Source organism: Daphnia magna, linkage group LG9 (genome assembly GCF_020631705.1).
Source record: "Daphnia magna isolate NIES linkage group LG9, ASM2063170v1.1, whole genome shotgun sequence".
Lineage (NCBI taxonomy): Eukaryota > Metazoa > Arthropoda > Branchiopoda > Diplostraca > Daphniidae > Daphnia > Daphnia magna.
In genome coordinates, this window is record NC_059190.1 from 465,831 (window position 1) to 1,004,505 (window position 538,675).

General features: G+C 40.7%; 55 protein-coding genes, 19 long non-coding RNA genes, 1 other non-coding gene and 1 pseudogene across 154 annotated transcripts; 42 read left to right on the plus strand and 34 right to left on the minus strand.

Moving 5' to 3' along the window:
• The first annotated feature begins 12,324 nt into the window (after positions 1-12,324).
• LOC116931261 lies at positions 12,325-23,525 on the plus strand. The gene is made up of 5 exons (XR_006651413.1): positions 12,325-12,853; positions 19,065-19,155; positions 20,520-20,565; positions 23,097-23,211; positions 23,283-23,525. It is a non-coding gene; the product is annotated as an uncharacterized LOC116931261 (long non-coding RNA).
• Positions 23,526-24,623: 1,098 nt separating this feature from the next.
• On the plus strand, positions 24,624-29,709 carry LOC116931253 (probable chitinase 10). Its single transcript, XM_032938833.2, has 10 exons — positions 24,624-24,780; positions 25,514-25,904; positions 25,974-26,303; positions 26,371-26,771; positions 26,847-27,311; positions 27,385-27,673; positions 27,733-27,887; positions 27,968-28,570; positions 28,628-29,092; positions 29,153-29,709. The coding sequence occupies exons 2-10, from the start codon at positions 25,520-25,522 to the stop codon at positions 29,441-29,443; spliced, it is 3,384 nt and encodes a 1,127-aa protein (XP_032794724.1). The 5' UTR covers positions 24,624-24,780; positions 25,514-25,519; the 3' UTR covers positions 29,444-29,709.
• A 434-nt stretch (positions 29,710-30,143) lies between these two features.
• LOC116931262 lies at positions 30,144-31,619 on the minus strand. 5 transcript variants are annotated; one of them, XR_004398847.2, is made up of 3 exons: positions 31,049-31,533; positions 30,735-30,892; positions 30,144-30,598 (listed from the first exon to the last, which is right to left on the minus strand). It is a non-coding gene; the product is annotated as an uncharacterized LOC116931262 (long non-coding RNA). The 5 variants fall into 5 exon arrangements; XR_006651412.1 differs by having other exon boundaries at positions 30,954-31,533; XR_004398848.2 differs by having other exon boundaries at positions 30,735-30,849; positions 30,923-31,533.
• A 70-nt stretch (positions 31,620-31,689) lies between these two features.
• Positions 31,690-35,003, plus strand: LOC116931267 (nucleoporin 88). Its single transcript, XM_032938843.2, has 14 exons — positions 31,690-31,964; positions 32,031-32,091; positions 32,154-32,262; positions 32,327-32,452; positions 32,599-32,788; positions 32,940-33,028; positions 33,098-33,326; positions 33,392-33,662; positions 33,734-33,966; positions 34,023-34,136; positions 34,202-34,428; positions 34,490-34,649; positions 34,716-34,801; positions 34,876-35,003. The coding sequence occupies exons 1-14, from the start codon at positions 31,716-31,718 to the stop codon at positions 34,937-34,939; spliced, it is 2,208 nt and encodes a 735-aa protein (XP_032794734.2). The 5' UTR covers positions 31,690-31,715; the 3' UTR covers positions 34,940-35,003.
• An 80-nt stretch (positions 35,004-35,083) lies between these two features.
• LOC116931270 lies at positions 35,084-36,867 on the minus strand. The gene is made up of 5 exons (XM_032938848.2): positions 36,740-36,867; positions 36,386-36,490; positions 36,173-36,314; positions 36,005-36,094; positions 35,084-35,933 (listed from the first exon to the last, which is right to left on the minus strand). The coding sequence occupies exons 2-5, from the start codon at positions 36,473-36,475 to the stop codon at positions 35,140-35,142; spliced, it is 1,116 nt and encodes a 371-aa protein (XP_032794739.2). The 5' UTR covers positions 36,476-36,490; positions 36,740-36,867; the 3' UTR covers positions 35,084-35,139.
• Positions 36,868-37,376: 509 nt separating this feature from the next.
• On the minus strand, positions 37,377-40,585 carry LOC116931269 (calcium release-activated calcium channel protein 1). The gene is made up of 5 exons (XM_032938846.2): positions 40,401-40,585; positions 39,501-39,656; positions 38,239-38,370; positions 37,967-38,148; positions 37,377-37,895 (listed from the first exon to the last, which is right to left on the minus strand). Exons 1-5 carry the CDS (start codon positions 40,557-40,559, stop codon positions 37,541-37,543), a joined length of 984 nt encoding a protein of 327 aa, XP_032794737.1. The 5' UTR covers positions 40,560-40,585; the 3' UTR covers positions 37,377-37,540.
• A 2,678-nt stretch (positions 40,586-43,263) lies between these two features.
• Positions 43,264-45,778, plus strand: LOC116931268 (T-complex protein 1 subunit zeta). Its single transcript, XM_032938845.2, is given in 12 exon segments — positions 43,264-43,376; positions 43,378-43,433; positions 43,597-43,660; positions 43,720-43,854; positions 43,918-43,932; positions 43,934-44,129; positions 44,189-44,366; positions 44,504-44,663; positions 44,725-44,904; positions 44,979-45,126; positions 45,193-45,502; positions 45,563-45,778. Coding segments are annotated over 12 exon segments (1,593 nt in total). The 5' UTR covers positions 43,264-43,295; the 3' UTR covers positions 45,633-45,778.
• A 104-nt stretch (positions 45,779-45,882) lies between these two features.
• Positions 45,883-47,140, minus strand: LOC116931274 (protein lin-7 homolog C). Its single transcript, XM_045179082.1, has 5 exons — positions 46,968-47,140; positions 46,852-46,893; positions 46,543-46,789; positions 46,370-46,481; positions 45,883-46,312 (listed from the first exon to the last, which is right to left on the minus strand). Exons 1-5 carry the CDS (start codon positions 47,011-47,013, stop codon positions 46,157-46,159), a joined length of 603 nt encoding a protein of 200 aa, XP_045035017.1. The 5' UTR covers positions 47,014-47,140; the 3' UTR covers positions 45,883-46,156.
• Positions 47,141-48,359: 1,219 nt separating this feature from the next.
• Positions 48,360-49,478, plus strand: LOC116931276. The gene is made up of 4 exons (XM_032938856.2): positions 48,360-48,531; positions 48,761-48,906; positions 48,984-49,121; positions 49,188-49,478. The coding sequence occupies exons 1-4, from the start codon at positions 48,481-48,483 to the stop codon at positions 49,258-49,260; spliced, it is 408 nt and encodes a 135-aa protein (XP_032794747.1). The 5' UTR covers positions 48,360-48,480; the 3' UTR covers positions 49,261-49,478.
• A 507-nt stretch (positions 49,479-49,985) lies between these two features.
• LOC116931275 (high mobility group protein DSP1) lies at positions 49,986-51,918 on the plus strand. Its single transcript, XM_032938855.2, has 5 exons — positions 49,986-50,147; positions 50,369-50,542; positions 50,605-50,780; positions 50,860-51,019; positions 51,090-51,918. The coding sequence occupies exons 2-5, from the start codon at positions 50,387-50,389 to the stop codon at positions 51,171-51,173; spliced, it is 576 nt and encodes a 191-aa protein (XP_032794746.1). The 5' UTR covers positions 49,986-50,147; positions 50,369-50,386; the 3' UTR covers positions 51,174-51,918.
• Positions 51,919-52,041: 123 nt separating this feature from the next.
• On the plus strand, positions 52,042-52,947 carry LOC116931277 (selenoprotein M-like). The gene is made up of 3 exons (XM_032938858.2): positions 52,042-52,297; positions 52,370-52,440; positions 52,528-52,947. Exons 1-3 carry the CDS (start codon positions 52,193-52,195, stop codon positions 52,745-52,747), a joined length of 396 nt encoding a protein of 131 aa, XP_032794749.1. The 5' UTR covers positions 52,042-52,192; the 3' UTR covers positions 52,748-52,947.
• Positions 52,948-55,829: 2,882 nt separating this feature from the next.
• LOC116931271 (vacuolar protein sorting-associated protein 37B) lies at positions 55,830-57,121 on the plus strand. 2 transcript variants are annotated; one of them, XM_032938850.2, is made up of 3 exons: positions 55,830-55,963; positions 56,024-56,167; positions 56,275-57,121. In XM_032938850.2, exons 1-3 carry the CDS (start codon positions 55,922-55,924, stop codon positions 56,872-56,874), a joined length of 786 nt encoding a protein of 261 aa, XP_032794741.1. In that variant the 5' UTR covers positions 55,830-55,921; the 3' UTR covers positions 56,875-57,121. The 2 variants fall into 2 exon arrangements, with proteins under 2 accessions (XP_032794741.1, XP_032794742.1); XM_032938851.2 differs by having other exon boundaries at positions 55,858-55,963; positions 56,049-56,167.
• Positions 56,925-57,890, minus strand: LOC116931272 (dnaJ homolog subfamily C member 30, mitochondrial). 2 transcript variants are annotated; one of them, XM_032938852.2, is made up of 2 exons: positions 57,730-57,890; positions 56,925-57,670 (listed from the first exon to the last, which is right to left on the minus strand). In XM_032938852.2, exon 2 carries the CDS (start codon positions 57,659-57,661, stop codon positions 57,002-57,004), a length of 660 nt encoding a protein of 219 aa, XP_032794743.2. In that variant the 5' UTR covers positions 57,662-57,670; positions 57,730-57,890; the 3' UTR covers positions 56,925-57,001. The 2 variants fall into 2 exon arrangements, with proteins under 2 accessions (XP_032794743.2, XP_032794744.2); XM_032938853.2 differs by having other exon boundaries at positions 56,925-57,667; positions 57,730-57,870.
• Positions 57,891-71,456: 13,566 nt separating this feature from the next.
• On the plus strand, positions 71,457-73,516 carry LOC116931279. 9 transcript variants are annotated; one of them, XR_006651415.1, is made up of 9 exons: positions 71,457-71,553; positions 71,809-71,898; positions 71,952-72,116; positions 72,179-72,253; positions 72,334-72,413; positions 72,482-72,634; positions 72,711-72,789; positions 72,854-73,008; positions 73,077-73,516. It is a non-coding gene; the product is annotated as an uncharacterized LOC116931279 (long non-coding RNA). The 9 variants fall into 9 exon arrangements; XR_004398856.2 differs by having other exon boundaries at positions 71,458-71,553; positions 72,721-72,789; XR_006651416.1 differs by having other exon boundaries at positions 71,458-71,553; positions 72,188-72,253; positions 72,721-72,789.
• Positions 73,517-74,551: 1,035 nt separating this feature from the next.
• LOC116931280 lies at positions 74,552-76,488 on the minus strand. Of its 12 annotated transcripts, none has more exons than XR_006651422.1 (7): positions 76,329-76,488; positions 76,134-76,222; positions 75,813-76,030; positions 75,455-75,626; positions 75,234-75,295; positions 74,983-75,039; positions 74,552-74,912 (listed from the first exon to the last, which is right to left on the minus strand). XR_006651422.1 is itself a non-coding variant. In XM_045179083.1 (5 exons), exons 1-5 carry the CDS (start codon positions 75,547-75,549, stop codon positions 74,851-74,853), a joined length of 306 nt encoding a protein of 101 aa, XP_045035018.1. In that variant the 5' UTR covers positions 75,550-75,589; the 3' UTR covers positions 74,552-74,850. The 12 variants fall into 12 exon arrangements, 1 of the variants encoding a protein (XP_045035018.1); XR_006651423.1 differs by adding an exon at positions 75,139-75,168 and having other exon boundaries at positions 75,370-75,626; positions 76,134-76,488; XR_006651418.1 differs by having other exon boundaries at positions 76,134-76,488.
• Positions 74,848-75,539, plus strand: LOC116931282. The gene is made up of 3 exons (XR_004398871.2): positions 74,848-74,987; positions 75,124-75,330; positions 75,398-75,539. It is a non-coding gene; the product is annotated as an uncharacterized LOC116931282 (long non-coding RNA).
• Positions 76,489-77,500: 1,012 nt separating the features above from the next.
• Positions 77,501-80,476, plus strand: LOC116931283. The gene has a single exon (XM_032938863.2). It carries the CDS (start codon positions 77,501-77,503, stop codon positions 80,363-80,365), a length of 2,865 nt encoding a protein of 954 aa, XP_032794754.2. The 3' UTR covers positions 80,366-80,476.
• LOC116931284 (protein scabrous) lies at positions 80,477-93,000 on the minus strand. The gene is made up of 7 exons (XM_032938864.2): positions 92,468-93,000; positions 91,987-92,368; positions 85,814-86,750; positions 85,087-85,735; positions 81,384-81,415; positions 80,958-81,311; positions 80,477-80,858 (listed from the first exon to the last, which is right to left on the minus strand). The coding sequence occupies exons 1-6, from the start codon at positions 92,743-92,745 to the stop codon at positions 81,001-81,003; spliced, it is 2,589 nt and encodes an 862-aa protein (XP_032794755.2). The 5' UTR covers positions 92,746-93,000; the 3' UTR covers positions 80,477-80,858; positions 80,958-81,000.
• Positions 87,257-91,976, minus strand: LOC116931285. The gene is made up of 3 exons (XR_004398872.2): positions 90,307-91,976; positions 90,121-90,191; positions 87,257-90,040 (listed from the first exon to the last, which is right to left on the minus strand). It is a non-coding gene; the product is annotated as an uncharacterized LOC116931285 (long non-coding RNA).
• Positions 93,001-106,032: 13,032 nt separating the features above from the next.
• On the plus strand, positions 106,033-107,143 carry LOC123475878. Its single transcript, XR_006651424.1, has 2 exons — positions 106,033-106,889; positions 106,962-107,143. It is a non-coding gene; the product is annotated as an uncharacterized LOC123475878 (long non-coding RNA).
• Positions 107,144-115,731: 8,588 nt separating this feature from the next.
• Positions 115,732-119,781, plus strand: LOC116933267. 3 transcript variants are annotated; one of them, XM_045178915.1, is made up of 11 exons: positions 115,732-115,880; positions 116,589-116,690; positions 117,483-117,584; positions 117,701-117,874; positions 117,945-118,103; positions 118,171-118,383; positions 118,461-118,522; positions 118,608-118,774; positions 118,868-119,015; positions 119,099-119,462; positions 119,546-119,781. In XM_045178915.1, exons 2-11 carry the CDS (start codon positions 116,606-116,608, stop codon positions 119,644-119,646), a joined length of 1,575 nt encoding a protein of 524 aa, XP_045034850.1. In that variant the 5' UTR covers positions 115,732-115,880; positions 116,589-116,605; the 3' UTR covers positions 119,647-119,781. The 3 variants fall into 3 exon arrangements, with proteins under 3 accessions (XP_045034850.1, XP_045034848.1, XP_045034849.1); XM_045178913.1 differs by lacking the exon at positions 115,732-115,880 and adding an exon at positions 116,043-116,424; XM_045178914.1 differs by lacking the exon at positions 115,732-115,880 and adding an exon at positions 116,070-116,424 and having other exon boundaries at positions 117,701-117,856.
• A 2,098-nt stretch (positions 119,782-121,879) lies between these two features.
• On the minus strand, positions 121,880-127,840 carry LOC116930185 (apoptosis-stimulating of p53 protein 2). The gene is given in 11 exon segments (XM_032937571.2): positions 121,880-122,778; positions 122,913-123,112; positions 123,188-123,194; positions 123,196-123,355; positions 123,450-123,583; positions 123,665-124,198; positions 124,277-124,879; positions 125,012-125,205; positions 125,339-125,501; positions 125,930-126,148; positions 127,661-127,840. Coding segments are annotated over 10 exon segments (2,145 nt in total). The 5' UTR covers positions 126,041-126,148; positions 127,661-127,840; the 3' UTR covers positions 121,880-122,739.
• A 199-nt stretch (positions 127,841-128,039) lies between these two features.
• On the minus strand, positions 128,040-130,431 carry LOC116930195 (inositol-tetrakisphosphate 1-kinase-like). The gene is made up of 8 exons (XM_032937594.2): positions 130,302-130,431; positions 130,133-130,231; positions 129,921-130,065; positions 129,762-129,857; positions 129,652-129,695; positions 129,428-129,587; positions 129,117-129,353; positions 128,040-128,942 (listed from the first exon to the last, which is right to left on the minus strand). Exons 1-8 carry the CDS (start codon positions 130,425-130,427, stop codon positions 128,695-128,697), a joined length of 1,155 nt encoding a protein of 384 aa, XP_032793485.2. The 5' UTR covers positions 130,428-130,431; the 3' UTR covers positions 128,040-128,694.
• Positions 130,304-139,022, minus strand: LOC116930188 (citron rho-interacting kinase-like). 4 transcript variants are annotated; one of them, XM_045178911.1, is made up of 15 exons: positions 138,882-139,022; positions 138,433-138,661; positions 138,196-138,371; positions 138,026-138,127; positions 137,682-137,958; positions 136,747-137,618; positions 136,233-136,682; positions 135,521-136,162; positions 135,265-135,450; positions 134,991-135,191; positions 133,987-134,922; positions 133,543-133,914; positions 132,426-133,456; positions 131,804-132,362; positions 130,304-130,437 (listed from the first exon to the last, which is right to left on the minus strand). In XM_045178911.1, exons 2-14 carry the CDS (start codon positions 138,638-138,640, stop codon positions 131,804-131,806), a joined length of 6,012 nt encoding a protein of 2,003 aa, XP_045034846.1. In that variant the 5' UTR covers positions 138,641-138,661; positions 138,882-139,022; the 3' UTR covers positions 130,304-130,437. The 4 variants fall into 4 exon arrangements, with proteins under 4 accessions (XP_045034846.1, XP_045034845.1, XP_045034844.1 ...); XM_045178910.1 differs by lacking the exon at positions 130,304-130,437 and adding an exon at positions 130,857-130,991; XM_045178909.1 differs by lacking the exon at positions 130,304-130,437 and adding an exon at positions 131,642-131,716.
• On the plus strand, positions 137,952-138,404 carry LOC123475830. The gene is made up of 2 exons (XR_006651296.1): positions 137,952-138,160; positions 138,245-138,404. It is a non-coding gene; the product is annotated as an uncharacterized LOC123475830 (long non-coding RNA).
• A 242-nt stretch (positions 139,023-139,264) lies between the features above and the next one.
• Positions 139,265-142,412, plus strand: LOC116930200 (proteasome subunit alpha type-4). The gene is made up of 6 exons (XM_032937601.2): positions 139,265-139,422; positions 139,484-139,526; positions 139,604-139,663; positions 139,743-140,167; positions 140,224-140,450; positions 141,888-142,412. Exons 1-6 carry the CDS (start codon positions 139,420-139,422, stop codon positions 142,180-142,182), a joined length of 1,053 nt encoding a protein of 350 aa, XP_032793492.2. The 5' UTR covers positions 139,265-139,419; the 3' UTR covers positions 142,183-142,412.
• On the minus strand, positions 140,542-143,542 carry LOC116930201. Of its 2 annotated transcripts, none has more exons than XR_006651292.1 (5): positions 142,554-143,542; positions 141,908-142,054; positions 141,137-141,209; positions 140,803-141,048; positions 140,542-140,741 (listed from the first exon to the last, which is right to left on the minus strand). It is a non-coding gene; the product is annotated as an uncharacterized LOC116930201 (long non-coding RNA). The 2 variants fall into 2 exon arrangements; XR_006651293.1 differs by having other exon boundaries at positions 141,908-142,482.
• Positions 143,543-143,714: 172 nt separating this feature from the next.
• On the plus strand, positions 143,715-148,237 carry LOC116930189 (vacuolar protein sorting-associated protein 16 homolog). 3 transcript variants are annotated; one of them, XM_032937578.2, is made up of 13 exons: positions 143,720-144,019; positions 144,089-144,261; positions 144,407-144,500; positions 145,064-145,253; positions 145,310-145,372; positions 145,434-145,644; positions 145,712-145,924; positions 146,020-146,336; positions 146,399-146,958; positions 147,018-147,330; positions 147,387-147,634; positions 147,695-147,791; positions 147,861-148,237. In XM_032937578.2, exons 1-13 carry the CDS (start codon positions 143,868-143,870, stop codon positions 148,122-148,124), a joined length of 2,895 nt encoding a protein of 964 aa, XP_032793469.2. In that variant the 5' UTR covers positions 143,720-143,867; the 3' UTR covers positions 148,125-148,237. The 3 variants fall into 3 exon arrangements, with proteins under 3 accessions (XP_032793467.2, XP_032793469.2, XP_045034847.1); XM_032937576.2 differs by lacking the exons at positions 144,089-144,261; positions 144,407-144,500 and having other exon boundaries at positions 143,715-144,019; XM_045178912.1 differs by lacking the exons at positions 143,720-144,019; positions 144,089-144,261; positions 144,407-144,500 and adding an exon at positions 144,838-144,998.
• A 139-nt stretch (positions 148,238-148,376) lies between these two features.
• Positions 148,377-149,685, plus strand: LOC116930196. The gene has a single exon (XM_032937596.2). It carries the CDS (start codon positions 148,757-148,759, stop codon positions 149,585-149,587), a length of 831 nt encoding a protein of 276 aa, XP_032793487.2. The 5' UTR covers positions 148,377-148,756; the 3' UTR covers positions 149,588-149,685.
• Positions 149,686-151,312: 1,627 nt separating this feature from the next.
• On the plus strand, positions 151,313-155,970 carry LOC116930190 (myogenesis-regulating glycosidase). Of its 4 annotated transcripts, none has more exons than XM_032937579.2 (8): positions 151,313-151,565; positions 152,731-152,792; positions 152,868-153,051; positions 153,146-153,277; positions 153,342-153,702; positions 153,761-154,158; positions 154,406-154,600; positions 154,665-155,970. In XM_032937579.2, exons 1-8 carry the CDS (start codon positions 151,434-151,436, stop codon positions 155,718-155,720), a joined length of 2,520 nt encoding a protein of 839 aa, XP_032793470.1. In that variant the 5' UTR covers positions 151,313-151,433; the 3' UTR covers positions 155,721-155,970. The 4 variants fall into 4 exon arrangements, with proteins under 4 accessions (XP_032793470.1, XP_032793471.1, XP_032793472.1 ...); XM_032937580.2 differs by having other exon boundaries at positions 152,734-152,792; XM_032937581.2 differs by lacking the exon at positions 151,313-151,565 and adding an exon at positions 151,790-152,057.
• A 26-nt stretch (positions 155,971-155,996) lies between these two features.
• LOC116930192 lies at positions 155,997-159,449 on the minus strand. 2 transcript variants are annotated; one of them, XM_032937585.2, is made up of 9 exons: positions 159,385-159,449; positions 158,891-159,071; positions 158,358-158,836; positions 157,868-158,221; positions 157,584-157,772; positions 157,155-157,505; positions 156,898-157,092; positions 156,596-156,838; positions 155,997-156,529 (listed from the first exon to the last, which is right to left on the minus strand). In XM_032937585.2, the coding sequence occupies exons 2-9, from the start codon at positions 159,069-159,071 to the stop codon at positions 156,365-156,367; spliced, it is 2,157 nt and encodes a 718-aa protein (XP_032793476.2). In that variant the 5' UTR covers positions 159,385-159,449; the 3' UTR covers positions 155,997-156,364. The 2 variants fall into 2 exon arrangements, with proteins under 2 accessions (XP_032793476.2, XP_032793480.2); XM_032937589.2 differs by lacking the exon at positions 159,385-159,449 and having other exon boundaries at positions 158,358-158,842; positions 158,891-159,378.
• Positions 159,450-159,929: 480 nt separating this feature from the next.
• LOC116930198 (40S ribosomal protein S17) lies at positions 159,930-160,911 on the plus strand. Its single transcript, XM_032937597.2, has 4 exons — positions 159,930-160,088; positions 160,301-160,452; positions 160,523-160,694; positions 160,756-160,911. Exons 1-4 carry the CDS (start codon positions 160,086-160,088, stop codon positions 160,852-160,854), a joined length of 426 nt encoding a protein of 141 aa, XP_032793488.1. The 5' UTR covers positions 159,930-160,085; the 3' UTR covers positions 160,855-160,911.
• Positions 160,912-161,097: 186 nt separating this feature from the next.
• LOC116930199 (elongin-C) lies at positions 161,098-162,013 on the minus strand. 2 transcript variants are annotated; one of them, XM_032937599.2, is made up of 3 exons: positions 161,857-162,013; positions 161,421-161,608; positions 161,098-161,338 (listed from the first exon to the last, which is right to left on the minus strand). In XM_032937599.2, the coding sequence occupies exons 1-3, from the start codon at positions 161,869-161,871 to the stop codon at positions 161,197-161,199; spliced, it is 345 nt and encodes a 114-aa protein (XP_032793490.1). In that variant the 5' UTR covers positions 161,872-162,013; the 3' UTR covers positions 161,098-161,196. The 2 variants fall into 2 exon arrangements, with proteins under 2 accessions (XP_032793490.1, XP_032793489.1); XM_032937598.2 differs by lacking the exon at positions 161,857-162,013 and having other exon boundaries at positions 161,421-161,638.
• A 163-nt stretch (positions 162,014-162,176) lies between these two features.
• LOC116930193 (tRNA (guanine(37)-N1)-methyltransferase) lies at positions 162,177-163,997 on the plus strand. Of its 2 annotated transcripts, none has more exons than XM_032937590.2 (3): positions 162,177-162,336; positions 162,403-163,813; positions 163,899-163,997. In XM_032937590.2, the coding sequence occupies exon 2, from the start codon at positions 162,443-162,445 to the stop codon at positions 163,799-163,801; it is 1,359 nt and encodes a 452-aa protein (XP_032793481.2). In that variant the 5' UTR covers positions 162,177-162,336; positions 162,403-162,442; the 3' UTR covers positions 163,802-163,813; positions 163,899-163,997. The 2 variants fall into 2 exon arrangements, with proteins under 2 accessions (XP_032793481.2, XP_045034851.1); XM_045178916.1 differs by having other exon boundaries at positions 162,193-162,336; positions 162,472-163,813.
• An 8,067-nt stretch (positions 163,998-172,064) lies between these two features.
• LOC116930194 lies at positions 172,065-193,067 on the plus strand. The gene is made up of 7 exons (XR_006651277.1): positions 172,065-172,482; positions 183,167-183,438; positions 186,624-186,991; positions 188,680-188,891; positions 190,608-190,735; positions 191,192-191,363; positions 191,503-193,067. It is a non-coding gene; the product is annotated as a hemicentin-2 (transcript).
• A 9,799-nt stretch (positions 193,068-202,866) lies between these two features.
• On the plus strand, positions 202,867-203,357 carry LOC123475829. Its single transcript, XR_006651295.1, has 2 exons — positions 202,867-202,924; positions 203,024-203,357. It is a non-coding gene; the product is annotated as an uncharacterized LOC123475829 (long non-coding RNA).
• A 1,009-nt stretch (positions 203,358-204,366) lies between these two features.
• Positions 204,367-206,554, minus strand: LOC123475826. Of its 5 annotated transcripts, XR_006651283.1 has the most exons (9): positions 206,396-206,554; positions 206,076-206,322; positions 205,921-206,018; positions 205,742-205,841; positions 205,561-205,688; positions 205,198-205,241; positions 205,041-205,117; positions 204,884-204,981; positions 204,367-204,809 (listed from the first exon to the last, which is right to left on the minus strand). It is a non-coding gene; the product is annotated as an uncharacterized LOC123475826 (long non-coding RNA). The 5 variants fall into 5 exon arrangements; XR_006651282.1 differs by having other exon boundaries at positions 205,742-206,018; XR_006651281.1 differs by having other exon boundaries at positions 205,921-206,322.
• Positions 206,555-207,219: 665 nt separating this feature from the next.
• LOC123475827 lies at positions 207,220-208,769 on the plus strand. Of its 3 annotated transcripts, XR_006651286.1 has the most exons (4): positions 207,220-207,235; positions 207,357-207,555; positions 207,701-208,336; positions 208,436-208,769. It is a non-coding gene; the product is annotated as an uncharacterized LOC123475827 (long non-coding RNA). The 3 variants fall into 3 exon arrangements; XR_006651285.1 differs by lacking the exon at positions 207,220-207,235 and having other exon boundaries at positions 207,386-207,633; XR_006651284.1 differs by lacking the exons at positions 207,220-207,235; positions 207,357-207,555 and having other exon boundaries at positions 207,562-208,336.
• A 975-nt stretch (positions 208,770-209,744) lies between these two features.
• Positions 209,745-211,770, minus strand: LOC123475828. Of its 5 annotated transcripts, XR_006651288.1 has the most exons (7): positions 211,756-211,770; positions 211,104-211,682; positions 210,923-211,050; positions 210,564-210,607; positions 210,429-210,484; positions 210,243-210,369; positions 209,745-210,182 (listed from the first exon to the last, which is right to left on the minus strand). It is a non-coding gene; the product is annotated as an uncharacterized LOC123475828 (long non-coding RNA). The 5 variants fall into 5 exon arrangements; XR_006651287.1 differs by having other exon boundaries at positions 210,923-211,682; XR_006651290.1 differs by having other exon boundaries at positions 210,561-210,607; positions 210,923-211,682.
• Positions 211,771-211,867: 97 nt separating this feature from the next.
• LOC116935388 lies at positions 211,868-213,142 on the plus strand. The gene is made up of 6 exons (XR_006651294.1): positions 211,868-211,982; positions 212,120-212,241; positions 212,353-212,554; positions 212,618-212,689; positions 212,759-212,812; positions 212,872-213,142. It is a non-coding gene; the product is annotated as an uncharacterized LOC116935388 (long non-coding RNA).
• A 1,538-nt stretch (positions 213,143-214,680) lies between these two features.
• LOC116931241 (probable RNA-binding protein 19) lies at positions 214,681-218,334 on the minus strand. 2 transcript variants are annotated; one of them, XM_032938807.2, is made up of 14 exons: positions 218,127-218,333; positions 217,847-218,029; positions 217,450-217,767; positions 217,122-217,392; positions 216,799-217,058; positions 216,611-216,746; positions 216,399-216,544; positions 216,203-216,340; positions 215,840-216,140; positions 215,449-215,771; positions 215,242-215,387; positions 215,071-215,176; positions 214,882-215,005; positions 214,681-214,823 (listed from the first exon to the last, which is right to left on the minus strand). In XM_032938807.2, exons 1-14 carry the CDS (start codon positions 218,160-218,162, stop codon positions 214,762-214,764), a joined length of 2,550 nt encoding a protein of 849 aa, XP_032794698.2. In that variant the 5' UTR covers positions 218,163-218,333; the 3' UTR covers positions 214,681-214,761. The 2 variants fall into 2 exon arrangements, with proteins under 2 accessions (XP_032794698.2, XP_032794697.2); XM_032938806.2 differs by having other exon boundaries at positions 216,799-217,392; positions 218,127-218,334.
• A 1,218-nt stretch (positions 218,335-219,552) lies between these two features.
• On the minus strand, positions 219,553-354,094 carry LOC116930567 (teneurin-a). 3 transcript variants are annotated; one of them, XM_045179101.1, is made up of 20 exons: positions 353,694-354,094; positions 329,872-330,074; positions 319,088-319,226; positions 295,330-295,474; positions 281,885-282,264; positions 276,262-276,470; positions 274,478-274,769; positions 257,508-257,723; positions 236,307-236,400; positions 230,734-230,981; positions 229,453-229,725; positions 229,241-229,354; positions 228,473-229,159; positions 228,153-228,395; positions 226,766-226,963; positions 226,265-226,685; positions 226,062-226,181; positions 223,168-225,960; positions 222,957-223,101; positions 219,553-222,890 (listed from the first exon to the last, which is right to left on the minus strand). In XM_045179101.1, the coding sequence occupies exons 5-20, from the start codon at positions 282,138-282,140 to the stop codon at positions 220,362-220,364; spliced, it is 8,838 nt and encodes a 2,945-aa protein (XP_045035036.1). In that variant the 5' UTR covers positions 282,141-282,264; positions 295,330-295,474; positions 319,088-319,226; positions 329,872-330,074; positions 353,694-354,094; the 3' UTR covers positions 219,553-220,361. The 3 variants fall into 3 exon arrangements, with proteins under 3 accessions (XP_045035036.1, XP_045035035.1, XP_045035037.1); XM_045179100.1 differs by lacking the exon at positions 353,694-354,094 and adding an exon at positions 330,166-330,271; XM_045179102.1 differs by lacking the exons at positions 257,508-257,723; positions 274,478-274,769; positions 276,262-276,470; ... (3 more) ...; positions 329,872-330,074; positions 353,694-354,094 and adding an exon at positions 245,616-246,792.
• Positions 330,408-332,600, plus strand: LOC116930466. The gene has a single exon (XM_032937874.2). The coding sequence runs from the start codon at positions 331,375-331,377 to the stop codon at positions 332,434-332,436; it is 1,062 nt and encodes a 353-aa protein (XP_032793765.2). The 5' UTR covers positions 330,408-331,374; the 3' UTR covers positions 332,437-332,600.
• On the plus strand, positions 341,476-352,635 carry LOC116930568. Of its 2 annotated transcripts, none has more exons than XM_045179103.1 (8): positions 341,476-341,765; positions 345,660-345,921; positions 346,325-346,382; positions 348,494-348,628; positions 348,724-348,940; positions 350,419-350,630; positions 350,711-351,692; positions 351,767-352,635. In XM_045179103.1, exons 2-8 carry the CDS (start codon positions 345,757-345,759, stop codon positions 351,807-351,809), a joined length of 1,812 nt encoding a protein of 603 aa, XP_045035038.1. In that variant the 5' UTR covers positions 341,476-341,765; positions 345,660-345,756; the 3' UTR covers positions 351,810-352,635. The 2 variants fall into 2 exon arrangements, with proteins under 2 accessions (XP_045035038.1, XP_045035039.1); XM_045179104.1 differs by lacking the exon at positions 341,476-341,765 and adding an exon at positions 343,161-343,569.
• Positions 354,095-355,578: 1,484 nt separating the features above from the next.
• On the plus strand, positions 355,579-356,202 carry LOC116930570 (biogenesis of lysosome-related organelles complex 1 subunit 1). The gene is made up of 3 exons (XM_032937942.2): positions 355,579-355,729; positions 355,790-355,862; positions 355,922-356,202. Exons 1-3 carry the CDS (start codon positions 355,669-355,671, stop codon positions 356,157-356,159), a joined length of 372 nt encoding a protein of 123 aa, XP_032793833.1. The 5' UTR covers positions 355,579-355,668; the 3' UTR covers positions 356,160-356,202.
• On the minus strand, positions 356,153-357,199 carry LOC116930569 (partner of Y14 and mago). Its single transcript, XM_032937941.2, has 3 exons — positions 356,981-357,199; positions 356,810-356,906; positions 356,153-356,745 (listed from the first exon to the last, which is right to left on the minus strand). Exons 1-3 carry the CDS (start codon positions 357,099-357,101, stop codon positions 356,244-356,246), a joined length of 720 nt encoding a protein of 239 aa, XP_032793832.2. The 5' UTR covers positions 357,102-357,199; the 3' UTR covers positions 356,153-356,243.
• A 5,650-nt stretch (positions 357,200-362,849) lies between these two features.
• On the plus strand, positions 362,850-365,314 carry LOC116930346 (actin, clone 403). Its single transcript, XM_045179112.1, has 4 exons — positions 362,850-363,009; positions 363,357-363,553; positions 363,616-363,855; positions 363,945-365,314. Exons 2-4 carry the CDS (start codon positions 363,428-363,430, stop codon positions 364,707-364,709), a joined length of 1,131 nt encoding a protein of 376 aa, XP_045035047.1. The 5' UTR covers positions 362,850-363,009; positions 363,357-363,427; the 3' UTR covers positions 364,710-365,314.
• Positions 365,315-365,778: 464 nt separating this feature from the next.
• On the minus strand, positions 365,779-368,446 carry LOC116930345 (male-specific lethal 1 homolog). 2 transcript variants are annotated; one of them, XM_045179111.1, is made up of 6 exons: positions 367,873-368,446; positions 367,602-367,739; positions 366,990-367,529; positions 366,798-366,922; positions 366,321-366,563; positions 365,779-365,980 (listed from the first exon to the last, which is right to left on the minus strand). In XM_045179111.1, exons 1-6 carry the CDS (start codon positions 368,272-368,274, stop codon positions 365,887-365,889), a joined length of 1,542 nt encoding a protein of 513 aa, XP_045035046.1. In that variant the 5' UTR covers positions 368,275-368,446; the 3' UTR covers positions 365,779-365,886. The 2 variants fall into 2 exon arrangements, with proteins under 2 accessions (XP_045035046.1, XP_032793644.2); XM_032937753.2 differs by having other exon boundaries at positions 366,990-367,739; positions 367,873-368,445.
• Positions 368,447-369,836: 1,390 nt separating this feature from the next.
• LOC116930343 (neprilysin-1) lies at positions 369,837-377,676 on the plus strand. Its single transcript, XM_032937748.2, has 13 exons — positions 369,837-370,040; positions 370,109-370,190; positions 370,444-370,506; positions 370,611-370,647; positions 371,243-371,410; positions 371,466-372,135; positions 373,237-373,290; positions 373,950-374,111; positions 374,271-374,354; positions 374,786-375,003; positions 375,310-376,326; positions 376,404-376,707; positions 376,810-377,676. The coding sequence occupies exons 6-13, from the start codon at positions 371,562-371,564 to the stop codon at positions 377,031-377,033; spliced, it is 2,637 nt and encodes an 878-aa protein (XP_032793639.2). The 5' UTR covers positions 369,837-370,040; positions 370,109-370,190; positions 370,444-370,506; positions 370,611-370,647; positions 371,243-371,410; positions 371,466-371,561; the 3' UTR covers positions 377,034-377,676.
• LOC116930349 lies at positions 372,613-373,956 on the minus strand. 2 transcript variants are annotated; one of them, XR_004398380.2, is made up of 3 exons: positions 373,165-373,956; positions 372,981-373,084; positions 372,613-372,894 (listed from the first exon to the last, which is right to left on the minus strand). It is a non-coding gene; the product is annotated as an uncharacterized LOC116930349 (long non-coding RNA). The 2 variants fall into 2 exon arrangements; XR_006651438.1 differs by having other exon boundaries at positions 373,314-373,952.
• A 185-nt stretch (positions 377,677-377,861) lies between the features above and the next one.
• Positions 377,862-397,162, minus strand: LOC116930342. Of its 5 annotated transcripts, none has more exons than XM_045179106.1 (16): positions 396,863-397,160; positions 395,846-396,775; positions 388,139-390,884; positions 387,831-388,065; positions 387,385-387,734; positions 382,993-383,177; positions 382,393-382,916; positions 381,494-382,172; positions 381,227-381,428; positions 380,792-381,158; positions 380,524-380,728; positions 380,186-380,445; positions 379,951-380,113; positions 379,771-379,887; positions 379,604-379,691; positions 377,862-378,641 (listed from the first exon to the last, which is right to left on the minus strand). In XM_045179106.1, exons 3-16 carry the CDS (start codon positions 390,774-390,776, stop codon positions 378,424-378,426), a joined length of 6,231 nt encoding a protein of 2,076 aa, XP_045035041.1. In that variant the 5' UTR covers positions 390,777-390,884; positions 395,846-396,775; positions 396,863-397,160; the 3' UTR covers positions 377,862-378,423. The 5 variants fall into 5 exon arrangements, 4 of the variants coding, with proteins under 4 accessions (XP_045035041.1, XP_045035042.1, XP_032793637.2 ...); XM_045179107.1 differs by adding an exon at positions 391,049-391,337 and having other exon boundaries at positions 395,846-397,160; XR_004398378.2 differs by adding an exon at positions 379,246-379,343 and having other exon boundaries at positions 378,506-378,641; positions 395,846-397,162.
• LOC123475895 lies at positions 379,382-379,741 on the plus strand. The gene is made up of 2 exons (XR_006651440.1): positions 379,382-379,562; positions 379,623-379,741. It is a non-coding gene; the product is annotated as an uncharacterized LOC123475895 (long non-coding RNA).
• On the plus strand, positions 382,134-382,957 carry LOC116930348. Its single transcript, XR_006651439.1, has 2 exons — positions 382,134-382,265; positions 382,331-382,957. It is a non-coding gene; the product is annotated as an uncharacterized LOC116930348 (long non-coding RNA).
• Positions 397,163-398,855: 1,693 nt separating the features above from the next.
• On the plus strand, positions 398,856-402,425 carry LOC116930344 (thioredoxin reductase 1, cytoplasmic). Of its 3 annotated transcripts, none has more exons than XM_032937751.2 (13): positions 398,856-399,017; positions 399,325-399,541; positions 399,603-399,663; positions 399,901-400,148; positions 400,205-400,397; positions 400,463-400,605; positions 400,666-400,899; positions 400,978-401,124; positions 401,186-401,313; positions 401,375-401,504; positions 401,573-401,803; positions 401,866-402,000; positions 402,067-402,425. In XM_032937751.2, the coding sequence occupies exons 2-13, from the start codon at positions 399,434-399,436 to the stop codon at positions 402,127-402,129; spliced, it is 1,821 nt and encodes a 606-aa protein (XP_032793642.2). In that variant the 5' UTR covers positions 398,856-399,017; positions 399,325-399,433; the 3' UTR covers positions 402,130-402,425. The 3 variants fall into 3 exon arrangements, with proteins under 3 accessions (XP_032793642.2, XP_032793641.2, XP_032793643.2); XM_032937750.2 differs by having other exon boundaries at positions 398,962-399,123; XM_032937752.2 differs by lacking the exon at positions 398,856-399,017 and adding an exon at positions 399,189-399,212.
• Positions 402,416-403,758, minus strand: LOC116930347 (polyglutamine-binding protein 1). Its single transcript, XM_032937755.2, has 7 exons — positions 403,526-403,758; positions 403,385-403,467; positions 403,150-403,325; positions 403,036-403,091; positions 402,869-402,966; positions 402,644-402,813; positions 402,416-402,582 (listed from the first exon to the last, which is right to left on the minus strand). Exons 1-7 carry the CDS (start codon positions 403,632-403,634, stop codon positions 402,441-402,443), a joined length of 834 nt encoding a protein of 277 aa, XP_032793646.1. The 5' UTR covers positions 403,635-403,758; the 3' UTR covers positions 402,416-402,440.
• A 1,624-nt stretch (positions 403,759-405,382) lies between these two features.
• On the plus strand, positions 405,383-407,658 carry LOC116929975 (BCL2/adenovirus E1B 19 kDa protein-interacting protein 3). Of its 2 annotated transcripts, none has more exons than XM_032937309.2 (6): positions 405,383-405,697; positions 406,352-406,526; positions 406,642-406,729; positions 406,805-406,878; positions 406,941-407,105; positions 407,176-407,658. In XM_032937309.2, exons 1-6 carry the CDS (start codon positions 405,652-405,654, stop codon positions 407,225-407,227), a joined length of 600 nt encoding a protein of 199 aa, XP_032793200.1. In that variant the 5' UTR covers positions 405,383-405,651; the 3' UTR covers positions 407,228-407,658. The 2 variants fall into 2 exon arrangements, with proteins under 2 accessions (XP_032793200.1, XP_032793199.1); XM_032937308.2 differs by having other exon boundaries at positions 405,385-405,697; positions 406,340-406,526.
• On the minus strand, positions 407,607-408,809 carry LOC116929974. Its single transcript, XM_032937307.2, has 4 exons — positions 408,669-408,809; positions 408,485-408,581; positions 408,103-408,425; positions 407,607-408,042 (listed from the first exon to the last, which is right to left on the minus strand). Exons 2-4 carry the CDS (start codon positions 408,506-408,508, stop codon positions 407,727-407,729), a joined length of 663 nt encoding a protein of 220 aa, XP_032793198.2. The 5' UTR covers positions 408,509-408,581; positions 408,669-408,809; the 3' UTR covers positions 407,607-407,726.
• Positions 408,810-409,319: 510 nt separating this feature from the next.
• On the minus strand, positions 409,320-410,571 carry LOC116929976. 2 transcript variants are annotated; one of them, XM_032937311.2, is made up of 6 exons: positions 410,502-410,571; positions 410,024-410,336; positions 409,892-409,954; positions 409,732-409,821; positions 409,611-409,676; positions 409,320-409,541 (listed from the first exon to the last, which is right to left on the minus strand). In XM_032937311.2, exons 2-6 carry the CDS (start codon positions 410,330-410,332, stop codon positions 409,512-409,514), a joined length of 558 nt encoding a protein of 185 aa, XP_032793202.2. In that variant the 5' UTR covers positions 410,333-410,336; positions 410,502-410,571; the 3' UTR covers positions 409,320-409,511. The 2 variants fall into 2 exon arrangements, with proteins under 2 accessions (XP_032793202.2, XP_045035048.1); XM_045179113.1 differs by lacking the exon at positions 410,502-410,571 and having other exon boundaries at positions 410,024-410,499.
• Positions 410,572-411,086: 515 nt separating this feature from the next.
• On the minus strand, positions 411,087-412,669 carry LOC116929972 (A-kinase anchor protein 14). The gene is made up of 5 exons (XM_032937306.2): positions 412,456-412,669; positions 411,627-412,378; positions 411,505-411,567; positions 411,365-411,433; positions 411,087-411,294 (listed from the first exon to the last, which is right to left on the minus strand). Exons 1-5 carry the CDS (start codon positions 412,667-412,669, stop codon positions 411,220-411,222), a joined length of 1,173 nt encoding a protein of 390 aa, XP_032793197.2. The 3' UTR covers positions 411,087-411,219.
• Positions 412,670-413,243: 574 nt separating this feature from the next.
• On the plus strand, positions 413,244-417,245 carry LOC116929970 (TBC1 domain family member 12). 3 transcript variants are annotated; one of them, XM_045179110.1, is made up of 7 exons: positions 413,244-413,383; positions 414,250-414,383; positions 414,450-414,573; positions 414,645-415,743; positions 415,804-416,223; positions 416,293-416,629; positions 416,699-417,245. In XM_045179110.1, the coding sequence occupies exons 4-7, from the start codon at positions 414,655-414,657 to the stop codon at positions 416,890-416,892; spliced, it is 2,040 nt and encodes a 679-aa protein (XP_045035045.1). In that variant the 5' UTR covers positions 413,244-413,383; positions 414,250-414,383; positions 414,450-414,573; positions 414,645-414,654; the 3' UTR covers positions 416,893-417,245. The 3 variants fall into 3 exon arrangements, with proteins under 3 accessions (XP_045035045.1, XP_032793194.1, XP_045035044.1); XM_032937303.2 differs by having other exon boundaries at positions 414,450-414,569; XM_045179109.1 differs by having other exon boundaries at positions 414,250-414,573.
• A 370-nt stretch (positions 417,246-417,615) lies between these two features.
• Positions 417,616-419,907, plus strand: LOC116929971 (V-type proton ATPase subunit B). Its single transcript, XM_032937304.2, has 7 exons — positions 417,616-417,850; positions 417,940-418,094; positions 418,152-418,323; positions 418,382-418,521; positions 418,579-419,056; positions 419,116-419,303; positions 419,370-419,907. The coding sequence occupies exons 1-7, from the start codon at positions 417,757-417,759 to the stop codon at positions 419,640-419,642; spliced, it is 1,500 nt and encodes a 499-aa protein (XP_032793195.1). The 5' UTR covers positions 417,616-417,756; the 3' UTR covers positions 419,643-419,907.
• A 1,211-nt stretch (positions 419,908-421,118) lies between these two features.
• LOC116929977 lies at positions 421,119-423,208 on the minus strand. 3 transcript variants are annotated; one of them, XR_006651442.1, is made up of 6 exons: positions 423,049-423,208; positions 422,642-422,761; positions 422,412-422,488; positions 421,893-421,970; positions 421,650-421,800; positions 421,119-421,523 (listed from the first exon to the last, which is right to left on the minus strand). It is a non-coding gene; the product is annotated as an uncharacterized LOC116929977 (long non-coding RNA). The 3 variants fall into 3 exon arrangements; XR_004398175.2 differs by having other exon boundaries at positions 421,650-421,820; XR_004398174.2 differs by lacking the exon at positions 423,049-423,208 and adding an exon at positions 422,830-423,037 and having other exon boundaries at positions 421,650-421,820.
• Positions 423,209-423,394: 186 nt separating this feature from the next.
• Positions 423,395-424,879, plus strand: LOC116929978. 10 transcript variants are annotated; one of them, XR_004398182.2, is made up of 5 exons: positions 423,395-423,424; positions 423,777-423,852; positions 424,076-424,178; positions 424,261-424,458; positions 424,552-424,879. It is a non-coding gene; the product is annotated as an uncharacterized LOC116929978 (long non-coding RNA). The 10 variants fall into 10 exon arrangements; XR_004398187.2 differs by having other exon boundaries at positions 423,400-423,424; positions 424,142-424,178; XR_004398181.2 differs by having other exon boundaries at positions 423,403-423,420; positions 423,734-423,852.
• A 3,674-nt stretch (positions 424,880-428,553) lies between these two features.
• On the minus strand, positions 428,554-436,046 carry LOC116929982 (zinc finger protein ZIC 3). The gene is made up of 2 exons (XM_045179115.1): positions 434,056-436,046; positions 428,554-432,101 (listed from the first exon to the last, which is right to left on the minus strand). The coding sequence occupies exons 1-2, from the start codon at positions 434,306-434,308 to the stop codon at positions 430,324-430,326; spliced, it is 2,031 nt and encodes a 676-aa protein (XP_045035050.1). The 5' UTR covers positions 434,309-436,046; the 3' UTR covers positions 428,554-430,323.
• A 6,708-nt stretch (positions 436,047-442,754) lies between these two features.
• On the minus strand, positions 442,755-448,827 carry LOC116929981 (KAT8 regulatory NSL complex subunit 3). 4 transcript variants are annotated; one of them, XR_004398188.2, is made up of 15 exons: positions 448,667-448,827; positions 448,472-448,593; positions 448,212-448,410; positions 447,706-448,151; positions 447,405-447,636; positions 447,095-447,336; positions 446,789-447,034; positions 446,641-446,724; positions 446,518-446,570; positions 446,326-446,453; positions 446,169-446,234; positions 445,907-446,090; positions 445,643-445,830; positions 444,442-445,237; positions 442,755-442,928 (listed from the first exon to the last, which is right to left on the minus strand). XR_004398188.2 is itself a non-coding variant. In XM_032937313.2 (13 exons), the coding sequence occupies exons 1-13, from the start codon at positions 448,733-448,735 to the stop codon at positions 445,730-445,732; spliced, it is 2,172 nt and encodes a 723-aa protein (XP_032793204.1). In that variant the 5' UTR covers positions 448,736-448,827; the 3' UTR covers positions 445,263-445,729. The 4 variants fall into 4 exon arrangements, 1 of the variants encoding a protein (XP_032793204.1); XR_006651444.1 differs by lacking the exon at positions 442,755-442,928 and adding an exon at positions 443,053-444,365; XR_006651443.1 differs by lacking the exon at positions 442,755-442,928 and having other exon boundaries at positions 443,053-445,237.
• Positions 448,828-449,019: 192 nt separating this feature from the next.
• On the plus strand, positions 449,020-453,194 carry LOC116929986 (protein obstructor-E). The gene is made up of 6 exons (XM_032937320.2): positions 449,020-451,888; positions 451,962-452,177; positions 452,249-452,368; positions 452,434-452,502; positions 452,561-452,655; positions 452,714-453,194. Exons 1-6 carry the CDS (start codon positions 451,846-451,848, stop codon positions 452,843-452,845), a joined length of 675 nt encoding a protein of 224 aa, XP_032793211.2. The 5' UTR covers positions 449,020-451,845; the 3' UTR covers positions 452,846-453,194.
• LOC116929983 (interferon-inducible double-stranded RNA-dependent protein kinase activator A homolog) lies at positions 452,899-454,104 on the minus strand. Its single transcript, XM_032937316.2, has 4 exons — positions 453,684-454,104; positions 453,450-453,588; positions 453,186-453,385; positions 452,899-453,127 (listed from the first exon to the last, which is right to left on the minus strand). Exons 1-4 carry the CDS (start codon positions 453,928-453,930, stop codon positions 453,045-453,047), a joined length of 669 nt encoding a protein of 222 aa, XP_032793207.2. The 5' UTR covers positions 453,931-454,104; the 3' UTR covers positions 452,899-453,044.
• Positions 454,105-454,486: 382 nt separating this feature from the next.
• Positions 454,487-455,404, minus strand: LOC116929984 (bolA-like protein DDB_G0274169). The gene is made up of 4 exons (XM_032937317.2): positions 455,211-455,404; positions 454,846-455,121; positions 454,712-454,780; positions 454,487-454,645 (listed from the first exon to the last, which is right to left on the minus strand). The coding sequence occupies exons 2-4, from the start codon at positions 455,104-455,106 to the stop codon at positions 454,565-454,567; spliced, it is 411 nt and encodes a 136-aa protein (XP_032793208.2). The 5' UTR covers positions 455,107-455,121; positions 455,211-455,404; the 3' UTR covers positions 454,487-454,564.
• Positions 455,405-455,668: 264 nt separating this feature from the next.
• LOC116929985 (lysosomal alpha-mannosidase) lies at positions 455,669-461,045 on the plus strand. The gene is made up of 24 exons (XM_032937319.2): positions 455,669-456,065; positions 456,163-456,211; positions 456,284-456,337; positions 456,413-456,494; positions 456,575-456,610; positions 456,683-456,832; positions 456,900-457,002; positions 457,085-457,187; positions 457,262-457,398; positions 457,455-457,551; positions 457,650-457,903; positions 457,969-458,071; positions 458,139-458,177; positions 458,241-458,304; positions 458,375-458,568; positions 458,656-458,903; positions 459,003-459,222; positions 459,392-459,509; positions 459,578-459,860; positions 459,928-459,952; positions 460,048-460,110; positions 460,194-460,348; positions 460,453-460,602; positions 460,701-461,045. The coding sequence occupies exons 1-24, from the start codon at positions 455,955-455,957 to the stop codon at positions 460,917-460,919; spliced, it is 3,057 nt and encodes a 1,018-aa protein (XP_032793210.2). The 5' UTR covers positions 455,669-455,954; the 3' UTR covers positions 460,920-461,045.
• A 9,744-nt stretch (positions 461,046-470,789) lies between these two features.
• Positions 470,790-486,966, minus strand: LOC123475899 (filaggrin-like). The gene is given in 6 exon segments (XM_045179118.1): positions 470,790-472,726; positions 472,765-473,333; positions 473,336-473,440; positions 480,300-480,464; positions 480,549-482,740; positions 485,912-486,966. Coding segments are annotated over 5 exon segments (4,821 nt in total). The 5' UTR covers positions 482,718-482,740; positions 485,912-486,966; the 3' UTR covers positions 470,790-470,913.
• A 15,788-nt stretch (positions 486,967-502,754) lies between these two features.
• Positions 502,755-503,820, minus strand: LOC123475898 (annotated as a pseudogene).
• A 304-nt stretch (positions 503,821-504,124) lies between these two features.
• On the minus strand, positions 504,125-505,218 carry LOC116929991. Its single transcript, XM_032937323.2, has 2 exons — positions 504,907-505,218; positions 504,125-504,693 (listed from the first exon to the last, which is right to left on the minus strand). The coding sequence occupies exons 1-2, from the start codon at positions 504,974-504,976 to the stop codon at positions 504,290-504,292; spliced, it is 474 nt and encodes a 157-aa protein (XP_032793214.2). The 5' UTR covers positions 504,977-505,218; the 3' UTR covers positions 504,125-504,289.
• An 81-nt stretch (positions 505,219-505,299) lies between these two features.
• On the plus strand, positions 505,300-508,607 carry LOC123475896 (ring canal kelch homolog). Its single transcript, XM_045179116.1, is given in 14 exon segments — positions 505,300-505,595; positions 505,663-505,806; positions 505,869-506,097; positions 506,176-506,351; positions 506,420-506,516; positions 506,576-506,732; positions 506,795-506,904; positions 506,990-507,102; positions 507,179-507,356; positions 507,425-507,565; positions 507,625-507,717; positions 507,776-507,796; positions 507,798-507,939; positions 508,090-508,607. Coding segments are annotated over 14 exon segments (1,833 nt in total). The 5' UTR covers positions 505,300-505,536; the 3' UTR covers positions 508,263-508,607.
• Positions 508,608-508,943: 336 nt separating this feature from the next.
• LOC116929994 (ankyrin repeat domain-containing protein 17) lies at positions 508,944-524,256 on the plus strand. Its single transcript, XM_045179161.1, is given in 19 exon segments — positions 508,944-509,457; positions 510,705-510,912; positions 510,989-511,145; positions 511,465-512,242; positions 512,308-512,559; positions 512,629-512,671; positions 512,674-512,863; positions 512,938-514,964; positions 515,038-515,329; positions 515,394-515,560; positions 515,642-515,941; positions 516,010-517,292; positions 517,357-517,501; positions 517,504-517,676; positions 517,679-517,732; positions 517,888-518,728; positions 518,731-520,800; positions 520,893-521,695; positions 521,787-524,256. Coding segments are annotated over 19 exon segments (10,194 nt in total). The 5' UTR covers positions 508,944-509,073; the 3' UTR covers positions 521,814-524,256.
• A 1,445-nt stretch (positions 524,257-525,701) lies between these two features.
• LOC123475901 lies at positions 525,702-526,031 on the plus strand. The gene is made up of 2 exons (XR_006651445.1): positions 525,702-525,896; positions 525,983-526,031. It is a non-coding gene; the product is annotated as an uncharacterized LOC123475901 (long non-coding RNA).
• Positions 526,032-526,299: 268 nt separating this feature from the next.
• Positions 526,300-529,530, plus strand: LOC123475923 (progestin and adipoQ receptor family member 3-like; the record flags this gene model as incomplete). The annotated part of the gene is made up of 7 exons (XM_045179162.1): positions 526,300-526,781; positions 527,553-527,715; positions 527,790-527,942; positions 528,555-528,752; positions 528,820-528,910; positions 528,981-529,012; positions 529,116-529,530. Coding segments are annotated over 7 exons (1,290 nt in total), but the record flags the coding sequence as incomplete, so codon positions are not given.
• Between the last annotated feature and the right edge of the window lie 9,145 nt (positions 529,531-538,675).

A 538,675-nucleotide genomic window follows, 5' to 3' on the forward strand; every position in this document is an offset into this window, starting at 1 on the left:
AGAAAAAAAAAATATTTTGAATAATCGGAAATGTGTGTGTGTGGCCTTTATTTAACCTGCGGCAAGTCTCTTAATATAAGGCAGAGATGCAGTAGCGTAAAAGGTCGAATACTTTTGTGTTTGGTTTCGCTCATTTCCCATAGAGATAAGCATCGGAGAAGATGCTTTTCAGCGTTGCTCGGCCAACATGTCGTCCTCTACAGAGTGGAAACATGAAACGGAATCAAATTCTTTCTTGGCTCTTGTATATTTCTCGAAGAAGAAGAAGAAAAAACTATATCTACCTGGCCAAAACTCTATGGTACTGATTTCCTTTAGCTGCTGCTGATGCGTATGGACCCCGTGTGTGTGTCGATTGGGCCTCGACGAAAGGTGAACCCGAGCGGCCAAGGATTTACGACCTGCTGGCAGACGAGCAAGAGTCATGAATTCTTTTTAATGAGACACTCGTCTCGCACGTCTTTTCTTCCCTTTTGTTTTGTTTTTATGTGCATGGTCGCATCCATGTATAGGGGACCTCGCTATATATTTTACATGGGCTCATCACTTTTGCCTCAACACAAAATTCAGCCCCCCTCAACTATAGTGGAGGAAGGGGGGAAACAAAAAAAGAAAAAGTCCAGACACCCAGTTTTTTTGGGCACACGGAGAATCGAGTTGTGATGCAACAGCTATCCACCAGGTGAGCAATCGATTGAACGTGCCAATCGTTGACCTTCTTCTACATAGAAAAAGGAACCAAAAAAATTCACAATTCGATGCATAAATGGCCTTTTAATGTGTCTGTGTATGTGGATTATTTATTGATATGTAGACCTTTCCGGCCTAGATAGAGTGTCTTGGACTGTGGGGGGAAAAAGGAAAGGCCCAGCACAACGAATTTCCTAGACTGCCCCTCCTTCTCGAAGAAGAAGAAAAGAGACAGTCTTATCACATCTCGGCATCGCTCTCTTCTTTCATTCCCTTCTTCTACACTTTTAGCCTCTTTCTGTTTTCGCGAAAAGAAAAGAAAAATAAACATACAGTAGATAAAATACTTGTATAAATGCTCTTATGTAAATGTCTATGAGGGTTTCTGTATAGTGCGGCAAAATGAAGCTGCTCTTTAAAAGAAATAAAGTGTATCAGCCAAAAAGTGGGAGGGATCATTGGTGAAATGAAAGAGGAAAAGGAGGAGATTTTCTTGAGAGTGTGTCCGGCCACTTCAACAAATCTATGCACGGCAGTATAATATAAGTAAAAGTTCTATATAAGCGCAAACACAAGAGAGCGTATATACTATACAACACACACACGCAAAAAGCAGGCCTCTATTATATAACCATTCAAGTTTTTTAGTTGGATATCTACAACAATACATCGTTTCGATGAAAATAATGCGATTGTCTGTGAATTGCATTTCTTTTTTCGAAATGTATACATGCAGACAGCATTGAAAAAGAAGAAAAAAAAAAGGGACATGTTCAATGGCATCCTGTGTGCATCACCAAAGAACCGCGTCCGTCTATTTATATACAACATGGTTGATAATGGTCGAGTTTTTGAGGCCTTGCTCCTATAGAAAATGATGGGGATATGCTCGTCTCTCTCTGACTGGCATGTCCTACTGATTTATTCACATCAAAGAAGACGGCGACGAGAGTTTATAGCCGCCGTCCAGCACATCGCATGTGTATATCTATCAACTTTGTAGACACACACCGCAGCAGCCATCAGAATAGGATATACACACACAGAAGAGCGAATGTATAATTTGCTAATCGGATTATCCGGCGATTTTCATCCCCGTTCCCGCGGTCTCCGCCGCTCTCCGCTTTTACTTCCCCTTTTTGGGTGTGTGTGTTCCGTTCTCCTCCGTTCTCCACTTCTTTCGACTCGTGTTCGACATGACGGACCTTTCTCACCATTTCCTTTAAAAATAATAAAAAAATAAAACATATAAATAAATCTAACAAACCAAACAATCAGCTGACGGTGTCTTAATAATTAAAAGATACCAGTTTATGGGGGGTTATATGTGTACATTTTGGAGATGATTGTTTTCATTTGATGCAACTGCCCTTGTGATTTTTTTCTCAGCAATCCCTTTTCTTTTTATTTCACTTGAAATGGTGGAGTGGCAGGGCCGGTCTTGTCCGCTTCTCTTTTTAACTCGTGCGCTAATTGAGGTGCTCGTTAGCAGGAGGAATCATGTGTGTGAACTGCTCTGGCCATCGTTTCCCCCTTTTTTTATTTATTTATTTTTTGTTTTGTTTGGCGTTTGTGCAGCAAATGGTTGAAAACACAACACAATCATCTGTTTGTGAACGAGACGCCGCCATCGTCGCCGTTACACAACAGAAACGGAAAAGAAAAATGCTCCCTGCGGCCGAATAAGGCCTGAGGATCTCACGTCGGAACAGCATTTTCGACTGCGTCTCTCAATTCATTATTACAGGCTCCCTTTTCAATAGTCCATACCGATGCACCGTGTCGTTTTCATTTTTTAATATTTCCATTATCTACGCGGAGAAACGCAAACGGACGACGAAAAAGATGAACTTTGAATCATCAACCACCTTATTATTATTTCTATATCTCTTCGTTATTTTTGTGCGTGTGTTCCGAATTCGGGAAAAGAAATGCTGGGCGTGCCTGTTTTATCTCAAATGATTCGGTCACTTTTCATTTTTTTTTTTTCCAGATGACGTCATCTTGTCGAAAGTAGAAAGAAGAAAGGGACCCTTATATTGCGCGTCTCATCGTTTTCGGTTTCTTTCCAGCGAGAAACGAGAGGCCTTGTTATAGACGCCAAACAGATAATAACGACGTCCAATCACGCGCGTTCAAAGCTGCTGCTCTTTCTGACGCGATATTTTTACATATACGCAACGCACGGAGTTTGACGACTGCCATGTCCAAAAACAACATTTTTAAATGACGTTTTATTATTTTTATTTTTATTTCCCCACTCGTTTTGATTGCCGGAGCGAAACAACCAAATGATTCAAGTCTGGTGTTTAAAAAAGACGTGCGCATCAACAGAAAATGAAGGAGGAAAAAAACGTGAATCTGACGACGGAATTCACGGATTCAATGCGTCCGCACCGAAAGAAAAACGGATGAAAGCTGGAAGATGGAAGCGGCAAATGGAACCGAGCAGCAGCAAATGGAAAGGGCGTTACCCATGGCAGCCAGCATCACCAGATGGATGAGATGCCTTTCATCGCGTTTTGCCCTTCAAGGAGATTCTTCTTCTCCACGTCATGCCACTCGATTTACAAACGAAATTAAGTATCGTGTTGGACAACATTTGCCTCTATAATACTCGTGTGCATCACCTTGCTGGTCAATCGTTTTAATCTAGCGCTGCATCAGTGATGCGCAATGAACACGTACACACAATGTGTGTATACGTGTATATATAGACTATAGACATCCGTTGGAAGTTGACAAGTTATTCCAGAAAAAGAGTTGCGAGGCACAAACATGATCGCCTCGTGACACGCAATTCCCCTTTACAAGATTGGAAAGAAGGGAAGAACCGTTGATGGCCGAGGCAGATCAAAGTATTGATCGGGTGGCAAGAGAGAGGGCCGTGCGGCCAACTTGATGCCCACACACACACACGCACGTATAAAAACGGAACGAAAGAGGCGGCGTCACTTGCGTTCAATGTCTTCTATCTCTATATACTATAGGAGCACTTGAAAATGGAGACGGCCATGTTTGTTTCTTTCTATCGCTCTATAGTTGTATTTTCTCTCTCTTCATTTCGAAAGGGGGGAGCTTATTACTTTTTGTGTGTGTCCCGTCGTGCGGTGCTGGAATGTCGTGAATGCCATGACCCGTCAACACAGCACACTCCGATACGGCCGCGTGATAAACCCCTTCGTTTTCTTTTCTCGCCCGAACGCAAAACAAACAACAACCACATGAAACAAACACAGAAAATACAAAAAAAAAAACAAAAAGTTGTTGGGTTTCCTTCTTGGCCGTGGTATATACGCGCACGAAGGGGGGTTGCGCCCGCCCGGCTGGCGGCTTCAGCCCAGCATGCAGTCCATTTGGCCGTCAGCAAGGCAAAAGAAACGGTGCGGACATTATCGGATAGTTTTTTTTGTTTTATTATTTATTTCAACGTTGGCCCGCGACTTACTCCGTCACACACACTGAACGACGAGTGTGGGAGGTCATTGAATGTAAGAAAATAGCAGAAGATCGAGGTGGTCTGCGACAGCTTCACGATGCAAACTGAATGGGCAATGCCGGTTGGTGAACGAGGCTCGTCGTCATAAACGATTTTCAATTTCGATCGAAATCGAGAGAAATTGGCCAATTTGAAAAGCCCTGCCTCTATCGATAATGATTTTCGTCTTGCCCGCAACAGCCTGGCCCAGCACGAACAGAAAAATGGTGGGTGGTCGCCGCCTCTCTCACATTTTCATAAACAAAAAGACCAAGTTATAACTGGCCTCGTCTTTTCGTTCCTCAATGGCAGCCAAAGTCTCTACGACCGCGCCTCAGGTATAATCCATTCTCTTGCGGACAAGAAAAATGCACAACAACTTATTCTTTTCCTGATGCAGAATGTTCGTTTTTTTTTTTATTTTTCTTTAGCGTTATTCCAAGCGTGTCTGTGTAACGTGCAAACATTGATATTATTATGAATGAGCCGTCTCCGTGGCTCCTCCTACTCATCGCATCACTTGTATATCGGAGGGGATTTGCATCGGCCTGCCCCTTCTGTTTGTGTGTGTGTATCTCTATATGTGCAGTATATGCGAGGTGAAAGCTGCAGTTGCTGCGTGTGCAATAGACAAAGGCATCAAAGATACAAGTAGTTTGTGAGCGTATATAACAGAGACGTGTGTGTGCTGTAGAGGCGAGTAAAGTGAGAGCAGCTTTATGAATAGATAACAAGTCGTCGAGAGTGTAGGGAGGGGGGTAGGAGTTTTTCTCTGTTGTTTGAAGGATTCTTTCTCAAACTTGTAATGTCTAGTCTGACATTCCTTGATGTCTTCATGATGATGGACGAATGGAACCATACTACCCCGCTGTATATGGTAGCCTAGTCAGAAATAGGGAGAACAGCAACACACAAAGTTTTCCTTTTCCATAAAGAGGAGGTGGGGTTGTGTGCCTCCTAACCTAAAAGATGTTCCAAACACGCCCTTTCGCCCCAGAAGTACATTTTTTTCTTGCTCCCCCCCCTTGGAAAAAAAAAGAGAAACACATATATCATCGTATATGCATATAGATTTCGGATGTAGGGGCTATATGGGGATAACCCCGACCTCTGTATATGCCTCCTCTCCCTTCTCCTATCCCATACATCCAGAAATTGTTGCTGCTTTAAGATATAACTGACCACCAATGATGAAAGTCCCCCCCATCTATTACACACACGGGTCAATCATCTTTACAAATGAATATTCAGACAGTTTTTTTTTTTTTTGCTCTATTAACAGTCTCATTGCTGGCCTTGCTGGCCAAACTGCGTATACATGAAACGGAACTATTTAGTTTTTTTTTTTTGAAGCCCCCCCTCTGCGTTCCTACAAACCACACACAAGTAAATCTACTGAAAATGAAGGGCTATATACTCCCTCCCCCAAGAAAAAACTGTTACAGAATAGAGTTACTAACGAACGTTGTATAATGCCGGGAGAGGGAGGGAGGGGAGAAGAGCTTCAATGTCAACAGACCGGGTGAAAACGGTTTGGTTGAGCATGTCGTCGTGAATTCTCAATGAAAATAACGAGACCTTCGTTCCCTCCTCCCGCTCTATTCGCCCCTTGTTCTTCTTCTGCATCAATCACCAAAAGTTTTCACTTGGTATTATATCAATCGCTAACCCCCGTCTATTTTAATTCCATTTGCTTTTTTAGCTTCTTTCTTTTGTCTGATGTCTTATCTTGTCACCATATAAACGCATTTAAGTATATAGATCCTACCACACAGATCCAGTTAAAAAAAAAGGCCCCCCCTTTCCTTTCCTTTCCTGGAAACACGGATGACGTGCCACCGATTCGATTTGGGAAAAGAATTTTTCTTTAAAGTTCTGCTAAATTTCGTTCTTTTCTTGTTATAAAAGTTTGGCGTTTGTAGACCTCCCTGAAAAAAAAAAGTGGGGGGGAGGTAAACAACCCGCTAACAAGGCAAAAGATAAATCTGTGTGTCACGTTTCTTTTTCTTCCAAGCATGGAGCTGGGGGGGGGGGAGCTTTTTGCTATATCCAGAAAAGAAAGAAGAAAACAAGCAAGAGAACAAGCAGCAAACAATCGGGATCGGACATCTGAGGTCCTTTTTGTGTTAAAGCAGGGCTTCTACTTTTCTTATCTTTTCCTTTTTCCTTCTCGCAGTGTGACACACGCAACAACACACCGAAAACTTTGTGTTTTTTTTGTTCTTCTTTCCCCTTTCGTGTGTGTCTCTTCTGTGTATAGGAAGAAAGAGAAAAGAGTTTACACAACACACACACACACACAGAGGAAATATATATCTCTGCTATATAATGAACGCGAGGAAGATATGCACCGCAAAGTTGTGTGGTCTCCCCACCGGTAATAGACCACACACACAAACAAAAAGGGAAATATAAAAGAAAAAAAAAAAAAAAGGGAGAAGAATAGTCCAGGTATAGATTGTGGGGGCAAAGAGATCGATAGATTCTGATTAGTACGTCACCACGCACGTTAACACCCGCTAAACTCGACTACATATAGTCTATTATATTATATGAACAAACGAACTGTTTATTCCAAATGACGTTGGCCATTTCAAGTTTGATTCGAAACTAAATGAAATGAATTTTTTTTGATAGAGGTTTGATATCAATACATCTGATGATGTACGTATAGAGGAATGTTTATATTCGTTTCAATGAAAATACCTCCGCCTGCTCCAAGGAGAAGATGGGGGGCATAAATGAAGAGGGAACGAGTGATGAAATTGATGATGATAGAAAGAACGTTGGCAGTGGAAAATCACGTCTTCTATACTATACACACATACCTTTACTATTTTCATTTTCATTTTTTATTTTTTTTGCCGTGTCTCATCGCCTCCGCCCACCTTCCGGGGTTCCTTCCATTTACTCCTCCTCTCCGTGTCTGCCTCCCTTTTTTCTTTTCCCTGTGTCTGTGTGTTTGCAGTGTTTACCACTGGATTAACAGAAACAACCCGCTTCTACCCCACCCACCCCCCCCACAAAAAAACAAACAAAACATGGATGATAATGGATGAGCCTCCGTCTTGCATTGATACCCTCCTCCAAGTTATTCCGTCCAAAAAAAAGTCTTGTTTTTCTTTAGTTTCTTTTTCTCTCCGTCAGCTATACACAGCAAATTGTCCAGGCTTTTATTTATTGAATTTTTTTTTTCAGTTTCTTACCACTTATCCGACTATATAAGTTGAACAAGAAAAAGATTAAATAAGATTTTCGTCTTGTTATATATACCCTATACGTTTTTCTTTTTTCTTTTTTTCTATGATGTCCGAGACGCGTCTCCGGAACAACCGCGCCGCCGGCCAGTTGATTTTTTTTTTATTTCTACTTAAAAAAAAAAAAAAAAAAACTTTTTTTTTATACATCCCTATCACGTTATCGATCAGGAGTTCTATCATCCTATGCCACCCCCTTAGATTCTCCCTCCCCCCCGCCAAACAGGAGGAACCACATTCATCCCCTCTTTTTTGTTGATTGTCTGGTGAACTGCTGCCCTGAATTTTTATAATAGACGAGAACACGGGACCCGATCCCCTTCCTCCGACAGTCTTCCTTTGCGCCCGTTGTATGTAACACTCACCGCTAGGAGGAAGAATCATCAAGACACATTATTCTTCTTCTTCTTTTTTTTTTTTTCTTTTTTCCAAACGAATCCGGTTTGCCTGATCATCAGATGGCGCCGCTGCCGCCGCCGCCGAAAAGGGGATGATTTTTTTTTTTTTTTTTCTTCTTCTTCTTTTCTTCTCGTATATATCAATCGATTAGTCGACCGAGATAAAGAAACTTGAGGAAAACAAAATTTCTTTTTTTTTTATATCAATCGTAAGGGGGGTGGGCTAGAATTGCGGCGGCGGCGGCGCTTCTTTTTCTTTATATATATCATTTGGTACGCGATAAAAAAGAAAATGACGCTCAGCGGCGGATGATGACGATCATTCCGCCTCCCTCCGCATCGTGATTCCCTTCGTCTCTCTTCATATATTTCTTTCCTTTTTTTTTTTTGGCCCCTTTGAATTCTCATTGGTTCCGTCCGCAGCGCGCACACACACACGAAATATGAAAATGTATTCTCTCCATCGAAACAGTGCGGAGAAGGGCAAGAAAGAAATCTGAGCAGAGAGAGAGAGAGAAAGAAAAAAAATTATGTATCTTCTAAACACACACACACACGCACATACGGCGGAGTGGTGAGGTTCTCTATCAGCAGGTTGTCCAGGCAACCGGCGGGCGGTCCACTCGTTGATGACGGCGGCGGCGACCAAGGCCAAGGCAAACTATTTTCTTCTTCTTCCTCTTCTTGTATATACAATTTTTTTTTATAGTGTGTGTGTGTGTGTGTGTAACCCCCCTGCTTATAAGAAGAACGGATCGTAGTGTGTGTCTACTACGTTTTTCTCTTTTTTTTTTAATATAAAAGGGGGATGGCAGAGATATTATACACAGCGGAGAATATTTCAGAGAAGGAAAAAGATTTGAATAGATGTGGATGAAAAGGAGGAGGCATCAAAGAGGGGGGGGGGGATTTCATCTAGAAAAGAGGAGCGAATGGATGGATTTTTTTTTTTTTCCATCCGCAGAGACGTGAGGCGGCAGGTCGGCGGCCGTGCTGGTGGGCGCCCACCCTCCAATTTTTGTGATGTTGTTGGCTTTTTCCCCGTCTACAGAATATGAAAGAAGAAGAGAGGACTATGTAGACAGCCGCCGACCAATCTGATGGCAGCAAAGGCCTGGATGGTGTCAATGAGACCATCGTCGCCTATTGGTCGGATTCCCCTCTTATCCGAAAGTCCTCGTGTTGTTGGCTATGGGCGTTGGACCATTCCAAATTGTCTCCTCGTCCTCCCCCCCACTACACAGCAGCACAATTGGCGTTGCAAGCCGAACGTTCTCTTTTTCGATGGCAATGTTCGGCCATCCGGAGCGGTCCATTTTCAATCGATAAGTTGAAATATGTTTCTAGAAAATCAAGAAATGATATTGAATAGAGTTTATTTATTTAAGAAGAAAAAAAAGGGGGGGGAAACGGGCAGCAATGGGGGCACGATCTGGCGTGACTGTTGGGGTTTTTTCCTGACGAAAGAAAAGCCGCAAAGGGACTGCCGGCACGCCACAATAGAATAAATTTATATGAAAAAAAAAACAAAAACATAATCAACAATAACACAAACTGGCTTTTCTTTTTGCCGTTAATCATCATTAAGTAAGAAAAACATTCAACAATTCGAGAAAGAGACATTAGGAAATGATGAGAAATGGAAACCGGCTGTCTGGAGGCGACGTGATTATACACACACAGCGGCACTTGAACTAGAATAATAAAAAACAAAAAACAAAAAACTGATTGAGTGAAACAAAAAGAAATGTTATATATACTGACATCTATTTGAAATGCCGACACGAACACTGACCGCATTGATTATACTTGTCGCAATTATTTGCATTTTCTTGATGTGTGTCTCTCTCCACTTTCGGGACCCTTGAAACCTTTTTCCCAGCACAAAAATATTTGAAAGGGCTTCGAATTATGAGGTGGATCCGATTTTGATGATTTTTTATCACATTTCTCAACCTTTCATCGGAAACTTGGACAACGTCCACGACCTAAACTGTACAAAGGAAAAAAAAAAATCGATCCAGTGGATGTATAAGACCAGCAAAGAGCAGCCACTACCGCCATCTTTTGCATTTAATCGTCGGAGGGGGGGGGGGGATCAACAATTTGCCGGGACGAGAAAATCACGTTGAACGATGGCGCTCATCGCGTGTATGTAATTCTGATCGCATCAGCAACGGTCGATTTCCCAACGACACTCTCCAACAACGTCGACGAGGCTTCGCATCAATTTTTGTTTGTCTTTTGCTGGACTTATTGCGTGATGACACTCTCCAGTTTTCCTGGGCCGCTCATTTCACAGCAAGTGCCCATAGTTCTTCGATTGGCACACGGCTATACACATACGCGTGTCGTATAGCCTATACGTAATAAGGCTTTGCTTTTTTTCACCCTTTTCTTTTTTATTTTCGTTGTTTCGTTCTCCTTTCTCTTTCATAGATATATAAGAGCTAATTATAAGGAAATTCTATCCAATCCTGTTTGGGGAATCCCTACACTTGCACGTCAGCAGCGAACAAGACAAAAACAAGGTTGGATTTTTTATTTTTCAAAGACATTTTCTTTCACGCTGATAGTGTCGTGTATAATGTAACGTATGTACATTCTAATATTGATATATTCACGACTTTGCATTGCCCGTCTTTTTATTTCAAGGGGCCGATGTACTGAACTGTTCATGTCTCATTATCACCAAGCCTTCGAACCCCTTTCTCCCCCCCAAAAAAAACAAAAAACAAAAGACAAAACGAGTGAAAAAGAAACAAAAGAAGGTGTGCGTGTAGGTAAACTCACACCCCCAGAGGCCGCCTTCATTGCGCTGTGTGGTGGTGGTTGATAGTTGGACGACGTGTCCATAAACAAACGTCAGCGCGGACGGTCCCTGCCAGACGACAGAAGAGGAAAAATAAAGGCGAGCCGCAACAGACGTAATTCACGTCTTTCTGTACGTTCACGAAAGAAAAGGAAAATACGACAGAGCGCAACAACACGGATGATGGGAGCGTGATTAGAAGCGCGGTCGAGTGTGTGGCACAGCGGCGGCTTGCTCTCTCTCTCTCTATGTCTAATATAATGTTGCATAATAGGCGGTGGAAATGAGAGGCGCTGCCTTTGCCGGCCGCCGTTGCACAAAAGAAAAACGACTCGACGAGCGAAAAAAAAAAATTTAAAAAAAACCACACACCAATTTTCCGTGGCATCGCGCCGCCACCAAAAAACCCCCCCACCCCCCAAACCGTGAACTCAAAGTGTTTCTCTGCTTTTATAGCTCCGTAGTTTTTTTAGTTTCTTATTCGAGTCAAAAATAGGTGGGTAATGTGTAAAACAAAACAATAGAAAGAAATACCCCCCCCCTGTTCATCATTCTGTCGGTCGTGTGATGTTTGTTTTCTTTTTTTTTAGCCGACCCCTTCTTCTTTTTTCTCATCGTTTGAAAAATAATATGAGGTGGGCCTCTTGGCTACTACCGACGATGTGTGTACAGAACGTAACAAGCATCGCCAGACACTTTGAAAAGGCGTCATTTCGGCTGCGGTTGGTGTCGTTTGCAATGGTTGATGTGGGCGTGGCTGTCTTCGTCCGGGGGCTTTAATTTGCATGACAAACGAAAAGTTACGTAGCTGTTGGTGGTTGGAAGAAACGTTTTCTTTAGTGAAAATGGAAGTTTTGGGATTTCAAAAAAAAAAAATTTAAAAAATGATTTGAATTCGTGCTTTTTTCGCATGGACTTTTTGTGTATTTTCTTAAAGCCGTTAATCGGATAGCGGACAAATTTCTAACGAAAAAAGAAAAAAGCCGAAACGGGAAATGAGCCGCTTTTGGGGGGGGAAAGAGCGTCCATCATCGAGAGGCACTGTTAGGGCCAACATCACGCAACGAGAAAGAATGAAAAAAAGAGTCGGCCTTTTCACTCTGAATTGTCGGTTCCTTTTGATATACCTATGCTAATGAGACTCTGTCTGATTTCTTGTCTATTTATTCTCATTCTTGTCTATTTTTCCCCCTCATTTATTTGTTGCTTCAAACTCTCTCGCCAGTGTGTGTGTGTGTGTGTGGAGAGACGGCCGAGAAAGAGTCGACCTCCTGTGAAAATGTGGGCGCGTTAAAAAGGCGGCGGTTGTTGAGGGCCGGGACTCGCGCGCGCGCGCGTGATTTAATATGGGCGCGCATCGGGCCCGCCGTGACGCGTGCAAACAATCGGGCACGCAAAAGGGCCAACCATTCCGAAAATAAGGATTTTTATGAGTCAGATAGACGTAGAGGAGAGAGAAAGACGCTTTCAACATCTTATACAAACACTGTAAATAACCGGCCAGCCGGGCAGAGAGAGAGAGAGAATCTATCCCCGCCTCCTTATGCTATCATCATCATCATCATCGAGAAAGAGACAAAAGAGAGAAGCGCAGTGTGGAATGTTGTCGGATATATGAAATAAATAGCACCACACTTTTCTTTATTTCTTTTTTGGCGGTTGCATCTAATAGAAAAACAGGCAACATTGGGATTTAGGAATCAAGCCCAGCCTCTCTTTTGCCGACCCAAAGGCCCTGAGAAATGATGGCTCAGCCAAAGTGACATTTATCGACCTTTTAAAAAGAAACAAAACAAAATGGGGAATGTTTTAGAGATGCACGCAGTTTCGACGGCAGAGAATGTGAGCCTCTGTGTCGGCGTGTTGAAATGATTGTAACATTCGTTTGCACTTGTGTGGCCATTTTCTTCGATGGGCGGATTTGGACCTGTCCGCCATTTTTCTCTGCCCTCTTCCAACTGTGTCTAATAGAGTGTGTACGAATGCCTCGGACTCGCCATTAATGCCAACCGATTGAATTTTTCCCCCACATTTTCGTGCGTTTGTGCTCGGACAGCTCAAAGCGAGTGCTAGTTTGCCACCCAAAACTATCATCACACACTCATCATCTTGTTGGGGCAAAACAAATTCTAAAGTCATCCGTCTCTTTCAATCTTTTCCAGCCAAATACACCCATCAACCGTCGCCCACTCTCCACTCACACACACAACTATACAAGGTAAGCCACCATTTTCCCACTTTTTATTTCATTTTGCCGAGGAAATTCAATTTCGATTGACCAACGGTCATCCGCCCCCCACTCCCCGATCTTTTTCGATTTTCAGTTTTTAACAATCTCTCCCATTTCTATTTCAATTGTATACCAAAACAGCAGACAAAATGTATTTTTCGACTATTGTGTATTGGTTATATCTCCCCCCAACCCCCCCATGTTTATACGCATTTAGACGGTCGTAGAAGACCTTAGACATATCGGACAATAACTGGACAGTAGAGAGAGAGAGGCCCATTACCGACGCCCATCCGTCTCTCCCCCCCCTCCGGCTGGCACGACGGAGATGTCGATTGTCCAGCCAAGCGTCTCAAAGGGCCCATTACTTCCAGTACGCAAGCCAACATTTTCCTGAAACGTATCGTTAGAATTGAGGGGGGTTTTCATTGTACACGAACAGATAAGAGGGAAATGTTTTAAAGATCAGCTCGTCCTCTGAATTTTTATTTCGTTTATTTTCATGTCAAACCTATAGTTTAACCTTTAGGGGGTAAAGCTGCGCACCTTGTTTTATAATGGATGTGAAATCAGGGCTTTTTCATTTTCTGATTCGTTCAAATGTCGACACAGAATCTTGTTTTTCATTTTTCTTGTTAAGTTGACGCTGTGCGATTTGCATCTTTGAGATGCGACTGCGATTCCAACTTTAGTTTTGATTCTTTAATGAGGATTTTCTCAACGATGATGTTTATTCATACGCCTCTTGAAGTTCTCTTGTTTATCCACCTGTTGTCTTGTCGACCAACTGCCTATTGAGTTGATCTAGAGCATTTAAAAGTCGAGTTTGGTCTTCTCTTTTTCATGCGTTGCTGCATAATCTCCTGTGCGATTGAAAAACTTGTGCGGAACAGCGTTCGCATTAATTGTGGCAAGCCTTTTCCACAACTCTGTTTTCACCTATTGAATTGCGCGTCATTTATACGCAAGTTAAAAAGACCGCAAATGTAAAAGGAAGTGATTTTCTTACAAGACGGCCTTGCAATCCATTCGTTTAACGCACGTTGCTGCAATGATGGGCAGTTTCACCGTTAAAAGCTAAAAAAATATAAACACACAAAGGTTTTCCTTTTTTTTTTCTTGATAGATTTTTTGAAGGAAGAAAAAAATTCAATAAAACAAACATGAAAGAGATCATTAACGAGGCCACCGGGGGGTGGGCCCCATTTTTTTCCCCCTTTCGTCTGTGTGTTTTTCTCATCTCTCCGCTTTGCACTGGCCGTGAGGCCATCACCACCTTTTTAAGTATGTTAGCCCCCCCCTTTTCTTCAAAGTGTCTGTGTGTTTAGGTACACGGGTGTACCTTTTTTTTCTTTCTCCTGTCTTATTTTAGGAGGGGTCAAGTAGGGCTGGAATTCCGGCTGAGAGGACCCGGCCGAGTCCGTAAATAATCGAGTCAAAAGAGAGCCACTAAAGTCGAATATATATATACTGTATATAGATCCCCAAAGTTTGAGCAGTAAGTCAGAAGAGAAAGGACGGGGGTCGCGCGTCGATTCTATTAGACATGGAAATCTTCCAAGTAACTTATTCGGAAAAAGAAGGGGGGAGGGCCAGGAGTCGACCCCCTGCTGGAGTTGCTGAAGAGGACAGGCGCCGGCCAAATAGTTCCGTCTCTTCTTTTTCTTTTCTATTTCTTATAGGCGCATTCTAAATGATTCAAAGAAGAAGGAAGCGCAGAGATTAAACATCCGCAGATCCTAATCGATGCAGTTCACATAATAGCTCAACCCATTGGCATGGCCCTAATCCGCAGATCCACATTACGAATGTCATTTAATTGTTATTCGATTTGTGAGCTTTACCAACGTAGAGGGGGGTTCCTCTTTTCAATACATCGACTATACATGTAGGGCAAAAAGAACAAAAAGGTAAATAAAGAAACATGCATAATTCATAACGAACATGAGCTGACGTGCAAGTGGTAGCTTATAGAAACTGAGAGACAAGAGAGTTGCAATCGGAAACAAAAAAACAAACAACCCAAACAGCAACACGGCGGGGGAATGTAACACAGGCCTCTCAAAATTCACCGCAGCAGCCCCCCCTCCTTTCGTATTTTTGTTTGTTTTCCTATTTATTTATGCAATTCGGAGAGATGAGGAACCCGAATACGATTTTCTTAGGCCGTTCTACTGTTCGGTTATCCAGTGTATGCTGTTCATGTATGTTAAGGAGGCAGGAGGAGGTCAGGATGCGTGGCTCTCTCGCACCTTGAAGGCGTGAAGACGAAGCTCACGTGGCATTTTCAATCAACGTACCAACACAAAAATTTCTTCTTCTTCTTCCATTTCAGATTTTTTTTTTTTTCCAACCACGTAGAGAGAGAGAGGAAAATGAATCAACCATTTCTGACGTGGCGTTTCTATTTGTTTTTTTTTTCCACCCATCGTATGTAATAAGCTCTTTCCCCTCCATCGCCACCAAAATAACTAAACTTTGTTGTTGCCCTATATCATTTTTTTTTTCTGCCGCCTCTCGTCGCGTCTTATTGCAGGGGGTCGACTCGTATTCTATCATGTGTTGGCTGAAAATAAAAAATAAAAATAAGAACAGGTGAGTGGACCTCGATGAATTTTCATTTCGCTTCTTTCATGCCCCTAAGCCGGGGAATGTGTTGATGCTTGTGCTGCTCGCACACAAACCACATCAAACGACAGGCTGTACAGGCAAATGGCGTCTCTCTCTGTGGAACGTTTTTGAATTATTCAAGACGAAGAGGTAGTACGAGAGGGGGGAGCAGTGAAGAAGCGCACTGGGACGTTTGCATTGCGGCTGCTTTTTCCAAAGGTTTCAATTTTCATCGACGAATCAGAGATGACACGCATTCTCTTCCGCCGCTCTCCGTCAATTTCATTTCCCCCCTTTTTTTTTCCCTTTTATTTATGTGATGGACATACACACAAAAAGGTAAACTTGTTGAACCTTTTTCTTCTTGTTGTGAATATGTGATTATATCGAACGCTAGAAGATTAGACGCTGCAGAAAGAGAGGCAATATTTGTAAGAAGAAGAAGCTCGTCAATCTGAAATCCCCCTTCTAAAAAGAAAGAGAGAGAGAGACTCGCAGCACACGCCCGAAAATAAAAGCCGAGCAACGGCAGCTACGGATTCTTTCGTCTCCTTATTATTTCTAATTCTCCCCATTTCTATTTTCTTTTCGTATTTCTTCTTTTACAACTTTATATAGTACCTAATCATATAAATTTTCTATTTACAACCCTCCCGTTCTTGAATATATATATATCCCTATGGTATTTCGTCTCCCACTTGTTCGTCTCTATAAATAAAAAAAAAAAAAAATGGAATAATGAAAAGCAGACAGAGGAAAGTATTGATGTCTATGACGAAGACGACACACTGTAATCATAAAAACACCTGAGCAATTAACATAGAACCGCGCCGTTGGAGCAGAGAGCAATCAAGCGCCAGAGAGAAGCTGATTGCATTTATACATATGTATGTGTATATACACGAGGAAACGGACTGGCAGAACAAGCTTTATCCATTTGCAAGCTGCTCCGAACGAAACGTCTTTCTTTTTTTTTTCTTCTTCTCTGCAACACGATAGAGAGAAGTCGGATGGATAATAACGTCCGCCTTTTTGTGGGGATGGATCAATTCATATTTATCCCTTTTTTTTTGGGGGTTTTTGTTCAGAAAAGAAAAAAAAAGGAAATAATAATTAAGCAGATTGGATTTTGTGATGAAGCGATAGACGCACAACACGGCGACTGACTTCTCGTCTAGCGCTGTCAACAACAGACACACCAAAGACCGAAAGAACAAGCCGATGGCATTTGGTTGCTGAGCTGTTTGGGCAGAGGACAACCTAAAGAGAGAAAAAAAAAGCCAAAAGGAATTGGCTTCATTTTTGGCCACTCATTGGTGACAATCTGACGACTTGTGAATCAAGATAAAAAGAGAGATCTTTTTAAAGAAAAGAGCGGCAGCTAAAGATGAAGCGGGGGGTATATATCGCCTGCTAGTAGCAACTGAATGGCATGTGTGTAAAAAAACAGAAATGCAGTTTAAAAAGGGAAAAAACAATAGCATCAAAGTTGTGTGTTCTACCTGAGATTGGCGCCAGACAGAGACCTTGCGAGGCGCAAAAACACAACGTCTCTGTATGTACTGTGTGTGTGTGCTACCTACACAGATGACACGGTGTGTGTTGCCTATCTCTATCTTGACTCTATATCTGCACGTAGCTCTATTTAGATATATACATGCACTCATTTTCACCCTGCGCCTATCCTCTTTCTTGTATTGGCTCCACGTCGGATTTGGCTGGCCGACTCTTGTGGCCCGTCAAAAATGCCATGTACGGATGCTGCTGCTGTTTGAGCTCGCATAGCAAAAGAAGGGGAGGATGCCTAACTATTTTGTTTTTTTAATTTTAGAGGGGCAACAGTTTTTGTTTCTACCGGGGGTTTAAGACCCACCGCAGTGGCGAGACGATAACGAGGGCGCACCGCACCTCGCGAATCCACCCCGAAATAGTCTCTTCTCTGTTGTACTCTTTTTAGTTTTTTTTAAAAACAAAAACAAACAAATGCGCCCACTTTAAAAAAGGAGAACAGGACGCGCTACAGCGAAAATGGCAAAACCCTTGATTACCACATGCCTCCTAGCAGCAGCAGCAAACGCACACCTTTGATCATCATTTTGTTTCGTCCATTATTAAGCAATTTTCCAAACAAAAAAATACAAAAATTTTTAAAGAAAAGGTGAAATCACCACCAGCCAAAAGGAGGCGAGTGGAGCACGCACACACACACACACACAGTCCTTTTCTACTAAATATGTACAGCGATTAAAAATCGATTACGCGCTCATCTGACTTTTTGAGGTTCGGAGCTGTCAGCTGTTGAACGTTGTACTTTGATTATTACTTCTTCTTGTTTGTTTGTTTGTTTTTATTTTCATTTTTTTTTTTTTGCTTTGCTCCAATCATCAAACGGGCCATAAGGAGTCGTCTTCAAAAGAGCAGGAATTCGAGCGTGTTACATAGATGTAGGGGGGAGGGGAACAAATGCAGCGTCGCCGTGGTAAATGCGAGCGATTTCTAATTGAATCTTCTCACCGATATTTATGCGTGTGTCTCTCTATATGACGAGCGCAGCATGAAAAACGGAAGAAAAAAAAAGTCATCGACGACGTGGTTAAACGTAGAAAGAGACTCACGGCGGCCACCCACGACGGACCTCCAAAAACGCTAAAGCGAAAAATAATAAAAAAAGGGAAAGACAGAAAAAAAAAAACACACCAACGAAGAAGAAAATGTTCTCCTCGTGAGCAATGGCGTCTATAAGAGACGCGGGGCTGCACAAACTGATTGCAGCCCGAGCAAACAAAACAAAAAAAAACATGTACAATTCTCTTGCATGCTTTACCTTCCTCCTCCTTGGTTCAAATTGTTGTCGAGGACGACGAACTCTCGTCAGCTCATTTTTTTTTTGAAATAGAAAGAAGAAGAAGAAAAAACGTACCTTGGCGGCTGCTGTTATTATTATTTTTTTGTTTTCTTTTGTTCATTTTCCTATACTCGGTTCTTATCCCAGCTGCGTTTGTGGATGCTCCCGTGATTACCGGCTTTCGCCACCCACCATCATTTCACCACCTGATTATAAATGATGGATATATGCGCAACCACCACCAACGAGCAACCCGTGCGCCATCTCTATAATCATCTTTTTTCTTCGCCCCGCTTTTCTTTTTTTCTTTCTCCTTCTCCCGACGTGTTTTTTATTCTTGTTGGTTTCTTGGTGGCTCTTCCGAGAAAGCAAAGACCTCCATCCTATTGCAATGGTTTGCCGCACATGATTTGAAATGACGTTGTTTGACGTGTGGCGGTGCAACTGATCGACAGTTTTCCGCCATTTTTTGTGTGTGTTTTTTTTTTCTTTGTTGTTGTTGTTGTTTTCTTGATTGTCAGCATCTTTTATTTTTCTCGCACGACCCGATGCCGTTGTGTAGACGACATTGCCCTTGTCGCCGCAAGTGGGAAATAACGACAGCACAAAGTCTTGACATTTTGACAGTCAATCAACGGCGATTTTTTTTTTCTTTTCCCTATCCAGAATAAAACGAATTCAATACCAATGCGCAGATACTAACAAGTTTTCTTTTATTATTCTTTTTTTTCTTCTTTTTTTTAGAAGCGCTGCTGCGAGAAACGTATCCGACCACCGGGAATCCACGACAACTTCACGCAAATGGAGGAAACGTTCGTCACCAACAGAGCGACAGGTAACGCCAAACTCTCTTTCAATTTCTCTTTTTTTTTTTTTTTTTTTTTGTTGCTCTTTTCAATTATGCATCCAAGGAAAAAAAAAAACGATATCTGCTCGGCGATGAAAATTGTTCAGGGCATCCATTCGTCGTCCGAATGAAAATTGAAAAAGAATTTGGACGAAAAACGTTATGATGATGTGAGGGGGGAGGAGGACGACGATAGGCAAATGACAATGAAAGCCCCGACAACTTTTGATATATAGGAACCGAAAACATTTCAGAGTGAAGTCGACGGAGTTGAGAGCGTACGGCCGTGTCTGTGTGATCTACATAAACGCTGGAGTTTTGGCCTTGTTCGTCGGTCGTTGATAGAGGTGGCGTTGGTTGATGTTCGGCCAACCGGAAAAATGAAAAAAAAAAAGAAGAAAAATCTTGTGTGTGTATATTCCCGGTCAAGAGACTGAGGCAATACATCTAGTCTGCTTATAAAATGATGGCTAAAGTGGAGGGGGGGATAGAAGGAAGAGCGAAAGGCAGCTGCAGAAAAGGGTGGGGTCGCAGAGAAGGAAAATTGTACGCACGCATTCACCATGGCAACGATGATGACACGCGCGCGTCCCTGTTTAGGATGTGGAACCGATCGATTCAATCCCGAGCGGCTTTTAATCGCATTGGCTGGAGATGCGACCCACCATAGCGTACGTACAGCAGCTATCTATATGCGTTCATGGTAATAATACCCACCCCAGATGTCACCTCAAATCTCTTTTTCTTTCTTCTTCTTCTTCTTTTTTAGAAAAGGATTAAATCCCTCAAATCTCTTGCAACCCTTATACACAACATCACCACCGTTATGTATCTCGTCTATAACATTAGTACACCACCTAAAGTGTTCCAGCTATATATATATATACAGCCGAGTAACTCAAATTTGAAAGAACGGCCATGTGTTACGATGACTGGAGTGCCTCAGTCCGTTTCTTTGGCACAGGATCGCGTACTGCAAGAGGCGTGTGTGTAAGTTAACTATATGGCGTGTCTATATGTACATAGGGGCAGAAGAGCGTATAAAGATATGATGTAATCGCCGCCCCCAACACACACACACACAAGATGCCTGTGCATAAGGTCTGCTGATGGATGAGATGCCTATAAACAACAAGAAAAAACGGTTGTTTCTTTTGGCTTTTGTTTGCTCCACGTTTTTTGTTTTTCCCCCAGCGGACAACTTAATAGCGGGTAATCACCAGCACATATCTAAAACGAACGTGGATGTGTGTGTGTGTGTGTGATAGCTGTGAGCGGTTTGTGCGCTCGCTTCGCCAATAAAAAGAACAGCTCGACAATTCATCTTTTATTTATTTGTTTTCTCTCTTTAGACCTCCCTCGAAGCCTGCAGGAATAGACGATGGAACAGCCAGTTGGGTAAGAAATTTCAAAATTTTTTTTTTTCGTTTCTGTGTGTGTTGGGGGGAGGATTTTTCTTGAAAAGGGGAAACAAAACAAAAAAAGAAAGTTTTGTTCCAAAAACGAGGTATGTCGACCTGGCTGGCCACATGTGTGTAGCTGTTTGAATGTTTTGCTACGGGAAATAATGTAGATAAAAGAGATGTGTGTGTGTAGACTACCCCCGACGACGTGGCAAATCATAGAGTGTGTAGCCTACGTGTGTTGAAGAGCCGAGGGATTGAGGCAGCGAGGTGTTGACCGCACCGTTTTAAGTCGAAGAGCGATCTGAAGATCGCGTGAGCTCCTTTTCTTTCCCTGTGTGCCCTTCGAGTCAACTCGAAAACATCTTCCAACACCAAACGAGAAAAAGATATGCAGATGAGAAAAAAGTTTCTCGCCGTGTTGTTTTGTTTTTGTTTTTTTTTCTATATCTGGATTGCATCTGACCGAGTCGACCAGAAAACGTTAAATATGTCGCTCGCTAAACACGGAAAGCGCAGGGGGAAAATGTTCCAGCACACGAAATAACTGACGTTCTTTTGTATCGACAAATCTTTTCCATCCCATTATTCATTTATTTTCTGTTTTTTTTTTTTTATGTCCTTAAAACAAAACAAAAAACGAAGAGCTGTTTTTTGTACTGCTGCTGGCCGTGTCACCCGAACCGAGCTTTTTGCGTGACTGGCGCTCAACGACACAACACGATAAAAAAAAAAAAATAGAATAGGAGAACGAGTGAAATGAAATAAAAAGAGAGAAAAAAAAAGAAAAAAAGATAAAAGAAGACGACGAGGGAGGGATGATTGCGGATGTGCGGAGAGTTTGCTGCTGCTGGCACGCTGCCCGCATTTGTGGATGGTTCAAAAATAAATACTAGGCTCTACACACTTACAAGGCGGACGCAATATATGCCAACAACATGAGCAACAACAAGAAACGAAACGACTCGAGCGCAGACACGTAATACAAACAAAACAAAAGTGAAACTTTTTTCCTTTTTGATCCCGGACGAATCCTCTTTCTATTTTCTATTCTTTTTTTTGATTTTTTTTTTTTTGGTCGGTTGAAGATGTTTTGTTCAACAACAACAAAAAAATAGACAAACAGGAAGCGGACAATGATGGGGTTAGACTATCCAGTACCGGATTTTATTGCTTTCATACGTGCCACGGTACATAGAACCGAAAAAGGAAACCGTGACATTTGTTCTTCGTTTTTTTTCTTTCTCCTTCAGCGCTGATTGTGTCACATAACTTGTTTTCTTTTTTCCACAATCAAAGAGTAGGCAAATCTCGTTCAAAACTTGTTCTTTTTTTTTTTATTTTGTGTCTTGTCCCTGCGTATAGTGTAATGTGTAACAAACAAAAAGAACGTTCGGCTAAACAATAGAAGAAAACTATAGGATTCAATCAGCTTTGTTTTTTGTTTTTAATTGAATTTCAAAAGCATTCTATTATTCCACTGTAAAGCCCTACGTCATGTTTAACGTATGGCGCCCAGGTATATAGACTTGTGCGGATGTAATTCCTTCAAAAATCGTCTTGAAAGATGCAACCGTTTCAAATGAGGAACGGAAACCCATCGAATGGGCTTTTTATTTTTCATTCTGATTGTTTTGAAAGGGATCATCATTAGACCGCCCCCTGCACTCTACACTCATCGGTTACGGTGACGTACGGAAACACAACGTCTATAGCCCACACACACAATGTGTAACAGAAGAGCAATTCGAGGGTCAGTGCTCATTTTCCCCACTCGTCCTAATGAAGTCGTAAATTTTAACTAAAAGGAAAATACCCCCAACCCGCCCTAAAAAAACAAAACAAAAAGAAATATAAGAAACAGAAAAGAAGTGGATGAAACCATAAGAAGAGGGGCAAGTTCAAGACTCTATGACCGAAACTCATTACCTATTCTAGCGGGGCATTTGCTGTGTGGCGTTTATATAGGCGGCCTATATATGGGTCCGTTATTATCAAGTTAAAGCACATGGTGCGCTTGACGATTGCCTACTTGCCCTTGCAGTCAATCGTGGACGTTTCGTGATTGCTGCAATAGTCCAAGTCGATCTCATTTCATTTGCGACTCTCTCTCTCCAAACGTATAGAACTTGTGCAACATTAGTTTCCAAAGTAATTTTTTTTTCCCGCTTCTTCTCGTTCAAATCATTCACAGATCGAGAGATCCTATTCTAGAACGATGAGAACTTGATGTTTTATCGGCTGTAATGCATTGGATGCCTCTTGTTTTTTGTGTGTGTTTTGTTTGCTGTGATTCTTAGGCATCTAAATGTCAGTGGAACGTCAACGATCAAACACGGATGTTAAACACGCCGGGTTGTTTAAACCGTTTATTATTATAAGCAAAAGAAACGAGTTTTATCTTTTGAGATGGGATCTTCAGTTTAAATAGAGCTAAGCCAATAACATGCGAGAATTGAGCATCGATTTACTCGCAATTCAGATCATTGTGTAACGCATTTTCTTTTTTTTTTCTCGTTGGAACAGACTCGACGTCATCTAGAGGTCGTTGTCGAAACCACTGCACGGAAACCAGAACCCCCCGCTGAAATTCGAATCGTGTCTGAACGACACACGTACCCGGAAGCTCCCGGAAGAATTGGTAAGTTTCATTTAGCAATCCTGTTTGAGAGAGTTTGAGAGATGCTGAATCAGAGTTTGTTTGGATATTAGACTCTCTCCGTTATGGAAATGAAATTGAAGGTTGTGTGCCTTTGTCAGCATTAATTATATTGCAAATTTTTGGCTTTTGTGCTACTATTTTTAGACAACGATTGAGAGTAAATTTTGGTTTCTTTACAAGTAAATTCATCCCAATAGTGTTTCAGTGCATGCCATAACGGCTGGCTGTGGTCAATCCTTTTAAAACCACTTGAAAAACGAACATTTCAATTCAATAAATGATCGTGTAATTTCTTTGTCTAGATGGCGTAAACGTAACCTACTAGGTACAAATTCAAAATTCAAAAAGAAAAAAAAAGCGTTCACCGGTTATGCAAATTCGATAATAGATATGCGATAGAAGGTTGAAATCCATCATTCTAAAAAGGGATTGCATCGTGACCTAGGAAACTCTGACTTAACATTACGAAATCTATAAATCACCAACTATACTGTATCATTCACAGTTTCATTTCGTGTATGCAAAATCATATTCGATAACGTATTTGTTTTTTGTTTTGATAGTATACCATTTTGGATTTAGATAGTCCTTAATAAAGGGGAAGCTGTTAAGTTATGACAATAAGACAATCAGAGCCATCATGGCACTGTGTAAAATTTCACGGTCATAAAGCCATGTATCGTAGAGTCGTCGCATCCAAGGCCAACCGATAAACTTTCACGTGTTCAGGGTGTGTCCAGTCCCGAAAAAAAAAAAAAAGATTGCGGCCGCAAAGTGGTTGTTGTCGCATCGTTTATGGTCAATTGAAAAACAAACAAAACGCGTCAAAAACAAAATTTCTTGAAAAAAAAAAAACGAAAAAAAGAACATTGCACAAGGCCTTCTAGAAATGTCATCCTTTATTCTGCTTGATGATGAATTACGATACCTTTACGATGCTTTGATGAATGTCATCAAGTGACAGCCGGGGTCGCCTAACGGTCTTTCATCAACCCAAATTAAAAATATACGTGGCAACAACAAGTCGAGCTTGGTTTCTAACCCGAAGCCGAACAAATTATTTTTTTGTTCGTTGAATCAAACGTGGAAATTCTGCAATCAATATTCAGGATGGTGGTGCAATCTATTTGATATCCAAAAATTTATCAGGACATTGAGAGCGATGACACTTTAACGAATGCTAACCGTGTACCTTTATTTTATTTTTTTTCCCTTTCTTTTGTTGAGATGATTATTCTAGTAAGGAGACAAAGAAGAAGAAGAAAAAAAAAAGAGCAAGTTTTGTTGGTTGCAAATACCTGGATGGTTGTTGGCTGTTTTTTGCTGTTAGCGACAAGAGGCCAAATGCTGGTATCAAGGAGACAACCCGTCTGGTGCTATGAGCTGTTTTTCGTTTGTGTGAGTGAAAAAAAGAAAAAGAAAAGAAAGGAAAGATTGGCGCTTTGCTATAAAGCCTCCTGCTAAACCAGTTCATCCCTCACACTTTGAGAAGTTTCGCCGTCCTGCAAGGTTGGCATCTTCTTCACTTCAACATCCGCTTCAATCACCGTAAGTTGCAAATCGAATGTATTTTGTTTTGTTTTTTTTCTTTCCTACGTTTCAATTGTTTCAAATGCTTATTGATGTCAATCGTAAATGCTTTTGAAATACGATGTTTTATTGGTCCTGTCGACTGCGTGGCTTGTTAACGAATGGCTCGTCGATATTGCCTATCTAACTGGATTTCTAATGCATTGCAGACGTTATATCTATGCGCTGTATCAATTTCTGTCAAATCTAGCTCGCTGATTTTGTTATAATGTCGGTTGAACAACAGTAAAACGTTGGGGGAAGCGTGAACTTTGAAAAGTAAGATCAGATAATCCGATAAATCGCCAACGGTCCCGTCTTGCCAGAATAGTGAGCGATTTGCTTTTTCAATGATTCTGTCGTCATTTGGCCGTATATTGCCATTCAACCGAGTCATATATGGCAAAAGACGGAACCGAAACAACGGGTAAATAATTGCACGCACCCAAAAAAAAAGAATAAAATGAAAAAAATAAAATAAAATATTTGTGCGACGAGCAAAAGCGACCTTGAGTAGATAGCATCTAGGTGTGGTCGTCCAAACTAGTCCTGGAGCTACGCGTTACTCGTTATAGTCGTGCCATCCTGCACATTTGACGATCTAAGATGGAAAACGATTCAAAAATAAAACTTGAAAACAAAAAGTAAAAGTGGCAAGGTCACAAACTGTTTTTGGGAGGAAGGAAACAAAACTTGTTTTTGTTGTTTGCAGGTGGCAATGACCGCAACATCATTGCGTCTTTTGGCGCTATTCGCCACACTTCTTGTTGGATTTCCGGGCGTAGAGAACTTGGCTGTCAAACGACAGGCTGTTCAACCTGAAGCTCCAAAATCGGGATCGTTTTACCGCGGAGCAGTTGAATCTCCTCCACCGGCCGTCCAGACCGGACGAGGGTTCCAACGAGGTGCTGTTGAATATCGCCCGAATCCCGATTTTCGCCCTATCAACCCATTCGCCCTCCGAAACTTGAACAGCGCCGTTTTCCTGTCGCAATTTTACTATCCATCGCTGTACGCCGATCATTTCCGCAAGCTTTATCCCGATTATTATACTCCCTTTGCTGTGCTTCCGGTGCCAATCAGCAATTCGATTATCCAAAAGGGTAACTGACAATTTTTAGCATTTTTTTTTGTATTTAAACATTGACTTGATGCGTATTGTTGAATGTCAGATGGTTCAGAGTGCCTGAACGGCCAAGCTTTGCGACCGAATCCTGATGATTGCGCCGGCTATCAGAGCTGCGTCCACGGCTTGTGGGAAAATCAAAAGTGCCCTGATGGATTGCACTGGAATGCCGAGTACAGCATTTGCGATTGGCCGTCGAATGTCCGATGCGCCATTGAAGACACCTCTTCAGCTACTCAAGCTCCAGCTACTCAAGCTCCCCAACTTTCTACCACGACACCTCGGCCTCCAGCTTCTTCTACCACGCCAGTTGCCCCATCAACAACATCGCCCAGTCCAACTGCCTCACCTTCCGCACCGCCATCTTCGACGTCCAGTAATCATCATCCTCAATCCTTACGTTCCATAGTTTCTTCATTAAACTGTTTGATTTTAACGCGCAGGTGAGGCTAAAGTGATCTGCTACTACACCAATTGGTCGTGGTATCGCCAAGGAGAAGCCAAATATTCTCCTGACAACATCGACCTGAAGCTCTGCACTCACATTCTCTACGGATTCGCCACGCTGGACCCAAACAAGTCTATCATGCAGGTCTTTGATTCGTGGTCAGACACGGACGAGTATGGCCCCAGTCTTTATGCCAAGGTGACGGCCCTCAAGAAACATGGCATCAAAGTCTTGATTGCTTTGGGTGGCTGGAACGACTCAGCCGGTGGCAAGTACAGTGTTATGGTCAACAATCCGGCGGCCAGACGCCGTTTCATCGAGAACGCCGTGATTTTCATCGAGAATTACGGATTTGACGGACTCGATCTCGACTGGGAATACCCTAAATGTTGGCAGGTACGTTTCTCAAATTAGATCATTTCATCGCCAAAGCTAATCGTTTTCATCACGCGACATTTGGGTTCACGTCAGGTCGATTGTAACGCTGGCCCGGCTTCCGACAAACCAGCGTTTGCAGCCTTCGTTAAAGAATTGAGAGAAGCCTTTAATCCTAAAGGTTGGCTTTTGACAGCAGCCGTTTCACCATCCAAAGCCGTTATCGATGCTGGTTATGACATCCCGTCTCTGTCGCGTGACTTGGATTGGATCGGTGTCATGACTTACGATTATCACGGCCATTGGGACAAGAGAACAGGCCATGTGGCTCCACTTGGCTTCCATTCGGAGGCAGATGTGGCTTATTTCAACACAGAGTACACACTCAATTACTGGATCCGTGGTGGAGCTGATGCTGCCAAAATCATTATGGGTATCCCACTGTACGGCCAGTCTTTCACACTGGAAAACCCCAGTAATAACGGCCTCAACGCTCCGGCTAAAGGAACTGGACAAGCTGGAGAATTCACTCGCCAAGCTGGATTCCTCGCTTATTACGAAGTATTTTCAAAAGAAAAAGGCAATGAGAATAATTATACTGTAATGAAAATGGACTGGTTTTTTGTTTGTTTAGATTTGTAAGATGATCGGCAATGGAGGATGGAATGTCGTCCAGGATGAAGAAGGAGCTCTCGGTCCCTATGCTTATCGTGGCGATCAATGGGTATCGTTCGACGATGTAAACATGGTTCGGAAAAAATCGGAAATCGCTAAAGCAATGAAAATCGGTGGTGCCATGATCTGGGCCCTCGATCTCGACGATTTCCGCAATAAATGTGGATGCGAGACGTACCCTTTGCTGAAAACAATCAACAGAGTCTTGAGAAACTACCCGGCATCGAGCGCCAAGTGTGACGTTAAAAGTAATCGTCAAAGTCTTCACCGAAAAAAAGGTCAAGATAATAGCTCTTTATTGACGCAGGTGTTCCAGAAGTGACCAGACCAACTGCATTGTCCAAGAGTACCTGTCAAGAGAATTCTTACAAATCACACGAGTCTGATTGTGCTAGTTACTATCATTGCGTTTTCGGACAATGGAGTGGATATACTTGCCCCAACGGTTTGTTCTGGAACAAGGTACTGTGTCGGTGTGAATTGTGAAAAGAAATTGGGTCTTCCTGTAACGCAGGCTTTTATTGAAAAATGTTTTGTCTTAGGAATACTGCGATTGGCCATACAACACCGAGTGCAAAGGTAGCAGTGAAACTTACCTGCCTGCAGTTGCAGCCCCAACAGCTGCTCCTGCTAAACCTGATTCCACTGGAACGACAGAGAGTGGCGCGTACGTCGAATGGAAACCAACGACGACAACGGCTAAACCCACGCCTAGTCCGTTTCCCGAAGTAGCCCTGCCCGATACAGGTTTTAAAGTCATCTGTTATTTCACGAATTGGGCGGGATATCGAACGGGCGAAGGCAAATACAAGCCGGAGGACATTGACCCGGCAATGTGCACGCACATCATTTACGGATTTGCCACACTCAGTCCGAGTGAGTTGACTATGCGCGTCTTTGACTCTTGGGCCGATACGGACGAATACGGTCCAAATCTTTACGCCAAAGTCACCGCATTGAAGAAAAAGGGCATCAAGGTGTTGATTGCTTTGGGTGGCTGGAACGATTCGCTGGGCAGCAAGTACAGCCAGCTGGTAAATAATCCATCAGCCAGGAAACGATTCGTGGATAACGCAGTCGCCTTTGTTGAGAAATACGGTTTCGATGGACTGGATCTTGATTGGGAATACCCAAAATGTTGGCAGGTTAGCCTTGCCTTAAAAGAGATGTAGATGTCTATCTAACAACCGGTGTACTACTAGGTGGATTGCAAAGCTGGACCCGATTCAGACAAACCGGCGTTCACCGCTTGGGTCAGGGAACTGAGTGAAGCGTTCAAGCCTCGCGGCTGGCTGCTATCGTCAGCTGTTTCACCGTCAAAGACTGTCATCGATCTTGGCTATGAAGTTGCTGAACTGTCCCCCTACTTTGACTGGATCGGTGTCATGACTTACGACTATTTTGGCAACTGGGACAAGAACACGGGTCACGTTGCTCCCCTATATGCCCACTCGCAAGTTGAAAACAAATTCTTTAACACGAATTTCACGCTCAACTACTGGATAGAACTTGGCGCTGATCCGTCCAAAATCATCATGGGAATGCCCATGTACGGCCAGTCCTTCACTCTTGAAGACCCCGCCAGCAATGGCTTGAACGCCAAGGCTAAAGGACCAGGTGAAGCAGGAGAATTCACGCGACAAGGAGGTTTCCTCGCGTTTTACGAGGTTTGATTTGGTCGTTTTTGTATATGTGGCGTTTTCTTAATTGCTTCTCCGCTTTTTTAGATTTGCCACCGTATGAAGCAAGGTGGCTGGACAGTGGTTCAAGACTCTGAAGAAGCCATGGGTCCTTACGCTTACAAAGGAAATCAGTGGACTTCGTTTGACGATGTCGCTATTATTCGGCGCAAATCTGAATTGGTGAAATCAATGAAAATCGGTGGTGCTATGATTTGGGCGTTGGATCTTGATGATTTCAGAAACCGATGCGGATGCGAACGCTATCCATTGCTAAGGACCATTAACCGCGTCTTGCGTAATTATCCCGAAGCCGACCCGGATTGCAATTACGCTTAAAAATGAAACAGGGATCTTCAAAAGAGATTGAATGCTGAGCATTAGAAAGACATGGTTTTCGATGTCTTTAAAGGCACACAACAAAGATGTGCTAAAGGTGTTTGTTCTTTTTTTTTACAACGTTTTTCTCTGTTATGCGCTTAAATCCGTATTTGGGTATCTGGGTACAGAATTGTTTCACTGACTTGTGGAATCACTCACTGGCTTGATTTGTGTCTAAGTTCATTTTGTAGTGCACCATTATTACACTTTCCAATAAGTGGTCAGTAGGCTATCTATTTTTTAACTGCCATCCTCTTCTAATCGCACATTAAATTATATTGCACAGCACATCAACGCATATCGATTAGATAGATTGAATTCGGAGCGGTTTAGCATGAACGCCTTTCATCCTTAATCGGATGCCGAACAAATTAGGCTCAAGGCTTCACGCCCAAGCTGACATATTCATCTAAAATATTTATTGTTCTGTGGATTTCCTTAAAGTAGCGGGTTTTTCTAGGTTTTCCGGCGATTTCCATCCTAAAATTCTGGGTGCCTCTTACAGATTTTCTAGGTCTGTTCTAGCTCTTGTTATTTCGTAGTAAGTAGACTTTCTATTATAAAGTTGGCTAATGTTGGACGATATAAAACGGTAATCGATAATTCAACCGTTCGCTTGTTTGTCGTTTCCCCAGCAAAGACATCATCAAACATGAAATTTTTGGTATAACGCACTTCCTTTACTCAAGTCTTTCCACATTTCCATTTTGAGATCATTTTAAAGTACAAAGTTTGTCAACAGATATTTAGCTGCCTTTTAGCTTGTGCCTGTGCTCAATTCGCTCCTCAATCGTCTCCACACAATTCGCCATTTTGTCAGTAACCTGAACTTCAAGGGTGTCGATACGAATAACGACGGTCAGCCTGATGTCCCCGTCGATACCGCAGCATCCGCAACCGCTGAGGTCCCTTCCGATGTCACATCCATCCGTACTAAACGCCTATTTTTCGGCCTGGCCCGTAAATCATCCGCACTCCATTGAGTTTAGTGCCATTGCCCTGCTGTGAATGGTCCGTTTGGTGCTGCTTGCAATTGCCCGTGAATCCACTTGAACCATCCCATACGTAGCTATAGCTGTTTTTGCTGCATCAGTTACCTTATTTGTTCTAATTCTGCTTGTGTAATAAAAAAAAACAAAAAAGTGAATTTCATTAAAAAGCTTTTTTTGTGTTAAAAAAAAAAAAAAAAGGAAACAAAATGAGACCAAAATAATTAATTGTCAAGCGGAAAGTAAAACTCTACACTCACATTATGTACAGATTTGCCTCCTTTTATCCAAACAAGCCAGTCGTGCAGTTCTTTCAGGAAAGAGATAGGACGAAATCTCTATGCTAAGGCAACGGATATCTCAAGAAACATTGCCCTAAAATCGTGATTGCGTTAAGAGGCTGTTACGTCCAGAAAACCTATTATTTCAAAGATGTAAGAAAACTAACCTAAAAAGGGTGGATGATTTACGATTTTAACTATTTTAATAGGCGCAAATGCAGTATCACGTTCAGAATTCCGCCAGAATACACTTCCTACTGAAAACCCAAACGAGAACAATGAACTTGACTCACCTGACTTTAGCAGGGAATACGCAAAATGGAAACAGGCCAACTATTATTCACGCTAGTATGGCGGTATGGCTTCAAAACGAAGGTTATCTAACAGAATTTGTCAGCACAATTTTTAATGGCTTCAATGTCTTACCAGATTCACCTATATATACGGGCATGATTAAATATTATCATAATGGGTTTCAGCCTTATCAACCATTATAAGTTCCAATTATTTTGTTCAATGTTGACTATGTTTTTTTTTGTTGGGTTTTGGCACTGCTGACGTTTTCCTTCCAAACCACTCTTTCTTTTATTGGTAATTTGGTATGCCTTCTTGTTGTGTCACCTTTATAAAAAAATTATCAGAACTTTAGCTTTCTCGTACTCGGAAAATAAGAAAGCCACTTTATTTTTATTTTATTATTTTTATTCTATTTTATTTTATTGCTGGTGAACTGGTAGTTTTCTCTGGCTAAGACTGAAGGCTTTAAAACTACAGATTAGTGTATCAGATCACTGATAGATGGCGTGCAGTGTAGCAGTAATTCTATTATTTCTATTCATGAACTGATCGCCGATAGATGGCTACAAAGTGGCAGTATTTTTTTATTAACGATTGCATCGCAGATAGATGGCATGCAATGTGGTAATATTTTTTTTTTTTATTAATAAACTATTTTGAAAGATGGCCACGCTTAGGTCGCTTGCTGGCTTAAATAACTCTCAATTTTCAAAGATTATTAAAGATCAAAGAAGTAGACAGTCTAAGGGACAGGTGAAAAAAGTTCGTAGCACGCTAACAACCATCGAGCATTATTTATTCGCGTGGGATAAAGTAGATTGTTGCCTGCTCGTAAAAAATTTGTTAGACGTTGATAAATGGGCCGAAGGCAAGAAAAACACAGACCAAAAACCGTCAGCAGATCGATTTCTGGTTAGTGAGTGTTACATTCAATATTGTTTGTACATGAGTTTAATTTCTATGCTTGCTACAACTTAGAAAATCACCCTGACAGATGCACCTGTCTTCGAAGTTGAAAATGTTCAAACTAATTTGGATGGTAATGTATTATAAACTGGTGTTGCTTTAAGAATGCTGACAGTCTTTCTCTGAACATTACAGGTAGTTTAATAGTCTTGAATGGTCCTCAAGGTGTGGCATGTGTTGAACTACCAAGTAATTGGCCAAGTCTTGAGGCCAAACAACAAGGACTTTCTGTTAAAAGTGCTAGGTGTGCAACACACTAAAAAGCTGATAGTCAAGTTTATGAATATTAATTTTCTTGCAATTCTTAGATCTGTTTACATCGATCAGAAGCTCTTATTATGCAACTCACGGGTGAGAATCCAGGAAGTCAAGTTTCATCCAGGATCTCCAACAAATAGCCATTTGGTTGTGTTGACATCAGATAATTGCATTAGGTATGTGAGACAAAGTGATAGACATTTTTAGAAACTTACAAATATTTTTAGTAAATTTCATCTTTTAACTTTTAATGAAATAGAAAAAATTATTCAAAGTTTATCTTCTACTTATGAAATTTAATTTAATTCATCTGTTTCTTTAGAATCTATGATGTGTTCAACCCTAGCCGCCCAGAAAAAACAATTCCGGTTGGTCCCAAAGTGGGAAACCATTCACTGCATTCTTCAATGACATCAGGCACAACGTTTTCCTCGTGTTTGGATGAAGCCGTATCTTTCGATTTTGGCACGCCCTTTGAAGATACTCGAAGCAGCGGAGATCAACAAAAAAGAGTAAAGCGTTCACCTCTTTATTTTGAATTATATCCGTATAATCGCCACATTATTAACGTTTCTGTTAATGACATTCTGACAATTACTGTGTTACTTATATTCATTTTATGTCTCATTGTGTCTATTCCTTTCATTTGTTCTGGTATTCTAGGATGGGGTTCCAATCTTCCTTTTTCCAGTATACGTCCTACTTACCAACGGAGATGTTTATACGTTCTCTTGTTCAGTGCAGTCGAATAGGTAAAACTATAAATATTTTCAGTTGAAAGAGCAAAACTAATACCAATTGTTTTATCTTGCATGATGTAGTTCTAGAGCTCCTAAAATATCGGTAATTGGCCCATTATTAATGCAGCCAGCTGCCCTGGACAATTATGGAGACGATGCTTGTTCTCTTCTCTGCTTACCGGTGTTGCCACCAGTTTTAGTGATCGCCAACCGCACAGGAAACATACATCATGCCATTTTACTTCCACGCGCAGCGACAGATGACGATGACGATTCCGACCAAAATGCTAATATTGCCGACGATCTCGAGGTACGATTTGAATTAAGAAGATATGGATCGTATTGACTAATATCCTGATCGTGTTTCGTATCAAGTCGTTGTTATCGAAAGCAAGTTTGACGGTTACGGACGTGAAACCTGATTCAGTGTTACATGTTACCGAGACGCTTGAATTGGATGGTGACATTCTGGACGGAAGTGAAAGTTTCAGCAGTGATGAAAATGTTGCTGACAATGAAGGTGCGATTCAGCTCCGTAGGGATCCTGCGTGTTCCAGTCGTTACTTTGTTGTACACGACTATGGAGTCCATGGCGTGGTCGTTCCACTAGTTGATACTCTCAGTGAATTGGCCTCGAAACCTGATTGTAAGCAGTTCATATTTTTTTTTTTGTATATCCAGACTAGACTAGACTAACACTTCTCTTTACGTTCGTAGCGGATGTCGATCAGGATGAGACTAAACGGGTAATGCTGGCTGAAACGGTTGTTGAATTCATTTTGTGTTCACGAACGAAATCGTCTGCCGCTGCACCTCCTCAAGGAATAGTCGTATACCCACTTCCACCAACTCTGTTGGTGTTATTGGATTCGGCTGATATTCAAGTTATTTCTCTCTCCCGCCTACTGAAACCAGCAGTCAAGACCGTACAGACCACTAACACGACGAAGGTGGACACGTTATTTTTGCCAAAGTATTACACGCATTTATTAAAATTTTCTGTCAGGTGGAAAAAGAATCTTTTGACACCATTATTCGACGTCAGCTGCAGCGCACACATTCCCAACCAAAATTAAGTTTTCCTCCTGGCACCGAACTCAAAGTGGCCGAAGTGGTCAAAGTACGAATCTTCATAAAGCTTCTTTTTCCTGTTTGTTTTCTAGCATATGTCATTTTATTGGATAGTTATTTAGTCGCAGCGTTCAAACTCTTCGCGAAGAATATATCATGAAGCAGGACGCGGTGCGTGAAGCATTGGAGAAGAAAAGTCGGTTACTGGAATTACATCTACTCCAGCAGTTTGATGAACTGAGTTTGATACAACAGTCTAAGGAAGAATTGACGGGAGTCGCCCACCAGTTGGCGGAAAAATATGAAGATTCAATGGAAAAGCAAAGATCTTTGACTGAAAGGTGGTCTATCTTTTTATAACTTTTGATTTGAACGAATGAAAATGAATGAGACTAATTATAGGGTGGAGAGAGTGCTTTATGAAATTCAACGACGTTCGCCATTCATGACGGATGCCGAAAAACAGATGGGACAACAACTCCGTTTGCTGGAAACCAAATTACATTCATTAACACAGTCCTTAGAATCTTTAAAACGTCGAGAACAACTCTACGGTGCCAACGTAAAAAGACAGTTCCAATTTTTTAGGCTTTGGCGCACAAATAACAATCGTTTTCTTCACGTCTAGGCTATCCAGCAGCAAGACCGTAGTACAACGATAGGCCATCTGAGTGAAGAACAAAAAACAAGCGTGAACGAAGCCTTAGTTCTTCAGTAAATTCCATTTCTTTTAAATTTTCCATCATGTTGATGCATCCAGAGCAACTAACGATTTTCTTCCTATTCAGGAGCGCAGATATTGCTGGCTTACTTAGGAGTTTGCAGCAAGTCAAGAAAAAGCTTGCCGCTTAGGGTAAGCGAATGTTTGAAATCTTTCACATCAGTTTGGATATACACTTGTTTCATTTTTCTCACATTCGATGAAATTATACCGTCATTTCAAGAGTAGGAATTAGAAATAACTAAACTCTCAGGAAAATGGAAATATTTCACGGATTTTGAAAGCGATGATGTTTTGTATTTCAAATTGGGAAGTTGCAAGAGCTAAGAAATCATTTTTGGGAATCAGGGTTTTTGGTCTTGTTCATCTTCTTAGCTCTTGTTTCAAGCACATTCTTGAGTTTGACACATTCATAACAACTAGATTTATCTAGCAATTGACATTTATTTGAACGCCAAACGTCACCATGGAAACGACCACTGGCACAGAATTTTATATCGAAAAATGCTGAATCCGTGCATCCGTCACACGTTTTTGCTTTATCAAAATTATTCAGAATTTCTTGAAACTCGTTTAGGGACTGAAAATGGTATTCCAGATCCACAGAATCGAATCTTTTACCAAACACGTAGTATATGACAGAATTCTTTGTTGCTATTTCTATCGCTTTAGCAATTACTGCTTCTCTCAGAGTAAGAGATGGCAGGAGACAAACTAGTCTTTTGTGAGGGTGAGTAATAGCATGCCAGTTCCATGATGGTGGCAACTTGGCGTCTTGTGGATCCACCAACGATTCTCCGTTACCGTCGGTCACGCCTGATGTGGTTTTCGATACGCCTGGCTGCTTGGTGGATGCTCTATGGATATTTTCATTAGAGGGGGTAAGGGTTATTGTATGCATTGAGGCAGGATCTTTATCAGCAAGGCTTGCATGAGAACTAATGCTTGAAATGTTTGTTTCGGGGTTTGATTCTTGATCTTTGATTCTAGGGATGGCGTTACTATTCAACGTTTTAGTACCAGCACTTTCGATTGAATGTTCTGTAGATGCACTTGCTCTTGCACATTTTACGGGAATATTATTCGCAAATCGGGGACCCTTTCTTACCCTCTTGGAACGATGGCCTACAACGTTGGAAAATTAAGAACATTTGGTACGTGTTTGCATTAATTATTTATAAAGGTTAATTAAATACCCTCTGGAATAAGGTTGGGTTCAAGGCTTTTAGTTGGAAAAATTGATGGAATAGCTGTTGGCTTTAGTCTCCAAAGCATTGGAAAGATATCTACAGTATGAGAAAATTTTAGTTACTGAATGAACACTTAAAAATGGGTGGTAGCAGGAATCACAGACAACTGCAAACCTTCTTTTCCCCCAACAACAACCTTTAAGCCTTTCTTGATGTCATCTTCAGTAAAGTGTACATGGCAAATTTTGTCATTAGGGCCAAGTTCTCTGTGTGCTGTAGGCACCACTTCTTTCCATTTCTTCAGCATTTCAACATCCTTTAAAGAACAATACTGAAGGTGATGAATCTGCTTTTCTTGGTTATGAGTGGGTTTGTGCACAAACTTACCCTTGGAACACTGAACACAGTTCTCTTCCCAATACATCCCTTTCTTCCAGTATCACAATATGGCACAAAACATCCTGACTGACCTGGCATTTCTTGAACTTATATCTATATACAGATTTAAAAACCGCCGAAAAATTGTACGCCAGTTACTGCCAGTTTTGAGTACTCAAAATGGTTTAGATGTAGCCAATGCGTAACTTTTTGAAATTTTAAAGATCGAGATGACCAAAGAAAACGTCAACATTTTTTCCTTTAAAATTAAAGTGGTGTGACGTAAAACTTATGGTTCGCTGACTAGAAAACAAAACATCACGAAAGATATTGGTCCGACAACTAAGAATTGAAGAAATCTACCTTATTATATTTTTGTGTTGGTTTACAGTTCTTCTAAATGTTGGTATATAGCACTGATAGTTGGTGATCAGCGCAATCTACAGTGAACTTTGCTAACAAGATGTTGAATATTTCAATAGGACAACTCTGCCCATCGTACCTGAATTGTGCTATCTCTTGTAGGCTAGTGTAATTTAAAATAACTCTAAAGCGCCCGATCTAAAGTCAACAGCACTAACTGTTTTATACGGAGGCCGTTTTATAATTGTAGAACTTCGATAGTGTTATTATTTACATTCAAGTTGTAATATGAAACCACTGAAAACTAAAATTTTTTAATTTTAATACATTTTAGGTTAAATACTGTGAATGTAACTTTGTTTAAAGCTCATGCACTTTTCTAAAAAGCAGTATGCGGAGAACAAGTCCCTGCCAAGTTTTTACAGGAACAATAATAATTATGTGAGGTCACTCAATAGTAATATTTCCTTGGTTTTCGATTTCCTTTCATCTCGGTTTGGAAACACTTAACACTATTATACTCATTGCTTCATTGGCTGCTGGTCACGAATACCATAAGAAATGATTTCCAGAAGAGTCACGACGATAATGATGCAATACGCAAATGAAAAAAAATAATAACAAAAAAACCAAAAAAAACGAAGGAATTATTTACCTCGAATTAGAAAACAGAGTTAAACAACCAACAATGGCCAAAATTATGTGCGTAATTTATAAAAAAAGTAATAATAATAACGATAGGAAGACGACATTTTGGGCGATCGGTAGACCTGGTTGGGAATTTAAAATGAAGAGAGATTTTCAAATTATGTTAACCAATGGGCCATTGCGAATTTCCCGCGTGGTTGTCAACTCATCGCCCATTTCAAGAACATGTTTGAGCTCTTCAAGCTCTTGGATGCCACACTTTCGCGTTTCATAGGTATGCGCCACCAGATTGCGGTAAAAGATTATAGCAAACCAAATGAAGAGAATTACGAACGGAACTAGAATTGCTGTGGCAACGTAAGCAGCTTCCTTTAAAACACTGTAGAACTGAATCCAACAAAGGATTGCCACTTCAACCATGAAAAGGAGAATACCCAAAACTGTTGAACAACCCCATGCCAGCTCAATATACATGTGCATCTTTTCATGTGGAGACTCATTCACTAAACTAAACAAAGAAATTAAATTTAGATTAATATCATCTGCAAGTGCAACCAGAAAAATTACAAAGTGTTTCACCTAAGTATGTGCAAGTTGGAGATGGCTTCCATGTTGGGTAAGATGCATGTTGAAATGAGCAGGGCTAGCATATGTACTGCGACTAGCATGGTTGTGCAAATAGCAAACAAAAACAAAAGTGGTTTGGGGAGTTGTTCACTGTCTGAGTTGTTGTTATTTAACTGTATTTCAACCACTGCTACCTTGAAGATACATAATAGAAAACAAAAAGAAAGTTTAATGCATGCTGAACCTCAAGATTTAAAGTTAAAGTATTGATTGAAATTACAAACCATTGCGAATCCTGCTAAAAGGGCTGATGTGTTACTTGCTGCTTTCAGCTTGGCTTTGCTCAAGTGTAATTTTCTCCATGACAAGAAAGCTGGGCCTTGGTGATGTATACTGTCCCCTTGAGTTGACATTTTCTGTCACATGATAAACAATTGTCAGAAAAAAATGTATCCGATACCAAATCAGAACAACTATTAGAACATCTACTATGTATGTTAAGCCAATTTCAAATTTTCTTTTTTGCTGGTGGTCTATTCTGCTTTACTAAAGATAAAGTAAAAACATAAGTGTCTCAAATTCTTGAGGATCTCAGATATTGTAAAAAAATTTTGCTCTTAAAAACGCTACGGAATTAGGCGAGCAGCAGAAAATAAAAGCTATGTAATGCTCTGCAAAATTAAGCTACATAATTCACTAAAAACTCTGAAGACAAACCAAAAACAGTGTGAACCTTGAAATTGAGGTTAATCACTGAAGAGAGAGCAGAGAGCCTTTCACCACAGAATAAAAGAATCTATTTTGTTTTTGTTTTCGTAAAAATTCATATGGGCAGAATTTTTTGACAGTTGTAAACAGAGCATTTCCTAGCAGAAAACTGACTACTGAGTTTTTATTTGAAATTTGTCAACATCGAAGTCAGATATTAAAACTCGTTAACGAGAGTTTTGACACTGAGCCAAAGTTGTACGTTTTGTACTGTCTGTTAATCATCATTATTATTATTTTTTAAGTTTCCTTTCTTTTCAAATTATCATGGTATGGACCAGGAACATGAGGAAGTTTCTTGGCAATTGGCAATACATGCGCTGGATTGACCACCATCTACCAACTAATCCGTAAGGTATTGCACAGTAGTATTTTCCTCTTTTCTTTGTTTCCGGAATCCAGACCGTAAATGGCCTGACAAAAAGAATTAGCAGTAATTTTGGTTTGGGCCCTACAGGATAATCATTGTACAGCTAGGGTATATCAATTACTTTCAGCTACCGAGTCAGTTTGTGGCAATTTAAGCTCTTCCTCATAGGAGGAAATGTCTGATCAAGTAAAATCAGGAACAGATAAACGTTCGAATTCGTGTTAAGATAGCTCAGGTGGTCCAACAAATACCATTTCATTGTAGCTTAAGGTTTCGCTCCGTTAACGGACGAGTCGAACACTGATTGGGCGATTTACTTGTAATTTACTAAGGGATATGGCGATTTAAGTTGTCATTTACTTCTCTAAGTGTTTCCTTAGGTACTTTATCTGTTTAAATTCTACTTACTTTATCTTCGGTTTTTTCAACATTGCCACCGGAGCAAGTGGTGGTTGAATTCACTGACGAAACATCAAGTCCGAAGGTTGAGGCATGCTTCTGCAAATGTTGTAGCACACTAGATTGCGTTTTCGAAGCCCATGATCTGGAAATTCCAGAATCCCCCTATAAAAGTAAAGAAAAACTTTACCATGTATTGAACGCTATCTAGAAAGTAGTCATAGCTGCAAGCTTGAAGCTCAAGATGGATTAATTTAGTGCATAGTTGCAGATTTCTGTAACATTTCTAATAACCTTCTATTCCCTTAAAAGGAGTGTATGGGTCTAAACAAGCTTGGAACTGGGACTGGCCAATAGGAATCCCATAGAACGTCTTGTGAAAAAATACTAAGCAGATTCGCCATATAAGGAATGCAAACACACGAGGGCACTACTATGTAGGGGTATGTGTTACGGAATCTTTACTCAATAAGCATTGTTTTGAGCGGTCGGATCCAGCTCATTCTGCTTTGTTTCAGTGTCACGAACCAAAAAGCTATTGGGAAGTAAGACAAGCAGAGACGTTCGAATTAAAAAATAAAATAGGTTTTACGTAATGCGAGTAAGGGTAATACCTTTATAAACATGCAATTATTTTCATTAATCCTAAGCGATGCTGACCTACAGTCTAGAAAAAAATTTCTTTTCTGTTCAAAGATGATTTCCGTGCCTTTAAATAGCAGTTTCTTAACCAGGGCTGGGGGTTTTTCCGTACAAAGTGTTAAATAAAGTTTCATTTGAATCACGATTAGTAACCATCAACTAAATATGCTTAATCGTGTTTAACACAAGTATTAAAGAGAAAAAAACACAATAGGCTTTTGGGGGAAAGTCGATTAAATGGTTAGACAAGTCGAGCACTTAACTTACTAATGAAATCCCTGTAGCACTAGTACTCGAGCACGCACTACACGATGGACACTTTTGAATTATTGGCGAACTGATGGAGCTAAATGATCTCGACCTAGCATAGAAATGCTGTTGCCTTACGTTTGGTGGACAGTGTCCTACCACCCTGTATCTGTCCATTCTTGTACGAAACTGAAAGTTAGAAGCAACTGTTCCTGCCCGTTCGACTTTCAAAAATGAATAAACGCGTCTGGATTTCTTGGGAAGGTTAATTTTGTTATGGCAACATCTATGGTTTTGAAAGATTTGCATATGAAAAAGCTGTGTATATCGTTCGACTGTTCTTGCATTATTTCACCTTAACGTATAAGTCTCTCCCAGTTTTTGGATTCTAAAATTTATATCGTCGGATAATAGAGTATGTTGCGCACAGTCGAATCTAGAAAATCAAGACAGAGCATTTCGACAAATATTAGGGATACTAAGTTTCTTGGCTAAAGAAAAGAATCTAAATTTAATCTTTTTGGAGTTAGTCCTCTTACAGCCGAAGAATTTACTAATTTGTGTGAGGTATTGGCGTCAAATCTGATAGATATTTGCCTTGATGTACAACTGCTGATTAGCAAACCAGCCATTGTCACGTTCTGTCTTTTATTGTTATTTTGGTCAAGGTTTTGCTGGACGTCAGTTCATCTGTCGCCAGGGAAGAGGAAATGGTTGAAGTAGTGTCTGTTACTTGAACTGTTGCCTTGTTTATGCTTGTTTAGTGGCAGTGTCAGAATGTAGATGTCAACGAGTTCACCATACCCCAATGAAGGCAGATCTTCCGTTATCCCGTTATACCTCAAGCCTAACGCATCACCGATAGAGCCACAACTAAAACCATCAAGCTGCTACCTAATTATTCGCAGTGTGGGATTCCTACACCGTTGTTCACCTAGTCGAAATTAAAAACGTTTCTTTCCTAAGGAATCGCTCCTACGATCGGTATCTCGCTTTAAAAAATTGTAATCACCGAATTCTTAATGACTAATTCATTACAGGTAACTTACTGCTATGGATTCTGGAGCAGCGATGCTTAGAGGAGTGCTTGGTCGTGATATTTGATGATCACCGTCATTTAAAGGCCCGCGGTGGTGAAAAGAACCCATTGAACTATGTGAACTCGACCTATTGTTGAAGGCAGCTTGCCTTACTGCTGGAGGAAAGTAATGAATGGGCGAAGATGGAATAGTTGGTGCAGCTCCATTTTCATGTTCGGATGGCGTTCCATCGGCTAAATCATTCTCTGATGTGACGTTCATTTTATAGCTGGCTTCACCTCTTTCTAATTCTTGGGGACAGTCCGAGGAGTGTCGCTTGTGTTTTTGAAAAATTAGGCACCAACTAGGACGAAACCTGTTTCAAACTGTTCTGATGGACACGTCTTGGTTAACTGCAATGCATGGACCCCTGATTGGCAGCAAAATCACTTTTTGCGGGATTACTTCACTTCCGTTTACTAGCACCGCGTAAAAATTCGTTGTACGATCTGTAAGCCTAACAGAAGAAATGTGCAACATTGCTGTAAAATGTGGTGATAGATATATGCTTTTCACCTGGCAGTAAGGCCGACTTATTACTTTTTTTGGCCATGAAAAAATTTATGTTTTTCCTTTACTTGTCCTACTTTCGGTTCCTGTCCATCGATCTGCTGTCAATTAAAACATCATCAAGTGGTCCTGCATAAAAGAAAGTTCCGGGTTTTAGTAATAAATCTTCGTGAAGGTCATGTTCTTGCATTTACACGAACGTGTGAGCCTTCGTAATCTATGGCAAGAACGATTTTGCAGTTATTGTCTAGGCTGTTCTGAAACAAAAATATGAAAATGAGATTTCTTACTCCGTATATGTTTACATCTTTTTGTATGAAGAAGCCGAAAAAGCCAACGTCCTTCCATCAGTAGTAGCCTCTGGACGTCTGGAGAGTGAAAAAGGCGATATTTTTCCCTTGACACACTGACATACAGTAAATCATTATCTTTGCGGTTCCAATCATGTGCACATTGCACGTTTTCAATCGTAAGTTTTACTTCTCAAATTCAGATATTGACTAGCGCAACTGTTGGCATTTTTGCATGATTTCTCTGCCTAATTGTAGTAACCAGGATGTGGACTAGGGGATTTTTTTACAATTTTCTCACGTTAATAAAATGTTTCGGGAGGCAGCCGTGAGCAAAGGATCCGGTTGAACAATTCGATTAAAGCATATAGATAGTGAGGGAAGGTCATCGCAGAATGTACATCGTGATAATACACGGTTGATGCGGACATATTTTTTAAAGAAGTATTGCCTTAAACCTCTATTGAATTGAAACATCTCATAGCCAGTTTTTCATTCTTCACTAACAGTCCAACACTCCTCGCTCTACCTTTTTTTAGACTGTTTCTCACGTTGTGTACAGTTTGAAACGATCACTAGTTCAGACTACTTCACCACCACAGCCATATGGTTTCGACTTTCATTGTTCGGTATTAGTTCAAAATAAATTATATCGAGCCGTAATAAAATTATTTAAGGGCTAGAAAAAAATTTCAAATTTTATTCTAATGATCACTTCACATGATTCTGTTTATAATTAAATAAAAAGTGCTACAGAACGTTATTAGTCGTTTGGAGCAAATGCCGCTTGCCATCTAGCGAAACCAGTTTAAGGCTAGTATAGAGAACACCTCGTGCTTTTTTGAGAGTCATTCTGAAGAGACTCAACGTGTGTCATTCTGTGAGTTACTTTTACCGGCTCTCCCCCATTGCAGCACCGTTTTTCAATCGTAATTTTCATAATTCCTTCGAGTCAGATATTTATAATTTTTACATTGCTGTGTTTATTCCTCTTTGCTAGGTCACTACTGAATCCCAATTTCTCGTAGATCGTCATGGCATCCATCAGTCTTCTGAATCCCAAAGCCGAGATAGCTCGTGCTGCCCAGGCCCTTGCTGTCAATATTTCTGCTGCCAAAAGGAATTCAAGATGTAATGAAGTCTAATTTAGGTCCAAAAGGCACCATGAAAATGTAAGTATAAATTTGCCTAAGTGATTGTGCATCAAGACTCTTGCACAAAAGGAGGTCCCATTTGACATTGAAACTCATTTTGATTTTAATTATTGTTCTAAATGGTGAAATGACCAAGCCATACAATTGCACAATTATGATTAATTCTCTACAATTGCAATAGGCTTGTCTCAGGTGCTGGAGAAATTAAGATTACTAAGGATGGAAATGTTCTTTTGCATGAAATGGTAAAATTGAGAATCAGTCTCTTTGCTAGAACTCCCTAATAGCTGCTTATGTTCTGTAGCAAATCCAACATCCTACTGCTTCATTGATTGCTCGAGCATCCACTGCTCAAGATGAGGTTACTGGAGATGGTACCACTAGCACTGTTTTGGTTATTGGGGAATTGCTTAAACAAGCAGATCTCTATGTATCTGAGGTAAAATATTCCATCAGAAGAAAGTAAAGTTGCAGTATGCATTGATAAATATCTGAATTTTAGGGTCTCCACCCTAGGAATTTTGACTGAGGGTTTTGAGCTTGCAAAGGTGAAAGCCTTAGAAGTTCTTGAGTCTGCAAAGATTCCAGTGGAATCTAAGCGAGATATTCTGCTTCAAGTTGCAAGAACCTCATTGCGGACAAAGGTTCACCATGTTTTGGCTGATCTCCTTACAGAAGCCTGCGTAGATGCCACATTAGCAATTCAGGAAGAAGGTAGAAATAAATCAACAAATTTTTGCAGGTGTTTCACAACTTTTACATGCAAATTTTAGATAAACCCATCGATCTGCATATGGTTGAAATTATGGAGATGCAACACAAGACAGAACTAGATACCCAACTTATCCGCGGGATCGTTATGGATCATGGCTCCCGCCACCCCGATATGCCTAAGAGGGTCGACAATGCCTACATTCTCACTTGCAATGTTTCAATGGAATACGAGAAAAGGTAGTTTGCAGGTCTTACCGTATTCTATTCTTTCATAGAAAGGCTTTGGGCCGTTCATAGTTTTTACCATTCCGGCTGTATAGTGTTCTAGAACACGCATAGTCTTATACTTTTATTGCTATCCTTCATGTAAACAGTGAGGTGAATTCAGGATTCTTTTACAAGACCGCCGATGAACGCGAGAAACTCGTGAAAGCTGAAAGGCAATTCATTGAGAGTCGCGTTCAAAAAGTAATTGATTTGAAGAAGAAGGTTTGCGATGGCACTGACAAGAACTTCGTAATCATCAACCAGAAGGTATTATTTCGAATATTGCACGGTTACAGAGAAGCGTGGTATCCTACTATTTCAATGACAGGGTATCGATCCGCTATCTTTGGATATGTTGGCCAAGGAGGGCATTATTGCCCTTCGTCGCGCCAAACGCCGCAATATGGAGCGCTTGACTCTGGCTTGTGGTGGTATCGCCATGAATTCGTTTGATGATATTTCCGAATCCTGTCTCGGATATGCTGGTTCTGTCTATGAACATGTTTTGGTAATAATAATTTTATGTTAATTTGAATTAACGTCTTAAACAGTTCCTGACGCTTAACTCGGCTATTACGATAGGGTGAAGAAAAGTACACGTTCGTCGAAGATTGTCGTAATCCACGAAGTGTTACTATTCTCATCAAGGGTCCGAATAAGTATACTTTGACGCAAACGAAAGATGCCATTAGGGATGGACTTCGTGCTGTTGTCAACGCACTCGAAGATGGTGTGATGGAAGCTAATTGTTTCTTCGTTGAACTCTATTTAATTTAATTTTTTGTTTTATTTCAAGGTTTTGTTGTTCCCGGAGCAGGAGCCGTTGAAGTTGCAACTCACAAGGCCTTGATTGCATACAAGGAACAGGTGAAGGGACGTGCTCGTTTGGGTGTTCAGGCTTATGCTGATGCCATGCTGATCATTCCCAAAGTCTTGGCACAGAATGCGGGATTTGATCCGCAAGATTCTATTGTTAAAATGCAACAAGAGTTCGCTGAAGGCGGGCCCTTCATCGGTTTTGATCTGCAATCAGGAGAGCCAATGATCCCTGCAGATCTAGGAATCTATGATAACTACCGTGTTAAGAAACAGATTCTTCATTCTTGGTAATTTTATTTATTTGAAACTAATCTACTTTTTTATTCTATGTATGCTTCTTTTTCCAGCACGGTCATTGCTAGCAATCTGCTTTTGGTGGATGAAATTATGCGTGCTGGTCTGTCATCGTTGAAGTAAAGTCCATGTATTAAGCTCCACCGAGTTCCTGAGCAGCAATGGATGACTTTTTCTAATCAATCTGCTTGAATTCTAATTTCGTTCCGGCTCACTATTTTCGTCCGCTTGAGAAACTAATGTTATTACAATCTGCTAATCACAACTCAGTTTTAGTTTTTGCTGTTATTATTCATCAAGGAATTTTTTTATTATTTTCAACAAACTGAGATAAAAATGGTAGTTGAGTTTAGTGGTCAGTTTGCCGTGTGGATTAGGATTATCGACTATTTTTTATTTCTGGAAACTTGTGTTCCTGCAAACACGAAAACAACAGCAAAGATAACTCAAGGAAATTGTTCTCTACAAAACAATTGACAAACGTTTGACCGTTTTTGTCACAGTTGCTCAATTTCAAAATGAATACAGCTACACAATTTTGAGGATTTTTAAAAACAGATCAGGATGGGGAAATGGTTAAACTATTAATAATGCAGTATTTGCGATGCAGATGATAGTGTTTTTAGCTGAAGTTTGCTCGAATAAAGTCAATATGGTTGTCTCCGGCGCGTCGTTCTTTGTTTGTCGAAACGCATTTCCATCTCTTCCAATATCTTTGGTGTGTAGCGAACAACTAGTTTCACTGAACCATGAGCAGCTTTGAGGAGTTCAACTGCTTTCTCGTGGTTTTCTCCCTCTACCGACTAAAGATAGTGAAACATTAGCAGCTGTTGAAGAAAAATGAGCAAAACTTATCTTACCACTCCATTAACAGAGAGCAATTGGTCTCCACGTTTGAGACCACCATGTCTGTCTGCCACACCACCAGGAATGATTCTTGATATGTAGATTGGTGAATTTTGCTCTCTTCCTATTATTTATTTAATTTTAAAGTGATGATGTTAAAACATAATTGTATGATTTTTCTCACCTCCCCATTACATTGAACCCAAGGCCCTCATCAGTTTTTGGAAGCTCTACTACCCGTGGATGGGCATGACCTTCACTTGCAGCAAAGGCTGCAATTGTAGCTTTGGCTGTGGCAGAAGCTCGAACATCAGGTGAACCACCCATTTCCACTGTCTCATATACATGTTCGTAAACTTCTCTCACAGCCCTAAGAAAATCACTCTGCAACACCTTATGCAAGGCAGACAATTTTGCCGTTGGAACCTCTCCACCTAGATATGAATTTGTATATGACCTAAAAACTTTGGTTGAGAAATTTTTGCATTTTTCTTACTTTTCATCAATTTTTCTAACAGTTCCACAGCTCGATTTATATCTACAGCAATAAGAAACAGTTGAGGGAACAACCAATGCCATTGCACAAAAAATGTGAAAATATTTCCAATTTACCTTTGTCTAGAGATAATTGCTCGTTTATAGTCGTAGTAGCCATCATTGATATTTTGGTATAATTAAGATGACTGTGAAATTTGGGTTAAGAACAGCTAAATTTCCAGAGCAAAACACAAAAAAACTTGCTGTCAAAATATAGGCTCCGCCCTGGCATACTTTGTCCGCCGTCGGATGAGTGCTTCAACGCCCTCTTTAATAGTCGAAAGTTTCATTTTATTGTATAATCTTTTTATAATTTTTTATCATAGAAATTTATTTCTTTAGGTAAAAAATTGTAGAAAGATTCTATGTTTCATTTATTCAGGTGGGAATGGTGAAGCGCTTAGGCCATACTGTTTAGCCAGCCAGAAGCTCTGGTCTAGAAGCATGGATGCCAATCAATAGCATGCTCTCAAGTCCCAATCCCTCTTCCCAACTCCCAAGCTCCGTTTTCATGTCACAACTTCAAAAGTAGCACCAACTAGATTGCTATCTCAAGAAGCCAACGACAGAGCTTATGTTTACCGAGGGATTTTTTCATTTCTTCAAGATTGTTGTTCTCTCCTCACAAACCGTTCTTCCGGTACCTGACGCCGTAATTTGAACACAAGCTATCTTGAATACATGTGTATGACCATACATTCTATGGTTGAATTCGGTCAAAAAACGCACAAAACATTACACCCATGAAACAGTTCTAGTTGGAAATTGACGAGCCAGCTGTCTATTATATACTTGAATATACTTCGAAATGAAGAAATCCAGACCACGATTTCAATGAGAAGATAACATCCAAGGTAAAAGATTAGTTATTCTTATGTATAAATTCCGAAAAAAAAGTTTAATGCACCCTTTCAAAATGTTAAAAAGAGATATTTGTGCGATTAGCATTTTGGAATGTTTCAAACCGGGTTCTGAAATGATTTTCGTGCAAAAACATTTGATTTTTTCCAGAGAACTTCAAGTCCGATAATATTCATCCTTAATATTTTTAAAAGGAAGTGGAGGAGATGGAAATGACCTAGATTTTTAGCTGGTGTGATAAAATAAGTCCTCGTAGTTCTTGCCCTTTTTCTTTCATTTGTTTTTGAATGTCACTGTAACGCATCAACACCAGATTCGCGAATTCTGTTTATCCTTTTTATAGGTCAAATGTCGAATTGTGACCTACATGTCTGCCTTATTTGATAGACGAACACGAGGATAGAATGACGGAGTGCGTTCGGGACGGAGACGGAAAACAAAATTAAAATAAAATATAGACGGAAAAATGTTCAAACAAGTTGCCGAGAGAGAGATTGATATGGTAATTCACTTGAAAGACGACGGCTGAGTCAACAAATGCCATGAGCGTCGGGCCGCCCGCTCTTGTGCCCGGCGGGATGGACAAACGCGCCTAGTGCGGACAGGACAGGAGGTACAAATAGCAGTCGGTGTCGATATTAGCTAGCATCGTGTTCTCTGAAGGAGCAGTTTAGTCTTGAAAAAGTTCCCATTTCATCTGAGTTTACAACAACCCGAAATAATCACCATGAAATCAACTAAAGTTATTACACTGTTGCTGATAGCATCATTTGCTATGGTAAACTTATTTAAACTATTTAGAATTAGTCTTAATACCACAAACTAAATCGCATTTCTGGTTTAAAAATAGTACTGGGCTAGACCTAGTTAAAGTGCTCGAATTTATCTGTTTATTTCCTGAGTCTAAATGTTTTTCCCAATTGTATATCATATACCGTTTTGAATGTATGGCTTACTTTCATTTTCAAGTTATTTTAATTTAATATGTTCGCTCAAAAACAAAACAGCTCGCTCTATTTGACGTTACCGCCGAAGCTGCAGCCTCCGAACGCCCTCAACGCCGCCGTCGGCCATTTCAAGCTGAACTTGATGCTGACGGCAATGTAATTGCGTCACAAGCAACTCCTCGATTTCCTTTTTTACATCAACGAAGGTCAGTGTCTTTTATAATTTTGACGACATCTGCGATTGTAATATTGATTTTTATTTATTTACTTTATTTTAAACTAGAGCATATGGCAAGGTCAATCAAGTTACTGCTTCGGGCAGCAACTCTAATAGCAAATCATTGCAATCTGATATTTCGGAGAGCTGCAAATCCGAGCCTGGCTGCGAGTGGAGCTGTCCTGAAGATGTTAACGAATGCATGTAATTACGGTTTTACATTTATAAGTTAACACGTTACGCAATTTTTAATATGCTTTGTTTTCTAAGATGCCGCTGTAAATTTGATCCACTGGGCACCAACATCCGCGTTTCACGAGAATCGAGACCTTCCCCACCTTAATCAACATACTTTTTCATTCTAATGCTTATTACTTGATATTGATAACCATCTCCCATAAGCTGATTTTCTCATTTTGTTTCTGCTGACAGACAATTCACTGTTGCCGTTTATATTTACTCTTCCGCCTCTTCAAAAGGCTATTTTCTAACTTATTTTTTGTTTTAATTAAAAATGAATGATATATAACCACGATTAATAATAACGAGACAACAAAACTATAAGAAGATGAAACATTTTCTTTGTTAAACGTTCGTATCGCCAATATTTCTCCAACACATCACGACTCAGAATGAAACTTCAGACGGAGGCGGACAAGTCCTTTATTACTACACACCTGGTTGCTACTATTCCGTTACATGAGCAAAAAACAACATTTTTGCGCAAACTGCAAATAGGGTGAACCTCTTGTATAGTGAAAGGATGTTTATCCTGTCTAAGGTCATTATTATACCTGACCTTCAAAAAGAGTTATAAATAGGTACCATGCGTTGAAATATCAATGCATAAAAAAAGGATGCACAAAACATATCCCATGAGCCTATGCTTGAGAAATGCGCCTAGAACGACCGTTACAAAACATGCGAGGGGTTCAAAATATCCAACGGCAAAGGCGGCTCAATAGGCCAATAGCGAATCAGGAATATAAACAAATACAAATGCGTCCGCTTTTAGTTGGGTGCGCACATGGCTAGCGCATGGTTTCTATTTTGGCTTTAACCTAAGTGTACCCCTGGTACCTACTAGCTTCCTGATGCTGCTTTGTGAGCCCCATAGACCAAGCACCAAGCTCCTTTGTGATAACGTTCTTGAAAAAGTTTTCGACTGCCACTTTGATTAAATTTAATCTTCTGGCCTGTCTTCTACGTTATTTATCCCCCAGAAAGTCTGTAAGTATTGTTTTGTACTATTTCAAATATTTTCGCTTGTCAAATACTTCAAAATTGGGCAAAAACAATAACGTCCGAGAGACACAATTACGCTTTTGGACGCAAACTAAGCCCCTCCTTTGCCATGATTTTCGAAGTCAGACATGCTTGTTTAGTTTTCTCAAAAAATACTTGTAAGGTTTTCTTGTATTAAGTGTGCCTGTTTTCTTGAACTCTTCTAGATTTCAAGATAGTTCAAAATGCCCCGTGCAAAAGGAGATTCAAACAAGCCTCGTGGTAGAATGACTGCTTATGCTTATTTCATGCAAACATGCCGAGAAGAGCACAAAAATAAATACCCAGATGAAAATGTAGTATTCTTGGAGTTTTCTAGAAGATGTGCTGGCCAATGGAAGGTAAATTCTATAATGTGGTTCATCATTCTTGACATACATTTACCTCTGGTCTTTCATTAAAGCTCATGACTGAAAATGACAAAAAGAGATTTCAAGGAATGGCAGAGCGTGATAAGCTTCGTTTTGAAAATGAAATGAGGCACTACACACCCCCACAAGGTGCGACGGGTCGAGGAACTAAGCGTAAACAAGTTAAAGATCCAAATGCTCCTAAACGTTCCCTCTCGGCTTTCTTCTGGTATGTTGAAAAAGAAAACAAAAACGTCAACAGTGTAGAAATTGATGTTTAAATTTAATATTTTTAAATCGCGGGATAGGTTTTGTCATGATCTGCGAGGACACGTCAAAGAACAACATCCCGAATACACTTTGGGAGAAATCGCCAAAGAATTGGGAAGACGCTGGGGAGTATCAGACGATGCTACGAAAGCACAGTACGCCGCCAAAGCCGAACAAGACAGAGCGCGTTACGAAAGAGTAAGTTATCATCACTTTGTAATAATCTCATGCTTAAGCACAGTGTCTTACTTTCATTGGTTTCCCTCAGGACATGAATGCGTATAAGAAATCGAAAATAGAGCCACATAATGAGTACTACGACGAGGATGACGAGGAAGAAGATGACGAATAAAGGGATTCCTCAGTGCGAGGGTTTTATTCTGGTTCTCTTTGTTTCTTTATAGATCTTTTCTTCCCTTGTTTTAAGATTCTATGTGAACATGTGGTCAAGAAGACATTCTTCTCCTGTTTTACAAACTGCTTAAGAGAAGGTCTTGAAAATTGTTCTTACTTTTTCCTAATTTTATTTCTGTGACTACCTGTCATTTTCCTCCTACTTGCTCGGTATTCTCATGTGCGTACAACTACTTGTAAGCGTTGGCATGCTGAAGCGTGAAGAAAACCAAAATAATATCCACGGATTGCCCTTTTTTGCAATACTTCATGTAAAAATTGGGAATGTATTTTTTTTTGTCTCGCCGCAAGCTCAATTCATTTCAGGCACAAGGTCTCAATGCCAATTTTTCCCTACATCACTCAAGTGTACACCAAAAAATTGGCAAACATAATGAGCCTTGTGCTTGGATATGAATTAGGCTCAAGTTACCCTGGAATAAGAAAAACAAAATTAAGTTCTGAATTTGGATTCTTGGAATTATTTGGTTTCAGGGTTTGGCAATCTACGATATTAGAGTTTCAGCCCTGAATTCACGTCCGAAAGTCAGTTCTAACAAAAAATATTTTGAGTATCGAACACCCGTCATTCACCAATGAAGCGTTCTTCATTTTCCCTGCGCGAAACATTGTCGTTTTTTTTTTTTTTGTACGTCGGCAGCAAAAGTGGCAATGTCTGAAAATACACCGTCATTTTCCTCTTATTCGTCTGTACCCTGGGGTTAGTTTGGTAGCCTTCATGATGTAAATCCATTGACTTTTCAGGTAGCCTTCGCTGATTGGTTCTACGAGATAAAATGGGTGGGATTGGCAGACGTAGCCCGACAGCTCACCAGCTATTGTCACTCGTGAAAACCGCGATACAAGGGTTTTCTTGCCGCCCATTTCATTTTGTCGGTTCCCAACCTGATGCATACTAGTCTGTAAGAAAAATTTAAAGCAATCGTCTTTCTAAGTCGTCACGTCACTTCTACAGTCATGCGTTCTCCTAATCTGAGTTTCATTGCAAGTGTATTTCTTTTGTCATGCATTGCATTAGCCGATGAGTTACAAAGCACCAATGTAGTCAAGGCTAGAATTGAGGTAAGCATTACCAATTTATGTAATATTAATACAATTCCAAACATAAAAATTTACACTTGCTTTATTTCATAGAGCTGTGGTGGGTGACGTCTGAACAGGCTTCCTCAGGTGAAGAAATTCATTTACGAGGATGTTGAGTTATTGTATCCTTTTGACAAAACAACTTGTTTTAGCTATAATCTGAAGTATCTATGATAAGGATGTTTTCCTTGACTGCTTTTGTTTGACAGTCACAATGTGCTGTTCAAGTCCATTCCAGGTGCACCTCCCTCTCTTCTCCTTTTGAATGAATTCGATGAAGTCGTGGAGAAGGTTGATATTTCAGAATTTTCAAGAGAGGAGTGCAACAACTTCCTTTTGCGCCGTGGCTTCTTTAAAAAGTCAAACACAATGGATGAGGTCCCTGAACATTTACTGAATGGTCCATACTTTCCAAAAGAGGATTTATAACATGAATCTATTTGTTTGTAAAAATATCTGATGGCTTTTGTATGCTGTTTTCAAAAAGCTCAAATTTCAATTGGTTTGTATGAAGCTTGCATTGTTAAACTCTAATAATGGTGCATGCAAGCAGATAAGGCAGTGCAGTTTCTGTACTGTTGCCAAACAATTTGATGCTGTTGAATACAACACAATCAAGCTGTCCACAATTATTAGTTGTAAAGCATTGGTAAGGTACACAGGTGTTTGTGGTTATACTTCATTTATGTGATTCGCCAACGGACGAGGTAACATTTCATATCTTATTCCGTTTTCGAACATTTTGATGAATTTATTGGTTGCTGTTTACGAACATTTGACTGTAACTGATTCCAGGTTACAATTCCTTAGAAGGACACTGCATCCCATGCACAGCTGTTATTTACATGTCGGCTTTGTGGTCAGTTCTTTCGTCTTTCGATGCATATTTCGTCGTGTGGAACATGTGGTTTTTACGTCCTTGGTTTCGGAATGAATCCTTACCATCCCCTATAGTCGAATGGCTGATGCAAATTGTACGGCTGTTCATTGTTATAGCTCATGCATGGTTTTAGCAAACGGGTTTTGTTGAAGTTAGGTGTCACGATTAAATAATGTGGGGTGGGCCTCATAATTGCTAAAATTTACTAAGGTATGTTCTATGCAAAAAAATTAAAATGTTTCCTTGTCACAATGACTAATTGTTCTTACGCTACGCTTACGACGCAAACTCGAGGGGTAAGGATTCAGTTGGCATGGCAACATGAAATCAACTATGCTTATCTTTATTTAGTGCTGTTATAATAAGGAAAAGCAGATATGGATAATCGCCAGGTTCTGATTAATATCTTGAAAGACATGCAAAACAATATCAAAGTGGTGTTGCAATTAACAAAACAACCAGGTGATGAACCATTGCAGGAGAGATTCTATCGGTGGCTTAAAGCACCCTTTCCACTTTGTACGGAAAACGAAGAAATTACTGAAATATCGACCTGTAATCAGTCGATGGACGAAATGGTTGATGCAGTGAATAGATTTGCTCAGTACGTAGCGGACGAGATAGCAAAGGGACAGACGGTGGATGGATGTCGGACAAGGCTGCCACGGCTCCGGGAAGAGCGAGAAAGAATGGAAACCCGATTACGCCAACTGAAGGTGGATCGAGAACACGAGGAAGCTTTTCAAAGGTCAGAGTTGCAATCTCGATTTGATCTCATTCAAGATCTGAAAACCCGTTTGCGAGAGACGGAAGAACGGACGACTAGTTGTCTCCGCCTGGCAAAGTACAGTTTAAAATTTTCAAACTTACGTCTTAACGAAGGCAGAACTGTGCGCTCGTGTATTTTATTTAGTTGTAATTTTAATATTTATTTTCTTTTATTATTTTTTTTTTATTTATTTTTTTAGAGAATGCAGAGAAATGGCAAGAAAAGAATGGGATTCAAAAAATCAGAAACCGCTCGAGGAACAAAAACTTCATTTTGAACTTCTGAGCGCTCAGCTTGCCAACCTTATAAAGGAGAATGCCATCACTGAAAATCAGTTAACGAAATGTTGGTAAGTTACTAATAAATAGTTTTGATATCAATAGTTTTTTTTTATCTTTCTAATTTTATGATTGCTTAGTGAAGAACGGAAGCAAGAAATAGAAACGATGACGATCAAAATGAATGAAGATATTCGCCAACGTCAAGAGGAAGTAGATAATCTGAAACGTGAAGTTTCACTTGAAAGGAAACAACTTCAAGAGTTAGAAGATGCCTTAGCAATCGTGACAATAGATTACGACATAGTTATGGAACAACGCCAAAAGGAAGCTGAAGAAGTGCTACGACGGCAAATAGAAGACCAGATTCGCGAAAAAGCTGCTATCAAAATCCAGCGGTGGTATCGTTTCATTCTCTTTAGAACAATAAGGGCACGTCGAAGAAGGAAGAAGTCCAAGCGTAAAATTTCGAAGGAAGTCAGAAGAGATCCCATAGAAAGGAACAAGATAGATTCTGAAGAAGTCCGTCCGAATAGCCAGTACGCGAGAGATACGTCCGGAGAACTAGGCTCCACAGAAGCTGTTCTTGGCGTCCTAGTAGCACGGAAGTCTGCTGTAATGCGTAATAGAAGTTTTGTTGCCTCCGATTCAAATGATTTAAATGCAGAAGATACTCTCTCAGAATTTGAAGATGAAAAAGAATTGGGTAAAAAGAATCCACCGAAACATAAAAGTAAGAAGACCACTTCTGCTGTTCGGCTGGTCACCGTAAACAAAGGAACCAATTCTGCTGACAAGGAAGTGAAGATTAAGCCTACAACTAGCCTAAATCGATCTTCACAGACGGACAATCGGGTTCCAAAATCGAAGAAATTGTTTCGGTAGTTACTGTCTGAATAGGCATAGAATTAAGAAAATAGATATTTGGAAACGTCATCCTCACTGCGTGCTGTACGGTCATATTCTCGGCAATCGTAACAGTGTTTTCTGTCACCATAAACTATCAGTAAGGTACACAAAAGTAGCATTGTAGTAAAGTTAGCTTATACAAATATTATTATTCCGTGCGTCTGGGCACTGCGTAGATTCTCACCTTTATAGTGTGATCGTTTGCCTGCGTGTAGAGACTTCTTAGACTAAGACCACCACGTATTCCATTTCCTTATTCTGTATGAATGCGGTCCACGACATCTAACAATAAAACAAAAGGTATACAACCACAGTTAGATGTATCGTTCTTGATTATTGATATTTATTTGGCTTCAATTTTCCTGACATGGTACAGTACAACAGGAAAAAAAATCTGCTTTTGAAATTCACGAACTATTTTCTAGGGCATGGTTATTTATCAAGATATACGCTGCAAAAGAGACAATTTTCTCAAAAGAAGTTATTGATATGAGATTATGAGAGGCATTCTGCAAAATAAGTTGCAGTTTTTCTTTGCTACACCTGAAGCCATTGAAAACGATATTAAAATATAACTTTTTATAAAATCGAACTCTAAAATTTAAATGAAATCGGATTTAAAGCCTCAAACCGGTTAACAATCGTTTGTTCTCTTCCAAGGACGTTTCGATACAGAGGGGGAAAAACATGGTTAATGTCAATTGTTACCCCCAGCTGTCGCTGAGAGCCAACTCCAGGATCTCTTTTATTTTTTTGTGTGTTAGGCCATGTTGATGTATGTATGGTACTTCGCTGTTCAACAAAAACAAGTGAGTTGATTATAATGATTAGTCATAATTGTTATAATAATTAATATATTTGATCATAAGCTTTTTATTAAAATGCTAATTGAAGTGGACGATCCTCGAACGGTCACCGTGATGGGACTCCTGCAACATTGTAATTCATCTGAATTGAAAGAACTTTTAAACGAAGACGCCCGCCTAGAGTTTATCATTCGCGATTCTCAGTTGGTAAAAATATATATATATATATATGTATATATAGTAATCACTGCTAGTTACTAAATTTTTTATTTTATTTATTTTAATAGAATAATGATTAAATTTTCCTTTTCTAGGTCAAGCAACAAGAAGGAGAAAAAGATATGCTACTAGCAAGCAACAAATCTTTAGCAGAATACAACTTAACTTGGGAACCTAAAATTAGTTCTGGAAAGCAAAAACTAGTGGAGCTCTATCAGATTGGTTCTCAGCTAGAAAAAAGTCTAGAAGAAAAAGAGATGGTGGGGCAAGGAGAAAGCATTACACTTGATACAGCGCTTGGTTTACTTCAATCTGCTACATTGCAAGCTGACGAAGAATCTGAAAAGCTTGCTGAAAAATTTCTTGACAAGTCATTGGATGTGGATACTTTTGTTGAAGAATTTCAGCAGAGAAGGAAGATGGCTCATCTACGGAAAGTTAAAGCTGATAAGATGAAAGAGCTTGTGGCAAAGCAAAAACATACTGTTCAGCAGCACGGCATTTCAACCCATATAAGGCCAGCTCCACCACCTCCAAGCTATGTCACTCATTCTTCAAGCACCAATCCTATTCCTCCTTACCCTATCCATAATGCTCCTGGAAATCTTCCCTATCCAATCTTCCCCCCAAACAATGCTTCTAGTATGCCCTACCCTATCTATCCAAATTCTAATGTATATAACCCTAGGATGTAAGTTGGAAACATCCTGCTTATAATTGAAGGTTTACAATATTTGAAGCAGTCTTCTGTTTTTCTTTGTCTTGTATTTAAAGGCCTACAAACATCAATAGTTGGTTCAACTGTACACAAACCAAAAAACATTATGGCCCCTTGTAATTTTCTTTTATTTCATCATAGTTAGTTTTTCCTACCATGTGGAGTCCAGCCAAAATGATTATGCCTAATAAAACAAATGCAATAGCATTGTCTGATTTTTTAAATTCAGTTTCATTTATTTTTGCATTATTTTTAGCCTGCCATCTCTCTTTTGCTACAGTTCTTCTATTCAATGTAGTCCCATAATGAAGTCTAGACCATTGGTCATAGTCATAAACTGTTGTTCGTCCTGTAGCTGGTTGTGATCTAGTCTTCTTAAATGGTGATTTTGTTTCACTTTCTTCATACACCACATCAACTCCATGGGAAAGGGAACCATCACGTGGCAGAAGTCCTTTATCATACATTTTACGAAGCTTCAGGTTTCCAAGGATTTCATAAGCAGTAGAGATCTGCCTAAATTTGACAGCAGATTCTTCACTTTGGTCACTCACATCTGGATGGAAAACTTTTGACAATTTATAAAACGAAGCTTTGATTTCTGTTTGTGTAGACTTGGAGGTCAATCCCAGAATTTCGTAGTGATTCACTGGAGGTCGAGTTTGTTTCGAAGATAGAAACCTGCGTAAAGGTCTAATCGAGAGAGCGCCTGTACTGTTTCTGGAACTTTTGACGGTCCAACAACCAAGGTAACAAACAAACATGATCACCTACTACGATTAAGCAAAAAAGTTAAATTGCACGATGTGTTACATTACTTTCTAGAATTTACCTCAGAAGCAAAGTTGCAAACATTTAAGTTAAGTTAGCCAATATTTATTATTTGTTTAGCATGTCGACTTGTTACGAAACACTTTAGTCTGCTCTTTGAAATTTGAAGAGGGTAATACTAAACAGGAAAATATCGATGACTAAATCGAAATCAGCGTTCAATTTCGAATATGCCATGTGATTTATGGAGAATTTCAAGAGATGTCGTATTTTGCCGATTTTGACAAAAGTGGGAAGGCTATACCCTTCCCACTTTTTCATTTTTGGCCAAATTTCAAATTTTGCTTAAAATACATGATTTCGATTCAGAATTGAATGAAAATCATGGAAATCAGGTTTATTTTTCTATTGGTTTTATAGTTTTCTATCTAAACGTTAAAAACCATAAATTAAGTTGTTTCGCTAACAGCACTGTTTTCGTTAAATTTTAAAACGGCTGGTTAAACGAGATAACCAATGACTAATTCGAAATCAGCGTTCAATTTCGAATATGCCATGTGATTTTTGGAGAATTTCAAGAGATGTCGTATTTTGCCGATTTTGACAAAAGTGGGAAGGCTATACCCTTCCCACTTTTTCATTTTTGGCCAAATATCAAATTTTGCTTAAAATACATGATTTCGATTCAGAATTGAATGAAAATCATGGAAATCAGGTTTATTTTTCTATTGGTTTTATAGTTTTTTATCTAAACGTTAAAAACCATAAATTAAGTTGTTGCGCTAACAGCACTGTTTTCGTTAAATTTTAAAATGGCTGGTTAAACGAGAATAACCAATCACTAAATCGAAATCAGCGTTTAATTTCGAATATGCCATGTGATTTATGGAGAATTTCAAGAGATGTCGTTTTTTGCCGATTTTGACAAAAGTGGGAAGGCTATACCCTTCCCACTTTTTCATTTTTGGCCAAATTTCAAATTTTGCTTAAAATACATGATTTCGATTCAGAATTGAATGAAAATCATGGAAATCAGGTTTATTTTTCTATTGGTTGTTATAGTTTTTATCTAAACGTTAAAAACCATAAATTAAGTTGTTGCGCTAACAGCACTGTTTTCGTTAAATTTTAAAACGGCTGGTTAAACGAGATAACCAATGACTAAATCGAAATCAGCGTTTCAATTTCGAATATGCCATGTGATTTATGGAGAATTTCAAGAGATGTCGTATTTTGCCGATTTTGACAAAAGTGGGAAGGCTATACCCTTCCCACTTTTTCATTTTTGGCCAAATTTCAAATTTTGCTTAAAATACATGATTTCGATTCAGAATTGAATGAAAATCATGGAAATCAGGTTTATTTTTCTATTGGTGTTATAGTTTTTATCTAACCGTAAAAAACCATAAATTGAATTGGTGCGCTAACAGCACTGTTTTCGTTAAATTTTAAAACGGCTGGTTTAACGAGATAACCAATGACTAATTCGAAATCAGCGTTCAATTTCGAATATGCCATGTGATTTATGGAGAATTTCAAGAGATGTCGTTTTTTGCCGATTTTGACAAAAGTGGGAAGGCTATACCCTTCCCACTTTTTCATTTTTGGCCAAATTTCAAATTTTGCTTAAAATACATGATTTCGATTCAGAATTGAATGAAAATCATGGAAATCAGGTTTATTTTTCTATTGGTGTTATAGTTTTTTATCTAACCGTAAAAAACCATAAATTGAATTGGTGCGCTAACAGCACTGTTTTCGTTAAATTTTAAAACGGCTGGTTTAACGAGATAACCAATGACTAAATCGAAATCAGCGTTCAATTTCGAATATGCCATGTGATTTTTGGAGAATTTCAAGAGATGTCGTTTTTTGCCGATTTTGACAAAAGTGGGAAGGCTATACCCTTCCCACTTTTTCATTTTTGGCCAAATTTCAAATTTTGCTTAAAATACATGATTTCGATTCAGAATTGAATGAAAATCATGGAAATCAGGTTTATTTTTCTATTGGTTTTATAGTTTTCTATCTAAACGTTAAAAACCATAAATTAAGTTGTTGCGCTAACAGCACTGTTTTCGTTAAATTTTAAAACGGCTGGTTTAACGAGATAACCAATGACTAATTCGAAATCAGCGTTCAATTTCGAATATGCCATGTGATTTATGGAGAATTTCAAGAGATGTCGTTTTTTGCCGATTTTGACAAAAGTGGGAAGGCTATACCCTTCCCACTTTTTCATTTTTGGCCAAATTTCAAATTTTGCTTAAAATACATGATTTCGATTCAGAATTGAATGAAAATCATGGAAATCAGGTTTATTTTTCTATTGGTTTTATAGTTTTTTATCTAAACGTTAAAAACCATAAATTAAGTTGTTGCGCTAACAGCACTGTTTTCGTTAAATTTTAAAACGGCTGGTTAAACGAGATAACCAATGACTAATTCGAAATCAGCGTTCAATTTCGAATATGCCATGTGATTTATGGAGAATTTCAAGAGATGTCGTTTTTTGCCGATTTTGACAAAAGTGGGAAGGCTATCCCCACTTTTTATTCAAATTTTTCTTAAAATACAGATTTGATCAAAATTAAAAATAAAATTTTATTTTTAGTGTTTCGCTAATTTTATATAAACCAATGACTAATTCAATTTTCAGCATGTATTTTGGAGTTTAAAATGCTCTTTTGACAAAAGTGGAAGGCTATACCCTTCCCACTTTTTCATTTTTGGCCAAATTTCAAATTTTGCTTAAAATACATGATTTCGATTCAGAATTGAATGAAAATCATGGAAATCAGGTTTATTTTTCTATTGGTTTTATAGTTTTCTATCTAAACGTTAAAAACCATAAATTAAGTTGTTGCGCTAACAGCACTGTTTTCGTTAAATTTTAAAACGGCTGGTTAAACGAGATAACCAATGACTAATTCGAAATCAGCGTTCAATTTCGAATATGCCATGTGATTTATGGAGAATTTCAAGAGATGTCGTATTTTGCCGATTTTGACAAAAGTGGGAAGGCTATACCCTTCCCACTTTTTCATTTTTGGCCAAATTTCAAATTTTGCTTAAAATACATGATTTCGATTCAGAATTGAATGAAAATCATGGAAATCAGGTTTATTTTTCTATTGGTTTTATAGTTTTTTATCTAAACGTTAAAAACCATAAATTAAGTTGTTGCGCTAACAGCACTGTTTTCGTTAATTTTTAAAACGGCTAGTTTAAAGAGAAAACCAATGACTGAATCGAAATCAGCGTTTAATTTCGAATATGCCATGTGATTTATGGAGAATTTCAAGAGATGTCGTTTTTTGCCGATTTTGACAAAAGTGGGAAGGCTATACCCTTCCCACTTTTTCATTTTTGGCCAAATTTCAAATTTTGCTTAAAATACATGATTTCGATTCAGAATTGAATGAAAATCATGGAAATCAGGTTTATTTTTCTATTGGTTTTATAGTTTTCTATCTAAACGTTAAAAACCATAAATTGAAGTTGTTGCGCTAACAGCACTGTTTTCGTTAAATTTTAAAACGGCTGGTTAAACGAGATAACCAATGACTAATTCGAAATCAGCGTTCAATTTCGAATATGCCATGTGATTTATGGAGAATTTCAAGAGATGTCGTATTTTGCCGATTTTGACAAAAGTGGGAAGGCTAATCCCTTCCCACTTTTTCATTTTTGGCCAAATTTCAAATTTTGCTTAAAATACATGATTTCGATTCAGAATTGAATGAAAATCATGGAAATCAGGTTTATTTTTCTATTGGTTTTATAGTTTTCTATCTAAACGTTAAAAACCATAAATTAAGTTGTTGCGCTAACAGCACTGTTTTCGTTAAATTTTAAAACGGCTGGTTAAACGAGATAACCAATGACTAATTCGAAATCAGCGTTCAATTTCGAATATGCCATGTGATTTTTGGAGAATTTCAAGAGATGTCGTATTTTGCCGATTTTGACAAAAGTGGGAAGGCTATACCCTTCCCACTTTTTTTTTGGCCATTTTTGGCCAAATTTCAAATTTTGCTTAAAATACATGATTTCGATTCAGAATTGAATGAAAATCATGGAAATCAGGTTTATTTTTCTATTGGTTTTATAGTTTTCTATCTAAACGTAAAAAACCATAAATTTAAGTTGGTGCGCTAACAGCACTGTTTTCGTTAAATTTTAAAACGGCTGGTTAAACGAGATAACCAATGACTAATTCGAAATCAGCGTTCAATTTCGAATATGCCATGTGATTTTTGGAGAATTTCAAGAGATGTCGTATTTTGCCGATTTTGACAAAAGTGGGAAGGCTATTATAAAAAAATTTTAAAAAAAAAAATATGCGAAAAAAGGCTATACCCTTCCCACTTTTTCATTTTTGGCCAAATTTCAAATTTTGCTTAAAATACATGATTTCGATTCAGAATTGAATGAAAATCATGGAAATCAGGTTTATTTTTCTATTGGTTTTATAGTTTTCTATCTAAACGTTAAAAACCATAAATTAAGTTGTTGCGCTAACAGCACTGTTTTCGTTAAATTTTAAAACGGCTGGTTAAACGAGATAACCAATGACTAATTCGAAATCAGCGTTCAATTTCGAATATGCCATGTGATTTTTGGAGAATTTCAAGAGATGTCGTATTTTGCCGATTTTGACAAAAGTGGGAAGGCTATACCCTTCCCACTTTTTCATTTTTGGCCAAATTTCAAATTTTGCTTAAAATACATGATTTCGATTCAGAATTGAATGAAAATCATGGAAATCAGGTTTATTTTTCTATTGGTTTTATAGTTTTCTATCTAAACGTTAAAAACCATAAATTGAATTGTTGCGCTAACAGCACTGTTTTCGTTAAATTTTAAAACGGCTGGTTAAACGAGATAACCAATGACTAATTCGAAATCAGCGTTCAATTTCGAATATGCCATGTGATTTTTGGAGAATTTCAAGAGATGTCGTATTTTGCCGATTTTGACAAAAGTGGGAAGGCTATACCCTTCCCACTTTTTATTTTTGGCCAAATTTCAAATTTTGCTTAAAATACATGATTTCGATTCAGAATTGAATGAAAATCATGGAAATCAGGTTTATTTTTCTATTGGTTTTATAGTTTTCTATCTAAACCGTTAAAAACCATAAATTAAGTTGTTGCGCTAACAGCACTGTTTTCGTTAAATTTTAAAACGGCTGGTTAAACGAGATAACCAATGACTAATTCGAAATCAGCGTTCAATTTCGAATATGCCATGTGATTTATGGAGAATTTCAAGAGATGTCGTTTTTTGCCGATTTTGACAAAAGTGGGAAGGCTATACCCTTCCCACTTTTTCATTTTTGGCCAAATTTCAAATTTTGCTTAAAATACATGATTTCGATTCAGAATTGAATGAAAATCATGGAAATCAGGTTTATTTTTCTATTGGTGTTTATAGTTTTTATCTAAACGTTAAAAACCATAAATTAAGTTGTTGCGCTAACAGCACTGTTTTCGTTAAATTTTAAAACGGCTGGCTGGTTAAACGAGATAACCAATGACTAAATCGAAATCAGCGTTCAATTTCGAATATGCCATGTGATTTTTGGAGAATTTCAAGAGATGTCGTTTTTTGCCGATTTTGACAAAAGTGGGAAGGCTATACCCTTCCCACTTTTTCATTTTTGGCCAAATTTCAAATTTTGCTTAAAATACATGATTTCGATTCAGAATTGAATGAAAATCATGGAAATCAGGTTTATTTTTCTATTGGTGTTTTATAGTTTTCTATCTAAACGTTAAAAACCATAAATTAAATTGTTGCGCTAACAGCACTGTTTTCGTTAAATTTTAAAACGGCTGGTTAAACGAGATAACCAATGACTAATAAATCGAAATCAGCGTTCAATTTCGAATATGCCATGTGATTTATTGGAGAATTTCAAGAGATTTTTTTTTTTTTTTTAAAAAAATAAGAGTATTTTTTTTTTTTTTTTTTTTTTTTTTTTTTAATTTTTAAATTTTTTTAAAAATTTTTTTTTTTTTTTTAAAATTAAAAAAAAATTATGGAAATTAGGTTTTTTTTTCTATTGGTTTTATAGTTTTTATCTAAACGTTAAAAACCATAAATTAAGTTGTTTCGCTAACAGCACTGTTTTCGTTAATTTTAAAATAAAATGGCTGGTTAAACGAGAAAACACACTGAACGAAATCAGCTTTAATTTCGAATATGCCATTGATTTATGGAGAATTTCAAGAGATGCTTTTTGCCGATTTTAGAAAAAAGTGGGAAGGCTATACCCTTCCCACTTTTTCATTTTTGGCCAAATTTCAAATTTTGCTTAAAATACATGATTTCGATTCAGAATTGAATGAAAATCATGGAAATCAGGTTTATTTTTCTATTGGTTTTATAGTTTTCTATCTAAACGTTAAAAACCATAAATTAAGTTGTTGCGCTAACAGCACTGTTTTCGTTAATTTTTAAAATGGCTGGTTAAACGAGAAAACCAATCACTGAATCGAAATCAGCGTTTAATTTCGAATATGCCATGTGATTTATGGAGAATTTCAAGAGATGTCGTTTTTTGCCGATTTTGACAAAAGTGGGAAGGCTATACCCTTCCCACTTTTTCATTTTTGGCCAAATTTCAGATTTTGCTTAAAATACATGATTTCGATTCAGAATTGAATGAAAATCATGGAAATCAGGTTTATTTTTCTATTGGTTTTATAGTTTTCTATCTAAACGTTAAAAACCATAAATTAAGTTGTTGCGCTAACAGCACTGTTTTCGTTAAATTTTAAAACGGCTTGTTTAACGAGATAACCAATGACTAAATCGAAATCAGCGTTCAATTTCGAATATGCCATGTGATTTTTGGAGAATTTCAAGAGATGTCGTTTTTTGCCGATTTTGACAAAAGTGGGAAGGCTATACCCTTCCCACTTTTTCATTTTTGGCCAAATTTCAGATTTTGCTTAAAATACATGATTTCGATTCAGAATTGAATGAAAATCATGGAAATCAGGTTTATTTTTCTATTGGTTTTATAGTTTTCTATCTAAACGTTAAAAACCATAAATTAAGTTGTTGCGCTAACAGCACTGTTTTCGTTAAATTTTAAAACGGCTGGTTAAACGAGATAACCAATGACTAATTCGAAATCAGCGTTCAATTTCGAATATGCCATGTGATTTTTGGAGAATTTCAAGAGATGTCGTATTTTTTGCCGATTTTGACAAAAGTGGGAAGGCTATACCCTTCCCACTTTTTTTCCAAATTTATATTTCAACCACAAATTTCGTTTAAAACGCAACTAACAAATCGAAATCAGCGTTTAATTTCGAATATGCCATGAGTATTTATGGAGAATTTCAAGAGATGTCGGTTTTTGCCGATTTTGACATAAAAACACCCTTTCCCACTTTTTCATTTTTGGCCAAATTTCAAATTTTGCTTAAAATACATGATTTCGATTCAGAATTGAATGAAAATCATAGAAATCAGGTTTATTTTTCTATTGGTGTTATAGTTTTTTATCTAACCGTAAAAAACCATAAATTGAATTGGTACGCTAACAGCACTGTTTTCGTTAAATTTTAAAACGGCTTGTTTAACGAGATAACCAATGACTAAATCGAAATCAGCGTTCAATTTCGAATATGCCATGTGATTTTTGGAGAATTTCAAGAGATGTCGTTTTTTGTCGATTTTGACAAAAGTGGGAAGGCTATACCCTTCCCACTTTTTCATTTTTGGCCAAATTTCAGATTTTGCTTAAAATACATGATTTCGATTCAGAATTGAATGAAAATCATGGAAATCAGGTTTATTTTTCTATTGGTTTTATAGTTTTCTATCTAAACGTTAAAAACCATAAATTAAGTTGTTGCGCTAACAGCACTGTTTTCGTTAAATTTTAAAACGGCTGGTTAAACGAGATAACCAATGACTAATTCGAAATCAGCGTTCAATTTCGAATATGCCATGTGATTTTTGGAGAATTTCAAGAGATGTCGTATTTTGCCGATTTTGACAAAAGTGGGAAGGCTATACCCTTCCCACTTTTTCATTTTTGGCCAAATTTCAAATTTTGCTTAAAATACATGATTTCGATTCAGAATTGAATGAAAATCATGGAAATCAGGTTTATTTTTCTATTGGTTTTATAGTTTTCTATCTAAACGTTAAAAACCATAAATTGAGTTGTTTCGCTAACAGCACTGTTTTCGTTAATTTTTAAAATGGCTGGTTAAACGAGAAAACCAATCACTGAATCGAAATCAGCGTTTAATTTCGAATATGCCATGTGATTTATGGAGAATTTCAAGAGATGTCGTTTTTTGCCGATTTTGACAAAAGTGGGAAGGCTATACCCTTCCCACTTTTTCATTTTTGGCCAAATTTCAAATTTTGCTTAAAATACATGATTTCGATTCAGAATTGAATGAAAATCATGGAAATCAGGTTTATTTTTCTATTGGTGTTATAGTTTTTATCTAACCGTAAAAAACCATAAATTGAATTGGTACGCTAACAGCACTGTTTTCGTTAAATTTTAAAACGGCTTGTTTAACGAGATAACCAATGACTAAATTGAAATCAGCGTTCAATTTCGAATATGCCATGTGATTTTTGGAGAATTTCAAGAGATGTCGTTTTTTGTCGATTTTGACAAAAGTGGGAAGGCTATACCCTTCCCACTTTTTCATTTTTGGCCAAATTTCAGATTTTGCTTAAAATACATGATTTCGATTCAGAATTGAATGAAAATCATGGAAATCAGGTTTATTTTTCTATTGGTTTTATAGTTTTCTATCTAAACGTTAAAAACCATAAATTAAGTTGTTGCGCTAACAGCACTGTTTTCGTTAAATTTTAAAACGGCTGGTTAAACGAGATAACCAATGACTAATTCGAAATCAGCGTTCAATTTCGAATATGCCATGTGATTTTTGGAGAATTTCAAGAGATGTCGTATTTTGCCGATTTTGACAAAAGTGGGAAGGCTATACCCTTCCCACTTTTTCATTTTTGGCCAAATTTCAAATTTTGCTTAAAATACATGATTTCGATTCAGAATTGAATGAAAATCATGGAAATCAGGTTTATTTTTCTATTGGTTTTATAGTTTTCTATCTAAACGTTAAAAACCATAAATTAAGTTGTTTCGCTAACAGCACTGTTTTCGTTAATCTTTAAAATGGCTGGTTAAACGAGAAAACCAATCACTGAGTCGAAATCAGCGTTTAATTTCGAATATGCCATGTGATTAATGGAGAATTTCAAGAGATGTCGTTTTTTGCCGATTTTAACAAAAGTGGGAAGGCTATACCCTTCCCACTTTTTCATTTTTGGCCAAATTTCAAATTTTGCTTAAAATACATGATTTCGATTCAGAATTGAATGAAAATCATGTAAATCAGGTTTATTTTTCTATTGGTTTTATAGTTTTCTATCTAAACGTTAAAAACCATAAATTAAGTTGTTTCGCTAACAGCACTGTTTTCGTTAATTTTTAAAATGGCTGGTTAAACGAGAAAACCAATCACTGAGTCGAAATCAGCGTTTAATTTCGAATATGCCATGTGATTTATGGAGAATTTCAAGAGATGTCGTTTTTTGCCGATTTTGACAAAAGTGGGAAGGCTATACCCTTCCCACTTTTTCATTTTTGGCCAAATTTCAAATTTTGCTTAAAATACATGATTTCGATTCAGAATTGAATGAAAATCATGGAAATCAGGTTTATTTTTCTAGTGGTTTTATAGTTTTCTATCTAAACGTTAAAAACCATAAATTAAGTTGTTTCGCTAACAGCACTGTTTTCGTTAATTTTTAAAATGGCTGGTTAAACGAGAAAACCAATCACTGAATCGAAATCAGCGTTTAATTTCGAATATGCCATGTGATTTATGGAGAATTTCAAGAGATGTCGTTTTTTGCCGATTTTGACAAAAGTGGGAAGGCTATACCCTTCCCACTTTTTCATTTTTGGCCAAATTTCAAATTTTGCTTAAAATACATGATTTCGATTCAGAATTGAATGAAAATCATGGAAATCAGGTTTATTTTTCTATTGGTGTTATAGTTTTTTATCTAACCGTAAAAAACCATAAATTGAATTGGTACGCTAACAGCACTGTTTTCGTTAAATTTTAAAACGGCTTGTTTAACGAGATAACCAATGACTAAATTGAAATCAGCGTTCAATTTCGAATATGCCATGTGATTTTTGGAGAATTTCAAGAGATGTCGTTTTTTGTCGATTTTGACAAAAGTGGGAAGGCTATACCCTTCCCACTTTTTCATTTTTGGCCAAATTTCAGATTTTGCTTAAAATACATGATTTCGATTCAGAATTGAATGAAAATCATGGAAATCAGGTTTATTTTTCTATTGGTTTTATAGTTTTCTATCTAAACGTTAAAAACCATAAATTAAGTTGTTGCGCTAACAGCACTGTTTTCGTTAAATTTTAAAACGGCTGGTTAAACGAGATAACCAATGACTAATTCGAAATCAGCGTTCAATTTCGAATATGCCATGTGATTTTTGGAGAATTTCAAGAGATGTCGTATTTTGCCGATTTTGACAAAAGTGGGAAGGCTATACCCTTCCCACTTTTTCATTTTTGGCCAAATTTCAAATTTTGCTTAAAATACATGATTTCGATTCAGAATTGAATGAAAATCATGGAAATCAGGTTTATTTTTCTATTGGTTTTATAGTTTTCTATCTAAACGTTAAAAACCATAAATTAAGTTGTTTCGCTAACAGCACTGTTTTCGTTAATCTTTAAAATGGCTGGTTAAACGAGAAAACCAATCACTGAGTCGAAATCAGCGTTTAATTTCGAATATGCCATGTGATTAATGGAGAATTTCAAGAGATGTCGTTTTTTGCCGATTTTGACAAAAGTGGGAAGGCTATACCCTTCCCACTTTTTCATTTTTGGCCAAATTTCAAATTTTGCTTAAAATACATGATTTCGATTCAGAATTGAATGAAAATCATGGAAATCAGGTTTATTTTTCTATTGGTGTTATAGTTTTCTATTTAAACGTTAAAAACAATAAATTAAGTTGTTTCGCTAACAGCACTGTTTTCGTTAATTTTTAAAATGGCTGGTTAAACGAGAAAACCAATCACTGAATCGAAATCAGCGTTTAATTTCGAATATGCCATGTGATTTATGGAGAATTTCAAGAGATGTCGTTTTTTGCCGATTTTGACAAAAGTGGGAAGGCTACACCCTTCCCACTTTTTCATTTTTGGCCAAATTTCAAATTTTGCTTAAAATACATGATTTCGATTCAGAATTGAATGAAAATCATGGAAATCAGGTTTATTTTTCTATTGGTTTTATAGTTTTCTATCTAAACGTTAAAAACCATAAATTAAGTTGTTTCGCTAACAGCACTGTTTTCGTTAATCTTTAAAATGGCTGGTTAAACGAGAAAACCAATCACTGAGTCGAAATCAGCGTTTAATTTCGAATATGCCATGTGATTAATGGAGAATTTCAAGAGATGTCGTTTTTTGCCGATTTTGACAAAAATGGGAAGGCTATACCCTTCCCACTTTTTCATTTTTGGCCAAATTTCAAATTTTGCTTAAAATACATGATTTCGATTCAGAATTGAATGAAAATCATGGAAATCAGGTTTATTTTTCTATTGGTGTTATAGTTTTTTATCTAACCGTAAAAAACCATAAATTGAATTGGTACGCTAACAGCACTGTTTTCGTTAAATTTTAAAACGGCTGGTTTAACGAGATAACCAATTACTAAATCGAAATCAGCGTTCAATTTCGAATATGCCATGTGATTTTTGGAGAATTTCAAGAGATGTCGTATTTTGCCGATTTTGACAAAAGTGGGAAGGCTATACCCTTCCCACTTTTTCATTTTTGGCCAAATTTCAAATTTTGCTTAAAATACATGATTTCGATTCAGAATTGAATGAAAATCATGAAAATCAGGTTTATTTTTCGATTGGTGTTATAGTTTTTTATCTAACCGTAAAACACCATAAACTTGAATTGGTCCGCTAACAGCACTGTTTTCGTTAAATTTTAAAACGGCTGGTTTAACGAGATAACCAATTACTAAATCGAAATCAGCGTTCAATTTCGAATATGCCATGTGATTTTTGGAGAATTTCAAGAGATGTCGTTTTTTGCCGATTTTGACAAAAGTGGGAAGGCTATATCCTTCCCACAAAGTTTAATGGTTGGCGTACTTGAGAGCAAAGTCATGGAACCCTGGTTTGTTCACGCTGAGAGGAATCTCTATACCACGTTTCGTTGGTCTTTGTGTCTAAAATTTCGGGGTTGCTGACTGTAGAACTCCGAAACAGTAGAACTCCAAAAACATTATAACTCGAAGACATTAGACGCGTACCCCATTGTTTTACGAACGCACCATGGTGTTTTATGATTAGATTTTGCGGCTGGAAGCCATGTTTGTTTCGAGATAAACATGGCCGCCAGCCGCAATTTCTCTCTTAAAATAGTAAGGTGCGTTCGTAAAACAGTAGGGGGTACGCGTCAGTCACTTGCTCTATTATAGGGATCGGCCCCGATTAGCCATAATCGGGTTAACCGCCCCGCCCCGGGAAAAGGCAATCGGGGCTGAATCGGTGTTCCCTTTCGTCAGCTGGGGCGGGGCGGGGAAAAAATCGAGGTTAACCCGCTTGCCCCGACGCCATTTGCAAAAATAGCGCCTGAGTTTTAACTACGAATTTGATTCGGGTTTTTAACGGGGCAACCGGGGCGAATTCCCCGATTTTCATCATAATAATCGATTATGTGTTTACGTCGATCGATTGATTGCAAGCGGGGATGCAGCCCTGATTAGGCACCCGGATACAGCCCCGATTGAGTCAGGGTTCAAAAATTTTCACCCCGAGCCCCGAACGCCCCACCCCGGGCCCCGAATTTCGAAACCCGATTGGAAAAATCCACCCCGATTAGGGTCGGGGCCGATCCCTAGCTCTATACTATGCTTCCCACTTTTGTCGAAATCTGCAAAAACGAACATCTCTTAGAATTTAATAAAAAATTGCACTGTATACTCGAAATTGAACGCTGATTTCGAAAATGTCATTCATTTCTTGTCAAATCTAACGTTTTTAAAATAAATGGAGCCAACACCAAATTTTATTCAGATTAGGATTTGCAATATTTTATTATGTATGTCAAACCAAAGTTTAAAACTGGCCTCTTGTTACAAGTCGAACTTACATTCGGACTTGTTTTTTTGTTTTTTTTGCCTAATAAACTAAATTTGTGCACGATTTAAATCCTAGTTTTAACGAATATCACGGAAATGTAGTTTTGACGTCAGGATCTGGCCTTTGAAAAAAACTTTAAAAACGGAGAAACGAAGTTGTTGTTCAATTTTAAACTAACAATTTTAGACGCACATTATGAACCGATTATAACAAATTAACATACGACAACAAAAATACTTCTTCACTTGAGCGAAGACTGTGAATTAAAAGGACACATTTAATGCATGTTGAACTTTTTATATAAGCTCTCTACATGAACGAGAACGGGCGCTTGGTAGACAGTGTTGCCTCTTTTGAAATCACCTTTTTCGAAAAAACAAAACAAAAAAACTTGAAAATCCTTAAAAGTCTCGATCCTCGAAATGACATTTAAAAACTATCCCATCGACAGCTGACCAATAAGATTTAAAAAATTAACCAAGAGGGATTTAACGCACGTGGTAATTTAATTTTAATGTATTACATTTACAATCTGTAATATTTTAAGGCAACACTGTCTACCTATACGCCCCCTCTCGGGAATGGAAGAGAGCTTATATAAAGACTCCACCATACTTGAAAATCGCTATTTAACTGATAGTGTCGCTGTTCGCTGAAGTGTTGTAAGTATTATTGGAAGTGAATTTTAAGTTTGGAGAAGATAGTTTCTCATTGTACATTCCATTTTGTCTTAATCTTCTTTGCACAATCAATTAAAATAAAGTACTTTATTTCTTAAGAGATTCTTAATCTTCCTCTAAAATTGTTAGTTTAAAATCTCTTTGTGTTTTGTTGTTAAAGTAATGTTTTTAAATTTTTTTTAGTTATATAGCTAATTGCAAAATTTGTATTGTATGTGTTGTAATAACTTTGAATAGACAATTTGGCTGTGGATAGCATGTCAGCATTGGTGTGTAACTTGCTGTTCGTGACATGATGCTGCTTTCTATTGTGGTTGTGTTATGCTGGTGAGTTGGTTAAAAAATGAAATTTTCAAAGTTTTCATTTATTTATTTTCAAGATTTACCATAATTGTACTCTTCGATGAATGTTGCAGTAAATTGTGGTACCAGACAAGTGAGTCATTGATCTGCCAATTATTGGTAGGTGGTTTGGTTTACTTTGTGGTCTAGGAATTCAATGCATTCTGTTGGAACTGAAGAGTTAATGATCTTTCATCTGAGTGGTAATGAAACTTTCATTTCAGATTTTTTGGAGCATTCTATAATGTTTGTTTTTTATGGAGAGATTTTATAGTTGGTTGCCAGTTGTGACTAGTTTGCTGGAATGATAATTTCTTTGCTTAACATGTTCCATGGCTAGGTAAGGACTTGATCCACCATTTTATGTTACAATTTGATAAGAGTATATACAAATGGTAATTTCATTTTTTCCTATTTCAGGTTGCTTGGTACTAGAATAAATTTTCCACTTGGAGGATGTTACTGTAGAATATTCTGATTTATGGTGATTTTGCCGTAATGTAAGATGGATTGTTTTTCCGTCATACTATTAACCGTTTAATAATTCTGAAGCTTATTTGGCCTGTAGGTTACTGGGTTTCTAAGACCAGAAGCTGTTTAACAGACGCGGCGTTTTCGGGGAAGACTTCATTCGTTATTGGAATTGTTTCCGTGAATTCTATTTGTAGATTTAAATTAAATTGATCAAAATCCAAGTGGTGTTGGTTGATGTCTGTCTGAGGTAGCCAGTGTTTGTAAATACCTATTATTTAACTTGACAATCGAAACCTGAATATGCTATGATTGTTAATTCTCAGTTGTGTTCAGGATGACCTAGGGTGCTGGTGATTTTTTTACTATAGAAGCGACCACGTAGTAGGCGATAAGTCTGTTTGGGTAATTACAATCTAGTTTAATATTTCTTTAGTTTTAATCGGGAGTTTTCTGATCTATTTGTTAGGTCCAAAGCGTTGCCTGTTTGATTCTACATCCGGCCTTACTTTATTGAAAGTGCTGTACCTTCGTTAACGGAGTCTTTCGAACGGCCACGCACGAATCAAAATCCTTTTTGAGATTTTAGAAACAAGATGTTGAGCAGGTGTTACTAATGCTATGGTATTTCAATTTTCTAAGTGTTTTCGCATGAAATTTGAATTCATTCACGTTTTGTTTCTTTAACGTAGGTTGATATTGCTGGTTCCGGTGATTTCCGAGAAAAGCATGCAGATGGAAATTGGAGGCAAATGTTGAGACGGTGTCCGAAAATTTCCTATTAAATTTTCTCGTATTTTTGTACTTGATGGAAAGCTTTTTAGTGAATATCTGGGCTCTTGTTTATTGTGGCCATGTTTCCATTGACTTGTGATAGATTTGTGGCGTTGTAAATTGTTGAATGATGTGGAGACTTGGAATTTTTGTTGTCAGCTGACGATAGGCATACGAAAAAATGCTAATGAACTATATGTGTTAATGGTAAAACTCGCATGGGTAATGCTATTTTCCTCTAACTAGCCACCTTACGGGTAATATCTGCTATTGGTCTATTGTTGTGGTTATCCCGTCCTAACTAATAAGATAGCGTTTACATTATTGTGATGGTATCTCAATAAACAATTTGAATCGATTTTCTATTTTTGATTTTGATTTTTGATTTAAATTATCTCATTATTAACCAATAAATTTTTGTCGCGGTAAATATTTTCCAGTGGAAATTTTTATGCGCGATATTTTTTTATGCGGCAAAAATTTCTTTTCAGGAAAATTTTCCCGGTTTTTTTTTTTTTTTTTTCAGAAAAATTTTCTGGAATTTTTTTTTTTTTTCTCGAGAATTTTTTTTTCTTTTCATGAAAATCATCATTTTATTAAAAACCAATTTGAGAAAAAAGGAAACATTATTAAGCAGTCCATGTAGGACTCGAACCTTAGACCTTTGTGGTGCTGTGCCGCTGCTCTACCACTGAGCTATTTCTCACAATTTTAAATGTATAATTTTACATAATAACGCAAAACCCTGTGGAAACTTAAAAATGTTCTTGAAACCTCGAGCTGAGGATACAGAGGCCAATCATGGCCCAACGGACGGGCTACGGCCTTGGAGCTTGACGGTGTATCTCCTGAATACAAGTCAAGTACCCTACTCCAATTAGCCACGTCGTGGTCTCTGGGGAACCTGGCTCGGCTGCCCTGGGAATTCGACTATTTATCACTCGAATCCCTACCAGATACCCATCTCCAAGTGGTCATGTTTTGGTCTAGGAAGGTAGGAAAGCAGGCTTAGCTACCCTAACGGAATTCAACCGACACGAAATGCAGTTGCATCACATTGCTGCTATATGGATTGCATATTCTTATTTAACTTCAACAGGAGTTGAACCCTGTATTATCGATATACAATGCCGATGCTCAACCATTGAGCTATAAGTCGCGTATATTGAATGACAATGTCCCTTATTGATTGAGAGAAATTTCGTCAACACTTAGATATAAAACATGTTTGCGTAATATAATAACTTAAGTTAAAGCTAATACATTATCAACATAGGATGAAATTACATTTAATTCACGTCCAGATTGCCAAATTTAAAAGGTATGAATCCCACGAGTGCATTCACTGTTTGTACACACACTTTAATAAGAGAAAATTAAAGGTAAATGTTGCTTACAAATTATTAGAGAAAATTTATTATTGACAGTTTTCAACACATTCAAATAACGAGGGTACCGACATAGCCCTCCAATGATGTCATTGAACTATGACGATCCCTACGTCCTCTTTCTGATCAGAACCCTACAAACCTCGGTACATGTTATTTCTATACATACCATACAGTAGGGGGCGTGACCCTCTAGGAGCTTATGTGAGTCAAGGGGAAACGGGGCCACCGAAAAGAAGGGAGCCCAGATATACACTTCAGTGGATATGAATTAAATACTGTATCATCTGCTTGGAATCGGCCGCTAATTCGTTATATGCCCGATCATTCTCCCCAAACTACAGCATCTCAGTTTACTTGACGTTCCTGGAATACAAAAAGTTTTAGACACTGAGAATTTCGCAAAATATCTTGAATAATGCAGTACAAAATATACCTAAGGTGAGATTGCGTAATTCCTTTAGGATTTCCCGGAATAAGTTTATAACAGTATCTGTCACAAAAACAAAGTTCAAAAGTCTTGTATGGCTTAATACTGGATGATTTGAAAGATTGAGATATTATCTTATTATTACAGGCTCAAAATTTTTACCTTTTTCTTTCCCATCATGTCTTTTTAAAACTATTGTTTGGCAAGCACGGTTGTTAAAGGGACTTCTATGTGTAATTTGACAACAAGAGACCCACCTGTCGACGGAAATGTTTCCACTCGTCTGGTCGAAACGACAGCAATCATTTTCCTTGATATCCTAGAACAAAAAGATTTGGAGACACTGAGAATTTAGTAAAATATCTTTAGAAATGGATAAAAAGCCATAGATACTTTAAATGAAATTTCAAAATTCCTTTAGGATTTCCAAGCGCATGTTTATAACACAATCGGAAAAAAAAAAAAAAAGAAGGATCACCAGTCTTGCATTGATGAATACTGAAGGATTTGAATAGTGCAGATAATATCTTCACGAGACAGGCTAAAAATTTTTTCCTTTTTCTTTCCCATCATGCAGGGTATTTCTTTAACTACTGTTAGGTTAACACAATTGTTAGCATGATTTCCATCTATAGTTTGACAACCTGAGACTGAAAGGATTAAATTGTTACTGAAAATACTGCAACATCTGCTCTGAATTGGTTGCTAACTCATGACATGCACATATCATTTTTTCCAAACTATATCATTTCATTTTCCTTAATGTTCATTTCTATTACCAAAAGATTTGAAGACACAGAGAATTTGTAAAATGTCTCAAGAAAAGCCACATGTACCTGAGGTGAAATTGCCTTATTCCTTCAGGATTTCCAGTATTAACTTTATAATGTGGTCAGAAACAAAAAGGAAGATCACAATTCTTGCATTGCTTAGTATTGAATGACTGGAAAGTTGGAGATATTATCTTCACAGAACAGGCTCAACATTTTACAATGTGTTTTTCTTTCCTACCACACAGCTTAATTACTTGACCTAGTAGTAAACACAACCTAACCTAGTAGTAAACACAATTGTTAAAGTGACTTCCATCTGTTATTTGCCAACCAAGAAACAGGAGTGAACAAGTTAAATTGGTTCTGAAAGGTTTTGAGACACACCTGTCTGTTTGGTGAAGTTAAATTTCTTTCTTAAATTTGTATGAGGAATGCTGAACCAATTGACTGGGCATCCATAACATTTTCTTCAGCTGTAACATACAACACAAGCACCTATAAATCAAATGCTAATAACAACAACTAGTAGACATAAAGCAAACCATAAACCATGGTGTATGAGTTTATTGGTAAGCGTACATGAGAGCAGAGTCATGGAACCCTGGTTGGTTCACGCTTTTTCAGGTGTCGTCTGCTCCATTCGGTTTCCCTTATCACTGTTGTGATTGGCTGTTGAAGTTTTCAAACACGTTTCCTGATTGGTGCATTCATCACACACTCGCTGGAGGCTCTGACTGCTATTTCCGAAATTAGACACAATTATACCCTTCCCACTTTTGTCAAAATCTGCAAAAACGAACATCTCTGAAAACACGAATTGAACGCTGATTTTGAAAATGTCATTCATTTTTTGTCAAATCTAACGTTCTTAAAATAAACGGAACCAACACCAAATGTTATTCAGATTAGGATTTGCAATATTTTATTATGTAAGTCAAGTCAAAGTTTAAAACTGGCTTCTTGTAACAAGTCGTACTTAAATTCGAACTTGTTTTGTTTTTTTGCCTATTAAACTAAATTTGTGCACGATTTAGATCCTAGTTTTAACGAAAATCACGGAAATCTGGTTTTGACGTCAGGATCTGGTTTTTGAAATAAACTTTAAAAACGGATAAACTAAGTTGTTGCGCTATTATCACTTTGTTTCTCTTTATTTAAGTAAATTGCTGATTCGACTCGGGTAAAATAAACGACAAAAACTGTGACAACATATATGGACGACCCACCGAAGAAAACAAAACATGATCCTCACAATGCTTGTAACTGTAATGATGAGAATGCCACATTCTCATCCTTCACTTTCAAAAAAAAAAAAATTATACGAACGGGCAATAAAATAGAACTGTCTTTCATAGAGTTGAATTGTACGTTAAGAAGATGCCAAACTTTCTGAATTTAAGTCACTGTTCCCTCTTTACTTCCATAATTTGTTGATATACCACCTAGTTTTTTTTATAGTATCACGTACAGTCTGTGTTAGTTTCTTCAATGCTTTTCTTGCCGGAATCGGCCCTACCAAAGAATAAAGAACATTACCCATTAACGAGCTATGTGCGAAATGAAGCAACGGTTCGAGGTGCACAAGAAAACAAAACGTGTTATCGAATTGACATTTAACTATTTCGTTACCATGAGTTATTGAGTAGTTGCCAACGACCATTTTCATCACACGACATACAATAATGGTATACTTTTGCAGTAGGCCTAGCTCGATATCCATCCAATAGAAAAGGGGCAACCATTCTCTGAACATGGCTAGGAAAGAACAATGCAAGACTCTTCTTGCAATTTTGGGGTTATTGATATTCTTTGGATACCTAGTGTGTGCAGCCATTCTTGGGTTCCTAGGAAAAGCAGAATTTTCTACGCTTAACTCAGAAGTCTCAAGTCCACAACATTCACCATCGTCACCATCGAATGGAACTCTCTCATCACTAGAGAGAAGACAGATACTTGACATAATCTATTTGTCAACACGTGATGTAACGCATTTGACTTGCACCGATGTGCGAACAATTAACGAAATGTATCCAAGAGTGAGCATTGATCAGATCATGGAGGTAATTTTGGAACTACTGGAAACTGAAGCTTATGACCCATCAAAAGAGTTAATGCTAACACGAAATTGTCCATCAGATCAGGGAGTCTTCAACAACATCACAGTGTTTCTATTGAATAAGACAATCTTGTTATATATATTCGCATTGATAATCGTCCTAGTAATCTCTGTTGTGGGAGAATTTTTGTTTCGAACTTACGGTAATCCGCTTTCCTACTGTCCCAACGACACTGAATCCGCACATTGCCAAGAAGAGGGCGAAATGGAGAACGTAGGAGAAGGAGCACTTGCCTCGATGAGAAGTGTGGCACGTAGAATCTGGGGTGACATCAGTAAACATTTGACGGAGCAGCAAGGAACAGACGGACTGGCTTTACTCAGTTTTCAACTTTGCTTGATAGCCATTTTGATACCATCTTTCTTGATGGTAATCACGGTTTTACTAATGCGAATATTTTCAACCTGGAATGTAATAAGAACAGCTTTATGCTTGTGGGTGGTTTTTCTGCATAGCGTCCTTACCTTTTGCTATCACGTGTACCGAAACCAAACCATTATGGGCAACGGCGAAACAATACGGACACTGCTCATTTCACGGATCAATCACGTCAAATGCACCGAAGAATTTTTGAGATCATACTTCCGAGACAACAATGGTGACATTGTGACTGGAATAAGTATAATTCACAAGCTGATGGACGAGCCATCAAGAAGCCATCCAGCCACTGCAGCTTTCGTCACTTTTAGAACACGAGAACATGCAGTGAGAGCAAGAAAACACTTAATCCATCACCGGACGCTAAGAGGTTGGCTAGTTGAATGGGCTCCACCATCTCGCGATATCGTATGGTCCAACCTGCATCAAAAGGGCAGCCCAACGTGTCTATTAAAAATGATTATCCAATACTTTTTCAGCATTCTCTTACCTCTAGCTGGATCCACGATAGTCGTCGAAACACTGAAACTCCTCGTCGACCAACAAAACATCTTCTACATTGCTCTACGTTACTCGAAATCGATTTTGACAATTGTTTTCTTGGTGGTTGTTCGCGTTTGCCCAGCCTTTCAAGTGGATCACATGAGAAAATCCAGTGCTCACTTGGGATTCTTTTTCTCCTCTCTTATCATTATCGTGGTGTCTGAAATCGTGCTACCCATGCTCAACTTCAAGGACATCTGGAACTCCATCATCTGGACTCGAACAGATCCAAACGTTTTGAATCACTGGATTCGGCTGCAGTGCATCTTCCGGCCAGACTTGGGCTCTGAAATGGCAATCTCCGTCATTGAATGGAATTTATGTCACAGTTTTTTCATTTTACCTCGTGTAACGCAATGGATAAACCGATTATGGCTGCGTTTAACCGAATCTCCCAAGACTCAATATCCATTTCTGCGCGACAAGTTCGACATCGGCGAACGCTACTCCCAACTGGTGGCGCAGTTTGTCATAACGTGCGTGGGATATTTCACGTTTCCACCCATCATACCTATCAGCGTCCTGTGTCTGGTAGTTGGGTATGTCATCGATCGCTATACCATGGTTCAAATACATCGGCCAACTTACTCCGGTGCCAATGTCCATCGTTGGGCAATTCTATTCGTCTTGCTCATGCTGGTCATCCAGAGCGTCCTTTTGTTTTACAAAAACGTGCTGATGGTTGAAAAGGAACTACAACTAGTCGGGGATTCGGCTGTAATAACTCTCCTCGTTGGTTTGCACTCTTTCTTCTGCGTCGTTTCCATCGTGGCCCAATTTCTTTTATATTCCCGAACGACACGTGATGGGGTCATTGCCCAAGACGACGAAGCACAAAGTTACGTTCCACCACCACTCAGGTCTCACACAGGCGAACAATTTAACGTACCTATCGAAAAAACCAGAAAGCAGCCTAAACTCCAGAAACAGGACACCAACAAGAAAAGTAGATCAATTAGCTCAATCACAGTCGTCTGCTATACTTTTCTTGTGCCGCTGATTGTGGCTTTCATTATCGTAACAACAATAAGATTCACCTTCGTGCCAAAAGTTGTCTACAGTAAAACAAACAACGTTAGCACGATGTTAAATGGCAACTTAAGTTTGTATTCTGGTCGCGTACCGTACTCGATAATGCACGAGGTTTGCCAAAACGGTGCAAGTTGGCTCACGATCAGGTCGAGATGTGCCGACATTTTAGTCGATAATGCCGTACGGAACAATAAAGGCTCACCATTCCAAAAAACGGATGAAGAACGTAGACTACTTTGGACAGGAGGTTTCTTCGACCTAACGACGGGCGATCACTGGCAATGGCTCGACAAGAACGCCAAAACAGAATACAGTAATTTTTGCTTTGCCAACCAGACTACCGAGATTGTCGCCAAGGCCAAACAAATGGGTGTATCAATGTTGTACATTGTTAAAGACTATACAGGAAACAAGTTTGACAAAAATGGAAGGGCTTGTTGGCAGATTTACCACAAGAACGAACTCACCGCGATGGGCTTCAGTTTCCCAGCAGACTCCAATCCTAGACTGACGTTTGCCTGCAATTCTAGCATTACAGAAAAGTGACGTGCCACGTCTTCGTTAATCGATGCTGATATGCAACACATAAAAATTAAAGGATAATTTTGAATGTTGTATGCAAAATAACATTGTCAATGAATAAAAACTACAATTCAATACGTTTTTCACTTTTATTGTGTTAATATTAACTATATCGCTTGGCAACCTTGAAGTTTAGACATTTTGATGAAACAAGGTACCGATTATTTATTCACTTGAATTTCATAGGTCAAACTGTCAAAGCACTAGTCGACTGTCTGCTATTTTTTAACACAACACAGAAATTCCAAGATATACTGTAATATCAGTTGCATCCGATTTTCTTGGGTGTATTCATTAGTAAAAGTTTCGTACTATTACTAGATTCCTTTTAGGTATTCACGACTGACGGTTAACGATATTGGAAATTTGGTGAACAAGGATGTAGCTACTACATATTGTCTTGGCTAAAGACAAGACTAACGAGGTTATCCAGTAAGCGTCGTAGTATGAACGCTACCTGCGGACAGCACATGCAACATGACCATGCACGAATGCGTCAGAAAACATAAAGACAAAAAAACTTCAACGTCATAGCTGAAAGAAATAATACGTTTACCTAGCTAATGGTTTGCAAGGGACTTTCGAACGAGACTCTAAACTCACAAATAAACAATGCTCTGAAACCTTGTGGGAACAGCTCCAGGTTTTAGAACGGGACGAACGACGACTGATGTTGGTTTCCCGTCCACGATCGACACTCGACTTCTAACAATGGCGTCGTCTTCGAAATGAAGGTCACACACTTTAGATGATTTCGTGATAACGGCATCTGGCGGTAGGGCTTTCTTCCACGCCAGCAGCCTGTTTTCATCTTTAGGAAATGAGAACAATGTCCGATTTTCTAGTTCCAATGTTTCAACTCTGGTTGTGCAACCAGGTACAAAACATCCGGACATTATTCCGTAATAGTCTAAAAAAAAAACAACAAATAGACGAAATGCAACAGATTATGTCAAAGACCATAACGAGAAAGCAAGCTTACCCACACCTGTGTAAGTCAAGTAGTCGACTAAGCTGGATTCGATAAGAAAATCAAACTTTATACAAGAACTACTTTTTTGTTTGTCAGACGTCGGGCGCCTTAAAAAACGTGCGCAGCAAATAACCCCGCCCCAATCATTTAAAGGTAATGCTCTTTCACACAGCACGAGTAAAAACAAACGGTAGTTTCCACAAACGATCGTTTCTCTGGCAGAGCTAGCGCTAAAAAAACAGATGGTGTTAGCATCTTGTTTAACCGTCTTCCTGTCAATTCTTTTATTCATGTTTTCAAATGTGAAACGTGTTTTTACTTAACCCAACACCGATGTCAATGACGAATAAGGTAGAAAAGAAAACAAATGATTCCATTCAATAACCCTTTGGCTTTTCATGTCAATGGGTTTTTGTACCTGGAAAAGTGTCAAGAAAAGAAATGGAGAAATGAAGAAAGAAGAATAACACACACACACACACAAAAAAAAAATGAGAGAATGCAAAAATCATTTCCACTGTCTGGCTTTGATCCCAAGATTCGGAAAAATATCAAAAAGAACTTTCTTTTTCTTTTAAAAACAAACATCGATCCGCCTGAAAGTTGTCTGAACATTTGGCCACGACAGCTATGATTGCAGTTTTATGTTCTTACATATTCTCCCGTGCACATACACATGTAATATACCCAGTTTAAACGATGACGTCGATGATCGCGCAGATTATCGGTTTCGCGTCGCATACAAAACAAAGGCCATAACATTCCTATTACTGTTTGATGACCGGGCAATTTTCATTCTTGAACAAGGGCAGAGCCGTGCATTGATCAAACAGAAAGTCGCAAACGGTGTAGGCTTTCAGTCGACAAACGCGGCTGACCGTTGCGGGATGAGGAATTTAAGGATCTATGATTACAGTGAAAAGCGGCTAAGCCTACAGGGGGAAATTGAACTCGCAAAAGTCCCATCATCCCGGGTCTCATGCGACTTTCAAGTTGTTTGAAGATAAAATCGTTCGTCGCTTCCATTGTGTGTCGCAATGAAAAGGAAAGGACTTCATACAAGAAAAACTCGACCCGCGGGCCATCGGGATGGGGGAAAAAAAAAGTGTCACGACCTATGCTGATCGATCTACACCCTCTTCGTCTTTTACGTAAGTCTTTGTCGGAGGCGATATCATCAAGCGGATCGCATGCTGCGCACAGAAACCCCACGTCGAAACATTCTAATCTTCTTCCTTTTGGCCTCTACTCGGTTATAAATCATAATAATAATATACGATAGAGCCAGTACAACAACGGTTGGACGATACGTCTTTGATACGTAGACAAAGTTATAAAACAGCATACGATGAGAGATCAAAGGCCAGTGATGGATCCGTTGTTTGGCTACCTACACCCAAGTAGCCAGCTGACCTTTTTCTATTCGCTTTTCGCCTGCGGAACGATGGCTATGCCAAACACACGAGTGTTTGTCGGATTATTATGATTTTCTTCTTCTTCTTCTTCTTCTTCTAACGTTGGAAAAGATAAGAAGACACTCGGGAAACTTCCAATTATTCGGAAGAAGGCCCCGTAGCACAATGGTAGCATCAATAAATAACGATCGACCACTGCCGCTTGTAATAATTAATGGTCTAGATGAGAGTCGCTTCCTCTCCTTTTTTTTTTTTTCCTTCGTGATTGTAGACGATTGAAGTGCGGCATCGAGCCAAACGTCTTATTTGGTGCAGAAAAGTCACTGTCGAGAACGCGCGTGATCACGGACAGAGGAGGATCCTATAAAGGATAATGTAATATAAATAAAGTAAAAGACTTGAGCGTTGCGTACGGACAAGAGCTACATCAACAATCAATAACACGGGTCAAAATTACTCGTCGGAATGCAATGCTACAATGAGATACGGAGCTCTTTCGTTTTTATACGGATATATAGCCCAACATACCGTTCGAGAGACACGGAGTATAAATATACAAGGACTGTCACACACAGCAGATGTCTGAAATAGTTTTCCATATAAACCCCACTCTCGACTTGTCTTCTTCATCTTTTTGCCTCTTTGTTTTTCTTTATCTCTTTCATATTCTTTCTATCCCCGGCAATAATTTATGAAGATAAGACAGAGAGAGAGAGAGAGATATTTAAGGAAAAGTGGGAAAGTCTTACTGCTTTCGCGTCAGTATCCGCATGCTGAGAGGAAACGAAAGAACAAAAGCAGAATCTATGGCTAAGACAAAAGGAGTCGACTCCTCATGAAAATCTGATCAACAGAGACAACACACAACAGCCGACGATCCCACGGGCTACCAATGGTGGAAGAAAGGTGGGCGATTGTGGGATCGATCAGCAAATAACGCAGAGAAATCTATTCGGCATAAAGCAATAAGAAATTCAAAAAGGCAAGCCGACGCAATCTCTACATCCTACGGTCGATCCGCACACACATACGTATTCCAAGTCAATGCGAGGACGTGGAATAAACTCCCCTCCACCCTCCACTCAAAGAAAGAATGTCAAAAGAGAGAAAGAGAGAGAAAGAAAAAAAAAAAGAGGTAAATAGGGAGATATCAGTAAACTACAGTATTTGCATATCGATGTCTGTCAATCTCTAGGCAAAGTTACTCCAAGCAGTCGCCGGAAATCTTCCGGCCGACTGAATGAAATCCCATCTAGTAGTTTCTGAGATTCTATTCTAAGCTCCCCCCCGAAAAAAAGCTAAAAGTGAATAAAAAATCAAGAATAAGAAGATTTATTTCATATCAGCCGTATATTTTCATTTTCATTCGATTTTATCAGTATTTGCCATCCCAAAAAAAACTTAGGTTGGATTTTTTTGTTTGTTTGTTTGTTTGTTCAATGTTTTTGTTCAGCTCGTCAATCAACGACGACCACGAAATATATATGTATATAGCAGACACACACGGTGGAGGTCCCTTGCTACATCCTGCACGCAAATGCCAGCAAAGAAAAGCAGAGGATTATGAACATGTACATTTATAGTTTGCAAGGGCAGTAATCAAGCCGTTGCACGCAATCTACCAGCGAAACACAAATATCATCTCCTTTCGACGTAATTTATATTATATGATATGTGTTATGCAAACCAAAGAAAAAGAAAAATCCTAGTCGAAATGAAAAAAATTTAAAAAAAACAAACAAAACGAACGAACGATAAAATTACCATTGACGGACACAAACGTACCAGAGCGCACATCGGGATGGCCAATTTTCAATCGAGAAATCTTATGTTGGGCGAGCGAAATTCTAGTGTGTACATATTGACAAAAACCAAAACGGAATCATCCCTCCCCCCCACATAAAAGAAAATACGTCTTTCGTGCAGACTAGGTTTACATTTACATATCCGATACACTTGAAATAAATCGGATCAGTGGGCGACCGTCCTGATTTTGTGCGCCAATTTGTTGATGGCGTCAGGCGATGATTTGAAAAGCTGGAACAGTCAAATTAAAACTGAGACATGAAAAAAGAAAAATAAAATGTGGCAGGTCGTTACAATAATATGGATACATTTTTTCCCCATTTGAATGCGCCACGGGGCGAGGGGGGAAGGGGTTGCGTGAAAGTGCACGAATGGGGGAACAACTTGGACTAGGCCTTTCGATCCGACACGTCTCGCACGATAGCGAAGCACTTGACGGATGAGGATTTTTTTTTTGCTTCTTGTTTCTTGTTTACATTCAATGAACTGACGGTGTCGTGTTAACGCTACCCGTCGTCGTCGATGCTGGTAGATTGAAAATGCGCTTGTCTCGCACCTTCATCTCGACTTTGGCGAGGGCGATCCACTCGTTCTCCAGACTGTCGTACCACGTCAATCCCAGCGCGTACTTGCCGTTGATGTTGACGTGCTGACAGTGCGAATACCACCATCCACCTTGGTAACTATCGGCGCAGTTGGTGTTGCTCAAATCCTGATCGTTGTCCCTGGTGCTGAATTTCATCGACTGGTGGTAAGAAGCCATGGCGTCCGACGCGTTGCCAGTGTAGCCGTGAAACTGGACGGCATAGCCTTCGTTCTCGCTGCCGACCAAGAAGCTATCGTATTCGGCCCACCAGTACTGGCCGTAAATGTCCCAGAGATCGACTCGTAACATGGTCGTGTTCTCTTTGGTCAGCCGGTGAAGGTTGTCGTTACCTAACCAGAATTCGCCAAGCACCGAACCGAAACCCGATTTGTAGGCGGCCCAGTTTCGGTTGAAATCCTCCTTTCCGTCGGAACGGCGCTGGATGACCGTCCATCCGCCACCGGAAGTCTCCTGATCGCAGTAGACCTTGACCACCTCGTCGGATTCGCGAGGCAGAATGTAATTGACGCCCGTTGAAGAAACGTCACGACAATCTGCGAATAATAAAAATGAAAAACAAAACGTGAAAAAAACCAATTTCACGACATGAAATCGAATGAATGAAAACTAACCGTGCGGCAAGTTGTGGGCGAGATTGGTGTACTCGTGTTCCAAATGGGCTAGACTCTGTCTCAGCGAATCGATTGACTGGCCAGACTGAATAGATTGCTCAAGTTGGGCAAGCCTCCAGTTCTGAACGTGATGGCCGTGGCTCTGGTTCATCACGGCTAGCGTGTTATTGGTAAGTTTGGCTAACAAAAGCGCCGACCGGATCTGATCGGCTTGAACCTGCTCTTGCAACAGAGTCGTCGTCGTTCTGATCGATTTGACGAGTTCCAGCTGTTCGCTCTGATCCTCTCGCAACGTGTGGACGGTAGACGTCAGCTGGCCGTCGTTGTACTCGAGCTTGGCCACTTCGCGTTGAAGCTCGCTGATGTTGTCGTCGTAACGCTCTTCCAATCGTTCCATCGCTTCGAACAGTTGAAGCGTCGACGATTGGACCTGGTCGACGCCCGAGACTTTCAATGACAGTCGATCCACAGTCTCGGCCAGCTTCTTATTCTGCGAGCTGATTTCAGCCACATCTTCGGCGTTGTGATGATTGCCAGGACATCTCGGTTCGCTGTCCAGCCGCTTTAGAACAGCCTTCAGTTCCGTCTCCATTTTGTGCACGTTGGACTCGGCCGTCGTTCTCATTTGGCTCAAAAGGACCATTTGTTTCTGCAAATCGTGCTGCTCGCTGGCCAGCGTTTTCACCATCTTCCTCAACGTGAGCATTTCGTGGTTGAGTTGCCTCCGATGGTGGCGGGTCTTGTGACGCGGCTGTGGCAACGCCGTCGTCGTAGACAGCAGTCGATTAGGTTGGTCGTCATCATCCACGATGACGGATCGAGTCCTCCTTCGCTGATTCTTCTTAGTCTTAAGCATGTTGACGACGGGTTCTTCGTGTTCGTCCGACATGGCCATCATTTTGCGAGACAACTGCAGTTCTAGACGAATATCAGCCATCTGTTGAAGAAAAACAAGGCGATTTCATTATTATATTTACGCTAGTAGCAGCCAACAGCAGCGGATTGGACGGTTTCATTCGCATTTCGCACCCGTCAAAGTACAAAAAAACAAAAAAGGAAAAAATCATAAAGGCACAACATCTGAAAAGCTCATTCTTTCAAGTCTTAAAGAGCAGCCAAGAACGATTCGAGTGGAAAACGAGAGAAACGGGGGCCGACGAGCGGAATTTCAAACAGATGAGCGACGATGAAAGAAAAGAAACAAAACAGCCTCTATGAAACTGACACGCATATCGCTGCAGCGTGTAATGGAATGAGACGTGCTCCAACTTGAAAATACCTATCCAGTCGGTAGCGTGTACCACATCAGTCTACGTCTTTATATAACACGAGCACAAGATGTGAAAACTTTTTCTTTTTTTACAACTGTCTCTGCGTAAAATAGACCGACATCTTTATACTATCCCACACTTTTGTTTTTGTTGCCTTTTTTTTTTTTTCTCGTTCATTGAAATAGCCTTTGATATTTTGCCTGGCGAGTTGGTGCTTCGCAATTTGATCTCGTGGACTATATACACAATCGTTGCAACAACAAAAAATGAAATAACATTTTAAAATGTGTTTTGTTTTTTAAGGGCTAAATGGAAGTTGATTCACCCCTCACTTTTGCTCGCCCGTGTTCCAGACACGTTTTTCTTTTGTTTTCTTTTTTTAATCGCCGCAAGTCTTTTTAAACGCTCCCCCCCCTTTTAGAGCTTCGATAATGATGACTTTGGACCCTTTGCGGTTTCACTTGAATAACAAGAAAAACGCAAGAAAAATATATATAAAAAAAAAAGAAGAGAACAATCGACTTTATGAAAGTCTTTTCTTTTTTTGTTGCTGTTGTTGTCTATACGTTACTTACAAACCCAGTGCCAGCAGGCCGGATGTGTGGGGGGCGAGCCACGCCGATGGGGCAATCAAGTTATTGTGCGGGTATATAGGACCACCATATTAAACAAGACCATCCTCCAATTTTGTTTGTCTTCTTGTACACATATCTACATGCCACTTGCGTGTGTACGACATCGAAATAATGATCCTTTACTGCCGACGGATTGCCAAAGAAAAAGAACACGTCGACTTCCAGCGGGAATGGGCGGAGCTATAAATCAACTAGCAGACGTACGTGTATAGTTCTTGGTAGTTGTAAGTGCAAAGAAGGTTGAGGATAAAAAAGAAATCCTCTTTGGCCGACTACACATAACAGTCGGCAAGCAGAGCAGTCCGTCCCCAACTGAAAGGGGTACGTAAAAAGAGTACAAGCCGATTGACTCGAATTGATTGAAAGGCCGTGGCGTCTCTCTTGTTTTTCTCCCCCCGACCAAGACTTGGGTTACATCGATCGCGACTCTCTTAACCATCCATCTTCCGTTTCTCTCTTTTCATCCTCATAATAAATACTGCGAATAGAAGACGAGTGACCGAATGCGAATCAGCTTCGTGAAAAATCACATCGCATTTCTTTTCCATTTGACTTGAGTCACGATCCGATATACGGAACGTAGACGTGGAGTCAAAGTCTTTTCCTATTTCCACCAGCATAGACATTGGATGGATTATTCCAATCATTCCTCGCGTGCGCACATCCGGAAAGGGACGTTCATACAATCATCAGCGTGAGAGCTCCTTCTGCTTTTACGCGTGTCGCTCGATTCTAAAGCATAAGGCACTGCCACCATTGACGTATACTCGCGCTATGTCTATTGCATCGGCCATCGGTGTAACACGCTGTGAACCCGCCAATCCAATCGCTGTTTGCTGATTCTATTCGTTGCAACAACACAATCACGATTTAATTCAAATCCAAACACGTGCCACTGGATGGTGATGAACGCATCAACATTTAGGAGAGGATCGATCCTTTTAGTGCAGCAATTTCACGTGGGATGATGTGATTGCATTGCGATCGCGACAGACCTGGTGGCGGTCTGCTTAAGTGCATCTCGGTACATTGTACGTTATGGGCGTGGCCGTGATATCTAGACAGCTGCTCTTGTTGCTGTGGTTAATGGCTAATCTCTTTCCATCTGTTTATCGCTCTTCTGCTCGATCGATTTCTACGGAAAAAACCTCCATCCCCACCCCAACGGCTCTTCACACATTTTACTCTCAAGCTGATTGGACAAAATAGAAAGAAGCGACGAGTGCAAACGTCGATGACAACAAAACCCACACCAGCAAGACGCACATCATGTACGTTGATTTATAAATAATGGAGCTGCTCCGAAAAATAGACGAGACAAAGTTAATGAAATCACGAAAGAAAGATTTCGCTGGAAGCCCCCCCACGCATGAGGATAGCCAAGAATTCCGGCGTGTGTGTTATGTTTTATTTTCCATCCGCTGGTTAACTCCTTCCCACGGGTGATTTCCAATCAACTCCGCACAATCCCCGGACAAATTGAGTTCGTTGCGTTACAGCTCCCCCCCCTCTCTGATGGCCATCCGTGCTGGAGATTTCCACACCACGCAAGAGGTGAAATGAGATTCCACTTTGGTCGCTAGGGACCCGCGAACAACAACAAACAAAACAACGACAATAATAATAATAAAAACAAAAGAAACGTGAAGGAATAAAGACATTGTGACCTAATAAAATATCGCGTATTCTTTCCGATTTACTATTATCGGCCATCTACCAGTCGGGTTCGTTATTGAGCGCACGCGTTTGACAATTGGATTCACGCAGACACGGATGGAGCGTCTAGTGGTTGAGCGCGAGGTGCGTGCCGACAATCCGTTATTATTGCATTTAATAGTTAGTAGAGTGCTAAGAAAAGAAAGACAGTGCGGAGACTAATGGCTTCTATTTTCATTATAGCTATTGGTGGTATCGTTTTTACGGCCTGAATATAATGAGCGACATTTGGTGGTCAATTAACGTCCATTACACATTTGAAAACGGGAAATGGCGGGCGCCTCCGCTTCACATATGCGGTTTCTTCTTCTTCTTCTTAATGTTAACAAGTCGGCCTTTCTACAGTTGCTTCCGGCCCTGAGAGTATACTGAATCCATTATTTCAGTAAGCTAACCATTGGCTCCCTTTCAATAGGCTAACAAAATCCATTTGAAATCAATCAATCAATGAGCACGAAGAATGGAAATACCAAACGGTCGTACGCATCTCTCGCCGTGTCTTGCAAAATAGTCGGACATAAAGTCAAATCATCGGGGTGACCAATCAACTATTTTGTATGAGGGTGGTACATATGAAAGGGGGTCCCCATCTGTTCATCGTCCAACTCGAATACAAATAAAAAAATAAACAGGTAAAAAAAAATTTAAAGAATAAAAAAAAAGATGCGGGCTTTTAAAAACGTACTGGGGTTAGGGGGAAAGCTATTGCCCTGAGGGGGCAGGTGTTGCCTTGGTGTTATTTAGGGGTTCCCTCTTCTTTCATACACACACACAAAAATGGAAAATAAAAAAATTAAATTCGGTTGGAGACCGTGCGCTTGCAAGGTGCTGTCTGTATGCACACCCTGTTAACCCTCCCCCCCACCCTTACCTTCCCGTATGTTGCCATCAGAACATGTTTTTCTTCGACGGTGTAGGGAGAAGACGGGGGAGAAGACGATTGTGTGTGTGCTCCCTTCTTCTAAATAATAATAATAAAGATGAAGCACAGCAGAATGGCGGCGGTCAGAGGTTGTTGTTGATGTGTGCGCTAGTATTGGATTCCATCGGCAAACCTTTCCTCCATACACCTGGAACAGGCCAGCAGCTTCTTATATGGGCCCCGTGTTTACTATTTGCAACGTTCAGGAGGAACCGTGACAGATGCGGCCTGGCGAATGTCAGCCAAAAATATTTTTTAAAAAAATCCGGGCAAATAATAATAATAAAAAGGAAGATATGGCCCTTGTTGACTTGATGAAAGCCGAAAGCTGTACGTAGAAGTTTAACCGTCGGCAGATTGCAGGCCCAAACAAAGGGACAGCGAAAATTGTTTTTGAGCTACTAGGAAAAGAAATCGAGTTTCACTTACAACTGCGCTAAAAAAAACAGATTAAAAGAGGAGATGCAACACTTCCCAACGTGTGCGTAGAGACACGGCCATAATGAGACTAGCGAAAAATCAAAAAAAAAAAAAGGAACGTGCTCCGGGAGTTCTGGTCGATCGACCAACTTTATTTATTTTTACAGTCGCATTATCACGCTCCCATGTCTGTGTATCGTCCTTTTCATCCAATAACCCAGCCCATTTTTTTGGCACACTGCCTATATCTCTAACGTGTATAGACGCAGATACGAGTCGCAAACGAGAGCACAACATCGATAATATTCACGTTGCTCTGCTGCGTGCCTAACGGCCATCCTTTTTAGTTCTTCACACTTTGGCTGAATGTTTTAAAAAAACCAAACAAAAAAACGTTGCCCTTGACGTCCGCTGCGTGAACGATTGCCGCTCTGATTTGATTTTCTCTTCTGCGCACTTTTTGAATTCCTTTTGGGAAAATATCGGGAGATCAGACGAAAAGCGGAAATGTCACGCCAACTTTGCGAGCGAAAAGTGCGCCAAACTAAAGTCGATACGATTTGACTTTGACTAAGAGATAAAGTCACTTCGCTTCGACTTGACTCTACCACTCTCAAAGGTTTTATAACAGGTCCGCTATATACCTGACCCGAATGCCTTATCCGCTCTGGTAAAAACAAAACAAAAAAAACTTTTTTTGGCGGATATGCAAGTTACAGAAGACAAAAAAAGGGCCGAATGTCTCAGAGAGAAGCCGTGCGAAACATAAAAAAGTCAAATCGTACAAGTTGCTATTTTTTTTTTTTTTCCTTCTACGACCGTGTCTCTCACTTTTTCGGTCTCCAACATCCATAAAATACAAGAAGAAGAAGTGAAGCCTTAGACTCTTGTTATATAGCACACAGTCCTTATTGATTGTCAAAAAAAAATAAAATTCCCTTTCTCTCTTCCATTCTTTTACGACCGCCGATGAAAAATGATAAAAAAATTTGTCTTTTTTTTTTTTCGGTGGGAAATGTGATGCTGTAAAACATGATTTTTTCCGTGTATACGCAAAGTTATATGATGATACAGCCGAAAAAATTCGATTCGCTTCTGCTTTGCTTCTGTATAAGCGAACACTCAAAAAAGGCAAAAAAAAAAAAAACCTTGGACCTATCGGCTCATTCGTTCCGGTTAGGCGCAGACAAAAGAGAGGCTGTGACTTACGTTGCTCTCGAGCCGCTCCAATTGGGCAGAGTTGAGCTGCTGGTGCTGGTCGAGCCTGTGGACATCGTCATGGACCTGCTGGATCGATTGATTGATCTGCTGCCGGTGAGCGGCTTCGTCGGCCACCTGGGCCTGCAGCACCGTCACGTCGAAACGAGTCAACTGAAGTTGTCCGGCTGTTTCTTGATGTTGCTGCAGCTGCCGCGATACGTTGACCGAGCGGTTCAGATCGACGATCTCTCCTTTCATCTCGGCCAGAGACGATTGCAGCCAGTGCAACGTCTTCTGTTCGTTCTGCGAGGACGTGGCTGTCGGCTCGACGACACCACCGTGTTGCCCGGTGGGCGGAAGTGGCGCTTCTCGGACGTGTTCCAGGTCCCGTCTTTCAGCGGAAGATGCAAGAAAGGAATCGAAGAGATTAGTTTTAGTTTTTGTAATGCGTCGACTAGGGGCGACGACGCAACGAACGGACGAAACTCACCTGAGAGCGTCGATCTCTGCGCGCAATTCACCAATCACCGACGCGTAATGGATGTCACGTAATTTAGTGGCCAGCAGCTCTTCCAGCGCCCGGTTGGTTTCGGCCATTTGTTTGGTCAATTCGCCAAGTCTTTGGCCTTCCACTTGCAGCAAGACGCCGCCGTCCAATTCCAAATGGGTCGTCGATGACACGGTCGTCGACGAGGGATCGACTTCACAACTACAAACGGACACTGCGACCAGAACTAACAGACACTTGAACTCTGCCATCATGGCCATTTCCGAAATAATCAGACAACAACAACAAGGGGCGCAAACGAAAACTCGATTTTCTTTTGTTTTGTTTTCGTCAATTTCCTTCCAAATGCCGTTGAATCAAAATAAAAAAAGGCTACGAAAAAAAAAATGATACTGGGAGAAGGGGGGGAGGGAGAGCTAACGCCGCAGAGTTTTGCCACACGTAGTTCACCGTTTGAAGCTTGGAACTCGACTGGCTTCGGCTAGAGCGGGAGCTACCGTTTTGTTCCCCCTCTTCTCTACCCCCCCCCCCCACCTCACATCATCCAGCACCGTCTTCTGGTAACTCCACCCCCTTTTTTTCCCTTCTTTCCCCCATTTGCGAGTCCGGCGTTGATGCTCCAGTGGCCTCTACACGAGGCCACGTCGAAAAAAGAAAAGAAAAAATAAGGAAAGTGGGTGCTAGAACCCAAGAATCTACAGAGCGGCGTTCACCTGATGGCACGCGCTTATTCGCGCCTCCTCCTCCCCCCCAACTGCCTCCGCCTTCCACAAGTCAAAGAAAAAACATATGGAACTCTGCTGCTTTCGTCTGGAGTTTGATGTTTGTGTCATTGTCGGGGGGATGCTTCGTGCTTGGGCTAGATGTACGACGACTGTATCACTTCCTTAACGGAATAGAACTGCTGTGGCCAGCTGCAGCTGCCGATAGCGAGGCACGCTCCCGAGCAAAGCTAACAGACTGGCATCAGCTCTGTCTCGTACACGTATCACTAACGCAGACACAACAGCGTGGCACATATAATGCCGTAGTACAATATGTATGTACAGTATACACAGATATATTTTGGGAGGCATGAAGACGTGCTGCAATAGCCTCTTTTGTCAATGCCTCCCCCGTCAAGTCATAATCAAGGCTAATTCAATCAGCCGGTTGTAAGTTGCTTTGTACCAATGTCAGCGAGCCCGAGACGACAATGGTGCACACACCATTAATGTGCTTACATTACTATACAATCCTATTGTATGCGTACGCAAAGTTCACTTTCTTGTTATTCTCTTTTCTCTCTTCTTTGCAAAACAATTCGATTGTAGTCTGTTCTTCGTTCACATTGTTCGGTAGTTTCCATTTCCTTTATCTCGTTTTTAGCTCCTTCTTTCTCTACTTTTGGGTGTCTGTCGTCGTATTAACATGCGACAACACGAACGACCACGCCCGTGACAATCCCCCCTATACTCGCGTCCCGCCAATGTCTCGGCTCAATCGTTCTTCTTCTCTTTCTTACGGGCAAGAGCTTACGTTGAAACGATTGCAACGGATTGCGCGTTTTGCCGAGCTTTGGCTCCGTTAAACCAGTTGGGGGTCCAATTTTGGGAAAGCCAACCAATATGTATAGCAAGTTTTTAATTGAATGAATATACATTCGACCTCCATGATGTGCCTTTGCTGTCCCCCCACCCCACCTCACAAAAAAAAGAAGTCAGTAGGGGGTACTACTAGTATACGTGGTACTTTGAATAGACATTAAAAAAAAAAAAAATCGAAAATTTCATTTAGAATTTTTGTCATGAAGGGCATTTTCTGACACGACAGCAGAAGCCAATAGCGGGGAGATCTCTACGTTGTCCGAGTTACTTTCGCCCCCTTTCGAAAAAGGAAAAAAAGAAAAGGGCGAAAAAGGTGAGGGGGTCGGTGGCTTCACCTCCAATTATAATAAAGAAGAGAGCGCGGGTGGCAGCAGGTTATGCATAGGACGAAAAAAAAAGGCAACAGAAGGGGGTCGGCTATGTGACAGCTGCTCTACGGTGCCCCTTGTAGTAAGCCGGCCAGCAGCCAACTATCTCAACAAACCTTCTGCCATTATGATTCACTATATGCCAACCCCTCTCTCTTCCAAGTTGTGTATCTCGAAAGATAGAAAAAAAAAAATTAAAATTAAAGAAGAAGATGAGCCACTTCACGGCAACCCCTCTCTTTCGTTTTCTTGTTGCTTTAACTCTCCCCCCCTTCCTCGTTCTACATAATGTGTCTGTAACACATTAGATGGTAAAGCTTCTTCTTATCGGGGGGGTTCTATCCCGTTCGGCATTTGTTATCGGACGCCAGGTGGATGTCGCCTGATAACCGGTTTCTTCGAACTAAAAACAAAAACATTTTGAATCTGTTTCTTTACCTTCAGTTTCGAAGGAGAAGCACCTGCCTAGCCAACGGCTTCAGAGTTACAATCAATTTTCATGTTTTCGTTTTCATTTTCCATATAAAGCCATCGCCTAGATGAGCACTAAAAAAAACTAACAAAATAAAACGATTGAACCAGTTCAAGATAGAAAAAAAAACAAACACCAACACGGATTTTCGGCCAACCGTGCACCCGCAACGCACCGCAACACGTCCTAATCACTGTCCGCTATACGCAGTGTGTCTGTAATGCCATAATTATAACGACCGCAATCTGTTTTTTCTGCCTTGAGGACCCGAGTTGTAGACGTTCTTTTTACAAATTCAAACTCGACTAAATAACTCAAGAAGAAGAAGAAGAAGAAAAATCAAATTTAAATAATAATGCAGAACAAGAGATGATGGAAAGTGGCAAGTTGTGTCAAACAGTTCAACCTTCTCTATACTCCAGTTGGCAGGCAGAGAGATGTGTCATGAACTTTTTTGCCGGAAACAAATCTCGGCGTGTAACTTGCCGTGCGGCTAAGTTCGTCAAATGTCAAATACGCGAGTTAGGCTGCTGGTTTAAAAAGGAAAAAAGAAAAATAAAAAAAAAACGATCGCTTTCTAACGAATCAAAACGAAAAATAATGTTGAAAAATCCCAAAGTTGACGACAGAAGGAGAAATGCACCGGCAAAAGTGATTTCCTTTGGCAGCACAAGAGTTGACGAGTTTTTAACGACCGCGTTGATGTCGGATGTCGTTACAATTTTCAAACGTTAAACATTCCCATTGCAAACGGGGCAGACAAGAGCGGAATTCAACCAGAGTTTAACGAGTGATGAATAAATAAAAATAGAAAAAAACAAAGAAGAAGATAAATGGTTATCACGCCGACACAACGGCCCACCAGATAAGAGAGGTCAACACGCTGATGGCATTGCCTGCGACCAGCTGCGCATACACGAACCCCCCCCCCCTCTTCCTAAATAAAAAAAAAAAAGAAAAGCCTCAAAACGACTGCAGAATGTTCAATATTTACCTGTGCGCCTCCTGTTGGCGTAGGGAATGCACTCGGAGGAAGGGGGGGGGGGCATCATTTTAAAAATATGGCAAAGGGTTTTTTCTCTCAGCTGTTTCAAAAATAAAATAAATAAATAATTCGATATACTTTCCCCTGTAAGCTTTTGCTCCAGTTTTTCGCCAAACTGCAGCGGGTCGTCGGGTTTAAAGGTCAATCTCATTCTCGCACTTTCCAAACCACTATGCAGATCTCCACACACAGCAGTACATAGTTTATAATAGGGCAACTGTGTGCAGTGAAAGGGTGTCTCCACTTCCGTACAAATATCGGTCGCAGCCTGTGGAGCTGTGCCATTGACAGTGTGTCTTCGACATCGTACAATGAAAACAAATAATACAAGAACCCTTCCTTTTTTTTTTTAAATCTTCCTCTCTCTATCTACATATACATGTTTGTTCAAAAGAAGGTTTTCGATTCCCCCTTTGCTTTATTTTTATTTTTGTGTTATCCGGGGGGCCACGGCGTAGTGGCTTCATTCCGTCCTGCGCTATTGTTCTGACTCGACCTGATGGTACACGTCGCTCAATGTCTACACCATCGGAACGAAACCATCTGCCCTGTGCGCGGTTGAGAAAGCCCTCGACCTGACGCACACAGCCACACACGCTATCCATGTGCGTATTTCTCTATCGCCTTTTTTCTTCCCCTCTCTCCTCACTGATAGCCACCCCGCTATACAAGAAAACGGATCATCAAACACACAACAAAAACCGGAATTATAGACGATGCACGAGCCGTCGCTACGATACACTAGCCCGCGAAAACAACACAACTCCATCGATCCAGCGTTTTTCCCTATAGCACACGCAATTGCGGCCAAATATACGGGGCGCCAAACAAGCACGCCATCATTTACATAACGATGCAGCACCCCTAGACGATGGCCCCAATCACGGGCATGGCCAGTGATGGATACAGACGGCCAATAAATATCGGCTCTTTTTACGTATCGATTTGCACGCAAGTCGGCTATATCGTTATAGTTTTCCATCAATTGATCGAAAAAAAACGAAATCAATTGGGGCTTCGGGGGAAACGAATCATTCGAGCTTGTTATTGATGACGTGACTGGCGGAGCACAGGGCAACTTTGAATTGCGTTAAGGTTTCTCGATATTCAGACGGCGGGTCCGATGTATGTTTAATGATACATTATTGTGTGCACCGGATGGACGGCCGAGCAACAAGAGCCAGGATCAATGAGCTTTCAGAGAGACAGCAGCTCACGATCCGTTCGATGTTCTTGTCCACATCTGCACACGATGCAGCCGGGCGTGATGAACTATTCATAAACGCAAGTCGAATGTGAATACTGTACGTTATATTAGCCATTTATTTCGTTCCTCTTTTTTCTTGTTTTGTTGTTGGTGTATATTCCTGCTGCACGTATGTACCTTTCCCTTTTGTGCGCCGAGTCAATAATAAGAAATCAAAGTACATCGTCGGTTTACATGGCGATGACGTTTACAAATGTCTTTTTGCCCACGAATTGGGGAGGGAAAAAAGACGTGACAAAAGAAAAAGAGGCCAACTGCGCATTTTGGTGGTGAGTACACAGAAAAAACGTGGCTATACATTTCTCAATGTATAGCCAATCATCAAAAGAATATCCCAACGTGGACTAGGACGGCTGCTGCTGCAGACAGACATCGATACATTGATGCTTCAACGACATTTGTATGCACAATATATATTCAATAAAGTGAGGAGGGCTGGATGCAGACAGCCTTCTTCATCCCTATCACGAGGGGGAGCATAACAATGCGCCTATTTCCCGATAGCAAGCAGATCTACGCCAGTTGATACCTTATAAGGCTATAGATACAACTATATGGCAGAGTCTTTGCAATTCTGCATAAATGGTGCAACGAAAAATCCAAGAGCAAATATAGGTTTCTCCTATATAGGACCACCCCGACGCTACATGCATTGTGTGTTCAAAAACCGATGGATTGTATGCGAAAGAAGAAGGGGGGGCAGTGGAGTTAACACGAAAAAAAGGGGGGAAGGAGATAAATTTCGAAAGACTCGACATGTAAAAAAAACGAGTTCAATCTAGCGAATGGGACAACTCGACCGCCCCGCAGAAAAAGAGGCCTGGTTATACATACCGAATAACAATCGAATGGACATTGCTTGCCCTATATATCGACATCCATAAATGTCCGATATATATACAGATATTTTTTTGGTTTTGTTTGCCTTTTGATATGGAAACACGTCCAGCCTTCCAATCCAAATGGTTTCCGCCCATTCAGTTTGCACAAGAGCCCCCGAGTCGTTCATATTCATTGGGGTTGATGACAATAGAATTACGAGCCCTCCACAACCTACAGCAGCAGCGAAAAGGACTGTTACTTTCGTCTCTTTATATACACTCCAACTATTTCTTATGTGTGTCTGTGTGTGTGTGTGTGTGTGCTATCTATTGTGATGTCATCTTCTAGCGGTCCAAGCGATATATTTATGGCTCTGTTTTGTTAGATCAACGGATATTTACTATTGAGGATTTGTACAGAGGTATTGCGTGTTGCCTACCCCTCCCCCCTTTTTTTTGGGGGGATATCAGAAGGGGGGAGTGTGTGTATCTATACAAGGCTCGTACACATAAAACTGAGCCCCAAGTTTTTGGCTCGGGACGGGGGGTTCATTTGTGGTTCGTTTCTCTTGTATTCAAAACGGGGCAAGACACACATTCTTCCTTATTTTTTTCTATTCTGAGATTTCGAGCCGTTTGCTGTCGGAGTTGTATGAACCCGTCCTCCTCCCCACTCGCCTCTTCCATTTTTTTTATTTCAAAATAGAAATGCTTCGATATAAAGTGTCCTTATTCTTCGCCACTGAACTGGAACGAAATCCAAGAAACGGCTTCGAGAGAGACTCTCTCTACTAGACACACACATCCCGCCTACCAACTTGTGAATAATAATTTAAAAAAAAAACTTTTGTACAGTGACGTCCTATGCCCCGAGTTGTCCGCCTTCTTTACCTCCATTTTTTTCTCTTTCTCAATCGTGAAATATACAAAAGAAAAAAAATTAGACTAAGGTTGAATGTATAAAGGGAAAGACACGTGAATAGAGACGTTCGAAAAATTTGTTTTTTGATTATTCATTTTTCTTTTTTTCTTTTTGCGATGGTCGACTAACTCCGATATTCGGTTCATTTACTTTTTACGCCCATCAGACTTTATTATATAAAGATTTGGATACGCACTCCATTTCTAGCTAAAATAGGGAAGGGCGGCTAGTGGGGGGAAGGGCTATCAAATGTTTTTCTTTCATTTGGCCGCCCTGCCAAGAAAAATATGAGACCGTCATAAATGACAAAGACTCGTTTTTATTTCCATTTTCCTTTTTATTTGAGAGACAAGTCGACTTGGCTAGTCGACTGGCCAAGTTGGCAGGTGATGCAAAACTTTGGAAAGAAAAGAAACGGACAGATGAAATCTTCACCATCTACAGACACACACACACAGAAAAAAGAAAAGTTCCTACAAAGAAACAGAAATAAAATTCTTTTTATCGAAAGAAATAAAAGAATTTCTTTTGATTCTTTCATTCTTTGTTTTATGATTTTCCTTTGTTCGGTTACGTTACATCGCAAAAGATAACAAACTGACGGCGGGGCCATCTTTTTACACCGTACACATTTAGCAAAGTCTCAACAAAACAAAAAAAAATTATTTAAAAAATAACACGCCATAGCTGTTATGACTTCCGTCGACATCAGTTCCAGCTTTTAGTCACGCCCCATCCTTCGTCAAGTATTTCGCCCGTCGCTACGATCTACTGTAACCCCCCCCTTTTTTTTTCTCTCTACAAACAAATTTGCATACACACACGTGTATACGTAATGAGCCATCATTCACTCGATCCTTATGCAGGTGCTATTAGAAGAGACACAAAAACAAAACAAACAAACGTGTCACTCTCTTCCATCCGAAAAAATAACAATAATAATCAAAAAAAAAAAAAAAGCAATTCGTTTTGCATAAACTGATGTACCCAAAACAAGAAGCTCGAGTGTCTGCAGACACTAAACGCTCGAGTGCTGACGCAGTGGCAGCTGCAACTCTTCAACTCTCTGGCCTCAGACTGGCATCGCTATCGCATTAGCGTCCGAAAAAAAGGAATAATATAATATTGCAGCATAATGACAAGTATCTCCTTCCTATTTAAATTTACAGCCTTTTTTTCTTTTTCATTTTGGCCCTCGTTTTTTCTATTCGACTCGCTTCATCGGCACACGCCGACAAGACACTCGGTCTAATGACGAGATACACGACGTCAAACTGAGTTGTCTAAACTCAAGTCTCGTCTTGTCTGAACAATTCGCTTGTTAATCATCATTCCAAAAGCAAACAGCAGCAGCACCGCAGTACCAGTTGACACGGCGGAATGAGTTTCCTCTTTCTTTTTCTTTTTAAAGCTTCCGCTTTTGCAGACTGGCGGACACACACACATGAAATCGCAATGTTTGTCATAGCGATGGCAAAAGGAGGGACGCGATTTTGCTGACGCAGACTTGGCTCGTGAAAAGCAGATCAATAACGTTAAACTATTTAATAACTCGCACACACACACGATGTGCGTACATCTTAGTGGGCAATTGTTGTTGATCCAGTTGTGGAACCTCATTCAGTTTGTTTTCTCTCTTCTGGGTCCCCCCGCAAAATTGCGAGAAATTGTTGACAGTAAATAGAAACAAGGGAGAGCCGATCCTTTTGTGTAACATCGACTCGCGAAGGAAATGACATCGCCACCTATAACAAACAAGGAAACACCCAAGACGAGCGACGCAACAAAGCGTGTCGCACGTAACGCAGTGAAACGGAAACCCAAGGCCGAAATAAAACGCCTCTCAACCAAAAATGCTTTGCGCGTTTCTTTATCGACCATTGTTCCAGCAATTCATCTGATTGCGTCCTTCTAAACTGCAAAGTTATTTAAACGGTTTGTTTTTTATATATCCAATGTTTTATCGTCGCATAAAACGGGGAAGAGCCCAATATCCGAAACAATGTCATATCTGCGGCGAATAATCTATTCATTTTGGTGCCGCTTGTATTCAAAATGAATAAAGCAGAGTTTAGGAAAATGGGAAAACAGGACATCCTGCACACATTTCAACGCGTACATATTTCGCTAGTCTCAGGTTCAGCTCGTAAATTCGTTTGCATTGTGACAGATTGCTATTTTGTTTGAGACGGGGCACGGGCACAACAGAAACTGCTCAGGTGGTGGCCAAAAGTCGAAAGGGGGCCCTGGGACAAGAGAGAGCGCCAGGTGCTTGTGATGTAGAAACAAAAACCGGTTGTCCTCGTCTTCCTGGACACGCCATATGAGCGATAAGTCGGGCAAAGGTCGTTTTCTTTATCAGCGGTTAGGAAATCGACAGACTTTAAATAACAACAGCAGCCGTTGGACACACAAGCGATCGACGAGATGGGCCAACCGTGTTGGAGGCCGTCAGGTGTTTGGAACGCCAGCTGCCGTCCAGCAGCCAATCAAACGAAAAAACTAAACTAAAATCTCTTTTAAAAACTGCAAAGGGACGAGGTTTTTCAATTTTCTTTTCAGTGCCACACACGCGCACGTTATAGTCTTCGTGTCCCGATTGCTCGCCGTGTCTACCTCACCGTTCAAAGATGCGGGTGTGGCTGGTACACGCTCATTTTCGACAGTTAAAAGTGCGGGCGATACGATTTGAATGACTACAGTACAAAACCCGCACTATTTGCGTCGTTTGTTTTATCGATCCGATGGTTTTTTAAAATATGTATCCATATTAAATGAAGCGACCGTCATCACGCGTAAAAGATGAAATAAAAGAAATAATTTTGTTCTGGATTGTTGAAGGGGAGAAAGCCTCACTCCGGGATTTGATGACGTCACCTCGTGAATAGCTTAAAGGACGCAGCTGGCGGTCCACAACGGATCGAGTGACACTTCCGCTTTTGATTCATGTGAATAAATCGATCAGCAGAGAGGAGAACAAAACAAAACAAAAAATAATGGACGGCCAGATATTTTTAGCTGGCCGTGAATAATGGCCGCAACAAACGCGCACAATGTGGTCGTCGTGATCCCAACGCATACAATAAAAACACATAAAGGGGAAGAGGAGCGCATATACAAAAACGAGAGACAATCAAAATAAATAATTACGATCATCATCATTCGTCAACCGTTACATCTCAAACTGCAGGGGGGGGGGGGAGAGACCAAAAACAGCAACGTATTTGCCATGTTTGTGGTCTATTAATATATTTAAAAAAATAAATAAATAAATAAAATAGAATTTGAAACAAGGGCATCATCAATTATGTTCAACATTGAATTTCGGGCAACATCTGTACACGACAAATTGCGCCGCATCTATAAGAGCCCACTGCGTAATACGGGCAGCATCTACAAGACAACGTTGGCTCCCCAAAACCTTGGCATTTAAAAATAATGTTAAAGCGCTTCGTTACGAAAATGGAGGGTAGTAGGGAATCACGACCGAATGTCCGTCCGTAATTGCATGTGAACCGAGTCCTCGGTGGACAGGGAGATTGACTGCTAAAGGCACTTGGAATTATACCCGGAAGAAGAGAGGAAGTTAGGCTAGGAAAGGGGGGGGGGGGGAAAGAACCTGAACAAAATATTTAAAAAAAAAAAAATACCGAGAAATAGAGTTGCTTTCGACGCTGTTCCTGTGTGAAACTGAGCGTTAACAACTCACATGATTACCAAATGCAGTTGAGTCAGTTCCGGACTAGGCTATCCTTTTAACTTTTTTTTCTTTTATATTTCCCGGAAAAAAAAAAATACAAATTTCTATCCGGTGGTAATATTTAAGCTTCTGTTTGTTGCCATCTTATTTTCTTGTTTGGAAAAGAGGGATAGTTGGGGGGGATTTATTTTCAAAAGGCAATAGAGTCTTGCCCAACTCCTATAACCTAATCCGGATATATACGTACATATAGAAGAACTGGGATTAGCAGCCAGTTCCGGACTAGCAGTTGCGGACCACATCCTATATATCCTCAGACTTATTGCCTTTAGAGTAATACATACATTACGGGCGCTGACTTTTTAAATACGCCCAGTTCAACATGTAAGACCGAGAGGATAGGGGGGGGAAGGACTTGGTCAACGCAGTCAATTACGGAATATTAGCCGACTTAAAAAATAAAAAAAAGGGGGGCGTAATCTGATCCAACGAACAAGCTAAATTACATACCGACCACCCCTTTCTTTTTTTTCACATTTCCCTCTGCTTTCCCTGCACCACAACCCCCCCCAAAAAACAAGGAGATGGCGCAAACGTGCGGTTTTACTTTTCAAACATTTGGATATGCTCTTTCACGACCTCCCCCACCCCATCCAAACAAACCCACAAACACATGAGGAGAACAGTGTAAACAGGTGATGGGGGAGTTTGGCTCCTGCTAACCTCTGGCGGCCCCACCCTAGTCGTGTCTCTCTTACGTCCAGATGGGTTTACATTTTTATTTTTTATTTAGGGGGGGGTTGGGGGATCTGACACGGCGCGTTCCGGAAGTATCGGATGAGTCCTGGTTGATGGGCGGATGAACAAGTTAAAAAAAAAACCAAACATACGGTTCAGGGATGTAAGGCAAATGTAGCAAGAAAAAGGGCAAAGAAAACTGGAATAAGAGAAAACAAAAGCCACAAAGAGGCGACGTGTAAGTTAAAAAAATAATAATTCAAGTGTCACGCCAATCTATAATCTAATGGACACGGTCAGCTGTTCAGTAAGAAACCCCACCACCCGGCTTCATGACTTTAGGTAGATGTAAAGCCCCCCCTAAAAAATAGGGGGAGAGCACGACCCCGTTTAACCATTTGAACCCATTGGAATAGGTTTCGTGTTCAAAGTGGGTGGATCTGATGACTCATGATGGACTCGGTTAGATTACCGTCGATTGCGGAGGGGATTCAAAAAAATACGAAAGAGTTTCTCACCACCAGCGTAACTGATGATGGAAAGGAAATCGAGAAGCGGGCAGACGGACGAGCAAACGGCACGCGCCGGTGCGTGATGAGACGAGATGGCACGTCCATAGGGCGCGCTCACTTTCTGACGCGCAACAGCACACAAGTCAACTGACAGAGAAATAAAGAACATCTGCGGCCTTTCCGGTTTGGTCATCCCACCCAAGCGATCATGAAAAGTCTCGTATGACTATAGAATAAAATGAAATGATCCAATCCACAAATCAAATTTGGCGCGATAAATACAAAAATGGCCGCTGTTTCAGAGATGAAATTCAATCAAAGCAAACGATCGATAGCTGGAAAAGAAGAGACACTATTTAACGCAAGTTGACTCCATTTGATTTTTTGGATTTTTTTAAACGAAGTGGATCGGCCCGGAGAAAGAGAAAAACGAGACCGTCACACAGCTGACGATGTTATCGTTTATTTAAAAGAAAAGACGGAAATTCGAGAGTGTGTGTGTAGAGAGAAAATGGAAGACAAGCAGAAGCAGCTGCTGCTGTTCGGCTCCTTTTCTTCAACACCGACTCCGTATAAGGAACAATACGCGGAGAACCTGCTGACGGCCGTTCCTCTTCTTAATCAAGTCCTTTTTTTCTTTTTGTTGTTGTCTCTAAAGTCCATTCAAAATGCGGGCTCGTGTTCTTTTGTTTTCCAAAAAAACTTTTTATTGAGATACCCTTAACTGGGAAATTCCCCATCATTTGTCTCTACTTTGTCAATCAATGGGTTGTAACTAATAAAAATCGATTGGTTTATTGCTGCTCCTATTTCCTTAAAACAAAAAAAAAGGGGGGAAGGGGGAAGAGGTTGACTCGATTGCTCATCAAGGAGACGGGCGAGTGCCAAGGTGGTGCCTTTTCGAAGCAGATGGTCAACGAAAAAAAAACAAAATGGAGGCAGCTAAGGAAAGTGGAACAAAAGCGAATAGGAAGTCTCTTGTTCATGTCACTCACTTCATTAAAAGAAAACGGCAGCAGAAGCCAATCAGAAGAGCCCAAAACAGAAAACCCCCCGAAAAATTAATTTGAAGCTTCTTAAAAAAAAAAAGAAAAAACGGAAGGCGCGTGCTGCTGGCCAGCGTTTCCATCTGACACGTGTTGTCTTTGTTATTTCTAAGAGCGCAGATGATGCGCACGTCTGACCATTACTGTGTCTAACCTCTCACATGACGGAAGCCAACGTCTTTTGCAGCTCAGCCAAAGCTACTCGTATATTAAATGTTGTGCGGACTATATAATACATTCGTAGAGTTGCGAATCAAAGGAAATCTATTAGACCATCACGCGCGCTACGCCTAAATTTGGAACTAATATCGTATAGGGACACACGATGATGGGATACATGCAGGGATGAATGCTGTAGAACTATAGTCCGGCATTGGCCCTAAATATTTTACATTTGCACGTCAACTTTATGCTTCCCTATCGAATGCCATATCGAATGCAAGTTGTTTACTCGCAGATTTACGACTCATCCGACCACTACATTATGCATTCAGCATATAATGTAGGACGATCGTGAGTTTAATATTTAAAAAGCGGAGCTGTCCAGTGGACGGTTCCCAACTGCAAACGATAAACTAAACAAAACGAGAATATTTTTCAACAACAAAAAAAGGGGGGAAGGGCATACTTTCACTCGATTTCCAATGATGAATTGGGAGTAGAGGAAAACTTTGGTTTTACCGCCGACACACGAGGAGGAGGGATGCGCAGACCAAGTTGTTCTGGCATAGTTTCCGATTGAGCTACACGGTGCGATACAAAAGTTATGGCTAAAACTGTTAGCCGATGGAAACGTGTGCGTCATTAGCATCGCCCCAAAACAAGCGCACAACATTATCCGCCTTGAACTTTGGCCACTACGATGCAGCCGCACACCAACAAGAATAAATGTGCACAGCAGAATGATGGATAATGCTATAAAAGCGCATTTCTTTCTTTAAAGTAGGGAAAAAAAAAGAACGATCGTTAAACGGAAATGACCGAACAAGGAAAAAAGATAAACAAAATTTTTCATCAAATTGAAAAAAAAAAAAGAAGTGAGAAAAGCGGTCATATCTCTTTGTTTCCTTTATGCAAAACGGCAGCTATTGTGCACGTTGGAAAATGTTGTTTTCAAACAGTTTCCACGTTAGTGTGTTCTCGCGTTGGGATTACACGTCCCCCCGTCTTTCCATCATCCTGCACCCTTGGCCCCACCCTGTTCAACCGACGCACTTACACACTTATTACTCCATTTGTGTGTGTGTGTGTGTGTGGAGGGGGTTGCAGAGGAAAATAAATGGAACGACTCACGCGAACTGTGCAAAAACAGTGTCAGCCTAGCGTGACCCTGGTACACGCAGCCAAAATAAAAAAGGGAATAAAAACATGTCGAGGATTCGTGTAATCCTTATAGTTTGGTCAGAAACGCACACATCTTCTCTGTTGCTATCAAGAAAAATTCATATTTCACGAGCGTCTGATTAGGATTTCCGAGAGTGACGTGTGTGTGTGCGCGCCGCGTCCACATGGGCGCATAGACAACACGTAGTGACATGTACACCGTTCGCAGGTTTCAGGTGGACGACAAAAAAACAAAACAAAAAGAGAATAGGTTTCAACATGAAATATTCAATTGGTTTTGCTTGCTGTTGGATGTGCAGTTGCGTCCGCTTTTGCCCATCCAAACACGGTAATCATTAACAAGCGTGACGGTGCCGTATCTATAGCGATATACCGACCCCACCGTTATACCTTTGTTAGTCCATGTAGCGTGAAAAGAAGAAAAGAGATGACATCAATGTCCAGTGAACTTCCATTTTCCCACACGCGATCATCAAACGGCCAAATTTGTCCATTCATCATTTGATGAACTCCAACGTTTGGCTGATTTCAATTCGAAAATTCAAAATGTCTGTTAATTTCATTGAAATTACGAACACACCAGGTAAGTAGAGGATTTCCCAAGTTAAATTTCAAAAAAAAAAATTCAAACCAGCTGCTGTTTAACCACCTTTAGATAAAAGTTACCTCATAAAGAGGGAGCCAACAAAATGATGAGTCGCAGAAAACGATTTTCGTCCGCTGAAAGACTTCGCCGCCCTTTCCCCCCGCATTTTGTTAGAACTCATTTGATTTTTTTTCTCTCTCTCTCTAACCTCAAAGTGGGAAATTTTTAGAAAATAAAAAGATATACAATCAGTTTTAAGCGAGCGCTTATTCATTTATTTTTTTTTTACATCTGGTGAATGAATGGCCTCTTGAAGAGGAAAATCGGCCGAGGATGACACTTTGCTTTTTCTTGTTTACCCTCCCCCACTTTCGTTATAGTCCTTACAGAGAGATGCCGCCTTTTCTGTTTGATTCTCTTTTATGTTATTACTAGTTTTAAAAAAAATATCTCTCAAGGAAAAATTGGAGGGGGTTGGCTATAAAAAAAAAAAACCAAACTCGGAAAGTCAATTCACCAATGCATACGTAGCAGAACCCCCCCTGTTGATTTTATATGACGAGGGTGCACTGAAATTTTACTCCTCATACAAACCCACCCTCGACTGATTAAATTTGATTTTTTCTTCTTCGTTTTGTTTTTTACAATCAAAATTAAATCTTTGCAACACCTTTTTTTTTCCCTTCCCCGGCTGATAATAACCCCCCCATTCGTTTGCGTTGGGGGGAGGATATTTTGAAACGCCTGGATTTCGACTTGCTGACATAATTTTGGTTTATTTTACGAGTCCGTTCCAATTCCAACGGTTTTTTTTCTTCCTCTTTCTTCTACAACCGTCTCCGAATTTCTTTCCCGCTTTCCACATTTCAATTCAAACACGCCAGCAATGAGCTAATGTGCTTATCTACGCAAGACACGGACCAGTAGAACCGGAAACTGCAAACTACACAAGCGCCTCGGAAGAGGACGCCTGACTCTGTTTCCCAAACTTGGGTGTGTCTATCTCACAGAGTCATTCGTCGACGACGTTTATAAAAACTCGAAAAAAGAAAAGAAAATGGCCGGATAATATATAGGCCAACAAAACGGAACCACAAGACAAGTTTGCGTACGCACGCGTGTGTGTGTGTGTAATAGATTTCACGCCAACAATCACGCACGGGCCGTAAAAAAAAAAGGAGAGCGGTAGGGGGAGGCGAATAATGGCCGTTGCCAAACTCCACTTATGTGTTATCTCGTTATGTGCCGCATTTTTTTAGATGCAGCCACGCGCTTATCAGTTGTATGTAAAGAAAAGACACACAATCCTCGTGACACGGTACACTAAAAGAAGGAGAGGAAGAAGAATCAGTTAATCTAATGCATTTCGTTCGTGTCATTGCACCGTCCGCACGTAACGCATAATAATATCCCAGCCTGTCACGAAAATGTTTGAAACGTGTGTAGAGGTTTCCCATTAACTTGCCACTTCCGGACGTTTTCTTTTCGTGATCATCGCGATCTTTCGGGATTTAGACCCTGGATTGACTGAAGAACGAAATTGAATACGAACAACATCGTTACGCTGTAATGCTAAACACAAGCAAAATCGGGTAGCTTGAAATCAGTTAGGCACGACGACGTCATTACATCTTATTCAACTGCTATGGAGAGCATCGTCGTTTATTCACAAGCCACCAGGGATGGGGAAATGTGACGCGGCTGAGCGTCGTCCGTTTTCCACGTCCTGCGAGTCTGCCTTAATAAACGACGTTCTCTTGATGGCGTGGGCTCGTAAACAACGCGGTGGGCGTGTGGATTTTCAAATTTGTGCAACTGGCGACGTCGAACGAACTAATGTTATGCGCGTGCAACAATTTATGATCCAACAACATTAAAATTGCCGTTCGATCGTCTTGCATATCCGAAATTTCAAGCGCTTCTTAATGACGCGTTACGATGCAACGCATTTCAGCGAACTTATTATTTTTTTTTTTCAATGCCTTATTGGAAACAAACACGTAACGTTCGCATGTTCACGTTGTGTTTATCGCCGTTGACGTGGAAGAATATGATGTCAAAGCAAAAGCAACCAGGATCGAATGTCCACTGTTAAGGATTTAAAAAAATAATAATAAATAAAACTCATCCGGCTCACGTCGAAAAAACACTCCCCCCCCCCTCCTTCAAATGAAGAAATACGACCTCTTACCAGGAATACCAGAAGTTCGCGACAGCTCCCCCCAAAAAAAAAAAAAAAAACGGAAATAAAAGATTTTTTTTTTTTTTTTACATAAAAGAAATAGAAATAGAAATGTACTGCAGAGGCGGAAATGTTCAGACTAGAGATGTCGAACAGGAACCAAGTACAAACAAGAGGGTTATGTTCCATCCTCCCTTCTAAAGAATCACCACATTTGGCCTAGTCCTTTTTTTTTTTTGCGTGTGTGTGTGTGTGAAAAGATCGATAAATTCCCACACACACACACAAAAAGAATGGCGTCACGTAAAAGGCCACCCAGAAAAATGGAGGGAAAAAAAATGGTCCTTTTTTTATCAATTGAATGCCAAGTGCGTGAAAAGAAAACGGCCACGTACGGTGCAAGTAAATCGAGACAACGTAACGTTTTTCCTTGTAATATCTGCTTATTTATTCAACATGTAAAGAGGGCGATGACACCTGGGTTCAACTACTAATGTCCTAAACTGTTCTGCATATATGCAAAACAGGGACAGATCTACGACAGAGAGCGCCGGATAAGTCTATAAGACGAGGGGAAAGTTTAAAAAAAATAAAATAAAAAAATTTATAAATAAATGTCATCCTTACTTATCGTTCCTCCAACTGCCGCATACGATTATGCATCTCCACCGTTAAAAAAAAAAAATCATTTGAGCCCTTTTTAAAAAAGTAAGAGACAATAGAGCATCTTGATATCAAACGTCCATGCCATCTATTCTAGTCACTGAGTGGCATCGTCAACAAGAAAAAAATTAAAAGCCTTTTAAAGTACGAAAAGAGATTAATGCAGAGCGAATGAGCAGCTGCAACAATTAAAAAGGGATCAAAAGAAGACATTTAGGCCAATTCTCCCCCTTCACTTCGAGTGGATTCCGCCGGCGCAAATTGGAGTGTAACGTTCAGATGAAAGAAAAGAAAAGAAAATTCAATTTCAGTTTCTTAGACACTTCAAGTTGGGCTTAAAGACTCTCCGCATTCTGCGAGGAAGGACCCGTGAAAAGGTCAAAACTTTCGCTCGATTTATTATCATCGCACATCTCGTGCAGCGACAATGAGAACATAAGACGAAAAAAGGGCATGTCTACATGCCACCGCTGCTCCGCCTCCTCTTTCCCAAACTATTCAATTCTATTTCTATTCGATTCCATTTTTTCTACGACGAAAACGCGTTCCAGAAAAAAAGAAAGGTTTGTGGGCCCGGCTATGAGGACAAAAAAAAATGTGGTCAGCATGACGACAGGAGGCCCCCCCTTTTTCGTTCATTCATTCCAATTTTTGTTAGTTGTAAGGTAAAAACGTTGACAAAAGAGAGACGGATGGGCTGCGTATCGCACATCTCCAACATTTTTTTTTCAAAGCATGGGACACCTCTGCTATAGTTAGAAGCATTAAATTTAAAAATAAAAAAATGGACAATAGTCAAACTGGTTTGAAACGAGAATGTGCGAAAGAATTTCGGCTAAAATGGGCTGTCAGCAAAACGGTGGCATACAAATTTTTCCTTTTTTTCCCCCCCAAGTTATTACAATCGATACGAGGAGAAATGGAGAACGAGGTGTGAATTGTGAAGAGGGGGAGGGAAAAGAAATGTGTTCCATTTTCACGCCTTCCGCATTGAAAAGGTAACAAGAGAACCGTACACGGAAAAAAATGATTCAAACATGAGGAATTCCAAACGCATAAGAATAGACGACCCAAATGGTTACGTACTTAATGGCAGTAAATGATGGAATGGGAACAAAAAAATAAAAAAAGGCTGGAACACATTCCCGCCTACCTACTTGACACCAAAAACGGTTCAAAAAAAAAATCGAAGGGCTCTTTAAAAAATGCGTAAGATCCTACGGTAATCGACTATTGAAAACGAACAAAGAAATCAACTACCGTTTTATTCTTTTTCGCGCCTCTCTTGCTGTTGAAAAGTGAATGGCGCATCATCGTGCGATGGCCACACCATCATCCGACACGCACACACAGACAATCAGCGTGATTCGATTTAGGCGGAGCTCGCCATTGCAGATCTGGGGCCGATAAAAGCCAAAGTGCGTGTTCCAGCAGCGCTAGTCTTCCCCTGCACGCAGCTCGTCGATTCAATCTCGTTGGCGAATATAAATAAGAAGAACGATCTTCATTCGAGTGACGTCAATGAGGCCTCTACCCATTTCTGCAATCAGTTTCGTAAAACCGGGAGCGCCCCACCCAAATAATAACAAAAAAAAAAGGGAACCATTTTCAATTTGGGTAGGGAAAAACGGAGCGTCTATTTTGACTGGCGAACATTATAAATCAAGTATGCAGAGCGCATACCATCGACGACTTGATCCCCGAAGATCCCCCAACTACCCTCCTCCTATCTTATTTATATTGGATAGAACGACGAGGGATGGGTAAAAGTAAAAGTAAAAAGAAAACAAAAAAAACAACAAAAGTAATCCCCGTTTCTTTTTTATTGCTTTCCATCCTCTTACCCCCCAAAAAAAAAGCCGTGTCATGGTTACAAATAAATCGTGATTCGCACATCTTTCTTGACTCACGAAGCGTGGGACAGGAAAGGATATTACAATTATTGACGAAACTATAAATAATGATTTTTTTTCCCTCCCTCCCTCTCTCTCTCTCCAGAAAGAAAAAGTAAAAAAAAAAAAGAAAAGGCTTCTTTTTCTTTTACTTAAAAAAAAATAAAAAAATAAACTAATCTATTGGACATACTTTTTCTGCTTCGTCCCCCCGTATGTGTCGTAATCGACTGTATGTACGCAAAAGTCATCCCTTTTGCATGTTACTCGTTTCTTATGAAATAATCGGCTTTGGAGAGACGTCATTTCTACAATAAAGAGGCTCTTTCTGTACGGGGTAGGAAAGAAAGAAAAAAAACGCTAAACTCGTTAACAAAATAAAAATGGAAATAGGGGAGAGAGAGACGAACAAGGAGAGATGGAAGCAAGAGGACGGCCAACGGTGCCAGTGCAGCTAATGGTTTTAAACAGGCCGTCTCTTGTCGGAACCGTACAAAGATGGCGAACACAATAGGATGTTTAATACTACAAAGAAAAAGTGGCAAAAGAGGAAGTCGTAACAAGTGACGAAAAATGGGAAAAGAAAAATGTTTGACAAAAGAAAAAAACGACGCAAAAAAAAGGTGGGGAATGGAATTGATCGAAATCTCCCCTCTACTTTCCCAAACGGATTAGTCAACTTTTTAAAAAATATATACAAGCAACGGATACAGCAGACAAAATCCCACGAACAATCGTAAAAAAAAAAAATTAGATCCTCTCCTTCCTGATATTAAACATCCGGCTTTTCTCATTGATAAGCCGAATTGCATTCATATATTTCATTCTCAAACTTCCCTATTCAAAGTTTCCACAGCCACAAGGTTTCCCTTCGTAACAAGCCAATCAACGACAAAGTGCCCAACAACCTCATCGAAATGAGCTGGTCTGCTGGACCGGCTATTTTCCTCCAAGCAAAACATAACAAAGCACACAAACACAAACAAAAACAAAAAAAAAGAAAATTCCTTGTTGATTCGGTCGCCTAACTTTCAGCTCTACTGAACTCGCAGAGGTCCCTCTGATTAAGAAGCATCGGCGTTGGGGTACGCATCTGCTGCGGGGCCGTGAGTTGGAAGTGGAGTACGTTACTCATGTCAACCCGTTGCGAAGCTGACACAGATGCATCCCAACGGGCACTGCAACGCCGAGTCATCAGTCTTGTATGCGATACGTAGAAAACAGACGGAAAGAATCCCAGAGACGACAAACCCTAGCATCTCGGAACCCTATCTTTCTCTCTTTTTTCCCGTCTAGCGTGTCCACACCATCTATTTCTAGTAGGATGTAATATTCACGACGTGAAAACATGGTTGCCGATCCCTATGTATACACCGTTACACTTAAGGATTCTCTTAAGCAACATACAGCCAGCCCAACTCCTTTTTATAATTAAGGCGTATCAATATAGATTGCATGCATGTAAATCCACGGCATGAAAGGTCGAGTAGAAGGAGACGGAGAAATGGGATGATGGAAGTAAGAGAGCCATAGGAAATTTCATGAATAAAGAACGTCGCACTCTTCCATCTTTTGTTTTTGTTTTAACTACCGGTACTTTTTTTTTAATGTTCTTACGGTAAGCCGATGATGCCTTACCGACGCAGCAGCAAAAATAAGGCACAGATTAATTAGTAAACAAATTTCTTTGAAATTATGGTTGATGTTTTTAGGCATATTCGGGGATCAAGGGGAAACAAGTAAGCGATTTAATGTGACCTTAAATCCACGTCAATGTCAGGCATCAAACAACAATAGTTGTGTCAGGATACCAAATGTTTTGCCCAGGTTTGATTGGTTCGAAAAAAAGAAAACAAAACAAAATGGATGGAGGAAACCTTAGGAGGTGGATGTTATGCAGAAATGCCTCGTTCAACCGGATTGGATTAACGCGGAGCTTTCAAATCCTACGACAACGGCGACAACAAAAAAAATAAGGTCACGAGAATCACAAGTAAAATATAGCGGGAATGACGTCAAGAGGATCTTGTGCAGCTTAGTATGGCGACATGACGCCATTATACAACTTAATGTGTGAAATCAAGAGAGATGAGATTAAACTCATAAACAGCGGCTAAAACAGCGCGTTGGAACAACGACAATTCCTGTCTAAAATAAATCAAAACATCAAAAAATGGTTGGTTATTATTATTATTTTTTAAACCTCCAATTCAAGTTCCCATAACATGGTGCCATCTAGCGGCCAGTCAGGTAACCTCTACGATAGAGCCCAGTGAAAACGTAAATGAAAGAATAAAAGGTTACTTTAAAAGAACAGCTCAGAGGCTGTATGGTAATCCATTTTACTGACATTGAAGTTTGAAAAAAAAAACAACATATGTAAGTCAGAAAATATTTCAAGTAGATCGCCATCTAGAGTGCTTCCAAAAGCACTACCCATATTAATGTAGATTGATTGAGAAATGTTACCGCCCATCTTGAACTTCCAGTCACTTACATCAAAATTCAAATTATTTCTAAAGCCGTCCTTGACTTTGTACCAACGTGATATTTGCAGACAGGAAGATTTAAAAAAAAAAACAAAAGATTATTCTCTTTCTTTTTACACCGTCTCGCTCAGGAAAAAAAAAAAACAGTGACCTCTACCGCAAACGACATCAGATGCCGCTGACAGAGGAGCCAAAAATACCGAACCCTCCTATTTGTTAATTCCGCATTATTTTAATAAATTATTCATTTTTCTTTTGCAAAGAAATCCGGTACGGAATTTAAAAAAAAAAAAAAAAAAACGTTCCGAGGAGTCACGTCGCATTTGAAAATGCTATCTAACACCCGACCCAAGTCATAGCCTGAAATAAACGTTTTTCTTCTCCCAAAAAAAAAAAAAAAAAAAAAATTCTTGGCAAGACACGAAGCCAAATTTGCATGACAACTACTCCCTTCGACTGCAAAAATTACGGATGAAACCAAGGTTGCATTCTTCCCAAACGCCTACACGCCTATAGGTATTCATATGCAGCTGCAACCCTCCCGACGTTCAAATCCTCTTTTCTTCCGCTTTCTCGCAGTTTGGCGTGTTTGTTTTGTTTTGTTTTTAATTTGCGACAAAAAGTCATCCTCTCGACTTGAAAACGTATTCGACGAAACCGCAAAGAAAATAAAAAAATTAAAGCTTTATTTTTGAAAAGAACCCATGTCGAAACGTTTTAACCGGTACAACTTTAGATGTAACGAGAAGTTTGAAATTGCTGTGCTTTTTATCTTGGAACTCTTAGTCGGAGATTGCATTAGAAAAGGTTGGAACACGATTTCCTAAGAAAACGCGCAATTCATTATCGTATTTAACTCTTTCCCCCCCCCCTTTTCAATTGACTGAATTTTTCTGGCATTAGCCAACGCGCAGTAAATTACAACGAACAAAAAACCCGCATTGAATGACGCAGTTGGCGTATTTTTCGTGAAACGAGAAATGAAAAAAAAAAAAAAGAGTTGAAGAAAATGAGAAACCGAATCCACTCTTCACGACACACACAACACAGCCCAACGGCAAAGGTACAAAAAAATAAATAAAATGTAAAAAAAAACTTGGCTGCTGACAGGTAATACATTATTAGTATAGGATGTCGCCCCTGAACGCGCATCTTTGAAACGATGACGCCATCGAGTGTATGAATTATCCGGCTTGAAGCGGATTCCCAGAAATAAACATGCGGTAAGAGAAGAGGAAAAAGAAAAAGTGCGGAATAAATCGATTCGACATCACTGATAATTATCGTAGCTCTGCGCGAAAATTGAATTAGGCAGACTTGAAAACATCTGGCCCTGATCATCAAACAAAGTCCGATACACGTGTCTCCATTTCTTCTCTATGGCGTGACATTGGCGCTGTCGTAAATCAAAATGGAATTCACACAGTTATCAACATGCCCATCTGTCGCACACACAAAAAGAGAAAGGAAACCGACCGAATGGATGGCGAAGCAATTGGATTTGAATCAAAAGATTATATATATATTTTTTTAAACCTCTAGTGGCGAAAAATCAGGTGGATCAGATGTTACGATAAAGTCGAACGCAACTAGAGGACTCTCTTATCCACCTGAATTGTCCCGATGGAAAAGGCAGGGAAAGGCGGGAAGAGTGTAAGGATGAGATGATATGGCGTGCCTTTAGCCATTTTTAATCGAAAGTTCAAGGTTTCAGGTGTGCCTGCGCAGCAGATTACTCTCAACAAGCGAACACGAAACGCAGGTAAGTCTGTGTAGTTAATTTCCCACGTCCTTTCCCTTGCAAACCAAACCAAACCAATCGGACAGACTTAGAAAAGTAGCTATTTCTGTAGTTCGACTGATGACGAGTGATTGAACGAATTGCGATGACAGTCAGTAAATTTTCAAGCATAGTCACGCTACTGGCTGCTTCCAAAGTCAGGCCATTACAGATAGCACTTGGCACGACATGCATCAGCTCTCTTTCTGTCTCGGAATTCATTAAAACTATTCAAAAAATCCCGAAATAGTCTGCATGGCCTTTGTGGTAGACAAAAGAAAACAGAGCCTTCCTTTTTTGTTCTATTTGAATAAGAACTGAAAAATCTAGAATAGATCGACTTGTTTTCATCTGTTCTCACAATTGACATTCGGACTGTGGCGTGTGTTTAAAGCATATCCACATTGTGTAGGCAGTGAAAAGAGTTCGTTTATCAAATCGAATCCTGTGAATATTGCAAACGTCATGATTGGGAAAATTTACATAAAGGCAACAACACGTTCGAACAGCAGGGATCACCAAGAAGGTGGGAACGAGCGAAACGATCAGTTTCACAAAAAGCAAACGAATCCTCAAACTTCTTACCACGCCCTTGCGTCACAACCATTTTTTTTTTTTTAATTCAACTTTTCCATTTCAAAGTTTTCTTTAAATTGTGAATTAAATAAAAATAATTAATTTTGTTTACAGCGTCGGCGTCGAATAGGATGAAACTCCGTTGGATCAATCTAACCTTTCAGCCTCGTCTTTACGTTCTCTCTCTCACGATCGCATTGGCTGTCTGCTCAATTGGTAAAAAAAAAAGAAAAGAAACTGCACTTCTTTTATCGTTTAGTATGCATAGATTTAATTCCTCTCTTCTCTTTACGACATAGTAAAAAAAAAAAAAAAACAGGAAAATGAAACAAAAGAAAACTAAGAGGTTACAGCTTTTACGAGTTCGTAAAAAACGGGACCTCTTCACAGTTATTCCTTTCGTTTTACAGAGCATTCTTTGTGTGTTCCCATTGACTCGATTCCTCGGGTTCGTTAAAGAAATGATTTCGATAACACGGCGTGTCGGTTAAATTGGCCTGAATAGTTTGCACTGCATCTAATCACTTTAACAAGTCATTAAACGAAAAGGCAACCTCTCGTCAAATCGCACTATGCAGGGAAGATGAGATTGCATTCCGATAATTTTGCCGACAGCATTTCTCCGAGCGCCATTAAAAGTTTAAAAATATCCCGATTAAATTGCACACTAGTCGAATAACTTTCCTTGATTATTCAACTCATTTTACGAAAGCTTTTTCTCTTTTTTTTCATTGCCAATGTTACGGATCTTTTCACTACAATTATAAATTCTTATCTCCGAAATAGACGGCTCGTCCTCGGCAATAACAAGTCCTTGAAAACTCAAATGTCAACCATAAAAATTCGAAATGTTACGATCGACTATTCTTCTCGGTGGTCGAGTTAATTTTATTCAGAGCGCTCTACAAGAATATCAGCAAAAATATCCGCAATGGCAATCGTGCTTATTTCTATTTTATGGCATTGTAAAAAAATATTAAAAAAAAATGTTGAAATAATAAATCACAGATGGACGCAATGATAGCGATTTCATCGGCAATTTCAACCACACCCCTTTAGCGATTTACCGCGACTTCGCTACAGAACGTTGGAATGCAAACGAAACGGATGGTAAGATTGCAATCGCTTTAAGGCTTTTCTTTTCAACGTTCTAAACAAATTCCATTTACAGAAATACTCGATAAAATACAGATTTTTTTGGTTTTTTTTTTGTTTTTGCCTTTTAGGAACTGACAGACAAAGTGCAACGGGAGAGATGATGTACTACAAAAACAACACGCTCAATCGTGACACGAACGAATCATCTAGTACTGCTAGCGTTACACCTGCGATTGCGAACGTCAACACAGACACAACGAGGAGCATAACTCTAGGATATCAAGGTGAATCAATCAGTGAAAGTCAGTCCATTTGTGGTGGGGGGGGGGGGAATAAAAGAAATTTAAGGAGAGATTTTTGTGGGTCTTGCAGAGTTAGAAAACAGGAACTCTACGATCGGATTTAATGGTTCCACGACACGGACGCCAGTTTCTACATCGATTCCTCAATCAGTCTACAATCAAACGAGCTCGTTCACGAAAACTGCCTCGACAACCAGAGTTGCTGGCAGTCGGAGTAGTTTGCATAAAGGTAAAATTAAAAGCAACGATTATGAGAATCGCATGAATATTTTTGCTGAAACAAATTTCGTGATCAGGAAATTCTTCGACGAAGCCTTGGCTTCCACAAAGGTCCTCTACTGTTGCGGGGACGTTACTTTTTTCAAATTCAACCAGAAATCGCCATGAGGCGACCGCGTCATTGCCGCTTTCGTTACACACCATCGAAATTTCCACACAGAAATACGGAAACAAATTGAACAGAACCAAACCGGACTATCGGAATACGACGAAATATCCAGAAATTTCCAGTAACGTGAAGACAAAAAAAGACAAAAAAAAACATGCAAATAAACACTTTGTCCTTAAAAATATTTTTTCCCAACAGGCACGGCAGTGTTTGACAGCAGCAATTATTCATCTTTGCTGTTGAACAAAACACCTCAAAAAGTGAACAAGAAAAAAATGAAAATAAAACGTAAAAATGTATGGAACTAATATGCGCCCTTTCGGACTTGTTTCCATATTATAATAGCTTTGGGGATTTCCATTCCATAACGCTACGAGCGAGACCTTCAACTCAAGTCAAACTACTACTTCACCTGCTGCTGCTACTACTACTACTACTCTGTCGTCGCTATGGCTAAACACTGGCCGTCCTTCTGCTCAAGAGTTCCATACCAGCACGCCTTTACAACACCAGTATTCTTAAACCGATTTTGTTTTTTGTTTTTTTTTTAGTTTTCATGAACGCACACATAAGAGGCATCCCGTGCATTCTCTTGTTGTGCGCAGATTCTCCTCAAAGTTTGAACGCCAAGAACCTTGGAAAAGGCCCGACACTCCGCCAGCCCATGGGCAAAATCATTTCAATTCGATCGTCAACGTCAAAGTGGATTCCAGCGCAGAGACCTTGGAGAAAATGATTCGTCTCGAAGCAACGGTTTGTTAAACGCTTTAGACATTATTTCAAATTGAACCTCAGTCAAAGTAATAAGCACCTGCCACGTTCGTTGATCTATAAAGATCTCAAAGAAAATGAACGAAATGCAGAAAATGGCTGAAATGTTGGCGGGAGATTTGAAATTGAGATTGAACCGCCTCGAAGAAGTTATCCAGTTGCGCAGTACTGAAACTCGGCGGGCCATTGCCGACGTCCGGGAAGTGAAACAACATCTCGAATCTCTAATCGACATCAAAAGTCAAACACTTGAGACGAAATTGAAAGAATTCAAATGCGCCCATCAACATGCGGATAACGCCCAAACGACTAACGAGCCGATCAAGTCCGCGATAGTGGAATTGAGAAATTTGCCTACAACCCAAGAACCACCCAAGTTAGAAGGAAGACATTTGGATAGCAATAAGGACGGTCTAGCCGATTGGCGAGGTGAGTAACCCTTTCTTCCTTCTTCCTTTCTTTCTTTCTTTTTTTTCTTCTCCGTGTTGTTAAACTGAAAAATTTGTATTCAGCAAAGCGCGCAAAGTTGATGGAGAGATGGGAAAGCAATTTTCAAAGAGGCTTTTCTCGCCAAAGGAAGTCGACTAAAAGATCTACTCGCAACCTGTCGTAAAAAGAAGTGCGTACCTTTTTCTTCATCGTTTCATTTATCGCCGCGTTCCTCTTTCTTTTTTTTTACGTGCGTGCGTGCAATGGCTTTCACAATTTAGGTCCATTTAAAACGTAATATACATATCATTTAAATGTTCCTTCCACCCTTAACTTTATATCGGCCACGCAATCTTACGACTTTATTCACACACCCAAAAAATCCAAAACGGGCAGGAAAAAAAAAGAAAAGAAAAACGTTTTGCTCCACTAGGCGGGTGGTGCGTGAGTAATCTCCCGTTTAAGATACACAACAGCCAACAGAGCAAAAACAGAAACGTTCAACTACATTGTAAATTGTGACACCTGTATTTGTGTTTCGGGTAACGGTCGTCTTCACTCTACATGACAAAGTTTCTTTTTAACTTGAGCAACAGCCCACGCAAGCGTATTTGCAAACGGCGGAAATTACCGACATTTTGTTTGCAACTGTTATTATTACGACGTGGTCTAGAATTTAAGAAACAAGAACAAAAAAAAACGGGTAGAAATCGCTGGTTGGGTTACGCCAAAGGCAAAATGGCGCGACTAAAAGCCATCAACAAATCGTCCGTCTCGCCCAACAACAACCACTAGCCCCTTCAGCGGTAAGAGGGAAGGGGGGGGGGGGCTGGGCAAATCAAAGGATTTTTTCAAAACCGCTAACATAAAAATAAAGACTGATTGAACAACAAGCCTACGCCAAACGGGAAAGTGAGGCACGAATCAAGTACGTTGCTGATTGGACAATTACGGTATGTTTAACGCCTCCAAACACAAATTCAAATTATATATATAAAAAATAATAATAATAAAAAAATTAACGGAATTTCTTTAAATCAACAGTTTGTTACGTGTAAAAAGAAAAAGAAAACAATGAATCGATTCAGTTACGCGGAAAGCCAACGGTACGTTCAATAAAATTCGTGTCTACAACATTCCTCGATTGCGATCAAATAGAGGGGGGTGGAATTGGAGAACATTAAATCACATTCAACCAGTATTTATTGGATTTGTGCTGCACACAGGAATGTGGCAATGACTGCCGCTACCGCCGACCGAATGGGTTTTTAAGGTCACGTTTTAAAAAGTCATATGCTTCAAAGTAAAAAAAATATATATATAATAAATAAATACACGGAATTTTCAACGGAACGCGCAACTTTCTCTGACCGAAATAGTTGACTTGCACACTATCACTAACTACAAAAAATGTGAGTAATAAAAAATAAAACGCCACATTTTCTATAGTTAACTCTTGTTTGCTTTTGACTGGCCCACTTTTCTATCTGTTTTTGTTTGTTTTTTGTTTGTTTTTCGCAAAATAAGGTAATGTTACGAAAGAGACAACGGCACATTCGCTATCAAACCGCCAGAATACGAAATAAATTTATCTAGATGTCTACGACGGTGACCTAGACTTGGAAACGGCTCGTGTCGCTGCGATACTTGGCACTCGTTAGAAGCGAAAATCCCGTCCAACTTGCTTTGCGCACGCGGTCATTTCTTGTACAAACCACAAAAACAACAGAAAAATAATAATAAAAAATTAAAAAAAACGTCGTGCTTTTGTTTTTTGCCGTTAAGAATCCTGATTGCGCAAACAGGTTCTGAAGAAAGAGTGGGAAAAAAAAAGGAAAACGGCAGCTACGCAGACGAAAGTCGATATCAAATTATTCGGGGAAAACTAAAACATTCTTTTATAGTCGATTGTGGGCGAGTACTAGTCAAATAGTTGGGTCATGAATTCATTCCTTGGAAAAGAGAAAAATACGAGACGAAAGATAATGAGAGACCCTTTTGAATAAAAAAACAAACAAAATTGTGAAGAACGATGACGGAGACTCGAATAAAAATCATCTTTAAACAAGATAAAGCGCGTGCGTGGACGAAATGAAGCCGTCTTTTCTTGTTTGAAGAGACAGTTATGCATAAAAACAAACAAATCCCTTGAAAAGGAAATGGGACCTACTGGCTGATAAGGACAATCAGATCACGATTTGTTTGAATTAATGAATAACTAAAAACAAAGCAGGTTTCTCATACGAACCATAACGAGAAAGAAACCTCAAAAAAGAAACTAGCACACCGAACACGCTACACTATTTATGTGCGTAACCTGGTAACCTTTTGGAATCTTTCACCAACAAATCAAAACCAAACCCAAAAACAAACCGATAACCGACCAGAAACACTCACAAACACACAAAAAAAAAAAGTGTTTTGCAAACCTGCTGCAAGGGCAGGTGAATGTATTGCAGGTGAGGCGAAACGTAAATTTTCTTCTTTTCTTTGACGACACACAACGAGAAAGTTCTTTTATCATCACCAGCCCAATCAAATCACTAGAACATTGTTGTTTTTATATCTTTCGCTCATTGTTTTGTTTATATGCATAAAGAGGGGAGGAGAGAGAGGGAAAAAAAAGCTAATCAGAGGAAGGGAGTCTGCCATGAACAAAAACTTGAATGGCGACGACGTAAAGGGAAAAAAAGGGACATAACAGCAACAATGAAAAATGCGTATGGAGGGTGGAAAAAAAAAGGGTGGCAAAAAAGCGATACCTAAAGCGATATGTGACACAGCATGCGGTCAGATTTAAGGTGAGATAAAACCGTTTTTTGTTTCCTCTTTCTTACACTCGAGGCTATTGAGTTTCCAACATCCAAAAAAACTGTTTTCTCAACGTACCGAAAAAACAAGTCCAATTCACAGAGAATCCTTCCCGCACGATAAGGAAGTCGAAAACCCCATCTTTTTTTTATCTTTTTTTTACACGCGTATTGAGTTTCGCTGCGAACGCCCAGGGGCCTCAAAAAAAAAACATAACACAACATACACAAAAGGGGAGATTGTCAAAAAACAGTGAGATTGTCAAGTCAGCCGGAGCAAATAAAAATCGGTTTTGCATGAATAGGAAGTCTATCCGACCCAACATTCCAAAAAAAAAAAAAAGGGCGAGAGAAAAAACGGGTAGATAACGATGAAAAATAAAAACCGAGAGATGTTGCGTGTAGTGTGTGATGGCGTGTAAGACCGTGTCAAATGCAGATCATCATGGACGAAAAACATGGTTCGATCACTCTTCCGATTCCTTACGTTTCATCCGAGGATACAGCTACATCATGTCATGCACGAGACAAATAGAAAAGAAAAAAAAAAAGAGAACCAAAATGAAAACACTGGGCGTTTCATGTTGATTCAACTATGAATTCGAAAAAAAAAAAAAAAAGAGCAGCGCGGTTGACTTACCCCGAGTAAATTACGCGGCACGTATCCCTCGTGATCGCTGAGCCGGGACCACCACCATTCGCGCTCGTAGTCGTCGCCCTTCCGCAACACAACAAGTTCATCACCCATCCGGAACGTTAGTTCGTCAGAATTCTGCGCTTCGTAATCGTAAACGGCCGATACTCTGCCGCCATTCAAAATGCCCAGCTTCTCCTGTATGCCTATAACAAATTGCAATCGTTTTCAATGAACAAACAACGTTCACATCGCAATCAACCGACAAATCATCTACTTACTGTAAAGGATATTCCGAGCATCCATCGAAGCCTTCTTCGTCCTCCTCGCACTTTTCGGCGGCGGTTTCTTGGTCGCTGAGCGTGGCCGCGAAAATACAAGCGCCGTGCTCCACCAAGAACTTCACCATGGCCAGATTGTTGCACGAGGCGGCACAATGCAAAGGCGTCCTATATAATATTATTATTATTTTTGTTTTCGCCACAACAAAAAACAAATCAATCATGGCGGTTAACGGAAACCAATAAACATGCTCGTTTTTACCATCCATCACTGTCTTGGGCATTGACGTCACAGCCAAGTTCGACGAGGAACCGCACGATCTCTAAATGACCGGCGCATATGGCGTTGTGAAGCGCCGTAATTCCTTCGTCATTGGCAGCGCTGGGATTAGACACCTATACACATCCAATTAAAAAATAAATAAATAGACAAACCTCCTGCGATTCAAGGACTCGTGGCTTTGGAAAAATACGCACCTCAAGCGCAGTCTTTTTAACGAGTTCTAGTTCGCCTTCCAACGAGGCGTCCAATAGCAAAGCCAACGGATCGAAGCTGACTCGCCGCGACTTTCGCAAAGCGTCGGCTGTGCCGCTCTTTAAATTACCCTTGCGCAATCGTCTGGCCACGCCTTCTAGTGGCGGCGAGGGATCGCGTGCCTCTGTCATTAGCGACGCCGCTCCCTTATCAACCGCCGAGTCTTCATCGTAGTTGGGTGCAGAAAGTGGATGCGCCGATGCCATCGGAGATTCGCCCGATTGGTCCGAATACGTGGCACCTACCCTGTCCTCCGCTTGTTCTATTTGCGGATGCGACGATTCATCATCCCGCTCATCCTCGGCATCCATCGCCTCATCCTTGGTTAGCTCGGCCAGGAACTCTGGCGGCTGCGACGGTGGCGGAGGCGGCAGGGGAGGCGGCGGAGGCGGAATCACGTGTTTCTTTAGCGTTAAAGGTTTAGGTTTGAGTGGGAGTTCCGCTTTGGCCAGCAAATAGTCCGTACCCTTCTCATCCTGAAATTTACGTTCAAAGTTTGAAATGAAGTAAATTCCCTTCCAACCGGCCGAAAAATATGTGTCGGTAAAACTTACAGAAGGGGGTTGAGACGGGTCGACCGAAGAATCTTTGTCGGGATTTTGTCTTGGCGGTAAAAGGGGCTTATAATTCACGGCGGGCTTTGGCGGGAGCGCGGGTTTCTCGGCCACCTGTGGCGGGACCGAGGCCACTTTAAGACTTTTCATCATCGTCGGCGACCCTCTCTTGTTGTTGTTGTTGTTATTATTGTTGTTGTGGAAGTTCATGGGCAAGAAACGAGTGTTGTAGGGCAACGTCTGGTACTTGGGGTCGTTCTTGCTGAAATCCGTCACATCGTCGTCGCGCTGATCGCTAACGTTCGATTGTTGCGGCTGTTGTTGGCGATTAAACGGTTCAATAGCTGCCACTTGAGACACTGAATTCTTGGTGGGCCTTTGCTGCTGCTGCTGCTGCTGCTGGGACAAAACTTTGTTATTCTTCTGCGACGCATCGCTGAGTTGGTTGGCCAGCTGCTGATTAAGCATCTTCTTGCGCTGCAGTCGTTCACGCAGCTCATTAATTCGAATTTCCATGTCGCCAACGTTTTCGCGGTTCTCCAGCAGCCTAGCCTTCTTTTCCTTCAAATCGGCCGCCTTTTGTTCGTTCACTTTATTCCGATACTAAAACACAACAAGACAACCAAGCGATACAAAACAAAACAAAACAAACAAATAAGCCAAAATGTTTAGCTGTTGGCTAGAGGGCAAGTACATAAACATGGGAAGTAGTCAAAACAAATAATAATCACATACCATTAGTTCGGCTCGCAGACGTTCAAGGTGAAGCTGAACAAAGTAAGCCTTGCTTCCCGGATGAGCCTGGGCGTGGTGGGCCTGTGTGCCGAACTGTTCCAACTGCCGTGTTAGCTCCTCCACCTGGGCAGCCGCCATACTCAGCTCCTTCTCTTTCTCGTTGAAGAGCGCTCGAATCGACGTCAAGTCAGCAGCTGTGGTGAAGAGGCAATCCCATCGAAAAGGAAGAAGACGAAAGAAACAAGAACAGAAGGAGAGTTACGACATCATAACGCGCGATCATAACGAAAGATAACATCTTTCGTTTTCTTTTGCTCGGCTCTTTACACAATGATCCGTTGGTGATGCGCTGCTGGTCAACCTGGCCCCGCAGAGCTCGTAGTTTGCGCAATTTGGCCTCCTGGGCTTCAACTCTCTCGCGCAATTTGCGGACTCGCTCCGCCTCACTGCTGGAACTAGCATCACTGGCGGCCTGGACCCCCTCCTGCACCTGTTTAAACATACGCAGATTGAACAGAACAAAAAGCGATTTTTTTTTTCAAGTTTAAATTGCAGAACACAGCATCGTAATAATTGAACAGTTATAAAGCGGGACAGAATCTTCCTACAATTCCTAAAACTTCCCCCCCCCCCCTGCTCCACAATTAAACGACAGGCCGCTTTTCGTGACCGACTCTAATCATCCATGAATATGATTGTTCATTCTTTTCTTGTTCGAGACAATTGGCAAAGGCAATTAAACACGTAAAAATAACTGTTGAATACAATTCCCAGCTGCTACTTTCTCCATTAACGTTTTTTTTTTAGAACAACATTTGCAAACAATGAGCAGATAGAAGGCCAAACCATTTAGTTGGAACACGGAAATAAAAAAAAATATTTCGCGTTTGTTTTTTTCTCTTCACAGCAATAATTTACCTGTCGCAAACGATTCTCTCGGGCTGCAATCAGCCGAGCTTGAGTATCCAGCTGCTGCTGCTGCCTGGTGGCAAGGGCCTGCAATTCACTCGTGGTCGGCTCGCTTCTCATTTTGACTTTCCTTCTCCGTCGTGTTTTCGTTTGCTGTCGACAATTTTTTGTGCTGTCCTTTTTTAATGCTGGACAAACTGGCGAACCGAGCTCCTACTTCCGGGCATCCTGATTATATCGAAGAGACAAATAGACATTCAATACGTGTAGGACGAAAAAGAAACATGGGGCGCATGTGAGCGCACTTGTGACAACATTAAAACCACCACACAACTTTCCCAAAAAAATCGTGTTTTGAAAAGAAAGGAAAGCTTGCGCATTTGCCGTCAAACAAAAAGAAACGATTTGCGGTTATCCTTTATCGAATTCTTTATGTGAAAACGAAAAAAAAAAGGAGGAGGAAGAAGAAGAAAAAACAAGTGTCACGGCGCGGTTATAACCTGGCGTGAGAGAAGCTTTAAAAAAAAAAAAAGAAGCAGAGGCGAGTTGTGTGCTCCGCCTGGAAAGGGATGGTTAACCTACTGCCCTAGGTGAAATGAAGAAAAGAAAAAATCTATAGGAAGACCCGGATTTCTTGAATTCTCTCCAGTGCCTTTTCCTCCTTCTAAAACGGCCGTCCAATTTGCATCGACACGCCACGACCGCGTTCTCCTTCTGATCGATCCTCACCTACCTCTTACCTAACTACTTTCAACCACACACCAACCACCCCCCTCCCCCCTCCTTTTCCATCATAAATAAGATTAAGTCTTGGGCAAAAAAAAAAAAAACACCTTTTCTGTTTGCATTATGAATAAACAAAGTCGACAAAAAAAGAGGGGGGAAGCAGAAAAATTGTAAAAAATGAAGGACGCTAAGGGTCAGTTCATGTCCCGCGGACATCCTACTTCAATTTTAACGGTAAGAAAATAGTGCCTTACGCCGTGATGTTACACATGTTTTCTCCTACGTCTTCTTTCTTTTTGGCGCCCAAAGGTAAAGCTCGCAGTCCAATGGGACTCGTGTGGCAAATGTGGAAAACAAATTGAGAACAAGCTTACAGGATATATCGAGTAACAAAATATTAAAAAAAAAAAACTCGAATATCTCGTAGCAGCAACGTGCCAAGTATTCACGGTAACGCCCAGGAATTTTCGTCGATCACGTAACAGCTCTGCGGGAAAAAAAAAATGGCTAATCATCAAATGGCTGCTGGGACGAGAAATTCGAACTAGCACTTGTTTCCAGATGGAACGTTCTTTTTGAACATGGAATACAATGGAAGCTTCTGTTTTGTCCAATAGTTTTTATTTAGAAATAGGTCTAGCCTAAATTCAAAAGAGTTGAATGGCTGATGCTGCATTCCACCGATTGGATGTTTGAAGAACTGGACGACCAGAATAAAGTAGAGGCGTGAGAAGGAGGGGGCCCGAGGGGGATCGAAATTCCATGAAGTTAATAGGCTTAATGAACAAGGAAATTAGCAAGTTTTTTTTTTCCATCACAATAAAATTCTCTCACAAAAGCAGTTTCCGTGAAAAACACAGATTTATTTTTTTTTTTCGTAACGGCGTGTTCAGCCTAGCAAACCAATACTGTTTCCAAAGAAGACCCACAAGCCAAAACGACGAGTGTACGAAACTACCACCACAGAGATTAAAAATGGCCGGAATTGACAGCGTGTTGAATGCTAATACGTACACGAACAAATTTACGAAGTGACGATTCGTCAAAGACTGCAGCAGAACTGAGATATTTCCGGTTTTTCGCTCGAACAATCACAAACTCAATGTGCACTCACACACACTCGACTCACACACACAACAAACAACTCTCCTCGATCAAGCGATGCACTTGTAACTTTGGCCGAACCAACAGAGACTGCACAGGTACTAGCAATTCAGCCCCACCAAAATGGATGGTAAAATGTGGGAGGGGAGAAATGCCGATGTTCGCCCTTAGGGGGGACGATCTTTGAGCCATCTAGCGTTCGATATTGCCAAATCGGAAGAAATTATTTGTGTGTGTACGACCTGTTTGACAAGAAAAATGACACATTTTTCAAAAGGAAACGTCCAACTTTCTTTTCTTTCTTTTTATTCAAATTTTTAGAAGAAAAAAGACTTTAGTCTTTTACAAAATCAACAGCACTTTTTATGTATACATGTATGCTTTATCATGATAAAAAGATTGACAGTTCAACACAGGTGTTACATGTTGGTATATGCTACCGTTTGAATATCAATAACTGCACATACAGGAAGAACATTACGGATGCGAAGGAAAAGAACGAAAACACGATGCCCAAATGTCCCGTGGAGTCCATCCCCTTAATCCGCCGGGAATTTCCCTCTATTTTTGCACGCATTTCGATCTTTCCCATGGAAAACATAAAGTTGACAAGGAAAATATACACAAGGCACCTAGGTAGTTCATTTATATATCGAACGATCATCTTCGTAATGAATATACGCTGGGGTAGATAAAAACTTGGAAGCTGATAATAATTTGCAGACTAAATGGCTTTCGACCTCTTCGTCTGAAAGCCCAAAAACACTCGAAGAATATATATATATAAATTGTGTAGATGTATACAAAAGCAAAAGAAATTAACATAAGAGATGAAAAATTGTCGCAATGGCAAGGCTGTGTACTCCTGTATCGTAACGATGAAGAAGCGTTGTGAAGCTCTTTTGGTTTTCTCCTTTTTTTCTCTTCTTCTTTTGTTTCAGCACTTAAATCTGGATGTTATTAGTTGAATTAAAAAGAGCCGAGGACCGTTTCACCCGCACACTTTGATTGTTGCCTTGATGGCGTTTCTCGTCGCTAGAGTCGCCTGTATCGATACCGGAATCCTCTTCTCCCACACCCCTGGACGAGGTGGTGGTGGTAATGGAAGATGAAGAGGACACTGGGCTCGACTCAACTATCGCTTTCAATACCTCAGTGACGTGAGTGAAGAAATCCGGAACGCCTTCATAGCCTGGGAAAAATTGAAACGAATCAGACACCCACACAAAACAGATCAGTTAGCTGTTATAAGATACCGCGCCCACACGGTTAAGTTACGTAAGTAGTGGCCTTAAACGAGGACAGACAACTGATAGGCTGACCAGTGCAAACCGACCTAATCCTATTAGATTATCTGAGTGCGTACCTGGAAATGCATTGATGTCAATAATGGCATAATGCCCAGTGTTCTTTTCCACAACAATGTCAACGCCAAAAAGATTCATTTCCAGAGCGATACGTAGCATAGACATGACCCTGTCGAGTAGCTCTCCGTTGATAGTTGGATGGACATTGCATTTTTCATCGTCATCTAAAACGCTCAATAGGGAGACGGAATCAGGTTTCGATACATCATGGCTATCGAAAAATATGGTTGGTATTTCTGCGATGGCCAAAATCAAGATATTACTATGTTAAATTTAGATGTACAATTCAATTGAAAAAAAATATTTATACCCGCAGCGCTGAAGTTCTTTAGAGAAGGTCTTTCGACCACAAAGTATTTCTTGCCAATAACAAATATCTTAAAAAGAATGGCATCATGGGGAATAAAAGTCTGAGCAACACATGGTGGTTCGCAATCCTTCACGGCTCCTTCGTGAAATATTATCGACATCTAGGAATATGAACAAAACAGTCAACTCAATGTTACAAGAAAACAAGATGACAAAACTTCTTGCCTGGTGAGCCATTTTGGATCCATGGGCAACAGCAGGTTTGCATACTATTGGATGAAGGCAGAATGAATGATTTTTTGCTCTCAAACGTTTAAATCGTGAAAGCCACTTACCAAATGGATATCTTACTCCAGCTTCTCTTAATTTTCTAATGTTTTCTTCAACATCATTACTAACAAGATCAACAAATGGAGGGACAAACACTTCACCTGCAATGTTACAGAAAATTAAAGTTTTCCATAGAAATGCTAAATAAACTGTGCAAAGCACACCAGCCTTATGAAGATCACTGTTGTTGATTTTGCTGTAGGTTTGATATCTGTCAAGCAGCTGGCGAAGATTGTCAAATGGATCAATGATCTTTATTTTTGGATTGGCACAGATGAAGCGTTCAAAAGACTGAACAATGGTAAGACTCTGCAAAAATAATTTTTAAAATAATGATGGTGGTAAAGTTGTATCAAGATCAAGATCAAGATAATACTTCAGGATCACCAAGATCAGCTTGCGCAATAACATCAGTCATCTTGTGAATAATGGCAGAAAATGGACCTTGGTCTTCAATTGGAAGAGTTAAGTTAATCTAAAAATATTTGTACAATTCAAATTTAACCCAAAGAGGCCAGTTTATCATGTTTTATATATCAGAATACCTTGATCAAGTCAAGCCCAGCTTGATCACAAATTCCATGAAATTCTTCTAAATTAAATTTCTTGCTCTTCTTTTCGCTAAACCAATAGCCAACTCTATGCCGTGGTACAGTAGTTTCAGAACCCATGATGTGACAGCTACAAGGTTTTCAACAACAAAATCATGAAGTACTTTCTAGCAGCAATGAGGGATATAACTCAATTGAGTGCTAGACACACTTCAACATTGATAGTCACAAAAGGGTTTACACACGTCTCTCTCACAGATCATTGAGGTGACTGCAAACCACAAATGATAAGACACCTCCTCGCAATGTTGATACCTAATCTACATAGACCATAACCTAATTTGCAGTGAAAAGCCCCAAACAAAAAAACCTCAATTTATTGCTCAAGGTGTTTCGAGCAACGCCAACAGATTTAAACCATATAATTTACAATTTCGTATTTATGCTACCTGCTTCAGATTTCGTCACGTGTATAGCAAAGGGAAGCCTTTCACAAACGAAACTAGAAGGCCAATCAGGAAGACCAGCAAACGTTTGGCGTTTTCCATAGGCTCGTCCGCACTTCTAGCCTTTCGTTGATAATGATAAATTTCGAAACAAACTCCAGTCTTAAAAACTATCGCTGGCGATCGCGATTGTATACACAACACACGCACAACCGGCTATTCGGAATAGGCCCCAGCTCTAAGACGTGAGAAGATAAAGGTATATGTCAGTCAGTCCCTGTATAGTGTGTACAACAAATTGATAAAATCGTTCCATAGTTCCGCGCAACGACGCTTACATTTTTTTTACAGATTTACAAAATTTATTTATTTTTTATTAATAAACCACAATTTTGCTACTAACTGTTACTGACTAACTGTAATATCTATTTTTTCTTCTTGTATAATAATTAAACTTAGATTTTTTAACTGTTCAGTGGTTTTAACTAATTCTTGGATAAGAACTTTCGCTGCACAAATCCCACGCTATAGCCTTGAAACTTAAAAAAAAAAGTCTGCGCCTTGCAGCGATAAAAAATAAATAAAATGAAAATCGTAGATTATCTAAATCCCGACGTCACTCTTCTGACGCAAGCTGCAACGTCAAAGAAAATACTAATGATGCGGTGACTGCGGTAACTTTCCAGTCAGGTTTCATAGACAATGCTCTTTATCCTACGGTTACGGCTATCAACATAGCCTATAATGGCACATTTCTCATTAATAGTCTCTTAACATTTGGGGTTCTGCTGCGCTGTAGAAACCCATTTTAGGAATGTGTGTCAAACGTGGAAATGTACGACACAACGCATTAAACAAATGGAAAAAAAAAAAGGTAACATAGTTATGTCAGGTTCTCGCATTTTTTACTTGAAAGTTACGACACTAGTTATTGCGCAGAACACGTTTACACGCGAAAGCCACCTAAAACCGGAATACAATTTTTGAATGAAAATTTCTCACAGAAAAAAAAAACGCAATCTAATAAAACTATGTTCACATGCTACTAACTTAAAGATCGCTCTCAAATTTTACGCGTTTGTTTCTCGTGTTGGCTTCAGAGGCAGATGGAATCCGCTTGAAGGGCAAGTTATTTGAACTCTCAACACTGGAATTTTCAGTCGAGTCGTCCGATTGGTCCAGAATTTTGGCAATCGAAGGTGTAATGCTGAATTCCGAACCGCTAAAGCTGATATCGTCAAGGTGAACTGGATGGGCTCCATCGGTTTCTCCGAGAACGACTGGGGCTTCGAGCTGGACAATATCCATCACTTTATTGTCATTGCTGAAGAAATAGTTGGAACCGGGTGTGGGCGCCGGCCCTAAGTAGCGTGGACTTGGCATATCGATGAAAACACTGGGGGGAGGGGCGATACTCTCTTGACTGATTTCACTGTCGTTGGGACTCGCAGGTTGGTCGGATTTGGATTGTCCTCGGAAGGCAGTCGATGTCAGTCGCATGACCTCCACTGAGTTGAAGTGAAGGACAAAGAGATACGGTCCTCGATACGCAAAAGCCAAGGGTAATCGAGTCCACTTGACATCCTCTTTGCGACTTCGTCTTCCATATCTGGAAAAATAAAATAGTTTAATTTAGAAATGGTATTTGTAACGGAAAACTATTCAATCGTACCCATCGACGAAGATTCCAAACTCGTGGTAACACAAGAGAAATTCGATTTCGCCTCTTCGTCGCGTCACGTCTAAAATCGCTACAGGGAAGCTGTGGACTTGTTTTAGACCAAAGACCACATACGCCAATGAAGCATCTGAGGCATCCAGGAATTCCTCGGCCGAATAGTTGCTCAAATCAACCTCGTAGAAACGATCGCAACCCACCAGCACTGAATGCTCGGTAAAATAGATGCAGCTACACGTTTCCGATACGATGAGTTCTTTTCGCAAAACAAAAGCGTTGTTGTTGCTATTCCATTTGAACAATTTAACGCGATCTTGTGTAGCCGCGCAAAGGAAAATATCATCTTTTTCCAAATTCGATATGTCAAAGAGATGGCAATCGTCGCAATTCGGGACAACTTCCACTTCTAAAGTCGGCTGAGCGCTTTGTATGGTATCTGCGCATCCCTGCAAAACGCGCAATTCCGTCAAAACCAGCTGACGGTCAACGCCGACGATCATCAGGACAGCGCTTAGTTTTGGAACTAGGACGATTTGCTGGACGTTGGTAACACCTTCTATCTTCACTAATTCTTTACGGCTACCCTGGAGGCGGTAACTAAACAGACCTTCCTTTGCTCCGATCAGTAAAACTCCTTCGCTGATGGGAACAACGCAATTCACATCGAGAGGGTTTTCCAATCGCAAAACTAATTTGGGTTTGCGGTGTGCTTGAATGGCTGACTGTCGTTTGGACTCACCTTGAGTTACCGCTTCTAGTGCGCTAACCCAAGCTTTCTTCTGTTGAAAACTGAGAGCCAATACTAACAGAGTTCGACCAGGCCAGCAGGTCGTAAATGGAACGGATTCGACCATAAACATGTAAGGGACGTCAGTTTTGGCAGTAGCGAAGACATCTGACTGCGCAACAGCGCTATGAATGGCCACTGAACTACCGTCGGTTGGCTGCAAATCAAAACTATCGGTCGGTTTCATGTTCTCTGAAGTAGGTTCATGATCGTAAATGCAGAGTTTAGTACCCATTAGCTACGAAATTGACAATGAAAAGAAAAAAAAAGGAAAAGAACGAATAAGATTTCGGAGAATCAGGATTACATTCACGCGATTAATACCTTCATATACTTGCGCTCCCAGCAGGTGGCTTTTCCAGGTCGAGGAATTTTTACCCAGCCTTTCATGTGTAGAGAAGATGCCGGAATGTTATCACCGTTTCGGCTGCTTGCTTCCTGGCCAAAAACATTGCCAAAATGCTCAGCTAAGCCTACTGGCAACCCACACGTGCTTGGCAAATGAGGAGCACATTTGGTATGTGCAGAAGCGCCGCACTCTTGGCAAACTGAAACCTGGCGTCCGAAATGGATGGAATCCAGGCAGACAGAACAGTTCGTTGCACGCATGACCATCTGTGATTGCAGCCGATGCGGTATATTATGATGCATTCGTTGGCTGGCCAACCCAGTGCTGCTCGTAGAGGGCGAGGATTGCTGAAATATCACGTTAAAACATTAGTTAAGATTCCAAGGAATCCCAAACATCAAAAAGCGACGTTTAATTACTTGTGTTCCAGGAGACTGAGTCAAACGGCTCAACGTTCGGTGGGGAATACTAGGTGTCGCCATTTGGCATTTGACGACATCATGGCCCGTGGTAGGCGTCTTGGTAAGATCTTTGGCACTAGATGATCTAGAAGAATACTCGTTCTTGGCAGCAGCTAATTCAGCTTTGCACTTGTTCAGTTGCTCAGTGAGGACACGGCATTGAGTCGTTTTCTTCTCAAGATTGGATTCGAGCTCCCGGTATGCCAGAGGAATACTTGGTTGGTTTTCCTTCTTGTTTGATCCAAAGATTTTGTCAGTGAAAGTCGATTTTTTCTTCGGTTGCTCTGATTTCGTCTGCAAGAAATCAATAAGTTTCGTTTGCTGAGCAATTGTTGAATCGTATTTTAATTCCCGTTCTTTATGCATCACACGAGTTGTGTCAATTTGTGCTTCCAAGCGGATGATGTCATTTTTGTATCCTTCCGCTTTCGAGATGGCCTGTTCCAAACCTTCGCTTAGAACTGCATTGGAATTCTTGACTGAAATCAGTTGAGTTCGCAAGGCAGATGATTCTTCTTTAAGCTTAATATTCTCCTCATCGAGGATTGCAATTTTTCTTTCCATGCTTTTCACCGACATCTCGGAATCTGCCAACTGCTGATCAAGTTCACTGACTTGTGCATTTAATTGGTTAATTGTGATAGCATTTTCAGATGTTTGCTTTTGAAGTTGGCTGATGCGTGATTCAGTGTCAGACTCGCAGCTATTGAGTCGCGATTCCACGTCGCGCAGTCGGCTCTCGGTGAATAACTTCAAGGACTTTTCTTCATTAACTTGTTGCTTGGCCTTACGAACTTCTTGTTTCAGACGATCTATTTCCTGTGACAGCTCTGTCTTTTCTTTTTCAAATTGAGATTGTTTCGTGTCTATTCCTTTGACAATATTATCATAATCCTGAAATACACGCAAAAGCTAATGTAGCTTATTGATCGAAATAAATGTGAGTAAGACAAAACAAATACCTGCAGCTGCTCGTCCATTAGCGTCATTGTTTCTTTAAGTATGTTCAGATTTTTCTCACCTTCTTCAACTTTTTTTTTCTCTTCCTGCAGAAGAGTTTGCATTTCTTTCTTTTCTTCAACAAACCTTGAAATTCTATCTTCTGCTCTCTGCACTTCAGATTCCAAGGTGGATTTCAAACGTTGGCAGATCGACATCTCGTCCTGAATATTGGAGAGAAAAGACAAATTTAAATATTAGAAAGGACTCTGACAACTTTGGAGAAAGTAAGACCACCTTTACGAACTGAAGTTCTCGACGTAACTCCCTAGCAGCACTTGCGGTTTTATTGGCCTCTTCCAAGTTTTTCTCGTTATTGGCGTACGCTTTTTCCTTTTCAGTTAGAAGGTTTTTCAGAGTTGTAAGGTCGCTTTTTGCTTGCGTTACGTCACTCCGTAAGGACTCGATTTCTTCCTCTTTAACCTAGGGAGTAATGTAAAAACACGTAAGAGGCCAAGGTACTTAAATTATGAAAATGATGAAGCGAATTTACCTTCAACTTCCCCTCCCACAACTTGGACTCTTCTTTGAGCTTTGCGATTTCGTTTTCGCTGGTTTTATTTTCACGGTTTGCGATGCGTAAATCAATTTTGGCATCAGAAAGTTCTTTTTCCTTCTTCCATAATTCAGACTGAGTCTGCCGTGATTTCTCACGTTCAAGGGTCAAATTTTCACGACTTCGTTCAAGCTGCTGTTCCAACTTAGTCACTTGACCTTCTAAAAATAAAATTTTCTGTTTGCTTTCCTCCAGCTCAGGAAAAACGGAGGGAGTGCTTGACTGAGCTGACTCGTGGCTCGAGAGCTGGACTACGAGGTCTTGATTCTTCTGCTCCAGACGTTCAACGGCTTCTCGCATGTCCACGACAATGATTTCATACTTTTGCAGATGCATCGTTTCTCTCAGCGAAATCTCAGCAACCTGTTTTTGTAGCTCCAGCCTCATGTCTGAAGCACTTCGTAAGTCAGCTTCGAGTTGCTTCACTCTACTCTCTAATTCTCCTTCGCGAATCGAGAAGCTGGTTTCGAAACCGGTTTTCCATTGAAGAGTGTCGTCTAAGCTTCTCTGAAGTTGGTCAGCCCGCTCCCGCAACTTTTGACATTCAGCCAAATAAGTTTTCAAACTACCTTCTAGTTCCTATTTTAGTTACGAAAAAAAAAAAAAAAATTTTAACCAGACCATTTTAATTTTGCGTCGAATAATTTACCTTGATGCGATTTTCTTTTTGTTGAAGGATTTTGTCTTCCAAATAACTGATCTTTTCTTGGTTTTCAGATTCTCGCTCATTTAACTGCGATATCCAACGCCGCTCTTCTGACTCTAGTCGCTTGTTATAATCAGCCTCTGACTTCTGAATCTGATCTTCCAGTTCTTGGATTTTCTTCATCAGCTCTGACTTTGCAGTTTTTTCTCGCTCAAGTTGAAGCTGTGTTTGTATCAGTGCGTCGTTCGATGGAGGTGTTTGTTGAATGCAAATACTGGCGCGTTTTTCTCCCATTCGATGACCACGAGCGGCAAGTTCTTTGTATTTGGCAGACTTCACTTTCCAATTTTCACAGTCTCCCTCAAGTTTGGCTACGGCCGCCAGGGAAGTTTTCAAAATTTCTTTTTGCTCGGCCAATTGGTTTTCAGCCTCCGATAGTGCTTGTTTCCATACCTTTAAATATAATACAAGATTACATTACTGAGGAAGCAAAACGGTTTTATCGATATTAGATTACCTGGGCCTCGTTACGTAGTTTATTTTCATTCTTTTCTGCAATTTTTTCCCAGTTTCGTTTCATATCGTTTACCATTTCTACAACTTTAGCCTCGTTTTTTAGCCGTTCAGACTTTTCTAGTTCTAAAACTCGACGGTTGTTGTCGGCATCCCTTTGAGCACGTGCCAATTGTTTTTCTAGAGTGTCACGTTGCTGTTCCAGGCGAACAATTTTTTGGTCTTGAAGATCTTTATTCCATTGTTTATTGTCATGCTCTTGCTGAATCTTCTGTTTTCTCAACTCAGAGATTTCCTTAGTCTTCGAATTCAGTTCAGCTTCTAGTTCCCCAATCCTCTTTTTGTACTCAATGGATGAAGCTGTCGATTCAGCTTGACCGACGAGACTGCCTTCTTTAATATGAGTGAATCCAATAAAAGGTAAATTTCTACCGCTAGGTGACTGCGCATTCTTTAAATTGATGGTCGAGGGTGCTTTGAGATAGTCGCTATCGAAATCTTCAAAATTTGAAGTGTCGTCCAAACCAACTATGACCGGCACGTAGGGTGGTGATTTTTCCCGCAAGGCATTCCAATCGATGCTTGCAAAAAATGGATGGTGTATCAATTTCTGATATCCCAATCTTGATCCAGCATCGCAGAGCAGGCCTGAAATCAAATTGCTAAATTCTGGACTCACTATCTTTGAGGGAAACGAGAAGGAATTTTTGAAATTCATGATGTTCCCGTAAGTAGTGGTCATTTTTTCAGCTCCAAACGGTGTAGATCCGTACACCATTTCATAAGCCATAATGCCCAATGACCAGTAATCGCATTCTACTCCGTAACCGCCAGCGAAGTGTCCGACGTTGTTCATTGAAAGCAAAACTTCGGGAGCTTTTGGGTAACAAACGAAAACAATTAAAAGAAGGTTTTAATAAAACTAGCAAACAAATTTACCGATATATTCGGGCGTTCCGATGGCAATTTCGCTTCGAACAAAACCCGATGAATCCAGTTTGGCTGCCGAACCGAAGTCTGCCAACTTCATGTGGCCAAGTCGATCAAGCAGCACATTTTCAGGTTTAATATCTCTGTGGACGTACCCCATGGAATGAAGGGTATGCAAAGCAAGGACCATTTCCGCTAGATAAAAACGGGCTTCGTCTTCTGCCAGTGTTCCGTCACGACGACTCAATAAAGACAGTAAATCTCCCCCTGGATGAAATTCCATTACCTAAACAGGGAAAGAAACAGCATAAGTTGAAATTATTTGCATGGCTTTTCTTGAAGAAAGATATTACAAAGTAAAGATTCTCCTGATCTTGAAAGGAGCAATGCAATGCTGTCAGCCATTCTGACTTTGCCTTTGCCATGATGTCTTTCTCTTCTTCATAAAATGAAATCTAATGGTGGAGAAAAAGTTTAATATTTGTTTGGTAAGTGAGTCACAAAGAAAAATTATCCTTTTTACATTTTGTTTGGCAAGAGTGTCAGCTTTTTTGATAATTTTCATTGCATAGACATCTCCTGTCTGCTTTTCTTTGACAAGATGGACTTCTCCAAAATGACCACGTCCAATCACTTTTCGCAGTTCAAAATCACCAACATTTACTCTGAGTTTCCTGAGTTTGGTAACAACTGGTTGATCTAGGCATTTGCAATAAAAAGTTAAGCATTTAACCATAAAACTGTTTCAGTCTTATCATACATCTATCCACAAAGTCTACAGTATGAATATCCTTTTTTGTAATGTCGGTGCTGCACTCATCATAGAGTACCAGGAGAGCATCTATGAGCCCATCTTTTGTAAGCTGACGTTGATCCTTGTCTCCATCAAATAGATTCCTCCGCCCCAGTAAAATATGTTGTAAAAGAGAGTTCCTCACACAAATGGGTTCCGATGACGGTGTCGTCATTTCTGCGATTTGAAACGGCTTCTAAGGAATAAAATAAAAACACTCATCTAATGGTACCTCAAGCTGTGGTTAGTAAAGTTGAATGTCCGATCACTTTTGAACCAAAATTAAGAAGAAAAAGATCATTGGATTCACTGTCTGTTTACTATAAATTTTTTTTCCTTTTTCAACAATAAATTTCTGGGATTTAACAAAAACCCCAAAACAACCTATACTGATGTAATTTACTTACGACTGTTACGAGTTCCAACCGTTTCGCATCAAATCCCGCTGTTGAATGTTGACTGTTGGAAAAATATGAATTGGTTTGAATTTCTGTCCTGCGTTGCCGTCTTTGTTACATTTTCAAATGCTATGCCAACTCTGAATGAACCCGCGCAGCGCCAACTGGTCAAACGGGTAGGGCTCGGCCCCGATTATATGAGACCCGGCTTACTTCCACCAGCGTTATAGACCCCCAGAGTCATAGGGGTCTATGACCCTGCTTCCCTGGTACGTACTGGCGCGACACATGTAAAATGTTTTTATTTTCTGCTTTTTTTGTTTACTAAAACGGGTCTCAGGTAATCGGGGTCGAGCTCTACAAACGGGTCAGACCCAGACCCCATTCAGAGTCATGGGAAAAAGGAAAAGTGTGGCAACATGCTACATGACGAGGTTGAATTGTTGTCTGTCAGTGCACGGCAATTCACTGCTCCGGGTTTACATTTTCGTACAATATAAAAAAAAAACTTAGGCCACCAACTTAGACTACTAGACGCAGTTCTCAGTTTTTCATCATGGTAATACTGTTCTATAATCTTTGAGAGTCTTCATACATATTTGGATCTTGTCTTAAACTAGGCTCGTCGTTATGACACTCGTACAACCATTTTTTCACCTGAAGGTACGCGTAAAAAATAACTTCTACAGAGTTTGACTTGATTTATGTATTCAAAACGTAATGAAATAAAAATTTTTTAGGTCGACTGTATCAAGTCGAGTATGCTATGGAAGCCATTGGCCATGCCGGAACTTGCCTAGGTTAGGTGTTTTCATTCTTCATTAAAATCAAAATCACTTAACCTTCCTTGAACAAAAATAAAAACATGTTCTTATGCAGGCATTCTAGCCTCAGATGGTATTGTGTTGGCAGCAGAGAGGCGTAACACAAATAAACTACTTGATGAAGTGTTTTTCTCTGAAAAGATCTATCAGCTTAATGCTGATATGGTATGCAGTGTTGCAGGGATCACATCTGATGCTAATGTCCTAACAAATGAACTTCGACTCATTTCACAACGCTACCTTTTGCAATATGGAGAATCTATTCCATGTGAACAACTAGTTTCCTGGTTGTGTGATGTCAAACAAGCTTACACACAGTATGGTGGAAAGAGGCCATTTGGTGTGTCACTTCTTTATGCAGGGTGGGACCACCAGTATGGATTTCAGCTGTATCAGTCAGATCCATCAGGAAATTATGGTGGATGGAAAGCCACCTGTATTGGAAATAACAGTGCTGCTGCAGTGTCAATGCTAAAACAAGTATGTTGCTAAAACTCTATAAATTGCTTGCAGATATACAAAGCCTTTTTCAACAGGAATACAAGGAAGGAGAAACTAAAATTGACGATGCTTTGGCTTTGGCTATCCGTGTTATGAGCAAAACCATGGATGCCACTAAGCTTACTCCAGACAAACTGGAACTGGCTACTCTCACACGACATGATAACAAGACCTATATCAAAGTTCTCCCCGTCGCACAGGTCAAAACTCTGATTGCCGATCACGAGAAAAAAGAAGCTGCTGAAGCAGCAAAATCCAAACCGTCTACCGCCTCTTAAAAATCTTCATTGTGTATCACAACTTTGATTATTTTGGATCCTGAAACTTGAAAGTATACCTTTCTGGTATTGATACCTGTGCTCGGTTTCATTTATTTCTGTATTCGATTTCTCTTTTATTCCAACGATGAATCATGAATTTAATTATGAATACGAGGAATGCTTTCTTAAGGTTTACATGACAAAATTTAACCGATAACCTTTCAGTTTACGGTGAAGTGATACAATCGCTTGATAAATCAGAATAAGAAGCTAGGGATCTCGTAGCCGTCGTTCTTAAATAAGTGAAAGACCGACATTGTAATAGTATCATTTATATTAGTTTTATTATATTACCAAGAGTTCCTTTCAGGTTTTTGGAACCACGATTATTGAATTGCTTGTCATAGCAGATATATCATATATATCTGCTGAAAAATGTGCTGTCTCTGTTCCCAATCATACAGTGTATTGTGGCGAATCGTCATTAAGGCGGATGTGTCTGGTTTGGCAACGTATCCTTGCCATCCTTTTGCGGTTAATTTTTGCCAAATGTGAAGACCGATCAGCAAAGGATGCCACTGTATTCCGCTGAACAAAAGCCTGGAATTGCAAAAAGAACAGAAGGACCGATAGCAAAGGATGGTAAACCACAGACAAGAACACAGGTGAAAGCAAGACATAACGTTACCAAAAACTAGAATAAGACGTTGGAGATGGATTGGCTTGTTCGACTTCTGGTTGTGAAGGCGGAGCCGGTTCAGCTAAGTATAAAATACGAACGTGCAAGTTAGAATTGGCATCAGTTCACAAGTTTCATTCAACGGCAGCTATTTCGAGATAAAACCCAAAGATCTCAACTTTTCAGCCAACATGAGAAGCAGAATTTTCCAGGTATACGCAATGCGAGTTTTTTTTTTTTTTTTTAACCATAAAAAACAGACCTAGCACTTGACTGATTTATTGTTATTTGTTTTTCTTTTACAGTTTGTTGTTCCAGTTTCACTTACAGTTTTATACTTAGCAGTCATTGGATTTAATGGAATCTTGGCAGAAGAATATGTCAACCAGAGAAAAATGGAAGTTGAACACAGGCGCAATAATTTCGGAAACCTAACCGAAACGCGTGATCATCACAGTGGACATGGACATAATAGAGGGCCTTATCCATCAACATCACAAGACAAATATAAGCGACCAAAGCCAGACTATTTAGCACCAAAACCTCAATCTAGACCATCGACGTCGTCGCATTTGCCTTCCAAAGCCTTGAACCAAGCTCCGGCTTACAAAGCAGCATCTAATACTCCTCCATCTTACAGCTCCCCTGCTTACACTTCTCCAGTATATACTCCACCAGTTTACAAACCAGTAGCATACAGCCACCCTGCTTACAGTCCTCCAACTAACAAGCCTCCAGCCTATAACTCACCAACTTACAGTCCTCCAGCCTATAACCCACCTGCTTATAGTTCTCCAGCCTACACTCCAACAGGTGTTGAAACTCCTGCTTACACAGAATCACCGGTTTACAAGCCACAAGTGCACTCACCACTGGCCTACCCTTCTCCGGCATACAGCGAGGCACCACCATCGGAGCCTGAATATCCTTACAAACACATACCAGAAACAAATAATGGTGTCAACAAGGGAATTTCTTTTAACAATGATTTCCCAAAGTTTGATGACTTCATTCAACATGTTGAGAACATCAAATTTGATAAATTTAAGATCTAGGTTACGAAAAACATAATGCCTATGTATCATATAATCATATGCATCATATAACAAGTTGAACCAAAAATTCACTCTGCAATTTATCAATTGACTTTTTTAACATATTTTACTTTGTTTAAATTGCAATCTAGGATTTCTTCCATCGCTCCATCGCTTCACTGTTATTTCAAATGATACTTGAAAAAATTTGTACATCTATGTTTATCGAGTAAACATGTGTGTCTACTAAAGTCGATTTTTCATTCAAAGCGAGAGGTAGAATATGATGATATTGTAATAAAAAATCTAATTTTGCGATAACTGTGACAAACAAAAAGCCACTGTTGAAACAAGAGAATCAAAATCTAGAAACATTGAAGATCAATACTCACTAGATGAGTCACATATTTAAACCAGGGGAATATAGGGACAGGGATCCCTCTATACACTATACCCCTGTTTAAACGAAGCGCTTCAGAGGCTGATGCATGACGCCATTTTGAATATCGCCTTTCGTTTCGCGATTGTTTTTCCGAACGTGCATCGTCTGCACAGTGCATTCTTGTTCGTCCCAATTCACGACTAGATCTAATCAGTTCACTGGGCTGTTGAATCCATTATTTTTCAATATTCAATAATAATTCACGATGTCTTTGGTCGCTAAACTGTACAACAACGTTTTGCGTCGTTCTTCCACGTACGCTTTGGCCATTGTGACCGGCGCCTTCTTTTTCGAGCGAGGTTTCGACATGGCCACCGAGCACTTGTACAGCGAAATCAACAAAGGGGTGAGCATAAAAGGGGAAGAACTACAGCTTTTCTGCTAATATACCATTACACTATCATTATCGTTCTTTTTATCAGAAACTTTGGAAGGACATCAAACACAACTATGTCCCTGCTGAATAAATGAGATCTCGGGAAAGGGACAGCAGCTGTAAGACCATCCCCAGCAAGATTCTGTTCATGATCATGTGTAGTGGGCTAATAAAATTGTACAAACCTTTTTGTCCTCGTGTATATGAATTATAGAACCACATAATATATTAGATAAAACTGAGTATGCCCTAGTACAAAAGTTACAAATTTTGAATGATTATGATTGTAATTGAAGGAGTTCATATAAAAAGAGCAAAAAATGTAAAGCAAGCTTACCTTTTACTAGTTCAACATGGGTTTAATCTGATGACTAATCTGATGTTTTTAGAAATAAAAATCTAGTCAAAAGGCAGGAATAACTTGAAACATCCTAATGTGAATACATAGTCCATCAATTCATTAAAATGAACGAAATTTTAGCTTGGGCAATTAGACCGTGAAGCTACACTTTCATATAGAATATTTTGACTTTGAGGAAGGTATAATTGCAATTATATTAAAACATGCATGCGATTCCAATGTTCTATTTTTCCAGTTTGCTGCTTCTGACTTCGGAGTTCAGCTGATTGCTGGTTGCTGGCTGTTGGCTTATGGGCTCTTTGGCCATCTCCTTCTCCTCTTCCCTTCCCTTCCCTTGGGCCTTGGTTGGCTTTGGCGTTTTCTCCGTATCTTTACGACAACTTGGCAACGCAAGGACGCTTCTTGTACGTTTTTTTTTACTCAACCTTAAATTTTGTTTCAATTCAGATTTTGAGAAGAATAAATTCAACTCGAATCGGACTACATCTTTTTGATCAAGTACACACTGTAAAATCACTTAAAACAAAATGTCAATCGGAGTCCCCATCAAAGTGTTGCACGAAGCCGAAGGACACATTATCACCTGTGAAACAAATACCGGTGAAATTTACAGAGGCAAATTGGTCGAAGCCGAAGATAATATGAACTGTCAAATGACTAATATAACCGTAACTTACAGGTAATATTTTGTATTTGCATTACCAGGGTTTTTGGCAGTCAGTGCTGAGTTGTTTCATTTGTTGTTTAGGGATGGTAGAGTTGCTCAACTGGAAAATGTTTACATCCGTGGATCAAAAATTCGTTTCCTAATACTGCCTGACATGTTAAAAAATGCACCCATGTTTAAAAGACAGGGTGCAAAAGCTGCCAGTTCTGCTGCTGCATCAGGAAGAGGAAAATCTGCCATTCTCAGAGCACAAGGTAAACAACTAAAAAAATAAGCCAGGTTCACTCTGTGCTGCCTGAGAAGGAATATCATAGCTTTGTCATAACTTGTAAATCTTATTGAAAAGCTGAATGCCTTATTGTATCTCTAATCATTAACATTTGTTTTTGTTTTATTTAGCTGCACGTGGAAGAGGAAGAGCTCGAGGTGGAAGTTCAAGAGGCTGGACACCAGGTGGTGGAGCTCCTCCAGGCAGAGGAAGAGCTGCACCTCAGTAATTTCCAAATTTCTCGTCATGTGTTGAAAAATCAATACAACCTCTTTTTTTTACATGTGTTCAAATGTCTGGCTTTATGTTGATACAAGTAAGTGAGCTGAATCACTTGAATTAGCTTAGAGAAAAGTGCAGTTGAATGGTTTTCAGTGACATCTAACATTTATTTTTTGATTTCTTTCTAATACAAATAAATGTGAGTACATGTAATTAACTTCTTTCTCTCGCTTTTGAAAGAAACACTCGTAGCTAATCAACTAACTAAACTATGTTAAGTTTTCTAAAAGGAAAAGAAAGGAATAAAATTTTATTTTATGGCAATGTCGAGTGAAGACTGGAATTTGTAAATAAAGTAGGAGTAAATATAGCAGACGACACTTGGATCTCAACACATCCCTATTACAGTACACAGTTCGGCTTTCGACGTAAAAAAAAATTAAGGAGGATGGCACTTCTTACTGCGGACTGGAACCCTCTCGGAAGAGAGGCATACTACAGGTGTTTAAATTTGTTAAGCATCATAAAAACTTGCAATTTGCTATTTTTATGTAAATGTCGCGTAGAAAGTTTGAAGTATACTCCATGGGATGGATCGATCAAGTCAACCTTCAGGACTTGAAAGTAAACGTTGCCCCATCGGGTGGACCTATCGCAGTGGTCAGGGACGACACGAAGTTAACACCTGTTCAAACTTCAGGAAAACCTATAATTTTCATTTTTTCGCCATCAGGGGAATTAAAATCAACAATCAAAGTCAGTATTTATTATTAGGATGAAAGGCCATCTAATTAATATTTTTCTTTTGTTAGTGGAGTGGTGGAAAAATTGTGGAAATAAACTGGTCTTCTTCAGAAGAGCTTCTTTGTATTCAGGTATTTTTGTGTTTAGAAAGGTTTAACAGTATACAGAATATGATTCTTCCTTTAAATTCAGGATGATGGCAGTGTGTCTGCTTATGACATATTTGGAAACTACCAAAATTCCTTCCAAATGGGTCAAGAAGCTAGAGAAATGAAAATTATTGATGCTAGGACTTTTTCTTCTTCCACTGGTACTGGTCTGGTAGTATTGACCACAAACTTCAGATTTTTTGTTGTAAACAACATAAAAGACCCAAGAATTAGGCGATTTCCAGACATTCCAGGTATATGTAGTTACATGACTCTCATTGTGTGAGGTTGAACTAAAAAGGCATTCTTGCCATGTTATAGGTGTTAATATTGCACCTAGCTGCTGGACAGCAATACATGGTGATGATAGGCAGACACGAGTTATAGTAGCCAAAGAGAAAGACATTTATCTCCTTGATTACAGTGAGCAGCATGTGACCCAAAAGATTCCTGAGATATCTCACCATCATCTCTCTATAGTTGCGATGGCCGTGTCACCGTGCGGCAAACTAGTTGCACTACTAACCGATGCCGGTGAGTAAATTTATCTCTATAGGCCTATTCTGTTAGGTCGCAGCCTACAGCCTACGGCAACCGAAAAAAAATAATGCAGTTGTTTTTGTTTAAAGGTGTGATCTGGATCGGTTCGTTTGATTTTCGAAGGAAGTTCTGCGAACATGATGCCCAGTGTATGTTACCAGCCGTCCAATTGGTTTGGTGTGGATCGGGTGCGGTGGTTTTGAATCTCGGATCTGTCCTGTTAGTTCTCTCGCCCAATAGAGATAACTTCACCTTAATTTTGGATTCCACTAGTCACGTTTGCCCGGAAGTAGATGGGCTGCGCATTATTACCAATAGTAGCCATGAATTTTTGCAAAAAGTCCCATTACCGAATCAAGAAATTTTCCGAATCGGATCGATGTCCCCCGGTGCCATTCTCGTCGAGGTTTTATTATTTTTCTTCATTATTTAATTTTGTCTTTATCAGAAGAAATTTCGCGTTGTTAGGCATCAAGAGAGTTTCAGAAACGATCTCATCGGGCTGAAGAGTACATTCGACTAGTAAAAAATCAACTAGAACAAGCCGTGATACAATGCATTCAAGCTGCTGGAAATGAGTGGCAGCCGGGCGTTCAAAAAATTCTGCTCCGAGCTGCCCAATTGGGCAAAAGTTTCCTATTTGACAAAGTCGATTCAGAGCTCTTTGTCGGAATGTGTCAGACATTACGCATTTTGAACGCAGTTCGTAACTATAAAATTGCTCTGCCGCTAACTTTTCAACAATACGAGCAACTTGGAAAAACGGGTTTACTTAATCGGCTCATACTGCGACGCCAATACAGCATCGCCATCCAAATCTGTCAATATCTTCAGATGTCTGAGGCTGATGGCATTCCACGCGTTTTAACAGAGTGGGCATGTTACAAGATCAAGCACGGACTAGGAAAACTGGATGCAGAACAACTAGCAAGTGAAATTTCTGCGAAACTTGGCACTGGTTCTAAAGTTTCATACAGCAGTATTGCACTCAAGGCAATCGAATGCAAACAAGAAAAATTAGCAATCAGGTAGAGTATGGACAGTTGTTTTTGTATCAAGGTGTTGGCCTTCATTCGAGTTCTTTTAGGTTATTGGATTTCGAACACCGGGCTTCAGAGCAAATTCCGTTGCTCCTGAAATTGGGCCAAGAACCTCAGGCTCTGGCCAAAGCTGTGGAAAGTGGTGATCCAAATCTTATCTACTATGTGCTAGTCGTTATGAAGGAAACCTATTCTGCTGACAAATTTTACATGACCATTCGTCATTATCCGTCTGTAAATGCACTTTATGCAAAATTGTGCCGCACCATTCAGATGGGTTCGCTCGAACAGATTTACGAGCAAGAAGACAATTTCAATGCCCAAGCAATTCTCAGTGTTAAAGACAGCTATCGCGCACAGGTTGCTAAATATCTTCTAATCTTATAATTTACTTATTTCCAATATTCGATTGGCAGAAACTTGAGAACAGGTCAGCGATGCTAACAACTGCTGTGAAGCAGTACCGGCAGGCTAAAGCGGAGATAGCTGCTAGTCTGACAGAAGATCAGCTCAAATTGCTGAAAAGCCAATCAAGTTACGAATCGAAATTTGGCTGTCCGGTAATTGATGTTTCGTTAAATGATACGCTTAAATTACTCATGCGCCGAAGAGATATAAAAGAAACCGAAGAAATGGTTAAGAAATTCAAAGTTCCTGAACGGCGGTAAAATCCCAGCATGAATTATGTATTGTTTCATTGTAATTCTATACTCATCATATCTAGATTATGGTGGCTAAAAGTAACAACTTTCGCTGAAATCGGAGACTGGGCCGAATTGGAGAAACTGAGCCGACTTAAAAAATCTCCAATAGGATACGAGGTAAGGAGGGCACAATCCATTCCAAGGAAAAGCGAATCACATGGTATGTAACTCTCTTATTTGTATTAGCCATTCGTCGACGTTTGTCTACAGTACAACAACGTCACCGAAGCGCAGCGCTATTTACCGAAAGTGGAAGAGCATCTTTCCATCAAATATTATGTTAAAGCCAAAATGTATACAGAGGCTGCTCAGATCGCCTTTCAGCGCAGAGATACGGAAGCATTGCATTATGTTCAATCCCGTTGTTCCTCCAACCGTGATGCGGTCGACATGATTAACTCCTTAATCGCTAAATTAGCTAATCCTTCAGAAAGCCAAAACAAACGTTAATTAATTGTTTCATCTTATTTCCTCGTCTATTTCAGCACTACGTTTGCACGCCTCGTTTCCAAAACATTTCCAAATGACAAACTTGTTGTCAAATATATGATTATATGCTTATAGTGGTATGTAAAGAAACGCGTCAAGAAAGTTGCGCTGACCTACTGAAAACGGATAGTTTTCAGTACGTGAGTGTTGTACTCAATTTAACAGCCACTAGAACAGAATCTCGAGTTGCTTTAATCATGTGATTTTCTCGATTACAAACTAGTTCACGCCCGGCCAGAATTAACGCCCTAAACTTGTTGAACAGGTCTTATCCAAGGTAGCCGTCGAAAAGATGTCGCCGTTTATTTTCTAAAATCGTCAGCAAGGTTGTAACTTGGCGGAAAATCGGACCATGGTTACTTCACCAATAATTGCGCGTCGGTTTATGAGGCGTATTTGCGTGAAAAGAATGTGAAAATTGTTGTTTCGCAACGCCAAAGTCGAAACAAATTTGTAACTAACCTATAAAATTTTTAGCTCTAAACCTTTATAGATTTCAGGGCGTTGCTCGAGTATCGGTGTCAATTGCCTACCACAACTACCCTCCATACCTCCCATTAGAAAAACACGGAAATTCAGCCTTTTCTAATCACATGGCAGGCACCGAAAATACTGAACACGAAGATCATGAAATGGAAGAACACGACGATAATACCACTCTGGATACATCGGAAAATCCAGAGGAAACGAGTGTCGAAATTGCAGATGACGAACAGGAAGAGCCACCATTTTCCATCCATGATGAGCGTGAAAAATGCATTTGGGTTTTGTGGATTGCCTTCCTAGTGACGCTCGTCGGTGTCGTCATTGGCACGACGCTTTACATAAACCAAGTCTACTTCTTTATCAAAGATCCGGAGCCAACATTTTCATCCACCGACATCCTGAACGGGTTCCGTCACGATTTTTTCCATGAAGCCAGGACATTCAACGAGTCCCAAAGAATTTGCTTTGCTCGTAATTCGTACTTAATCGTTTTCAACAATACAGAGGAACATACCCGTTTCAACGACTATGTGACCGAGACCTTCCAGCCTTTTATCCGCAATAATACAGATCGATGGAAAAGGGTTGGACTTCAAATCTGGACTGGAATAAGAATAATTTTCCAAGCAGGCGAACTGACGCATTTCGATTGGCCTACTAAAGAGGAGTCTCCCGAGGAAATGCTAAGATTCTATTTCGTTTCGCAAGAACATCGTTTATGTAATATTGGAACAATTGAAAGAATGCGACTAATCCGGAAAGCAATGCAAAGCAAACATAAATCGAGACAGTTTATCGTTAAAGACTTTACAGGAAAAACCGAAAATGCCATTAATGAAACTGGTTGTTGGCAGGTCCGTATACTTGAAGAAAACGAATCGCTCATTTTGCCATTTGTTTGCAAGAGTCAAAATCCCGAATCCACTCAACAGCTTTGATATCTAAAGGATAGGTGGCTGATACAAGGCGTCTTTATGACAAATCGTGTTGTTCATTTATTGTCAAGCTCTCGAAATAAAAACATTTCCAACGAAAATGAAATTAAGGTATATTTGTTGTTGTTTTGTTTTTAAAATTATTATCAGTGTTTTTAGGTTGGCGAACTTTCCCATCGTCAGCAGACTTGGTTGACTTATCAGCAGCACGTGAGTTTATCATATGTAAACAAAGCATTAAAAAAACAAAACTCGAGTGTCTGAAAGCCCCAATTTCATTTTTTTTTTTTTTCAGCTAAAAAGAATCAAATAAAATGAAATAGTCAACCGAGATGACGGCAAGCATAAATCTCGACACCGCAAGTGGACCGCGTGATTCCTTCATCATGTGGTTTGGACGATGACGTAGCCTTATCAGAAATTGTGATGCAATGCGAAAAGGAAACGAGGACTGCTATTCGTAAAAAGCCGGTCTATAACGCAAAGCGTACGTTCAAGGTTATTGCGTTCAACGAGCACTTGGGGCGTACAATGACTGATAGGAACTCTTCGGTTACCATCACGAAACATTAGCACGTGCTTTAATGAACTGTTGTCATGGGAAATACGAGTTGCTGACTGATGGTACAGAAGGACGGCAGCTATTCCATCCTCTGTTTAGCGTTGCAAATTATTTACAGGTATTACGTATTCATTTCCTTCTTTAGTGAGTAGTCTACGTATGGAGATTAAATTGGAAACTCCTATCCTATCTCTATTTGGAATCAAATAACAATTCTCGCGTGAATGATCACCAGCCGTCTAGGTAGACAAGGACAAATTCGTGAATGCACCATAGGATTCGTTGGATTTTGTTGCTATTTGAATTTTGGAAAAAGTGAAAGGTGTCGTACACCTATCTCCAAGGTCGAGACTTTTTTTTCTTTTTTCGAAAAGACCAGGTGGAGGAAAACAAAAATAAAAATAACATGTTATGCGGGTCAACAGATGCTAGTACGAGCATTGATCTACCAGAACATTCCTCCTATTTGGCATATTCCCGCACAGGTAGTGATAGTTTTCAGTCGGATACATTTTACGCTATCGCGATTTAAATTTACATATCAAAATTCCTGACGTCTCCTGCAATAGTCAACATAACTGTCGGAGAAGCAGGTGTTGTCTTATTTCCTTTCTTTTTCTTTTTTTTCCTCCTCTTGTGCCCGATCCAATTGACTGTCGGCTTTGTGCAAGGACTGTTAACGATTATAGAGAGCAAGGTAGTTAACATGGGTAAGAAAATTCAGAATGAAACAGGGTTCTAGGGTCTAGGGTTGTCATGAAACATGACTGGCTTTGTTTGCGACTACATGAAGGTACATTGCAAGTGGTATGATCAATAACGGGACTCACTAGCCGTAATCCACTATGATGAAACAAACCGGTTATTTTGCTTATGCAAATGTCAGAAAGAGCAAAAAGAAAAAAAAAAAAACATTGTTTTACACAGGTACAGTTAGGTCAAATAAAAAGCCAGGAGGGAACCACCTGACAAATAAGAAATGGCCAGGTTTCCAAAATTTCTTCGAATAACACTAACGGATGACTGGGTGAATTGTTTACTCGCTTTTACTCATTTAAAACTGGCTAAATCCGGTTTCTACTATTTCCCGCGGCCATTAAGCCTTATTATTCGCATCCTGATTCATTGCGCTTAGTAACTCCCGAAAAGACTAGGCGTCCATTGTTTGCGGTCGTAGTGGTTAGTAGCCAGAACCTCGTGCTAGCGCACGGTTGTCCCCTGGTGCGGTGAATCAGTTCCAACCACAATCCTTGTCTGATTTTGATCACAGAAAAGTTTGGTGAAAAGATGAACGATGATAACCAGCAAACCGTTCCGTTGCTGGGTTCTAGTTTGAGTTATTCTGCCGGCATACCATCATCCGGAGACAACCAACAACATGTCAGAATTGTCAACAACTTAGCAATGGCGGCAACCAAGGTACTATTATAAAGAATTAATTTTTTTTTTTTTTTTTTGCGGTTTTTTAGCTGTAAAGAAATTGCTATCGCATCCGCTGACTTCTGACCCACTGGGGTTGTGTAGCTGCTGATTGGTTGATTGACAATTGAATAGAAAAAGAAGCAAAACAGGAGGAATGGATTTTGTGTGGCGTTGCACCCATAAACAACTGACTGTCGCTTTCCAGCTTGACACGCTCGCTCACGAGCCAGTATTCAGTCAGATTACGTAAAGGGACGAGAGTGCACGCATCGTATTTTGGCTTAGATAAGTCGAAAAAAGGTTTCTTTTTTATCTAAAGTGTGCTTACCGAAAAACCACAGAGTAAGAACCATTAGTTTGTTCCAGTCTTCAACAAGTGGTTTTCTGGTTCGGTGGTTGGGGTGCGTTTTCCGTTTCTAGAATTTCTGCTTTAACTACAGAAAAAAAAAAAAACCAAAGTTTGTGGATGAGATGGAAGATAAGATGAAGGTAAATATAATATGCCTTGCCTTGACGCCATGACCTTGCACCACACTTTAGCTGAGATTTGAGCGTGGCGAATCTGCTATTTAGCATCTGTCATAGTGACGGAATTGCCTTGTTGTTGTTGATATGGAAACTGGAAACCTCGTCCCCATTTATGGCGCCCTAACGAAAGGGAAAGGAAGTCATCTGCCCTTTAATCTTCTTTTATTTTTCGGGCACAAAAACTAAATCGAGACACTTGATCAAATAGGATTGATTCTGACAACTTGTGCTACGGCCTTGACGCCCAATCTATTTCCAAGACTGTTCCTCGTAAAATTTATGGTCTTATAGCTTCTTGCTGTTCTTTATTTTTTATATTATTTAATCAACTTTAGTGGTCTATTGTTCTGAAACCCCTACGGCACGATTTTTCCTGGTCTACCTGTAGTTTTCGACGATTACCAACGTGAAGCATTCAAAGTCATGCACGTGAATAACGTGCTGTCCTTTGTGCTTTTTTCTTTCGTTACAGTTTTTAAGTGGTCCCACTTCCTTTCCCTCACATTACCTCCAACCTAATTCACGAGATTGTCTTATAGATAATTCCTGTGGAATTTGTGAATACCTTCGTGTCGAAATCTCGACAGATTGCTGATGAGAACGGTTGTTTATGAAAATCCTTTGTTCTTTTCAGCAGACGAATATTGCAGTAACACCTACTGACGATGATTCGGACTGTGATACAATCACGTCAAGGTACTTTCTTTCTCAGGATAAACGTGCTAGTATTATGTGTATATTAATATATTGTTTTGAAACTATGTATTGAAGAACTCTTCTCAAGAAGAAGACTGAATTTGTTTTACCAGCACCATCCAATGCCGACGTCGAAAATAGGAAAAATGACCCAGAAGCCGATCAAACCGATAAAGCAAACTGCACGACACCTTTAAATCCTAATAATCAGAAAAATGGCAGTCCTTCCTTTACCGACCGTCTCAAAGATAAAATAAGTGTAAGTGTCTGAGCTTTCAGCTGTCATGAGTAACAACTGACAAATAGCCTGTGGGAGAGATTTTGTTGATTCATTATAATTTATCACTTTACAGAATGCAGTTCCAAATGTGATCCAGAAAAAACCAAGAGAGTACAAACTCAAGGCCTTTGTTGGCTTTTTATTCTTACTTGTTGTCTTTCTTGTTGGCTTTGCCTACATATTTTACTACCAACAACTTGCTAGAGTAAGTAGCTTTTGAATTTTGTTTAACATTTTCAATATTTTTATGTGAACCTTTTGGATATTAGAAAACTTATTTTGAGAGAATTCGTTTTACTAAAGAAGATCGTATTATACGAGTATACGACGATTACGGGCTGGAGGCTCTAAGGGGTCACATGGGAGCATCGTTTCCTACGTCACAAAAATCCTACAAATGCCACGAAAGAGATCGTCCACCCAACTCTACGTTGTGCCTTGAGTGGATGGGGCGTGGGCGATTATCCCTAGCTCAAACCCCAAATAAAAATCAGGACGATAAATCGCGGTGCTACCGAGTCATATGGCAATCGCTTTCTGCTGACACCTACCCTACAGACTGTTATGAAATGAATAATCAACTGTGGTTTGGCGCAGGAGCTGTTTTAGGTCAACAACATGATTTTGCCGGTAATTTTTAAAGGTTAGCTGCCTTTTGACTGAAAACATCATTTTGATTTCTCTTTAGGTTGGCCTCTAAACCGAGCTGAAGTGCCAATCAGTCCCTTCGTCACAGGTAGTGAAGTTCGAGGACATAATGGCTGGGGTCAAGTTCTTCGCCGATATTTCATGAATTCCAAAGCGGCCGCCATCATCGTGGACGATTCTACTCCGTTGTGGGTGTCGGTCAATGCCAATCAAAGCCAGCTGCTGTGTCTCCAGTCCAGGAGTAGTGGCTTCCCGTTTTTCGATCATGGAGAAGAGTCCATTGTTTCCAATACAAGTACCAAGAGAAATGGGACCAAAAACAACCCAATTGTTCATTCGGTGTTGAACTACACAATTTGCACTGCTGCTGATCTCGAAACGCTATTGACCTCGCTGGCTGACGCATGGTGGGATGGACTAAGGAAAGATGAAATGGAGGTAAAGTAAAGAATAAGTTTATTGCTAAGCAACATAAAATTGTGTGCATTTGGGAAGGGGGAGGCGAAAAAAAAAGCTCGAGTAATGAGCTATCTAGAAGTGAAAGTTTGTGTCCTTGATAATCTTCATTTCTATGGAAAGTAACTGTACTCGACACCAAATCTTAAGGACTGTATTTCTTTGAATTCACTTTATAATAGGTTGTTTATTCGAAAAAGATGATGTCATGCTTTTACATTTTTTTAAGGTCGTGAAAAAATTGATGGAAGACCCTGTTTGGAGGTTCCAACCGAGGGCTGACGATAACCAAACGGTCCAAAGTTTGATGAAGTATACAAACAGCATAGTTGGATCAGTTTGGACCAGTCCAGGTTATTTGTTGATCGATACTCCTTGGGAGGAGCGCACCGGCGATTTAGAGTTTGATCCCAATCGATTTCAGGTAGGTCCTCCCATTTTTTTAACTTCTCAATTTCTGGTCTTAAATATTTGCCTTTAAACAATAGGGGTTGAGTGAGGCTCTGGAGATCATTCATCGTAAAGGATTCAAAGTTGCTGTTACCGTTCGGCCTTTCGTTAGTACCTTTTCCAAGACGTACAAGAGTGGATTAGATTTTCAACTGTCCAACTCGTCGGCTGATTCCGTTGGGACATGGATTCGTCAGCCTTACGGTGAAGGATCTCCGGCATTGACGAGCTACAATGGGGACCACAGTCTTGCATTAGCTGACGTTACTTCACGCAATATCTCCGAATGGGTCGCTGATCATCTTAATACCCTCATTAAGAACTATGAGTTGGACGGAATCTTTTTCGAAAGCGTCACAGCTGATTACTTGCCCCACTACTATGTAACAGCCAAGCCTTTAACTGATCCGTCAAAGTTAAGCAGTCTATGGGTGGATGCCGCTCGGCAAGTTACTACAGTTCTAAGCGTCACTTCGGCCACCCAAATGCCCCGTCTTCCAACGTTTGTGGCCATTCCTAGGCTTCCGTCCACCTGGGAGGGTCTCACCCATCTGCTTCCGTTGGTCTTGACGCTCAGTGTCTCTGGCTACCCTTTTCTTATTCCCCCTCCAGTTGGTGGCATTTCAAATTTGACCAAACCTGACAAGGAGCTGTATATTCGTTGGCTTCAAGTGAGTACCTTCCTACCGGTAATGCAGTTTGCAACTATTCCTTCGTCCTATGATGCTGAAGTGGAACGAATGGCCAGCAACTTGACTGGACTCAGGCAATCGACCGTCCTTCCTATTCTCCAACGTTATGGCGGTAGTTCTGTGTTCGACGGACTGCCCATCATCAGACCGCTCTGGATGTTGGATCCCTTTGACAAAGAGGGATTAGATGTGGCAGACGAATTTTGTGTCGGTGACGAGCTGCTCGTTGCCCCCGTCCTGGAGCCGGGAGCACGCGAAAGAGAAGTCTATTTACCCAAAGGCGTTTGGAAAGACGGCATTGATGGTAGTCTACGTAAGGGAGGAAGATGGATACACCACTACAGAGCTAAACTCGATCAAGTTCCGTTTTTTACAAGAGCAGCAGAGGGAACGCGCTTGTAAGACACACACACACACACAAAAAGAACGGGAAACCATAAACTTTCACCTGAACGATTGGGTTATTCTTGTAGATGTAATGTTTTTATGTTGAAGTTTCAGGATGCATTTTTATTTGCGAAGCCATCTGTATTCTTTAGTTTGTTGACATGATGCTGCCAACTTGTCCAGTGAATTCATTTCTTTTATAAGGAAAGAATTAGCGTTTCTTGCTTTGGATCCTTTATGAAATAAAATAAATTTATCTATCGTATTTGTGTCTGTTTTAAAACTTGTTGATTCCAGAAAATCTAGCGACGATGTAATATAACTTGTCAAGAATACACTCGTAACTTATCCCTCCTACGATCATGAAGTTCTTTTGCTTGCAATGCAAAGCGACAATGGAACATACAATAGATTATGCCCCATTAGGCTGAAGAGGCAGCAACCAATTTAAAGACAACTTTGGAGGAATTTTCCACGTGAAAAAGAAAATAATAAGTTTTAATGGTGGTAATGTTTAAAAAAAAAGATGGGGAGGGGATACTAGGTACACGAAAGGAGGTAAAAGAGAAAAAGGGGGATGATGGGTGGAAAAGTTTATGTTAGTTTTTTTTTTTGCCAAAAATATTGATTTGAAAACAATGTGGGAAATAAGAAACATTTCAACTTGGTTTCTGCCTGTTGTCGATTAATTCCTGCACGGCGTCTATTAGAGTCTGTACGGCATCCTGGTTGGAGGCAGGTTCATTTTTAATTTCTCCAGATTCATCTTCCTCGACAGCTTCCGTGTCATCCATCGTCTGAGCTGTCGCATAAGCTACGGCGGTCTTTAGAAAAATAAAGTAACAGATTAGTGATAAACGTCTAAATGGGCAAACTGATTAGAATTTTACCTGTGTTCCGTCTTCGTGGGTTTGTACGAGAATTAGTTGTCCATTTTCCGTCTCAACCAGCTGTCCACCTGCCGGCGCTAGTACTGCACTTCCGTCAGGCTGAAGGATAACAATTTGACCAGATTCGACAAAGGCATGGCCAAGGTCTCCGCGTAGCATACCATCTTCATCGTCGTCATACACACCACCTTCCACCAGATCATGTTCTCCGTCAACCCGACCCGGCCCGACCATAAGCCGCATCTAATTTATGGATAAGGGATTTAAGAATGAAATATTTCATGAATTAACTAATTCATTACCTGGCCATCTTCTCCGTAAACCAGGTGGTGAGTGGATAAAACTTCTGTTCCAGACATTGGTTGTTCCAATTGGATCTCCCCAACGTCAATTCTTACTGGCTCATTGTCCTCCTCCTCCTCTTCTTCTTCCTCCTCCTCGTTTTCTGCGTTCTCATCCAATTTGAACATTTCTTCAGGGTAACCCACCACCTCACCCTGAAATCAACGCAATCGTGAAATTAAATCGCCGATTAATAATAGGTTACAAAGCCATTTACAGTTGAAGTCACGAAGGCCCCTGTTTGATCATCCAAGAGTGTCTCTTCTGCTGAAAATGGACCTATGTCGAACTGGCTGTCCGGCCTCTCAGAAGGTCTGAGCTCTACTACGGTTTCAGGAACCTTTTTTCGTCGAAGAGGCCGACCACTTGATCCAAAACGTTGTATAGACGGCCGGAATCGCCATATTTGCGTTCGCTCCATGAATTCATCCCAATTGTCCCAATATGTGGGAGGGAATACGACCTTCGGTGTTTTAAGTCCAGCAAAAGGATCAGTAGACAGGCGATTACTGACTGCTCCGCGTTTGGTGTACACAAGGGCTGGAGTTCCCTTATTTCCATTTAACATCTAGTTTATGAAACAACCATGTAACGAAATGAGTTTCTATGAAAAAAAAAAAAAAAATGAAAACTAACGCGGTAATACCTTGTTAACCACAACCGGATCGACTTTTTTCTGACCAGTTTCCATGGAGCCACTAGTGGAAGGCCCATCTTTACTCTCAACTTCTGGCATTTCTGCCGGAACTGGTTCTAATTCCGTTCCTGGAATTGGATGAATGTATCGAACATGATTCTCCCAGTATTCTCGCTTTCCAAACTTGAAACCACAAACCTAGAGAATAAGAGAAAAGAAAGGAGAGAAAAAAAAAAAGGACGTAAATAATCATGTAAGCATACTTGGTAATCGATGAAATGTCTTTTTTATACTTGACAGTGATGAAAAAGTTTACGGTCATGGTTGCTTAGATGCCAGCGCAAGTTCTTTTTGTCACCAAAAGTGCGGTGGCACTTGCTGCATTTGAAAGGTCTGTCTTTGTTGTGAACTACTTTTATATGGCGTTCCAAATCTCCTCGTCGAGTAAATCGGGCATCGCACAAATCACAGGCATGTGGTCGTTCATGGGCGTGTGTCTTCAAGTGTGCCTTCAGCGAGCCGGGCTTCATGATACGATGACACGACAGGCACTCGATTCTGGCCCCTTCACCTTCCCCGACAACAATGGTCCGAACTTGGATACGGCCCTCTCCATCTTCTTCAAACTCTTCCAGATCATCTGCATTCTATACTCATGCAAATGAAATAATAACAAGGCATCTAGATAAGCTAGCTACACGTTTTTTTTGCGCACTGTCAAATGTCTTTAAATGGATCCGTATTAAATCACTGAAAATATAATGCTTAATGCGCAACACCCACCGTTGGGACGATAAAACTATTACTAGCAGTTATTTTCTTCTTTTTGGCGGGGGGTGAGTGGCTAACCGGTTCTTCTTCATTTTCTAACTTCCACTCAAAATCACTATCATGGTCTTTAGTTGATTCGAAGGTAATTTTCTGGTGTACTTCTAGATCTTCCTGAGAAATTTGGATGTCAGCATGTTTACTGGTTTCCTTCTGTTCTACCTCTTCTTCTTCTTCAGTTTCCATTGTGACACTCATGGATTGCACGGCCAACTCTAGAACTTGACCTAAGTTTACTTTTTCCTTCTTAGGTGGCTCTGTGTTTGTATCTTCAGATTCTGCCATTTCTTCAGATTGAATGCTCAAAATATTGACTTCAATGGGCTTAATTTCACTAGATTCTTCTTCTTTTCGAGAGACAGGTGCTGTATATCTTCTTGGGCGGCCTGGGCCCCGCTTGGCTTCTATTTCCGGTGTAGCTTTGTTTTTTGCACCTAGGACTTTAATACATTTAGCACAACTAATTGAACGTCAAACAGTTTCAATACCTGGGGGTCTGCCTCTTTTCTTTTTCACTTCCTGAGAGTCTGTGATTTCAGATTCATCAGCTGTAGATTCACTTTTGGTGGTTTTGCTGTAACTCCTGACTGCTGGAACATAATATTCATAATCTTCATCATATCGTTTATTGGCCACTGATCTACGTCTTGGAGATGACTTGTTGCTCATCTATTAAGAGAACCATTGAGGAAAAAAAAACATGACCAGTCAAACTAGGCCCAGTCCCTTTTTAAACACAGATGACAGAATGATATGTTCAATTCTTTTGTTTTTGAATGCGAGTGTGGGCCCGTACAGTTTACGATAGTGATGGCGTCCTCTGCCAACCAGGAGACGCTTTTTACTTTTGCACCGAAGAGGACACAGTAATCGTTACAAAGAAATGATATGATTCGAATGAGAAATTGCAACCGCTTTTGAACAAAAATACTCAAGCCTGTTCCCGGGAACAATCAAATATTTTCGTGTTGACCGTGCCTACCTTCTTTCGAGGTGATCCAAATCGTCGAAAATGGCCGACAGCAGCGCTTTTTGATAATGATGGCACGAGAATGGGATGTTTATATTAAATTATTCGTACACAAAAATTGGCCAATTAACTTATAATATTTTCAAAAGAATTTAATTTAAAAATTTCGAAAATGAAAATTCGGATTACAAAATGCCATCTAACCTTAATGTAACGTATCTTATTTCAAATGTCTCATTTAACTTGGGTGCCGATTCAACACAGGATTTTGCAGGAAGTAACCGATTCGTTTAATTAAACTTATAAAATTTGGATGCAAAATTCAAGTTGTTGTGCGATAAAAAATGGTGATTTTTCCCCAAAAAATTAAATTTGAAGTATCAAACTCATGAATCAATACAACTCAAGTGAGGGTTGTGGAGATCAGTTAAAACTTGGTTAGAAATCAAAGTAATGAACCAAACTGTATTATAATTTACTTCCCCTTAAATATATTTTTTCTATTTCAGAATTTCTGAATGTAAAACATTAATTTCATTTTTTAATGTACGCAGGTTACGCAGCTGCAGCAGAAGACGCCGATCCTCCTGACATTAACAGCGTCGTCTTCGTTTTCAACCGATTTGGCATCGTCCATTCTTTTCCGACTTCATTTGGTCAATCACTCATAGTGTTCTTTTTCGTCAGAGCCGTCGTCTATACCGCTTCTGAAAATGGTTTGTATTTTTCTTCGTTTTTTATCTGTCAAAATCGGGACCATCGTTTAATATTTCTGTCGAAAGATTGTTGTAATTTGTCGACTGTATTTTTGTTGAATAGTTCTGGTCGACTAGAAAAGTGTTGAATCTTCGAATCTAATGTCATGTCGATGTTTGGGAAACGGAGCGTCTCTTTAAAATCATGTTTGTATACTATTTGGTCATCGTAGGGTCGCGTTCGTACGAAAACCGTCAAGAAAGCCGCCAAGCTGATCATCGAGAAATATTACACTCGATTGACGCTGGACTTTCATACCAACAAGAGGATCTGTGAAGAGATTGCCATTATCCCTAGCAAACCCCTTAGAAACAAGATTGCTGGGTATGTTTGGTCTTAGTATTTTAGTAGTGTTAAAAACTTTCCAGTAATCACTGAAATTAATGTTCAACAGGTTTGTGACCCATTTGATGAAACGTCTTCAACACAAGACTGTTCGTGGTATCTCCATTAAGCTTCAAGAGGAGGAGCGTGAGAGAAGAGACAACTATGTCCCTGAACAATCAGTTTTGGATATGGACACTATTGAAATTGATTCTGAGACCAAGGAGATGTTGAAGATGTTGGTTAGTTCATTGTTTGCAAAAGTTCAGTATTTTGTTGTCTACATGTGGTTCTTAACTGTAGGAATTGGAGAAAATTCCAAAGCTTCATGTGGTCAATCCCACACCAACTGGACATACTGGTGGACATGGTGGTCATCCTCATGGTGGTCAACGTCGTTAAAATTTCTGTATTGCCCATCTCCTTGTTTGATTGTAAAATACAATCTATTATCAAGGACAGATTTTGTTTATTTTATCAATAGCAAGAAAGTGAATTTGTGACTAAATCAGTTACTGCATTTACTTTTACTTGAATGAATGTTAATTAGCAGTAAAATAATTATAGTTTCATTTTGAAACAAATTTAAAATATCAATAATTTTTCTATTTTATTCATTTGAGAAAAGGTAAAAACAAACTTTACTATTGTTTAACCAGCTAGTACTGACATTGTATTTAGAACTTCCACATTTAATAAAGTGAGATATTAAATTCATGAAGATTGTTCAATAAGCTTGCATGTCTAACAGTCCAGAAAATTTGCAGCCATAAGCAACTCAAGAGCAATTTCAGGGGCAATAGGGAATTCAGGAATTTCTGTTGAACTATTTGTGTAGCGGACTTTGTATGTGAAATACATGCATACCTTCTGCAAGACATGAGACCTGAAAGTTAAAACATAACCATATTAGGTGAAAACTGTTTGGTAAAGCATGTTCACTATTTAAGAGTTTGCAAAAATCTTACGGAATTTCACGGAAGTTGACCTCATTTGTTTCATTTTCAGCAAACTGTCCAGGACCAGATAACATAGCTTTAATAGTGCCTGAAGTCAGAGCGTGTTCCCTTTTCACAATGAATTCATGGCCATCGGAGGAAATGAGCTTTACATACATGGCGTTTGGTCCCTCACAACCTCCATAGGAGTTATTTTCCTGTAATGAAAACATCATCAATTGCACATGATTGTATATCTCAGGGAAAACAATCAAGGGAAACACGAATAGAAAGAGGAACGATGCCTTTTCAAGCGGACCAGATTTAATGTAATAAACTTCTCTATTAGTTAATCGAAATGACTTAATATCGAATCACTTCTTAGCTTGCCGAGACTTCAAACAGAACATTTTCTAGTGCAATTATGGAAGGAGAGTAGAGAAAACGGGAGGATTAGGTTTCTTACATTTCCATCCGACATATTGACGGAAATTTCACTTTCTATCAAAAGTTAAGAGAAACAACGTTTTGCCTAGAATCAGAAATAACTATTTAGCTAAAATTGCTAATGTTGTCAACAGAAACTCGGCGTTGCCATTTTAAATAAAGGATTTGTAAATCCAACGTTTCCCGGTTTCCTTATAAAAATGAAATTGAAAATAATGAAAATTCGTAAAAAAGAAAGTCTTAAACTGTCTTTTTTTAATTGCTTTAATATTTTATATTTCTTATTTATGTCTATCAAACTAAAAACACACAACGACATTTAAGCCCGATCGAATTGACCGTTCGGGCCGATCGTTGCAGACGAAGAGCTATATTCCCACGTGGCGGTTCTCATTGCTCGCCTCTCAATTTCAAATCCTCTTGTACTGGGAGAAGTGAAGCACCTTGGTTGTTGAAGTGCTTGTGAGTTGTGACACACGTATACTTGGAAAGACACATGGTATTTATTATTATGCTCTATTACAACAATTTATGTAGTTGCTAAAAGCTTGTTCACCAATCACAGAATATACTCGAATGATTATTCTGTGATAACAATTGCCTTCATGGGAGTGAACTGCAGATTTCTTTTCAGTAGACTAGCCAAATCTGCATTCATTGGTTTACCATTTCTGCGAAGTGTATGGACAAAAATGGATTTATCACTCCCTGATGTCCGTGGAATGACCGAACTAGACAGAGCAAAGTTTACCAAAGAAGTGACTGTGCCATCTGTGGAAATCCAGAGTATAAATGTTGGAAAAAGCATGCCAGTATTCAAGAAATATCTCCTCAAGATGGAGAAACTCAAACCAGTCACTGAAGTTCAAGGAAATGATGAAAGGAGGAAATTACTCTTGGATCCAATATTATTTGAAACATTTGACAAACTACGAGAAGACGACCAGCAGAAGCTTTCTGAACTAGATTTAAACAAGAATAGCTTCTCCAATACTTGCCTGCATCTAGAATATCATAACTTTAGAATAGATGATGTCTTCAAAGCTGTTCTACCAGAAGGAAAGGAGGGCTGTACATCCTATTCACGCATCGGTCACATCATTCACCTCAATCTTAGAGATCATCTGTTGCCTTACAAAAATCTTATTGGTCAAGTCTTAGTGGACAAGCTCATTGGAGTTAAAACAGTGGTGAACAAGAGTTCGGCCATTGATTCTACGTATCGCAATTTCCAAATGGAAGTATTGGCGGGCGATGCTGATTTTGTAACTGAGGTGAAGGAAAATTTGTGTACTTTCAAGTTTGATTTTAGCCAAGTGTACTGGAATTCAAGATTGTGCACCGAACATGAGCGGATTATCAAACTATTACCTCAAAAAAGTGTATTGTTTGATGTTTTTGCTGGTGTGGGTCCTTTTTCCGTTCCGGCCGCCAAGGTTCGCAAATGCCGAGTCTTTGCCAATGACCTCAACCCATCGAGTTACCATTGGCTTAAAGAAAACGTTCGGCTCAACAAAGTGGAAAACGTTGACACTTTCAACCTAGATGGGCGCCAGTTCATACGTGAGCAGATGCCACCTTTCCTCCTTACAAGGCCCACTGAACCAATCCACGTGACCATGAACCTTCCTGCCCTTGCAGTCGAGTTCCTTGATGCCTTCATCGGACTCCTATCTGGTGTTGAATTAGATCCGCTTCTAGACATTACCGTCCATGTCTACAGTTTCTGCGAGGAGTCATCTGCCTTCTCTGAGATGCGCACCAAAGTGGAATCAGCACTGAAGCATTCAATCGAAAATGAACAAATCGTCGAGTTGGTCGACGTTCGAGATGTTTCACCCAAAAAGCATATGCTACGCCTGTCTTTTCGGATTCCGCCAGATGTTCTTACGAAGGCCGCTGAGGAGGAAACATCTTCCGAACCGAAACGCCTAAAGCTGGATTTAGAAACGCAAGATCGATGAAAGTGACAAAAGGTTTGAGTGTAAAAAAAAAAAAATTCAACATTTCCCTGGTACTTAACGAATTAACATTTTTTTGGGGTATTTTCTTTTTTTGCAGGACAATGGCGGGCTTTATGCTTTGTATCCAGTTCCATTAGATTTTGATGTTTTTGAACGATCGATGTAATAAAAAAGAAGTTTCAGCTTTAAAACCCCATCGAAGATCTTGATTCTTGGGTAGGTCTCTATTATATACAGTTAGTAGGCAACTGAAAGAGCAATGATGCCAATTACAGTTCCATGGCATTTTCATCTTGTCAGACAGTTTCTTTGATATTAGATTTCTGTTTCTCAAAAGAGGCCCATCTTCTTATTCCCGACAGGAAAACGAAATTCTGTGAATTGAAGCGTTATTTTGATTTCGGTACGAGTCGGTTAGCTTTCACCCATCTGCTAGGACTCTCACCCTCCCGCTAGATGTTTCCGTGCCAACTCGAGGAATAGCCAGCAAAGGTAAGGGCTGCTATTCTATATTACACGTTTCGTAGAGTTGCTCTGGAGAGTTTTCGTGGAACTCTACCATCGTCTCTTGATATACAGTTCAGAAATTCACTTTCGTCCATGAAGGTGAATTAATGACAATGCCGAAAAATGCGACCCCATTGTGTTTTTTTGTGAATGCGGGTAGCAAACGAAAGATGTTTTTCGCACTGACATGTTTTCCTTAAAAAGGAGTTAAATAGGTTCGTTATTCCTTTTTGATCCGACTGCGTTCACAGACCGTCGCGCTATCATCAACGTAGACGTTATACTTTAATGGTTGTCGCCAGAAATACCCGGGACTAAATAACGATACCAATGGTGCATTGGCTCAATTTTGTTTGTTGTTTTCTGACATTTTCTTGGCTATAACTACTTTTTTCCCCTACCAAACAATAACGCAATCATCCAAAGTGTTTGGCGTGTTAACCAAATGAGCGAAGATCTTGTTGTCTTGGGGGATCCAACGAGCTGTGATTGATTAACTCTCGATGGGTCGTCCAATCCGCTCGATAAAAAAACATTTTTAAGCTTCTTGTATTACGCTTGTTTGACTCGTCTCTAAAGAAAATCTTGCCACCAACAGTTGTGCAATCGTAGCGCGTCGTACAATTCGTTGCCATAGTGTCCATTTCCGCAGACCTAGGCGAATTTTGTTGAATCTATTCGTACTCAAACTTTCCTCTTGTCTCTACACGATCTCTAGTGGCTCATTTGTAGGATTTTTTGCGACACTATTAGCGAGCTAGGCTGTTGGAGAAAGTCCGTCCACACTCTCGAACTGTGTCTGTTGGCTTGTCCTGCGAGAAAACGCACTCGGTGTGTGTGTGATTCACTCAATCGCCTGGCTGGTCGTGGATACGAGCTTCTTTGCGACAGAGATGGTCGTCTAATCAATTTACATGGAGCAACAAATCTCCCTCCGGCCAAAAGAAAGAATACCAAGCATCCTAGATTGATGAGGTACGTAGTTGCTGCAGCAGAATTGGAGAAGAAAATCGCGTTGCTAAATTGGCAATTAAAAGATTCTGGCCTTGCTCTCGCTATTCTGTATCCACCGTTGAATACGTTAAATCCCGCAAGCGCGCGTGGATGCATAGAATATCGTAGAATGAGAGATTTCGGAATTGAAAGTGGAAATACAAAATAGGACGACATTTTTAGACGAAAAAGAAAAAAACTTGATTATTTGATCAACAAAAAATACAAGTTAGACTTTGTGCCAAACGAGATCATTGATGATGCCTGTACAGTTCATCATTTTTGTTGTCCTTTTTGGTTTTCTTTTTTAAAAAAATGTCGCTCTTACACACTCAACAGAATGACGTAGGAGAAGGCAAAAGGGACTTGAGTCAATCAGCGCTTTATGAAAGAGGGACTTTCCCCACTTCTTGTTAGCATATAAAGTATAGCAGAAGGGGGGAGGTCTAGTAGCTATTGAAATGAAAAGGAAGAAAGAAAAAAAATTGCGATTTATCAGGATTGGAGGGCCGTTTGAATAAGTTTCGTGAGGCAGCAGCGGGAAATCATATTTCTTGTCAGACAACTCTGTCTCGATGGGGTGGTGTGTTGCTTTTCGGAGAAAGTGTGTTGGCACGTCTCCGTGCAGCCCTTTCTATCGGGCTCTTATATCCACGAATGGCTATCAATTCTGATTCTTTGGATCTTGAAGCTCCCTCTATACCACTATTACGATGTTGCCGTCTACCATCATCACGGGAAAGGGTGTGTCTCTAAGCCTGCAGCCTTTAAAAAAAAAAGACCGAGAGCTGTAGACCTCGTCGCCGAAAACGGTTGGCCAATGTGTATATGCGATGTGCGTAGTAAGTGTATATTGTCTATCGACCCGTGCTAGCGAGGCTGTTGGAAATATCAGCACGCAGATGCTCCTTTACCCCCCCGGTTTACATACAAAAGGTTTTTCTTTTCTCTTACACTCGATGAACTTTTGTATTATGCTCTTTAATGACCAATCTCCGTTGCACAGCAAGTTCTTGCTGCCAAACATTGCCCCCTTCAAGTTTTGCAGAACAACGTCTCTTGTCTGTCGGTACGTTTCAGACCCCAACCCTCGACGGCAAGATTCGCCAAAATTGTTATGACTAAATTAAATCTATGGGTGCAGTGATTCATTCTGCACGTTCGCTTCGTTAACGAGAAAGTTTCCGATTTAAATCATCTCAAGAATGGCCAACTTTTTGTGCCAATTTCTCTTTTTTGTACACGTCCTTTTTTTACTTCTTTTTCCTAATGGTCGAGGAGCATCCAGCCGCAAAATTAATTTCTGGCCGAAGGTTCGACTCCGGCATTTTCCTTTTTATTTCTTTAATTGCAAAAAAGAATCAGGGCCAGTTTTTTTTTGTTTTGCTTTTCTTATAATGTCTGCAACCCAAGAAGTAGATTGTTTGTGCGGAATTGGTGGGTTCAATCGACAAGGTCCAGCTCAACAAAGCCAGCTTTCTTTCGTATCAGAAGCTTTTCTTGCAACTCGCCAATTGGATCGTTCCCCCCCTTTTTTATTTTTAGTGCCTTTGGTGTGGTGTCCGTTACCGAGATCAATAGAAGTGGGGGGGTTGCAGCTGGACCATTTTCGCTTGTTGTATCCGTCCACATACACTCAACCTTTCCTCGTACGATAAAAGGCTTATGCATTCATGTGATAAACCTTGGAAAACATCATTTCCTGCTTGACAGATGATGACTGGAGCCGACGTTCAGCAATTGGGCAAAACGCTATATCTCTTTCGGCTCGTCCTATCGACTCTTGAAGGCATTTGACGATACACCGCTGACGTGTATAACATCAGCTTTTTGAAATACCGCAAATACTTCATTACCACTGTTGAGTAGCGACGTGACGTTCTATTCGCAATTCATTGATAGATTCATTTCGAGGAAAAGAACATTTGAAGTTTTCTGGGTAAGAAACTTGCTACTTTTTAGTTGGTCATTCAGCCGACGCATTTTTATGCAAACGTCCTTGTTTGTTCTTAGAAACAAACTCAAGCGCGTGTTCTGCCGTGCAAACTTGACTTTTAAATCCAAATTCTGGTTGCCTTATTTATGCGAATTCGTGCGATCGACGGAGCACTTAAAGCAAAAAGATGCCCTTACTAGGTCTACATTGGCATCACAACCTGTGCCCCAATATATTAGCCATATTTAAAAAAAAAAACTATTATACCATCTTACTGTCTTGCATCTTGCATTGCAGTGACACCTCTTTTTGTGTGTGGACTTTTCTCCAACTTGAAATCTGCGCGCGTTTGTGTCTGGATTGTTGCTTTTGCTGTGCGCTCTCTGTTGCCGGGACTAAATGAATGATCAGTAGAATTGTAGCATCCCATAAATAACGAACGCTTTTCATCTCCCCCTCTTGTTGGGACAACAAGAGGAGCTACGAGCGAGGCAAAAAGCATGGAGAACATTAGTGTAGATCATTTATTGATGAGACGTGCACTTCTTGGTGCTAAGAGAGAGAGATAGACCTACAGTAGAACCCCTCCTCCCGGGATAGCAGTCGTTATAATCGAATAAAAACTAACGATGTAAGTCCGGAGTAAATAAACTTGCAGGCTAACACATAAGATAAAACAGCGATGAGTTTATGTACGCAGCGAAGAAGAAATCGCCTATGGGGGAGTGGGGAAATTTGTGACAATCCTTCAATCAATTGGGTTGCGTAGTAATTCATTGTGATCTACTCGTGGGAGGGTTGCGTAACACTGATTACTGGTCGGGTTTAATGTACCGTCACGCTGTGGATTTAATTTTTTGAGCTGAAATAAATGTGGGAAATTACGGCACCTAATGATAAGATTATACGCTAACGGGGGAGAGAAACCAGGGAAAATATAAGGCGGGAGGATTGGAGATTCAAAAAAGCAGGCATTTATGGAAGAGACTGATTATTTATTGCCTATCACATCCATCATTGCCGTCGAGCAGAAAAGAAATTCCCGTTCTCTTTTCCTTGCCGTGACATGTAGTGTCGTTTCATTTAGAAAGGGAGGCTGTTGAAAGTGGGCGGGATGAATCAACAGAGAGAATTATGTTCAGTAAATACACACATGGAGATAATAACCCGAGAGACATTGAAAAACAACCGGATGAGATAAAAAGTTTGTCTTTTGTTATACGAAGCGGCGAGTTCTTAATGTACATCTTTCTTCTTCCTTTTGAAACAACGACTGGAAAGATTAGAATTCCAGCCGAGTCAAAATCAAACGATTTCAGAGATTTATTTTTTGTTTGCACTTTTTTCTTGTTTTGTTAATCAGGAAAAGGGGGGGGGGAAGTCGTGTTGGACATTTTCACATTTTCATTTTTCTTGTTGACTGATGTCCTGTTTCCTCTGGGATTCCATCTTGAATTTAGGCGATATAAATTCATGCATATTCGCTACTTGCGCGAAGATGGATGAGCGCTGTCCAGTGGCAAGCGTTGAGCTATAAATATCTTATTGAAAGGGTACGATTCCTCATTCGGATTTAACAAAGAAGAGGCAGCCAAATTATTTTTGCCGAATTTCGTACCAGTTTTCTCAGAGAGAAACTCATTAAATGCATTTTTAATCAGCGTTCGTCTTTTGGCTGTCTATTAAGGTCTCCTATTATTTTCCCGATAGTTAATTTGCATTATGAGCCAACGTGTACGGCTATTCATATCTTTGTTGCAGATGCAGTTGCGTTGAATTCCAAACAACAATTTGTTTGTCTACAAGACATTTCTCTTGAACGTGCTCAGTTGATTCATTCTCTTTTCTTCTTGGAAAATGAGCCGCCGTATGGAATTTAGATATTATGTGTGCATGGCTGCTGTGTGTGTGTTATTTGATGGCATCGTGCGCAGCGCAAACTTGACATGGTTGGCGGCACGACCGGTCCAAGTGTTTGGTTGGTTCATTTTTTTTTTTTTAACAGTAATGGACCAGCCCGTCTCTCTGTTGATTTATTGACCATCATCACCAAGTCAACCGCACTTGTGCGGACTGGCTGCTTTTTACATAGATGAATGAATATCACTGTTTTTGGCATGGGTAGTTTGAGGTCAAGTTCAAGGCTAGATAAAGAAATGTCTGATTTTTTTTTTTAAGGGGGAGTTGAAATGTTGGATTCGGTAAATGCTTTCCCGTCACAGACAGCGCATTTGGCAATAAAGCGTATTCATGTCTACAAGCTTCCTTTTTTTTTTTCTGTCGAGGAGGGGGCTCTTAAAGAGGGACGCATGTATAAAGATCGAATTGAATATAAATTCGCCAACAACATCTGGATCGAAAAGAACTATTCAATTTGTTTATCCGCATCTGGGGTACTCTGCTGCTAGGCTATTTGATAAAGAAAAGAAAAAAAAAAAAAACAGTTTACTTGACAACGACGGAGTACTCTGCAGTCGATGCACTCGTCGTTTTTGTTTAATCTTTGGCAATTGTTTCAATCTCCCGGAATGTTTGACGACCGTGTGTTCACGTAACAACGTTTGAAAAAGAGAAGCAGTTCAATTCAATTGACACAGTACACCGGGATGCTTTTGCCATGTTTGACTCCCGCACGTCCTCGTGATGGACTCGACCATAATGTGTCCCCCCCTTTTTTTTGTGCATGCCGAATCCCGCCCCTCCCTAAACAAAAAAAAACAATTGAGGAACGTTCTTGTAGTTTGCTTGGTCGCGCATCATCCAAAAGTCCAACTTGGGAGAGAGAGAGTACAGCCTCTTATCTTCTTTTCTCCCGTCCCACCCCCACCCCTCTTTTTTAAAATGCATTTTCGCTTTAAAAGAAGGACCTTTACGGTTGGCTAAAGAGTCATCGTGAGCTACAAGACTTTTCTTTATCCAGCATCAGTAGCTATATAGGGGAAGAGCGCAAACTGCGCAAACCAATACTTGCGTCTGTTATGTTGATTTAGCTTCAAGGGTTCGGATAGCCTTCACGTGCGCTTCGGCAATGTGAAAGACACCAAGCCATTGTTGTGTCTATATACATAAAGGCTTTTATACGTTTGACGTTATTATGGGAAAAACAATGGATCGAAAATCAAAGCGAAATCAATATTAAATATTGTCGGCTATTGCTTTTCGATGAAGCCTGTGTTGATTTTCGTATAGTAATTGCACGAGAGAGGAAAAAAAAAAACTGCGCAATATTCGGGGCGGAAACGAATTTTTAATAGATGATTTTCGATTAGGCTTTTTTTTGTTCGGCGCATTGATCTCGTTATGACGCATTTGCCTCCCGTTATATTCGAATTTTTTGAATTTACGCGTATTTTGATTTTTAAACCTCACTATTTAACGAGTTTCAATTCAAGATGCTCAAACCTTTGTTGTTGTTGCTGTGCCCATTTTTTTTCTCTCTTCCGCCTTCCGGAAGTAAAACTGCAAGAGACTTTTACCATACGTTATTGTGTAATGTGGAAAAAAGACGGAGAGGGGGAAACATTCTTTAGCGCATATACACTAGCAGTATATATATGTTGCCCGGCAGCGTCAGCAGCGTGTCTATTCTTAAAACGCCACACACTCTCTCTCTCGACGAGTCCTCCGTTTTTCTTCTTTTGTTGATATGAAAGTTTGCTTCTTTCCCCATTTTCGAACACACGCGTGTAGACGCCAGCCGGTATACTACTTATACACACACCTACTCTGTGTGTGTGTGTGTGTGGCATATTCTCTGTTCGATAGACAACGATGCTGGGCAACGCGCGTTGGGCGGTTGTAACTTTTGAAACAAACGCGAAAACATGACAACAATCCCATAAACGCTTTCTCGAGTTGCCCCCCACCCTTTTTTTCCCCACTAAATAAAGGCAGTAGGAGAGAGTTTAACTGTAGCGGAGTTGTAGTTTCACGTAAAGTTAAAGGTGAACTGGCCCAGGGGTTAAACGCGTAAAGAGGGGAGGAGAAAAACAGACGTCAACAAGGATGTTTAGAGCAGCAGGACGCAGGAGGTCTTTTCCGGATATTCTTCCTTGTTCAGTTGCGCTTCTGTTTCTTGTTTCCGAAATTTTGTTTGAAACTCTTCAACGTCATTTGCGCAGAAAAAAACGACGTAAAAGCGAACGACATTGAAATGCAATCGCGGAAACACGTAGATTGCAACAAAAATGTAGAGCTGTTCCTGACATTTGAAAATCATTGCCTATGTATGTCATTACCCGTTTGATTATTTACAAAAACAACAGCGCGCAACTGTGTGTGTTTGTCGTCCTTGTACAGCGGAAAATCGATTTCCTGTATGTCCTTCTCTTTTTCTGTTTGATTTTGCCGTTCGCCTTATTCGATTGTCGAAACTGTCTGCAACATTAACTTTGCTACATATAATAGAATAGAGTATACCTATAAATACAGTAGTGAACGCAAGGAGTCGTAGCGAAGAAAACGTTCGAAAGCAAAATGCGCAATATCTTTCCAGAGAGGCTTTTAAGCATTAACACACGCAAAGTAGAGGCAAAAGAATGCAACCGATCTTTCGCGCATACCAACATCGTCTTCAGCTCCTGATGGCAAAGCAATAAACAACAACAGCAAAAAAGAAACGCGCATCGGGTGTGTAGCGGACGGACCGGAACGATGGAAGACGAAGCAGCGCATAAAACTGAATAAACGTACGTGTATAACAAACGGAACCTGATGGAAGAGTCGTGGAGCGAAGCGCGTTTTTATTCGGGAAATGGCGAAAAAAAAAAGAAAAGGGGAGGTTTTGGGTTTGCTGGTGGGGGGGCAGAGTCAAGTCAGACAGTGTAGGGACGGTAGGCGTCAGTGCCGTCGCTGACGTCGAGCCAAACAGTCGCTCTCCTGCAGGATCTGCTCTCGATATTTGTTTTCTGCCTAGTTTTTCTGTTTGCGAGTTTTCAAAGTCGTTACCGTCGATCATTTCTGCAAACAAGTTTTTTCGTTGTTTGTTTTTTTCGGGACTGTCGTTTATGATCCCTGCTGACCGTTTTTAATTGATTTATTCCGTCTTTGGTGACAACAATCGTTTTCTTCAATAATAAAAAATAAAAATAAAAAAAACGACTTGAACTGTGCCAAAAGTAATTTGCCGGGGACAGTTTCTCTTTGAAAAAGTCGGCCCAGTTGATTTATGTATTTAACGAGGCTCAAGTCTCGGGTGCGGATCATCATGTGAAAGGACTTTGGCTCAACGGATCATTGACACCAGGTCAGAATGAACTGTACACATTTATCATAATCGTACGTCTCTTTATGTTTTGCGCTGTTGCCTATTCATAATTCTAGATCATTACTTGATGCAAATGATGTATGCAAACTAGTGCCTTGTCTCTAATTGACTGCGTAGTCCAAAAGCGCGAACAATTGTAATCAGGCAATTACGCTATAATCTCAAGAGCCCAGGCCATTAGGTAAACAAGATGACAAACAGGGCAAATGGGCGAAAGTGTTTCTTTTCCTCCGTCCGAATCTGCCTCTCTGTTAACGATGGAAACGGATGCGTTGGAGCGCGTTGGTGCGCTTCACTTTTAACACGTGATCTCTCCGTTAGTATCACATTTTTCTGCATTCGTTTCGTCAAGACTTTTTTCGTGTGTAGGCTGGAGGACGCTTCCCTCACATCCAACAGTTCTTTGTTGACTCGAAAGGGTCTAACGCGCAGAGAAATGTTGCTCGTGTTTTTATTGCTTCCTTCTCTTTATAGTTTCACATCTATAAGGTTCGTCTTTTGGGGTTGTTTTTATTTGGCAGTCGTGTTGGTTTTTGCTCGTATAGGTCATTCATTTTTTGATGCTTCATTTCAACTTTTGCGTGCGCAGTTTATAGACGTGCACATTTTGTATCACCGTCGTGTCCCGCCCGGCTTTAAGATATGAAGTCTGTGTCAGCCACACGGTTTCTATGTGTGTCCTTTTATGATATCCATTCCATTTTTTTAGTTTTTTTTTTTTTGTTTTTTTGTCGAGGGGATGGGGTTTTTCGCGCTTTGCACAATAGCGACATTTTTTATGGTTCTTGGCCTTTTCGGATGTGTTTGCTGGAAGCATCAGTTCGCGGATCGTTTGGGCTCGTCGTATAAAAACGTTTGTAACGAATCACCTTGTTTTTTAGTATTTCTCTTTTGATTTATTGAGCGTCGTTGTTTTATCTGACTAGCAATTTTGGTGGTTTAGTTGGTTGATCGACTGGAAATGTGCCTCTGTTTATTTGAGTCGGTCAAATTTAAGAGTTGAGCAATACGGGGCTGGTTTATTAGAATAATAACAACTTCAGATCCGTATTGAACGTTTGCCGTGCATGTTTGGCAGCTTACATATTGGATCCGTCTAACAAGTCTTTTCCAAGGCTGTCAGTTTTGTGCTTCGTCACCATCAAGATTTCGCACCGACTTCAAGGTGCACGAGTTTTTTTAAAAGTTTTTTTCGGATGTGGCAAAAAATATATTTCAGACAGGAGATTGGATTTTGTTGGGTGTTCGACAGATGAAATGACTTTGACCTTTTACAGACTTGCGATGAAAAATCGAGGATTGTAGAGGTAGTGGGAGGATTTTTGTGTTGAGGAGAATGGGACATGCAACCCAGGTGACAAGTCCAAAAAGGAAAGTTGCAATGCTTCGCAAACTACCCACGCAAATACGAGACAGCCCAATTTCTTGTGCACCGTTACAAAGTATTAGTACATTTTCCCCCCATTTTAGATGGCTCACAAGAAATGAATAAGTATAACAGACTCGATGCCTCCTGATCTTTGGAGAAGGAACCTTATGCTACCAAGGGCGACATTTTTTTTATGTTTGCCCGTCTTCAGGAAAGAAAAGTGCCAATGTGATTGGCATCGCCATATTGAGCGCACCGGAGCGCGTTGATGTGTATTCTGTCGGTGTGTGACTGCAAGGAAGGAAACGGGGAGGGCGTTGTCTTTACGTAAAGAGTTTTATTTCTTATTTACATCATTCCCCTCCCTTTTTTTAGCAACATTTGTTAACGGTTTTCTTTTAAAATGCTTTCAAATACGTTTCCCTCCCATTTTCTATTAGGATCCACGATCGATAGTTAACGTAGAGATTTTTCAAATCAAAAAATGTGGGGGAAGGAAACGCATTGTGTCACCAGGAAATAATATACTCGTTAACCCTACGAGACAAAATATTTTCATAAAACGCATTCTTTCTGGTTTTTTGATTTAGTTTCATTTATGTGGGCCTGTGCGATATAATAAGAGGGAAAGTAAAGCGATCTATAAACAAGTCAAACATTCGCGTCTTATTGCGACAGTTAGACTGATGCGAACAAAAAGCACTTTGAGGGGCCGACGAAATGTTGTGCTTCGTGACACGAATATAGTGCGATCTCATATTTTCTTTTTGGCTTTCCAATGATGGAGTGCAAACATTTTTCTGTTTGTTGTTGTTAGATCCGCCTTGGAGGTGTGGCAAAATGTAAGGCTGATGTATATACATTGTAAGTGGATAGACGCTCTGCATATATTGACGAGGCCCAGTTTCGTCCTCGTGAGCCGAGCAAAAGAGAAAATTGACGCTATTATTTTATTTTTTTTTTTGGCGCATATCGAAAAGATGCAATTTGTTCCCTTCCCGTCTACGGTTCACGTCGTAGAGCCCATCCGAATAAGAGAAAACGGATCTCATATTGACGGAATGAAAATCCGGCTTGCAAAAATAAATACCAACGAGCGTGTTGTGGTTTGGAAACGGATAGTTGAAAGGATTGCGCGTTGTAGAGAGATTTCAATAAATACCGTTGATACAATGTTTTGTTGCGCAAATCTAGCCATTCTACTGTCCATGATACGCGGATCATGTGGGGATTCTTTTATTTTTTTTTCTTCTTGTTGTCTATAGAGGAATAGCGGCCATCCGTCATTTTCTCTTGTGGCTCTCCGTTCTTCCGGATGCTTTCTCTTGCGTGCCATGCTGTCATAGCAATTCTTTTCGGACATTTGTTTGATCTCTTTTTGTGATATGCGCCTGTCTTCCCCAATAATCTCATATTCCTCTGATGCACACCTCTTGTATCGAAGATTCTATTTTATCTTAAACAACACATGTTACAGCGTTTTCAGCTCAATATTATACATAAGCCAGAGGATTTTTGTTTTTTCTTCCTTCATTTGTCGAAGGGCGGATGATGATGGATTTATTCTTTTTCAGACCTGTCATCTTCTGGACATAACATGAAAGCACACACACACACACACACACAAAAAAAAAAATAAGGGAATTGTTAGTTACGATCCAAGATCTTAGCCGTCATAGCCAAGATGAACCGGCTGACATCAGCATATCCGCAAATGTGTTGGGCTTTTTATTGTTCTTGGACGGAAGACTCCGTGAACGAAAATGTTGACAGGATATTATCGACATCACAATTTTTTCGTCACATTTTTCCCCCCTTTTTTTTTTAAACCGAGTTATCAATCGATTTGATAATCAAAGCGGCACTTGTTGCCAAGGGACCCAAATTCTTCGCCAATCAATCGTACAAGTTGGTAACGAAGTTTATTGCCTTCATTTTCTTTCCGTTTCCTTCTTGTTATCGACTCGTTTAAAAAAAAAACGTTCTTTTACCGTGTTGCCTAGCACGACGCCTTGACGTCGATGAGCGTCTTCCTTGATGAAGTTAATCAAGGGAGCGTAGGCAAGAGACATACAAGCATCTGCATCTATCAACTTCCATTGCGGAAACCATTTTCCAATCAGACTCCCCCCCTAAAAAAAAATCAAACTAAAATAACGAAACGATGGATAGTTTTCTTATGAAAAAGCATCACCATATCGCACTGTTTTAATGCGAAGCCTAGTGTCTTGGTCGTGTTTCCCTAGCAACGAGAGAAACAACGGATGCGTCCTTAGAGAGCGCAATGAAAGGCCACGCATCGTGCACGTGAGTGCGCGGTACCCACACGATAAAAAAGAAGGTGTCGTCTCCGTAAAACTCGTGAACCTTACGTAATCGTTATTAAAGGAGTAAATGAAGCTCTGTGCGTTGAGACAGTCTAACAATAATGAGAAGCTACAGGCCCGTGAAAAGAAAAAAAGGCAACAGCAGCGTGAAAAAAAAAAAGGGAAATGGATCGACGTGAAAAGAAGGATTGGTGACAGCGATACGGTTGCTGCGGCTTACGTGAGGGCTTAGTTCTTCTTGCAGTGGAGGTTCGGCGTTGCCGCAATTCTCTTGGCCGGTTTCTCGCCCGTCGGTTAAGCTTTTCCCCCTTTCCTTCACTACCTCTCTCTCTCTCTCTTTCTCTATATATACATATGAATGTGGGGGGTATATAAATATATTTAGCTCTGCGCTTTTTGGCCTTTTTCCTTTGATCTCTTTTTTTTCCTTCTTCTCTTGCGCTCACAATTGTCGGGTTTCTGTCGTCGTACATTTGCCCCGTTCGTTGTATTTATTTGACTGAGAAACATTTAAAGTAAAACTATTTACTCGTGAGATGGTGCGCGTAGAAGATCAATGCCGCGCGTTTGATTCCAGCCAAAGGAAATTGTAATACGACGGAGCCGGGGAGTTCTCTGATTTAGCCAATGTCCTACATGACACACGTATTATGTAGCGAAAACAGTTGATTGCTAATGTTGGTGGTGGCAAAAGCCACGCCTTGATACCCTTTTGAATTGCTGTATAATGAGTTGACACAACCCGAGCGTGATTATCTCTCACCAATTTTCGCTCACGATTCGTTTGTGTGTCGCGCGTCGTTCAACAACTTTTTCTTTTATTTTTTTCTGTTTTCACCCTGCCATTCTCTTGGAAGACTTTGAGGTACACGCGTGAGTGGTGCTTCATCTTCTAGAGAAATTCCTAATTATTGATGCGTTGAAATTATTAACTTGTCAATTTGTATGACGCAGTAATCACGGTAGCGCGCTCGACGCATTTCATATCTAAATAGCATCGCAATGAGTGCGATATCCGCATGACTGAAGAACTAATTACACAATGCGTCCGTATATATTGTATACGTATACACTTAAACTCTATTTAATGCGTCTGTTGTGTCCCGAAGGCGTCCACTCGTGAGTTTTCGTATATGGCCGGGTAGGTGTAGCGCGTAATAGGCTTTGGGCGTCTCTCTCTCTCAAAACTCTTTTGGGTCTGTGTTTTCGTGACGATGGTGCAACCCGTCCAAGCGTCAGATATGTTTACAAAAGAAAGGGTCGCTAGGTGTGGGTGGCCAAAAAATAAGGGCGGCCTCGTTATTATACACCAGACACAATTTGTGTTATGAAGAATACACACACACACACTTCTTTTTGCCTGTTATAACTCGAGAGGCATCATAGTGATGCTGAATGCAAATTCAATTAGCGCTCTCTTGGTGTTCTGTGATGATAGCGTTTCCCTTTCATCCTCGACTTTGTGTCGGGTTCCTCCCTCTTGAAGAAAAAGAAAAAACTGTAAATTTAAATATTTTCTTTTTCTTTGAAAAGTTTATGCTTGAAATTGATAACAGGTTTTTTTCTTTCAACTAGCTAACGGCCGCGAGTTCGATAGGCACCGTATAGACATGATTGTAGTTTGCAACTATCCATCATTTATTTTGTAACTTTTGTGAGTCAAATTCTGGCTGAAAAAGTGAACTGAACTTTGATTTCCAACAATGGGGCCGAGATGCGAAAAGTTAAGACCAGCCAGAAAAATGAAACCATCGAGAAACTGAAGGATCTATTGATTTTAAGAATTTGGTTCTTCGCTTTTACAATGTATCGATTTATTGGCCTCATCTTTTTTTTATTTTGGCTCCCAATGTCCTCAATTTCTCATGGGCATTTTTAAAATTCAGTTAAATTCGGGTTTCCAACCAAAGACACCGTCTACAATTAACTTGAAAAGATCCGTCAAAAATTAAAGGGAACGTCGGGAGAAGGGAAAACAGGGGCTGTCTGTTTGTAGGTTTTGGCAACCAACCAGATCTTGTTGTACACTCTTATTGTTGCCGTTTTTAAGATGTTTTTCTTACAAACATAAAAAGAAAAAAAAAAAGAGGAAAACTTGGGAGTCCTGTCGTGTACAGCAACAAAGAAACAATGCGTGTCGTTAGGTTATCACTTTGTTGATCCTGGACGTCGGTGACAATGAGTCGCCGTCAGTAGTGCGCTGTCCAGCCAAAAAGACATTTGTGCTGGGCCAGGCGGCCAGTGCAAACAAGGAACAACAACACAATAAACTCGACAGGAAGGAAAAGAAGGAAAACAAAAGTTTTTTTTCTTTCTTTCGTCGCCACTTTCGATGACTTGTGGCAGCTCGATTGGCGTGTGCCAAACGCCCTTCTTTTTCCTGTGGTTTCCTTTCGGTTGTGATAGGTGTTTTCTTTTTTTTTTTCTGTCGAACCACACTTTGTAAACTCACTGGCCCGTTTTTTTTTATTGTTTTTATTTTTAAAAAGGGGGGCGATTTTTTTTTGTTCTTGATTGTTTTTCCAATTTTCGGAGAAACTGTCGGCAGAGGCTGTCTCTGTTTTTGGCTTTAGCTGCCGTCTGTGCGTAACAAGTGTAGATTTTTGCGACTCGCACGAAACGAGCTCGTCTGGCAATCGATAAAGACGGGATTTTTGTGTGTGTGTGTGTGTGACTAGATTCGCTAAACGATTTTCCTTTTGTGTGTCATTGTTTTCTATGAAGCAATCGGAGACAAATGAAACGAGAGAAACTTGGACCTTTGTTTGAGCTGCGCTTTGTCTCGTTGGTTTTTCTAACGAAAGAGTAAAAAAATAGAATCTCATTTCATTATTTTTGACGTTTCCCTCTGCAAGAGTATTTCTTTTTTCAGTTCTTCCTTTCGGTATTTGAAAAAAAAAAAAGAGCTCGACAGGTTCCTCTTTCTTTGAGGCTGACAGACGATGTCGAACGAACCGTAACCCGTCGACTTGGCGGAAGAACATCACAGAGAGAATCCCCCGTTTGAGGAAAAATTCCCGACGACATATTTCAGTTCTAATCCCCATCCTCTTCTACTCCACCCTTCAATTTACATAATACACTGTGTGGATGTATGTATGTATACATATGTATCGATCGATACATCTCTACGTGCGTCTGTGGGCCGGTGCATTTATTCACATTTGCCCTTTAAAGAACAAGTTGGATGATGGGGGGGCATCAGTTGAAATGAGGAAAACTGAATTTTTGCTTATTTTCCATTGGAATAAATATGACAGGGAAAAAAATGAAGGTTACAACAAAATTGAGCAGATTATTTATCTTGGCTTTAGCGCACGACGTATATATATAAGAGGATTGGTGCAGCACCAGACTTTCTTCTATTGTCCGTCTTCGCTTTTTATTTCGATGACATTCCACCTGACTGAAGAAATGGCCTCCATTGGGTCCATTTTTTATTTTTTTTTGCCTCATTCAACCAGACGGAGGCAAGTACGTATAAGTGTTTGAAAAGGGAATTAAAGATTTGAAATATTTCAAGAAAAAATAAATATACAAGTTTGTTTGGGTGATGTTTCTAAGGATTGAAACGGGGGGAAATTGTGAGCCCCTCTCTCTAGAAGTGCTGCAAGTGCTCCTTGTGATATAAAAGCTTCGTGAGCCGATTGCGTAGCCAAGTGTAACTACTAAATTCTAAAGTGAAAAAGATGGAACTTAAAATGGGACGACGGATTTTTGCACATTTTTCTCTCCCCACTTGAATAGAAAATTGCGTCCGTCCATCGAACGCATTAACGTCCGATTGTAGGCCAAATTCGATTCCATTCAGATATTATTCGATGTACTTAAATATCACAGTCCAATGTCTAATAATACGAAATCGCTGAGCGGAAGTGGCTGCAGGTCGAACAGGAAATGAAAACGGTCAGCGAGGATTTTGTGTGTCTCTGCGTATTGTCCATTCCTTGGAAATCGTATATCTTTTTCGTCCAAAGACGGCCGTTATGAACTGCCATCACACTCAAACGCAATGATGGGAGGTGTGGTATATAAAGCCCCCCTCTTTTTCTTTTACGGGCCAATCAACTGGCGCCGTTGCCATTCTTTCCGGGAGATGTGGGTGAAGTACTTTTATAGCCGTGATACGTTTACAAGTGACATTTGAACTTATCCTTGCGCAAAGGTCCAATCCTTACAACATGAGATCTTGACCTTTTGGCTTCACTTTAGCAACCCACATTTTGTTTGAGATATTTTCCGGTTAGTTAAAAGGGGGACTGAAATTGATGCCCATTGTTATTTGGGAACTGAATCAGCATGAAATGAAACAGTTGATAAGCAAATAACGTTTGTACAAGTTAGAAAATGGAGCAAAGGCAAACCAAGAGGGTTTCTCTCTCATCGTCCGCTTGCAGTTACGGTCTTGTGTGTTTATCCTCGAATAGAGTTTGCTTTTCGTGCAGTTTGGCCGAAAGAGAGGCCCTTCTGGCAGTCCGACGTTGCCGAGGGAACAACGGGACTCTATCTCGTTTGGGGAGCCCAGCTGAGATTGTTCAAACTGTGTTTGCAGTTTGCTCTATCCGCTCAGCTTTCGAGTGAAAAAGAAAAAATACTCGCCAGCGTATACAAACCCTAGCTACTCGGCCTCGAGCAAAAGATACCGTACAAACTAGTCAGCCATTCTTGTTGGATGATGGCACATTACGAGCAAAAGTTTTCTTTTGTTGCACAGAATTGCAATAGGGAAAAGAAAGAAAAAACTTTCTATTTTCGCAAAAAAGGTTACGTAGTTTTTTAGATGTCGGCTATTAAGTGATTCTATTCGACGATACGGCCATTTTGTTTTTTAAATGAATATGAAACTGACGATTTAAACAAACGTTTTCCTTGTAAGAAAGAATTTTTCTTTGTGCTTTTGTTTTTCTCTTTGCGGTTCGACTCGATCATTTAGCCGCCGTCCCCCTCGTGTCAATATATTACACCAACAAATCCGACACTGGCCAAAAAGAAATTCATAATTGATTGAATAGACAAAAGGATTGATTTTGTTTTCAAAGTTATCGATTGTATGTTGATCTCGTAACAAAGAAAAACGTGGCAACTCTGATCAACAACCATTCCCTTTTGCCTACTGTTTTTTTTTTAAGAAGCAATAAGATGCTTACGACAATACGAGGGAGTTGGTCCCAACGAGGATGAGTATAAACGACATCAAATAAAATGCAATCGTTTTTTTTTTTTTCCTTTTTCATCTCTACGGGCAACCGAACCGTCTGTATATTTTTATATCTGTCGTATAAAGTGAAAGAGACTTGAATCCACGTCATTCCGATCAGACAAGAATGGCTCTCGAGGTCCATTGGGTTTCTTTATACAGATTTCCAGGAGAAGAAAAGCAGTTTTTCGTGGAACTCGAGTGTTTTGTTTGACCGGAGGAAGACAACGAGAGAGCCAAAAAAATACCCTCCGTTTGCACAGTTTCGTTCAAGATCATCCCGAGAAAGTATACGATGCCTTTAAAACGCTTGACTTCTCTTGCTTTTACTGTTTTCCCATTTCCCAATTTTTTTTTTTTCATTCAAGAGAAAAAAAGAATCTTTATGCCTCGCAACGAAACCTATGTGTATACATTTGCTGTGCGTCGAGCTAAAAGTATGGCCGCGATGCCCTGGGCATTTGAAATCGAATCCGGTCCTTGTACACACACTCGAATTCAAGTGGGGAACGGGAGCAACCTCCACTCGCGCTGTTACATCGATACGGTGGTGTGGTGTATATAAGATTCTTTTTTTTTTTTCTTTTGTCGTCGTGCCAAAATATCCTTTGTTGGGATTTTTTCTTCTCGTCATACTCCTGGAGAAGAGCCCAGGTTTTTTTTTGGGGGGGGGGAGGGGCTTTAAGGAATTGCGTTGGTCATGCCATTTTCTTGTTTTTATTTCATTCGCTCCCGATCTACCTTGCGCATCGGTTACGTACGATTTCTAAAATAATCAACTCATTTCTTGTGTATCGATCGGAGGGAAATGCGGGGGGAAAATTCGTATTTTCGAATGATATCAAAAGTATACGAGTCCATTATGCAAATCAACTGCCGTGTACACATTTCAATAATAATAAAAAAACAAAAATAAGAAGCGATGCATCAAATATCAACTGGAAACGGGCGGTACCGCGTGATTTGGCTGGCCTTTTTTATTATTTTTATGAAGGGCACATGCGATTCTCGAGCCAGTTTTCCGATGTATTTTTTTTTAAATATATTATTATCTGCGTGCCCAACGATGCGGTGGATGTCTCGGTCCGTCTGACCTATGGACACCACCTCCTCCGTTCCGTAGAAAGGGGGCGTTAATTATCGTAATGGAGTCGACTTTTGCGGTCGACAACGTTACAAGAACACAGTCACTATGGCTGGGCATTTTTGTTTTTAAAGCTACAGCCTATTTTTGGCCACACACACACACACACACGGAGAGAGAGAGAGAAAGAGAGAACAAGGCGAAAATGGTTTTTCTTTGTAAAGACCTGCCCTGCCAGCCGGTTCTAATAATATGAACATGGCGGTAGAAAAATTTCGTTTTTGACGTCATCTTTTCCTCTCCGTGAAATAGTTAACTGTCTCACAGCGTGTCCCGCTACATTATGCAAGTTGGAAATAGATGATGGCTTACGAGTTCGTCCGCTTTGCCCCCCCTATCCAACTAGCTGTTTTTATTTATTTATTTTTGAATGATTGTAACTACTGCCGTGTCCTGACGCTAGGTCCATAATACTTAACAATTGGCGACGAACCGTTTGAATAGGGCAGCACCGCCTGAATCATGTCGATGATTGAGATAATGACGTCGAAAGTATTTAGCCGAGAGATTTTTACTTGGCCGTATTTGTTTTTTGAGCTACATCAACATTTGGCATCTGCGCCTATTACGAGACTCCTTTTCTTGAATGTGTTGCTAACATTTTTGGCTCTGTTCTATTTATACAGATTGCGGATCAAGAAAGAAGGGGCAAAAGCAATCTCAACCGACTTGTGCCCAACGGACCTTTAAAGATAATCATCGCTGGAAGAAATCAGACAAACAAGTTGGGGCAGTGTAGATCTCCGCCCACATTTTGAATACAATTGGAAGAAAGCGCATCGGGCCAACGATATGAGGAGAATGAGGAACAAGACACTCTTACACCAAGTGATGAGCAAGAGCACTCTAGCGCCGCTGTGCGTCTTTTTCGTCGTTTTTCAGACGTCTCTCTGGCGAGGTATGTCAACAATCTCCTTTTCTCGTTAAGGATTTTGCGGCAGTTTGTCATTCTCGCGTTTTGTCCACACTTTATTGACTGCGTGTTGATTTTTCGCGGCGGGCGAGATATCGATCCGTTCGAACGTTGTTCCTCGCCGTAAAACTTTGTCGCCCTCCTTTTCCGCTCCTGCAATTTCCTATTGTTAGTCAGAGAGAAGCAAATTGTCAGCTTCCTTTTTTTGTCTTTGTAGCTCGTAGTGCGAACTTTGAAAGGTCTCACGGTTCTACGTTTACTTTGGAATGACGCCATTTTCTCTCTGTGTGTGTTTGTGTGTGTGGGCCATCAGTACGAAAAAAAGGAGGAATCGATCGCCATCGATTTCCCCGCGGTCTGTGGCTTCCATGTTTATTCAACAATTTTTTTTTTTTTCACACCCCCTTCCCCACACACACATGGATCGTTTGTTTTTCTATCGCCTCTGATAGTGAAGAAGCGGCGGAAATTATAATGTGGGAGAACGAGAGGCTCCAGTGAAATTGAACCTACTCCAGGCCGTGTGTCTATTTGCCAGGACGATGCGCCTCATTGGATTCATCCAATTGATTGGCTATTGTCCTTTGGTGTGGAACACTTGCCAAGAAAAGAGAGAAACTTAACTAACCCCTCTCCACCCGAAGACATACTAAGTGTAGTTTATAGAGCAGCATCTTAAACTTGAGGACATCCCGCTTTTAAAAATTTTATTTCAACTAACATGATTGAGCTCTTGTATGCAGATGTTGACTAGTTTGCAGTTAACTGTTCCCCACACACACACACATTTACATATATTAAACGTTTATGGATGAAGTAGAGTCTGCAAGTTTAGGGCATTTGTCTTTAGAATGCAGTTTAGCTTCTTCCAAGACTCTTTCATTTGCCCTTGGTTGCAGTTAATTCCAGACTCGCACACTCACAATATGTTTGACGTAGTTGTGTACACGAGCCCCGCCCTTCTGGAGACTGACACAAAGTGTCATCTTAGAACGTCTGCGGATGACGTGCTCAATCCTCTTTTTTCTTTGGGGAGAAGCTATCATTCCGAGTAAAATGGACAAGAGTTTATGCAGAAATAGAGAGATGAAGTTTCCAAAATTTAAAGTTTTATTTGTTGTTGTTATGTGTCATTCACGAGACTGTGGCCAATCGGACAGCCGTTGGCCAAAGTCACGAACGGGCATTTAGTTTTCTGCGTAAATTTAGACATTTTTGATCGATATCTTTAATAATTTCGCGTCGTGTTTCCTCCCCATATTTTCAGATAATGGGTTACTCATTTGGCAGCTTTCGTTTGAAGAAGCAAGCTACATCAGAGTTTGGCTTGGAATGATCATTGTCGAATGGACGGAAAACGGGAAGCGCTGTAATCCGAGAGTCTAAACCAAAGTGCACTCTCTGATCATTAAGACCTTTTCTCAAGAGCGGGGGAGCTGTCGTAAAACAAGAGCGAAAAATAAAGTAAATAAAAGGGAATTAAAACAACAAAAAAAAATGGCTAATTTAGTTAGTGAAAGAGTGATGGTAGGTAGAGAGCTCGAGTATCACTTTACCAATTAAGCAAGAGCTTCGATAATAATAATGAAACGAAATAAGGCTAGGAAAAAAAAAGATCGGGAAGGAAACGAATGCAACATCTTTTGAAGTTGGAAACAATCGAATCTTTGCATCATTTAATTCCACCCTCTCGCTTTCACGCACATTGAGTTACCTGTAGACACATACGTATGCGCACACTCACTTTCGGCTGATATTCTCTCACTTTTAAATATGTAAAAAAAAAGAAAAGAAAAGAAAAAAATGTTTATTAAGCAGATCGACATCAAACTTTGAATCTATTTTGTATGCATAGAGCCTGGGGGGCGGCAAGAGGTCGATGAAAGAAAACCCGCGCGTGATACGTCCGTGTGGCGGGAGTAGCGGCCGCGAGATAAAATTCCAGATGCATCGTGATGCGAGTATATAGTGGATCCCAGCACATATAAAAACTGAGCAGAAACTGAATTAAAGCGTAGCGTTCCGCATTGTCATTTACGTCTTATTTAAGCGAGAAAATACAAAATAAAAAGGAGCTTAATAGAAGAAGAGAAAAAAGATGGCGGACGATCGTGCAGTGACTTGAAAACCAAGGACACAATAAGCAACAATGGGCCCCACTGCTGGCAAAAGAGCAAATGTAATACAATACATTTTTAAAAAGATGGAACGTCGTTTCTGGCACGTCCAAGGAAAAACTTAAATAATAAGAAACAAGCTTCCGGATAATATCAAACGACATAAACAACCGATAATAATGTTTAAAAAAAAAACGTACCCGAACGCTCTCCGGTCTAACTATGAACATTATTAGACTATATGACGTCAATCTTAACAAGGCTAAGATGATTCCAGGCCTCTTTTTTGATTGACTTGTGTCTGAGATTCTCTTATTACCTTGTCATGTGATACCGTGTAGGAAAATGGCTTGGGATGTCCGTATATCCGTTATGACTTGCATACTCCGCACCGTCCATTTATAGCCTGCGCCAAGTAGTTTTCAACAGTCAAGAGGGGGATTCGCTTTCCACTGATTATGTACGTACGGATGTGCGATGGATACCGAGAGTATCTGTCAAATTGCGTCAGACCCAATGCCGCAAGGTGAAAAGTGAGATGACGTTTGAGACTGTCACGATAGAACTTGGCGGAATCGAATCAAGAAGCGTCGGAGGAGAAACGGTACGATGGATTAGCGAATGCGACGTTGCATTTAGTTTTCTCGGAATATTTCGAGGAAGAAGCTGTGTCTCGTCTTTGAGTCGCATATTCAATTGACTTGAGAGACTCTAAAAAAAAAGAAAAATGGTTACGTGTGTCGTGACGAGTGCGTACGGCTATTGGACGTCTACTACTAGACGCAATCCTTTCATTTCTGCAAGGTTACGTCAGTTGCAGGCTTCGCTTTTTTGTTTATAAATTGTAAACGATAAAACACGAATGCCACGGCCAAAATATCTGCACGTCACGTGTTTCTTAATGTAAAAGAATTGTTGATATTGGCTCAGAAAAGGGCGGCTAAATTTAATATCACGTTGGAAGTTGATGGATTGGGCGCTGTAGATTACGAAAGAAAAACGCGTGATTATTCCATGTTTCTGACGACGTTTATTTAATTGATTTACGAAAAGAAGGAGCAGCAGCTGCGACGGTGGCGTCAACAGCGGCCATCGAGCAGAAAACGGAAGCGAACAAATCGTTTCCCTTTTTGGATGCAGCCGGACTTTTGCTGGCTCAGGCCGACGAGCCCTACCATCAGCAGCAGCATCCGCAACAAGAGCAACTGAACGACGTAGCCACTCCGTCACAGATGGACCTGTCAACGGGTTTGATGGGATTGGATTCGGCCAACGCGGACGAGCATCAGAGCGGCCCTGCAGGCAGTCCCGGGAGCGAGTCTGGTCCACTTTTCGATCCGACAACTGAACGCAACGTGACTGTCCTCGTCGGTCGAACTGCCAATTTGCACTGCCGTGTCCGTTACCTTGGCAACCGAACGGTTAGTATTTATTTATGTTTTTCCCAAAACTTTCGACTTGTTTTGCTAGCCGAACAAATGACCAACTCGTGAAAACAAGTGGGCAGAAACGACCTTTATTTATTTATAGAGCACATCCCATTTTTTGTTTATTTATATTATTTTTCTCGAGATTGCGGAATAGCCAACGCTTTGGGGCATCCCGTCCAGCCCAAAGGAGATTGTTATCGCTTTTGATTGGCCATTCTTTAAATCTATGAACCATTCCTTTTTCTCTAGTGCAATATCGTGAACCCCAGCTAACCGGGTCAAATTTCTCTTGTAGAAAGGGGACGAACCAACCACTATGGAAAGCATTAAGCGGATGTTTTCTTAACGGCGATTTTTACACATCGCCTGATGCTAATTTAGTGGCCACAGTGTAACCCAAACGATAAGGCCTTTATTCTCATTTTGATTCTTCTTTTTCTTGTTACATTTTTTTTTGTTTTTAAGGATATGGCGTAAGTTGTGTCTTACGTTGCCAGTCGATCATAACAGGCTCTGTATATCTCCTTTTTTTAAAAAATCAAATTCCAGTATGTACACACACATGGGTGTTGTGTGTACAACGTCAAGGGGACTTGAGCGGATCATGTTCGATCCAATTAAAAGGGGAGCCTTTTCTCAGTGCCACTCACTCAAGGCAACAAAAATCTTAGAGGTTAACCTTGGCTCGCTGCTGTGTCGTTTGAGGGTAGGCTTCTTCTTCAACAGATAACCTCATCGTTGGCTGACGGATGTACCTGGAGGGTCGAATTGCTTTCGCTTCACTAGTTACGACAACATCCTCTTACGAAAAAAAAGAAAAACGTGAAAAATGTATTGATTCTTAGACGGCTGTCGTGGCATTTCTCTTTCTATTGGAGGTACGGTGAGGATGACATAGTTCTCCGGGACAAAAGTGAGTTCCAGTTGACCCCTGTGGTTAAAAATGAGATTGATATCACCGATTGAAAGATTAAATCACATTTTCAATTGACTTTGACGAATGTAAAGACACTTGAAAACAAGAAAACTAAACAAATTATTTGTATAAGTGGGGAGATGAGTATGTCTACGTGACGAAATCAAGAAGTTGTTTAGTTCTAGAAGGGATCGATAACGCTTGCACATGCCAATACGACGTCTGTGCGTCTTATCGTGTGGTTAACAAGAAAACAAGTCAAGTTGAAGTAGGCACTAAAAGAAAAAAGGTAATACTTGGGCATCATTTCCTATCTATTCAGAGCTGTAGCAACACACACAAAAATGAGTTTGATGCCTTTGCAGGAGGTTGTCTCCCCTTTCTTTTGTTCATTCACTTTTTCCAAGAAAAGTCGCCATCTTGGCTGCAAAAGAAAAAGAACGAACAAGTTTTTTTATTTTGAAAAATGTCTTTTTTTTCGACGTCACTTACAAGATGTGGCAGCGCATAGATGTCAGAGCGAACCCTCATAGATCTGCCTTTTTTGTTCATTTTCGTCAGCCGCGCAATCGAATAAAAAGAGGGGCAAACGTCTTTTTAAAATCCTACTGCCGCGTTCGCCGAGTCGAGTGTAGAAGGACATGGCCACCATCTTTTTTCTGTCGGAACGCCCAGCTCGTTGCCATACTATGAATAATGAACGCATCATGTACCGACACCAACGTCCTGCTATCATTTTCTTCTTCTATTTTTCACGAAAAAGGTGAGCTGGATCCGGCATCGTGACGTTCACATCCTGACAGTGGGTCGATATACGTACGCGTCCGACCAGAGGTTCACTATCGTCAAGTCCCGGCCGACAGAGGACTGGACATTGCAGATCAAATTCACGCAGGCCAGAGATGCCGGATTGTATGAGTGTCAAGTGTCGACTCCAACCGCATCGCAGTCAATTCATTCGACTCAATGTCGTCGGTGAGTATATCTTTTATTTTACATTGAACTTGTTAGTTCATCGCTCCTATAAAGTACGTGATATCGACAAGTAGTTTTTGATTTATTTCCATCGGCGTAAGTCTTGGACTGGATAGAATCAATATATCACACTGCATTAGGAAAGAGACATTCTCTTTTTTTCTTCTTCTTCTTCTCCAATTTATAAGCCGTCCAGCAAGGAAACAAAACTGTCGGCTGTTGCTCGCGCGTTTCCGCCTTTTTCTTTTCTTTAAGGTCGTGACACTCACGTCCATTTTTTGCCCCAGCCAGAAGGCCATTTCAAAATTTATTGTAGACGGTCTGACTGTGTGTGTGTTCAACTGCATTCGAAAAACGCAAAAAGTATCCGAAATAAAGGTTATCACATTATCCCGGATGGCAGGCAGGGTGACGTGTCGTATTGCGGATCAAATATATTAAAAGAGAAGGAAAGTTATCACCCAAATAACAAATAGAAATAAAAAAACCGAATTTAGTGAGAGGTCTTTTGATTTTTTGGCTGGGCAAAAGGATTGCGTTTGTCTTTACACGATGAATGCGATTCGGTCTTTTATTTGTGTGCGTGTTTTAGCCATCATTAAACTTCAGGAGACGGAGAATTTGGATTCGTAGGTTAACTTTAAATCTTGATCATTTTCAGGACATCAAAAACAAGGGGAAGCTGGAAAAAAAAATGGTGGTTAGGAAAACAGTAAACAATTTTTTATTAACGGCGATCTACTCAAAGTTAATGTACGGTGCCAACTAGTTTCTGTATAGAAAAAAAAAAAAAGACAATCGCCATAAAGTATAATGCAGCAGGGTCGCGTGCACTTATTTATGTATGAAGCGATACGCACCCATGAAACATGTAAAGACCGTTTCTTTTTGTTTTGTTGGCTTTGCAATATTCTTTTCTTGATTTACTTTTATTGCTCGATCGTTACGATCCCCTTAATGTCGACTCCTTATTTTTTTAGGGTGTGTAAGAATTTTATAGTTCTACTTTTTTTTTTTTGTCTGTGTCTGACAGACTAAGACTCTCCCGCTCGTTATTTCCATTTTTTTTTTCTCGCTTTGATGTATAGTTGCTTATTATTTTTTTTTTCTTACGTTTTTGTTTTATTATTTATGTTTTACTGTCAATATTTCTTTCATTTCTTTTTCAGCAAACAGCAAACTTTTCAGTTACTTTTTTTTTCCCCCTTTTCATTTGTTTTTTTTTAATATTTCTGTTGATGTGTAGATGACAGTCCCGTTGGTGATCAGGGTCACGCGGCCACCGCATCAAAGTCTTCCAAACTAGGCAAAAAGAATCACGCCCAGTACCGTAATTTGAGTTCATTGAGTTCCATTTTGTTATTATGGTTGCCACTTTTGCTGTTACTCTATTGAAAAGAGAATCACTTTCATTTTCTTGCGCTTACAATAATTTATTTTTCTCTCTGTCTCTTTCTCTCTACTTTCGTCTACCACATTTTGATTGAAGTACATCCCATGACTTCCATCATTAAATTCTCATTATTTCGTTTTTCAAAAAATAATTTATTATTACGCAAACGAGCAGATCACTGTTCATTTCTTTCTCTCTTTTAAATTAACTTTTTTTTTTTTAACTGCTTGCCTTTCCAATCGACTTTGTTTATATTGTACTGTTGCATTAAAAACAAAACAAAAACAAAACGAAAACAAAAAATCTTCTGTGAACGCTTCCAGCTCCCAAGGCGGTGATTTTGGGCGGTCCCGAGTTCCACGTCGATGTGGGCAGTCATGTCAATCTGACTTGTATCGTCCAGTTCAGCCCTGAACCTCCAGAGTACGTCTTTTGGCATCATCACGATCAAGTAAGCGTTGAATAATGAATCGTTTTTTTGTTTTTTTTATTTTTTAAAGAAAATGTTTCTATCGGGAAACTTTACGTGAAATTCTTTGTCGTGTCATTTTTTCTTTCCTGCCCGATATTTTGGCTAATCATCCAAACGTGATCGGATACTTTGCATACTAGAAAGCCACTCGGTCATTTTCACTCCTCTCAGACACCGAAATACTCTGCATATTATCGTCGCCAAAATCTGACATTTGACGGATTCTTTCCTAGCGAATTTCGCCTTTTTATTTCCCATCCTTTTCACGTCCTTTTATTTTTATTTCTTGCCCCATTGTACACGGACGATGTCACACGGTTGAATGCTGATGTTTCCCATATTCACTTTGCACCATATATAACGAGCAAGCTAGTTCGTGCCTCTTTCTTTTAACATCAAGAATAAATACACATTTTCTTCTTTTATTTGTCAAAGGAGCTGAGACACGACTCGTCACGAGGCGGCGTCGCCATCGTGACGGATAAGACAAATCCGGTGACTTCGACTTCGCTGCTACTACGCCAAGTCCGTCTCTCCGACTCGGGCAAATATTCGTGCACGCCGTCCAACGCTGACCCGGCATCTGTCACCCTTCACGTCCTCCAAGGTTTACATCTTATTATTTATAGTGTTTTGTTTTTGTTTTCTTACTTATTATTCCAGCCCCTTTATAGTTACGTCATTTTGTTTTTTTGTGTTGTTTTTTAAAATTCGTATGTTATAAATTTCTGCGTGAATATCATCAGGTGAACGACCGGCTGCCATGCAAAGCAACACTGGAGTTTCGTCGCATTCGATCCGCTCTATTCTCCTGTTTCTTCCGCTAGGATTTGTCTGGCTCGATTGCCGCCTAGTCGCTTGGATCACGTGATCATCCTCAATCATCATGCGTGACCGGTTTGTGAAACTTTTGCGGTTGAATTACAAGAGGGGAGTGCGTGAGTCGAGCACTTGAAACTTCATTTCTTTTTCTTTTCTTTTTTTTTCTGAATTACGTTCGATTGATAGCGTCGACATCAGTTTCCATTTTCCACGGTCTTGCCGAGTATTTTTAACCATCATGTTGGCCTCGATTTGAAAAAAAAGGAAAGAGTAACGAATAGAGAACAGAACTGATCGGAAACAGGAAGGGCTATGAAGTAAAAAGTCCCGCAACGTGGGAATTGTACGATTTTAAAACAAATCCCCAAGAATTAAAAAAATAAAAATCGAGTTTTATAATTATCTATAACTACACGCATATACAACGTACTTCTATCTATCCCATTAATAACCATTCATTCATGTCTGCCCCGCCCCGATCCCCCTTATGATATGCATCCATTACTAGTACACACGCGTCTAGTCCATCGTTTTTCCCTGCGCAAAACATGCGTCCCACCTCACCCCTTTCGTTCTATTGTACTACTATTTACTCATCGATCGTTGGCCGTCATTATTATACTTATCATGAACAACCGGCGTCTGTAAACTTCTCATCCAACAGGAATTCTTGATGCGTGTTTTGTTGCCATTTTCTTTTTATGAATCATTTTTTTTTTTTTAACTATAATTGTTCCCTACACACATACACGTGGCCATTTTATTCGTTCACTCATGGAAAAATTCTTCATACAAAACGTGTCTATATAAAAAGAAGAGAAAAAACAGATCGTACCTTGTCAAGTGTTAGTGTGCATGATCTAGCAATCTGTTAGCTTAATGGGGAGGAGGGCGTGGTAACGTTGCGGAAGAGTGCGGGAGGGAAGCGTGAGGATGTAGGGTTTTATAGGCTGACTAATGAGGCAGCAACGTTATGCATCATCATCCCTTTGAAATACAAATCAACGCGGCCGTTTTGGAATTGAGTTGTAATTCCTTTTGTTTCGCCAAATTGAAATGATTTAAAGTTTCTTTTGAAAGTAATGGAACGAAAATGGGATTTTTTTTTTTTCCTATATTAACCCTATATTTTTATTTGGCTTCCCATTTTTTAAAATATTCTTTTATTGTACGGTTAAGTATAATATCAAAGCTCCCATCACTTGCATTTCACCAATCATCTTGTGTACATACATTATTATTGTCTGCGACAGGTGTCCAAACAAAAAACATCAGTCATCATTTGGAATTGAAAAGAAAAAAAAAAAATTGCAATCCCGTCAGGATCATATTTGAATTCCACTATTTTACCACCCCAGGTTGTTTTTCTCTTCCCTCCGATCTATCAACAGTTTCACATTTTTGTTTGAAGCCTCCCCAAAATACCAAAGCGATGATGACATATTTATGAATGATGTTGTGTTCTTCAATACATACCATTTCGAATCGATGTTCATGGTTCATTTTCTTTTCTGGTCATTCTGCGATGGATTTCATGTTTTAAGTGAAGCCCTTTTTTTAAGCTCACCAGGTGGCACTTGCAAATATTGATAATGAAACTGTTGTTTACTTTTGTTGTCTGCTAGTTAAAATCTGACGTAGTTATTGCCAACGTGCAGGGAAAACGCAGCAGAAACTTACCACTTGAAACAATTACGACTGAAAGGTGCACGCATTCACGCTGAAATGGGTAAGTTTTCTACACTTTTGTTCTTCATCCGTTCGTTTATTTATCGCCGTATGCCATTTGACAAAAGAAGAAAACAATTTGTCGTGTGTGTACACTGTGTCTGTTTCACTCTTTTGTTTTCAACTCTTTCACCGTCTTTTTGGTTTACTGAATCGTTTCTAGAGCGTTTGTTTTCAAAGGCTTCATTTTTTTCATTCTTCTGCAAATGTGCCCTAGCTTCGCCATGCCTGATTCTGTGAACAGTTATTCAAACATGGCACAAAGAGTGCTTTAGAGCTTTAGTTAATACAGTTTAAGGTCTTCCGGGACATCCAGGCATAACTTTTTTGTTGGTGACACAGATTAAAAGTTGAAAAAGTCAACGGAAAAAAAATTTTTTTCTTTTTTGCCCTCTTATGATACACATAAATACCTGAGTCTATTTATATTTACGTGTAGGGTTCCTTCATTGAGTTTTTGCTTAGTTCGGTTCACTGGACGAAAGCTTATACATGATCGATGTATAAGAGGATCTTTGTCGTAAAAAAAAATATCTCAAACAAAAAGATTTTCAGAAACTTCGCAAAGCTGAAACCTGAACTTTCCTACCTTAATTCTCTGTAAATGTCAACTTTGCCTCACGTGGGTTGGCTCAGCTCGCAAGCACGAATCATATTTTCGATATTGTACTTGAAACTCTACCTGAAAATCGATCGCAGTGCACGTTAATTACTTATTATTCACGTAAAGCCTTTTCCTGTGACATTTTATCTCACGTCACATCACATGATATGACAATTTGCTTCACCTGGTTTGTCATAACACTTTTCGTACGTTTTGAATCTTATTCAAGATATTACTGTCGTTTTTGTCTCGCTCGTCAACGAATAAATAGGAAAAGGTCCTTTACTTTTTTCGATAGGGCTGCGTGATGTCGACATGCAGAGGCGTGTAATAATCGCATTAACCCCAGCTGCATCCGTTCCGCTCAACTTCCCACACTGTATTCGTCACTAATTATCGACTTAGTATTTTCTAGGTCAGGACAGTTCGAGTCTTTTTTTATCTTCCTCCAATGGATAGAACTCATCGTATCTGAAACTCAATACTCAGGCAGCCGAGTCGGTACGTCCACTGATTGCCTGGGACAGCAGAAAAAGAGAAGAAAAGTAGATTGGAACCTTTATTGCAAGTCCATCAAACCTTTGCTTTCGAACACACACACACACACACACACAAAGACGCGAAATAAAATTAAGTCTTAAAGTATATACTGTATAGTAGGTCAGCGAAGTAATCTCCAATTACTTGCACACGAGCGGTGGGCAACATTTGTGCGTGAGCTGAATGACTTTTCGGCGACAGCAACTCGCCGTCGCTTTGCTCCATACATCAACGACCTAATGAGTTGACATGTCCGTCCTTTTTTTTTTTTCAATTCGTCCTTTCGTCAACCGATACACACACACGCGCGCTTAAGTCTTTCTACAATAAATAAAAAGAAGAGGAAAGGAAGCTGTTGTTTTATTGATTGCTGCGGGATCGTGACTGGGAGGGAGGCGCGCGGGCGAAACAATCAACTGTTTTTGGTGGGCCAATATTATATAGCTATTGGCAGGAGCAACGAGTCTTTGGTCTTTGATGTCTTTCCACCGCCCTTTTTTTTTTTCCCCCATTCTTGCTGATGCCCTTAGATTCTCAATATAGAGACAACCCCTTTCTCTTATGAGTGGCTTGCCATTTACAATAAACAGGGATAGAGTTTATATCAGGAGAAAGGGCGACACTATCATCGAAGAAAGAGTCTTCTTTTTTTTTATTCTTCTCTCTAACTGTAGACGAGTGGTATGTAGAAAAGGGCGAGAAGGAGAGACACAGAGCAAGTTACGTAACAAGGTGCACATTGGTAAAAAGGTTCTTTTGCGGATGGGTCGTTCTTTATTTCTTTTTGTTTGCTGGTTAGCTTCCGCATGTTCGATGTGCTGCCACCAAATTTTAGGAGACCTCGAATCATATCATTTTTTTTGTTGGTTTGATTGATTTACACGGAATTACGCCGCTGGTCCAACCTCTTCTGGCGTTGCTTCGACCGACCTATTTGATGTTCCGTTTGAGGAAAATAAAAATAATTAAAAAAGAAGATGAGAAAACAAGATCTCAAGTCACGTTCCTGCAATTCCAAAGTTTCATGTCGACGCCGTGCTGAGCGGTCCGCCTTTTTCCCCCCGTTGGAATTGGGCAACGGTCCAACCATTTGCATGGACCAGCTCGCGAATTCCTCACCTTGCAACTGTCCCAATTTCTTTCTTTCTTTTTTCGCCTTTACCTTCCTAGTTTGTTGCAAGGGATTTCAAGTACCGCAAATGACTTCCTTCAAAGTAAGATTTTTCTTTTTTACCGATGCGATTACGTAAACGACAACGGAAATATTTCGTCAGGAGCTTCCGTCTACTTGCCTTTGATACGTACAGGTTATACTTTTTAAGCATTTTGTTTCTTTTATTTAGTCCGGAAAGCGGGAAGAGTTGAAGAAAACATCGAGATTTGAAAGGGAGTGTGTGATGTTGCGTATAAATAAAGTGTCGGTAGAGTGGAAAGCTGTAGCCAAGAGCTTTTATAACGAACTGAGACACTACGGAGAGATTCCTCTTTTCTTTTTTTAATGTCTTTCATTAACAAGTCAAGCAAGCGCATTTTTTTATTTTGAAAAATGCATTTCCTTTCATTTCTTTGAGAGACTTCAAAGCCCACGGTTTTCTTTCGTTTCTAGAGTCTGTCACGTTTTTTTGGGGTGAAACCTTGCACAGTATAGACCAAATACTGGACACCATGTTTTGTTTTCCCCATCGCCGTCCATTTTCTTTTCGTCTTTTCAATTCTTTTTTTGTGTGCATTATTCTTGTAGTTTCATGTGTCACTGTGGGCATAGCAACTCGATGGTTGAATGTGCCCTTTCTCTTGGTTATCGAACTGTTGTACCCGAAATGCTGCTGTAGATGCATGCGTAATGAAACTAGGCAACGACCATAATTGCGTCATTCACTTGTGATTCGGCAGTAGTGATATCAGTAAACTGTGAGAGTACCTTGTCATTATTTTTAACCACTTTGTCCCTGCCAACCGCCAGCCAAATTCAATTTAAACAATTAGAGCCTCAACTTTCGCCATACTATATTCAACTTGTTCGATCACAAGCTTCCCCCCCCAATCAACCAACGATAATCTAAGACATTTTAGTGAATTTCTCTTCTACTTGAAAAAGGTTTTATCAGCACAAGACTAATTGTATCTCAGTGGTGTATAAGATGTAGAATTCTTTTGACGAACGTCTTTCAGTACGCGCCGCATTCATTAGTTCTTAAAAATAAACCCTTACGATAAGCTGGAACCATGCCCTGGCATCCCTTAATTCTTTAAAACAAATAAGTAACAGAGTCGTGTGAATGTAGCAGAAAGAAAAACGAGAATAAGAAAGATAGGGAGGAATCGGATTTTCTGCGACTTACTTCACATCAGGAAGGGACAGTTCATCTCTTTTTTCATTCGTGAGCCTATCGTCTACTAACAAATAAAAATGCGCTCATATGTTGCGTGACTCCCCAGATCCTGTTGTAGGTTATGTCCTAGTCGTGGAATGGCTTCCACGCGACAATAGGGAAATGGAGAACGAGCGAAATATTTATATGCCAGCCCGGATGCGGACGACGAGTACATTGCACAATTTGCAAAGCTGTAGAAGAGCGTCTCGAGTTGGTAAAAGTCGCTGAGCCGCTGTGCCTCACTCGTGACTCTCGAGGCAGCATTACAATATCAAAAGAATCCGCTTGATGGCTAAATTCTCTCCCGTCCGTTTTGCTGGGCGAATGTTTTTCTCCTTTCTTTCTTTTTATTTTTGTTGTTGTTGTTGAGTTTTGCGTAGGTGACTCATTGTGTGGTCTGGATCCCCGCTCCCTCCGTGTTTTAATTCTTTATAGGAGGGTTGTCTGTAGATGAGTAAGATCGGAATTTTTCGAAGCGAAAACAATCGCCAGTTTGTTTTGTTTTTCAAATTGTTTTCATGCGTTTCAGCTTGCCCTGCAATTCATGGACGCGTTCAGTCGGGTCCAATAAAACATTTTCAAATATTTATAGGCGTTGGTCGTTAGTTTATGCCCAATGTAATTTATGTACATTGGAACTCTTTTTCGAACGCCTTTCTTCAGCGTTTTTCGCTCGGCTGCGTTATACATGTAGACCTCACCACCGGGAGCGCTTCTCGATCTTTTGCGCGTTATTATTATTATGTTTTTTTTTTCTTTTCTTTTTTCTTTCTATTCCGCAAAATGCCCCCATGCCACTCCTCCTGCATGAATTCATATAATATTTAGATTGAGCAGCCAAGAGAAAAGCGAAGAAAAATGACGATTCATTTCTCTCTTCCGCTCGTTTCTCTTATTCTCTGTCCGCATCGTCGATGAAGACTCGACTAGATGATTCGATTACAGCATCAGCTTCAGCCATCATCATGGCAGCGGCGGATGCAAAAGAAAAGAAAGGCAGAGATATGATACGAAGGAAAGCGAGGACGGCCCGTGCCTGCTGGCCCAGCCATCATGAATAATTCACGAACAAAAAAGAAGGCGATCGTTTGCGGCAGCCAGTTTTCCCTTTCAGCCGGAATCATCCGCACACACACATCTACAACGACCTCCGTTGTTGCCTGGAGACAGTGTGACGTGCGCGCTGGTTGTATTGTTCAGCTGGGCAGATGTTGAAGGCAGTGGGGGCAGGAAAAACATTTGCAGAGCGCGCCAATAGTCGAGATAACTTCTCTGTCAAGCCAGATTTGTTTTCAGCGCATGTTTTTTTTTTAAATTTTGAATTGATTAAGCGGCTCTGTTCTTCCTCATTCAGGTCTACATTTTCGTAGCGAATGATATGGGCACGAGTCGGTACGTTTTAACGTAATGAAAATTTAAGTTGTGTGTGGTTTGCCGTTTCTCTGTTAGGGTTGTAAAAAGAGCCCGCAATCTCATCGTTGGTCCAATCTCATCAGCCAATTGACGAACCAACCAAATGGGTGCTGGTAAACCGAATGCCGACGCCTACGCTGCGTGTTGCTTACATTCGTCCGGCCTCCCATCTCGCCTCAATTGATTCTCCTAACGTCCAATTAGACCGGATACGTAAAAATACGTAAACAATATTAGAGATTTCCAGGAAGTTTGGCAACTGAACGTTAGAAAATCAAACGGGAGTTAAGGTGCTGATAATCGGTGCCCCGAACAATAGGATGGCATTCATGCCCTATTGTAAGTGTAGGGAAAAAAACAAAAATGATTTTAGATTGTCAACCCATTGTCATTTACAAGGTAACTGCACTGGAAGCCTACGATTTATTGTTACGACGTTGAGGCTGAATCGCTGTCCATATCAGTTTAATCGCAGTAAGTTCTATATCATTTTACCGTGAAAGAGTCCATTTACTGTCAAAAGCCATTTTGTTTAGGTACTTTGTAAAAAAGGATATTATCCTTACATAATACGGTTACCTTTTGGTTCGTCCATCCGCGTAATGCTGATGTCCGCTGTTAATAATAGCGCCCCATTTATTCCGCTTCAAGGGTATAGATTCGGTCATCAATCGATTAGCAACTGAAAGGCTGACTTGGTTCTTTTAAACAAGAAACTGGGCCTGGGGTTGGCTGATTCATGTGCCTCGTAATGCTTAATTGAAACGCGGAAATGAAAAGTTTTCGATCCGATGTAGGCTTGCATCAGCAGAGATCCGGGGGAAAAAAAAAAAAGTTTAAACAGTAGTTGTAGTGGAAGCGAAACGAAAATGGGGGAGTTGGGCGGCGTCGGCGGCGTTGCTGTAACTAATTGGGCAAACTATATATAGCGACAGGAAGGGACTGGCGGCTTGGAATTCATTGTTAACTCGTCGGATGCGTTGATTGGTCTTGCGTCTTTTTCTGTTTTTGTTCGACAGTACAAGACGATTATATCGTATACATGTGTGGGGAGGGAAAATAGCTAATCGCTTGCCACGCTATTTTGTACGGAAAGAAAGAAGAATGGGCTGGGCAACGATCGATCGACATGCATTGCGGGTTTGTGGCAAAAGAAAACAAAAATAATTTATTTATTTATTTTTTTTTTCTTATTTTTCTCCTTCACGAGTAGCGTGGATTTACCGGTACTACCGTAAGCCAGCCGGCGTGCAGGAAATAAAAAGGGAAAACACACCCCGACAGCATCGCTTGGTTGAGCCACATGCTAGATCGATGGCTGCCAATTCAGCAGGAGGAGTTCCCACTGTCTGTATATGTACATTCTTTCTCTTTCTCATACACAGACTTGACGTTTCTTTTTGTATATAGACGTAAAGAAAAGAGCTTCGCAGATTGGCCATGTGCTTTGCGGGATGGATTGTGTGTGTGCGAGTTGGATGTAGCAAAGGCGAGGCAATGAATGGGCACAGTGGGTGAATGATGTTATATTGTTCCAATTCGATGATTTGGCGCCAGGCAAGGACGGGAAGAGGGGAGCTTTCATCCTCCCTCTTTTTGCCGGCCTTCCAAATAATAAACGATGCTTCATATAGAGCTGTATTATATGTAGGGCGACAGTTAAGGAATAGCCAAAAACTGCCGAACGAACGGGGTGCGCTCAGCACGCGTTGTCGTTATTTTCTCCCCTTTTTTTGTTTTCGGTTGTTGTCTTTCGCATTCTTCTTATCATTTTCCACTCTACTCATCCTTTCTCTCAGTTGAGGCTGTATTAAAGGCTACGGGACGGAAGGGGCAAATGTACGGCCAGCCCAACGAACTAGCAGTCACAGTCCGACGCTGGCTTTTCATTAGCTCTATAATATATACGGCGATTTCAAACTGGCTGTCATCAAGGCTCCTTACATGGCCTATAATGATGGCTCTGTCCCTTCTGTTTGGCCTTCCGCTTTCCTGGCTTGTTTGGATTGCCTGTGTGCCGCATTCACTGCATTTATTTTGGCTGCCGAGGAAAATAACATTCCGTTAGTCCGCGTCCCCGTACCATTTTTTATTTTGTTTTCTCTCTCTCTTCTTTCCAATGTCAATGGGCTGCTTGATGCTATGAGGTTCGTTAGCGATTCAAACCCCGTAGTCTCATCTCCAGAACGTCGTCGTCCCGTCTTTTGGTGCAGCAAAGGCTCCCATCATCAGCCGTTCCCTCCTGTTCGTGTCGTGTAGGCGGAATGCCTGAACTTGTATTACAAGCAAAGCAACACCCGCATAATTTGTATATTGCTCCAGCGACCTTCATATTATTTTTTTCACTTAAAAAGAAAAATCATCAATCATTTCAATTTGGTGTTCTATAAGTGATTGTGCAGTTCAACTCTTCTACGATTCAAGCGTATAATAAACCGCATCCAGAGTTCAAACATCTTTGCTCTGTCACTATCTCTCCTGCTGGACGGAGGGAGGAGTGCAGACTCTGTAATTCCCTTCTTTCTCTTTTATACTCTCTCTGTCTGCACTTATGTAGGTTTTCTTTCCTCAGACTATTCATCATCATTTCCTATAGACACAGCATAGATAGAGGCCGCTGCAAACTCCGACGTTGGAACTTTTTGCTGATTTTTTTTCCCTCCCCTCAAAACGGTGTCGGATGATGATGATGAAGCTCTTGTCAAAACCCAAGCTCATGTAGACTTGCAGCATTTTCTTACGCCCCTGTCTTCCGTTTCGCTATATATAGCTAGACAGAGAGCTCCCTCTAATTGGAAGATTGAGAGGAGGAACAAGGAAAAGAAAACAATTACCGATCATTTGATCTAACGTTTCTGTGCTTCGAACACTTTTTTGTTGAAACTATTTATTTTTTTTGCCTCCTATTATTTTCCAACCATAGAATCGAGCAGATTTTTTTATGTTCAAAGTGTAAATGTAAAAGAAGCTAAAAGGCTTCTTTTACATTCTAAAATAAAGTAATTTGTTGCGATTTTTTTATCAAATCCGGATCTGAAATAAAAACAGCTGATTCCGATACGAAATTGCCCGAGTATCACCAAAAAGCAGGTTGATTTGGATGAGAGATTTGTGGTTTTGACGCCAGGTTGTTCTGCATAAAAATCATGAAATTCGACGATGCTCTAATTTTACTAGTAACTCAAAATCCAATTCACTTACGCCCAATCTGACCCAAAAATCGGAATCTTTGTTGAATCCAGATCGAAATGGCTTAGTTTTGTCCAATTCTGAGACATGTCCCAAATCTTCAGATTTTGAAAAACAGCAAAGGTTGTTCCCAATTTTGCGATTTTTGGTCAAATCTGGATTTGAGCTAAAAACACTTGATTCCTACTTGAAATTACACGAGGATCACGGAAATTAGATTCATTTCGATGTGAGGTTTGTAGTTTTCAGAATAGGTCGTTCAGAATGAATGGTGGATGTATAGTCTACTTAATGATTTTACCGCAATCATCCATTTAAATTCGAATAACTCAAAAACTAAAAATCATATTTAAAAACAAAGCCAGTTTTCTCGATTCTTGTTCAATATTAAACTTAAATAATGTATTTGCGTTGCTATATCTAAGATTTTTAAAAAACGGAAAAGCTATTCATCTTTTTACAAAAGATAATAATGTGTTCTAATTAACAACGTTAACAAATAGTGCAAGTTATTTTAGAACCTTCGGTTAAATTTCAATGTAAATCAGGTATTAAAATAGCAAACTAAAGATTTTGGGAAAAATAAATGAAAAAGTCGAACGTTAACCACTAGATGTCCACGCAATTTTACAACCACTACTGGGGAAAAACTCAACTTTCAGCCATGAAATGTTTGAGCCATGTATGTGCTTGTCAGTTGATAGCTCCTTTCCAAGGTATTATTAATTATGGCTTTTCGTTGTTACTAGTTTTTACTTTTTGACACAATCATTAACAGTTTTTTTGTGAAAACAAGTAATATTTTTCATTTTAGTACAAGACATGTAATAATAGTTCTAATACTCCTCATCTAAACCCAAAGACCTTTCAAGTAAAAATAGGCCTGGATTCGTATGCTCTTGTGCAGTCGAAAAAATGACTTTTGGATCCAATCCCTTCATACGTTCTTTTTCATCAAAATAACTGCTTGGATTTCATAAAAAATTAAGGTAACATTTAATTATGGTCCATACCAGGATCATGTTAAGGACCGTTTGGGTTTAAATGGGAACTTTGGGTTGCATGTTAGCATTTACTAATATGCAGGCCAAACCTAGCTTTTGGCAAAATATGTGACACTACAATATCTTTTTAATATCTGAATTGTTGGAAGAAAAGAGGTTTTTGTGGCTAATTAGTGAAAAATAACTAATGTTTTTCTTATTTGTAAATCCTGCTAAGCTGATATTTGGCCCAAAAGTTTACATAGTGAATAGTTTCCTGTTATTTGACTTCACTATTCAGTTTTCTAATTAAACATCTGTGTGCAAAATTCTTGCACTGAGATCTTTTTTCAGGCTCAATTAAAGATGTCCTAAAGTTCTTTAGCTAATTTTACTAGCGGCAAGTATAAATAGTAATACTGTACTAAATTTTTTAAGAAGCTTTTATTTTTTTCTGCAGGGAGGATTTGAACAAAACAGGACAAGAGGTTTCTTCAAAATTCACAATGTCCTGGTAGGAGTTCATAAAAAATATGCCAATAGAATTTTGCTGTATTTAATAAAGTGTAAGCAAGAATTTTGTACTGATTTGTGTTTTATTTCTTTGATGTAGATTCATGATCATATTGAATTGGAAGAGGGTCTTGACTGAGGCTTGGTGGAAAAATATGACATTTTCGTTAAAGACAAAATTAAATTGCATATCTGGGCTGCGTCCTTTTCTGTGGTCCCGTTTCTCCGTGACTCATAAAAAACCTGTGGAGGATCACGCCCCTACTGTATGGTATGTATGAAAATAACATGTACCGAAGTTTGGAGGGCTCTGATCAAAAGGGGACGTAGGGATCCCCATAGTTCGATAACATCATTAGAGGGCTCTGTCGATACCCTCTTCATGTGAATGTGTTGAACATTGTCAATAATAAATTTTCTCTAATAATTTTTAAGCAAAATTTAATTTTCATGTTTTCTTATCATTAAAATGTGTGTACAATCACGAAGATAGCACTCGCGGGATTCATACCTTTTAAATCTGGCAATGTGGACGTGAATTGAGTGTTATTTCATCTTATATACAATATTATATTCTAGGAATTTCTGTCAAACAATAAGGGACATGTATCATTATATATATGCGATAGCTTAATGGTTGAGCATCGACATTGTATCACGAAAGTACAGGGTTCAACTCCCGTCAAAGACAAATAACAATCAATGTGATGCATCTGCCTTTCAAATAACTATTATGTTGTCCATTTCCAAAATAATATTCTCACAAATACTGGTAGGCATCGTTGATTGAATTCCGTTAGGGCAGCTGAGCCTGCTTTCCGAGACCACAACATTGACCATTTGGAGACTGGTACTTGGTTGGGATTCGAGCGATACATCATCGAGTTCCTAGGGCAGCTCAGCCAGGTTCCCCAGACCACCACGCGGCCACTGGAGTAGGCCATTCGGGCAGGTAATCGGGAGTTGAAGCGTCAATTTCCAAGGCTGTAGCCCATCCGTTGGGCCATAATTGGTCCCTGTATCCTCAATTTGACATTTCAAGTTTCTAAGCGGATTTTGCGTTATGGTGCAAAATTAATATGTAATATAATATGTGAAATAGCTCAGTGGTAGAGCAGTGGCACAGCAAGTCAAAGGTCTATGGTTCGAATCCTACACCGATTATGTGTTTTTGATAATTTATTCTGGTTTTGTAGTAAAAAACTGGTTTTTTAGTTTAAAAACGCATTTTCACCAAAAATTACTGGGAAATTTTCCAAAAAAATTTTTGCCCCGAAAAAAAAAAAAATACGCGGAAATATTTTACCCCCAAAATTTTCCCCAAAAAAATTTTACCTCCAAAATTTTCCCTAAAAAAATTTACTGGATTTTTATACCGCAATATAAAAATAAAAAAAACCAGGTTATAAAAACCGTAAGTAAAAACTATTAATTTGTATAGTATAAAGGGAAATTTTATTTTATTTTATTCATTAATACAACATCAATAATATGACAGCGTTTAAAACAATTTGCATGAAAAAAAGCAACAATTGACGAATAGAACATGGGAGGAAAATAACGGTTCCACCGACGAGTTTGCATATAAATCATCTTCATGTTCATTGGGATATAAACCAATACTTATCGTAATCTAATGGAACTTAATGTCCACACGTTATTCAACAATTCACACCACCACAATTTTAACAAAAGTCAGAGCCACAGTTGACAAATTACAACAAATACAGACAAAAAACTATTACATTACTAAGCTTTTTTTTCATAAAAAAAAACAAATCACAATAAAATTTAATTGGAAAATTTCGGATGCCGACTCATCTAACTATCTTCTTTGGCACCAAGCTCCATCAGCATACTTCCCCTATCAACCAAAATCACAACATCTACATTGAAGTAAAGAAAAATCAATTCTATAAAAACACCCATTTATATTAATGACATATTTGATTAGTAATACCGTACTAATACCGGAACCAACTAACATAAAGACACCCGAACGACGTCTTAATCTTGGCGTTTGATTATTCCGGATGAAGAATTGAACATCTCTTGAACCTTTCAAACAATTGACAATTTCCGTTAAAAAGTATAATAACAACCTACTTACTATTTACCCAAATATGCTTCTCGTTAACTACAAAACCACATCCACCGTAAAAATAGAACGAACACCACCTCCGTCTTCCAAACCCTGAGAAAGTAAGAAAAACGATAAGTATATAGTAAGATATAAATTATACAATAGAACAATTAATATAAGCGAATAACCACCAATATGCGAAGACCAACAACGACATCACTGGATCTTCGAATAACTGAATTGAACAGACCAAAATTTAATTCACAAACAAATAATTCCACAAAACATTAAGTTAGTCAAGGAGAATGAACAAGTCAATTAAATACCTGGTTTTATGTTATTTAAAAAATTTATAGTTTTAAGAACAGTTTCATTACTATCAAACAAATAACAGAAAAACATGATCCATTAAATGATCCCCTGATTACCATGACCAATAGAAAATGCAACACCAATTTTGAAACCATGCAAGCAAAATTGCTCATGCAATGAAGTTAGCAATGGTTTAAGACTGAAAAGTAAGTTGTCACAATAAATAGATCACAAGTTCTTACCTAATTGAGGAAGAGGTCCAAAGAACAAATGGACAAGGAACTGGACAGTGAAGCAATTGACCACCATGCCAGAACAAATGAGTTGTCAGGCTATACATGCAACTCCATGTTCAACTTCAACCTAAACCCTACAAAAAAGAAATTAAATCACTCTAAAAATCTTAGTTCTTAACAAACTTACCATTAAAATCCAATCTCCATAAGATCCAGCATCATGGTCAAAAATTCATGTCAGTACCACATATTTCCCAAATACTAACTGAATATCTACAAACATCATGCTAATCAAAATAATCAAATAAGGTTTTAACAATTGTTTCCGATTTCCATATTTATTCATAGTTATTGCAATTTACTCACGTATTTCCAACTCTTTTAATTAAAATTATTAACAAAAGAGGTCCATAGCTTGTTTTTCTACTATATGTAGAGAAAACAATACAATAAATATTACGTTTCTGAAAAAACGAGAATTTAAATAACTGTGCAAGTGAAACAAATATAAATAAACGCACGTAATTAATAATTTCTATAGCGCGTTGATTTCGAATTCTCAAACAATTGAAATCAAAAGAAATAACACACAACTTTACATTTAAGAAAATAAGGCAATCTGAAGATGTCTTAAAATTCTACGAGCATACTCACAAGCACGGCAATCGGGATCAAAATGGTCTTTACTATTACGGTAAAGTCGTTATATAACCTCTTTTCAATGCCCGATAGGCGGAGCAAAGTAGACAGTGTTGCCATAAAAAACTCCTAATTTATTACAATAAAATCCAAATTACTCTGTGTGGTCTAGGGTTCCCCCTTGGTTAAATTTTTATTGTACCTTGTTGGTTACGGAACGCCGTTTGACTCACTTTTTAATAGACAACTCTTTTTCGATAGTTGTCCGTTTATTTAGCAAATTAATAGATAACTTGTACTCCCATCTAGCGGTCAAAAATATCACTTGAAGGAGGGATTTCTGTAGACGACGCCTTCAAGGGAGGAGGATGTGACTATGTGACTCGAGACAAACAAACGGTGCAATTGCAACAATAGAGTTGGCTAACGTCCGAAGTTGCCAGTTCGATTAATTGTGAAAAAAAAATTGGACACAAACTAGTAACAGTTTTTGCATGGCGGCTTACGGAGTTTCGCCCGTTGTAGTTTTAGTTTTAATTTTTTCCATTGAAATTATCTTTCTTTCCATTCATAATTGGATCACGAAATTCCTTCGTTATCAGGTAATCTTGTAATTTGATTTGACCTCGATATAGACTGTACTTTATTTATTATTAATTTTTTTGTAGACGTGTTTACTTTCTGTAGCAGACAAAAACTGGCGGGCTCCCTTATCAGCCCGCCAGTTTCCTCTACAACATCCATTTTTGTCTGCTACAGAAAGTAAACACGTCTACAAAAAAATTAATAATAAATAAAGTACAGTCTATATCGAGGTCAAATAAAAATTACAAGATTACCTGATAACGAAGGAATTTCGTGATCCAATTATGAATGGAAAGAAAGATAATTTCAATGGAAAAAATTAAAACTAAAACTACAACGGGCGAAACTCCGTAAGCCGCCATGCAAAAACTGTTACTAGTTTGTGTCCAATTTTTTTTCCACAATTAATCGAACTGGCAACTTCGGACGTTAGCCAACTCTATAGAATTAGTCAGAGGTAAACAACAAATTCTTTCTGAGAATAGTTTTGACTTTTTGAGCGTATCTTTTGTTAATCACATGTCGCATTTTAATTACTGTTATTTTTAAATTTATATTGGTGGTTTTTCTTTAACTAGATTAAAATTTGCCATATTTTCATGCCAATCACAAGGATTCTGCTTTTTCCCACACCTTCATTATTAATGTGGTTCTTCACGAACGTTAACCACTAGATGTCCACGTAATTTTACAACCTCTACTGGGGAAAAACTTAACTTTTAGCCTTGAAATGTTTTAGCCATGTATGTGGTTGTCAGTTGACAGCTCCTTTCCAAGGTATTATTAATTATGGCTTTTTGTTGTTACTAGTTTTTACTTTTTGACACAATCATTAACAGTTTTTTGTGAAAACAAGTAATATTTTTCATTTTAGTACAACACATGTAATAATAGTTCTAATATTCCTCATCTAAACCCAAAGACCTTTCAAGTAAAAATAGGCCTGGATTCGTATGCTCTTGTGCAGTCAAAATAATGACTTTTGGATCCAATCTCTTCATACGTTCTTTTTCATCAAATTAACTACTTGGATTTCATAAAAAATTAAGGTAACATTTAATTATGGTCCATACCAGGCTCATGTTAAGGACCGTTTGGGTTTAAATGGGAACTTTGGGTTGCATGTTAGCATTTACTAATATGCAGGCCAAACCTAGCTTTTGGCAAAATATGTGACACTACAATATCTTTTTAATATCTGAATTGTTGGAAGAAAAGAGGTTTTTGTGGCTAATTAGTGAAAAATAACTAATGTTTTTCTTATTTGTAAATCCTGCTAAGCTGATATTTGGCCCAAAAGTTTACATAGTGAATAGTTTCCTGTTATTTGACTTCACTATTCAGTTTTCTAATTAAACATCTGTGTGCAAAATTCTTGCACTGAGATCTTTTTTCAGGCTCAATTAAAGATGTCCTAAAGTTCTTTAGCTAATTTTACTAGCGGCAAGTATAAATAGTAATACTGTACTAAATTTTTTAAGAAGCTTTTATTTTTTTCTGCAGGGGAGGATTTGAACAAAACAGGACAAGAGGTTTCTTCAAAATTCACAATGTCCTGGTAGGAGTTCATAAAAAATATGCCAATAGAATTTTGCTGTATTTAATAAAGTGTAAGCAAGAATTTTGTACTGATTTGTGTTTTATTTCTTTGATGTAGATTCATGATCATATTGAATTGGAAGAGGGTCTTGACTGAGGCTTGGTGGAAAAATATGACATTTTCGTTAAAGACAAAATTAAATTGCATATCTGGGCTGCGTCCTTTTCTGTGGTCCCGTTTCTCCGTGACTCATAAAAAACCTGTGGAGGATCACGCCCCTACTGTATGGTATGTATGAAAATAACATGTACCGAAGTTTGGAGGGCTCTGATCAAAAGGGGACGTAGGGATCCCCATAGTTCGATAACATCATTAGAGGGCTCTGTCGATACCCTCTTCATGTGAATGTGTTGAACATTGTCAATAATAAATTTTCTCTAATAATTTTTAAGCAAAATTTAATTTTCATGTTTTCTTATCATTAAAATGTGTGTACAATCACGAAGATAGCACTCGCGGGATTCATACCTTTTAAATCTGGCAATGTGGACGTGAATTGAGTGTTATTTCATCTTATATACAATATTATATTCTAGGAATTTCTGTCAATCAATAAGGGACATGTATCATTATATATATGCGATAGCTTAATGGTTGAGCATCGACATTGTATCACGAAAGTACAGGGTTCAACTCCCGTCAAAGACAAATAACAATCAATGTGATGCAACTGCATTTCAAATAACTATTATGTTGTCCATTTCCAAAATAATATTCTCACAAATACTGGTAGGCATCGTTGGTTGAATTCCGTTAGGGCAGCTGAGCCTGCTTTCCGAGACCACAACATTGACCATTTGGAGACTGGTACTTGGTTGGGATTCGAGCGATACATCATCGAGTTCCTAGGGCAGCTCAGCCAGGTTCCCCAGACCACCACGCGGCCACTGGAGTAGGCCATTCGGGCAGGTAATCGGGAGTTGAAGCGTCAATTTCCAAGGCTGTAGCCCATCCGTTGGGCCATAATTGGTCCCTGTATCCTCAATTTGACATTTCAAGTTTCTAAGCGGATTTTGCGTTATGGTGCAAAATTAATATGTAATATAATATGTGAAATAGCTCAGTGGTAGAGCAGTGGCACAGCAAGTCAAAGGTCTATGGTTCGAATCCTACACCGATTATGTGTTTTTGATAATTTATTCTGGTTTTGTAGTAAAAAACTGGTTTTTTAGTTTAAAAACGCATTTTCACCAAAAATTACTGGAAAATTTTCAGAAAAAATTTTTGCCCCGAAAAAAAAAAAAAAATTCCCGGGAAAATTTTCCCAAAAAATTTGGCCGGAAATTTTTACTTAAACAAAAAAAAAAAATGTATGAACAGGTTATAAAAACCGTAAATAAAACCTATTAATTTGTACAGTATTGAGTGAAATTTTAATTACTTTTATTTATTGATACAATAGCATTTTTATGACAGCATTTAAAACAATATGCATTAAAAAAAAAAGCAACAATTAGTCAATAGAATATGGCAGGAAAATAACGTTTCCATTGACGAGTTTACATAGATCATCTTCATTTTCATCGGGATGTATACCAATGCTTATCGTCACCTAATGGAACTTTATGTCCACATATTATTCAACAATTCACACCAACACAATTTTAACAAAAGTCAATGAAACAGAGCCACAGTTAACAAATTACAACAAATTCAAACAAATTACATTACTAAGCTTTTTTTTTAATAAAAATAAAATATCACAATAAAATTTAATTGGAAAATTTCGGATGCCGACTCATCTAACTATCTTCTTTGGCACCAAGCTCCATCAGCATACTTCCCCTATCCACCAAAATCACATCTACATCGAAGTAAAGAAAAACCAATTCTATGAAAACACCCATTTATAATAGTGAAATACCTGATCATTCTGATCATTAGTAATACCGTACTAATACCGGAACCAACTAATAAAAAAACCCCCGAACGATGAGGTCTACTTTTTGGCGTTTGATTAATCCGGATGAAGAATTGGGCATCTCTTGAACCTTTCAAACAATTGACAATTCCCGTTAAAAAGTTTAATAACAACCTACTTACTATTTACCCAAATATGCTTCTCGTTGACTACAAAACCACATCCACACCTCAGTCTTTCAAACCCTGAGAACGTAAAAAAAAACGGTAAGTATATAGTTAAAATTATACAAAAGAGCAATTAGTATAAACGAATAATAACCACCAGTACACGAAGACCAACAGCGACATCACTAGAACTTCGAATAACTAAATTGAACAAACCAAAATTTAATTCACAAATCATTCCACAACACATAAAGTTAGTCTAGGAGAAAACATGTGTAAATAAAATTCCTGGTTTTATGTTATTTAAAAAATTTACAGCTTTAAGAACAATTCTGTTACTATCCAACAAATGACAGAAAACCATGATCCATTAAATGATAACCTGATTACCATAACCAACAGAAGATGCAGCACCAAATTTGAAACCATGCAAACAAGATTGCTCATGCAATGAAGTTAGCAATGGTTTAAGACTGAAAAGTAAGTTGTCACAATAAGTAGATCACTAGTTCTTACCTAACTGAGGAAGATGTCCAAAGAACAAATGGACAAGGATCTCGACAGTGAAGCAATTAACCACCGTGCCAGAACAAATGAGTTGGCAGGCCATACATGCAACTCCATGTTCAACTTCAACCTAAACCCTACAAAAAAGAAATTAAATCACTCTAAAAATCTTAGTTCTTAACAAACTTACCATTAAAATCCAATCTCCATAAGATCCAGCATCATGGTCAAAAATTCAAGTCAGTACCACATGCTTTCCAAATACTAACTGAATATCTACAAGCATCATGCTTATCAAAATAATCAAATAAGATTTCTACAATTGTTTCTGATTTCCATATTTATTCATAGTTATTGCAATTTACTCACAAATTTGCAACTTCTATAATTAACATTTTAAACAAAAGAGGTCCATAGCTTGTTTTTCTACTATACGTAGAGAAAACAATACAATACATTCTACGTTTCTGAGAAGACGAGAATTTAAATAACTGCAAGTAACACAAAAATAAATAAACACACGTTATTCATAATTTCTATAGCACGTTGATTTCGAATTCACAAACAATTAAAATCAAAAGAAATAACACACAACTGTACATTTAAGAAAATAAGGCAATCTGAAGATATCTTAAAATTCTACGAGCATACTCACAAGCACGGCAATCGGGATCAAAATGGTCTTTACTATTACGGTAAAGTCGTTATATAACCTCTTTTCAATGACCGATAGGCGGAGCAAAGTAGACAGTGTTGCCATAAAAAACTCCTAATTTATTACAATAAAATCCAAATTACTCTGTGTGGTCTAGGGTTCCCCCTTGGTTAAATTTTTATTGTACCTTGTTGGTTACGGAACGCCGTTTGACTCACTTTTTAATAGACAACTCTTTTTCGATAGTTGTCCGTTTATTTAGCAAATTAATAGATAACTTGTACTCCCATCTAGCGGTCAAAAATATCACTTGAAGGAGGGATTTCTGTAGACGACGCCTTCAAGGGAGGAGGATGTGACTATGTGACTCGAGACAAACAAACGGTGCAATTGCAACAATAGAATTAGTCAGAGGTAAACAACAAATTCTTTCTGAGAATAGTTTTGACTTTTTGAGCGTATCTTTTGTTAATCACATGTCGCATTTTAATTACTGTTCGGTTAAGGATTCTGCTTTTTCCCACACCTTCATTATTAATGTGGTTCTTCAGGTATGGTTACTATCAGCAGCGTTACACACAGTGTGCATTGTTAATACACCAATCCCTGAGAAAACATTCCAATGGAAAATATTGGGAATTTCTGCCCTTCCATCCTGAACTGCACAATGCTGGTTTGTATACATAGGCATAAAAAACCTATCAACAGTATTTTTAGTTTGCAGTTTGCTTTAACATACAACTCTATGGCATGTTTATATTAGCTAAATTTTTATTATTTATAGGGTTAGACAGTACGAAAAATTCTTCTCTCGGAAGTTTATGACTTTGAACTTGCTTGAGGTGACCCTTGAGACAAGAAGCCTTTCCTGCTTTGTGTGGACAGGAACATTAGAGGCATTGATGTCTGTAACCAACAAGTGTTTTGCAAAGAAAGTAAAAAGAAACATTGATGTTGGTTATCCTCGTGCGTGATGCTGAAGCCTGGTAAGAAAAAAGAATAGTATGAGTATTTGCTGCATCATTACTATTATAATTTGAATCTTTTAGGTATCTTATTGATGCATTGGTTCTATTCATGGGGAAAAGAATGTTGTGTGGGAGAAACAGGATCACAATTGAGTAGGTGTTTTACCATTTTAAATGAGTTCATTAAATAGAAATCATTCATGCTTTGTTTCTTTAATGTAGTTTTAATAATCGCAAAGTCACGAGAAATATGCTAATAGGGTTTCGCTGTGTTAAGTAAGTGTATCAGCAAGAATATTATATTTTATTTCTTTAATTTAAATTTGCATTCATAGTGAGTTCGAACAGGATATTGATGGAGGTTTGGTGTAAAAGAAGTATGTGTACAATGTTGGAAGGGCGACTGAAGATTTCCGGATTCTTCTATTATCTCCCATGTTATGGTAGACTATTTATACAAATATGTTGCAGTGCACATCAGGGCTCCCTTCTTTTCTGTGGCCCCGTTTCCCCTTGACTTGTGATAAGCCCATAGGGGGTCATGCCCCTACTGTGATCAGCAGTAAAGGTTGTGAGTGCGCTGTCCGGAAAGGGAACGTGGGGGTCCTCAAGTTCTATGATGTCATTGGAGGGCGAAGAGGCTACCTAAAAATCCGAATTAACGGTTAATCGCTCACGTAAAAACTTGTCCGAAACCTTCCATCCTTTTCCGGCTTCTCTTAGCCACTCCCCGGGTAATCTCCCCGCGGGTTAGAATTCAATTGAGGCAATGTCTCGGCTTGTCTTGGTTGATGGTAAGTGGAGACACTGCCTTAAACTACTTACTGCTACTTGAACAATACAAATATTTAAAAACGTGAAGTTTGTGTATATTCATTTCACACATGTTTTTCCATTTGATTTTCATTACAGATTTTAATTCTAGTTTCATTTCCTCTCCACACGTGTGAACGTGTATTGCCCTTTAAGACTTTCTAATTAAGTACTCATTCATTTAACATGTGCTGCTTGGGGATTGAACCCATTACCTTTAGCTCATCCGGTCAACGCTCTACCACTGAGCTACAACTAGTATTGTCATGAAATCTACTGCTCTTGCACATTGCTGTACCTAAGTGAAGTTGTACATAAAAAGCATTTGATTTTTTTACCGCTATTACATTCTCTGTCTTACTACGCATTTATCTTGTGATATTTCAGGATTATACACTAATTGAAAGTGCTTACCGTTGCGTGTACAAGATTCCTTGACTAATTTATAACCATATGGCATTTTTACTCTGTCGGGAATCGATCCTAGACTTTCGGCATACCACACCGGTTCTCAACCATAGAGCCATGAGTTACATGAACATATTGACTGTATTTCTATATAATGTAGAAATAAAGTTCTACCATGAAGTATACCAGGAGTCCAGGAGTAGTAACGCCTGCAAAACAGCTTGAGCTATGCATGTTAAGCTCTATAGATGGCGATGCGGGTTGTCAATCTGGAACTTAGAGGAAGGGAATAGCAGATTGATGATTGATTGATTTAGGGATGGGTGCTGTGCTGCTATTGCAGCACTGGTCTTCTGTACAACGAAGACCTTCCGCACCGGCGTACGCAGTCGCACAAATTGGTTTCAAAAAATTATTTTTTTTTTTTAAAAAGGGAATAGCAGGAAGCAGACCAATTTTGAACTTCGTCACCGAACAAAAACATAGCAGACGAAATTCAAAATGACTACCTTTGTTTCCCCCTATTCTCTTTTTTCAAATTCCAGACTGAACAGAAGCAACGCGAACTATGGAGCTTAACATGCATAGCTCAAAGCTCTCCAATGCAAAAGGAACGCGTTACTACTCCTGGTGTACTTCATGGTTCTACTTCTCGGTAGAGTTCGTAAAAATTGCGTGGACATCTAGTAGTTAGACCATGAAACATGGATAGACGTTTGGTCTTACTGAACGTCTAGGTCAGAAAAAACGTAAAGTACCTTCAATTTGGAATAGCAAATTTACCGTATTCCCATCGGATAGAACAAACTTTTAGTTTTGTGAAAAGCCTAATTTGTTTACACATGAAAAACGAAAACGAACGAACAAACAAATAAATAAAAAATAAAATAAAGTTACGAAAAAAGGAAGTTTATACAAACGAATGTTGGCCAAAAACAACGTAAAGGTTGTATTACATGTTGTTTAGTGGAACACAGAGAGCTTTTGCTGACAAACAAAAGAACTCAGTCAGATTCTTGCCCGTTGCTTGCTAAATCCAACTTCTTGTTCCGTTTCGTCGGAGGTCCTATTATGGAAGGAAAAAAATTAGTTTCATAACACAAAAGTATGATATAGAGTTTTGCCTTCTGAAAAGTGGGAGGTAGTTCTTCTCCGAACATCTTCAACCGTGTCCTCGCTGGCTGCCCACTCCAGTACCAGTCGTCGCCCATATAAATGTGTGCTTGCCGACAAACTTTCAAATGCCCTCTAGAAAAAACAAAAAAATTATTTTAAAAATCTGTGTGACAAATAACGCCCGAGGTCAACGCTACCTTTGCGTCTTGCTTGGTAATAAAATCAATAAACGCAAATCCACGATGGGATTCATTTCCGGCCATCTTTTTCGGTAAGCGAACAGCCTTCAGTTCACCAAATGGCCTTGAAAATTGCGAAGAGCAATGTTAGAAGTCATATGTTCCATGATTTAACAATCATATCATTACTTGAATAGTTCCTTCACTTCTTTTATGGTGGCTTCAAACGGAATATTTCTGACCAGCAATTTACTGGAAATTGGTTCTTTATTTTTTGATGAAGTTTTTCTTGCAGTAGCAAGAGTTTCTTCCTTATTCTCAGCTCGACTCGACCGCTGGTAAAATAATGTTAGTTAACACACCATAGCAACTTCAAAGCAATTTGTAACTTTTTACCTTCAATTCAATGACATGTCCGTCCAACGTGGAGTTTTGCAACTCTTTCAAAGCTGTAACCGTAGATTTTTTGGATAAAAACTGGACAAATCCATAGCCCATGGATAAATATTGACCAGGATTTTTCGGATCCTTTTTTCGCGCCACGGTTGCGGAAAAAATTCGGCCACAGGACTCGAAATGCTGATGCAATGTTTCATCGGTTGTACTAAAATTAAGGTTTTTGATGAAGAGTGTTGTGTCCTGTTCAGGTTGCTCTTCAACTTTATCCGAGGAAATTGGATTATTTTCTTCCAAAGCGGCCACGGCTCCCTCGTCTTTAACTGCGCATTTAGTATCGTTAAGTTTATCACTCTACTATCTTGCATAATATACTGTTAACACCGCTTACCTTTCAGTTTATTTTCAATAGGTGTAGACACCAATCGTTGAGCAGCCGTTCGAAAAACGTCCACTGGAGCCCATTCCAGATAAAGAGGCATATGTCGAAATTTTGAATAGGCCAGCTTCCGAAAAGCTGCTTTAGCTTCGGTTGGTTCAAGAAATTCAATAATAGCAGTAACGCCACGTGGAGGTAAGAGAACTCGGCCTAGTTCACCGAAAGGACTAAACAGATCTCGAAGCTCTTCGACATTAGCTTGGGCGTCCAAATTTTTTACCAAAATCACAGTTTTGGAGCGCTGCTTTGGTACCTACAGAACACTTCCAGTTAACAAAATGTAGCAAGGAAAACACTGGGGAAAAAAATATTTACATCTTGAAAGGCGTTTAGTTCGATTCCATTTGCAAGAAGAAACTGTTTTGTCTCTGCAACCAACTGCGTTTCGCCGAGTGCCAAACGCACTGCTACACTCTGTTGCTGCTGCTGACCGTCTCTGCTTTCCAACAAAACCTGCGATTCACGTAATTAACTGGAATTTTGTTTTAAACAATGCATTTTCAGTTTTCACCTGCTCCTTCGTAGTAGAATAACGTTCAGCCATCAAGGTAGCGACTGCATTAGTGCCAAGAAACAAGGTGTTCCAATTATGTGCTGAGGCAGCTTTACTTTTCAATTCTTTCAATTTCTTTTTCTTGTAACTAGTTCCTTCGGCATCTGTTTTAACAATAAGTGCAACAGATGTAAATTAGAGTCATTATTTCGGAATCAAGGATATGTTACCGTCATCATCTTCTTCGCTTGGTTTCGGTTTTCCTGCCATTAAATGTAACATTCGCCCTTGAAACGCAGTTCCGTCGAGAGCCGTGTAGGCTCTAACGGCGTTTTCTGGAATGACATACGTCACGAAGGCAAAGCCCTATATAACAAATAATTATAAAAATTGTTGTTTTCAAACGAGACAAACTGACCTTAATTTTTCGAGAATATTTATCAATTGGAAGGTGTGTCTCGGCTAAAGGCCCATATCTAGAAAAGAGAGCTTCCAAGTCCTCTTCTGTCACTGTGTAGGCGAGGTTACGAATGAAAATTCTTCCCGACTCGGCCACAGTTTCTTCCTTCTTCATGTCGTTTTCCTGTCGAACCCATGCTTCATTTTTCTTTTGGATCTGTGGATCTTCATTAAGACTTGTCTTTTTTTCAGATTTTACAACACTGATCCTGTGGCCAGCTTTTAGGAAAATAAATGGAATGAAAATCAAATTGACAAAAAGCAAACCGGAAATTGCGATACCATGAAAACTTCGATGCTTATTGAGGGCTTTTTTCATTTCTTTTTCGGAAGAAAATCCAATGTATGCAACACCTTTGACTTTAGGAGGTAGTCGTATCGAATCTAATTTGAGAGGAGCAAAAAACTCTTTGATGTCCTTTTTCTTTACTTGGCAAGAAAACCCCCTGACTTTCAGATGCATGTAATCCTTAGGGATTTTCACTTCTTTTACAGACAGTTTTGATGATTTATCAGTCTCTTCCTCCCCTGGAACAACTTTCGATTTAAGATACTATACAAAAAACATAATAATTCTCAACCAAAACAACTACCATGTATGTAAACAAACCTCCAAATCACTAAGCTCCTTTTTGTGTGCAATTTTGTCTGTTAGCTCAGCTTCTTCATTTGCATCACTGCCATTTTTTGTTGAAATAGGTTTTGTTACTGAACCATCTATACCATCATTGTCCCAAATCTTGTCTTTTTGGCCACGAGAATGTATTTCCCGAAATTCTGCAAATTCAGGATCTTCAGGTATATTACTTGTATCCTGCTTTTTGGTTGGTTTAACATTTTTAACAGGCACAGGAGAAGGAAAAACCTCAGTAGTCTTGTTTTCTTTTTTCCCTTTAGTACTCTCTCCCAAGTTTACACACCTTTCAACCTGTTACAGAAAATTCACAGTGAAAAGAAAAAAGTTGTTTAGGTCTTGTGAGGTTCACAGAGAGGTTTCAATGGAATACCTGAATTTTACATGATCCCACAAAGGTATTGTTGAAATATGTTAAAGCTGAGTCTGCTTCAGTATCATTCTTGAAGCCAATAAATCCAAAATGTCGAAAGTTTCCATCCTTATCATACTTGAGTTGAACATCTGTGACTTGACCTTTTAGACTAAATGTGTCTTTTAGTTTCTGTGCTGATACCTGAATCATAGTAACAATTGTGAATATTATTAATAGCTAAAACTTAGTATGCAATGATGACAAAATAAGTCTTTATTTTAAAAAATGGATTACTTACTGAACTTGGTAAATTTTTAACAATAATTCTCGTCATTTTAAAACAACAAAGCACTGCTTACATAGTAATATAATACTCAACAAACTATTAACTTCCTTTCTCCGAATCTTTCAGGTTTATCCTTCAACACGAGAATACAAAGAGAGTCAGCACACAGCACGTGGGACCTGTAATTTTCAACAACATAGGCTAGCGAAATTCACTTTTATCGTCTGCCCCATGCTCTGTTGTCAACTTTTGATTTTGATTTGCGCAAACGCAACCCACCAGGCCATCAGACAGGGCAATCGTAGGGCTAGGCCCCGCGTCAATCGGGTTATAATAGCAATAGCATTTTGGGCGCTCGGTTTGATCATTTCAGGTTTGAGTGCAGTTCTTTCGGATTTCTGGGCGCCTTTCTTCCTGCCCATAGACATTTGGGGCGGCTTCCGGGTTTAAACCGGTGTCAGGAAAAACACCAGTTCCAAACTCCGATTAACAAGACGCTTACACCGCTTTTCTCCCGGTTAATACCACCTTTAAGCTTTAACTTGATTCTTACCCAGAAATGTGATTAATTTTCAAATTTTGTGTAACACATTGAATTGTTTAAATATTTTTAACCACTTAACCACCATATTTTTTAGAAAGCGGCGAGTCTATCGGCTATACCGTGTATTTTGCACCGAGCCAAATGGCTTGAAAGGTACCTACCCGGGTAGTAACCAATGGGCCATTTTTCGAGTAGGTAGGTGCGGTTTGGGGGAAGGGGGGGCAAATTTTCCGCCCGGTGGGAGCGCCTGTTGCGGGTGTGTTGTTTCACTCCACGCAGAAAATGCATTTGTTGACAGATGGCAGTCCCACCAGGCGGAAAATCACTCATACGCCCCGACCATGCCCCGACCCAAAACCCTCGCTTTTTTGTATAGTATTCCCCGCAAGAGGGTAGCCTTTTTCTGAGAGGGAAAATATTAGCCATAGTGGAAGAACCAGGGGTCTATGACTCTGCTAAAATAGAGGAAGAAGATAGCGGTGGGTAGACCCCGGTTTTCCCCAGCAAAACTGGCTCAGCCTACCCATCTTGAAAAAGAGTAGCCGGATCGCCCGTGGGCCACTATTATTTGCGACGAACCGTGAGTAGACTGGTTTTTTGCAAACTGGGAGGGCCGAGCCTACCGCCAGAGTTTCGCCCGGCTCCCACTAGACATCTGTGGCAAATGGCAAACTTCGAAATGGTAATGCATGCAAAGGTTTTCCGATTGATCCTCTAAAAAGAGGACAAGTTTTCCTTTAATTCTTTTCAACTTTCAATCTGTACGAAGTTTATGAAACAGTTATAGTAGACCGTTGTTTTACGCCGTCATACGACAACAACATTACTAAAGGATAAGTAAAATTCATTCTCGCTGATAATGTGGCAACTAAATAAAACTATAAAAGGACAATATTTTATTAGATATATTTCTTTTATTTTCCCAGCGACGAGTTAATTCAGAGTTTTTAAAATACACACAGCACTGAACATTTTATGACAACATGATCAGAAACAGTCAAATGAGAGCTAACACAACAGATGAAACGAATACAGGGAATTTTATACAAGTTTTTAGAATAATATACGGCAGCATTTATATAATCATATGTATATATATGTATGTCCACTGTAATACGAGAGAGCAAAAATATTAAGAAGAGAATCGATCAAACCAAATTGTGCTCTTGTCACTTTTCAAAATCAAATAAAAAATCAGCCATGAGCTGCGCAAGCAGTGCAGAACTTCCATACCGCGCCCCTTTTTTAAAAAATATGAACTCAATTCTGGCATTGATGTCAGCGAACTAACGCAGCGTTAGATTTGTCACGTACTTTCAAAAAAATGTCCCCTTTGCTTTCTTAAAGTTGACTTGTGAGTTGGCCGTTAAGCAAAATTTACAAAAAACCACGACTACAAAAGACGTGAAAATTGTCAGTACTAGAACGGATTGGTTTGGATTAGTCAGACATAATAGGCTAGTATTTTTATAAGGTTAATACTCTGCTATATAGCTTCCCAACGGTATATACTACGACAAATGTCGTATACGTGCGGGATCATAAAGAGATGAATTGGAGAAAAACGAATAGCAAAATTGGAGAAACATTAGATTGGGTTGGGAGGGGGGGGGGGCACTTTTTTAATAGTTTGGCACGTATCACAGTTGTAGGGACAATTTCCATCGCAGATTCTTCTTGAAACCCCAGGTGGAACGTGCCCCTTAACGACGAGGCACATCCAGCGAAGTTCCAGCTGCGTTGCGTTTACGGAATCTCATGGCTGTGGGATCATCGGCTAGCATGGGATAACTCCAGAGCGATTGCTGCAATTCCGGCCGGTACGTCGGGAGGTGGCCATCACGAGATAACTGTTCCATCTCAGTCTGCGTCATGAGGAATGTGTTAATACCTCCACGGCGGGCCAAGATTTGCTCGCGGTGCCAGGCTCGTCGGGCGGCTAACTTGACAGAATGCCGCCAGAGTAATTCAGTTTCGGCGCCTAAATCGGTACCGTAGATGACCACAAAGTTACCATGACCAGTGGCGATCTTGATTTCTTTGGCCCCCGTATCCGGCGTGTCGTGCATCGTTAAATTAACGTTGGGTCCCAAGCGGCGTAAAGCGGCCATATCCTCAGCGACTTTGCTTCGTACGTTGTCACCGCGCTTGAAAAAATGAAACGTGTCCTGGCCGTGACCGTGACCGGGCAGCGTGAGATTCAACCAACGCGAGTTATTGAAGACGTTGGTGAACACGTCGCGAATGACCGGGTCGGCTAAAGACGTCGAAGAAACTACAGCCCGACCGTCGGAGCTCCGGGACACCAGGATGCCTCGGCCCAGCGTCGACGGGGCCAGAGCAAAGCGGATGCTATTCAACTCGAGTTTGTCGGCGTTGGGAGTCGAACACTTGGACGAGAAATCGGTGAATTCCTGAAGCGTCTTGCGTCTTTGATTCAATTCCAAGAGTCGACTGGTGGTCAACATTGGCGGTTGCCTGACGATCGATTTGCTTGCAACAAGAGCGTTGTTTTCATTGTCATAAGGGGACGGGATCTTGGGCAGTTGGTATCCCATCCGGCTGAGCCATTGTGGGTAGCGGCTGCTATGAGACAAGCGGAGATTACCAGTCAAACCAAACGCATCCAAGTTGACGGGATCATTGCCGGGTAATCTGTACAAGTGGACCAGTTCGGGTTGATAGGTCATCTTCGTTGCTCGTCGCCATTCGGGATTGAGCCATTGGCCGATGAGGGGATCGTAAATGCGGTCACCACGGACGTGAACATGTCCCGTGGCTGGATCTGCGATGCCTCCGCACCAATCAATCGGCATGTAAAGGTAAGGGTTCGAATCGTAAACGACGTGTCCGTAAGGAGAACGGACCAACTCGCGGACCACTTCGCCCTTTTGGCTAAAAACGACCGACGGAGTGCCACAACGGTCGCCCGTGGCAACATAGTAGCGATGACGTAAGATTTGGAAGTGCATCAGATGGTCGAATTCGTCGTAGGTCAACGTCGTCAATCGAAGATCTCGCGGGCTAAAGATGTGACTCACTTGATGCTTACGTTGCGGATTGGCGTAGAAAAATTGCGTCACGTTGCCGTGCTGATCTCGCCGACCGACAAGACGGCGCTGGTGATCGTAAAAGTACCTGACATCAAACATGCCCTTCTTCTGAGCGCGTATCAGAAGTCCGGAGGCCGACCATTGGAATTTCTCTTCCCTCGCATTCTGGATAACGTTGCCAGCGTCGTCGTACTGATAGGCACCTTCGCCGAACTTGACGAGGCGATCGAATCCGTTATGTTGCATGGGAATGGAGTTTCCACGGTAGGTCAACTTAGCCAAGTTGCCGTGCTGGTCGTAGCCGAAACGCCACGATTCCGGAGCCTCCACCGAGGCCAATTGGCCGTCAGCGTCGTACGTCAGGTTCTTGATGTTGACGTACGATTTGAGTCCGAGGTAGCGCGTATAAGTGCGAGTCTGATTGATCTTGCCAGCAGCGTCGTAGTTCAACTCCATGCGGAAGACTTCTTCGTTGTGTAGTGTCAACGACGAAGCGGACAGCTCCAAATGTGGGTTCAAAGTTCGGCTGAAAATGGCCGTTCCGTCAAAGTAGGAGGTTTCATTCGGTCGCAGCCGCGATATCTTAAACTGACCCATCTGTTCCAAAGAGCCCGTTTTGGACTGGTAGCTGAGAGGCCAATCGGGCAGAATTTGTCCGCCGATTCTGCCCTTGATGCTGGAAGCCCTCAACAACGAATCGTAACTGTAGACGAATTTGAATCCAGCCAGTCCCGTTTTCGCCCCGTACTCCGTCTTATCTTCCAAAACTAATCCGGCGCTGTTGGCGGTCACGTCCGAACGCAATTCAAACTCCCGTTCAGTCACGGTAGTCGTTGTAACGCCGTCCACTTGGGCTGAATAGTCAATGCGACGATCGCCGCACACCTCCTCGGCCAATTGCGATCCGCGATACCGATAGACGATCCGTCCGCTCTCGCCAGGGAACATAATCAATAGCTTCCGGCCTTCCGAATCGTAATGCTCGACGTAGGCGCTCTGGCTAGACGCGCTCGTACTGCTGCCCGGCGGTAAGTAGACCAACTTGTAGTAACCCATGGAAGGTTGGACAGAGAAACTATGACGGCCGTTGCCGGACGGGAGCGTCAACGATTTCAGGCCTCCAGATTCGTCGTAGGCATAGCTGAAGGATCGTCCACTGGCCAAAGTGATCTTCGTTGGCTGCATAGAAAACGGACACATTTAGAGGAGAAACCTTATTTACTAGATTCGAAAAGAGCATCTCACCACATCGTTGGGACCGTAAATGATTGTCCTTGATCCCGAATTGCCAGAATCCGACCGAGATCGTGTTTCGGCCAGCAATCCACGCGTATCGTAGCTGTAAACTTCCTGACGTTGACCCCACACCCAGCTTTGAAGACGGCCATTCCTGTTCACAAGTTAAAAAAACAAAAATCAATAAAAAATCACGAAAACGTCGTGCAATTAAATGTACCCATCGTAGTTGTAGCGAATTCCGTGGAAACCCGGTGGCAATCGGAGTTCCTTCAAATGGCCTTGCGAATCGCAATGAAGTCCCATCACCAATTGGCGGTCGTTGTCGTACAATTGCCGCCCACCGGTCTGACTGTCCACCTCAGCGACAAGAAATTTGGCTCCGTTGATCCTAATCGATTTGTCTCGAGAACGACTGCCGCTGCTTCCAACCTGAAGGCTTGTCGTCCATTCGCCACGGATTGCCGAACCGCCAGACAGTTGCAATCTCTCCGACCATCCTTCGGTGCCGCCCTGCAGCACGGGCTGGAAGCTGTACTGGCTGTCAGCAGCCCATTCCACGAGCGATGTGCCATTCTTCATCAAGTTGTAAGTCATCCTGTTCTCTCCTGATTGAACGGCAGGGCCCGAGATGATTAACTCGACTGGGTTGTCACGTTCCAAGGAAACACGGATGCTGGACGAAGTCGCGGCGGTGTCGAACGTGTATCGTTCACCGTCCGGCAGGACAGTTTGGATGAGCCTTCCGTTCTGATCGTAGCGGTAAATGGTGGTCAGTCCGTCCGACTCTGTCCGGCCAATCAATAATTTCGATACGGAATCGTAATCGAATAGAGTGAAGCAGTTGTTGGAAGAGTTGATGTGCGTCAAAGAGCCAGTCAATCGGCTAACAGTCAGATGACTTTTAACGGCTGCGCTGGTCTCAATAGCCTGGATTAACTGATCGCCGCCCGATTCGCGGACAAAGTCCACCTTGTTACCACGAGAATCGATTATGGCCATTAACCTTCCGGACGGTCCGTTGCGCGTGTAAGAGAAAGTCGTTTTGATGTTGCCACTGACGGGCTCTTTGGTAGTCACGTGCTGGCCGTAGCGATTGAAAACCAAAACTTCGCCTAAAGCCGGCCAGTTGATGGAATATTCGCCTGACAGCGGATCCGGTTGCGGATTGGCATAATCTAACGCAAAGATTTGCAGCAATTGCTTATCAGCCACGTAGACGGCTCCATCAGGCGAGACGGCCATCGAGCTAATCGCGGTGGGAACGCTGCAAGGCACTGTCACATCGCCGGACATGCATTTCAACGGCTCGCTCCGACCGCTGGAATCCGTTTCGACTAGTCGAGTCGAATTGACTCCAGGTTTCTCCACCAGATAGAGCTGACCGGCTGGTCCGAATGCGAATCCAGCAATGTGGCTGGCGGACGTGACAGGCGTAGCCGACTGCGCCGCGCAGTGCTGCGGCTGTCCGGCTGCCACTTGCACGTACTGCGATGCCGTCATCTTGAGGACGACGTTGTTATCGATCCAGTGCAGCGCGTTGTCGATGGGATTGAGAGCCACCTGAGTCGGCCAAAGCGGCTGAATGTGCGTAGGACGTACAGCCGCACTGCAAGGTGCAGGATGGAGTCCGTAAATCGGATTGGCTGGACGGCCGACTAGAGTCCGGATGATGCCGCTACCGTCGACATAGCGAATCGAAGTTCCGTCGGCAAAGTACAAAATGCGATCCGGTGATACAGCGACGCCTTTGGGGAAAACCAGACGGGCATCGAGAGCCGGACGACCGTCACCGCACATTTCAGGATCGGCGGGCAGGCAAGGTTCTCCCGATCCGACGACGACCTCGTAATTGTTGTCCAATCCGGCCAGGGAGGATGGCGACGACGGATTCAAAAGCTGCTCCTCGCTGACGGCCGTTACGCGCAGGATTTGCTTCCTCTCGCAATCAGACAAGTACAACGATCCGTCGATAGGCGAGACGGCCAAGTAATACGAGTAGGAAACTTGACCCGTCGGCAAATGAAGCACGGTAAAGACTCGGCCTTCGGGGGTCACCTTCCGCACCAAATTGAAATCACCAACGTAAAGGGATCCGTCTCCGGCCGAAGCCATCGCAACCGGATTGAGGATCTTGGCGTAGGCGCTCGGAGAAGCCGATTGACATTCAACACACGTCAGGGATCGTGGTGACCCGGTGCCAATGATCAGGTTCAAATGACGCGGGCCGGATTTCAGATCCATTTGGCCACCATCACCTCGAAAGAGGACGTTCTGCCCGGCGATGAAATGGTGATGGACATCGACGTTGAATTCGCCGAGAGCCGAGATGTTGGGAGCGAAGCCGGCCATAGGCGCCACCAACGTCTGCCATGACGTAGGGCATCCGTCGGCCGAACTCTGATATCCGACATGGACGTAAGCTTCCGTTTTGCCGTGAATTTTCTGGCCGTAAACATTGTGCCGGTCCCAGGCGAACGCGTAAGTCAAATTGGCTTCGGCTTCCAGCGTCACTTCGCTAACGGTGCCTTCAACAACCAGGCGGAGGTGGACGTAGCCGAGCTGCGACGGAATGCCGCCGGCCGGAGTCAGTCTTAGCCTGAGCAGTGAGTGATAGTTGATGGCGTTTTCCGACCGATAAACCAATTTGTAATCGGCCATTCCGGGTATCGGTACAACTTCCTGCAAAACTTGTTTATCGGCCAGCAGGAGACCCAGTTGTCCGTCGCCTGACTGATGATGGAATTCAGCGTCTTGCGCGTTGAGCACGCTCGGTTGAATCATTTCCAATTCGTCAATCCGACATTGAGGTTTGTCGCTAGTCAGCTTAGAATTTCGGTCGCCAGAGTTGCTGGATGGGAGACTATCGCTGCTGTCTCCGAGTCGGAGAACGACTTTGTCCAGCACGACAATGCGGTTCCAAGCTGCCCAAACGGTCCTCATTTCCGGCCGGTAAGGATTGCGCTGAAATTGCAGCGTTACCGCTCCTCCACCGTTCACCAAAATGTCAAACCTGCACAGTCAATAGATTATTCGTTTAAATGATTTCTGCCGGACAAAAAAACAAAAACAAATTCATAAATCAATTCTCATTTGAGATATTGATCCGCTCACCATCCGCCGTGACGCGTAAGCGTGAAACCCAAACGAGGATGACGATCGACGCTGACACGAACACCCACCACGCCTAATCCTTGTTGAGACAAGACTCTTCCGCGCAATACTGCCACCCTCCTTAAAAAGTTAAAAACACACGCGAGACAGGCCATGAAACCGCAATTCCTCGGCAACACCACAATCTCTTCCAAGAATCTTACTTATCGACGTATTCGTCCTTGTGGGCGTAGCTTTGGACGGCGTTGTCTTCGACGAGAAATTTCACCCGTTGGTAGAAACTACTGGCGCCGCCGCCGCCACCGCCCCCGCCGCTGTTGGATAGGATCGGCTTACGGGCGGCGATATCGGCTGGATCGGCCGAGGCGAGGCACATCAAATGGTCGGTGCAGGACGGGTTGGAACAGCAGTCGCTGTCTGCGCAATCAGTCAATCCATCGCCGTCATTGTCCTTGTCGTCGCTGCATTCTGTTTCCGTCATGATGGAACAATCGGGTCCCGTCCATCCGGGAGCGCATTCGCATCTGAACTGGTTCGATTGCAACAAGCTGTTGATTCCGCTTCCGACTTTGCCGCTCTGCAGGCAAACGCCCCGGTTGTTGCCGCAATTGCCAGGACAGCCGTCTGCAAAACGCCGTGAAATCCGTTGATTATCACCGGTTGATGGTCTCAAGTTAATTAACATATCGGTGGGTTGGAATTACCGAGAGTGCAATGGCGTCCGTTCCATCCGCGGGAGCAGATGCAAGTTCCGTTGACGCATTGGCCGTGTTGGCTACAACGCGGATCGCACGACGTAGACACTAGGTGGCAACGCGAGCCCGTCCATCCGGCCGCGCACAAGCAGCTGCTGTTTACGCATCGGCCGTTCGGTCCGCAATCCGATTGGCAAGTCAACAAGGCTACAGAGACGTCCAAAAGAGAAAGAAAACGAACATTGCATTACAAATGAAATGAAGCCATCAATGGTTAGATCAGAAGGTCAAATGAACTCGACCCCCCCAGTTGCATTGGGTCCATGATCTATTATATTCCCCGGATAATCAGACTAGGGGTCCAAAATCAATTTCACTCCACTTCCCGCCCCCTCCCCTCCTCATCCATGATTTTTGTTTACCAAGTGTCACACCCTAGAAACTAGGCCTCCTATGAGGATTGGAGCGCTGAAAGGATTACTTTGTGGCAACATGCTCGTGCAGATTGACGAGATTTTGCTGCACGCGTGCCGGCGTAGGATACAGGGCCACTCTGTGGTGTACTGCCGGATGTTTGCGGAGCGGGGCTAATCCGCTGGAGAGTGGTTCTAGGCCGAGCATGTTTACCAAACGCCACTCTTCTTTTCTCCTCCTTCCCACCCACTTTCCCGTTCTGTTGATTGTTGACTCAACGCTTTGTCGCTGCCATGTACCTGACCGTGATCCTTCTCATCCGCAGAGAAGGACACAACGCACACACACACACACACACAAAAAACTCAATTTCGTGATCGAATGTAATAAAAATGCGGAGCCACAAGGCTCGTCTTGATCGCAACGTTGGCTCTCCACTGGACAGCAATCGCAGGAGAAGAAACCATACAATAAGACGATAGAAAGAAATTGGAGTGCTGTGTTACTATTGTGATATCCAAGTATATCCAACGGAGAGACGAAACAAGTACGGCATCTCCTTTCTCTTTTTCTGTCTGGGTGGTGTTTCGTCATGGTAGCGAGATCTTCCTTTATCTTTTCCCGTTTTTTTTTTTTTTTCTTTTTCGTTCCTCTTTGTTTGAGTTAGTCCATCCATCTAAAAAAGCAAACCTATCTTACTGGATATATTGGCTCTCGGATCTCTTTTCACTTCCGTGCTGACAGACGCTCGAATTTCTCTGGCTAGTGCTACCATGACGACTAATGCGTCGTCGAGGACGAAGAGATAAAAAGGAGTCCAGTGGAAGATCATCAAAGAAACCAAGAAAAAAAAAAGAAACTCGACGACATGGAACACATACAGCGCCCTCTTTCATCATCGGATTACTCTAATGTTTTCTCTCCGTAGGAAATGCGGAGAGGCTAGAAACAGAGGGTGAACGTCGAGTATGATCAAACTTACGGGTCTCGCACGAAGCGCCCGTGTGTTCAGGGTCGCACTGGCAACGGCCGTTGACGCACGTTCCATGTATCGAGCAGGGAATGGAACAGCTGATGATGAATCCGCTGCCAGGAGCTAATGAACTGGAAACGGCGCCGAGTTCGCTGTAAGGCTGGTCGCATTCTGCACCTGTCCAGCCGGCCTCGCAATGGCAACGGCCTCCACCGTAAGCGCCTCGGCCGCTGCACAAAACCGGGCACACACCTAATTCAATCCAACAAAAAATAAAAAAAATTGAATTAGAAATGATAATAATAATTGTGGGAAATTCGAATTTGTACTTGTCGAGCAGTCCGTTCCAGCGAAGCCATCACGACAGACGCATTTCCCGTTGAGGCACTGGCCGCGCCCGTTACAGTCGTCCGGACAAGGGGTGGCCACTTCGTTGGTTAATGTTAAACCAATGGCGACCTCTTGACGCTGCGAATCGTCGTTATAGACGGCCAAGAACCAACGACCAGGTTCTACCGGTTTGACAAGTGACGTGTTGTAATAAGCGGGCCGGTTGGCAGCCGCTGAGCTGGATGAATTCAACTGACGCCGGAATCTGGCCATCAACGTCTCGTCATGGACAAATTGGCTAAAATCGTGTTGGGTAATGGAAGGTGCGGCGTTGCGACGTCCGTACAACGCGAACGGCGCTCCGCGGGGTAGTTGGACTTCCATCCGGAGAGCAGATTGGCTACCGCCAATTTGCACGTAGGCTACCCACAATTGAGCTGGTTCGATCGTTAGAAGCTTAAAACGGCCATCGGCTTCCAGTTCCAGGGCTCCGTTAGCGGATGAGCTGATAGACACCGGACCACTGAGATCTGGTAAAGACAGGCCGTCTTTGCTGGAAGGCGTTTCATTTAAAGAAACCGGTTGTTCCTGTCGTGACGGTCGTCCTGTTCCGCCATCGCCGGCACTTCCACCAGGATCTCCGTTACTCGCTACGGAGCTGGAAGCAGTTCGAGGCGGTGCAGATTCTGAATTTCAAATTTACGGAAAGAAAAAGACCAACATTGAACACCCGATAGCCTCCCGTGTTCCGTACAATCAAAACGTACCTTTGACAGGCATTTTACTATTGTTATTCTTCTCCTCCCGTGGCAGCGTGACTTGGGCGTCTTCAATCAGGATGCAGTTCGGATCTGACGCCGTCGATGCTCCGATGGAACTCACTGCCGTGAAATAAATAAATAAAATAAAAACGATCAATCGATTATGAACGAGTCCTTTCCCCCTCATTAGCAAACGTTCATGTCTTGATTATTTTTACCGGTGAAGTAGGCGAGAGCGGCTGCTAGTAGACCACAGGTGAGCAAAAGAGCGATGGCTAAAAGGCGCCAGGAGCATTGAGGGGTGGCGCAACCTTTTCCAGGCCCACCGCCTACACCGCGGCCTCCGCCGATGACGCCCAATCCGAGGTGATGATGATGATTCATATCGGCACCGGATGAGGACGACCGAGCGTCTCCGTTGCCACGGCGCATCAGCCACGACGATTGCAGCGACGACGTTAACGTTTGTCGGCTCGTGCTCGTTCCGTGCCCTAACGCAATTAAGAACCCAATCAGCAGGAAACTCACCGTGACAATGTCAAACATTCTACACAATTATAACATTAGAAAATTGGGTTTGCGCTGCTTGCTAAACTAGTAGCGACAGTTGCCACTAGTTACCCCGCGGAAACTGTTCTCAATTAAACGGGAATACACACACACACACACATATACACACACACAAAGAGGAATGGCGACGTCGAGCGTCTGGCCTAAGGGGGTCGTAAATATATACAGTCTAATTGGTCGGTTGCCGAGGAGTTCTTGACACAGTCAACTACGAAGGCCTAGCGACTTCCTAATTGGCATATCGCGTGTGTCGAAACACAAGTTAGTGAACATTCCGCTCGTTATTAGCAGCAAATCAACTTTCGCGCCTGAAGCAAACAAAAGAAAACAAAAGCCAATCTAAACGTACGTATTTTTTTAAAAAAGTCTCAACAATACCTTCTCATTTTAAATGAACTCGTGGAATACAAAAGTTTTGATTAAAATTTCAAAAAAATTGAATGTTCAAATAAGGAAAATGACGTGATACGTCGGATGATGCCAACGGCTATACATTCGACAATCGCTACCTTACGAATATAATTGGCTTTTTCTTTCATCTCGAACGATTTCAATAGCAAGACAAGACGCATAGCCGCCCTGAGGGTAAACATGGAAGTGGTCGATGAAGGTTCATGGGATACGGATAATCAGACTGCTGCTGGCTGGCTGACATCAAATGGAGCCGATTTCAAGTAAAGGGAGTAGGTAAAGGTTTAGATTACATCGACGCTTTTCTCCCCATCGCTAGTGGGGGTTATAATGATGTAGAGAGCCAGCCAAGCGAATAGCATATAATTGAGTCAGCTTATGCATTCACATGGAGACGTTGTCGTGGTGCGTCAGTGAGGGACGCAGGGCAAAGTTAAATTGCTCACAGTTTTTTTGGGGGGGTTGTTTTTTTTTTTTTCGTTTTTTAAATTTGAAAGATCAGCTCATGTTTGACTAACCTGGATGATTGTATCTCGTTGAATGACTACTGCTAGTGTGACTGGCTCCGCTGTGATGATGGAGATTGGGATCGTGCTGGCCGTGCATCAGATCGTGATGAGGGCCTTGGCTGGGCAGTAGAGTCATGACGAGACGGCCAGACGGGTCACCAGGCACGGGCGTCAAGACGTGGTGATTATTCGGAGCGTTCATCATCATCGAATTGGTGTTGGACGAGGAGACCGTGTTTGGGCTGTTGTGATGGCCCCTGCAAGTTAAAAAAAAAATTAAATTAAATCAACCGACGATTCAAAATGGCGATAATCAATATCAATCAAATAATCGATAAATCCAAGTTCCAATTTCAGTCAAAAGGAGAAGAGAAAAAGTCTGCAGTGTTAAGTAAAGCCCTATCCGATTCCGCTGGGAACTGCAGGCTAATGGAGTTGGATTGTAGGTTATCCATACACGAGAAACTGTCGGGTTGGTGGCCGACTCATTTACAGAGTGCCAGCCTAGCCCTTGCTGCATAAAACGCGATTGAAACAGATACACACACACACACAAAAAAGAAGGGAAAAACATCGTAGAGAAAAACACAAACGAAAGAGAGAAAAAGTAATCAAGACGAGGGCGCTCACGAGATCGTGTTTTTAAGGCCTGTGCGAGTAGTATAATATCCGAGTATAAGGCAGAGCTATGAAACACGGGCGGTGATTGTCACAGTGTGTCTTGCGTGTTTGGAAGTAGATTGGATCAGTCGCACAGCCCTGGTGGGAATAATACAATTTCTACAAAAATTCCTGCGTCCTTTTTTTCTTTTCTTTTTGTGTGTGTGTGTGTGTTCCTTGTTACGTTGGATTGTCGCTCTTTTCTATCCATTTCTTTTGTCTCTTTGCTTGTTCTCGTAGAGAGAGAGACGTTAATGACGATTCGCCGTTGGCCACGATATCTATGACCGACCAGGTCACGGCCCTGTCGTCGACGACTCATTCCCTCCTTTTCTTTTTGCTTCTATTTGGTTCCAAGTTCGATATCCGACCTCGTCTTTTTTCCCTTCTCGTCGAAAGAAACCAAAAACCCCAAGAAAAAAAAAAGGGCGATCATCAGTCGCTCACAAAGGCCCCCCAGACCCAAGAAAAAAACCAGAAATCGTTCATCGATTATTGATTCTTTCTTTAAGAGCGGAGCGAAAAAAGCAGGACCGCAAGAAGGAAAGTCGATTCGGTGACTGGACGCTATGGAGAGAAAAAGTAGACCAAGAAGAAGAAAAAGAAAAAAAAAAAAAGCTAACCCAATCAATAGAATGACACATCCCGTCTTTCCATTTCTTTCTCTCCCTTCCTTTTATACAACTTGGTTCGCTTGAGATGAACTTCCAGAAAGGGAACGACCAACCCTTTTCTAAATGTCAATTCAATTCGTGCGTGCCCTTCTGTCCATACATTAATAACTGGACAAGCGTGCCGGCGCCAAAAGACCATTTAAATACAATCGATACTCCAATGTTCACGATCTAATAAAAACAACAACAGCCCGAAATAAAAAAAAAGCAAGAGTCCCAATCCGGTATCCAAAATAAAAGGGGGCGGGGGGATGGCCGGAAAGTCGGAATATAAGAAGCTGGATAGTGTATGCACCGGAAGACTCTGCTCACCAATTCCAAAGGATGTAAGAAAAAACAAAAACAAAACAAAAAAAAAAAGGGTTTGTTTTTTGTTTTTCTTTTTCTTGGCTCTGTCGACACACTTGGCTGTGGGAACGTGTACAAAAGTCTGTGAACGTGATCGTGATTGGCATTCAAGATCTTCTCTGTGCTAGTGTATTCTACTTTGGGGAGAGCCATTGTCCCGTTTCCCCCCTCCTTCAAGACAAAAGTCGTGAAACAACAAAGTCGACTTGGCACTGTGGATATAAAAAGATGCCCTTTCATTTTCCTATTTCCTATTTTTTTTTTTTTTTTGGGGGGGGGGGGGGGTTTCTACTTGGACGAGTTTTGTAGATTCTCTTGTTCGGACACATCCTGCGTAGTACACGTTCGCATGGAAAGATGTGATTCCCGACGGAGTTATACATTCCGTGTGCTAGCGTGTTTAGTGTCGACATTTACCGGCCGCTTGTCCTCTTAAAGGCAGAAGAAAAAAAGAAAAGAAAAACGCAAGACAACTTGAATGTATAGTGTCTGACTTGCCGCCAGAGTATACACTAAACCCCCCGCTCCTGTCATCTTCACGCTCCTCCGCCAGCTTCCTTTCCAATAAACATTTCTATACATTTTTCGGTCGTTTCACGTGCTGCCTCCTTCGTCACGCCATTTCTCTCCCCCTTCCCTTTAAAAAAAAAAAATAATAATAATATTTCTGTCCTCCCTTCTTGCGCAATTTTTTCCTTGGCCACCCATTCGCAAACATACAGCGATCGTGATTTTCTTTTATTTCTATCATGAAAAAAAAAAAAAAATGTGCTCAACACCAAACGGTGAGGGCGGGGCGCACATTCACCCTTCCTTTCTTATGGGTAATTTCTGTAGTGGCGTTTGCGTTGAAACGTTCCATATGTGTTGATCCGTTGTTGTTACGAGGGTGCGGCCAGGGGTTTTCTCTATACATTTTATAGGTACATTTTTATCTATCGCGGCCATCTGTTATGACTGCCAAAGAGAGGCAAACAATAGCTAGGAGGGACTGTCATACTTATTCTTCTCCCTTTATATATTTATTTATATAAATATATATCATCATCTCTCTCTCTTTCCCCTATTTTTTTTTTTTTTTTTATGAATTATTATTATTGTTATTATTGCCGCGACGTGCGGGTGTCTATATTGGATTGCATCGAGCATTGACGATCGTGAAAGAAAAGTAATGGCGTAAGCACCCAGTTTGGATTTGATTTTCTTTTGGCCGTTCGTTCCGCCCGTGCACGAGATACGAATAAAACATAAAATAAGGGATGATGAAACGAGCGAACTTCAACAGCGACCCTTTGCCATCGATAGTTTGCAGATTCTCGCAAAAGACGATGACGTAAGTGCGTTATTCAAAGGAGAAACGAGCGAAGTTGATCACACAAACACACACACACAAATGAGATGGAGAGGGTGAAGCGTCTTTTTTTAAATAAGGGGGGAAGAGAGGGTTAGACACACAACAACCTCAAGAGGTTTATTATTATTATTATTTAAAAAAACGCAAGTCAAAAACCTTAACAGCCAATACTGTCGACTGACGATCGATTATTTGCTTCTATCCCAGACTGACGTCTTGTCCTCCCACACTAACTGCACTTTCACTGAAAATCTAGTCCATCCGACAGGGGATGAGGTTTTGGTTTGACTGATTACCATGACGACCAACCTATTGGATATTCGCTTCACGTTTCAGCTTCTAATAAAAACGTAAATAAAGCACAAGAGAGTGGTGGTGGCGCTAGGGGGGGGGAACCAAATCGCAAGAATTCAACGAATCGCAAGTCTGTTGGGTCGCGAGAGTAGTATCGAACCATCCGTTGCTGGTGCAGCGAGACCATGTCACACAAGTAAGCAGCTGTATAGTCTGCCACTCGAATTTGTAGGACGACCGCGAGCTTTTTTAGATGGAAAACCAACAGCAAAATAAATATTTTTTTAAAAAGAAGAAGCTTGTACTCTTTACCATAGAGAGATAGAGAAAAAAAAAAAAAGTTCCATCAGAGTTGGTTGGTTTCCCAACGGTCGGATAGAACGAAAGCGAAATGAAAATTTTGCTTCTTTAAATATAATATTTATTTTTATTTTTTAAAGAAAATAAAAAATAAATAAAATAATAATAACGTGAAAAAAGGGAGAAAGGGAGGAAGCAACGAAGGTTTAAGTTTCATGGGCCGGAACGAAAGGTTCTGTAGAGATCTCCGGAGAGTCGTCTTTCGTACATATATATATACACACACATACATACAAACACACTAGAGCACCGGGAGCGGTTTTGACGATAGGGGCTTCGACTCCCGCATGTGTCGTGAGTGCTGTCGTGTCACGAAAACCTGAGGGGCTGAGCCAATTGCTCAATCCTCTCAGACGGAAGTGATGTCGTCGGTATATAACTCCCCGACCCGCCTACACATCCACTGGCCGGGGCGCCCGTTCCAAAACGGAAACTTCCATTGCGCCGCGATTCTTCCGCTTTCAATTTTCATACCCCCCCCCCCTTTCCTTCTCTTGTGTCCTTTCCCCAAAGCTCTTTCATATCATTCGTTAGTAAACTTTTGTCACTCCGGATTGAGTTCGTGCCTGCCACACAAGGCACAGATTGCCCTCAAATTTAAATCTTTTCAACAAAAAAAAATAGAAAAAGAAAACAACAAATGGAAAACAAAACAAAAGACATTCGCCAGTTTCCAACAACGATTTGGATGAAAATCAAAGATGCAGTGCGTATAAGAAAGAAGACTCTATTCCAGAGTTTGGCGCCTGCTACCAACAGTCAATCCCCCTGACGACTTGCACTGCTCGTCGTTTGGGTCGCGCGGGATCAAGACAGCCGTTCAACTGATGCAAAATAGGCGACTTTTGGGGCTATAAAGTGGGGTGTGGATGGGGAGGAGACGCAGCCGGAGCGCCGGTTTTTATTTTCTCTACTACCTCTAAAAAACGTCTTTATGAAATTCGAGCGCAGCCCCTTTCCATCCTTCTGCATCACATGATTGGTTTATGCAAACATCTTGAGTTGCCTCCAAACGCAAAGTTGACTAGAGCGTATAGCAACCGACTGATAATGGAAGCCTTAAAAATATAATAACTGGGACCCCAAGAGCCCAAACGTCTTTTTCTTTTCTCCGCAAATCTTTACAATAAAATGCCATCGTGCAGCAGTGTCAAGTCGTGGTGATGAAAAATAAAGAAGAGGAAGAAAAAACGCCTTCAATATTGCACAATTTGCACAGCTCCCAGTTGTCTGTTGGTAAAGGCAAAAACGGCCTAAACATCAGATCACTTTCCCCCGAAAGGGCCGGATCGTGCGAGTGGATCCACGTGCGCGAGTTTATTTCCTGCCTCCTTTTTTTTAAATGTTGGGCATTGGCCTTTGCCTGCGTCTCTTCTGACTGCCGTCGTTCATCTACCCCTCTACATGCGCATTCGAATTGGATAGAGAGTTGCACTAGGGTGGTGACTGTATACGTTGTCTGATGGCTCTCGAAACACAAGCCTAATATGCATAATTCTATCTTGCTAAAAACGGCTGCTGCTGACGCCGCAGTAGCCGTAACGGACACTAACCAAGCGGCAAAAATAAAAGCTCTTCATTTGACACGGGCCTTAAACTCCCCGGCCGTCCTAGTGGCAACATCAGCAGCATAACTAGTGTAACATACTCAAGGGACTATTGCTCTCATGTATAATTGTGCTACTACTGCTGCACTGCACATGTCTAGCTCATTATACCGCCCGTAACACTATTAAGTACACTTGAAAGTGGGCACTCAAAAGTAAGTTGAAACCGAGTCCAAGTGAATAAGACAAGAGCCAAAATTCTTTTTTCTGGCTGTGCAAAAGTTCAAAGCCCAAAGTCAAGTGCCTCGTGAGCAAGGCGTTAAAGTTAAAAGACGTCAAAGGTACCTGTTTAACGTGTTATGGCCGAGCGTGTGACTGCCGTGCTGGCGATTATTGTCGGCCGGTAGAAAGTTCCAGCCGGAATTCGACGGTGCCTTGCCTGTTGTTGAGATAAGAAAATGAAAATCCATTAATTTTGTTATTATTATTATTTAAATTTATTTTTAAAGAGAACAATAAAAAAAAAAAAAAACATCGTCTGAATTGCGAGGGATGAATGATGGAATGGCCGAATTGAAATGCTTCTCAATCGACACAAAGCTGAAGGCGGAATAAGCCACCTTGTGCGTGTTATGTATATCAGTTGTTTAGGCAGGCTGGCTGCGGCTTTTGCCGTCATTCTTGTGATCGACATTCAAAAAACACCCAGGCTTCAATAACTGAAGAAGAGGGAACGTTCAACAAGCCAACCAAACCCTCCCCCCCCGCCCCCCATCCCCCCAAAAAAAACAGGAAACGGGATTATCGATCGGCACGTATTTTAATGGAATACAGTCGGAGCTGCTGTAGTGTTTACAGAGTTTCGCTCACGTCTGTTCATCGCTCAATTATAGATGGCTGACGTACACGAGATATATTTCCCCCCCCCCTCTTACTAACATACCTCGTATCCACTCTACTGTTAAACGCATTTTTAGCGTGTAGCAGACAAATATGTTAGTTGCTTTTCCCGCCGGAAGAGCGACACTATCAAAGACGAAGGGTAACGCATTTGTATGGCAAGTCTTGTAATAAACGCTAATCAATCGAATACGCCCTTTTTTTTTCCCCTCCCTCGTCTTTAGGGGTGGGGGTGGGGGGGGGGAGAGTTCTAGCAGAAAGCGAACCCCATTCAATAGACAAATGGAAAGATTCCGGCTAGCTTCCGAGTGTTACGGAAAAAGGGATCGAATGACGGTGCGTATTTGTCCGCTGGCTAAAAACTAGACGCAACATTTATATAGATCTTCTTTGCCGCCCTTAGATACCCACTTATAACAAATGGGATGGAAATCCAATTACGAAAAGACATCGTGTGTGTATGCAGGAGTCCACCCTCAGTTCCTCCTGGCGGGTGACTCCAACGTTACGGTCGTATGTCATTTGAAGAGGTAAATTACATTTTTTTTTTTTTTTATAAATAAATAACATCACCAAACAGAAAGAAGAAGAAGGAAAAAGAATTAAGTGAATTTGTGCAGTTATGCTAAGCTTTTCTGTGTCTACACAAGCCCAAAGCAAAAAGGTTTCGTTTACAATTTTTGTTTCTCGAAATGCGACTCTCATTTCCGCCTCTCTTTAACCGATTTCATTTCAGTGTCCTGCCCCCTCTGTTGTTTTTTGTTTTTCAAAGAAAAGAAACCCCTGGGCAAGGGTTCATCAACTATTTAAAAAAAAAGAAAGAAATCACGCAGTTAATCGCATTGATTGAACAAAGACAACCCCCCACTCACGCTTAACTGTGAAATATGGCAGAAAGGATGGGTATTGCAAAGTTGGATTGAAGCGATCGACCCCCCTCCCCCTATTTTTTTTTTACCCGATGGTCTCGTGAAAAAAGTCCATTGTAGGCGTGGATGAACGAACTCTTTCAACTTACTGACCAACACGCACAATGCGAAATGACTCTATACGCTCCAAGTGGAAATAGGTTATACGTGTTCTTCAGTACTCGACATAATCTTTCGTTGCGCCGTTGTTGCCAGTTGCAGCGAAGATCATTTCATCACGAAACGTCGTTTCATCGAGACATCATCAAAGGCAACTTTGAATAGGGAAAAACGATCGATGGTAAAAGGACGACGCACTGCCGGAGCTTCGTCTTGTCGACCGTGTTCAAATATACGTCTATACTAATTAAACAGACCTCTATATCCCTCTTCACCCTCATCCCCCCCCCCTCTCTCCCTCCATCACGCTCTCAAACTCTTTTGTCTGTCGCCAAAAGTCGACAAAGTGCTGAGCCAGATTCGATGATTGAGCTCGCCAGCCGTTTGTTCTCACTACAATTCGGCAGAAAGGAAAGAAAGGACGCCACACAATCTTCAACGTGAATAGGATATTCACCAAGGCATCGCGATTGTGCTGCCATGGCTACATCAGGACTAAGTGTTTTAAGGCTTGACAGCGAATAGTTGCACAAGAGTCTTTTTTTTTTGGATGTCTCTTAACAACAACGAGGATGGCGCCTACCTTTTCCAGTCGATGCCAACAGCTGTCGCTAGGATTAAGAGCACCAGACATCAGAAGAAAAAAAAAAGGCTCAATTTGTCTCTGTGTGATTGTCCTCGTTCTTTTGCTATTATGTGCTTCTCCATCAATGATGCTTAACCTCTCGTCCCTTCATTCCCCTTTTCCAGCCACTCACTTCACACCCTGTGTGTCCCCTCCCCAACTGTACAGAGAGTTTGCAGTTGTTTGCGAGCAAAGACGGGCGAAAGATCGACACACAAAAATAGGCATCAAGAGCAAAACAAAAAAGAACTTGCCCTCCGCCACCCCATTTTTCAAGTGCGATCTAACACGGCCTGCAAGAGGCAGGAGAGCGGAAGGAGCGGGGACGATGTTTGGGGAAGAAAACAAAGAAGTAACAAAAAATGAGAATGATCCAATGTGCTGTATGGGAACATCAGCAGATGGGAACCACATTCACAGCAATAGAGTGTAATAGCCTAGAATATAGATAGACATATATATACACTATACAGTCGCAATAGTCTGCGCTATAAGATGGGGAGGGGGTTGCGGTAGCAAGTAGCGTCCGCGTCATCCCACTTTGAATTTCAAATGGCCCCACGGTCCGACCTCTGCGCCCCTCTTAAATTGCGCCCGCGCGTATTCCATCCCCCCCCCCCCTCTCTGCATATAGGCCGATGGAAAATTTTCCTCTTCTTCCGCAGTTTACGTATATACAATTCAGGGCTACTCAACTGTAAATGGCCGTTCATAGTGAAATGGGCCAAAGGGACGCTCGCAAAGACGAGGGTAATACACATGTCTAAGAACTGTAAATCAGCCAGGTTTTTTTCTTTTTGTTTACGACGATCGTGTATCTCTCAAATGGCTGGCCTCAAACTCTTTCACGTTGATTGCTGGTCCTTCCAAAAAAATAAAATAAAAAACAAATCAACGATCCGTCTCACCGAAATTACACGTCGTCGGCAATTTTTCTTTAGCGTGTTCTTGTTAAATTGACAACAAACTGCGTGAAATATGGAAAACTCGTCAGATCCATTGATGGCTTCGATAGAGGCACAAACTTTCGGCTCTCATCATCTTTGAAATAAAAAAAAATTTGTTCCTCAGTGGATATGTGTCTGGCGTACAAAGATGAAGTTGCTACGAAAAGTTCAAAGGATCATCTTCTATCTCTCTCTCTGTGTCTCTCTCTTTCGTAAAGCCTCCCCGCTTTGATGTATTGAAAGCAATCACCGAAAAGACTTGTACGCCGAAATGTTTGCGACGGTCGGCAATCATCTCTTTCCGCACATGTGCACCTCCTATGACGACAAACCAAAGACTCGCTTCTCGTATACAGCCGCTAAGCGCGAGGACGATGTTGTCGTTTGCGCGTCAGTTGGTGCGGATAAATGGGCAGAATGGAGGACGAAACTCGCACGAGCGACATATTCCATTGACGATGGCTATTTGTCTTCTCATTCTCTCGAATAGCTTCGCCCTTTAAGTCACGGGGCCAAATATAAGCGGCGAGATCTTTCTTTCTTTTTCTTTTGGCACTTAATCTATCGACACGGCCAGGGGCGAGAACCAACACGTCGGCATGTTCCGGCTAGATGTTATTGCATAATATGCGCAATAGAAATTGCTGGCCATCCATCTTTCAATGCATTTCTCCCCCCCCCCACTTTTCTCATATGTGGCAATAGTAATCATCGCATCCTGGCCCCTTCAGTTTGTTGTTTTGTTATCATTGCGCAGTTGCTTCCCCGTGTCGTGACCAAAAATTGCGTTTACATTTTTTTTTCTTTTTCTTTCACCAACAGTCAGCGAGTGACGAAAGTTTAACACGAAAAAAAAAAGAAAAAAGGAGAGAGAAAAAAAAAAAAGCTTGCGGGGTTTTTTGCTGCTGATTTTGACTTTGATGGCCAGCAACAATGGAGTCGAAAGCCGAGAAAAGAATAAAGAGAGAGAGAGAGACGCTGCCGGGCTCCCAAAGAGGTTCTTGTTGGAACAGGATCCTCCAGCCCCTCTCGGAAAAAGCCGCAATTCAGCACAAGTCACGACAGTGTGCGTGTAGGAGAAAATAATAATAAAGAGAGAGAGAGTGAGAGAAATAAAGTAAAGAATAGCTAACCAAATCGGTCGGGCATTCACAGGGTGTGCAATCCACTTTCAGTATGTCAGCGACGATTGTTGTTGACGCGCGCCAAATTCAAAAAAAAAAAAAGAAGGAAAATTGCACCACAAAAAAAGGGAGAAGAAAATAATAATAATAAAAAAAAGAGTGAGTCCCGCCACCGCTTCAAACACGCGATAGATTGAAGATGGTAGAGTTATAAGTCAACCCAAATTGCTGAGCTCGTTGATGCACAATGGCACGTCGGCACGGCCGACGTCCCAACTATCCGTGAATAGAATCTACAATTTTTAGCCCATCACCCATTCCTTTTCTTCCCCGTTGATGTACTCAAAGACTAGGCATATTGGAATTTATGAACGAATGGGGGGGGATATATAAGAAAAAAAGCATTAAGAGAAGCGACCTTGTGCTGTTGGGTTGATGAAAATGCGCGCGTCTATAAGAACGTGTCTCTCTCTTTTTGACTGCGTGCAACGTCTGCGACTTTGAACGAGAACGGAGGGGCACAAGTCCCATTTCAGGAGGAGGGTATCAAATCTCCATCCATTTGGACCAGACAGACGTTTCATATGCAGCTGCTACTTTTGCTTTCTTTTCTTTCTTTTTTTTTACGAATAAACTAGGCAGAAAAATGGAGACTCTCCTTCTTTCCAAATGTATTGCCCTTTGCTGGAACGCGCGTCAACTGGCAAGAATGAGAAGGACAGAGCCGACTACAAATTCAATTCCAGTGTAGATAGCGAAGAAATGGTTGGGGGGTGGGGGAAAGAGAGAAAGGAATATGTAAACCAATAAAGGTGCACTTTCGATATTCCAGTCGTCGCACTGCGCACTTTTTTTGCTTCTTCTTTCCGAATGCTCTCAAACAATTTCAAAAAATAAAATCTGAATTCAAAATCTAATGCGATACCTGCAGCACTCTACGTTTCTTTTGTTGGAAATAAGATATTTAAAAAAAAAAAAAAAGCTTTTGAAATGGAGAAGTTACTTCGGGTATCCAAATTGGCCAACAGGATACGAAGTGATTCCGCCTAGTCCATTTCGTATTGCCACGCCCCCCACATTCAGATTGTCTTTGTGGAATCTATTGGCCTTGAGAATACATGAATAAAAATGGCTGAATATATCGAATGTCGCCGCATATTCCGCCATTCCTGGCCGTCGTAAACAATGTTGAAAAAGTGCAATGGGGAGAACACGGAAGCCAATCCCAGTTTGGATGGCGAGACAAATTCTCAATGGGAAAAAAAAAAGATAAAATGCGAGGAAATTTTTTGTTTTGTTTTCGCTTAAAAAAAAAAAAATCTAAAGAATCTCTGACGATGGAGGACATTCTTGTCATCCATCCGACCGTGTTATAAAAAATAAAATAAAATAATAGAAAAAGGAAGCCAAAATGGTGAAATGGATCTACTAAGGTGGGCGAGGGAGATTCCAATCGGCCAGTCAAGCGAATATGATCCAGTTGAGGAGACGGCCAAGAGCTGGTCAAGTCAACCAAAGCTCATTCCCCCCTACCCCATTTTCTTCTACACAGTGAACAAAAAAATAAAATAAAATAAAAGAGAAGCCAAACAAAAGAAAAATGAATAGCTATCGCATCTTCCAATGTCAGCCGGCCCGTAACGAGAGACGGTCGGCCCCAAATCGAAATCAAACGTTGGTTTTGCGCCATCGAAACAGGGCAATTTCTATAAGGAAATCGATGTGCCAACAATGCGAAGATTGCAATGTACACATATTAGAAAACTTGCCCAGCAGCCCGACACTGTACGCGTCTCGGGATCGAGAGCTTAAGGAGTCGGCGTGATTCGACACGGTGTCTCTCCCCCCCTCTCCCTGCCCCTTCTCCAAAGAGTCTTTTCAAAGCCTTAGAATACGTGCGTGCAGAGCAGTAGAGAACGTTGGAAAAGGAGGTTGGTATATATACATCAGAGAGCTTCGTCCAATACACAGGACAGGCAAAAAGCGCGGGATGGGGAGGGGGGGGGGTGGATTTTATCGGGAGACAAGGACTACTTCTGGCAACCGCAACGCGTTCCAATCTAGCGGCAGAATCGGGCGACAGCCATTCGCCGCTCGTAAATGAGAAAGTCCTCCGTTCTTTTTTTTTTTCCTTTTCAACGTCTATACTCTTTACGTATACTACTTTGGTGATATGCCGATTGGGGCGACCGTGACAGGCGGTTGATTCAACAGAGAAAATCCGGAAAGGATCTTGACAGGCGGACGCACGTTCATAAAAGTTCTCCATCCATCATCTCTCTCTCTCCTCTCCCCCCTCTTCTTTTAGTATTACCCTCATGTCTGTGTGTGGAAGCTATTGTGATTGACATCCCCCTACTATTCAACAGGATGACGTAATGATATGAAATTGAATAGCCCCAATTATTCATCACGAAAATAAAAAGAAAAAAGGTTTTTCTTTTCTTTTTTTTAATTTGCGCATCGATCGGAATTTTTCACTATCAATTATGGACGGCACGAGGGAGCACCGGTAACGTGATTCCACTAGCACTTTCCCTACACGTATATAACACGATACGCTGTAGAGATACACACCGATGGCCACACTCTACATACAGACCTAGTGTATTAGCTATCGATAACAAAGGCCACCGTGATCCCCCCCCCCCTGTCTGTTGTCCAACGTTAACCCTAGCACAGAATAAAAAAAAAAAAAAAAAGAGATCGGCGGGACGATATTTATCTTTAAAAGAGTCCCGCCGATCGGATGCAGAATCTATTTGATAGGAGGATCAGTATCACGCACAACGTAGGCCCAAGAGGAAAGAACAAAAGGCACCAAAAAAAAAAAAGGGGGGAGTTACAGAGACTCTCTCTCTCTCTCTCTATCTATTTTTTATATCAAGAGAGAGAGAGAGAAAAAAAAGTAGGCACGACACGAAGAGAATCGGAGAATCCCCCAAAGACGTGAATAGAATACATGCGATACACAAGTACTGTGTACAAGGAGATGGTCTTTGAACGCGAGATGGTGGATGTCAAATGAGATTTCGCCTACAGCTTTTCCCGTCTACGGCCAGTGTGTCTCTTTTGTTTTGTCTATGCGCTGAGCACCCACCAGAAAGAAACAAAAAATAGTCGACGTTTCTTTTACTTCTTCTTTCGAACGAAAACGAGAAAAACTTTAGACTAATCTGGCCAACGATGCTCTCTCTCTCTTCCCAACTATCTTAAACCCAATTTATAACGTACGGTATATCGACCATGACGAGACCATGTTGTCAACTCGACTTTGCGTGTAACACCCCATTTCTTTTCCTTTTCTTTTATGTCTCAAACTTGATTTTTTTTTTGGTGTGTGCCCTGTTTTCAAACGAAAACTCTTTGACGCCACTGACATCCTCGAGAGCTTCTTCATCTTTATAGAAATCAAAAAGCCAGGCCAAAAACTATGTACGGTTGTACCGATGATGATTGCCTATGGAGAACAACTTTGGGGTGGGGATTGTCGTCTTCTCCCCCGCGCGTTCAGCAAAACTTTGCGGCGAACGTAGAGCCGGGCCCTTTTTGTTATCGCGCATACAAGGAGACGACGACGACCTTACAGCACAAAGAGCGAGGCGTTACCGAGGAAAAGAAGGGCGAGAAAAAAAAGATGGGCAACGCGTGAACGATGGCATTTGGTGTGGAATCAAATGAAAAACAAGTTAGAAAAAAAAAAGCTGCAAGTAAAAACAAAGATTTGAGGCCGAGGAGAGCGAGAGAGAGAGAGAAGCGATTCATTACTACAATAGGCGTCACGGTTGATTTCGACTGGAATCCGCTTGTTCAAAAGAGGTGGCGAAGGGGGGGGGGAAACCTCTTTTTTTTTTTTAAATGAATCTTACGAAATAAAGAAAAGCGGATAAGAAAAATTGTAGAAGCCAAGCGGAGCGAATCCAATGCAAACAACCAAAGAGAAACAACAAACGTCAAATAAACAAAAACGAGTCGAGAAAACGAATCACGGCAAATCCTTTTTGAAATACGCCAAAAGAAGAAGAAAGGAATCAAAATAAAAAAGGAAGACCTACGCAACTCTCCTTAATTGAAACGAATACATGAAAAGACGAAAAGATTGAAAACTAAAGAGATCCGGTTGAGATTATTCCTGAGCTATTAGACGCTCGTATGCGCGACAAATGACTGGTTTAAATGGTACATCCATGCCCTTTGTTTAGAGTCGAATTCGCTGATTGTCTACAGCTCATCAAGAGTTTTAGTTTCCTACGTCGTGTATATACGTAGGACGCGTTGACTCGCACTTGAAATAATGCGCCACAGCCCTTATCGCTGTTATTGCTCAATCTTCATTAACGTGACGGGCAGCGCGACACAGCCCCTCGTCTCCTTAGTGAATGACACTAACGTACTAAAAGGGTCAAGAGATTGGCGGAACCCGAAAAAAAAAAATAAAGAAATAAATGCTGATAAGTAGAATCAGTAGAATGTAATGTAAATAACAATAAAGAATAAAAAATAAAAAAACAATTACAACAAAAAAAAAAGGGGGATGTGTAATGATTGGACTAGATACTTGGAATAGACCGGACGGATTTCCGCGCAGGGTTAAAAGGGCCCACTATTTCTACGTTGTTTTTTTTTTTCCCATTCCCTACTCTCTATCCATCTCCTTTTGGTGCACATCAGGAAGGATGTGTCTGCCGGCAAAATGAGACGCAAAAATCCAATGGCTTTTTATATAAATATATATATTCAGTATATATTCCCAACTAAATCGGCTACCAAAGGCGGATGGAAGAGAGGAGAGGCCGTAGGGGGGGGGGGATCTAATTAACTTAGCAAATTGTACTTTGGTAGGTTATAGGTTACTCATAACATTGAACAGATGGGGTTTCCCCAAGTCTCTCTTAACAAGGACACCGTAGGCTCTGAGCGAGACACGCACTGCCGGATGGAACTGACGGAGCGATGCCTTCCCCTCCCCCCCTTTTTTTTTAATTCTTTAGGCTCGTCGTTCATGTTTTCCTAATTTTCTCGACTATTACCTGACAAGACGCAATGAGATGATCTAGCCCTGACGAGGTTGTACGGATGAATGATCATCTCATCACGCGGCTGCTGCTGTTGCTGATGCTCTTGAACGGGCTCCAGCTGATGTTGTTGGTTCGGATGGTACTCCATCTCTCCACCGATATTAGCATAAATGCACGAATCGTCGTCATCCATTTTTCTTTTTACCATGAAATAAATGTCGTCTTTCAAAAAAATCTGTCCCTTTTCACTTTCTAAAGCGACGAATCATTTCTCGTGCGAATGTTGTCCGTCGTTGTGTCAATCAGCACAGAATCAAAGAACAAGACAAAAACTTGTTGATCAACTCACAACAGATGCCCGGACCGTACGGGCATCCCTCCCTGATAACAGTAAGAGATTCTTTCTTTTTTTTTTATAAAAAAAAAAACAAAAAACAAAAAACAAAAAACAAACTGCACAGTCAGTTTTCACTCACTCGTCGGCTGGTTTAGACTAAAGTCTTAACTCACTTGACTCACGAGTCTCTACAATTCAATGTCACACTTCACTGTTCAATAAGAAAATCAACCCAAGGGTGCGACACCCCCGTTCTCCACTTGACGAATGATCGTGTCGACCGATCTCCTGGGCGGATGGATTCGTTATGATCCCTTGTGCTGGGGAGCTCCGACCGAGTCCTTACGCAGCTCGTAACTGGGCTAGGGGAGTAAGCGAGTCAAACGTTTTCTCTCTCTTCTTTTTTCTTTCTCTTCCTCCAGCGGTATACGAGGGAGGCACGGAAAAACACCATCCCAACTACACCGACATCCACTAGTGCGCATGAACCGATTGCATTCGTTTTTTCCTGGCAACTCCTATGGCCCACCAGCGAGGGTGTAGTAGTAGTCCCCACTAGCTGGGCCGCGTTCGAGATGCGCGCGACAACCAAATGAAAAAAACCCGGCAACCTGTCTTTTCGAATGTTCCGATTTCAACCCACTTTTTTTTCTTCTTTTCACGCTACTATGCCCGTCTCCAAGCATTGTCACGCTCGCCTATTCTTTTTGAAAAATGGTGCAGAGAAAAAATAAATTTCGTTTTCATTCCGTGTGTAACGCGCTCAAGTCCGCGCTTTCTTTCTTAGCCAACCTCTTGGCAGAATTGCTAGGCAACGCGTATCCGCAAAAGAAATCTACACGACAGCTTTATTAGCTAACATTTTCATCCATCAAGCGAGGACGGTCCCCCCCCACCCCCTAAAGGAAAAGAAAATGGGAAATCAAAATAGTTTTTCTTCTTCTTTATAAAGCCCCATTCAGTCGTGAATCATTCAAAATGAACATTTGCCGTTTTTTTTATGCGTGTTTTATTTTTTTTTATCAAGAAAGATGATATTCGCATGTCTAAAAAAAAAATTTCGGGGGGTAAATCGCTGAAAACGGTCCACCCTTTCTCCTTATTTTTATTTCTATTCTTTTTTTTTTTTTGCCGATTACTGTCGCAAGTCATGTAGTTTGTCGTACAACCGCACACACGTACAGTTCATACAGATGGAATTGCTTGTCGGTGATTTATTGTTATAAAAAAAAGGGGGGGGGGGGGTCTTTGGCGTCGCCCCGAGGGGCAGATAAAACATCAGTCGATTCTCTCTCTCTCACTCGCATCCAGAAAGAAACCCATCGATCGAATCTGACAACGAAGCCAACACAGCAGCAAACTTATGCAGTCCAGCGCAAGTCCAAATACAACACGGCAAAAACGGGTGTGGGAAGTAAGAGGGGGGAAAAATACAAGGGAAAGAAATGGGTTGCTGGGCATTGTGAATCGAAGCCCAGCATAGAATGGAATATAAAAGATTTATTTTATTTTTTTTTTCTCCGGGGCTTCATCCCCTCTGCGCAGCTTCAATATATTAAAAAAGAAAAAAGAAAAGAGTAGATCTCTTCAAATATAGAGAGATAAGTATCTCGACCCGAAAACTAGTCTGCGGGGGTATCACAAAGCGACAGACAACCCACCACCCCTTGGCCCCGAACTGAAAGTAAAAACATATAAATAAGAATGAATTGTAGCAAACGCAAACTGGGATGAAGCGAGTGGGGGGGAAAAGCTTTTGTAATATTAGGCTGTGATAAGAAACAGGGGGAAAAAAGGGGGGTAGCCCTTTTTAGATCTATAGATACATATATTTAAAAAAAAAGAGCGTGTGCTACGACTTAAAAAAAAAAAAGAGGGAGGTCGATTGTCCAATTTTCGACATCACCTGCTGGGTCGGCGTACGCCCTAATTAATTGGGTCACGCTGTCGTTGGTCCCACGCCCAATTCCGCTCGTAAAACTCTGTATTCGTATTCAAAGCTACGGATAATAATATTACTAAACAACAGCCCACCCCCAATTTTCCATTGTGTCTACGGGGAAAATGTACAAATCTATCCAAACGATATGACGGTGATGACAAATAGATGCGAGCAAAATGGGCGACCCTGCACAAGAGGAGCCACACGATCGACTCCCGCTTCTTTTTTCCCGAGTTGACTCCCGTTTTTATACGTACGCATAATAGACGACTCCATTATGCGTATATACAATATACTGGTTCGATGTAGTACGTACAGTGTATAAATATACGAAGAACCTTTTTTTTTTTTTATTATAACGATATACAACACAATAAGCCTACACACACAAAACAGTGTATGAAAGCAAGAGTTCAATATGATGATGATGAAGGGAATCATTTTTCGTTGCTTTCTCTCATACCGAGAGCTGTTGCTCTCAGCGCCCCCCCACCCACACCCCGGAATAGAAAGGTCGCATACTCGTTTGTTGTTTATTGTTCAACAGCGTGTAGAACTAATATATACTCGCATGTTGTGTGTGTTTGTGCTTAATATACCGTGTTTATTACGAAGCGCCAAAGGCTGAATTTTTTTGTTTTCTTCTTCCTTCCTAAATAGGCCTTCGTTCTATTGTCGTTTCATAGCTGGGCATGTTTGCGTCGCTTCGTCAACTCGTAGACCAACAACAAACTCGAAGGAAGGAGAGTAAGAAAAAAAAAAACAGAGTTATAGGCAACACACATAAAGCGGCGCATATAATTTATAGGTCTACAAGGATTTGAAGAGAGAAAACTCTTTTATTTTATTTTTTTTCTCTACCCGCTGCTGCTTGGTACTCTATTGATTGATCCGACGGTGACTTGAAAATTGGCCAACCTATCCAAAGTCACAGAGTTTTAAATTTTCGTTTCAAAATAGAAAAAAAAGAGGAGAGGGTTGTGCGGTACTTGTGTAGGCCTGTACAGTACACAACATGCGAGGGATGGCAGGCCTTTAATTTGATTGATAAGTTTGGAAAGAATTCAATCTACCGATCCAAAGTTTAGGGTAGGTTGCCGTTTAACACAAAAGAGGATTAGAGTCCAAAATCATAACAAAGAGAGACATTTCCCGCAGAGGGAGCTGACAGACCCCCCTCAAAAAACAAACAAACAAAAAAAAAACAAGATTTATTTATTTTCATTTTGTTGTTTGTTTTTCTAAAAGAAGAAGAAGAAGAAAAAAAAAACACGACAATCTGTAATAAATAAAGAATCTACTGAATTTATGCTAACCTAAATAAAATATTTAAAAAAAGGAAGCAGCTGCTGCATTGATGAGTGGTGCATTCGAGAATCGGGGAGGTGGACTATTTTCTCTCTCTCTTTTTGCCAGCCTTTTGTGGCTTTTGATCCCCGGGACTTTTTAATAATACATGAATAAATAACATAACTTATATATATATACATATAGAGGAGTAGAACTGGTCTGTCGAACTGCCAGTGCTTATAGTGCATGTACGTGAGTCGCCATAGCGAAAAGACGTCCGACAGTAATCCTGCGACGAAACTAACGACCAACTTTTCCATTTCTTTTTTTTTTTTTGAAGGCAGATCTTTTTCTCTTTCTCTTTTTCTAGATGTACAACATTCAACTTTGACTTTCCAGCTAATTTTTCTTTTTTTCTTCTTTCAATTCAGTTCTGATCTTATTTTCTTTCTCCCTTCTCAGTGCCCGTTTCATCTTCTTTCTCTTTTATATACTACATCCAAACTTCTCGACGTATAAAGCAATATTGCACGACGGCTATATATACTCGTATAGAAAAACTGTAGTCTGTACGTACTATATAACACAAATATCATTTTGCTTTCTCTCTCGCTGGCCAACTACAAATTGATAAGAAAAATGGGGGGAGGAGGCAAAAGAAAAACTTTTGGCTGCGCTCCGTCTGTCGACCCCGCAATCAAAAACGTCTCGTTCGCTGGACTCAGTCCGAGCCACTTTTTTCAACAGTTCATCGTCCATCGACATATGATCCACTTTGGTCGAAAAAGGGAATCAACCGAATCGAGGGGCTGGCGGGGGAAATTGAACAAGAGCGCGGGACGCACAAGAATAGAAGGCGAGGGGACGAAAGGCTGGACAATAGGAGGGACGCACAATTTTGATAATTTGACGTATTGTCGACAGACTTTTTCCTCTCAAGTTGGGCGCCATTCAATGGGCGAGAGGGTGGGGAATAGGGGGAAAAAAAAGAGGAAATTGTAGGTATAATATTTACTACTGTCAAGGGGGTGAGTGGGTGAACCGGTAATAACAAGACAACAATCATGACAATGAAATTGAAGCCATCACGAGGGACGTGCAACGATGGAGATATATTGGCCATAAGATCCGGGTCGTTTCACCCAATCGAAAGACGATTCAGATCGGGTCGCCACGCAACCGCATCGACAGCTAAAAAAACCTGTCAACGCTGCGCGATGACCAGTTTTGGGTGAGCAACAAGAGAAACAGCGAGACGTGACAGACTCATCAACTTCTCGTGTCCAGCCAAAAAAAATTAATAAAAACAATGGCAACATCTTCGTACCGCGCACGACGCTGATTTCATACGATCACGTTACAATTGACTGAAAATGAAGAATAAAATCAACCAATTTCTTCGTCTAGTCAAGCGGAAACTTTTAGGAAACATCTCCCTCCCCCACCCCTTTATGCAGCCGTTCGACCCTCTCCTGTTTCCCCTTCATCAAAATAAGCGGCGGGTGGTAGATCGACTAGCAAATACTTTCTTTTATGGCGAGTATCTTCCATTTTCAAAAGAAAATCAGTAAGGAACCCCGTGCACGTAATATTATGCTCTGTACATGTTACCGAGCAATAAAACTCCATCACCGTGACGCTCTCTAATTTCTTTCTCTGGCCATGAGTGACAAGGTGATCAAACTTCCGTTCGTTCTTACACCATCCAACTCCCCCCTCCCCACTCACCAATAACAAAAAAGAAAAAAAGAAATACCCTATATAGAAAATCCGGTATCTACACACAAACAAAGTTGATAAGCAAATGTAAATAGGGAGGGAGCGAAAGAGGACAAAGAGCGAGCCCATCAAATTTAGTGAACGAGGGTAATACATTGAGAGGAATCATATTTTCCCTTTCTTTTCGTTTCCCTTTATGCGCCTGTACATCTTATTAATAACCTGTCGCGTGCCGTAAATACAACAACGCCCCTTTCTTGCACGACGAGCACAAAAGGGAACGTGAGGCTCGGCTTCCATCGGCTTCCATCGGCAACGAGCAGCAGAGACAGTTTGTCCTTATCGCTCGTCTTGCCAAGACATAAAAGACACGTCAGGTTTTCTGTAATCGTCGTTCCCACTGAATCGTTCGAGTGTGCGTTCGTGCCTTCATTGCGGATCACCGACTTTTCGATTACAGGAATTCCAACCAATGCTCTTCATGTTTTTTTGCGTTTCCCTTTATTTATTTTTGTTTTGTTTTGCAATTTGTACAGTCAGTTGAGCGTCTCGTATGATAATGAAAACGGATGAGACGATCAACTCTCATCAACAAGGACAAACTAGTTTCATCCAGAGTACATTCATTCAGCAAAGACTTAGTTTTAAAACCCCCCGCCCTCTTTATTTCTTGTATATTTTTAACTACGTACAGAGTTTATGTTAATAGAAAGATGTACAGGGGGGGGGGAAACAGCAAAGCCTCTTGATCCTTGCAGCCGAACTAAGCCATTCGCAAAGTACTATACCAGGTATAATACACCTTATATAATAGATATATAAGGCCTTTATTCCGGTATTATTACATGGGGCGTATTACTTCCGACAAAAGAGCCCCAAGCTCCTTCTTATTGCGAGCCTGTTTCGTTTGATTAAAAAGACATAAAAAGGTCAAAAGGAAAGTCTTTGATCCATTAGTATGGAATACAAGATATACGTGTACGTTCCATTTGTTTTTGATTATTTTAATAGGAAAGGCACATCTCAAAGGTTATGAGTTATTGGTCGCATCCAGGCAGATCCGCAGTTAAGAGCCCACGCAAGCGCTCAATACATAAAACAAAATAATTCATAAATCCGCGTAGGAAAACCATCCATTTTTTGTTTTGTTTTGTTCGTACGATTCTTTTTCCCCATTTCAAACAAAAGGTTAAAAAAAAAAAAAGAGAACACGTAGAAAATGCAAAAGGGGTTCATGCAGTCCGCCGATGCAAAGATGGACGAGATAGAAAATGGATATTGTGCAAAAGACGTAGAGAAAACAGCAGCAAAGACCATCAGCTATGCGAATCAGTCACGTACTGCTTTTCAATCCATCGATTCACGCCCGGCATAAAGCAAATATTTACGCAACTGCCAACGAAATTTCTTCTTACCGCATTCTGCCCAGTTTTACAAAGCTCAATTTTGTGATTTCCCTCGCTATTTATCGGGCACCAATGGCCGCTCGACTGCGAAAAGGCAAAAGAAAAAGTCTAGAATAATCCCCCAAATCGTGTAAACATTCGTCTCTAGCGAACGCAATTGCAAAGTGCATCCTTTCGATCATTAATGAGCAATGAGCAACACAGGAGCAATAATAGCAGAGCTGAAAAACAAGTGGATCGTCAGAGCGCTACCGTGACAGGGGTGGCAACGAAGGAGAGGGGGGGGACTCAATTGCATTGGGATCGGACACGGTCTCCGATGTGACACACCCTCCCATACGCCAAAAGAATTTTGCTTGGGACGCGCGTGTTCAGCGGACGTACGGACGCACATAAGGTATGCATCCGTCCGTTGCACGCGCAAGTGAATTATCCCGAAGAAAGGGCAAGAGAGGAGAGGCTAGTGGGGGAAGCTCGATAAGAGCGCCATCTCTTACTTAACATTCCCGACGCACTTTGGTCGATGGACGACGGTCCAAATGTGTAGTGGTGCGCTCCGTCTAGCGGAACTGCCATCGGCAACCGTATTTTTATATATACGTATATTGTACCAATCAAATCCAGCCCTTGCCGCTCGTAACTAAGAAACAAGAGAAGGGGGGGTTCCGATTCAAAGCAAAGCTACAAAAATAATGGGATGGCCGGCCTGCACACATTTTTTTCTTTTACTCTCCTCCGGGCGGCAATTTCGAAAGCAGCTCCAGCTAAAATCAACAGTTGATTTTCTCTTACTTTTTTTTTTTTTTTTGTATTCTCTTTATCTCTTTCTCTTCCTGCGCGTTGAAAAAATAGTAGAAGATGGCGTATAAAAGATATATACACTTTCGTCTTATCGAGTTAAAGATAAGAGTGTCTCTTTGGCGGAGGCAAAAAGGGCATCGGTAATACAACATAAAAAGGGGGGGGGGCGAAAGAGATCGGCTTATGAAGTGAAGAAAGAACAAGACGGAAAGGAATCGGACGACAGATTTAATCCCAAAGATGATAGAAAGAAAAAGGGAAAAAAGAATCTACTACTCAAGGCATTACATCACAGCGGAAAATGGACCAAAAGAAAAAAAAAAAGCTGTTGCTACTGGAAATAAAGCGCCAAGGTTGGCACCGTAAAAGATTTTTTTCTTCTTCTTCTTACCCAGTTTTAAAATTTTCATTTTTAAGCTTTCAAAAGTATCTTCTATTTAAAAAAAAAAAAAAAAAAGAGTCAAAGGAAAGCCCGTGGTGCATAACGAATACATTTCCAGTATTCCATCAAATAATTCAAGGCTGTTTTTTTTTCCTTTTTTCATTTGATTTGATTTTTCTTTTTCGCTTCTAGTCGCTATAAAGAATAGTTGATGTAGAGAGTAATGTATAGACATGCACCGTTCAAAAGGCTTTTGGCAAGCGGATCCAAAGGATAACGTTCCTCATTAAGAGAATATGAGACAAAAAGCAACGGATATCTGAAGGACGTTATCCATTTGCTTTTGATTTCCTTCCCTTTTGTGACTTGTCCTCAATCTTTAGCTAGAAGACTCGCTTTTGTTTTACTTATAATAGCAGCAAAACAGAAAACAAAACCTCCAAAAAATCTTTTCTATCCGGAGAACTTTTTTCTGTTGTTTTTCGCGTTGTTCCCAATGTTGGATGCATCGCATTCGGGCAATGCCAACAACTAAATTCGCTGGCCAAAAATAACCCCCCCAAAAAAAAAAAAAATAAAATAAAATCTAAAAGAAACGGACCGACAATGTCTGCCGTCCAGCCGTAAAGAAGAGGACTACACATTGTGATTTACTATAGAGCATCCATAAAATAAATAGAGGGGTAAGGTAAAAACAGATCCGTATGCCTAAATAACGTTGGAGCGCGTCGACGCCATCTATCTTAACCATGTAGGTGGATGAACGCTGCCCGGCACGACGAGTCCTATTGCCTTGATTTTTCTTATTTTGGGTTGTCAGCGTCCCCTAGGAGACGAGATTAATTCGATGGGACCTCGCCGTTCGTCGTTAAGAGCCGACGACTCGCTTGGAATTGACGTCGCCGCTACATAGTAGAATAGTCCAGTAGAAACAAACCAACAGCACCGGGCAAATTTAATCCGCTTTTCCTCCGCAAAACACAAAAAAAAAAAAGCAAAAAAAGAAAAGACGACTCGGAACGGCTCTTATTCTAAGGCCAGAAATGATGACGGCTACTGTCGCCCCACCCTTTTGACGGGCCAAGGCGCATACAACATTATGAACTGGTCCGATGACGCATACTAGCATTTATTTTCTGTTTCTCTCTTTCTCTCTCACCCTCTCTTAGATGCTACGTGTTTACATATGTATACACACGGCAACTGAGAGAAATAACCCCCCAAAACAAGAAAAAAAAAATACATTCCCGGATGTCTATTCATTTCCTCCCGACCGCCTTTCCATACATGAAACGGTAATGGCCGCAGTCTATACGTAATGGTATAACACAAGCAGAGGCGAGAGATATGAATACGCCGAATGCGTATAATGGGCCTTGCTTCCAAATGTTTAACCTATTACGATGCCGGCAGGAGAGAGAGAGAGAGAGACGGAGAGAAAGAGAAGCTGGGGGGGGATATGTTGTGCTGTAAAGGCTTTTTCTTTCGGTTGCGACGGCCATACATCAAGCGAGGAAATGGGAAAATCCGTCTAGATTTATGCACGTGTACAAGTTATTATGGAGACTATTGGCTAAGGGGAATTTTTGTGCGTTTCGGTAATGATCGTCATCAGTGGAGCGCAAGAGAGAAAAAAGGGTCCACGGTGTGGGGTAGAAATCTTCAGAAATGGAACAATGTTACAACTACAAAAGCTTCTGGCAAATTATTGGCTGCGTAACAAGACGAACGGTTGCCGCACATCATTAGAAAAAAACCAAAAAAAAACAAAGTCGGCAGCCCGAGGATTCTGTCTGTGTTGTTTCTTTAGCGAGTTGTTTTGCCATGTTCCCCCGTTGTAATAAACAAACGCGATAGCGCAACAAGAATTAATGAAAACTAAAAAAAAAATGAGGGCGGCAGCGCTGCAAGCCATTAAAGAGTTTCTAAAACAGGCGGCCTGAAACGATGGCATTCAAAATAAATGCCATCGCATTTCAAATGCTGCAGGAAAATCCTTCGGCTTTTCGACAATTAAAGTGAAGACAGAGAAAGAAAAAAAGATTCAATTTTCCCAGGCCGACTGGCGCATTTCCCTGGGAAAAAGAAAACAAAAAAAAAACAAAACACAACAATCAAAAAGCAACAAGGAAGAAACAAGCGAGATCGATTGTGAGCAGAGTTGCATTTCAACCACTAAGCGGAATAGAGTGGTTGTATAACAACAGGTGTGTCGTCATGACAACTGACGCAGCCAGTCATCCGCGACGTCTTTTGTCGGGATTTTTTTTTTTTCGTTGAAAAGCCAACAGAGCAAAATAAAAAAATGAAGAAAAAAATAAAAAATAAAAATCTTCCTTCGTTCAACGGCGGATGAAAAGATGCGTCAGCTATTGAACGCTTGTCATTTCCAGGATACATATCCCTCCGGAAGTACAACGGACCAAGCTTTCGGGCTCCTCCCTCTCCCGTCTCTTTAGTCTACATCTCCATCCACCCGGAGAGGAAAATGCGAACCGAGTTTGCACAATTCTACCTACGCCCATTTTCTTTTTTCATTTTATTAAATTTTTTAAAAATAAAGCTTTCATCAACTGGTCGATTGTTTTGTTTTTTCCTCCTGCTATTTTCGTTAGTAGTGCGAAGCAACGGGTATAATTATGCGCAATTTCGTCAGCCGCGATGTTCAACAACAACGAAATTTAATAAATCTCGTTATGTAAAGTTTTGGACGATAAGAAAATGTTTCAAACTTTTGCAAAAAGTTTGGATCAATCAAGTGGGGGGAAAAAAAAATAATAAATGGCATAGAGAAAGAATTTTTTTTTTTTTTTTTTTTGAAAAAGAAAGTTCAAGAATCCAATTAACTTCGACATCCGCTCGCGCGGCACAGCACCATAGATATCGTATGGCCTGCGGGAGGTGGCAATGGGTGATTGAAAATGGATTTTAAAAAGCAAAAAAAAAAAAAAGAACAGGAGATTGAATTGAAAAATTTCAATATTTCTTACACATTCTGAAAAAAAAAAAAAAAAATGTTTTATCATCGACACAGATTGCGCTCATTATGGCAAACCACACACAGTTCAAGCGAATCGTTTGAAATGTAGCGGAACGCGATTTTCAGCTACGGGAACCCAACCGAAAATTAGATTGCCGATCTCTCTTCTTTTTTTTTGAAATATTTTAAACCTAGGTGTGTAAGTCGTCTATTCAATGGCAACACGGGAAAAAAGAAAAAAACGCTTCTTTTGTAACAAACGATAGAAAAAAAAAATCAAATAAAAAAAAAATTATTCTATTTTAACGAGGAGGAAAAATGACAAAGTATTTTCCAAAACTCGCGGAAAGCTTTTTTTCTTTATCTCTTCAACAAAAGTCAACTTGCAATACGGAGAAACGTCGCTGCGTTATCGATGGATGATAACGAGCATCCCACCCATGCATATTTCGTGTTCTTGTTATACACCTTCTTTTCTCCCTTTCCCTTTAATTACGTAGTCACACGTAGATCATATTAGGTTCATCGCATGTACACACACACACACACAGCCGCGCCACAGCATCTAAACGTATTCAGAGTGGCGCGTCGAAGATGTCGACAAGTCGGCGGGAGTCGCAACGTGTAGACGAGTATCATTGAGATTGGTGGGCTGACGGGATGGATGGAAACAAGCCGTGCTAAGTTACACGGCACGTTTCGTTGCAACACAACATTCACAACTTGGCATTTACTTGGCAAACTTCCTGCGCTCGCTGCTTGCGACTCTCATACCCCCACCCCAAAAGTTGGGATAGCAACAAGCCAGTAGTTTCGCAATCAAAACGAGCTCTCAACCGAGCATAGTCCCGCAATTTTTAGTTTTTAATAAACGTTACAACTGTTAACGAAGTCAGTCACTCGGCATTCACCCCCTCCCCCCCCCTTTTTTTTTTGATATCCTCATCCAATAATTTTTTTTTTCTATTTTCTCCCTACGTTTTTTTTTGTTTTGAACTCGAAAAAATCGGATCAAAAACCCCCAAAAGGACAAGAAATGCCACCTACCGGTCGAGTAGGGAATGACTTCGTAGGTCGGAGGCTCGTCGCTGTTGTCTTTGGTGACCACCAGAGTGGCGGCACGCTGTTGCTGCGGCTGTTGTCCCTGCAGCGCAATCAAGCTCGGATGGTTGAAGGACGAACCGCGAGGCGGGAAATCCGGTGGAGGCGGAGGTGCTCCCATGCCATTGCTGGGAGCGGGAGCCGGCGGCGGCGTTCCATGATCTGATTCAAGCAAACAAACAAACAAAAAACCAAAAAACAGATGAAAACAAATGCGGGCATTAAGGAACTTCTTCTCAAAGCGCTAAAATGTCAATACATCAAGTAAACACCAACCGTCTCGACTTCCTACTGCACACAAGTAGATCAAATAGACGAGAAGGACCCCCCCCCCCCCTCTCGTATCATAGACGACTAAAGTCGGGAGGCTGAACACGAGGTAGAGAGCAAAGCTATTGATTTTCTTTTTTTCTTCCCCGTCCTATTCTTCCGCATTCTAGTGTGCGCAACTTGTTCCAAAGACACGCCAGTGCCACACGAGAGAGAGTCTGTGCAGGAGCATAGTGCAATCAAACAAGGCGCCCTAACAAACTGCATATACACGCAGCGGATCCAGTGTATAGTCATATCTTCTCTCTGCACTGGATATACCCCACACGTAAGGTGGCGTGTGCGCGTCTACCTCTGCCAACAGAGTCCCCTCCGCGCACAAGCGCCACTTGCCAGCCAAGCGGAGGGCAAAGCGAGCAAAACTATTGAATTATTCAACGGGGAAGGGCACAGTCAAAGGTTGCCGTTCGAATTTCACAAGACGGCAAATGCGACGACACAACGTTTTCCACCTCTTGACATGCTGAGCTGCGAAACACGATCGTCGATCCCGCAGAAATGCGCCTGTCGGCCGCAGTGTCACGAAATACGTACAAAGCCAAACAGGTTAGTGTGTAGCGCTCACAATAGCGAGAGCCCGAATTGCGTCGCGAGTGTTTACGTATGCAATTGTGCTCACAATGTGCAGAGGATAGACAATCGGTTGCGGCTAAGCCGGTCAAACAGGACACAGGGATCTGTGGCAATGTGTGGGGCAAGGAGTTTACACAGGAATAAGCGCCTTCTCTTTATTACGACAAGACAAAACTGTTCCAAATGAACATGTCAGTATAAATACACAACCCCCTAATAAGCAGTCACGTGTAACAGTCAACTGGACCACCCATCCAAACGAAAGAAGAAAAAAAAAAAAGAGTAGATGTGCACACGTAGAGAGAGAGATAGAAAAAAAAAAGGGACATGTAAATTCAGGCTGCCGCTTTGTGGAAAGAATAAAGGCCCCGCTTGCCCAGACCCCCTCTCTCTCTCTTCTGCTCATTAGCATTTCAACATGTGCAAATGACGTCGCGCTGTATAAATAAAGTTTGCCTCCGCAGCTTGGGCAGCCAAGCGAGCAACTACGTAGGGCCATACAGACGGGCACGACCCCCATTTTTTCTTTTTTTCTGGGATTCTTTCAATTTTATTTGATGTAAACCTATGCATTTACTCGACTAGCTAGGGCGGACTTTATGGCATAGTAGATAAATACATAACGTCTTTCGTCTATCTCTTTGGTTAAAAGTTCGCTTCCCTTCAACAAAAATAAGAAAACCACCCACCATCCGCCGTAATCCTCGTATCAATTTTACATGCCAGTTTCAGAGAGAGAGAGAGAGTTCAAAATAAATCTGCATAAAAAATAAAGACCGGCCAATGTTGGCCGACTATTTACTAGAGTAGCACAGTATAGGAGAAGATCTGAAACATTACGTCCAACCTTCTCCCCCTCCCCCATCCGGAAACGGTTTAAGCAACGATGGAAATGAAGATGAAAGGAAAGCCCCCCAGACGACTGAATCGCTAAATAGCCAAACGTCTTTTTTACGTACATACATAAGTATCCATTTTGGCTGTCATCTTTTTTTTCCTTTTCTTTTTCTTTTAAGGAAGTTGTAAGGCTTCGCAAAATATGGAGAAATGTGCTAACAGAGAAAGAAAAGAGAGATTTTTAGTGTGTAGGACCATATAAAAATGACTTTATAACAGATAAAATAAAATATAAATATATATAAAAAAAAGGGGGAGTTCTTTCAACGTCAAAGTATCTTCATTTTCTCTTGAAATTGCGAGTCATCAATTCAAGAGGGTAAAAAAATAAAACAAAAATCGATATTTTTTGTTGTTGTAAACTATCGCAGATTATCATTTAAAAAAAAAAAGGATTTCGGTTGTTTTATCGAGTTGGACCGATAAAAAGAAAGGCACGAAAAGAACCAATAATAATAACAACACATTTAGCATGGCGAACGAGAAATGATCTCGAGCGAGCAGACGACACAATGGGCGTGCATAATTACATGCATTTCAATCGCTTTCATCAAAGGCTCCGCATATGTCACAGTTATACAAGCGCCACGAGTACTACCCTACACAACATTGTAAGCGTAATAATGACAATCCATCGAAAATAGGAGAGAGAGGGGACGTAGAAGAAGGGGGAGGGAAGCCGACGACAAGAGCACGAGGCTTTTAAATTGGCGCTTTTAACCTTTGCGACCTTTCCCCTCGTGATCAAAATGTACACGCCAAAAAGAGAAAGAAACTGTCCAAACTTGAGCGGCTGCAACAATCCGCACCGTCATAACCGCAACCGAACCGGGTGCACAGTTCAACTCGCCCCTTTTGATTATTACAATTACATATATTTGCCAGGGAAAATTGGATCGATTTAAAATAGCGGTAACGCGCACCACCATCTACAAAAGACTCGACGGAATAAAAAAGAAGAAGAAGAAAAAAAAAAAATCTCATTGTTACGAATATGACGACTACTTTGTATTATTATTTTTTATTTCTCGCCCTTTCCGATCGTTCGTTCTTTTTTTTTCTATTGTAATAGCCATCGTATAGAAAAAAGCAGATGGTCTCTCCGTGTCGGTGCGGAGCGCTGGTGCGGCGACAAAGTGGCTCCATCTCGAAAGAAAAGAATTCTACCACTCCAACATAACACGGTGTGCTGCCGTATCTATATATATTATAAAAAGAAAAGAAAAAAAGAAGAAGAAGAAAAGCCAAGCCCCTTATAATATATACCGCACAGCATAACACATTTGAATATTGATCGGTGGGCGTGGTCGCGCCGGAGCTGTGCATTTTCCGAAGCGTCTCTCTCTCTCTCTATGAAAAGACCGCGCGCGGACCCGACCGATCGGCGCGATATATGCATATTGCCTTTTCATATTACGACATAGAGAAGAAATGAAAAAAAAAAAAAAAGTGCTATTTAAACGAGTCGATCTATAAGAAATTGAATACAATATACCAAGTTAGATCTTCAGGCAAAAGCGAAAAGGGAAAAGGAAAAAACGTGGTGGCTCAGGGCCTTTTTGATTTGAAGAAAATGAGAAGGAAATAATGTTTCCATTTTCTTAAGTTTGCGCAGCTCGACACACACACGAAATACGTCCATCAAGGAGCAATCAGTCTGCTTGCCATTCGCTCCGCTATTCATCGACACACACACACACACACACACAAAAATAAGAAAATAAATTCGGTGGAACGCATGACATTCCGGTGCAAAGAGGTTTTCAAGATGATGTTACATCGCATTGGAGCCATGATTTTTCGGTTTCTTTTTTAAACAAAAATAAGAAAGAAGCTAGTTGTTATAGTGTTTGCAGTATAAAGATTGAGAGATGCTGCCTAGTCGAAGGTTAAATTAACAGGGTTTTTTTTTTTAAAAAAGGAAACTGCCCTGTGCGACAAGCCATGAGACATACTGTGTCGAGAGCTCAAGAGTGCTCGTAGATGCACACCAAAAAAGGGCACTGTCATCTCGAAAGACACAACGTCATCGACAGTTTCTCAAAACGACAGCCGAATTTTTTTTTTTTTTTTCGGCTTCCTTTTATGGACATTCTGGATTTTTCTCCAACCCCCCTCCTCCAATGCATGTGATTTTTTTGTTCATGGAAACAAATAATTCTTTTCTTTTTCAAAAAAAATGATTTCAGTGATATTCGTGATGATACGGCGACGACAACACGTCAACTTTGTTTCCCATTTTTGTGTGTGTCTGTTCTTCTCCTTACGTGTGGGGGGACAAAAAAGGAAAAGCCCAAACGAGACACTGGACACGACCGAAATCAGTCGGCCATCAAGGTGTCTGAATCACGCAAACTTTCATTTCTTTTTTTTTTTTTCCCCTACTTTTATTGGTTAAGGAGTCAACCCTTATTGGAAAACGAGAAGCCACAAACAAGAAACTCGAACAACGCGACCCAATGTTTTTTGTCTTTTTTCTTTTCCAAAAATGAAAACATTCTTCGACTTCTTCTTGTGTGATCGTCATTAGTTTTCGACACGTGTACCTCTCGATTTGGAAATTCATTTTCCTTTGGGCTGTTTTCATTTTTATTTTTTCAAAAGCCTACAGGCAATAATAGTGGGATGAAGAAGAAAAAAAAAGGGGGAAAAAATATGTATTCATCTATAATTTCCCCCTTTTTCAACTCTTTTAACAAAAAGTACAGGGCGTGTCTAGTACGACCGAAGAAAGATGTTATTATGACCGCAGCTTTAAAATAACAAAACATCAAATTGAGATAATGAACTTCTTCTTCTTCTTCTTTTCTTATCTCCCCAATTCTCCCCTTAAAAAAAAAAGAAAAAAACTGTCTCCCCTTTATTTGAAAAATTCTCACAGACAAAGAGAGAAAAAAATTTAAGTAATGCGTGTGGGCCTATGGTGCAAACACACGATCAGTAATTATGCAAACGAAAAAAAATAAAGAACTTCCCAGCGCACAAAATGCGGTAAAAAAGAAAAAAATCAATAAACATAAATGACTTTATCGTTTGTTTGCCTCTCAAAACACGTCCACTCACACACACACAGAGGAAAATTGCAGCAAACAAATAATCAACAAGCATTCGATTTATCGAACGTCTCTCGTCATTGTGTGTTGTGTTCGACTCGCGAGTGTTTCCCTTTGCCGTTTCCAAGTCGGCCTTTTGTAATATTACACACACACACAACCAGACCCATGTGTCACATTTACTATGGACAGGCCTTAGCCCGGTATGCTTCTGTGTATGCACGGACGCTAATAATAAAATAGTAGCAATATAACACACACCGACAAACTAACAACAAAGTCGGTAGCCGCGTGGCCCAGCAAAGACAATCTGATCGATTGACGGATCATTTTTTGGATGATTATTATTTTCAGACTCCTTTGCGTTATTTAACAGCGCCAGCCCAAAGACCATCACGAGGCCCCCCGAACAACAACAACAACAACAAAAAAGATGATGGAATAGGCGTACGATACAAGCGGCTTTTGTTGTTACAGCCCATACGTGGGGTGCGCCAACGGTGTCAAGATTCCCATTTCTTTTCGTCAACAAGCAAAACAGCAAAGGCAAACAGAAGGCGATTGTCGTAATACGACAGTGGGGCTCATCACGCACGTAAAAAAAAAATATATAGATATATATATATATATATATATGAAATGGGCACTATCCACTAGATGGCGTTATAGAAAAGATTACGAGGCGAGGGGGGCAAGGCAAAGATTGCGCTTGATCATCGGAATGACGTGACGCCAGCACGTCCCCCTCATCATTCGGGGCCGGCAATCACGACGCGTCTCTGTAAACGACTTGACGCTGTGAATGTTTTCTTTCTTTCTAAGCGACACGCACCTTTTGGCTTTGAATGGTGGATATGTCTTGTGTTCAACATCCCACACAACCTCCCTTAAAGACAATTTTTGACGGACGTGACCATTGATATTGGATGAAAATCAAATAGAAGAAAAAATATTTAAAATGAAAACAAACAGCGGAAACGTGAAACAATAAAAAGAAACGTTTTTTCCCACAGTTCTTTTTTTTTTTGCAATGCGAAGCACGCGTTTCAAATAAAGAATGAAAAGGACGGCCAACGGCCATCATTTTATCCGATTCGGACGGGACCTCCCAAACCGGCGTGACGCCATGAATCGATGGCAATTCTCTCCATTTTTTTCTTCTTCTTATGTTGAACCCTCCCTCCCGTTACAAACACAGACATAAAAAAAAAAGAAGAAAAAGAAAAAAAAAACGAAGCTGCGCCGACCTGTCAAATCATCGGACGTGATGCCTTTACATCTTTCCGGAGCCAAAGGCCACACGACAAACGATGTCAAATACGCACACAGATTTTTCATTATCTTTCCCCATCATCTTCTTCTTCTTCTTCTCCAAAAAAACATTGAAAATAAATACCAAGAAGAAAATCAGGAGGTAGTATACCCGAAATTCAAAATGAAAAACGACTTGTCTTTTGCGGCATTTCAAAAACTTTTTTTTACAAACAACGATGGCCGGGAGAACATTATCTTTGCCGTCACTTAAAACAAAATCTTGTATCGCATAACTGCACAACATGTCTTCGTTATTGTGGCTTGTGTTTCTCTCTCTTTTTTTGTTTTTTTGTTTTTTTCTTTCAAACGGCTGGCGCGTTGCCGCCGACTGAACGGTACCGGTTTTTTTCTTATCAGTTGACCGCATCGATTGGGTCTTATTTGTTTTGCTTTTTCTTATTCGTGTTTCGTTCTTTTTCCTCTTTTAAGGCTTTTTGAATAGCTTGTCTTGACGGAATGTCTAAACTTCTCGGAAGACAAGACACAAGAGGACAAACAAGGGGAAAAATGGGCGAGAAACTGCCATACGGTACTGACAGTATCTGCACGCCGACGGCCGTGACTGCACCGAACGCTCTCCTTAGTTCAGCCTTTGTCGCTTACAACATCCCAAACAAGAGAGTTATTGGTCCATCAAAGCCAAACAACATTTACGACACACTTTTATTTTTTTTTATTTTTATTTTTTTTTATTTAGTTTTCTTTAACGTCCCTAAACTTTGCGACGAGCAAATAAAACAAACTTATTAAATAAACTTGGCAAACGCGCAACTTTTTGTCCAAGTTTTGACCAGCGTTCCTATATAAACTAACCTCGCATTTATTACTTGCAGCAAAAAAGACCCCCCTTCCGTGTGTGTGTGTGTGTGTGTGTACGCGTCAAACAGAATATGTTTTGTCATGTTTTGAGAGAAGCAGATAGACCCCCCCTCTTGGTTAGTGTCTCCCAGGAACCCCCCCCCCCCTTGCCACTGAGGCGGCCAGCACCTGGCCAGGTTTTTGATACGTGTCGTACAGACATACCACTAACCTACCCACTGTATGTCACATACTGTGCGCAAACAGTTTCAGCTGGGAAAATATTTTTTAAAAAATATGTACCCCCCTCAAAAAAAATGTGAGGGACGACCCGGAGTTTTGTTGGACCAGCGCTGGTTCGGCTGCCGGTTTTCTATAATCCGCATGGATGAGGGGGGGGGAGCATGAATGTTTGGACCTTGTGTGTCAGTGCGCTGTGGGGGAAGAAAAAAAAAAGGAAAAATCAGAAAGGTTTTTCAAAAATTTTTGTTTAAAGCAAGACGAAGGTTATCTCGATGCGACCATCTTGACCGATATGTAGAGAAAAAAAAAACTCGTCTCTGAGTCAAAGCGAAGGCGATTGAACTCGTAGGTATGGATTTGTCGCCCCTCATTGTCGTTCTGTCTTTTTCTTTTCTCTATCTGGTTCCTTGCCAGCTGATCGGCTGGAACGAGAGGGGAAAAGAAAAACAAAAAAACCTTTCCCAGCTCGAATTTTATACATTTCACACGAAATAGGCGGGACGAAGAGAATGTTGCTCTACCCTCTTTTCAAAACCCCGAACACAATGAAGGTACACACATACATCTTTAAAATAAATTATAAAAAATAAAAAATAAAATAAGTAAATAATGCCGACTGTCAATTTATTTGAGTTTTTGATTTTTCGATGGATTCGAACGCGATTGCATCGACATCTTTCCCACTTCACAAAGGAAGAATCAACCGGAGAATACGGAGTATTCCGGCAGACTTTGGCGTTCTTTTGCGGCACACACACACACGACACCAATCGACTTCAACCAAAAAAGAAGAAAAAATTCCCTTCGCATCCATCTCTGTCTGATTGATAACGACAACAATAACAGGACTTTCATTTCGAATTTTTTCTTTCAAATTAAAAATAAGTTTTTTCTCTCAACCCTCCCCTCCCCCTCAAAAATCACTCTTCGCAGGAGTTTGGGTGGGGCACCCTATATAGGCTGTACAGATGAGGGTGGAGCTGGTTTGTAGCACTGTAATCAACTAATCGCCAGATTTTTCAAAATAATAAAAAATAAGAGCCAATGTATCATTACCAAGTACGTACACTAGCAATTTACCAATAGGGCGGACGAGTGAAGAGGGAGGGTATGTCTTCTCTTTCGGGGTCGACCCGGTCAAGGGGAAACAAAAAATTGTTCAAAAACGAAGAAAACAGCAACAACAACAACAAGTACAACCACAGGTAGTGCGTATATAATGCGAGGGACCTGCCACAATCCCAACAGGCGGCTCATTCATCATGATAATCATCCGCATAACAGAGACCGTTTGGCCTTTCTAAAATAAAAAAAAATCAAAAATCAGTCTCTGTTGTACGTTAGCTAGTAACTGTGATTAAACGCGCGGACATTTATAATCACAAAAGGTAACCCAAGAAACCTTCTCTTTCTTTTTCTTTTATTTTTTTCCTTCAAACTTGAAGGAATTATTGTTGTTGTTTTGGACGGGGTGGTTCCTCTGACCCTGGGCCACTCTCAGGAACGCATGCAATCACGAACGTTGCAACAGGTTTCCATTGAGAGGGCTGTAAAAATGAAAAGGGGTGAAGACCTGCTGAAAAGCCTCTCTTTTCAAAAAGAGAACGCTCGTTGTTGACGTTGCAGTTTGTCTATTTTTTGTTTTGTTTTATTTTTGTTGTTGAGCGGTACGCACTTCTCCAAAGGCACTCGTAAGTAGACAGGTCTAATCAATTAGGTGCCACGTAATACAACTCGAGAAAGGTGAATGGGGGGGGGAAACGAACAACAGAATGGAAAATGGGAGAAGGGAATTTTGATTTGACTTGGGTGAGGGGGGTCTTCTCATTTCAACCCCCATTTGGATTTCCCCCAAACTTTCAAAAGTCTTATAAATCATCAACGTAGCTATACGACTCCATTTTCGTTCTCTTTCTTGAAATCTTTCGAGGGAGGGTTAGAAGTTAGGGCAATCTTTTCTTGCCCGTTACTTTGTTTCTTATATGACCGACCACGTACTAACTGCACAATATATACAACTTTATTGCCCGTCTAGGCATTCCACCTTTCGGGGCCGCGGTTTTATTTATTAAAAAAAAAAAAAAAGTCAGATGATGATGATGATTCAGAGTTATCAAAAAATGAAAACCCCCTTTATTTTTTTTGAATGAAAAATAAGCGAGGGCCCATGCTGTTCATTTATTAAAACAAAGGTGGAAGGAGAGCGGGAGAGAGCTTGCAGTTTAAAAATGCATCGTTTTAAACTAAAGAAAACGACTCTTCATAATAAATAGTGAGAGCACGAAACACGTGTTATTCCATTAAAAGCGCAGATAATTACACACGGCCTCTTTCTTTCATCTTCTTCTTCTTCTTCAAATTTTCAGCTCTTTAAAAAAACAAAAAACAACTTTGAGAAATAAATAAAAAAAAATTAAAAAAAAACTTTAAAAAAAAAAAGAATCAATTTGATGCTTTTCTCTTGTTTGTGGTTGGGCTGCTATAAAAACGAGTGCAGGGGGATAAATTTTAAGGAAAAAAAAAAGGGGGATTCCAAAGTCGTAAAAAAAAAATAAAATAAAATGAAAAAGTTTAACGGTTGACGGACTCGAGTTTGTCTGTGTGGGTGCTGATGTGGTTCCCGAACCGAATACATGCAACCTTGTACATACAAAAGATAGCTCATTAACAAGGTTAAAAGAAAAGAAGCATGGTTCACCGTCTTTTGCGTTATCTTTATCCCTTTCTCTCTCTCTCTCCGTTTCATCTTATCGGCTGTCTTCGATCTCGTCGCGTCCACGTAAAAAGGTAAAAGACACAACAACAAAAAGGTGTACACTGCTAATCTATCCACCGTTTTCAAAGTTCTCTTTGATAGTGGGGGACAAATAATAATAAAAGCCTCTTTTTTTTAAAAAACGAAGACGAGAGTGGTCCTTTTGGCTGTGTAATTATTACCCCCCCCAAAAAAAAGCATCGTTTGATGTGCTCTCTCTTTTAAATAATAATAAAAAAAAAGAATCGGGCAGTTTTCTATCGTTGACTCCTATCGGCTGGTTAATAAAACGCAAGTTTTAACAACAACAACAACAACAATTCTCCTAATATTCTCTCATCGTTTTTTTTTTGGGTTTTTTAATACCTCCGAATCAGGAGAAGAACAAAAAGGAGGGGATTTTTTATGACGACATTTTCTTCACTGATTTTCTTTTAAGAGGAACAAGGAAACACATTGCGGGGGGGAAACCCTGTTGATTCTGGCCAACAAGAAAAAAAAGAAGAAAACCAGCGACGTTCTCTTTCGGGGTTCACTGTCTTTTCTTCTTCTGGCTCTCATTCATCACGATCTCTTATCGGCTCGCAACCCCGGCGCGACACAACAGCCAGAAAAGAAAAAAAAGAGCGAGCCAAAGAAGCCAACAACAACAACAACAACCTAAAGATAGAAAGGGAACGCAGAGTCTCATCCGTTGTCGGAGGCGCCCACACAACACTCGAGATGACAAAGCCCGATGTGCGTAACAGATAACAGACGCAGATGAAGTTTAAAAAAGAAAAAAAAAAAAAAAGGTGGAAAATATGAAAAGTGGGAGGTGTGACGTATGCGCATACGTACAAATTATGATTCTTTCAGTTGCAACCAGGGTGAAAAAGAAAATGTCAATTCATTTGCATCCAACGTTGTGGTTTAGCTGATTCCTGGGACGATCAATGTGACATTTTTAGAAACATTTGGAAAGGTGGGAGGGGAATGAAATTAAGTGTCACTTTTGACAAATCATTCAATTTTTCATGGCACAAACAAAGTAAAAAGAAAAAAAATATTTTGTTGTTTGGGAAAACAATTTCAAATTTGAATTCCTTTATCTTTTTTTCATGAATTTCTAATTTCCCAAATAGACAGCTGCTTTAGGCCGGATACATTTTTTTCTAAAACTTACAAAAAAATAAAAAATAAAAATTCTTTTTTTGGCAGTGTTATAGCCCCAGCTGTGGTATCCCCCCAACTTCCAGTTTTTCTTCTTTCTTGATAGCGATGTAACATACCAGCTCAGTAGGCCCCCCACTCTCACCACGGCCAAACCTCCGCCACCCTCAATTTTTTTAAGGAAAAGTTCAAAAGAAACGTAGCAAAAAGGAGCTCAGTCATTTATCCTACTCTATTGGCCGCTGCAAAGAAAATATACCCCCACGCCTTCCTACATAGCTCTCAAAGCTTTCGCTGGGAAAGAAGAAGCCCACAAGAGCCACACCACCACCACCACCACCAAGGCGATTTGTCTCTTCGATAGACACACAAGGAGCTCGAGAAAGAGGCGACACCTACACACACAAAAAAAAAAACTCGAACCCTATTTATAAATACATCTACTACGTATAGAAGCAGAGCACAAAGAAAAGGGCGCAGCGGAAGCCCGCATACCCCCCCTTCTTACCACCTTGCTTCGTTCAAAAGGCACGCAGGAGGAATATAAGAGAAAGAATATAACAAGGGCAGGTCTCCATCACAATATATTATAATCCGGCGCAGTGTTTTTTTTTTTTCGGTCTGGACGGTCGGCACCTTTTCCACATTTTATTCTTCTTCAGAGGCCCCCAACACACACACATACACAAAAAGGAGAAAGATAATAAGAGCCAGTGGAGCGAGCGAGCAAGGTGAATAGAAGGGAACTACACGTCTGTTGGAATTCTTTCGTTTCTTCGAGAGCTTCATTGTCCATTGTGTCCACGACTTTTATTTTTTCAGAAAAAAAAAATGGGGTCTATTGAATGTGAGTTGAAAAAAAAAAAAGATATCTTTAAATGGACGAAGATAAAGGGCGTAGAAAGATCCTACCTCATTTTCGATATTGCCCCGTGTCTGGCTAATGTCAAAAGAAAGAAGACATTTATATTTTTACGTTTCTTTCACTTTTTTGGTAGTCTGAGGATGTTCCGCTTCCGGTAGATTCTTTCATCCGCTTTACATCCCAGTCTTGCATGCAGCTTTGTATTCATTAAACAAGAGATCCTAATAAATGTACTTTTCGTTACACTTTTCCATAGCTTTACGCAACTTTGCACTCCAAAAACGATTCGCTCTGATGGAGGACCGGATATACACGTCGAACTTGTTGAAAGCTTCTTGTTTTCCTACACTTCTGTTGTTTTGTTGTTTTTTTTTTTTTTTGCATTTTAATAATAGAAAGAAAAAAATAGGGGAAATCATTGCAGTCGAAAATCCCCACGAAAATGCCATTTCTTATGAAGAACGAGAAAAAACAAAACACTTTGGGGTTTAATTTTTAAAGAAAAGTTTAATGCATGATGATGATGATGACGAAAAGGAGGACCGTGATGATAAGTGGCCCCTCGGCATCATCAGCATCCCCCCCCCCACCTCCTATTGCACATTACACGAGTCTTGACCCCGAATAAAGATGAAACGCCCCAAAGTGAACGAACAACGTTAGATGGGGAGAAACGAATACACCCCCTCGAGGTTGAACGCCAGTTTAAAAAAAACTCTCAAAAATATATTTTTTTCTTTCTAAACTCCTTTTTAAAAAAAAAGTTTGAAGGGAAAAACCCGATTGTGTTAAAACCGACACGTACAAAATTCCAGCCCCCCGCTACATTTGCCTGTCTCCCTCCATTTTCTTCTTTTCTTTTTTTTTAATACCATTTAAATATACATGTACGTATGTGTGCTGTACATGTATTTCGTTATTTAGCACCGCTCGCGCTCCTCGGCGTTCCTCAGAAAACTTTCGGAACGCACAAAAAAGTTTTTTTTTTTTTTCAGTCCCCCCCTCATCTTATCCATCATCATCACTTTTGATCTTTTCTTCTATACAATATGCATATAAAAAAAATATATATATATACATGTGCTAGGGTGGGTTGGGAAAAGGATCGAAGTGTCTGACGGAGGCGGGACATAAAAAAAAAAATGAAAGCAAAGTCGATGGTTGAGAAGCCAAGCCGAAAAACGGTTAGACACCTAACCGACAACCCCCACATATCTACCCCCTCCCCCCCGGTGTCGTTAGTTGGCTGCGTTCGGGTCCGTTTAACACGTAGACAAGAGCCTTCGTCGACACAACAAAAAGAAAAGAAAAGAAAAACAAAAAGCCAATCAAACAAATGATGTACGAGGCTATTCAAATGTTACCCCACCATACGTGTTTGACTAAACTATAACCACTAAACCGCATTCGGTGCATAACATCACTCGTACGTACAAATGTTTTTACCTATACGAATCAACAAGTTCAAAAGGTCGAAACCACCCTCCCCCCCCCCGCGGAAAGAAGAAACGCTGTCTGAATAATGTGAAAATGATTGACCGTGAAATTCCAAAACAATTCAAAATGAAAGATTCTCGTTTTGACGATGGAGACGATCACGCCAGAAACGACACAAAGAAACAGGGGGGTGGACTAATTCAATGCGCATCAAAGTACTTAATAATACAAAGATGGCCGTTGGCCAAACGACACGTTTCTTTCTTTTGTTTTGTTTTGTTTTTTTGTTTTTTGTCTGTCTTCAACTCATTGCTGTTACAACGTGAATAAGAGACTAGGTGCTCCTCCAATTGTGCGTGTCGAAAATTTGGGACAGCAGATTATAAGCGTTGCATTCAAATGAGAAAAAAGAAATAAAAACGAATTTCAGAGTAGTAGGCGAAAAGAATCGTAAACATAACAGGTGAATCCCAATGAGCCTCAACCGCTTATTCAGACTTTCAGATGAGATAAGGGGTGAAAAGGGTCATTGCTCAGTGTTTATTCCCGACCAAGGTACAAAAAAACCTCTCCCCCCCCCCTCTTCTTTTTTTCAAAAATAAATTGTGTAGCCTTTTCATGAAACATTTTCTCGGTACTTAAAATAACTCGGCAGTTAAGGCACAAGGCACAACTGTAATTGCCCAGGGAGGATATAAAACTCCAAACTTTGGTTATGTGCATCTTTCTGAAAAAAAGAAAATTATCTTTACTTACATTCAGTGTGTGTGTGTGTGTGTGTATAAGGTTAAGGGCGATGGGGGTGTTGACTTTTCAATCAAAGTCAGATGTCTACATACAACCTCACACACACACACAAAGTTAGTGGGGAGAGAATTATAATGGCAGAGTGCGTAAGAAACTAGGAAAAAAATAAAACCCCTCCGTCAAATGGACAATGTCAAAAACATAAAAAAAAAAAGTTTACCCCGATGGGGGTGGAAGCCCCACATCAGTGGAGATATGGGACGGCCGTGAAATTGGAACCTCTTCCTTTTCTCTCTGTGTCTGGGCATGTGCATGTAGGGGTTGATAGAAAAGGGACGCTATCGTCGCACTTATTATATACATCAACTGTGTATATTCTGCTCAGATAGCGACAGTGGCTTTTGAAAAAATAAAAGGCAAAGGCCATAGCGATGACTTCCGAAAAAATAAATGGACGGGATTTCCAGCGAGCATATAGGGGAGTGTGAAAATGAGTTGGAAATCCGCATCCGGATGTGATTCAAGTCACACCAGTCTGCCGCAGCAGCTGCTGCTTTTTTTTTTTTCTTCACTAGAAAAAGAAAAAAAAAAAATAGTTGAAAGATTTCCTCCTCCCTTTTCAGTTTTGGTATTTCTTCCATGAATTGACGACTGGTGTGCGCGACTTGCATTTCAAATCAAACCTTTTCCCTCCTTCCTTATATGCACACACACACACACATCGTGCACCATACGGCTGCTGCTGTTAAGTCTTTGCTTCCAAAGAAGGAAAAAAAAGAGAGAAACCGATTGACACGACACATCAGAGTGCACTATACACTACTACTACACTTTGAGCTGTTCTATACAAGAGCAAAGAGCATATACATATCAGGACACAGAGAGAGAGAGAGAGCTTGGCTCGCGCCAAATTCAATCACATAGATCAATACGATCAGGCAAAGTGCCGACTCAGCCATCAAAGACTGCCACACGCTGACTGTATGTGCTGGTCTTTTACTAGTACTATTACTAGTCCTCCTCCTGTCCTGGCAAATGGTGATTCGGTGTAGTGCACAGCAGCAGACGACGCATTGATTCGGATATACGTAAAAAGGGAGGGGGGGATTGTAATTCGGGAGGACGTTGCAACTTTTTTTTTTTTTTTTTTTTGCTTTCTTGTTGCTGATGGATATGTAGGGCGTGATTGCGTTTAATGGAGGGAAATGATTGAGAATGCGGATACAGCTTTAATATAAAGGTCAACTGCGACCCCGTCCAACATTCGATTGCTCACGAAAAAGACGTTGGGCGGGGTTTGATCGGTTCGACAGGCCATGTGACAAACTCAGGAAACAGGAAAGAAAAAAAAATTAAAAAAACCAAAATATGCGCACTGTCTTGAATCTGTCGTGTTAGTATCAAATATAAATCCGGCAGCCGGAAGTGACAAGATCTTCAATTCGGTAGTACTTGATACGGAAGCAAACACGCATTGTCGAGAACACGGAGGCTGATAATAAAACAGCCATTTTTTGGGGGGTGGGTGAAGAGTAACAAAAAAAAAAAAATTAAAAAAAAAAATGTGTTTAGTTTTCTTCAAAAGGCCTGCGCGACTCAATGATGGATTCCTTCCGAACGCGTGATAACATCACGCGGGAGTCTTTCCAAATAAAAGTTCATCTTTATATTCTTCCACCCAAAAAAAAATGTTGAGAACTTTTGCTTCTATTCTCCCTTTGCTGTGTGCGCAGTGGAAGGTGGTGGAACGGCGTCATGATTTGTGAGCAGCCGGCGCACGCACGCAAAACACGCAAAGCAAAATAACAACACACATGGCCCCGGAAAACTATTGCCCCCCCCCCCCTCCTCTCTTAATACTTGGTACAGTGTTGCATTTGAAATTCCTTTGCCCCTCAAATTGCGACCAGACCTCCCCCGCCACACCCACAAATCACGTCGGGGGGGTTTAACACTAATAATAATTTCAACCGGAAAAAAAAAAGAAAAAGAAAAATGGCGTGAACGAAAAGCCAGAGGGAAGCAACAACAAAAAAACGCGCAGCAGATAGAAATTAGCGCATAATTTCAATCAAGAAGTCATAAAAAAAAATGTTAAAAAAAAATCAGAAGATAGCGAGGGGAAATCCAGAAACAAAAGCAGGGGAGGGGAAAAGAAAAAAATGCAATAAAAACGATAGTCATAAGTAAAGGAGCCCCCTGAAAATGAGATTTCTCTGGCGTCATTACGAAAGGGCGTAACGAGCTGCCACCCTCCGACTCGTTTCGTGATTTACCTTCCCAAGTGTTTTTTTTCGGGGTATTTTGTTTACAAGGGCAGATCAAGAAAACAAAAAAACAAGAAGAGAATATTCAACAGTCTCACTCGTCAATTTTCTCCTTTCTCTCTTTGGCGTTTGTGCATTTTCTTCACAAGAGAAGCTGTTAATAGATTTCCTCGTTTTTTTTTGTTTTTGTTTACCTCTCCGCTTTGAGAAAATCCGAGGTATTTAACGCGATGAAAACCCATTTAGGAGGCAGCACACATTTTGATGATGGAAGACTCCAATCGAGAAGTTTAGTAGACGATTGGAATAATTACGAGGCCCCAGCAAAATAAAAAATTGCTTTTTCCCAGAGCACCCTCCCCTCATTCTCTTCGAAATTCATTTTCTCCATAGATTTAACGGTCGAAAAAAAAAAAAAAAAAAAAAAAAAAGCCTTGGCTTAAAACAAAATGAAAGAGAAAAGGGAAAATCAAATCAAATCCTACCTGATAGGGTAGAGTACGGTTCCATGCCGGCGTCCGGGTAAATGGGATCCGACTGTTGGCTACTGGCCGACGGCGATTTCGAACCGAGCGGCAAGCGGCCGCCACGTCCCGATCGTTGATGATGTTGATGCTGGGGGCTGTTCATCATCAAATCTTGCGGTTGCTGTTGTGACCCGAGTCCCGCCGGTGGTGCGGCCGCTTGCTGATGGTGATGATGATGATGATGCTGTTGTTGGTGCTGACCTCGCCCCGACCGCGAACCCATCGCCGCACTGCGCGGCGAAGATCCAATCTGCACATCGTACAAAACAACAAAACAAGTTCAATGAATAACATTTTCTTTAGACGTTTCCTCACCCACCCCCACCCCTCCACCTGACGTGCCAAATGTTAACAAGCAAAAGAAAATGCGTGGCTGTTGTTGTTGCTGTAGCGACTTGTAAAACTAATGAAATACAAAAAAGCGGGAAAAATAAGGGAAACCTGTGTGTGCGTGTGTGTGCAGCGGGAACTGGCGTTAAGCTCATCACACATGTGTATGCAAATCGACCATCATATAGGGGCATCCGTAACCTTATTGGATGGAGGGGGGATACTAGTCGATACATAAATAATGCCTCCGCTTCGAAGGTTGAAGCAGCGCAGTGAGGCAGCTAAAAAAGAAACGTAGAACGTCCAGTTGGGAAGAATAAAAAAAAATAAAATAAAAAGTCGGCGGACGGGAGAGGCCCCAAGGAAACTAAAAGGGATACAACATAAGATATCCTGTCTGGGACGAGCAAGCGCCAATGTATCTGATGGGTTTTCTGAGCTTCCCTTTTTTTTTTCTTTTTCCCCTTTCACTACACACACACACCGTCGTCGTCACATAAATTCATCCCTTTTTTTTCTTCTTTTTCCTCCTTTCTTTTTGTCTATTCTAAATGAAAAAGAGAAAAAAAGAGCTACAACACAGACAAGCAAAACACGAAAGAAAGAAGAAGCCGATGGTGGGTGAACACGGCGCAGCAAGCGTCGAATATCTATAAAGTCATTCGTCTGATATTACCATAAAAGACTTTTTTTTTGTTTTTTTCTTTTTTCCATCACTGGTAGCTCCCCCCTTTACTCGAGTCTGGATATATTTCTGTTTTTTTGTTGTTTCGTATATAGTTAAAAGAAGAAGATGGGCGCTCGTAAATTCCCCCTGCACACCAAAAACTATACCCGTCTAGTTATAAGCCAATGCGTTACAGACTTTCAAAGAAAGAAAAAGAATATCGTAATAATTACAGGGTCCTGCATTTGCCTTCCTCCCAAAGTCTGTTTTGTCTATTCGAACGCGCACGGTTCGACAGGTTCATACATTAAGACAGGCTCTCTCTCTCTCTCTCTACTACTGCGACTACTATATTTGTTTCCTAAACTAAAAAAAAACCCAACACGACACAAGATGAAAAATAAAACAGAAAAAAAAAAGCAAGGCAACTTTCGGCTTTTCATCTTCCTCCCCTGGACGTTTCGGTTACTGCCCACTTGTGTGTTTTGTATTTTCTCATGTCCCTGTCCGCGAGGGGCGTGTCGTCCCGAGCTCTCACCGTCCATCAAAATGTTTCATCATCATTCGGGGAGAATAGAAAATAAATAAACTCGCGCACGACAAACAGCAACAACAAAAGAACAAGACCCGCATATTCATTTTGGAAAAGGAACAAAATGAAAACTAAAAAAATAAAATAAAAGATGTCCATACAAATATGGGAAAATGCGAGTTTTTTAAAGAATGAGGGGAGGTGTTGGCTTACGTGTTGCGCTTTAGTTGACCGGCGATGTTGACCGTTGTTACGCTGGCCAGTGGTGCCCTGTTGCTGTCTGTGTTGTTGGTGTCCTTGATGCGGATCCGACTCGTAAAGCTCCTCACCGCAATTGTTGTACATGGCTTCGAAATCGTCTTCGGACATGTCGAGATGATTCAAATGACGCGGTTGATGCTGATAACCCGGTTCGATATAACCTAATTTTAATTTTTTTTTTTTAATATATAAATATCGATTAGTTTTGTTTGTAAATAACAAGGTTCCACTCGTAAGAAAAGTTAACATAAACTTAGCCTACTATCAAATGACCAATGTTTGATAACGTTGCATTCATCCGAGTCGTCTGGATGAATAGCGACAGAACAACAAGCAGACATGAAAACTAAATAAGAGGAGAGATGGATGTGTTCTACACCAAGTTGATGAGGCGACACAGACACAATAGTCGGCGCACTAGCTGTCCCCCTTTACCGAGCGCTACAACGCATCGAATGAGGAGGGCAGAGCCTAAATAAATAAACACTTGAGAGAGCGAGCCAGAAGAACAACGATGAAGGAAGGTGACATTGACGAGTCCAGGAAAAATATATACTGTATATACATATAAAAAAGGGCTACCACACTAGGAGCAAGAAGAAGAAAAGTGAGCTCCTGTAAGCTACTACTATTCCGTTCCATCATCAGTCAGCACGAATCAAGAAGAGTGGATAGCCCTGTTTTTGTTCATCATTTCTCTATCCACCCTGGGCTTGTGCCCGGACTCCTGGTCTCCACTCAACCGGAGCTGTTTTTGTTTTGCCGCCACGCACGCCTTCCTACGGAATTTTCCCTTTTTTCCTTTTTTTTTGTTTTGTTTTGTCCATTTGGTTTTCGTGTTTCGAGCGAGCACCATCATCATCAACGGATTTTCGCTGCGTTTGGGTGCGTGACTCTCTTTAGCTCACGTTATGGATTGGACTTAACGCATTCCTCTCTTCTTTTTTTCGTGTGTGTTTCCCCCCGTCCCCTCTCTCGGGTTGAGTGGGTTGGTACTTAATTGCCGGAGGGAAACCGTTGTGGGGTCATTGCGAGTGTCAAGTGTATGTGGATGGATGGAAGAAAAAAAAAAAAAGAGCCGGAATATTAGATTCTTTTGTCTCTCTCTCTCTTTGCCAGCACGACAAACGAAAGGAAACAAAACGAAACAATGATTATAATAAAAGTAAATGCCAAAACATCAGACAATTGAAAAACGTGTGAGGCATCAGCTTTGTAACAAAGAAGAAGGAGATTTCCGTGATGATACGGGCGTGACTTTTCTCTTTTGTCATCCAACAACAACATGCAAATTGGGCTGACTGACATTGGACGCGTGCAACGATCCAAGAGAGACAACAGGGTAGTACCGATCACGGATCGCTAGTCAAGAATGTTTATCCCCCCAAAAAAAAAGAAACGGTAGACATTTTCAATGTCCCTCACTTTCGTCAGCTCTTTTTCCCCAACATGTTTTTAAAAAATAAAATAAAAACTCGGTTTGATAGACACATTGTGCGGGTATCGTTAAATTCATTCACGTAATGCGTCATGAAAGAAAGAAGAAAAAAACGTGCTGATCTCGTGAGAAAAGAGAGAAAAAATCGCAGCGGTGGGCACTTATTTATTCTTTCTCGAAATCCATTCCAATTCTACCGGATGAAAAGAAGCAGAAGCAAAGAAGAAAAAAAAAAAAAAGAAGATGATGGAGAGGCGATACGGAAGCCTGGCCAGACAGACAGGCCTCGACAGTAGGCTCTTTTCTTTCACCTTACACGCATGCGTGATTGAACCTTTTTTTTTTTCCTTTCTTCTTTCCTGTTGTTGGGCTCGATGATGTTGCACAATTTTCGACTATTATGGTGAACGTTTGCGTCCCATCAGATGTGCTGACAAGCAATACAGGCAAACGCAATATCAACATTTTGATATTTTATTTCACTGCCGTCTGGTGCTTTCCCTTTTGCGATTGCGACCTTGTCGTCATAACATTTCAGCCATTTATAAACTAAGCATCTCTATTTTCCGCTGGTGCGTGTGTGTGTGTTAATAAAGATTGACAAGGTCTGTACACAACGAACAACAAGTTGTAAATATCGTACACGAAGCTTTTCTCGCGAACGGATCATTGAAAAGGGTGGAATAAATAAAAAATAATAAAAAAAAAAGCCGGCGTGAATCCTGCCTTCACGCACCACGTCTTTTTCTAGGTATACAACATAGTCCCTATATTCCGTTATTCAGCCGTTCAGGAATGTTACATGGAAACAACAATCTCATTTGATTTTGTCAATTCCTTTTTTCCTTTTAGAAGCGACAATAAAAATTCCAAGAGGCTCAAACTTTTCATTTTTAAAAGGAGAGAAAACAAAAAAAATGTTGTTGTTGAACGCATCGTCGATGACACGAGCCAATAAAAAATAATCGACCGTGGACCCCAAAAAGTTCATTAAACAAAGAACAAAATTTCTGCAGAAACGATATTGCTTTCGACCCTAGATGGGTGGTTAGTACTATATGTTGTTTCACGACGTTTAAAAACATTTTTCTTTTTTAAAACTTCCCTCTTCGTTTATTCCCCCCCTCTTTGTTTGGGTTTTTGTTCCATGTTATTGTTGTTGTTCATTTTTTTACGATGTGCTAAACTTCGTCACTACCCCCTATATTTTTTCCGTTCGTGTATTCCGTCCGAAAAAAGAACCTGGTCGTCTGTTTATATGTTTCCGTGTCCAAACATGGCGTGTTGAAAATGGGAATTTTCTCAACCAAGCCCAACCACTTCATTGTCTCCTTTCGCCATTACTTCTTTCTCAGAATACGATAGATGTTGAAATGTTTGGTATACACGTCAGGTGTGTGCCTGACGAAATGTTTTCCCCATTCGGTTTCTGAAATCATTACGTAACTCCCAACATCTCGGGCTATAGATTTTTGAATACAGGACAAATAACTGTCGTACACGTACACAGAAGCTGAGAGACGAAGAAACGAGCCGAAATAAAAAAAAAAAAAAAGAGGCAAAAAACATTAATAATGGAAAGTCAGTGAGAAAAGTTAAGCAATCACTCTTGTGTGCCACGGCTAACGTCAAGGACCACTTTACTGAGATTAGATGCCTTTTATTTATTTATTTTTTCTAACACTATCTCCCGACTACTTTCCTATTCTTCTCAATGGGCTATAGCATCCGATCTGCGAGCACGTTTCAACTTTAGCTTCAGCTTCCGTCTGGCTGTAATTTAGCCCGTCAGACTTTAGAGGCAGCAAAATTCTCTTCTCGATGTTTCGAGCCTCACTAGTTGTTGTCGTACTACTCTTCATTTTCTCTCCCTTATCGATTGGCCTTGCTTCTTTGGTGACATTCGATTCTCACACATTCGTACGCAAACTGTGCACAATCCCCCTGATTTGTTAATATATTCTCTTCGTCTTTTCTCCGTTTGAGGGGCGAATGTATTGGCTGAGTACTTTTTCTCCATTTGATTGGATGGAATTCGATCGTTGGCGTTTGTTGGCAAACAAAAAGAGATGGACTATTTGACTCTCGCGATGAAAAGAGTCTTGGGCTACATGCATCACGTCGTCTTCGTTTACTATCCAAACACACACGAACCAACGACGACGAATGGTGGGCGAGGTCAACCACAAAAGAAACGTGTGCAAACGTTAAGACGAATCGATAGAAGCCAGAGACGGTGGCGAAACAATTCACAGAAAAAAAGGGGGGCGCCAAATAAATAGCCGCACAATAAAACTAGAAAGAAAAATAGTAATAAAAGACACGAACGTAGACTGGAATATGAAGTTTCACGTAAAGTCAGTTGTGCGATAAAAAGCCAATATTGCCGCCAGAAAAAAAGAGCAAACAGTTGAGACGGGGGGGGACTAAAAGAATATTCACTTGTATCGAATAGAGTCCAGGCTCAATCTGCTAGAGTGCGCGTTTGAAACAAGGAGTTTGGATGGCGAAGAAAAAAACAACGGACCGCTCGTAGTAGATGCGCTAACACAACAGAGGGTCGAACAATCGTCTAAGATAAAGGAGCGAAGTTACTCCGACTGCCAGTTTCTACTACGCGTGTTTGTAAAAAAAAAAAAAAGCGGCCGCTGCCGGAAAAGAAGAAACTTTAAACAACAGAGTTTCATCAAATAAGTCGACGACTTTTCTGCCCTTTTGACAATAACATTTGAAAAAGAAACTTTGGATTGCGATGAAAACACGGCAGCTCATCACCCGAATTAAGACGGTCACGCAAGAATTATGCATTATAGCCTTCTTGATATCAAAGCAGATGAATCATCTTTTTTTTTTTTTTTATATTTTGAACGTGAGTGATTCTTTTTCCATATTTGTTTCTTCTCCTTCCCCGTCCGAGCCTATGAAGAATCCTCACGAGTACTGCACACTCACACACACACACACACGCCCAATTTAAAGGTTTCACACTCCCCGTGTTCTCCTTTCTGTTGTTGTTCGGTTGCGCCTTTTGAACAACATCGTCCATCTACCTCCTGTTCCTCCTACGTCTTCTTCTTCTTCCTTCTTTTATCCAATTACATTTGACACCGGACGGCCTGCTGGCCAACAAAAAAAAAAAAAAACCACATCCAAACGCGATAGTTCCATTCATTACAACAACGTGTCACGGTCAAGAGTTCCGGCGGGATTGCACGTACAATACAATAAATCAACGAATCGGAATCACAGGCAGCAGAGGCGCTTTCTTACACATCATCCCTTCGTCTCTCCCAACACAAAAAAAAAATAAAATAAAAAAAAATATAAACGCAGTAAACAATAAACGAGCGGAGAAAGAAAAGTCTGGTGGCAGCTTTATTTCCTACACTACGCCGTCACACAATCAAAAGAATATATAAACCGGCTGTGCGGCCGTGCCGGTTATCTCACTTTCCCTGGGCTCGTTTTGTTGTTTGGCTTTGATTGCAAGGCATCGTTTCCCTTCTCTCTCTCTTTCTCTGTCGTAAATGGGGTGTCTACTAAATAAGATTGCAAAGCCACACTTACACGCAACAATCCATTGATCCGGTAAACACGTTAACAAGATCGCAGGGATTTTTCAAACAACAAGAGGTCACAGATAAGAATGGCCCAGATTTAGAATCGTCTAATCGAATCAAACGATTAATTAAAATCCAATCAAGAAAGGGAAACGCTTCCTTTTGATACATTCGGCCCAGCTGCTCGAGGCGGACGCAAATAAAAAAAAAAAAAAGAGGCAAGAAGATTAAAGCAAGAAAATAAAAAGAACGAGGGGCTGTGATCTCCAACCGCGAGAGACAATTAGTGGGTGGTGGCCCTAGAATAGCCAGAAAGACTCTCTTCTTATCTGGCGAACGAAAACGCTTGGTAGCGAGGGGATTATTACCATTGGTTCGTCGTTAATTCTCTTCTCTGCAAGAGTGTGAGAGAGAAAGAGAGACACATTCCTACTGCAGTCGCCATCAGACAACAAACAAAACAGAAAATTAAGGGCTAGCTACTTCCCGCTAACTGTTTCCCCCCTTTTTCCGGCTGCTGTTTGAATGAAGTCAAGAGTGGGGCAACAACAACAACAACTGTAAGAGATGGATTTACCTGGATGATTGGGCGTGACGCCGCCGATGTGGTTGCTGAAAGGCTCACCACCAGCGCTTGATGCCAAGTAAGACGGCTGCTGTTGAGCAGCTTCAATGTGCAACGGTTCACGTTCGTCAGACGACGACGAAGCCGAATCTTCCGTATGCTCCTCCGAGTCTTCCTCTTCCGAACGCCACTGCAGCTCGCAATGAACTGTTGAAGAAGCAAGGGTCGCCGTTGTTGGTTGTTGGCGTCGACCGATCAAATCAGCCATGTTTCGCCCGCATGCAACACATGAAAATGTTTGCCTATCCACACACAGCGGCAACAACACTCGACGCTTTTTGTGGACCTTCTCTCAGTCGCAACCAGGAAGTTTCTCGTTCAAAATCGCCAATCTGATAACAAAACAAAACAAATAGTTAGTATGGAGGGGACTTGGATGTTGCAACAATAGAATTCAAGACATATCGATCGTCTGCTGTTTCCGTCACATGTAAACGGGCGCCTCAACGCGTACGAATGGCCCAACACCTTTGAAAAACAGCCCTGCAGCTGCGTTCCCTCCTCTCTGCATCGCGCATTGTTTATTTCCACTTGTTCAATCTCGCCAAATGACTCGGTGGTAATCATTCTCTGTTGGGCCGACATGAGCACACGTTTGGCGTAGTAAATCGAAAACAAAACAACTCGGGGAAAAATAAAAACAACAAATGGAATGAAAATGATGATGATGCCAACAAAACAACAACGAAAATAGATGAGGGCTTTAAGACACTATGCCAGTTGTGTTCGTATTTTAGCTTGAGGGGCTGAAAAACGTGCCGTGGCTAAAAGCCAGTCCCCATAACAGAGGAAAACACGTCCGTATGATTAACATACTTGTGTTATGGAAAAGCGAGCGAGAATGAGAAAAATGGGGGGTAAAAAAAAAACAACAACAACAAGAAGAAACGGTGGATTTAATTACAAACGGATGACATATGCTGGTATCCTTTTATCAAAAAAGAAAGAAAAAGAGTCTGGTGTGTCCCTTCCATCTGCCAACTGGTTTCTCTCTCGGCATTCTCCGTGACTTGTAGACAAAACCGTATCGCTTTACGCCTTGTCATCATCATTATCACAGCTGAAAACTAAAGCGGCACTATAGTCCACTACTAGCCACATTTATTCAACAACAAAAAATTTCTCGTCCAAAAGGATATCATCATAGGAAAGCGCATCTCTTGTTTCGAAACGAAAATACATCTCCAAGTGGAAGTCGCACGAGCGACTTTGACAACGAGTCTGATGGATAGTACTGCGGGGACGGTTGGCGCTAGTTAGCATAATAATGTTGACATTGTTACTATACCAACACACCTTGCAGAAAGCGGGGCCATGTCAAAAAAAAAGGAAACACAACACGACGACATGGACAGCTATTAGACCGATACAAAAGAGTGTCGTCTGTATTGAAAAGAAAGGTCCAATGTACACAAAAAAAAAATAAATATTTTGCCATCTATTTTGCTTACTTCATCACATCCTCCCCATGGCAAATGTAATACACACACAAAAAAAAGGGGCTCCCTTTTTTTTTTGGCGGGGACAAATGACGACCTACGTATTTTTTTTTCAGAATGATTGTACTGTACTGGCGTAACGTTTGAGGCGATGGCATAATCACACGACGACGGAAAAGGCGGATAGGGGATGGATTGTATACGGACAGCTGCAGGACCTGATGACTCATCTGATGGGACCTCACTCCCTCGGAGTAAAGAAGAAAAAAGAGAGAAACCCGAGAGTCTTATGCGCTTAAACAGGATCACTAGGTTAAAAATTTTCTTTTTACCATATTATTAAGAAGCTGAACATTTTTCTCCTTTCATTTCAAACATCGTCACACACGCAAGAAATGAAATGTAGAAAAACACGTTTTTTTCGATCGGTAACGAGAATCTAACGCCCGCACGTTCGGATCTGTTCGTTATAGTTTGTGTGTAATAGGCCTACTGTATGTATCTCAAACCTCGGGAACATCATTAAAATCGCACGCCTCAGTTGCTTCTTTGCCACACTTTGTTTTTTCTTATTCGGCTGCTTTCAGATCCGACGTGACTTTCACGCTTAACAAAGAAACAGATGGATCTATTTCGAGGTGCGTTTGAAACACAACACCCACCAAAAACCAAACACATGTACGTATGTGACGGGAAAAAAAAAACTGGAACTGATGGATCGTTGTTGAATCCCGAACATTAAAAGACAAGATGAGAATAATAATAAATAAACTAAATCGTTTCATCCTTAAGACTCTACAACACGCTTCACAGTTCAATTTTTTTTTTTTTCTTTTTAAATCAACAATTACGACTGTGGTGTGCGCTAGTTGTTTACGGGCTCTACAAACAGACAATACCGCCATGAAAAATACAACAAGATGGATGGTGCTCGTCACGGAACCTAACGCGCATGTAGAGAAGAAGCTCCGCTGCTTTAGGGGCAGGAAAAAAAATAAATATGAAACCGTTAAAAAAAAAACAGAGAAAGCTATTGTGTAAAACATAAAATTCAAATAAAAACTACGTACCAAGTTTTAAAAAGAAAGCGATCTAGATCTTAGCAGAAAGAAAAACGATAATCTCGTTGGGGCACATTGCGATTGTCGTGAACGAAAGAAAAGCATCACCATCAAAAGAAGAGAAAATAATAAAAAAAAACAGGAATTGAAGTGGGACGTGAGGTCCACCATTACCCTCGCCGAACGGTCCACTAACATCATCAAGCACACAGAGGTAACAGCAGAGTCTGGCCCATGATTGGCCTCCGTCATCTCGGCCCAAGTATAAAAGTAGCCTAATAATAGTCCAGCTCCTTTCGAACTGGACCTTTAGTGTTCCCGACACACAAAACAGAAAAAACTTCCCGTCTTTTTATTTGGCCAATTTATTTTGTTTTCTTTCATCTCAACTTAGTGTAATCATAACTAATAATAATAACTATAAGCCGCAAGATATATGAAAAAAAAAAATGGTTTACAAGATCCCGTTGGCCATCTAAAAAAATGTCTGCCATCATCATCCGGAAAAGAATCTACGAATTTTTTTTTTGCGCTCGCTACATAATTGAGCTCTTCCCTTCCCCTGAGGACCTCGTTATGGAACTGTGTGACGTTGGCTTGATGTCCTCGTGTGCGTTCAAAAGACAAACAGAAAAAAAGAAAAAAACTGAACTCGGAAAGTTGGGTTGTGTGCAACGGGCTGGTGCTGCTGCAGCTGCTGCCTCAGACGTCAAACGGTTCCCCAATTGTTGGCGGCTAAGAGAAAAGCCGATCCATCACGCATTTCTGCTAGCGTGTTGCAGGAGGAATGAAAACACCCTCTCTCACTACCCCCCTGACAAAAAACAACAACAAGACAGATACTTTCCAAATCCAATTCAAACAATAGCGAACAGGAAGAAAGGAGAGGGAACAAAAACGTAATATTGCGTATGCATTACCCGGCAATCATTTGCATCTCATTATTCTCTCTGTAACACGGCCAAGCACAAAAAAAAAACGGATTGTTTTTTTTTTTCTGGCCTTTACAAAACAAAGTCGTCGTCGTCGTGTATTTTCATCCGTCGAAAAAAAAAAAGCGGGTAGAGTCACGACGACACGATTTTCAACGTTCAAATTCTCATGACAGGGCCATTTATAATCAGCTTACGTAAGCCTTGATATTTACAAACTCGATGGGCCCTATATAGTAAGGCGGAAACTTGTGCGCGCGCTTTGCCAACTAATTAGGACACACATCGAGCCAACTTGCATGTTTAACAAATTGTCAAATCTCAAATCCTTTTCCCAACTTGTTCGTCATTCAATAAAATAATAATAAACTATCTAAAACGTTTTGTAATCCTTCGTCTTATCAATAAAAATTTAAATACAAGAAAAGGCTAATAATGAGATGCTGAGGTACGAAAACGAGTGGCTCTTTCTGAAATTCGCGCTACTGCAATGACACACGTGCATTACGTAAATAAAAAGGGGGGGATCGGAGAGTGAAGCTGCTGGATCGAGAGCGTGCCAGATGGCGAGACGAGATAAAATGAGACTCGAGTGGTTAGGGCGTTGACGTTCGAGGACACATATCATTGGCAATGCTGTGTTCACTGACCGTGCGTGGGGAATTCGCTGTTGAATGAATCTTTCAAGTACCTCACCATAGAGAAAGTGACGCATTAAAGTAACATCAAGGCCAGAGTGCAGTCTCTTATGTCTCGCCGTGAAATCGGAATTCAATTACGTTGCCAACGGCGCGGCAGACTAGGTAAAATGCGAGGGGGACGAGGTATTAATGAGAGGGAGAATTGATCAGTTTAACCAAAGCACTTTCGCATCACCTAACCTTCCACCTAAATTGCAAAATCTAATTGTTTTTTTCGCAAACGTAGGGGGGATAAGAATTTTAAAAGAAAAACCGCAATCAACTGGGTACAATAAGAGGATTTATACATGTGTGTCAATCACGGCTATTTTAAAATTCCTTTGTCTGTTCTTATCAACGTTTGAAATTTTGCGCAATCATGGACAATCATTGTCCTACGATTGGCTTGGCTAATTGTTCGTTTTTTTGGGCTGTAAAATATAGAGAGAGAAAAAAAGAAATGCGACAGGCCTTTCGACAGCCTGTTACGAGGAGAAAGGCAATAATAAAAGAATCTTTTTCGAGTTCAAACGTTTTGAAAGGCATTCCATTCGACAAAAAAAAAGAAGAACACGATAAGAGACAATAATATTGCCTGATCTCAAATTGTTGCACTGTCATCATCATCATCGTAAAGTTCTTTGTATTACAAGAGCGAGATGAAGAAACAGTCCCTTGAAGAGAGAATCATCATCATCTCGTCGGCCATTTTACCCTTTTTTTTCCCCCCAGGTCGTGTTAAAAATAACATCAATAAATAAAGCGAGATAAAGTGCGTGGTATTATTAGGCGATTCGATTCGCTAGCCGACCTAACAAAACGATCGAAATCAAGCGTGAAATCAAAGAAATCATTGTTCACTAATAGCTCGTATAACCCAAGAACCTTTTCCTTTCGACGTACAGCGAGGTGGACTTTTAACACAATTTTCCTTCATTATGAATTTTCAAAGAATAGCCGCAGGAAAGGTGGGATATATAAAAAGAGATGGCCATTCGTACCAATAAGTCTCGGTGCAAGAGTGAAAATTTCATGCGGAGCGCGCCATCCGGCCTATTTTCGAGGACGGGATTTCCGTTTTTGGGTAGTGGACCCAATCAAAATTATGCCCACCATTTTTATTTTAAATTTTTTTTACAGCCCTCCCAACAAAACGTACTGCATTTATCCCCACAGATCTTTCTCAATGTCCCTCTTCACCACGACCATATTAAAAATCAATTCCCTCGCGTCTGGAGACCATACGGTGCAGTAATAATCCAATCAAAAATGTACTGCTACCTTTTGCCTCCCAATACGAAAAAGTCTTTTACCTACTGACGTCATCGCACACCCAAGGAAAGTGGAGTTTCAGAGTTTGCGAGTAATGATTGCGATACGGCTAGAACAGACTGTATTTCTATTTTTAAAGCTCTTTCCTATGTCTGCCAGTGAGAGCGTTTAAAAGAAGAGCAGCCTTAAGGAAAATAAAAATTCATTTTCGAATTCGACCGAGTGGATTCTAAGCTGTCTACTAACGTTCTGTAGGCGTACAATGCGAGAGCAGCACCTTTGATGTCGTGCTTCTTGTTTAGCGTGGGGGAAAAAAGAAGAGGGGGTGTGCTATGCACAGTCAAACGTAAAACGGTAGTCTATGATGATGAAATAAAAATAAAAAGAAGCACTCGACACAACCTAATCCGATTAACTATTTCATCACTTCGGGGCAAAAAGGACGAATGCAGCCAAGAAAGAGTAGGGGGGAAGTAGACAGAACAGCATTTTGTTGCGAAAATGTTAGTATTCACAAAAGATAGGTATAAGAAATCCAATTAGAAAAGAAAAAAAAAAAATTGTTTTTGTTTTCTTCTTGTTTTTTTTCCTACGCCCTTTCCTACCCCCAGAAGAAAAGAAAAACAAAAAATCAATTTCGATCAAAGTGTTTGGGTTTCACACGCGCGCAACAGTTAACCCCGGTGCATATATCACATAAAAACTAAACAAGGGGAAACGCCTGGGGGCCACCTGTCTAATCAAATAGGAAGGTTTGCCCGTAAGCGATCGATGACGGGAACCTGACGGACGCCGTCGTCACCGACATCTTCTTTCCCCCTTTTTTTTTCGTAATGGAAAGAAGGAGAAAAAGCCTAGCCGCTCTAAATATATATATATTTTTTTAAACTGAAGAGTCGATACAATGGTATACCGTGCGTGAGTGTGTCAAGTCAATTTTGCCTTTCTCAAATGGAATAAGCAAAAGCCCGCCGGTGTTGTATGCAACCGTGTGGTGAACATTGGCGCTATACCCTTCGTACAGCATTTAAAAACGAACGGCAGATCGATGGTGGAACGGTACCCACGCAAACAAGACTTTGACTCGCACGCACGAAAATGCACGAAAAGAGAAATGTGCTTCTTTTTTCTTTTTTCCCGCGGAGAGAAGACAAGCCACGCCCCAAATTGCAGGCCACCCTTTATCAATCGATAGGTTTGTAGCAAGGTCGTTGTGTGACTTGATTGAATCAATCAAGCAGACATGAACAACAACAAGAAATAAAAGATATGTTTAAAAAGAAAAATGGAAGGATGGTCGCCGTACTTGCCAAGCTGCTCCGGGCTGTATGGATTGGCCATTGGGGCGGGATTTTGGCACCGAGGTGGGTCGATATTGTTCACAAGAAAGAAAATAAAAGAAATTCCTTTTTTTTTCTTTGTGGAGCAGCCGCCGGACAAACCCATAATTCTTCGTTTATAGTTGGTAGATAGCTGCCACCAGCCAAGCCATATATTGATACTGAAATGTCCACGATATACGGCTATTTTCTTTAATGGCTAATGCAATTCTATAATTTTCCATCACATTTTTTTTCCTACATTACAAAGCAAATAAGAATGACCTCTCTCTCTCGGGTCTCGCGTTTTCAACCTACACATCCTCTCTGGATATGTAGAACATTAAAGTTAATTAGCCAAATACGAAGACACGCGAAACACTTTCAGGGGTGCCTAGAAAACTTTGTGATCCGGATGCGTTTCTCTCGTTCAGTCTCCGCGTATAAAGAAGAGTATTTACTACTAGCGCGCAAGAGAGGGGCAACGTATGTAATATTCGGTAGTAAGTATTAACTAGGAACAATACGAAACGGCCAAAGGAAGGGTGGATGAAAAACCATTGGGCACATATGATGATGCATAGGGATTAGCTCTCGTCGAGCTCATATAAAAATAATCATAAAACAGCATGCGCCATTTTCGTTTGTTGCAAGACAAAACCGGACACTGACTCGTTGGCCTGTTACATCAAAGTTTACCAGCACTACTACCACCACCCCCACTAAAAACCCATAGGCTATTGCGCTGAGAACAAAAGAGGATCAACACAGAGAAATAATTCCCCCTCCCCCCTCAATAACAAGTAAAGAAGATTCTTGCTCCCCTTTACCCCGACCTCTATTACACACAATGTATAGTACACTACTTACATTGTGCTGCTATACCGTGAGTCCCCCTCTGGACTGATATTAGGAACGAGACCAACGAAATAAAAGGCGAATAATAAAAAACAAAAAAAACGTTAATAACAAGAAGATGAAACAAGAAGACGCCGGTCAAAGCAGTCGTACATCTTTTGTGAAATTGGCCTTGATGATCACGCAGACGTAAAACAACAACAAAAAAGTTGTTGCTGGACGAGAAAACTGGGCGCGCGCAATACACAATCGCCCGAGTGGATGTTGATGATGATGAGCCGACTCCCGCCGCCCATACCCACCCCCCTCTTTTATTTTCTTCTCTTCTTCCCTCATCATCAAAGTCAGTTAAAGAGGGGTCGCGATCTTGATGGATAAGCGACCGAAAGAGTTTGCTACCAGGCTATGTACATACACACCGCTTTCCTTCTTATGTGCATGTCTACACACTTACAATTTTCCCGCGCTATTGTACTATCTCCGTCTTCCTCAAGAGAATGTATAATATAACCGAGAAAAGAAAAAGTTTGGGAGAATATAAAAATAAAATAAAAGATGCATATCAAACAAATGCTGACGAACGCTGGAAGCTTTTGGAGAGGGCGAAACTCTCGACAACAAGATCTCCCCCCCCTCTTATCTTGTTTCTTCGTCTACTTGCTATGGTGGATGTTGCCAGTTTCGAACCGCTACTGAGAATCCATCTGAAAACCAGCCAGCCATTCCATCCATCGGATGTGGTCTCTTTATCTTCTTTCCTTTTTTTTTGACACAGAATAAGGGGCGAAAAAATGGTGAACGTTTTTTTGCCCCTCTATTTCAGCCAAACGATTATTGAGCTTAAAAACAGGGACGATCATTATGCATATCCGCACGTCCATCGTCGGATTTCAGGAACAATGAACGACGCAAGAAAAGAAAAGACGCTGGTGAAGACGTCGGCGATGACTTGGTTGGGGGGTGCCAGAGTCACAACACGCGCACGGACGGATAGGGAGAGTCGGTGGTAATGGGGGAGGGGTACAGACGACGCTAATTGACACGAGCGCGCTCTTTTCGCCTCGTGCATTCCTTCACGACACGCAGTAACGACAGTAGCGCCCCAACGGAGGATTTAAAAATTATGTACTTTTTTTTTTCTTTCATTGCTGTCCATCACCCCCCGTTTCCCTTTTGGCTTCTTCTCCCGTCATCTTTTTTCTCTCAAGGGCTCGTGTGCGAACGTCCCCTAATACCCCCTTCAAACCCCACCCCTTTAGTTTGCTTCATTTTCTTGCAGACAGTAAAGAAAGGCGGATCCTGTCGACAATGTGGACAATCCCCTGGATGTTTCGATACACAATGAAACAAATGAGTACCGTCCTCAATTGACAAGGCAAAAATAAAATACCCCCCAGTGACGTCAGACCGTGAATTATCGATTTCGCAAGACCTTTGCCTGTTTTTCTTTCAGGTTGACTTGCGTGTGTTTCTCTTTATTTTTTGTTTTGAAATGCACGAAATCAAATAGGATACCAAGTCTTTGTCGTTTTGATACTCGCGTCGATTCACAAAAGAAAAAAAGGGGGGAAAAACTGCAGAGACATTCCAGGACAAAGCAGCGCACAGGGAACGATTAGAATGAGACACGGACGGCAAAAGAAAATGTCCTCGCATTGGAATAGAAAAAAATCCCGATGGAGTCTTCCTCTCTGTATACACAACATTCTTTTTTTTCTTCCCTCCTCATACTGGAGCCAAAAAGAAAAAAAAAAGAAATAGATTCCTGCATCGGAAAGGAAAACCCATGTTTATCACGCGTGAACACCATCTACACTGTATTCTGTTCAAGAGTCTACTGATCTCGGTTCTCTTTCTTTTTTTCGCGTGTCCTATCAGTGGCACAACAAAAGGGTCGAATGTTCGTGTCAAAGTCCCGAAAATAAAGAAGAAACATATCCGTTTTATGCAGTTCTCCGATTTGTTTTCTTCTTTAGCTTCTACTTTCGTTTCTGACGCTGATCCTGGAGGATCGATGGCCTCGCACAGCGTGATATTCTTTTTAAGGGGCTAAGCCCTCAATTTTCATGTGGCGAAGAGACACAGCAAAGCCAAAACAACATTCGGATAACATCAGAAAGAAAGAAGAAAAAGTTCAACCTCAATTCCATTTTTAAATTATGTGCGTCTATAAAGAAAGAAAAAAAAAGTTTTCTGGGCTGGGCACAACCTGAAAAAAAAAACCGTTAAAAAACATAAATCAAACTAATTATGATTTATGATTTTTCTTTTCTTGGTGGCGTTTGCGATGAGGCGCTAAAAAGAAAAGGGATTTGGCTTTCTGACAAAGATTTTTACTGAAATCCCCCCATGAGAGATTGTCCGTCTATTTGGACTGGAAAAAGTCTACGTAAACAACAACAAAAAACGAAAGAGATAAGAGCAAAAAAATAAAAAATAAAAACGAACTTCTTTTCCATATTTTTTATTATTTGTTCATGAAACCCGACACGCAAGGGAGAAAAAGGCGCACAGGTTTGTCCGGTTGTTCCATTTGCCACCGACATCATCATACCGTGATTGCTATTATATACAAACGGGGATAGGAAAAGGAGCCTGGTAGTTGGCAGTACTTGTTTGAAGGAAGCACTTGAAGCAATTCACTATTGCCAAAATGACTTTGAAAAAATAAATGGACCTTATATTTTAAAAAACGAGATGTGAAAAAAGAATAGCCCTTCTTTTTATTCTCTCTTTCTTTAGAGCCGCCTCCAGTACTGACTGTTATTCGGGCTGCACGCCAGGGGTTGACGTGCTTCACGATAATTACGGACGAGTGTGTTTGGTCTGCCCTTATAGAATGTGCGTGTCTCTGCCGGGCGTTCTTTTCTACCATCAGTGAAATTATTTTTCAAAAAGGGAAAAAAAAAAGTGGCAAGTTTGGAGACAACAACAAGCAAAAAAATAAGGAGAAGGCAAAATGAATTGAGAGAGCCACTGGTTGGTAAAAAAAGAAGGCGGTGGTCACAGTGGCTTTTATTCTTTTCTTTCTAGTAGGCAGGTAGTCTACACTTGATTTCCATCTACAATTCCCCCCCAAAGGGTCCAAGGTTCTTGGACAACTGCAGCCCTTGAAACAACTTTTTACGGACGTGCATTTTCTTCTTTTTTTTCAACACATTTAATGATTTCCAAAACCTCAAGAACCCCCAACCTCCTCCTCTCCATCCACCCAAAAACGAAGGAAAAAAAAGGTGAGAACAAGCCAATGAAACCATTTCTCGACTTTCAAAAACCCTTGTTTAAAAGAAAGAAAGAAAATGAGATTGTAAAAGCATCACCGAAAAAAAAAAGCTGTTGGGACCTCGATTTTACCGCGATTGCGTCAGTTTACGTACAGCTCGCAAATGAAACCCGACTAATGGATCTGATTTCGTGTCGCCCTCCCAGGAAGACAACCGCAAATGTGGCGAATCAAGTTTTCAAATAACGAGTCTTTCCTCCAAAAAAAAAAAAACCGGATGCTGGGCACCTAATGTCAAGCAACGGGTTTCGTGTTCTAACGTGTTATTGATTTCTTCTCGCTACGCAATGGAACCCCTCACGACCGATTGTTGCTTCTCTCCCTCTCTCTAGATAGATACATAACACAGCGGTAAGGAACACGAGTCAAATTTATACGGCGATGTTTTCAGACGAAATAGGAAAAAAAAAAAAAATGAGAAAAGATCTTTTTAGAAAAAGTCCGTCTCAACGTCAAAGTGAAAAATGGTGGTGCATACAATGTAGAGGATAAGAGCTATAAGGCAAAAACTGATTTCATCCAGTCAATCAACTTCATTTTGAGCTGTCCAATCCTGCCGTCCGTGGCGGAGAGCGCCTTTTGAGGAGGTCCAACGAGAAAAAAGAAGATTAAAAGACAATAGAGCTCCTTGATTAAGATGGAGAGCTTCTTAAGTATATAGACGCCATCTCCATACATGTGGTCCGTCTCTCATTTTTTTGGTTATATTACTCAACGCTATCCATCCACCGGAAAGAATGAGGGGAAACGGCGGGGGAAAAAGAACGAAAATGAAGTGGAGAGAGAGAGAATATCTGAAGGGAAATGTATATACACTAAACTCGTTATTTTTTAAGGGATATGATTCAAAGCGATGAATTACGTCCGTGCAGACACCCTAAAAATAAAAAGGGAAACCGCAAGGCCCCAAGCTCGTTTTTTAAAACAAGATAGACACCAAACCGCCCGTGTCCGGTAGGAGATGACCACCACACCTACTCGACAAAACACTGTGTAATTACCTTAACCACTTGTCGAAAAGACCGACTCGGAAACCGCAAAACCATCCCCTCTTTCACATTCACCAAGGTGAATTTTGTGTGTGTGGAGCAAATCAATTGCCCGATATAGAAATAAATGTGCGGCACATGATCCGGTTTCAAAATGGAGACATTTTCTGCAGCAAGGCCAAAAAGAATATGACATCATTTCCCTGGGTGATTGCAGTTTCGTCGTCATCGTAAACTTGGGGAGTAAAGCTTCCCGGGGGTTTATGTAGAGGCAAAGGATTTCTGATCCCTCTTTCACTAGCGACTTTTCTTTTTCATTCGGGATTTATAGCGTACCTACTTAATAATCGAAAAAAAAAACAGACGACCTCTTCGGTATGATATGCACACACACACACACACAAAATAATGTACAGCTCGGCGTTGCCATGGCAACCGCTCAGATTAAAGTGCATTATCATACAATTGCTGATCCGTGAATCAAAAGTTCCAGCACACGCTGCGCTCTCCCCAGACGAATCGAACAAGAGATGGAGCCAAAAAGATATGGGTCTATTGTGATTCTACTTCGATGCCGCGATTGAAACTGACCCGATATGCGGCACCCCTCAAAAAAGAATCTGATCCAGTCGATCACACACAGTTGGCAAATAAGCGCAGCAGTAGAGCTTGGGAATTATTTTTTAAAAACTAGGTGGGCCATTGAAATACGACGCGGTTACCACTTCTTTTATGTTTACCTTCAATATATTTTAGATTCTTACTTTTTCTTTTTGTGATCAATATTTCAGTCTCTCCCCCTTTTTTCCTCCGACAAAAAATAAATCCTCTGGTTGAAAAAAAAAAAAAAATGCTTTGAAGGGATCGGATCAAGTGAAGCGTGTATGTCGTGTGTATACTAGAATATATGTACCGCCAACCTCATAGTCCGTTCTCTATTTACTTCTTACTGGGCAAAAACCAACCGCCATTTCAACATCAGAGCAGCGTCTTAGCCGCGCTTCGGTGGTTCACCTTTTTTTTTTCTTCCATCGAGAAAAAACAAATGAAACACGCGGCTGCAGCAACACCCAATCACAAAATAGCCTGTATATTAATTACCATCCTATTCGTATCAAATGTCCTACGACCGAGTTATGAGATACGCATTGAAAATGATATGGGAGGGGAGGACACGTGGAGATATGCAAAAATCTTGTTCAGCAGCACGCGATTTCGTTTAAAAAAAAAAAAAAAAGGGTTAGGTAAATATTTAGCAAGAGACAAAAAAAAACAAGGTCAAGAGATTTAAATGAGCTCAAAATGATTTTAGAAGGAGGGTGGACTTTTTTTGGCGCCATTATTATTTCCCCCCCTTTTCCAAAAATGGCGCGTAAAGCACATAGCTAAAAATGTCTCCCATCCCCAACAAAAAGATTCATATCTAATGCCATTAGCATAGCAGTTTGGAGCACTTTCACACAAATATGGGGAAAGCAAACACGAGGTCGCATGGGCGTTTCCCACACACACACACAAAAAAAGGCTTGTTTTGCTACTGAACATTCAAGTATTTTACACTTACCAGAAAAATAGTTGGTAGTCCTTGTTGACGAGAGAAAATGATGATGAAAGATGCACGGTATACAGAAGGATAATCGCAGCTGCTAGCGGCTGCTGTCCGTCTCCAATTTAGCGGCCATGAAGACACGATGTTTGTCGTTCGAATGCTAAAAATATATAGACGGTATATCCTCTAAAATCTCTTTTTTTTTTTTTATCTTTGCACAAACAAAAAAACAACACGCGGGTTATAAAGATGACACGTTGTTCGGCACGCCCGACACACACGAAAATAAGATCAAGCGATTGAGAGAACCGTCCCGCTTCTCTCTCGATTTCGTTGTCTCACAGCACAAGTTTTAAGAGGCAAACAGCTGTTGACTGTCGTCAATCTTTGATCCGTTCTTCACTTCTCGACTTGTTTTAGGATCACGATCGCGTAAAAAGACACTCAAAGTTAAAAAAATCGACAAAAATTCGTTTGCAAAAAGTTTCTTTGTGCGTCTCGCCACTCGAGGAAAAGAGTTTGAAAGTAAAACGTTCAAGACACACACAAATCCAAAAATGAAACTTTTGTTTTCTCCTATTTTTTCCAGTCAGATCGGAATGGGGTTGGGGAACGATTGAAATCGTGTACGGACAGGTACGGACACGTCTGACTCGCCTGGCGTCCAGGAGGGGACTGAAGCTCTAAACTGGCGACCACGCGGCCTATTAGTACGTACCACCACCACCTCCCTCTTACGGCGGTTTTTTTTTTCTGCCCCAACCTCTCTTTTCTAGCAGAAATGGCGGATATGATCGAAAGTATAACAGAAAACGTGGCTGATGTTACGGCTTTGATTTCCCTTTTTTCATTCTTTTCCTTCAAGAAAAGAAGAAATGTTTTTGAAAACTTTTTCTTTTCTAGATTTCCAAGTTGTTATATACGGGCAAAAGTTTTTGTTTTTTTTTTGCCTGAATGTAAGCAATTGGCTGTTTGCAGTAGCAAGTTTTCTTTTAAGTATTCGTCTGCTACTTTTCTACAAGAGACTTTGGCAAAGAGAGGAATAATTGGGCCGATTTTTCCACTGATGTATGGCAGTGCTAGTCAAAAGTACTTTCAATAATAATGGCCGCCTTTTTGCCGAACAATACGATTACATAGAAGACTGCAATATTTCAAATAACCAGCCATTTAATAATCATTTTCTTCCTTAAATTTTTTTTCAGCCCTGAAAGAGAAAAGTTGATTGTAGGATGGCGCGACCGTAGGGCGAAACCCACGTCCAAGTTGACGGCAATTTGTCATGTCGGAAAAAAAAACAAAAATAATAAGAAAAGAATCGCCCGGCAATTACGGAGCAAAACGAGCGCCCGTTATGATTTCATTTCGGCCAGATAATACTTTGGACAAGGTCATTTTTGGGAGATGTTGTTTATGGCCGCCATGGCTTTAAAATGTGTACACGTCCCCCCATCTCTTCTTTTCTAGCTGCTGGTCCTGCTGGGCTTCTTTCTCTTTTTGTGTTCAATCTTTTCTCATATGTGTAAAGGTCCTTTTATTTTTTTTTTTGCTGTACAAATTTCGTGTCGAGCCAATTCGTTTCGCTTGAACCAAATCATCCCCCTACGGCCGTTAAAGCCCACACAGATCCCCCGAACACAAAATGTCCAGGCGACCGCACCCAGGCATATCACAACTAATGGCTTTTTTCTTCAACTGTTTCTTATCGGCACAAATTCAGGGAAACTATCGTACTAGCAAATATTCCATTTAAAGAAAAATGATAATAAATGCGTACGGTAATTCAAAGTAAAATAGACAAAAAAAAAATAAACATTTCAAAGCTTAAAGAAAAAAGAGAAACATCATGCAAGAATGTGGTTCATGCGCAACACGACATCCAGCTGCGCCGGCGCATAGTTTTTTTTTGGCGATAGAAATGTGTAAATGTTGTTGTTGTTTTGATTATTTTTTCTTTGAAAAAGAGGGGGAAAAAAAAGCATCGGATGATGACTACATGTAAACTGAAATCGGCGGAATGGTTCAAAAAGAAAAATACACAAGGAAGCCATCGCGGAACCAATGCGGATCATTAGCGAGGAAGAAATTCAATGGCTGATTTAAAAAAAAAAATGAAATGTTTGCTTTTTGTTTACGCTTGGATCTGTTTTTCTTTTTTTTTATTCCACGCTTGTATGTATAAAGCAGTTTGTAGCTAAACGTAGATGCAATCTCATGCATTACACGCCAAAGTGAGCAAGTAACTTTGCACAAAACGCCATCATCTCCGTGGTGATGATTACGCCAGGGTTCGTCAGCTGTCGCTGGCTTACTTTTGAACACGATCGCATCAAACTTGTTTCTTGATGCATCATCCCTTCAAAACTCTCCCGTTCTTGCTAGTCTTTCAGACCATCATCGAATCATTTAAGTTTTGATTGTCACAGTCTCTCTAGCCTCTTCATTAACAAGTTCAATCAGAGCAATCAAATCCCCCTTCTTCTAACGCTTCATTAAACCGTATAATTCGATTTTTTGTTTTGACTTTCAACGCAAAAATAAAAATGCAATTTTCAGGTTGGATGTCTGCTGGTGGAGAGAGAAAATAAAAACAACGTACGTTTGGGTTTAGAGGTATAACAGTTGTAGCATCACGTCTAACACACACGAGCGATTGAGCTCGACATGAACAAAGTCGCATTGATTGCCGTTTCACGACGCTTTCTAAACATGGCTAGCTGGGGAGAAGGATCGAGCAGAGGCAGTAAAAAATCAAGCAATAAGACCTATTGGGCAATGGCTGAAAAGGTGGAACATAGATATATTGCACGGTGAATGGCAGCACAAAAACTCATGAAAATAGCTGCAAGAAAAGAAATCGAATTCTTCTTTTACGAGCCAGAGAAAAAAGAGATGCAGCTCTGACTTTCTGAGACTCGGTCAACAACACACGGCAGTAGGAATTAAAATAAAAAAAAGGAAAAAAAAAAGTCAAACACTGAAAGAAAGAAGAAGCGGTTGGGACGACACATCATTTCTCAGCTAGGCGAGAGAGAGCAGTGCGCGCGCGCACTTTGAACTCACCTTTTTTATTTATTTTATTTATTTTTACTACCAGTGGCTCACTACCCCACTAAGGTCCCCCTGTACACTTTGACCGAACTGCATCAATCGTTCGTTCCTTTAAAAAAAAAAAAGAGTCCTGGAATTTGTTTTATTTTTTATTTCTGATGGTCGGTGGCTTTAAAATAAAGTGAAGGGGGCAGAGTTGGGTCGTCCTATCGCAGACATTTTCCGAGGGGATAAAAAAAGAGAGTCGCCCCGCAGAGTTGATGCACACAGTAGATTATAAATGTTAGCTTCTATTCAAAGAGATTGGAAGCCGAGCAACCTGCCCCGGCGCTATGCGAAGGGAACAAACCAAAAAGGTTAGCCACCTGCCCCCTCTATGAAGAACATCTACGAGCAGAAACGAAATGAGAAGCTCTCTGCAATGGCATCCCAAAAAAAAAAAAAAAAGAAAGAAGAGAAGACTACCATCCAAAAGTAGAGGGACAAAAAAATAAAAATAGGGAGATGTAGAAGAGAGAAATACAAGCACTCAACTGGGCCAGCACCAGAAAACGTGACCGGACTACGCGACTCACGATTTTTTTTTTCTTCTTCTTCTTTAGCCTGGATGGTCAAACTCACTTTCAACTCTGTGCCACCTCACGTCTGCAAAGGCAATGGAGAAAGAAAAAAGAAGAGACTTTGAGAAAAATTGTTTTTTCAAATAATAAAACAAAAAAACAACATACACACGCAGAGGGAAAAACAAACAAAAAAACAATCGGCCAGATCGGCTGAAATCACGCTCTGCTAGCGCGATCAAAGAAAAAAAGCTCTAAAGGATTTATTGTCTGTATAAACTCGAAATAACAACACGGACGTAGAGGGGGAGAAAGGAGGATCAATTGGAGTGGTCTCGTGAGGGAATCACCGACTACTTTTGTACATCGAAATAGGTATATGTATGTATTTATTTTTTTGTATTATCCAATTCAATCCCTGTAGCTGCAGTTACTACCATTCCCTCGTATTACAATTCCCTTTGATTTCATTCTACTGCCGGCTTTTAAATTAGAAAAAAACAAAAACAGGAAGGATGTATAGAAATGAAACCAAAGCCAATAGAATTGATTGACAGGGGTCCCACCAACTGAGATGACATCACCAGGTGAGTGCCAGAGGAAACACACACACACACCATTTTGAATATAAATCGAAACATTTTCATTCGTTGAAGCTATCAAAACGTTGTGTCAATATTTGAACAGGAAGTCGGCCCATTGTTGGCCGCAAAACAATGTTTTTTTCATATCAAGTTGTATAGTATAGTAATACTATATTATGCATATCGAATTTAGGAAGATATGTGTACCTCATTTTTCGGTGGAGGGGGAGGCGCCGTATTCAAAACGAGTTCATCGTTCACAGCCAAAAAAAAAAGAAGCTATTTATTTTCTTTCTTTTCCTAAATCCCGGCTGTCCTGTCTCTCTTTCTCTTCGACCGAGTTCGCGGTGAGCATCCGAGGGGGGTTTACAAAAGAAGGATCCCTCTGGTGACTCTGAAGACGTGCATAATCTGTCATTTTCCCTTTTGAAAGATAGCAGACGATAGGCCAAACAAAAAGGGGCTCCCAACGGAGAGAGTAAGACCCCCCCGTCCGTTCCCGTTCGTACACGAAAAGTAAAATTTCTTCAAGTGCATAAGGTCACCGGTCATCAAGGAGGGGCAGCTGCTTCTGCCATGTTTTCAAACGGATCCACACAAAACGAACATTTTTCCAAGAATAAAAAAACAAAACAAAATGCTTTAAACGACTTGATTGAATTGGCATGTCACTCTTCTTCTGTCTGTGTGAGTTCTTCTTTTTTTTGTTGTTTGTTTTCGATAAGAGAAATAAAAGGGGGACGTTGCAGGATTTGAATATAGAAATCAGGAAACGTTTTCAAAAATAAAATAATAATAATAAAAGAAGCCGAAAATGTTTGAAGTAGAAGCTTCTTCTTTCCTCTCTTTCAGCATTATCTATCTTTGTATAATATTAAAAGGTTTGTTTGGTTCTTTTCTTTTTTCCTATGTGTGTGTATGTGTTTCAGGGCCATTCCGTTCCGGTCGGCGGGCCGTCCAAACAAAAGGCGGATGTGCTACGGCTACCGCTCAGGGTTAAGGAAGAAGAAAACAAGAAAAAAGTTGGCACAAGCTCCTTCTTTTCTCTATCTGTGATACCGAAAGTAGACACACAGAAAACAAAAGACGACGAAAAAAAAAAAATAAAAATACAAATCAAGCAGACAATTCTTAGTGTTTTTGTTGTCTCTAGCGACCGACCCCCCCCAATGTCTCACAGAAAAAAAAAAAAAAAGGAATAATCTTTACTATTTGATTGTTTGTCCTTTCGGCTCCTTTTTCGCTCCCTCTTTTCTTTTTACAGCCACGACCGCCATCCAACGTAATCAGAATTTAAAATAAAACATAAAACAATATCGTTGCCCACTTATGCGACAATCATCGGCCAGACGACACCCAGTCTCGGCCAAGGTGAAACGGGAGTCGATTTTTAAACAAATTTCAATACGAGATAGACATTCCCGTGGTTTCTTAAAACCCTTATAAAGAAAAACAATAAAAGGGAGAGATGGAATTTTGAAAAGAAAACGAGCGCAGACGTGGAAAGAAAAAAAAAAACGAATGGGACGAAAATGAAGGACGATCGTGAGCCGCTGATGCGATCGGTATGCGAACGCGGGAGTTTGATTCGTGTCCGCTTTAAAATTTGCCGGATCTTCACGGCGCCCGTTTCATTTTTTTTTTTGTTCTCCTCTCGACTCTCTCGAGAATTGAGAAATTCCATTGAAAATCCTCGTCTCTACTGGAACGGAACAAAACGATTATTTGTCCCTTTTATTTCTTTCCGTCGAGTGAAGAAGGTGACGACGCACAACATCAACGAGAGGAAAGTGCCCAACCCCCAACTGCAAAGAATTTTAAGGACCCCAGGAAGAGAAGAAAAGAAAAGGAATGGCCATCAGAGGATGAAGAGATGCGACGGCTGTGTGTTGTCATTGACGCGCAGGATCAGCGCGTGCTGCCGTCGACCTCCGGAACGGATCAACCGTCCCACAAAAAAAATAAAAAAATAAAGAAGCTCGAGAATAATTTTTTTTTTGTCATAAAATGTGTATGGGATTACGATGTGTGGGCCGTGTATAATCCACATTTATAATCGACCTTTTCAAGCGTGTCTCTGTAATCTCATTGAGAACGGTTTCCCTTGCAACACAAGTAGATCAGCATCAACGGAAAAGAAGTTCTCGACGTGTGTGGTCTGTTCACCAAACAACCAATTCACTAAAACCCGAGAAAAATAGGAAAATCTTATTGGAAAATGATGAGCCGATGCGGCCATTGTGTGACACCACGACATCGAATGAAACGCGCGGTAGCTGAATTTTCAGATTTGATTGATATCCATAGAGAAACACGCGTTCGCATCGAATTCCATATGGGCCGATATGCTAAAAGCGCACGGATGAACTTATTTATAGATTCGAAAAGCGATGGGAAATTCAGCGGCTGTTCACAACTCCCGCACGTTACCGGCTCACCTCAAAGGTAAATATATACAACACACATTCACCCGTTGGCTATTGTGCAGTTGATTCAACCAAGACATCGATTTAGGACCAGCTTGTTTTGTTTGTTTGTTTGTCTTTTTTTCCGAAATTTTCAACGGATGCAAAGGCCATACGAAACCGGCTTCCCATAGTCCCAGATTTTAATATGCAAAACTCCTCGCTTCCCTCCCAACACGGCACGAAAAGCTGATCTACATTTCTCTCTATATTCTCTTTGTTGTTGTCCGACTGTGCGCTCCGAGAGTTGAATACAATACGCGTTTTTTGGGTATGGTAGTTGCTACTTTATTCACAGACTTTTCTTCCCTTTTTTTTTGGCATTTGAATAATAAAGAAAACAAGTTGGGAAATTCCAGCCATAAACCTCCCTTTCTCTCTCCCGAAAAAAATGATAAACTTTAAAAGAAAAGAATTATGAAATAGACTCGGAGAGTAACAAGGGCACAGCCCCACCCTGAAAATAAAAATAAAAAAAGATGTTCCAGTTTCCCTTAACTAAACAACACACGACGAGCTGATAGTGAAAGCAACGAAAAATGAGAAGTGATGACGATAAGATTAGATATTCTAGTTCATATCCCACCCTCGTTCTCCTGTCCGTCTGCGGGGTCCCCTATAGTTCTACTGCATTGCTTCTATTACATACAACACACACACGAAAAAATAAAACCTAATAAAAATGAAAACAAAAAAAAAATCATAATAATAAGAGTAAAAACACACAGAAAAAAAAACTAAGAGAGCGAGCCACTGCAATTCCCGAAAATGAAACTTTTTTTTTTGTTTTGTATTAATATATTTTGGGTGGAGTAACAGACATCCAGAAACGTACAAGCTACCCCCCCTCACCATATCGTTTATGGTCGCGATGAGACCGCAGGAGCCGTGAAAGTCTGCTAGCGTCCAAGCTTTAGACTTTAATACTGGCATACAATCTAGAAGAGAACTGTACCGCGAGCTCGTGACACGCTACACACACTCAATGGGATACACGCCGGCTATAAAAACAACTAGACAAACTCCCACTATCCTCTGTAGTACAGTTAGTAGCTCCGTGTGCGTCTCTCTGTGTGTAGCCTTTTCTATTCTTGACATAACCCAACCACCAAAACGTCCAACAAAAAAGAAAAGAGGAAAACTCTTGGTATATCTAAGTCGCCTGAGCTATGACAATCGACGTCGACGACGTTAACATTGTCGTGTCATCACTCCTTGTCTCTCCCCCTTCTTTTTTTTCCGGGGGGAAGGGGGGGAGCTATTGAGAGAATTGGGCGTGTGGGGGATATAGAGAAAGTCACAAGCAGTCAACAGAGTTAGACATCGTTGTGTGTTTGCGACCTATACGAAAGAGAAAAGAAAGAAAAAAAATGTTGACCGCAATGCAGATCGTTTTCATACCACAAGTGGTATATAGATCCCATCCCATTTATTTTTATACTATACAAGACACTAGATATTTATAGAGACGCATCATAGGCAGGGCATTGCCGACTTGTTATTTGTCACGAAAAAGGGGAGAAAGAAAGAACAAAATTGAGAAGGCCCATCAGCGTGATTAGATCCCGGGCGACCACTTCAATACAGAGTCACCATCGTCGTTCTTGGACAATCTAATTAAGAATAACAACAACATTTTTTTCTTCTTCTTCTTCTTCTTTGTGTTGGCTGGTTGAGTCAACCTTCTTTTTTCTTTCACGAACTGACCAGCGTGGATAGAACTCCAATGGCGAAAGCTTCTGATCGGTGGGCGCGTGTCAAATCTTGAACGACTCACGACGTCCATTGCAACGGATCCCGAATTATCAAATAGAGCGCGCGGATTTGATTTTTAAATACTGGACGAACCCATAATATTCGCCTCTCCTTTTTTTTATCGTGCCACCCGTCGTGATTGGATTTAAATTTTATTCTTAGCAAAAATAAGAAGAAAAAAAAAAGGGGGGAAACGTAAAATTACATTGTCCTATTTTTTCTCTTGATAAGAAATGGCTGAATGTTTGACATTGATACACAAATAAATGAACAGCGCAGATAAGCAGAAAAGCCGCTCTACCGATCGACCTGTGTGAAGCTCATGAAAATGGCAAACGAGCATTTAAACTACCGTTAAAAAAAAAAAAAAAAAGAACACGAGAGGCTAAGGCGAGAAAAATGGCGAAACTTTGGCATTCAGTGCACATTATTCATTGATTGGTGTTTAACGTTTCGGGGGAGGAGCTCATTAAATGATGCATCTTGAAAAGAAGAAGAAAATCACAAATTATTTTTGGATTCACTTTTCTACACGCATCTCACGATGAAAAAAAAAGGGACTTGCGTGCTAGTCGAACATCCTTCCCGACTTTACAGGGTTGCCCAATATTTTTTATTTTTTATAGAAAATTCTAATTGCTCCTACCGACGCGATTCGAACATTTTTTTAACAAACAACAACAACATTTTCAAGAACAAATTTCGGAAAACTAAAAAAAAAAAAAAAAAAGAGGAAATCTTGAGAAAAACAAAAGAACTTGAGACGGTAGAAACCCCGGGGCGCGGACAGGCCGGAAGGGACACCAGGGCGACGCCTTTCAACACCGGAAAAAAAAAAAAGACAAAAATTTCAGCAAGAACAAGACAAAAATCTCTACGAGTTAGTTAAAAAAGAAAACATAAAGAAGGAGGGGGGGCTAAATGTGAAAAAAAAAAAAATCATCACACGTGCCACTTGGTTGTGTTGGCACTAAAAGAAGAAAGACAACACGCTGTCAGCCTTGTCGCGTCACGTTCGTCGGGTAATTTACTTTTCAAAATAAACGAACTTCAAAATTCTCCTTTTTTCTTCACACTAAAGAATATCAGCCCACTGTTTAAAAAAAAAAACCCAAAAAACTGGCGACAATGTGCGTCCTTCTAGCAAAATAAACTATTATCACATGGTTTTAAAAAAATAAAAGACACTAAAGTTGCGATTTAAACTTCAGCGAGTTGTGAACAAAACAAAAAACAAAACCGACTCGATTCAAAACTCGTGTGCCTCTCCGTGGACAGGACGAAAGAAACGCGTCCAATCATCAAAAAAAGGCAGCAAACTTTAGCTGTGCTCAAGGTGGCCACGTCAAGTCACTGTCAAACAGCAAAGGCCCCACGTTTTGTGGGGAAGAGGAAAGAAGAGAGTATGTGTTAGCTATATCTGACATAACACCCCACCAAAGAGCAGGAAGCTTTTCCTTGTGTTCCACCCATTTTCTTGTTTTCTTCTTCTTTCTCCCAAACGGTTGCCTATATGCTTGTCGACGAGCTGCTAGACGTTGATGTAGGCCTTGGAGCTACTAGGAAATCGGGCATCCTAAACTACCACCATATCCCAGCAGGCAATGTTTTGTGCAGGACGGGGCGCGCTGCTTTGCATTGTGTACAACTCCAAGAGGGGAAAATAGCCAAGTAAAGAAATCTTTTCTTTTGCTTTACAAAAAAGAAAGAAAATAATAATAAAAAATAAAAGGTAGAGCGATGCAGAGATATAGATAGGCAGACCCTGAAAGAAACATAGCCCAGCCGTTGGAGGAAAACCCGCAGAGAGAGAAGGGCCGCATTCCTCGGGCTGCTCTTCTGTTTGTGCTGGGTATCTAACGCACGGGATATATATATATATACAGTATACATAATAATAATAATATAACAAAAGACAACGCTTCTATAAGGCTCCCGCTACATAATAGTATAGTTATAGCAGTAGACAACAAGGGCCGTTAAAGGAAGAAGAAAAAAAAAAACTAAATTCCAGAGTTATTGTCTCGTCCATGTTTTGTTGTTGTCGTGTAAGACGATCAGCGTTTGCTCATTACGATCTCCCTATATCTACAAGCAATTCAAATGTTCGCTTCGATAGTTGATGCATTTCCCACTATACTTTGCGTGGCCTTCAACAATTAGCAACAAGCATTTTCCTCAATTAATTTCATTCATTCGTCGCTATAATGTAGATACCCTACCCTTTTCTGAACAGAGAAAAGGATCGACAGAGTTTTGTTTGTTTTTTTCGTTTGAAAGCAAGAGTAGATAGAAACTCGTGCTGATGATGAGGGCAAACGGTTTGAATTTGTACTTTCAACTTGGGATTCCGACAGTTGCGACGGTGCACAGGCCTCGCTCTAACTCCATTATTCAGCGCGCAAGTAATTAGTCGTTAGAATGTTTCCACCCACTCTGTCCCCAACTGCATCCAGCAGCTATCGCCCAAAAAGGATACACACACATCTATCCGCTAGATACTTCCTTGCTAAAGCGATAGACGAGGATGCACAAGGCTCCGGTAGAGACGCATAGCGTGTGCCTTGCATATTTAGTGCCGTGTCCCGAAAACAGCGCACGAGGGGCGGACAGGCAGACGGAAGTAGAGGAAAGGACAGGTGCCGCTTTTCCCGCGGAAAACTCACGACGTCCAATTGAAAAGGTTGGAAAACCGAGCACAGAGCAGCAAAAAAAAAGAAGCGGGGCGCACCAGGTGCTCGTCTCCCTTACAGCAGTCGTGTGTAGGTACTGCATTTATATATGCGATTCCGTGATCCGTGACCTTTTTATCTACGCGTTTTACTTCAATTTCAAACTCTCTCTTTCTGCTAGACTCTTTTTTTCAACTCTCTTGGCTATAAACAGTAAAACACGACAAAGAATTTACGATCGCTGCACACTGAGAAATGAAACGAGATTAGGATTAAAACGAAATGTTTTCAACTCTTAAGACCCAGAAAAATATTCCATCCATCATTCACAATGGAATGCGATTCAAATTTATTTGGGGGTTTCATTTTATTTTCTTTTTATGAAGCGAGAATTGCTCAATTATTTAGGGTAAAAGTAGTTTACAAAGAAATGTTTGAAATTGACTAACAAAAAAGAAAGAAAAAAGGATCACACGTTTCTCCCAGTGAGGAATTCCGTCCCCGTGTGGCTCCGACTGGGTTGGCCAGCCTTTCCCAGTCTCATTTCACGCTCAATTCATCGGTTGTGAATCAAACACAACGCCACACCATCGCCGTAAATAATACCCTAAAAAAAACTTTTTTTTTTTTTATGTTTTCCAGTACATTCTTTCACTCTATTGTTACGTACATTATTAAAGAAAGGCTGACTCTTTGGCACGCCCCTTCTTTGCCATTTACAGGGGCCCTACGTCCATGTTTTTTGTTTAGCACAATCATTGAATGAATCCGTTTTATTCTCTCAAAAGAATAGAAATGGAGAAAGCGTGTAGACAGTAGTGCCAGAACACACTTCCTAGTCGTACTTTGCATTTCCTTCGTTCCCAAACGAAATAAAGTAGCCACGCTTCTCTTTTTTTTCTTTCACACAAAATCGGGCAAAGAGAGAAAGGGCGCGGTCGAGCAACGGCATATTATAAACCATAGCAGCAGCAGGAGCAGTAGCAGCTACTGCATCAGTCGAGGAGTCGTCCGGACCTTGAATAAACAAATCATTTCAAATGGAAAAGAAAAGTCTACCAGGGGGCACAATCCTCAACTTCCTCCACCAAACAAAAGCAAAACGCACTCGTCTCTTCAACAGAATGTGCTAGGGAGGAGTACGATAGGCCATTGGTATTTTAAAGAAATTGGCCTCTCGTTTTGTGTGTGTGGGGGGGGGGATATAGTCGTGTGTTCCAAAATACATAGCCCTTTCTTTTTCGAACGTATCCGTTAAGGAATTTTATGTTTGGCTATTTTTTTTTTTGAAGTCTTTGGAGCTGATTCATTTTTGCTTATACGTGTGTGTTCAAAATGAGGATATTTCAATGCAGACGACGTACGACCCCCCTGTATTTGGTGTGTACAGTTTGGTCGAACCGTGAAAATGGTCTACTTGAACTGCTTTGTTTGAAAGGGGGCAGGGAATAAAAACAACTTTTGTGGGCGTCAATAAGTATGGCCCTATAGGGGTCAAATAGCCCTGGCTCCGTGTAAACTCGAAATTCTCGTTAGAAAGTGACGAATGCCATGCGCATTTTTCGAACATCAGCCCCTCCAAAATGTCTATACAAATAACAACAAATCATAAGAAACGATATCATTTCGATATGCATTGAAATAAATTAAAAAAAAAAAGCCTAAAATGTCAGGGCTTCTGCTTTATTCAAATTGCGTCTTCTTGTGTTATTCATAGATCCGCGATGACAGAGAAGAGCCACACTGTCCAGAGGTTCTGCGCTTGACCCTACTCAACTCGATGGGCTCTACAATTTTCGTAGAAATAGTCGTCAACATGTAACGTACTCCCCCCCCCCCCCAAAAAAAAGAATCTGATTTAACGCTCCCACACGTCTAGTCGGACATCGCGGAACAGCAGGAGCCACCCTGTGCGACAATTGGTTATATTCCGAGCTTCTTCTTTTGAAAAGCTCCCCCTCCTCCACCCTCTCTTCAAGTTTGCTACACACACACACACACGAATAGACGTACTATATTGTGGACGGACGCCATATGGTGGCACCTCTGCGTGTCGCCAATGGACGGGCCCAACAAAAAAATATCATCGAAAAAAAAGAAAATGTTACAACCTCACACTAAAGAGAAAGAGAAACGAATCTCTTCAACGCAGTTGGGAGTGTCGGATGACGAGGCTGGCGACAGATACACATCGAGCCCTCTCCCTTTTTTTTCTTTTCTTTCTTTGAGCTTCACTTTTGACCTTCTTCTTCTTCTTGTTTATCCAGAAGGGAGGAGTTTTTTCCGGCCGACTCGCTCTATTAAGGATGAGACTTTCTTTCTTCTTACTTTAAAAAAAAATAAAAAGTTATCCGACTCGCTTCCTCTTGTATTTCTTGGCCGGCTTAAAATGGCGGCCGGATCATTCTCAATCACCGTTTGAACTTTAAGAACATGATCATCGCCTTGTTTCCAGCATCTATTTATTTTTTTTGATTTTCCAAGAAAATGAAAAAAAAACGGCTGGAAAAAAAGAGAGAAATGTGTTCTGTAAATACAAAAAGGGGTCATCCCTATTTGAATACGGAGACAACATACAGAACTAATAAATTTAAAATAAAATAAAAAAGGGAAATTCCTTTTATTCTGCTAATGTGCGACATTCTGAGCAGCCCCCAAGAAGAAGAAGCGAATAAAATAAAATAATGTTGTGTTCCCCGAACATTAAGGACCGATGCAAAAGACGGCCTCCATAAAACAAAGCAAATAAATCCATCTGGAACAGTAGACTGATATTTATACACTTATGTAGTATATCTCAAACAAATGTACGTACGTACGGGAAAAAAAAAGAAGGGGGGACACAATGCTGTAGGCCACTCTGATATGGAAAACCTTTTAAAAAATAAAGAAAATTGAAAATAGTCTTGCGAGATGTCCCCCGTTTTCTAGCTGTTCTTCTGCTTTCATGCATAGAAAAGCGAGCTAATTAACCTTTTATGCTGCAGCTATATACTACTCGGGAACCGGCTTCTCTTTTCCGCTTGTGCAAAGACGGATCAATGAGAATGTCATATAGACACATAAAAGTTGGAACTGAAAGCCTTTCTTTTTCTATCTTCTGTTTTCTTCTTTCTTGCCTCGCGACTTGCATAGTTAGCATCTATCCAACTAGCTCGCAATAATTCTACTAGCATTCACATAAAGATGATGGATAACAAAATAAAGAAGCTCGGCGTAATATTTAATGAATCCCCCCCTCCCCTCTCCAATCATTTTTTTTTTGCTGATTTCTTGTCTTCTCGTTTAAATGTGTAATTTTATTTTTATTTTTAACGCCAAGAAAAACAAGAAAATTATTATTTTTTTTTTTTTTTAGATTCGCTGAAAAAGAAAAGAAAAGAAAACGTGCGCACAGCAGCTGCCCATTTGTTTTCTTTAAATACGTAACACCAACTTGGGCGGTAGAGTCAACCCCCGCAACCTGTCGGGATCGATTCGACCGTGAAGATGCGGTCGGAGAGAAGACTCGCCATTGAAAAGACACACACCGCCGCCCTTCTTCCGCGACATGTTTGTCTTTTCCGGTCGTCAAACAAAGAAAAACAAAATCTTGTCTTGTTTATCTACCGTCTCTTTTATTTTTATTTCCTTCCACCCCCCACCCCACCCCCGTGATGTTTGTAATAGATCTTGCGTGCGCCCAAAATGAAAGCAAAACTTTGCGGCGTTCATCTTGCCGCCCCCCCCCCATTTTTTTAATTTTCCGCGTCCAAAATAACAAACACCCGTCATATTTGAACGCTCTTCATTTCGGTTATCTAATCATCTCTGTGTCTATGCAAACGAGCAGCTTTTCAAAGTGTTTCCATTCAAAATTTGACACACCCGTCCTTCAAGAGTTCAATTGCGTAAGAAAATAGGTGAAGAAGGTACAGGTGGTGGGGGGGGGGGATAGATTGGATTGGCAGACTTTCGCCGTCCATTGATTGTTTGACAGGAGCACTTCCTGCTCGTTCCACAACGCTGCTAAAATATACATTAGAGATGGAACAAGTGTTCTATATCGACATCCGCATCGCAAACGACTCGGTTTCAAGTCGACAGCCTCCACACTTGCACAGCAGATGCGACAGCCTTCAACCCCCCCCACTGACACACACACAAATAACAAGCCCTGCCAAATGATTCAGAGTTAATACGTCTAATTTTTTTTCCCCCCTCCCTAATTTCCCCATTTGCTTGAAATTTCACGTCATTTTCACCTGGGCTGCTGTCCCCTCCTCCTCCAATAGGGAATAGTAATCAGAGTGCGCATTCAACAGTTAAGATGTTTGAATAAATAAATATAAACAAATAAGGGAAGCAGACGCCATTTGCAATGCTGATGAATAATAAAGAATTGCAGCCATAAACATAGTTGCGTATGTTTGCCGTGTGTCTACATCGCTATGCACGGACGAGTGTACGTTATTTCGTCTGCAATCTAAAGATGGTACGCAAAGGGGGGGGGGGGAAGAATTTGAGATTCACGGATGCGGTCGATGATCGGCTTCCAAGAAACTCTTCGTCTTTGCGGATGGCAAATCCGTCCGCAGTCGAGTTACGCAATTTAAGACAGAAAAAAAGATTCGATCCCAATGACTTGAAAAAGAAAGCGAACTCGACGTATATTGAATTACAGCGGGGAGGGAGGGGTTTCCTATTAGAATATTATTCAATAAAGGAGGGAAACTTGAAAAATGAGAAAGAACAAAAAAAAAAATCAAATCCAGAAATGTTTGCAGGTCCTTGTCCCTTTTTTGTCTGTGTAAAATGGACGCTTTGCTTGTTTTATCTCGTTGATTGTTATATGGTATCTCTTCGACTTTGATTGTCCAACGAAAGGTTATGAAATAACGGAAAAATCTTAAGGATATTTAAAAAGGCACACCCTTTCCGTCCGACAAAGAAATGCTAAAAATGTCAAACACCGATTGGGAGGATCAAATGGAATATATAATTTTAAAAAAGAAAAAAAGAACAATAACAAAAACTGATTCATTTTCGTTTGATGAGATAGGGGGCGGGGGATTATCGATCAAATAGGATAAGGTACGTGAACTAAAAGAAACATTCCAGCGTAATTTCATTGTAAACGAAAAAGTATAAAGCCATAGAAAAATGTGCGACGAGTCGTATCATTCTCAATCATATTTTAGGACATAAAAAAAAAGGGGGGCGAGGAAGAGAGTTAAGAATAGTCATCAACGGGCTCTGACGTCTCGTCGTGAAAATGAAAAGCAGCCCGATTTTTTTGTTGTGACAATCCGTTAAAAACAGAGCACCAAAATTTAAAAAAAAGACCCTCATTTAACCCGACTACAAAAAAAAAAGAAAAGAAAAATGAACTTTTATTAGAGTAGTGAATATGCAAAAAAGCGCTACCCTCTCCTCTTCTTAAGCGCCCATTGCTGCCATTTTTAGCTGCGTGACTGCGTCCGTTAATGAGCCGAGAGAAGCAGAGCCCCCTCGTGTTCACTCTACTTCAAGTAGCGGCTATACAAACAAATGGTTTTTTTTTTTCAAAAATGTAGGAAAGCCAGCACGTAATAATGAACTCGTCCGACATTTAAAAGGGACTGGCCTCGCACAATGAATGGGCCCGCAAGCTTATTTGAATTGCTACACAATTTCGAATGAAAAGAAGAACGTCTATACAGTAGAGCAACTTGCAAAGGAGGCCAAATTCGAAGCGATGGACGGGGGGGATTTTCAATATGTGTGCAAGTCCTCAATTGCCCTATTTAATTGGGCTAACGAAGACTCAAGCGCACGTTTCAACTACTTCATTAGGAGAAGGCCTTTGTTTTTAGTGGGATGATCAAAAACAAAACTGTTTACTTTCATTTTTAAAAAAGGTACAAACGATTTGGGCCTTGACGTCAACTACGCATGTTCCATAATTAAAAAAAGACCGAGTTTCATTTTTGTTTTTGGCTTTTAAATTGCACGAATATAGTTCATGAGCTATACATAATAAATGAGGCCACTTTATTTCGAGCATTTCGCTATCAAATTTTAAACGCATCAATGTCAATGGTTTGGACAAAGTCGATCGCCATGAAAAATTGAAAACGACAACAATAATTGAAGCGAGCCAAAGCAGACTACACATTCTCTATCGTTTGCCAAGTGCGCAAATAAACCGATTCATTGACTTTTATTGCCCAATCCAATCCAAAGTCTTATGATTATCTAATGACTCATCCTGCATCTTTTTCGCATTTTTGCTGCCCTTCCCTCCACCCTATTTTATGATTGGGGGACAATGGAGACGGTTGACCGAGTACAGACGCACGCACAAGTTCTATACGAATCCGCTCCAAAAAAAATCGGGTTGTTATTATTAGTCAACAAACAAAGTTTATCTGTCCGTGTATATAAAATTTGATGCCAGTTTAGAAAAAAAAAAAAAATAATAATAAATAAATAAATCAAAATAAAAATGAGGAAGCTCCCTGGGCTATTTGACTTTCCTCCAGATGAATATTATCCCCGAAATAAAATGAAAATGAGCTTCTCTTCTCCACACGCGACCGTGGGCGTTCGTTATTACGTATCTACGGCCAAGTCTTTAATACCACCATAGGACAAGCCCTGAAAAAAAAAAAAAAAAAGTTTCTTCTTTATTTTTTTATTGTTATATATGCAGCTCAGTTTTTTTTTTCTTTTTGTATGTATTGCGTTTGCCTCTCTTTCTATCTCTGTGTGTCTATATGCTTTGTATAAATTGAACTTTAGGGGGGTTTATTATTATTCACCAGACAAGAGTTATGTAGTTTGGGCTTATTTTGTGTGTGTGTGTGTGTGTGTGTGTGTTAGTGGTGGAGGAGGGAACTCAGCATCAGTAGCACACACACACACACACACGCACAATATAGATAATAATAATACGATCAACAATGAAAATAAATAAAAATGAAATCAAATCCACAAATTTCGTTTCGTTCTTGTTTATACGACCGCCTTAAGCCGATTTTCGCTCAAGTTGATGTTGCTTTCAAAAATAATAAATTAAACAACAGCAAAAAAAAAATTAATAAAATAAAAAGGGGTGACGTCTTATCATTTGAAACGCATCTGTTCTAGTACTTAAAAAAAAAAAAATTTAGATTCAAGATGTATGACAATAGATCCAACCGTCACAACAGAGTTCAACGTTATCACAGGTTTTTGTTTTCCTCTTCCTTCTTTTTTTTTTCTTTTTATGATTCAAATTAATGACCAAAGCAGGACCAAGAGATGGCGGCGGGTATTACGATTTTCAGGGGTTTGCTTTATCTACGGGCTGCCTGGTGTCATAAATCTCTCCCTTCTTGCCCTCAGAATAAAAAAGTTCTTCTTCTCCTTTTTTTCGATTAACAAGTTCTGGCGCTCTTTTTTTTTTTCTTCATCACATGTTGTTTTGTTTTTTTCAAAGTCTAAACAACAATAACCTCCTCAAAACAATAAAAAAATAAGATCCAACCTCAAAGCATTTTTTTTTTTTGGGGGGGGGGGGAGTCTTATCTATACATTTTAGCCTTTCGTGATTCAGAATTTAAATTTTTAAAAATCATTTTCCTTTTTCACGAAAAAAAACAAAACATTTAGAATCGGACGATGTACGGCTTGCATATCCCGCGACTCGTCATTACTTGCGCCTCCACATCCTCCCCCCCCCCCTTACACATAGGCCACTTTCACTAGAGTGCAGTCGTAGATGATGATGTAACGACACAGATGACCCAACCAATTGGCTAAGAAAAGAAAGAAACAGAAATCCAATTGGACGTAAAAGGAAGCCACGCCAGAAAGAGAAAATTTTAGAGAGCGAGAGAGAGAGTGGGGATCACTTGTCATTTGAAACTAGCGCCACAGCCGCGCTCAATCATTGGATTAGATTGAATGTGTATATATGCCTCTCGTACACTCAAACGTTTCCCCCCCGCCCTCTTGGCTAAAAGATTCCGTTTTTCCTACCAGCCACTTGCATCCTCTCTTGTTTGTGATTTACGGCTGTCAGTCAGTTTGCGCCCATACATATCTGGTATGAGGGGGGATAGCAGGGTTTTAGTGTAAGGGTGGAGAGACTACATTTACTCGGTCAATGAAAAGTATAAAAACGAGGTCTGCGTGTGCTCCCCATTTCGGCTCTTTCTCTTATACTAATGTCCCCACATACATACAAGACCAAGGGGAAGAGAGAGGATTAAAAGAGAAAACTATATAGAGATGCGATAGCGGGATGAAAATGCTGACACGAACTTGCACTCCGACTTATTGAGAAAAATAAAATATATTCCATATAAATATATAAAGTAGGGACTTGTATAGTCGTATGCAAGGGGGTGAGTTAGCCGGCAACGTTGCGTAATCACATCAATCTCTCTCTCTCTCTCTCTCTCTCTCTACTAGTTGCTACTATTCAAAGGTAAATGCACCTTATTTGTTTATTCTATTTTCTTAGTTGATCCATCAAAGTACTCTGTATAATCAGGCGCGAGGTGCCATACACATCCAACAGCAGATGGATCAACATAGAAAGAAAACAAAAAATAAAGATCTACAGTTGGGAATGGTGGGGTCAGAGGATCAAAAGCAGTCGCCCCTTGCTTTTAATGGAGTCCGATTGGGCAATATCAGATATGAAGCCGGAACGCGTTGCCTAGCAATGCTCGCGTGCGAACTTCACGATCAAAAAAACACACCCTTCCCTCCCTAGAAAAACCCCTTCCAAAATCCTTATCTTCTATGCAAAGGGGGGAAAAAATAATAATAAACAAGAGTTGAAAGAAGACGTTATTACACATTTAGGGTCTATAGTTCTCTAATGTAGATACGGCAAGAAATAAAATAAAATAAAATAAAAAGGAATCGAAAATACAGGGCACATTAAAATACTTTACAGGGAAACTGAATGATGTGTACAGCGGAATTAACTCATTAAATTTCCGGAAAGAACTTGGTAAATTGTAGGCGCCCCTTTTCCCATCCCTCCTTTTTTTTCAAATTTGATTTGATTTCATTTGATTTTTTTTTTTTGTTGCTAAAGAGCAGCTGAAACTATTTCAAGACAAGGATGGAAAAGAGGAGAGAGAGAGAGAAGCCCGGGAGGAAGAGACAATATCATATCTAATATGGAACAAACGAACATTGTCTCCCTCCCCCCCACTTCCCCTATACTTTTCCTTCATCGTGCGCAAAGCTGCGTTACGTAACCAGGGCAAAGGGAGGAAAGATATTGAATTCCAGAGAAACTTTGCTCTGCTCTACTAATTAGACGCGTTGAATTACAAAAGCGACGTGGGCTCTGAACGATACGCAAACGCACACGAGAGAGAAATTCATCGGCCTCTGTAACGATGAGAGTTTGACCATATTGCCCCGACAATGTCCTTAAAAATCGCAGTTTGACAAAAACCAAAGGCAAATTCATTCGCCAATCCATCAAAAAATAAATAAAATAAAATAAAATAATATTAAAAACGTCCTAACGCAACAGATTGGAAGGGACGAAATCAATAATTGGTCCCCTCTACGCGCCCTCCTGCTTACTCAAACCGGCAGAGCGCAAACAACAATCAAACTTTCACCAATGAAAAATGAAAAATGAAAAGCAAAAAAATGGCGTGCGTCAGACGTGGCCAACAGTTCGATGAAACCGATCCGTTTCATCATGTATTATGTATCGTCAATACGCACAGCACACAGCGGCATTCTAATGGACAGAGAGGGCCAGTCCAAACACGGTATAAATACGGCCACCAACGCAAATAACAAGAGAAAACGAAACGAAAAAAAAATGTGTCTATTCGTAACACGCATTGGAATCTTTCGTTGTCCGACCGCCTGCTGTTGAATTGGTTATATCGACTGCCAGTTATAAAGGCAGAAAGAAAACAAAAAGAAAAAAGAAAAATGGGAAATGAAAGATGAATCGACCTTCATCACGACATACCAGAGGGGGGAAAAAACGAAGCCATCCACAACTCCCGCCATCCAAATTTGTAAATATAATTTCCCTCCTCGGGTTTGTATTGGAAATTAGTTGTATTCATTTTCAAACGCTTCCTCTTCTTCTTTTTTGGGGCTACTTCCCATCAATTTGTCTACGCCTTGTCTCACGCTCGTCGTCTTGCCCGTTTCTAAGGGGTTGTCTGTGCCGTTGCGCTCCATCAAACCGTCAAACGCGCAACACAAAAGGAAACATTGACGGCTAGCAAAACGATAATTCCCACAAAAGATTCGGTTTCTATTTTTAAACACAACACACGACCGAGGGACGATTCAAAATGAAAAGTATCGAATGATGTAAGCGGCCGAGAGTGGACAGAGCGATCGGTTACGCAACATCTGGACGATAGCGAACGAACAATAAATAAACAGGCCCTGGTCGCGCATCCGATTTGGAATGTTGATGAATCATGTCCGAATTCTCCGACTGCCATTCATGCGGCCTCCGTGTTTTTTTGTGTGGAATGTTTCGACCTACCCATGGAATCGCCACCGCACGGCAGCGTAGGGTCGGCATATTAAAATAAAGACGGACCTCCCCTCAATCATCCATCAAATCAGTCAAACAAACGCGATGAAAGTGTTTGGGTGTTTGCGAGGGAGGGGGAGGACATCCATCAAATGCGCAAAAGAGAGGTGTTTAATTATATAACTCATAATTATATAATTCACGGACATGTATAATGTCCGCTGTGTCAACCTTTGTTTACAAAGAGCACATGTCAACCTTGTTTACAAAGAGGACATCATGTATTACCTACTACGTAGTAGTAGTAGTAAGTAACGGCCTACGGCCGTAGGAATTCATTTAACGTCTCTACTACTACTACGTAGTAGTAGTACGGCCTACGGCCGTAGGAATTCATGTGCGCTTTGTAAACAAAGGTTGACAAAGCGGACATTATACATGTCCGTGAATTATATAATTCAGACCTTTTCAATACATTTTTTGATCCCCCCCCCCTTTTCTACTCGTGAGGTCAATCGTCTGTTCTTATTGTCCTTCACGTCTTACTCAACAACAAACGAAAATGCAATAGAATCGAATCAATGTCTAAAGGGGTGAATCGTTCACGGATCGTCACGTCAACACAAAAACACAAGGGCGGAGTTCTTTAGCCGCAGGACAATTAGAACGTTGTGTCATAAGGGCAAATGGGCCAGTCAAAGAGGGGAGGAGCGTGCAAAGCATATGGCGAACGGGACCAAGACAAACACACGAAAAATTGAAAGACTAGACATTAAAATTAATAATAAATAATAAAAAAAAAAAGTTAGGCCGGCACGACAACGATTAGGTAATCAAAATCCAAACGTATCCCAAGTTTTCATGTCCTGAATTTGCGTCCGTCTAAGGTAACACGAAGAGGGGCGTGTAGTGGCATCTGACCATTCATCCAACAGGGTCGTTGACATGGCAACCAAAGCCACAAATGAATTCTAACGACATCCAAACGGAGAAAAGGGCAAGCAGCGCTGCGAGTTCCCGTCGAAAATGCATAAATGAGTCAAGATAGTCACCACAAAATTAGAAAAGAAAATAACGATTCTTTCACGAGTGGACATACACGCCGACCGCAGGGTGCATGAACGACATTCACGTCGGTCATCAAATGTCATAAAATCCTTTTTTTTTTTTTTTCTTTTTTCTACCCAAAAAGTTTGGAGGGAGGTCACAGTCACAAGTCAACACACCGAGTCCATCTCACGCCATGGCCAGGGATTTCTGGGTTTATCATTCTCATTCTGTCCTGCCATAAAAAATGCCTAACATCCACACACACACACACAAAAAGGAAGAAGTTGGGGGGTGGGATGATATCATCCCTGGAAAAAAGAGAGAAAATGTCAACCAAGAGAGTTTGAATGCAATTCAGTTTTCGACAGTTGAACCCAAAGTCTTTCAGTCAGAGTCCGCCCCTCGGCTGCTATTATTACTACACTGGGCTCTGGGAAATAAAACAAAACAAAAAACAACAACTTGCGATGGTTTCACATTCCAAAGTTGGATAGAAAAAACCCACAAAAAACAAAAAATGCGAATAGAAACGTCGATATGTACGTAGACGCATTGCGTCCCTGTCGAAGAGACAGTGAACCTGAGAAATAAAAAAGATAAAAAAAATCTAAAAGATTCTTAAAGAGAAACGAGATAGATTGTCGCAAAGACCGGAGACGAACGATTGACGATAGACAAGAAGGAAAGATAAAAAAAAAAAAGAAGAAGAAAAAATGAGTTCCCGCTTTATTTCTCTTCTCTGCGTCATTTGCAACTTGTCAAAGTTCCAGGCAGAATATATAAGGGATAGATATATATTAGGAAAACCGTTGTGGATACACACGCAACGGCAGCGTGAGCGGGAATTTTCGTGTTGTAATACGAGCGTTCCTCCCTTCCCCCCTTCCATCGCTTTTTGACTCAGCTCTTTCCCCCCCCCCCTCCTTTTTTTTTCTGTCTTTAGTCGACAGTCATAAATCGCTGGATTGCCGAACGTCGTCATACGTCGTCGAACGACATTCATTCCACACACACACACGACACAAAATAAGAAGAAGAAGAAAAAAAGGCTCTCTGACGCTCGATAACGAGCCAACCCCCCCATTGGCGTTTCATCGCGTTCCAGTTGGATGAATAATGAAAAGCAAATTTTTAGACAATCAGGACTTACCATTGAATGTCGACGCAATTGTTTGTTTTTTTTTCGGGGAGGAACGGACGGGCGAAGAGGGAATTTTCAGATGAACGCCACCAGGTGGCAGCATCCAATTGTCCACACCTTAATCCTCCTGCGGGTCCATTACATCTGCCTGAGGGAGAAATGAAAAAAAAAAGATTTTAATGACGCACAAAAAAGAATCGATTTCGACAGAGTCCGTCATCTCAATTGGCGCAATGACTCCCCCCAATTGATTTATCGGTGCGCCACAATTACGATTACAATTGTGACAGATAGATGAAGAGCAATGCGGAAACAACTGCGACTTTGGAAAACCTTCTTCATGTCCACTTTTTTATTTTATTTTCTATTTTTTACACAGCGAGGACCTGAGAATAGACAAAACGGGACAATTGATCGATACACACACACACACGACGAACCGGTCCGTCGTGTAACGAACGGGAGATAGAGGAGATGGGGAGGAATGAAAAACAAAACAATAGATGGTAGAGAGGTCCTCGAGATGATTGTTATTAATTTGTAATTGGTACCGGAGGGCGCCAGCACACGCTGCTCAAAAATATTCCAAAGTGGCGAGGGTGTGCAACTACTCACATAAAAAGAGAACAGTGGCTATTTTGGGGGGAATAAAGAAATACAATGCCCTAATTGCATCTATAGCACACACACACACACATACACACACACAAAGAGAAGAGAGAAGGAAGAACTAGAAATAGAACAATCCTCCCAACAACAACAAAAATAAAGAGGATGTCTTCCCGTCTCTTGTTCGTTATTATTCTTTCTACCGTCACTGGGCAACAGCCATTGGTTGCCTACCACCCCCCCACCCCCCCAAAAAAAATCGGTTCACTTGTGCAAAAACGAAAAGGACTTTTTTTTTTTTTTAAATACATTACATGTTAACTTGTCTAGAATTTAAGTATCGGTCTTCTGAGATCCCCCTTCTCTTGATTCCACTTCGTCCTGATCCATCCGTTCAAAAAATAAATACAAAATGATCTACCCTCCCCTTTTTCTTTTGCCTATTCGTGTAGTGGCGCGCTCTCCATCCGCACCGATGCGTTCAACAAAAAAGAAAAGGTAAGGTTCGCTTAAATGCATGGCAAATCATCCATAAAGAAGTAGCGTACGTTAGCCAAGGATAACCGAGAAAGAGAATTCGTAACACCCGTTAAAAATTGGCTATCGTTTGAAGTTGGTCCATTTCATGCGAGTCCTTATTTTTCGTTAAATTCTATTTTTATTTATTTATTTATTTTTTTTTTCGAGTTGCGTCAGCCAAGTAAGAAAAACGAAAAGGAGGGGGAAACGGATGCTAACCATTGCTGATCGTTGGTTATCTGACCAGTGGACTATTTCTTTTTTTTTTTTAAGTAGCCTATCGATTCCGTCCACAGATCTTCTTTCAGCCAAAAGGAAAAATCCGAAAATTTGTGAAAAGAAGCAAAAGGGAAAAATTGGGAGAACATCCTTGGTGACATCGACAGTATCCACCCCCCTCAGGGGGAAGGGGGGAGCAGGGAGTACCGAGAAAAGGAAATTGAACAGTCGGCCGATGAAAAGGCCATTCCTAGTAGCGTGACACGCCATCATTACGCATCCGAGCAGACGGCAATCCGTGTACGATGGACTGTACGACATGTCAACAGTGAAATTGCTACATTTTTTTGCCGCGATCGCATTCAAATTTTGGTTTGTAAATGTAAAAGAATTTCGCATTTCATTTATCTACGTGTCTCGCATTTAAATTTGTTTTCAAAAAAAAAGAAATAAAATAAAAATCACGACGGACGATTCAAACATGAGGCACTAGCCCCGCCCTCCCGCGTGTTGTTACAAACTCTTAGACCGTAGTGATGAGGGGACTTTTTAAATTTAAAAGAGGGACGAACGGGAGTAGCAAAGTGGCTCCAGACAAATGGATTCCATCATTTGATTCTTTTGATTCCTCTCCACCTTGAAATTCGACTTTCGATCTCGTTTGTCATTGTTATCAAAATAAATAAATGAAATCTGACGGCACGTAGGGCAGAGTTGTAGGAGGACGGCTTTTTAAATTAAATAAAATAAAATAAAATAAAATAAAATAAAATAAAGGGACCGTCTGGCCAGACAGGAGCGCATCAACCGCCCCCCTCTCTTTTGCCGCTTTTCAATAATAATCGACGAGGCAAATCTCATTCCGGAATAAGAAGGAGAATAACAAGAGTGAAAGGAAAGAACGGACCCAACTATCCCCTACTTTTTTTTTTTTAGCCCCATGTTATTACGGCTCTTGTCAGATGAAATTCAAGAGATAGACGTGTCACCCGAGAACATCCTTCTCCATCCTATTCGTCTAAAGGTCTACATCATCCAACAGCCAGCGGATTGCGGAAGGAAAATAACCTTTTTCTTCTTCCCCACTGTCCGAAGAATAAAAAGCGCGTATGGGAAAAGCCGCAGAACGATCAACATTTGACCAATTCAAAAAATAAAATAAAGATAAATAAAGGGAAAAAAAAAAATAATAAAGCCTTGGATTAAATAGAAGGAAGAAGCAAAAATAAAAAAAATCTATTTGGATTGAATGCGCTGGAAAAACTCTTTCGTCGCCTGTCATTCCAGCCTTGGCTCTTGAGCCCTGCGATCGAGTAAAGAACAGCACACACACACAGGCACACACAGAGAAAAAAGAGATAGAACTGGGACTTGCAACGCCTCAATCCAACTCGTAGAGTAACACAATCAAATCGAAAAAAAATAAATAAAGGATGGAAATGCTTCTTCCAAACGGAAAAAAAAAAGTAAATTGTATACAGTATAAACACGCCATCAAAATAAATCCTCTCTTCGCTCTTTTTTCTCCTTCGATATCGACAGTTGACACAGACAAATCCGGCCCGAGTCTCTCTCCCCTCTATAAATACAAACAACAAACTTACACATCGAGCAAAAAGTCGCATACAACTAACAGGGGGACACAGGGGGACACTAACTGTGGGGGACACAACAACAACAACAACAACAAAAAAGAGAGCCAAATGGTTAGAGCCTATTGGCAGATGAGAGGCAAACAAGATCGCAGATTCTTCTTCTTTTCATGGCGTGTAGGCGACTAACCTTCGCTTTCTGTCGTCCGAGCAGCAGAATAAACATCAGCAAACAAAAATTCAATGAATAAAAAGAAAAAATCAAAATAAATACGAGAGACCCAAGGACGACGTCGTCGGCGGAATTAAAAGTTTCAGAGCAGATCGAATGAGCACCGTAATAAAAAATAAATAAGAAAAGCCCCGGGAAATTCGAATCGTCTTTTCTTTTTCTTTCACAATTCATATGGAGCCCTCCGCCGAAATAAAAAGACGCACGACCCGCGTATACCACGTCCAGTGCGTATACATGTCGGGGAGAGTAGCACAAATAGAGAATAAAATACGTAACCTACCGCTGCACAGCCATCCATTGTATTATTCTATCACGCCACAATCTGTCCTTTTAAAAATGAAATAAATTCTATAGGGAATCGAGACGGGCGAGTACAAGGATGCGGGGCAGGAAAATCAAACTCCAATGTGTCCATGTCCATACGGAAATCAAAATGAGACGTGGAAAGTGTTTTGCCCGATGGTGGCGGTTCGTGTATAGGGGACGCTAAAAAGGAGGAGGGCGATCACCCTGCGCATTTGTTGATAATTACAAACGCACAAGGAAAAACTGCGCCTGGATGACGCCGGCCGGATGCCAGTTATCCGGAATGAGGGTCGTTATATGTGTGTGTGTGTGTGTGTGTGTGTGTGTGTGTGTGTGTACAACGTAGAGTGGCAGCAGCAAACCGAAATTTGTATTTTTTCTGGTTCAACGGTGGAACGTGGAAGAAACGGGCGGCGCCGTTTTCGATGCCTACGGTAAACAACAAAAACCGTTCCCAATGGAGACGCTCAACAAAACGCCGCCAACGTTTTTCTTTTGTTTTGTTTTTTTTCCGCTAGCGCTTCTGTTGCCTTCTTAAGTTCGCCTGTCCAGAGATTAAATGCCTATACATCGCAAACGCTGATAGGTAAATCGTCTCCCTCTTTTTCACATGTTCCACCTCCTACCGACTTCCTGTGTCCATTTGAAACGTTAAAAGAACAAACAAAAAAACAAAGTTGAAAAAATGTTGGACCGCAACGTGTGGGCGGCGGCCTTTCATTTGATGTTTTTTTTTTTTTTTTTTTGAATAGAGTTCGATACGTTAGACGGTAGTGTCCTCTGTGTATGGAATTATTGCCGCCTGTTATTGTGTGCCTCTATACTGCAATTGCCTCACAACTCTTGAACATTTTCGAGGGATTGTACCAAAAAGATTCAACCGACCGTGTAAGAGTTGGGTTCGCTTTTTCTTTCTTCTCTTCTAAAACCTGGGGAAACGATAAACAAGCGCTCGACCGTCAATGGATGAGCACTTGGTGAGGACGGCGGGGGGAGTTATAACACGCGCTCCTGCAAGTATTTTTCTTTTCTTTTATTTTATTTTTCACAAGGATCTACCGGACGAAATCTCTTAGCCACCGGGGGAAGAAAATGAGAAACGGATGAGCCAAAGGACTTGAAAAAATTGGTTTTGAAAAAAGAAAATAAAAAATGTTCCGCCTTGTTTAATGCACTACGGTTTAGCAGCGGTGGCATACAGTTGCTGGATTATCGATCGCATGTTGTGATAACTAGAAAAAGAATGCTGGAGTGTAACGGGCGAATTGCCAAAAATAAAATAAAGTCCAGTAGGTCCAAAGGGCACCGGCCAGTTCTTGGCCAGTTGACGATAATTAGACGCAACGAAGCATCAAGAGAAACAGATCGGACCCGATCAGCAAAAAAGAAAAAGAAAAAAATCCTCAACATCTTTGATCTCTCAGGAAACCCCCCCCCCCCTACCCTCTTTTCCCCAAAAGTAAAGAGAAAAGTGGACAGGAAAATATTAAACCCAATACTTATTGGCATTAAGTCAACAAAAGATCTGATTACAATCAGCTGCCAGAAAACATTCCCAAACAAACCAAACGGAAATGTTTATTCTCCCTTTCTTTATCCCTCCCCCCCATCCTTTTATTTTTTTCCTCTCAAGTTTTTTACTGTCACCCTCCAAAAATATACACCACCAGGTGGTGTCTTTGTCGGCCATAAGTCCGTTAACACGACCTTAATTAACCCGAGAACTGAAAAAAAAAAAAACGATTCAAAATAATTTCAAACAAATATAAAAAAAACAACAAGAGAAGACCCAGTAGAAACAAACGGCTTGACTTCGGGATCGTCACGCGCTAGCCGCAAAGAGGTTAACTGCGTGTGAGCAAATGATTCATTGCTTTGGCCATGCGCCGGGGGGGGTTGCGCACTTACACGCGCGGGAAAAGATTTACACTCAATTTAAAAGAAAATAGCGAACCTTCGTTCATTTAAAACACACACACACACACACAAACAAAAAAGAAACGTCCCAATAAGCGAAGATGATCGTCTCTTTATTTTTTTTGGAAACTGAGACTTTATGGCTGTGTGTATAATTTACGATTTTTTCTTTCTTTTTTTTTAAGGTAAAGAAAAGAAGAAAAAAAAGGGGGGATGGCGACGTAAAACGATTAGGAGTGGGACTCGCGAGTTGTTAGTTTGTTCTTGTTACCGATAAAGTTCCATTAATCAGGAATAACGAGAGTTGGCAGAGAAGCTGAGGGACTACGTCAACTGCGATGAACGAACGAGGTGTGTCCTCTCCCGTTCAGCAAAAATGGGGGGGAATAAAGGGACAGGCAAATACATAAAGAATAAAAAACTAAAAAGGGGAGAGAGGAGGCGAAAGAGATCGTATTTCGAAACGCTTTGGCGTCCATGGAAAGGGTCACTGTGCCCGTTCATTAATCTCTTTCATAACATCGGAGACGCACAGACAGAAAATGGAGAGACCTCTCCTGGACGGACTTCATTATTCTTCATGAAAATAGTTCCAAGTCATCAATTCAATTGACTTGATTGCCAGCAGCTCTTTACACAAAACATTTCCATCCACTTCTGTTTTTTCCTCGCTCTCCCTTTTTTTTTTTTTTTTAAACAGCCTACACACACACATCATCATTTCTGATGTCATTATTCAAAATGCGCATAAAAACAATAGAAATTTCTTTTACACGCCTACATCATCTTCCCTGATTTATCTTTAACAAACAAATAGAATAAAAGTAAAGACAACTACTGATAAATCAAGAGGATTAAACTACGACGAGTGTTACGCGAGGGAGATCGCGTCTAACGGGGAAAAAAAAGAAAAGTCCATAACGGGCGTCTTCCTCTTTTCTCGTCAAAAAAATAAAACTTGTTACATAATTCAACCATACACACACACACATTGGATTTGTTGGCCTTTTCTACGTCCTATAGAACACAGTGTGTTCCAAGTTTCTCTTCAGCCACTGACAACCTCTTAAAGCCGAGGTTCGGTGCATTAACAAAACGATTTGACCATCTGGAAAAAGTACTCGTTGAACAGCAAACGCCGAAGATGAAGAGGGTGCAGTTAAGACTTGTGTTACGAAAGAGAAAGAGAAAAAAAAAATAAATAAATAACAGGAAATTTCAAATGTAATATACAGACGAACCCTCTTACACGAACCACCCCCATTTTGATTTTGTTTTCTCCCTTATCCTGCTCAATCAAGATACCACAAAATATATGTTAATGCGACTGACAAGAGAACAACAATCGGATGCGTCAGAGACTGACGAAAGCCATAAATGTGTTTTCGTTTACGTACATTACATATACTTAAACGTATCCGACGTGAACGACAGCGTCAGTCAGAGGGCGCCACCAAATTTCCATTCACCCTCTCATTCCTCAATTCTAAAAGAAAATAAAAACACTTTCCCCCTCACTGGAAACAAAACAAGAAAGGAAATCCTGCTTTCAAAAAGTCGTTTTTTTTAAACATCTCTATTCGCCCCCCCCCCCTTCTCTTTATTACATGCGACTCGTGTGTAACATTTAATTGAAACATTCCTAGTTTGTAACCTCCCAGCAGGTGGGGGTCGGCGGCATAAAGAATAGGAAAAAAATAATTTTGTTTTAGATGTACGCAATCATATCCTAGTCAATTTTTTGGGCGCGGTCACACACAGATAGAGAATTGGACCTGTGATGAGTTCCACCTTTTTCTTGTTTATGGCCCGTGCCCGGTGCGTATCGAGCGAGCACCGGAACTCTGCAAACGGCAGCTTGCGGGAGAAAGAGAGAGAAAGAGAGGGGGGTTTTGCTATTGGCTTGGTGATCCATCAAGTGTTTCCTTATAATGTTCAGCCAGACTCTTCTTTTTTTTTAGAGTTTCCAGTAAGAAAAGAAACAGGAGGCTATCGCAATCTCGACAGGACGAAAGAGAGAAAAGAAAAAAGATACACGACCCAACATAAATAGAGCATCCATTTTATCTTTTAGGCTACGGACCAAAGAGTCAAGTTATGCTATTCTTTCCTCTTTTTTGAAAGTTTCCTTCTTTTATTTTTTCGAGTGCATTGCGCAGCCCATACACGGAAACTCGCCTCCTTCCGGTTGAACAAGAATCGCTCGATACGTGGCGTTTGGCGTCGAATCGACGATCGTTTCCTATCTGCGCAGCCAACCCTTTTACGTCAAGCCAGAACAAATAGATCAAACTCATCAAGTCAAAACTCATTCATCTCATCATACCCCCCCCCTTTTTTTTCTATATCAATTTTCTAGTTCACCAGTTTCAAACAGATTCATTTTCTTCTTCGTAAAAACAAAAAAACAAAAATTCAACTCATAAATTATATGCCTGTCTCTAACATCCAGTCTTTTTGATCGTCTCCAGTTTCCCACTAGGTACAGAGGGATGTCCGCCTCGCCGATCCGAGGCCGTTTGACGTGAATGCCTGGTGACACATTCCGCGGAAGTCGTCGGCCCTGCGAAGCGCTGGGACGCGATGACACTTTTTTTTTTCTTCGTTTTTTTTGGGGTGGGAGAGTTGTGAAACTAACGAAGCGAAATGCCCTATCATCGGTAGGTATATACATACGCATCTGGACTGGTAAACATAACGCCGTTGCGAGGATAAACCATCCTGCCTCACTGATATCGAAATATAAGCTTAGAAGATCGAGGGGAAAAAAAGGCGTCCTCTTGATGACAGTTATTTACACACACACACACACACACAAATAAAGAAAAGAAAAAGAAAAGGGTTTGTGTCAACAAGCTCCAGTTTCTGTTGATTGACAACAGTTAAAAGATGGTAAAGACCAAAAATAAAAAAATGAACGCAATTCGTCCATGTTTGTTGCTAGTATTTAGCTGTCATTCAACTTTCAAGAGCTGTGAGGGGGAGAAAAAAAAAAGTAGGAGGAGCAAAAAAAGGAAATTTTACAAGATCCAACAAGATTCAAAAGCCTATACGAGTGTTCATGGGAGTTTCGATCAAGTTTCTAATTAGTAACAGGCTGAACAGCCAATAGGGAATACAGCAAGACTTTGTGTGTGTGTGTGTGTGTGTGTTAAAGAAGCAGCAGCTGCAGCTCACAGAATGTAAGGCTTCATTAGCGCTGCTGGTGCCCGTCGATGATTAAAATCCTCCAAGGCGTGTATCAACAACGGAAACGAGAGTCGGTAGTCAAGGCAACCGGCGAAAGAAAAAGGAAACGCAGACACACACACACACACAAAATTGATGGCTAGCGATATAAATATACTGTGCGCTTTCAATCAAGTGAAGAAGCCAAAGTTATTCTCGTTTCATTAAGAATAAATAGGAAACACATCAACAACCCACCCATCGATCCACACGAGAAAAAAAAAATAAATAAATAATACATCCAAAAGTCCCGCACTTTGATCCGGCACTCCCGAGGGCGGTTCCGGTAGTGTTCGGGCGGATGAGGAGGTGGAGTGAAGAAGAACGAAAAAAAAAAAAAAAAATGACATGATGGCAAGCGGAAGAGGTTTTAAGTCTCTAGTGCACCTTATCTTTCGAGCCAAAGAACTGTGCCATAGATTGTGTGTAGTAGAAGTAGTAGTAGATGACTCATTGGGAACGAATAGGAGAGAGCATTGACGAAGCCCAGCCACTCCACCTTCTCGAGCCGCAGCGAACCGTACAACATTTTTTTCTTAATCCATTCTACTTAAAAGATTAAGCGAGCCATGTGTCGATTCTATCCGTCGGTCGATGACGTTGTCTCGAAAAGGCACGAGCAAAGGAGGCAATTATTGATGAGTAATTTTATAAGCTGATCACCAGTTTTATATCCGTATTAGCCAAAACGACGGACGCATCCCTCCCCTTCTCTCTTTACCAGGGAACACGTGCGTTCGAGCCTGAGACAAGATCAAATTTCTTTCTTTCTTTTTAATTTCCCCGATCGACGGCAACAAAATGGCGAATCGTATTTTCTCTCTTTAAAAAAAAAATCAATCGATGAAATCTACTCTGGCGCCAGGATGACATCAAAACGAAATGAATCAGCAGCGTTGAGCTCTACGTTTGCCGAGGACGATTCAATTAAACAAATCCATCGTTTCCGGTAGTGCCTGTCTAGTCATAGGCATAAGCGGAACTGAACGGTACAAACTTCAATGCAACTCATCCTGTTTGAAAAGGGGAGAAGAAAAAAATGAAAGCGACAAACAAACGCCGACGCTCGAAAAAGAACAAATGACTCGATTTGAACGACATTTCCCGATTGACCGTGTTGAAGGGATTCAAACAAAAATAAAAAACGGAAACGTCTTACGGCTTCCTTAAACATTAGAAAATAGTGATAATAAGGATAACCAGAGCTCGGTGCCATTATTAAATACAGGAGGGCTCGTGTTACATGGCACGTTCAAACCCACCGTACGAAACGTACGTCAGTGGGGTGAGAGAGGACGATTTCTTGACTTTAAACGTAAAAATTTCTAAGTTCTCTTTCGACGCGGGGACATTAAATACAAGAAATTGTTGGTCTATTTTTTTTCTTTCTTTTGATTTCTCGAGTCGAAGTGTAAGAGTCGGTGCAACGGAAGACGCTTGTGGTTAACGAAAGACAACCACTAGGAGGGGAGGAATGTCGGAAGCAGCATAACTGCTTGATTTAAGCACTTGGTGCTCCTCTTTGCTGAAGGGTCGACTAAATGAGAAATTCACTTAGCTAAGCGGTCAATCCCCTTGTTATTATTATTCGATCAACTTTTGCCCCCGCTCCTTTCCACAATTCCCGTCACGTCTTACGTACGTGACATCAACGACCAAGTTTCACGGCCACTTCGGTTTTTTCGGTTTTATTTGGAGATCCTGATTCTGATCCGATTTACTAGAACTTTGTTTTCACGTCAAGCTTCCCAAAGAAAGACCAGAAACTCATTTCTTGTTTTAATTTAAAAAAATAAAACCATCCCCTTTCCGAGAGTGAGAAATGACTAGCTCAAAGATCACAAGGTGGCAGCACCAGTCAAAAGAAATTTTACAAAATTGCTGTGCATGGATGAAAAAGAAATTCCCCCGCCAACATTTAAACGATACACTTGAAAATGAAATCACAAGAAGGAGGAAAACTGCTTAATTAATGGTGGCATTTAAGTACTGACTGGAAATAGGTCAATACATTTTGAAGATTTAGAAGATGAAGGCTGAAGAAGGTGCCTTCCTACGTCAGGATGTAACTTAGGGGACATTTGGTTAGAGATTGTGGCTGTGGATCATTAGGCAACCTTAATCTACCGTGAAATGGCATTGGTTATGATCTGCTGTTTGCATCTTACCTTGTGTGTTGTCTTCTGGTACTCATGTTTTGGTCTTCAATGACATAAAAGTAGAATGGAATTGTTCTGACCACATGATGACTCTTTCAGAAAGAGAAGGACAAGCAGAGCAAGGGCACAGCCGAAGGTGGTCATTAGTATGACGAACACGTGGAAGTACAGTCTCCATAATCATTTGAACAAATAGAAATTTTCAGTTCTTCCTGTCAATCAATACAATACAAAAGAAAACCAATTAAAAACTAAATGGGATTAAGACAGGGTAATTAGATACAAATGAATACGAAATCTTACCTCACACACTAATTCACAAATACCTCAATCTGAACACAATCGTAAGATACTGAAATCTAATTGGGGGCTAGACGGTTGAAAATGAAGAATGGAGGGGAAAAAAAGGTTACAGAGTTGCCGTGCATCAATTATTTTGCAAAAAAAAACCCCTTTTTTTTTTGCAAAAATGTAATTTAATAAACGAAACAAAATTGTCACTGTTAAAACACAAAATCTTTCTGTTAATTTAAAAAATAAAATGAACATAGAGGAGAGACAAAATTTTTCAATCGAGATAATGCAACAGCTCAAGTACCGTCATAGTTTGTGTGAAATTTGTAACCACATTTCCAGGTTATTAGCTGATCACCGTAATGACGGCCATATTTCAACACTAGAGATACTATACAAACCCCCATCAACTCATTCGTTTCATCATAATCAATTCTTTTGGTATTGCAGAATAATTAAAACTATGCATGATCAATGGAGTGAGTGAACCATGTAGCAGACTAAAAAAAAAATTTTGGAAGCGAATTGTACTTTCGTTTTTGTTTGCATGCCCCACAGGGTAAATAATAATTATACCAGTGTGTTGTTGCAATTATTTTCTACGCTTTTACTTCTCGATAACTTTTGGAAGCCCTTTTGGCGAAAAGAAAATCCCAGTGAGTTTGTGTTAAAAGCTTTTGCCGAAGTATTTCACGATTGCAGATATCGTTCAAAATTTTAGTATTACCCTTCTTCATCTGCATAATCGTTCTAGAAGTGGTCTTGCGTAGTTTTGTTACATGCATGAACTCCAGTTTCCAACATGAACGCCAATGGCAAGAAGAAACTAAGCAGATGACCAAACATCGTGATTTCATGATGGCCTGGTAAACAGTGAGCCAAGATGAGAAAGAGACTGCACTCTTACACAATCTTGAACGTCTTCTTGACATGCATTTACCTCCACTACGATTGAAATTCATTTCTCAAAAGTTTAACAGCGATGCTTTCACAATGTTTAAACTTTTTTCGCGAATAAATGAGCTGCAAAATTAGAAAAATATACAGAGAACTGTCTGCTTGTCAGCAGTGCTCCAACCGGCAATTTCGATAACTAGCAACGATTTTTCATGGATCTGCACAGAATAATTTCCTCTGCTCAAAACTGGTAAACAAATCCGCTCATCAATAATTCCCCACCACTTCAATCAAACGACTACCAGCTGACAAAAACAAAAAATGGGCTTGTTGAAAAACGGAAAAGACTGTTCCAGAACAAAGAGCTGCAGCTTTAATCGTAGAGTTAAGAAACCCTTCAAGTCCACGTCCTACCGCAATTTCGCCAAAAGAAACAATGAAACTTCATTGCTTCGCTCAGCTATCAAGAGCTTAAAGCGACGTGCAACCCTCCAGCTGCCAGATGGCACTCAACAGATAGATTTCCCTGCTGGAACTCGGATAATGTTGGAGACGTCTGAAATCCCGCTAATGCCAGATGCCATCGAGGCTTACTCAGATCCGGATCGTATGCCACTCAAGATAGACAATCATAATTACCAGTTTTGTCCCCTACTTTTCTCCGCATTACACAAGTATCCATTGGATGGAGCCGCAATCGCGTCCGAATTGGCAGACGGTATGTGCCAACCTGTCCACCAAGACATTCCAGATGTTGAGATCTCTAAAAAGGCACCGAAATCAGAATTAGCTTTTTCTCCATCTCGTCGCAAGACGTGGTCTGTTGAAGCTGGACAACGGGTAGTGAGACAAGTCAATCTGCCCAGCTGGACAAATGGCGAAAATTCCAAAAATGTTGATGAGGTTCCCTTCTGCGAACTGCGACTAAACGAGACTTTCGAATCAGAACAAAAGGAAACAAGCAAAAATGGCCGAAAGAAATGGGTACTCGACTTCATTCCCGGTTCACAAAGTCCAGTAGAACTGCCTAATTGGGCGAAAGCCAAGTCAAGCCGGTTTGTCCGTAGTGTCAAACCGGCTGTGCAGAAAGACGGAATCGGATTGTTGGGTGCACATCCGCAATCGGCCATCAAACCCTTTCGAGCCAATCCTGTCCCTGCCACCACCTACAAAGCTTCTCTACCTGTGGCAATGAAACGCCATCAGTTTGTAAAGGAAAAGGTCAAGGCAGACATGATCAAAGACATGATGTTGGAACCGAAACCTTTCCGGGCCAGTCCTGTTCCCCCCAGCATTTTCAAACCCTTTCCGCTGATAAGGAGTAAAAGGCCGTCATTGGTGATGACCAGGAATCCCCCCATCCCCCAACATATAAAAACATAATGGCCAAAAATCAGTTAATCTTTAAAACGACTTGAATCCTTGACCGCATTACGACGCAATTTCTTTCCTTTAAAAAATCCCAGTTAAAATGTTGAAATGATTAAACGCAAGTTTTTGGTTTTGTTTTGACATCAAAATTCGTTCATACAAATTTTTACGCGAAATTTCTTTTCTTGAGTTCACAATTATTCATTAAAACAGGCTGCTAAAACTGTTAATAAAGCAGATTGCGATGGTATCTCTGTTTGTTTTTTTTTGGGTGGGGAGAATCGTTTCCGCTGAAGGCGATTGGCATCGGCCAGCTAGACGACGAGACACTTTGAACATTTTCAGAGATGAGAACATGAAAGGGAAAACGATTGTTTTGTCTCGCCTTTAAAAACACTGGCAGAGTCAAAAGTGATGGCGCCAAACTTTCGTTGGGACCACCAAGTTTCGCCGAAAGCTATTCATTTTCCAAGGTATAGTTTTGTTTTGTTTCACCTGGTCGTATTTTTCGGAGAATTGTGTTTTTTCAAAGATTACAAAACAAATTGTGTGGTTTTATTTCACGTGAAATATATTCTTTCAAAAAATCATCAATTCAGATATGGCCAGGGACTTGGATATCCCTGCAGACCTACTGGCCCTCGGCCTCCGCTTTGTGGTTGAATGAAGTTATTGACAAGAGGATTGAGAACAAAGTAAAGGCCGATTCAAACAGGGGAAAAACAAGCAAGAAACAAAATATGCGTTTTACACAACACACATTTGGCAAACATCGGGTATATGTCAAGAAATGCGCGAAGGGCGCGCATAATTCTCCATTGAATTACGAATAGTACGAGGACGCGAACGGAAGGTCGATTGAAAATTGAGAGAGCCATGAGGACATTGTCACTACAAAAATCGTGTCTGCGGTTTAGGTTCTTTTCTTTTCTTGTTTACCTAAAAAAAAATAAAAAATATGAATGTTGATTATCTATAGGGGATTCTGTTCCAGTCATACGCTACATTTTTTGTGGCCTCGCTTCTATAAAAAGCGAACGTTGCATAATGGATTGCTTTTGAGGCAACTCTTTTTGTTTTTTTTGTTTAATAAAAATAAAGAAATTCTGAGGGCGCCTGAGGAGCTAGTCATCAATCTTCGATTGACTTGTGAAATTTGCCAAAAGACATGATATGTGCGGACAGACGACGTTATCGACATAACGCAACACGCCTAGGTTCGCAACCAAATGAGTCGGTAGAAAAAAGGCATTCGATTGCCAAATGGGAACGATGTTGTACAAGAGCTGCACGAGGTTATTATTAGAGGCAGAAAAAAAAAAGTAAATGCTAGAAAAGTGGTTCGCTCCACAAAAGGAGAAACCAATAAATCACGTGCAACACGATGTAGTTATCACGCGCAAGTTGAAATCTTGAGAAATACAACGAGACCATCACACGAAATGAATCATTTCTTTCGGTGGCATGGCAAGAATTCATAAACAATTCAAAGGGAAACTGAAAAACAAGGCAATTATTATTCTAAAATATCATCTACACAAGTACAACGCGTTCAATTGACTGGAGGTGAACGACCGGGCGTTTGATTTACCTTGACATCGAAATCTCAAGATCCGATCGAGTTTACAAAATCTGCTGTGCGTCGTTTGGAAATTCAGCGAGTGTCCCTAGCAACCCCAACAGCTTCTGGTTTGTTGACAGCCTTTTAAAATGGTTTTCTTAAACATTTGACTTTTCCCTTTTGATTTCACAAAGTGTACAGGACTGAAGCAATTGTTGAAGCAACAGCCCCATGTCGAAATGGGTTTTTAACCCATTTTGAACTTTTAGCACATCGAGATTGTAATGCCACTTGGATCACTACTATGCGACGTTTATGTCAACCGTTACGCCCGATAGATTTTGGCTTTCCTTTCTCCAGAAATTGAGTCCCAAAACTAAAGAATAAAACAAACATCGATTGCTCAATGAAATTGACTAACAGACTCTCTAACTGGACAACCTAATAGCGTGGATAGAAAGCAATCGCAGCTCTCGTTTCTCAAAGAATCACTAGCATAATAAAGTGTTAAACCAGTTTCCTTAAGGAAAAAAAAAAACAATTAAGAATTTAGATATTTAACCGGGATGTCAAGGTGTCGGACATTGACATTTCAAGCAACGTCTTTTCATTCCCTTCGCTCTGATGTTTACATTGACACGGGTCTATAATTTCCTATTTAAAATGTGAGACGGGCACGGTGGGGAGAAAAAGGACGACGAACCCAAAAACGGACCTTAATATTATCACAAAATCAAAAAAAAATATATAAATATACGTATATCAGAGGTGGCACATCAGAATATACAAGCCGCTTTCGTCGCCGATAGGGAATTAGAAATCCAAGGTATATGGGCGCTGTCAAACCGACTGGGACGGTAGTGATCCATTGCTCCCGAGTCTATCGATAAAGATCATTGATGTATTCGTCGCGGAATGTAGGTTGAACGTTGCGCTCGGCCAGACAACGAGAGCTCTGAATTTATTTTCCAAAAGAAAAAACGAAATGAAGATTCCTCTCGTGTTCCATGGCCGTTAAATGCAATCGTAGCTCACGCACTTTCACTGTTGGACTACAGTTATGGCCTGAAGGTGTGTTCAGTATGCTAACTTGGAAATGCGCATTATGAAATATTTAAACTAACGAGAGATCTAACGGTTTTTTTCCCTAACGTACAGTTATCAATGTTGATTAGAACACACGTGATGTTAAATCGAATCGTGAAATATTTAATACAAACATCGGATGCCGGTCATCATTGCATCACGTCTTTCATGTAAAAAGACGGCCTGATGTCATCTTTTGACGGTCAATTTAACTGTAACGCACGACTGCACGACTGCACGAACGTACAAACTGTACGGGCCGCCGGTGTTCTTAATTCCAATAAAGTGTGTCGTAATACGGGACGTAAAACGTACTTTGATTATGTATACGTTTTTCAAGCAATTTTATAATATTTCTTTGTACACGAGTCCATCCAGTTTTCCCCGTTGTTGCCTAATTGCCGGAATCCCTAGGCCTTTTCAAATTTATGTTTTAAGGCCGAGATTTTCTCGGAATTGAATGAAAATATTTTTAAACTTTGGCGAACCAACAGTGTGTCACGTAGGCAAAGAAAATTCCAGCTTTCACCAAGACATTTTCTTTTTCTTTCTTTTGTTTTGCTGATTGGATAGTTTCGCTTTGTCACCCGTGATTCAATCGTAAACTTCCATTCGTCCGTGAAAAAATGTAAATGAGTCATTAAAATAGTCGTTTATACATTTCCCTGGCTCATTCAAAAAAGAGCTGTTGTAATTATTTCGACCTTGCTCGAATTGACCTTAATTATCATCTCAAAAGGAGGGACGAAAATCAAGTGCAACATTATCTCCAAATGCAATTGAAGCGTCCCGGGCATATACGTGACCACAACAATTGCTGTTGAGCGCTTTTTAAAAATAGATTCAATCATCTAGGTAATTCAATTACGATAAAATAAAACACATTGCAAACGATAGCAGTAGGTCAATGTTAAATGCAAAATTCAAAAACCCGATTTAATAAACAAGACGAGGAAATTGAAAAATGATCCGGACTAAATCGATCGTTCACGACCACCATCAAACGCAATTCTTCAATGCCTTCGCCAGACGGATTGTTATGTTAAACCTAGAAAAACACGCAACAAATTGGACAGATCACAAGAAGAAGAAAAAAAAAAAGGGGGCGAACGTGAGGTAATCTAACTATTGAGCAAGTTTATCTCTAAACGCAAACATGTGACGTGGAAGGCGAACGCAAACAACGCGGAACATTCCAGCGCATAAATTGATTGAAGGGCGCGTAGCCTACAAGGCTAATTGCTGGCCTCGTTCCGGAAAAAATCGGAACAGGTGGAAATGTTTGCTCCTTGTGTTCGGACCTACAAAATTTCGTGAAACGGGAAGACTTCCTCAGCCACCACAAAAAGATGATGAAGAAAGTCTTAAAAAATTAAATTTTTTTTTTAAGGCCCTTAAAAAGTAAGATGGAAAAGAAAACAAAAAATGCTCACGACGCGCGAGAGTAGGTTAATCTGCTGTCTTGGAGCGGTATTCACGCTGCGTCGGGACTCATCGGCCTTGCCGCCGGTTAGTTGCCCAGTTCTGGAGACGGAGGTAAAGAATAACAATTACGAAAAGGCGAAATAATAAAAGCATGATTCTTTTCCCTTTTTCATTCCTCCAGTTCGCTTTGCTCGTAGAAGACCCTCAAAAAGAAAATGATGGTCCATATGAAATTAGAAAAAAAAAAAAAAGAGGTCTAATAAGCGACGTGATAAGGAAGTCAAGGTTGGAAGTCGGTATAACATCGCTCCTATTTTGTTTTCCTTTGCAAGTCTACCTTTCGCGGTTGATGTCACGATTCTCACGTTTCCAACGGAACAAACTGAGGATGATCTCTATAAAAAAAAAAAAAAACCACACGTCCCAAACAAAAAAAAAAAAAAAAATGGGCCAGTCACGATTTCGACCGGTTTCCTCCATTTCAATCAAACCGTTTTATTTGGCTGTTTTAAATGTTATTCTGTTGCTACGGTTAGTCATTGTGGCAACTGGTTCTATCATTTCGATGCAAATGATCAGTTACGAAGGACTTGACTTGCCATGGATTTATTTCTTTTTTTTCTACCATTAATGAACGACCCGGTTATCGTACAAAACTGTGATCATTTCAAAGCCTTAAAGACAATGCAACAGCAACAAATATAAAATCCAGTTTGTTACAAAGCGAGAAATAAACGCGGGGGAATGCTACGTGCCAACTGACATGCGACCGGATTTCCCACTGTTCTACATTAGCTTCCCTTTCCTTGCTCCGACGTGTTCACTTCTGCCAGACAAAAATTCCGCATTATACCAAAACACCTCCCCTTGAACGAAATGGAATTATATAACAAAACAAAACAAAAACGATCGTCGGGAATTTAAAGAAAAAAAGGGAAATTGGGTGAAGGTCAGACTTTCGATATAGCGGGGACCATAATTACATCAAAATCTTGCGCGCGCGTTCCGTGTGCGTGTTTTTTTTTGTGTGTTGTTTTTGGCTTTCTTTATGACCATTTCCCCCTTTGTGAAGACCGTGTAACAGTAGAGTAAGCACTTGAGCCAATTTACGCTGATACAATTAGATCAATGGCTTGCGGCCTTACTATTTATTCTTCACGTCCGGTATGATTTTGTTTTATCTCGTTGATATCCGCCTTTGATTACATTTTCTTTTTAAAAAAGCTTTTATTAGCTCAATTGTTGTAATTGTTCCAGTGGCTAGTTGTCATAGTCAACTTTCTAAATCAAGCTGATCAGTTAACGAGCCAATAGCAATTAGCAATGATTTCTCTTATTTGTTACGCGCTTGTCCAACACCCAACGGGCGATGGTGATGCCAGTCGAAAAATTTGAATCTTTCCGAAAGAGAGAGGCAACATGGTTTTCGTTTTGCAATAAATGAGTAAAACAAAAACAAAAAACATGGACACAATTTCTCTTTCTTTATGAGCGCGATCTATTGCACAACATCTTCGTCCCCTTCACCGTTCGTATATGCACAACTAAAGGCGACATCTTCATCGAACTTCCATCGTGTCTTTTAACAAAAACGTTGTTCCACTGATATGCGCATAATCACAACCGCCATTAAAAGTATTGGGTGGTAAGAGTCAATTTTGAACAGTTGAGATGAATCCCCCAATTTGTTAGTGTGTGTTCCTATCGTCAACACCTGCGGTCTGGGCAGCCAATTGTAATTAAACTTGAGTGGATGGTGTGCGTGAATCAAGTCGCCTCGGGTTAGAAATCAATGGCTGACTTTCTCTCATAGATTTTTAAGGCTCCCTACTTCTTTCTCTCACTCTCCCTTTAGGTGCAAAAACAAACAACAACAAAAATGATTAAGAGAAAGAACGAGACACTGAAATTAACTCAATCAATCCTGGAAAGTTACAACAACAAAAAATTAAGTCTTAAAAAAAAAAAATAATAATAATAAAATAAAAAGAAGCAACGAGTAGAGGTGAGCAGATATTATCCCCAACGGGAGAAAGAAAATGAAAGTCAAACTAACAACCATACACACTTTTGCTTCGTCTTGTTTTTAAACGCGTCTCGTGCCAATCACGTCGAGTTCTCCTTTGAAACATAAAATAAAATATAGAAAAATGTTGTCCCATCTGCTAGACGCGGACCGAAAAGAGATTTACTTTCGGAGCTTCTCGTAATGTGTCAAAATCATTTAACGCAGCATCCGAAAGTTCCGTTTTCTTTTTGTTGGAACAAATGACTTTCGCTGTTATTTATCTGTTGTAACGTTCCAATCTTCACTTTTTTTTTTTAACGATTCACACACATCATGCTGACCAATGTTTTATTTTCTCTCATTTCAACCCGTTTATTAACGTTCGCTCTTCCACTAGTTAGAATTCATTAGGGAAAGGTCTTTGACCAGCGAAAACATTAAAATTATTATTTTAAAAAAAAGAAACTTTCAAAAGATTCTGATGCCCATCAAATATATAAGAGAGTGGCATCTACTTCATCTTCGATCTAGACGAGTAGGGCGTCATTGTCAAACAAGTGGAAGATGGCCCTAAAGGATTGCCATAACGCTGATAAGATGACATCTCCCCGCCACTATCTTCTTTTTTTTACTCAAAAACAAATGTTATTTCGTAACGACAAGTCGAAAGGAAGAAGGAGGGGAAAAAAAATGGACGATGAGGAACAAGACAGTAGCCCGTTTCGTACGTGTTTTAAGAAGAACGTCAAAGAGTGCGAGTCATTCTCGTGTGTTTCCAACGCAATGTTTTTACCTTGGCCTACATTTGTTTTTTTTCTGCCATGGCGTTCCGCTGGTGTTGCACGATAGCAAGGACGATCAGACGCAATAGCCTCCAACAGAGAAGAAGAAGAAAAAAAAAACGAACATACAGACGCGTTTACTCACGACCGTGTCCGATCTAAACCGATCGATATTCACCTCCTCCCAGCTGCCCATTTTTTTTTTTTTTTTTTTACATCCTGCTTTGCATTTTCTCAAGGCATTTTTGTTTTTGTTGCGAATCTGCACTGTCGTCTGCCTTGAAATCATTTGAAAAATAGCGCAATTACACAAAATCAGATGTTAAAGACAGGCGATGGTCAAACCACCTCGGAAATTTGAAAAATGTCGGTCAGAGTGGCGCGAAATTCCTGCGTTGAGGCATTGTTTTTAAAGTAAGAATAACGGCCGAGAAAATGTTAAGCGTTTGTTTGAAAAGTGTCGAGTACAATCCGGAACAGTTTTCGATTTGTCCTACTTATTTGTCTTTTCCGCTTCTCTCGCTGTGGGAGGAGAAACTGGTTTTCGAGGAAAGGAATAATGTTTGACCCATTTCCTCAATTGTCTAGCGTACGCTTCTAAAGGTCTGTTCTGTAAAACATATTGTTTTAAATGGCCTATTGGACGTTGTTTCAACTACGTATTTGGCTAGTTAAGGCACACACCTTTTGTGCCGTTTAACAGATGATTTGTTTTTTTTTTAAAGAAGAGATATGAAATCAAACTATTAGAAGTCGATTAAGTTCTTATCTTCAATTTAAATACTGAAAGACTAAAAAAATTAATTGAATTTACCAGCAGTAAAAATAAAATAAATAAATTGGGAATACATAAAGATGAATTTAAATTTTTAAAAAATGCAAATATTAGCCAATGACGTAGATACTTATTGGAACCGGGCCGGAATCTTGGCCTTCAACGGGACTTTCACTAGTCAACTGGCCGCCCTTTTTGTTTAAAAAGAAAATTGCAATATAATAATACAAAATAAAAAATAAGTTCATTTCACTTGGATTTTCCCCTTATTGTGTTTCATCTGTCAACCATTTCCCCCACTTCTTTTTCTAGTGACATTTGTTTTCCCCCAATCAACCCAGAGAAAAAAAAAATCGGTTCGATAGATATACGTGCCGTTTTACTATTAGCCATTCAAATACATTTCATTTTCTCGTCGACTAAGTTTGAATAAAAACTTTACACCAAAATCAAACGTTCGGAAAAAAATAAACCATTTGGTGCGGATAACGCGCACACACACGCCCGCCATTATCAAAACCAATTGGAGTGGCAAAACAGGAGCGGACAAGGAACCGCAATTGAAAAGAAATTGATTGTTTGATACATTTACGGTAGAGACGTAACACAATCGAGTATTGTCTACCTTTCTCCTAGATAAGCACGTAGATAACGCCAACCCTACCGCAGCTGACATTTCACCCAATTTTGCGGGTCCCCCAAACTGACAAAGTCAATCAATTCAATAGCAAAGTGCACGTGAAAATGACATTTTTCATCAAAACTCAATCCGGAACTATCCTTGTCAAAACTGACTTTGTTCCCGTTAACAAATAAAATCATATTTCGATTATTCCATTCCCGACCACACGCTCTTATTATTTTTCCTATTCACGTGTTTTAATTCCTAGTCTTTCTCAATACATAAGATAACAAAGGGGGGTGTCAAGTCACGCCCCTAGGTAAACTTTAAAAAAAAAAAAAACCTCCCACACATGCACGCACATTTTTTTTGGTGTTTTTTCCTTTAACACGAAGGAAGAAAGAAAAGAAGAAAAAAAAAATCACCTTGCCTTCGATAGGCAGTGGCAGCTTCATTCCGCTTGGGGATGACCTTGCAAGAGTGGTGGTACCAGTTCTTATTCCCTCCGCCTTCTTTTGCTCAGGTGTAAGGCTCCGGTAGTGAGGAGTTTCGGGTGGGAGGACAAGTGGGGGGGAGAACACCACACATCCAATCGTCTAGAAAGACTTGCAACGAAACAAGGGAAGAAAAGGGGGAAGAAGAAGAAGAAAAAAAAAAAAACCTCAACCGACAAACCGACGGGCCAACCCACCTGGGAGAGACCTCTAAACTTCGGGCTCTCCTTAAGGTCTCTCTCTCTCTTTTTTCCCTTTCGTCTCCTTGCTGCCTGTTTTACTTCTCTTCCCCATATTATGGGCCGGTAGTGACATTGCTGGGCTCAGTCTCGATAAACTCACCGTCCCGGATTGTTTAACTCGACCCGTTGTCGGAGCTCATTCCACACACACCGGTTCTTTTGTTTTTCTCAATTTTCAAAACATTTGCTGAGAAAATTTTTTTTGAAAAGCCGCAAATAAGTGAATTGCCATTTACGGACCGAAACTATTTTCATCTCGTGATTGTCTTTGACGAGTGCAACTTCAGAAAAAAACTCAAAAAAATAAAGGGAAAATAACACGTGGACTTCTTGTACAACACACGACGTAAGTTTGTTTTTCCTTTCATTTTTCGCGTTCTTCAAAGAAAAAAACAACAGAAGGTTACGTCACATTCTAACGGGGTTTTATCGTGCAAAAATGTGTACCGTATCGTTGAAGAAACAAAAACAATTCATTCTTCATTTGAATTTTTGTTTAAACCCCGAAATTCTGACCCACATCTCGGCGGTTTGTAAAAATAACGGAAACGGACTGTCATTTTCACTTTCGTTTGATCCACTCGACGGCGAAGAATAGACTCGCGTTGCTAACGTTATACAATGTGTTCTGCCTGCTGTGTCAGTTCGTCAATAGGCATCAAACCGCTAAGCCAGCAATTGCTAGTATTTTTTTTTTTTCATTTTGAAATATTAAAAACAACATCGATGCGAGTGAGAGTTAACATCACCAAAAATGGTGTCAACTTTCATTTTTCATTGGAAGCTCAGCGGAGCATAATCAGATTGGTGTATAGTAATAGGAAAAGTGAGGATGGATTGGATATTTGCATCCAATTGTTTCTTTTTTGTTTTTCTGATTTTATTTCGATACGGCCAAGAGCGAAACAAGAGCAAACGCCCTTTTTATTAAATTTTTTTTTAACAAACCTGGCACCTTAACGGCCATCCTTTTCTAGATTTGCATCTTGTGATTCGTTTTTTTTAACTTTCATCTTTCATTGATTTCACAAGTCCCACTGTCATCGCTGGGTTTTATAGGAAAAAGATCATTTCGTTGTTCTAGTTATGAATTAACATCTAACCGACCTTCGATTCAATGTCATCAGCACACCTTCAACCTTTATCTCATTATTTCTCGATTGCTTCATTTCTGAATTAATTTAGACAAGTTTATCCAACGACCTCCAGTTAAAAAATAAAATAAAATAGAGGGAAATAAAAATCATCATACAAGGATGATGACGTAAGAATTGTGCGGGGGAAAAAAATTACAAGTTGGGGACACCAGCACAAAAGATGAGTCAGCAGCTAACCCTTTTTATTTGAACTGGAAGAGGGCAGATGACGAAGTGAATGCGGATCTGACGTACAAATTCGGGATAAAGTTTAAAAAAAAAAACCCAACACGTAAAACGACCGGTCGAGCGCTTCACGTAGACAAAGTCAACACACAAAAAAAAAACTTAAACCCAAAAAAAAAAAAAAGTGTTATAGCATTTAAAAAGTCGGTCATATTCCGGCATAGTACCCCCCATTTTTTCTTTCCCCTTTCTCTCTTTCGTATTAAAATCGCGCTTTTCCCTTTTTTTTTCCTGGCCATTTTCTCTGGATGTATACACACACACAGTTGCTATCTAGAAAAGCTAGCAGTAACGGAGCACCCTGGCGGTGGAGCCTGGCTTCTTCGACAAATTCCGGTCAACTGAGCAAGCCAGTTGCAAGCCAGCCTTCGGCTCGCTTTCAAGTCTCTTTCGTTAACTCTCGTTTTTTATGTGTGTGTGTGTGATATTTTTTGGTGTTTTTTTTTTACGTTTCGTGGTAGACTGAACGATATTAAAATTAAGTCATTCATTCGTTTGAACTTGTTTAGTTGACATTTTGTTTAGTTCCAAGAATTTTAAGCTGGTGACTTTGAGAGTGAAAAGAGGGAAGACATTAACAGTTTTAGGGTTTTAAAATAATAATTACGTTTTTGATGTGATGTGGATAATCGACAGCTTCAACGTGACAGAATCTGCCGTCGTCGTGACGTGCGATTCGACTCGCTGAAATGGCTTCATCACGAATCGAAAACAACAAAAACATTTCCTTACGGATAGTCTCGTTCGCTAGAAAATCGTCTGCTAGTGGTAAACAATTTAACCCCCGCCCAATCCTTAATGGTTGTAATCCCTCATTTTCTGTTTTGTTTACTTAGTCAATGAAGCAAGTCGTGAAAACGTGTCAAAAATCCACGCACACACGCACACACACAAAAAATGTCTGAGAAAATTGTCACTTTCCGCTTTCGGTCAAATTCGTTTCGAACTTCCTTCATTCCCCTTTGGGTTGGTGGCAGCACGACACACAGCCTCAGGCAAGAAGTGAAAAGAGATTTCGGGACCCGATGACTTGGGTCTTGAGCTGAACGAAAGGGGCGAGGAGAACAAGAGAGTCCAGGAGAAAGTTCCCAGTCGAAAGAGAAAGAAAAAAGAGAAAGAGAAATATCATCTTTTGTTTGGGCTTCAGAAACAAGAAAAAAAAAGAACAACTCTGTTCGGGAAACAAAACACAAAAAAACTTAGCCTCAGGCCTCGAAAAATCAAGGGTTTCAAAATTGTTTGGAAAAAATTCACGTACTAATGGAAGCAGCAAAAGACAGACGTCGTGCACCAATCACCTGGAGTCACGCAGACATGTTTTTTTGTTGTTGTTTTATTTTAAGATATGCATACATGTCTGGATGATTTTTTAAAAAATTCAAGAGATGAGGGCTTCTTTAAAGAAAATTCGAGAAAAAGAGAAAGTCGTTTGGAGAAGAACTCGGTCGTTCCGTCTCGTCCATTATTGAATCATAACGGGTTTAGCAACGACGTGAGTGGGACATGATCTACTCACCACTATTTCAATTTCATTTCTTCTCCCTCTAGAATTAGAATGACATGAATTTCTCATGCGCCCAACCACACGAAAGACGTGAACGCTGGAAATCAGCTGATCGGCCAACATTTTCTCCAAACGCAACGACCTTCTTTGTTTATTCAATTCAGGACACGATGAACGCCAATATTTCTCATTTCAAAATCCGCACATCCATCTACCTAAAAACGAAAAGAAAAATGAGGTTTAACAATTTTTGCCAAAAGGTCCTTGGCGATGCCCTTTTGGGCCATGCAAATCCTTGAGCTTTCATTTATTCTAATCCTCTTTTTTTTTTCTGTTCGCTATCGTGTAAACACTAAATCGTTTTTGGGTTACATCAGCTCATCCCGCATTACTAGATTCCACCAGGATTATCGCGTTTTTAAACGTCGAAAATCAAATCCGAGACCATCTTTTTTTTAACGAATTGAAACTTGGACAGGTGCCTTGACAATCGCACCTTAATGTCCACTAACAAGTGTAGGCGGTCGGCCACACCCTACATCCGCATTGAGCTTCGTTCATCACGCTCGAATTCTTTTTAACGACCGCCTCACGAACCCCCATTTTGTTTTTATTGTTCCGGGATTCTTATAATATAATTAAAATGGAAACGTCATTGAAACGTTTAGTTTTTTAAAAAGAAAATCCTCCAACAAAAGGTGAGCCGTGCTTGATGAAAGACGGTGGCGGGGGAATTCCAAACAAAAGGCAAAGAACTCTCGTACAGTCAACGTGGGCTATTTGTCCAGCAAAGGGGGAATTTTTCTTCCTACCACTCCATCCGTTCAACGCGGGGTCATCCGGTCGCGCTTCTCTCTTTTTTTATTATTATATACTTTAGGGAATACGGATAATTATTGAGTCGCAAATAGCAAACTGTCAGGTGAGGGAAGAAAGGGCTATATGCGAAATCTCGGTGAGTATTGGAGCGTTGACGGTATCCTGTCGCAATCCGCTTAACGGCATTTCCAAACACATTTTGGGACTGTGTGTTAGCTCTTTTAAGAAAACTACCAAATAAGGTAAAGGTAAATGGGCACAATGAAGCAATGGCTGACGATTCGTCTTGCATATCTTTTCCCCCTCCACTTGTTTAGCTCGGAAATCTATTTCGATTTAGTTAAAATGGAAATTTGAAAGAAAATCATCAAGGAAACGGGGGACATGCGCACGCTCCCGTGTCTTTTCAAGGCGAAGTAAAAAAGAAAAAAGCCTTAAAAAAAAAAATAGAATAACATCTGCTCCATGACGAATTGTGTGATTCTTTTTGCAATTGTTTAGTTTGTCTAATTCTTTGCGTTTTCGTTTCGTGCAGCCGGTTGACAAGCCAACAATCGCAGCCGTTCAACTTTGTGGAGTATCAAAAAAACTTCAAGATAAACGTGACGGCGAAAAAAATTGTGCATCAAAAAATGAAAGGCTGGTTCGATGCGTTTCGTCACGACGGTGGACCGACGCTCTACGACCGCGCAAACCGAACGGCCGTGACTGGCGATGTGTCCACCATCACATTCTGCGTCGTCTTCATCACCGTCTTTGTGGCGTTCCTCATCGTGCTGCCCGGCATGCGAAAAGAAGTAAGTTCCTCCCAACCAAGAAAGTGTGGCCATAGACGTGAGCAACAGACGGACGCGTCCCCTCATGTTGCACGCGGGACACGCAAATAAATCGGCCAGCCTCACGATGCCCACCACCAATGATCTCGTCAAAGCCACCACTTTCACTGTACGATCGTGCTAAAGCAAAACCATCAAACCCTCCCCCCCAAAGTCTTTTGTTGGCGGCGGCGGCGTCGTGTGACGGCCAGACATTTGGTTATTGCTAATGTCTTTAGGGAGGGTAAAGAACTGGGAACGAATTTTTAAAAAATAATAATAACTCTTGAATTACATCATCGTCCGTAATATTTCTGCTTGATAAATTCTCGCTAGAAAAAAAAACTCATTTAGATTTCTTGTTTTGTTTTGCTTGAAATTTTAGCGCTTTACCACATTCACGAGCGTCACCATCAGCCTGTTTGTCGGTGCCGTCATCCTCGGTAAGGCAAACATTTTCTTATTTATTTCGACACCTTTACATCACACCAAATGTTTTTTGAAAAAGAAAATATCCCGTTGCGAGACTATTATGCGGATTAGCGCGGCTGTTGCATAGAGAAAGTCTCAACTCATCTGAATTAATACATAGATGCGGTCGCATTGATTCGTTAAGTGTCGCGGGAGAATCCCCCCCCCCCAAATTTAATTGAAAATACTAGGCTCATCTGATGCAAGTCTCCCAGTGAAATTTCATTTATTTTTTAATATCGGTTATTTTCGCATCCAGCCGAGCTAAACCGATCCATTCCTTTTGTGTTAAATATTACATTTATATTTTAGGGGAAGGGGGGATTAGTTCCGTTTAAAGATAATAACGCAATGTAGATAGGGCGGACCTATTCGTTCCTTTCGTTTTTTTCTTGGGGCCGATTGTTTGTTTTCATTCCGCAGTTCTGCTCAACGATTTCCCGATTATTGCGTCACTTCCCAGAAAGATATAGAAAAATTATCCAACAACAAAAACCCCCCTCCACCCAAAAAAAAAATAAATAAGGGGGTTCCTTAAACTCGCTCTGGCACGGTCGGAAAGATCCCAACACTGCGGTGTGCAATGAGTTTTTGCACGTGCCCAATCTCATAACAAAGTTCTTAAACAATTTCGAAAAAATAGAAAAAAAATATGGATGACTAGCCAAGTCTTAAGTAGGCCATTTCCTACATATATTTTTTTTCTCATGCTTAATTTCCCTATAATGAGAAAAAAAAAAGGGAAAATTGCAAATTTATTCGATTAGATAAAACAGATAAAAGTCGGGACACGTTTAAAACGCGTTACACGAAGAGGGTTGGCCCTTGTTGTAGTTAATGGAACCCAACGTTCGTGAAAACAACATTTCTTGCAAAACTCTCAAGAACAATAAGCCTTTTGCCCTTATCTCTGTCCTCAGTCTTTTTTGTTTTTTTTTTCAAGTTTATGTCGAGTTTCTTGTCATTTGTTTAGCTTCCTTAGACCGGAAAACGCGAATTTTCCCTTTTTTTTCTCCCAAAAAAAAGGCGTTAATTTACTGTACATTTTCTGAAATCGAAAAAAAAAAGGAATCTACTTTCACTAAACAGTAGCTTACACAGTAAGAGAGAGTCGCTTTGCTGTTCAACTGGTACCTTTAAATGACGTGAATATCAAGACAGGTTGGGGGGGGAAAAATGGAGGGTGGACTCTTAACATTAAGCGGCATAACATGTCTCGAGCGCACCTGAGTGCCCACCAAGGTACGAAAAAAATAAGATGCCACTCCGGTACTTGGCCTCGAATAAAAAAACTAAAAAAAAACTATAACAAACACACACAAAAAAAAAGAAATGGTCAGCTGTTCCTTCTTGACACACGTTTTGATGAGCTGAACATTTTAGGAGATCGTCTGTTATTCAGGTGAGCTATTGTTCAATCAGTTCCTTTTTACCTATCGAACACAAAATTGTGTAAAGAGAGAACTTGGTAAATACATTCCAACTAGTTGGCCTCGACAAACTTGGCAAAATAACACAAAACAAGGAACCTGGTTGTTTGCCGTTGCCGGGGCCTCAAGCTTAAAAAAATCAAAATAAATTCCCTTTTTTTTTAAGAAGGCAACAAGAACGACCGACGCGGCCTTCAAAAGGTGTAACATAGGCCCAGGTATTATGAGAAAAGGGGGAAGAGGTTGTGGGGGGGACAGGAGGAAAATAACGGAGGAGATAGTCCGACATGGACAGACACAAGAGGCCGCTTTTCGAAAATGAAAGAGAACTTTCAAGGCCGTGCTCGCTCCCGTCCCGTCGAAATTTACCTTGAAATCAAATACAAAACACATTCTCTATTCAAGCGCGTAGGCCGATTCCTCCCCACTTGCAGCAGCAGCAGCAACAAACGTTGTTGAAATGTAGAATACAAAGGAAAACAAACACCTGCGACCCGAGGTCACTGCACTGGCATAACTAATTTGCGCGTCAGCAATCATGCGTGACTGTTTCTTTCCCCCCCTCCCCGAAAGAACAAAAAAGTACCCGGATCTTTGAAATCATTCAGATATACCAGTTCAATAATCTCATTTCTTTTGTGTGGACAACACAGTGAGCGGTAGCGGTTGCGGATGGCACACAGCAGAAGAACAAATAGTAAGCAGCTATCGTGCCTTTTCGAGCGAAAAAATTGTCGCCAGACTGGGCATTCACATCGGATTCAATCACGTCAATGTCACCCTCCGCTGTAAGTTTTAAAGAAAAACCATTTGCCAATCGAAATTGATTGTGAAAATAAAATAAAATGACAAAAATTTCTCTTAATTGAAACAACGTGCACAGCTTCGGGCGTGTTCAATATGAGCGACCGTATCGATTACAACGAACGATTCGGCTGGAAAGGACCGGACGATATGGTCGATGAATACGAGGCTGCATTACGAAAAGGTTTACCGTATCCCATATTAACGGTGGCCGAATACCTCAGCTTGAACGAGGAAGGTTTCGGATGGGGAAGAACATACCGCAAAGCTGGTTACTACAGCTGCCTCACCTTGTGGTAAGTGCAGAATCGTTCACATTGGTAGATTTTCACCTGTCTATCTGCCTTCCCCCTATGTTTTTGGGTTTTTTTTCTGTTTTCTGTGGTCTTTTACGATCCTTTCTTTTACGACACTCAATCCCACATGCAAGTCATTATTCGCAATCGGAATTACAATCCCAGAAGAATGTCGGTTATGCCCATCGTTAAGAAAAATGCCATGAAATTGCTTAGTTTGTGACTCAATCGCAGACAGTCTATAATTTCAACGAACCAGCAGATATTATACCTAAGCAACAAGCCTTAAAAAAACAAAAAAAAACTGAATACGTGGAAAGAATATTGAAAAAAATTTGCACCTGCCCAGGTGCAGAAAATGTCTGGAGCAAAGAAATGGTTATTAACCGCCCCTACAGCACGCATACTCTCTCCGCACGGTGTCCATGATGTGAATTGGGGTCATTTTAAACTGCTGACCGACTCGTGATCGAATCCATCAAAATGTTTGACATTAACCAGGAAATGTAAATTTCGTAGCCTCAAGAGGTCGCTGGGTTCTCGCCTTATTTATTGGTTGAAAACGGTGCCAAGTTTTTTGCACGCAAATGGCAATGTTTGACTTTAAACGCACAATTTACTTAGCGACTACAAATAAAGTTGAGATAAACAAACGACGTGCGAAAAGACTTGGTTCACTTTCTAACGGCCGGCGCCCGCCGTGAGCGATTTTCACCTGGTCCTTTAACAAAAATAAAATCTCAGCAGAACGGTGAAATTTTTTTAGTCTGCCTCGTTGTTCTTTCGATAATTTGCGAATCGCTGGGAAATATCGGCAAGCTGAAATGATTTTTTTTTTGTGAAAAATGCTGGCAGCTTTCATTATTTCGGAATTCGTTTAACAAAAAATGGTTTGCTGTTCAACACCACCTGTAATGTTGATCCGCTGCAACAGGCGGAAAAAGAGTTTCGCACGGTTTTACACGGTGGTTTTAAATGGATATCACATTTCATTCGGTCAATGGAAAAACAAGTTATTATGAATCCGCCAAAAAAAAAAAAAGGAAGTGTACGTATTCCACACAAAAAAAAAAGGAAAGCGTAGTAGTTTTTTTCTGTGTGTTTAGACCACTTCATTTTTATTAGCATTCGCGTAGCAACGAGAGTTAATACGGCACGGTGCCGGATTAGCCGGATGACCACACTCGAAAGGGAAAACGTCCGTTGTTGAAAGTGATCCAGCCGCAACTGAACCGCAAAGTCGGCCATCACCACCTTGTTTTATTCCCAACATATTTATCCCTTCCTACTGCTTCAGAAATGAACTACTCCCCATCAAAACAATATACCACCGAAACTGTGTGGCTTTCGTGAAAACGCAGCCGTTTTCTTTTCTCACCTGCTTCACAAACGAATTCCACTCTCACTCTCCGTTATCTCTCACTGACATGTTACACCAATTTTCAAACGGGCGTGGCCCACATTCGTTTCTGGCGCAGGTCGGCATTTGCTGCGTGGCTTTTGATGAACATCATGTTGGTCACCGTACCTGTTTACGGAGGCTACATGATGCTCTGTACTGGCGGCCTGATGTTGTTGACCAATCTACTGTACTACATGAACATCCCGAGTCGACCGCTCGTCATCCGCTTCGAAGACGCAATCATCAGTTTCAGTTTTGGCTGGAGCTTCTGGCTCGTCCTAGCCGCTGGTCAAGTTTCAAACATTTTCAAAAATCATTTCGATATTTTCTCTAAATATTTTTTGTTTTTTTTATTTCCACCCATACAGGATTGATTGTCTCGATTTTCGGATTGGTCATCACCTTAGTGGAAATAGCCTTCCCGCACAAATTCTCGACCGTCATCGAACTGGATTACGACACCCCCTACGACCGTCACATCATCATCGAGGAGAGTCACGACACCAAAGTAGGGAAAAGACGATCGAGATTTGAAGAGCCCATCAGCAATTTCGGATCGAGAATCTTCCGCCGCTTCTCCAAACGTCTCAACGGCGGACTGGACGGCCCCAACAACGACACTAAATTCGGTTTAGATAACCCGTCCATGGAACTTGATCCACCCAAATCGCCGTGGAGGTACCCGCACCGAACGTTCAGCAATGGACCGACGAGACCAACGTCGCGATCCGAATCTCGAAAATCGACTAAATCTGTCGGATTCCGTGACGTCAACGTCTACGGAAATACGCTACATCCATCGAGCGCTGCCTTAGGGCCGTCATTAGACACGTCAGAAGTGGAAACGATTCCAGATGTTCACATGACGCCCGAGCCACCCGTCATCAAAACATCTATAGCAGAACCGGCCTGGGAATCGGATCCTTCATCGTCCAGTGAAGATGAAGGTGAAGAAATCGAGCGTGTGCAGAACATTCCCATTACGACCATCAATTTCCGGACGACGGCGTCGAGGCAAAATTCACACGAATCGCGTTTCAGCCGCAACAGTTCGTTGCGGCAATCGCATAGAGACGCGCTGGAAGATTGGGACGAACCAGAGCGGCCAGAGCGGACGAGTATCGTCAGCATTATCAAATCCGCTCTTCACATGAGCCCATCGCCGGCCAGCGGTTCAGCTCCGTCCACCTCGACGACAGGTGGTTCAGGTGCTTCGACACCAATGAGGCGGATATCAAATGAAGAAGCCGATGCCATCCATCTGGATAGGACGGGCAGCTATATGCAACGATCTGCATTAGCTACCGTTTCGGCGAGAATCAGTGCAGCGGCTGAGGCCGATCGTTCCAGGTAACGTAATTTTTAAAGCAATTTAAAAAAATTAAGCCGATTTTTAAAAATTTTTTTTCTTGTCTATTTCGTAGACATTCTAGCAACGATGATATTCATCGTGTAGATTTGTGGTAAACGTACCCTCGAGGTTTCTGCAACCCAAACCCTCCCTGCCTTCCTAATTGAAAAACAAAAAATGAGATAAAAACACACAAAATGCCAAGCTTCAAGATTTCCTAAATCGACTGGCGTCGCGCGCGCGCAATACGAACATTTGACCGCGGTCGTTCAAAACCGGCATCAAAGAACAATCTAGAAAAATTTTAGTAATTTTATTACAGTTGTCCACCAAATGGACTTTCGTCGACCCGGAACACAAAACAAAAAAGAGAATCCCGGCGAAAATGTTTTTACGTGAAATAGAAAACGAAATGTCGGCCGCTGGTCTTGATTGCTAGAGTGTTCGTGTGCTTTGTGTACATTTCTTTGCAACTGCGAGTTTTTTTGTTTTTTTTGTTTTATGATTTTTTTTTTTTTGTACGTACTGTTTTTACTTAGAATTAAATGCACTTTGCGGCAACCTTGTTTTCCCCTCCCTTTTACGTATGTTTGTAATTAATTAAAAGAAAGCTGTTTGATTTGAGCCAATCGGTATTGGCTACTTTCCTTTCGAAAATTCGGGAATTTAAACTACAACAACAACAACAAATAAAACGTGGTGGTTCTTCATTGTTTCATAATTCTATTCGGGTCTTTGTTCTATGAAGTTTTGATCGCTACTTAGTATTCCTCTTGTATTTTTCCCCCTTTTTCTCCAAAGTGTTGCGCTTTTAGTGGGACTTTTAACGATTGATGTGTATAACATAATTATTGATTTTTTTTTTTTACTTGGAATAAGGGCTAACCAGCCGTGTTTCGTCTGTTGTGATTTTATTTTCAATAAAAGATGGTGTTTTTTAAATGATTATTTAATCTGTTTTTAAAACAAACTTGATTTCATAAGAAAATAATTTTACAAGAAATTGAGATAAACATAATATTTCCGAGCATGGAAATGAAACATTCAATAAATCGAGTTTCGGTTTTATTTTACCGTAAAATAAAACTGAAAATAGTTAAAAGTCAAATGATCCCCATCTTTGATGATTCAAAGTCAATCACAAAACAAACAAAAAAAGTCCCAAATAAAGACCCAAAATTATTGTCTGAGTAAGATCTTGGAAACACAAATTTCAACAATGCAAATTGAAATTTTTCTCAAAATAAAATAATTACATCGTAAACTGCCGATGCAACGCGCCAGAGCAACAGTTAAAACAGAACAAAAATTCCAACAGAATTGCCTATCTTCGAAAATTGAATTCAAAAATCTTAGAAAAAAATCTATTGCCGGATTTGAAAAAAGATTATAATAAACAAGCCTCTTATTTAAGCTAAAACATTTTCAATTACGCATTTCGGCATTGGATGGCAGAGATTTGGAGCGATAACAAAAGCCATCGACGCGATGAGTGCCAACAAACATAAGACGCAAGGACATCAATCCACGTTGGTTTCATTCCAATTAATCAAACGAGACAGGAAAATTGGACGAAACATTGGCAAATGAAAACCCTCACAAATTAAAAATGTTTTGCCGAACAATGAGAGACAAACTAGCGTGTAAGAGTCTTTTTCGATTCACTAGTCCACAAGCTCAAGGATAGTAAGTTTCGACAAGAAAAGAAAAGCAACATGGTCGGAAAGAAATTAGCAAATGCTCGTTATCTGAGCTGGGGCAGTTGCTAGCCAGTAATTTACATCTAGAATGAGACATTCTATCAGTTAGTAGCGTTTCCTTATTGCCTAATTAAAGTATAAGTGAGTGATCGACGAGGACACACAATGGCGATTGCCAGCAAAATTCAGGCATCGCGTTCAAAAATTTCATTCCGAAAACAGCTGTTGTGGGCATCAGAAAACGATTCTCAAAACGACGAATGCAGGCAAACAGGAAAAGAAATACAATAAATAACTAACCTGGAATGGCAGATAGTCTCACGCTGATGACGTTGCAATGGAAAAAGGATTTTGGCACACGTGTCTTCGGTTCATCATGGCCGTGCTCTTTCCCTGCTTGCCGCCTCACTGTGAAGGCCACGTAACAATCATCTCGTTCTTTGTCCACTACGACCAATGATTTTTTTCTCAAGTTGAAATGGTGTTTAATAATAACGCAATCGAGCAATATCACTAATTAATTCGTGCCAGTTCAAAGGTTGTGGTTCTTTTCCATCAAACTTCAGTTCACAGTAGATGAGTCACAATATTCTGTGATCAAGAAAATCAGAAACAGAATGCTCTACTTAAGATGTTCAAACTTGAAATGAACAGCACCACAACGAGTGAGATAGCGATTAGATAATGGCGCCTAAAATGTTTCAGATAAATAAACCTCAGTTCAATTCCCTTCCCAGTTCAAGGATACGACCGACCCCTCTCAATTTGTGTTGCCAAATTTTCATTTGAAAAGTAAAAAAGAATTTAAAATTCCAGTTAAAAAACAATTACACAATAAAAATGTTGTCATTTTGCTGCAACGGCTGCTTTCAGTCTTAGAAGCAAATAATGGCGATAGTTTTTCATTTGAAAATAAAAGCATTGAAAAATTAGAAAGGGGGTGTCTAAAATCATGGCAAAGATTTTTCTGTGCAACTTGGCAAACGTAAAATGTTCATGCTCGTAGGGCTTTCTCACTCGAGACACTAGACCAACAAGATTTAATCTCAATCTTTAGATTTAGTAAGATTTCAATTAGTTGACTGACACGAAACACGAAACCTTGAATCATATAATCTTAGCAAGGAAGAGCATGTTTCAAGATCCTCTGTCGTTATTTCAAGTCATTAAGCATACATAACGCAGATGGTTAGTCAGAACATGGCCATTATTCTGAACAAAGCAGACGATTTCACATAAATTATTTCTTTTATACTATCAGTTGTCTAAGAAGGATGAAGCAAAAGGTTTTTAATGGGCAGAATTTTTAAGCATGAACGAAAGGTAATTGTTATTCTTTCCAGGAAGTCGCTGGATAGTCGTTCAGTTACGAAAAAGTGCATTTTGAATCAAATGCTACTTGACCGATCTGGTGCCCATGAACCTAACTTTTAGTTCCTCGCGTCACTTGACCACCCCCAAAACCACCTTGGACAAAAATCAAAAACTCCAATTGTTTATCATCGTATTTCCGCGTGCACGCTTAAAGTGAAAAATTTTTCTATTGATGTGGGACCGTTCATCAATTTGACACGCTCCAACAGATTTTTTCCTGGCAGCAGACCGTGGCCTTTCATGGGCTAATTAGCAAGCACATAAAGACTGCCAACATCTACCCAGGGCTAAACAAATTGCAGTTTCAGAATCACGAAATTAAAAAATTCACTAATAAAACTTTCCGAGTAGAAAAATAGGCTATTATAAGCTGACCATGGTACTTGCCAAATTTAACACCTGTCGTATGGAGTTGGTGAGCCAAAGGCCAGCAATCCCTTTCCTTGCAGTAGAGGAAGCAATTGTAAAAGTCCTTGAAAATTTGTCAGCAATAGAGGTTTCACATGTAATTAATCTCTTTCTTTACTAGAACCTTTGTAGAAGTTTAGAGTCAAGTAGTCAAGGTGAACAAACAAGACTATTATTAGACTTTTGATTATTTCAAAAGGATTTGTAGTTGTACGTGTATATAGCCTAATTACCGCTATTAGGATTGGACAGGTATGCATTCAAGCTGACTATTGCTGACTTCCGCAAAGGAGTGGATGCGTAAAAGCAATCAAAGCATTGTTTCGTGTTTTTTCTTTCCAAAGATTCTTTTCAACTATAAGCATCCTGTGTAGCGGCTTCCCCGCCAAACTTTGAAATAATAATAATACGCTTTTTCATCGCTAGATGACGTTGCCTTAAAGATCCTGTTAGAAAGAAGACGTACACAAAACAAAAGTCATTTTTTAGAAAAATGCTCTCCAGTTTACTGAAAGAACACCAGGCAAAACAAGCGGCGAAAAAAGAAACGAGAGGTAAAGATGACTTATAATCTGAACAAGTTAAAAAATGTGTAAATTTAAGTTTTTCTAAAGAGGAGTTGAGGAAAGAAGCGCTGACAGCTGCGGGTAATCTGACAGATGCATTGGTCGATCATCTGAACGTCGGGTACATAATCTTTGTCTCTAGCAAAACTGGTGCATTTCTCAAGTGACAATCATTTCCAGTGTTGCTCAGGCCTACTTGAATGAGAAGAAATTGGACCATGAAGCCCGTCAGTTGCAAAACAATGCGGCAAATTTTTCCAAACAAGCTCAACAGTGGCTGCAGCTTGTTGAGAACTTTAGCTCTGCATTGAAGGAGGTTGGTGATGTAGACAACTGGGCTAGGAGCATTGAAAAGGATCTCAAAATAGCTGAAACAGCACTAGAGTATGCATATAAAGTTGGTCCCAGCAATTCTTGAGTTATGTTTGTGTATTTCTTGTGAATAAAATGATCATCAACAATTGGCTTTGCACAAAGGTGTCTGAGAATCCAATATTGAACATCACTTTATTAGTTTTTCAGTTTCCTTGATTTCTTTAACAACATCCTTTTTCCGCTTAATTTTCTCTGTTTGGTCTTTGTCAGGATTTTTCAATTCACCACTTTTAATTTTAGCTTCAAGGGCTTCAATTTCCTTGAGCTTTTTCTTAAGGTTTTTCAGCCTCTTGGCTGGATCGGCAGCACTATGTGGTTCTGCGGTGCTTTCAGCCACAGTAGGTTTAGGCTCTTTAGGTGCACGAGTAGGAGCTGGGACACCAAAGTTTGGTTCCTGGATGGTAAATCCTGCAAGTTTTCCTGTTACCTCTTTTACTTCTGTCTCTGGTTTAGCTTTCTTTTTCTTTTTCTTTGAAGCCTGCTGTGCTGCTGGAGGTAGTCCCGGTATTAAAGATTGCTCACTTTTCCCAGATTTATTCTGTGCTGCCTGTGCAGCAATCAGCGCAGGACTCATACCCACAGGATAAGCAGGTTGGGTTTTAGCCCATTGTTTTCCTTTACTTTCATAGCTAGAAAACATATACACGATATTAGAGGGTGCATTCATTTACTGAATCAGTTGGTATACAGTACACAGGGACTTCTTCTTGTGGGACATAACCTTCCTTCACCCTTCTCGGTTTCCTCCAAGTACCATCGGGCCTTCGTGATGCGGGTAAGAATAAATCACCTGCAAGATAAGAATGAAAGAAAGTTTTTGTAAGTCACTAGGTACATCTAATTAATTTAATAATTTAAAAAAACCTGTTGTGTCATCCCTAACGGGCTGAAATTCCCCCGCAGCCGCCATTGAAAATAGACTGATCACATTAGACATTCGAATAATAGATGGCGCGAAATTTATGCCGACGGAATCTAGCGTCATCTACCATCTGAAATATTAAACTTCTAGTCAGAAAAAAGGGCGCCGCTTTTATGATGATGAGCCTGACACATATTGTGCAACGTGAAGATCGTTAAACACATACACACGCTCTGAACGACACATTCCGTCTAAATGAAAAACATCACGAACTACTACGTTTGTTGCATTTTAAAATGCCCTCGGTTGATCGTAACTGAAGAAAGTTTTAATTTTTTTTTGTCTGTACGGGTGAGAGGCGAGGGCTTTTTGCATAGCGCCTGATTTGGTGTTGTCGGTGCACGCGAGGTCAAAGAGAGAAAGGTTTTTCTGTACAGTGCGAAAAAAAAAATACAGATCCATAATAAGACCGAACAATGCCGCGCCTGACGTGAAATCTCTCTTTCGCACAAGTCAACAATGATTCCAAAAGTTCTGCTTATTGAGAACACTATTTTCAGGGATAATAATTACAGCAACGGTAAAAGTTCAAGCTTTCTACATTTATTTTTTCAGACAGTCGAATATCATATTGAAGAATCTGTTAACCCCTATCCGAATAGCAGACGACTTTGGTCAAGCGACACAATTTTTACCCTGTATGGAAGTTTCTTTTTTCTTTCTCTTTTTTTGGAGGGGTTTTGAGGAGGAACTCTTTTTCTGTAGACCAAGAAGAGAGAAAAATGGGCTCCTTTTTTTTTCTCGAAAAGACCCTTTCACCCCAATATATGTGTGTCTGACAGCAGATTGTAAGTCGAATAGATTTTTTCCTTCCCAAGACTATCTGGTTGTTGTTCTTCCACGTGGAGAAGTATCTCTTGACGTTGCATGTATAGCAGAAAAAGAGAGAGGACTAGTTGGTTTTCTTTTTTTCCACGAGCAAGCAGTGGAGGAATCCTTGTAAGGTAATCTACCGGGCGCGCGCGCGCGCGTTCGCGTCAGCCACTTTCTCGCTCGTTTTCGACGGTGCTGCATATTGTAGACACCGGCGTTCCAAAAAGTCTCCATAGAGCTTCGTTTTTTTTTCTCTCTCTTTTTTGTGGCCCTTTATGGTCAACCAAACGAAACAGAGAGAAAAGAGTTTTCTTTTAGGAAAGAGAGACGAAGAAATCATGATGACTTGACGTCTCGCCCTTTTTAGGATCTACCTAACTTCTCTTGACGAATAAATACAATAAACAAATAGAAAGAGTTAAAAGAAGGTAAAAAAACAAACAACAACAGGGTAATATTCACCTTGACCAGGGATATCCTCTAGTTTATTTTAGAAACTTCCAGCTCCATCCACCAATGAACGTTCGACTGTATGTTACCACCAAATTCAGTCATCTCTTACTGATATATATATATTTTTTCCTACTCAATCGTTTATGGAATGAATACATTTTCTTCTTTTTTGCATTCGCCCTTTTTTTTTTTTGCTGATTCAAATATCTTTTAGCTATGGAACGAGGACAGCCGTCACGGAATCCCGTATCAGGTAACGTTGCTGTGTCATTCGATCACGACTCGATCAACTCGCCAGGCGAACTTTGGGATCATGAAGGTGGTTGGGTGGTGGAATAATAGTATAAGGACTCTCAACCGATGAAGAAACGAGAGATGACCATATAAGGTAAGTAGAACTTTATACGGTAAAAAAGACCAACGAGAGATGCCCGTTCGTGAACCATCGTCTTTCGTATGTGTGCAAAGGCTGCCAGGCAGAAAATGCCCTATCCTGTTGGCAGCCTCTTCGGGCCGCGTGTGCACTGGCCTCGTCCTACTTTTTGTTCTCATTTAAAAAGAAAAAAAAAAGATCACGGGCTCATCCATCTGTGATGTGAATCTTCACGAGCCCAGGTTGCGGGCATCACATGGTGTAGTGGCCGATACACAGTCAAATGTTCTGTTATAACAACTCGCTCATGGCCATTGGGATGATCAGCCAGGTGTTTGTTCTTTTTAGTCTTTCAGGTCGCGTCAGCAATCTGTCGCGTTATTAACAATAGCTACCTGTACTTAGTTGTTCCTGTAAGTCGATTGGAACGGATCATTCAGGTCCATCAGCATAAATTGTTTCGAGCAAAACCTCAACACGGTAATTGGCAGCGGTCGGGAGCTAGACTAGGAAACTGACGTTTGAGTACATTAACTGCTGCCAGTCTCAAGCACGAAAAATCCTCTATTTCAAGGTCACGTGACTTTGTGTGTCAAATGTGGGCCATCCTGAAAGGAGGTGTGGCCTTCTTTTATTATTTTTTTGATGTCGTATGTATACATACGCACCCAGTACGAGAAAACAAAACAAAAAAACTACGTTACCATATATGGTCAGGCGACGCGGCGTGGGAGCCGGCGTGAAAAACGACTGCAGCGCCACACCGTCTCGCCTCGTTACCTACATTTCTTATTTTGCCACCTCGACAATTCGTCTGCTTATTTTGTTTCTTCGCTGCAAATATCTAATATAAGAGACAACAATTAATTTCACGCAATTCATTGTGTAATGTGTGTACTTGACTTCAAACGGAAGTGACGTCACTCGCCGGCCTTTTAGTCCTTGATGACTCATGTCAGATTATAGACATCACCATCGATGACTACCAGACCCAACAAAATCGATATCTCTTATTTCCGACTGTTTGCCTTTAAGGGGGCCTGAAATGTTGAAAGGACATTTTAAAAGATAATAATAGTTATTCATCTGTTTCGTCAGTGCATGTCTACTGCTGATATCTTAGTCATTATGAAATGCCTGGATCTTCTAACGATTTGTGTCGAAAACTATCTCAAGGCAGCCCATCTAGGATCTCACGAAGGAGCTGGAAGGAAAACGTTCACAAAAAAGCTGAAACCGGTGCCCGCGCTTTCTTTCGTCTCCTTACGTCGGACACACGAAGTTGACCATATTAAGTCACGTTCTTCTTCTTCTTCTCAACCACCAAAGTCGGACCGTTTTTTCTCCAGCTTTTCCCTAGTTTTAAAAATAATGATTTTAAAATACAAACTCTTTGAAAAATGATTCTCATGTTTCCAATGGCCGTTTTGAACTTTGTTTTCTACCAGATTAACATAACAATAAACGTTCTTTTTTCTGTCAAAGACTCGATAAGAAAAAGGCCTTGCTTCATGTTCTGTTAGACGACGAAATCTCTTTAGTTCAAAGTGTGAGTGGGGAAAAAAAGAAAAATAAACATGTCCTTACATGGTGTTACAGAGTGCATCCAGATCCCCATAGTCCCAAAGACCAAGGTCAATTTCATTTATTTCTTAAGTTGATAAAAAGAAAAAGGTTTTGGTCTCACGCTCACTTTATGATCTTGATATGTACGTCAACTCATTTTCAAAATGGCGTACTGAAAATGGCCCTTTTTTTTCCTTTACAAAGTCCTGGAAAAATAAAAAATTATTCATTATTAGTCTTCGACAGTTATTCGACAGCTGGACAGTTTACAAGAAAATAAAAAAACGAAAAAATATCCGGACATGAAGATGACCTGAAGCCATACACTACCCCTCGTCAAATTACCACACGAGTGTGTGACGTGTACACGAAATACGAAAGAAAAAATGGCCGTTGTTGTCGGTTCGGGAAAAAAAAAAAGGAATTGTTGGAAAGCGTCTAAATAGTGAAAATTTCTTGAAGCGTAAAAATAACGAAACAAAAACTTTAAAATTTACTCCTGGAGGACATACAAAAGAGCCGGCCACGACCGTTTTAATTCGTTTTTCGCCAAAAAAAGATTCGGTTGTTGCTCTCTTTCATCGCTTCTGGCTGCCACATAGTAAAGTCGAACGGAGATTTTTTTTTTTTTTTTTTTTAACACATTGGCCGGAACACAACAATGAACATCCCGGCCATTTTGACGGGTGAGCCAACATCCATGTGGTCGGTCAGTCACATTTTAGTTGCTTCTTTAAGAGGGGAAAAAAAGTTGATGATGTACATTAGTCGAACAGGAAGGAAGAAACGAATCATGTCCCTGGCAAAACGGGACAGTTGTCTATCGTTCTAAAATTCTTCTTTAACAGAGCGTGATCCAAGATAATTTTTTTATGCATGTGACACACACACACACATAGCTAATCAAATTAACATGGTACGAACCCGTTCTGTCTGTAACTAATGCGACCAAGTGATGGGAACTTGTCATTACGTAAAATCCACCTGTCCCACACGATTAGCTTCTCTGCCGAAAGAATAATGAGAGAAATTGGTTCCGAAGAATAATTAAGGACGAAAAGAAGAAGATCGAGAAGGGAGAAAAAAGTCTTTCCAGACGACGTGAATATAGTCTGTGTGTCCGCCGTTGGGGGTTTCAACAAACTGTTGTTACAATCAAAGAACAAAAAAGAAAAAAAAAATGGACATTTGAGTCGAACAAAAACACACACAATTCATTTCTGCTTTGAGGTATGAAAAATAAAAAACCAAGCTGAGGCCATCGAAACGTAACCAGTTGTAACGACTCTAATGATCAAATATTTCAAAACAGTAGCAATAATCGTCCATCAACGAGAATTCGTACAAGTTTCAAAAATATATATCATGTGACCAATATTCGGTTGAATGACCAGCCATCTTGCTTTGTAGTTGTAAATAAAAATATTACCACTAAAATAGGAAAGAAAAAAGACCATTTTTAGAGAAAAAAAGCACAGCAGTGGGCACTCCAGTCAGTGTGAGAAGAAACGCCACCTGACGGATTGAACCGGCTTTTCTTGGCTTTTGGGAAGGGGGATGCCGGTTGAGGATTGCCTTTTATGGTCATGTACTCGCTGATTGGCTGACTGAGAACTTAACAGACGGGAGAGCAAAAAGAAGAAAAAAAAAAGGCCCACCATCGGAATGCCGAATAGAATATGATAAAATAAAAAAGAAAAAAACAGTTCGAGTGGAGGGGGAAAAAAAAGGAAATGATGATGACGGGGGAAAAGGGAGGAATAAGATGAAACAAGGGGAAGAGTCCCGAGCTCGAAAAAAGTTCAGCCATTTTCCCTCCAATGTCTTAACCCCCCCCCCTCTCTTCCCCAAAACCTTTTGTTGTAATCAATTCTCCAGGTGAACTTTCTCTTTGATCGCGCCAAAAAGATGTATAACACGAGCCATCTTTTTGATAATTAAAGTTAATTTTAAGGATATTTAAAAAGTTTTATACACAGGTAGCCAAGTCAGTCAAATAAATCTAAAGGGATCTAAAACGAAAAAAACCGTTGAAAAACCTCAAAGCTTTTTTCCCGTTCGTGTACATTATATTTTTTTCCTCAGTCTCCCCCCTCTCCCCTAACAAAATCAAAATGGCCGCTCTCAGGTGAAACACCGAGCACGATCGGCGACAACAACCTGTTGCGTGTGTATTTTTTTTCTTTCTCCTATAACGAAAACGACTCGTCTGCTTTTTGCTCATCATCCCGGCGGGCCACCTCAATTTTCAAAATGGCGATTAAATTCATTCAGGTCAAATGAGAATAAAATATACGAAACACCGACCAATTCGTGTAGTGGAGTTTCTCAATTTGGCTACTCGTCATGTCCTTATTTAGGTTATTTCGCAGATGATAAGCAGTTTAAGGCAGAATAATCATATAATTGAAATGAAGAAAAAAAAGAAGAGTCGAGATGATTGCTCAAACCCACGGAAGGATTTTATTGCGATTATCAATAAATACGAAGAAGTGTCCGTTGTTGTCTCATTGTGACGTCACACTTGGTCAGGGGGGCTGATTCAGGACCATATCTGTATGGCGTGTAAAAGTCTCTCCCAATATGGGCAAACTCTAGTGGCTCTGTGTGACTGCCATAGCTTTAGCCCCCACACGCTAGTGGGGCTGGTCTCTGTCTGGCTCTGCTGTGGACTTTGATAGTAGCGCCCCCTATATAAAGCCGGCAGTCGGTGGTGAAGGAGCGCATTAGCACCGGCACCCCGGCAAGGAATAGTTCGATACCAAGGTGGGTCCTCTCTTCTCTCTCGAGAACAACTCGATTCTTTTTCCTTTTAAAACTTGTTCACATTCTAGCGAAAATTTTCTCTACGCAATTGTCAGACGCGTTCAGTTCACTTTTCGATTTCTTTGAAATTTTTTTTGAAATTTTTTTTTGTCATTCAATGGGATCGTCGAAGTGTGTCTTCACAAGTGACTTGTAGAGGGAAAATTGTTTCAGAAAAATTGGGTGTGAATCGAGCCAACAAGTGGTTGCACGAGGGGCGTTAACCGAGTGCTCGTCATTTTCAACTTCTTTTGTCTTGCGTTTCCCTATATCTAACCATTCTTTTTTTTTTTTTCACATTCTTATAGGGATCCCCCTCGTCGAATCCTTTTTACTTTTACCTTTTTGTCCGTCTTCAAGAAATCTACCCAAAAACAAAATGTGCGACGATGAAGTAGCAGCTTTGGTTGTTGACAACGGATCCGGTATGTGCAAGGCTGGATTCGCCGGAGATGACGCCCCTCGCGCCGTCTTCCCATCCATTGTCGGTCGCCCCCGTTACCAGGTAATATACTTAATTTAAATTGTGTCCTTTTGGTTCGGTGAGCTAATGCAATTCCATAATAGGGCATCATGGTCGGTATGGGTCAGAAGGATTCGTACGTCGGTGATGAAGCTCAATCCAAACGTGGTATCTTGACCGTTAAATACCCGATCGAGCACGGCATCGTCACCAACTGGGATGACATGGAAAAGATCTGGCACCACACCTTCTACAACGAGTTGCGTGTCGCCCCCGAGGAACACCCCGTCCTCCTTACTGAAGCCCCCCTCAACCCCAAGGCTAACCGTGAGAAGATGACCCAGGTACGTTTCATTCTTCGGTGTTAAATTCCATCTTCCCCTACAATTTAACGTTTTCTTTTTACCTTTTTTTATTTTGAAACAATAAACAGATCATGTTCGAGACGTTCAACACACCCGCCATGTACGTTGCCATTCAAGCCGTGCTCTCCCTGTACGCTTCCGGTCGTACCACCGGTATCGTGCTGGATTCCGGCGATGGTGTCTCCCACACCGTCCCCATTTACGAAGGTTACGCCCTTCCTCACGCTATCCTGCGTCTGGATCTCGCTGGCCGTGATCTGACTGATTACTTGATGAAGATCCTGACTGAGCGCGGTTACTCGTTCACCACCACGGCTGAGCGTGAAATCGTTCGTGACATCAAGGAGAAACTCTGCTACGTCGCTCTGGATTTCGAACAGGAGATGGCCACTGCCGCCTCCTCCACCTCTCTGGAGAAGTCGTACGAGCTTCCCGACGGTCAGGTCATCACCATCGGCAATGAGCGGTTCCGCTGCCCCGAGGCCTTGTTCCAGCCCAGCTTCTTGGGTATGGAATCTTGCGGCATCCACGAGACCACATACAACTCGATTATGAAGTGCGACGTCGACATTCGTAAGGATCTGTACGCCAACACCGTCTTGTCTGGAGGCACCACCATGTACCCAGGCATTGCTGACCGTATGCAGAAAGAAATCACTGCTTTGGCTCCATCCACCATGAAGATCAAGATCATTGCTCCCCCCGAGCGCAAGTACTCCGTATGGATCGGTGGATCCATCTTGGCTTCCCTGTCCACCTTCCAACAGATGTGGATTTCCAAGCAAGAGTACGACGAGTCCGGACCTTCCATCGTCCACAGGAAATGCTTTTAAACAAGAACAATTCCAGCAGCTACTGCAACAGAAAAACAGCTTTAATAAGAACAGCATCAAACGGCAATTCAACGCTTCCGCCGGATGATTTACTATCCTGTCTTATTTTCTACTGTTTTTTCTCTAATTTTTTTTTATTAATATAAAAAAAAATGCAACATTCCATGCCAGGGGTTGCCTTACACCACCACCACCACCCTTATTTTTTGTTTTTTTTTGCGATAATTATGAAAAAGAAAAAGATTTACAAAAAATTGCTATTTGGCCTCATTTTTCGCTCTCAATTTCTTTCTGCCCTTTTACAGCTAATAATTCGCTTTCTTTTCGATTGGGAATTCTTTATGTGTCTCTCTGTCCACGCTTTTCTTTTTCCCGTCTGGACCGCTGACGTGAGTTACACATTGGATGTGGCGACGACACACAAGGACACCCAACACCCGGAATGGTCAACCAGGCCAAGGTAAAAATTAATTTTGCCACCGCATTCAATCCCCGTAACTCATCTCACTTGCCAGTACGAGAAAAAGAAATGTGACGCAAACAAGACTTAATGCTAGGTGCCTTCTCTATACCAATTTTCAAAATAAAAATGAAAAAAAAAAATTTAAAAAGATTTCTGAAAAAAGGAAATATCCCGGAGGAAACGGGGACAATTTTGAAAAGAACAAGATCAAGTGTAACTTATTGTGATGAGCATTGAGGACGGACACGAAATACACCAAAATCGTTTCCACAAAAAAATTTGTCATTTGTTCCTTGTTATCAAAAATGAAAAATTCATTGAAGTTTGGCAATTTAAAAACAAAGTGTAGGGAAAAATATTAAAAGTAAGAAAACAATGAAAAATGAAATTTCAACAAAAAATAAAACCAAAATGTTAGGCGTCTTAAATGTAAAAAAAGAAAACCCAAAAGTTTAAGCAAAATGTTGGGTTTTATGTGAATACAAAAATACGTGAGTTCTGTCAGAACCGGTAGATTCACACACTTTGTCAAAGAAAAGTCTTTCACTTTTAACGAGTTTTCAAAATGTACGTGTGAGATTGAGCCTGTCGTTATTTTTTTTTTTAAATTGTAGATGATCATGTTGTGTGTATGTAATCTTATAAGTGGAACAACAATTCAACGATCGGTGCTTGAGAGGAATTAGAAGATGAATATTCATTGCTTCTTTGTTTTCAGTCTGCTTTATAGGAACGTCGTTGACGTCTTTTGGTTAAGGGTTCTTGTAGATCGCCGGACCGGCTGCTACTCCATGGTAATTGAAATTCTCTAAAAATAAACACAAAAATAAATAAAATTTTTAGTTTGTTGTGGACGTTTTCTTCTAAACGAGTCGTTGCGCTTTATGGTCTAGGTTCCCAAGTCAATTATTCAAATGCATTCTTAGCGTGATGTCACCTATCAGCAAGAAACAACTTCTAGCATTCTTTTTTCCCCCCCATTTTTAAATGCGAGACTGACCGGGCGGCTTTCTCAGCTGTGTACAAAATTTTGTCCTTTTAAGGTTACATCAGATTTCCCCCGCACATTTTCTTCCCGTCGGGTTAGGGAAGGGTGGACCGGTCATTTAATTGGTTAGAAAGGATCAACGCCGTCTGGGCAAACTCACGCTGGAGCGACGTTTGGTAAGGGGGCACCGAAAACGGAGACCGGCAGCCATGGTTCCACCTGGACGTGGGTGACATCTTCCGGTCCGGCCCAGAGTGTACTACAATTGGCGCCAAGGCACGAGGACGAAGAGACTTCTACGGGAGCTTGAGTTCGGACACGGTCCTGCGACCGATCTTCGCCTTCGTAACGCGCACGCAATTTCTCGTACCGACGCTGTTCGCGGAACCTTTGTAGATCCCATCTATAAATCAAAGGTAATAAAAGATTAAAAAAGCTCTATTGGTTTTAGCTTTAAGCGACCAAAAGTTTGCCAGACTTTAAAAGACAATAAATTAAGGAATGTAACGGTTCGCGTGGTTAAACCCCTCACTTGGCGTGGTGTGAAATCAATGGGATAAAGCGAGGGGTTACTATCTACACGATTATGTTTTCGTAACACGCATGCTATTTATTCTATTTTTATTGGTGCTTGTACCTTTTTCTTCTTTTCTCATCCGTTTCGTGCTTCTGATGGCGTTTGGAAAAGATTTCATCGTCCAAGTTTTCGATTCCATGGGTCGATGTCCGTCCGGAAAGCGGTTTGATAACCCAACGAGGAACCTGTATCATTAACAAGGAATTTGATTACACTCAACTGATGACATTAGGGATTCGGATAGTATACTACCTCCACTTGAGCTTCATTAGTTAAAACTTCCGGTTGGTTAAACCATTCCCCGAGATGGGTTAAATAGGGTTCTTCGGTTGTCAATAATGCTTCTTTTTTCAGATAGGCGGATTCACGAACAGGAGGTTTTTGAGACAGGCATTCCTGAATCCGCTTGTGTTCTGAATGGATAGGAGCCTCCAATACATTAGTTTCTGTGGAAGCCGATTCATTTGCGCCAATGGTCGATAAGGCAGGTAAAGAACAGGGTTCCAAAACAACTTTTGCTTCAATAATATGATCACTAGGAACATTGGTGTCGGTCAGGTTGATGATGGCGCCTTCTTCGACGGCTTGGTTAATCAAATCATCTAGGATGTTATCATCGGGATGCGTTACATGTTTCTGATCTTCTTCCCTTTCTAATGATTTTGCCGTTCTTCGTCGTTTGGCCGGAGGTGGACTTGGGCAGGATTTTGTTCGCACTGGCAACAATGTTTTGATACGTTTTCGGGGGATTTCTTCAACTGCCGAAATGTTGTCACAGATGGGGAGGGATTGCTGTTCAGGTATGGGAAATGCAGAGCTACCTGAAACTTTGGACTGTGTTCGTGTGGCAACACTGTTACTTACAATTACTTTACCACCCTGAAGTAGAGAGGAGTCTGTAACTTTGCCAGATGCGTGGTTCTCCTCAACAGGTATGTCATTCTTTTGTTTTGTAGTTTGCATTTGCACTCTTCTTTCCATTCTTTCCAACTTTTGCCGCAACTAAAAATAGAAAGAATATTTATTTTTGAATTCCTGTCAGAAAACATTACTTTTTCTTGATTGTCAAAATGGGAAACGAGAACTTTCCCGTTAGTGTATGTAAAGGGTGAATATGAACAAAAGCCTCAATTACCATTTCATTTTCATGTCGCAGAGCAGAAAGTTGCTTGTCTTTTGCTGCATTGCATTCAGATTGTTGTTGAATAAGATCCAAATGGAAAAGAACCAATTCTTTCAGGTGTGCAACTTCGTTGGCAAGTTCCTGATACTTGCTGGAGTCGTCAGCAAAGTTGGTGTGGTACATGTGATCAGTTTCACAAGGGAGTCCAACATATTTGATAACCTTGTCTTCTGATGGCGACTGAGACTTGAAATTATCACTTGGTGTATTATTATTCTTGTTAGTCGGCGTGTTTTTGTTTGTTTTTCGAAAATTTGGTTCGGTATGCACTACAGAAGCTGTTGACCGAGACACCGCATCGACAGATTCGGCCATAACTTTCAAATCAGATGTTGCTCCACGCATGAGTAGCATGCCGTGATTAATTTGAATACTTAGGAAAACAAGATGACTTCACAAAAGATCATGGATTTTGAAATTATTTGAACGAAAATTGTTTTAGCAAAATAAAGTGAAGCCAACTATTTACTGGTGGTGCGAAGAAATGTTGCGTATGTCAACACGAGATTGCGTTTTTCGCCATCTATCAACGGTATTGTAAGCTTTCTGAGCATTCCATTGTGTAGTCCAGCTGGTATCTAGTTTTTTTTTAAATGTACAACCAAAATGTCTCGCTAAATTATGAACTCTTAAGTAGTAAATACTCAAAAACAAAAGTAAAAAAAAAAACAGTTACTACAAGTACTATTAAGCAGATATCAGTTGAATAATTGTTCACCAATGCAAAAATTAACCGAATAGTGCCATTCAATGTAGATCACATACAATGACTTAAAAAACTTAAGGGTTTTGAGTGCGTTTCCGATAGCACACTGAAGTTATAATCGACTTAAGAATATTTTAAAATGTTTTTTAGACGACAATCCAATTGTAAAATATAGTCCTTTCTGTCGAGGTGCATAGGGTTTTCTACATTACGTCCAAGCAATGGCGAACGACTTTGTAAGAGTTCAGTACATCCATGAGGGTTTCTCTATGGCACTTGAAACACCTAAACCTAAGTAGGTATCACCAAGAAGACGAATTCTCGAAAGATATGCATAGAACCATGATTATATAACTTTATTGTTAAGGAAACAGCTCAAAACACAAGCGATTTTTTTTTCAGTCAATTTATGTAACAATAGCAGAGACGAGTGTTTTTTAATTTAATTACTCATTCAGCTATCCCAATATTCCAAGTGATCAATCAAAACAACCAACAGCGACGTTGCACAACTTCAAAATTAAAGACATGTTTTCAATTTTATTTATTCGAGATGAAATGTTTCCATGTGAATGTACTTACATGATTGCATTACTTTTGACCCATTGTGCATTAAACCCATCATTCAGGAGCGTGCCACGTTGTGTTAATGGCCATGTACTACATTACTTTGACAGCTTAAGGCGGAAGCGCCTCGCCAGTCGTGAAACGAGTACGTGAAACATCCACATCAGTCGTCAGACCAACGTTTTCTTTTCTCGAAGATGGCCCCCATCAAAAGTGAGGCCTTCATCCATCACTTTGAGATCTTTCTTCTAGGCGGACAGAGAGGGATGTAGACTGTAAACACTCTCATCAGTCGGTTGAGAACAACAAATAAAAGAAGATCGTTGCTTGGCTTTGATCATAGCAACAACAGCAAAAAATGCAATCTCCATTGAGTATGTTACAAGTTTAAGTTTTTTGCCAGTCTGATGGATATTGCAAAGTACGGCATAGAACTAAGTCGAACATCCCAAGTGTTGTTGATGAATACGTAATGAGATGTTTTGAATATCCAAGGAATATGGATGAGGAATATGTGCACACGTATGGAGTCAAGATGTTATCTATATAGAGGCGGATGCAGGGTAGAGAGATTTGTCGAGGCGAATGATATGCAAATGATGAGCCCAAGACTTTCTGACTTGTCTGTTTCTCTAGACGGAATCAAACGAGATGTTAGAAACATCTGACGTTTTGTGGTTTTCAAAGTTGGAGATCGAACAGACCAAAAACGGGAAACTGAAAGGTGAAGGACAAACGTCACTGTCAATCACATCGTTTTTTCGTTCAACCATCCACTCGAAAACTTGTTCATGATTGACAAAAATCCAACATTGAATTTCAAAAAAAAAGAAGAACAACTCATACGGTAATAAAAAATTTAATTCTCTGTTTTCATTTTCAAATTCCGATGACATTTTTACTTTGGTCTTGCAGTCCACTCGACCGGAATTCACGTTCCTCTACACCCATGATTGCTGTCACTCTTCTTTTCTCCAACAAAACATCAGGATAAAAGGTACATAGTAAAATATATGTATCTATACCTACACAATCTGGTTTTTGTTGACAATGTGACAACAAGTCATCCGATACTAGACGCTATAATCGTATACCCAACCCCAACTTTATACACATGGCGTTGTGTGTTTAGAAAGATGACTATAGTCTCTGTTTACTTAATACCTTAAAGCTTTATGTTCTCGTGTTATGAACAACATCTAGACGGATACACGCATCGGTATTGATTGCCTCTTTTTTTCCGTTCCCAGGCTAAAGGAACTCGGGATAGCATTAGGCCGGAAGTCCACCAGTAACTCTTTAGGACATTACAAGTAAGAAACAGATTGAATAGCAGAAATGATTCGAATTTGATTACAGCTTTTTTCCCCTCTCTGTGTGTATATATGTATTAACAATCTTATTATTATTATTTCAGCTATCAAAACAGATAGGATGTCCGACTCGATCATCCGGTAAGTTTTTTCCTGATCTTATTTGAACAAGGGCTAAAAAGCATCCAAGTAGTACACAAAAAAAAAAAAAAAAAAGGTCAGACCTTCTTTGAACAGAAATCGATTACCCATTGAATCACGTAGATATGTACACTGTGTACGCTTTATAAGCTCCATACTTGCTGCTGTGTATATATACCTAACAAGATTACTAGTTATCTACAACATTTTTCTTCTTTTGAATAACGGCCGTGAAAAAAGAGAATCCTAAGGGAATCGATGGGAGGGGGGAGTTGGGGAGATGAAAAACATAATAAAAGACTAACCGGATAAAAAAAGGCCCAACATCATCTCAAGTTTCTATAAATAGTTTTTTTTTTTTTTTTTTTCGTTCAATGTGATCTCTAACGGGGTAACCACGTTACAGGTAAAAATTGAAGTGGTACACACGCGTCTAGATAAATAATCGCCAATCATAGCTAGCCTTTAAAAAATACGGTTTAAAAGAGAAGGTAGAAAAAGTGCGAATACAAGTTTAGTTGATTAAGCGATTAAGAAAGCAACCAGTGGATTCCAATGTGATTGTTAACTAATCTTGTTTTTCGTGTTTATTCAGACAAGAATGCTACACCAATTGCCACGTCCCTGTCATGGAGACATTTTTTCTTTGCCCGATGAAGACCGAAGATAACGAACAACCAAAGCAAAAATACTCCAACAAGGGCACCCAAAAGGATAGATAGGAGTTGAATCCAGTTGGCTCACGCTCCATACCGAAACATGGGTAAGAAAAAAAGTTTTCCTCTGTATATACAATCTCTACTACACATACCATACAGATACACACACACACGCACGCACGCGGAGAGAAGAAGGCAGGACTCTAGGCACCTTGTGTAGTAAAAGCGTCAGTCGTTCAGCGAGTCTTGGATACGATGGCTGCTCCACTTTTGGTTCCCGCAGCTCAGTCGATCCCGGCTCCTCCTCCATTGATAGTCGTGTCGATGGACAGTGTCGACGACGGTATCATCCAAGAAGAAGAATCGCAAACGGTGAACGATGCCCTTCTACCTAAAACTTTGAATGTCGTTGCAGTTCCGGCCACTATTGTGGCGGATGGCGGATGTGCGGCCAGTAATTCATCGTCCAACAACCATCATGTAGCTCGTCGCTGGTGGGACGGATGGTTGCGGACGGATCCACCAGAAGCGATCAGTGATGTGATGCAACAAAACGGGCCCAAAAATCATAGCAAAAAGAGAAGCAAGAAAAAATCATCCGAAGTTCGCGTTGTTAATCATCAAAACAATTACGTGGCTGTGACGTTATCGGAAAACGATCCGGCTCATCCAGCGGCGACGGCCGATCCGTGTCCATCACCTACACCGTCGTCACAGCAGCCAAGAAGAAGAATATGCTGGTGGTTCCTCTTTTTGCTGTTACTCCTCACCGTGGCTTGCCTTGCCTTTGTCGCAGTTTCACTCGTCTCTTTACTCCGCAATGGACAAGGTAATCGCATTTTTGATTCACTCTTTTTATCTTCGCACTTGAATACTCAAGACGGTGAGCTGTTGAATTCGGTTCCGAAACATCAGCCAATGTGCTGAAGCGTTTGCAGAACGTCACTACTAGTTTTCGAGGGAACGCTGGATGGAAGGGCTTCCGCCCCTTTCTCTCCCTCTTTTCAGGCCATGGATCTTACAGCCGCGTCCTACTCTTAGCCGTCATTCATTTTTTTTTTTTTTTTTCGTAAATTTTTGTGAAGGGCACGTCCGAAAAAAACTGTTTAAACAGTGAGTGAGTTTGGGTTGGTTACATGACGTGGATGTGTATACAACGGCGTGAGCGTATACAAAACTCATTGAGTCGCGTATATAGTACATAGATAACCCCCCCCCCCCTCACCTTTATCCAAGGTTGAACACTTCCTGTCTTCCCTTAATGAAAATAAAGTTTTTGCCGAAGGAAAATCGATAGAAAATCCAATTGAGGTTTACGAGTAAAGTCATTTTTCTTCAAGTCAACGACAGACATGTCCAGAGACAAAAACAAAAAGGGCAGGTCACGAAGCAACCAAACGGGTAAATAAAACAAAAATGAGTTCGTTCCATCAGAGATTTCAATACTCTGGTCACGTAACTGTCCAGAGCATCTCCTTCTTGATGTGTGGAGGGTCCACTCTGATAGATCGGGGCAACCGGACGTGTGAGTGCCTATTGCTGTTTCATTGTGGCCGTTTCGGATCGAAACCTTTTCGGGGCTTTAAAACTTTCTCCAGCAACAAGAACAGAAAAAAAAAAAAAAAAAGGAAATTGAGTACGCGTGGAATTAGCAGATGCGTTCTTCATTCCTACATGTATTTGCGATGACCTTCCCATTTCGGGACGGCTCCCCTTTTTTCTTTTTTTTTTCTTGACATTGAAGGATTCCTCTTAGTGTTCAAGTATATTTTCGTATTCTGAAAATGGCCATTCAACAAACGAAAGAATAAAAATAATAGAAATCAATCGAGATGTAAATTGCTGACAATCTACAAACTTTCGCCATTTGCTTCGTGGACTTTAAATTTTCAAAAATAAACTTAATGTTTGTTTGTTTTCCGATTTCCAGGTCCATTGACAACTGATGCGACGGTTTGTTTCACAGAGGAATGCGTCCGTACAGGTATGTTTGATTTGAACCCTTACCTATGCCACCGATATTTAAGAGGAGGAGGTCACATTTCCTTCTGGCGATTTCTAACTGTAAAATATATAGAATAGAAACAAACTAAATCGCAGTGCGAAACGTAAGTGAAAAAAGCGAGAAAAAGAACGTGATTGCGTGGACTCTCTCTTTCCCAGTTCTCGAGCCCTTCTTTTTCAATTCGTCGTCTTTATACGGACGGGCGTGTTGTCACGCTCTTAAGTTTTTGGTGTATATCCTTGGCCAAGGTCCTATGTAAATCATTCGTCTTTTCTCTCGACAGTGCAACTTTTAACAAGACATTTTTTCTTTTCTTTGGGAGTTTCTGTTCTTGTTGTTTTGATTCGCCAAAAAAGAACTACTACACTTCTCTCTCTCTCTTTTTCCTTTTTGTCGTGTTGTCCCGCTTTCGTCCTGATTTACTTTGGCATTGGTTCTGGAAAAGTACCAAATGGTGCAAGTTAACTGCGTCATAATATTCTCCATTTTTGTTTTAAACTAAATTAAGCCGATTAAATTGTCCCTTAGTTTAAGAAAATGTGACTCAAATGTCGATTTCCATATTTGTGAAATATCTTAAAATTTAATTGGATGGATTAATGGGTGAATTTTTGTGTTAACGATGTGAACGTACACAGCTGCCTCGTTATTATTGGCCATGAACCAATCGGCCGACCCGTGCCAAGACTTTTTCCAGTTCGCTTGTGGCACATGGAACAAGAAACACCTGATCCCGGAGGATCGATCAAGTATTAGCACATTCGAAGTGCTATTCGACCAGCTGCAAATCATCTTGAAAGGTAAACTAGTCGTACGTTTATTATCGTGCAGTTAGGCTTATGATTTATTCGCATTTCATGCCATGTGAATTTTTCATATTCCCTCGCGCACGTGTGTAAAGTTCAAAAGGGATAGACATACAGACAATCCAATCATCGTGCTTGATTATTTTATTATAGATTTACTTCAGGAGAAGACGATCCCCGAGGACAATGAGACTACCAACAAAACCAAATTATTCTACAATTCGTGCATGAACACAAGTGAGTACCAGACTCTGATCTATTAGGCCCATCTGTGTGTGTGTACCTTTTTTTTTTTTTTTAATCTTAAAGCTGACATGGTGTCACTGTGTGTGTGTATCTTTTCTCCACCTAAAGGAAATAGTGTGCGGAAAGATAGAGAATGACGGGCTTTTTGGCTGCTGTTGCTGGTTTATTGATTTATTGATCCTCTTGGCCTCTCTCTTTTGCCTTTCCCTCTTGACTGTCATCGTTCAGCCCCTCCAGTGCGTGACTTAATCTCCTTTTGGATACACACAGACACACAGCCCATAAGCCTTTTTTTTTTTGCTGTGGGGGAAGGGAACGCTGTCTTAGATATTGTTGTGTCTATGTTAACCAGATGGCCTAGCGAAATGATGTGTTGAAAAACAAACAAACAACAGATTTTCATCACATTCTGAAAAACAAAGGTCATATCAGATCGACAGGCGATACCGTCCTCCGCGAAACGCTTCAATCGCTGGGCGGATGGCCCGTCCTGGACGTCGAATGGTCGACGGGACAAGGAGCTGATGTAGGATCGGTGGAGAATCTACTCGGCCGGCTAAGAGGCGAGCTCAACCAAGGTGTCATGATCGAACAATGGGTCGGTCCCGACGACAAGAACTCATCCGTCAACATCATTCAGGTTAATGTTGTTATGAAATTTGCCCAAATCGCTGCGTGATCAGTTAAGAGACACGCACGCGCTAAGCCTCTTCAACTGTGATGTCATTTGTTCGTTAATTTGGTGAGAAACTCGATGCTAGAAAACAAAAGACGCCGTTGCTAATAAGAAAAGCTGTTCGTCAAAACTTGTCTGGCTGCAAAGAAACAAAAATTTCCTTCTCCGTAGACACAAGAAAATTAATTGGATCAACGTATATTTTTTTTTGTTTTGTTCACGTTGTCACGCACATTTAAAAACATCTTTGGATTTGCCGCTATTTTCCAGATCGATCAAATGCACCTGGGTCTACCTGCCCGTGATTATTACCTGAAACCCAGCAGCGCTCTCCATGTCAAGGCCTACCATCGTTACATGACCGAAGTGGCCGTTTTATTGGGTGCCGATAAACTTTACGCCTCTGACGAGATGAAGAAAGTTCTACATTTCGAGACTCTACTGGCCCACATTAGCATACCGGAAGCGGATCGGCACGACACTGGAGCCATCTACGATCAGATGACGCTGGTCGAACTGGAAGTTCGAGTTCCGGAGATCCGCTGGCGCGAATATTTCAACGCTTTCCTTCCGAATTTAATAGTAGAAGATTCCGAACCGATCGTCAGCTACGCCATGAGTTATTTCGAAGAGCTGGGCAAACTTCTAATGCGGACGGAGCGTCACATCGTTCAAAATTACGCCCTTTGGCGTCTGATCATGGAACTGGTGCCTCACCTGTCTGAAGAATACCTGGAAAAGAGAGCGGAATTCCGTCGCGTTTTAACTGGGGTCTTGAGCGAGCGCAACCGCTGGAACCAGTGCATCGATTACACTAACAAGAAACTGGGCATGGCCGTTGGCGCCATGTTTATCCGCGATAATTTCAACCAGGAGAGTAAAGAAGTGGCACTTGAAATGATCCACACGTTGCGCGAGGCTTTCATAGACACCCTGGACGAGATTGAATGGATGGACGAGGAAACCCGTCAAGTGGCCAAGGAGAAAGCCCTTGCCATGAACGAACGGATTGGCTATCCAGAGATGCTAACGCAACCCGATTTGTTGGCAGAAGAGTACGCATCGCTCAATTTCACCGACGGACACTTTCAAAACATTCTCAACATCAAGCGCTACGAAGCCGAGTACAATCTAAACAAGCTGCGACAGCCCGTGTTCAAGGATAAATGGTCAACAGAGCCGGCCGTCGTCAACGCCTTTTATAATCCAAACACGAACGATATTGTCTTCCCTGCAGGCATTTTGCAGCCGCTTTTCTACAGCAGCCAATTTCCGAAATCTCTCAACGTAAGTTACACATTCTTTTTAAAAATTTTTATTGGAAAAAATAATAACCACCAATAAAAATAACTCGTTCTGCGTAGTATGGCGGGATTGGAGTCGTGATTGGTCACGAAATCACGCACGGATTCGATGATAAAGGTCGCCAATTTGACAAGGACGGCAATCTGAAGCAATGGTGGAACAACGCCACTGTGCAGGCCTTTAGACAGCGCACCCAGTGCATTATCGACCAATACTCGAACTATATACTAGATGATGTCGGACTTTACATTGACGGACGGATGACACAGGGAGAAAACATCGCTGATAACGGTGGCCTCAAGCAAGCCTATCGAGCGTATCGTAAATGGGTCGGACGACATGGCGAAGAGCCTCTGCTGCCAGGTTTGTTATTCCTCCCTGATCTATACGCGTTCATCCTATTGAGGTGCACACGCGAGCGTGATATTTTATGGATAAAGAGCAATTGCATCAATATATGAACAGGTCTGAATCTGAGCCACGATCAGCTCTTCTTTCTCAACTACGCCCAGATCTGGTGCGGGACCATGAGACCGGAAGACGCCATCAGCAAAATTCGATCGTCTGTCCACTCACCTGGACCCATCCGCGTCCTCGGTCCGCTCTCCAATTCACCCGAGTTTGCCAGAGCCTATCAGTGTCCATTAGGTTCTCCGATGAATCCGTATCAAAAGTGTTCCGTATGGTGAAAATTCTAATTTGGTTTTTTAATAATTATTATTATTTTCTTTTAAAATCCGCACACAATGTCCTCTGTTTTCTCTCACTTGTCTCTTGATTTTTCACCGAAATAATTTTGGTGAAAGTTTGCGGGGAAACAAGAACAAATTAACAACAAGAAAAAAAAAAAAAATTTTATTTTATGATAACAGGTTTGATTTAGAATGCAAACCCAATGAATTTTTTAAAAATTATTTTTGTACATAGAAGTGATAGCGGATAAGCTTTTAGTTTATGGGTGAAAAAAAAAGGGGGAAGGAAATGAAGTGATCTGAATTCTCTAGTTACGCCATTTCTTAACACTAAAAAAGAAGAATAATGAAATAAAAAATAAAAAAACAAGAAAAAAAAAAGAAATTAACAAACGTCCCTTTTCCTCCGTAATATTCGCCTGAATTTGGCAATGGCGTGCGAACTTTGCTTTCACAGGACCCACTAAAAGTGCCGTACGTCTCTTTCTCTCTCTCTCTCTCTCTCTCTCTCTCTCTCTCTCTCTCTCTCTCTCTCTCTCTTTCCTTTCCTGTTCTTATTATATATTCTTTATGGCAATGTTGTGACTCTTTCTTTTGCAAACAAAAAAAAAAAAAGAAAAGAAAAAAAAAACTAATTAAGGAAAAAAATTATTCACACACAATTGAGAAAAAAGAGATTTGCCCTCCAACAATTTTTTTATTCTATCATATGTTTACGTACCGACACACAATTCGTCCAATTTTTTATAACTCAAATAATTATAAAAAAAAAAAAAATATTAAAAAAAGGTTCTATATAATAACCAAATTCTTTCGGCAAGTATGTATAACAATACACGTCGCGTTGTTTATTATTTCATCACATATCTGACAAACACACTCGGCTCCCTTGCTCTCTTTGCTTCTCGGTAAGGATAATATGAAAATATTCACAGACGTACACAAAATACATTTTTAAGTAAACATTTCCAGCCTCTAGCAAAAACAAATTATAGCTTTACAATGTGTAGCGCGAAATAATAAAAAAAGAACGTATCAATTATAATTGGTCTAGACGATTACAAAAGGATTTAGGGAAAAAACGAGATGTTAAAAATCTCCTATTAAAGTAGTTAATAACTCTGATTAGTGGTTTTACTTGCATTATGGATTTCGTCTGCTATTTACACACACACGTAAAACAGTATTTTAGAGATATGATTTTTTCTTGTAAACAAAGTTGACAACTCCTTTTGACTGATGGATATACAAAAATAAATTCAATGAAAAAAGAGAAATGCATATGGTTAAAAGCCCGTCTGATAAAGAAAAACAGACAAAAATTTAAAGACGTAAACGATGATTTACAGCTATTAATGTCACAACCGATGTCAGCAACATGTTTCATTCATTCGTTAAGAATAATGCTGATTTTTTTATTCTTTCTTTTATTCTCTTCCTTGTCTTTACGAGCTTGTTCCTCGATAAAGTTGCCAGATAGCGCCAGCAATCTGTAGCGTTGACGTAGATTGCGCGCTCGAACGTGAGATGAGGCGATTTCCACTGTGTAGTTGCCCGGGAACCAGCCGCGCTGATCGTCTCGCATCCGTTCGCCTTGATACCAACCTAAATATACATGGGCATTGAGTGGTAGGGTAGGGCAATGAAAAAGAGAAAGAAAAAAAAAGTGTCAATGTCTCCATAGGCAATTACAGAAAGAGAGAGGAAAAAAAAAAGAAAAACGCTGGGAAATTTTGAAACGAAGAAAGAAAAACCAAATCGAGGAAAGCACCGAGCAAACACGTGGACAAGCAAACGCCATCTAGGACTTGAACATGCACAATCGACGAAGAAATCCGCGCCTTAAAATAGTTGAAAATGAACTCACAGGTCAGATTTCATTTTCAAAAATCGGCTTGTGACACACACATTAAGAGACGAAACCGAAATTGCTTATTTGTAACAACTCTTTTTCTTTCTGTTCTGGCCATGGGGAAAAGAAAAGAAAATCAAATTCCAGCCCAGTACGCCACACAGGTACCATTATAATGGAATTTTCCACAGAAAGAAAATACTATTGTTACATCAGAATTTGCCAATGTGTTTCTTAAACCACAGGCTGGGAACATACACCTGCCTTGCCTTTTAAAAATGGTGAGTGGAAAGACAATTAGATCTATGAAGCATGCACACATTCGGACACATGCAATCAAAAGCTGGTTAATAATACCTAAATGGAGTTAATCGGTCACTATACAAGTTTCCCAGCTGTGTGTTACCCATCTCAAAGCGCAGTCATTTCAGCAGAGCCATCATCATCTTCCTCATCTACACAACCAAACCATCACAGGTATTTTCATATGCAAAAATAAATACCAGCTACCAGTACTTCCATATATAAACACACCCACAATATTCGCCATCCAAAAGTGTTAATAAAATTTGAATGTTAATGCTGATTAATCAAACATATTGTTAATACCACGTGCCAATGTTATCTTTGATTAAGGTCAACTCTATTCACTGAATAACTTGAAAAAAAAACAAGTAATTTTCTTTAGAATTCAAAACTTGGTGTGTTACATTACCGTCTGCCATTTTACGCAGGACGTTGACTACGTCAGCGACTTCCAGAGACAGTTCATCCGGCTGAGTGGCAACGTAAGGATGAATGGCCTGAAAACGCAAACAGAACTCGTTAAAATAACAACAATTTCACGCGAGCGAACTTTATTCATCAGACTGAAGGGTTCACCTGGACTTGGGGGCAGTCCCATTCTTCGTAGATCTTCTCTTCTGGATTGTCAGACGTCCGTGGAGTGACGGCTTCCAGCCATCGAGTCCGATCGGATTCAGACGAACAAGAGAGAATCTGTTTACAAGTAAGAAAAAATTTTTACAGCCAACTCGTCTTACATTACACAAATCGAATTACCATTTCTACTGTTTTGTTTTCATGGTTTTGCAGCATCGTCAAGAGGATCAAATTCTTTCCCAGCTCTGATCCTGGTTTCCCAATAGGTTTTTCCGTGCGCATGTGTTCATCCACTTGAACCATGTTTCGAGGGCAATAGTCCAGCACGGCGTAAGAATCCTCTCTATAAGTTTTACGACAATAATTTGGTTGTGGAAAATGGAAGCCATTGAAATATTTGTTTTTTACGACATACCCTTTCTTTTTAGTGATGACCAAGAGATCAGTAAACAGAAAAACGTAGACTGTCTGCTTGTGGATTTTGCGTCCGAACGTGAGCCGGGCGTCAATGTCACGCCACATGAGTCGCTGCATCTCGCCTTTCTTGACCAACCAGCGTGAAGCAGACATGATAGATATTGCCTTGACGTCGGCAAAATCCAACTGATTGGACACCACCAGCATTTCGTGGATGCGCTCAGCTTTGCGGGCTCCCTCGTTACACTCTTGCACAATCTACTCATCGTAAACAAGAGACTCAATTATTTTATGGATCCTCGAAAACAATAGCAGACTCTTTCAAATAAATCTGACCTTGTTCAGAGTGGCAAGAGTCATCCGACAGCGTTCAAATTCGGGTGTGCCGCTCTCCAATCGATGAAAAATGGCGTCTACGAGTAGCGGTAACCGAGTGATGCGTTGCATTGGCAACATCAAGAAACTGTGCATGGCCAATGACTGACAGACGGGGCTAGACTCTAATCGACGCAAACACTCGACAAACTGTGGCTTGGTCTCCCTGGAAAAGCAGACGAAGCATAATGATTAATTGGCACCTGAATTTCGTGAATTGTTTACGTACTTGAGGTCTCTGAGCATACGCTCCTGGTACAGTTGATTGGTACAATACTTGATGTAGACTTCGAAATGTTTCGACGCGTGTTCCAGGAGGATATCGCATATTTCACGAATAAAGACGTTCTCTTGCCAACGTTGTTCCAGGTCAGCTAGCAGAGCTTCAGAGCATTCACGCACGGGTACAATGTCGGAGAAAAGTGTGTGACGTTCCAGTCGAGTGAGCAATGCTTCGCTGGCTGTTTCTCCGGCGAATTCACGGCTCTGTATGAAGTGGGTCGTCAACACATTCAGCGATCGCAGGTACGACGCTTCTGACGTAATCAATTCAAATTTGGCTTCTTGAAGTTTGCGCTGTTGCGGTGAAATGGTTTCTAATAAAAAAAAAACAAATAATTATCACTATTTTTGTTTTGCTACGTTTAGGGTTGATGTAGCTCACCTAAAAGGCCGCTGTTGATGACTTGAGGTAATTCACACCACAGAGTTCTGCGACCGCTTGATGGCATCACCAGTTCCATGGCTGTCGGCAATTTGGCATTGTATCCCTTAATGTCTTGATGTTCGTCCTCTTTGCGGCGGTGTTCACCGATGACTTCATAGTCGTCCTCTTCGCTTCCATCTCCTTGGTTTTGCGTGGCACGCTGAATTTTTCAAAGGACAACAATTCAGTAAGAAAAGAAATTCAGGACATGCTTTCACAAATTACCTCAATAATGGCAGCTGTGTAAAACTGATATAGTGGCTCGTCGGCGAAATGACTGCTAATGTACAATTCCTCCGACTCGATTGGCGATTGCAGATCCAGATAATTGCGGACGTTGTCCTGTAGCGTTGAACGTTCGGGCGCAGAAGCCAGATCACCGACGCCCATATAAGTTTCGCTCGAATGGCGTGACGAAGTCACGCTGGCCATAGACAGTCGGCTGTAAGGTGTACTCAAAGAGGTAAGTGGAGCACTGCTTTCGTCTTTGGGTCTCTGTCCATGTGTAACGAAAGCAATGTCGCTATAATTCATCGATTGGTATTCATCCATCAATACGGATCGTTCAGCGGCTATCCGGCTCTCGCTGAAGGCCGTTGGCAGCCTTGACAGAGGCTTTTTAACTGGAACGCTGGCCAGCGGAGGAGGTGAAGCTGCCAATGCAGATTCGGCTGCCGCCTGTTGTTGCCATACCGAGGATTTAACTGGTGGAGCAGGTGGAGCAGTTTTAGGTCGAACTGTTGATTGATATTGGGGACCCAGAGAGCAGGCGGAAGATATCCTCTTCGGACGAGCGGGCACTTTGGAAGAATCAGAAGATTGAGGACTAATCAACGGTGGCACAGGACTGGGTGTCGACTGTGGTTCTGGACTGGACGTTTCACTGAGGCTTTTGTCATTGGTTCTGAAATGTTCATTTTGGAAAAAAGAAATTTTAGAAAATATTAAGGTTGACATATTTTTGCCTCTTAAAAACCTTTGATTAAAATAGGATATCGTGAGTGACAAGTTATTCTACTTGATAAATTCCTTATTGTTATTATTTTTTTCTTTTGAAAACAGGTTATTTTTTTTAGACAGGAGAAACGACACATGTCTTTTGGCTGAGGGGGGGCAGCACGTACTTGACTGGTGTCGTTGGCTGCTCGATAGTCAACGTCAGATAGAAAGTCGAAGCTTTTTCTTTGTTTCCAGTGGCACCGTAAGTGGGTGACACGATAGTCATGCGGCGTCGAATTTGGCGCATCGCCCATGTGCCTTTCTTCTTCTGTTCACCGCTGTTTGGACGGACCTCCGGATGAGCTGGAGAAGTTGGCGGCGATGGCGAATAGATCGGCTCTTTATTGGCTGCTCCATTGTTGCCCTTATCCGGAGACACTTCCCGTCTCGAAGCGGATGCTTTAAAGACTTCACTCAAATCTGCTACGCTTGCCGTGCTCTTCTTCTTGATGCGCGTGATGGATTTACCAATGTCCGTCTTGGTCGTGGTCCAATTACGACGCAGTCGGCGCATTTGCTCACCAGCTAAATCAGCGAATCGACCGATTTTCACTTGACCCGACCGTAACGATGGATCTTCGCTCTCCTTGGATCGTTCCGAACCTGATCTCGATCCAGGACGTTCTCTCGACGTATCCGATGTTGCATCCTTTTTTATTAACATTTAAATGAATTAAATAATATTTTTTTTTTAAATAGATACCGGATCAAATGAAAGTACACACCAATCCTCGAACCACGACTTCTTCAAAAGCGTCATCCGAATCGAATGAATCATCGAAACTGTCGTCGTTGTGATCCAAAAGTGTCACGGAAGCTGCGGCCCCACTGGACTGCAATCGCGGATTAATGACTTCGTAAAGCGCTTCGTAATGATGATCGTCGACCAGATCATCGCCGTCGCTTTCGCCTAGATCAGACAATTCAATCAAAAAGACGTAAATATGTGAAGACGCAGTAGATAACAACAAAAGGATATAAACAGTTAAGAGTCATTGGTCCCGTTTTGTTTGTTCGCTTTCCCCTTTATGCTCTATCAAATGTTTTTTTTTAAGAAGAACTATCCTCTTTTTCTACTTATCAGATGGTCACGGATATAAACGGAGATCCCCCCCGGAAGAGGAGAAAGTCCGAGACTAGGACGATATAAAAAGTGTTTTCTTCGTGACCACAGAATTGCGAAAGATGATGTCCGCATGTGCGCGAAGAGAAAAAAAAAGAAACAAACCTTCCAACCAGCAAGCTACCGACTGCATTTCTATCGTGTCTTCAACTGTGACATTCCTCATCGCTTGAATGTTATTCCTACCACCGGAAGACGGCAGAGGGGCTGGTGGACGGCAGCCGTCCAACTTGGGAGCAACTGGCTCGACTAGACCTTCAAGGGAATTGGCCAGGCAAATACGTGACGTGGACGACACGTAAACTTGATACGGATCGTTGTCGTTTTGGCTGCGGGATCGATCCGTTTTCACGTTCCTCATCAACGCTCCTTGGAACTCTGAAAGTTGACCAGGGAGTGGCTGGTGGCTGATGGAGCGGAGACGAGCCGGGAGTGGCGGTCGGGCCGGAGGCGGCCGCTTCTTGACTGAATGTTGGCCGGCGCCATCGTTACGGATAGACTTGGCGACGGGTTTTTCCGTCTCTTTACGTTCCAACAGAGCAGCGGCGCTGCTGGCGTGTCGTCGTAATAACATGATCTGTTGCGGAGACATGTGATCCTGATGGATGTAAATCTACGCCACGCTGCCGTTGTTGGCAATTGTAGCGGTAGCTGCAGCGACCCTTCTCCAATGTCGAATAATGAGCGACGAAATGAAACATTTACAATCCGATCAGGTCCGGCAGCGAACACAACGACGACCTTGGTGGGCAACAGAAAAGTACTGCCTGCCAGCTAACACCGACAAATTCTTATCCTATGGCAAGCATAGTACGCACGGTATACTTTCACTCCAACACAAGAAGAAAAAAAAAACTCTCTTTTTACTGTTCTCCGGCTCCAGACATGAGTCAACTTTTAGAGGTTCTGAAACCACGGTGAACCATCGGAGGAATGGAGAAAGGGCACCATCTGCTTTCTTAAAACTATTGGCTTGTTTTTGGCTGATTATAAACACAAATCGGATGTTACGATGGCTACATTTAATTGCAAGAAACACCAGAGACACGCACAAAAGGATGGTCACACTGGAAGGACACGACCAAAACAGAACGGAGGAAATTTTAAAGAAGATTTTTGTTTTTTTTCCTTTGCTGTGTTTAGCGAACGAAAAACTTTCGCTTCGGCTCTGGCGCCGAGTTAGAAACTCTCTGAGAGTGAGACACACACAAACATACGTCCTGGGCTCACATACGTAAGAAAGGAAAAAAAAAAAAAAAGAAAACTTTCACTCCCGACGCTATCGCCATCTTTTGTGTGGAAATACTAACTCGATGGAAACTGCCCAGGACCTCCTATCCGCGCACACATTCCATTCGTAGGCACATTGTTTTTTTAGAATGTATATTAGTATTATTATTGCGTGGGTTTTGAACACACAAAAAAAAAGCTATGGAATACTGACGTCATCCGCCTTTGTGGGGAAAAAAAAAAGACCTTGGTGATGGCGCCGGCGGAATTGATTAGAAAAACAGATGATGGACAAGCAAAAAGCAACCAAACCAGTACATGCCATCTACACACCGACCCTGGAGAACATGGCAGAAGTAACCCAAAAACTGTGTGTGTGTGTGTGTGTGTACCTTTGGCTTAGACAACGTCCCTGTGCGCGAAAAAACCCTGCGGGCTCTCTTGTGTTATAAGCCGAGATGTTGTTTTTTGCTTGGCGCACCTATTTCTTCCTCGTTTCTTGCCTCCTTATGTATACGTGTCATTTAAACCAACTCTTTTTTTTTTTTTCCTCCTGGAACACTCCCAACCGGAGCCGCGGATGAAACCAGACCCCCCTCGAGCTATTACAGCTATCAGTTGGGAAATCGCTCGAACAAAAATCTCCGAAAAACGTTGAAAGAAAAGCAGGCGTAAGGAAGTTTATATTCTTAACACGAACGCATTGTGTTTAAATCTAAAAATATTATTTTCTTTTTTTTCCCCCCTAGATTATTATGTGTTTTCCAGTCAACGACAAACAAAGTACAGCAGAATCAATAATTGCGGAATCGTCCTTGGGAATTTAAAAATCAACCGAGTAAGACAGAGTCAGCTGGCCGTACTCAAATGCCCGCTTAATACTACGCAATTACGCATTTCTTTACGATTATTCAGGAGGATTCAACGCTGTGAAACCACCCGCACGTTCTTGAAAAACGAGAGGGAAAGAAACAAATTGCGGTGGGAAGTGACTACGGTCACTTCCGGCCATGATCACCATAGTTTTTATCTATGCGAGAACAGGAATCCCATATGTCCGCGCATCTTTTAACCAAAAGCTATTTTTCTTGCGGGAAAGTGCACCTTTGGTTCGCTCAAAAATTAAAAATTGCTCTACCATTTATTTAGTTTCAGGTAATTTTCAAATGCATCCATTAATATTTTTGAGGTTTATTATTCTGATTTCTGACGCTTTCTTTCTTTAGTTTTATGGTTCATTCACGACCTGAGCTGCGTGATGATGCGAGCTCCTATGACTGATTTCGACATTCTCAGCTTTTTATGGCGAGCTTTCAACTAGAAAAGGTGAACAGGTAAACAGTTTTTTTTTTTTTTACTTTTCTGGGTGAGAAAAAAAAAAGGTGTGTGTAAAGAGGGGCCGAGAAAGAGCTTTTATCTCCTTCCGAGTGTTGTTGCGGTTCGACTTGGCAATCGTTGATGACCTAGATGACTGTGAGTAATGAGCGCGCTTGTTTCTCTTTGATGATTACGGCTGCATTACGTGCTTAGTGCTATTAAAGTCTAAAATGAGACTATGCAAAGATTTCAAAAAAAAAAAGATAAAAGAAAGACGAAGTTGCGTGAGGAAAATGGTACTCGCAATCTCACGATAGAAATATTCGTTATCTTTTGTTGAATTTTTACAGGGGATTCCATTGTGTCAAGCGAATCTGTGTTTTTTCTTTAGTGCTTGTCTTATCTGATAGATATAATACGACGATGTTAATAACGAAAGGAAGGGAAAGAAAAGAGAAATTTGAGGGGCACTTCCGGATGCGCGCTGAAACGCATTTTTCTTGGCCAATCGCATCCGCATTTGACGCAATACGTCCTCGTTATTATGTTAATGTCTTATACGTCATCTTTCAGAAATGATAGTAAGGGCCATCTATCGACAGTTGATTATAACCAAAGCGACAGGTGAAGGGAACGGGGAGAGAAAAAAAAATCCAACCGGAAATGAACCAATCGCACAAAATAAAAAGAGTTTTTTGTGGTTTTGGGCGTCAATTCTTGTGAGAACAGGCTTTTCTTTCTTTGTTTGTCTTTTTGATTGCGGTCTTTGTCTTTCCCGACCAGTCTTAAAGATTCAGTGACAGATACGCCGATTGTTTTATTTGCAACCGGTTGGTCACGGCCGCCTAGTCACACTTTCCCGAACCGGCTGAAAGCACGAAGGCAGAGGCAAACAAAACACACAAAAAAGGGAGTGATGTCATAATATCAAAACTTGACGGTGCATGATTTTTTTTTTTTGCCTTTTCTTTCGCCAAGGAGATTAGCCACTCGCAAATTGTCTGCTCTTTTCTTTCCCCTACTATTCAATGTTCAAAGGGTGTGACAAAACGATTTGAGCTCCTTGTCCACCGTTTCCGTCAAATTGCCAACCTCTTTCAGTATCGAATCAATCAATAACCCGTTTTTCTTTTGTTTTTTTTTTTTTTTGCTTGTTCAGTTTCGTCGAATGCCGCCGCCGCTCATTTCTTCCAATGGCCTTCGACAATCTCTCACGCAACACCAGATTGTTAGGACAAAGCTGCGCAACACGTTTTGGATAGACGTGAGTACCTAACCCAAAGTAATTATAAACTAAGAAAGAAAAAAACAAAAACCCGAAAGCTATAACTAATTAACTGCATAGTAGCAGTTGAACGCTCCCACTAACGGCGCGGGAATGTGAAACATTAAGGAAGGGGGGGATAGCTATCCGCCAAAAACTTTTAGTCAATAAATAAAAACTAACCGTAGTCCTCCCACGTTTGGCTGCTACCCGTTCCGCTGGCTTCCGTTTCGGCCGAAGGTAGTCGCCTGGCCGATAACTTGGTCAAATGAACAGCCGACGTAGCAGACGGCGCCTCTGCATTGCTTGTTCCGGCAACATTACTCGCTACCATCGACGGCTTGCTTTTACCGGCCCGCTGTTCTTGTTGTTGTTGTTGCTGCTGGATATCTTTGCCGGAGCGCTTGGAGAGCGTCGTCGCTTTGTTGAATCCGTTCTTGACTAGGGTGCGCATTGTTTGCGACCATGATTGCTGCCCACTTGCCTTTGGAATGGACAGTTTACGCCGGCTGGCTCGATGCCCTCTACGCACGCTGTTTAAAAACGAAATTTTTTTTACAAAATTCCCATCGTCATCGTTAAACAGAAAAAAATGAGCGTCATTAAAATGTGGTTGTTGATTAACTCACAAGGAAGCGTTGGTCACTTCGTGCCTTTGGCGAATGCGCGTTACCGTCCACGCCGGCTCGTCCGGATCGCTAATATCGATCCATTCGTCGCTCGTTTCGCTCCGGCGCTCCGCTCCCGTCCGAGTTGATGTCGATGTTCCGGCCAAACTGGGCGCGGGCGAGTCTGGAACCGCACCGCTGCCCATCTGGGTCAATTTGTAGGAGCAAACTTCGTGCACGCCCTCCACCGATGAGTCTGTTTCGAAACACAAAAAAAAACAGGAAATGCAAATCACGGTGGTTCAAAATTATTCATAACGGAATCGTACCTGACAGTGTGTCGCTGGATTTGTCGTTTTGACCGGCCAAGGAGGAAGACACGGAAGAAGAAGAAGAATTTAAACCCCCCATTTTACTGGTGCCTTCACCCAGGTGGGCATAAATGGGCTCGTATGAATGATTAGAACCGCTATAACATCCGCCGTAGCCTCTGCTGTTCCTTCCCAAATCGACGGTGCGGATGTCGTCGTAAAGGTAGCTGATGCTATCCAACTGATCTTCGCACACGATGGCAGGGAGAGCTGTCACAGTGATGACGGAAGAAGATGCCTGAATGGCGGCGGAAGGTGATCCGCATTCTTCATAACGCAACGTACTTCCGTCCTCGTCTTCCGTCTGTTCGGCATTGGCTAAATGATCTTCCGGGGGCAAGATTCTTTCGTACCCCAACGCGGAACTACTGCCCGGATCTATGTACCCGCCGGAAGAGGTGGTGGATAGAGGCGAACGCATCAGCTCGTCGTAGCCGTTGGATTGCCTCCGGCCGGTGAGGTAGGACAACTCGTCGTAAGTCACGCAGTTGGGCGTCAGTTTAACGTCGTCGTACTTGACGGATGTGGCCGTATCGGACGGATTCGACGTCAAACTGCAAGGCGATTGGATTTCGTCGTAGCCGCTGGATGAAGACGACGATGATTTACTCTGATTTCGATGATGAAGCGTGTCGTAAGCGTTCGATTGTCGGGACCGGAGCGTGTCGTATTTGCTGCTGCCCATTTCGTAATAGTCGCAAGGCTCGGCGTTCGTCCGCATCGTTCCGCAAACGGCCGCCGTTGCCGCCACTCGTTCGTTGAAACTGGTCGCTTCGTAGATCAAACTCTGCATACTCTTCTGATCTCGCCACAAAAAGGAATTGTTTGGCTCGATTCCTTCCGGAATAACAGCCGTCGGTTCTTGGTAATGAACAGAACAAGAAGAGGCGGCCACCTGATCATCTAAACAAGCCGCCGGAGCCGATGGATTGCCACCCGTTGAATCGCAACCCACCACCACTTTGCCATCTTCGAATTTCTCGAATTTGCGGATGGCTTGTTTGACGATGCTCATCACCGTGCCGTAGACACTTTCACGGTTCTTCAACGAAGAAGATCCTGCTGGATCTGAAGGCAACGGCCTGGCTGTCGAGTGAAACCTTCCGCCATAAGGTTGAGAGAGATCGTGGCTCTTCCGTCGCGGTTTATCGACGCTGCTCGACTTTTTGTCAGACTCTTCCGGCGGCGGATCCAGGATTTCCGGAATGGTATCGATCGGCCGACTTCTCCCGACACCTGACGTCATATTATTTCGCTTGGGGCCGGTGTGGACGGAGTCGCCCGTCGAGACGGTGGGTCCAACCAAACGCCAAGACCACGTGGACGAGATTGGACGCTGATTGGGTGCCGGAATTTCGACCGGATCAGCCGCAACCGGTTGACCAACGCCATCCGATGATTTCTTATCGCGGATGATATTCGTATTGTTGTTGTTGTTGTTGTTGTTATGATTAGGCGTCGTCGTTGTAGCGGTGGCGCTGGTGTTGCTGTGCCGTCGACTTTCGTTGATGAGCGAATTGAATTTCGAGGCCAAAATAGCTACTTTGCTCGGGGGTATGGCCATCGAGACACTAAAGCCAGGAACAACTTTTTTATGCGACGTTAGCGAAGGTCGGCGTCGGACGCTGCGGGGCCGCTGAACGCCAATCAAACCCGTACCGCCGCTGGACAAGTTGCTGGCCAAAGACGGAGTCGATCCGGAAGAGGATGCCGACTTGTTGCTGGAAGCGAGGCTCGTTGCTTCTGCAACTTCTGGCTGTTTGCATCTCCGCTGAGATGAACGTTTCGAGTTACGATGCAGACGGCTATTGAAACTGTTCTTGCGTGACGTCATGACCGACGATGTGGCGGATGAGCAGAAAGAAGGACTGGAAGGAGGTGCCAAGGTCACCCGAAGACTGGCCCTCGTCCCGTCTCGCCCGACCAGCTCAATCAAACCGCCGTCCATCACTCGTTTGGCGTCCAGCAGTTGGACCAGCTCGGGTAGCAAATCTAAAGCTGCGGCCGACGTTGATGAAGCTGGAGATTCTGTTGCAAGCGGCGGAGGTGTTTGTTCCGCTCGGCTGGATCTCGGGTCAAGGCCGACGGTCTCTTCGTCGTCCAGCAAACTATGCAGAAAATGATTTTTGGCCGATTCGAGCGCCCGGTTGTCGTGTCCAGCACTTTGTTCCGCACCGTGCACACCTCCGCGTTTCGTGAGCGCCTTATTGGCCACATTCTTGCGCAATAAATTCTGGTTGGCGTTGCAATCCAGCGTCGGTGGAGACCGCCGAGACTGCTGGGCGCCACCGTAGACTGTGTGTAAGAAAGATTTCCTTTGCTGGACGGGTTGTTTGCTTTCAGCCACACTGTTCACCTTGTTGTTGCTGACTATGACGGCCGAGTATTCGACACTGCTCGCCTTGCCCGCACTTGTCGTTGCGTGACCACTGTCCGCTTCCAAACCGGCCAAACTGCTCACGCTGTCCACGCCACTGTCCTCTGTGTCGTAATCCCACGGACGAGAATTAACCCGCAACTGCTGATTGTGTCTTTGGCCTTCGGCCATTTCGGGACTGGACGTTGGTCCTGCTGACGTCTTTTCGATCAAATGCATTTTTTGTTTTTGTGTTTTTCAAATACCGGCGGAGTTTGTGGCCGTCTCGGACGACGCTCAAAGACTGTATACGAATGCTAGGCCAGCCGGACACGGTGAACGCGCCACCTGCCGCAAGCAATTAAAGGAAAGAAACATAAAATATTTCGTGAATTTCACATCTTGTAAAGCAGCAATAATAAAGATGAAATGCTGGAAAAGTATGGGAAGAGAGCTTGCAGTGCGAGAGATAAAAGAGTGTGCGGTGCGTAATAATGGAAGTGATTACGAACGTCTCGGTTGTACACAGCATTTTTGTGGCGGCAATAAGGGAGAAGAAAAATAAATCGCGAGAGAGGTACGGTTGAGAGCAATCACACTCTATACGTGAAAACAATGCCAAGAGCTCAGCGAAAAGGTCAGATCGTGAGTACATTCGTGAAGAAGGAGCCACAAGAAGAAATTGAGGACGTAATAACATCCATCACGACGCTGGTAGTTTGGTCGGTAGCTGGTGGTTTATTCGGACAATCGCCCGCAAGAAATGACGTACAAACAAAAAACGGAAGAGCCAAAATAAAACTGAAAAAAAAAAAAAATTAAATTCTGCCAACGTGGAAGACATTTTTCGGCAACTAGAACGGAATATCCACAACAACAAAAGAGACACTATCGTAAAGACACCGGTACATGTTTTAAAAATAGTTTAACAACTAAAATAAACCATCAAAAAAATCCGCTTTCCGTACAGATGAGTAAACCGAACTTCTCGTTCTATTTGGACTATCAACGTTCACAGCCCAGCGCTACGTATGTACGTAGTACAACTTATCAACAACACCTGCGTAGTGGACGCGAACAGAGATTCTTCGGCGGGCCAAGAAAAGAGACTGGACCCGTTTGTCAGATCGCCGACTCATTTTGAATTCCACGCCCTTTTTTTCTTTTAACATTTTTCACAGTTCTATGTGAACTTTTCCTTGTTCTAAATTTTGTTTTTTCCCCCCCACAAAAGGTGAGGGCGGTGGCAATAGTTTTCGTACAAAGAAAGAGAGAGTTTGTGTATTTTAAGTAACTTTTGTTTCAATTCTCCGGAAATCAAAGCGGCCAGTTACTAAGGGCATTTACATGTAAACGTACGTCACAAACAACAGATGGAAAAGAAAAAACATCATTTGTAATGTTATTTTTCTTCGTTGTATTCCTTTCCTGTTATCTCTCGTAGTAAAACAGTTATCGTATCAGTTGTGCTCATTTTTTGGGAGGGTCCCTGTAGGTCATCACCTTTTTTCATGAGGGGGGTACGCTATTGACCTCATGAGAACCCGAGGTCATTTACCTGCTGTATGGAAATGAAGATCTACAGAGTTTTTTTTTAAAATAAATACATTCCTGCGATTTCCATCTGAAACAACCGGTCAACCCAAATATTTTTTTTGGTCATCCCGTTGTTTTTGTATAATTATTTCCCTATGTCAAAATCATTTTCATATGTAGCGGTTCATCGTCCAGCTAACTTGTTTCTTCTTCTTCCTCATTTTATGTTTTCTATAGAAACAAGAAACATCGTACTGATAACACAACTGGAGCTCTCCGAAATTTGGATAGTGAACCCATGCGGAATCAGAAACAGAGCGACCTTCGATTGGTGATGCGCGAAAAGATGTGCGGTTTTTTTTTTCAAAATTGCGACGACGACAATGTACCGAAAAAGGAAACCAAGTCGTCGCTAACGACGTCATTCGAAACAATCAACCGGGGGGGATGACTGCCTCGTTAAACCGCATCGCTTGCTTACTGATGCGCTAGAGCGACCGTCAAGAGGATAACTGGGGTGGAGTAAAAAAAAAGAAAAAGGCACCGCAAGGAAGAAAAAACGAGGACTGGATCACGCGCTAACGAGGAATGATACGGTCGGTAGGAGATGGAAAGAAAAAAAAAAAGAAGATTTAGTTCCCACGATTGTGCCACCAACTTCTTGTCCCGAACGACGTGTGCGGCGCTCTTGAAATGAGCAAAACGGGGACGATAACACGCAAGGTAAGGACACCTAATCTCCTAGCTTCTATTTCCCTAATCGTATTTCTAAAGGGGGTTTGTTTTTCACGCGTGAGAGAAGTGAAAAGAATTGTTTTAAACTTCACATTAATGCTCCGGGTTATTTTGAAAACAATTTTTATTTTTTTTTTTAGAAAATGAAAATTGTACCTGAAATCCTCGTGGTCTTAAAAGATTTTCAGTAGCACCTTTGACCCTCTCCGCATGTTTAGGTTTTTCGTTTCCCAACATGTATGACACATACAAATAGCAAAAGAGGTTCTATTATATTTAAAAAGGCCATGATACCGTTGGCTTGTCATCCACGCCTACAATCCTTCCGATTTTCATTTTTCTCCCGACACAAAATGCGATCTCGAAGAAAAGGATTTTTTTTTTTTTTCATTCCCTTCCTACACGAACCCACACTGCGAGAACAGGTGAACGTAATCGGATGCCAGACAACACATACCGACTTTTTTCTTTTGCTACGTCGACGGGTCATCATTCTTCGTTTACAATTCAAGTCAGACCTTTTACATTTTTTTTTTTTTTTTTTTATACTTAAAAATTTTGTTTTTAATGGACGTGCCTCGGCTGTATTTGCTGCATTCACAGAGGGGGGGGGGAGGTTCGTTATGTTTCTCTTCTTGCTACTTTTATATATATGAATATCCGCGTACAGCTCTCGGGAAGGTCATTTGACCAACAACAACCAAAATCTATAAATCCGCGGATTTGTCCGGTTCTCTCCTTTCCTCTTCCAATTTATGAACGCAGGTGCTGCTGCCCTTGTCGGCCACACACGCAAGCAAAGTTAGTTGTTTTTTTTGTCGAGCGTGTATCGTCGTGAATTTCGAATGAGTATCGTCGGCAACAACTCTTTTTGTTCGCTTAATTTTTTTTCTTTCTTTTTTCCAATTTTGGTTCCATTCGCCGAAATGGCACGTCTTTGACAAGACACGTATAGTGGAGAGGAAGAGGCTACATCTCAATGGATGTGTAATAACAGCCGTCGGGAAACCCAACCAGCCTTTAATCTGTCCCGTTAAAAAGGAATGGACGAATCGGACTTTGTTTTTCTTTCCTTAATCAAACAACAAATGAAAAACGTGTTTCTATCATGGAAAGATGATGGACAAAAACGTTGATAATCACGAAGGTCAAAACGATCTGGAAAGAAAGAAAAACAAAATTGATCGAAAAGACGCTGCCGTTTGTGCTACAACGTTTATGCACCATGGATTTTAAGAACAGCCACCTGATCGCCCTCTGGCCGTATCTTATTTTGCATATATTATTTTTTTTTTTCTTGACTCGTAGCTCATTCAACATTTATGACCGCAGCCAGTACTTACTAAAAGCGCAATAGTAGTAGTGTGTGTGTGTGTACGCACTGCGCATAGCAAAGAAAGGCCCGTCCCGCGTGAACAACTCTCACGCCGCAGGTCAATAAGAGAATGGCTGAACATTCTTGAACGATGACGCCATCCGTCTATAGACAGACATCTTATTTGCCTCAACGATGACACAAGCTCCGTTTTTTCTGCCAATGTCACTCGATTCCGATTTGTTTATCTGCTATCTCGTTGTAGCGCTCACGCTTAGCCTCTCGTTTTTTCTTGTTTTTTTACTCCCCTTTTTCTAGTAGCTAAAAGCTGCGCAGATGCCTAAAAATGGATTGTTTCACGGCAGAGTGGTCGACAGCGATTTACAACGTCACGGATCCCACGATTGAGAATCAAAAGGAAACGAGAACTGGTTCGTTGTTTCCATTCTCGTTCACGAAGAGGTGCAGTCAAATTGTTTTAAAAAAACGAACTGCATCCCGTTCAAAGGTCAACGGCATTGGCCAGCATTCGAATAAGTTAAAAGAAACAACAACAACACAAATTTCAGGCTTTAGTCGGACCACGGCAAAGGGCATTGTTTATGCGTGTCGTGTTAACACCGGCGCTGTAGGACGAGCGTGCCTACAGTGCGTGCGTTCATTTCTTTTAATTGATGTTATCTTTTTCTGGCCAGGATTTTTCTTGGCGGAGAGGGGGGGGGGATGTGTTTTAAAGAACCGGAGAAAAATTGAGCTAATAAAACGCGCAAGGAAAGGATGTGTGATGGGAACCCGGACGTTCCTGATCGAGAAAAAAGAAAAACCAATCGGCGTTGTTGTTACGAATTTTCAAAAATTTCTTCTTTTCTTTTCCTGCAAAATAGATGACGTCAGAGAGGCTATTCGGGGAAACAAAAAAACAAAAGGAATTGCTGAAAGAGGAAAATAAAAAAAATCGACCACCCTCGTGTTATGCGGAACTACCGTACGCTGGAGAGAAAAAAACAAAAATGATATTGGCTAATCAGTATCAGCTGTATAGAATTCCAAACAACAAGAGTGAGATGATGGCCTCCCCATTCTTTTCTTTTTTTTTACGTTTTGTTATCTATTCTCTACTTTCAAGGTTTTTCTAATAATGCTATAATTTATATTCCCTGTTTATTCAAGAGCGTATCCGCCACACAAGGCGGAACAACCGCTAACAAATGCTGGGCAGATTGTCATATCAAACGGCCGGCTATTGCTGCAGGCCAATTACATTTCTAGGAATAGTGAAACATATTTGATCTCTTATCATAAAATTTTAATATTTTCAGCATTTTTTTCTTTTCTTTATCCGGGCATTCAGATGCAATCGCTTCCAAAAATCAACGTTTCCTTTGTTATTCCTAACGGATTGTGCGACCCAACTAAGCCACACCAGAAAGTTGAGGAAAAATAAAACTCGGGAAACAGGAAGGTAAATGTATAGTTTTTAATCGGTTATTTTTCATCTATTATTCTCCTATTTTTGGTTTTTCTAGAAAAATGGTGCGATGGCGTGTTGGGCTTTAGAAGCGGAGAGAATAAAAACAAAAAACAGGTTGGCCTTATCTTCATGGATGATGACCTTCTTAGGGTTTGCCGCTGTTGCACTTGGCATCTTATATCTTTAGCATTCGTACTATTCAACGGGAAAAATGGAAAGAAAAACGAATAGAAAGAAAGGAAACAAACTCACCTTGCTGGTCGAATCACGTACACGTCAGCCAACACTCGATGGGAATGTTCAACTGCTGCTGCTGGAAGAATGTTCATTTTTCACACACACACACAAACACGGCGGTGCAGCCAAACGAGAAAGATCCAAGGGTAAAATTAGTTTTTTTGTTTTTAAATTGTTCCCTCTCAATACTTTTGTGGTATATCGGATCGATAAGAAGCGCAACAGGATTTCGCACGGTGACAAACACACACCTGTTATTTTTCTACTTCGTTTTTGTTTTTTTTCCTCTTTCTATTAATTTCTTCAGTAGAAAAAAGAAACTAATAAAAAAAAAAAAAAGATTCCCGCACTGGACGCTAATCAACAAAATCTGATGATGACATTGAACTTGAATTCCATTTCCGAAAAGAACTGGAAAACTCGATTTGATGATATAACGTCCCACTTTTGTTTCTTTTCGTTCCTGTTTAGATCTTCCAGGAGACGAACGTGAATGGCTTCTTTAACACACAGTCAGCTTCTTTACACGAAAGGAGATGTATAAGCAGGTTGAACGCCAGTCACACACACACACGCGTGGTTATCGCCTTTGCTGTCAAGGTAAAGTCATTTCATTGCAGACTCAACTATAGAAACGGACCGGCTCTTCTTTCTCGGTGTGTCCGTGTTTTTATAACACATTGAAGCGACACAGAACACTGCGAGGTGGGATCCCGTCAAGAAAGGGCATGAAACCATGTACGTATTCACCTCCCACTCCACCCACTACAACAACACTTAAGATACAGCCTCTTATTTCACAGGGTCTTTGCTCCTGACGACCAGGCGTCTGACAAATCTTTGGGTCACAGTTCTTCCTCCAATTGGGAGATCCCGTCAGCTGATGGGATTTTGTTCGACGTCTGTTGGAATGTCACAATTGGAATGGAGCGCAGTCTCGTGGTGCTGCAACAGTTTTTCGAATAAAATAATAATAGATGAGTAACGAGAACTATTCATTACTTGGTTTGTTGTTTTTCTTTCAGTACCAACCAAAGTTTTGGGTAGAAGCGCTGCCCAACCAACCGCCCGCTTCACCTCCTCTTGGTCGACTGTTGATGGCCACAAGACGTGCGCTTAGTGTTGAGCTAGCCAACGGGTGAGGCTGCTATCCCCTTCTCTTCGAGGAAAAGAAAAGAGAGGTTTACTGAAAGACGGAAAGAAAATGTAAAGGCAATCGAATGAAACGTACACAAGGCGAAAGAAGGAGAAGCAAGAAGGAGGAACTTCGTCCCAAAGTCGAGGTAGACGCTCTTTGGCTGGCCAGCTCTTTTCCATCTTTCAAGGTAAAGCAGGAGATTCGCCTGGAGGTTCTTTCCATTAAGCAAAAGCACAGATATAGTATATATATATATATACACGTATTTTTATTTTTCTCTTCTTCTCCTCATTTTCCTTCCTTTTATTCTTCTTTTTCGCCTTGACACGATGCCATTTTTCTCTTTTGATTCAACTTGTCTGTAAATCCCGTTTCGGGTTTTCTGCATATAATGTTGTTGTTCGTGCCCGTTTCACAATATGTACTACCTATTGCCCCAGCAATTGCTTGCCAGGTCACTTGTAACGCCAGTTTGTTTGTAAACATTTTCTTTGTGTTTTGCTTTCTTCGCCTCTTTTTAAGCGCGATTTCATCATCGTTTGAAGTCGATAGCAATTCAAGTTGCATTTCGCTAATTATTACCAAGTCGTAACGAAACTCTCTTACTCAATTTCCCTTTTTCGTTTTAAAAAAATGTATAGAAGCTGTGGGATACCAAAATGATCCATCCCGCACGGCCAGGGTCAACTTGATTTTCTTTTTTTATTATTATTTACATTTGTGGCTGCCTTTTTTTTTTTTTTTTTCGGCTCGTGTGTAATCGCCCACACGTTCGGGTAACCAAGAATCCGATACAAAAATTCGCGATATTGAATGGCGTGCCCTGATCATAACTTTGGCGGACGCCTAGTCGGTCGGGCAAGAGGACGGAAGAGGCGAAGAAGTGATGGCGACGATACGGCAAGATGCTGGTTTACAATAGCAAAGGTCGCATCGCAATAGTGTTGTATTATAAAATGCTCGATGGGGATATTTTTATGACTGGGGCCGTCGCTGTTGTTGAATTATTCATCTACTCTGCCCTCTATAAATGTACATTCGAGGTGAAAAGTGGGCGAATAATCAAAAATAAGCCAAAAATACGCATACATAGGTTTATTTCTGTATTTTTACGATGGGGACGTCGCTTAAGGTTGAGATGCTTTTGCACGATCTTGTGGAAACACACTCCCCTGGCTCCATTCAAATATATTTCCAGTGTGTCTTTGCGTACGCTGTCATAATGGCATATCAACCGAATCTCAGCCACTTGACAACAGCAATAATACAAAAAAAAAAAAAGAATTCTCGCTAAATTGATCGTTTCATAGGCGGGTATAAATAAGTAAAGTAAGTCGATTCGGATGAGAAGTCACGCCGAGAAAGTCAACGAATGTATTACAATGACAGTATACCACTGAATGAAATCACGTTGTTTCCTTTATTGCATAAGTTAACCAAGGGAAATGGGACCGCTTTTTTTTTTTGGTTCAGATTTTGTTTTTATATTTTTTCACCATTAAGGTTTTAAATGGGACGAAAGTAGCTGAAAATACAGTTATTAAGAAAAATTTACAACAACTGTTTTTAGTTTACTTAACCGGGTAGTTAGTATTTTTGCCAAGTCCTGAGAAGTATGACTATATTCTCAAAGTGAAAGGTGAAATTAAGAATGGTAATTAGTGTACCAGTGAATTCTACAGCAGAAGTCAGTCGTGAAAAGGAGAGCAAGACAACAAGACACAACGTAAAAAAATTTTATTTAAAACTTTTAAATGTATTGTTCGACCATTTTGTTTTTCTAACCAGGAATTTTTTCGCATAGCTAAATTGCACGAATCAATTATTTTATTATTTAATCAGCAAATGGTTTATAAGAAACATGTTGTAATTGGAGATTTGGCAGCCTAGAAAAATCCAATCTAGAAATTTCGAGGTCGTCTGCTTAAAATTTACTCGACAGCTCACTCGACTCACGAGCTTTAGGAGTGAAAGTTGCTCTGTCATGCTCGTTGCAACAAAGTGAAAAACTAACGCCTACGAATTGCAGAATGTGGTAGAAGGAAAAAGGTAGGGAAATGTCTAGTCGTTCACTTTTACCCCAGTTTTTTTGCGCTGTCGAACGACGCCTGACGCTCGGAATATCGCGCCAAACAAGTTGTACCAAAACCGTCATGTGAGTTGACATTATCTATCAATATCAACTCATCATCAGCATGATCTCCTACTTGTCAACGCAATCCAACTAGTGACCTACTTAAATCGGCAATTTTTTTCATTTTGTGTTCATGTCTGATTAAATTAAAATCATTTTTTGTGGTATCTTATGTAATATGTGAAATCAAATAACAAAGTTGAATTTTTTTATATTTTTCAGAAGGAGAGTTTCATACTTAAAGCAAAAATCAGTAATTGCTTTAACTAGAAGACATCTCATATCTGATATCCAGGGTTTTATCCCCTGTCAAAGATATACAACCAGTACCATGGCCCCAGTTATTCCTAAAGGAGACCCCATCCAGATTATTGATAATTTGATAAAAAACAACAGGATTGCTATATTCAGCAAAACAACATGCCCTTTCTGTATGAAGGTAGTTGATCAAATGTTTTTATTCAGACCTGTTCCCTTCTCTAATAATTATATGACTTTAGGTGAAAAAACTCTTTAGCTCATTGAATCTAGAAGTTGCGGTGATTGAACTTGACACTAGAGGTAAGAAAACGTGGCCAAAAATTCAAATTGTGGTCTAGTTTTGGTAGCCCTTGTAGAGGTGGTGCTGCTGAAGTATTGATTGCATTCTTTGTTGACTCTTCACAGCTTGTTGCTAGGGCATCACTAGTAAAAAAATATGGGAGATGGGTAATGGTTGTTTAGGACGTCACTTAGGTTTCAATCATAGATAAAGAATTTTACTTAGTAGTGTATCTGTCTCTTTGTTCGTATTTTCAGAGGATGGAGATGACATTCAGGATGCCTTATTGCAGAAAACGGGACAGAAAACTGTACCAAACGTTTTCGTAAGTGGTGAGAACGTTGGTGGTTGTGATAACACCATTGCAGCCCATCAGAACGGAAGGCTAGAATTTCTTTTAAATAAATCGCAAGCTGGCCCAAAAACCGAAATTCCTGATGACGTCAAGTATGATTATGATCTTGTTGTGATTGGTGGTGGATCTGGCGGCCTGGCGGCTTCCAAGGTATGATCAATTTTACATTTTAACAACACCGAAATCATAGTCACCTGTACCCGTAGGAAGCTGCATTACTTGGAGCTAAAGTGGCTGTATGTGACTTCGTAGTTCCAACGCCAATCGGCACGACGTGGGGTCTAGGTGGTACTTGTGTCAATGTCGGGTGCATTCCCAAAAAATTGATGCATCAGGCAGCCATATTAGGTCAATCCGTCAGTGATGCCAAGAAATTTGGATGGGAACTACCAGATACTGGTTCGTGAACTCTTATTGCATTTTTTAAAGGCAAATCAAACATTGAGTCTGTGTATTTCATACAGCAAAACATAACTGGCACACAATGGTGGAAGGCATTCAGGCCCACATTGGTTCCCTGAATTGGGGCTACCGCGTTGCCTTAAGAGAGAAGAAAGTAAACTATTTGAATGCGTTCGCGGAGTTTGTAGACCCACACACCCTGAAGGTAAAGCCTTTCAATGCGTCTACTTTATTCTAGTTTCGCAATTTTTCATTTTACTCTTAGACAACCGATAAGAAGAAGAAAGAAACTACAATCACGTCTAAATACATCCTGCTTGCCACCGGTGGTCGTCCACGCTATCCCGACATTCCAGGTGCTCGAGAGTTCGGCATCACATCAGATGATATCTTTTCGTTGCCCCATCACCCTGGCAAAACTTTGCTTGTTGGTGCTTCCTACATCGCTCTCGAATGCGCTGGATTCCTTGCTGGCATTGGTGTCGACTCGACAGTCATGGTAAGAATTTTCCATCAAAACGATCATGGGTGGCCGATAATTGATACTATCCATCTCGTACGACAAATGTATAATTAGGTTCGTTCGATTCTCCTGAGAGGATTTGACCAGCAAATTGCTGAGCTTATTGGATCATATATGGCAAAACATGGCATTCGCTTTCAACGAGGATATGTACCGATTAAGTTGGAACGCATTGAAGAAGGTTCGCCCGGACGAATTAAGGTAGTACTTCACTAAGCACCCATTGAAACCTGATTTGTAAATATCTTTTTTTCATTCCTAGGTAACATCTCAGAATGAACTAGGGGAATTGATGGAAGAGGAATACAATACTGTTCTCTTTGCTATTGGTCGTGACGCTTGCACCAATAATATCGGAATTGAAAAAGCTAACGTTATGCTGAACACAAGGCATTAAATTATCCAATGATTCTGCATTAAACCTGTATTTACAAGAACGTTTGTAATTTAGGAATGGAAAAGTTATCTGTGACGAGAAAGAGCAAACAAATGTCCCCCACATTTACGCGATTGGAGATATTCTTGATGGAAAATTGGAGTTGACGCCTGTTGCCATTCAGGCTGGGCGTCTGCTAGCTAAGGTGGGCTGATTTATATGAAACAAGTAATAGCAAAATCCAATTAATTTGTGTTGTTTATGGGCGTTCAGCGTTTGTTTGGAGGAGGAACCTTGATAACAGATTACGTTAATGTCCCAACTACCGTCTTCACTCCACTCGAGTATGGTTCTGTTGGTTTCTCAGAAGAAGATGCTATAGCCAAGTATGGCGCGAACGATATCGAAGTTTACCATTCCTTTTTAACGCCTCTTGAAGTTACTATACCTAAGCGGGACGACAATGAAGGATACGCTAAACTGATTTGTGTTAAATCGTTAAATGTAACGAAATTGTAACCATTTCTTCCCTCGCCGAATCCTAACCAATTTCTATTACGCCACAGGAAAAAGTGGTTGGATTTCATATTTTATCGCCGAATGCGGGAGAGATAACGCAAGGTTTTGCGATAGGCCTTAAGCTTGGAGCCACCAAAGCGGATTTCGACAATCTGATTGGAATTCATCCTACAATAGCAGAAGTAAGGCACTGTTTTCTCCATTTTCGATGAATTGTTTTGTTACTAAAACATACTGTTTGGTAATAGGTATTCACTACACTCAATACAACCAAAAGTTCGGGAGCTGATGTCCTCCAGAAGGGTTGCTGAGGTTAAATTCTGCTGCAGTGTTGTCAAAGCACGTCTCTAATTGAGTATTCTTGGTACGATGTAACGAGATGACAAGACAACCTGCAGCAGCTGACTTCATAGATTTGCATTTAAATGTCTTGTAGAGGAAACGAAAGCGTATGCAACGAATCTTCTCATTATGATGGGCTAGTTCCTTAAACCAATGTTTATTGGCGGATCAGTTCAGATGTTGGCATTTCTAATCAAATCACTAATCTTATTAATTATAATATTATCTAGAATATGCTAGTATGAAATAAATATCGAAAATTCTATAATTTTATTATCAATCATTCTTTTGAGTTAGTATTAGCACGTAAAACAGCGCCAGGATTAGGATACGGTCTCATTTGAAATAAAGGACCACTTGCTGTTGCGTCTACTCCTGATTTTGCTTCATCGCCGGTTGCCAAGCCAGTGGACCAACTTCCCCTTTAACAAGAATAAAGCTCATGGAAGACAAATCTCGTTTCTATGCCAGTAAGTGAGTTACCTTGGGATGTCGGAATAGGATGCAGGGTCCATTGGGTCCAAATCATTGAATTTGACTCTGCCTTTACCCTTGGTTTTGTTTCGGTCCTCCTGATGTTTGTCACGCAAATCCTTTACAAAATTTTGGGGTTTTCGTGAAGGTTCCATATCTCTCACCTCGTTGTCGCACCCCTAGAAAGAATATTAAAGTAACTAAATGAAGAAAAACAGTCATTGGAAAGCACACCATTTCAACATCTGTGTCTTTTTCTTGGCTGTTGTTCTGGTTACTTATGTTTTCTCTAACTTTGGCAGCAGCAACAACTGGGCATGACTTTGGGTGGCCTGGATTCATCAATTTGTTGTTGATAAATTTAATTTTAGAATTAACATGCAAATCCTAAATATACTTACCAGGTGGAAACCAAGAAACTTTATCTGATTCCAAACACCAGTAATAGTGTCTTCCCCTGAACAAAATTCTTGTAAGTTAAATATTTTTGTAAACATTGTCTAGTCATGACTTACGTTCCTGGGTCATAAATATCTTGCCAGCCATCAGGCAATGGATACACCATCAACATTTTCTGTCTTCGTCTTTCATATTCTGGGTCTGGCACACTTTTACCCTCACCCCATTTTTCACTGCAGAAAGGCGTGCATGAATGATATGGATTCCACTTATTTGGGCAGCTGTCATAACCCTTCCAAGACAATTAGATTGATTTATATGAAAAATCAGAAGTGGACAAAGATTTCTTACTTTCAGTTTAATTTCTAATAATTTTTCTTCTTTCTCTTTTATTGCCGCTGTTTCCTCTGCCAATTTAGCTTCTGATTCTCGAACTGCAACAAACAGTCGTTATGAATTGTGTAAGGCACTAGATTTTAAATGAATGCATACCTTCGGCAGATTTGGTGGCTGTTTTCGCAGCCGTACTTACATTAGTGTCGGACTGCTGTAAAATACCTCGTTTTGCTAACTTGGCCGCAAGTGCTGGGGGAAGAGGCATTTCTGTTAAAAGTAAACTTTAATTCTGAGCGTTGCTTCTTTTTGTTTATACGTAACAATTCACAAACAATCTCAGATGTCAGAATACACAAAGATCAGTGGAATGTCGTCTGCAATGAAAATATTTTGGAGTACGCTGGTAGATGGCTGTTCAGTCTAACTCTAACTCCTAGTTCTAGGTTATTTGCCATTTCACACCAAAGGAAGAAAACAGTTTTAAAAATTTTAAGTGTAATTTTAAAAATCTTTAGAGGAATTTTTCTTACAGTTCCATATACAAATTTATATATTTTTCATTTTAGATGGCTTGGCACCTGTGTTTGGAGTGGCGTGATGTGACGTCAATATACATAAACAGGCCTGTACACTCATTTCCAAAGGAATAGGTTTTCTTTACAAGTTGTTTTACCTGGACATGGATCTCAACGTCCTTGCACAGAGGCCCCCAGCGTAATCTCGACAGGTTCCTCAAGGTTCCTGATTTCTGGTCCTCGTTTAGTTGTTCAGTATTGAAATTGGGTATGAGCTTAAGTTATTTTAAACTCCAGTAAAGAAACCATCCGTTTAAAATAATCTTAACCTAGTGGTAGCCAATGTAGCCTACCTTCTTTGGTTTATGTCACTTCTGCCGAGAGACAAATCCTCTAGAATTTCCGTAGAAAGCCCCCCTCAACCCTAAAAAAAAAGACTGGTGATTAATGAAATTCGATGACGATTCTTTTGCAAAGTCACGATTGAATTACGTTGCATATATCGACAAAATTTAGATACACATTTCTTGACATATTTAGGAAATTGCTCATTTTCAATCAAGTAATATCTGAAGACAAAAACCAGTAAAATATCCGTTAGCCTGTGTGACCAAATTTTATGCAACGCAGATGTTCGAATACTGCGCATGTAGTTCTGGTTTCACTGTGTGCCTTATAATCATGAGCTTCTTTCTAGTTTATTGTTTTAATTCCATGAGTAACAGCATGACCGTTGGCTGCCAACAATTTAATGGCCACACCCCACGGTCGGTAACCGGTTTTGAAGGCAATCCGTCGAACGCGACTGTCTCTCCGTTCGTGAATTGAACGCCTATTTCATAATTGTTTCCTTAAACAACTTAGTTGCCAATTTGAATCTTTACGATCAGATCATGTAGGACTCTTACAGTTCTTACTCCAATACGATGTTTAATCCTACAAACATGGTAAAACGCTAGCGCTTCTGCTTTATTGTTAATCCGAATCTCCAGAGTAAAAAAAAATAATAACATCGAATCCTGCTACGACTGATCCTACATAATTGCTCAAGCGATTCCTGATTCTATGGTTTCCACTCTCTCCCGTGAAAGAGTTTCAAGCATTTATGATAATTGTCTAGGATTTAGATCTAGATAATAATCAGTGGCTCAGTTTACATTACTTATCATTTTTTAAAGCTGACCAACTACTTTTTTTTTATCTCACTTGAACCCAGTCGAACAATCTTTGCTGCTGTTTGGGCTAGTTTATTGAACTGGAGATTTTGTCTACATCAATATCTGATCTTCTAAACAATAAAGGGAGAAAAACGATAGGTTATTACTGACGTAATGAATCATTCAAAGGACGATTCGAAAGCTCAAAAAGGAAAGCTACAGTTGCGACACTAGCGGAGTTTGTTAAAACAAGGTTGGTGGACAAGTCGGTAGTGCCCTGGCCTTTATTTCTACATTTCACAACACACTAGAGCATTGGGCTTTTCTGTTGACATCTATGCTGGAACGTCAACAGAACAACGCCACATCTCACCAGTCAGTTGCTGCATCGAGATCCTTGCACTACAGATAGCCTTCCTTTTGCTTATCAAAAGAATTAGATGTCTTTCACTTCCTTTTTTTGCGAACTTGTCCAATTTTGATTGGCTGGTCGTCTTGTCATTCAAAATCACCAATTTCAAATTTTTCGAGTTGAGACAAAACACTATTTTCAGTAGATTGCCAAACCAGAATTGCTCGATTGGTTTTTTCCTCAAGTGATACAATAAAAATGGCCAGTCTCCGTCTGCTCGCCGAAGATGGTCCCGTTTTGGGAGGTAAGTAGGCAATTGCATGACTTGTGGAATTTTTGCGTTTTATTCCTTTTCTGTTGCATCAGACGTTGTTCTTTTACGTTCTATACTTAAAGTCTTTTGTTTCTTTGTTGGCTCGGGTGTTTTGCCAAGGCTGTCGCGTATCAGATTTAATACGCACTAGCGAATACCTAAAGGCTGTAACAATCAGGCATGTTCGTGCCAAATACGCATCCTTGATTTTGCTGAATTCGAAATACGATAGAAAACCTTAGTTTTCGAAGCCCTTTGACGGGACAGTTTATTTTTAGGCTTTCGTTTCGATGTCACTGGACTATTGGCATCCAACGTACGCATTGCGTGCATCTATGTTTAACTTTTTGAGAAGAAACTTTGTGTGGTAGGGGCGGGTAAAACGTTGTCATGAAAACAAACAAGACACTTTCTGTCGTAAGTGTTACGCTTTTGGCCTTGGTATTACGCAACGCGTTTTCACATTTTCCGTGAGAGAAGTAGGGTCGATGGGGGGAGGGAGGATATATTGACTACTTCCTGGTGGCGTAAAAAATGTACGCCTGTTGAAATCATAATGACATTCAATGACGATTAATATTCGGCTTTTTATGGTTCTTTGTTTTTTCTGGGAATTTTGAAATGATCTCCAAGAAATTGTTGCAGAGTCATGGGTCGAAGTATCAGAACAACCAACCAGCCCGACTCCGGGACGTCCAACTCATCTTCCGCATGGCCCTGATGATTATTTGAGATTGCTCAGGGAAGCCCAACGTGATAGCAATCAATCTTCTGCTCTTGTCTCTTTGGCGTCCACACGAAAAAATTCACCGCATAGTTCGTAAGTAACCAAATGGTGAAACCAAATTTTCGATTCAATCACTACTTTCAAAAATTGTTTTTACTTATTTTTACACGTGCGTTCTGCCTCTGACTCATCACTGGCAATGAAAAAGACCAAAGTCGCCTCCAAATAGTCCCAATACTGAACCAGCCGGAGAAGGAGAGGAATTGAAAGGATTCTACATCAATTACTGCACTAAGGTATTCATACATCTTGAAGCTTTCAATGAAATGAAATGCCTGATCTTTCATTATTTTTAAATATTCTTCTATTAGGAGGGCACAAGTCTTGAGAATGACACCGACTGGGTCTGGGACTGGTCAAGTCGTCCTGAGCAGCAGGCACCTAAGTGAGTCTCCATGTCATTCGTTTCTCAACGGATGTTATTTTACATTTCTTTGTTGATATCAGAGAATGGAAGTTTGTACACCCGGAAGGTCGCATTCCGTTGAAGAAGCCATATGGTTACAGTATTCGTTTCGCTAAAGTTGGGGGCACAAGTGTTTTCTCTAGGCAAGTCTTATATACCATGGTTATCACTAACTTGGTGACGCTTCTACTCGGCACTGGCATCGGGTAATTCATTAGTTACAAAAATTCTACAAACCCTGTTTCCGAGTGTTTTGTCTCGCGCCACCATTTACAGATTCTGGCTAAGTCGGCGCAGTAACGACGTCTTACAACTGAACTTGGACTAAAACGGATATTGGCAAGTCTCACCTTGGTAACGACCGGCAACCTGAAAGCGAATGATACATGTACAGCTAATGTCCGTTTAAGCATAGAGAGGCTTGGCTGTGACGTTCTTTTTTAAATTGCATTCTTCCTTTTTGCTTCATATTCTCCAAAATTTTGTCTTTCTGGCACTATGCCTAATAATCGTAAATTGATTAAGGTTTCTTTCGTTTCATTCTTTGAACATTTGAAAAAAAGCTTCCATTGATTTCTGATATTTAAAAAATAAGGAAGGAGAGGACAAAGCGGAAGCGAAATTTATCTTAAACAAAAAAGTGGGTTTTTATAATATCAGGCACGTAAAACTAAGCAATCATTTTTTTTGCGTGTGTTGGTCAATCGTTTCGTCCCGTATTCACAGTTTATGTAAACCAATACATTTGCGTCATATTCATACAATTGAAATTCTCTATGGCTTAAACCCTAACATGCAATCAAATCAAATATAATCTTCTTCAAATTTTACATCGGAAGCATAGAGAAATCAAAATGAGGAACCTCGAGGGGTGCAAGTGCGGGCAGTTCTGTTTCCAAGTCATTCGATCCCTTTTCTGTTTCGGGGGAGATGGACTGAGACGATTGTGCGAACTCATCGATAGGTTCAATAGCTTCTAATTGTAAATCTGTGGTTGCATCGGACTCGCGGCTGAAATGAAACAGCTGCTCTAGCTGCTGCCTCATTTTTTGAAGGCACTCAATCACCTGGTTGAGGTGTGGGTCCATACTTGTGCATGTATCAGCATGCAGCTGCAAGGCTGCATCAGCTTCTGACAATGTTCTTTGACATTTGAAACACATTAGGTAAGTTACATTCTAGTCACACAATCACCTTATTTACCTCATAATTTCTATTTGCGTGACTTTAAGCTGCTGCTGAGTTTCCTGTTGACTTTCCACTGAACACGAAACTGATCCTATCTTACCACCTGAGCTATTCATTTTCTTTTTGTATTTTTCCAGTTGGGCTATTTTAGATTGTAGAAGCCACACTTGACGAATATGATATTCTTTTTGACACAGCAGTGATTGTTTAACTGTTGTTAAATCACTCAAAGTCATTGCAGAAGATAGTAGTGTGGAGGCCTTTTCGTGGCACTCAATGGCATCATCAAGCTTTCCCTGCCGGACCAATTGTTCTGCTCTTCTTGTCTCATAATGCGCCTATAAAAGGAGATGAAATTACACTTTGTAGTTGACCATATATACATAACTAAACCTACTTGGTTTAAACTTGAACCTTCCATATCAGCTGCTGCACCATGTTAATATCAAAACAATTCCACAGTTATCTTTCAAACTGATGATCCTCTCCAGAACCTTATGTTTGATATTTTAAAATGAAAAGAATTTTATTAGCAAGCAGACAAAAACAAGGGAAAGATCTATTTTATGCTAATATTTTACCTTTTTATCACATAACACTTGAAGTTGTCAAAATTGAGAACTGCAATGGGGATTGAGAAACCGCAAGTTTTGGTCATAGATGGAGTGCGTGTCTGAAGTACCTCCTCCATTGGTATTCAAAGCAAAGCATGGCTCGCAGCATGATTGCTGTTTTTTAAGTTTGTTCTCGTTCTTAGTGAAAAAGAAAAGAGGAATATCTTTTACCATGGTGTACCGACGATGACAATGTTTCTGGCAATGAATATCAAGGAAATTCTAGTCATGTGGGAGAATGACATAATGTATCAATGCTTTCATGAGTAAACATGAAGCTGAATGATAACTGTAGCTCTCCAAATGTGTTTTCCAGTTTAGCCAGTGTGCTTGTTTACTAGCTGATATATTGCAGAGAGCATCCCCTAACCAGAGAAGACTGCTGGACCATGGTGATGAGATACTGTCAAGGTTAACAAACATTTTCTTTTTCTTATGTAAATTAATGAAAGTTCTAACCCCGTGTGAGGTAACCATTCGGTGATATTCACGCCCGTTTTCTTAACAAGTAATTCTAGCTTGTACGTTACTGTGGTCGACAGTTTACCAGTTGGAAGTAAAATGTGTAAATTTTTTTCAAGAAAAAAACAAACAATGGACGAATGGAGATATTAATGAAGTTTTCTGTAGGGATGCTAAATCAGTGGTAGATGTCAAAAGAAAAAGGGTAAGGTTTACATGGAACCTTACACAGCATTTTACCATAGAATAAAAAATATTTGCTTATTTAAAATTTGCAAGATGGGAAAGGATATGGCTGCCGGTAATTTTTCTTTTTTCCTGATAATGTTAAGAAGAGGCGTTTTAAGTTCACGGTCGTTTAGGCCTGGAATATGGATCCTATAATAGAAAAAAATTATGTTATCGAGTCAAGATAAATTATCACTTAATATATGTTTTGGTGCTTACTTCAAAGTTCAACCTCTGAATTCCGATTTGGTAAATTAGTACGCCTACAGCTCCCATATCGTCGACCTTTAAAAGAAAATATTTACTAAATGAATACGATAATTGAATTTTTAAATTTTACTTCCGTAGTTAGGAATTGCGTTTTTGTGGCTTCCACTGGCATATTTTTACTATCTCTCCACGCGCACTCTTCTTCAAGCTGTTGCGAAGCCTGTCGAGCAAATAGGGTAGGATTAATCAACTGAGCAGAAAGGAAAAGAAAAAATAATTTTTGTTTTTACATTTCTAATGGCTCTTTCTATCTTTGTTGCGGTTGCAAGTGTAGTGATGTCATTGATTCCTGCCTTTAAAAGAGAATGCGTTAATTTTCGCATTTCCGTCGTACGTTACCAAATAGTTGGATAAGTTTTTACTGGTTGTGGAACATTGGCGGTTTTTCTACGAAATAATGTAGTAAGATTTTTGACCGTGTTCTTGCAATTGAGATTCACATTCTGTAAGCGATTTGCGTCCGGAGCTGCAGTGTTACGTTTGTACCTCTTGACTCCATTGGACCATTCCTCCATCTCGTTGAAATGCGGAGAAATGCCTGACGTTATGCCTACTATTTCTACTGCATTGGTAATCTCTTCAGGTTCAACTTGATGACATAAAACTAATGTAACAAACAAAAACAACACCGCAAAGAAAGTACTCCGCATCGCCACAGAAGATTCCATCATGAATCTATAGGTTAATCAAACAAAATTTGCAATTAGACTTTGAAACATAATAGCGAGAGCAGTCCTACAAACGATTAAACTAATTGCACTGAAGAAAATTATCGCAAAGTACAATAGGGATTCACCACTAACGAGTTACATACAAATTGGCGAAACAAATTTTCTTTACCTGCTTTTACTGTTAGCGTATTACAGTCTAATGAGCAGCTTCTGACTTTCCGTTATTGCGTCGTTCTACATTTTACCACAACGCCTACGTTGGTGGTTGGGGGTGTTTCGATTTCCGATAAAGCAAAGCTACGGTATCATTTACGTGACAAATCGAAAGATTTCCAACCAAGCCATACAATCCATCAGTTTATTCGTGATTTTTTCTTCCTCCTGGCTTGAAATAATTATATCTGATACCTTTTGTATGACACGTGCTTGATGTGAACCACACTCACTAATTGTGTAAAACCATCGCACTGAAAAGAATTCTTGTTACCCTAAGTTGCACTACAACATCTCCATTTACACGAGGTGCAATTTTCTTTTGCAATGAGAAAAAAATAATAGAGAAACTTAGATTTGTTACCGGTATGTTAGTGTTTTATTTATTAAATTTTGGCTTATCACATCGTCGTGTTAATTACAAACACTGAATTTAGTTGTTTATACGTAGCTTGTTTCCCTTTTCCCCATCTCCGGAGCAAAAATATAGCTCAGAACAGAGTTCATTATTTTTATAAAAAAAATAACAACACTTGTGTAATTGAATTAGGCAACTCAGTGTATTAGTTTGGCTATGGTAAAAATATAGTATACTATTGCCATTTAGTTTAGTGGATTAATTTGTTAAAATTTTTATTAGATGCACGGAAGAGAAGCCGCCTGTTCCGTGGATACTATGGAAGTGCGAATTCTATAGTTTGGATTCCAATTTGGTAAATTATCATACCACCATCTGCCGTATGCTCGGCCTAAATCATTGACAAATCATTGACGTTTTGAATCATTAGAGAAAAAATTGGATCAACAATCGAGCCTTACTTCCGTGGACAACCATTTTGTCCTACCAATCTCGACCTTCGAACAGTCATCAAAACGTTCAACTGCAGCCTGTTGAACAAGTAAGTGGTTAATTGCTAATTGAATAGTCATTTTATAGTTGGTCAAGTATTCTAGAATACCTGATCAATATAGTGTCCAATCGTTTTTTCCGCCGATCTTGTCGCATTGTCGTGCATGCTTACCTATAGTAGATCATAATAATCCTATAAGCTATGACGTAATTCACGTGATAATTTCCTACCGGTCTCGGAACTCCGGCATGTTGCTGAAGGTACACTCCAGCGAGCTTATGTAGTTGATGGCCACAGGTTAATTGATCATTTTGTAGATTTTGCAATTGCTTTTGGCCCGCCTGTATTTCTAATATTCCAGGAGCTACATACAGAGCAGGCTCCGATGCTAAAATCGGAATATTTTTTTCCGTCGTTACCTGGATTACTGTGTTCGATGTTATTTTTTCCGGAGTAACATCATCAACTCCGCTACTTAATATTGATTGAATTTCAATGTGTTGTTTTTCCGGCGCTGTTGTTGCTACTAGTAAAATAGGTTGCACGACAGGGACAGGTTCCGGGACAGAGACAGTTTGCACGACAGGATCAGTTTGCACGACAGGTTGTGGAACATGGACAGGTTGCAGGACAGGAACAGGTTCGATAACAGGGACAGGTTGCGGGACAGGAACAGGTTCGATAACAGGGACAGGTTGTAGGGCAGGTTGCGAGTCAGGGACAGATTGCGTGATTGGGGCAGGCTGTGTTGCAGGAACAGTTTGCACGATTGGATCAGGTACACTTATTGGAACTGCCTGTGCCTTGCCTGGCGAAAATGCTGTGCATTCTTGGTCGCACTGCTCTTTTGTCTTGAAATTGTTTTTTGTGCCGCTACAACTTCCATGGGGTGATATTGCACATTGTTCAGTTTCAATGTTATAATACCAAGCTGTCTCTGATTTAATGCATCCTGGAGCCTCGTGCGTTACATTGCATTTACCTGAAAAGTAAATAAATCAATAGAAAAAATAATAGTAGAGATTTCAGATGTAGAAGTAAGCTTTGTTCATTGCTTACCGTTCCATATTTCTTCTTCTCCTGCTATGTAATTTCGATAACCTACGGGATTCATTCTACCGCGAGCTTCTGGTGGGCCACGGAATCTACTCACCGGATACATAGTTTTGTTGACGTACCATTGCTCGTAGGGAACCTTTGATTGACACAAACTTGGGGTCACCAAAAGCAACAGAAGACCTAGCGCCGTGCTTCTCATTGTAAACTCCATCATGGATCTCGTCGGTCGTTGAACTAGAAAAGCACAACAATTAGAACAAAAATCGAGGAAATTCCTGGTTATGCTCTTTTGATTGCGCAACTGAAACACATGGAGAGAAAAAAGGTAAACAGCGAAATGTGCTATTTTTGTTTGTACTTACAAGTTTTTCTTGTTCAAGTGTCGTAGTCTGCAGTCAAACAGCTTATGGCTGCTTTCTTAATATTCTTGCCAGTTTAATGTCTTCAACCAATAATTATTTTCGATTTTTTCTGTGATTAAGCAAGATATTCGAACGAAACAACGTCAGCAATAACGTGACAACTAGAATTTTCTTAACGAAATGTATCGTTTGTGAACGTGATATTTTTTCATCTTCTTGACCTGAAACCATTGCAAGAGGCATGACGTCAGTGGTATCAAAAACTTGTGAGGTCGGTAGAATTTCTCTTTACTTATAGTTTCGTAAAAGTTTCAAATATATTTCGCAGAGGTTTAATGTCCGCATTCTAATAGGAAAACCTTGAAAATGATTTCGCCACCCGTGAACACGTGATTCCGACTTAACTTTCATCAGCCTACATGGTAAAAAAAATCGGAATACGCAAATCTCATTCCATCGCTTTTATTTCGCCCCTGACATCGTCCAGCAGCCATGTTTTCCTTTTATCGAAGCAAGCTGAATGTCTACCTTTGGTCACTGCCTGCGGAACAGACCGAAGAAAGCAGGTATGACGCCCACATAGATAAGTTGTTAAATCCTCCAGTTCTTCGACTAATTACGCGTTGATTTTGTACTTTAAAAAAACACTTTTCACTGCGCATTAGCTTCAGCTGTACCGCCCAGACATTCATCTTAGTATCTGGCAACTCACTAGGCTAATAAGAGGGGTATAGAAACTTTTCATTATTTAGAAAAGGACGGCAACTTCGTTGCGTTCGTTAAACTCGGGAAAGTGTATAGACAATGCCGCCAGTACTTTCTTCCGTTTTATTTTAAAGAAAATGTTTTTTTGTTTTTTTTGCTTTCTCATGAAAAAAAAAAACACAAAAAACAAAAAACTTTCACGTATTTCGTGGTATCCTTACTGAAATCCTGTGTGATTGAAGTCTCCAGTAATGGACTTTGCAAGTAACTTTCTTAGGGCATAGACTGGGAATTTTCTCAGGGTATAGACCGGAAATTTTCTAGTAAATCTGTAACAAAAAATGGCTTCCTTCGGAAGTAATATATTCAGTAGGTGTCGACGCTTCTGTTTGCAACATTTTTTAGCGTCTCAACCCAAGGAAGCTTTCGAGATCTACCTTAAGCTAAACCAAAATAAAATGGTTTTATGTGGCTGATTGAACATGAAGATATACTCGAATGATTGCCGATAGAATATCGGAATGAAATAGGCTCACTAATTTTTAGGTAGAAATGAAAGAAGTTTTATTTGTTCCGCTAATGTTATAAAAAATATTCTAATTCTTGGTTACTGATCTTCCAAAGTGGAAGTATGGAGATGGCGGATAGCCTACTTATTTCTTTATTTATATAATTTTTAAAAATTTATTTTGTTTCTTTTATTTTTCTGTTTTTGTTCTATGTTCAGCCAGAGGCAGGTACGGCGAAAAAAAACGCGATTGAATGTACGGCAGAACGGCAATGTTGCACGATGGTGGTTTAGTTATTGAGTGGGCGTGACCCAAATCTTCGTATCAAGAGACGTTTCTGACACCAAAAAGAGTGATATTTTCAATCAAAAGAAAGCTAAACTCATTACAGCTTTAAGTGACTCACCGTTGTGTACAGGTATCGAGGTTTTACCAGAAGAAAGTCCCCCTCTTAAGATTTTCGGTGGGACTTTAATGGTGCTACCAATACCAACATGCCTCATCTTTGTTTATAGACGCATTTCATCGATCGTGTCGCGTAGGTGGCCTCTTTTCCTTCTGCTACAAAGTTTATTTTTATAAGTGTGGAAGTGTATTTATTGTTAATTTTTAGTTAACTTGAAATGGAAGAAGAAAATGGATTCTCAACTAAAACCCAAATGTATGAAATTTGCCATACTTGCAACAACCAGAAGAAGAAAGGGGAATATCAACTTGTCATTCAAGAGTCAACTGAATCAGGTGTTGCCCAAGGCCAAACAATTAACAAAGAAAAGGTTAAAGCAAGCTTAACAAATCCATTTAGCAACAAGTTGCACAATTTCAAACAGATCTTCGAAAGCACCAAAATCAACAGCTCTAGCACAGAATGTCTGGAAAAGAAAGGGCTCTTGCAAAGGATGCACAGCCTCTCTCTACTCAAGTCTAAGGAAAAAATCACATGTCCAGTTAGTCAAAAGATTCCAATTTGTCAATGTGACAGTGGGATAGCTGAAAATACTGACACAAGGTTTCACACTTGGCCGGAAAGAGGAAGAGACAAAGTGAAAAGTCCTAAGAAGACATCAGTAGAAACTCACAAAGAAGTAGAAGATTGCATTCCGGATGATGTTTTCCAGGAAGAGTTGCCAGTTCTTCAGGAGCCATACTCTAAACAACTAAAACTTATTCAAACTGAAGTGCTAAGGGATGAACCACTATTCAAGAAAGATATGGGACATAGAAGACAACCTAGCTTGCTTAGTAATGTAAGCAGCTCTGGAAGTGAAGTTCATTTGCCATTGATGCCATTGAATAGCAACCCTCATTCACACACAAGTTTGTCGAGCTTGAGTAATTATAGCTCATCTACTGACTTTACTGAACACACAAATTCTTTGGAACGTTCTTGCGAACCTCCCCGATTTGGACTCGCTTCATTTTGGCAGCGGGCATTTAATCGCAAATCCGAGAACGATAACTCGGCTTCGTGGAAACTATTTAGCCGAACAAGTTTTTTCCAAAAGTCGCGGAGTGGCCAGAGCAGTTGCAGTAGTCTCAACAGCGGTAGCAGCCCGACTTTGAACACAAGAAGTATTGGTTCTACTGGCTTAATTCTGCATAGTCGCCCTTCGTTTCTGCCGGCAAAATGCCCAGAAGAGGAGCTCCATCATCAGTTCTTACACCACAAACTGTTAGAAGAATCTCAGCGTAGAGAACAAACAAAGATTCAAGTACGGTAGCGCTTCATCTTTTATGACCATGTTGTGTGTTTTATTTATTGATTTAACCAGGAAAAAGAAAAACGAATAGAAGAACTATGCAAACAAGAAGAGCAAGTTGCGTCTGCCGCAAAAATCTGGACATCAGAAATCCTTCCTCAATGGGATACAACACGTAAGTGCCGTAAAACGCGAGACCTTTGGTGGCAAGGCTTGCCACCTTCTATTCGAGGTCAGGTCTGGAAGCTCTCCATTGGCAATGACCTAAACGTTACTTCCGAGTTGTTCGCGTTATGTCTTGAGCGAGCCAAAGAGAAATTAATCAATGCTGGCGGCGTAGGGCTAGAAAGCAGCGTTGAAGGCATCACATTAGATCTTTCCAGGACTTTCCCTCATTTGGGTATTTTCCAAAAAGGAGGACCTTACCACGACGTTCTTGGTGATCTGTTGAGCGCCTATGTTTGCTTTCGACCAGATATCGGTTATGTTCAAGTATATTATGACAGTTGTATTAGTTATTATCTGTTTGTTCTTCTTTGACATACTTTTCATTATTTTTAGGGGATGTCCTATCTAGCCGCAACTCTCTTGCTCAATCAGGAAGTTTCAGATGCCTTCATCAGTTTTTCCAACCTCCTCAACCGTCCACTGTTGCATGCTTTCTTCCGTCTCGATCATGCTAAGATGGCCGATTTCTATGCCAGTTTCGAAGTTCTGCTCAAATCACAACTTCCCAAAGTCTATTCGCACTTTTTGACACTGAATCTCACCCCAGATCTGTATCTCCAGGAATGGATCTACACTCTTTATTCGCGATCGTTGCCTCTAGATCTGGCCTCAAGGGTCTGGGATGTTTATTGCAGAGACGGAGACGACGTGATATTCCGAATTGCAATTGGTATATTTCTTATCTTGAAATTCATGTTTGGATCATTCTCGCAATTTTTATTATATTTTCATTTTATAGGAATACTGAAATTGTACGAGTTTACATTACTAGAATCGGACTTTATCCATTCCGCTCAGTTGTTGACCAATCTACCTGAAGACATTGACGGGATCAAGCTTTTCAAGATAGTCGAACAAATTGGCACTTACCAAGAGAAATCTCGTTTTACACAAATATTAACTAATCACTTCAAAGTTAAAGGTCATACGTAATTCAACAAATGTAACATCCTCAAGAGATTGGCAATGCGAAGCTTGTACTCAAATTAGTGTCTTCCGTCAAATACTCTATAATTGACGTTGAAAATGCTATAAATGTCAATTGTTCAACTGTAAAGCATGTTATTTTTCAGAAGTGTTTATGTTTGTATCAATTCGCTTGAATTTTTTAAAATGTAATGTTTGTACTGATGTGCGATCATGTTGCGTCAACAGCTATGATCGGCAATGGGTTTTAGACAGCAACTGTCTGTATAGGCCATTCAAAATCCTGGTCGGGCACACCATTAAGATGGATTGGTTTTCTGTCCGATCTATTTACCTAATACATGAATTTCATCACCTGTTGACTGTGTACATTGTTATTATCGAGCACTGAACTACTAGATAGCTTGCTATATAGAGAAATTGCTTTACAAGGACAATGAAGGACATTCCCTGGGTATTTAACAAGAATATTGTACATCGCTCGGAAACCATAAGTAATATGTATTTTACTATTATATATTTTTTTCTTTTCAGTTTTAAAGTTTAGTACGCAAACAGCATAGAAATCCACAAATTTATCTGACACATTGGTATATAGGATGTACTGCACTTCCCTTTACGACTTGAGTATTTATATTTCGCGGGTTTGGCTTGAATCGATTCTTAGTCATCAATTATTCCCCACTGATGCGATATCTTATATTCGATATCGATGATACAGGTTGTCATATGACTGACAGAACCCGTGACTCGAGCTCTATTCGTTTTAGAAGTTCGTCTCTCGACTCCCGAACGAGTTCTTTTCAGGTTCTGCCTAAGTTCAGTACTTGATTCCGTATTTCCAACCAGTCCGGAAAACCGAAACAGAAAATGGCGCATAAAACGGGCACATTAAATGAAGCTCAAGCTCGTCTTGAACACAAAATGGCTGTAAATCGAGACTACATTTTCCAGCCGCGAATGTGTAAGTATAATAGTTGTAGCAAGAATTCCTTATCTTCATACATATAGTTAAGAACTATACTGAACAATGTTTATTGGTGTGCATCTTAGCTTACAGAACCGTATCTGGTGTAAATGGTCCATTGGTCATTTTGGATGATGTCAAGTTTCCCAAGTATGCCGAAATTGTAAATCTTCGTCTTCATGATGGCACCATTAGATCAGGGCAGGTGTTGGAGGTTAGCGGTAGCAAAGCTGTTGTTCAGGTAATTTAGCTGCTTCCTTTTATTTTCAATGAAATATTGAATCATGTATGTCTATAGGTGTTTGAGGGAACTTCTGGCATAGATGCTAAAAACACAGTATGTGAATTTACTGGGGACATTTTGAAGTCCCCTGTGTCTGAAGATATGCTTGGCCGTGTATTCAATGGGTCAGGAAAGCCAATTGACAAAGGACCTACAGTGTTGGCCGAAGACTTTCTAGATATTCAGGGTAATGTTTACCTAGCCTGTAAATTTAGAACTGTTCTGCAAATTTTGATTGTTTACAGGTCAACCAATCAACCCCCATTCTCGTATCTACCCAGAGGAGATGATTCAGACTGGTATCTCTGCTATCGACATCATGAACTCCATCGCCCGTGGCCAAAAAATTCCAATTTTCTCAGCTGCCGGTCTTCCTCACAACGAGGTTTTCAAAACTGAAATTTTCTTAATTTAAATAATACTATAAGGCTGCTGTTTTCAGATTGCCGCTCAAATCTGTCGTCAAGGTGGTTTGGTTAAGGTCCCTGGAAAATCAGTCCTTGACGATCATGATGACAATTTTGCCATTGTTTTCGCCGCTATGGGTGTTAACATGGAAACTGCCCGCTTTTTCAAGCAAGATTTCGAGGAAAATGGCTCAATGGAGAACGTGTGCTTGTTCTTGAATTTGGCCAATGATCCTACTATTGAGCGCATTATCACTCCGCGTCTTGCGTTGACTGCTGCTGAATTTTTGGCTTACCAGTGCGAGAAACACGTTTTGGTCATTCTAACGGATATGTCGTCGTATGCCGAAGCTTTGCGTGAAGTTTCTGCCGCCCGAGAAGAGGTACCTGGTCGACGAGGTTTTCCAGGCTACATGTACACCGATTTGGCTACAATTTATGAGAGAGCTGGGCGTGTTGAAGGACGAAATGGATCCATTACGCAAATTCCAATCTTGACTATGCCTAACGATGGTATGTATCTTTTTTATGGGGTCAGGAATCTTGTTTAAAGTTATTTGTTCCATTGACAGATATCACTCACCCTATTCCCGATTTGACCGGTTACATTACTGAGGGTCAAATTTATGTCGATCGTCAATTGCACAACAGGCAAATCTATCCTCCCATCAACGTACTTCCATCGCTTTCACGTTTGATGAAGTCAGCTATTGGCGAGGGCATGACGCGAAAAGATCACTCTGACGTTTCCAATCAATTGGTAATAATTGCTTTGTCTCTATTTATTTTTTCTGACATCAATGAACATTTAATTCTACGAATTTAGTATGCCTGCTATGCCATCGGCAAAGATGTCCAAGCAATGAAAGCTGTCGTTGGTGAAGAAGCTCTCACACCTGACGATCTGCTCTACTTGGAGTTTTTGACTAAATTCGAAAAGAACTTCATTGCCCAAGGAAATTACGAAAACCGTACTGTCTTTGAGTCTCTAGATATTGGCTGGCAGCTACTACGTATTTTCCCCAAGGAGATGCTTAAGCGTATTCCTGCTAGTGTGTTGGCAGAATTTTACCCGCGTGATGCCCGCCAAGGCAAATAAGCCTGTAACGTGGAATGGTATCCCAGCGTGGCCATGGCTGATTAGATAATGATTCCCATTTCGCATTCGCGTCCTTTCAATAATTCCATACTTTTATTGTTTTGATTGGTGGGAATTTCCTTTGAGTAGCGAACAATTTCGTGTTCAGTTCTAGTACCGAGATGGACTTGTCACCAATGTGGAATCTTGATGTGCTCTGAATAACTTGTCCTGTTTTTTTTTTGTTTTTTTTTTGTTAAATACATTAAATGTCTATCCGTCTTTAGAATTCTGTTTGATCTACTTTTTCTATGAAAAGTATATTAGGACTTTTCGATCATTTTTAGTTGGTATAGGTAAAAAGTATGCTAATATGCAAGAATGGAAGCAAAAATCGAAGATCGTCGTCATATGGATCTAGATTTCTTGGGTTCAATTCCCAAGAGAGGATAGAGGCATTATGACTCTGAATTGCAGAAGTTCTTATCCCCATTAGCGGTTAAAACAAAATATTGTTTCATTATAATCCTTGAAATAATTTTCCATTACTTCTCCAAGGGTCCATATAATATTATTTCACCAAAGTACGCTGAAATGTTTGTTTTTTCCAAGTGTTGACGGGATTTCTTTCAATTACAAAGAGACATTGTCATTAAATTTACGTGATTAATAGCTCTATGGTTGAGCATCGGCACTGTGCGCAGAAAGTACAGGGTTCGATTCCCGTTAAAGACAAGTAACAATCAATGTGGTGCAACTGCGTTTCGAATAAATATTATGTTGTCCATTTCCAAAATAATATTCTCATAAAGAATTGGTAGGCATCATTGGTTGAATTCCGTTAGGGCAGCTGAGCCTGCTTTCCGAAACCACAACATTGACAACTTGGAGACTGATATCTGGTTGGGATTCGAGCGATACATCGTCGAGTTCCCAGTGCAGCTGAGCCAGGTTTCCCAGAGCTCCATGCGAACATTTGGAGTAGGGTACTTGGGCAGGTATTCGGGAGATACAGCGTCAAGTTTTCCCATGCCATAGCCCGTCCGTTGGGCCATGATTGGGCCCTGAATCCCCAATTCGACATTTTAAGTTTCTAAGTGGATTTTGCGTTATGATGCAAAATTAAACATTGTTATAATAAGTGAAATAGCTCAATGGTATAGCAGTAGTATGGTAATACAAAGGTCTAAGGTTCGACTCCTACGTAAACGACATGATAAAAGGGCTTATTTGATTTTTTTTTTTTGGGTTTTTCAACAATAATTTGCATTCGCTGAAAAATAAAAAAAATTTCCGGAAAAATTTTCACCGAAAAAAAAAAATCCAGGAAAAAAATCCAGAAAAAAAAACCAGAAAAAAAATCCAGAAAAAAAAACCAGAAAAAAAAATCCAGAAAAAAAAATTTGAACCGAAAAAAAATTTACGGATATATTATTTTTATTTATATTTATGCTAAATTAATCTAACGTCTATAAAATAAATAAGATAATAATGAAATTTATCATAAATTGTTTTATTGAAAGTCATACATCATACATTTATAAATTCTGTTATAATCAAGAACAGCAAGAAATGTCCCATTTGACTAACTGGAGAAATTAGCCATAGGGTATATTTTATAAGAGGCGGTAACCGACGTTATTCCCAAAAATAACGATCCCGTCTTTTTTTCCGAATATTCAATCTTTCTCGGATCAGTTAAGGTTTCGCTTAGCACGAATATATCACAGATCAATGGGAAACGGGGTTAGGAAAACAAAATCCAGACATTTTAACTTATGAATACAAAAACATGATAGTAAAAAAATTGCAAGTTTTCGGCCGCCGTTTTAACCAACATAACTTCTTTGGCACAAGTTCTGTCAGAATATTATCCCGATCATTTCATCATCGAAGCCCAATCTGTCAAAAAAAAAAAAAAAAACAAACAAAACACGAAGTAATATAAATATCTTGATAAAACAATTATTTAAATTGTCAAATGCATTGTCAATTGTGATGTTTGACTCAACGGGTTGTAATTAATACCTCTAAACAAAGCTCACATTGAGTATGTGGTAAAACGCAGATAGCCGGCTAGCAATAAATTCCAAGTTCATATCTTCGCTATCGTCTACATTGTGTGTAATTAAGCAACGAAGGTTTAGCACCTCTCGCCGACCGACTCCTTTGGTCAGAACTGATGAAGAAAAAAAAGTGCTGAGGGTTTACAAATCGAAAATTATTACAAGATAGAAACTTTCATATCATCCGAATAAATTTCCTACTTACCTAACAGGCTCCTGCTAATAAATTGGTCACATCCTTTGTCGAAATAAGTTGAATATCCTAATTCCCCCAGAATAAAACCTGAGAATGAATAGTACAAGGAAATAAAGATACAGCTTGTAAAGTTAATTCTGAAGTATTTACATACAATGGGAACTTCCAACAGAAAATGGTCAACTACAGTTGGTTTTTTATAATCAAATTAAAAAGCCCCAAGTTTTATTCAACAGTTAATTTTAATGAATAAAGCTGTCCCAGTACACAATGTGTCAGATGAAATATCTTCTGTTTCTTAAGATGAGTAACTTAGAGACTAAAGAAAAGTTCACAATTATCAAGAGTAAAATCATGATGAAATAAGATAATACCATCACACATAATAGACCAACTACCATAAAAACCTCAATACAATCTCCCCAATCAATCATTTTATGATACTAAGCAACCTAACAGAATATCCAATGATAACATAAGTACGCTCTGAGCAGCTAACTGTTACATAAAAGTTGATGAAAAGCTTACCTAGCACTGAGGAACAGAATTTGCTGAAAAAACATTGATCAAAATCACCTGCACAAAGACCTTGAAATGACTGCCACCTGCAGATAAAAGCATAAATAAAATCATTTACCATCCAGTTCTAATTATACTCCATTTGCTGGATTATATTATGTTTTTCTTTTTAACTTTTGGATAAGCATTAACCACAGAAAAAAAAAGACATTAAATAATTTTTACTTCAACAAACTCACCATTTCACCCACTAGTCAGTCACAACACACACACAAGTCTGAGGACATCGCAAAACAATGAGCTTGGTTGAAATAAACTGTAGCACTCATTGGAATTTATTTTTGGTAAACAGTTCAAACCTAATGTAAAAAAGATTAATAGAAAAGATAATTTAAAAAGATTACAGAGGAAAAATGGAAACCGATACTGTCAAATTCAATCACGCATAGATCAAATATATGTAATCAATTTAGAGATTCATTGAAAAACGTATAATGAATTTTCATATACGGACAATCTGTATATGAAATTTCAAATGATAGAATATCAATACAAAGATGTGCAGTATTTAGAAAAGAGACGACAAATATTACACAACATATAACAAAATCAACATAACTAAAACTTCTGCTAATGAAATACTTACATATTTTACCAATGACATTCACGATTAAAATGCGAGTTTAGCATGGTAAAGGACTTAATATAAGCTCTCTTCAATACCTGTCAGGGGACGCGTAGTAGACAGTGTTGCCTTAAAAAACTACAAATTTCTTACAATAAAATCTAATTAGCCTGTGCGGTAGGGTTCTTGATAAAATTTTTATTGTACCTTGTTGGTCAGAAATAGTAGTGATAGTTTTTAAATGTCATTTGTATTTCATGGCTTTTCGAAAAAAAGTGATCTCAAAAGTGGCAACATTGTCTTCTAAGCTCCACCTGTCGGGCATTGAAGAGAGCTTATATAAAGGCCCTCACAATCTATGACTACATTTTAATCGAGAATGCCGTCATGAAAGTATGTAAGAATTTCTGTATTTGAAATATAAATTTTGTTTATTGTTTATTGTGTTTCATGTTGTATAACTTTAGTTGCTTCTGTTTTTTATGAACTAATTCGTATATGAAATTTCAAAATATGTTGAGTAAGGGAACTAAATCAAATATGTTTGTTACTCTACATGGGACGATTGATTTCATCAGTCTGTGTATATCAAAGTCTTAAGTATCCCCGTTAATATAATAATAACACCATTATTGTGTATTCAATTTTTAAGTCAACCATGTCATGTCAAATATGACTTTAACGTCATTGAGCTTGTTTTATATAGGATTGAGCTGCTATCCTTGATTATATTCCAATGATTTCTTCAGTACATTTCATTAGAGCTCACGGTGTCGGCGTGTCCTTAACTGTTATTTTGCATCTCGTGTTTGCTGTCTTTAATAGGTGAGTTTGTAAAAGTTAAATTATTGGAATGTTATGATCTTTTTCTAGTGTAAATGCTTTAGTTGCACATGAATTTCCATGTGTCACCTAACCAATAATTTGTTCTTGCATGTTGATTATCACTTGTGGGTTGTTCGTAAAAGTTTGTCAACTACTTCATGGTATATGAGCTGGAGTTGCTTGGTTGGCACTGAATGGGTATTTTTCCTAATTATTCATTTAGTACTTTGTGTTCCATTTTTCAATATGGAATTTTTGGGCTGGCGTGATTGGCTGGGATTGCTTGCAGCTTGTTTCTTTTTCTTTAGTCTGCTCTACAGTGCTAGGTGAGAACTTTTTATCACAAATTAGTTTCCTGCTTCAGTCAATTTAACTGTTGTTGGTATTTTCATTATATTTCTGTCAAAGGTTGCTAGGTATTAGGAAATGTCAGACCTTTGTTAATAAGAATTCTGCCAGCGCCTATCTAAAACCCACCAAGGAAAATTCGGTAGACCATGGCGAAAATGTGGACTCGGAATTGGTCGTTAGCAACGAATGATTGATCGGGGTTCAGTGTTGGACCTTATACTTGTTCTAAGCTGTGTATGGAGGTTTTACATTCAGGTACAAATTGGTTTGTTGAATATTACGATTTATTTTAACTACCGTTTTTTATAAAATAGTATTAAAAAAGATTTAAATTTTTGTATTTCTTAGTCGAAACTAATCATCGATTATTGCAAGAGCATTCTGATGGAGGTTGGTGCCAAAAAATGGCGTTTGAAGATGTCCTTAATTACTGTTCGTATGCTTTGGTATTTTCATATATTAAAATGTATATCTGGCTTCCTGTTTTCTCTTACCACGTTTCCCATTGATTTGTGATATATTCGTAGCCGATGAACCCTTATCTGATAGAACAAATTTAGAATAATGGAGAAAATAACGGGATTGCTATTCGTCAAGTCGCTAAATATCGCCTCATATTAAATGTATCATGTGCATTATCTCTCCAGTTGGTCCAATAAAACATTTCTGACTGTTATTGATTTTAACGAATATCTGAATTGTATGATGAAAACTCAATAAAACAATTTATGATAAATTTCACTAAATCCTATTATTCACTAATCTTTTATATTTAAAAATTTTTTTTTTATTTTGTTAAAAATTAATCAGTAAATTAATTTTCGGTTAGAATTTTGACCCCTATTTTTTTGGGGGGGGGGAGGGTGGAAATTTTATTCCCCTGGATTTTTTTTTTCTGGATTTTTTTTATTTTTAAATATTTTTGCGAAAAATTTTTTTCCGTACCAGATTTTTTTTTCAGCGAAAAAATTTATTATTTTATAACCAAAAAAACAACTGCAAAAGCATGATCATTATGTCGTTTACGTAGGAGTTGAACCTTAGACCTTTGTATTACCAAACCACTGCTATACCATTGAGCTACTTCACTTATTATAATAACATTTAATTTTGCATCATAACGCAAAATCCACTTAGAAACTTAAAATGTCGAATTGGGGATTCAAGGCCCAATCATGGCCCAACGGACGGGCTATGGCCTGGGAACTTGACGCTGTATCTCCCGAATATCTGCTCAAGTACCTTACTCCAAATGCCCGCATGGAGCTCTGGGAAACCTGGCTCTGCTACCCTGGGAACTCGACGATGTATCGCCCGAATCCCAACCAGATATCAGTCTCCAAGTTGTCAATGTTGTGGTCTCGGAAAGCAGGCTCAGCTGCCCTAACGGAATTCAACCAATGATGCCTACCAATCTTTATGAGAATATTATTTTGGAAATGGACAACATAATAGTTATTTGAAATGCAGTTGCATCACATTGATTGTTACTTGTCTTTAACGGGAATCGAACCCTGTACTTTCGGCGCACAGTGCCGATGCTCAACCATTGAGCTATTAATCACGTAAATTTAATGACAATGTCTCTTTGTAATTGAAAGAAATCCCGCCAACACATAGAAAAAACAAAAATTTCAGCGTTTTTTGGTGAAATAATATTATATGGACACTTGGAAAAGTAAATCAGATTCATAATAATGCCTCTTCCTCTCTTGGGGATTTAATACAAGAAATCTAGATCCATGTGACGACGATCTAGACATAATAGATATTCAGAAATATCAAATGATGTGGAACAATTGTTTCTCTTTTGGATTAGAAACCACGATCGACGTCTTGATTTTGAAGTACATCTAGTAATACTTTCGAAGAAAGCTGACATGGTGAAGTTGAAGAACTCCATCAGTGAAATTTAAGGTTTTTTATCTGGAAGAAAGTTGCTGTATAGCACAAACAAGACAAACGACATCCAAGACCGATAACAAAATAGCTAACTTGAAAAAAAATATATATACATATTTGACCACTAGATGTCACCAATGGCGAGAGCGTAAAATTTTCGATCGAAGTTCGATCGTACCCTCCCACTTCCGGCCCTAAAGTAGGGAGTTAAAGAGGGTGGTAAGCACCACACACGCGTACACTGGCGTGCTTGTCTCTATGCCTGTGCGTGCAATCCCATTGCATGGGAGAATCCTCGACAGGTGGTGAGGGCCCTTAAAAAACATTAATACTCCCCTCCCTTCTTCTTCCTCTTAAACACAATCATTGTCATAAGGCTTACTGTAACGGTAGGCTTTCCAGTCCAACAACAACATAATTAAAAGAACTCGATACAATAATGCTTCACGCATAGCTGTGGCCGGCCATAAGCATCGGCGAACGCTCCCTCATTTGCTAGTGTTTAATGAGTGAAACACAAAATTATAATAACCAGCGGTTACCACCATCTTCTTCTGTGACGCAGCGCAGACAATTATCGCGCTGCAACAGTTTGCCATTGTGCTACTATGTGCGTTTGAAAGAAACAATTCCCCCCTCCCCCCCTTTTCCTGTTCGTCTACGACACTGTGTAAATTGACGTATACACGAGCTCACACACTGTCAAGGCCTGTTATTGAACCACCCTGCTGCCAGACGGAGCACCAGAAGCAGTAAAAATGAGGGAGAGGGAGGGGAAACACTGACCGGATTTTACGCACACGCTCAGGCAAATACATGACACAGACGTAAACGCACTGGCCAAAGGCCGTGTAAACTGCAAACACGAGGCGAGACCATTGACGTAATGACCCAGTCCCGTCCACGAAGGTTCTTACAAGGAGCCCCCCTCCATCTAAATGCATAGCGGGTGTACCTTGAATGCTTGAGGTGTATTTTTGTCTCCACCGATAAATCAATTAGTACGCGTGAGGGATAACATATTACTAACCTCACAGTAAAAATAGTAAAGCTGGCTTTGCGTAATAAAGCTGAATAGAGCTTGACCTGGATCAGCGACGTTATCAAGTGGGTCGATACGTTGAGCGTCAATTCAGCATTTGATTAAAACGAAAAGTATACCGCTTTAAAAACGAAAATTTCCAAAACAAAAGACTTACAGATTACGACCAGCCAGCGTTTTTATAAAGAAACGTCGAGCATAGGTGGGGGCGGCAGCAACAGGTTCATCCATCGGATCGGAAGTTGGGCTCTCATTACGCTAGACCTATAAATATGTTGTCATGAATAGGATAAGTCGATCCCTTTCGGAATATAAGGGGATCAACCGTCAATGTCTACGTTTCTTACCTCCTTGCTATATAGTCACCAATGTATAAGGATTGTCGACGTTCCTGGTATGCGCCGTGTGCGTCTTTCTCTCTTTTTCTTTTTACTTTCCGCTCGGCGGAAATGACGTCAAAAGAGGCTGGTGTGGAGCCAGGTTCCTCTCATATCCTACGACCTCCATCACCACCCGATCCCGCCTTCCAACCACCCTCCACTTAATGCATCGCTTCTGTGCCCTACACAGCAAATCGCGCCTTCACGTCGCAGTTCGTCGCCATGTTTGTTCTAGCGAACACAGCATCGACGTCAGATGTATTGATCGGCGGCGGCGTCTGCGCAGACACAAGAATAAGATGGACCGCGGGACTCACGCCGACCGGATCCTCCTTCCCAGCGAGTTTCATTCATAAAATTCAAGGGGGATCCTCTCTCATCTTCTGGCCTGGGCGAATCGACCATCGAGTCATCATTGCACCGATCAACCAACCCGGCCAACTACTTCCCTCGCACACACAGACAACAGCAGCTGAAGTCATTCATCATCGAAACAAATCGTTTGATGTAGTTGATTGATACCCAACCCCTTCAACGGTTAATCCTCTCCTAGAAAACAAAACAAACGTCAAAACGAAAGAAAACAGACAAACAAACGTAGGCGAGGACAGCAAAAAATAGACAAATAATAACAAAAAAAAAAGAAACAAACAAAAAATGTATAAATTGATAAGTGATTACCTTCTATTTCAGATTAGATTAACCTTCAGGAACAAAAGGTTGTGTGGCCTGTATAGTTAGTACATACGGCGTGGCAATGACACTTTGGACGCCATGACTGGCTCTTTTTTTTTTTTTTTTCTTTCTTTTTTATTGATCTTCTGCCTGCATGAGAAGAACATAGTGAGAAGACTCTGGATTCTTTTTCATGAAGCAATGCATATTCCCTCTTGTTTCCCTTTTGAATCAGAGCCAAATAAATAAGAAATTCAGACAAAAGTGGAGAAATATGGGAAATCATATCTTTCCACGCAGTATCCAAGTGTTGTTGTACACGATATTACGAAAATAAATAGCATAAAGGGATTGGCTTTTGAACGAGAGGAGCCGACCAAGATTCTTTTTGGTTTCTTTTTCTTTTTTTTTGTCCTTATTTTTTTCAAGGATTGAAATGCTCGGCTCCCCGTACACTTTATTTGTATCAACGCAGTACTCACTTTTTCATTTGGCCATCAAAACGTACAAAAGTGGCTCATTCATTCGAACAGACACACAACACACTTCCCACACGCCCAGCAGACGAAAAAATAGGATGAAAATAACACACGAGTTACAAGATAAAATAAACGACAATCGTTTCTTACGCCTTGAGACATTGAGAAAATTGGCGATCGCACAACTTCATTATTTGTAAGAACTTTTGCAAGGACAACAACAATTCAACAGTTTTTTAAATATATAAAATGACCACTATGCACCAGTGAGTTGTTGCCATTTTTTTTTATAGTGTGTACTTTCGAGCTCTGTTGCAAGATGTATCACTAAATCATCGCCATTCAAATATTTTTGTTTCAAATAATTATTAAAATTATAAACAAAAATGTCCCTCGTGTAAAATGTTTTATCAAAAAGTCTAACAGCAATCAGTGAAAAAACGCGACGTTGTGCACATTATCGGATTTTCCATGGGATTTTTCATTTCCTTTTGTACAAAATAATATTCAAAGCCAAAATTTGGATGAAACAAAAAAATAAAATCGAAAGAAGAATTTAAAAAAGTGAACAAGATTTCATAGAATGAAGCAATTGAAAAAACAAAGAACAAAAACAACATCAACAGGTAAATATAGATTTATGTGTAGAAAATGGATAGCATGTGAGTATAAATTTTCTTTATGATTTCCATTCACGCCTTTTTTTTTTTGTTTTTTGTTTTTTTGTTTTTATTTGAACGAGACAGGACAGGGCCGGCTCAAAGCCAGTTGACGTTTTCTTGCTTGAAATATAGCTCGGGACATTTAATATCAAAGGTTAAAAAATTTTGTAAAATTAGCAAAAGCCCCCAAAAATACATCGTATCAAAATTTGAATTGTTATAGATTTTCTTATTCTATAAACCATTAACACAAAGTGTGCGGACCCCTCCTCCGCCGTCTTTTGAACTTTTGAACAACAACAACAACAACAACTCGATCAAAAAAAAAAGGGAAAAGGAAGCAATGTAGTGTATGTACGGTGTAGGGAGGAGGAGGAGGGAGAGGCTAATCGAAAATCAACATAAAGGGGGTGGGGCGGGAGTCCCGCTGTGGATGCCACTGAATGAAAATGAGGAACAAGGAGCTAGTTATATACCAATCGATGGCACTGAGGTCTGTTCGATTTTTGTGAACCCAAAAAAAGTAAACAAAAACAATCCTCCCTTGAAATCACTGAAAAAAAACCAACAAGCCAAGAGAAACCAAAACATTTTTCTCTGCGGTATGTTGAGTGCGACTTTGTGACGATGCAGCAGGAAAAAAAATTAAAAAAAAAAAATAAAATAAGAAAAGTAGCAAAAGACACAACTGACAAATATAATACATAATAATATCAGCGATAAAACATCATCATTTAAAAAAGAAAAAAAAAAAACTTATACATAGAAAAACAGGTGAACGATGCTTTAGATGCCCCGTTTTGTCTGTGCAAAATTTAAATAGTCAGTTAAAGTTAAACATCTCGGCCGGTTGTACAATCCACAAAACAAAATCAACACATTTGGCTTTCTCCTCGTAGTTGTGTGCGTTACGTGATTTGTCTCTTCTAAACGCGCCAACAGTTCGTTAGCGTCGACGAAGGGATGATGAATTTGCGTCGTCACATGATATTATGAGCTAGGGTAGATGGCACTGAGATCACATCCGACGGAGACGAAACGGCGCTCCGGCTCGTCGTCGACGGAGTCTGCGTTGCGCTCCGGGCTCCACCCAATTGGCCCATCGGCGTCGTTGAATTGGACGAGGACGAATGGGCCGATGTGGCGGCGGCGCTGCTGAGCCGGTGCGACGCCGATTCACGTTTGACCCGCTGCTTCAGATGAACTTTGGCGTGCCGCTTCTTCTCGTCGGATCGGGCGAATTTCCTACCGCACTGGTCGCAGGCGAATGGCTTCTCGCCCGTGTGCGTGCGGATGTGAGTCGTCAAGTGGTCGGAGCGCGAGAAGCCTCGCATGCAGATGCGGCACTGGAACGGCTTCTGGCCCGTGTGGATGCGGATGTGGCGCGTCAGTTCGTCTGAGCGCGAAAACCGGCGGTCGCACGAGTCTACCGGACAAGCGTACGGTCGCTCGTGAACGGGCGTCTTACTGGGACGGACCGGATAGCGACGCGCTTTGACCGGCACCAGCCGGATCGGTCCGCCGCCTCCTCCGCTCGCGCCCTGTTGCTGGTAGACTTGCGACAGGATCTCGTGCCCTTTGCTCGTCGACGGTGTGTAGTCCGCCAGCCGGACCTGTCCAGCGGATCCGCCTCCAGCCGTACTGGATGCCGAACTGCCAGAATAATTGCCGCCAGTGTCGCTGCTGCCGCCCGGATAAGCTCCTCCGGCGCTGATTGTCGTCAGCGGTTCCTGTTTGGGAATGAGCGGCTGGGCCGCCGACACGCCGTAGTCATTGCCGACGGACGGCGGCGGAGGCGAAAAGCCAGACCATTGATATTTGGGCGGAGGCTGATGTTGCGGCGATGGATTGGAAGGGGCTGATGCATACGACTCGTCTCCCGCCGTCTGCTGGAACGAGTTCGAATGTTTGCTCATCTCAATCGACTGGCTGTCATAGTTGACTTGCTGGACCAGCTGCGCCATCTCCTGGACGCCGTGCTGCGACGAGTCAAAGTGATGATGGTGATGATGCTGTTGCTGTTGGTGTTGGTGATGGTGCTGGTGCGAACTGGACGATTTGTCCGCCGTCTGTTGTTCCGGCTGGTGCGGACCGTTGCCGAAGAAGAAGATCGGATTCAGGAGGGAAGGTTTCGAGTCGGGTCCGGATCCCGCGGCGGCCGAGGCTGCGGCAGTGTTCAGGATCCAGTTGATGGAAGCCAATCCCGTATTGGGAGAGAGAATGTCCGGCGTGCTGGGCATAGGGCCGGGTAAGGACAAAAGGTGGCCAGCTGAATGTCCGTGACTTCCTCCCGACGCGGCCGGGCTGCCGCTCGCCGTCGAGCTGAACACGCCGCGGTAGCTCATCAGTCTACTTTGCTGGGCAGACACCTGAGCGTGCGGATGAATTCCGTCCGTCGGGTACATCTCTATCGATGCCTCGTCGTCGTCGTCGTCGATCGCTTCTTCCGCCCTCCTTCGAGGACTGTGACTATCGCTAACGCCTTCCGGCCTGACTGGACTGTCGATGGCCACGTCCAGATCCTCTTCGACTGGAATTATTCCGGCCGGGCTGCCAGCCACGCTCGCCGGGTTGCTGCTGCACGTCGAACTCGACGAGCTGCTGCTGGAACTGCTACTACTGCTCGAACTCGAGTTGCTCGAGCTTCCGTTCGTCAAACTGCTGCTACTTCTGCTTCCGCAATTCGATCCGATTTCAACTTGTTGCAGCTCAGCCGCCGTTGGTTCGTCCAGACCCAAATCCGAATCAAGTCCCGTCCCTGTTTTAAACACGCCAAGAAAATTAAAAACGATCGTTAATTCAGATACAATTAATCGCAAATGAGAAATGATTCAATCAGACCGGAGTGCGTTAAAAAAAACAATAAAAGAACAGCGCCAAAGATTTTAACCTTGAACGACAGCGAAAAAAAAAGGAACAACAGCGGATGAATCATTTTTTTTTTGTTCTTCTTCTGTTGCAACTGTTTGTTTATCTTTTTTGGCAGGAACTATAGCGATCGATTCACTTCCGGTCCACTATTTTTTGTTTTCCTACCCCGAGACAGAGACAGTGGTACATATAGTAAGAAAAAAAAAAATAGAATAAAAGTACAGAAGAGGAAACATGAAAAAAAAAAAAAAAAGAAAAATATATATATATAAAAAGGAGAAGGAGAATTCCGCTTTGTATTGATCGGATAGCCTGTACGACATATAAAGCGCGCGCGCCGGGCAAAGAGCCCAGCAGCAGTCGCCGAGCGGTTTCGTTATTTGGTTCCGGAGCAACCGAAGCGGCAGGGGGTGGGGGGGGGGGAGCGCCAACGGTTGACGGCGGCGGCAGTACCGTCACACACACGCATAGACATCGAACAATAAATCAATATAACGCGAATCGATCGACTATCTCTTGTCGTTTTCATTTTTTCTTCTTTCGACCGAAAACTTGCAACATTTTTTTTTTTCCCTTTTCCACAGCCGCCCCCGCCGCCACACAAAGCGCACGTCGAAATTACAGCGAATGGCGATCGCGCGTTAATCCGATAGGAATTCAAAAAACAAATCGAGTAATTTTTTTTTGCAAGAAAAAAAAAAGGGAAAGGGATCGGGAAATGGCTTTTGACGATCACGCAGAGTTGCCATGGAAAATAAGCTTCCTCGTAGGAACAAACTAGCAGATCGTTGAAAACGAAAATAAACAAATGAAAAAGAAAAACAAAACAAAACAAAACAAAAAAAACCTCGGGAAACCTGTTGTCTTGCGGGAATAAATACCACACCGGGCGACAAGCTCAATATAGCGCTCTCCCACCCCTGCCTCTCTGTTTCTGCTCTCCTCCTCTTCTCCCGCATGTCGAGAAATGAGAGGATGGATGTTGCGGTCGGGCACTGCTATAGTGGCCCGTGCTGCTTAACAACTCGCAGGCAACCAATAGCCGAACGGCTGAAATGACGTCAAGTAGATAAAACAGACAATGACATCACGCACAACCCAAAGATAGGATAGAGGCCCCTGCGTAACACACTCTCTCTCTCTCTCCTTGTCCGCCCTGTTTTTTTTTTTTTTTTGTGTTTTTGAAATTCTCATTCTCTCCTCCCTGCTCCACCTTTCCTAAGAAGCGGCTTCTGAAGCTCGGGACCGTCCCGCCGTGGCCAAGTATGTCCATAAGTTCTACAAGGTCCAGTGCAGATTAGAAATCACGCGCTAGATAAAGACAGGAACAACACGTTCCGATTTAGCGCAGGTCCACACACACACACACACACGCACACGCACACAATAATAAATAATAATATGGTAATAATAAGAAAACGACAGATGACGTGAGCTGGAGGAGAATAATCAAAACAGGGATGACATCACACGTGAAAATATTTGCGTGTTTGTCTGTGTTTGTCTGTGTTGACCGTGTCTCTCTCTCTATCTCTTTTTATACACAATCATTCTTTAGAAAAGAAAACAAAAAAACAGACCGGCCAAGAAGTTATCTGGCGAGCGGGTGTTTCGCGCACATTTTCACTTGAAAAAATGAGAGACGATAAGACGGCAACGTCTCTGAAAAGAGAATCGCCTGAGGCACGGGGGTTTACCTGGTGACGTCACAACGATGACGTCCACGTTTGAAACGTTCCAGACCATAACAAATGAGACAAAACGTAGCCCCAGTCAGTACGACTAGCGGTGGCTTCATCCGATGAAACATATCGAACGTCCTTTATCTATATTCGTCTTACCGCTGAAAACGGAAGGAAGCGTCGGCAGGACGACGGACGGTCCGAAAAAGATGGGCAAATCCATAAAGCTGGAAATGCCGGGCGTGTTGAGGCTGTCGTTGACGTTGTTGGCCTCCGTCCTCCGTTCCATGGCGACGACGTTGACCGAATCGTCGGGCATTTCGCCTTTGAATGTGTCGAAATTGAGCAGGTGATGGAACGCGTGAATGTTGGTCTCGGCGAACGACATCGTTTCCAATCCGTCCATAATCATGGCTGATTCCGTCAAGGGGTCGCTCGGCTGGACAATCGAATTTTGGCTGCCGCTGGGTAGTCGTTCTGCCCCTGCAACTAGTCCGCTAGACGCGTGAGGAGTCTCGGGACCAGTCCGTGCCGGTGGGGCTCCTCCGCCAACCGCCGAAGCACTGAGCGACTGGTCACTAGCCGATGGCCGGTCAATGATTGACAATTCCGGCCAATCGAAACAACACGTGCACTACCGAATGTCGTCAGAACGGATCATGGAGCGCGTGTCTACGTGTCTGTGTCGAATTTTTTGTGATGCCGGTAGGTGCGCGCGTGTTTTGTTTTGAATTTTCCCTTTTTTATTTTTCCCGCCACCAAATATTTTCCCGATTTTTCTCTTTTCTGAGCGTGAAATTATTTTCTTTTTGGTTTTGTTTTTGATTCTGGCGGCCGATGAGAAACAATAAAAGCACGTGCTGATGACGTTCCACAAGGTTTTGAAATGGGCAAAAGCACAGACGGATGTTCAACGTGGCCGGCTGAATGAATTGAAATTCGAATGATTCAATTCAAACAGAAATTCCTTTGCGGCCGTAGTCGTCGTCGATTGAATGGGGCTGAAGTGAAGCAATCGAAGACGGAGGGAGAAAACAACCAAAAAACAAAACTCCCCAAAAAAACAAAACAAAACAAGCCGCACGTGAATGTCGGAAGAAGTCTGGCGGGAGACTGACGACGAAAGCCGTCCACTCACGTCTCTATGAATGAACGAAACCGGAAAGAGGTAAGCTCCGCCCTCCCGATGGCGACCGGGACTCGCACGGCGCAGCACCGGGGTGACGTCACCTATTCGCTGCATTCCGTGACGTCACGTCATTCACGCTATAGGCTACAAAGTACACACACACACACACACACACACACACACAGAGAAAGAGCTTATCTTCTATACAGAATGGGACTCTTTCTTTTTTATTTGTCGTGTGTTTTCCGAGAAAAAGTCCGCGCCGGCGCTTTCATATTCGCCTACCTCCCAACCCTCCTCCTCCCAACACCACCTTTTATTTATTATTTAATTTTTTTATTTAATTTTTTTATTTTTTTCAAATTCTCGTCTTGCAGATGAGGGTGCACACCGGCACGCGAGAATGTCTGCCACCGCCGCGCTGCAGTATAAAACATCTATGACCATATAAGGTCATTCGCACTTAAATAGAAACAATTTGAGTTTTACTACTACGCTGATGATTATATTTGCTGTAAATGGAAGAACAACTTGAAAGGCGTGACTAAGCCGATGACGACTTGTCTTTGCTGAAAATTAGGAAAAACGGTGACGCAAGAATTTAGCAAACCAATTTTTTTTTTGGTTTTCGCATTGCCATTTCTTTCCCAGATGGCGCCACGACCGTGACCACAAAACTCATCGACCAATCGGTGACGTGTTCATGTCTTTGAATTCCATGACGTCACTTGTTACTTATTATTTTTTTAATTTTTTTTTTTTCTTCCATTCGAACCACAATCACCTCCCGGCTATTTGTCTGTGTTCAAATATCGGCGGATTAGACGGTGTGTATTCGAAGACGCCACTCGCTTGCTGCTCGTTCACCTGTCGCACGGTGCGGACCCTCCGTTCCTTTCCCTCCCTCCCTTCACCTGTTGAATAGCCGATCGAAAAACTCTTTTGAAACTTGATCTTTCATTTATCAGCCACTTAAAGAAAATAAATTTTAAAAAACATTTTTTTCTTTTTGTTTTAGAAGTTTCTTTCTTGCAAAGTGCAAATAAATATTCTTCGATAGTTCATCCGTTAGTGTGAACGTGGGCCGATTCCGGCGTGACATTTCCCCCCCATCCCCCGATCCCATCAGTGCAAAACTTTTATTTTTTTGGCAGCGATAGATTTGGCGTATGAATGAAATGTTTTCTTATAATTCTTCTTCCGGGAAATACGTTCGCTCTCTCTCTCTCTCTCTCTCACGTTTTCCCTGATCAAAGCAGTTGCCCATGGTTACCCTTCTCTAAAAGGTTAAGGTGTTCCGGATGTGACGGATTATCGGTACAAAATTCTTTGGAAGACGCTCCTCCCAGTGCAAGCGGCTTTACGACCGGATCTTTTCGAATAAATAATACCTTTAGCGCACAGGTAAGATACAGATACCTAGATCCAATCATCTGAGACTTTTGTAAACGAAATCAGAAGATAATGGGGAAAGAAAACGGAACCACTTATCAACTCCCGCTCAAAGGTAAAACTATTTTCGTTTTGTTTTTTGTTTGTTTGTTTCAATCTTTGATCCTACGTACTCAATTTGTTGGCTTTTTATCACCCGGCTTTTCTGCAATGGCATAACAGCTGAAATGAACGAGTTGTAAACTGGGGTGGAAAGGGCGTCTTGCCACTTCCGACCGGGCATTTTTTTCCATGTGCTCTATCTTTTCTGTCGTTTCTCACGCGCTTCAAATATTAAGGGGAAAAAAAAAAGAGAGAGAGAGATAAGAAAAGTGAGGAAGGAAAGAAAATGATATTTTATGAGCGGGAAACAATTAACGAAATGCCGCATAGCGCAGGTAGAGACGCAAGAAAAAGAAAACAAGAGTCTAAACAAATTGAACTGAATAAAATTGATTCCACGAAACCCCACCACCTCAGAAAGTTGCTCTGTTATGAGGTCCCGCAAGGGAAATGTCAACCGGAACCGGAAGCGGTGCGCCAGCGCCATCTAACGCAGCCGTGTGCAGACAAGAGAAACGGCACACGATCGGCAAAGTTGCGCTATGAGGGTCGGCCGTTAAAACATAAAAAAAAAAAAAAAAAAATGAATTCGGGATACCGAGAATTCAAATGACTCACGCTAGAGTTGTTCCCCTTTCCTTCAGGGCTTCTCCCGTCGTTTCCGATCTCATTGTCTGCGCATTCTAACCCATCATCTTCCAACAGCCTCCCCACACATCGATGACTAACAAGAGGAGCGAAACTATCTTGAATAAATAAACAAAACTCTTTGTTGCAACTCTCTTTCGCCATTCTGTTTTAATTTGATTACGCAACTGGGCGATGAGTAAACGCCGACAGTGTCCCGCAGCATCGGCGCATAGCTTCATCACATCTGTGACGACCAAGTCATATTCTTATTCGCGATGGGTCGGCATTGCCGCTTAATTAAACGCGCTCCACGGAACGGCGATCCATCAGGGACAAGGACACACCCACAGAGGCATCCGAAGGAAAAGGAAGCAAACTGAAACAATCGAATAATTTGAAACGAACGTCGAGACAGTTCAGTAACTTTGGTGCGTGTCGAGAAAAGTGTTACATCAACAGCATAATTTGCCTAACGAATTTCTACAGGATTTATCTTATTATGAATTTGTTTTTGTGCGTCCTTCAAGGTAGAAAGAACGCCATCTAGCGGTCGACGTAATAACTAACTTCACATTTTTGAACTTGGTGCGAATTAGAGGGGCTAGTGCGATCACGTGCGATGCGATGCACCAAACGTGTTTCAAACTACGTGAAAAAAAAAAAAAAGGTGCCACTCCAAAAATAGCGGATGACGTCATGTCACGGGCTTTTTTCGTTTGTGTACACGAGGTGTAACGATAAAGAGAAAAAACTGTAAATAAAACAAGAATGGATGGCAATCGTCCAATGAGGCGTTGGTGACGTAATCGACAACCAATCGAATACCACTTTGAGGTAGGAGCTGTAAAAAAAAAATCTAATGGGATACCCGTTTGCGGGAAAAACAAAACAAAAATCCCTTCTTTTTTTTTTTTTACCGAAAAAGGGGAGAAAATTCAACGACTACAGGAGGAGCCCAGAAGCGGGAAATCCAATATTCAAAAACAAAATTCAAAATTCTCTATTTTCCATCTTTACGCTCTGCTTTGTATCTCGCCATTTTTTTTTTTCTTTTTTTCTTTCTTGCACTGCGATGATGGAGGCCCGCGTGATCGTGAACTCTTAATGGCAAATTAGGGACACGGTCAGACGGATGATGAAAAGTTCTCTTTCTTTTTTTTTTCCCCTGCTCGTGAGCGACTGTTTTAGAACTCACCGCGACTGGCAATACACAGACAGACAGGTAAAAAAAAAAGGGGGGGGGGAACAAAAAAGAAAAAGGTGGTGGTGCTGCCTTGATGGAAGATCTCGCCTAATAAGGTATACACCATACCTCCTCCGTCTGCGCTGTGCGCGTTCCCTTCCGAGTCATTTCAAGAAGAGGGAGGTGACGTCATTTTATTTTTGTTTTGTTGTTGTTGTTTTTGTTGTTTCTTAAATCTTCTTCTTACGGGACGCCTAAGAGGAGGAACAGCACAACCGCAAATTCTGCCCCCCCCCCATAATCCACCCAAGAAAACGGCAGTTATGTTTACGCCCAACTCGCGCCCAAGAAATCCTCTCTCTATTTTCTTCGGATAAAGAAGAAATAAATAATTCCGGTGATATGTAAATCAAACACAACAAAGAGTCACACCCATCGATCACATCGTGCTGCAATGGCAGGTGCAATTTGAACGTGAATAAGAGAGAAGAGACGAAATAAAAAAAAAACAAAACAAGGAGAATGGATACACGCTATAAAAAGATGTCGGCTCTTTCTCTCTATTCCTCGAGAAGAAGAAGAATTAAAAAATAAAAAATAAAATAAAAAAAGGAAAACAAGTTTTTGGCTCCTCATTCCCCCCCCCCTTCTCTTTCTCTATCTCTCACACTGCCCCGGCTAATAAAATAAGACAAAAACAAAAATTTATTCCTCCATAAGGTTCACATTTGATTTTTTTTTTTTGGGCGCGGACGGCGCGGATAGATCACGACGTGAAAAAAAAAAAACTAATTTTGAGTATTTCATTTTTGTGTAAACCGTGGCTTTTTTTTTTCACGTCCGCCCGAACATATACATTTTTTTTTTTATCTTGTTGTTTTTCTTTGCCTTTGCTTTTTGCCATCATTATATGCAAATTAAACCTGCCGAGAATCTGACAAGCGCGCGCTTTCCTCTCTTTCATCATCATCATCACATCTTTCCGAGCTTCTTCTTCTTCCTTTCCTTCACCAAAAAAGACAGAAAACAAAAGAACAAAAAAACAAAAAAAAATTGAATGTCGGAGGCTCCAGCTTTTTTCTCTTGGGCTGTGCTGTTTTGATTCAACAGTCACATCACACATAGACAGACGGACACACACACAAGTTCTTCGACTGATGACTTTGAAATGATGTGACGTCATTTCTCTGGGCATACACACAGACACACAGAGAGAGAATGTGATGATCAACCAAGATCCGGGTTATATGTACTGTGCGTATCTGCGTGCCATACTGTTACCCAGTCTCGATGTCTGTCTGTGTGTGTATGTGTGTGTGGTGCCTAATTAAATATCGATTGGGGTTGAAGCTCAATTCCTCCTCATTTTCTTGTTGTTGTTCGACGGTTTCTTCGTTTTCGGATTCGTCCGTTTAGAATCCAAATAAGAAGAGAAAGAAGAAGACGGGAAAAAAAACCAAAAAACACTGTGGAAAAATCTGCTGATTCGATTGAGGGATCGAGTACACAGCAGCCCGTTGAACTTTCCGAGGAAATGTCAGCGGCCGAAGTGGAGGAATTTCTAAACAATCTCTAGCACGGCCCTTTCAAATAGTAGGGGAACATTCCGAGAAACGATGGAAAGAAAGGAGAGAATGGGAGAGCCATCAAATGGAAATCATTCATAAAAAGAGACGGACAATTCCATCTGTCTAGCAAAATGAATTAATGAAACCACGCTTCGCTAGGCGTTGATGGGAACGGAAACGTGATGACGATTTCCAATGCAGCAGTTGCAATGATCTTCATTGAAAACAATGGAACTTAACATTTAGAATGGGGCGAATTTTTCAGAAATGTCCGCAACAGACGAAAAAAAGGTGACCATCACGAACGAAACGAAACATTTTCCGGCTGGTAAAACATAATTTCCGATTCAGATTTCAAAAGAGGCGAAAAACACAAAAACAAAACCCAAAATGACGGTCAACTTGGATTGCAATCATTCTGAGAACGATTTCGATCGCAGCGCGCTCACGGGAAAAACTTGGCGTAAAAACAAGGGAAACATTTCACGGACGGGACCGGGGTTTTTATTCAAAATTGTTTCCCCCCCCCCCCTCTCTCATTTGTTTGTTGTTCTTCTTTTGTTTTCATATTTTTTCTTCTTAAAAAACAAACAAAAAAACAAAGGAGCAACGACAACAAACAAATAACATGATAGAACTCGAAGACTATATCCACCACAGCACGATGACTCTCAATTGACTTTATAGTTGTTGTTTGGAAGCATTTCGTTTCATCAACGACGCAAAAAAAAAATTAAATAAAAATTATTCTTTATCTTTTTAACGGAAAATTTTTCGTGTTTTCGAAAAGCCCATCAACACGAACCGGGGCCTTGCAAGAAGACGAGCGAAAGAAGAAAAACAATCATTCAACTTGTTTTGAATTTCAATAGCTGCTGCTTTGCGAGTTTGTGATGCGGCCTCCATCCGATAGAGATCCACACACACGACGGCCAGATAAAACAAGAGATTTAAAAAAAAAAAAAATGAATAGACGACGCAGAATGTAAAAAAAAAAAAACCAAACACAAGGGCCGTAATTTCAAAAAGAAAGAAAGAGAGCGATAGAAAAAAAAACAAAAATCGGAAAACAAAAGGGAAAAACAAAACAGTTGCACGTGATGAGCCGACCGCGCGTTCAAATCCCGCGTGAATCTTTCTGAATTGACCTCGTTCTCCAACCTCAACCTTAGCCATTATACTCTTTCGCTGGCACATTCACGCGTGCAAAATATTTATAAAAAAAACAACAACAAAGCCTTTTGTACAAAAAAAAACCAACTCAATCGCGTTCGGGGCATTGAAATGATTTTCACGAATATTTTTTTTTGCCCAAAACAAAAAGGTAAAACAACAAGGCGAATGAGGAGATCACGAGGGCACGAGCCTGATCTGAATGAATGGATGGTGGGGGGCTGGGAAGAGGATCCCAATGAATTAGGAAAACGCAACAAACGCCGACTTTGATGCGAATCGCCATCATCCCGAAAAAAAAAAAGGGCGAAGACACACGAAAAAAAAAAGGGGCACGAAAGATCGTCGAAAAAAAAACACATCGTGAGCGTGAATAATCAACGCCGGGAAACCATATGTATATATATAAATAGAGAGAGAGAAATAAATATAAATAAATATTTTCTACACGGAAAACGGGGAAGAAGAAGAAACCGGCAAAAAAATAATAAAAGAATGGAAACGAAGGGACCACTCCTTGTCCCATCCGTTACGAGCCGGGAGAGAGAAAGAGAAAGAGAGAGAGTGAGGCTTACCTGTCAAAGGTTGCCGTCAGTCTTGACTGAAGCGTGTCTGTTGAACGTGAGCGTGTAGAAGGAGCAGCAGTAACACGGCAAGATCCATAGAGACGCACAACGGCACTTCTTTCCAACTGGCCACAGTTGAGAAACAACAACAACAAACAGCCGCACCGGGAACGGCCAGAGTGCGGCCGGTACGTCGAAGCACGTGTGCGGCGGTGCTGTGCGGCCAATCAGGTGTGTGCTGTCCTCCTTCATTTACCGCTGGACGGTCGGCAAAGTCCTTTGCTTCTTTCACGGCCGCTGCAATCTTTTTAATTTTCTTTCTTTTTTCTTCTTCTTCTGCGAGTCAAAATGAATGGGTTCATCAATCAAAAACAAAGCCAAAACAATGGAGCGCACTATCGGCCGATAAAAGTGTCAATAATGCCGAAAATAGAGAGAGAGGCGGCTTATTTTCAATAAGCGGCTATCGAAGGTCGAATCAACTCAAAGAAATTAAGAGGAGAATAATAAATAAATAAAAAAAAAAAAAAAAAAAAGGGCGTGAAAATTGGCGCGCGATTTTTTTTTTTAAATGACCGGATTCTCCACGTTTCACTAGGTGAGTGAGAGAGGGAGAGAAAGAGAGATGAAAAAGAGTCTGCGTCCCGGTCTGATCACGGCCGGCAACTGAGCAGCCGCCTGGTCCCGCAGGCAGCCAACACAGCATCCCGTGGCAGCTTAACACAACAGCCTTCCTTTTTTTTTTTTTACAGTGAGAGCCTCCCTTCCATCACGCGGCGGCTGCAGCCTTATTCTATCTGCCTTTTTTTATTTTATTTTATTTTTTTTTTTCATCCTCTCTCTTTTGCCTTTTAAATATGTCCATTACGGGTCGTCCCAACTCAACAGAACCAAAGGACACGCCACCCATTTTTTTTCTTTCTCGCCCAGCCATGGCTCAATTCCGTTCACGTCACCACGGCAGATGAAAATGGGAGAAAAAGGAACCCGCAAAAAACCAAACATAAACAGTGGGCTTTTGATCGTCTCACCATTGGCTGCAAGTATAGACTAATGTAGCGATATCAACAAAAAAAACAAAAAAACAGAAAAATACAATAAATAAATATACACACCTGATGGCAATGTTTGATGGTGAGAATAAAGAAGCTATTGATGGTAGCTCTCTTCTTTTATGATTATTATTTTTGAATTCCGGAACAGAAGCTGGATTTCCTGGCCGTTTTTCATGGCGAACACCCGCTGACCCGAATCGACCGCATTGCCATCACCATGTGCAGGAGCACCATCTAGTAACAGCACGGAATCATTGAATGGGAAATCGAAGGAGAGGATCAATGAAAATAAACCCTTTCCCGCAAACCAAAACAACAACAACAACGCTGGGCTTTACACGACTGCATAATGCAAATCTCATTTCCAATCGAGCGGAATTCCCCAGCACCGTCGACTCTTTATTCATTGCCGTCCATTTTACAGTACCCGAATTTGGCGGGATAGCTACTCGTCGACTAGGAGGAGCACTGGCGACAATCATTCAACAGTTGAATTAACGGGAATAGACGCAGTGACAGAAACCGAACAGACAAAAACAGAGGAATAAAAGAAAACCAATTCAATAGAGGCCATAGTTATAGCTGGCGAGCTGTTACGACAGTCTATACGGCGAGTTCACTGTGAACGAAAAAGAGCTGCCATTGGCGTTGCTCTCACACACACACACACACAATTCAAATTACCATCCTTTCTCTCTCTCTCTCGACTACTGGAACACCATAAAAAAAAAGGGGGGAATATCAACACAAAGTCATTCATTTGAAAATAGCTGCGAATCACTCGGCCGTCCGGGTCTGTCGTTTTCAACCATTTTTTTTTTATTAATTATTCCGAGAAATGTGACTCTTGCATTGGCGACATTTCCAATTTCTTTTTGCGTTCAAGGAAATAAGAGAAAACGGTAACGACATGACATTTCGTTATTTCATTTTTCCCTCTAAAGAAAAATGAAATTCACGGTAATGAATCTGTTCAAAGGCAGCGAAAAGACGGCAACCCGTTAAAGATGGGAGAATGGAAAAAAACAAAAAATCAATTCTCGCAAAAATAAAAAATAAATTTAACTATTTATAGCCGATTGTCAATCGAAAAATGCCATGGAAGGAAAAAAGAAATCAGTGGCGCGCGACTCTCATTTGTTGCGTTCGGCGGCGCTTTAATGAAAAGTCAACACGCGTTCTCGTCACACGCACACGTCGACCCGCATTTTCTCCCTCATTTTCTCGACGAGAATGTCTCACGATTTTACGACTCTAAGGAAGGACGACGACTACGACAACAACAACAACAAAAACAAAATAGAAAAGAAGAGTGAAAAGAAAAAAAAAATCATCATCATCAAGAATGAAGAAGACTCACAAGCGCAGTCTGGATTCAATCTGCAAGTTGTGTACGTATACGTGTGCCCACGTTATGTTTTGTTTTTTCGAGTCGACGGAATGATGGATGACGATTTTCTTTTTCTCTCCTTCACACACACACACACACACACACACACTAACAGCGTAGACAACTACGAGACTCGACTACTTTACTACTGCCCTAAAAATACGATGTGTCAATCAAAGGTGAGGAGACTTGCAACGCCTAATGAACTCTTGTGGTGCTGACCAATTATTGATCATCCATCTCATTTTTGCCCCCGTCTCTCTTCTAGACTCCATTAGCCACTGGACCAATAAATTTGACAATCATCGCCTCGAAAATAGTTCGCACTTATTCATCAAGACAAGAGAATCATCTCACCTCGTTTTTTTCCCCGTCCAGTTTCCCAGCTGAAATTTCTCTTTCTTCAATCACGATGGAGACGGACTCCGCATCTACCTATTGTTCCGATAGACGGGCAGCCCCAGATGAATTACGGAAGATGATTTTGTTTTTTTTAATTCTTTCTTTCTTGTCTTTATCCGAGATATAGCGGCGACGGATGCAGCGTTCGCCACACTGGGCACAGCAAACGGATCCGGTGCAAGAGTGACACATATGGCTTTTAGAATGTTTAAAGACAGTAGAGACAGCGCCGACGAAGAAGAAAACTGTTTGGTGAAGACGGACGAAAGCATCAGCTAGTAGTCCTGAAGTACAGCTTGCATATAGCCCTTGCTAATGAGCGTTCGCTTGGGCGCCAGAGAAAACAGTGACACCTCATCAACCTCGTGCGGGGGTCAAAAATATACATACCCCGTCAATGATTGCGTCCGTTTGGGAGAAAGAGAGCACTAAGTTGCATTAGCTGCTCACTAGCATCACCAAAAACTAATGTATGTATCTTATCCATTTCTGCCTGCTTTTTTCTTTTTCTTCTTCCTTTCTTTTGGTTTTCAAAGAGAAAACAAACTTCTTGTTTGGGTTTTTTTTTTTTTCTCCACTGTGTAAAATGGTCGCGCACGAGAGAGTCGAGAACTTTTTTCCATCAGCCGAGCGGGATCTATTACAGCTGGGTCGGCCATCTTCGGTGAGATTTTTCTTGCGACGATGACACGACACGATCCTCCCTTAATGTGTTACCTCTTTTCGTCTCTTTCAACGCCGTTCGAGACACCTAAATTTAGACATTCAAAACTCAATCAAACTCGAGAGCTATTTACTGAACTGGAATTGCCACAGGATGACACCACAACAAAAAAGACTCGGTGCAATTTGACCCAAAATAGAAAAAAAATTGACGGTAAAAAAAAAAAAAAACCTTTTTTTTTTTCCGTGGTGAAAATTGTGACAACTTCAAAAACAATGGTAACAATTTTCTTGTTTTGTACTGGTCTCTTGACTATAAATAATTCATTCCTAAAGAGAAGAACACTTCCCTTGCATATCCGATGCTTCCATTGAAGTAACGAAGCCTCAAACAATTTCGAGACTTCGTTATTCTGACAGACATGTTTTTGCATGATCTTTTTAGGATATCAAACACGAAAATACTAATTAAAAACAAAAAAGGGATAATTACAAATTTCTCTGAAGGATTGATTTCGAAACGTCTGCCCGTCGGAGAGAGGCAGGTGAGTGATACATGTGATAAATACGAAGGGCTAATCTACTCCGGCGTCGCCGCAGGTGTGTTCTTGCTGTTTTGATTTCGGTTTCGATTTTCTGCACTGAGTCGTCGGCAAACGTCGACTAGAGGTAAGTCATCAGCTACGGAAACAAAATATTGAATTACATTAAACATCCAAATTGAATGAAATCAACGATAATTCCGAATAATTTTTACCCTCGTCACCGGAATATTTGAGGCAGAAATCATCTTCTTGCATGCTTCCTTCCTCTTCTTTTTGAGGCACTTGGCTCTGCTGTTGTTTATTCATAAATTCATTACAAAAACGCAGGTCTTCCATAATCTCGTCATCGTCATCGGCGGGCGGTGCCGATTCAGTCTCGGAGCTGTCGCCGCCTCCCTAAATGAGTTTTTATTGCCATTATTTGTTTGTTCCTTTGCGATTAAAGAAAAAAAGGGGAAAAAAAAAAAAACTTACCTTGCATTCCATGAGCGGGTGTGTTCCTTCCTCTTTTGGTGACCCTTGAGAACTGCCAACGCTTGACTGGTGTTTTAATTAAAAATTTAATAAAAAGAAACAAGGTAAGCGAGGAAAGAAGGATTTGAATTTCGGTTCGACTTCCTCGATCTGTTACCTTGCAATCAATTTCCACGTTGTCTAAAGGATTAGACGTGTTTGATCGCTGTGCCAATCCACGGGCCGGTAAAATTTCAGCGGAGCTGGGCTGCGCACGGTAAGTACTGACAGAACGCGCAATTCGACCTAGAAGAATAATTGGCAAGTGTTACCCAGCAGTTACTTTATAACCGAAACCTTTTAAACAAACCTTTTGGAGTGGACGGTGACATTTCGGAGGTTGCTCTTTGATATGGAATTTTGCTGCAAGAAATAAGAAAAATATTTGAGAAGATTCAATAGGAAGAAACACAAATAAATGATGAATAGAAACCTTGAATGTCCAGGCCCTGCTCGGCCGCCTCGCACGCGAAGCCCAGTCCCGCTACGACCTTTCCACGGCGGGGCGAATGGAGTGCTGGGTAAACGGATATTTAAAAATTGACAGAGGAACTGGCAGTATAACACAGACATGGAGTTACCTTTGAGAATAATTATGGCCGCTCAAGGCCGCATGCATCGAATCTTCCGTGTCTACAGGATGCCTTGGTCTTTTCGTTGCTCCTCCGACTAAGGGCGTCCCATCTGATTTACGCTCAGGTGGGCTCTTTTTGCCTGTAGTCGCGGCAGCTGCTTGGGTTAAAACTGTTGAAAAAAATGTAGAAATTTCTTCCAAAATGCAAGCATCCACCATAGACTGGGTTACATTCTGCAGCTTTCTCTTCCATCTAAAATTAACGTCAACTGAATTGGTATCGTCAAGTAACAGAGAGAATGACGTGGATTACTTAAGCATTCGCAAAGAGTCCACAGCACCATCTACTACTATGAGGGAAGATTCCGCTTTCATTCGGTGCCGGAGTTGCTCAATTCCATCTACTGTGCATGTCGAAGAAGATTGACCAACCACCAACATCGTCGGACATTTGATGTCCAGAATGAAATCATCCGGTTCACCTCGCTTACCATCCACACAGAAAAGTGGAAAGCCTAAACAAAGTAACGCAGTAACTGGCTCCATGTAAGCGACCTGCAGGCAGATGGATCGGAATCGAATGTACTGACACACAATTACCAGCGTTACAAAATTTCATTTACCTGAGCCGCTATTAAGGCTCCTTGCTGAAGGCCAGCAAGAACGATTGGCCGATTCGGGCAACTTGCTTTCAACTCCTGTACTTTCTGTAAGGTTGCATTGATGATAGATTCAACAAGCACGGGCAAAGATAGGGTATGCGGCGAAGGTGATGCCTGGAGGGAAACCGTTGTAACTCTTCCTAAAGTCTGTAGAAGGTTATGCCACGTCTGGAAGCGCCTCGATCCGTTTAGACTATAAAATGTAAGAACTTCGTGACTTTAACTTTCTCTGCTACAAATTTTTCATGACATTTTTTTTTACCTAGACAATGAATTATAGTTGTTGGTTCCTGAAGGTACCATAATGATTAATGGTGCCATAGGGGGACCTTTGGCATTTGCCAGAGTGCTTGGATTTAATGCCGGTTCCCAAGGTTTGCCAACAACAAAGTTCAAAATTTGGTTGTTCAGCGAAGAGAGCTTGTTATTAGTCAGTGGGGTGTTCAATATTCTTTCAACCAACGTAGGCACTCTGCTCTGAAGCACTTGCAAGATGTTTATGTAACACAACAAATAATCCCGGCTGAGGTGTTCAATAAGGGTCAAGTGTAGCCATTGGGTAATTTTAACATCCCATGCCACTGATGACAAAATAATTCTTAATTTCTTGGCTGATCCTTCAACATTAATTTTCTTTTGTACGGCTTCATTTTCAAGTTGTTCTGTAGCTAGCCTAGCCATGTTGTCTGCAACAAGCAGCTTTACCACCTTTTCAAATCAAAAGAGAAATTTCTTTTTTTGTTCTGCAAAACTTCTAAAAACTCAAACCTTATTAAAAATCCTGTTTTGTAATGGTGTCCAACCATCTCGTTTCACAGTTTCTTCCCAATCAGAAGAGGTTTCCTCTGTTAAAAGAAGATTGAATTTTTGGACCGATTCCATATAATTTTTTTCTGTCATCTCTCTATTCAATATTGGGTGATGTTTTGGAATGAGAGGGACTTCAACATCTATTACTTCATCACCACTAGAAAGATAATGAGAAAAATCAATTACAAAAACCACAATACAGGGTATGCCCTACACACCAGACAGGGAAATTTTCCTCTGCAAAAAGAATGCGGGCGGGTTTGCAATGGGCCATTTCTTGCCGCCAATTCCATGGTTTTGCATAACAATGATCAAGTTGCACTGGGTTCTGCTCGCCACCCTTCATATATAGCACGAAAACTTTAAATAAAGAAGAGAAATTGCCGACATAAATTCTTGAAAACATTCCTTACCGGTCCATTTGAGATATTCCTACTTGCAACCGAAGCCTCCCGACTTTCTTCCATCGTTTTAACTACCATTTAGTTGTTGAAATCGAAGAGCACGCGACCACGCGACTTCAGGCGACGCCAGATTGTTTGTTATTGAGAAATTCAATAAGTCCTAGAGTTACTTCTCTACTGACAGATGGCGTCAGTTGCAATGCTTTCACAAAAAGAGAGGGAATTGTGGATAGGACAAGAAATGTCTGCAAAAGCAGCCTAGTACGTTGTGCCAGTGGTAAAATCTTTTCGTCTTGAATTGAAAGGGTTACTTATCATCGATCCTTTCTCTAAATCTACTGAGGAGCAATATACAGGTAAAAAAGTGTTTAAGTTGGAGTACACCGGTATGGCTTCATTGTCTGGTTTTAACATAGCGTTTCAATGGGTTTATTCGACTGCTCTTTTCTTTTGTTTCATTGTTCCTTATCGTTTTGGTATCGATTAATTACCTACAGACAGTTCCAACAATTAAGTAGCTTAACCCCAACAAACTAAAAAAGCCAAAAATTAGATTTTTGGGGGGAAATAATGCCCCAACTGAAGAGCAAAAACGGCAACCAGATAAGCTAAAGTAGTTGGAGAAGATCATCGTGAACGTGCAAAATAATTCCCAGGGAAAAATAGAAACTAGTGCGTTTTGGCTGAGTAGTTTTCTCAAAGTTTTCTCCATGATTGCTAAAACTGACGCACGCACGGATAGCCAACAAAAATATGCAAAATATTGCATTTATTCTCAGATTGAGTTCATGATTTTTCCCCCCTTTGTCTAAATACTCCCTCCTTATTTCTTACACCGACGTAACGTTTTTTTTTCTTTTCCTTTTTTTCATAAAATATTTGGCAGCACCTAACTGGAAAGCTAACATGGTCAGCATTTTGTGTACATTTTGGTTGTCGTAACCAAACCTCGTATTTTTCAACCTTCATTGTAGTGTCAAAACGTAAAAACGAACACGAGGCTGGTGTGGTTTGCTGATTATGCTTACTTCAAACCATCCAGTAGAATCATTATATAATCAATAAATATCTCACAACTTCTAAGTAGAGTACCAAAATTAAAATCATGTGTCAAGTTACTTGTTATTCCCATAAATTTTGCGTCTTTGAAAATGATCGCTTAATTTACCGTAACAGATTGCCCTAGTTTTTTGGCCTATAATCCTGTTGGGGCATTTCGATATAGGAAAACCCCAATGCCCGTAGAAAGCTAACATCAAACCTAGCACTATAAATAGAATGGAATCAGTAGCTAACGGCTTTGTTGTCTTAAAACCAATTAGCTTATCACGTGCCATTAGGGTATTATTATTAATTGGTCAAGGTGGTCAACAAGAGACCTGTCGTTTCTATTACCTTTTAGTGTCGTCTGCAAAACCTGATCTATGTTCTTCTTTTTTTATTCATTTTTGTTTTCCCTCATCACGCAGATTACCTGTTGGATAGATAGACAATACCTGTTGTTTTCGTGCTGTTGAAATAAACCACAGCTTTCGCGTCGTCGTCAACGATATTGCTAGTGCCAATATGGTCAATGACTCCAAAACTCTTTTAGATGTTAAGCTTCTAGATCTGTTCAAGACGATCCAGTTTTGTAACCTACTTAGCACAATGCACAAGTATTTTTTTAATGATCGTCACTCTTACATAGAATGGAAAACAAATTACGTCAGCCAACACAAAAAGTCGATGCGTCAGACTGGTTTGAAAACATGCGCTACAAGCTTACCGGTCAGAAGAAAAAGTTCGATCACGATTAGTCTGAGCTTTTCCTCAAAAATGAATTTTTAAAAAGCATACTACTGCACGTCTTCTCTTTTGGATACAGCGGCCTAGATTTACAAATGCTTTGTCGGCTGGATTTAACCGGTTGGCTGTATTCAGAAACACGATGAAATAGTTAACATGAAAGACTGCTAGTGAGTTTAAAGCATACAGATTTCATACAAATTTAACGTAGGCTTACGTACGGGTTGACACAACGGCAATAATGGAAATAGGATTTCGAATGCACAAAGTTGAGAATCAAACAACACTAAGCAGAATGCTTCGTCATCTAGTAATTGTTAGCACCGGGTACGACCAAACACTTAATTTTAGTTTGGTATCATTTTGGCGTGTCCTTTAGGCATATGTCAAAAACTCACCTGTTCAAACAGAAACGGTTAGCAACGCAAATTTTGTCAATTGAGAGCCTTAGGGATTATATACTTTACAGCATTTAACGGAGAAACAAGGAAGACAATACGGGCGAATGCACGGTTGTTGTTTGACCAGCAGATCAGACAAATAAGCACCAGCAAACCACACCAGGCTACAAGATGAAGCATTGCCAAGAAAACCGAAACAAACCATGAAAGCACCATGGCAATGGTAAACGCACACTGACTCGGATTCGCGCTCGGTGGAATCCACTTTATATTAAGGCATGCGATAGACGGGAAAACTTTTCAAAGCTATAGAGCTCCAGGCACTGAGAGGAGGTGCTAACACAGCTTTCCTTATTGAGAACAACGTGCACAACCTAACCTGAACAATAAGGATGTTACGTTCTGCGGTGGTAAGTAGAAAGGTATGCTACAAATTATTGCCGCAGGTTCCACGATCTTTTGCCTCGTGCAAGACAAGACCCCTAATGACTACTCAATTTGAAAGTGAAAGCTTCTTTTGCGGGAAAAACAGAAAGCAAGTAGAGTACGTGGAAATCGAAATCTGGTTGGATGAGACGAATCGTGACTGCTAGAAGTGTTGGCATCTTACACTCAAGCCCTCAAGTACCAGAAGTGTTTCCAAGAAGGCACCACCTCTGTGTGTTACGTAAACTTAATATGGCCGAGGATTCCATCACACTTTTCAGATAACTTCTATAGGAAAACTATGGTCATCAAGAGAAAGAAAATATGCAGAGACATGTATTTTGTGTAAAAGAAACTTACTCCTGGGCATCCAAGTATCAAAACAACACAACGGCCTTGGTATTATCGATATTATATGGAGTAGTCGTATAGTCAGCGTGTGATGTTATGATGTGGATTCATGGAATAGATAAGCAAGTTCCTCTTCAGTGACGCATGATGACATATCCCATAATCACATAAAGGACAATGTGTAGCTGTGCCAATCAAATGTTCATTGTTGTGTGGTAAACCATGGATAGTAGAGCTGTAATATTGAATTACCTTGTGGTTGCAGGTTGGTTTCCTTACACACGATTATAACATAACATCGAAACACGAAAGCTCTTCTTTCCTACTATACAATTTAGTTTTCCTGGTTAATGTTACCTGTGGCCCAGTGCGACCATGTCGAAGCAAACGGTTTCCTTACTCGATTGCAGATTCGGAACAATGCGACCAGTTCTTCAGGTGTAGGAATGGTGAAATGACTGAAGAACTCTGTCCAGACGGGCAGGTCTATGAACCTGAAAGTCAATCTTGTTTCATGCCTCAGCGAGTTATCTGCGGCAAGAGAAAACGTTTACGTAAGAAGAAATATAAGTTTTACAAGTAACTAAGTTACAGCAACACTGACGTACATTTTTTAATCCTAAAGAAGCGCCACGGGGAAACGCTGTGTGTCCAAGACTAAACGGCAGATATCCTATTGAGAATGAATGTTTTGCTTATAATGAATGTGTGCAAGGGATACCTACTAAAATAAACTGTCCCCCAGGTAATCTTGATAAATTTCCTCTCTAAATTCTTGAGACGTAGCTTTTAAAAATAATCGCTTCGGAGGTTTAATTTTCGATGAGGATCAAGCGGTTTGTGAATTTCCCGATATGGCAAACCGCACAGGATGCTCAGGTGCTATATATAAAAATAAATTAAAAGTTTACTTTAACTTATTTTAAACTTTTGAAAGCTGATAAAATTTTGAACTTCACTTGTCCGTACGGATCAAACGTGCAATCAGACGATGTTGTTCTGCCCTTTGGTGATCATGCGCGTTTCCCTAAGGTGAGAATTACGTTTAATAGGTTTTCTAAATCAATTATAAGGTGAACCGGTCGAATAGAAGGACGATTGTCGGCATTTCTTCATGTGTTTGAAAAGTGGTCGACCTCGCTTAGGAGGATGTCCAGTAGGATCAGCCTACAACCCGAACACTTTCTTTTGCGATAAGCCTGCAAACGTTCCTGGATGGTAAGTAACTTTGGTATTAAAGAAATTTGTAAAATGAAGTTACAAAGTCACCAGAACTTGAATTTCAATAACAGAAGATACATTTGATTTTCTTAACAGTGAAAAGTTTTACAAGGACTGATAGGCATCATTGCAAATTTCAAAGAAAAATGTTCCTGATATCTTTCTCACACTGGAAATTTCCTTTAACATGTTGAATCATTCTAATCTGGAAACTGATGATGAAGGAGTAACAACATTTGTTCTGCTGCTATATTTTTGCAGATTTTTTTGGATTTTCCCTCTCCTGTTACGCAAAATTGTATTATTCTTTTACGACGTCTATCAATATTAATAAATCTTACCTCGGGTGACGTGTTCGTTCATTTTGCAGGTCATAACAAATTGTCTACAGTGGGGAGGACCTGTAACGCTAACAACTTCATATTCAGGAAGGTTGATTTGTCTCATTAAAGCAAAACTTGTCAGAATTCCAGAAGAATTTTTTGTTTCTGTTGTTTGCTGCACCACAGCATCTTCATTCAGAAATTCAAATGTTTTCATCCTGTACAAGACATGCTTCAATTGAAAACAAATTAAACTATATACATTCAGTAAATTCCACAAACCATTCCAAACATTTCATTAAAATTTCTTGAGTGACATTGTTTAGTGTTCCTCCACCTTGGGTAGTTTTTTTTAATTGCATCATCATTTTGTATGCTGCATCATGTTTTGCCTGCATTTTTGTTTTGGCTTTGCCAATCACTAGAAACACAAAAAAATCACTTGATCATGTTCAGCTTTCTTCAGGTTGTTCATTACATTGAAAGAAAAAATGTAATTAGTAAAATGTCACATACCTGAAATACCCAATGTCCAAACGGTTAAGCTGATTCGAAAACTTTTCTGGTGAGCTTCCCCTGATTCTTCTACTAAATCATACATGGGCATACCAAAATCAAATTTTGTGCAAAGCTCGTGAAATAAACTAACATGTGTCTTTTGTGCAACAGCGACTTCATTAGCTGAATCTCCCAATTCTTCGTCGGGGATTACTTCTTCATCAACATTAACGCCACTAACGCTTTCATTTTTACTGATATCCATTGCTATGTACTTCACAATGCTGCCTCTGGTACACAAAAGGTTATGTGGTTAAGTTTTCTTTAACCATTGTAAGTAACGCAACACCTGTTGCAGTGTCAATATCTTTAATCTACGCTACAACTCGCTACAGTACCACACTACCACATGACAGTTCTCAGAACCCGATTAACATGGTTGTCTAAGAATCGATCAACTGAATCGCTCGTGAATAATTGCAACTGGTTTATGGCAAAAGATTTTGATATATTTAGGGGTAATAATAATGGGATGGGAAAAATACGTATATATATAGATATAATAAAAAATATTCAGCGGCAGAGCATTTGCAATTTTTCAGGGCTGACATTTTATTTTGGCATTTTTGAGCTGGTCTGTTCCAAATGATACACAACATGAATTCAAAGCTTTGTGACCTATTGTGCTAAGTGTGTTAGAAGACGTAGAACGTGCGATCGTTTTATCGCACAATGCCGCCGCGATTAAAGAAACCAAAATTTGTTTGATAGAACGAATGACGTTTCTACTCTTTTCTTATGTCAGAATTATGCTGCAGCAATAAGAAAAACCAAGACCAATGGATGTTTACTAATCAAAATATCTTGAGAACACTGTACAAATGCCAAGGAATATGAAATCATCTGCCAAAGCCACCTTTACAAGCTGGGCTTTTTTCAGTTACTTTCGAAGAGTCTTCCCACTGTGAAGGTGTTTTTGCCTAGTTGTTTAAAGGAAGCAAGAAGGAATTATCACAGCAGTTTGTAAAAAAGAAAAAATCACTCACAACAATTGACAAGGCATGAACTCCATTTTTCAACTCATTCTGCAGTATTTCATTGACTAACCTATGCCTCTACAAGTAAATGATATTACAACAAACACAAATAATGTTTGATATACATTTTGTTTCTCTCTTACCTGTAACAATGAGGTGTTTTCAAACTTGTCTGAAACAACTACAACTTTGAAATGAGTTTCACTTCCTTTTGGTACGTTATGCATGTAAGATTCGTTTATTATGTCCAAGTGTACCGGTGAAAACTGCCTCACGAGTTTATCACGAATCAACAATTCCATTGGGTTACCATTTTTGACCGGAATAGTGGCCATGGTTTTTGATCCTGAAAAAGATTGTGCTGGATGATACAACCCAAAAACTCGCAAAGAACGAACTAACATGACAACTCCCACAACCTGCAAAAGAATTCTGAGATTTAAAATATGCTTCAATGCCAAATTAGCTTTATCAATTCTAAATTATTAAATAGATATGGTAAACTTACAAATCGGATTCACGTAACCTATAAAGTAGCAGACGAAATTATTTATTTTGTTCTAGCAGAGGCGCCAAGTCACATTGGTCAGGATTTAATGCAAGCAGAGCAATCTAAATAGAATTTAATTCAACTTAGTAACTATAGTCATTGTTAGAAAGAAAATGGAATTTTCAATCAATAGAACTATTTCTTGTCAGTTGAAAACTGCTAAAGTTACATAAAAGAACTTGCCCCACTATCTGTCATTTTTCGTTCGACGTTCACTTATCTAGAAAACTATCTTGAAATTCTTGTCGAGAGAGCTAAAATTAACAAATATTTACATTGTAACTTTACGGGTTACTAGCCAAGACATGACACCGTAGAAAAGTACACAAAAACTTGTTCAGTAATTTCGTGCTCGTTGCTGTAAAATGTTATTCTGTTTGCTTCTGGCAAAGCAACATTTCATATGGCAACAACAACAAAGTCATAGGACCCAGTTCTTTGACTCTGATTTTTGTTTCAATATCACGACGACTTTCAAATCAGGGTTTTGCCACTCGGTCATTTTAGTGAGCCAGCATTTTTATCGGAACAAGACGACCCATGGATCTATCGGTGATTAGATAAACCGACCAATGTATAGACTCATCCCGAGTCAAAGTAAAGAGATATCTAGCAAACTAACTCAGAACTGAAGCTGAGGTTTTTTGCCAGACGTCTCTGTCACATCAGTGCTGAAACCCATCAGCTTTTTGAACCAAGAAGATGAAGTTACCCTATATCGGCATCTTGTTGCTACTAGTCTTTGGTTGCTGTTGGATCACGTCCGACGCTGCCCCCAAGTCGCAACGAGCCTCTTCATCTTGTGGCTATGCTGTAAACAAAAAATTTATTTATTTTTTTTATTTTAGTATATGTATTTGTAAATAGAGTACGCCCTGAATTTAATGCGTCTCATTTTTTTTTATGGCAGAGTTGTACGCCGAGTAAACCAGGAGTGATCAACGTGCACGTCGTTCCTCGTATGAATAATTCCGTTAGATTGCACATTTCAAATATGTCAAATTAATCACGTTGCCAAACATTCTCCACAGATACTCACGATGATGTCGGATGGTTGAAGACGGTTGACCAGTACTACTATGGCTGTAAATAAAAACGTAAACTTCAAAAGAAAATATTTTGAAATCTATTGACGCTTTGCTGTGTTTCTCTTTTTGAAGCAAAAACCGGTTACCAGAGAGCAGGCGTACAGTACATAATTGATTCAGTGATCAAGGAGTTGGTGAAAGACCCAGCAAGGAGGTTTAAAATAAAATTTCTTCTTTTATAATTGGATATTATACTAATTGACTACTGCAACGTGACCGTATTTGGTCATTTAGATTCATCTATGTGGAAATGGCCTTTTTTTCGCAATGGTAGGCAATTATTTCTCTTTTTCACCGTTAAAAGAAAGGACCTAACTAAACCGTGTATTGAAAAAAAAAAAGGTGGCAGGAGCAAACCGAAGAGAAAAAGGCTGTCGTCAAGCAATTAGTCGAAGAAGGCCGTCTCGAATTCATTAATGGCGGCTGGTGCATGAACGACGAAGCCGGGACTCACTACAACGATATTATCGATCAAATGACTTGGGGAATGAGGTACACATGAAATTTGACGTGCTAATAAAGGGTTCAAGATTGAACAAACGTTTACGTACTTTGACAGATTCTTAAACGACACTTTTGGCGAGTGTGGCCGTCCACGAATCGGTTGGCAAATTGATCCATTCGGCCACTCTAGGGAGCAAGCATCCATATTTGCTTCCATGGTAATTGAAATGCGATCCTTTTAACAAGATTTGATTAGTTTCTGAGTCATTCGCGTGTTTATACTATTATAAATCGGTTTAGGGTTTCGACGGTGTCTTCTTCGGCAGAATCGACTGGGTTGATAGGTCTCAACGTAAAGCCAATAAGGAAATGGAGATGATCTGGCATACTAGCAACAGCCCTGGTAATTAAACAAGGATTCTCGTGTCCCTCCCCGCTTCGTATAGCCTTTTAAACTGTTTGGCAAATTGATAACAGGTGAACAAAGTTCAATTTTCACTGGCATCTTCTACGAACATTACTCGGCTCCCAATGGCTTTTGCTTTGATGTCGTCTGCAGAGACGAGCCGTTTATAGACAACCCGAAATCTGCCGATTATAACGTCGTTAAAAAGGTATCCAAGCAAAATTGAGGCAAAAGGATTAAGTTACTAATTGTAATTAAAACAAGGTGAACGATTTGGTGGCTCACATTAAAGCCAAGGCCCTCAGCTATGCCACAAGCAATATCATGCTGACAATGGGTGACGATTTCAACTATATGTCAGGTAAATTGTGCTCTTATTACCTCTAAACAATGTTACAGTGCTAGTCTTGCAGAAGAGTTTAACAAGCTGGTATTCTATTTTTTGTTTTCTTTCAAAAGCTGATATGAACTTTAAGAACATGGATAAAATGATACGGTACACTAACGAGCTCGGCAACGGAGTCAACCTGTTTTACTCGACGCCCAGCTGTTACGTCAAGGCTATCAACGACGAAGCCGGAAGCAGGCCGTGGCCGACCAAGACGGATGATTTCTTCCCCTATTCAAATGATCCACACGCCTATTGGACGGGTTATTTTACATCTCGTCCGGCCTACAAAGGCACCGTGCGCAAAGCCAACACTTTCCTTCAGGTATTACGTTCCACCAGGTGTGTGAAAAAAAACAACATTTAAAAATGAATTTGTAATTCAACTAGAGTTGCAAACAACTGCATTCCCTGGCTGGTGCCGATTCATCCGCCGACGGCCAACACTTGATTGATAGTCTAAGACGTAGCATGGGAGAGGCCCAACATCACGGTATTTTAATATCGTCTATTCTTTTCACGCCATATGGGTTATTAACGGAGATTATTCTTTGTTAAAGATGCTGTGGCTGGCACTGAAAAAGAACACGTTTCCCAAGGTATTTAAAATTGAACCAGCAAATTATTAAGTGTTAAATTTATCACAATTCTTTAACGAGCAGATTACAGGCTGAGATTGCACGATAGTGTTGTCGATTGCCAGCAGGATGTGAGCAATTCTTTCAGGTGAATTTCATTATTTTTCTTTAATATTCGCACTACCTAATTATATTTAAAAAATAAATATATACGACAGTAAAATGCTACCGATTGGCAGTCAACCATTGCCGCAACAAGAATTTTGCCTCCATTTGAACGTCAGTCAATGTGCCATCACTGAATCTTCGTCTCGTTTCACCGTAACGGCCTATAATCCTCGCTCACACGAAGTGACTACGTATGTTCGCTTACCGGTTACAAATGGATTCTACACCGTTCTGGATCCTGACGGTAAGTACACACGCAATAAATACATAAAATGGAAAAAAAAAATTGTCTCGCCATAATGACGCCATTTTTTTGATGGATTGCAAACAGGTAGTGAGATGATTATCCAGCTAGTGCCGCTGGTCGCCCTCCAATCAATCGACGCTGAAAGACCCAAATCGACAGCTACGCACGAATTGCTCTTCCAAGCTGCCAAGATTCCTCCGCTTGGCCACAAAACGTTCTACATCATTAAAACGAGTACTGGGCGAGGCCAGCATTCCGCCATCCGCGAAAAGCAGCAGTCAACAACTGTTCGTAGGGCGAAAACCGGTGAAAAAATCGCCATCAGCAATGGAGTAATCTAAAACAACAATCATTCATCACAGATAATGCCTTGAATTACTGGAACCCTGTACTTTTTGTTTTTCTACTTTGGGGCTGGATTTCCAACGCAGAAACTGTTGGTCAATTTCGATGCCAACGGCTTAATCGAGAGCATCGTCGTTGATGGCGAAACGGTGATGATGAGCCAAAATTTAATGTGGTACGCTGCCATGAATGAAGGGAACTCCAACAGTATCTTTGACGATCGCCCGTCGGGTGCGTACGTCTTCCGTCCAAATGGCACTGACGCCACACCCATCGCAATGCAGGCTACTCTTATCGTTCAAACAGGTTCGTATGTAGACAGTCGACATATAAAAAAAAAAGGGGGGCACAAAAGCCAGAAAAAAAGCATGCGCATGTATCCTTTGAATCGATAAAATGGCCGACCTTTTTTTCTTTCTTTTAAAGAAAGTAACAACAACAAAATATAAGAAAAACTGGCTACGAATTTATCTAGGTGCTTTGGTAAGTGAAGTTCATCAGAAATTCAGCGACTGGGCCAGCCAAGTGGTACGCGTCTACAAAGGCCAAAGTGATGTGGAGATTGAGTGGACCGTGGGACCGATCCCAGTTGGGTATGATCGTAAGTTTGCCGGCATGACGAAATACAATTCTATTTCGAAAAAAAAAAAAAAAAAAATAGGGACGGAATTGGAAAGGAGATTGTGAGCCGAGTGACGACACAAATACCAAGCGGTGGTCGCTTCTATACCGACTCTAACGGCCGCCAAACATTGCTACGCCGGAGAAATTTCCGCCCAACTTGGACACTCAACGTTTCCGAACCGGTGGCTGGAAACTACTACCCCATCAATTCTCACATTTACGTAACAGACGACGAAGGAAATGCCGATACGGTCGTAGCCCTTGTCAATGACCGATCACAAGGTGGGACAAGTCTTCAAGACGGCCAAATTGAATTGATGGTTGGGCATTAACATTTTACGTAATATTAAGAGGGGAAAATAAATGCTAATTTTCTAAATTATGCAGGTTCATCGTCGACTCTTATACGATGGTAAGTAAAATTTAAAAAAATTGTAAATTTTAATCTTTAAAACAAAAGAAATTACCTTTTTTTTCTGACCGAAAAAAAAAAACAAACAAACAAAGATCATTTTGGAGTGGGCGAGCCACTTAACGAACCGGGTGATGGGCCAGGTCTTGTTGTCAGGGGTACGTATCCAGCCCATGTTTTAATGATCATTGACGTAGCCATCAGTAGTCTTACCTGTAATTTATAATGGCGGTGCTAATAGGTACGCATTATTTATTGGTCAACCCGTCTCTGGCTGGAATTCATCCCATTTCATTGATTCGTCCGTTGGCCCAGCAAATGTTCATGCGACCGTGGCTGTCCTTTAGCTCGACGAGCTTATCGTTCACCAATTGGAAGAACAATTTCAACATGCAGGTTATACATATACATAATAAATAAGAAAACATTTCCGACCTTGTTTTCTCCGCACCAGTCGGCAATGTTAATAAGCTTGTGAAAATGTTTGATGTTGTCGACAGAAATCTGGATTGAGGGCACCGTTGCCGGACAACGTCCACATGCTAACGCTCGAGCCGTGGCGTGATGGCACTCATCTCTTACGCTTAGAACATGTCTACGATATCGGTGAACACTCGACTTTGTCTGAGCCCGTTACTCTCATCTTGGACGTGAGTTTTAGCGCGTGCTTGCTACCTCCATGTCGACTAGTTAAAAACAAAATAAAAACCGGTCAATAACGGCACATTTTCTTTGAACGTACTTTCAGGATTTATTAGCCGATTACACGATCACCTCGGCCGTGGAAACAACCTTGGGGGGTAATCAGTGGGCATCGGAGGTGTCTCGTTTACCTTGGACTACGGCCGATGACCATCAGCAGCCCTTGAAGGTGTCCACCAAATTTCAGCCGGTTGGCAAAACATCTGTGACTCTGTTGCCAATGGAAATTAGAACGTTCATTATCCAGATGACCCCAAATGACTAGTTTCTTTTCCCGATCTACTGCCGTTTGACCCCAATAGATGGCCACACTGTTTACAAGTGGTTTGACAGTTAAATGTGGTCAACCTTGTTTCGATGAAACAAAGTAGAATAAAACAGTACACAAACACAGGTTTTCATTTCATTTATGGAAAAAAAAGTTGTATTGTTCCATATCACGTGCCAACAAAAACCATGCACTTTTTTTTTTTATTTTTTAGTCGAAGGAATTGGCAGTTAGGTTTGGTTGGTCAAATTTTTTTAGCGTACACAAACCCAAATAAAAAAAAAACGCAAAAAAAAAAAAAAAAGGAAAGAAATTTTTCATGTTCTCTTCACTAACAAAAAAATCGTCTGATGTTTTCGTCGAATCTTCTGGATTGGTTGATGTTTTGTTTTATTTTTGCTTGTTGATTCGTCTCTTGGTGTGTGTATGTGTAACTCGGTTACAAAAATCCCCACGAAAATGTAAATTTCTGTTTTAGATGTCCAATTTCGGTTGCGGACATCAGCGTGTTTTCCTTTTTAAATCACGAACGAAACACAACGACATTTTTTTTTGGGGGGGGGTGGGGGGAAAGAGTGAATCGTATTTTTCAATTTTTTACTCGTAACATGTTCAAATTTCAGAATTAACAGCCGCCGAAACAAATGTCAAAAACGGAAAAGAACGAATCGATATAGGATAATAACTGTGTCCGAATGGAAAAAGAAAACATTTTGACCGGGGGGGAGGGGGGGATTGTTGCCAGAAAACGTTGGTATTTTTCAAAAATCAAAATTTTAGGCGGGAGGGAAGGTGGGCAGGTGGGGGGGGAAAAAGTCAGATATGATTAAATTGTTTTCATCACGTAAGAGTTGAGAAACACGTAGCGTTTTGGAGGAAAGGAGGACATGATCTTCTCGGGCCGGTTTTGACTGAATTCTACATGAGACAGAGAGAGAGTTGCGATGGTTTTAAAAACAGCTTCTGCAAGTGAGATGATGTTATTTCAAAAATGTGGCAAGTTTATTCGGTTGGTGGGAGAGAGGATCTTTCGAAAATGTTAATTTTCACTTCAAAAATTAAAAAGAAAAATTGAACTGAAGATAACTTTTTAAAAAAATCATTTTACTAGTGGCGACAGCGATTCCGAAAAGGAAAATTTTGGACGATAACAGGCCGAATATTCAAGAATTTTATTTTAGTTTTGATTTCAAGATTCTTTCAATGCCAAACAAGAATCAGAAATAAGGTTTTTAGCACGCCGGTTTTTGTTTGTGTTTTTTAATACCAAAACCAGACGTTATAAGACAACAGAAGTTGAATAGTTTTCAATCAACAATTTTATTTTATTTTTTAAGGTTTCTTTTCTTCGTCATTCAGAATTACGACAAAATTCATTTTTAACTTTAAAAAAAAGGGTAACCGGAGCACAACAACAATCGTTTCACTCAATGGGGTTCAAAATTTGTTGAAAAACAAACAAAAATGTCATTACCCCGTGAAAGAAAGTGTGACATCCTCGTTAACACATTTTTTTTTTCCCCTATCCTTTTGTGGATAAACGACGTATGAAAGAGAACACGAAACATTTCCGAAATGAAAAAAAAAAAGCCGAAATTTTTATGTTTTTCGATAATAAATTTGAATTTCTAAAATAATCTTTTGGCAGATACCCTTTTTTGTTTGTTTTTTTTCTTATCAAAAAATGAAATGAACGTACACGTTAATTTCACGTAGAGGCCAAAACAGTGAATTTTTGTTGTCACTCTGAACGACGTTGTCAACGAACATTAGAAAAGAAAAAAAAGCAGTTCCTTCTTTTTTTAAAAGAAAACAACCGCAATATGTTTCCGCGTCATATAATATTTTTTCATAAAATGTTTTTTCTTTATCCGAGAGCTTTTTGATTCTCTAATTTTTGAAACATCAAATTCCGAAACGATGTCCGAAAATCTCGAGCTCTTTTTGAGAAAAAAAAAAAAAACTAACAAAATAACAACAAATTCAATCATCTTTTTTTTTTTTGTTTTTATTTCGTTAATTTTTGTTAACTTTCTTTTGCGCGCACACTAGGAAAGAGGCACTTGGCAAGCCGAAAGAGAGATCCCTCTGGGAACACGAAAAATCATCCTAACCAAAAAAATTTGAAATTTTTCAAAAGAGAGAGAATTTAATTTTGTTTTTTTTGAATGAATAACACTCGCACACACACGCAACATGACTCCCGCTCAGCAAACGCCCGTTTTCTTTTATTTCACGAAAACAAAACAAAAAGAAACAGGACTATGTTCTCCTTGGCAAAAATGACAAAAAATAATAAGCAATAATAATAATATTTTCTTATCTAATTTGGGTTTCCCTCCGGGATGGCAACCAATTCTTTCTTTTTTTTTTTTTAATTTAATTTAATTTAATTTTCCTCTTTAAGGCCAATTGTTCAAAAAAAAAAGTCAATCCGATTAAACGATCTAAAAAAAAAAAACATTTTAAAAAACAAATCCTCTTTCGCGGAAGGCCCAAACAAGATCCAGAGAGGTGGAGAGATTTAAATTTGAGAACACTTTAGGGTGGGGTGGGGGGGAGGGGGGAGGGGAAAAATTATTATTATTATTTTTTTTAAGTCAAAGTTCCTTTTTTGAGTCGAAACGAAAAGGTGAGTCTTTGACAGTGACGACAAATTATGTTTTTCTTGGTAATGGTGGTTTCCTTTCCTGTCGATATTCCCTTTCAAAAATAAAATAAAAAATAAAATAAAATGTTTGATGGGGGGTGGATGTTTGTGGGGAGGGGGAGGTGGATGGCGGAGGGGGTATTTTTTGCTGGTTTTTGTTGCTGTTGTTTTTCCTCAGGTGGTGGACCGGGCTATGGAACTGCATGGGTTGTTAAGAATAATATGGAAGTTTTTAAAAGCAAAAAGATTTTTCTTTCTTTCTTTGAAGAGCTGAAGAAAAAAAAACAAAAAAAAAATTTTGTCAAATCAACAATAAAAAAAAATTGTTTTTTTTTTTTTTGCAAAACAAAAAATAAACCAAGAAAAATCAAAGCAAAGAGAGAAAAAGTTGAAAGAGAGAAAGAAAACACGGAAAAATTCCACTACAATTAGAATACAGACGGAGATACCGCCGTCGATTTCTTTTGAAAGAAATGACGTTGAACGGTTTGAAATGTGGCTTTACTATCGGATAGAAACACAGACCAAAGAAAGGGGATTTGAAAAATAAAAGGATGCACGCTAAGAATGACAAAAAAAAAAAACACCAAAAGTAATCCAACTGTCTCAACGATGAAAGGCAATTGGAAAACATTCTAATTATTACTTGATGACGTGAAGAAACCACCTGTGGGTGGGATTTCGACCGCCTACGGCAAAACACCTACGACAGATATATACTAATTAAAAACAAAACAAAAGGGGGGAGGGTGGAAAAATGAAAGAATAGCTAAGAGAAATCGGGTAGAAAAATGGTCACTTTGACGGGGTGGTTGTAACTGTGCTACCTTTTTAACTGTTGCAACTGGGGGAAGGGGGAGGAGTCAAGTTGACCTGTGTTGTAAAATATGCTAATACATCTACGAACAAACTGTGTACCTACGATTGACGATCAACTAATGGTTATTTGTTAACCTAACACGGACCGGGGGGAGGGGTGATCTGATCTCGACAATCATTTCTACTGGATTATTATAATAATTTTTTTTTGTGTGTTTTTTTTAATGTTTTAGTGTAACTGTGTTGAATCACCAAACAGACGATTACGTCAACAACAAAATGAAAAATTGAATAATAATAAAAAATTAAAAAAAAAGAGAGAGACGATCAAATTGAAATTGTTGGGGAAAAATACATTGTGTGAACCAGGTGTTGATTTCCGCTTGACGGGCGGTAGAGTCTCAGCCCGGAAGGGGAGCGGTTTTGTTTGGGTTTTTTTTTGTTTGTTTTCACCACCGAAAGCGACAATAAAACGAAGAGGAAAACTGAGCAAATCAAAATGAAAAAGAGGAAATATTAGATTTTGTTTTGTTTTTAGTTTTGTTTTTTTTTGCTACGTTGCCAGAAAAAAAAAAGTGGATGGGGAGGGAAAAGCAACTGAAAAAGAACATTGAATTACAAAAAGAATTTTTGTTTTTTTTATCGGGATTTCAATAATTAAAAAAACAGTGACGGTTTGTAGGGGGAGGGGGAAGGGGGGTTCGATCAGGTAAAAAAATTTCGGAGCGGGTCTGCACGCTCGGAGCATTTCTCCCGAATACTTTTGTCTTTCAAAATGTCGACAAAAGTTTCATAAAAAAAATAATAATAAAAAAAAAAACAATCAAGGAATTTGTATCTTATTCAATTTTCGTACCAGCGACGAATTATTGAAAATCGGTTGTTGATTTCATTGAGACGACCTGGAAAAAAAATAAACAAACAAAACATAGCGGAAGTTCCGGAGTGGATCAACGGATGCGACATTCCGCATATATTTTTATGACAATTTTCCGGGGGATCTGTTGGTGGGGGACACGTCTCTGAAAAGGTGTAGTTGTTCCTAATTCTGTTTTCTTGTGTCAAATTCGGGGCGTTCACGCGTTTCTCTTAAAAAAAAACGAAAAAAAAACAAACGCATTTTGTCTTTGTTAAGGAGATTAATCCGTTATCGGTTAAGTCATTAGAGTCATCAGATGATGTGACAAAAAAAAATGAACTCTCACTGGGTTTTCATGTTCTTTTCCATTCAAAGGGTTGGGGGTTGGGGGGAGAGGGAGGGGGTAGGCGAAAAGAGAAACAAAAATTTGACCAATAACCTAGAAATTCCACAATCTTTTTAATTTTTTCGTTAATTTTTTTTTTTTTTTTTTTTTGGAAAATAAAAAAAAACGCGGCCCTACGCACACCACATCATGGCCTGGCTCTGACACGCTCAATGTTATCAAATACAAACATCTCTTTTTTTCTTTTTCTTTTTTAAATTTTTAAATGGACATTGGGAAAAATATAAAGAGGGCAAGTTCCAGAAAAACGAGGGGAAAACATGATTTTAAAAAAAAGGGATACACACACGAGTTGACACTTCAAAAAAAAAAAAATGTCGCTGGAAAATTTCAGAAATTGAATTCGATCAGGTGCAAATTCAAAATTTGCGCTAATTTATTTAATTTTTTTTTTCAAATGTGTGAACGCGCGTGTGTATTTGGTAAAAACTTTTTCTTTGTATTATCATCTAACATGTCATCGAAACAACTCCGCTGGATTTAAAAAAAAAATAAAGAGAACCGGTCACGCGGGACGAATGAGTGTGTGTGTTCTCCTGGGGCCGGTTTTTCTCTTCTTATTTTTTTAATCGTTGGAGTACATCAAAGATAATTAAGACGGCGAGGATTCGATCCTAACTCGTTTTTTTCTTTTTTCTATTTTCCTTCCTTTCAAAAAAAAAAAAAAGCGACGTAAGCGCAAGTCAATGAGAGGCGGGGGTGAACGAACAAATTTCGAATTCAATTTGACAACAAAATAAAGGTGACACGAATCGACATGTAAACTCTTGTAAGCGCACACTACTACAGAGAAAATGATTATTTTTTACACCGGGGAGAGCGAGAGGAGAGGGGGGGGGGGATACAAAGTAGATTCAAATTTGCCGCCTTTGAAATTTCAAAAAATGTTCATTCGCAATGGGATTTTTCTTTTTTTTTTGTTTAGAGTGACGTTGATTTCGTCACTATTTCCTAACTGCCTCGTTAATAAAACGAACAGAAAAAATAAAAATAAAAAGAGAGGGGGGAAAAAAGATGAAACGAATCACGGCGGAAAATTAACCTCGGCGTTCTGAACGCAGACGAGGCAATTGACCGCGTGAAAATAAGAAATGAACACGTTGACACAAAACACTCGCGCGCAACATCCGCACTTTTTCTTTCTTTTACGACGACCACACACGCACACCGTTTAGCTGATTTCTCCCGAAAATAATAATAATGATAATAAAGAAAAAAATTAAACGATAAAAGACCTCCCTCCCTTCCCTTTTTGATTCTACTGAATTTGAATGAGTTTCGCAATTTTTAGATAGCACATATAAACGCCCTTTGGACTGATTCCATAAATATCAATTCGAACATTTTCTTCTTTTTTTCCCAATGATTTTTAATAATAATTAAAAATAAATGTGATTAACCGCGAGAGACATTAATGTTGTTTTTAAGTGGGCATGGCCCAGGGCACTCGTTCACGAATCCAATTGATATCGAATAGGCCATAGCATTTTTTTGTTGCTCAAATTTGATTTTCGAAATAATTTTTTAATATCCCTCTCGTGTTCAATTCCCCTTCATGATTTGAATATCACAGTACCAAAAAACGGCTATGCTGCACGACGCAATCTCCCCCCAAAAATTTTCAATGCCTAATTGACGACCAAATTTTTCTCGAATCGGAAATCTTGAAATAAATAAAATAATAAAAAAAAAAGTCTTGTTGCTATGCCATTTTCGTTCAAATGATTGAAAAAAAATCGCTAAAAAGTCTCAAAATTTGGCAAAACGAGAAAAAAAAAATTCTACAAGCAAAAAAAAAAAAATCTAAGAAAATAATGACGAGATTAGAGTGCCGTGATGCACTTTTGTGTGGCTCCATTTTGTTTTTTAACACGCAAGACAGGCAAATTTTGATAGTATCCTTGTTTGTTTTGTTTTGTTTTTTTTTGTCTTGAATAACAATAGCCAAGAGAATTGTGAACACACGTCGCTGGTTGATTTAAATTCCCCGCCCTTTCAAACAAAAAAAAAAAAAATTCGAATCAAATTGATACAAAAGAGCCAAAAATTGTCTGACACTGTGATGTCGGACGAGGACGGGCAGAAGTATCTGTGATGGATTTTCCATGTCGATCGTTTCCTCCCTTACCTGTTTAAAATGAAAGTAGTTTTGTTTTTTTTCAAATTTTGCGCGCTCACATAATTTATACAAGAGGGAGCCAAATTTTGAAAAAAAAAAACCAATACAAAATAGCTTTTCTACTTTCTCGTAAATCACTTAATGGCGGGCTACATCAAAAGGCAATTAAAAACCCATTACGATTTCCATCATCGTTGAATTGATCAATCCACAAAAATTTCGAATCGAAAAAAAAATTTTTTCAAAAAGAGATCGCAAATTGGCTAGCACTTTGACCAATTATTCATCGTCCGATAAAAACACGCCGAAAAACAAAAAACACGTACGCACAAAAAGAAAAAAAGGGATTTTTAATAAGAGAGAGAGAGGCTTTCGGGCTCGTTTAAACGAAGATATTCCATCGCTTTGAATTTCGCGGTTTCCATAACATTTCATGTTTTTTAAAAACGAATTTTTTTTTTTTCAGCATTTAAAAAATGGGGGGACGTAATAACGGGGAAAGGGGGGCGGGAGGGAGAGAAAATGTTTAAATTTCGCACAAAGAGAAGACGAAAAAGGCCGTGACTTTTGATTTGACAATGAATGGATGGTCGCAACATGGATCGATATTTTCTTTTTTCTTTTTTTTTTACCCTCCATATATCGAAAAAATGTGAATTGAAAGAAACCAAAGTATTTGTTGTTGTTGTAAACTAGTCAAAAAAGAAATACAATAGTTTTTTTTCCTTCTTCTTTCAATTAAGGTGAGAAATAAAAATTCAAAAGTGAGAGAGAAAGAACCGCTAGGCAGCAAGTAGCTCAACGTTTGGACGTGACACACACGAAATGTTTTCAAATTTTTGATGTCCAAAAAAGGCCTAAATTGGAGAGAAAACTCCTCGATAAATCCCATTTTTCCATTTTTCGTTTGTTTTCAAATTCAAAGGGAATATTTTCAGAGGGGCAAAATTGGTGGTTAAAGGGGGGTGTAGGAGGGGGGAGGCTACTTTTTGTTTTCAACATTTTTTGAGCACTCTCAACGAGTAGAAGTTGAAATTTTTGGGAGAGCGGGAATTTCAACATTTAAAAAAAGAGGACACAAATCATCTAAAAATCAAAAGACATACACGCATACACGACACATACTGACGAAACGGCTGACACTGAATGGGACAAACATAATTCAAACACTTTTGTGTGTCGGGGGAGGGGTAGTATTCTTTAAAACAACAATAAAAAAAAACTAATTATTTTGCTGATTTATAAACCGGATTAAAATGGGGAAAGAGAGACGGGGGGGGAAAAATTGGGGGGGTTGGACAACACCTGTGTCAGGTGGGAAGAACGGTGCATTTGCCGATCTTGGAAATCCAGCGGCTGGATTTAAAGGTTCAAAACCTTTTTTTGAATGCAAATTTCTTTTGTCATCTGATATTCTGATTGCTGATGCAATTTGTTGTTTTTGCTTTTCTATTCCTTTGAGGTTGGATGGGATTTCTTCATGATGGATGTGTCAAACACGCACTCACGCACACGCACGACAAATAAACGCGCACGACACATTTGCCCGATGACCGTGTCTTATTTGAAAACAATTTCAATTTTTCTTTTTTTTTTTTTCAATTTTTGAGCTGGGCTTTTTCATTGGCAGCATTTCTTCTTAATAGACGCACTGCTCGATTAAATCGATTTTGAACACGTTCCGCCAAAAATCACCGACGATTGCCATTTTAATTTTTCCTCCTTGTAAAAATTTCCTTTTTTAAAAAATAAGCCTAAACATGTAAAAACGTTTTGTTTTTGTTTTTTTAAATTTTATCACAGCCACAACGTGTTGTCGGTGTTTGTTTGAGTTGTAAAAAAATTTTCTCGGTTTTCTGGGTTTTGTTTTCTGAAAGATTTTCTTTTTGTTTTCGGATATCACCTAAAAGTTTCTTTTCACCGGGTGGGGTAGTGGGTTGGGAAATCCAAAAGAAAAATGTGTTTTTTTTTTTTAAATATTTGAAATTTTGTCTTGATTTGTTGTCCAATTGGCGTTGAGAGTTTTCTTTTAATGTCTGCTGACACTTATCAAATGTTTGATGTGGGGGGCATTTGGAGAAAAGATTGTGCGGATCCTTTCCTGAATGTTTTCGCACGCGGATGCTGTTCTGTTCCGGTCTAAATCGAATTTGATTCGGGGCCCAGAGAGACATTTTTTTTTCTTCTTCTTCTTTTTTGTGTGTTTGCCAAAAGTAGTTTGCGAAAGCTCTTTTGCAAAAAGCTCCGTCATTTGTTTTTGTTTTGTTTTTTTTTTCGTTCCGAAATAAATGTTAAGATAATTTTCTGAATTTCCAAAGTCTTCACAAAAAAAAAAATAAAAAATGGGGGTTTTCATCACAGTCCGTTGCGTGGATCAAGACGTTTGGGGGAGGGGGGCTAGGCCGAAAAATCGATTTTTTTAAGCAAAAAAATGGGGGAGGGAAAATTTGCAATTTTGGGTTAAAATTCCGAAATGGATTCGATCCTCTCCCGAGTTTCTTTTAAAGAGAGAACTCAAAGAGTCGGTCAAATGGACGTCAATGCCAAAACACGGGGGAGTGGAGTTTTTTTTTTTTAGAACCAGGCACAACAAACAACTTGGTTGAAAATTGTTTTGCTTTTTTTTTTCTAATTTTGGATTTCTTCCAAAATATAAGAAAAAAAAAAAGCAAAAATCGTGGAGGGCAAGCAATCAACCGCGATTTTTAAAAATCCTGTTTTTATCACCGGGAAAAGAGAACAATTTTGAACGCAAAAACAAGAATTTCGATGCGCCAATGAAAGGTAGGAGATAATTTAAAAAATCCCCTCTGGCTCAAAGCTCAAACACAAAATCCAAACTTTCAAAAAAAAAAAAAGGCTCTTAAAGAGACTTTGAAGAAATTGTCTTCAATTCACTGGGGCAATTAACAAACAAAATTGTCGTGTCGACCGGACTTTCAGCCTCAATTAAAAAAAAAAAACTTTTTAAAAGCGGTGCGTGTGGATCCCATCGTTCAGGATTGTTTTTTTTCCAAAAAGAATTGCAAATGATCTGGGTCTTATCGGATTAAGACATTGCGGGAGGCGCGAGGTTGCCACATTTCTTTGTGTGTATGTGTGTTGTTGTTGTTGTTTTTGTTTGAGTTGCGTCATCGGTCAGACGAGGTGAGTGGACAGGTGTTTGGAGAGGTAATCAGCACGCGCAAACGTTTTGCCGCAAGCGTCGCATCTGTACGGCCGCTCGCCCGTGTGGATGCGCAAGTGGCGGTTCATGTCGCTCTTGCCGCCGAACGCCCTTCCGCAAAATTCGCACTCGAACGGACGCTCGCCCGTGTGTTTGCGGATGTGCAATTTCAAGTTCTCCTTGGCGCGGAAGCCTTTGCCGCAAAACGGACACAAATGCGGACGGCCGGGGTCGTATTCGGGAGGCGGCCCCGTCATTCCGGCCACTCCTGGCACGTTAGTGGCGCCAGACGTGGCCGAATTGACCAACGAGGGCCGGCTGGTGGATGCAACGGCGGCAGCGGCCGCGGCGGCCGCCGCCGCCGAACTGAAATCGCGGATGAGATTGTGCAGGAAAGGTCCCGGACCTCCTCCGCCAACAGCAGATGTTGCCGTGGGCGGAGTGGCTTTCCTTCCGGACCCTTTATTGCTCGTCTCTCCGTCGTCGGAACCTTCCCTATCTGACTGACCTTCTTCCGACTGGGCCGGACCGTGTCCCGATGGGTCCGATCCCGTCGTCTGCTGGTGCGGTTGAAGTCGTTCCAGTCCCGGCGGTGGCGGCATGGCGGCCGCGACTGCCGCCGCCGCCGCCGCCGCCGCATTTCCAGCTCCACGGGCGGCCAAGAAATTGGCAGCCATTAAAGCCGCTTGATGCTGGGCCACTTGGTGTTGCCTCTGAAGCTGGAACGCACCTTGCAGGAACGACGAAGCCGGACTGCCCGCTGGACTTCCGGCTGTGAATTTGGCGTGTTGCATCAGCAACTGGCGGTTCTGTTGCTGCTGCGACAGATGATGTCCGTGGTGCGGATGCGACGAGTGATGCCCGGCCGACGCTGATGATCGTCCAGCAGCCGACGCATATTGTTGCTGCTGTTGCTGCTGATGATTCTGAGCCGCAACGGCCTCTTCTTGGCTCATCAGACGGCCATCGTTGGTCGATTCGTCGTCCATCGTGTTGTCCTGTTCGTCGCCGGAAGAGACGATTTCCACTTCGGATTTGATGCGAGCTGCGCCCAATCGTTGATCGCCGGACGGACTGGACGATCGTCTACCGTCGGCATTGCTCGACGTCGTGTTGCCGCCCGTCCCGTGCAGCCGCGCTCTCGCTTCCGCTTGGCTTCCGGAGGCAGACGAGCCGGACAGCAGGTCCCCCCTGCGGTGGTGATGCTGCGGCCGGGCCAACATTTCCAAAACGCTGCGCTCCTCCATCATGTTGACGCCGTGCATGAATCCAGCCAGCGATCCGGCCGTCATGGCTCCTCCACCTCCACCGGCGCCGGGCATCGACATCGATCGAACGTTGCCAGGGTAGACGTGAAGCCGCTCCACGGCGTGATTGAGCCGATGCTTCTTGAACGATTTGAGATACTTGAACTGCATGCCGCAAATTTCGCAGCGGAACGGCTTCTCGCCGGGCAGACGGGCCGTGTGGTTTTGCTCCTTGTGTTTGGTGAAGGCCGACAGGTACTTGTAGCACTGGCCGCACTGTTCGCACTTGTACGGTTTCTCGCGCGAGCCGAGCGTGAAGCCGACGCCAACGTGAGATTCGATCAGCGAGATGGACGTCGGAAATGGGAAGCCGGACGCGGCGACGGCCCTCGTCGAAGCGGAAGACGATGACGGAGAGTCGCGGCACACGCCCACGTCGCTGGCCGTGCTGCTGGCACCGCTGCGCTGCGATCCGGGCCCTGCGCCCGACTCTTCTCCATCCGCCGCATTGTGTTGTTGTTGCTGTTGCTGCTGTGCTGCTGCTGTTGTTTTGATTGTTGTTGTTGTTGTAATTGATGGGAGGAAGACGACGAGGAAGATGGTCCTGGCCGGGGCGTATTGTTACCCGACCGACTAGCTGCACCAGAGGCGTTACTGTTACTACTCCGGTAATGGGATGGATTCATTCCGGCAAACGGCATGGCCAATGGCATGCCGGCGAAGCGCATGCCAAAGTCGAATTGCGGCACCACCATCGGCAAAATGGACGAAAGGAAATTGGACGAAGACGACGTTTCATTCGCTCCGGATCCGCTTCCTCCGCCAGCGCCCGAGCGGCTGACTACGACCGACACCTCGTCGCGGTAATCACTTCCGCTTAATCCGCCGTCCTTGCGACCCCGTCCGCTACCGCCGGCAGACGAGTGATGAGCAGAGCCTTCGGCGATCGAGGCGGCTCCTTCCGGGAACGAGAGGAACCTCTTGGGTCGTCCGGCCGGATGAATGCTACTTCCGGCGGCGGCGTTGGCGCTACTGCTGCGATGCTGTTGCTGATGGTGGTGGTGATGGTGATGGTTGCCAAGATCGCCACCAGTCGGTGTTTTATGGCTGTGATGACTCTTCCGGCCGCCGCCGCCGTCCCTGTGTGCCTCATCCTCAGTCCGCTAGAGGCGCCTCCTCCGCTGCCGGAGAAGTTGAGATACTCGCCCTCTTCAATCACCACCTCGGCCGTCGGCATCTGGCCGTCCAAGAACTAAAAATAGACGTCACATTTATTTAATTTCAATTTTTTTTAATTCAATTTAATTATTTTGATTGGGGTTATTGAGTATCTTTTTTTTTTAACTCAAATCTAGGCCATTGTTTGGTTAGTTTTTATTGATTGCGGAAAACAAAAACAAACGGCTGATGGTTGACGCAATAAAAATGGAAATTCCAAATGAGGAAAATTAAATAACGGGAATTATCTCGTGCAATTAGACGCGTCTTACGCCAACGTTATTCAACTTGACCACAACGACCACAACATACCCGCCCCCCAAAGCGAATGGTTGACAGACAACTGACCAACAAGGAAAAGAAACAACATTGAAACAAAAATTAGAAATACGACCAAGGAAAAGCAACGAATTGCAAACCCAACTGGAACGAACATTGGCTAAACATTTTTTTTTCTTGTACGGTCGAAAACGGTTGCTAACCAACAAATCATGATTTCATGATGATGACGATAACGACGTCACACTCGTAGGCTCAACTGGTCGCACGCCTTTCTTATTGGATATATACGTTCAATCAAAATAGAGATCGGCACATCGTTTCCTTTTACCAAATACAAATTGTACAGACCCGAATAGAAAGTGGCACATTAATTCCGGTACGGTCGGCCGTTGGCACAACAACAAAACGTGACGAAAACTGGACTGTCGAAGTGGATTCTTCCGGCAGATGGCGGATGCTGTTGCCGTTGCATGATCACCTCTGCCTATCTGATCTCACGTCACGCGATAAATTTTCGCCAATTATTATTATTTTTTTTTAATTTCAAAAGGCCTCCGCACTTCCGGCAAGACACGCGCACACAAACACACACACACACACAAAAACGTTTGTTATCCTGTAGTTAAAGGCATTTTTATTTATTTATTTCAAAATTAAAAAGGAGGGCGGCGGATGATTTGGAGAAAAGCGTCGGTCGGACGCACGATCACGGCGTCTTTTGGCGTCGTCCCGCGCGATTCGCAGCGACCTACTCTTCACTTTCCATCTACCTTTGCCGTCCCCTGTTTCTCTCTCTCTTCTGCCGTTTCCCCTCCCCTCATTTCCCACCCCCTCTTGTGCTATTCCATTTGTTTCGCGTGTGTTACCTCCCTCGCAACCCCACCCCGTTTTTCGCTATTCATTCAATCAACCCCGGCGTGCAGACACACACACACACGCACACACAGGAGTATGTGTCCTGCATATAATTCCTCCCTCCTCTTCTTCCGTTTCCGCACTCGACGCTTTTTAGCTCTTCCACGCCCAACCCCCTCCCTCCTTTAAAACTCTTACGCGCCAAAAAACAAAAGACCCTCTCTCTCTCTCTCTCACTTTTGCAATATTCATCCGGAAACTCCCGTTCTCTCCACCCCTCTCTCTCTCCCTCCTCTTCATCTCCATTTTCCATGGCTACACGCTCTCGCCAATCCTCCTGATTTTTTTTTTTTGCTCCCGCTTTTTCCTCCTTATGTTCTCTCGGCCAAAAGATCAGATTTCCTCGTCCATCATCCCCTCCCCTCTTTCCATCGTTCATCAAAAGATCTTGTAAGGATATTAAGATAGTCCTATAAGAAAAAAAAAAATAGATCCTCTTTCCCTCCCTAGCTCATCGTTTCTCCGAAGAACGTTTGCATCCGATGGATTGGCTCTCCCGCATCCGACACGTTTTTTTTCTTTTTTTTGTTTAACAGTCGCGAAAAATGTAGAGGGGGGGGTGGACAAAAATGGGGCGTAGGCGGAACTACGACTGCGCATTAACGTTTTGCGGTTAAGCATTCGAAGACACACACCCCAAAAAAAAAATGTATAAATGTTGAAACAATGACGCGTTTCCGTTTTTCATCGGTTCAACAAAAAAATGGAGAATCGATTGCTATTCGTTCGTGGCTGTCACGTAATTATCTATCGAGTTTGATATGCAGGAGCTACTTCTTCTTTTTCTTGAGGGTAGAAAAGATGCTGAGGAGGGGATTTTTTTTTTTTTTTTGGCTTAAAAGCATATCATTAATAATAAATCCTCGTCCCCGGATGGCATTTGCCAATGTGAAGCGATGGCTTGGAAATACTTTTACCTCCCCCCTCCCTCTCAGAACAATTCAATTTTGTGTTCGTTTCATTATTGGTATTTAATAATGAAAAGTACAAAAATAAAATAGCATCTCCAGAGAGACAGTCGTTCATTTAAAAAAAGAAAACGTTTAATTTCTTTCAAATCTCCCGCTATAAAGAAAGAACAAAGTTTTTGCAGGACGACCAGTATTGATCTGATCCCGCAACCGAGCCGGACATTTTCTTTCCTATTATTATTTATAGCCTTCGTCTGACACACACAAACACACTGTGTACATCTAAATCAGTCTACGGAATGACGTCATTCCTGCTGGGCCTAGCAAGAAAAGAAAAACGTCCTTCAACCAGCAGACAATTTATAATGCGCAACTCAAGGTTTCGGCACGGCCGCCGGCCTACCTAAATCTTTGAAACGTGTAAATAACGTGACTGGCCGTCCGTGTAGCATTTCTGAAGAGGCTAGACAGTGTCTGTACATTAATACACACACACACACAAGATGTGTGTGTGTATATGAACAAAAATAAAACTTGTGCGTTCGTTCGTGTGTATCAAATGCAGAAGAAAGGTCGGCCTTGATGTCGACATATAAATAGGCTGGGGGTTCACCGGGCAGCACAGCCGGATGGGGGCCGTCATTCCCTCAAGGGGCGTTGTTGAATAAGAGAAAGCACATAACTGGCAAACACACACACAGAGAGACAAGTTTCAAAGTCTCAAATTCATCTCTTTTTTTTTTTTCCCTACGACACACACTATAAAAAAAAGGAAAAAAACGTCTGCGTGAGAAGGGACAGAAAAGGGTTTTTTACTTCTCTAGTTGCGAGTTTGAAAAAAAGAGGAGGATAGGGTGAGTTTATTCACGTTGAAAGATGTGAGCGTAACGGTCAAGCTCTCGTTTTTTTTTTTTGTGCGTGTGTTCAATTTTATTTCCCCCCTCTTCTTTTCTTTCACTAGTGAATCCACACAAATCCATTCCCCCCCATGTTTGTTTTTTTTTTGAATCCACGCTTTAAATTTATTTTTCAAAATACATCACATTTTTTTTGTATATATAAATACAAGGGGTCGTGTTTTTGTGCGCAACTGCTGCTGCCATCGAAAGTAGAATTTGAATATTTAACCGAATATAAAAAAAAGGGGGGGGGGGGATTTGAGAAACCAAGCGTCGTCCAGGCCAAAAAAAAAAAACGGAGTAAGCTTTAGACTACTAGTAGAGAATTACGATTATAATACCAAGGCCCCGCATAATCTCTTTGGACACACAAAAAAAAAGGGTTGAAAATAAGAAAGGGACGCCATTGGTTGCCTTGCGCCCGTTTCGAATTCGGACCAGCAGAATGTTGTTATCCGACCTCTTCTCTTTCTTGCACACCAAAAAAAAAAATTAAAAGGAAAAAAAGAAAAAATTATTTCTTAGCCCTCCTTTATTTTGTTGTATCTCTTTCGGTTCACGAAAAGGAAAAAAAAAAAGACATGAGACAGTCAAGGTATCAGTTTGCTCCATCGGAGCAATCGGAATGATGGATCAGACGGACGATGAAAAAAAAAAAAAAAAACTCGTTTTTATTTAATGGCAAAACTGGTCGGGCAACAAAAAATCAATGTCGACTCTCTTCGACCAAATAAAGGAACTATGCCGTTTATTTCGTCAAGTTCTCATTTTTTTTTTTTTTTCATGGCCGTCGTCTACATTCGGGACCCGAAGACCTTGAAAATCCCGCATAGAACCGGCACACACACACACACACACGCTATGTGCAAGATGGCGTAGTATTTTTTTTAAATTTATTTATTCGAGGCTACAGCTCTGCCCAGCATTTTTTTTTTCTTTCACGAGATGATAAAAAAAAAAAAAACTTGTTTGTTTTTCTTGTTTTCGATTTCAGAGTGAATGTATTTTTGAATAAAATTCAAAAAAAATGTGAAAGGAAAATTGATACAAGAGATCAAAAACAATTGAAATTAAATATCATTAAAGAAAACGAAAATAATTGATGCTAACAACATTTTATTCCAACTACATTTGTTTTGTTTTTAAATTTGACTTATTGAGTAATAGGAAATAATGTTAGTGTACGTTATCCCTCGTCGTCTGAAAAAAGAAAACCCTGCCTCTTTTGCATGTTTTCAAGCCTTTACATAACACCCCGTTTTTCTTGAAAATATGCAAATTTTTTCGTTCGACTCTTATCCGTTCGATAATAAATATCACCCCATTAGTTGTGTATCAAACCTTATTCACTTCTTCCAATTCCAAATTTCAACTACAAATTTCTATCACAGTTGCGTGTGCAGAGTTTTAAGCTGCGACTGCATTTAGTGTTTTCAAATAAAACCGTGTCAATCTCCACCTTTAAAAAAAAACAGAAGCGGGAAAGTGAGGGGGGAAAGGTCCATCTAAGATGACGCCATAACAGCTGGACTACGCAAAAGACCAGGGAGGAAACGTCAGTTTTTTTCTTTCTAGGGTTTCCCAGTTTTCCATGTCACTGATGATGACGCATCATTTTTTTTGTGTGTGTGTTTTAACTCAAGACATAAAAGAAATCTAATTAAAAGGGCTCTACATGTGGGCCGAACTTCCGTCGTCCGTAATCAACTGGAAATCACTTTTTCTTTAAATAATAGAACAAAAACCTGTTAAACCCATATTTTTCAGACATGTCAGCTGGCCTATTAAAGAAGAGGGAAATGCGCACACAAGAGTGTGGAGTGAAAAAAAAAAAAAACACTTGGGAGTTCTGTGGGTGGAACTCGAGTCCTTTTACACAGACACTACCCTGATGATGACGAACGGACAATCCTCTCATTTCACTCTCCCAACTCTTTTGTTCTTGACCATCCGACAAGAAAAGAAAAAAAAAGCTTTACATGCATATACGGGCTCTAATTTTTAACTACTAGGCTTTTGAAATATTTTCTAGGCTAAAGACTCACGCAATAAGCCCACCCTTGGAGAGCTCCTCCCTTTTTCAATCTCCCCCGAATAGAGAAATACCCTCCACGACGTCAGGGAGAAGAACACACACAGCTGTGACGATTTTAATCAACTAGAATCGATGACACACACACACACACACTCGTGGCAGTGCATTTTTTGCTTTCTTCTCAATTGAAAAGGAAATGAAACAAAAGGCCGTGAGACTTTAAAAAAAAAAAACCCTAGCGGCGAAAAAACGTATTACTCTGCTAAACACGATTAGTTTCAAATGAAATCACAGATCACCTTAAAAAAAAAAAATGGTGTGACGATGTTTTTAGGAACTTTTCGAGATTCAAAAAAAGGGGGAAACAATTTCAAAGAGGCGGCGGATGTAATCGTTCAGCTTTAGGCAAATGAGTTTTTTCATGAGCTTTCAAAATAGTCGATCGAGAAAAGGTTTTGCCGCACAGGTGGCAAGGAAAGGGACGCTCGCCCGTGTGAACACGGCAATGATCTTTCATGTGATGACGCAATTTAAACGCTTTGCCGCAATAATCGCAACGGAACGGCCTCTGCTGTTGCGGCGGATCCGGCGCCGGGTCGGCCATGGCGTTGAACGGAGGCAAAAGAATCGGAGACTTGACGCTCTGAGATGACGACGAAGAATAAGACGATCCAGGTAAATGAATCAATTGACTATTGGCCGAGGCCATTTCTAATGCGGAAGGTGCGAAAGACGGGCAGCAACGATCAATGGCCGTCATGGACGCGATGGCGGCAGCGCTAAACATTCCGGCCACCAAATGGCTATTGGTTGCCGCCCTGTTCCAAATTAGAACGCGGATGGAAATGATCCGGAATTCCGTCACCGCTGCTGTGATGACGGTGTCGGACAACGCCAGAAGGATTTGCATCTGCATCGGCAACGTGCGCAGGATGGTGAAACAAGATGCCGGAAGCGGCGGCTGCAATGGCGGCAAAATTGGGTGGCATGAGACCGGCGGCTGACAAGTGACGCTGTCGTTTCATCCCGCGTGATAATAGCAACAAAGGAGACGGTCGCGATGCTGGTTCCTCCGCAATCGTTGCACACGCATCCGGCGCAGAACTTAGAGTAACCGATACCAAACTAGTGTCCAGCACGGCTGCCGTTGGTGACGACACCTCTTCCATCGTCGCTTCCGGCAATCGTTTGGCGGCCGCCTGCAAACAAGAACAGACAGACAAGAAAAAAAAAAAAAAAAAACCCCAACAAGATAGAACTATATCAACTTCTTGTTCCAGATTTGTTTGTTTATTTTTTTTAAATTTAAAATTAAAATTTTTCCCGCCATCCCATTTTTTTAAATTAGGATTTTTTTTTTTTTTTTTATAATCAAAAGGGAAAAAAAATTAAACAAGAAGTTGACGTTCATATTGTCAGGTCTTTTTTTTTTTTTCTTTCTCTCTGTGTTCCTATTTGCATATTTTTTTTTGTCTTACGTCTTTTTTTTTTTTTTTTTACCAAAAGAGTGAGATAGGATAGATAACAAAAGCCGCCTGCGTGTGAATCTGTTACGTATAAAATGTGTGTGTAATATTGAAATCGTAGGATTTCAGTTTGTTGACAAATGTGTCGTTTGTTTCTCTTAAACAAACAGACGCACGTTCTCCAACACACACATAAAAAAAAAAAAAGACCCAAACGAAGGTCAACTTCTGGCTTCGAAGGTCTCATTTGTCTTGTGTGCGACCCCCGAAAAAAAATAATAATAATAAAAAATTCCGGCGGCAAAAAAAATGGCGCCGCGTCCTGCGGGAGTCGATTTTCACGACCATTCAAATGAAAAAAGAACAAAGAAAATTTAATTCCTACCTGATCGGCGTCAGCGTGACGTTCATAATCGGAACTGTTGGAAGAAAATGAGCCAGGTGAGCGAAGAGAATCCACTCCGGCCGTACTAGCTCCTGCTGAACCGGAAGCTTCTGGTAAATTGGCCGCCGAATCGTTCCAATCTCCCGTTTCCTTTTTCATCAACGACTGCACGACATTTAACAGCGAAAACCAAACGAAAAAAAAATGAGAACAAAAAACTTAAAAAAACAAAATAATCAAATAGGGTACCATTGGAAGATGCTGCGGCGAACCGATGGATAGATTTGAAGGCGGATGATGATGAGCATTCGATGCGGAAGTGTTGTGACTACGACTTGTACCCTGTCGACGATTTTCCATAAACATTTTCTCCTCCATGTCTTCGTCTTCTGCTTCCACCTCTTCGCCACTCTCATCGCTCTCTTCCTCCATCATCCAGTGACGGAAGCGTTGATGCGGATGTGCCGTAGACGCGCCACCAGATGTCGCCGCCGTTGCGCCGCTCGTTGGAGGACCAGAGGGAAGAAGAGGAGACGACGATGGAGACAACGATTGAAGCGGCGAATGTGGAGGCATCCGGCGGAGATCTTGAGCCGTGCCGCAATCTTGAGCCATCGAATCCAGCGGAGATTCTTGGCCATCAAGTCCGGCATCGTGGGTGTGTTGTTCCGGCGGGTCGTTGCGAGACGATCCAGCGCTTTTAAAGCGGTGATTATGATCGCCGTCGTCCGGATCGCGGATGACGCAGCCGAGCTTTTCCGTGTTTCCGGAAGCGCTGGCGGAAACATTAGCGGCGGATGCCGGATCGTTTGCATTGTTGCGATGCTGCGTCTTATGGTGGTGATTGTGTTGCTGCTGCTGATGATTGGATTTGAGAGACGGTTTGAGCTGCCTCCGCGGCGGATGCTGGAGTTCGTCCGGAGGTTTCCAATCGTCAGGCAGCACATGATTGGCCTGAGGATTGTTGTTATTCCGCCTAGAATTGTGAGCGCGTCGATCGACGGAAGCGGCGTTGGAAGAGAGATCTTGAATGACTTCCGGATGGATGAGATCCAGCGGAACTATAGAATCATCGTCGTCGTCGTCATTGACAATGCCCCGTCGTTTGATGTGGTGCTGGTAATGGATGGCGCCACCGCCGCCGCCGCCCTCTTGTACTAGTCGGTGATGATTGGCCAGCGATTCCGCATCCAGGCCGGATCGTCCGGAAGCTTTCACTTGGTGATTCGGATGCGATGGCAATAGAGATCGTCGGTAAGGATTGCTCAGGTTGTGCAAATGATGTCGACGCCGTTGGCGTCGCTGCATCCTTCCGACCGAGTCCGTCAGAGACGACAATCCGGAAGCCAGGGCGCTGCGTTCGATAACGATCGGAGTGTCCTCCATCTCTTCGTCAAACATGTCCTCGTCATCCTCGTCTTCTTCTTCGTCTTCTTCGTCTTCCTCTTCTTCGTCCAATTCGTCCGCTTTTTTCGGTTGGCTGGCGGCCGCAGCGGCCGCCGCCGTCGTCGTCACGTCGGCCAACCCTTTGACGCGCAGATTCTCGGCCGTCTTGAGCAACGTGGCCAGCTGTCCGTACTCGACCGACACCTCGCCTTTGTACATGAACTGCAGAAGCGATTCGAGTTCGGTGAATTTCGTGTCTTTCAAAATGACGATCGGATGTCGCTGCTCCGAGTGAGAGACGAACAGCGTGCGGAAGAAGCTGGAACACGCGGAAAGGACCATCTTGTGAGCTCGAAGCGAACGCCCTTCGGCGGCCAACGTGACGTCCACCAGCGACTCGTCGCGAAGCAGCTGGGCAAAAACGCCGAGCACGTGACTGCCGTGATTGGTCCATCTCAAACAATAATGATCTTGTTGTTGTTCGGATTGTTTCGGCGATGGATCCACTAACGGACTGGCCGGCCTACTGGGCGTAGATTTCCTATCCACGTCCATACCGTCATCTTCGTCCGATTCTTCCGACGTCTGGTTTAAACGACTCGGAGTCACAACAACTTCCGGCTCCGGCAGCGAAGCAGCTTCCGCAATGATCCGCTTTTCATTTCCCTCCTCGTGCGCTACCAACGACGACGACGACGTCTTGCGAAGCGGTTGATGCTCGGCTTTCCATCTTCGTCCGCCGTGTTTGCCATTGGCTCTTTTGCTTGCAGCGGTGGCGCTACTGTGATTTTCGCTAGATGTGCTCGAATGGTCGCTGCTAGTGCTACCTGTACTGCCAGTAGTGCTGCTCGGACTACTGTTACTACTCCGGGCAGGGTCCTCGTTATTATTGGCGGAGGTTGTGACGGCTAGCGGAGGAGGCGGCGGCGGATCGACAGTTGCCGCATCTTCGTCGTGATGTGTTGCAGGACCACCATCGGGCGGTCCTGAGCCGGGTCCAGGCTGTGTGGCCGCCTCATTCGGGCTGCCCATGCTGTTCCAGCCCTCGCCCAAGTCTATTTGATAAAAATAGAAATTTAAAAAAAAATAAATAAATTATTTTTTCATTCAAAAGATTGTTTGTTGTTCTTTCTTTGAATCGACACACACGCGTTAACATTTTGCATTGTTGCCAAATAAATTTCAAAGACAATGACACCAGTGTCATCTAAAACGATTACATTCAAATAAAAGGATTCCATTGCCAAAGGGGACGGGTGACTCATCAATACTTTTTTTTTTTTTTTATATAAATATTTTGGACGATACACACAATTAAAAGAAAACAAAAATTGAAACGGGATCTGTAAGCCATTCGGTTAGAAACCCCTCGGGCAGGAAATAAAAAAAAAAAAACCGCAAGAATAAAAAGAAGAATTGTCATTTCTGCTCGCCTAAAAAGAATCAAGAGTCTCTAGTAGCACGATGTCGCAACGCTACACACACACATGGGAAGAATTAGATGCAGAGAAAAAAAAAAAAAAGTTGCGTGTCTACACGGCCTTGATGGCGCATTCCGTAATGGCAACGCCGCGTGTTGCCATTGCCCTCATTTTTCTTTTTTTCAGTTTTTTTTTTTTACACATTTTTTTGGAAAAAAAAAAAAAAAGAGAACCAATGTCAACCAGAGCACCGGTCATCCGGGTGTGTGTAACACACGCGCACGCAGCTGCGGATCTCTTTCTCTCTCTTTCCCTCCCCCTCATCACAGCGAGACTCTTTGCCGATGCTAATCGATCAATACGGCGAAAACTGTGCGATCCCGGGGAGAAAATCCGCAGGGCATCCAGCGTGTGTCCCCACTCTTCCATTGCCAATTAAATTCTCTCTCTCTCTCCTCCTCCCCCACCCGTCGGTAAGCAAAACCGGAGCAGCAGGAACAAGAAATTTATAGAAAGAAGGGTGTGGGATTGAGGGAGCACCCTCCCCAAAATGGCCGACCTTTCTGAAACTTACGACTTTTTTTTTTCAAATAAAATTTTTTTCGAAAAACGAAATAAAAAAAACAAAACCGGTTTGACTTGTTCCATCCAGCCCCAAAATGTCCTTGCACAGATGTACAAAAAATAGCGAGACTCCACCCAAAGGCCTAGAGGGTCCATCCAACCTCAAAATTAAAAAAATTGGACATAATCCGAAAACATTCTTTTGAAAAGAGCGAACAATTTTAAAAATCCCAAGATTTAAACAAAAACTGGTCATTTTAAGACATTTAAATCAAGCGTGCGCAAGTTTGAAATTTATGGAGTGAGGGGCAGTTGGAGTAAAGCGGGAGCAACTATCTCCGTGATTAAGGGAATAGATGAAAACTAGTGTGTCAGGGGGGCTGTTAATGATTCGTGCTCCTTTTGTCCCGTCAAAATCACATTAACAAGACAATGATAATGGCACAACTCCTTATGCACATGTCCCTTTAGGAGTAGCTTTTTCATAATGAACTGTCCGCTACATGTTCCCCTCTATTTTACTTGAATTCAAAGTTGTTTTGTTTTTTTAAATGGGTTTGTTTGTTTTTTAAGGTTTGTTGGATCGATACAAACGGACCCCATTCGGACATTCGACATTTTTGTTGTTGTTTTATAGCACAACAACTCGGCATAGACGCAAAAACGTACAGGTAATTGTTATCGAAATATTTCGGGCTAGTGACACGCAATATTTGAATGTTTTTGCTTCCAAAAAAGAAACGGGGTTCGATATTTGACAAGTCCCCGACAAACATTCACCCCGTTAACGTTTCGTTTAAAGTCACGAAGAAAAAAAAAATGTTTTACTTAGGGAAAAAAACGGTGAAATTTTTAGTTGAAAAGCGTCAAAGTGTTGCGAAAGAAAAACTCACATTGACTGCTGAGAGATTGATGATGTTGCAGACCACACACACACACACAGAGCACCGGTTCACTTTTTTCCAACAACAACAACAAAACCGGGGAATGTTCGGCGGGACGGTTCACCAATAAAATTCACGACGACACAAACAATTGAAATATATCGAGACAAAAAAAAACTAACGAAATTTCAGTTCAACTCCTCCCCCACCCCAAAAAAAGCAATAAAGAATCAGAAAAATAAACAAAAATTGCGGCAATCGATTATTTTCACAAAATAATTGTTTGCGTCGAGCCGGTCGGCCGAGGTCGAATAGCAGCAGGCTGAGCTGCGGCCGTGCGCGGCTGCCGCTGCAGCCACATGAGACACCGCCTAGTCGGGGCCGTGGTGCGCGCCATTCTGCGGGCCCAAAATGGCGGAAATTCGCAGCACCCACAACAGTCACGGCGACTTACTCTGAAAGCACAAGAAACTTCTCAAACAACCGACTCCTCTCTCTCTCTCTCTTGTCTCTCACATACCAAACTTTTGCCGAGGGGAAGGAGGAGGGAGAGGCAAAGTAGGAGCAAGCGCGAGACTCACTCCCGCGAAAGAAAAAAAAAAATTAAAATCCGATTTTTTTTTTTTTCACGAAAAAAATCGGAGGGAGAGAGAGAACCCTTGGCTACTCTTTTGCAGAGAACGGGGAAAAAAATGGGGGAGGGGAAGGCGCGCTTTTTTTTTTTACATGTGCCCTTCGTGCGTGCTCGCCAAAGCTGCACTCACGCGACGGGGCGGTGGGAGCCTCCCGTTTATTTTTTTTCTTTCTTGGGAGGCGGATTGGACTCGGTTTTTTGTGTCTCGGTCTAATGTCTAACCCCTCTGCTGTATACAACCAGTTTTTCTGGTTTTTTTCAACATACGTTCAAGGGACATGCAGTGCTGCGCTCTACCCAAATAGTGGTATAACCTTCAAATTATATATTTTGGCTGACTTTTTTTTTTTCTCTTCATTTCCTTCTTATCAGGACCCGCCGTTTTTTTTTGTTTGTTTTTTTCTTTTTAGAAAAAAATAATTCAAAAAAAATTTAAATTTATTTTTTTTTTATTAAGGGAGAACCGGTTCATCTCTCTTTTCGGGGGAGGTGGGGAGAATTTTTTTTTTTTCACTTTGACTTTTCTCGTCGTTTGGACAGTACAAGGCAATTGGAAAAAAAACGCGTGTCAAACAAAGATGGCGATGACAACTCAGAGATTTAAGAGGTCTCTTTTTACCACAACAATCGTGACCCGCGTGGCATTCATAAAGACACTAACGAAGAAATTGGAGGGAACAAGAAAAAAATAAAAAAAACAAAACAAATGAGACCAAAACTTACCGTGTTACATTCGACACGATAGCGGGAGGAGCCAGATTGGCGGATTTTTGGCCAACTTTTTTCTTCGGTCGCGTTCGGTTTTCCCGGTTTTCTTCTTCTCGTTAGACGAGATCAAAAACCGCACACACTTGCAAAAAAATTTTCTTTTTTCGAATTTTCAATGTTGCCTTTTTAGATTTACAATTTAACGTCAATTGTTGACGACAATGTTAACACATCAAATTGATTTCGCCATCCGAAAAGAAACTGAAGCAAAAGAGGAAAAAAAAAATAAAAAATTCAACGAATTTTTCGTCGTCGTTGGATGGACAACATTGAGAGAGGCCTAGTGGCGCCACCGCCGCAACCCCGGGGAAGGAGATAATTCTCTCTACTGATTGGCTAGCTGCTGCTGCCTTGTGTTGTTTCTTGTTGCTCCCGACCGACCCATGTGTGTCGTCGCCGTGCGGGAGTCGACTCTTTTCAAACAGCCTCACACACAGACACACACACACTCACTCACACTGGCCGATAAAATTGGCAGACATAACCCAAAAAGAATCAAATAATAAAAAAACAAAATCCGCAGACACACGCAGACACACTCGGCGAAAAAAATCCTTGAGACAAAACTGAAGAAGAAAATAAAAAAAAAAACGCACCAAATCACTCACACACGCCGGTGGTGGTGATGGTGGTCACACACACACACACACAATAGAAGGTGAAATAATCACACACACACTCGAAATTTCTTTCTTGGCAATTCTTCAAAATCACATGGCAAAAATGAAAATGATTTTGTTCTTCTTTTCTGGGGGGACAAGTTTTCGCACACACTCGTTCAAATAAAACAATTGATAAACCACGTTTCTTTTTTTTCTTCTGTCACGTCGTGTGTGTGTGTGTGTGTGTGTTCACGTTCTTGTGGGTCTGCGTGTGTCTGTTGCAGCAGAGTTGACACGACACGACTCGCTTTTTTCTGTCCCGCACTCTCTCACCTCACCGGCCGAGCTTTTCGTTGAGACTGACGAGGCCGCACGTCGACCGATCGGAGAAAAAGGCGTGCGGCGGTGGCGGCAATGGCGATTCTCCCGCCCATCTTTCCCAACCCGGCCCCCTCCTCCTTCTCACTTTGAAAAAAAAAAAAAAAAAAAAGTTTTTTTGGCAGTGCTGTAATGGCAACCCCACCACCCACCTCCTTCTTCCACCCTCCCTTTTTTTTTTTTTTTAAGTGTTCGGGCCTGTGCAGGGAAAAAGGGGTGGTAGAGGCTCTGCCACCAGATGGCAGCAATTGCGGCTCGAGATTTTTTTCATCCCATAAAACAAATTTGGGAAAAGGAGGCGGAGTCTGCAAAAGGGTTCTTGCCTTCCTTCTGTTTCTCAGTTCGTTTTTCACGCTCATCAGTTCTTTCGCCGTTTTCGCTTTTCAACCCTTTTTTTCAGCATGATCAGACATCGTGAAAAAAAGGATTATTCAAACAAAAGGAAGTTGAAATGAAACGATGCCGTAGGCCAAAAATGGCAACACAGGAAGCCCGTAGGATAGGCCCAGCAACAGACTGTGGAACATAAAACATTCAAATGTGAGACACACGAAACACTCGCGAATAAAAATGGCGGGTGGGACTATCATTTTTCAAAAAAAAAATAAATTCAAAAACAAAAATTCAAATAAAAAAACGAGTCGGATTCGAGTTGAAAACCGCTGCAAGGCGTGATTGAGGTTCATGTGGTTTGTGTCGTGTTGAACTATTGGAAAGAAAAACAATTTTTTGTTTTTCACTAGGCCGACAATGTTGTTATCTTTTCGATTCGATTGCTGCTTTCGAATTTACGTTATCCGTTCGCCCACCGACAACGTGTTACACAATACATTTTTGGTTGTTTCATTGTTGGATGCATTTTTGCCGCCAAAATGTTTAGTAGCAGACATCTTTGGAATCAATGTGCTCTCGCCTAGACAGAGAAGCCATGCTCGATTTTGAACCGATCTATTTTTTGAGAAGAAATCAAAAGGAAAAAATAAAAAAGAACTGCCTTGGAAACACGACTACCGACCGGACGAGCAAGTCAAGAAGTGTGTGCACGCGGGAACAGAAGACGTGTGTTGCCAAGGGAGGAGAAAAAAGAGAGTGAGGGATACACTTTTCGTTTACGAAACCATTATTAAAAAAAAAAAAAAAAAGGAATAACATTTTTTTTTCTCGAATGTTTATTTTCTTACGTATCGACTTGTAGTTCCAAATGCTGTATATCGATTATTTAACGACTATACTCGTGGGCAGGTCAACATTTAGAAGATCGAATTTTGCTACCAGAGGGCATTAAAATTCATTTTATGAAATGAAATTATCATAACTATTGATATACATTTCAATGACCCCTCTAAATAATTAGCATTAGTTAAGGAGCGAAAAGGCCAGGAGATAGATAGTACCGCTTGTTCAAATTCCACGAAAGTTTAGAATGCACGTGAAGAACCGGTTGATCAGTCACTGGAAACGACAAAAGAACAAGAAATATTCTTTTTTTCCCGATTCCTGCACAAATATGTCAACGCACGGGTTAGAGGAGGGGCACAGCAAATTAGGCCTAAAGTCACGAAAATTGTTTTCAATCATCAATTTTGTTTCAAAAGTTGAATCAAAAAAGGAGAATTGAACGCCATTTCTCTGGCGGGGGTAAACACGTCGAGACCCGTTTTGTCACATTTGACCTTGACAGAACAACACGAAACATTTGAAAACACGTGTAATACAGAAAAGTTTCAGGCCTTTCTAGTGAACCTCCCTAAAACTTGATGCTAATTAATTCAGGTGGTCAACTTTCGATTTTCTTCTCATTTGAATATGGCTACTTAAAACCATTTTTCTTTTTTGTGTGAAGATGTTGTTGACATTTGTTTATCATGCCTTTCACTTAATGTCAAGGCTGACCAAATAATATTACCCTTCCTATGTAATTTAAATATTTTTTGTTTTTGTTTTCAAGATTAACATTTTTTAATTTTGGCGGGTAAAAAAAAAGAAAGGAGAAATCATCCACCCCTTTCACCGTTGGTGGTTGTATATGTATAAAAACAAAAAGATACATACATAGCATTTCCGCCATTCTTTTGTTTCCCATGTCAATCACGGTCGTGTCAGAGGGGGCTCCCGCTTGATTGCCAACTGCTACCGGAGAGAAAGTTGAGCTCCATATAACTCTTTTTTTTTCTGTCATTTGAAGAGGTAACCCTAAATTTTTTGTTTGTTTTGTTTTAATTTCAATAGCTCGAAATGTTGACTTCCTTTCGTATGCATCACGGAAGCAACAACACAAAATTAAAAAATGAATTTTGTTCAATAAAAAAAAATGTTGATTTTTTTCTATTAAATTGTTATTTTCTCTAAAGAAAATGGTCGGGGTACGAAACGACGATCATAAAAAGTATATACCAATAACACACAGCCGCCGCTGTGTAAATAATGGCCCTTACATTTTTCAGAAAAACAAAAAAGAAAAGAAACCTAAATTTACTTTCACTCAAAATATTGCCTAACATTTTACTTGACTTTCATGCTAAAAACCCAAATAAATTAAAACAAAAACAAAAACATGAGAGCGTCTTATTAAATCAGGTTACACGCGGGGATTTGCCACCAACACAATTTGACCAAAAATCAACGAAAATTACAATTAAAATATGCGGGAAAAAAGGAAGAAGGTCACGTGTGCCGCGTGATCGCCATCAGGCCTGTTTGCCAGTTTTACAATCATTTTATCTCTTCATTTTTCGCTTTTCTAACCTTGAAAACCATTCCTTTTTCCTTAGCAAACAAATTTTGATCCAAAATGATTTCACTAAACAGGGACATCGGAGGTTAGATAAGAAAAACAGATTTTTTTCAGGTTTTTTTTTTTCGCTAAAATATTCGGTTTTTTTAAAGAGGGAACTGGTTAGAAACGAAACAGGCACAAAAATTGTTAGAAAAAACAGGGAGTGCCAGCGGGAGCGACCTCTGAGTGCAAAAAAAACCACAACTGAGAGAGAGAAAAAAAGGAGGAGAAAAAGACAGTGTCCTTTTAAAGTCAAATAAACATGTGCACGTAGTCCACACACGCAATCCGCGTCTCCTATTGGCGAAAAAGAACAGCCCAGGCTGTCTGAAGAAGAATAAAACGGCAAAACTTTGGACTTTTGCGACACGATTGCATCAGAAGACTTTAAAACGATACAATCTGATGCTAATCAGCTCAAAATGTGTACAGTTAAAAGATTAAGATGAAGGAAAATATATTGTGGAAGAAGCAGGAGGAGGAGAAGGGGAATCAAGTTTCGTCTGCTCGACAGCTGCCGTTGTCCAGGAACAAAAAAAAAAATTTAAACTATTTTTCTTTTGTAGACTACTATATTTATACCACACAGAGACATTTGAGTAGGCAAACCAAAACAAAAAAAAAAGACAGAATTTTTAATTAATTAATTTTGTTTAAATAATCATAAGAAAAAGGCTAATTCAATTCCTTTTTTTTGGGAGGGGGTTCAGGAATGGTATAAAAATCACAATCATCTCAAACTTTTCCTTGACGATTATGTCATTGCATTAGGGATAAAAAAAGAAAAGATTATACATCTATGCATTTCCTAAAGGTAAAAAACCAGCAATAAAGAAAAGAAAACAATGCGAAAAAATAAAAGGGGGCAGGCCATGTCCCCTAGCAAAGTGCCGTCTTTTTTTCTTTTTTTTTTGCGAAAACAAAAAAAAAACACACTTTTTTTGGTTGAAAATAAAATAAAATAAAAGAGCCTTTCTTTTTTATTACGAATTTGGTAAGCCATTTGCAGATTTTTTCCCTGGGCTTTTTTCTACCTGGACAGCCTGTATAACCGGAGGGTAACTAAAATAAATCTACAGAAATCGGAAAATACATTTATTGGATCATTTCCCACAACTAAAACGTAAAGAATGTTACCTTTAATGACGATATATAATATTAGGCATTTCTTTTTTCACATTTCCCTTTTTTTTTTGTTCAGAGATTTCTGAGCCTGGACGCCAGTTGGCTGTTGCTGGGCGAATTCATTGCCAGAGGCTCTCTTCTTTTTTTTTCTTTTTCTTCCTACGTGTGTGTACAAGTATGACTCCGCCCTCTACAATTCCCAACGGACAAGACGACGGCCTTGTTATATAAGTTTATAGGACAATCCGGGCAACAGCAGCCCTTCTAACGGAACATCAGTAGAAGACAACAACAAAAAGACATTGCGTTTTTTTGTTAATTTCAAATGAAATAGAAAAAAAAACTGTTAAGACTCGATGTATTGGTTCATTTGCATATAATTTGAATACGAATTCCCACGCAACAATATAAATGAACCCTCCATCCGACAGTGGAGGAAAAAAAAATCAGTGGGAACAGGCGATCAGTTTTTTTTTTTGGAGGGGGGTGTATAAAAGACTCAACTCGCATAAAATACCCCCAAAAAAATTAGCAAAAAAAAAGAAAAAAAAACTGTAAAAAGAGCTGTACTCGGAATACATTAGTCTGTTCTACGTGCATAATGATGAGGGAGGGGGGCAAAAGGGTTGCATGGGTAAATGCAATATAAGAATGAGAAAAAGACGAACGCACTTTTTTACATGGCGTCTAGTCGTGTTATTGTCATCTGCGCGCTCGTTATTATTTATTTGGCTCAAGAAAGAAGAATACCGTGCAGATTATAATGACAGTTAGCGTATCCATATACGTCCCCCTCTTTTCCTGGTCTGCATTTAAAAAAAAAAGTGACCCTCTCAATTTTTTTTTGCTGCCATAATTTAAATATCAAGACACATATAAAAAAATAGGATGAAAATTGAAAAAAAAAAAGAGTTGTATAAATGTATAAGAGAAAATTATGCTCTTACTACATACCGCGCAAATGTAACAACCATTATAAAAAAAAAGGGGGGGGGGAGAAGAAACACAAAAGATCGGCGGATTGTTGGCCTAAATATACCGCACAGCAGCACAGCAGCCGGCATACAGAGTATACATATTTTTTTTTGCTTGCTTCCTGCTGTATATTTATACTTACATGTGTGTGTTAGTGGATACACTGCTATATATATATGACCGCGTGAATGAGAAGCCAAGCTCGGCCAACTGGGAACCAAACAAGAGGATGGGGGTTGAGTCATCGTCGTGGCATAATAAGCATTTTCATGACGCAACCACACACACACACACACGTAATAAATTTATATACAACTGTTATTATGATTTGGCGAGAGATGATTTTCATAGTTAATTGTCGCACTTGATGTTTTTTCTTTTTTTCTTTTTCGATAAATGCAACAACGCTTTTCCTTTTGGCGAAAATTTGGGTAAACCATCAAAAATAATTTGTGAAATATAAAACTTTTTAAGTCTTTTGTTTTTGTTTTTTTATGTTGACGACCTGTTGGCAATTTCCTTTTTCGCCAAAAAAACGCTGTAAATGTTTTTCTTTTAGCCATTAAAAAAACAAAAAAAAAACAGCAAACAATAATCGTAATATACGGTCGGTCGTTTCAAATAAATTTTCAACCATTTTTAAAAGGACAACAAAGAATGGCCTGTGTTATATGGCCACACACAAAGTCTAGCCTATATGCACACAATGTATAATTCTTATTTTGATGTACACACTTGTGTATAAAGAAATCACATTTTTCTGCCACTCTTTTATTCGTGTTTTTTTTTAACCTAAAAAAAAAAGGAATTTATATAGGCCTTCATTCATTCGTTATCGGATGGAGGACATGGGTTGACGTCCAATCTCTCTGGCAATGTCACGTAACGATTTATTATGCTTTCTTCTTTTTCGTTCTTTTCTCGCTATTTACCTAACCTTGTCTCCATCTCTTGGTGAGTCCAGTTCTAATCTCAATAAATCTATCAAACTTTTTTTTTTCTTTTATTGCTGCTATATTCTATACTAGTTGGAAATGGACACTTGCAATTTCAAATGTCGTCCATTTGTTTATTTCCCTCATTTTTTTGGTTTTTTTTTTTGTATTTCACGTCAACAATGTCATGAATAATCAAAAAAAAAACATTTAGAAAAATATTGACAGAAAATTTCCCATTTTTTGTTTTTTTTAAATTTCTTTGTGGGGTATAGAATTCCGGAACTGTGTTTAACCGCCATGCAAGAAAACCGGAAGGTTCTATTGAATTATTCGATCAACAATGGCGATAAAAAAATTTAAATGTTAAACCCGAGATCTTCGTTTATTTGTTGTTTTTGTTTATGAGGAAAAGAGAAAAATGACAAACGAACAACTGGATGGTCGTGTAGAAAGAGAAGAGAACTTTATCCGTTGAAATCGCATTCCATGCCCCTCCTTTTATTTTTTAAATTGCGCTCCGTTTTTGTTTTTTTATTCATAGAAAAAAAAAGCCTTTCACGAAAAGACGCGTTCGATTTTTTGTTTGTTGCTCCCTTTTTTCGGATCCATGTTGTTCTCTTCAAATGGGAGGGGATGGACCCTAAAAGTTTTTCTCTTAATTCTTTATAATCAAAAAAGGGGTGGGCAAGGATTGGATATATACTCCTACTTTTTAATGGAACATTCCATAGACGACATTTCATTTTCAAAAACTGGAACTGAATACCTTTCCCCTCCTCAATTCTCTTCCCCTCCTGATGGAAAAAAAACAAAAAACAAACGACGGACACGATAGGAGAAAAACACAAGAAGACTTTGTTCTTTTGACGAAAGCGGAAGATGAAAATTCTTTCGGCCCTCATTTTAAAATTTGAATATTCAACCTATTGTTCTCTCTAACGACGAAAACGATTTTCTATGAAAAAAAAAAAAATTGGTTACGAAGAGGGGAATGGCTGTGAGATGAACATCGGAGAACTGGTCCACCTTTTCCGTTTTAATCACGCGTGTAATCATCAATTGAAAAAAAAATAAATAGGGAGGGCGCGACTAGACCTATTATATAAGACCGGTTTTGCATATGCCGGACTTGTAGACCTATCTAGTCCGGCCTATTGTTGTTATCCCCCCTGCTTCGGGCATGTAATGCGCAACCACCACGTTAACGGTGGGTTATTCTTTTGATGGCCCTTTTTTCAATTGTGAATAGAGGCTCAGCTTCAATCATTTTTTATTTTGAGAAGACGGACAATGAACAATCAACGGCGTTTTATACGGCGTAAAATTTGTATTGGCCATGTCCATCTCATGATGGTCGAATTAAAGTGTTGCGTAACCCCTCGTGTGAATTGTGACTGTTGGACATTGACGAAAACCGGTTTTGTAACTTGGCAACGCTGAAATAAAAAAAAATTATTAATAAAATCAGAAAATCATTTTCAGGTGAATTAATAATATTATTCAATTTATTTAGCAAAAAAAAAAGGGAATTTATGGAAATGGCAGGGCGTTCATCTTTTTTTTTTTTTTTGGGGACATTTAAAAGTGTCTACCTTTTGTTCAAGGAGATCCAGTTTTGTTTGTTAATTGCCCTTTTCCGTTTGTTTTTATGTAAATTTATTTTCCAAGAAATTCGTGATTTTTCCCTTCAGACGACAAAACAAATTTTTCAAAAATCAGAAAAATAAAATGTTATCATCAGACAAGTCACTGCGCAGAAATGAAATGTTCCAATTTTGAATATAAATTTTTCCTAGAAAACCATCCCCCCAAAAAAAAAAGTCATCGTACAATTTCTTCGTGTTATTTCGAAAGGCGTTTATTCTATCCAAAGTCATCTACGTATGTTAAGCAGACATTGAATCACTTGTTTTATCGTTACAAAAACAACAACAGAAAAACTGCGCTGTGTGTTTATAAATACAGCATAATGCTATATATGTCCAAACACCCAAAACGAAATGTTCTATTCTGAATAAGTAAATGAAAAGCAAGTGGGCGAATAAATAAAATAAGCACGGGTGTTTGGCTAAACAGCACTAATAAGGTGATTGGGATGTCGTCAAGGTCGATTTTTCTTTTCTTCACATGTAAAAACTACCAGCATCGCGGTCGAAGGCTGTGCATACTACCATTATCAGTTTCTTCCCAAATGCGGACATGAAAAAAAACAAAACAACAGAAACGAATGACGAAATAAAATTTATTTTTGAAAAAATGACAACGCTGCACAACAAAATGGCGGGATGAATATTTAAAAAAAAATGAGGTAATGATTCCTAAATTTAAACAAAATAACATTTCGCTTGGCTTATTTAGTTGTGTGGGGACAACGAATGCCGGTAAAATAAATCTGCCGGTTGCCAACTGAGAGGAAATAAAATCAAACAGATAAGAGGGGCAGCAGCAGCAGTACATAGGAAAAAAAAGGCCCATAAAAATGTCCAGTTCTAACTGCACACACACACACACTCGAATGTCTCGAACGCAAAAAAAAAAAAAAAAAGATGGTGGTGGTATATAGTGGTCGATATCGCCGTTGCTATTGCGTCAGAGTCGACAAAATCTTCTATATCCGCCATTTGCTGAGTGTGTGTCGTCCTCGTTGCGTCTCCTTTTTTTGCGATTCTTTTTTCTTCTTCTATTTCCTTCCCCCAATTTTATTTTGTGTGTGTGTGTGTGTGTCCCTCCCTTCCAGCCCGGCAACCACAAACGCCTGTATAAGTTGCTGGCCGAGATGTTTTAGCTCCTCCCTCCCCGTGTGTGTGTTATCCCCGTCGGTCCATATCCTATTCGCAGCAGTCGACGACACATCGATCGGCTGATAAATAAATTCCGCAACTGATGCAGCCGCAGAGGCCCATGCATTTATAGCTCTCCCTTCCTTGCGTCGCTCTCTCTCTCTCTCTTATATAGCTCTATATACATATACATAAAATGGGAAAGAGGGGGGGGATATTTTCTTTTTCAGGGACTGGCGATGTAGACATACTTCGGGAGAGTGGGTTTATATATAAGGACCGCACAAAGTCAGTTGCAGCATCCATCCATTCAACCGCCCGATAAATGGCCTGCGAAAAAGGAAAAAAAATGGCCGACTGCGAGAGAGTAAGTTCATCGAGTCCAAAACAGTTTCTTACGTCTACTGTGGTGGGGAAATGATATTTAAGAATTCAAAAGAAAAAGGGAAAAGAAAATATTTCCCTCCTTTTTTTATATGATTTTTTTTTTAGACCCCGTGGCGCTATTTGCTCATATGATGTCATATGCGATAACAATAGACTAGAGTATATTGTTTGGTTTATAGATCAATTCTTTTCTGTTTAGATCAGTTTTGAATAGACCCACGAGAAAAATAATAAAAGAACATTTATCTTGACATTATATTCTGTTGCCATGTCTACATCAGAATTGCATTCGTTTGCATATTGGCTGTGCGGCGTGGCTTTTTCCCTAGGCAACGACGCTACTGCTGTATGCCGATTTCTTTCGCTTATAACCATGTATCGATTTCCTCGATCAATTGTTTTATGAAGAAAAAAAAATTGTTTAATCGCTCTGCAGTTGATTTAGTCTCATCATTTTCTTAAAATCGGCTATTGAAGGAAAACATTTGGTATTCATCATAGCTTTAAAATCCAGGAAAAAGCATACAAAGTAGAAATCAAGAAAAGGAGCTTTTTGCTCTTGAATAGAGAATCGTTTCGTCTGCGTTGTGTGCCAATCTCCTTTACCGAGTTCGTCTTTATTTGAATGATTTCACATCGAATGACGAGACTCCCTTTTTATTTATTACTCTTATTGCCAAGACGCTTTACTTTTTATCGTTTATATGCACCATCGATAAAAAAGCATTTGCACTGTTTGCTCTAGATGGCCAAAGCTACGCTGATGGATATAGGCCATACATATTACACGAGGGAGAAAAATGGCGGCAAAGAAGTGGCGAATCCATGCAGACGGCAACGTCATTGGCTTCTTTTCTTTTTGGCGATAAATGCGTTATTTATTTGTTGTCCAAAAAGATACAAATCTTCGTTCAGGACAGAGCCTGGGGGATGCACATAGCAACCGGTAATACATGTGCTGACGTGATTGGCAGGAAAAACGATTTTGCGAATTCGATGGTCGGCCATTTTCTATTGATAACGGACTGGGAAAAAAGAAAAAGTCAGCTCCGAAGACGAAATATGTTCAATTCGTGATCTTGAATGAATCATCATTTATTGAATAATTTCGTTAATAAAAAAAAAAATGGTGGCTGTGTAATTTTGTTTTTGTGTGTTAAAGAAGAAAAGAGCTTGTTAGGAAATACTGTCGAAAGAGGGTTATAGCCTATAATGTATACCATGGCAACAAGGACGCACGTACAGTTTCTCCCAATGACGCAATTGCAAAGAAACAATAAAATAAAGAGGGAAAAAAAAAAGATTTTTTCTTCCTTTTTTTGGCGAAACAGCACCAGCCGCCGCCATTGCGACATTAAATTCGTATATGCAAATGACGGCTTCAGTACCCAAGTGGGCTGATATGCGCATACGTTTTTACTTCCTTTTCGACTTTATGGATATACATATATTTTTTTCTCTTAAGTTTTATTTTTCGCCAGTCTGCAGTTTTCGCCGGTTGACACGGTCTGAGTAAAATGATTGAGACACACATCACTAAAGGCTTTTATTTAAAAACATTTTGTAAAAAAATCGTCATTTATGCAAATGATGTTGAATGTTTTAAATATTTTTCATAATTCTAGAAACATTTAAATCAAAAGTATTGTAGATTTTTTCTCAAATTTGTAAACCATTCCCTTTCGCAGGGATAATTTTAAATAATTTCCAAGGCCAGGCACTTTCCTCACCCATCCCCAGGATTCGGAATCTTTCGATAATTCCCTTACGGGGATTGACAATAATGGCGGTCGTGGTGTTTGTGTCGTGCCACAAATGCAGCAGAACTTGATGTAATCTTTATTTAATTTTAATTACAAGCCATCAACTTCTATTCACATCATAATCAGATGGTAACTGAATCAGTATCGGTAGCTGATATGGGATTTGGGGTAAGTAAAGTTGGATTCCTGCCAATTTCACAGAATTTTGTTTTTCTTTGCCAACCGCAAAAAAGTTTTGGCGCCATGCAAACAAAGATTTGCACAGACGCCATTTCACAAAAAGATGTGTTTGCTAATTTAGTAGTTGTCTTCAATTTCAGATAATTTATTATTCGCCCATTTGATAAAACATTTTCTTTAACGCTAAAGGTCTAAAAAGCAATTAATTTAGAAACAATAATTTCTTACAGTTGTATAACATCACATACAATTTTCCCTTCTTTTTTCGTCTGCTAGTTTTGCGCGCAAATATTAGTACACGCGTCACATGTGAGGTGAAACGTATATAGAAAGAAGGCGAGGCAAAGATACGTGAATGGATTTCCAAAAGGCAATTTTACCATCTCAACACGAGAGCACGAACGATACACACCCTTCGGGCAAGTAAATTTTGCAGCAAAATTACATTTAATTCCTGTTATATCCTACATATTCGCCAGACTTGTATGATGCCAACGTTTTCAATGGCCGACCATACGTGGCCCGTGTAGACTAGAAATTCATTGCGTTGTGTGTCTTTTGTTGTTGGCTTCAATTATAGACTCACTTCTCTGTGCAAACATGTGTTTCGTCATAGCCGCAGGAATAGTAGGAATAATGTTACACAGGAGCAAGTAATAAGTTATCCAATTCGAGTAAACTAATAGAGCCATTTTGTTCTTTTCGTTTTAAACGAATGACTCTGTAAACGAGAGAAAATGCATTTTTTGTTTTTTGTTGTTTGGAATTCGAACGATATTAATGTTAGTGGAAAAAGCATTTTGGAGAATATTGGTGGGCCTAATTAAGTAATTATTAACTTCATTCGTTTGGCCATCACTCATGTGCACCGAGTTTAATCGATTTACGGGGTCCGAAAAATGGCAAAGACTTGCCAGGAATTGAAGCTATTTCTCCTTTTTAATCTCAGACTTGATTCAAAATTTAGTTTTTTGATACATTTTCTCATTTGGCTTTGACCCCCCACCCCACCGAGGCACTATCATGCAAATGAATTTCATCTCTTGTACCTTATTTGAATTTTGTTGATTTTAACAATAACGATTTGCAGCTCACCTTCATTTTGACCTAACTATCAGGAAAAAAGAAACTTGGTTGCAAAATATCATTCTATCCTCTCCCATATTTCCGGTTCATTGAATTCATCGGTCGCCTTGACTACACGCGTCAAGCGTCTCCCTGTACTTTTCTTCCCCCTTAGATACTCGTGATCCTTCATAAATGACGCCATTAAAAAATATTTTAGCCATCTACTTTTTGCAAAATATCAAACTGAAAAGGCCAAAGTGAATATTTTTTTTTGCGATACATTATCACTCCTCCCTCACTCCATACACACACTAGTGTACTATATAGTTTCCCTTCTTTTTCTTTTTCTTTTTTTTTTTTTTTAACTCGTCTATAAATCGTTGGTTTATTCGTGTGCCACTGTGTCCATATAATCTACACTCGACTGATTTTCGCTGTTGGCTGCCCTTTGCCTCTCTAGTTTTGCATATACTCCCTCAGTGTGTGTGTTTGTTTGAGCACACACACACACCCCTGCGTAGAAGAGAGAGAGAGAGGCTCTAACAAACTTTGCGATCACGCTGTACTCCCGTACTCGTAGACGTAGACGCTTTTTCTCCCTTCACCCCCCCTCACTGCCGCCCCCCTTTTGCGCTCTGTGCCAATCATGTGATGCTCCACTCAGCCAGCACACTCGACCGTATTTATTCAATACTTGCGGGATATGTGTTTGCTGTGTGAACATGCACACCAACGTCTATAACGCCCACCACCCCCGTATTACTTTTATTACGATTTGTTTTGTTTTGAATTCTCTTAAAAAATGAGGAAATTTTTAATTTCCTTATTCGCCGAACAGATAGGGAAATTTACCCGCCTACATGTAACGAATATTATCTTCACCTAGTATGCAATAATCAGCGAGGAAGAAAGGAAGGGGGTGGGATTGTAGCACCACGCCCCTTCGATTTATATTTGCTAGGCTACTTCTAATAGGTATCACTCGACCTGCAAAGATTCACGTGATGCCTTTCATTCCATCTCCCTTTAGGTAGGGGGATCACTCCCGTCCGCTCCAACTCTTGCACAAACGAAGGAGAGGGCGAATGGGGGGGGGGCAGTCATTAAAGAACATCAAACAGGTCCAACGTCCGCCGCCAACATAGATGCTTTGCTATTGGGTATTTAGCCGGGATTGAAATTTTGATGGCAAAGGTCTTGATGTGCATACCGCCCCGCATGTCATGAAAATCGCCAACAGTCCACTTGGCACAGAGGAAATTAATTGCCGCGACGCCGATCGATTTTGCGCGGACCGAAATTGTGAGGGACAGCCGTGAGCAATCATCTCGCTATGCATATAGTGAGGGGGATGGGATGGGCCTTCATTTGGCCGGCAAATGATTGTGTTATAAGCTTAGCTGACTTGATTTTAGCGTAGGCGAAACTATTAAATGGAGCCACTTTTGGATGGCATATTAGGCAAATGATGAGCCTCTACACGACCGACACCCTAGATAGACATGTGTAGACTAATGTAGTGGATTTAATTGATCCACTTCGCCGAGTGATTTAACGTCGGCTTGGATAATAGGCCTTACAGTTGTTCATTTGTTTGGTTCATTGATACAGGCGACACTGATGTGCGCGGATCGATTGAGATTGCTGTGCGCCGTATAAAGCGAATAGATGCGTCGATACTCGAGCTGTTTTTCAACAATCAATTATAAATAAATCGATTAAAGAGCTATAACATTTAAAGCGGGTAGCGCTGTTTTGTTCACTACATTTATCAATAATAAAAAATATGACTTTCTCCAAGTATAAACAAACGAACGGCGAACATGACGCACGATATCTCTCCTGTATGGATCGTGAACGAAAGTTGAGACCGAAAACTCTCCATCATCCGGCTATAGTAAAAAGCCCATCCGTCTCCCACCTTTTCGGGGTTTGAAACTATATAGCTAGATCTATGATGGTTTTTTTTGTTGTTTTTTTTGCCCTATACGTAACGTGGAAAAGAAGGATATACGTTACACGTGCGTTATGTACACGCTAGCGCATCCGAGCTCCGGAAAGTTTCACGAGTGGAATAAAGCGTTCGCCCCCTTTTTCCCTTTTTCCCTCTTTTTTTTTTTTTTTTTTTTTACAGCAGTTTCGCATATCCGTACACTATCTGAACAGTGTACAAGATAATGATATTAATATATATAATGGGTATTTGACCATGTAGACCAGGTTACAAGTGTGTACTGCAATACGAACTATCTCCAATTTCCTATGTATTACAATACAGTCAAGGATATGCATATACTTGATAAATTGTCCTGCTTTTTGCAACTCCATATCAGGAGCGTCTAAATAGTGGACTCTTGCTGTTGAAGTTGCAATAAACGAGTCAACGGTCTTTGACTTTCGTCACATCATAATAGTTAAAAAAAAAAAGGAAAAAGAATAAATATTTGTAGGAAATCTTTTTTGTTTTGAGTTGGCAAATAAAACATCTGACACTTTTCCGAGTCTCCTATATTTGGTTGTGAAATTCAAAATGTGTTTTTATATGTCGTCGATGGTGGTCGTCCTATGATGCGTATAAACTAAGCGAAAAAATCAAAGCAATTCATTATTATTTTTTTGGATAGCTCGTATTCAAATCGAAAAAGGAAGAAACATTTTGTTTTTAAGAGTTGCATTTCTACTGTTTTTAACAAGCCTTTCTAGAGATTGAACAAAATAATGTAACAACTCTGCGTATTAGTAAAGGGAATAGTCTAGTAGTTTCTGTCTCGATGTCAGTTTTTGCTGTGGTTGCTAGGGCGGCTCTCCAGGAAACGTACGCTCACGTAACCATCGAAAAAAATAAATAAATAGGATTTCACGTCAGCCAAAATACATAGCTGCTAGTCCCCCCTCCCCCACCCCCCTCCGTGAGAGTGTATGCCAAACCAAACCTTTCCTGTAAATGTGTTGAAGACGGAAGTGAAGGCTATATAGCAACCGAATACACACAACCTCTACATGTTTCTCTTCATCGCAAACTCTGTCCTGCTTTTTCTCACTTTTTTTTTTCTTCTTGCCGAAATAGAGGGGAGATCCTGCTGCTGTTTGCGTGTGAATACAAACCTGTTCTTCCCCACCGAAGAGGGGGAAGAATGAAACACTGACGAGACAAAAAAAGGGAGAGAGGAAGAAGAAAGTTTAGGTAACTTTTTTTTCTTTTCTTTTTTCCTACCCCGTGAATTGTGTGTAAATAGTCTATAAAAGGAAGCTTTAGCGAATATAGGGTCTGGGAGATGCGCAAACATCAGAGAAAGAAAAGGGTCAAAGAAGACAGGAAATAAAAACAGTTAAAATATAAGGAAAAAAAAAAGTTTTTTTCGACGTTTCTTTGCCGTGCACAACAACAGCTTTTCTGGGGTGTACTCGCCCTTATTGTAAAGAAAAGAAGCCAAAGGGCCGTCGAAAAAAAAAAAAAAAAAGTGGAGTTCTGCTGCAAATGTTTAGAGACTACATGATATCAGGATGCTACTCCTGACTCTTTTAGAACTACACATCCTTGTTTCTTTTCGTTGTCAAGGGAAGAAAGAGTAAGAGATACTGAAAAAAAAACTTCCTTCTTTTACGACGATGAGCTCTGGACGCCTTTTTTTTTTCTTCCTTGCAATTCTTTTTATATATATTTTAAAGATTTCCAGGCTGATGGGGACTCTTGGCAGAAATGGTGATCTCACTGCAACGTTGACACACATAGTCAACACCGTGTGTGTGATGTATCGCGGTTTCCTTCCCGTGCCTCGCCTAGTTTTGGGAAGATACATGTAGTCAATCATGACCAAACATCAACTGGGGCTCCCCTTTCATTTATTATTTTCAAGATCATGTCGTTATATAAACATAGAAACCTGCAGTATCCAGTAAAAAGACAGAGAAAAAAGATCGTGTAGTTATTTTCCAGAAGAAGCGACTTTTCCTCGCTTTCTGTCAGGAGAAACAAAAAAAAAAAAAAAAGGGACGGAATGTTACACATCTTTTCTCGCTGGACGGATGTAAGTGTTGATACCGTAACACTAAAAGTGGCTGTACTTTAAAAACGGTGTCTTGACAGGTAACAACCTACCAGATCAGACTAAAAAGGCACTGTTTGAAACTTTATGATGGAAAAATAATTCCCATAAAGTGAGAAAATATGCCTGGAATGATACTACCATGCATAATGTTTTGTGAATATGGAAATGATGATGGGAACAAGCATTGAGGAAAGGGCTATAGAGATCTGACTGCCTCCATTGCAACCATCTTGAGCGCAATAGCATTCCTCCCAATAAACACCATTTTCTTTCACTCCCCCAATTGCAAACACCTGTCACGCCTGTGTCAGCCACAGATGCACAGCTGACGGATCACCTGCCTCCAACGCCCATCCCCTAAATAGACAGAACACCAAAATGATGTTTATGTTTCAGATAATGATAGTAAATTAAGTTCAGACTTACACACAAAACTTCTGGGGCCTTGCTGAGTGATTTTGACACAAAATGTTCCAGGTGTCACAGATTCATCACTGTTGCAGTCTACGGGTATACTCTTTCGTGTGTCAAATAATTTGTAGGCACCACAGTTATCCTGCCCCTTTGGATCTTGGCTAGAAGAACACTGGTGGCATTTTATTGAAAAACCTATGATGACAAAGGGATTAAATTGTTGAATAAAAACTAGATGCACTTCAGTATGCTCAATACAGTAAAATAATTTGCGTCCATTTCGTACCCGAGTGAACAAATAAGGTGAAAAGAAACAAATGCGTTAACAGGCAATGGGTGGCCATTGATGAATTAAAGGAGATTCACTGTATAATTGAAAATAATTTGTTCTTATTTAGATTGATTGCATTTAATAATAAAAGTGGACAAAACGCCACCGCCCAAAACAAATTTTCTGTTGAGAAACTTTCAAGCTGCACAGTTGCCAGATTTGCATTTCATTTTTGTTGAAAAAGACGCTTTGAACTTTTGAAGGCCAAAAACTTACTAAGTTACTAGGTCTACAAATTGATTCAAAACTAACCAAATACCGTCTTTTCACTCTTTGTAAAAACACGCGTCCCGGTCATGTTCGTCAACGGGACTGAATGCACAACATAATCCATACAGTGAACAGGAAATTTCTCGTTTCCTTCTCTAGAAGGTCAGTCAGTGAGCGAAGAAAAACAATAAATCAGCACATAAAAACAATCGTTTATTTTCTACAGGTGTGTAGTCGTTTCACTGATAAAAAGGCACTTTACGGACGGCGTAAAAAATTCAAGCGGTTGGACGGCTTGAATGGAATGAATAAAAGGGCTGAGATTCATTTTGCTATGATGTTGACAAACCAGATTGATTACACACTTACAACCTCTTGAGGTAATGGAGCAGCTAAAACTGAGGGAATTAATGCTGCTGTCATGAGATTGAAAGGTAGTAGTGAGCTTGCAGCATTACAACCATCTTTGCTGTTGCATGTACAGCTTTCAATGTGAATGTTGAACGTCCCTGATCTCTGCAGGCAGTAACGTTCATCTCCCCCAATACCGGGTTCCCCAAGCCTGGCACATGAACGGATGTACCTCCATTCACCATTCACTTTCTGGCGGATTTTTCTGCACATAGTAGCCTTCACACCAGGTAAGTGTGTTACTTCTGGAAAGGTGGCACAGTCAAAAAAGGGCGTGGATGTGTTGTCAAATGGATCTGCACATTTGGGATCTTCCAAGGATCTGCATACCCAGCATTTGATACCACTACCTAGATGAAAAAGTGAAAAAATGTTAACTCTATTCCTGACGTGCGTTCTACCAGAAATATCATTAGCATTCCGTAGTATTATGGACGCTGACAAGTGTCAAAAACATAAACAATTCTAAATGGCATATTATGATGTTGGTACTATTTTGGAAAAATGGTAAAAAAATATGAAATCGCCTATTTTTCTAAATCGTAATAAAACAAATGTCATACCTTCCTTTACAGCAAATAAATAAAATATAACAATGCTGGCGAACACGCCCAATGATCGAATCGGTGCCATTTCTTGAATTTTTATTTTTGAAAGCAGGGTTGCGAGCTTGCGATGTCAAAGCCGTCGTTCTTCACGAGATTCCCAAGCGACCGGCAGATGGCGATACCTTCTGGGCAGAACGTCCTTTTGAGAAACCTTTTAAATGATCCAAAATCCTTTTGGACCGTCTTTCAATTTTGGCAAGAGCTAATTTTAAAAATTGAAATGTTATCGGTAGAACAATACGTAACCCCAAAATTACGCAACGAAATGTGACTGATGAAGACTAATACTGAAGCCATAAAGAAAGGCCTTGAATGAAATCAACGTCGGCTGCTACAGCACAACGGAAATCAAAGGACAAAACAACAAAACAAAGTGACCGTTGTTGAACTTGAACGGAACTGGTCGAACTTTCTTATCTGGAGTTATTTTAATTTTCTGCTTTTTGAATTCTCTGAAACTGCTAAAAAAAAGTGGTAAAAATCAGTAGAAATCAAGTGGTATAATCCTCAGAATATCACTTTATTTGAAAAGCGGTTCTGCGTCATAGCTCGGCTGATGCTAGCTGCTTCGTAGATCGACGAGCGATGTCGACTAGTTCAAATAGTTCATCTTCTAGGGATTTCGCCGAACAGTTAAGTATCCAGTATGAATTCAAAGGACTTTTAATCTTTAATATATGACTACTAAATCAAATTATTTTGGCCTTACAGTAAGTTACTCCTCCGTCATGCAAGTCAAAATTCCCTTGATGAGAGCTCCCAGAAAGAGTCTACCCAGTCTTCACCTGAAAGGCCATTTTATCACAACTCAGAGCACTTTTCCAAGGCATTTTCCAAGTTCAACATGATGAGAAAGTAGAGTACAGTTTCTCCTGATTATCTAAACAGTATCTAATGTTTCAACCTTGTGTTTAAAGAGAAAAATTTCTCTGTGATGTTGTCCTAATAACTACAAATCAAGAGGAGTTTCCGGCGCATAAAGCAGTTCTGGCTTCTTGCAGCCCTTACTTTCATGCTATGTTTAGCTGCTTTGAGGAAAGTAACCAGAACAGAATAGTTCTTCAAGATGTGGACCCCAAAGCCCTAAGCCTCCTGTTAGACTATGTCTATTCTTCTGAAATTCAAGTCAATGAAGATAATGTTCAGGTTATAAAAAAACAAAAAAATCTGAACTTAAACTTTAACTAAAATACAAGGTTGATTCCAAGGAAATTTTCTTTTTAGACCTTGTTGCCGGCCGCCAATCTTTTGCAAATGTTTGACGTCAAAGAAGCCTGTAGTGAGTTTTTGGTAACTCAGTTACATCCATCTAATTGTCTCGGAATTCGGGCATTTGCCGATCTTCATGGTTGCATAGATTTATTGAATTTAGCCGACAAGTACACTGCCCAGCATTTTAGGTATACTCCAGTTTATTTTCTTTTATGACTTAACTCCTAACCTTAGCAACGTATGTTTTGTTTTGTAGCGACGTGGTGGATGGAGAAGAATTTTCTAGTTTACAGTGCCAAGATGTGATACGTATAATTAGTAGCGACAAATTGACTGTATCGTCCGAAGAGAAGGTTTCAAATTAACTAAAAGATATGTGATTCCCCCTTTGTTCTACAGCTTTCTTTCGCAGGTGTATGAAGCTGTGATGAACTGGGTAAATGCCAACATTGATGACAGAAATATTGAGTTATCTCATCTAATGGAGTACGTTCGTCTTCCACTTCTTCCTCAAGACTATCTTTTGCAGCATGTCGAAACCAACACTTTGATGCGATCTAATGCTCACTGTAGGCATTGTCGCTACAGGTTAATGACAAAATAACTGAACTATTTCCAAATTTTTCCGTAGGCAAAGATCTCTTGATTGAAGCCCTTAAGTATCATTTGCTCAAAGCTGATCAAAAGCAAATATATCAAACTTCTAGAACTCGTCCGAGGTTACCGATAGGCATGCCAAAAGTATATTGACACATTAGCTGTTTATAATCTTATTTTCAAGTAACGATCGCCTAATATCTAAATTCAAATTCTTAAATGTTCCTAGATTCTTCTTGTCGTGGGCGGTCAAAGCCCAAAAGCGATTCGCGGAGTTGAGTGTTACGATTTTGAAACTCAAAAATGGAATCCCCTTGCAGAAATGCCTACCAGACGGTGCAGGTAGATATAAAATCAATAAAAAAAAAAAATATAGTTAATACAAAAATTCATTTTAAATGTCTGGTTCCTTCATCAGGGCAGGCTTAGCTTCTGTTTGCGGACGCATTTATGCAATCGGGGGTTTCAATGGATCCCTACGTGTGCGCACGGTTGATCTCTATGAGCCGAATTTGGACCAGTGGTTTCCCGCTCCCGATATGGAAACGCGCAGGTCTACGTTGGGTGTTGCCGTTCTAAATAATTGCATCTACGCTGTAAGACGCATGAAAACAAGACGACGATAGCATTGATTCGTTAAAACATGGTCCCGTTGTTTTCCAAGGTTGGAGGATTTGATGGTTCTACGGGACTGAAATCCGCCGAGAAATTTGATCCAACAACACAAGAATGGCGTGCAGTGGCGTCCATGACTACGCGACGCAGCAGCGTAGGTGTAGGTGTTTTGAATGGCCTCTTGTATGCGGTAATTGTTCAGACAAAAATTTCAGATTTAAAACGTTAGACCAAGTTCAGAATTTTTAGGTTGGTGGATATGATGGGGCTTCTCGGCATTGCCTGGCATCCGTTGAATGCTACTCACCTGAAACAGATTCGTGGAGTTTAATTGGAGAAATGGTACATCGCACTAGGGTTTCATCGATAGAAGAGTTTTTATTTGCTTCTGTCTTTTTAGGCTTGCCGGCGGAGCGGAGCCCGGTGTGGGAGTATTGAACGGTTACCTTTACGCCATTGGCGGTCATGATGGACCCATGGTACGGCGATCGGTCGAGAGATTCGACACTGTGACTAAAACGTGGACTTCCATTGCGGACATGTCACTTTGTCGGAGAAACGCTGGTAAAAAACTGAAAGACCCTTGAACAGTTTTACTGTATTGATAACCTCCTTATTGGATTCATTTTGATCCTTCATCACATGACTGCGCATATAGTTTTTTGCTTTAAGTTCTCAGTTTTCTCTTATATGTTATTATTTTTGTTTATGTAGGAGTGGTGACGCATGATGGTTTACTCTACGTCGTAGGAGGTGATGATGGAACAACTAATTTGAATTCAGTTGAAGTGTATGATCCCGCAACGAACAGCTGGTCAATGTTGTCCGCCTGTATGGGTATTGGCCGAAGTTATGCTGGAATCGCCATAATCAATCGACCATGTTGAACATATTTCAACCAGCCAAGTCAATGGAAGTTCTCATTTCGTTCGTAAAACGTATCAATCCAATCGTGACAGCAGAACGGCATGCATTTTCAAATGTGACGACGTACAACGTTTGAATCAGAATCCTTGCATTCGATGTTGTTTTTTTCTGGATTTTGTTGCCAAAAACGCTTCTCAGGGGTATCCGTGCATTTCCTTACCCGTTCCTTTGATGTAAAAAAAAAAAAAAACAAAAAAAAAAAGGAAAAAAAAACGCTAGCGGAAAATTCAAGTATATTCTCGAATACGTCTGCTCTTTGTAAAACCGAACCTTATGATATTTCGAATAAATCTGGGCGATTCGAATTCTAGCTTTCATAGTTTACTTAATTTGTGACATATTGCTGTTATACTAAATTCAAATCAAGTAAGAGATGAAGGTCATAAATTACTTGTTTTATTTCTTTTCTTTTCCGTCGTATTTACAGGGTTACGAATCTATTCGACTTTGTGCTTGTTGATAGTGTTTCCTTTTATTCATAGATGTCATTGGCTAGCCCGCCTTTACAAATAATCAAGTTCGTATTCGCGTATCACAGATGGCGGTGAGAGACATCCGGCCTTTTATCCATTGGGCTGTACGAAATAACGTAGACAAATGGCGGCTGTAGTAGGTCAGTGGAGAGTCTGTCGTCGTTGTAATACACCCAAAGGCTCACCGATAAGTCCCCATTTTTGGATCAAAGAAAAGTCTCGTTAATTTAAGAAGCTCAGCAGCGCCTAAAGACGGCCAACTGGCCCATGTATCCAACAATTGCCTACTTTGTTGAAGATGCAGAATGTGGTACAGAATTCTGCTTCTGAAAGTGTAAGGAACTGCGTGAAACAGCACGAGGTCGGGCATCGTGCATTGGCCAACCCAGCAGCAGCTACTCCTGCGACGTCCGCTGCCAGTGCAAAGCCGAGCAAGCCTAGCAAAGGCAATTCCGTCCCGAAGAGCAATCACATCGCGGGCAGAAGCAACAACCACCCAACATCAACTCATCAACCTCCAACACCCAATCTGAATCACAAGACTGTTACTGTGACAGACCTAGCCACCTCTTGTTCAACAGCCCTAGCTACTGAGATAGCTATCCAACAAGTCAAGCAAAGCAGATCATATCGTCAATATATGCCTGATTCTTCTGACAGTGACAGTGACGACGTCCTTTCGGTAAGTTGCTTTCTGAAAGGCAAAGGAAGATTATTTCTTCTCAACAAAATCAGTTTACCAATCTAGGCGACAACTCCCAGTTGTAGTGGAAGCTTACCAATGAAAATGCCAAGCGGTTCAGTTCCATCTTGTGTTATAAGCCTTTGCATCAGTGTATCGGAATCAGGATAGATGCTAATTGTGTTTGTGATGCTTATGTTTAGTTTATTAATGATTTCCTCTGCGCTTTGAATAGGCTCTAGGCTGGAAGCTTTTCAAAGTTGTTTTTTCGTGACTTACTTAACTGCTCTACTTAGAAGGGCCTTTTTTATTTTACTACAGTTTTTAACTTCTAGGGAGTACCAGTTGATTGGTCTGTTAATCTGATTGTCAAGCAACAATCGTCGTTTAACACAGAAGAGTTTATCATATCGACAGTTTTTTTTTTTTTTTTGGTGGCCCTGTCCATCCTTCCGTGTTTGGCGTGGGGTTTATTCAGGGTTCAAGTAGTCTAGGTTCTGCATGATGGCAAATCAGATGGTTGGACTTGGGGGACAACTAGAGGTTGAAAGAGAAAGGGAGGAGGGGGGCCTTTTTCAAGGGATTTGGCCAAAAAGAATGCAGAGAAGAAAAAAAGGGAGGCAAAAGATTATATAGGGGGAATACGGTGGGGGAGTTTCGAAGCCTTTTCTCAGGGATTCCGGTGGTTCGTTGCCCCCCTCTCCCCCGATTTGCAAAATATTTTGGAATGGGATTGTGGAACACCTATTTTCCAAAATTATAAAGCTTACAGCGTTGGCCCGATCCCCTTGGAAACGTGGTGAAATAGTTCCGGCTGCAAACTGTGGAAACATGTCAAGCTGAAGGGAAAGTAAATCACCAAGTTGAAATGCAGAGCACTGTCCCACTTTAGTCCAAATCGTTCCAGCTAGATGCGATTCGGCTGTCATTATTTTTATTTTCATTTTAGTTACGTTTCGTGCAACATGACAAGCACCTGTTGTCAAGCCTGAAACGAATGAAGGGCCCACTGTTATTTAAAGCAACTTTTAGGTGCGTCTGTGTACCGATTTGGCTCTGCCTTTCGAATACTACAACTCATTCAATGGGGGTAACAATAACTAGGAACCGAAAGCTTGCTAAACAAAAAAATAAAGTTCGAAATTTGTTACTCTTCTATCTCAATTTTTACTATCAAGTCTCTTTCCCCTTTCGGCTACCGTTGCTCGTTGTTTTGTGTCATTGTGAAAATGGGAATTGACCTATAGGTGGAATCTTTTTTTGTGGAGGAGTCGGAAGTGGAGGGCTGTGCGGACGACTGCCGATGCCCCTCGTCTTCGGCCTCGTCGCTGGACGCGCCACGATTCCTGCTGGCGGCAGCGGCAGCTGCCCAACACGACGGTCACAGCATTGGCGAACTACCACGCATCGACCCCGACACACAAGCCAGGATTGAAGCCCTCCTCGAGGCTGCAGGTAATTGAAAAGAAAGCTTAACATGGAAATTAGAAAATTGATTTAATATTTTTCTCGTGTGTTTTGAAAAATAAAGGAATCGGTAAACTAACTGGAGGAGACAGCAAACGACTCGGTGATCAAGAAGTACTCAGTCGGTTAACGTCCAGCGTATCCTGTGCACTGGACGAAGCCGCTGCGGCATTAACTCGTATGCGATCCGAAAACTCGAGTAATTTTCACCAAGAAGCCCGGTAAGCAAGAACTATTTTATTGGTTAATATTTGCTAAGGGGTCGCACATGACGACAGATAAATGTTTTGCTGATCAAGTCGCCTACGACGAACTTTACCCAACAGTCAAAACATTCATTCATGGAGGTTAGCTGATAAAGATATTTGAAGCCAACGGCTTTTTATCACGCTGAAAGGATGCAGTTATATAAGATAGATTAAAGGATTTTAAGTAGATCAGTTTAAAGACATAATAAAAAAATCTTATATGAGAAATTGCTCCTTTTGAAAGACGCGTTGGAATGTTTCGTTTATTTATTATTATTTTTTCTAATTACAGGTCGTTAGTGGAAGCCTGCACTGACGGCGACGTCTCCGCTGTGCGGCGTTTGCTAGACGAAGGACGTAGCGTTCACGAAACCACGGAGGAAGGCGAGTCATTGTTGTCGCTGGCCTGTTCGGCTGGCTACTACGAACTGGCGCAGGTGTTGCTTGCCATGCGGGCCAACGTAGAAGATCGTGGCGTCAAGGGCGACTGTACACCACTGATGGAGGCGGCCTCAGCCGGTAACGCGGATATTGTTCGCCTGCTGCTGGAACACGGCGCCGAAGTCAACGCCCAGTCGTCATCGGGTAACACACCATTAATGTACGCCTGTGCTGGTGGCCACGAGGAGGTAGTCACTCTCCTACTGGAAGCCAACGCCAATGTGGAGGACCATAACGAAAATGGCCACACGCCGCTAATGGAAGCCGCTTCGGCCGGCCATGTCGGCGTAGCGAAAATTCTTTTGAACCATGGTGCCGGCATCAACACCCATTCGAACGAGTTCAAAGAATCTGCCCTGACTCTGGCCTGCTACAAGGGTCATTTGGAGATGGTCCGTTTTCTTCTAGAAGCTGGTGCCGATCAAGAACATAAAACTGACGAGATGCACACAGCTCTCATGGAAGCCTCGATGGATGGTCACGTCGAGGTTGCCCGGCTTCTTCTCGATTCGGGAGCCCAAGTTAACATGCCCGCCGACAGTTTTGAGTCACCACTAACATTGGCTGCATGCGGTGGTCATGTAGAACTGGCCATGCTCCTTCTGGAACGTGGAGCCAACATCGAAGAAGTAATGATATATTTTGAATTCCGTTCGTTTGTATATTCTCATTTGAAATAATTTTGTTCGCCCAGGTCAACGATGAAGGTTACACGCCGCTGATGGAGGCAGCACGTGAGGGACACGAAGAAATGGTAGCGTTGCTACTTAGTCAGGGCGCCGACATCAACGCACAGACTGAGGAGACGCAAGAGACAGCCTTGACTCTTGCCTGCTGTGGGGGCTTCTCTGAAGTTGCCGATTTTCTCATCAAGGCCGGTGCTGATATCGAACTAGGAGCATCCACGCCACTTATGGAAGCAGCGCAAGAGGGCCATCTTGATCTGGTGTGTATTGTTAAGACTGAAATCATTAATATGTTACAAATTCCTAATGTCGTTGGGTCTTTTTGTTAGGTCCGTTATCTTCTAGAAGCTGGCGCCAATGTTCACGCTCAAACGGGAACGGGGATACGGCTTTGACTTACGCGTGCGAGAACGGACATACCGATGTGGCTGAATTGCTTCTGCAATACGGCGCCGATTTGGAACATGCGTCTGAAGGAGGACGTACACCTCTTATGAAAGCAGCCAGGGCCGGTCACCTCTGTACCGTTCAGTTTCTCATTGCAAAAGGAGCCGATGTTCACAGGTGAAATCAACTAATAATGGCTAGACTTTTAAGTCAGTATGTAATCGTGTTGATTTATTATTTTTTCCGTACAGGCAAACTACCAACAATGATCACACACCGCTCTCTTTGGCTTGCGCCGGTGGCCATTTGGCAGTCGTAGAGCTTTTGCTCCTGCACGGGGCCAATCCATTTCATCGTTTAAAAGACAATTCGACCATGATTATAGAAGCGGCGAAGAGCGGGCATACTCAGGTTGTGCAGTTGCTACTCGACTATCCCAGTTCCATCCTGGTGACACCCGATCAAGCCCAACTACCACCGGGCATGAACTCAAGTGGCCAAGTGGTCCCTATCGCATCGGAGGATTCGATTGTTCCATCACCTGCAGTAGTCACGGATTCAGTTCCTACGGCAGCACCGCGAGTGCCGCCTGTCGGAGGAGTGACCACTACGGTTCCTACCACTGCACTGGGAGGAAGACCGGAACCGCAGGGAGCAGTTGCCGCTGCCTTAACCAGCCTTCATTCGCCCAATACCTCGCTGCCAGCCATCGCAGCCTCTCTGACCCCTCTCACCGGATCGTCCAATCTAAGTCCGAGTGCGGGAGGAAACCATTCAATCTCAACATTGGCGGCGGCCGCCCAGAAAATGCTGACTAAGAAGCCGCTTGAAACATCCACCTCCACCCCCGTCGCTCCCGCGGCCGAATCTGAACATCCATCTTCGGCGGGGACGAAGAACGTCGCGCCACCTTCCTGTGAGCATCCATCTGGTACCGTCACCTCGACGGCCAGTATTTCCTCGGAAAGTAAACTGTTGCCGGTCCGCTTCCCTCTGTCAGCTGAGGGACTTTCATTTGAGAAATCCCAATTGGTAGAAGAATTAGAGAAGATCGAACGTGAATTGCGAGATAGAGCCCAATGGTCATCACAGGCCAGTAACACGTCTGGCTCTCAATCGAGTCATAGTACGGCTCTAAGCCCGGCAACCGCTGCCGCATTGACGCACATGCTCAATATGGAGGTTGAATTGAATCGACCCGGCGGGAGTGGAATGGGAGGGAGCACCCTTGTGGGTCTGACTACACCGACACCCGTTAATTTGGAAGACATTGTCAAACTCCTTGAAGAGCTCCCTCCTCTTGAGTTTGAATCTACCCGACCGTCGCCCGCCCCACCTGTGCCCAACCAGACTACGCCTTCCCCTTCAGTTCCTTCGATCCTTCCACAGCCGGTACAACAGCAACCGAGAGAAAGCGTCATAGTCACGAACCCCAACGTTGTCAGTAGCAGTTCCGCGCCCAGCACAAACGCCTCTAATGCTGTGACGCCTGCCGCCATTTCACCGGCTTCACTACCCCCAGCCGAAAGACCAAAAGCCAAAGCAGTCAAGAAGGAAAACAAGATTCTCAAGAAGCAGCAGCAGCAGCAGCAACAACAACTACTACTACAGCAGCAGCAGCAGCCTGCTCCTCAACAACAGCAACAGCAGCAGCAGCAACAGACATCCCAAATTCAACAAGCACATCAACAACACTGGCAAGTTCCCGCTAATGCGGTCCAACAGCAACAACAACAACAATGCCAGCAACTGCAACGGCTACAACAACTCCAACAACTACAGCAGTTGCAACAGTTGAATCAACACCTGCAGCAGCAGGTAATGCAACAGAGACATTTGAAGCAGCAAAATCAAGCCACTTTGGCTGCTTTGCAACAAAACGCCCTCCAGAATCAGGCGCAGTTGGCTGCGCTTCAGCAAAATGTGGCACAACTTCAGCAATTGGAGCAACAAGTTTTGGCACCGGCCTACACCGCTGGTGCGGCCCAAGGTCCATCGGCGGCAGCAGCCACGGCCCAATTTCAGCAATGTGTCCAGCAGATTCTTCAGCAAAAACAACAACTTCAACAACAAATTCGACAGTTTCAGCTCCAAGTTGAACAGCAGCTAGCTTTCCCTCAGCAGCAGATACCTCCATTGGCTGCTGCGGCGGCTGGTGGTGGAAGTGTTCAGCCGGCAACGGCCAGTCGAGTTGAAAGAAACAACCTCGATGGTGATGTTATCGCGGACACGGCAGCCATTGCAAAGTTTCCACCTTACAATAGCGACGATGTCAACGGTAGTTTTATTCAAAAGTTTTGATGTGTCATGATGTGTTAATCATTGTTTTTTAAAATATTGAATATGTTTAGGCGATGAAGTGAAATCTCCAATCCGTGCCGAGAAACGCCCCATTGACAACACGTCCAGTGAGGATTCGTCGTGCAGTTCCACAACCGGAGGCCTGCAAGTCACTGGGGCTCCTGTTCCCCTTTTGCGACTCAAGATGTTTCGGTTGCTGCGGCAAATATCGGCATACAAGTCCAGAGCGCAGCGTTACCCAACGGATCCACGGCTCAGTGTGTCACGGGAATCACCTTTCAACCTCTGTCGGGGACCAATGTTTCAATACCCTGTTCTGCCTATTCGGGTTCGAATGCCCAGGTAAACAACATGAATTATTCCTGTCCCAGACAGCGTTGTAATTCAGACATTTCAATTAGATTGGAAATGGATCACCTTCAACCACCTTAATTCATTATCAGCAATTACAGTCTGCCTCGACGACCAATGTTCAGACAGGTTCCGTTTCTGCGTCCGGTCTTCAAGTAGTCACTTCCCAAACGCCAAGTTTGGCAATTCACCAGCAAATACGGCTGCAGTCGCTACAAATACGTAAGTTTCAGAATGAATTCATTTAAAATTGACCCTGGCGAAGGTATGTCATTCGTCTTGCTTTTCCTCGCTCATTTACAGCGACAGGTCAAGCAGCTCTCGAGCCAATGGTTTCTGCCGGCCCTACTTCTGTGGCTGCACCAGGTACGTTGGACACGAAATGGTCGGGATTTAATATGGGAACTTTTACGGTTCCGCATCCGCCAGCCACCACCGGCGATCAGCAACAGCAACCTCAGATTTCTGGAGGTTCGCTTCCCGTTTCCGTCCAATTGGCCAGCTCCTCAACGGATAAAAAGACCAAAAGTGGTAAAAAATCGAAAGTTGCATCTGCGGCAACGCAACAGCAGATGTACTCTGCTCCTACTACTGATGCAAGCGGTAAGTTGCCCTCTGATCTTTGTTTTGTATCCTCCATTTTATTTGACCACGTTTTTTTCTTCTCGTAGGACTAGCCATAGGAGGAATAGGATTAACTGGGGTCAATGGCGTTGTTCAAACTGGACAGGCTGCTTTCGATCCTGATTTTGTAGATTACGCTGACTACAATCCCGACTATTCTTCCTTCCTACCTGGTGTTGTACCGCCTGGAACGGCATCTGTCCCTCCAGGGTCTATGGCAGCCTCCATACCTTCAGCGCACTATGCAAGCATGCCTGCAGGTGCTGCTGGGATGTCGTCTGCCGGTGGTCTTCCAGTTCCTGCTTCCGTTCCACCGTCTGGAACATCTGTTGTGACGGGAGGTGCAGTTGTTCCTAACGCAACATCTGCTAGCCAATACAGTCAACCTTTATTACCGATGCTGGATCTGGATTCCGAAACGGATTCAAATCATGATACTGCACTGACACTGGCTTGTACGGGTGGCCACGAGGAATTAGTTGAGCTGCTCCTATCCAGGAACGCCAACATCGAGCACCGTGACAAGAAAGGATTTACTCCGTTGATCTTGGCCGCCACAGCCGGGCACGAAAAGGTTGTCGAAGTTTTGCTTAATCATGGCGCTAACATCGAAGCCCAGTCTGAGCGGACAAAGGATACAGCCCTCTCGTTAGCATGTTCAGGTGGTCGCTACGAGGTGGTCGAACTCCTACTTAACCGTGGGTCCAACAAGGAGCATCGCAACGTTTCGGATTACACGCCTCTCTCTTTGGCCGCTTCAGGCGGTTATGTTAACATTATCCGACTGCTGTTGGCCCACGCCGCCGAGATCAACTCGCGCACGGGATCCAAGCTAGGCATTTCGCCGTTAATGCTTGCCGCTATGAATGGTCATGTGGCTGCCGTTAAGACATTATTGGAGATGGGCAGTGACATTAATGCCCAAATCGAGACAAACAGAAACACTGCGCTAACTTTAGCGTGTTTCCAAGGAAGACACGAGGTCGTGCAACTTCTACTGGAGAAAAAGGCCAATGTGGAACACCGTGCCAAGACTGGATTAACTCCTTTGATGGAGGCAGCAAGCGGTGGTTACGTTGAAGTCGGCCGAGTACTCCTTGACTACGGCGCTGACGTCAACGCGCCTCCCGTACCCTCTTCGCGCGACACTGCGCTCACCATTGCATCCGACAAGGGTCATGTCGACTTTGTGGAACTTTTACTGCAACGTGGTGCTCAGGCCGATGTCAAAAATAAGAAAGGCAATTCACCTCTGTGGCTCTCTGCAAATGGTGGACACCTAGAAGTGGTGGAGCTGCTGTACAAAGCCAAGGCAGATATCGATTCGCAGGTAAATTCGTTGATTTTGATTTTTATCTCTTCATATTTCTGACTGTATTGTTATTTGCTGTTAGGACAACCGCAAAGTTTCTTGTTTAATGGCAGCATTCCGCAAGGGTCACGTTAAAGTTGTGAAATGGATGGTGAAACGAGTGACTCAGTTCCCCTCTGATCAGGAAATGACACGATTCATTTCGACGGCTGTCGATAAGGACCTTCTTAAAAATGCCATCATTGCATGGAGGTTATCCGAGCAGCCAAAGATCACCAGGCAGCCGAGGCCAATAAAAATGCCGCTAACTTACTTGATGAGCTCGATATGGAAAAGATTCGCGAAGATTTGAAACGAGCAGCTGCGGCTCGCAAGCGAGAAAAGAAGAAGAGGAAGAAGCAGGAAAAAAGCAAGAGAAACGTCGTGCCGAGAGCGACGACCTCGATAACGATTCCCAGGTCTGACCGCAGTGTTTCCGGTCCATTTATTATTTATGTTTGTTTAGTTGTCGGTAGTAACTCGTTAGATTTTTCTATAATTCGCAAAAAAATTATGTGCTGTTTAATCAAATTTGCTCGTATTTCAGTCCAATAAGTTCATGATTTCTTTTTAGGAAAATGGCAACGATAACGACGATGATAAAGATGGCGAAAACGGAGAGGATGCAATGAGCGAAACAGGTGATATTCCTGATTTTGTGGAACCTCCTCCGACTAATAATAACAAGGAAGCAGAAGAGAAGCAATCTTCCAAAGCCAAGAAGAGTAAGAAAGGCGCCAAAACAGCCGCATTCGATGCCGCCATCAGCGTGGAAGATGCTGTCGTTGTTGAAGTTTCGAAAAGAAAGGAGAAAGAAATGGAACCGGAGATTCAGCAGTTTACCAAGAAAACATCTCCGCCGCCACTGGTCACCACCAGCACCTTCGAAGATTCATCTCTATTGTCGAGCCGGGCCAGCAAACGGAAGAAGGAAAACGTGTTGTTGGATAGTTTGATTATCGCAACCGAGAAATCGGCCAAGATGCCTACTCCTCCGAGTCAACATCAGCAACGTAATGGCCCGGAATTGGACACACTAAAAGAAATGAATAATATTCCATCGGCCCTAAAATCGTTGTCACCCACTTCTCTGACAAGTCCCAAACGGCCCGTCAAGAGGGAAGAAGGCTGGAAGGAAGTTGTACGTCGAGGACCAGTCAGCAGTCGGGAGAACTCGAGTTCAAATTTGGGCTCAACTTCAGCTGGAGGGAAGAAAAGCCAATCTAGCGACCGTTCATCGGGTACCTTGTCCGTTATACAAAGCTCTGAGCGATCGAAGAAAGTGACTGTTCCTTCGAACGCTATTAGCCGTGTCATTGGCCGAGCAGGATGCAACATCAATGCCATCCGTGAAATTTCCGGTGCCCACATTGAGATTGAGAAACAAGGCAAAGGCCAGGGTGACCGTACGGTTTTGATAAAGGTCTGGCGGAATCCATCCGCCAGGCACAGCAACTCATCAGCGCATTGATCAAAGAACCTGAGAAAGAGTTTAACGAGTTAATGGCCAAATTCCGAGCCGCCAATGCAGCGGCAAAAGCAGGAGCCTCCGCTACAAGCGCCGGAGGGAAATCCGCGACCGCAACGACGGCATCCGCTGCATCCCAGCCTAAAGTAACCCGATCCGCCACGACAATCGCATCCAGCAAGCCTACAACAACTGCTCCAGTTTCTGGTCAGCCTGCTCCTGTTCCAAGTACTGTTGCATGGGGAGCTATCAATACCCTGATTGTCGCTGCTTCCTCTCCCAAAAAGGTAGTGTCTACCTCAGGATCGAAGACCCCACCCGTTACCTCGGCTCCTTTGCTTGTTCAGCAGCAGCAACAACAACAGCAACAGCAGAAGAGTGGAGCTGTGCGTCAATTGTTTCCTGAAGCTAATCCAACAGTGATCGCACCCGCAGCGAAGAAAGCCATTGCTAGCGTTCCAGCTGCTACCACATCCTCTGCAGCGATGAAGCCAGTCGTGTCTTACACCGTGGCCGGTAGCAGCGCGTCAGTTCCAACTACCAGTAGTTCAGCCTCGACGCGCACTACCCCGGTCATTTCGGGTCAAATCCCAGCACCACCGGCCAAACTATCTCCGCAGCAAATCGCTCCTCAGGCGCCATCTAAGGTGTCGGATAAAACATCTCCACTCATGTCTGCCTCTCTAGTGACAAGTCAACAACAGCAAATTCCAGTCCAACAACAGCCGCAGCCTGCTACTTCGCAAGCGCAAATGAACCAACTGGGACCCGTCTGCAGTGGCCAAGCCCAGCACATTTCTGGTTCGTCTTCGGTCTCCGTTCCCAATTCAAACAGCTTGGTTTCTTCAAGGCCTAATTCTGCCAGTCCTGTTCAAGATTATTCGCCGTTTAACAATCTCTTCAGCAAAGTGGCGCAACAAACCATGTGGGCCAGGGAGCTCCAGCAACAACAGCAGGGTTCGAAATCGTCGTCAAAGAATTTCGCTAGCGTGGCTGCTGCTGGAGTCAGTCCCATACCGTCTAAGACTCCCACGTCCTTGTCTAACTCCCTAACCGGCCACCAGGCGGACCTTGGACCATCTCTTCATGTTGTGGATGCAGCAAAAGCACCTGGCTACCGTGGGAATTTGACAGCCTCTAACCAATCACAGAGTGAAATGTCATCGATGGACTTGCCGACTTCATTGGCATCCAGCGCTCCGGGAACACCGATTCCGAGCTCGTGTCCTATTCGAGCTCCAGTCGGCAGCCGTCCGCACCCGCTAACACCACCGCCACGGATTGGGACACCTCCCTTGTTTAACCCGACTCCGATTCAACCTTTAGGTCCTGTCGGAACTCGAAACATGCAGTCAAATCAGCAGTCGGGCGGTCCGCCAGATTCGCACATGATGCCTCCGCCTCCTGCTGCTTCGCTGGCTCCAGGTGGTCCATCGGCCACCGTGCGGATGCGTCCTGCAACGGCGACAAGTCGAATGCAGCACGATCCTTCGCAGCAGCAGTCTCAGTTCGACGGGTTGCCAATGCCCAATTTCTACGGAATCACGAGGCCAACAGGACCGATGGGCGGTGGAGGAGTAGACAATATGCGACAGGCACCATCATTCCCCCTGGCTCCGGGAATGGGCGGACCCCCGAGGTATAACAACTCTTCATTATCAGCCTCGTTCTCGGCGTCGGCGAAACTCAATCCCAACGCTCCGGATTTCGCAACCAGCAGGGGAGGAGGTGGCAGTGGACCACAGCAGCAAGGCTATCCTTCCCAAATGTACGGCGTTGGCAATCGAATCTCTTTCCCTCCGTCTGGCTATGGCCTCGGTTCAGCCAACGGTGGTGATATGAAACAACATCAGCACATGCCAAGCCAGACTTTCGGGACGGACTACCCTCCACCTATCGGTACACCGTTTGGCGCATCTGCCAGCGACCTTCATCGCATGATGGGATACCCCGGACCTGGAGTAGCCAACAGGATGTCTGGTCCACCTCCATCCACCCAAACGGGTGGGGGATTATTAGGTAAAATGTGTAGAATTTAATTTACGAATTCATTTTTTGAACAATTCTTTTTTTTGTGTGTGTGTGTGTGTGACATTTTACCTGTCATGTAGACGGTAATTCGGGAGGACAGAACCATGATGCGTACGGGGCTTCTGGTGGCCCTCCGCAACACCAACAACATCAACACTCTCAACATCGTTCCATGCAGGACGATCAACGCAAATTATTGAGGCCGATTGGTACCGAGCGAGCCATGACTCGTCGGACTCCTGGACCACCTCACGGAGCTGGTGGTGTCGGTTTTTCACCGGCTGACCTCGGTTTGTGGGGATATCACACCGCTCCCGGTGCTGATATGAATGCCAGTGGCGCAGGACCCATGGCACCTCCACTTTCCGCTATGAATCCATCCACTTTGCCCCCTGGCCTCAGTCCCAATGATTGGATGGCACTTTCAGGACTTCATGGGCCCAACGTGTCTGTCCCTGCACCCAACTCAAATGACGACGGAGGCCTTTCATATTTGCAACAGAAGCAAGGCATGGGGCACCATCATCACCACCATCAACATCATCACACCCTGTTACAACGCCAGATGGAGGGCATGTCGGATGGAAATGAATCTCTGGATATGCAGTTTTCAGCACAGTCAGGGGTCGGAATGAACGGAGGGCCCAATTCGAATACCCCGTATCACCAACACCATGGAGCCGCTTTTATGAATGGTATGCCTCCACCAGGCATGCCTGGCGGACCGATGGGACCGATGTTTGCAGGCGGACCTGGAGAACAGCACGGAGTTGACAGCGTTAATGGAATGTGGATTGGACCTGGCTCCAACATGAAGGGTAAAGGGAGTGGGCCGTCGCCCAACTCTATTGTGGGCGATCAGCAACTCTCTGATGCTGGCATGGTAAGCTTTCTGTTTTGTGATTTCACTTTTTTTCTTTTCTTTTCTTTATGGTTTTTAAGAAACAAGTGTGACATTTTCTCTTTAATTTTAGGTTTGGTTGAAATGGAGCCAGCAATAAAGACACGATAACAAATGATCGTGAAGACAATGATACAAAAAAAAAAAAGTAAAGAAGACGGCCTTTAACGGCAACAGCAACATAAAAATAACAGTTGGGATATTCATTGTATCTGGAAGGAAAGAGTCGACAAAATGAGGCAATGGAATCTGAAGATATTTCCCAATCATGTGTATGTGTATTTTTTTTTGTTTATTTTTTTTTTCCCTTTTTTTAAATTTTCATTTTTCCTTTGCCGTACGACCTATTGATGAGCGTGACTCTCGGAATTTTTTGACCCAATTGTCATCTGTTAGAATGTAGATATGATTCTTTGGGTTTAGATTAAACATACACAACAAAACAAACAACGCAAAGAGCCAAAAAAAAAACAAGAAAAACTTAAACTTCGAAAGATGAAAATGAATTATCTGAAGGGTGCGCTAGTGTTGGGTGAATGGTCGGTTCTTTTTTTTTATATTTATGTTATTTTGGAACGCACCTAGAAGACGAAACAACGTGCTGGAGGTACTTACGTAGATGGAACTCGAAAAGAGTGTCGGATGTGACCAGCCATATATTGGGTAGGGAAGCCTATATAGACCTCCCCCTTTCCCTTATCCTGAAAATTTTGGTTGTCCGTCTTCCGACCCTTCCCTCTTGCATTTGCTTTTGGCATTCTCTTGATTGTATTCGATTTTGCAAGCAAAACGTGCACAAAAAAAAGTGGGAAGCGTTTTCTTTGTCAGATCGAATTTTGTGAATCCATCTTTGCGACATTAGTTTTTTTTCCTTCTACCTTTCCCAAGTTAATTTACCCTCTTTGCACCTCCATTTCTCTATTATCTCTTGTTTTTCATTTTTGATATAAATAACAGAGGTTGACGATGTCATTGGGATTGCTGCGAGCGAATTGTGAATGTAGTTTGTTGGGTGTATTATTATTATCCCCCTCTCTTTGCCTTGTTACATGCACTTTATCTCTTTGATCCTCTCACTGACTTCTCTTATGCTTCTCCATACGAGTCTTTTTTTGTTTGATGTCGTCAATTTCATAAACGAGATGGGGATACGCATCGTGTAGGCCTTTGTTTGGTTTTTTTCCTTCCCCATTTCATTTTTGTCTCGTACCCTTTGTTTTCTTTATTTTTTGGTCCCATAATGCCTTGATTCAATTCCTTTTTTATTTTGCCTTACAATTTCGTTGAAAGACGGGATCATGTCAATCCGTGTTATATGAAAACCGGCTGCTAGACCCTCCTCCCCGCTCCCTTTCCCATTTGCTCGTTTTGCCCTCAATTCATTTTTTTTCACCTATGTTTTGTACCAAGTGAAGGGTTGAGTAAAAATAAAAACAAAAAATACTGCAATGACAGGAGAAACTCCCTATTAGGCCGTCTAGGGATAATCTAGAAGTAATCCAAGCAGTGAGGAAAAAATTCCAACGGCGATGATGACCCAAGCAAGGCATTCACTTTTGATTCGTGTTGCTAGCTTCTGAGCCGTTGTCGAATGTGCGAAGCAAAATCGTGAGCGTGCAATCTGGCTCCCTAACAGATAGCGATAATATTGCGTTTTAGGCTTAGTGACCCATTTAACTTGCTGTTTTTGTTTACAGGCATGTACAATTGTTCTATTTCCAAACGCGATTAAGTAATGGGCGTATCAGGGGAATATCAAATCTTTTTTCTCCCGCTTCAAGCTCCGATCAGCAAACATTACAATTACAATTCGGAAAAGGCAAAGTCCCGTGACCTCGATATGATCAAATGTGACTGAATCTGAGTAGAAAATGAAGTGGTGAAAATATGTAGGGTCAAAGATCTTTTGGGACATTATGGCACGTAGTTGAATCGCAATTTGTTGCCCCCGGAGATCGGAGTACAAGGTGGGTTGTTTAAAATTCGATTTACATAAATTGCTTGGTTACTACATTGTTTTCGCAGGAGATATCAGCACTAGGTCAGATTCCAGTTTCAAGGCCCTGTAAACAGCTAATGGGTCGTTATCGCTAAAGTCAATATCGCATGAAAATGTGGTTACCTGCTCTTGTCTATTCAAGCATACTGGACAAGTATTTTTTGCGTCACAAGGTAGAAAGAAAAAAAAAGCCTGCTCTGGAACGCATTGCGAATTTAACTTAACATTGTAATCAGGCATTTAAACAACAAACATTTCTAATATTGCCGTGGTGAAGTGATGCGTGAACGAGTGAAAGTACACGACAGTACCAAATGACGCTGTCGTGTTACGTGGTTTCGAAATCGAAAGAGACACAGGCTTACGATGGAAAGGTTCAATCGCCTTAAATATGATTTGGCACGAATGCGCGAATATAAATAAGTCGTACTGTAGAAGCTTGAAAACCGAGTTAGCAACACTTTGAAATTGACCGCCCGTAGAAACAACTATTTCGTGGCATACCGAGACAGGCTTTGAAGAGCCAAAGTTCGCGCTCTTTTTTTTAAATTTAAAAATAGGTGTTTCGAAAAACCTCGCAGGCCATCCTAGAGTCGTTGAGAACAACTAAAAAAAGAAATTCGGGACCTTAACGACGTCTGGAACATGCAATGTACCTTCAGTCAAGGTAAGAGAAATTTTTGTTACTGCCATTTTGGCGAGAGAAATATTGGCGTTAAAAACTTTTAGCCTCTGATTGTAACTGTTGAACTTGGACTTGAAAGGATTTGAATACTAGGACTTTGTTGGCGAGGTCGTATGACGTCACGAATATCGTTCGATGGATCAAAACAATAAGAAAGTCGAAAGCGAAAGTCTCGATGGACGTTACTTGGTCGCCATAAGGCGTCGACGTCTCGACGGGCAACATATCTTCCCAACCGACAGATATTTTCATCGGCCTATTTTCTCATGATGAAACTTCTTTCTGGTGATTATTTCGTTTCGAAACTAATTTTTCGGTACTCTCCTTTTTATTTTATTTTATTTTATTTTATTTTTTGTTTGTTTGTTTATTTATTTCTTTATTTTTCTTTTAGAAAGCCAATGGAAAAGTTATATGCTGTGTCTGCAACTGGGCCGTCACAGTCTAGAAAGATCGAAATGAAACGCGAGCTAGGGCGATTTCGGGAGTAAATGGTTTCTGCAAGTCACTTGGTGAGTTCAAATTGATATTTCGTCACTTTGATGACTATATTAAATGTTCCTCTGTGTTACCGACGGGAAAGACGGATAGACGGTCAGACGGCCAAATTTTTGCTTCGCGAATGTTCGGATGCTTTTAAAATAGTTGCTAATTTTTCGGGTGTCCGCTTATCCGTGCGCATGCTGATTGATAGAATATTCCACAATCTTATCATTTTCGGAACGTTTTGCGTTTTGAAAAGCCCAATTAAAATCAATATGCCGTCTTCCGTGCGGCTCTTTTTACCCGTACACGTGTCGCTCAATCTTTTATTTTGCACACGTGGAGGAAATGGTTCAAGAATTGATCCTTTTTTCGGGAAATGGTAAAACTGATTGCTATAGCATCCAGGAAATCGGTTCTTGTCGTATTGCTTCCGCTAGTATTTTCCCCTGTTACGAATCCGAAAATATTTATCGTGCCATAAAATAATAAAAAAAAGGCCACACAGCTAGTCATCCAGTTTAAATGGCATTGAGATTCTCTCATTTCGCCGAAAGCAACGCCAATAAAAAAAAAAAACTGTATTCAGATTTCAGAAGCAGACTGTCTAACCCCAAACCCGTTGTTGACTGTCTCGCTCTGCCGACGAAAAAGCTAAATCACGGTCACGATCAAAAGTCATGACCTTCTGCCATACGAATCCTAAATGGAATCGACCGGCCCCTTCGATCTACCAACCATACGAGAAGCGCCTTGGTCGCCCGGTTCATTCGTCATTGTTCTTTGACGTCTCCCTATATAGTACTGCACTCAAGGTAAGCTTGGAAATTATTCCCCATTTTAAGCCGAAGGCCTAAGTGAAAGCGTATGAATGATGTATGGAAATGTCTATTACATGATGCGGCGTGTGAATCCCAAAACCGAACTGAACTCGAGCCTGTTCCGAGTGGAGTGATCGCGCGATAGAAAGTGAGAAACTCTAGTCGTCACGCCCTTTTTTTTTTTCTCTTTTCAAGGTAAACATTTTAGTGTTTTCTTCCTCCTTAAGAAATCAATGGCACTGTCTTAATAAAATATTTCCCCCATAATATATCTGTGACAGAATTTGGAGGCCACATCGTCTCGAGAGAATAGTATTAAACATTTTATTTTAAATACCATGGGCCAAGATTCAAACGATCCTAATAGGGGTCGGCTAGATTCCTGTTGCGACTTTGGTTTAGATACCATACAACCACGAAAAGAAAAGAGGCCGCAGCTGCCCTCAGAATGAAAAAAATAGCCCGCGGAGAAGGCGCCACCATGCGGTTAAGAGAGTACATTGAATTGGTGTGCAACACGCTCCGCCCGGCGAGTCCAGCCAGTCGGTAACCGAGATTGGTCAGGTGCAGATGCATGCATTCCCTTGAGCAGGACTGAAAAGTGGTCCTATCGTCCTCGGAAACATCTTTCCCGCCTTATTCTCGGTTCACCATTGCAGTTTCTAGGGGTATTTTGTCTGATTCGAAACGTCTGATACAATGCCGCCGCACTCCGGAAGTGGAGAGCGATCCTTTCGTGGATGTCAGGCTCCGCAGGCGGAAGCGTAGCCGTTCCATTTCTCCCCGTCATTTACGGAAGACGTCGGAATCGTACGAACCCAACAACAATCGGAACAAGTGTTGCTCCAACAAACTCGCGTCTTCGACCAGCAGCAGCCGGAGCAGCAGCGTGTCGAGCGAGGTGCGCTTGCTAAGGTCGGAATCCAATACTTCGATCGTCGGAACACCATCTCCAACGACTGTAGCCATTCCGCAACCGGTTGTGGTCAATTTTCACGAAGCTCCAACTTTTCTCCAGTTCAACCCGTTCATCTATAGAGGCTATCGCACTAATTTGTGCATCGTTACGTGCATCAGAAGGTAAAACAAAATCAAACAGTAGAACAAAAAACAAAAAAACGAAAAAGTAACTTCGATTGTCAGCTTGTTTTTGCAAAAACAAGTATGATTCTTTCACGGGTCAAGACGCATCAATCGCCAATGCGTGAAAAGTCCCGATGACAGGCAGAATTTTTATGTATTTCATGTTTTCTTTTTCCAAATGCGTCATTTTGGTCAACGAACAACTTTCGCTTTTTCACTCCACATGGCAGTAGTAATCTTCAGAAATCCGTAGATTGTTTCTTTATTTTTATTTTCTAGGACATTCTCTACATTGAACGCATATCGCAGCCAACGGGTAGAAACTTTCACTTTCTTTGGGGGGTTTTGTCTGGGCCAGAGTTGAACGGCTGCCAGAACACATGACGCCCGATGCAAGGAAATTGTTAAAACTTTGAAGCAAAACAAAGAAAACCACACTCTAATTAAAAGAACGTGCTCACGCATTAACCTCAATGTAATTTGCCTCTACAAGTGTGTGAGTCTATGCAAGCTCGGAGTAAAAATAGACAGTCTGGTCAGAGTACCCCCAAAATGGTGAGCAGTTCTGCACCATGGAATTTCTGAAAGTTATTGATCAACTACAGAAGCAGTGACAGGCGGATTGCAATTTGAACCGTAAAACTAAAAACTTTCTTAACCGGTTGGTTGTATCGTAAAAATTTTCCAATCGCACAGCAATAAGACGATAGAAATGGAATTGCACAACAATCTGTTCAAAATGTCCTTTCGTTTTCTTTGTCGTTTTAGCCTGTTTTGGTGGACGAATGAAACGCTCAATGCTTGGACTCACTTGCTCGGATGGATCTATTTCGCCTACTTCACTGTGGATGAAGTCCTTCAGCTGGTCAACAGCAATGACATTTCATGGCAAGACAGCGCCATCAGCCTCTTGATAGTTTCCTGTTTCCAGGTTCGTGGGATCCATATCTGATTGACCAATTCGTTTGTTGTTTCTAGCAACTAATTATTTTTTATTTCTCGTAGATTTGCATGGCTATGTCGACAGGCTATCACACATTTTGCTGTCATTCGAAAGATTTTTACCACTGCTGGCTCTCCTACGACTTATGTGGCATCTCCTTCAGCCTCTTGGCTATTTACACCACCGGGATTTATTACGCCTTCTGGTGCCAGAACGTAAGACTCTTGGGATTGTTTGATCTATTTTATATCCCTTTCCCCCATAGGTCTATCTACCGAGGACTACAACTTCGGTTTTCATTTCCATGATACCGATTTAAGACGAATTATCAGTCCGTCAAGGGAACTTAGGACATTACTCCCAACGGTCGCTTTATTTTGTTTATCCAGGCCTTTTCTTTATCTGTTGAAGTTCATAAAGCACCTATATGCAAAAAAAAACAAAAACAACTGATGTAATGTACTATAATAGCCTAAAGTTAATGGACTATCAGGTTCCTCCATTTAAAAATGCTACTCGCTGAAATATGTTGCCATGTGGTGAATGAAATCGAAAGAGAAAGTTAAAGTAGGTCAAAGTCACTACACGGCCGTCCTTGAACTATATCAGCTCCAGCTGGAGTAGGTCCGTTTTATGTGTGTGAAGAGAAAAGAGAAAACGAAAGTTGGTGTGGACGAAAGTTTTGCATCCGGTATAACAACGGTGCTTATACCCATCGTTTCAAGATGAAACGATGCTGCAACAAGAATCAATTATAATTAACGCATCCATTTCTGAGATTCTAGCTTTAAAATCAAACTTTTTCTTCTTTTTGCAATTATTCACAGGAAATTAGAACAATCTACATCACCGTAAGTGGAACTCTATTTGTGGTGGCCTTGGTCCTCCAAACAACACCAAAATTTCTTACGGACGATTACAGCCTCACTCGCTTGATCTTCTTTGTTTCGTGGAGTTGTTTTGGATTCCTTCCGTGCCTTCACTGGATTTGGCAGAATGGTGGATTTAGTACCCCAAATGTGTTTGTACGTTTTTGACGTCATTCGTTATTATTCTAACGTCTGTCAACTAAATTTTTTTTTTTACTCGCAGGATTTGGTTAGCCAGATTGGTATCATGTACCTGATTTGTGGCTTAGCTTTATTCTTCTATGTCACTAAAGTACCCGAGATTTGGTTCCCAGGTGAGGATACTTGTGTCTTTTGATTATATTTATGTCGTAATTACTTCTTGACATTCCTTGAAATCAACAGGTTCCGTTGACTTCATTGGTAGTTCACACCAGGTGAGTTGCGAATTCAATCCAGCTTACATTGCTGCGCGAAATCGTTGATTAAATCGTTTTGTGTGCAAAAATTTCTCGTATTTACCTTTTTGTTCTTTTGCAGTGGTGGCACATCATCATTTTTCTGGCTTTCTATCACTGGCAGACCGTCGGCAAGTATTTTGCCGATATGCGATCCCATCACGGATGCTTTGAGTTTAATCAAATGGCAATTTCGTCTTCGTCGGTCTTCAACGTCACTGGCGAAAACGTTCCCCGTGGTACCGTATTTTAGTGGTCAGATTTATAGGATTATTAGACGCAAGAATATCCTGTTATATTGGTAAAACTTGTGTTGTCTGGGATGCAATGGCTCAAACGTCGATTCGTCGATTCGATTTGTAAATTTGTTGCATTGTCATGATATGTACTTTCATTTTTATTTCACCATTCTTGATCATCGTCGCAGGACTTATAATAATATCTATTGTTCTAAATTCGGTACATTTTTAAAAGTAATAAAATCATATTTAAATAAATTTTAAGTTATGTTTCTATTTTTTCCTTACAGTTAGTTCAGACAACTTTTCGGAAGAAGTGTCAACGAAAAATTATAAACTTCATTTCTTTAAATAGAGCAGTAAAACATCCTACGTTGCACGTTCTCCACAAATGCGAAAATCTCATTTGTGTCCAAGTTGGTCTGCTGCGGCTGCAGCGTCTTATGGAGAAACCAACTTCTTCATGTTAAAAAATAAGTTTTCATAAATATAATTAAGATTTTCCCCCTTTTCTTCCTAGCAGAGGGTACCCTATTCATTTTTCATTTCCAAATTTTTTTCTAGTCCTAGTTCTATCTGGTTTATTTTTATTTAGCTATTGTTTGTGAATGGTTTGTTGTTCATCCCCTTGTAGCAGACGAATTTCTGGCAGCAAACGAAATTCTTCGGCTAAAAGAGACGAGCAACTTACAAACAAAAATAAAATAAAAATAAAGTAGATATAACTGGAGCTAGAAAAAATATTGGGAAATGAAAAGATGAATAGGGTACCCACTGCTTGGAAGAAAAGGGAAAACTAAATTATAGTTATGAAAACTTAATTTTTAACGTGAAGAAGATGGTTTCTCCATAAGACGCTGCAGCCGCAACTTGACACAAATGAGATTTTCGCATTTGTGGAAAACGCGCAACGCAGGATGTTTTACTGCTCTATAGCCTTTCCACTTTTGTGTTAGCGCACCAACTTCATTTATGGTTTTTAACATGTAAATGAAAAACTATGAGACCAATAGAAAAATAAACCTGATTTCCGTGATTTTCATTCAATTCTGAATCTAAATCATGTATTTTAAGCCAAATTTGAAATTTGGCCAAAAAAAAAAAAAAGGGGGGGGGTATAGCCTTTCCACTTTTGTCAAAATCCGGCCAAAATGACATCTCTTGAAATTCTCCAAAAATCAGACGGCATAATCGAAATTGAACGCTGATTTCGATTTAGTCATTGGTTTTCTCTTTAGACTAGCCGTTTAAAAAATTAACGAAAACAGTTCTGTTAGCGCACCAACTTCATTTATGGTTTTTAACATGTAAATGAAAAACTATAAGACCAATAGAAAAATAAACCTGATTTCCGTGATTTTCATTCAATTCTGAATCTAAATCATGTATTTTAAGCAAATTTGAAATTTGGCCAAAAATGAAAAAGTGGGAAGGGTATAGCCTTTCCACTTTTTTTTGTCAAAATCGGCCAAAAATGACATCTCTTGAAATTCTCCAAAAATCAGACGGCATAATCGAAATTGAACGCTGATTTCGATTTAGTCATTGGTTTTCTCTTTAGACTAGCCGTTTAAAAATTAACGAAAACAGTTCTGTTAGCGCACCAACTTAATTTATGGTTTTTAACATGTAAATGAAAAACTATAAGACCAATAGAAAAATAAACCTGATTTCCGTGATTTTCATTCAATTCTGAATCTAAATCATGTATTTTAAGCCAAATTTGAAATTTGGCCAAAAATGAAAAAGTGGGAAGGGTATAGCCTTTCCACTTTTGTCAAAATCGGCCAAAAATGACATCTCTTGAAATTCTCCAAAAATCAGACGGCATAATCGAAATTGAACGCTGATTTCGATTTAGTCATTGGTTTTCTCTTTAGACTAGCCGTTTAAAAAATTAACGAAAACAGTTCTGTTAGCGCACCAACTTCATTTATGGTTTTTAACATGTAAATGAAAAACTATAAGACCAATAGAAAAATAAACCTGATTTCCGTGATTTTCATTCAATTCTGAATCTAAATCATGTATTTTAAGCCAAATTTGAAATTTGGCCAAAAATGAAAAAGTGGGAAGGGTATAGCCTTTCCACTTTTGTCAAAATCGGCCAAAAATGACATCTCTTGAAATTCTCCAAAAATCAGACGGCATAATCGAAATTGAACGCTGATTTCGATTTAGTCATTGGTTTTCTCTTTAGACTAGCCGTTTAAAAAATTAACGAAAACAGTTCTGTTAGCGCACCAACTTAATTTATGGTTTTTAACATGTAAATGAAAAACTATAAGACCAATAGAAAAATAAACCTGATTTCCGTGATTTTCATTCAATTCTGAATCTAAATCATGTATTTTAAGCCAAATTTGAAATTTGGCCAAAAATGAAAAAGTGGGAAGGGTATAGCCTTTCCACTTTTGTCAAAATCGGCCAAAAATGACATCTCTTGAAATTCTCCAAAAATCAGACGGCATAATCGAAATTGAACGCTGATTTCGATTTAGTCATTGGTTTTCTCTTTAGACTAGCCGTTAAAAAAATTAACGAAAACAGTTCTGTTAGCGCACCAACTTCATTTATGGTTTTTAACATGTAAATGAAAAACTATAAGACCAATAGAAAAATAAACCTGATTTCCGTGATTTTCATTCAATTCTGAATCTAAATCATGTATTTTAAGGCAAATTTGAAATTTGGCCAAAAATGAAAAAGTGGGAAGGGTATAGCCTTTCCACTTTTGTCAAAATCGGCCAAAAATGACATCTCTTGAAATTCTCCAAAAATCAGACGGCATAATCGAAATTGAACGCTGATTTCGATTTAGTCATTGGTTTTCTCTTTAGACTAGCCGTTTAAAAAATTAACGAAAACAGTTCTGTTAGCGCACCAACTTCATTTATGGTTTTTAACATGTAAATGAAAAACTATAAGACCAATAGAAAAATAAACCTGATTTCCGTGATTTTCATTCAATTATGAATCTAAATCATGTATTTTAAGCCAAATTTGAAATTTGGCCAAAAATGAAAAAGTGGGAAGGGTATAGCCTTTCCACTTTTGTCAAAATCGGCCAAAAATGACATCTCTTGAAATTCTCCAAAAATCAGACGGCATAATCGAAATTGAACGCTGATTTCGATTTAGTCATTGGTTTTCTCTTTAGACTAGCCGTTTAAAAAATTAACGAAAACAGTTCTGTTAGCGCACCAACTTCATTTATGGTTTTTAACATGTAAATGAAAAACTATAAGACCAATAGAAAAATAAACCTGATTTCCGTGATTTTCATTCAATTCTGAATCTAAATCATGTATTTTAAGCCAAATTTGAAATTTGGCCAAAAATGAAAAAGTGGGAAGGGTATAGCCTTTCCACTTTTGTCAAAATCGGCCAAAAATGACATCTCTTGAAATTCTCCAAAAATCAGACGGCATAATCGAAATTGAACGCTGATTTCGATTTAGTCATTGGTTTTCTCTTTAGACTAGCCGTTAAAAAAATTAACGAAAACAGTTCTGTTAGCGCACCAACTTCATTTATGGTTTTTAACATGTAAATGAAAAACTATAAGACCAATAGAAAAATAAACCTGATTTCCGTGATTTTCATTCAATTCTGAATCTAAATCATGTATTTTAAGCCAAATTTGAAATTTGGCCAAAAATGAAAAAGTGGGAAGGGTATAGCCTTTCCACTTTTGTCAAAATCGGCCAAAAATGACATCTCTTGAAATTCTCCAAAAATCAGACGGCATAATCGAAATTGAACGCTGATTTCGATTTAGTCATTGGTTTTCTCTTTAGACTAGCCGTTTAAAAAATTAACGAAAACAGTTCTGTTAGCGCACCAACTTCATTTATGGTTTTTAACATGTAAATGAAAAACTATAAGACCAATAGAAAAATAAACCTGATTTCCGTGATTTTCATTCAATTCTGAATCTAAATCATGTATTTTAAGCCAAATTTGAAATTTGGCCAAAAATGAAAAAGTGGGAAGGGTATAGCCTTTCCACTTTTGTCAAAATCGGCCAAAAATGACATCTCTTGAAATTCTCCAAAAATCAGACGGCATAATCGAAATTGAACGCTGATTTCGATTTAGTCATTGGTTTTCTCTTTAGACTAGCCGTTTAAAAAATTAACGAAAACAGTTCTGTTAGCGCACCAACTTCATTTATGGTTTTTAACATGTAAATGAAAAACTATAAGACCAATAGAAAAATAAACCTGATTTCCGTGATTTTCATTCAATTCTGAATCTAAATCATGTATTTTAAGCCAAATTTGAAATTTGGCCAAAAATGAAAAAGTGGGAAGGGTATAGCCTTTCCACTTTTGTCAAAATCGGCCAAAAATGACATCTCTTGAAATTCTCCAAAAATCAGACGGCATAATCGAAATTGAACGCTGATTTCGATTTAGTCATTGGTTTTCTCTTTAGACTAGCCGTTTAAAAAATTAACGAAAACAGTTCTGTTAGCGCACCAACTTCATTTATGGTTTTTAACATGTAAATGAAAAACTATAAGACCAATAGAAAAATAAACCTGATTTCCGTGATTTTCATTCAATTCTGAATCTAAATCATGTATTTTAAGCCAAATTTGAAATTTGGCCAAAAATGAAAAAGTGGGAAGGGTATAGCCTTTCCACTTTTGTCAAAATCGGCCAAAAATGACATCTCTTGAAATTCTCCAAAAATCAGACGGCATAATCGAAATTGAACGCTGATTTCGATTTAGTCATTGGTTTTCTCTTTAGACTAGCCGTTTAAAAATTAACGAAAACAGTTCTGTTAGCGCACCAACTTCATTTATGGTTTTTAACATGTAAATGAAAAACTATAAGACCAATAGAAAAATAAACCTGATTTCCGTGATTTTCATTCAATTCTGAATCTAAATCATTTATTTTAAGCCAAAATTTAAAAATTTGGCCAAAAATGAAAAAGTGGGAAGGGTATAGCCTTTCCACTTTTGTCAAAATCGGCCAAAAATGACATCTCTTGAAATTCTCCAAAAATCCGACGGCATAATCGAAATTGAACGCTGATTTCGATTTAGTCATTGGTTTTCTCTTTAGACTAGCCGTTTAAAAAATTAACGAAAACAGTTCTGTTAGCGCACCAACTTCATTTATGGTTTTTAACATGTAAATGAAAAACTATAAGACCAATAGAAAAATAAACCTGATTTCCGTGATTTTCATTCAATTCTGAATCTAAATCATGTATTTTAAGCCAAATTTGAAATTTGGCCAAAAATGAAAAAGTGGGAAGGGTATAGCCTTTCCACTTTTGTCAAAATCGGCCAAAAATGACATCTCTTGAAATTCTCCAAAAATCAGACGGCATAATCGAAATTGAACGCTGATTTCGATTTAGTCATTGGTTTTCTCTTTAGACTAGCCGTTAAAAAAATTAACGAAAACAGTTCTGTTAGCGCACCAACTTCATTTATGGTTTTTAACATGTAAATGAAAAACTATAAGACCAATAGAAAAATAAACCTGATTTCCGTGATTTTCATTCAATTCTGAATCTAAATCATTTATTTTAAGCCAAATTTAAAATTTGGCCAAAAATGAAAAAGTGGGAAGGGTATAGCCTTTCCACTTTTGTCAAAATCGGCCAAAAATGACATCTCTTGAAATTCTCCAAAATCAGACGGCATAATCGAAATTGAACGCTGGTTTCGATTTAGTCATTGGTTTTCTCTTTAGACTAGCCGTTTAAAAAATTAACGAAAACAGTTCTGTTAGCGCACCAACTTCATTTATGGTTTTTAACATGTAAATGAAAAACTATAAGACCAATAGAAAAATAAACCTGATTTCCGTGATTTTCATTCAATTCTGAATCTAAATCATGTATTTTAAGCCAAATTTGAAATTTGGCCAAAAATGAAAAAGTGGGAAGGGTATAGCCTTTCCACTTTTGTCAAAATCGGCCAAAAATGACATCTCTTGAAATTCTCCAAAAATCAGACGGCATAATCGAAATTGAACGCTGATTTCGATTTAGTCATTGGTTTTCTCTTTAGACTAGCCGTTTAAAAAATTAACGAAAACAGTTCTGTTAGCGCACCAACTTCATTTATGGTTTTTAACATGTAAATGAAAAACTATAAGACCAATAGAAAAATAAACCTGATTTCCGTGATTTTCATTCAATTCTGAATCTAAATCATTTATTTTAAGCCAAATTTAAAATTTGGCCAAAAATGAAAAAGTGGGAAGGGTATAGCCTTTCCACTTTTGTCAAAATCGGCCAAAAATGACATCTCTTGAAATTCTCCAAAAATCCGACGGCATAATCGAAATTGAACGCTGATTTCGATTTAGTCATTGGTTTTCTCTTTAGACTAGCCGTTTAAAAAATTAACGAAAACAGTTCTGTTAGCGCACCAACTTCATTTATGGTTTTTAACATGTAAATGAAAAACTATAAGACCAATAGAAAAATAAACCTGATTTCCGTGATTTTCATTCAATTCTGAATCTAAATCATGTATTTTAAGCCAAATTTGAAATTTGGCCAAAAATGAAAAAGTGGGAAGGGTATAGCCTTTCCACTTTTGTCAAAATCGGCCAAAAATGACATCTCTTGAAATTCTCCAAAAATCAGACGGCATAATCGAAATTGAACGCTGATTTCGATTTAGTCATTGGTTTTCTCTTTAGACTAGCCGTTAAAAAAATTAACGAAAACAGTTCTGTTAGCGCACCAACTTCATTTATGGTTTTTAACATGTAAATGAAAAACTATAAGACCAATAGAAAAATAAACCTGATTTCCGTGATTTTCATTCAATTCTGAATCTAAATCATGTATTTTAACAAATTTGAAATTTGGCCAAAAATGAAAAAGTGGGAAGGGTATAGCCTTTCCACTTTTGTCAAAATCGGCCAAAAATGACATCTCTTGAAATTCTCCAAAAATCAGACGGCATAATCGAAATTGAACGCTGATTTCGATTTAGTCATTGGTTTTCTCTTTAGACTAGCCGTTTAAAAAATTAACGAAAACAGTTCTGTTAGCGCACCAACTTCATTTATGGTTTTTAACATGTAAATGAAAAACTATAAGACCAATAGAAAAATAAACCTGATTTCCGTGATTTTCATTCAATTCTGAATCTAAATCATGTATTTTAAGCCAAATTTGAAATTTGGCCAAAAATGAAAAAGTGGGAAGGGTATAGCCTTTCCACTTTTGTCAAAAATCGGCCAAAAATGACATCTCTTGAAATTCTCCAAAAATCAGACGGCATAATCGAAATTGAACGCTGATTTCGATTTAGTCATTGGTTTTCTCTTTAGACTAGCCGTTAAAAAAATTAACGAAAACAGTTCTGTTAGCGCACCAACTTCATTTATGGTTTTTAACATGTAAATGAAAAACTATAAGACCAATAGAAAAATAAACCTGATTTCCGTGATTTTCATTCAATTCTGAATCTAAATCATGTATTTTAAGCCAAATTTGAAATTTGGCCAAAAATGAAAAAGTGGGAAGGGTATAGCCTTTCCACTTTTGTCAAAATCGGCCAAAAATGACATCTCTTGAAATTCTCCAAAAATCAGACGGCATAATCGAAATTGAACGCTGATTTCGATTTAGTCATTGGTTTTCTCTTTAGACTAGCCGTTTAAAAAATTAACGAAAACAGTTCTGTTAGCGCACCAACTTCATTTATGGTTTTTAACATGTAAATGAAAAACTATAAGACCAATAGAAAAATAAACCTGATTTCCGTGATTTTCATTCAATTCTGAATCTAAATCATGTATTTTAAGCCAAATTTGAAATTTGGCCAAAAATGAAAAAGGGGGAAGGGTATAGCCTTTCCACTTTTGTCAAAATCGGCCAAAAATGACATCTCTTGAAATTCTCCAAAAATCAGACGGCATAATCGAAATTGAACGCTGATTTCGATTTAGTCATTGGTTTTCTCTTTAGACTAGCCGTTTAAAAAATTAACGAAAACAGTTCTGTTAGCGCACCAACTTCATTTATGGTTTTTAACATGTAAATGAAAAACTATAAGACCAATAGAAAAATAAACCTGATTTCCGTGATTTTCATTCAATTCTGAATCTAAATCATGTATTTTAAGCAAATTTGAAATTTGGCCAAAAATGAAAAAAGGGGGGAGGTATAGCCTTTCCACTTTTGTCAAAATCGGCCAAAAAACATCTCCTGAAATTCTCCAAAATCAGACGCATAATCGAAATTGAACGCTGATTTCGATTTAGTCATTGGTTTTCTCTTTAGACTAGCCGTTTAAAAAATTTAACGAAAACAGTTCTGTTAGCGCACCAACTTCATTTATGGTTTTAACATGTAAATGAAAAACTATAAGACCAATAGAAAAATAAACCTGATTTCCGTGATTTTCATTCAATTCTGAATCTAAATCATGTATTTTAAGCCAAATTTGAAATTTGGCCAAAAAGAAAAAAAAAGTGGGAAGGGTAGAGCCTTTCCACTTTTGTCAAAATCGGCCAAAAATGATATCTCTTGAAATTCTCCAAAAATCAGACGGCATAATACGAAATTGAACGCTGAATTTCGATTTAGTCATTGGTTTTCTCTTTAGACTAGCCGTTTAAAAAATTAACGAAAACAGTTCTGTTAGCGCACCAACTTCATTTATGGTTTTTAACATGTAAATGAAAACCTATAAGACCAATAGAAAAATAAACCTGATTTCCGTGATTTTCATTCAATTCTGAATCTAAATCATGTATTTTAAGCCAATTTGAAATTTGGCCAAAATAATGAAAAAGTGGGAAGGGTATAGCCTTTCCACTTTTGTCAAAATCGGCCAAAAATGACATCTCTTGAAATTCTCCAAAAATCAGACGGCATAATCGAAATTGAACGCTGATTTCGATTTAGTCATTGGTTTTCTCTTTAGACTAGCCGTTTAAAAAATTAACGAAAACAGTTCTGTTAGCGCACCAACTTCATTTATGGTTTTTAACATGTAAATGAAAAACTATAAGACCAATAGAAAAATAAACCTGATTTCCGTGGATTTTCATTCAATTCTGAATCTAAATCATTTATTTTAAGCCAAATTTAAAATTTGGCCAAAAATGAAAAAGTGGGAAGGGTATAGCCTTTCCACTTTTGTCAAAATCGGCCAAAAATGACATCTCTTGAAATTCTCCAAAAATCAGACGGCATAATCGAAATTGAACGCTGATTTCGATTTAGTCATTGGTTTTCTCTTTAGACTAGCCGTTTAAAAAATTAACGAAAACAGTTCTGTTAGCGCACCAACTTCATTTATGGTTTTTAACATGTAAATGAAAAACTATAAGACCAATAAAAAAAAAACCTGATTTCCGTGATTTTCATTCAATTCTGAATCTAAATCATGTATTTTAGCAAATTT

Excerpts from the sequence above, each read along its gene's own strand:
- LOC116931253 (XM_032938833.2), top strand. The coding sequence starts at position 25,520 with ATGACCGCAACATCATTGCGTCTTTTGGCGCTATTCGCCACACTTCTT. Across the intron at positions 26,772-26,846 it reads AATACCCTAAATGTTGGCAG|GTCGATTGTAACGCTGGCCC; the intron begins GTACGTTTCTCA and ends GGTTCACGTCAG. Across the intron at positions 27,312-27,384 it reads GATTCCTCGCTTATTACGAA|ATTTGTAAGATGATCGGCAA; the intron begins GTATTTTCAAAA and ends TTGTTTGTTTAG.
- LOC116931267 (XM_032938843.2), top strand. The coding sequence starts at position 31,716 with ATGGCCACGCTTAGGTCGCTTGCTGGCTTAAATAACTCTCAATTTTCA. Across the intron at positions 32,453-32,598 it reads ACATCAGATAATTGCATTAG|AATCTATGATGTGTTCAACC; the intron begins GTATGTGAGACA and ends CTGTTTCTTTAG. Across the intron at positions 32,789-32,939 it reads GCGGAGATCAACAAAAAAGA|GATGGGGTTCCAATCTTCCT; the intron begins GTAAAGCGTTCA and ends CTGGTATTCTAG.
- LOC116931270 (XM_032938848.2), bottom strand. The coding sequence starts at position 36,475 with ATGCCAGGTCAGTCAGGATGTTTTGTGCCATATTGTGATACTGGAAGA. Across the intron at positions 36,095-36,172 it reads TGTTGTTGGGGGAAAAGAAG|ATATCTTTCCAATGCTTTGG; the intron begins GTTTGCAGTTGT and ends CTCATACTGTAG. Across the intron at positions 35,934-36,004 it reads ACCCAACCTTATTCCAGAGG|GCCATCGTTCCAAGAGGGTA; the intron begins GTATTTAATTAA and ends CCAACGTTGTAG.
- LOC116931269 (XM_032938846.2), bottom strand. The coding sequence starts at position 40,559 with ATGGACAGATACAGGGTGGTAGGACACTGTCCACCAAACGTAAGGCAA. Across the intron at positions 38,371-39,500 it reads TTGAAAAAACCGAAGATAAA|AAAATGTCAACTCAAGGGGA; the intron begins GTAAGTAGAATT and ends ATCATGTGACAG. Across the intron at positions 38,149-38,238 it reads TTTTAGCAGGATTCGCAATG|GTAGCAGTGGTTGAAATACA; the intron begins GTTTGTAATTTC and ends TGTATCTTCAAG.
- LOC116931274 (XM_045179082.1), bottom strand. The coding sequence starts at position 47,013 with ATGATGGCTACTACGACTATAAACGAGCAATTATCTCTAGACAAAG. Across the intron at positions 46,894-46,967 it reads GCAATTATCTCTAGACAAAG|ATATAAATCGAGCTGTGGAA; the intron begins GTAAATTGGAAA and ends TTATTGCTGTAG. Across the intron at positions 46,313-46,369 it reads TGCTCTCTGTTAATGGAGTG|TCGGTAGAGGGAGAAAACCA; the intron begins GTAAGATAAGTT and ends CACTATCTTTAG.
- LOC116931276 (XM_032938856.2), top strand. The coding sequence starts at position 48,481 with ATGAAATCAACTAAAGTTATTACACTGTTGCTGATAGCATCATTTGCT. Across the intron at positions 48,907-48,983 it reads CCTTTTTTACATCAACGAAG|AGCATATGGCAAGGTCAATC; the intron begins GTCAGTGTCTTT and ends ATTTTAAACTAG. Across the intron at positions 49,122-49,187 it reads GAAGATGTTAACGAATGCAT|ATGCCGCTGTAAATTTGATC; the intron begins GTAATTACGGTT and ends TTGTTTTCTAAG.
- LOC116931275 (XM_032938855.2), top strand. The coding sequence starts at position 50,387 with ATGCCCCGTGCAAAAGGAGATTCAAACAAGCCTCGTGGTAGAATGACT. Across the intron at positions 50,543-50,604 it reads GATGTGCTGGCCAATGGAAG|CTCATGACTGAAAATGACAA; the intron begins GTAAATTCTATA and ends CTTTCATTAAAG. Across the intron at positions 51,020-51,089 it reads ACAGAGCGCGTTACGAAAGA|GACATGAATGCGTATAAGAA; the intron begins GTAAGTTATCAT and ends GGTTTCCCTCAG.
- LOC116931271 (XM_032938850.2), top strand. The coding sequence starts at position 55,922 with ATGTTGATGTATGTATGGTACTTCGCTGTTCAACAAAAACAA. Across the intron at positions 55,964-56,023 it reads TCGCTGTTCAACAAAAACAA|CTTTTTATTAAAATGCTAAT; the intron begins GTGAGTTGATTA and ends TTTGATCATAAG. Across the intron at positions 56,168-56,274 it reads TCATTCGCGATTCTCAGTTG|GTCAAGCAACAAGAAGGAGA; the intron begins GTAAAAATATAT and ends TTCCTTTTCTAG.
- LOC116931272 (XM_032938852.2), bottom strand. The coding sequence starts at position 57,661 with ATGTTTGTTTGTTACCTTGGTTGTTGGACCGTCAAAAGTTCCAGAAAC.
- LOC116931280 (XM_045179083.1), bottom strand. The coding sequence starts at position 75,549 with ATGATGGGAAAGAAAAAGGAAAAAATTTTTAGCCTGTCTCGTGAAGAT. Across the intron at positions 75,169-75,233 it reads GGAAACATTTCCGTCGACAG|TTTTAAAAAGACATGATGGG; the intron begins GTGGGTCTCTTG and ends GCCAAACAATAG. Across the intron at positions 75,040-75,138 it reads ACATGATGGGAAAGAAAAAG|ATACTGTTATAAACTTATTC; the intron begins GTAAAAATTTTG and ends TTTTTGTGACAG.
- LOC116931283 (XM_032938863.2), top strand. The coding sequence starts at position 77,501 with ATGGCTAGGAAAGAACAATGCAAGACTCTTCTTGCAATTTTGGGGTTA.
- LOC116931284 (XM_032938864.2), bottom strand. The coding sequence starts at position 92,745 with ATGGCCATGATGGCAGAGTTCAAGTGTCTGTTAGTTCTGGTCGCAGTG. Across the intron at positions 85,736-85,813 it reads CGCCCACAACTTGCCGCACG|ATTGTCGTGACGTTTCTTCA; the intron begins GTTAGTTTTCAT and ends TATTATTCGCAG. Across the intron at positions 81,312-81,383 it reads CTTGACTTACACAGGTGTGG|ACTATTACGGAATAATGTCC; the intron begins GTAAGCTTGCTT and ends TTTTTTTTTTAG.
- LOC116933267 (XM_045178913.1), top strand. The coding sequence starts at position 116,364 with ATGATTGGGAAAATTTACATAAAGGCAACAACACGTTCGAACAGCAGG. Across the intron at positions 119,016-119,098 it reads TGATTCGTCTCGAAGCAACG|ATCTCAAAGAAAATGAACGA; the intron begins GTTTGTTAAACG and ends TGATCTATAAAG. Across the intron at positions 119,463-119,545 it reads CGGTCTAGCCGATTGGCGAG|CAAAGCGCGCAAAGTTGATG; the intron begins GTGAGTAACCCT and ends ATTTGTATTCAG.
- LOC116930195 (XM_032937594.2), bottom strand. The coding sequence starts at position 130,427 with ATGGGTTCTGAAACTACTGTACCACGGCATAGAGTTGGCTATTGGTTT. Across the intron at positions 130,066-130,132 it reads CTGATCTTGGTGATCCTGAA|AGTCTTACCATTGTTCAGTC; the intron begins GTATTATCTTGA and ends TTATTTTTGCAG. Across the intron at positions 129,588-129,651 it reads GATCCAAAATGGCTCACCAG|ATGTCGATAATATTTCACGA; the intron begins GCAAGAAGTTTT and ends TCATATTCCTAG.
- LOC116930188 (XM_045178911.1), bottom strand. The coding sequence starts at position 138,640 with ATGACGACACCGTCATCGGAACCCATTTGTGTGAGGAACTCTCTTTTA. Across the intron at positions 135,451-135,520 it reads TGTGGGAGGGGAAGTTGAAG|GTTAAAGAGGAAGAAATCGA; the intron begins GTAAATTCGCTT and ends ATTACTCCCTAG. Across the intron at positions 132,363-132,425 it reads TTTGGAATCTTCGTCGATGG|ATATGGAAGACGAAGTCGCA; the intron begins GTACGATTGAAT and ends TTATTTTTCCAG.
- LOC116930200 (XM_032937601.2), top strand. Across the intron at positions 139,527-139,603 it reads AACCATTTTTTCACCTGAAG|GTCGACTGTATCAAGTCGAG; the intron begins GTACGCGTAAAA and ends AAAATTTTTTAG. Across the intron at positions 140,168-140,223 it reads CAGTGTCAATGCTAAAACAA|GAATACAAGGAAGGAGAAAC; the intron begins GTATGTTGCTAA and ends CTTTTTCAACAG.
- LOC116930189 (XM_032937578.2), top strand. The coding sequence starts at position 143,868 with ATGTCAATCGGAGTCCCCATCAAAGTGTTGCACGAAGCCGAAGGACAC. Across the intron at positions 144,501-145,063 it reads AGAGGAAGAGCTGCACCTCA|AAAGTTTGAAGTATACTCCA; the intron begins GTAATTTCCAAA and ends AATGTCGCGTAG. Across the intron at positions 145,373-145,433 it reads AAGAGCTTCTTTGTATTCAG|GATGATGGCAGTGTGTCTGC; the intron begins GTATTTTTGTGT and ends CTTTAAATTCAG.
- LOC116930196 (XM_032937596.2), top strand. The coding sequence starts at position 148,757 with ATGGCAGGCACCGAAAATACTGAACACGAAGATCATGAAATGGAAGAA.
- LOC116930190 (XM_032937579.2), top strand. The coding sequence starts at position 151,434 with ATGAACGATGATAACCAGCAAACCGTTCCGTTGCTGGGTTCTAGTTTG. Across the intron at positions 151,566-152,730 it reads TAGCAATGGCGGCAACCAAG|CAGACGAATATTGCAGTAAC; the intron begins GTACTATTATAA and ends TGTTCTTTTCAG. Across the intron at positions 153,278-153,341 it reads ACTACCAACAACTTGCTAGA|AAAACTTATTTTGAGAGAAT; the intron begins GTAAGTAGCTTT and ends TTTGGATATTAG.
- LOC116930192 (XM_032937589.2), bottom strand. The coding sequence starts at position 159,071 with ATGAGCAACAAGTCATCTCCAAGACGTAGATCAGTGGCCAATAAACGA. Across the intron at positions 158,843-158,890 it reads GAAAAGAGGCAGACCCCCAG|TCCTAGGTGCAAAAAACAAA; the intron begins GTATTGAAACTG and ends AATGTATTAAAG. Across the intron at positions 156,530-156,595 it reads CCCACGAAGACGGAACACAG|ACCGCCGTAGCTTATGCGAC; the intron begins GTAAAATTCTAA and ends ATTTTTCTAAAG.
- LOC116930198 (XM_032937597.2), top strand. Across the intron at positions 160,453-160,522 it reads CTTAGAAACAAGATTGCTGG|GTTTGTGACCCATTTGATGA; the intron begins GTATGTTTGGTC and ends AATGTTCAACAG. Across the intron at positions 160,695-160,755 it reads AGGAGATGTTGAAGATGTTG|GAATTGGAGAAAATTCCAAA; the intron begins GTTAGTTCATTG and ends TCTTAACTGTAG.
- LOC116930199 (XM_032937598.2), bottom strand. The coding sequence starts at position 161,626 with ATGATGTTTTCATTACAGGAAAATAACTCCTATGGAGGTTGTGAGGGA. Across the intron at positions 161,339-161,420 it reads GTCAACTTCCGTGAAATTCC|GTCTCATGTCTTGCAGAAGG; the intron begins GTAAGATTTTTG and ends TTTAACTTTCAG.
- LOC116930193 (XM_032937590.2), top strand. The coding sequence starts at position 162,443 with ATGGGAGTGAACTGCAGATTTCTTTTCAGTAGACTAGCCAAATCTGCA.
- LOC116931241 (XM_032938806.2), bottom strand. The coding sequence starts at position 218,162 with ATGACGAGAATTATTGTTAAAAATTTACCAAGTTCA. Across the intron at positions 217,768-217,846 it reads TGGGATCATGTAAAATTCAG|GTTGAAAGGTGTGTAAACTT; the intron begins GTATTCCATTGA and ends TTTCTGTAACAG. Across the intron at positions 215,388-215,448 it reads GACATGTCATTGAATTGAAG|CGGTCGAGTCGAGCTGAGAA; the intron begins GTAAAAAGTTAC and ends TTATTTTACCAG.
- LOC116930567 (XM_045179101.1), bottom strand. The coding sequence starts at position 282,140 with ATGGCTGATTTGATCGGTCGACGCCAACAACCAACAACGGCGACCCTT. Across the intron at positions 230,982-236,306 it reads GGCCATAACACGTTAAACAG|GGGCCATCACAACAGCCCAA; the intron begins GTACCTTTGACG and ends TTTAACTTGCAG. Across the intron at positions 229,355-229,452 it reads CGCTCTCGCCTACTTCACCG|TGAGTTCCATCGGAGCATCG; the intron begins GTAAAAATAATC and ends ATTTCACGGCAG.
- LOC116930466 (XM_032937874.2), top strand. The coding sequence starts at position 331,375 with ATGGGCTTGTTGAAAAACGGAAAAGACTGTTCCAGAACAAAGAGCTGC.
- LOC116930568 (XM_045179103.1), top strand. The coding sequence starts at position 345,757 with ATGAAAGGCTGGTTCGATGCGTTTCGTCACGACGGTGGACCGACGCTC. Across the intron at positions 348,941-350,418 it reads TACAGCTGCCTCACCTTGTG|GTCGGCATTTGCTGCGTGGC; the intron begins GTAAGTGCAGAA and ends TTTCTGGCGCAG. Across the intron at positions 350,631-350,710 it reads CTGGCTCGTCCTAGCCGCTG|GATTGATTGTCTCGATTTTC; the intron begins GTCAAGTTTCAA and ends CCACCCATACAG.
- LOC116930570 (XM_032937942.2), top strand. The coding sequence starts at position 355,669 with ATGCTCTCCAGTTTACTGAAAGAACACCAGGCAAAACAAGCGGCGAAA. Across the intron at positions 355,730-355,789 it reads GGCGAAAAAAGAAACGAGAG|AGGAGTTGAGGAAAGAAGCG; the intron begins GTAAAGATGACT and ends GTTTTTCTAAAG. Across the intron at positions 355,863-355,921 it reads GTCGATCATCTGAACGTCGG|TGTTGCTCAGGCCTACTTGA; the intron begins GTACATAATCTT and ends AATCATTTCCAG.
- LOC116930569 (XM_032937941.2), bottom strand. The coding sequence starts at position 357,101 with ATGACGCTAGATTCCGTCGGCATAAATTTCGCGCCATCTATTATTCGA. Across the intron at positions 356,907-356,980 it reads CGTTAGGGATGACACAACAG|GTGATTTATTCTTACCCGCA; the intron begins GTTTTTTTAAAT and ends CTTATCTTGCAG. Across the intron at positions 356,746-356,809 it reads CCACAAGAAGAAGTCCCTGT|CTATGAAAGTAAAGGAAAAC; the intron begins GTACTGTATACC and ends TATGTTTTCTAG.
- LOC116930346 (XM_045179112.1), top strand. The coding sequence starts at position 363,428 with ATGTGCGACGATGAAGTAGCAGCTTTGGTTGTTGACAACGGATCCGGT. Across the intron at positions 363,554-363,615 it reads TCGGTCGCCCCCGTTACCAG|GGCATCATGGTCGGTATGGG; the intron begins GTAATATACTTA and ends ATTCCATAATAG. Across the intron at positions 363,856-363,944 it reads ACCGTGAGAAGATGACCCAG|ATCATGTTCGAGACGTTCAA; the intron begins GTACGTTTCATT and ends AACAATAAACAG.
- LOC116930345 (XM_032937753.2), bottom strand. The coding sequence starts at position 368,274 with ATGCTACTCATGCGTGGAGCAACATCTGATTTGAAAGTTATGGCCGAA. Across the intron at positions 367,740-367,872 it reads TGCGACATGAAAATGAAATG|TTGCGGCAAAAGTTGGAAAG; the intron begins GTAATTGAGGCT and ends TTCTATTTTTAG. Across the intron at positions 365,981-366,320 it reads TTACCAAACGTCGCTCCAGC|AGAATTTCAATTACCATGGA; the intron begins GTGAGTTTGCCC and ends GTTTATTTTTAG.
- LOC116930343 (XM_032937748.2), top strand. The coding sequence starts at position 371,562 with ATGGCTGCTCCACTTTTGGTTCCCGCAGCTCAGTCGATCCCGGCTCCT. Across the intron at positions 372,136-373,236 it reads TTTACTCCGCAATGGACAAG|GTCCATTGACAACTGATGCG; the intron begins GTAATCGCATTT and ends TCCGATTTCCAG. Across the intron at positions 376,708-376,809 it reads CGAAGAGCCTCTGCTGCCAG|GTCTGAATCTGAGCCACGAT; the intron begins GTTTGTTATTCC and ends ATATATGAACAG.
- LOC116930342 (XM_045179106.1), bottom strand. The coding sequence starts at position 390,776 with ATGCATTTGATCGAAAAGACGTCAGCAGGACCAACGTCCAGTCCCGAA. Across the intron at positions 387,735-387,830 it reads GAAGTGACCAACGCTTCCTT|CGTGCGTAGAGGGCATCGAG; the intron begins GTGAGTTAATCA and ends GTTTTTAAACAG. Across the intron at positions 381,429-381,493 it reads ACACAGCTGCCATTATTGAG|CGTGCCACGCAAAACCAAGG; the intron begins GTAATTTGTGAA and ends TGAAAAATTCAG.
- LOC116930344 (XM_032937750.2), top strand. The coding sequence starts at position 399,026 with ATGTCTAGTCGTTCACTTTTACCCCAGTTTTTTTGCGCTGTCGAACGA. Across the intron at positions 401,505-401,572 it reads CTGGGCGTCTGCTAGCTAAG|CGTTTGTTTGGAGGAGGAAC; the intron begins GTGGGCTGATTT and ends ATGGGCGTTCAG. Across the intron at positions 402,001-402,066 it reads TTCATCCTACAATAGCAGAA|GTATTCACTACACTCAATAC; the intron begins GTAAGGCACTGT and ends GTTTGGTAATAG.
- LOC116930347 (XM_032937755.2), bottom strand. The coding sequence starts at position 403,634 with ATGCCTCTTCCCCCAGCACTTGCGGCCAAGTTAGCAAAACGAGGTATT. Across the intron at positions 403,468-403,525 it reads AGCCACCAAATCTGCCGAAG|TTCGAGAATCAGAAGCTAAA; the intron begins GTATGCATTCAT and ends TGTTTGTTGCAG. Across the intron at positions 402,583-402,643 it reads TCCTATTCCGACATCCCAAG|GGGAAGTTGGTCCACTGGCT; the intron begins GTAACTCACTTA and ends TTCTTGTTAAAG.
- LOC116929975 (XM_032937308.2), top strand. The coding sequence starts at position 405,652 with ATGGCCAGTCTCCGTCTGCTCGCCGAAGATGGTCCCGTTTTGGGAG. Across the intron at positions 405,698-406,339 it reads AGATGGTCCCGTTTTGGGAG|AAATTGTTGCAGAGTCATGG; the intron begins GTAAGTAGGCAA and ends ATGATCTCCAAG. Across the intron at positions 406,527-406,641 it reads AAAAATTCACCGCATAGTTC|ACCAAAGTCGCCTCCAAATA; the intron begins GTAAGTAACCAA and ends GCAATGAAAAAG.
- LOC116929974 (XM_032937307.2), bottom strand. The coding sequence starts at position 408,508 with ATGGAAGGTTCAAGTTTAAACCAA. Across the intron at positions 408,426-408,484 it reads AAGGTTCAAGTTTAAACCAA|GCGCATTATGAGACAAGAAG; the intron begins GTAGGTTTAGTT and ends CTCCTTTTATAG. Across the intron at positions 408,043-408,102 it reads ACGCAAATAGAAATTATGAG|AACATTGTCAGAAGCTGATG; the intron begins GTAAATAAGGTG and ends CAAATGTCAAAG.
- LOC116929976 (XM_032937311.2), bottom strand. The coding sequence starts at position 410,332 with ATGATGGAATCTTCTGTGGCGATGCGGAGTACTTTCTTTGCGGTGTTG. Across the intron at positions 409,822-409,891 it reads TAGAAAGAGCCATTAGAAAT|GCTTCGCAACAGCTTGAAGA; the intron begins GTAAAAACAAAA and ends TTTGCTCGACAG. Across the intron at positions 409,542-409,610 it reads TTCAGAGGTTGAACTTTGAA|GATCCATATTCCAGGCCTAA; the intron begins GTAAGCACCAAA and ends TTTCTATTATAG.
- LOC116929972 (XM_032937306.2), bottom strand. The coding sequence starts at position 412,669 with ATGATGGAGTTTACAATGAGAAGCACGGCGCTAGGTCTTCTGTTGCTT. Across the intron at positions 411,434-411,504 it reads TTGGACACTATATTGATCAG|GCTGCAGTTGAACGTTTTGA; the intron begins GTATTCTAGAAT and ends CTTGTTCAACAG. Across the intron at positions 411,295-411,364 it reads CAAAATGGTTGTCCACGGAA|GCCGAGCATACGGCAGATGG; the intron begins GTAAGGCTCGAT and ends TCAATGATTTAG.
- LOC116929970 (XM_045179109.1), top strand. The coding sequence starts at position 414,655 with ATGGAAGAAGAAAATGGATTCTCAACTAAAACCCAAATGTATGAAATT. Across the intron at positions 415,744-415,803 it reads GAGAACAAACAAAGATTCAA|GAAAAAGAAAAACGAATAGA; the intron begins GTACGGTAGCGC and ends TGATTTAACCAG. Across the intron at positions 416,224-416,292 it reads CAGATATCGGTTATGTTCAA|GGGATGTCCTATCTAGCCGC; the intron begins GTATATTATGAC and ends CATTATTTTTAG.
- LOC116929971 (XM_032937304.2), top strand. The coding sequence starts at position 417,757 with ATGGCGCATAAAACGGGCACATTAAATGAAGCTCAAGCTCGTCTTGAA. Across the intron at positions 417,851-417,939 it reads CATTTTCCAGCCGCGAATGT|CTTACAGAACCGTATCTGGT; the intron begins GTAAGTATAATA and ends TGTGCATCTTAG. Across the intron at positions 418,324-418,381 it reads AGACTTTCTAGATATTCAGG|GTCAACCAATCAACCCCCAT; the intron begins GTAATGTTTACC and ends GATTGTTTACAG.
- LOC116929982 (XM_045179115.1), bottom strand. The coding sequence starts at position 434,308 with ATGATTATGGACGGATTGGAAACGATGTCGTTCGCCGAGACCAACATT. Across the intron at positions 432,102-434,055 it reads GCTTCCTTCCGTTTTCAGCG|GGACGGGACTTGATTCGGAT; the intron begins GTAAGACGAATA and ends TGTTTAAAACAG.
- LOC116929981 (XM_032937313.2), bottom strand. The coding sequence starts at position 448,735 with ATGGTAGTTAAAACGATGGAAGAAAGTCGGGAGGCTTCGGTTGCAAGT. Across the intron at positions 448,152-448,211 it reads AAAACAGGATTTTTAATAAG|GTGGTAAAGCTGCTTGTTGC; the intron begins GTTTGAGTTTTT and ends TGATTTGAAAAG. Across the intron at positions 446,454-446,517 it reads GTCACCGTCCACTCCAAAAG|GTCGAATTGCGCGTTCTGTC; the intron begins GTTTGTTTAAAA and ends TTATTCTTCTAG.
- LOC116929986 (XM_032937320.2), top strand. The coding sequence starts at position 451,846 with ATGGATAGTAGAGCTGTAATATTGAATTACCTTGTGGTTGCAG. Across the intron at positions 452,503-452,560 it reads AAACCGCACAGGATGCTCAG|CTGATAAAATTTTGAACTTC; the intron begins GTGCTATATATA and ends AACTTTTGAAAG. Across the intron at positions 452,656-452,713 it reads ATCATGCGCGTTTCCCTAAG|AAGGACGATTGTCGGCATTT; the intron begins GTGAGAATTACG and ends CCGGTCGAATAG.
- LOC116929983 (XM_032937316.2), bottom strand. The coding sequence starts at position 453,930 with ATGGATATCAGTAAAAATGAAAGCGTTAGTGGCGTTAATGTTGATGAA. Across the intron at positions 453,589-453,683 it reads TTGGACATTGGGTATTTCAG|TGATTGGCAAAGCCAAAACA; the intron begins GTATGTGACATT and ends TTGTGTTTCTAG. Across the intron at positions 453,386-453,449 it reads TTAATGAAATGTTTGGAATG|GATGAAAACATTTGAATTTC; the intron begins GTTTGTGGAATT and ends TGTCTTGTACAG.
- LOC116929984 (XM_032937317.2), bottom strand. The coding sequence starts at position 455,106 with ATGTTAGTTCGTTCTTTGCGAGTTTTTGGGTTGTATCATCCAGCACAA. Across the intron at positions 454,781-454,845 it reads AAAACACCTCATTGTTACAG|AGGCATAGGTTAGTCAATGA; the intron begins GTAAGAGAGAAA and ends ATTTACTTGTAG. Across the intron at positions 454,646-454,711 it reads TTCATGCCTTGTCAATTGTT|GCAAAAACACCTTCACAGTG; the intron begins GTGAGTGATTTT and ends TTAAACAACTAG.
- LOC116929985 (XM_032937319.2), top strand. The coding sequence starts at position 455,955 with ATGAAGTTACCCTATATCGGCATCTTGTTGCTACTAGTCTTTGGTTGC. Across the intron at positions 457,904-457,968 it reads AAGCCAACACTTTCCTTCAG|AGTTGCAAACAACTGCATTC; the intron begins GTATTACGTTCC and ends TAATTCAACTAG. Across the intron at positions 458,569-458,655 it reads CACCGTTCTGGATCCTGACG|GTAGTGAGATGATTATCCAG; the intron begins GTAAGTACACAC and ends GATTGCAAACAG.
- LOC116929991 (XM_032937323.2), bottom strand. The coding sequence starts at position 504,976 with ATGGCACCGATTCGATCATTGGGCGTGTTCGCCAGCATTGTTATATTT. Across the intron at positions 504,694-504,906 it reads TTTATTTGCTGTAAAGGAAG|GTAGTGGTATCAAATGCTGG; the intron begins GTATGACATTTG and ends TTTTTCATCTAG.